The sequence below is a fragment of the Sceloporus occidentalis genome, unplaced genomic scaffold, assembly GCF_023333645.1.
Source record: "Sceloporus occidentalis isolate IW3139 unplaced genomic scaffold, rSceOcc1.0.p SCAF_3, whole genome shotgun sequence".
Lineage (NCBI taxonomy): Eukaryota > Metazoa > Chordata > Lepidosauria > Squamata > Phrynosomatidae > Sceloporus > Sceloporus occidentalis.
The window spans coordinates 140,874,454-141,331,484 of record NW_028316983.1 but is presented as its reverse complement, the minus strand read 5'-3'; the positions used below and the strand labels follow the sequence as shown (position 1 = coordinate 141,331,484).

The 457,031-nt window shown below is 40.8% G+C and overlaps 2 protein-coding genes across 7 annotated transcripts; both read right to left on the bottom strand.

The window, feature by feature from the left end:
• Positions 1-91,319: 91,319 nt before the first annotated feature.
• On the bottom strand, positions 91,320-113,058 carry OTULINL (OTU deubiquitinase with linear linkage specificity like). Of its 5 annotated transcripts, none has more exons than XM_089516468.1 (8): positions 113,036-113,058; positions 103,824-103,983; positions 102,430-102,461; positions 102,242-102,333; positions 98,992-99,141; positions 98,278-98,406; positions 94,840-95,112; positions 91,320-92,831 (listed from the first exon to the last, which is right to left on the bottom strand). In XM_089516468.1, exons 2-8 carry the CDS (start codon positions 103,892-103,894, stop codon positions 92,652-92,654), a joined length of 927 nt encoding a protein of 308 aa, XP_089372594.1. In that variant the 5' UTR covers positions 103,895-103,983; positions 113,036-113,058; the 3' UTR covers positions 91,320-92,651. The 5 variants fall into 5 exon arrangements, with proteins under 5 accessions (XP_089372594.1, XP_089372589.1, XP_089372591.1 ...); XM_089516463.1 differs by lacking the exon at positions 113,036-113,058 and adding an exon at positions 112,357-112,421; XM_089516465.1 differs by lacking the exon at positions 113,036-113,058 and adding an exon at positions 110,838-112,261.
• An 11,500-nt stretch (positions 113,059-124,558) lies between these two features.
• TRIO (trio Rho guanine nucleotide exchange factor) lies at positions 124,559-414,419 on the bottom strand. 2 transcript variants are annotated; one of them, XM_089516462.1, is made up of 57 exons: positions 414,181-414,419; positions 337,859-337,933; positions 324,485-324,599; positions 322,078-322,270; positions 318,327-318,839; positions 304,898-305,020; positions 295,491-295,682; positions 291,078-291,209; positions 282,133-282,363; positions 274,758-274,880; positions 273,525-273,716; positions 263,276-263,445; positions 262,303-262,477; positions 260,330-260,525; positions 257,287-257,453; positions 253,286-253,405; positions 246,739-246,930; positions 245,374-245,523; positions 242,408-242,522; positions 238,904-239,019; positions 235,746-235,868; positions 233,720-233,914; positions 233,438-233,553; positions 231,338-231,404; positions 230,651-230,760; positions 228,715-228,784; positions 227,905-227,994; positions 217,907-217,999; positions 214,588-214,699; positions 211,984-212,174; positions 209,413-209,514; positions 206,051-206,193; positions 204,732-204,831; positions 192,792-193,035; positions 169,124-169,416; positions 167,817-167,987; positions 162,182-162,277; positions 161,206-161,354; positions 158,856-158,922; positions 154,379-154,482; positions 150,932-151,001; positions 148,366-148,455; positions 147,654-147,746; positions 146,757-146,807; positions 145,604-145,681; positions 144,583-144,774; positions 142,976-143,153; positions 141,894-142,651; positions 138,162-138,409; positions 136,126-136,264; positions 134,646-134,673; positions 132,719-132,881; positions 131,259-131,380; positions 131,098-131,176; positions 130,327-130,527; positions 128,314-128,452; positions 124,559-127,077 (listed from the first exon to the last, which is right to left on the bottom strand). In XM_089516462.1, exons 1-57 carry the CDS (start codon positions 414,317-414,319, stop codon positions 126,535-126,537), a joined length of 9,237 nt encoding a protein of 3,078 aa, XP_089372588.1. In that variant the 5' UTR covers positions 414,320-414,419; the 3' UTR covers positions 124,559-126,534. The 2 variants fall into 2 exon arrangements, with proteins under 2 accessions (XP_089372588.1, XP_089372587.1); XM_089516461.1 differs by lacking the exon at positions 414,181-414,419 and adding an exon at positions 364,712-364,730.
• Between the last annotated feature and the right edge of the window lie 42,612 nt (positions 414,420-457,031).

The window sequence follows — 457,031 nt, the reverse complement described above, 5'->3', positions numbered from 1 at the left end:
CTTTCCCAGGGCTGGCCAAAATTATCTTGGTGCTTGAGGCAGAGCAGTAAATGATGTCCATCCTTTCCCTCACAGGTCAAGGCTGCCAGATAAATTATTTGACACCTGAGAGAGAAAACTCCAGAAATATGTTTTTTCTCCTTTCCTGTGAATCAAACCTAGCAGTTTGCTGCCTTTTTCATGACATCTAACACCAGCTGCCTGAAATGACCAGTTTATATTACCAAGGAATAGATTTATTTATTTATTTATTTATTTATTTATTTATGGGACTTAAAACTACAAATAAACCCAGGTTGAAGGGCAACAATAGGGGTGGGAGTATCAGGGATCTCCACAAACATGGATTTGGTACCCAAAATGTACTATTAAACTTGTTGAGAACTGAAAATGTACTGTTGATAGTCCCAGGTTAAAAAGGCAGAATTCATGATTCATTCTTTTTTTAAAACCTAGTTCAATGATTTGTGCCTTACAAAAATGGTGATGAGTTTACATGGAAGGAGATTAGGATACTCTTTCTTCCACTATATAAAAGGTGATAAACAGAATTGATGATTTGTGTGGAGCTCAAAGGCAAGGACAGTTGCAAAACCAGAATATAACTGCTATTTGCATTTGAGGTTTGTGATTAGCTCATGTTCCAGACCTTGTTTGTTATAATATAGATAAAGCTGACTTATTGTAATCCTCTCTGCATTGGAAGCTGAAAGTCTTATCTAAGGAATGAATATCTTTAAGGAGAGGGAGCCTTAAGCCCTGGAAAAATGTTTATTTCCCAACCAAAAGAGGGAAGGTTTGTTTAATCCTTTAGTTTGGCTTTTAATTTTTTTAAAAAATGAGACAATGCAGAGAGATCACATAGAATGCCTTGATGAAAGTAGACCAATTGGTACTTAGTAGGCCACATCAGTTGCAAATAACTTTAAAGTTGTCATATATGCAATAGCACTAGTAGGCAGCCAATTGAAGTAGGCCCATAATATATGTGTGTATCTGTGTGTGTACACACAGACACACTTTATCCTATAAGCATCTATCAGATGGAGAGTCTGAGACTTACATTCATGATGACTGGCCTATGAATACTATGAGAAAGTTTGTTCTTGTTTGGATACATTTACCCTTTGGATGGAGAGTTAAAACCACTTCATACACAGTGGTGTTAGCATACAAGGAGATGTAATCACCATGTTTCTAGTGCCCCATTCGATTTTTCTAGCCCATGTGCCTTGTTACAAGATATCTTAAATCCATTACAATATTTCCTTACCTATGTGGGAAAAAACCTACAATAGCCTTTTACTGTGCAAACATACACATGCAATTCATGGAAGCTGGGAACAGAGATACAGTAAGATACTGGGTGGCACATAGGGCCTCTTCATTCATGGATACCTTTTCATATTAAAAATGTGTGAAGGCTTTACTGCCCATGTGGCTTGGTATAGGCTCTCCTAAGTCCATTACAATTTTCCCTTAACTGTTTGAAAGACAGAATCAGCACTTAGTCAGCTTCATAGGATACCTATTGCTTCTTGACAGTAAATTCATACAATTGTAATAGTGAGGAAATCTGCTTTAACACAAATGCTAAACATGTAGTAAAATTATGATCTGAAAGTTCCACCACATACCTACAACATAGTTCACTATGGTACTTCAGTCTTCCCCAAAAGGCTTGGTAAGTGGAATGACAACTAGTTCCCCACTGATTCAGTGCTCAGCACAGCTGACCACATTAAAAAAAAACCCACCCAGTAAGTGGCTTACTCTTTATATTGCAGGGGAAGAAGGTGTTGGGCTAGCTACTTTCCACAGTTCCCTAGAAATAGGTTCACCTGAGAGCAATGATAGATCTCCATGTACCATAAACTATGGCATAGCTTAAGTTTAAGCATGTTTCCAAAGAAGTGAAAGGTCAGAAGAAAAGAAGAAGAGAAGATCTAGATTCTAGGCAAATGAAAAGAGAACTCAATTTTTTATGTATAAGACATTGAATGTTAAGTTAAAGGAACAAATTTATTTGTAAATTTATAATGAATGAGTGTGTGTGTATGTATGTTTCCAAACTTCTTATCTGAATTTGTTTTTAGTTCTGCATTATATGACTTCGTTTCCAAGATGGAGGCTACACATTAGAAATTCACCATCCTTCTTTTTGTAACTTTCAGATTTTTGCAGAGCACTGCATGTTAACTTCCCTAGCAGATTTCCCAGTCTACATGCAGTTTTTCCTAGTTCTGTGTTACTCGTTCGTGAATTGATAAAATACTGCAAAAAAAGAGCAATCATTGCACATGTGTAAATATTCTTTTGGTGCAGTGCCTTTTATTGCTGCAGCACTTAAACATAATGCAATAGCTTCCACTTGCATCAAGATTGCCTTTTTCAGTAAGGTGAGGGTGGAAAGGAGTGCAGCAACAAGCTACTCCTTTACAAATTTCAATATTTTTTAGAAACTATTCTAGTTATACTAGAATTTAAGAGTAGTAGGATGCAGGGCCAAGCAAAGTTTCAGAACAATGGAGAATAATGGTGGGGATCAAGAGAAATGCACTCATCCCTTCTTAAACTCTTGTAGGACAATACTTCTGGGTGTTAATTCCATTTCAGTTAATTATTGTGCCAAGGCAGGAGAGGGCCAGTGAATTGCCTCAGTGCTTTGCTAGTAAGCTTTAAAGGGATCTTAAAGACCTGTTTGTTCCAGTCTGCTTTGAAATGAATGTATGCTCATCCTTTATAATAAAATGATGATTAGTGTAGCTATTTTAAATGTTTTGTGTTGTTTGTGTTAATTAACTGTATTTTATATTTCATTGTTTTTGTTTTTTACTTGGTGAATGGCATTGTGGAGGCAGAAAATAAACTTCAAAGAAATATTTTAAAGTAATTAATAATTAAAATAGTAATTAATAAAATAAATGGATAACATCTTGGTCAGCTACACTGAAAAACAGGGCAGTAGGTTAATGCTTATGACAGTACTAAGGTGAACCTATCACTGGGCTTTCTTGGCAAGATTTGTTCAGAAGTGGTTTGCTGTGGCCTTCCTCTGAGGCTGAGATAGTGTGACTTGCTCACACAGTGTGTTTCCATGACTGAGTCGAATCTGGGTCTCTCATAATCCTAGTCTCAACACCACTAGGCCATGCTGGCTCCTTCCTGCTACACAAGAATTCTTATGTTCCTACTTCTACCAAATCCCGGGCAGGGAGAGGGCCCAGAGAGCATGGCATTTGGTACCCATCCTGTTTTTCACATTACAAGTCGTAGAATAGCTACCACAATGTGACTGCTCCCATCCTTGTCAGAGGTCACACACTGCTATTTCACTATGAGTGCATGCAGATTTACCTCTTAAGTTTGGTCTGTTTGCCTAAAGTGAAACTTTAAGCGAATGCCAAGGTTGTAGCCGAAGCAAAAAATCTGAAGAATTTCAAGGGAAGCCAAAGGAGTTGGGTATAGATTAAAGAAACTATAAGGAAGATGTCTTTGTATTTTCAGCTGAGTAAAGGGTAACTAAAGTTAGGCCTAACTAAAGTCAAAACCAATGCATAAGTGGACGTGTCAATGCCGGATTTTAAAGGGAATGTATAACGAGGCTTGCAAAATTGTGCTCATGTTCTGCATATCTTAGATATCCCCCAGAATAACTGCTCAGCTATTACATGAAAGAGGGGGGAAGCATACTGTAAACAACCCCCACCCAACCCTCTTTCAACCTTTCCTAGGCTTTCAGAAGCCACTGTTTCTTAATCAGTGACTTGCTAAGTCATAAGATGAAACAGCCTGTTCTGTACCTGCTGCCACAATCGGATGTGTTTGTAAAACTGTTTTTCTAGTCAAGGCATCCCTTCAAGTCAGGGTAGATTTGTAGGTTACAGAGGACCACAGAAACTGAGTCGGTAAACAAAGGTATCCATGTTGCCATAGACAACTTGGTTGGATGATTGAGACATACTAAGCCTTTTGAACTCTCAGATTAATAAGGGTGGAATATTAAATTAATTAAACATGCTTAATAAGGGTAAGTAACCTTTCAAACCTGTTCGGCCAGCTTCGTTTGTAAGATCCAAAGGGCTATGTGGGAGCAGGTTAGTGTGCCTCACCATCCAAAGACTTGCCTGATGCACTGGTTGTTTATCCTTTCCTATAATCAAGGAAGGGCACAGCCCTTGCTGCAGAACACATTAAAGAAATAGTGGTCTGAAGCAAATCCGAAGGAAATCTTTGGTCTGCCTGGGTTTTGAGGGCCTCTTTGTCCTACCACCTTCACAAGTATAACTGGTGGGAACATGGGACAGGGTCTTCTCGATGGCTGCTCCTAGGTTCTGGAAGTCCTTACTGAGCGATGTTAGGCTGGCAACCTCCTGGTATCTTTCCCAGAGTGACCAGATGCCAGGACATGTCCTACATTTCAACCTTCTGTCCAGAAGGAATTTCAAAATGTTCTCCATTTTAAGCATGACTAAGGAACGTGAATTTACATTTATATTAGAATTTTTAGCTTTTATTTGGTAATATCCTACATTTTGCAGTGCCTTGTCCTCCTTTGTGGTTATAGCATGTGGTCACCCTGTCGGCAGACTGACCTACTGACTGACCTTTGAAGACTGACTGCTGAAGGGGACTGGGCCTTGCAGAATTGTGCTATACCATTTATCTGTGTTGTTTATTTATTGTTTTTAATAGCTATGTTTTCTAACTGGTCACAATATTTTGGATAGTTTAATGATATTTTTAACTTCTGTATTTGGTGTCTTGTTTTCTTTTTAGCTAAATTTCTCTTAATTGTTAATAACCTGCCCTAGTTCCAGACTGGGAAAAAGGCAAGATATAAATAAATAAACTCATCATCTTCAGCAACAACAACCTTGGTGCAAATACAGACATGTTTGTGAATGCCTAAGTCAGGGGTAGGCAACCTTTTTGAGCCGGGGGCCGGGTTGCTGTCCCTCAGACAACTGGGGGGGCTGAAGCTGGGGGGGTGGAGCTTCCACCCCCGGGGGCGGGGCCGCGTGCCAGGGGTGGAGCCTCCACCCTCCAGGGGCGGAGCTTCCACCCCCGGGGGCGGAGCTTCCACCCCCAGGGGCCAGGCCACCTTCTCTTTGCCGGCCCCTGATGGGGCCCCAGGCCCTGTCAGAGGCCGGGAAAGAGCCGGCGGGGACCGCCAGCACTGGAGGCCTCCCCGTCTTTGCCGGCCCCTGATGCCAGAGGCCCGCTGCTGGCGCAGGAGCCCTCCTGGAGGGCCCCAGCGACGGCAACTGGCCTCCCAGGGGCCCGCTGCCGCCGTCGGAGCCCTCCTGGAAGGTCGCGTGAGATTTCGCCGCCATTTTGGGCAAAAAATGGCGGCGAAATCTCACGCGACCTCAGGGGAGGTTGCGCGATATTTCGCCGCCATTTTCCCCCCAAAATGGCGGCACCCAGAGTGGGCAAAAGCTGCAACCGGCGGCGGCGGCAGGAGGAGCCAGGGGCCGACTCAAAGGTGTCCGCGGGCCGCATCCGGCCCGCGGGCCGGAGGTTGCCGACCCCTGGCCTAAGTGGTTCTTTGGATTCGTGTCAGTATCTGAAAGATCATGCAACAGCAATGGGCTATTGTGTATTACATAAAACAAACAGAGCAGTTCTACACACACACATACAAATGGATACAGATATGACATTAAAAATAGCCATATTTAAAAATCAAAAACTATTTCAGTTCTCCTAGGAGACACCCTGCCACCTACTTCAAACTGGTCATCCTTGAAGCAAAAAACATAAACCACTTCCAACATCTTTTGTAAGGATTTATCAGAAGGTTAAACTTAATCTTCTGTCATCTGCATCAGAACAAAGGCTTTTTATGACACAACATGTGTTGATCACCCACGCCTAAATACCCTAAAGGTGATGATCCTATCTGATCTTGGAAGCTAAGAAGGGTCAGCCCTGGTTAGTACTTGGATGGGAGACTGTTCATGAATGCCAGGAGCTGGAGGCTAGATTTCAGAGGAAGGAACTGGCAAAATCACCTCTGAGTATTCCTTGCCTACCAGAACCTTATGAAATTCATGGTGTTGCCATAAGTAAAGATTAACTAAGACTGTGAAAACTATGCTCAATAAAATTTGTTAGTCTTCAAAATATCACAATGTTTTTATGTTGCAACAGGCTAACATGACCGCTCCTTCAACAGCAATATTTTAAAAAATTAATCTAAAAATGGGGGCTTATTCTAGAAAAGTGGCATCTGACAAAATGAGTGGATGCACGGAACAATACTATAAAGAGAAGTATTGTGTTGTACGTCTACCAGAAGCTTGCTGCTAATATAGCTTTGCAACAGAGCAGGTTTCCAAAATGGTTAACATAACAAGACAAGGATAGTCCAGCAATGGGAGAGCCAAAACTGAGGTACAGGAGAATTAGTTGTAAAGGGATCTTGTAGCACTTTTGAGACTGACTAAAAGAAATGGTAGCACACATTTTCATAGACTTGGGCCCATTACAAATGGGCCTTTGCGGCGCCCCCATCACGTGCTAGGGGTTGGCTGAGGACCTAGCATCCACACCGGCCTCACCCCTAACACGTGACGGGGGTGTAAAAATGGTGGCGCCCTATGCACACGGGCGCCGCCATTTTTACATGCCAAACACATAGCGTCCGCACGTCACACCACGGATATGACGCTGCAAGTGCGCGAGTAGCGCCTCACGGCATCTCATCCCGAGCGGAAGAAGAAGTGCCATTTTGGGGCTTCTTTTTGCTCTGCAAGGGAGCCACGCGGTTTGGCTGCTGCGGCTCCCTCGAGGAGCAACCAGCAGCGGCGCAAGACTGCCCATTTTGGGCGGTCTGTAACATGCCTTAGGACCCGAACAAACAGGCCAAAATAAAGCTGCTTCAGGTCACTTTGGAGGTATGCTGTTTAAATGATGCATGCATCCTAAGAGGCCAGAAGCTGCACCAAAGCCACACTCCAGTCCTAAGAAGTGAAGCACAGCCTTGGCGCAACTTCCAGCATCTTAAGAGCATGTGTCATTTAAACAGCATACTTCCAAAGTGACCCAAAGCAGCTTTATTTTGGCCTGTCTGTTCGGGCCCTTAGTCTACCTCCTCAGATGCATTGGAAATTAGATGAAGTAGACTCAAGTCTATGAAAGCTCATGCTACCAACTTCTTTCTTTCAGTTATTCTCAAAGGCGCTACAAGATCCCTTTGCAGTGTAATTTTCCAGACTAATATGGTTATGTCTTTGAATTCTATCCCCAGGAGAATTACTTGCTATGACACAGTACAAGAACAGGGAGGCTGTATTTGGTTTAGTGGGTCACAGTCCTACATGCTTACAGGAAAACAATATTGCAGGAAAGAAAAATGGGGATTTCCCTACTATGGTTGAAGTAAATGGGGTGAGTTGAAGTCATAAGTAGGGCAACAGAGTGTACTTTAGCATGCATCTCTATGAGAAACACCACAAAGCTATCTAATATGCCTGGTTTTTAAAGATGACCTTATGAACACCTTAATCTCTTTAAGTTATCCACATACAGAAAGGGTTACTTTGCTCTTTACCTTCACCATAAGCACATTTCCTGTGTAGATGATACCTCACTGTTTTCTTTTCCCTGTTTTATGGCTGTTAGTGAATGTCTCACATACAGTAAATCTAGATACCACCTCGTGAATGTTGACAATTCTGGATACAGGGTTACAGTAAATAAGTGGTAATTGATAATTAAACATAATTCCAGAAACCCCCAACGTTTTTTGGAGATTGTGAGCTTTCGTATATAATAAGTTCAGACATTCAGTACAGTATATTTTCTCACTTTTAATCCCCTTCAGCAATGGATTCAGTAACTTTGGGAGAAATATTCCTGTAAAGTTGCTATATTACAATAAATGGTACCATCTCAGCTAACAATTTAAACAATCCGCGGTAAACTGTGCCATCATAGTTATGGAATAACTTGTCCAAAGCGGTCTGATTGACAGCTACTCTACAGTCCTTTCAGCACCAAACAAATAACTTTAGGGGGGGGGGTATGCCGTGATTTTCTTTGCTGTAGTATTTAATCCAGTTGTAGTTTTGCCTAAATACCCTGAAGTCACCAAATCCTGTCTGATATTAGAAGCTAAGCAGGATCAGCTGCCCTGATTAGTACTTGAATGGGAGACTACCAATGAATACCAACGACTGTAGACTATGGTGCGTTACAGACCGCCGAGAAACGGCGGTCTGCCGCCGCTGCCGGTTGTAGCGTCCGGGAACTGCAGCAGCCAAACGGCGCGGTTCCCGGACGCTGCCAGGAAGGAGCGCGAAAATTGCGCTCCTTCTTGCCGCCCGGAAGAGACGCCGCGAGGCGCTAGTCGCACACTCACGGCGTCACTTCCGCCACGTGACGTGCAGACGCACAGCATCCGCTACATCAAAATGGCGGCAGCCGTGTGGAACGGCCGCTGCCATTTGTTATGGACTCTGTCCGTAATAGGAGTAGGGGCGTCTAGAAGAGATGCCCCTTTTTCAAACTGGGATGTCCTGAGGACGTCCGAAATGGCGGTCTGTAACCCGCCTATATTTCAGAGGAAGAAAATGGCAAACCACCTTTGAAAACCCAAGAAAAGCCTATCAAATTAATGGGATCATTATAAATCAAAAGATGACATGAAGGCACATATACACAGTTTAGCTGATGTTTAGTATCAGCTCTATTTTATTAATTTGTCCCTCATTTTAGGCACCATTGTTATAATGCTGTTGTTGTAGTGGTGGTGGTGGTAGTTGTTATATGCCTTCAAGTCGTTTCCAACTTATGGCGACTCTAAGGTGAACCTATAATGGGGTTTTCTTGGTAAGATTTATTCAGAAGAGATTTGCCATTGCCTTCCCCTGAGGCTAAGAGCATGTGACTTGCCCAAGGTTTCATGGCCAATGCAGGAACTGAACTCTGGTCTCCAGAGTCGCAGTCGAACACTCAAACCACTATTTGCCACTGGCTATAAGTTTTGTTGTTATGTTTATATTGTATTTTTAGGCATTTTTATTTGACGTGTATCCTAGCGATTCCTAAATAATTTTGTGCTGTGCGGTGACCTATAAATAATGCTAATAATAAAAACAAAAGAAATAAATAATGCAGCAATTTATTTTAAAATTAGGCCAAGACATTCACTAAGACTACATCAAGTGCCCATAGAATTTTGGTGGCTTAGGCAGTTGCCTGCCTTCCTTATATGCTTGGATCAGCCCAAGAGTCCATAGGAAGTCTGTGTGAAGATCAGTCCTGATCCTAATTACATGATAACATGTGTGATGCAAACAGAAAGCAATGCTGTAATCCCAGATTTCAGGGTCAAGCCTACAATGATGCTTAGGTCCAAAAATGCCATGTTTAATTAGGGACATTTCAATAATTCAGTGGGTATTATTTTTTCCTTTTCATCATTTCACTTGGCTTACTCTAATTTGCTGTGTGACTGATGGCTGTGTGTGCACTTCAACAAAAGATAAGATTTCTACTGCCATAAATGTGGAATTAGGCCTTGAACTAGCTAAACAAACAGGCTTAGGATAAACCTCAGACCACATATTTCAGGGCAAATCATAGAATAACATACTTATTTGTATTCTTTTAAAAACACATTCCAAATTCTCAGTAGTTTTACAGGCCAGGTCTCTTAATGACTGGGCCCAAGTTATATGTCAACAAATGTAACTCTTGGAAATCTTCAGAAACAATCCCCTTATACGTATTTATAACACCTTATCAAGAGTCAAATATATTTCTCAAGTGGGGGCACTAATAATGACAAAAAGATGTTTTCAAAGGGAACAACAGATGTAGAAAGAACAAATTCCTCTCCAACTTGCTATGCTATTAAAATGGAGGTGGAGAAACTTCCTGATAATTATGTTAAGATGCAAGAGCATCACCAGGGAATATGGGGGGAGGATGGTGGTGATGCACACTGCACCAGGTGACACTGTAAGGTGGCAAACTTTAACATTTATTTCTCTCCATAACATAATAGAAGCTCTTGAAGCTCCATTGGCATCTTCATCAGGCAAAAAATGTTTAAAAATCATAAATGAGGAAGGAAAATTGATGGCATCGTAGTCACAAGCCCATATTTTGTATCAGATGTTGTCTCTGCTGTAATTCAATTGGTTTGGAGGATCAAAGAGGGGTTATTTTACTGCTGCTAATGAAGATTTAGTTTTACTGTCTTTTGGCTAAAGAAAGACCCCTCTTGGCCAAGAGAGGCATAGCCCCTGCCTACATAGAGATCCCTCCAAACCATCTGAACTACAACGGAGAGAATAGCTAAATCAGCACTGCAAAAATAATGCCATTTGATGGTGTTTTAACTGCCATGGCTCAATACTATAGAATTATGGGATTTGTACTTTTTTGTGGCACCAGAACTCTTGGACAGAGAAGGCTAAACATGTCACAAAATTACAAATCCCAGGATTCCATAGCATTGAGCCGTGGCAGTTAAAGCAGTGTCAATTGCGCTATTTCTACAGTGCAGGTGCAGCCTATATCTGTATAAAAATATAGGCCTGTGACTCCAACATCGTCACTTTTTTCCTTTCCTGTATGATTTTTTAAACAATTTTTTTGCCTGATGGAGCTTCCATTATGTAATGGGGAGGAATGAACATTAAAGACAGTTTGCTGCCTGAGACAAAGAACAAGATGGTAGTGATGTATTCAAGTCTTCTATTCCAAGTGTCTAACTTCAAGTCTCAAGTCAAGTCTCAAGTTCTTGCAGGATACTTTCAAGACAACTCTCAAATTAGCTCTCAAGTCCGTGAACCAACTTTAACAGAAAAAAAAGGAGATGGTGATGGGATATTTGTGTGTGTGGTGGGATGGGGTGGAATTTCAATAACTAGAAAATCAAAAAGAAGTGCACAAAGTTACAGTAGATAAAATATTATCAGTGGGGAACAGCAAACATGTTAGGCAACTGGCTTGAGGCAGAAGGAGTTGCCATTTCCCTCTGATAATTTTTGCCCTATACTTTGTGCATGTCTTCTTGATTTTCTAGATCGTCTGATGTGCATGGGGACAGGTTGCTGAGTAGACCTCAGCCACTCAAGCCCATTGACTAACACATTTGCAGTTTTCTGGATGAAGTTAGGCCACACAAGTCGGTCACTAAAAACATATGTCTCAAATCAATTCTTAATGCACTTAATTCTCAGTGCATTATTTATTGCTGAGTTAAGTCCAAACTGAGTTTTTGAAGTGACTTGAATCCAATCTGAGTCCAAGTTAATTAACTCGGGTCTACATCACAGCAAGATGGCCATCAACTGAATGAGCAGTTCAATCTGTCTTTAACACCAGTTAAAGGTCCTGCAATAAGCTAGTTTGCAGAAGGTGTCAGGGCAACAATTTGGCATGTATTGTTCTGGCCTTTCTTAGGAGAAAAAGGCAGGAGGTTGCCACTAATGCCTTGCCCATATAAATCTAACAATTGCTTCTGAGGCAGCGGCCTATTTTGGCCTCTCCTTACAAAAACAGAAGCATGGATTGGAAAGGAGCACACACATCCTTTCATCCCTCACTTCTCTGCTACTTTAAATAACCCCCCCCCCCTCAGCCTTCCACACATCAGGTACTGGCACTAAACTAGGAATGAACTGCTTTAAAACACCACAGTGTGGCAAGGTAAAATGACGGAGTTTCATTTTCTTCCCCTAGATGCTTTTTGCATAAATAAAGGTTTATAGACACACCCTATAGATCAATAGTGGAAACACATGTTTCAAAAGCATGCAACTATCCCACATGTCTAAATACCCTACATGCCAAATTAGGCAGTGCTACCTCATAGCTGGACAGTTGGATGAGGTTCTCCTTTAGACATCAGTGTAGGAGGCAGACTGTCTGCTGGGCATATTCTTGACTGTTTTCTTCCTCTAGGTCTGTAAAGGAGATGATGTGTCTGTAGAAAAAACAAAGCATACTGAAAACAGAGAATTAGGAATTCTGTTTCAGAGCTGAAATCCGTGTCTGGAACAACATTGTGATAATGCTGGAAAAAGTGTGGTGGTGGTTATTTTTATATGTGACTGACTTTTATTTAAAGGAGTTGGATTACAGATAAGTTGTAAGAGACGTGCAAATTTTACAATATCATCTTTAGGGAAACAGATACTGCAGAAATATTTTCCGATGCTGCTACTAATCAGAACAAACATACAACAGTGCCTTTTTCCAGGAAACTCTCCAATGGATCTGACAACAATACTTTCCTGTTGAATGATGGCACCAGATCTCACCTGATCTTGGAAACTAAGCAAGGTCAGACCAGACTACTACTTGGATGGGGGACTGCCAATGAATACCAGGTCCCGTAGGCTATCTTTCAGAGGAAGGCAATGGCAAAACCACCTCTGAGTATTCATTGCCTAAGAAAACTCTATGAAATTTATGGGGTCACGAACGTCAACCGATGACTTGAAAGCACACACACATACACAATTAGAAAATATTCCTCTGAGCATAACATCTCCCTCTAGCAGTCAGCCTGAAGGAAGTAGAAGTATTCTTCCAGAATACACACATACAACATTTCACAACATTTTAAAAAAAGAAAAAAAAGCCTCTGAGCTCTATAAAATCACCTCTCAAAAAAGCAGGAGGCTCTGTAAGAAAGTGGTAGTTCTTGTGGACATAGGAGAGAAGAAATCAATACAGGGGGGAAGTTAAAGATAGAAGGGGAGCCAGTATGGTGTAGTGGTACAACTCTGGAGACCCGGGTTCAAATCTCTGCTTGGCCATGGAAATACCACTGGTTGACCTTAGGTAAATCACACTCTCTCAGCTTCAGATGCAGGCAGGGACAAACCCCTTCTGAACAAATCTTGCCCCCCCCAAAACCCCATGATAGGGTCACCGTAGGGTCGCCACAAGTCGCAAATGACTTGACCGCACACAACAACAAGTAAGATAGAAGCTGATGTGAGCATGGTGGAAAATAATGGAAACGGAGGGGAAAACGGACCGTACAAGATTATCTGTATCCCCTTCCCTCTACTAATAGTAGCTTCATAAGAGGGGTGACTGGAGTGGAGATTAAATTGGTTTCCCTGCACCCTGGCTAATACAATCACTCTTCCATGTGCACACAACTGCTTTTATTGCAAAGTAGGCTGTCAAGATATCCAGTCACAGCTCAGTGGTATCACATGTAATTTAGCCCCTAAAGAGCACCTTTCAGTCTGGACTGGAAGAGATGTGGATGCCATTTCTACACAGCAGGAAACCAAAGGAAGCCACTTCTAAACCAAATAGTACATTCTGACCAATCAAGATTTTATATTCCAACAACAAATAAAGGTTTGCAAATTTAAACTCTGACTTAACCATCACTGGTGGCAATGGCTCAATACACCACATCCCTTGAAATAATCTTTCAGTCTGGTTCCAAATCCCAGTCTGGCTTAAATGGGTAAGATGTTATGGTTGTCTAGACCTAAGAAGGCAGGCAGACAGCTTTCTTTCCAGGAAGTGAGCAGACAGAAGATGTGGTTCCTACTGAGTTCCTTCTAACAGGCTGAGGTAACTAATTTTTCCAGAAGAGTCACCGTTTAGTAAAGTCTACCCACTCTCACAGCACTTTCTGTAAATCTGGTTTTCATTTAGATTTCTCTAATCCATAAGTGGGGAAAATGTGACTCTTCAGATGTTACTGGACTTCAGCAATCTTCATTCCCAACTAGCATGACCAATACTAAGAGATTATGGCGGCTGTTGATCAATAACAGGTAATAACAGACCACAGGTTCACCATTCTTGAGCCAGTCTGAAGAATTCTATGGTTTTCCTTCAATCTCAGCTAAACCTGGGAGCTGCCTTTCTTTTTCTTCTTCAGAAACAAGCATGGAGGCACTTAGGCTGGATTGGGAAGCTAATAAAGGGCTAGTAATTTCAGCAGTTCATTTTTTGGCAATGCAAATTTTGCAAGGGAGGCAATCCAGACTGCAGCCACAGGAAGAAACAACAAATGACTAAACCCTATGCATGTGTGCTCACAGACACAAACACAAATATGCACCTCAATTCAGAACAAGCTTTGACTAAGGGGCAGGGAGATGTAACTACAAGCTATGCTTCAGTGCATGGTTTGGGATCATTTAGCCCTCCAAGTGTTGGTGGACTGCAACTCCCAAGAACCCTAGCCATCATATCCAAAAGTGAGTTCTGTGCACTGCATCCCAACAACATCTGGAGGGATGTGTGTTTCCCACTTCTGATTTAATGTAACATACAGTACATGTAGTAGTACCAGAAGGCTGGTGGCACAGGTAATCCAAGATGCCTATAGCATGATTCCTGCTTCAAGAATCCATCTCCCAACACTTTATAGCTTGAGTTCTGCTTGTGGGGGGAGTTGTCACAAGTTGTGTTGACCTGTAGTTGGAATTAATTATAGTTTGTGATAACAATTTCCTTTATTAAACCACAGAGGTATCTGTTTTGGTTCTTTTTTCATCAGGAATGGGAAATACATGGTCCTCCAGATGTTACTAGATTGCAACTTTCATCAGCAACTTCTGGATCAGCACAGCTGATGATGGGAATGCACAGAGAACATCTAAAGGGCCACATTTTTCCCAGCCCTGTTGGATATGAGGATAATAATATAAAGACATGGTAATTAACAAGTTAATAAACAAATTAAAAAGTTTCACACATTTCTTCAGGATCACCATGTCCTCCTTATTCTTTTTTAAAGTTTATTTGTATAACTAATTCAAAAGCTAGTGAAATACTCAGCTGCTAATTTTAACTAATAGATGCCTTCACTTATGCACCAGAAGTTGTATACTGTATAAGGCCATCGGATATTTTTTGAAAACTCAAGGTGAAAGAGTTCAGTTCTTAAATATATGTTTTTAAGATTCATTCCCAGTTGGGTTTTTCCTTCTTGTAGATGCACATTTATTCTCATCTAGTTCTGCAAAACAAACAAGAACAGGACAGAACTTGGTCTTCATTTACCCCCAGTGTGGTTTTGCCAATTACAGTGGTTCTGCACTATGGTCAAGCAAAAACAAACTCAGATGGAATTGATGACCCAGAGACACAGGAAAATATATAATATTTTAAAACTTAACAGTTTTAAATGCAAAATTGCTCCCCAGTTAGCAAGGTAGATTCAGATATCCAGAGACAGGCTGCTGTGCACAAATCCTCTTGATGGGATGGCTGTATTCACAGTAATCTTTTGTTCTTTGCATCTGGGTGTCTGCATTCATCAAGATAAGCTTTCTGGTGCAAATTTAATGCCTACATTGCTCACCAGTGCTACATAAATTGAACAATACAGATGGGAAGGCATCACCACTATTTTTTGTCAAGACAAGTAAAGTTCAGTGCTGGGGAAATATTTCAAGGTATAACTAATCAGTTTGTTGTATCTCTTGGAGCTCTGAATAGGTTTGAGTGGCTAGTGTGGGGCTCCCTGTGGTTTCCCATCTCTCTGCTGATCATGTCCATTGTCCACCCAGTTTTAGTAATACAACTTCTCCCTGGGTTAAAATAATCGCCACAAAGCTCTACCCCAGCCACTACAAACAGGAGGAGGAGGGATACTAAAGGGAGGTAAGTGTCCTTCTTGCTCACATTGCTGTTTTTGTTACTTTTATTGTTCTTTGTTTTATTGTTCTTATGTGAAACAGGGAGCAAGAACCAGGAAAGAAAATAAAAAATAGTATTCTTTCTGTTGAGTGTCAGTGTGATACAGTGGTTTGAGCATTGAACTACGACTCAGGAGACCAGAGTCCAAATCCCCACTTGGCCATGGAAACCCATGGGATGACCTTGGGCAAGTCACACTCTCTCCACCTCAGAGAAAGAAAAAGTTTTTAAACAAACCTGAGCAAGTCTTGCCAAGACAACCACCTGACTTAGGATCGTGGTAAGTCAGAAATGACTTGAAGGCACACAACAACAACAACAACAACAAAATTATTTCTCTCAGGTGTGTGTGTGTGTTGTATAATTAATCTGACAAGTGTGGGACTCATGTAACTCACAAGATTTCGTAGTGCAACAGTCAGCAGCCTTAGACAGCATAACCAGAGCAGCTCCAAACTTATTCACCATTAATTGCATACCCTTCACATTTCACAGATGAAAAACCAGAACACATTGTGGCTAAGCAACATCAGAGTGTGGTCAAGATGGCAAAAATTATTAATGAGGAAGAACACACAAGCTAAAAGAAGTTCCAGCAGTTTGCTTTTGCCTGAGCCTGCTGGGAAGGACAGGATTCCATCACTCTCCCACATCCTCCCTACTGAGTTAATTGAGAGCAAAATACTTCTGCACTTTGGACTTCAGTTTGCAGCAATTTAAGTAAGCTGAAGACAAAGAGGGACAGTGGGAGGAGGAGAGAGAACCTGGGACATTTTTAAAACAGCTGAAAAAGTGGGACGACAAAGGATTAATTGGGAGTGTCCCTGCCAAACTGAGACATTTGGAGGGTATGTAATTGGCAGTATGCAGACTTGGGAGAGCAAGAATATTGAATATTGTAAAGAGGAAATGGGAAATGCCTGCAATTGTTTTATTCCTGTAACCATACCACCTTGGAACTACTCTATCTAAGTTAAACTCTTGCTAAATGTTATTCGATAAAATCAGTTTTTATTTGTTACAACAGAAGCCTCAGCCTGTGTGAATTCTAAACCATATAGGCACCCACAAGCACACTACCAAAGATATTAAACTTACAAGAGGAAGACACTTGGGGCCCTAGCCCTTATACATTTAGGGAAAGTGTATAAAGGATGGATGCTAGGCAGGTGCCATTTTGATGAGAGGCCTTCTAATAGTGAAGAGGAAAAACGTAACCTCGAGGCATAGATGGAAAGTCGCATGTCACATATAGTCCAACACTCAAACCACTAACCACAGTGGCTCAATGTAAAAACCATTATAACATCTCAAATGTGAATAATTGTTTTTCAGTATGAAATGTTTTGTGTCACAAATCCTAGTTTACTTATCTGGACTTTTATAATCATTCAGTACTATTCACAATGACATATAACATCATCGTTTAATAACGGCAAAAATGTCTTCTTCATCTGTGATTTCAGTATCACAAAGTTACTTGTTTGCCCAAGGATAAATAAATGATCAGTATTTTCCAGTTGTTTCTGAGACTCAGTCAATCAATAATTTATATGATGTTTTATCCATGACTGCTAGCTCTCTAGGATACATTAACGTGGCACGATCCATTGCAGTTATTTGCCTTTTTTGTTGTTGTGCACCTTCAAGTCATTTCAAATGTATGGTGGTCCTAAGGTAAACCTATTACGGGATTGCTTGGCAAGATTTTTTTCAGGGGAGGGGGGGCTTGCCTTTACCGTTTTATGAATCTGAGAGAGTGTGACTTGCCTAAGGTCACTCAGTAATTTTCTATGATGAGATGGGATTTGAACTCTGGTCTCCAGAGTTGTAGTCCAACGCTCAAACCACTACAGCACACTGGCTCTTTACCAGTTTTACACAGTGATTTTTGAAAGTGCCTTCTGTTGTTTTATACTTTGAAATGGGCATGTGAGAGAAAAACCAGTGCCCTCTTTCTGGATGTATTTTGCTTCCCTTATTCAAAGTTTACTGGAATAAATGAATTTAGGAATATATGAAGTTAGGGGGAAAAACATACAGTTCATAACCTTTTTGATTCTCAGAATCAAAGATTGTTTCACAGAAAACCAAGGAAACTGGCATCCGCACCTACTAGAATGTAAAAATACTTCTAAACAGCGAATAGTCATAACCACTGCAAATGGCAGGATGACCCATAACATCTATATTATTGATCCCATAGGACACAGAGGTCAAGTCATATACAGATTCTTCAACATTTAGTCTTTCTTTCCCATAATGTTACATTGTGAAGCCATTCTTTATTCTAGCAAACCACTCCAGGAAGCATCAAGTCCAAAACACAGCAGAGAGGAAGTGTGTGGGCATGTGGGTAGAGTGAAAGCACGTAATCCTAAAGACCCACAATCCCATCACTCTTTCCCTATTACCGTCAAATGACAAAGTATACCTCATTCTGAAATTATCCAGAGGCAAAGCTCAAAAACCTTTCAATTTCCATTTTAGCGTGGTTTCTCCCTAATTGTTGTGTTCCATATAGTTGGGACATAACAGGATTTAAAACAAAAACAAAAAGAGAGTGTCTTGGGTTGATATTTTCTTTCTGACAACCTCTGATTTGGAAAATATGATCTATTCTTACTCTCGCTGCTAGATCACTCCATTGGTAAATGAACCTTTGCACCACAGGCAGTGCAAAGTAAACTGTTTGCTAATATGATAGAACCACGACTCTAAGTGCTCAAGAGTCCCAAACATTAACATTGTAAGATTTCATTCTGAGGCAGAAAGAAATGGTTCATTTTTTCCCCTCAGGTTAATCTATAATGGGTGAGTTCATACTTTACATGGTAACAGTGGCAAGGGAAGCAATCACATCACCAGCTCCACCCCTGAGATCCGCTTCCTTAAAGCATAATGTCAGGGCAGCTATGCCACAGTGGTCCCCAGCATCCTGCTGATAATATATGAACCATCCCTGAGTCAGCCTTGGCAGTGATGTTCGAACTTCCTGTGCAAAAAGTGAATATTTAACACATTTCTTCATCTGCAAAGGAATCCTCTCTGTTTGCTGCATAATGTCTGGCTGTTATTGCAGAATACCAGGCATAAGGAAATTTTCATTTTGTCTAGGAACAGGTATGGAGCAAGGTGAGGACAGGTGTAATTCTTACCACTTTGGAAATTTTCATATCAAGGACAGCACAACATTGTTGAATTTGGAACATGTTCAGTCAAGAGTAAACCTCAGTGCTACAACTTCCATGATTGTGGTGCAGTTCCTTGCATCAGCTTTTAGGCTGCACATCAGAGCTCATTTCCATCCAACTGATGGTCCTGTTTTAAGGAGCCTCTTACCTCTGGGCACTGGTAGAGGAAAACTTCAGAAGACACTCACGGACTGAAGGGGAAGCTCAGCAAGCTGCATCTGGTCTGAGCAGCCAGAGGATTTCTTTGTAGCAGAAAGTTTTGTTGTTCCTTCTGAAACACTCCTAGATATGGATCGTGAATGTCTACTAGACTTTACTGTTATTTCCATCTTTCACACTACTAAGTTACAGCGCTTTGATCCCACTTTAACTGCCATGGCTATATCATATGGAATCCTAGGATCTGAAGTGTCATGAAGTATTTAGAATTATCTGCCAGAGAGCTCACCAAACTACAAATTTCAGGATTCCACTGGATGCAGCCACAACAGTTGAAGTGGGATCAAAGTTCTATACTTGAGTAGAAGGAAAGAGACCAATGGATTTTGAGCTCATCCTAGAATACAAGGGACACTCTTCTGCAGTTGTGAGAGTCACTGGACTGTGATAAATGTAAGATGAGAGAGGAGGCTGGAAAGAGAGGCAGCTTTATAATAACCTTATTAAAACTGTGTCGTCTCAACTCAGCCCATCTCTGTCCTTTTTGCTAGGCTAGTACTTCACAGTGGCATCCCTACACCAGGTGTCATGTGGTGTGGAGGGTTGAGTTTCCAGGGGTGGAACTTCCATGCTGCCCCCCCAATGTGCTCCCCCATGCCATCCTGGATAAGGCAGCACAGGGGGAGCCAGCATGGGTGCAAGCACGTGTGGGGGATGTAGAAAGGTGCACATACATGTAGGGTGGTGCAAGGGGTGCAATTGGGGGTGGGGGTGGAAGGGTACAAATGCGTGCAGGGTGAGAAAGGGTGTGTGAGTGTGGGCAGGGGGGGCAGAGAGGTGCGAACACATGTGGGGGTGGATTTTAGTAGGTGTGGATGCCATTTGTCATGCTGGAAAAATAAGATTGGCAAAAGGCATGCTTTTATGACAGTCTCACTCTGGAGGGAGAATGGAAGTACTACAACATCATGTGAGGTGCTAAGGAGAAAGCTGCTTCTATCTCAGTGCGTCTCATTTTACTTTTGTAATACGAAGAGGCTCTTAGTCTCTGCAAAACAATTATAAAATAAGGAAATCACTTTTCTAGTTCTAAGAATTTGATGATCACATAAACTTTCACGCATTGCTAAGGATCTTGGTGCACCTTCTGCCCGTGCCAGATATTTAGCAAATGTAAGTACCTGCATTTTTTTAAACCATAGCAGTTTAGAATCATCTAATTTGCATCCCAGCTGTTCAGTATTTAGGATGCCCTTCTTTTAAATAAATCAGTTAATCTGTACACTGCTGTTCCCTCTATGTTTTATATTGCTTTCTTCTGTTTAGTGTATAAACCTCTGGGTGGAAGCAAACTGCAAGTAGTGCAGAAACTGAAGGGGTAGAAACTTTGACTGTTGAACCCACACTCAGTGCATATGTTTCAAAAATGGATTGTTAATTTATCTCACTGCTTTTACTCTGAGATACATAAATAGCAGTGCATCAAAACGATGCTGTGTCTTCTTCATTTCTAGCTCTATCTTTTGGATGTTGTTGTTCTCCCTTATAAAAAGACTCATTACATCTGTAAAGTGACTTCATTTTAGTCATTACATTCCACTCTAATGTTATACCTTTTCACAGTGGCAGCTGGTGGCTCCCCTATCAGTGTGATAGTGAGTCTGCTCTGGTTTTCTGTCCGAATTGGGTCCATCCTAAAACCCAGAGTAGATTCACTGCCCCAATAAATGCTACCAGCTGCCACCACTTTGTTAAAATGTGGGGAGTAACAAATGGCAGATGATGCTCAAGATCCTACATTGTCAAGCACAGGAATAGATCAATGGATTGCTATGTTTGCCAATGCCACCCCTCCAAAAAAACAAACAAACCCTACCTCTAAAGCCAGGCAGCAACACAACAGACTAGTTTCCAAAATGCTGCACATCAGAGTGCTGAAGTTGAAAGCTTACATGGCCAGCATCCATCGCTTTTTGTGGTTTTTCCAGGCTATATGGCTGTGTTCTAGAAGAATTTATTCCTGATGTTTCACCAACAACTGTGGCTAGCAGATGGCTACAATGTACAGTGCCTCAGTCTGCAGCTTCTTGGAAACCCTTCAGCTGGGGCACCACCTGGCTTAAGAAGTAGGTTTTTCAGATCACATTTGGTTATTAACGATTGTAAGCACAAATCTCAAACATCTGAAGAAGCAGAGCCCTCCCTCCGGTCCATCTGCCTTGGTCCAGGCCTCAGAGGGAGAGAAGAATGCTGGACCTGATTCCCTCCCTCCCTCACCATTCCCTTCTCCTTTTGTGTCGTGTCTTTTAGATTGTAAGCCTGTGGGCAGGGAACTGTCTGTTATCCCCTCTATTGTAAACCGCTCGGATTCCCAGTGATTGGGCGGTATATAAATAAAACCTATTATTATTATTATTATTATTATTATTATTAAGTTGTAGCCTGGCTTACAGTCTCCTAAATATTGAATAGGATGCCAGCCAACTATGTCTCTTGTAAGTCATTACTTTGTTGTCCTGAGATAGATGGACAGACAGATAGATAATGTGCATTTCCTTCACTACTGCCTGTAATAGGGCACCTTTCACACTATACCATTACAACACTGTTTACACTTTAACTGCCATGGCTGTACACTGTGATATCCTGGGTTTGTAATTTGGTCAGAGGCACTAAAGGAACTCTCCAGCTCAGATTTCCAAATGCCAGTCCCTAAGCTGCATGTCCCGGGATGTCATGGGATGAAAGCATGGAAGTTGAAGTGGAATCCTACTGCTATACTTATCTAGTATGAAAGGTCCCCAGCTACACTTTAATGCCAAGAATGTATGGACAAGGTTTTCTAGTTCAGTGGCTTATGCAAATACTTCAATATATGTACCTTCTTTAAATATAGGTTCCTTGTTACTGTAAGTCTCATCCCACGCTAAACATTTTAAAAATTAAAATAGGGTGGAAAATGGTGTCCCCCCACTGGGTATCTTCGGGTGTGGGGGGATAGGGTTTCTGGGGGGCAGGGCTTCTAGGGGGCGGCACACACTTCCTCCTCCTGTGCTGCCCTGATGATGAAAAGGCCATGACAATGCATGGGAAAGAGTGCAGGGACAGTGCGCTGAGAGAGTGGGGGGGGGGGAGCATAGGGACAGCACATAGGGGAGCGTGGGGGAGGGCCCAACTGGGTATCACCCCCCCCCTTCTGGGATGTCACCTGGTGCATGCCGTACCACTACACACACACACACCCTCTTAATGATACCACTGAAGGTGGGGGATTTTTGATAGCTATTGCCAGTTTGGAAATTGCCAGGAACTGAAAGACAGGTGATTTTAGTTTAGAAAATTGGTGGCGGAAGCTATAAGACACAAGGCTGATGGAAAAGCTTGCTGATAATGTCAGACAATCAAAGGGATGTAAGAACAGATTGCCGTTTTATGAGAAATGGTTACCCTTAACTGAATACGTCAATAACAACTCATGTGTAAAGCCTCCATTGCAGCAGTCAGGATTTTGGAAAGATGTCTTGACAGATGTCCCAATAATGACAACACAAAAATGTTAGATGCCTTGTTTATTCATCAATATATGTACTGTTTTCATAACAAAAATCACATCCATGTTTTGTTGTTTTGTTTCTCCTTTGTTAAACTTATTATTTTGCATGGTTTGAAAACATTTAATAAAAAAATTTAAAAAATAGGGTGGGGGAGACCTACTACTGTATGGATTAGGAGGTTAATAAGCAATCTTGTTTTCTAAAATTAGTTAATCTGAGATTTGTTGTTGTTGGTCCATCTTGACTGCATGTCGTGACAGACATAGCAGGGGAAGATTTTAATAGTTATTTATTTTAATAATTAATAATTATTGGTGTTTAGATGTATAACACGGGGATTAGAAAAGGGGATGAGCTTAATTAATTAATAATAGTTTGTAGAAGCATTTGAGACGTTCACATCTTGACTTCCCAAGAGGCAAGTTTATGGTCTGGAGACATGGTGGAATAACAGTGCCCTGCTGGCAGGGGTGTTGAGCTGGGCTTCTCCTTCCCAGAAGCCCACACACTTTTATGCAATCTATTGAAAGAGTGAGAAATGCCAACCAATAATATCAAAACTATTGGCTGGGTGGAAGGAATATCAGGTGAGTCCAAAGATGGAGGGGATTAGTGGAAGGTGGCTCAACACATTTATTATATATAAATCAAGTCCAAAATGGTAATTATTGCTTAAAATGGAAAAAGAAGTATACAGAAGAGACCTGGAAATTTGCATTGACAATAGGCTTGAAGATATTGCCCTGAGGAAATGAAACAGAAAATTGTATTAAAATCTCGGCACATGGGTGTTTTGGCTTGGACGTCAAGAAGATTAAAATGGTTTTATTCATATGCTTAATGAAAATGTTGGTGCTTCAAATGGACATGAAAGAGCAGATTTTATTTATGTATTAATGGCATTTCAGTATTTCAGTACTGCATTTCTGCTGAAGCATTCAAATTAAAATAATCATCTACCAACTATGAGATATACTTCAAAAATTTAAAAGATGTGGAGGTGCGGGGAATGATCAGATATAGGCATTGACTTTTAAATATTGCTCCATAATGGTCAGGAGACATGACTACTGCCTGCAAGAGACCATTTTAGGATGGGTAGAACCAAAAGGAAGCTGACCACAGCCAGAGCTTGAATATGTTACCTTTAGATCTCTCAGTATCCCACAGTTGTCATAGTCAGTGGCCTTACTGATGCTGGGGGATTCTGGGAATTGAAATTTCACATGAATCTCTGGTCATAACTAAACAAGGTATGAGACACTTACTTTCTAGCACCTCCCTATGATTTTGCCATTGCATTTTATACACAAATTTTACTTCTGGCCAGAAAGAAGATTATTTTGGAGTAGAAGGATAGGAATCATAACCAATGTCACTTGTGTTGCAATACCCTTTGACCTGTTGGAGATAGTATTGCCATTTTAAGAGAACCTACCTTGAGATGAGATGTGTGTGGGATTTATGCTGTGCATTGTGTTTCTACTTTAACCACCATGGCTGCATCCTATGGCATCCTGGAGTTTGTTGTTTGATGAGTCAGTAAAGGAATCCTCTGGCTGAGAATTCTAAATATTTCTTCCTAAACAACAGATCCCAGGATTCCATAGGACAGAATCCTTTCCAATTAGAGTAGTCTGACATTACTTTATCAGACTAATTGGAAAAGCCTTTTATGGCCCAAAGATGGTGGTGGCCCAATTTTGAAATAAAATGCAGCAGGATGGATATGGGATTCTTTGTTCACAACACTGGCATTACTGTTAAAAACATAGGCAGAGCATAATATATGTGATATGTACTTTATGGGAGTTTGAGATGGCTGTTTCTCCAGCACTACAGGTGAGTAACAATTTATGTTGCTCCAATTTACAATATTTTGAGTTAACAATGTTTTCCAGGAAAGAAAGAAAGAAAAAGAAAGAAAGAAAGAAAGAAAGAAAGAAAGAAAGAAAGAAAGAAAGTCTCACTCACAATGCCTAAGGGGAGAAAGCAACTTGGCATTGCTGGAAGGAAAGAGTTTTCTTTGCCTCCTTATAGTGATTATAGTGATTTGGAGGAAGAATTTCCTTTGCCTCTTCTGTGTCTAGTGATACAGAAACTAGATCTTGGAGTTTTGGTGTGACTGGAGGGGGTTTCCTTTTGCTTAAGTAGTAAGTGAGCAACTGGAATGTAGATGTTTATCTTGGAAAAGTAAGCTCTGATATTTTATGCTTTGAACCTCCTTAAAATTGGCGCCGGGTTGAGTAAAATCACTAAATTTGTGACTACTTCAACTCCATGAAAACACATCTTGATCTTCAGTCTTTCCCTATGGAACTGGCTCCCTCCATTTACATCAGTCTCAATTTACTTGGGGGCCATTCAGACTACCTTTTACCTCGGATCAGAACCTGGATTAAACACGGGAAGTTCATATTGGCCCCGATCCTTTCACAATCGAATCTGAGTCTTACACACCCATTCGGGGGCAAATGCCCCTTGGCGTGGGTCTTTTGAAAGCAGACTTTAAGCTGTACCTTTTTTAAAAAAAAAATGGGCCTGGCGAATATGAACTTGTCCCCGATCATGATCGGGTCAAGTAAAGGGGAGAGATTTAGGTCAGAGGAAGGGCAGAGGGTGGAACATGTCTCCCCTTCATCGGGGTGACAGAGAAGGAGGAGGAGAAAAGGAGCCGGAGGAAGGGTGCCAAGAGAATCGGGGTGATGGATGGAGTTGGGGGTGCCAAGGGCAGAATCAGGGTAACAGGGGACCAGGAGGAGGATGGAGCCGGGGGTGCCAAGGGCAGAATCGGGAGACGGATCAGGAGGAGGAGGAGGATAGAGCCAGGGATGCCAAGGGCAGAATCGGGAGACAGAGCAGGAGGAGGAGAAGGATGGAGCCAGGGATGCCAAGGGCAGAATCGAGAGACGGATCAGGAGGAGGAGGAGGATGGAGCCAGGGATGCCAAGGGCAGAATCGGGAAATAGAGCAGGAGGAGGAGAAGGATGGAGCCGGGAGTGCTAAAGGCAGAATCGGGAGACGGAGCAGGAGCAGGAGGAGGAGAAGAATGGAGCCGGGGGTGCCAAGCGCAGAATCGGGAGACGGAGCAGGAGGAGGAGAAGGATGGAGCTGAGGGTGCCAAGGGCAGAATCAAGAGATGGAGGAGGAGGAGGAGGGGGGGAGCTGGGGGTGCCAAGGTCAGAATCGGGATAACGGGGGAGCAGGAGGAGGAGAAGGAAGGAGCTGGAGAAAGGGTCAAGTTCAGGGTAGATCAGAGGGAGGACAGAGAATGGAACAAGCCTCCACTCTCACCGGCAGCTTTCTCTCTCTCTTTTTATTTTATTTTTATTATTTTTGACAGACTATGCGAATGATTTTTGGGTGATACATATAGATAGAATGTATGTGTGCTTGTGCTACATTTCCCTTTCATTTCCTCTTGCTCCTGGAATGGCAGCCTCACTTTGCAAGAGGCTTTTTTAATTATTATGATTATGATTATGATTATGATTATTATCATTTGTAATATGTGGATGCTACAATTAGAATGCTTGTGCTACATTTTCCTTTCATTTCCACTTGCTCCTGGAACAGCACCTTCAGAGGCTTCTTTTTATTATTATTTTTTAATATGCGAATGCTACAATGCGAATGTTACAAATGTTTCCCTTTCAGTTTGGCAAATTGATACAAGAGTGAATGCTTTTGCTACACAACACACACACACCCCTGGAGGTTTTTAAATTTGACAGAATATGCGCACTCTGCCGCCAGTTTTTTTTAAAATGGAGGGAGAAAGCACCCATTCCATTGGCCAATTGCTGTAAGAAACGTCACCTTTGACGAAAGTGGAAGAGAATTTGATTGACAGCAAAGGAGCCTTCATTTTAAACCGGTACCGCAAATGTGAACTCTCCGCAAAGAGCTGCAAGGGCATTCAGGGGTAAATAACCCTGAATAAGGTAAATGATAGTGGGCACTTGCTTCTGGACAAATTCAGGAGGAAGGGGACCCAATTCTGCCCAGTTCCATCCAAGGCAAATAGGTGAATGTGAATGGGGCCTTGGTGAGCCCAGGAACAAAGGCCCCATGCAAAATGGAGACTTGCCATACCAGTATCCAACATTTTTAAATAAAAACTTACGTCAGTCTTCACTCATTTTCTGAAACTTTGCACAGTCTTCGACATACTGCTTTCAAAACCTCATAAAGCGAGGGAAGAGGGAACAACTCACCCCAAATTTCAGGTCTCCACTTCCAAATAAATTGCTGTGTCTGCCTTCCTGAAAATTTGCAGGTTAGGTACTTATGGATACAATTATGTTGTCTGTTCTTTTCAGAGAAACTTGGATACCTGCCAAATGTCAGCGCTGTTCTTGAGCAAAATACCTGTGCCTAGTCATCCAAACCTGACAAGTTTCTTTTCACTCAGAAGAGGAGACTGTACCTGAAAAATTGGTCTTTTCATAGAAAAGGGGGAGGGGGTTAATTTCATTTCCAGTGACAGTCAATGGGAGACAAGACCCTTGGGATTTCCAGATTTCAGTGGCATAAGTATGAGGTGGCTAAATGAGGCCATTGCCCTCTGATAAGAAATCTGTCCTCTAAATGAAATTTTCTTTCAGTCCCCAAATTTCTAGAATTGCACAGTAAAGCACAATGAGCAGTTCTGAACTCTAAATATATATTTTAAATAAATAGTCTTAATTATTTTTGTGTATGATTAAACAAAAAAAAATACACATTTAAAAAGTTTTCTTGAATCGAACCTTAGCACAGGTCACACCCCAGGCTAAAAACTTATTATGTGTATTTCAGAGCATACTGCAAAGGAACGGGTGACTGAGGGCATTGGAGCTCCAGGAGGGAAGGGAAATGTGAAGGGTTAAACTTGTGTTTAATTGCTGATTTTATTCCCTTTCTGCATTCAATCCATTGCCAAGGTGAGGTGGTGCTGCCAGACGTGCAACCACATCCTGAGGATGAGTAGTGAAGGAGTATTTAATTTGTGTTTTACAGCCACCCAAACAAGACTTATTTTGAGTGACTTTGGCTTGGTTGAGTTTCAGAAACTCGTATGGGTTTGGTTTTTTTCACCCTCTTTTGGAAAACCTCCATTACGAACTTGACAACCTGGAGAGCTTCATTTGGTTAGTAGGAAAGGAACTGGTAATGAAAAAGCAAACATTTCTATACTTTTGTTTGGTGCTGTCTTTTGGGTTAAGGTAGACATGATGTGGGATCTTGAAGCTTGGGGTACATGTGGCCCTCTGGTCACCATTTTTGCCATTCAGAGTCCCCTTCACTGAGGAACCTTCCCCCATTTGGAAGGATTTGTTTTATATTATATTATATTTTTAAAAAACCTAGAAGAATCACTGAAATGTGTGATTCTCTTCCACAGCTAGTTTTAGCAAGACATAAATACATGGGGTTTTGAACATGGAAATGACCTTCTGGTCACTTTATGTTTTAAATGGATAAGCAGGTGTGACCACCCAGAGGACCATGGATCTGGAAAAACCACAACCATCTGTGAACTCAACATTATGTTAAATCCATCACTCCTAGTTGTTGTTTTTTTTAAATCATGTAAGCATGTGATGTGCCACACTTTATAAGAAGAAACCTGTGCATGGGTAGTGGAGTGAAACCATCTCTCAGGAGTTAAACCATCTCTCAGTCAGTCCTCACATCCCACTGAAGCTTATCTCCTCACAGGCATAATTTGTTCTGATGTAGGGTTATTTTTAAAGCTTCTTTTGTGGGACTAGGAACAAATTTATAGACAAAAACTGACTGTAGGCAGATTAGTTCCCCAATCACTGCACAATGGGCCTGATCCAATTCAGGCCCCTATGTGCTGAAATGATAGTAACAGAAGAAAGTCTTCCTTGAATGCACCACATTCAATGTAAAATTGTTTAACCCTTTAATACAGGGTGACCAGATGTCATGATCACAAAGGAGGGCAAGGCACCGCAGAATGTAGGAGGTTCGTGGAAAAAATGTAAGGCATTACAAAATAACAGCTGAAAACACACAGAAATGGAAATTCATGCTTCTTAGTCATGCTCAGAATGGAGAACATTTTGAAATTCCTCCTGGACAGAAAGTTCAAATGTCAGACATATCCTGGAAAAGGAGAATGTCTGGTCACCCTGCTTTAATGGGATGAGACTGGTGTATTCTATATCGCCCAAATTATATTCATGTGCTTACACCTTGGTGTTATACCAGCTAATCAGAACTGTAAAATTTTTGTTCTTCTCCTGTATTTGTTTTAGGCATAACATGAAAAAAGAGCATCCAGTCAATTGTCTTAAACCAGCAGTGGGCAAAGTGCAGGCTGTGGGCAGCATGCATCTTCTGGGGCTGTTTTTTGTGGGGGCCACAGGGGCCAAAATGTTTTTCAATTTAAAAAGAAATTGCTCCAAAACGCCCCCATGTGTACTCCAGGGGGTAGGGAGGCCATTTCCAACATATTTAGAGCCCCCCTGAGCATCCTACGGGTCAAGAACCATTTTTGCAAAATGTTTTTTATAACATTTTTGCTCCAAAATGTCCACTAGTTGGAGTTGGGTGCATTTCCACCAAATTTGTCTGCCCCTTCCCCCGGTCAATTTAGGCCCAGAGGAGGCCTTTTTTGAAACTCAAAACATGGTGAAAATGCCCCCATACTCCCTAGATGCATTTGTTGGCAAAAAAATATATAATATGAAATATAATGCCTCACTCAAGCAAACTATCCCTGAGCTATGATAAGATTCTATAGTGGCACCCAGATGAGTCTGGTCTGTCCTACATCACTTCATATCGATGGTGAATAGTCAACCTCACCTGTCTGAATGGATTTTCTCCATAGAGTATACACTAGTCTGGCACCGCTAATAAGGAACTGGTGAATTCCACCTTCACACACAAAAAACACAAGCACACTGTTATTCTCTCCATAATTAATATCATAAAAAACAGAGGCAAGAGGGTCATACCCATGCCCTTGTCCCCACATTTTCATCTTTTTCTCCTTCCCCCACCCATGCTGCAATCTGGGGCATTATGTGCAGTGAGAAAGGCTGCTGAATGAACATACTGTGTATATTCATATATAAGTCTAGAAATTTTAATCAGAAAATTGACCCTAAAATTCTTGAGTCAATGTACCCTCGGGTCAATGTAAGTATTGTACTTTAACTCTCATAAAAATAGAAACCATCCTCTGCTGAAATGCAAGAGTACAATCTGACCCATCTCTACTCTTTCATCCATCTATCCTTCAGTTATGCCTCCTGGAATTTTGTAATTGTTTGGCATTATTTTCCTTTGCTTCATCCTTTAGATCCTTTGTTACATGACCCTAAATCTTACTCTCGACTTATCCATGGGTCATATAAAAATCCATAATTTTGGCCCCAAAACCTGCACTCAATTTATACATGAGATTGACTTACTGTATTTTCTGGCATATAAGACTACAGTGGAGCCTCGGGTTACGAAAATAATTCGTTCCGCGGCCGCTTTCGTAACCCGAACGGCTTTCGCAAGCCGAATCCCCATAGCCGCTAATGGGGAAAAGCCGCGATTTGGTGTAAAATCGCGGCAAAAAGCACCAAAAGTTTTTTCGGGACCCGAAAAAACGTTCGTAACCCGGAACAATTATTTCCAATTGGATTTTTTCGGGTCCCGAAAAATTCGTAACCCGGGTATTTCGTATCCCGAGGTTCCACTGTACTTTTTAACCCAGGAAAATCTTCTCAATAGTCAGGGGTCATCTTATACGCTGGATGTCGTCTTATAGGGCAGGTGCTGAAACTTCTGAGCTGGAATGGAGAATCTGCGGTCGCCGCACATGGTTGGGGGAGCTCAAAAATGGCTGCGGCCGCATCCCCACTGTATGCGACAATCGTATGAAAGCAGCTACTGCTTTGATAGTCTTGGAGGCAGGGAAAGCTGAGCAATCCAAGCAGGCTTTGTATACAACAAGGTTTCCTGCTAAGTACCTGCATGTCATTTGAATTAAAATTACCATATTGAAATCAAATCTGATGTTTTTTTAATTTTTATTTGGTGTGCATTGGAAGGGGATAGTCTTATACAGTGAGTATATCCCAAACCCTATATTTTAACTGGAAAAGTTGGGGGTCGTCTTATACGCCCAGTCGTCTTATACGCCCAGTCGTCTTATACGCCGGAAAATACGGTATATTCAAATATATATGGTAGATTTTCCCTTCCAGGAATGGGTTTGAATTCTACACACATTTAATACGCATTTGTGTTGTACTCGTACCACCAGCACATGCACAACATTATGATTTAGTGAGCAAGATGGCAAGATGGAGCCTAAAAAGGGTTGATCTGCTCTCCATTTCCATGAAATTTTTGCCACCGAGACTACACAGAGGGGAACTAATGTATGATGACACAACTCAAGGTTGAGGGGAATGAGACAGAGCTAGAAGCATGTCCAGAGGTGAGCCAAGACTATTAATTTTCAAATTTGTTTTTCCTATTGTTAAAAAAACAACAAAAACTATCAGCATGTTTTGACAGTTCCTCCAAAATGTTTATCTTTTGTCCAGAGATTACTTCTGTATTAGAAAAATAAAACACCATGAAGCAGCCAGATTGTATTAATATCCTGGCATTCACAGCAAGAAAGAAGGAGAAAACATTACAGCAAGAGAAAAATGAAATAGCTGTAGGCTATATCTCGATTGACAGGAAAAAAATGAGGGATGCTACATGAAATTTCTCTGTGTTTTCCTTCGATGGACAGAATAAGAGTTATTCTTATTCTTAGGCAAGATGAAAGTATACTGAGATTTTCCTCACTTAAACTGTGACACAGTTTTTAATAGCTCCTTCCATGACCATTTCCAGTGCCCCATATTAGATAAAGATGTACCAGAGGTTATTTTTTATGGTTATAGAAAAATGAATCTTATTCACATATAGCACACCCCAACAGCACACCTCAATTTTCAATATATTTACAGAGTTATTTTATTAATCATACTCCTGCTCTCTCCAAAATCAAGTGAACTTGCAACATAACAAAACAATGAAGAGATCAATAAGGCAAATCCATAGGCCAGATTTTCTCCACCCCACAACTAGATGATGCCCAAGCAATTGGTCTGCTAGCATGTCATCCTCTCTAGGGAAGTTGTAGGGTTCCTAGGTCCCAGTGGCAGCTGCCTGCAAAATGAACAAACCAGGTGGGTGTGTAGGGTAACCATGTGTGCTGTCCCTGGCTTGTGATCACCAGCTCCATATGCCAAAGCTGCTCACAAATGATTCAACAGTCACAGGCATTGCCCAAAATTTTCACCCAAATCTTTTCTATATTTATTACTCTGTGAACTCTTCCAGCAGGTAAGTGTGCACAGGATTAAATAGCCCAAGCTATTTAATCATATTATATATTTCACAGAGCGCTTCCCTTTGCCTTCAGACTCTCCAAGGAAATAGCTACTCCCATTTGCCCAAGTGGCCTTTGCCTTTGTTCTATTCAGAATTTAGAATCTGCAGCTCAGTACATGGAGCTCACTCTACATTCTGCACACGGCAGTCATGGAAGCAATCTCCAGAGATATTAAGAAAACCACCCTTTTGCTTTCAGGGATGCTCAAAAGGCCACCTCTTGGCATATAAAGACAAGACAAATGCTTTTAAAGAAATTAATATTTTACCTCTTTGGTTTTCACTCTCTGTGAGCTGATGGCTTGCTTACTGCAGTTCTGAAAATATGTTATTAGAAAGAACAGTTTTATATTTTCCATCTTGTGCAGTTTTAATTTGTTCACTTATCTGATGTATCACAGTTCGAAAGTGTGCTTATCTGTGTACATATGTGTATAGTCAATAAAAAAGAGGATCTTGGTTAAATGAGGGCAGAGTTACATACGTGTATGTTCTCAGACCCACCTTCAGTGACATAATGGGAATAATGAGGGTAGGGGTAGGGGTGATGCGGTGTGTATGGCAGGCAAGTGTTTAACCCCTTTCTGTGCACTGTTTATCTCCTGGAAAAGTCATTCCTGGCTATTTCACTAAAGGTAAGCTGACTTCTGTTTTCTAGGGTCAGATTTTTAAAATTCCTCTTTGGCATATTATGATGGTTATGTTTTATTGTTACAGTGTATTATACAGTGGGTCTTTGTCATCCGCTGGGGTTTGGTTCCAGGAGGCCCCGTGGATAACAAAATCTGTGAATGCTCAAATCCCATTAAATATAATAGCACAGCAAAATGGTGTTCCATATATAAAATGGAAATTCAAGGTTTGCTATATGGAAATTATACCTTTTTGGAATATTTTCAAGCCGTGAATGCTTGACTCCGTGGATAAAAAAAATCCACGGACAAGGAGGGCCAACTGTATTTGTCAAACATATTTATTATGCTCTTTTATGCAAATTCCTAATACCTTTGAGGAGGAAGAGTGCTTCAAAATCCAGACATCAAGAAGCCGAGGATCAATCAGTAGCTGGGAAAACCAAGATAGGCAGAATGGCATGCAAAATAGTAGTTGGGGCCCAGTTCCAAGGGTCTAGAAAGCAGGGTAGGCACACCAAACTGGCTTGGATGTCTTTCCCACTGAGAGGATGATAGATGTTGCTGATTTTCCAGTGAAAATGGCTAAGGCACATGAGCTGATGCTGTGCCAACTCATACCGCTCTTGTACTGCTACTATCCCAGAGGGAGGCACAATAGCCCACTCCCATATTTGTTTTTATGGAGTAAACACAGATATCGTCAATTTCCTTGTAATATCACTCTACCTTAAGAGCCTGTGTAGAATGCAGGGTAATGATCTGCCAGTTAAATAGTAAATAACATCCACCTAGGATGGAGCTCACGTAGTGGCTCATGGAAGGTTGTTCTTCTTTGACATCCCACCCCCTCTTATTTAACTCAGGAAGTCAATTAATTAGAATGCTGTTTCCCACTTCCCGCTCCTGTTAGCTATGTACACATTAATTTTTTTGCTTGAAAAGAATGCTGCCTCTTTGGAGACATCTCCTCCCCCCCACCTCCCACTTAAAAGAGGATGAAACAAATTACAGTAACCAGGAAGAGAGCCTTTCCTCAAGAAAACTGTTGCTCGGCAAGTTTTTAAAAGAGAAAAACAACCTATCTAATGAATCAGAAACAGTGTTCTAATTTTAAAGTATTAAGGGGATCCAGATGTTGATGTAAAGTAACCTCACCGGATCAAGAGCGTGCAAGGAAAACTCATCCTGGCCAGTCAGAGGAAACAGGCAAGGAGAGTAACAGCTCATGATGTGTGTGACCAATACATCCCTTTAAGTATCAGTGGTAAAAGCTGTAGGACTGGAATCTCCTGTGTGGAAAGTAAACATTGAGCTTATCCATACAGAATAAAATGAATGAGTGCCTTACATTTTAGGAGTCTACAGTGATTTCTTTACGATATGTCTTTTAAATTGCTACGTAGCGTAACACACAGGCTTATTAAATTTCTTGCTTTTCTTTAACAGGAAGGTGACTCAGGGCAGGCACCGAGGGCTGAAAACTGCCTCAGGAATTTCTCATAATTTTAAAAATGATTTTCACTTTCTTACAGTTTAAAGTGGGTAAGGATTTCAGTGAGTCTTTAGTAAGCGATTTCCAACATTCACAAATTTCTTCGTATCTGGGATGATAATTCTTAAAAATCAAGGCCTGTTCCTATGCATTCAGCTGTATTTATGATGGATTAGAGTTGTCATCTCTTTTTCTGAGCAGTTCTTCATTTTTAACACCTGTATGGTAGACGGGTACATCATAGTCCTCACTAATAGCTATAATTATTAAATTTGGCCCTGCAAATGAGGGAGAATTTTATTTCAATCAATTCATTTTTGAGGAATGTACCAACATTTGTAAATTACATTACAAAGGAATGCAAATTTTTCAAAAACTGAATGCAAGGCAAAGTAAAACAGAGATTTCTCCACCTTGAGTCTTCTTCAGCTTTTATCTCATAAGGTCTCCCTTTCTACAAGATAAGTAAACCCTGATTTTGGACAACTTTCTTCCATTTGCTGGAAAAAGGTATCAGCATGTTGCGTGAGGAAAATCAGTAAGTTATGTTTTGATTATTAAGGGATCGTAAGGAACAATATGTATACAATTTAAAAGTATAGGTGGATACCAATAACTGTTTTACTACTAAGGCATGTGTAATACAGGTATGTGGTAAAATTATCTTTATGACTTGTGGAAGTAATAAGATGACCAAAAGAATCCAGGAAGAACAAGTGTATTGGGGTTAGTGGGCATCTGTATTGATACACTGGCTGGATTCACATGTAGCCAAAGGCCAGGTTATGGTTTGTTCAATTCTGACTTGCCTTGCCCAAAACCATTCCTACAATTGAACCATTGCTTGCTGGCTAGCTAAAATTAAACCCATACCTTCTTTTGACTTATTGACTTATTTTCTGGGAAAAATAGTGAGATAATAATAATAATAATATCTGAACCCAAAACCTTGCCTTGTCCCTGGCTTTTTTTTGCCACCTTCACACTCTGCATCAGCTGCTGAAAAGAGGGATGTACAGATTAGAAGAGGAAATAACAAATTGTGGAAGAGTCCTCCATGTCACTCTGTTAACAATTTACAATTTATCTGTTAATAAATAACTAATATTCCTTTTCTTCATTTCTCCAGATGGCAAATAAAGAGTTTCTTATCATGCATACATTATTCCCTTTGTTTGTCATATCTTGTCCTTATTTGCTGAGACAATCTGTCAAAGGTAGGGCATTCTTGTTCCAATATAAGAGATGAGGAACATAATGATAGTGCAGCTCAGAGCCCCTGAGTGACCTTGGCTGCCTAAGATTTATGAGCAATGCGTTCAGCTTTACGTGGGCAACTGGCTAAAACCAGACAATTAGGAAGGGAGATGGATTAGCAAAGCATTTGTTTGAATTGATTTTGAGGAACATGTTACTTCATGCTGCAAAATGTTTAGCTCTTCATCCATTTCTGAAGTGAATTTTATGGAACGGAGTGGTTCCCCATCTTTTCTGTTTGCATGAACTAGGCCTGGGGATTGGTCTCATGCAGATGAATATATGATCACTTTGCACTACCTTGCAAAAAGGGGAAACATTATAAAAAACATGGAACAAAAATCACACATACTAGCATTTACATATATATGCATATTTAGAAATAATTATTATACAGAAATTCAGCATAGTTCACCATAATAGGAGGAAATGATGTGCCTAATCAGTTTGCTGTGCACAGCTTAAATGCAATTGCTAGAAAGAAGAAAGTAGGTGCATTGCCCCAATGGACTTTTCAACAAATATTGACTTAACTTTAAGCAATTCATTCATTAGGTTTACTTGAGTTGAAAATAACAACTGAATTTAGGCTCAACTACTAATAGCTGTTGGGCAACTTCAAGGCCCCTGATGTCTGTTCTTATGTTGGAATTAGGCTGGACAGTCCTTCAGACAGAAGAAACATGATGTTTGAATTCCCAGTTCACAACTGCGTCTGGAATTCTGACTGTCATATTTTGAGCTGGGAATGCAGTTAAGTGTGCACTGACTTCTGAAGAGTTTCTGGGCACTTCTCCATACCATGACCATGTTTTTTTAGTTCAGATCTAGTTCTGGCGCTGGACAATCACTCCCATTATCCATCATAATTGACCATACTGGCTGGAACAAAAGGAACTGGAGTCCAAGAACATTTGAAGGGCCACAGGTTCCCCATCCATAGCCTAACCAGGTGATGAAGAGAACATACTAAAAACCCCTAGACATGTGGATGAAAATTAGCCGATTAGTACAGGTATATAGAGAGAGACAGCATGGCCTAGTGGTTTGAGTTTGAGTGCAATTTCCCACTTGGCCATGAAACCCACTGGGTGATCTTGGGCAAATCACATGCTTTCGGACTCAGGGGAAGGCAATGGCAAATCTCCTCTGAATAAATCTTGTCAAGAAAACCCTATGATAGGTTCACTGTAAGGTTGCCATAAGTCGGAAAACAACTTGAAGATACACACAACAACAAACAGGAGCATAGACTGCAGCAATGACTCCCTCATCACACTCAGATGAGATACTAGGCCAAGCGACAAGACATTTCCACCTCTGTTAGGTGGAATCTGACAGATCATTATTGTTATCAAAGCTTTAAAAAAAACAGTGATAAACATCCTGCTGACCATGACAGAACAATCTTCTGACTGTAGAGTAATCTACTCCGTAGTTGAACAGTCAAAGCCGGTGAGAGGAAATGCTTGAATGCAAAAATGACAAACTTCCATCAAGAAATCCCAAAATGCTTTGAAATATACTGTTATCACATTTCTCTGTAGAAGAATATAAATCTATTTGTCTGTATTGACACTTTTATTAACCCTTGACAAATACCAGCTAGAAAGACACGCATAGGTGCAGCTGGTATGTTGGAGGCCTCTGTAATACTAATGCTCGAGTTTTCAGATTATTGTTCTATCAGTGGTCTGTTATGGATGGCTTTGAACGCCATTTTATTCATTCTTCTTAAAAGTAACTTTACAGGCTGTGGTAGGCTAATATTTTGCATCTCTTCCTCAAGAAGCAAAATATTTTAGGTTAGCTTAATATACTCCAGCTGCTAGGTAGTTGCAGTTCTACTGTCAAAAGCTATTGCGGGTAGGGGGAGCCAAGGCACAACATAATCCATTTGGGTATTAAAAGGCCACAAATTTAAATATCTGTACAATGTTCACCTGGCATGACATCTAGATCCAGAGATTAGATGGCCTACCTCTCAACCAGTATCACCCTCCTTTGGTCTGTATGCCAGAGGAAAACCTTGAAGTGGTAACCATAGTATCCACGTAGGTGCCCCACCACTGTGTCATTCTCCACCATTAGGAGCGAAACATGTTCAACAGTCCCTGGGTTGACTCTGAGCCTAATTGCCTGAACCTCAAGTTACCTTATAGGGGACCAACAAGCCAAGCCAGTGCTGTTTTCCAAAAACTGGATACAGTCCAAAGTTGTGACAAAAAGAAACAATTCTAAATATATAACAACAGCACCCGGAAATAAGCAACAAAGAAAAGAGGCTGGCTACGTGGTAAGGCAGTGAATGCCAGAGGAACACTGTGGAAGCAGCTTTATCTTCCTCTCTGGGCAGATTTGAGTGAAGCCAACTGCCTCCCTCTCACCCAAGAAAGGACCTCCCACCCCACATGCTAGGCAGCCCACTGAATATCCCTGTGCAAAGTGCTGAGACAAATATAAACATGCATCTAGGGGAAACGGTGGCTCCCTGATACCCTGCACCACCCTGTTTTCCTGTAAGTCAGGTGTAAGTCACAGTTACATTTTGCAAATATGGAAAGTAGCACCTAGGAAGTGACATTGTTCAGTCTTATTCTTAATAAATTACTGCTTTTCTTTGGAACAATCGGGGGGTGGGGGGGTGGAGTCCTTGTGCCAACCTAGATACAGAACTGTAGAGCTGAAAAGTGTTGGAAGTGGTCATTTCCATCAATGTTTGTCTCTATGGAATTAGGAATAGAGAGATAACTTCCTTGTTGCCGGTCTTGTTTATCTTTCTATGCTCCTCTGGTTAGTATGACTACAAAGAGGTCACTTCCTATCTCCTCACCTTTTGTATTAAAGGTAAAGACTTGTTTATGACTCTTTGTTCTCTCTTCTCCTTCCTCTCCTGAGCCAAGATGGACAGTGATGAGGATCTATCCTTAACTTATGTATTTTCTTCTTACTTTCATGCACAGGTGTCAGCTCTAGGGACTCCTCTACCAAAGTATAGATTTTTCTACTGATTGCTTTTGGATTCTATGTAACAATAAAGGAAGTCTTGGTTTTTTAAACCTTACCAGAGTATACAGTTCATTATCAGAAGTGCACCTTTTGGCACACACTACTACTCTGTTTAATATACAGTGGGACCTTGGTATCCATGGGGGGATCTGTTCCAGACCCTTCCAAAGGTACCAAAAAACGCAAAACCTCAAGTCCCATTGTCCCCTGTGGTGGTGTGTGCGCATGGCCGCATCACCATTAGGGACAACAGGATTTCAAGTAAGCCCCTTCTGTCCCCAAACAATGGAGATTTACCTGAAGTCCTGTTGTCCCTAATGACGGTGTGGCCACATGCCGCTATTGGGGACAATAAGGCTTCCTGTCCATGGATGCTTAAATCCACAGATGGCAAGCCCACGAATAATGAGGCCCCACCGTATAAGGTACTTATTTCACTAAATTCCAACAAAAAGGACTCCAAGGGGCACACTAATGCAAGCTTCTGTCATACAGGAATACACAGCTTAAGCACTCCTAAGAAATGGACATCCAACCTCTATACACCATCTCCAACGAAGAAGAACCCTCCACCTTCCAAGACAGTCTATTCCACTATGAAAAGCTCTTACAATAAATAAGTTCTTCCTAAAGTTCAGGTGGAATTCCTTTTCTTCTAATTCCACTGGCCTAATACTCTCTGGAGCAGCAGAAAACAAGCATGCTCTATCTTCTACATCAGTGGTACCCAAACTGTGCCCTTTGAGAGATTTTGGACTTCATTTCCCAGAAGCTTCAGCCACGTTGGTCAATAGTCTGGGAGCTGAAGTCCAAATTCCCTTAAAGAGCACAGTTTGGGGATCACTGTTCTACACGATATCCCTTCAGGTATTTAAATACAGCTATCATGTCACCTCTCAATCTTTTCTTCTCAAAGCCTAGCTTCCAGCGCCCAAGCCGTCATAAGGTTTGGTTTCTATATTTTTCACCATTTTTATCACCCTCCCACCCCTAGGTTATCAGTATTCTGGAGCTGGGTTGCTCAGAACTGGACATAGTATTCATTGTAAGGTCTGACCGAAGCAGAAAAAAGTGGTACATCTGAATCTATACCAATACCATTTTATTTGGCCAAGAGCAACCACAAAGAATGGGTGATTTGGAGGAAAGGCAAGCAAACATTTTACCTGACTTTTCATCCTTCTGCAACTAATAATAGCTTTACATGGTCATGTCAGATAAGCAATGAGAGGTGATCCCTCACCTTCTACACCATACATTCGTCTTAATCATAATTATTCTGTTTCTTACTTGATTTAACCAAAGAAAAAACTCTTAAAAGATCCAGGACTCCTTAAATCCCTTCTACTTTGGTTCTTTGTGATAATGCTTAGTTCTAAGTAAGTACATAGACAGCTCAATGGCTATGGATGGAAATTTGCAGTCAGAAGTTCTCAACATTCAATAAAGCAACAGCTTTTCCATGAGAGTGGTAACTATTTCCCTTTCTAACAGAATGAACACCAAAAACACAAAGCAACCAACTTTCAGGGAATAAAAACAGAGGAAATGTATTTAAGCACCTAGGTTTATACAGAGTTTTGGTTACCAACACAAGGGGGGGGGGGGGAAATACTGTACATACAAATATCTTTCCAATAATGATGTGAATCATTATAGAACACGAATTTCCCATGACAACTGTAGAATCTTGATTTTTCCAAGTAAGAAAGACTGCATTTAGCATTTAAGCTAAAGGCTACACTCACTGGAAAGACATAGATAGAGCATTATGATTCCACTTTAACCAGCATGGGTGCCCCCTGTGGAACTCTAGTGCCAGAATGCCATAGTATGCAGCAGGCATAGTTAAAGTGGAATCATAGCACTATAACTGTGGTGGGTGAAAAAGATGTTAATCGTTCCAGTTTCAGAATTTTATTGCATATTATTAGTTGAAGCATCTGTAAATACCCAAAGAGTGAAAGATATGTTCTTGAGAAGAAAATGAAGGAAGGAAGGAAGAGCTAATAGTCTTGATTGGAAATTTCATGGAGTACAGGTTTTTCCAGTGCCATGTGGCAAACCATGCCTGCCAGAAATCCCTCATCCATGCTTTTCTTCAGTCATTAAAATGAGCTTCAAGTGTCAATAGAATTTTAAAAAGACATTATGAGGAATAAAGTGGTGTTAAAAAAAAAGCTGGTAACATTTCCAGTCAATAGTCCCAAGTTTTAACAATAGCAAAACCTTACAGGAATCACTTGTCTGCTCCCTGTGGTTCATGCACCACCACTTCCATGATAAATGTAAAGGCATTAAAACCATGCCTGGACTAGTGCCAGAATCCTCTCTCTCTTTGTTCTGAAAACACTCCTCTCTCTCTCTTTCTCTCTCTCTTTCTCTCTCTGTGTGTGTGTGTGTGTTTTGGCACTCTTTGGAGCTAATTAGACTGAAACCACATTGCCTCTTGAGTGATACTGTACATGCAGTTGAATCTGAGAAAAGAAAAGAAAGTAGCCTTCTTGTCTCTCACATTCAGTGTTTGATTAATTAGAAAGTTAGTTTTGCTGGCAGCAAACAAATTGCCTTTTTGTTGGAGAGTAAGGGACACAGTCTATGGCCCTATCAAGCCAGAAGAATGCCATTACCATAGGTCCCCTGCTTCCCCACTGGCAAATTTCTCTTGCATTGCTGCTGCCTTCCTGTCAATACCATAGAAATCATTCTTTCCAGAGTGATTCTGGGGGAGGGAATAGAGAGACTTCTCTTCCATCCTTCCTCACTGTACTCATGTTGTTGTTGTGTACCTTTCTGACTTAACGGTAATCCTAAAGTGAACATAGCATATATTTTTTTTTGCAAGATTTGTTCCGAGAGTATTTGTCATTGCATTCATCTGAGGCTGAAAGATATATCGGCATTATCCAGAATATCTCAAGACTACTGGTGTATTCAGGAGGTGATGATTTCGTTTCCATCTTAAGAGAAGTGGTTCAGATTTTTCCCTCCATGATAGTGCATTGTGCAGCCTTTTCTGTCTGAATATCCTGAGCCAGTGAGATGTAGTGGTTTGAATGTGGGAGCAGGACTTCAGGACACCACAGATTGAATCTTTGTTCAACCATGGAAACACTGGGTGAGCTGTGGCAAGTCACAACCTCTCAGTCTTTAAGGAAGGCAATGACAATTCTCGTTGGAATAAATCTTGCCAAGAAAACCCAAGGATAGGCTCACCATAAGTCAAAGTGGACTTGAATGTACACAACAACAACAACAACAACAAGCCTGAAGGCTATCTGATTCAAATAAGAATTTGATCATTTGCTAGTGGGACAAGCAGGTGTGCCCAGGGGCAAGGGGAACCAATATGATTTTTCACTTGAGATATTCTAAGATAAGCACACAAGATAAGGATAAACAACCAGCACATATGCTCAACTTCCTATTTCCATGGATACACAAACAGGTCAATGATCCTCTTTCCTTGCTTCATGCTCCTCCCTAAGATAGAAAAACCTACATTGTCTGTATGAGAATAACCCTGCTTGGCCATGGAAACTCATAGGGTAACCTTGGGCAACTCAACCTGTCTCAGCCTCAGAAAACAGATATGTAATGCTACAGGTTGAGTATTCTTTATCTTAAATGCTTGGGATAAGAAATGTTTTGGATTTTGGATTTCCACCCCAGATTTTGGAATACCTGCATATATATCGAGAGATATCTTGGAGATAGGACCCAAGTCTAAATATAAAATTCATTTATGTTTCATTTATACCTTATACACTTAGCCTGAAGTTAATTTTATACACAATATTTTTATTACTTTTGTGCGTGAAAGGAAGTTTGTATGCACTGAACTATCAGAAAGCAAAAGTGTCACTGTCTCAGCCTTTCATGGATAATTTTGGATTCTGGAGTATTTTGGATTTCAGAATATTCAACCTGTAATATATAAGATACCTAATAAAGTATTCTTAGGGCCTGAACAGACAGGCCAAAATAAAGCTGCTTTGGAGATATGCTGTTTAAATGATGCATGCGTCCCAAGAGGTTGGAAGCTGCGCTAAAGCCATGCTCCAGTCCTAAGGATTGGAGCGCATCTTTGGCATTGTTTCTGGCCTCTTAGGATGCATGCATCATCTAAACAGCATACCTCCAAAGTGACTCGAAGCAGCATTATTTTGGCCTGTCTGTTCAGGCCCAACGAAACTTATTAAATACAATCTTGTGTATGGTGACAGTCAGAGATGATTGATAGCTGAAGCCAACAGAGGTGAACATACTAAGGGATATAAAAGGGAGTTGGGGCACATAAAGGGATACAAAAGATCAGTTACAATTGTGATTTTTTTTGCTGAAATATGAAAAGAGTGGGTATATATGCACATGCTGAAATCTGCAGAAATGTTTAGCTATGCAACTTTTTTTCTCATGCTGACAGACCTCTGCGTGTTTCAAAATTTAAAAACACCAGAATCTCCCTAAAAGCAGCTATTGTGAGAAAATTGCATGTGTGCTATAGAAAATGAGAGCCTAAGTTAAGGCTATTGTTCTACAACATGATTACTTCCGATTTCTTTATAACCCATCAGTTGTGCATCGAAAGAACTTCTGACAACTGTGGAGGAAGAACTCTATTTGAAATGTGCATCTCAGGGGTATTTATCTAGCTTGTCTAATATCATGCACTTCAAGATACTTTTCTTCTGCACCAGTGAGTAAAAATACTAGCAGAGAATTGGATGCACATTTCTTTTTCAGAAAAGTCATCTATTCTAAGTCAAGCTCATTACCGAATTATCTCAGACTCTGAAAGTGATGTGAAATGGAATTGCTTCCTTCCTGTCATGTGCAATATGTGTTGTTCTATATACAATTTACTTGCAAATATTTTCATGACATTTCAAGCCTGTTTTTCTATATGCGCTTTACCTGGGAGAGAAGGTTCCATCAACTGTAGTGGAGCTAACTTCCGAGGGAGATATAAACGACTGAACATCCTGTGAACCCATTTTTTTTTTATTTGACTTGTATCCTGCCTTTCTCCCCGAAAGAGACCCAAGGTGGCTCACAACCCAACAGGAAAAGAAATTAATTCTGTCTTTAATATGAAAGTAAGATCACATAATTGTCACTTGCTATTTGATGTTCTTTTGTTGCCTGTTTTATTGAATCATTTCCTGTATTGCTATGTATTTTATATGTATTATCCTACTAGAGAGGCCCCTTCCCCACCATCACTCCCTTCTCCTTTTGTGTCGTGTCTTTTTAGATTGTAAGCCTGAGGGCAGGGAACCGTCCAATTAAAAAGATTGTATGTACAGCGCTGTGTAAATTTACAGCGCTTTATAAATAAAGGTTAATAATAATAATAATAATAATAATAAGATGAAGGCCATGACACAAGATATACTGACAAACACAGGCCTATGAATCAGATTTGGCTGCTTCCTTTTCGTTTAGATTAGTTTCATCACACTTTGTCCCAAGCAGAAATTAGAATTAAAGGGAAGATATTAATATTTCTAATAAACAATCCTAAGCCCACCAATTAATAATACCCATTGCCATGGCAATACCATTGGAATCTGTACATAGGTTTGGGCTACAGGACAATTAGTAATGATACTAAATGGGTTATTTCCAGTGGCAGTCATCACACAATCAAATGGTTTTAATTCTGGGAACACTGAAAGGAAAAAAAAAAGTCTGGTATGTCTCCTGAATGTGGGTTCTTTGCGCATACCTGGAGTGCTGACTCACATCCAAATATCCCTTGCACTTTGCCCATTTATCTTGCGCCACCATCAGCCAGTGAGTGTGCAACTTCTCCCTTGGAAAATGTGTCACATTGACCTTTAAGACAGGCATAGTAAGGAAATTGCTTGCAGCTAGTTTCATCTCATGACCGCAATTGAACAGTTTTTCCACAGTCCTCAGGCCAACGCTAAGGAATTAAAAATCCTGTGGAGCTCATTGAAAAACAATTAGCTCCTAAATATTTGAGATGATATATACATATTCTCTCTCTCTCTCACACACACACACACAATGTTTGCAGTATATTCAAAGGCATCCCACAAAATATGTCAAACTCCATTCACAGTATGCTTTCTACTTATTATTTCTGCTTCCAAAATATGAACAAAATATATATTAAAAATTATGACTGGACTGGCAATCTTAGAGAGAAGAGGGAGTGGCACAGATACACACATGGGTGCGAGCATACACATTGCTTTTTCCTCATTACCGTTCATGTCTGTTCAGCTTAACTCACATCTCATGTTTGTGCAATGTCAGAGTAAATGTTGCTAAATTTCACACTTTGATGAATGATGATACTGGCACATGACTACGTAGCCAGGTGCGCAGATCCGCTCCAACCACTCTCCGCACGCCATTCAGGCAAGAGGAATCATCTCTGAATCACAAACAGAATTTTTGACTGGTGTCCTGTTGGTGAATTATAATAGCATTAGTCAGACTTACATCATTGCAATTCACTTTTTGGTCAACATGGAGACTGGAAATCTGCCCCTTCCATGCAACGATCCAAATCCTCCTAAAATTACCTTGTAAGCAGTGCAGACCTCCCTCTCCCCACAACATGGTTATTTCTGTGTTGCTGGAGAGTGGGGAGGATCAGCAGGGATACATCAAGCTATTTTTCTATAGCTGGACATGCTAGGACAGGTGTCTGCCGGGATCACTGGGGGTCTTTAGAAGTCCCCGATGATGATGGTCTTGCAGGATGTCCATCTAAAGAAAAGGAGCTGGATGTGTCCCCTCTGGTCTCTGTATCCTCCAGCAACAAGGAAATGGCTATTTGGGGGGTAGAGTGTTGCACTACTTACAAAGTGGGTTTCGGAGGATAGCATTGGGCAACAATGGCAAAAACCCTCTGAAAAATTTGCCAAGAAAACCCTCTGATAGTTCATCTTAGGATCACCGTAAGTCAGAAGTGACTTGAAGGCACACAACAACAACAACAATTGGGTGATGAAGCTACAGACACATGGCTAACAGCTCCTGATGCAGGATCTCAACCAATATTTGGTATTGCTTTTCTGAATAAGGTGCCCTCGTTGGCTTGGAGTAAACGAGTTTTAATGAAAATCAGATCAAGGAAAGGAGGCTACATCCAGGATGTACATAGATGCTTTTCACCTAGCATAAACTTTACAAGGGCAGAACTGGATGGGTTGTATGTAACAAAACACACTGCCACGCTTAATGGATTCCTTTCCAAAGCATTTCATTTTGTTCGGAATACTTTTTTGCTTGCTTCTTTATTTCTGCAGAACAGTAGTTAAGGGAGATGACCTCTGAAAAGAATGAAACAAAGATTTTGTTGTTTTGCAAGCAAGTCTGCTGTCAAAGGAAACACAATTATTTTAAAGAGGGGGGCCACTAAAGATTGAAATATGAGTAAAGAACTCTGTCAGGGGGTGTCTCATCAGATGACATGCTTAGGAGAAGAAATGCTTTCAATTTATCATGTACATTTCATATTTCTACTTCAGACAAGAACATGAGATAAAAAGAAGCAACTGCCATGACAAACAATATTAGACTCTCACATACATGCCATGCTTGTTTCCAAGTAATGTACTCAGCAATGAAGGGGAAAAAAAATGCTGGGTTGGAATTTCCCACAGTGGGTTACTTTGAATGAGTAGTATTCCATGCATTTTAGTCAGACAAGAACAGAGCTTGGTTACTTTGGTGGCGGCACGTCCCAGAATCCCCCAGCAAGCATGGCTTACTAATCATGTTGGCGGTACATTTTTGGGAAACTAGAGCCCAAAGGATAATGTTTCCACGCTGTGATCAGGAAGGACATACAGTACAAAACAAACAGTCTTTGCTGTATAATGCTTGTTTAAAGACAGAGAGCATCTCGGGGGGGAAATCAGCAAGTAGTAGAGTTCTTAGTCTTTCCCATGGTCAACAATTCTTCATGGGACGTTATCAGACAAGGGAAATTGGAAGTATAATCCAATGGCAATCCGAACACAATCATGGGGTTTAACGTTATTGCGTGATAGACTACACAATTTTGGGCAATAGGAAGTCAGTCCGAATGCAATTCAAATTCACATAAATTCACTGAACTAGCAAATTCATGTGCATGCGTTCTGGCCCCACTTTCTTTTCATTCAAAATTAAGAGAAATTCCTCCCATGTGATAAACTCTATGGTAAAATCTTTCCCTAACCCCTACACTAGTTCATCACCTGTTTTGTCCTGGAACTGGGTTCTGGACATAAACCTAGAAGAAAACAGCTTCAGATCAGCTAATACAAGCAAAATCAAGAATGTTCCCTTCCAGGCAACTAATTGTTTCCTGCAAATACTCTACCAGCCTTCACATTCATCTTACATTACCAGATACAGGTTTGAGAACATATTTTTTCCCTTTGAAATGTTGTATGTAGCTCTGCCCATGCAAAATAGTTGGAATTTTTTAAAATTGTAATTTATTTTTTTCTAATTATGTCAACATTTCTGAATATGTTGTCAGAATTCTTTATGGAGGTTATATCTTTGTAAGCAGACTTGCATACGTGGGGATTACAAACTGGTCATTTTTGTAGTGTCTGTATCCAGTAAAGGGCTGTTGTTACGTTACGACATAGCAGAGTTGGCCAGTGTGCATTGCACACTGATGTTCATTGGGAACTCTTGCTGGTCTCCTGATACACATCTTCACACGTCACTAACAAGGTTTCTTAGTGCCTCAGCTGCTTAGCTAAGTATATGTAAAGTTACATTACGTAAAAGGTGATATAGGATTCCAGTGTGTATCTGTAAAATCTACAGTCTTCATATGGACAGATATTAACAAATATTAACTGATATTAATTGATCAGCCAATGTTAAATCAACCAACCAGCCAATCAACCAAATGAATGAATGGCTGGATTATAATCTGATTGCATTTGGTTGTAGGTCTCCTGTATGGTTTAAGACTAAGGATGATCCTGATAGTGAAATGGAAAACTTCATGTATTTTCCCCTGTTTTATTAAGTTTACTACTGTTCTATAAACCTTTTTCTGTTTATGAAGTTCTGTAAAATATGGATGTGGTTGAAAAATATTAAAACATCAATTAACCACAACAATAATAAGATGAAGCATTTATATCCTTCCCAAAGCTAGAATGACTCTTAGAGAAATTTCTATATGAATAAAAACAAGAAAAGCTAGGCCCTTTTTGTCTTGATGGGAGTTGCAGTCCAATATATTTGGATAGCACTGAGTTGGGAAAAACTGGTTTAGACACTTGTCTGTTCCCAAATTTATGGTATTTGTGCTACATTATACTCAACCATCACATTTGTGTTAACTATTTTTAAGACCACACAGACAGGCATTATTAACTAATTCAATCACTACCTAATTGTGCTCAAAGGAGAAAACCATTTTATATCCCTAAGTAAACGTCTATGAAACCTATTTAAAGTTTGAGTTGTCCTGCATTCATTCTTCAGGTTAGCTCTCAGACAGAAATAATATCAAGGATGTAAACATGGACTGGAATCCTATTGGTTAGTCCCAACACATCATATCAGTTTTTGAATGATGAATTAAAGTCTAATCTGCACTGAAGAAATAATGCAGTTTGACCCTGATTTAACTGCCATGGCTCAATGATAATGAATTCTGGAATCTGTAGTTTTGTGAGATATTTAGCCTTCTCTGTCAGAGCACTCTGGTGCCACAATGAACTACAAATCCCCAGAATTCCATAGCATTAAGCCATGGCAGTTATAGCGGTGTCAAACTGCATTACTTCTGCAGTGCAAGTTATACCTTAACACATAGGTAAATCCTATCATTCAATGAATCTACTGTAGTCAGGTTAACATTAGGATTTAGGCCACGGTGCATGGACATCTGAATTACACACTATCCTTCTAATTTTTGAATCTTTAAACAGAGAAGAGAATCCTTTTTAAGGACTATTAAAGATTATATTGCACAGGCATCACTGCTCATAATGAAAGATTATATGACATATGCATCATTGCTCATCATATGCATAGTCTTTTATCTTGCTGTTATCTGGGTTTACCAGGTGTTGCTGTTCTTATGAGCACTATAAAATATGTTATTCATAATCAGCAGTGAGCTCTAAGGATGGAGTTCACATAAAGAAAAATTCCCTTCAGATGCTGCTTTGGTATTTTGAATAGAACACTCTGCCTTAGACTGCTCTGGGCAAAATCTATTTTGCCCTAAAGCCAGTGTGGCATAGTGGTTTGAGTCTTGGACTACAACTCTGGAGATCCAGGGTTCGATTCCCTGCTTGGTCATGAAGCCCACTGTGTGATCTTAGGCAAGCAACACTTGCTCAGTCTCAGGGGAAGGCAATGGCTACTCTCCTCTGAACAAATCTTACCAAGAAAACCCCATTATAGGGTAACCTTAAGGTCGCCATAAGTTGGAATTGACTTGAAGCCATACAACAACAACAACAACAACAACAAAGACAGCCTTCCTTTCAAGAAGGTTTAGGTTCATTCTCACTGACTAGAACAGATGAATCAACAAATGGCTAAAATTTTTGCTTTGCCAAAACTGGACCAATTTTTTTGCTGCAATAGCCTCTTTGACATGGTTATCACTTGCAAAATTTTAAACAAATACCATAGATGCATGAAACCTTTAGAATCTATGGACAGAGTTGTTTTTAAGAAGATACCTATAAAAAAAATCCTTAAACACATTCAATGAAATTTGTCAGCACAGTAGTTCCTTTTGAGTGGCATGAAACTTGAAAAAGCTCGGACAGGTGGGATATATTGCGAAGCTGGGTATGTCTGAAAAAGAGGCTCCCTTTTTAGAAAGAGGAATCTGTTGTGATTCTAGCAACTTTCCTTGCCTGGAGCTAGAGCTCAATAATTGCTGCTGCATGTTTTAGTAAGAATTAGATAAAAAGTTTGGTTGTTTTTCAGGTGTCCAATCCAGAGTTCTCTGGCACTGCAGTTTACTATAGGATTCAGTTCATGAATCTTGAAAAGTTAATGAAAAAAATCCTCTTTAGTCACCCTCTGCCTGGTGCCATTCTGCCCAGGACCATAAGGCTTGAGATCCTCCTCAGAAGAGGATTCCTTCAGCAAGTATTTGAAGGGCTAGATCTCTTCTCAAGCCATTCCCAGAAGTTGTGAGCACCACAGTTTCTTTTGCAGCTGCAAACACAGAATCACAACATGCAGTGTTAAAACCTTGTGACAGTAGTTTTTTTCTGCATTACTTACAAAAAACGGTGTGATTGGAAGTGAAAACAAAAGTCCTTGTAAACACTTTCTTTGGTGGAAACGTGTGCCATGAGCCACAGAACAATACTACCTTCTCCCTTCCCACTTTCTGGGATCTTTCCTTTATGGGAAGTTTGGAGGTAAATGGATCAAATTCTCAGTGGGCCGCCTAACTTGTCTGTGTTGTCTCAAGCTGTAAATGGAGTTGAAACCTTTGGAACAATCTTTTTTGATTTGAACTACTCTGAAGCTTACCTACTTTCTGGAAGGCCTTCCTTGATTGAGGTCTTCTCTGATTGATTGAGCCAGCTCCAAGGATATGAATTGTCCAATGTCTGCCCAAGATGTCTCACCCCAGTTGTGATTATTTTAATGTGATATTAACTGTTTTATAATGTTGTTTTTCTTTTTGTAGTTATGTGGATTAGTTTAATGATGGGGAATAAGAGGATTTATGTATGTATTTATGGATTTTATTATGCATTTTATGTTGTAACTCAACTCAATCCTTTTGGAGAGACAGGTTACAACATAAAATGCATAATTAAATTTCTTCTTATCATTTTTATTATTACTTTACTACAGACTAAAGACATTTCACACAAGCCTTGTTCTAGATGCAATTGCATTAGGAAAAGGAAATGGATACATACTGTACAGGTTTCCTTATCACACATCCCTTCCTTGTCACACATTCCTTCTGTAGCATGCCTGAGGCTGTTTCAACCACTGATGGTCCCTTGCGGTCTCTTCTGCACTCCACCTCAACCCCATCTTCCTGCCCTCTGCCCTGCCCAGTATGGTTTTCATTTCATTTTAATGTCTATTTGTCATGCAGTTTAGCAATTATGGCAGTGTGATTTAGTAAAACAAAAATGAAAGAAAAGAAAGTGAAAAAAGGAATAGGGAGGGGAAGGGGGAGGGAGACTGACACCACATGATAGTCCAATGTCAGAACTGCTGTGGGAGGAACTTATTGTACCTAAGGACTAATGTCACAGCAATGTGACTGAGAACTTATTGAGGGGTTTCCCCCATCAGTGAATAGGTATGCTCTAACGATGCTTTGGATGAGCAGTAGCAATGAGTCAAAGGCAGCATAGTGCAATAAGTACCACCAAAGTGCTATTTTCCAATTTTAATTGTTGTTTAAAAGCAACATGTGATAATCTCTTAAGTCTAAACACATACAAAGCTGTTTGCATTGTATTTGTTACTTGCAGGGTCAGGGCTAGATACCTAGCTCAGAGCATGGGGTGGTGAACTGCATGCCCACTTCTGCTGGAGGACCCTCATTGGATCAGAGAGCTACACTGTCTGGAAATACTGACACATCATTCTCCAGAGATCGCTAATGCCTGGTTCTGAGGAAGGATCCCTTAGGGAAAAAGTTCCCGAAGATTTGGATTTCAGTCCCCATAATCGGCCAAGTTGGCTAGGGCCTCTGACTGTTGGCCAAGTTGGTTGGGGCTTCTGGGCGCTGAAGTCCAAAACAAATGGAGGACCAAAGGTTGGGAACCACTGACTTAGGGCCAGGCACCTGGTCTACCTAGCTCTGTGGATAACAGTGCTGTTCACTCTTCACAGAAGTCAGACAACAGCACTGGGTGGCTCAATGCAAGAAGGTACTGCAGCTGAGCTTCTCCTTCTACTTCAGGCATCCAGAATGCACAAACCAAGAAAAATATACTTGAGAGTATGTATTTTCCCTGGAAAATGATTAACCATCCATTAAGAACCCAAGCCCTACCTCCAGTCCATCTGCCTTGTTCCAGGCCTTGGAGGTAGAGAGGAACTGCTGGACCTCTTACCCTTTCCCTCCACCACTCCCTTCTCCTTCTGTGTCATGTCTTTTTAGATTGTAAGCCCGAGGGCAGGGAATCATCAAACTAAAAAGATTGTATGTACAGCGCTGTGTAAATTTACAGTGCTTCATAAATAAAGGTTAATAATAATAATAATAATAATAATATATGTATAATTAAAATATTTTAATTACTTTTACAGGGTTTAGTTTTAGTTACTTCTACACGGCAAGATTCTGCCAGATGAGAGCAAGGAAATAAGGGATGGAGGAAAACAGATGGTTACAATTTGGTGACCCTTCCATCCTGCCATTCTTCCGCCACAGCTTAAATCATTACAATTCTTTGTAATTTAACATTTGGTCCAGGCCAGGTTAGTGGAGTTCAGCAGCCACAATTCAGGATAAAAATATCAGAATGTGCCATTACAGTCAGACTGTTTCCTCCTTGTGGTTTGCACTTACACAGGACTTTCTAGGATAGCGTGTTGATTGCCTCAATATGGTTTGTAATGTTTTCTCTATGGGCTTGGGCTCCTATTCTTGGGTCAAATGGGAAGTGAAAATTGTTTGTTTCTATAAGAGCCATAGTTCTGAAGAGTACAAGACAGCAACTGTATTGAGATGGAGACAATAGCCAGGGAAAACCTATGGTGCACTCTGTCCATGGACCAGGATCCAGTGCTGCAATAGAATGGTGTAATCTTTCCCAATTTACATGATCGAAATGTGTTGGTCTATGATTCCCCATACCCAGCTACCATAGGAAATAGTTTGCTCAATGATGATGACTGACGCTAGAGTCTTACACATCTGAGTCGGTTGATCCACGGGTCAATGTAAATCTTATTTTACAAAGGGATCCATCCCCTAGTGAAAGGCAAAAGTCTAATCTGTTCTGGAAGCATTGACCCTCATCTACTCTCTCATCCATCCATACTTTAGTGTGAACACAAGCTGTTGTACCTGCTGGAATTTTGTAAGTTCTTTGGTATTGTTTTCTTTTGCTTGATCCTTTACATCCTTTGTTACGTGCCTTTGGTTTTACCCTCCACTTACCCATGGGTCATATGAGAATCCATAATTTTGGCCCCAAAAACCTGCCTTCAATTTATACATGAGTTTGACTTATAGTCGAGTATATGCAGTAAGTACTACTATCAAGAAGACCTTTCTTTCAGAATAACCAATAGATCTCAGGGGTCAGAAGGCAAACATACATATAGGAGAGGACATTTAGGACATCATCATCATCAACAACAACAAAGACTTGGAGATGGCTCAGTAGCTGTTCTTTCAATAATAGTATGTCTGTAAAGCCTTCTGTGCAAATGGTCGGCCACATGCATATCTGATATGTATTATTCTTTGCCTTAAAAAAAAAAGCAGGGAAAGAATCCTATGAACTGGGTCTCCAGATGATTAGGTACTCAGACAGATTGGTTTCTCCTGTTCTACCAAGAGGGTGGAATAGAAGAGACTACCATTACTTCACCATCATATTGTGGCATCACTCACCTCCAACAGAAGAGTTTCCAGTAGACAAATTAATGTGTCTGTTGAACGCATGTGTGCTCCATTTTTTAGATGAAAATGGCACACTGAACAAAAGTTTGAGGGGGCAAAAGAGAGAGAGAGAGTTAGAATTAGAAGAAAGTGATTGAATGGCATAATGGTGCCAATCTGACATTATTGGGCAGAACCAAACAACTTTCAGAAAAACAGTCAATAAAATGTTATATACTAGTGTTATATACTAGTTTATCTTAATTTCTAATCCAAACCATAATGAGAGAAATAAAGCAGCTTAAAGAAAATTTGACTGAGATTCCCATCCAGGGTCTTGCTATATACTGCAGTTGTACACTCCCTTTTAAATAGGATATATTATTTTATAATCAATTATGAATATCTATTCTTCACAGCTCTATAAAGCCCTAAATGGCTTGGGCCCAGGGTACTTAGAGGACCGCCTCTCCCCGTACAATCTGCCCCGCACACTCAGATCAACTGGGCAGCAATTGTTAAGGGTTCCAGAGGCCAGATTAGTTGCCACCACTAAGAGAGCCTTCTCCATCTCAGCCCTCAGCCTCTGGAACGCGCTGCCCTTTGAGCTCCGCTCAGCCACCTCCCTTACCCAGTTCAGGAAGGGGTTAAAAACATTCTTGTTCGAGCAAGCTTACCGCTGACTCCCTGACCCCTAAAGTATTCTCTCCTTGCCCCCTTCGTCAGCATGTCAAGCTGGCACGAATTGTGGTGCTTATTGTTTTATTGTAAAAGGTTTTTAATGCTATGTTTTGATGTTTTTATATTGCTGTATTGTTGTATGTATGTTGGAAACCGCCTTGGTCTTATAAAGGCGGTATATAAATAAACTTTTACTTACTTACTTACTTACTCTTGCTATTATTAATGTTACACTGGCTTGGAATACTAAGATTAAGTATTATAAAGAAGTTCAAGGAAGGAACATTTTACAGAATAACCCTGCAGTCAGTCATCTCTGGAGGGCCTGTGGGGCTCTCTTGAATAATGTGACCCTGTCTTTGAGGGGCTGATGGGCTTGAATCCTAGGGTTAATTTTAAAACGTTCAAAGAAATAAAGTTTCCCATCCTATTTCCTCAACTAGGGTTGCCAGGTCAGGACTATTGAAGGCCCTGAACTATCAGGGCCCAAATCTAAGGCGGGATACAGACGGGCAGGGGAAGACGTCTTGGAGGTGTATTCTGCAGAATACGGAGCTTCCAGACCGCCCACCCCGGGGGCGTGGCTCAGGAGATGGGGCTTCCACATGGGGGGCAGTGAAGACGCCTCACCTGGGGCCGTTTCAGACCTGGAGTTTCCAAACCGCCGCCTCAGAGGACGCTGCAAAGAGAGAGGCAGCTTCCTCACGGGCGGCCAAAAACGGGGCTTTTTTTTTCTTTTGCCGGCTGGCGGGTGCGCAGCTGCGCAGCTGCAGCGCTAAGCAGCGGCGGCAGAAAGCCTATGGGCACATTTAAAGTGCCCAAGCCCCTTTAAAACTTTTCCCCCCGCTCTGCCCAAGAACAATGGTGGTCTCCTGCCAGCTGGTGATCAGCTGGTGTTGGCATCCTTGTCCGCTTGCACTTTGCCAGTGTCACCAGCATCATAGATGCCTCCTCTCCTTTGGTCCCTGCGCTCTTGCTGAATCTGCAATGCACAGCTACAGCTGTCTCCGCTGCCACCGCTGTCCCCCTGCCATCCCCCATCACCTCCCTTGTATATATGTAAATATTTACAGTTTTAGCGTTTTTCATTGTTAGGTGAAAATGGCACAGGAATGTGTGTAGGGGTTCACTTTAAAGTCCAAACTTTCCAAGCAGCGCATGCGTACATGTTGCTCTAGGGTTAGGGTTAGGGTTAGGGTTAGGGTTAGGGTAACGAGTCTTAAAATGCGCTGCAGCTGTGCTGCAGCTTCCACATCTGCATGGCAGCTGACGCTGCAATTAAAGCCTGACTGCAAACTGCGCATGTTCCAGGACCCCGACTCATTATGCGACGCAGCAGACACGGAGCTTTTAAATGGGCAACTTAAATTAGCAGTGTAGCAATTCTGGCGTCCCGGTGCAGCAGCTTACAGACGGAGCTGCACAGCTGCGCATCAAACGGAAAAGAAGCGGAGAAAAGCAGCACCTTTTTAATGCCGCTTCTTCCCGCTTGGGGCGTGCGGGGGGCGTGTTCATGGCTGCATTCAGGTAAGGCCCGTCTGAAGGCTCTACCTTCATGACGTCATGAATACACCCCTTTTTGCCCGTCTGTATCCCGCCCATGATTTAGGAATGACCCTTGAGCTGTCACAGGAGGATAGGGCCTCATGATGCTACAAGGCGAATGTTTCAAGGGGCAGCCTAGTGATGCCATTCAACATGATAGCTAAAGCATCAGCCACAGTTGTAGAGTATACCATTCAAATTAAAAAAAAAACCCATGTCTAACAAATTGGGGGGGGGGGGAGGATTACACACAAGTCTGGGTGCACACACGCATGCATGCATGCACACTTTTCAAGGTAGTGCTCTTGCCCTGAGATGCCTTACCTTTGTGTTAGACTTTCTGTGCTCTTAGATCTTGGGGAAAATGTTGGGTTCACTGCCAGGGGATACACATTGGGTGCTGGCACATGATAGGACCTTCTTCCTCATGTCAGCCCAACAGTCCCATGAGACATGCCTGGTGTCAACCATACTGCCATTTTGGTATCAGATTTAAAAGCTACTTGTACATTATTATAGTCAGTGGATATACTGTATTTCTGCTGTGCAGTTGTTACAGATGTTTCTTTGCTGATCATTGCTGGTTTAATTCAATATTTTATTGTTTTAATATTATTAACTGTATTTTATTTTAAAATTGTTATATGAAGAAATTAGATTTTGTCCTCAGGTGGTACAGCAACAATGCTACACAGACAAACACACACACACATTTTTGCAATACTATTACCACCTCATCAAATTTCAGCAGAGCAGTGGCAGCAGAAGTGTGCAACTCTTATTTTATTTATTTATTTATTTATTTGTATGCCACCTGTCTCCCAGAAAGTTATCCGACGTGGATCCCAGACAAACTCCTAGGCTGCAGCTGCACTGCAGAAATAATTCAGTTTGGTACCACTTTAACTGTCAATGCTATGGAATTCTGAGATTTGTACTTTCTTGTGGCGCAGACCTCTCTGAGAGAGAAGGCTAAATGTCTCATAAAACTACACTTCCCAGAATTCCATAGCATTGAGCCATGGCACTTACAGTTGTATAATAATAATAATAAAGTATCAAACTAGATTATTTTTGCAGCATGGATGCAGCCCTAGCCCAAGCCCTAGTCACCCCAGAACATTGTCATACCTATTTTAGAAGCAGCTTAACCTGCAGATAACAGCAGAGGAAACTTTTTTTCAAGAAAAAATTATTATAAAGATTCATACACTGAATTTTGATTATTGTACATTACTTAATTCTATATATATATATATATATATATATATTTCCTACATTTTATTACAATTATCTAAATATCTTTAATATCCCACCTCAGTGCTCCCCTTCCCCGGAGCCATATTCCATTCAAAATCTCAGTTCCTCCCATGGAGGTAATCTTCCATCTTCTTTTCTCAGTACTTTCTCAATACATTCTATCTAAATTCCATCAAAATCACTCCTTTTCCATACTCCCCTTTTTACTTTCAATTTACATGTCAACTTATCATTAATCGCTAATTTCATACCTCTTTATACCAGTCCTCCAATTCTACAGTTATCTTCGTTTTCCAACATCTTGCTATAATTAGTCTCGCTGCTGTAATCAAATTTGTTACCAAATTTTTTTCCTTCTTTTTTCCATTTCTTTGAGTTATATAATGATGATACTATATTTCGACTTCTATCTATTTTTATATTCATAATACTTTCTATTTCTATTATCACTTGTACATATTTACAATGCCACCACATATGCATGTATGACCCTATTTCTTGACATCATCTCCAGCAATTTTTTGAATTATTCTTATCAATATTTTGTAATCTCACTGGAGCCGAATACCATTTCCCAAATCAATTTGTAATCATTTTCCTTAATCCATACCGATAAATTCTTCAAGTGTCTTTGTTCCCAAATTTTATCCCATTAGAGGAAACTTTTTAATGGATTAGGAACAGACCTATCGCCTGGACTGATTATACCACAAACCACTGCTAAATCCACAGCATAGGAGTGAGTATGCTCACAACTCTGAGTCCCACAGAAAACATCATGTTCCTGGTTTTCAGCTCTGTCTTTTTGTTAATACAGTACACTGGGACTTCAGTGTGAGTATTATTTATACATTTGTAATGACTGGGCCTCCAGTCATTTGAAGACTTCTGTTAGGCAATAAAGCTGGGAGGGAGGTACATGCAAATGAGTAATGACATTACAGATGACGGAAGGCCCACTTGGCCAATCAGTGAGCAGGAGTGAGAGTTTCTTCCGGAAGCTTCCAACAGAGGGATATAAAAGGCCCCTGAGATCAGTTGGAGCAGCGTATGCAGTGGAGAGTCAGAAGTGAGAGTATCCCACTGGATGTGGGTCTTGCTGGTTGGGAAGAACTGCAGTGTTGAGCTTGCGTCAACAAAGCCTACTTCAGGAAGGTAGTTTGTGTTAGACCAAGGCCAGTAACTACATCTCACACCCATCTAGGCTTGAGGATTCCACCTCTGTATCAGTACTTAGGAATGCATCAGTTAGAATGGTCAGGCCTTATTCATTTTGTTTCTGTTGGCTTGCTTGAAATGAATATCTGATAACTAGACGTATTGCAACTGCAAGGTCAAAAGACCTTGTATGATTTATATTATTTTTGTTAATAGAACACATATTTTCTTTAAAAGTATCTACTATTCCTATACTTCTTTACATGTGCCTTAGTTCGGTTATCGCTTGCTTAGTTCAGAAAGAGAAGGAACTATAAATCCTTAACAAGTCCCAGTGTGTGTTAAGGAAAGGTTATTATAAATTCACTGGGTGGTAGCAGCGTGATTCGAAGTTCTCCAAGAGTCTCATTCAACTTCACAGGGACTGTGAACCGAGAGCAGGAGATTTGGGGGGAAATAAAGGATCTGCTGGGACTGATTGCCAAGACAGGGCCTCTGTTTGGGTTGCTTGGACCACAGGGATCATCACAACATTGTAAAAGAAATAGCTATCCTGCTGGTGTACAAAAGCAGAACAGAGTAAATTTTACATTGCCCTGTTTCTTGTTCTAATTTTGTATCTGTACTCTACAGGTGATAAAACGTTTTCCCAGAATATGTAAATGGGACATATAAAGTCCTTTGAAAATCTATTTTAACATTTATTTTATGGTAAGAAAGAATAAAATATAACCAAAACAACACTGTATAAAGACATAGGGCAGTGATGGCGAACCTATGGCACGCGTGCCAGAGGTGGCACTCAGAGCCCTCTCTGTGGGCACATGTGCCATTGTTCCAGCACAGAATTTGCCATAGTTTGTTACTAGAAAGCCAAAGGGACACGGCACTTTGCAATAAATAAGTGGGTTTTGGGTTGCAGTTTGGGCACTCGGCCTCGAAAAGGTTCACCATCACTGACATAGGGGCTTTTTTTTCTTACTCAGTACACATATACAGCAACCAAGTCAATCCTATTATTATATATGACAATTAAGATAACTCTGGTTAAGATAACCACAATTTAATTGCAGGCTTTTTAAAAAAGAAAAGGTATTAAACTTATCTTGATTTAGTTCTTTAGCACAATAAACATTGTTCTTTGCTGCAATTACTTCCCAAACAAGAGAACTGAACAATCTATTTAAGCCATAAAAATTACTTTGCTGTTTGGCTCTCTCTAGTGGGGAGAGCACCTGACTAGCAGAATAATTTGCCTCTTCTTGATCCTGTGCTGTTTAATAGGTGCTTGGCGTATTGCCTTCAGCACCCTTTGCCAATAGAGACATTGAGGAAGGATGATGGGAATTTAAGTACAAAATCTGGGGGGGGGGGCACAGTGCCCCCACCCTTGGTGCAAAAAAGTGCATTAATCTGGTCATATTATATTTGTCACTGCATCAGTATTTAGTAATGCACTTTCTGTTTTAATTTTGCTTATTCTGAAGATGTTGCATTGGCTACAAATGGGGCTGGTGGTGGACTGAATCAGGTGGAAACCCAGAGGGGAATGAACACCTAGTAATATCATTGCCCATCATCCATCTTAACATGCACACACACACACCTCTACCTGCCACCACCATCCAGGATGCCCCCATTGAAGAGCACTTCCCCACCTTCCCTTCCCTCCAGAAAAGGGAGGGCAGGGCAGTCTGCTGGGCCTGAAGCCATCAGGAATCTTGCCAGGAAATGCCAGCCAATGGCTCAGGGAACAGTCCCAGTCCAGGGACCATTTCTTTCAACAGCATTGCTCTGGATGGTACAGTTCTGGCCTGAATGCTGTCAACTCATCCCACAACCTGATGTGAGTAAGCCAAAGGTGAGGCCCTTCAAAAGCATTTTTTCCTAGCTAAGGCCAACACTACAAATTGCTTATTGCATCAGTTAATATTGGGGGATCTCTCTCTCTCACCTTGCTGTTGCCTAAACTACCCCCACATCAGACATGCAATATTTCATCTTATCTGTCTAACTCAGTGTTTGACTTCCACTCCATCCATGATTATATCAGATGCCTCTGTATTTCACTATGAATGATACAACATATAATCTCATCATGGAGAGCCAGTGTGGTGTAATGGTCTGAATGTTAATAATAATATTAATGAATTGTTATTTATATCCTATTTCTTCCCATAGGATCGAGGCGGACTATGTTGGACTATTTGAATTTTCATAACACAAAGGCTAGATAAAAATGAAGTACATAAATATAGATCAATGGGGCTTATTCTCTGGAAAGTGTTCATAGGATTGCTGCCATGACTACTTACTATATATATTTTATATATTTCCAGGGGGTGAGCTGTGTTAAGTCAGAAGCAGATGAAAAAGTAAGGAGTCTTTTGGCATATTAAAAGCTAAAACATTTTAATTGGCTTGAACTTTTGTGGACTCTAGCCCAATTCTTCAAATCCATGTAGAGTTAATAGACAGAAGGTCTGGGGTGGAGGGAGTGGAATGTGGAATATAATAGAAATGCAAACAGTCACAGCTTGGTTGTGGTCTTAACAGTGGTTCTTAAGGATTGTTTTAACAGTCATTGGGGAGTGACAAACAGATGTTAATAGAGATTGCTAAGAATCATTCACAGATCATTGGTGATCATCAAGATATTTGTAATTGTCCCAATTACTTTTAAAAGTCATTTTTATTTCATCCCATCTCATTTCCAAGGCTCTTAACCGTGGTTCTTGAGGACTGTTAACAGTCATTGGGAGGTGTCAAACAGATCTAAATGGAGACTGTTAAGAATTATTAACAGATAATTGGTGATTGTCAGTGCTTGGAGATACTTGTCATTGTCCCAATTACTTCTAAAAGGCATTTTTATTTTCATCCCACCCCATTTTCAAGGGCTCTATAAATTGAGCTGGATTTTGGTAGCTGAGCTGTTGCCATTTCTTCTCTATTATGTGATGAGGCCCATGGTATCTTGCATGTCGTTTCATTTCTCAAGGATTTCCATGCAATCTTTCCATACACCAAAGTGCTTCTTTATCTCAACATGGAAGAGGGGCTGGGACTGTTCTAATAGAATAGTTAAGATCACCTTTCATCTCCAAATCCTTTTCATAAGCTCAAAACAATGGCCTGATAGCAGCTCTGAATAACAAACATTTTCAAAAGAACAGCTATTGTTAATAGTTTTTATACAACCTGAAAGGATTCTGTTGTTGTTGTCAACTGCCCTTGAGCCAGTCGCAACTCATAGCGACCTTGTGGATGAGACATTTCCAAGACCCCCTGTCCTCCACTGCTCTACTTAAGTCTTGTAGATTCATGCCCATGACCTCCCTGATGGAGTCTAGCCATCTGGTGTGTGGTCTTCCTCTCTTTCCACTTGCCTTCTACCTTTCCTAACATTATTGTCTTTTCTAATGAGCCATGCCTTCTCGTGATGTGGCCAATATATGATAGCCTCAGTTCCATCATGAAATCAGGAAATGACTAGCCTCCAGAATAAGAAAGACGGTCAGACCGTAAGCAATACTAGGGAGATGCTTTCGCTGATGGGACAGCTGTATGGAGAATTGTACGAGGGACAAAAGATTGAGGCTGAGACGATAGATAACTTCTTGAAAAGGGTGAACAGGGAGAGCCATCAGGGACTCTTGACGGAAGAGGAGAAGGAAGAGTTTTGTAGACCCATCACACCGGAGGAGGTCAAGAGAGTGATTACGGAAGGGAGGGTCAAGTCGGCCCCTGGCCCCGACGGTCTCAATTATAGCTTCTACAAAAGGTTTAAAGAGACCATGAGTACCATTTTGGCAGGAGTTTTTAACACCGCTCTGGAGACAGAGAATTTGGGAGACGGTTTTTATACTGGTCTCCTTATTTTCCTGCCCAAGGCGGGAGATGCCACGCTTCCAGAAAACTGGCGTCCCATCACCCTCACTAATGTGGACTACAGGATTTTGGCCAAAGTCCTGAATAATAGACTGGTAAAGGTCATATCGCAACTGGTGGTAGGTACTCAGACGAGTGCGGTGCCTGGGAGGAAAATGACAGCATCCTTAGCTTTGTTGCGAGAATTCTTCCAAGGGACGGGGAGCATTAAGGACACGAACGGGATCCTGCAAGTAGATCAATCTAACCCTAATCTTAACCCTAACCCTAACCCTAATCCTAACCCTAAACCTTGGCCCTTGGCCCTTGGCCCTTGGCCCTTGACCCCAGACCCCCGATCCCCTGACCCTGACACCTGACCCTTGACCCTGACCCCTGACCCTTGACCCATGGCCCTGACCCCCTGACCCCTGACCCCGATCCTGGCCTCTGACCCCTGACCCCTGACCCTGACCCTTGACCTTTGACCCTGGCCCTGACCTTTGACCTCTGACCCTGGCCTTTGACCCCCTGACCCTTGACCTTTGACTCTGACCCTTGACCTTTGACCCCTGACCCTGACCTCTGACCTTTGACCTTTGACCTCTAACCCCTGACCTTGCCCCTTGACCTTTGACCCTGACCCTTAACCTTTGACCCCTGACCCTTGACCTTTGACCCTGGCCCTTGACCTTTGACCCCTGACCCTGACCCTTGACCCTTGACCCTGACCATTGACCTTTGACCCTGACCCTTGGCCTTTGACCCTGACCTGACCTTTGACCCCTGACCTTGACCCTTGACCCCTGGCCCTGACCCCCTGACCCTGACCCCTGACCCCTGGCCCTGGCCCTGGCCCTGACCCTGCCACCTGCGTTTTGCAAGTCGTTTAGACCGGATTTGGGCAGAAAAATGTTGGATTCCGGAAAGTACCAAAGTAATTCTGACTCCATGGTCTGATCATGGGATGCTTAGGATAGGATTCCGGATGGGAACCAAAGTAGAGAAGGGGAGGCCTCTTTGGAGGATCTCACCCCGAATGATGGAGGACGAAAGATGTGTCCTAGAGCTGGAAAAGAAAATCGCTCTTCTGCAATTGTTCAAAGGAAAAGGAGACTTTGTCCCAGTTTCGTGGTGGGAAGAGCTCAAGAGAGCCATGAAAGAACGGTGTGTGCAGTTACTGAAGGGCTATTATAAACAAGAGCTAAAAGATTACCAAGAAGCACTTTATCTCTTTTTGAAGATCCATTATAGGATTAGAAAGGGGTTTCCTTATGATCAGCAAAAGCTGGATCAAGCCAAGATGAAGATTAGAGACTATCACAAACAACAGAGGAAGATCAGGGTAGAAAGGCAGAGGAATAGGACAAAAGGACCGGTTTTGGAGAAAGGAGAATGGGAAAAAGACAGGATAGGAAAGATTAGAAGTGAGGAAATGACTAGCCTCCAGAATAAGAAAGACGGTCAGACCGTAAGCAATACTAGGGAGATGCTTTCGCTGATGGGACAGCTGTATGGAGAATTGTACGAGGGACAAAAGATTGAGGCTGAGACGATAGATAACTTCTTGAAAAGGGTGAACAGGGAGAGCCATCAGGGCCTCTTGACGGAAGAGGAGAAGGAAGAGTTTTGTAGACCCATCACACCGGAGGAGGTCAAGAGAGTGATTACGGAAGGGAGGGTCAAATCGGCCCCTGGCCCCGACGGTCTCAATTATAGCTTCTACAAAAGGTTTAAAGAGACCATGAGTACCATTTTGGCAGGAGTTTTTAACACCGCTCTGGAGACAGAGAACTTGGGAGACGGTTTTTATACTGGTCTCCTTATTTTCCTGCCCAAGGCGGGAGATGCCACGCTTCCAGAAAACTGGCGTCCCATCACCCTCACTAATGTGGACTACAGGATTTTGGCCAAAGTCCTGAATAATAGACTGGTAAAGGTCATATCGAAACTGGTGGTAGGTACTCAGACGAGTGCGGTGCCTGGGAGGAAAATGACAGCATCCTTAGCTTTGTTGCGAGAATTCTTCCAAGGGACGGGGAGCACTAAGGACACGAACGGGATCCTGCAAGTAGATCAATCTAACCCTAATCCTAACCCTAACCCTAACCCTAATCCTAACCCTAAACCTTGACTCTTGGCCCTTGGCCCTTGGCCCTTGACCCCAGACCCCCGATCCCCTGACCCTGACCCCTGACCCTTGACCCTGACCCCTAACCCTTGACCCATGGCCCTGACCCCCTGACCCCTGACCCCGATCCTGGCCTCTGACCCCTGACCCTGACCCTTCACCTTTGACCCTGGCCCTTGACCTTTGACCTTTGACCCCTGACCTTTGACCTCTGACCCTGACCTTTGACCCCTGACCCTTGACCTTTGGCCTTTGACCCTGACCTTTGACCCCTGAAGCTGACCTTTGACCTTTGACATCTGACCCCTGACCCCTGACCTTGCCCCTTGACCTTTGACCATGACCCTTAACCTTTGACCCCTGACCCTTGACCTTTGGCCATGGCCCTTGACCTTTGACCCCTGACCCTGACCTCTGACCTCTCACCCTTGACCTTTGACCCTGACCCTTGACCTTTGACCCTGACCCTTGACCTTTGACCCCTGACCTGACCTTTGACCCCTGACCTTGACCCTTGACCCCTGGCCCTGACACCCTGACCCTGAACCCTGACCCCTGGCCCTGGCCCTGGCCCTGACCCTGCCACCTGCGTTTTGCAAGTCGTTTAGACCAGATTTCGGCAGAAAAATGTTGGATTCCGGAAAGTACCAAAGTAATTCTGACTCCATGGTCTGATCATGGGATGCTTAGGATAGGATTCCGGATGGGAACCAAAGTAGAGAAGGGGAGGCCTCTTTGGAGGATCTCACCCCGAATGATGGAGGACGAAAGATGTGTCCTAGAGCTGGAAAAGAAAATCGCTCTTCTGCAATTGTTCAAAGGAAAAGGAGACTTTGTCCCAGTTTCGTGGTGGGAAGAGCTCAAGAGAGCCATGAAAGAACGGTGTGTGCAGTTACTGAAGGGCTATTATAAACAAGAGCTAAAAGATTACCAAGAAGCACTTTATCTCTTTTTGAAGATCCATTATAGGATTAGAAAGGGGTTTCCTTATGATCAGCAAAAGCTGGATCAAGCCAAGATGAAGATTAGAGACTATCACAAACAACAGAGGAAGATCAGGGTAGAAAGGCAGAGGAATAGGACAAAAGGACCGGTTTTGGAGAAAGGAGAATGGGAAAAAGACAGGATAGGAAAGATTAGAAGTGAGGAAATGACTAGCCTCCAGAATAAGAAAGACGGTCAGACCGTAAGCAATACTAGGGAGATGCTTTCGCTGATGGGACAGCTGTATGGAGAATTGTACGAGGGACAAAAGATTGAGGCTGAGACGATAGATAACTTCTTGAAAAGGGTGAACAGGGAGAGCCATCAGGGCCTCTTGACGGAAGAGGAGAAGGAAGAGTTTTGTAGACCCATCACACCGGAGGAGGTCAAGAGAGTGATTACGGAAGGGAGGGTCAAGTCGGCCCCTGGCCCCGACGGTCTCAATTATAGCTTCTACAAAAGGTTTAAAGAGACCATGAGTACCATTTTGGCAGGAGTTTTTAACACCGCTCTGGAGACAGAGAACTTGGGAGACGGTTTTTATACTGGTCTCCTTATTTTCCTGCCCAAGGCGGGAGATGCCACGCTTCCAGAAAACTGGCGTCCCATCACCCTCACTAATGTGGACTACAGGATTTTGGCCAAAGTCCTGAATAATAGACTGGTAAAGGTCATATCGAAACTGGTGGTAGGTACTCAGACGAGTGCGGTGCCTGGGAGGAAAATGACAGCATCCTTAGCTTTGTTGCGAGAATTCTTCCAAGGGACGGGGAGCACTAAGGACACGAACGGGATCCTGCAAGTAGATCAATCTAACCCTAATCCTAACCCTAACCCTAACCCTAATCCTAACCCTAAACCTTGACTCTTGGCCCTTGGCCCTTGGCCCTTGACCCCAGACCCCCGATCCCCTGACCCTGACCCCTGACCCTTGACCCTGACCCCTGACCCATGGCCCTGACCCCCTGACCCCTGACCCCGATCCTGGCCTCTGACCCCTGACCCCTGACCCTGACCCTTGACCTTTGACCCTGGCCCTTGACCTTTGACCCCTGGCCCTGACCTTTGACCCCTGGCCCTGACCTTTGACCCCTGACCCTGACCTTTGACCTTTGACCCTGACCCTTGACCTTTGACCCCTGACCCTGGCCTTTGACCCCTGACCCTGACCTTTGACCCCTGACCCTTGACCTTTGACCTTTGACCCTGACCCTGACCTTTGACCCCTGAACCTGACCTTTGACCTTTGACCTCTGACCTCTGACCCCTGACCTTGCCCCTTGACCTTTGACCCTGACCCTTGACCTTTGACTCCTGACCCTTGACCTTTGACCCTGGCCCTTGGCCTCTGACCTCTGACCTTTGACCCTTGGCCTTTGACCCTTACCCTTGCCCTTTGACCCTGACCCTTGACCCTGACCCTTGACCTTTGACCCCTGACCTTTGACCCCTGACCTTGACCCTTGACCCCTGGCCCTGACCCCTGACCCCTGGCCCTGGCCCTGGCCCTGACCCTGCCACCTGCGTTTTGCAAGTCGTTTAGACCGGATTTGGGCAGAAAAATGTTGGATTCCGGAAAGTACCAAAGTAATTCTGACTCCATGGTCTGATCATGGGATGCTTAGGATAGGATTCCGGATGGGAACCAAAGTAGAGAAGGGGAGGCCTCTTTGGAGGATCTCACCCCGAATGATGGAGGACGAAAGATGTGTCCTAGAGCTGGAAAAGAAAATTGCTCTTCTGCAATTGTTAAAAGGAAAAGGAGACTTTGTCCCAGTTTCGTGGTGGGAAGAGCTCAAGAGAGCCATGAAAGAACGGTGTGTGCAGTTACTGAAGGGCTATTATAAACAAGAGCTAAAAGATTACCAAGAAGCACTTTATCTCTTTTTGAAGATCCATTATAGGATTAGTAAGGGGTTTCCTTATGATCAGCAAAAGCTGGATCAAGCCAAGATGAAGATTAGAGACTATCACAAACAACAGAGGAAGATCAGGGTAGAAAGGCAGAGGAATAGGACAAAAGGACCGGTTTTGGAGAAAGGAGAATGGGAAAAAGACAGGATAGGAAAGATTAGAAGTGAGGAAATGACTAGCCTCCAGAATAAGAAAGACGGTCAGACCGTAAGCAATACTAGGGAGATGCTTTCGCTGATGGGACAGCTGTATGGAGAATTGTACGAGGGACAAAAGATTGAGGCTGAGACGATAGATAACTTCTTGAAAAGGGTGAACAGGGAGAGCCATCAGGGCCTCTTGACGGAAGAGGAGAAGGAAGAGTTTTGTAGACCCATCACACCGGAGGAGGTCAAGAGAGTGATTACGGAAGGGAGGGTCAAGTCGGCCCCTGGCCCCGACGGTCTCAATTATAGCTTCTACAAAAGGTTTAAAGAGACCATGAGTACCATTTTGGCAGGAGTTTTTAACACCGCTCTGGAGACAGAGAACTTGGGATACGGTTTTTATACTGGTCTCCTTATTTTCCTGCCCAAGGCGGGAGATGCCACGCTTCCAGAAAACTGGCGTCCCATCACCCTCACTAATGTGGACTACAGGATTTTGGCCAAAGTCCTGAATAATAGACTGGTAAAGGTCATATCGAAACTGGTGGTAGGTACTCAGACGAGTGCGGTGCCTGGGAGGAAAATGACAGCATCCTTAGCTTTGTTGCGAGAATTCTTCCAAGGGACGGGGAGCACTAAGGACACGAACGGGATCCTGCAAGTAGATCAATCTAACCCTAATCCTAACCCTAACCCTAACCCTAATCCTAACCCTAAACCTTGACTCTTGGCCCTTGGCCCTTGGCCCTTGACCCCAGACCCCCGATCCCCTGACCCTGACCCCTGACCCTTGACCCTGACCCCTGACCCATGGCCCTGACCCCCTGACCCCTGACCCCGATCCTGGCCTCTGACCCCTGACCCCTGACCCTGACCCTTGACCTTTGACCCCTGGCCCTGACCTTTGACCCCTGACCCTGACTTTTGACCCCTGACCCTCGACCTTTGACCTTTGACCCTGACCCTTGACCTTTGACCCCTGACCCTGACCTTTGACCCCTGATCCTGACCTTTGACCCCTGACCCTAGACGTTTGACCTTTGACCCTGACCCTTGACCTTTGACCCCTGACCTTTGACCTTTGACCCCTGAACCTGACCTTTGACCTTTGAACTTTGACCTCTGACCCCTGACCTTGCCCTTTGACCTTTGACCTCTGACCTTTGACCCTTGGCCTTTGACCCTTACCCTTGACCTTTGACCCTGACCCTTGACCCTGACCCTTGACCTTTGACCCCTGACCTTTGACCCCTGACCTTGACCCTTGACCCCTGACCCTGACCCCTGACCCCTGGCCCTGGCCCTGGCCCTGACCCTGCCACCTGCGTTTTGCAAGTCGTTTAGACCGGATTTGGGCAGAAAAATGTTGGATTCCGGAAAGTACCAAAGTAATTCTGACTCCATGGTCTGATCATGGGATGCTTAGGATAGGATTCCGGATGGGAACCAAAGTAGAGAAGGGGAGGCCTCTTTGGAGGATCTCACCCCGAATGATGGAGGACGAAAGATGTGTCCTAGAGCTGGAAAAGAAAATCGCTCTTCTGCAATTGTTCAAAGGAAAAGGAGACTTTGTCCCAGTTTCGTGGTGGGAAGAGCTCAAGAGAGCCATGAAAGAACGGTGTGTGCAGTTACTGAAGGGCTATTATAAACAAGAGCTAAAAGATTACCAAGAAGCACTTTATCTCTTTTTGAAGATCCATTATAGGATTAGAAAGGGGTTTCCTTATGATCAGCAAAAGCTGGATCAAGCCAAGATGAAGATTAGAGACTATCACAAACAACAGAGGAAGATCAGGGTAGAAAGGCAGAGGAATAGGACAAAAGGACCGGTTTTGGAGAAAGGAGAATGGGAAAAAGACAGGATAGGAAAGATTAGAAGTGAGGAAATGACTAGCCTCCAGAATAAGAAAGACGGTCAGACCGTAAGCAATACTAGGGAGATGCTTTCGCTGATGGGACAGCTGTATGGAGAATTGTACGAGGGACAAAAGATTGAGGCTGAGACGATAGATAACTTCTTGAAAAGGGTGAACAGGGAGAGCCATCAGGGCCTCTTGACGGAAGAGGAGAAGGAAGAGTTTTGTAGACCCATCACACCGGAGGAGGTCAAGAGAGTGATTACGGAAGGGAGGGTCAAGTCGGCCCCTGGCCCCGACGGTCTCAATTATAGCTTCTACAAAAGGTTTAAAGAGACCATGAGTACCATTTTGGCAGGAGTTTTTAACACCGCTCTGGAGACAGAGAACTTGGGAGACGGTTTTTATACTGGTCTCCTTATTTTCCTGCCCAAGGCGGGAGATGCCACGCTTCCAGAAAACTGGCGTCCCATCACCCTCACTAATGTGGACTACAGGATTTTGGCCAAAGTCCTGAATAATAGACTGGTAAAGGTCATATCGAAACTGGTGGTAGGTACTCAGACGAGTGCGGTGCCTGGGAGGAAAATGACAGCATCCTTAGCTTTCTTGCGAGAATTCTTCCAAGGGACGGGGAGCACTAAGGACACGAACGGGATCCTGCAAGTAGATCAATCTAACCCTAACCCTAACCCTAACCCTAACCCTAATCCTAACCCTAAACCTTGACTCTTGGCCCTTGGCCCTTGGCCCTTGACCCCAGACCCCCGATCCCCTGACCCTGACCCCTGACCCTTGACCCTGACCCTTGACCTTTGACCCCTGGCCCTGACCTTTGACCCCTGACCCTGACCTTTGACCCCCTGACCCTTGACCTTTGACCCCCTGACCCTTGACCTTTGACCTTTGACCCTGACCCTTGACCTTTGACCCTGACCCTGACCTTTGACCCCTGACCCTCAACCTTCGACCTTTGACCCTGACCCTTGACCTTTGACCCCTGACCCTGACCTTTGACCCCTGACCCTGACCTTTGACCTCTGACCCTTGACCTTTGACCCCTGACCCTTGACCTTGCCCCTTGACCTTTGACCTCTGACCTCTGACCTTTGACCCTTGGCCTTTGACCCTTACCCTTGCCCTTTGACCCTGATCCTTGACCCTGACCCTTGACCTTTGACCCCTGACCTTGACCCTTGACCCCTGGCCCTGACCCCTGAGCCCTGGCCCTGGCCCTGGCCCTGACCCTGCCACCTGCGTTTTGCAAGTCGTTTAGACCGGATTTGGGCAGAAAAATGTTGGATTCCGGAAAGTACCAAAGTAATACTGACTCCATGGTCTGATCATGGGATGCTTAGGATAGGATTCCGGATGGGAACCAAAGTAGAGAAGGGGAGGCCTCTTTGGAGGATCTCACCCCGAATGATGGAGGACGAAAGATGTGTCCTAGAGCTGGAAAAGAAAATTGCTCTTCTGCAATTGTTAAAAGGAAAAGGAGACTTTGTCCCAGTTTCGTGGTGGGAAGAGCTCAAGAGAGCCATGAAAGAACGGTGTGTGCAGTTACTGAAGGGCTATTATAAACAAGAGCTAAAAGATTACCAAGAAGCACTTTATCTCTTTTTGAAGATCCATTATAGGATTAGTAAGGGGTTTCCTTATGATCAGCAAAAGCTGGATCAAGCCAAGATGAAGATTAGAGACTATCACAAACAACAGAGGAAGATCAGGGTAGAAAGGCAGAGGAATAGGACAAAAGGACCGGTTTTGGAGAAAGGAGAATGGGAAAAAGACAGGATAGGAAAGATTAGAAGTGAGGAAATGACTAGCCTCCAGAATAAGAAAGACGGTCAGACCGTAAGCAATACTAGGGAGATGCTTTCGCTGATGGGACAGCTGTATGGAGAATTGTACGAGGGACAAAAGATTGAGGCTGAGACGATAGATAACTTCTTGAAAAGGGTGAACAGGGAGAGCCATCAGGGCCTCTTGACGGAAGAGGAGAAGGAAGAGTTTTGTAGACCCATCACACCGGAGGAGGTCAAGAGAGTGATTACGGAAGGGAGGGTCAAGTCGGCCCCTGGCCCCGACGGTCTCAATTATAGCTTCTACAAAAGGTTTAAAGAGACCATGAGTACCATTTTGGCAGGAGTTTTTAACACCGCTCTGGAGACAGAGAACTTGGGATACGGTTTTTATACTGGTCTCCTTATTTTCCTGCCCAAGGCGGGAGATGCCACGCTTCCAGAAAACTGGCGTCCCATCACCCTCACTAATGTGGACTACAGGATTTTGGCCAAAGTCCTGAATAATAGACTGGTAAAGGTCATATCGAAACTGGTGGTAGGTACTCAGACGAGTGCGGTGCCTGGGAGGAAAATGACAGCATCCTTAGCTTTGTTGCGAGAATTCTTCCAAGGGACGGGGAGCACTAAGGACACGAACGGGATCCTGCAAGTAGATCAATCTAACCCTAATCCTAACCCTAACCCTAACCCTAATCCTAACCCTAAACCTTGACTCTTGGCCCTTGGCCCTTGGCCCTTGACCCCAGACCCCCGATCCCCTGACCCTGACCCCTGACCCTTGACCCTGACCCTTGACCTTTGACCCCTGGCCCTGACCTTTGACCCCTGGCCCTGACCTTTGACCCCTGACCCTGACCTTTGACCCCTGACCCTTGACCCTGACCTTTGACCCCTGACCCTGACCTTTGACCTCTGATCCTGACCTTTGACCCCTGACCCTGACCTTTGACCCCTGACCTTCAACCTTTGACCTTTGACCCTGACCCTTGACCTTTGACCCCTGACCTTTGACCTTTGACCTTTGACCCTGACCCTTGACCTTTGACCCCTGACCCTGACCTTTGACCCCTGAACCTGACCTTTGACCTCTGACCCCTGACCTTGCCCCTTGACCTTTGACCTCTGACCTCTGACCTTTGACCCTTGGCCTTTGACCCTTACCCTTGCCCTTTGACCCTGATCCTTGACCCTGACCCTTGACCTTTGACCCCTGACCTTTGACCCCTGACCTTGACCCTTGACCCCTGGCCCTGACCCCTGAGCCCTGGCCCTGGCCCTGGCCCTGACCCTGCCACCTGCGTTTTGCAAGTCGTTTAGACCGGATTTGGGCAGAAAAATGTTGGATTCCGGAAAGTACCAAAGTAATACTGACTCCATGGTCTGATCATGGGATGCTTAGGATAGGATTCCGGATGGGAACCAAAGTAGAGAAGGGGAGGCCTCTTTGGAGGATCTCACCCCGAATGATGGAGGACGAAAGATGTGTCCTAGAGCTGGAAAAGAAAATTGCTCTTCTGCAATTGTTAAAAGGAAAAGGAGACTTTGTCCCAGTTTCGTGGTGGGAAGAGCTCAAGAGAGCCATGAAAGAACGGTGTGTGCAGTTACTGAAGGGCTATTATAAACAAGAGCTAAAAGATTACCAAGAAGCACTTTATCTCTTTTTGAAGATCCATTATAGGATTAGTAAGGGGTTTCCTTATGATCAGCAAAAGCTGGATCAAGCCAAGATGAAGATTAGAGACTATCGCAAACAACAGAGGAAGATCAGGGTAGAAAGGCAGAGGAATAGGACAAAAGGACCGGTTTTGGAGAAAGGAGAATGGGAAAAAGACAGGATAGGAAAGATTAGAAGTGAGGAAATGACTAGCCTCCAGAATAAGAAAGACGGTCAGACCGTAAGCAATACTAGGGAGATGCTTTCGCTGATGGGACAGCTGTATGGAGAATTGTACGAGGGACAAAAGATTGAGGCTGAGACGATAGATAACTTCTTGAAAAGGGTGAACAGGGAGAGCCATCAGGGCCTCTTGACGGAAGAGGAGAAGGAAGAGTTTTGTAGACCCATCACACCGGAGGAGGTCAAGAGAGTGATTACGGAAGGGAGGGTCAAGTCGGCCCCTGGCCCCGACGATCTCAATTATAGCTTCTACAAAAGGTTTAAAGAGACCATGAGTACCATTTTGGCAGGAGTTTTTAACACCGCTCTGGAGACAGAGAACTTGGGATACGGTTTTTATACTGGTCTCCTTATTTTCCTGCCCAAGGCGGGAGATGCCACGCTTCCAGAAAACTGGCGTCCCATCACCCTCACTAATGTGGACTACAGGATTTTGGCCAAAGTCCTGAATAATAGACTGGTAAAGGTCATATCGAAACTGGTGGTAGGTACTCAGACGAGTGCGGTGCCTGGGAGGAAAATGACAGCATCCTTAGCTTTGTTGCGAGAATTCTTCCAAGGGACGGGGAGCACTAAGGACACGAACGGGATCCTGCAAGTAGATCAATCTAACCCTAATCCTAACCCTAACCCTAACCCTAATCCTAACCCTAAACCTTGACTCTTGGCCCTTGGCCCTTGGCCCTTGACCCCAGACCCCCGATCCCCTGACCCTGACCCCTGACCCTTGACCCTGACCCCTGACCCATGGCCCTGACCCCCTGACCCCTGACCCCGATCCTGGCCTCTGACCCCTGACCCCTGACCCTGACCCTTGACCTTTGACCCCTGGCCCTGACCTTTGACCCCTGACCCTCGACCTTTGACCCCTGGCCCTGACCTTTGACCCCTGACCCTCGACCTTTGACCTTTGACCCTGACCCTTGACCTTTGACCCCTGACCTTTGACCCCTGACCCTGACCTTTGACCCCTGACCCTAGACCTTCGACCTTCGACCCTGACCCTTGACCTTTGACCTCTGACCCCTGACCTTGCCCTTTGACCTCTGACCTTTGACCCTTGGCCTTTGACCCTTACCCTTGACCTTTGACCCTGACCCTTGACCTTGACCCCTGCCCTTTGACCCCTGACCTTTGACCCCTGACCTTGACCCCTGACCCTGACCCCTGACCCCTGGCCCTGGCCCTGGCCCTGACCCTGCCACCTGCGTTTTGCAAGTCGTTTAGACCGGATTTGGGCAGAAAAATGTTGGATTCCGGAAAGTACCAAAGTAATTCTGACTCCATGGTCTGATCATGGGATGCTTAGGATAGGATTCCGGATGGGAACCAAAGTAGAGAAGGGGAGGCCTCTTTGGAGGATCTCACCCCGAATGATGGAGGACGAAAGATGTGTCCTAGAGCTGGAAAAGAAAATCGCTCTTCTGCAATTGTTCAAAGGAAAAGGAGACTTTGTCCCAGTTTCGTGGTGGGAAGAGCTCAAGAGAGCCATGAAAGAACGGTGTGTGCAGTTACTGAAGGGCTATTATAAACAAGAGCTAAAAGATTACCAAGAAGCACTTTATCTCTTTTTGAAGATCCATTATAGGATTAGAAAGGGGTTTCCTTATGATCAGCAAAAGCTGGATCAAGCCAAGATGAAGATTAGAGACTATCACAAACAACAGAGGAAGATCAGGGTAGAAAGGCAGAGGAATAGGACAAAAGGACCGGTTTTGGAGAAAGGAGAATGGGAAAAAGACAGGATAGGAAAGATTAGAAGTGAGGAAATGACTAGCCTCCAGAATAAGAAAGACGGTCAGACCGTAAGCAATACTAGGGAGATGCTTTCGCTGATGGGACAGCTGTATGGAGAATTGTACGAGGGACAAAAGATTGAGGCTGAGACGATAGATAACTTCTTGAAAAGGGTGAACAGGGAGAGCCATCAGGGCCTCTTGACGGAAGAGGAGAAGGAAGAGTTTTGTAGACCCATCACACCGGAGGAGGTCAAGAGAGTGATTACGGAAGGGAGGGTCAAGTCGGCCCCTGGCCCCGACGGTCTCAATTATAGCTTCTACAAAAGGTTTAAAGAGACCATGAGTACCATTTTGGCAGGAGTTTTTAACACCGCTCTGGAGACAGAGAACTTGGGATACGGTTTTTATACTGGTCTCCTTATTTTCCTGCCCAAGGCGGGAGATGCCACGCTTCCAGAAAACTGGCGTCCCATCACCCTCACTAATGTGGACTACAGGATTTTGGCCAAAGTCCTGAATAATAGACTGGTAAAGGTCATATCGAAACTGGTGGTAGGTACTCAGACGAGTGCGGTGCCTGGGAGGAAAATGACAGCATCCTTAGCTTTGTTGCGAGAATTCTTCCAAGGGACGGGGAGCACTAAGGACACGAACGGGATCCTGCAAGTAGATCAATCTAACCCTAATCCTAACCCTAACCCTAACCCTAATCCTAACCCTAAACCTTGACTCTTGGCCCTTGGCCCTTGGCCCTTGACCCCAGACCCCCGATCCCCTGACCCTGACCCCTGACCCTTGACCCTGACCCTTGACCTTTGACCCCTGGCCCTGACCTTTGACCCCTGGCCCTGACCTTTGACCCCTGACCCTGACCTTTGACCCCTGACCCTTGACCCTGACCTTTGACCCCTGACCCTGACCTTTGACCTCTGATCCTGACCTTTGACCCCTGACCCTGACCTTTGACCCCTGACCCTCAACCTTTGACCTTTGACCCTGACCCTTGACCTTTGACCCCTGACCTTTGACCTTTGACCTTTGACCCTGACCCTTGACCTTTGACCCCTGACCCTGACCTTTGACCCCTGAACCTGACCTTTGACCTCTGACCCCTGACCTTGCCCCTTGACCTTTGACCTCTGACCTCTGACCTTTGACCCTTGGCCTTTGACCCTTACCCTTGCCCTTTGACCCTGATCCTTGACCCTGACCCTTGACCTTTGACCCCTGACCTTTGACCCCTGACCTTGACCCTTGACCCCTGGCCCTGACCCCTGAGCCCTGGCCCTGGCCCTGGCCCTGACCCTGCCACCTGCGTTTTGCAAGTCGTTTAGACCGGATTTGGGCAGAAAAATGTTGGATTCCGGAAAGTACCAAAGTAATACTGACTCCATGGTCTGATCATGGGATGCTTAGGATAGGATTCCGGATGGGAACCAAAGTAGAGAAGGGGAGGCCTCTTTGGAGGATCTCACCCCGAATGATGGAGGACGAAAGATGTGTCCTAGAGCTGGAAAAGAAAATTGCTCTTCTGCAATTGTTAAAAGGAAAAGGAGACTTTGTCCCAGTTTCGTGGTGGGAAGAGCTCAAGAGAGCCATGAAAGAACGGTGTGTGCAGTTACTGAAGGGCTATTATAAACAAGAGCTAAAAGATTACCAAGAAGCACTTTATCTCTTTTTGAAGATCCATTATAGGATTAGTAAGGGGTTTCCTTATGATCAGCAAAAGCTGGATCAAGCCAAGATGAAGATTAGAGACTATCGCAAACAACAGAGGAAGATCAGGGTAGAAAGGCAGAGGAATAGGACAAAAGGACCGGTTTTGGAGAAAGGAGAATGGGAAAAAGACAGGATAGGAAAGATTAGAAGTGAGGAAATGACTAGCCTCCAGAATAAGAAAGACGGTCAGACCGTAAGCAATACTAGGGAGATGCTTTCGCTGATGGGACAGCTGTATGGAGAATTGTACGAGGGACAAAAGATTGAGGCTGAGACGATAGATAACTTCTTGAAAAGGGTGAACAGGGAGAGCCATCAGGGCCTCTTGACGGAAGAGGAGAAGGAAGAGTTTTGTAGACCCATCACACCGGAGGAGGTCAAGAGAGTGATTACGGAAGGGAGGGTCAAGTCGGCCCCTGGCCCCGACGATCTCAATTATAGCTTCTACAAAAGGTTTAAAGAGACCATGAGTACCATTTTGGCAGGAGTTTTTAACACCGCTCTGGAGACAGAGAACTTGGGATACGGTTTTTATACTGGTCTCCTTATTTTCCTGCCCAAGGCGGGAGATGCCACGCTTCCAGAAAACTGGCGTCCCATCACCCTCACTAATGTGGACTACAGGATTTTGGCCAAAGTCCTGAATAATAGACTGGTAAAGGTCATATCGAAACTGGTGGTAGGTACTCAGACGAGTGCGGTGCCTGGGAGGAAAATGACAGCATCCTTAGCTTTGTTGCGAGAATTCTTCCAAGGGACGGGGAGCACTAAGGACACGAACGGGATCCTGCAAGTAGATCAATCTAACCCTAATCCTAACCCTAACCCTAACCCTAATCCTAACCCTAAACCTTGACTCTTGGCCCTTGGCCCTTGGCCCTTGACCCCAGACCCCCGATCCCCTGACCCTGACCCCTGACCCTTGACCCTGACCCCTGACCCATGGCCCTGACCCCCTGACCCCTGACCCCGATCCTGGCCTCTGACCCCTGACCCCTGACCCTGACCCTTGACCTTTGACCCCTGGCCCTGACCTTTGACCCCTGACCCTCGACCTTTGACCCCTGGCCCTGACCTTTGACCCCTGACCCTCGACCTTTGACCTTTGACCCTGACCCTTGACCTTTGACCCCTGACCTTTGACCCCTGACCCTGACCTTTGACCCCTGACCCTAGACCTTCGACCTTCGACCCTGACCCTTGACCTTTGACCTCTGACCCCTGACCTTGCCCTTTGACCTCTGACCTTTGACCCTTGGCCTTTGACCCTTACCCTTGACCTTTGACCCTGACCCTTGACCTTGACCCCTGCCCTTTGACCCCTGACCTTTGACCCCTGACCTTGACCCCTGACCCTGACCCCTGACCCCTGGCCCTGGCCCTGGCCCTGACCCTGCCACCTGCGTTTTGCAAGTCGTTTAGACCGGATTTGGGCAGAAAAATGTTGGATTCCGGAAAGTACCAAAGTAATTCTGACTCCATGGTCTGATCATGGGATGCTTAGGATAGGATTCCGGATGGGAACCAAAGTAGAGAAGGGGAGGCCTCTTTGGAGGATCTCACCCCGAATGATGGAGGACGAAAGATGTGTCCTAGAGCTGGAAAAGAAAATCGCTCTTCTGCAATTGTTCAAAGGAAAAGGAGACTTTGTCCCAGTTTCGTGGTGGGAAGAGCTCAAGAGAGCCATGAAAGAACGGTGTGTGCAGTTACTGAAGGGCTATTATAAACAAGAGCTAAAAGATTACCAAGAAGCACTTTATCTCTTTTTGAAGATCCATTATAGGATTAGAAAGGGGTTTCCTTATGATCAGCAAAAGCTGGATCAAGCCAAGATGAAGATTAGAGACTATCACAAACAACAGAGGAAGATCAGGGTAGAAAGGCAGAGGAATAGGACAAAAGGACCGGTTTTGGAGAAAGGAGAATGGGAAAAAGACAGGATAGGAAAGATTAGAAGTGAGGAAATGACTAGCCTCCAGAATAAGAAAGACGGTCAGACCGTAAGCAATACTAGGGAGATGCTTTCGCTGATGGGACAGCTGTATGGAGAATTGTACGAGGGACAAAAGATTGAGGCTGAGACGATAGATAACTTCTTGAAAAGGGTGAACAGGGAGAGCCATCAGGGCCTCTTGACGGAAGAGGAGAAGGAAGAGTTTTGTAGACCCATCACACCGGAGGAGGTCAAGAGAGTGATTACGGAAGGGAGGGTCAAGTCGGCCCCTGGCCCCGACGGTCTCAATTATAGCTTCTACAAAAGGTTTAAAGAGACCATGAGTACCATTTTGGCAGGAGTTTTTAACACCGCTCTGGAGACAGAGAACTTGGGATACGGTTTTTATACTGGTCTCCTTATTTTCCTGCCCAAGGCGGGAGATGCCACGCTTCCAGAAAACTGGCGTCCCATCACCCTCACTAATGTGGACTACAGGATTTTGGCCAAAGTCCTGAATAATAGACTGGTAAAGGTCATATCGAAACTGGTGGTAGGTACTCAGACGAGTGCGGTGCCTGGGAGGAAAATGACAGCATCCTTAGCTTTGTTGCGAGAATTCTTCCAAGGGACGGGGAGCACTAAGGACACGAACGGGATCCTGCAAGTAGATCAATCTAACCCTAATCCTAACCCTAACCCTAACCCTAATCCTAACCCTAAACCTTGACTCTTGGCCCTTGGCCCTTGGCCCTTGACCCCAGACCCCCGATCCCCTGACCCTGACCCTTGACCCTGACCCCTGACCCATGGCCCTGACCCCCTGACCCCTGACCCCGATCCTGGCCTCTGACCCCTGACCCCTGACCCTGACCCTTGACCTTTGACCCCTGGCCCTGACCTTTGACCCCTGGCCCTGACCTTTGACCCCTGACCCTGACCTTTGACCCCCTGACCCTTGACCTTTGACCTTTGACCCTGACCCTTGACCTTTGACAACTGACCCTGACCTTTGACCCCTGACCCTGACCTTTGACCCCTGACCCTGACCTTTGAGCCCTGAACCTGACCTTTGACCTTTGACCTTTGACCTCTGACCCCTGACCTTGCCCCTTGACCTTTGACCTCTGACTTCTGACCTTTGACCCCTGACCCTCAACCTTTGACCTTTGACCCTGACCCTTGACCTTTGACCCCTGACCCTGACCTTTGACCCCTGACCCTGACCTTTGACCCCTGACCCTTGACCTTTGACCCTTGACCCTGACCCTTGACCCCTGACCCTGACCTTTGACCCCTGAACCTGACCTTTGACCTTTGACCTCTGACCTCTGACCCCTGACCTTGTCCTTTGACCTCTGACCTCTGACCTTTGACCCTTGGCCTTTGACCCTTACCCTTGACCTTTGACCCTGACCCTTGACCATGACCCTTGACCTTTGACCCCTGACCTTTGACCCCTGACCTTGACCCTTGACCCCTGACCCTGACCCCTGACCCCTGGCCCTGGCCCTGGCCCTGACCCTGCCACCTGCGTTTTGCAAGTCGTTTAGACCGGATTTGGGCAGAAAAATGTTGGATTCCGGAAAGTACCAAAGTAATTCTGACTCCATGGTCTGATCATGGGATGCTTAGGATAGGATTCCGGTAGGGAACCAAAGTAGAGAAGGGGAGGCCTCTTTGGAGGATCTCACCCCGAATGATGGAGGACGAAAGATGTGTCCTAGAGCTGGAAAAGAAAATCGCTCTTCTGCAATTGTTCAAAGGAAAAGGAGACTTTGTCCCAGTTTCGTGGTGGGAAGAGCTCAAGAGAGCCATGAAAGAACGGTGTGTGCAGTTACTGAAGGGCTATTATAAACAAGAGCTAAAAGATTACCAAGAAGCACTTTATCTCTTTTTGAAGATCCATTATAGGATTAGTAAGGGGTTTCCTTATGATCAGCAAAAGCTGGATCAAGCCAAGATGAAGATTAGAGACTATCACAAACAACAGAGGAAGATCAGGGTAGAAAGGCAGAGGAATAGGACAAAAGGACCGGTTTTGGAGAAAGGAGAATGGGAAAAAGACAGGATAGGAAAGATTAGAAGAGTTCTGGCTTGATGTTCAATGACCCATTTATTTGTCTTTTTGGTTGTCCATTTGTTTGTCTTTTTGTCCTATGTGTGTGTCTTATCCAGCACCACATCTCAAATGAGTTGATTTTCTTATCCACTTTTTTCATTGCCCTGCTCTCACATCTGTACATGATGATGGGGAATACTATGCCTTGGATTATTCTGATTTTTGCTGTATGTCTTTACGCTTCAGGATCTTATATAGTTCCTTCACAGCTGCTCTTGCCATTCCTAGTCTTCTTCTTATTTCTTGACTGCAGTCACCATTCTGATCAAGGTTTTATCCTAGGTATGAGAACTTTCCACTTCAATTTCTTCATTGTCTAGGTTGAATTTTCGTATTTCTACCATGGCCATTATTTTTGTTTTCTTTATGTTCAGCATTAAGCCTGCCTTTGCACTTCCATCTTTCACGTTCCTTAGTTATTATTCCAAGTTTGTGATATGTTCTGCTAGAAATATGTTGTCAGCCGCATATCTAAGATTGCCGATGTTCCTTCCTCCTTTCTTAACTCTTCCTTCTTTCAAGTCTAAACCTGCAAAAGGATTCTACTGGCACCTTAATAAAAACTAAAAGATTCATTGTGGCATAAGTGTTCACAGACTGAACATGTGATTATTTTATGATTTGGCTTCTACACTGTGAAATCATACACCACAATCTGACACAATCGGAATCTAATATGCAGTTTAGAGCTATAGTAAAAATAGGGAAAGCATCACACCAAAACAATTTCTTTCTTACTTCCTCTAAAACAGTTAGACAATATCATTTGCTGTCCCAAAAATAAGGCTGATTTTATTTCTGTCTGAATTGTAAAAAGATTTGTAGCAAAACAGATGTTTGCACCAACGACTGTGCTAGGGTTTGCCAACTTTTTAAAAAACTTCTTTGACCTGTTTTAGACATTTAAGCCTGAAGCTAGTGAAGCTTCAAAATCTTACTGGAGCCTTGGTGACGCAGTGATTAAATGCCTGTACTATTCACAAACCGCAAGGTTGTGAGTTCAGTACCAGCCAAGGGCTCAAGCTTGACTCAGGCATGCATTCTTCCGAGGTCGCTAAAATTAGTATCCAGCTTGTTGGGGGGTAATTAGCTTACACATTGTAAACCGCTTAGGGAGTGCTTAAGTGCACTAATTAATATAGAAATGTACTTGCTATTACTTGCTATTGAATGATACATTTTGCACTCTTTAGTTGGATCAATAAAGGTATCACTCTTTTGTATTTTGTTGTATTTTGCAGTATGGCCAACACAGCTACCCCTGAACATGTTTCCTGCTAGACTGCACTCCTAAGCACACCTACTATCATGCTACACTGTTATAGCGCTATTATTTCATGTTTACCGCTACAGCAGCCTCCTGTGGAATCCTGGGATTTGCAGTTTACGGAGGGTCATTTAGAATTCCCAGCCAGAGAGCTCTTAGGCCTCACTAAACTACAAAGACCAGAATTCCACAGGAGACAGCTATAGCATTTAAAGTTGAATAATAGCACTATACCAATGTAGTGTGATATTGAGTTGGAAGTGATCTCCTGTTAACACAGTTAAATTTACTTCCAGTAACAGTATGGACATGGGATGCTAGCCTTTTTCATTTGCCCACATCTTGAGAAAGTTAATCACACTTTGAGTCCCATTGAAACTAGTGAGAATTACAAATTGACACATTAATTAAATGAAACTTAAGGGTGCCTTTTATCTGAACTAGACATAAAATTTTATAAATAAAAGTTAAAACTAAAACTAGACTCTTTTCATAGCCATCAGTTTCTCATCTACATTATGTATAGCTACTGAAATCCACAAAACAGTGATACCTTTATTTGATTAACCAAAATGCACAAAATATGTCATGCAAACTTTCGAAGTTCCACTGGCTTCTTCATCAGGTAAAGGTGTTAAAAATCATACTGGAGGGAACCCAGCAAGACATACTTTGGTGGAGACAGGTGGCAGGTTTTGCTGCTTCTTTGAATCCCTGATGTTCTTTGAATCCCAGCTGTGGTTTCATTTAGGATGTATGACCCACAAAACTTGTGCTGTCTGTGTCTTAATATAAAGTGACACCACTGCAATATTTCTCTACCAAGTTTGTCAATTTGCATTGGAACAGGAAATGTTACCTTTTCTATCCTCAGTATGCTGTTGGAATTGGAAACACACATTGTCTGGTCTGAGATACTGGTCTTAATTTCGTAAAGTAATTGTAGTCTTTTAGGAACAAATCTTTCAGAAATTGTAGTGACAATAGAGATTCATTCACCTTTCCATACAGTACTAGTGTTTTGATCCAATCATGATAGGTTTTGACTACTATATAATCTTAACTTGCCTATAAATCTTGTATATATATAAGATTTATATAATCTTAACTTGTCCTTTTCTTAATCAAGACCCAAAGATATACTTCTGCATCCAATGTTGTACTTCCATATCCACCAGTGGAATTAGGACTTTCTTAATATAGCCCTTACTGGCACCAACACTGCTCCAAAGGATTTTCTAGCCCCGCTGGGGCCATTTTGAGAATGCCTGATGTGAGTGGAGACTTAAAAATTGCTGTTTGGCTAGAAGCCTCATGTTCCTGGCAGTGGGGGAGAGGAGTTGCTTTTCATTCAGTCTAGGACTCTGGAGGACACTCAGTCCCACTCTGCTACAGAAACTCATTGGGTGACCCTGGGCAAGTCACACTCTCTCAGCTTTAGAAGAAGGCCATGGCAAATTCCTAAGAAGTTTTCATCTTGCCAAGAAAATCCCACAATAAGTTCACCTTAGGGTCACCATAAGTCAGAAAGAACTTGAAGGAACACAACACACACATCCACACAACAGAAATGTTGGGACCTTCTGGATTAACATGAGCATTAGATAAGTGAAATGTAAACTGTTGAATACATATAAAAAGTTTAAATAAATAAGTTTTAAGAGACTTGAATTTTTTTAAAAAAGTTCTTTCCCCTTTCGCCTTCTCTGCAATCCCTTTCACCAAGCAAAATGCATACAATAGTTTACTTGCTTGTTCTTTCTGGTAACTTCAGTTGCTTGACTTGCTGTCTGATGATGGAGCTGGCATTACCCTGAGGGTGTTTAAGTGCACTTTTTGATAGGTTTGAATATGTGCACAGAAATCACTGAGAGAGTTTGACAGTTTGACGCCAGTACGCAATAAACAGTTTTGTTCTTTTTGAGTTGACTAAAGCCTATGTCTGGCTTTATAAGTGCAACATACTTCAGTACTGAACAACATAACTACTGACAGCAGCGGGTAAACTTGCCAATTACAACTATGGTTGCATTACTATGGCCTGCAGCCATAATTGGCATTGTAAACACACATACCATTACAGATAATCTTTTTTAAAAGGGCAAAATTTTCTAGTAATCCCCATCGCAGGCTTGTATAGTCACTGACCTAGTTCTGTTACTCTAGCCTAGCCTGATCTGATCTAATCTCTCTCTTTCTCTCTTTACTTTTTAAAAAGGGAGTCCATATTCTGCTCCACTTTTAAGAAAGAAAGAATTCTGTTAGGAGAAAGGTCAGATTGGTGAGCTATAGCATGTTCAGGAAGGCAGGACGTTCCAGATTTGGGAAGTGTTGATGGATTTTCTTGTGTAATTCCCCAGAATTGTTGTGGTAGCGTCATTGGGCAGCAACCTTGACTAAGTCAAGACCAAAGCAGGGTCAGAGGGGAAACCAGAAGGAGGAATACAGGACAAGGTTGTCTTCAGCTCTAGTGCTATCAAATGATGTTGGTTACTATTTTAAATAAAAAATGATGAAGAAGAAAAAAAGGAAAATGTAAGTGGATTGCAAGTTGAAGATGGTGGCTGGCATTCAGTTTCACAGTTATGGATGCTTAATCTAGAGTTATGCATCTGCTCTGTATTCACATAGGGCATTACTGCATGAGGGTGCTCTAGCACTATATTCATGCAATTTCTTGAACCTGATTACAGTGGTAGCAATAACACTATGAAAACATTTATTTCTGCATTACCTTTTAATTGCACACTAGTCCATGCTTTGTGATGAATGTTCTTGGCCTCAGTGTTCCACATATCGCTGTGATATTGTGATGTGAAATTGTGATGTGAAATTGTGATGTGAAATTTCACAATGATGAAATCAGACAGGTAATTACAAGATTCTTTGGGCAACTCATTTCCAGTGATTCAGGATACTAGAGTTCTGTGTTGTTGGAATCAGTTCTGAAGATAGCAACACAGTCTTTTATCCAGCATCAGTGGACCCTGTGAATATCTTCTTCATTAAACTGAATGGTTCATGATACACCCATTCATACAACATCGACCTCACCATCTCACTACTGTAGCTCTAAAGTAATTTGCACTTGCAGAATTGTGTGAATGTAGTGATATTGATAGTTATATAACCCATCAATAACTGCCAATATTGCTACATTCACAGTTTTGCAAGTCTCCCATTAATGTAAAATTGCATGATAATAATGATAGGACAACTGTTTAGCAAAGGCTGAGTGCCGATGCCGATGTCATGTGAAAAGGGGAGGAATCACATGTTGTAATTCCACTCCATCACTAGCTCTTTGAGTTGTAATGTCCATAGTTATGATTGTGATACTAGTGCAGTGATTGTAACTACTTTCTCAAACCTACTTTATGGACATAACCATATCAAGAGAAGGAGGTCCATTCTGCTGGGAATTTGGGTGCGGGTGGATGACGTTTCCTCCCCTATCCAGCCAAGGAGCAAGATTGTAACAGTCAAAAGCAGGATCCCTGCCACAGTTCATTCTTGTAGCTTTGCTTGGTGGTGGGAGGGGAGTGGAAAGGTCATCCGCACACACCTTGATCACCAGCACAACTGATCTCCTGCTCTCTCTACTATGGAGAAACTATTACCATGCCCTCAAATCCTCCCTTTTCTTTTCTTTTGTAAACAAAAGGCCCCACATGAACTGTTGGCCTTTTCTTATGATACTTCCACCCCTTTGACTATCCCTTATTTAGTAATGCCATCTCCTTCCCACCCCCTTTAGCTGTGTGCATTTGGAAAGAGAGGATTAGGGTTAAGGCAGAATCTCTCACTAAATGTGGATAAATATTTATGGGAGTATCTTCATATACAAAATAGAGCACTCAACTCGATTTTTTGTAAATGAAACCAACCTGTAGCACATGGGATTTGGGATGTGTATTAAGGGCAGACTTTTAGTGAGAAGTAAAAAAAACCCATGTTATGGTTCCAATTCCAGTCAGAATCAATTTAAAAACATTAGTAGGAAAACATGCACATATTGGGGTGAAATATATGTGGAAGAACCTATTTGTACAGATATTATCTTAGAAATTCTGCCTTAAGCCAAGCACTAGTGCATTTCAGTTCCCCCACCCACGCAAACTGCTTCAACTTTTAGGGCCAATGTCCCCACTCTATATCAGTGTCTTTTCCTAAAACACACACACAAACACCCTTGCCTCCCCTCCCACTCACATACAGCTGTTCATTTCAAAATGAAATTATGGCACAGCAGCTTCTAACACTATCATTCAAAAGGCGCTGTGGAGAATGTTATTGTCCTCACTCCTTAATACATTTTGTATTAAACAAAACAGTGGCCCAAAGACTGGAAGCGATCTATACATTCTCATCCACAAAAAAGGAGACACAAAAGATTGCAGTAACTACAGAATCATTGCATCAATTTCCCATGCAAGCAAAGTCATGCTCAAAATTCTGCGGCAAAGACTTCAACCATATATGGAGTGAAAAATTTCACAGGTGCAAGTTGGGTTTAGGAAAGGAAGAGGCACTAGGGATCACATTGCAAACATATGTTAGAATTCCAGAAGAAAATCTTCATGTGCTTTATTTGCTTTACAGCAAAGCCGTCAGCTGCATAGATCATGAAAAGTTATGGCATGCGCTTAGAGGAATGGGAGTGACACTACATCTGATCATCTTGATGCATAACCTTTACTCAGGACAAGAGGCTGCTGTTACAACAGGCTCAGAGTCAGAGGCAGGGGGAGAGAAGACTGGGGCAAGTAACATTAACAAGCTAAGATGCTTCTGAAGAAAAGGGCCTGTAAAACTATTGATTTTTTAAAAAAAACAGAAGTTGAAAATTCAGGGAAAATATGTCAAGTATCCTTGAGGGAACCCCTTGCCATTTACTCCTCAATTGCAACAGCTCACAAGATTCTAACTGGAATTCTAGTGTAGTAAGCTTGTCCTCTTAATTCCTCCCCCAAGCTCCCGTCTTTGTTGCTCTTCCCCATCTGATTACTTTTATACAGTATTGATTATGGAGCACCAGAAGAAATGCTACAGTCCTCGAAACAAGTGAAAGTCTTGCATAAGCAATTCCCTGTACAATCTTATGCATGCTCTTTCAGAAGTCAAGTCCTTGTGTATTCTGTTGAGCTCTCCTGCAGATACTTTGGCCTAAAATACCGGTTTTCTCACAGAAGAAGAGAAAGTGCATTTCATCTCCAAATCTGGGCAACCTAGTTGGCATGCCTATATTTAGGTATTTTACTTGCAAACTGGCTAGTGACACGGATAGTTTCCTTTTAACGTCATGGATAGAGGGAAATACATCTTGCTTATTCAAAAGAATAGTACACAACTACCATGAGAGAAGGTTCAGTGTATGTAGAAGATTTTTTAGAATAGGCACCATGGATAAAAATTATGCAAAGGATCAATTAAGCAGACATTTCTTTCTAGGCTTGGTCTGTAGTATCTGATTTTATCTCAACAGGTGTGTTCTCCTGCCTGGCATAAAGCTTCTGAAGACTAGATTTATCAAGATGCTGCAGAAGACAAGAGAGGAGGACAACAGAAACGGGGGAAAGGTGAGGACTTTGAAAAAGGAGATAAACGTCTTTGAGATTTCCAATATAAATTCTGTGTGTGTAAGTAACACCATGATCAGTGGAGGCTATTCCACAGTCAATATATGGCTGTGAAAGATGTTAGCCTTCATTCTGACCAGTGTCTGTATTATCACAAACAGCCTATAAATCACCTCCACTGAGGAATGAACTGTGCTGAGTATGTAAACTTCTCAAAACAGCTGCAAGACATATAACAAAGGGAAACTATGATTATGTGAAACTAAATTAAACTATCGTTACAAAATACATTTTATACCAGGGCCTTGATTCAGATTGGGACTACTGCACATAGGAAAGACGTTATTACCTTTTCTTCCCTATGTAGTCACCTCCTGCCTGTTACTCTGAACTCCAATTACATTGCTTAATTTAAAAAGTTTATTTCAAAGGCATTCTTTCAATACAGGTTTCACCATTATTGGGTTCAAATGGGTGACACCAATTAGGCCCATAACGGACGCTTCTCCTAGACATTAAAAACTTAACAGGGCAAGTTACGATTATAGGTTTTGAAACATATAGTTCTAGCTAGAAAACTGTCGGCTATTCATATTATCACTTATCATGGTTCAAATCCATATATATGTTACTTTTTGGTTACACTGCGGAATAATGGCAATTGTTTTAAACATGATAGCAAAATCTCTACATCAAAAACAGGTTCTCTCATGTAAAGTTTTACAGTTGTTTGCTGCCCTCTTGTGTTCATCTAGGTCACACTAATATGTAGTGCACTCTACAAAATAGTGATAAAGAACTTATAAAAGTGGTTGGTCACTGATATTGTTTTTAAACAAATATGGCAAAACAAGGCATTTTGTTTCTCCCAGGTTTATTGTGATACATTGGTTGTCATCTACAATGTACAATGATTGCTGAAACACTGCATCTGATTTTGTAGACGGTAAGGCTGAAAGACCCAGCTTGATGTAGTGGTCTTTGTGCTGGATTAGAACACTGGCAGACCAGGGTTCAAATCCTCACTTGGCTAAGGAAACCTATTGGGTGATGTGGGCCAAGTCACACTCTCTCAGCCTTACAGGGCCTATTGCCTCTGGACAAATCTTGACAAGAAAACCCTGTGATGGCCTTGTTGCTGTTGTGTACCTTCGTTTTCATTTTCTGGTGACCCTAAGGTGGACCTATCATGGGGTTTTCTTGGCAGGTTTTTCAGAGGTGGTTTGCCATTGCCATCTGAGGCTGAGAGTGTGACTTGGCCAAGACCACTCTGTGGGCTTCCATGGCTGAGCCAGGATTTGAACCCTGGTCTCCACAGTCATAGTCTAATACTCAAACCACTATACTATGCTGGTTCACAGGTTTACGTTAGGGTTGCCATTAATCAGAAATGACTTCAAGGCACACAGCAACAAAGCATAAAAGGAAAGTCTGTTGTTTGTTCTCATGTGCCTTCAAGTAGTTTTCATCTTATGGTAACCCTAAGGCAAACCTATGATGGGTTTTTCTTGGCAAAAGTTGTTCATAGGTTTGCCATGGCCTTCCCGAGGCTGAGAGCATGTGACTTGCCTATGGTTACCCAGTGGGTTAAATGGCTGAGCTGGGAATTGAATCCTGGTCTACAGAGTTGTAGTCCTACTCTCAAACCACTATTTCTCACTCGCTCTCCAAGGAAAGTCTACAGAGGGCTTTTGTTGAATATACTAATGCTTAAGTACCCTCAATAGCATCAATAGCAATAGCAGCTTCATTTATATACCGCTTCATACCTCACTAAGCAGTCTCTAAGCGGTTTACATCTGTAAGCTAAAGACACTAGATTTTGTTTGATCTGTGAAGCAAAGCAGGGTCAGCCCTGCTTAGTTAGTATTTGGATGGGAGACTGCTAACAAATACCAGGTGCTATAGGTTATATTTCAGAAAAAGGAACTGGCAAAACCACCTCTGAGGATTCCTTGCTTAAGAAAATCCTATGAAGTTCATGGGGTTGCCATAAGGCGACAGGAGACTTGGAAGGCATACGCGCACACAGGATCATGGTATGTTTTCCTGTTGAAAGTGTCAAACTATTTTCCTTTAACCTTCCCCTTTTCCTAATTGTTCTCTGCCCTTTTCATTAAAACCTCACAACTTTGATCTCCCACCTTTCCCAGTTAAGGTAGGACTGTGGCTCCTGCCCCAGACTGTTACATCATAAATGTCAGAACATGGAAGGTTTGGCTTCCATGGAGACAGGAGTCTGAAGGCTGCTTCAGTGTGTTGCAGCGGGTTGGATGCTGTTCATTTCTTTCCTCTTGTGAGATTCAAATTTCTTCAATCCAGTTGATGTGGCACTGACTGAATGAATCTGTGACTGTAAGAAAGAATTGAGACAAATGTGCTAAAAAACCTAGGCTCTTTGGTTGTGGTAGTATAACACCAGAAGGAATTGAAAGATCCAAAAAGATAGAGAGAAGGTAAGCTCCACCAGGAATAAAAAGCATACTGATGTGAAAGAAAAAGAAACTATTAAATTGATTGATCAGGACGAATGAGCCAAGAGGGTGAGATCATGATAACTGATGCGTCAAGGTCCATGCGTCTGATCAGTTTGAAATTTGAGACAGGCAGATTTAAAACTGTAGGTTTAAAAATCCCAATGTTCAAAAAAGAATGTTAATATAAATGTCAGAAATGAACAGTTGTTTCCTTCTTGCCTTAACAAGCAGCACCAAAGATCATGGCAAGTAATTCAAAATGGTAGGTATTTAATTCATGTCCACTATTTGGCTTTGTGACAACTGATGTTGGTGTATTATAAAGAGCCTAGCTACTTGGGTGTGAGTTTTGTACTGGATCTAATGCATAAGCAAAATATAGATTAAATATGCATTTCATCCTTTCTTCAGTACCACAAAAAGCTGCAACTCTATCTGAAAATTATCATGGGAAGCAGAAGGAAAGGAAGGATAGTACAAGCAGCACTAAATGGAAAGAATGTATAATTGGACCTGTTAAGCATAGGCGCATTACAGACACGCCAAAGGGGCGTACTAGGGTTAGAAAGGGGCGCCATTTTGACGTCATAGACACGTAGCATCCGGACACCGCGAGTGTGCGACTAGCGCCTTGCGGTGCCACTTCCGGGCCCCAGAAAGAAGCGCCATTTTGGCGCTTCTTTCATGCTGCGCCCAGGAGCCGTGCAGATTGGCCGCTGCGGTTCCTGGACATAGCAACTGGCGGCGGCGGCAGAGCGCCCTTCTTGGGCGCTCTGTAACGTACCATAGATAGGCCTGGCTAGGCTTGGTTTTTGGGAAGGGATATGAATGTGCCAGAGCCAGCATGGTTTAGTTGTCTGAGCCTATGGCCATGAGATCAGGATTCAAATCCCTGCTTGGCCATGGAAATCCACTATGTGACCTTGGGCCAGTCATGCTCTCTCAGCCTCAGAGGAAGGCCATGGCAAACCCTGCTGAACAAATCTTGCACCAACCTAAGTTGGAAACAACTTGCATGTACACAACAACGTATGTGCCAAAAAACTTCATAGAGAAGATTATAGGAGAGGAATTAGAAAGAAGCTATGCCAGATGATATATTCAGGTGTTCATTGAGTTGGATCTGTAAAGGAGAAAGGGCAAAAGAAGCGAAAGGCCTTTTGATAGCTGTAAGAGGAAGTTAGGAAAATGTAGTCAGAAACAAATCCACACAGAAAACTATGATGTAATTGAGAAGGCAGTGCTAGATAGCTTCTAGCATTCTAGTTTTCCATAGAGAATATTTGGAGGAGGAGGAATTGTCTGGGCAGGTATTGCGATTCCTTTCCTTTGGTTTGAAACAACAGCCCAACAGAAGCTTAACATCTCCAGTGGGGGGAATGGAGAAAATACATTCAAACTAATGTAGGAATTTATGGAAGTAGTGAGGAAGAAAAGATCTGTTTATGGATAAAGGAGGGAAAGGTTGGATGGGTCCTGCAGAAATTTGGGGAGAGGAGCACAGAGCTATTCAAAGAGCAGAGCTGCAGGCGGCTTCCACTAACCTTGCCTTCTTCTTCTGCTTCTCATGGTATTTTTTAGATAGTATGCTCCTTGGGGCAGGAACCTGACCCTGTTTAAAGTGCCATATGTATTCATGGTGCCATATAAATAAATCTATAAATACATCGTGTGCGTTTCACCTATACTCCAAACAGGTGCAACTTTGAGCATCTGTACTGTACAAATAATGCAATTTAACACCACTTCAGCTTCCATGGCTCTATCCTACATAATCATGGGATTTGTAGTTTTGTGAAGCACTAGCACTATTTGGCAGTGAAGATCTTGAAAAGATCTTGTAAAGCTACAAACCCCAGGATTCAACAGGATGGAGCTAAGCAGTTAAAGTGGTATCAAATTGCAGTATTCCTACAGTGCAGATGAACCCTATGTCAGCAAAAACTAGACTATTAAATAGATACAAACTCTTAAAATCCTAACTCACCTTTATTGTTTAACAGACCTTATGTGTTCTATTATAAAAATTCAATAGAAATTTAATTAGAAAAATAATCCTAACTCAACTTTGCAATTCATAATTTTCAATAGTCGCTGGTTGTAACAACATTCTGTGTCATAAGTTAACAGCTTTTTAGAAAATACATACATACACACACACACACAAACACACACACACATATATTCATGAGTATCTTTTCAATGGCTTCCTTATAATGAAAGAACTTAAACAGTCACTCAGTGTCCTCATCTTGGAAAGGTTGGCAAAATTGAAGTGGATTTGATTAAAAAGTGCACATCTCTGCTCAAACAAGCCTTAGGTCTTCATAAAGCATATGTTTATTATAAATACATTTAAGTAAGTGGAGGGCAGTAAAAATCTTAAAAACCGAATATAAAAACATCTACAAATACAGACAACAATAAAATAAACACAAGTTCTAGAACCCAACTCCTTTTGGTCTCATATGTCTCTGTGTGTACATACATGCACACACACACACAAACAGAAACCTGAAAGAAAAATAGTTCTACAGTAGAAGCAAGACCAATTTTCATTTTCCACAAAAGCACATGGTGCTTAATATGACCTGCTCTTAGGAAGATTTTTTTAAAAATGATGCAAAGATCTTGTGTAATTTACAATCATTCCTCATGCAAGAAAAGAAATGAAGAAAATCAGCAGATAAATTTCATAAAACTGCAAACAGTAAAAACTGTTTTTGTATACATGTGTAATAATAGGCAGATATTTTTTTCTAAGTACATAATGGCCAGGCAGTGTATACATTCTGATTTCATTTGTAAAATACAGATCATGGCTTTGATGGCAGAAATTAGTATTGCAAGAACCTCAGCTTTCCTCTTTTAAATAAAAGGCAGCCCTAGCTTCCTCAACAAATAGGTTAGGGGGTGCAGTAAAGGCCATACAAACCAAGTCTGGTCAAAAGCACAGACTTCCAGATGCCACTGAACTGCAACTCTCGGTAGCCCTAGCTAGAATAGACAATGGTGAGAAATGCAGGAACGGTAGTCTAGTGAGATCTGGAAGGCTGCATTTTGCCCATTCTGATATAAATAAAAAATGAGAATCATTAAAACTTTCGACTGCTGCCTCAAAGATCATCTATTTTATAGAGTACCAGTTTATATCAGTTATATACCAACTTCACATCATGGTTTCCCCCAGAAGATTTCTGTAAATTGCCACTTAGTGATAGTGCTGAGAATTCTCTTTTGAGAGATTCCTAGCCCCACTCTCTTTCACAGAACTAGAGCTCCCAAGGAAAGGGAGTAACTATTTGTTTACATGATTGTGGTGTTACTATACCCAACAGGAACTGATCACAAAAGATTATTTGTGAGAATATTCAATATCCAGCTTGTACGCAGCCTCATTCTTTATCCATGATCATACTTGTGTTGAGTATCTGTGGGAGTCATATAAATTATTTTACCCTTACAACAAATCTATGAGGTAGATAAGCAGAGAGATGGCCTGATTTATACCCATCTAGAGATTGCTACAGTTGGGTTGGGATGCTTAGCTGAGCTCTGTTTTTCACATGTCAAGCCCAACATAACAGTCTTAACTATTTGGACACTGCACAGTCCTTTCTGATGTCAGACACTTCATTAGAAGTTAGTTTCATATTCTGGTAACTGGGATGTGATAGTGACGGTCATCTTCAGTCAGAAGAAAAACTTCATGCCAGTCCCTTTGATAGCCCTCCAAATATCTTTCTTGGAAAACCTCTGAACTGAACTTACAAAACCTATAGACGATTATTTTTACTTCAAGAGAATATCCAAGGAGGAAGATTTCAACCTGTGGAAGAGAAAAGGGGAAAACATTTACTTAGAATGTTTTTTAAAAAGAAAAGAAAGAAATACACTGACAAACCATGTAAGTTAAGTTTGTTAGTATGAGAACATGAAATTATTTCAAAATCACATCAACATATTAAAGACGTAAACTTTAACTAAGAGGTGAAGCAGACTGCCAGCTTGGGGGCCCCAGTCCCTTGGTTGTCCTGAGACCATGGTGACTGGACACTGCAATCCTCAACAGGCCACTGGCAAGGAGTAGCTTTTTGACGCTCCTTTCCTAGTCAGCTTTGGACTGCCTTAGGCAGCCGCAGAGCAACTTCCAGCCAATCCAGGGGCATGCATTGTCTACACCCCACATCCCCAACATGGCCCGAAGCCAGCACTTTTTGCCTGTCTGTTTCAAGTCTAAATGGAACTAGTGAGGGATCCATGAAAAAACTTAATAATGACCAACGTATTTTTTATTCTATCCCATTTCAGTTATCAGAAGATTCTTCTGTTTCTGTACTTCTGCTAAAATGCATGAATTTATTTGATACAGCTCAAGTAATTTAAATCTTTTGCTTGATGTGAGAAAGTTGTGTACCATGAAGCAACTGAGGGGGCATTCCCATTGGAAGGATGACTTGATTTCTGATTTGGCTTGGCTGCGTGTCAGAAATCAATCCCAAAAGGCCACTTGTTCCCACTACAAACAAGATTTTCCTTACTCTAGAGTAAATGTGTGTGTGTTTTTGGCACGATTCTTGTTCTCATTTGTGCCGCTTCAGATGTCAGTCATTTGATGGCAGGAGGAGGGAGGGAGGGAGGGAGGGAGGGAGGGAGAAGCCCCTGAGTTGGGGATGGAGGGGGAAGAAATGAGAGGAGAAAAAGCCCAGGAAAGCCTGTGGGTGTCCCTGGTGCTCCCTCCTTCCTGCCCCCTTCTTTCTCTCCCTTCCCTTCTGCTGCTTCTCCTTACGTGTGAAGGGAACCCTTAGGGAGGGAGAGGTGAAGGGAGAAATGGAGTGCAATTTTTTAAAATTAAATTGAATGCATATACGATTAATTGCTTTAGCAACTAAATGCCTTTGCAAGTAGTTGCAAATGCAATCAATCGAATATGCGCTTAGTTTAATTTTTTTAAAAAAAAGTAAAGGCAGCACTGACCAGGGGAGGGGGAATGGTGGATCTGTCATAAATTGAGGAGGGGTAGTAAATACCCCTGTCATTTGTCCCCCCCCCCCTTCCTGAATGCTGTGATTCCAAGTGTCGTTCCCACTTATTTGACTCGCTTAAGGATCGATTCCTGTGAAAAGAACCACAAAAAAGGCACTATCAAGTAACCACAGGTTGTGTTTGTCCTGCTTCTTTCCTCCTGGGATCGATCAAATGAGGATCAGAAGCGGTTTCAAATGGGAATGAGAGTTGTTTGCCCCGAATCCTGCTTTGGAGCAAACAGCAATGGGAATGAGCCCTGAGTTTTCTAAACCACTGTGACACTGAAGGATAATGGGTAATCATTCCATATACTGTTGCAAATCTTTAAGAGATACAGCATCTCTTTCATTTGCATGGAAACCTTTCACCAGAATTGGCTGTTTCACATGTAACATTAGCAACAGTTTAACGTTACATGAATTATGAGCTCTGATCCTCATATACTACTTCGACTCTCATGTTCTTTGTTTCTGCATCCACAGAAACAGTAATTTGTTAGTTCTCCAATCTGGATGTAGTGATACTCATGAAAGAAGAATGCATGAGGAACAATGGAGTCATTTGCGTATTATCAGTTGTTTATTGGCATCACATCTGAACCAACCTAATCTCCTGCCTGTCATCAGGACAGTGCTAAGGGGAAATGAACTGATTTTTGCTTTTTTACTCTAGTTTTTTTTCTTGCTCTAGTTCCAAAAGTATGTGTTAGTTTCATTAAAACATCCAAATCTTGCAACGTTTTAAATCTTTCTCAAATGTCATAGTACCTTTCAGGTTTTGTTGAATGTTTTGTTCAGCTGCATATTTACCTGATCAAGACCTTTTCCACTGCCTATGGAATTCAGATGATTCATCATGTAACTTAAAGGGTCCAAGGAGGTATCACAGGAAAACAGGTTGTAAAAAAACCGTGGCAAGCCTTTCTGTTTGTTGCTAAAACACTCATAGGCCTCTATTACTTGGTAGAGCATCATGAACTTTATGGCTTCATATAACTTGTGTTCCATACTTTCATCAGTAAAAAGGGCATTGCACAGTTTCCATCTTTCATACTGGTCTTTAATACCACTGATTTCCATCCACTAAAACATAGAACAATAAAAAATAAGTTTTTGAAACTGTCAATCAAAATAAAACAGTTATGATTATATATAAATATTATTTTGGTCAATCTATCTATCTTTACATCACACATAAGAAAAGTGAATTCATTTCTGGCACCATTTAAGCACAGAAGGGGATTATCAGCATATGTGACATTTGTAAATATGAAAAATGTGGGTTAGACAATGGAACTGTTAAATAGATTTTTTACTGATTGCCCGGCCGAACCCAAAGGGTGATCAACAATGGCTCCTCTTCATCCTGGAGAGAAGTGACTAGTGGAGTGCCACAGGGTTCTGTCCTGGGCCCAGTGCTATTTAACATCTTTATCAATGACTTATGTAGATGAAAGAATAGGGGGCATGCTTATTTGCAGATGACACCAAATTAGAGGAACAGCTAATACCCCAGAGGACAGGATCAAAATTCTAAATGACCTGAATAGACTAGAAAGCTAGGCCAAAGCTAACAAAATTAATTTCTACACAAAGAAATGTAAAGTACTGCACTTAGGGCAAATAATAATAATAATAAAAATGAAATGCACAGATATAGGATGGGTGACACCTGACTGAACAAGACTATATGTGAAAAGGATCTAGGAATCCAAGTAGACCACAAGTTGAACATGAGTCAACAGTGTGATGCAGCAGTTAAAAAGGCCAATGCGATTCTAGGCTGCATCAATAGAAGTATAGTGTCTAGTTCAAGGGAAGCAATAGTGCCACTCTATTCTGCATTGGTCAGGCCTCACCTAGAATACTGTGTCCAGTTCTGGGCACCACAATTAAAAAAGGATGTTGAGAAGCTGGAGTGTGTCCAGAGGAGGGTGACGAAAATGGTGAAGATTCTAGAAAGCATGCCCTACTAGGAGAAACTTAGGGAGGTCGGTATGTTTAGCCTGGAGAAGAGAAGGTTAAAAGGTGATGTGATAGCCTTATTTAAATATTTGAAGGGATGTCATATTGAGGATGGAGCAGGCTTGTTTTCTGCCGCTCCAGAGAATAGGACCCAGAACAATGGATGCAAGCTACAGAAAAAGAGATTCCACCTCAACATTAAGAGGGACTTCCTGACAGTGGGAGCTGTTCAACAGTGGGACATATCCCCTTGGAGAGTGATGGAGTCTTCTTCCCTGGAGGTCTTTAAACCGAGACTGGATGGCCCTTGTGGTCTCTTCCAACTCTATGATTCTAGGACTAGCCCTAACCCTCCAAATAAAAACAACAACAACAACCCACATCCATTTCATAGCCAAAGTGTCCATAGCATGTTGACTAGTTGTTTGGGTTAGGGAATTGAAAATAAGGAAGAGGGGAAAACGGAATGGAGTACCCTGGAAGAGTCATCCCCAAGCTGGTAGCAAAATGGGAGGTTTATCAAGGCATTAGTGAAAGCTCATACATTACTGATACTGTAGGTCATTTGACACTGCTAGAGGGTTCTTACTTGATTTTAGGGGTTGCAAGCTGTGCAGGCTTGAATTTCACTAAACATGTGTATAAATGTGGTGATAAGCAGTATCTCCCCTGAAAGTAGTCTGAGCATCTCTTCCTTTTCCAGAAGTTACTTGCTATAAGGGAGGATGCTATCTGTCTGAGTCAGTGATGATCCATCCCTTATTCCCCCAGCCTCAAAGGAAAGCAAAGGCAATTCCCCTCTGAACAAATTTTGCCAAGAAAACCCTGTGATAGGATTGCCATAAATCATAAATGACTTGAAGACATACAACAACAATACAGGAGGGCTGGGAATATCTTGCTAGGAGAAAAGATCTTGATATGCAGGGGCACCAAAATTAATGACTGAAAATTTTGCAAAGCAGGAAAATACTGAGTAGCACAAGATTGGTTTAACTTCGGAGATGATGGAAAATATCATTGGGGATTTAGGATAAATCTATTTTTATCTTGTTTCTGTCTGGTTTGTAAATCTTTTCTCTATCCTTCTATGTATGGTAGAAAGATTCCTCTGTACAATGTTTCAAATACTATGAGATAGGCAGGTAATAAACGGAAGCACTTGAGAAAGATTACCTTCACTGAATTAACTGTAATTTCCTGAATCTATTATAGCACTCTTGATCCCCCCAATGAAATGATGGACCAGAGGCCCCTTAAGAACATTTCTGCACTGTAAATGTTGCTCTCTCAATAAAAATATTAATGGGCAGGATATGTAAACCAGTCCTTTCTTCCAAGTATGTCTGGTATATTTAGTTCTTTGAGAAGGGACTGTAATTGCTGGTGGTCTCATAAAACAACAACTCTCATCAGCCCCCGCCCCCTGCCTTGGGGATAAGAAAATGAATTTTAAAGCTTCATGATTATCATACAGCTGCATCTTATCATTATAATAGATTATGTACTACACATTATTAGCAGGAGGAAAATGAAATATTGCATTCTTTTAAGTTGGATATCTTTATGTACTATTATTATACAAAATGGCTCAAAAGAAGGATACTACACAAGACTATGTAAATGACTAAAGAGAAACTCAACATTTTTCCAAATACTGTTACTGAGTATCTTTCTAATACAAAATTTACCAAGCTTTAGAAATCTCAATACAGTCAGTCCTCCGTGTCCATGAATTTTGAATCCATAGATTCAATCATCAATGGCTTGAAAAATATTTTTAAAAGTATCAAAAAAACCAACCTTGATTTTGCCATGTCACCATTTTAATATGTCATTGTATATAATGGGACTTGAGCATCCACTGATTTTGGTATCCATGTAGGGTCCTGGAACCAAACACCTGTGCATATGAAGGGCGCAATATAATACTGTATATGTCAGGACTACAGTCAAACAGTATTCTTTCAGGGCTATCCGTTGGTGTGATGGATTAAATCACCCTTGTTTTTGTTTTTTCTAAATCCCTTATCAGTTGAATACATCTACATGTACCAAAACTTTTTGGTTTATGCATTTTGAGATAATGAAGGAAAATGTCCTCTCTCTATTACAGGAACACATTAAAACCAAAATGCCTAAAGCAAGTATTTAAATCCTGTGTGTTCAAATTTCTTCTCTCCAATTAGAATTTTTATCATAGTGATTGTAGATTTAGTGCTAGTGTATTATTTTCCTCTTACAGTTCCATATACTGTATCTTATTCATTTATTTCCACTCACCTGACTTTTTAATGCTTCAATACATTTACGTAATTTTCCTAATGTATTGGAACCTGTGTACTGTTCTGGTCCAAAGCTATACTGCTGGATCCAATTACAGCCTTGTGAATACAGAAGTTTTTCTGGGAGCTGAAAAAGACAAGAGAACAATTGGAGCTTTTATGGAGTAGATCAGTAGTAAATTAGGATTTTACTACACAAAACCCAAGCCAAAAACAGATCTCTTTTTAATGACAAAAAAGCATGAGAAACTGCAAATCATTTTGCAACAGTATCTCTTGATTTTTCCTTCAAATAACCAGACTTGCTGTTGTTTTTCAGTAATTCTACCTATGTGCTATAATTTCTGATAGCTACGCTAAGTGGTGAAACATCATCTTTTTTTTATGAAAGGAAATTCTGTCCCCTTAGTGTAGTTTCTAGATTTGCACTGAGTGGCAAAACATCATGTCTTTCTCATGAAAAAGTATCATACTAAAGTGGCTTCACATCATGAAATTGATGCAATGAGCAATTTTATTTTTCATGCAATGAGCAATTTTATTTCAAGTCTACAGCATATCCACATCATTTGAAAATATGGACAAGTAGACTGTAGTAGCACAATTGAGTCTGCCCTCAAGATCTCTTTTCACTTTTATTGTTTAACCACTTAAAAAAATAAAAACTATACTTTAAGAATAAGATTAAGTCATAATTTGTTTCAAGGCATACCTTTAGGACATCTGTTGCCTTTGTCCAAGACGGAGGAGGAAGACCTTGGCTGAATATCTGATATAATACAGCTCTCAGCACACAGTAGTTATCCTGTCTGACTTCTCGTAGATATTTCACGTGGTGTCTCCAAAGCAACTGTTCATAAGCCTTTAAGTGAAGATAACAATGACAAAGTTAGCAGGGACACTTTTTCCTGAATTCTGGATGGGAACAAATGATTGATTGGAGCTGTTCAATAATCATTTGAAAGTAGGCCATCATAAGTACCTCTTCTACCATGAACTAAGGTCCCCATCAATTAGAACAGAATGGGAGGTGGCCAGTTGGCCATCAGAATACATCCCACAAGCATTAGACTTTTCCTGAGCCTTTTAAAAATGAACTGAATGGGAGCTTTGCAAAAGCATTTTTGTTTTCTCATACAGCACCTTTGTGTTTCACAGCAAAAGCTGTGCAGTAAAGCTTCCTAGTGAACTGTGCACTATATTCATTAATAGAAGGGAACTGAACAATGTGATTCTGATTTCCTACATCAGACATACCCATACATCCCCTTGGGGATGGCCCTTGGGGATGATACTCTTTTTTATTTTTCTGTTTGTAGTGTAGAACTAAATTGGCTGATTTACACATTACAGAGCAAATCAGTGTCAGATTTATGCATCTGAAAACACATGCATATTAAGGCCACAGATAATGAGAGATCTCGCAATCTGAAAAGTGCAAAAAGATTCCTAAATGAAGTTTCATATAATGCTATGGACCTCTTAAATTTGACAAGAGTTAAAGTCTCAACATGTTGTAATCCAGCCCCAACAATAACACAACACTACCACTCTCTGAGTAGTAGAAGAGCAATAATTTTACCCACAGCTGTGTGGGAATCCAAACTACTGGAGGCTTTTGTTTGGGGTGTGTGTGGGAAGATCCAGGGTGTTGGTTATTACCTTTAAAGCCCTATATGGCTTGGGTCTGAGTTACTTGAGGGAACGCCTCTCCCTACACAATCCACCCCGCACTCTCAGAACATCCGGGAAGAAATTATTAGAGTGTGCAAAAACTAGGTTAACAACAACTTCCCACAGAGCATTTTCCGCCATAGCCCCCAAGTTATGGAATGACTTACTGGATGAGAATTGCCTTATTACCAACGCACTCAAGACAGATCTCTTCCGGCGAGCCTATCCACCAAATTTGTTGTAAAATATTCCACCTCCATTAGTACTGTATGTTTTATGAAAGTTAATTGTATTTTATTAAACTTATTGAATTGATAATATGTTATTGTTTTTATTGAATGTATTTTATATGTTTTTATTGCTGGAATAATTTGTTTGTTGTAATCCCGCCTTGATCCGCAGGGAGAGGCAGGAAATAGAAATAATAATAATAATAATAATTGTTGTTGTTGTTGTGAGCTTTCCTGGGACTTGACCGGCAGGTTGGAGCGGCACTGCTTCTCCTGCTTTCTTTTGTCAGACATGCCAAGAGAAGAGGTAGCAGAAGAAACAGTGTGCCTTGGGTGGGGGAAATTTGAAGCTGTGTGAGAAAGGTATGGCTCTGGGGAAGAAGCGGGAGGAGTCTTTGGGGTTCTCACTTCTCCAAGATTAAGAGTCCTTCTTTGCTGGGGAGATCAGTAGGAAGCTGGCTGCACTGCTACCTGCCCTGGTGAAGAAGGATTGAAAACTCTGTTTCACTCAGGAAAGACTTCTCCCTTTGCATCTGGTCACCCTGGGAGCAGCAACTAAGCAGCCGGCCAGCTTGCCTTCCTTTTGCTGTAAGACCAGCAGAGGCAAGAAGGAAGAGCAGACCTGGGATGCTGCTGCTGATGTATTTGCACATAAGAGGCTGAGGCAGAATAGGAGGCAGTTACAAGCTGGGCATGGCTAATGTGGTTTCTGCACAAACAGTAGACCTGATCAAGAAATAGGCATTGGGGGTGGGTCGGTGTTAGGGTTGTCAGCCAAGAAGAAAAGGGGCAGTAGCCTGAAAAGATTTGGAGATCATTCCTATAGCTGAATATATCAAATTTCAAAGATATAGCCATGTCTACAGAATCAGTAAGCAGAAAGATCTTGTAGCACCTTTGAGACTAACTGAAAGAAAGAAGTTGAGCTTTCTTAGACTTCAGTCTACTTCCTAAGATGCTAAGTGTACAAAAACTCATGCTGCCAACGTCTTTCATTCAGTTAGTCTCAAAGATCTACAAGATCTCTCTATATACCAAATTTCATTATCACAGAGCTATTGTATTATACTGTGTTTTACATCTTCACTGGCCCCTTTGAAAGCAAGCCTACAGTGGGGAGAATTAAATGAGGTTCTGATGTTGACACAGTGGCTTGGTTTAATGTTGAGGAACAAATTGTGATTAATCATGGCCTTACAGACAAACCACATCTAGGCAGGCCATAGCTTCCCAACTTCAAATATAATGGAAAACAAAATTCAAAACTGAAAAGTGGAAATTTTCAATCTCACCATCCCCTCATGTGAGAATTAGAGGAGGATATGGCCTTATTCTTGTAAAATTAAATCACAGTTCAGTATTGCATTTGAAATGAGCTATTGTACACCAAGTTTTATGTTAATATTTTAGTCTACAAGTCAGCTATTGCATTTACATTATGCTTTGTATTTTCCTCCCTGCTTTGAAAATGGTAGAGGTCAAGTTACAATTTTATTTTGGAAGATAGAACTGTGCTTTGAATGAGAATACTAGATTTCATTTTAGTGTTTCACTGCTATAAGTGCGTGTGTGTGTATATATTAGATGACAGACAGACAGACAGACAGACATCCATCCTCTGGGTAACCTTGGGTGAATCACTCTCTCAGCCCCACAAAACCTCATGATAGGATGAAGGCACACACGAACAACAACAACAAAAACAACAACAAGCCTTCAAGTTGCCTATTAACTTATGGCAACTCCATGGATTTCATAGGGTTTTCTTGGGCAAGGAATACTTAGAGGTGGTTTTGTCAGTTCCTTTCTCTGAAGTATAGCCAACAGTACCTGATATTTGTTGGCAGTCTCCCATCCAAGTGCTAACTAGGGCTGATCCTGTTTAGCTTCTAAGATCAGACAGGATGTGATGCCTTTAGGGTATTTAGGTCTGCTATAAATATACTCACATGCAAATAACAGAATTCCAAATAAGCAAATTAAACTTAGCTTGGCCTAATGCACACAATGCTCTCATTTTTGTGCTCTTTAGCTTTCCAAATTAATTTTTATTCTTACCTTTTTCATCTTTTCAGCCTGCTCTGTTTCTCCTTTCCATTTTTTTGCACAATAGCTAAGCAGGTCAACTTCTCCCAAAACACTTTGGTTTTCTAAATCAAGTGCAAATATTAGTTAATAAGGTAGATCTATTTGAGATTATTTATTTTAAAAAGTCATACACAATAAATAATACCAAAAAAAATTACTTGTGAATTTTTTTTGCAGGTATCTGCTCCACCTGAAAGCCAAGCAAACAAGACCAGCAGTTAAAGTAAGGTTTAAACAATGCTTATTCATTTGGAAGCTGGTTAGTAGTACATCTGGTGATAACAGAAGAAATCACTTCAAGAAAAGTGTACTTCAAGAAAATACAAACTAATATACATAAAGGAATCCTGAAGTACCTTTGAGTCTAACCGGGAAAAAGACATTTCTAGCATAAGTTTTGGTAGACTCTATCTGATGAAATGGACTGAGGCCTACAAAAACTTAATGGTAGAAATGTATTTCTCAGAAATGCTGTAGATTCTTTTATATCTCTTCATGGTGCAAGAGACTAATATGGCTACATCTTGGAATACAAACATGCATTTCAGTACTGCAAGATGAAGTAAACAAGTATTTGCTCAGAAGACGTTTACGAAAGAACTTCAAAAATTTAATGGCCATATACCAACTGCTAGCCTCAGGAGCTAAACTAATGGGCAAAACAGACCACCCCACCTGAAAAAGCTGGGTGGGCACCATGGCAGCTGCATGCCACTCCTTTTTGCACTGAAAAAGCCAGCTTTTCCACCACTGTCACGGCTTTGCAGTGCTTCTGCAGTGTGCGGCATATAAATCCCGCACTATTGGAATACTGCAAAGCTGCCTGCCATGTGGTCGGGGGGGGGGGGGGGGCGTGTAACACCGCCTTGGGGGTGGAGTGAGAGTGTGCGGCATCTAAACACCGTGCTCAGACACTGCCCCCAAGCCAGTGCAAAGGGATGGTACGCTTTGCCCCTTAATTTCCTTAATAAAGCTAGCATATGTCCCTCTATTTCTGATGTTCAGGATGTGAGTGTCTTGCTTATGCAGACAAAATGGCAGGTTGATTAATGAAATGTCAATGGGAAGGAGGGGGAACTTGGTAAAATTTGCAGAAATACAAATATAAAATTCTGAGAGACAGAACCTGCACTTCAAACGGGGGGGAGGGGGACTGAGCATTCTCAATGGCCACAGAATACTGTTTGTGGAAGCGGGAATGAAAACAATCAGTGGCATTATGGAATGGTATGAAACAAAATGGCTAGAATTCTGAACAGGGAAGGCTCCACACTGCAACAATACAACTGCAGGCTCCATGTGTATCTCCCAATACCAAATGCTACAGCTAAACAGTAGATAAATACTGTATATCTTCACACATCAACTGCAGGTTTCTAGAGCAGGTGTTGATAGAATGGTACAAAAGACCCTTAGAAAGATTGAGCATGGGCATTGGAAATGGATCTTGTGGGGGGGGGGGGGGGATAACAAAAATTTAAGGGGAAAGTTCTGATTTAGAAAGGCAATTATTATGTTCAAAAGCAAATTACCAGAGCCAGTTAAAACCTACCTTTTCAACAGATAAGCTATATATGTATACAGTTGCCTGCAGTACCAGAGGGCAGTAGCAAGAAGTGGCATGATTAATACAAATTGTCCCTTTGCAGCTTGTAACCTTTAAAAGATAGGGTGGCTGACAGCTCTGCTCCAAGACTGTAATTCATTCTATCCTAAAAACAGGGAGGAAGGGAAAGAATGATTAATAGTATTTCTATCTTAACAAAATAAGCATTTTAAAAAACAATGACGGATGGTTCACTGATTTCTTGACCACTCTGATCAAGTCTACAATGGTAGCTCCCACAATTATTAGAGTAGGGGTGGGTATGGAAAGTAATGCTCAACTAAGCATTGTCTTTATACCCCCCTTTTCCCATTTGCTATTAAGGCAAAGGAGATTTAGGCAGTACAGACTGAGTCTCCCTTATCTGAAATGCTTGTTACCAGAAGTGTTTTGTTATTTCACGATGGAGGGGGGGGGGGGGATTTTGGAATTTTCGTATTTGCATGTAAGTACATAAAACAAAATTCATTTATGTTTCATATACACCTTAAACACATAGACTGAAGGTAATTTTAGACAATGTTTTAAAATAATTTTGTGCAGGAAAAAGTTTTTGCACACTGAACCATCAGAAAGCAAAGGGCTCACTATCTTAGCCATCCATGGAAAAAGTGCTGGTTTTTTGACTATTTCAAATTTTGGAATTCTGGATAAGGGAGATTCAACATGTATAAGGGTCTCCTGTATACCTCTACTCTATATATACTGTCTCTCATCTTCCCCATTTGCTCAATAACCAGTTGTAATGCATGGTCATCAATGTGTCTGTGTAACTAAGCAACCATATATGACAATATCCAGGTATGTGACAACATTCAGATATGTCTGTGGCCACATACTACTCCCTCTCCTCCTTTTTCTTCTTTTTTCCTTAAGAAGGTAAGTGTTGAGCAGCTCCTTTACTTGAAACTTTTCTTTAGTTAAGCAATTCACATACTGCTTGTTTGACTCATTTTGCTGAAACTATCAGTAGTTTCACAGTCAGCTGAAAGAGACTTAATTGAAGCAATCTTCATTTTTCCTATAAATGGGGCTAATATTCCAAATCTACCCCCAATCCAATCTTTTCCTTACATACACCCCATTCATATCTATACTTTCTGGAGTCACTCCTCGCCCCTGGGTGGTACAGAAAGTTGGTCCTTGATTTCTAAAGTTCTCTCTCTCTCATACACACACACACACATATATATAAAATAAGGGGAGTAGCACAATAGCACAATTCTGATGTAATTCTATTAGGGATTAATCCCCAGAGAAACCATGGGGTTCACAAGAAGTAATAAAGAATAAATATACAAACGTTTAAATAAAGGGTAAATATACAAAACTTTAAAGAGTAGCATCATAATATAATTTCATAATTGCAGGAGGTGAAGCAAACAGGGTAATTTAAATGGTATTGTATTTCAAATGTGTGAAAACAAACACAAGAATTAACATCACTGAAATGTGAATGCAGTGATGGTGAAAAGAGGTGCACGGCCATTCCATTACCCTTCCAAGTAAAGAAAAAGCTGTTTCCAAACAGAATGACCCGGAACAACTGCCTAGTGTTGTAAACACGCAGAAGTCAATGAACAAATGCATTTGATATTATAATGCTGCTTCTGTCCTCTTTTACTTTTGCTTCTCATCAGTCCTTAACCATTTTAAGAGTTTATCAGTCATCCAATTAGGGTATTTTTCCTTTTTAGGTATAGATAGGATCTTTTTTCAATCCTTTCTGTTAATGTGGTTGTTTTGGTCCAGAGTCCTTCTGATTCCTTGACAGGCTAAGTAGTACAAATTTATTCTTCACATGGTCTTTCAAAATCTACAGGGATGTTCTTCAAATTGTTTTTTGGGACGGTGACTGATTTAATGAAGTTCTTTAGATTTTCTCTTAATTTTTGCATTTAGCAATTCATAGTGTGAGCCAGTATCTGTTCCGGTCTTGTTTACACAGACTGAATGGAACTTCTCATTTTCTGCTTCCAATTATGTAGTCTATATGCTTTCATCTAGTTATACAGTTGTTGCCTGAAAAATATGCTTGCAATGCCCACAATGAGTCCCACTGTACATGAACTATTTTGAAGGATGGGAAGAGATCCTCCAGTGTTTTGCTCTCTCTCCTAGTTGTGCCACACACTCAACCCCATCTGAAATTTAGACTACTGAAGGTCTTCATACGGAAGCCCTTCATTCTCAAAGGAGGATCTGCCTACAGGTATATAACAATCTTCCCCAACCTGGTGCCCTCAAGAAGCATTAGATTACAATTCTCACCATAGCTACTGGAAAGATGAATAAAGTTGTGATTCAACAGACCTGGAGGAGGAGGCCACTGTATAAAGATTACAGTTGGCCTTCCACATTTGCAGCTTTGACTTTCGTGGATTTGATTATTTGCAATTTTAATTAAATATGTTCTCTAATGCAATTCTGCCAGAAGTTGATCATAGAGAAAACACTTCTCTGGGCGTTTGTAGGTTCTCCAGCATGATTCTATGATCAACTTTCCTGAGAACAGCTTCCACCCAATTGCCTTCTAAGTGCATCACAGCTACATGACTAATTGGGCTATTTTGTAAATCCTGGCTTACAATTTGTTTTTAAAAAGGACAGAAAAGGCGTTATTGAAAGGCAATTAAACTATCCACACAATGAAAATCATTTAAACAAATCCATTAAAACGAAACAAAATGTAAGTGTCAACAAACAGCACACTATTAAAAACCCTTTAAGTCTGTTCATAAAAGCATGAACTTACACAGCACTCTCCGTACATGAAGAATGGCTAAACTGCAAAGAGCAGTTAATACAAAAGGTTCCAGTTCAGTTCTGGATGCAAAGAGCATCAAATGTGTAGGGCAGAAAGTCAGCTGAGACTGATTTTCTTTCCTTTTTAAATTTTCGAGTAATCGCATGGGGGACTGATCTGGATTAGGCTCAACATGCCCATGAATGGAAAGTTTAAACCTCTCCTGCCAGTTTTCCTTCTCCAAAATTCACTCCTACTCACACAGGGGTTAGAAAAGGAAAAACACTGTATGTATGTAAGGGAAAGGGGAATAAAATGGGGGAAATAGTATTAAGTGTAAACCTCCCCTACCTGCACACAGGTCTAATCTGCACTGTAGAAATAATTCAGTTTGACACTGGTTTAACTGCCATGGCTCAATGCTATGTAATTCTGGGATTTGTAGTTTGTTGGGTCACCAGAGCTCTTTGCCAGAGAAGACTGAATGTCTCACAAAACTACAAATTCCAGAGTTCCATAGCATTGAGCCATGGCAGTTAAAGTGGTGTCAAGGCTTCATTATTTCTGCAGTGCAGATTAGACTATACTGAGCTTAAACTGGATTGGACACTCCTGTGTTTACTCATGAATGAAAACAAACAAACAAACAAGTGAGTCTTATCTGCATGCTACACAGTTAACCCAACATGTGGTTTGGCTTTCACTGGTGGTGGATCCCCAGAGTTTGACAAGGATTTTTCCCAGCCCTCACTGGAAATGCTGAGAACTGAACTGGAACCTTTTGTATTAACATGCAGCCTTCCACTGAGTTAAGGTGCCTTCTCTGTATAAATGGTTCTGCTGATAATGCAGATAAAAACACATCAACTAAACCTCAACTGTATGCTTCTGAGGAGGTATCCACTATCCACACTGCAGAAATAAAGCATTTTTGACACCACTTTAACTGCCATGACTCTGCTACAGAATCCTGGGATTTGTAGTTTGGAGAGGCACCAGAGCTCTCTGACAGACCAGGCTAAATACCTCACCAAATTACAAATCCCAGGATTCCACAAGATGGAGCTGTGACAGTTAAAGTGTCAAACTGCTTTATTTCTGCAGTGTGGCAGGTCTCCTCTTAGATTAAAATGAGTATTTTGCCTTTCAAATAATATTTGCAAACAACAGGCTTGCAAAAGAGGCTTTATCTTTTAGAAGGAAAAAGATACTGGGCTGAAAGACCATTCAAAAAGGGATGGGCTTGAAAGCCACACCACAATCTGGACTTTGGATTCTGGCATTTCAGAAAGGAGGAACAGAAACTGCAGAAGGCTAGTTTGTCCATGAGTGTTTGCATGCCACACCCCTGCTCTGACTGTTTTTCTTTAGGGCCTCTAAGTGGTTTGTGTTAAAAGAAAAAAGAGGGAGGGTGTTTTAAAAAAGCAACAGGACAGCTGTTTCACGTTTGTGGCTTAGCACCCAGAGGCTTACCCTAGAAGCTGCTCTTCTGCTCCAGCACAAAAACCTCAACTTGTATTTTTGTTAGAGAATAGCACTTCTCTTTCTCAGTAGCGGATGAGACAACTACTGCTGAGTAACAACTTCCGTTTTATCAATACTATACACTTTATCTTTTAAGGTTATTTGAAAAATTAAAAAAAAAATATTGAAGGTCCTGCATCGCCAGTTTAAAGCCACACTGACAAAACAAAAGCAACATTGTAGAGAATACCAGGCCATTAGATGAGTGGACGAATTTGTGCTTTGAATACAGAAAGTAACAGACTCAGTCCTTGGCATCTCCAGCTAAAGAAACACAAGCATCAGGAAGGAAGGCCACCTTGGAAGGCCATATTGTATGCTTCCATAGTGGACAGCTCTCACCTAGATGGATTGATGGAACAATTCTTTAGAGCCAGATCAACACCCTCAGCTATATAATTCTCATAAACTTTAATCGTTCGAAAACGAAAACAGCACTAGCCATCTACATCATGGTGTTACCAACAGTCTTTAGGGAATGGGAGGATTGCAGAACTAAAGATGAATAAACAAAAAAATGAGACAACTGCCCCACTCAGAGCTAAGCCTGGGTTCTGCTCCTCAAAGGAATCCAGAAAATAGCACAATGAAGACCAAGCATGCTCAATGACCACAGAATGCAATTGAATAAATGGAGAAAGCATATCCTGGGTTAAACATAACTCACTGCAAGACAACATCACATTGCATACCTCACTTTTTATGTTTTACATTAGAATGTGAATCATGTAGTCCTCCAGATGCACTCGGACTGCAACTCCCTAGCCAGCCCAGCCAATGGCGATGAATACTGGGAGCTGAAATCCAACATCATCTGGAGGTCTGCATGCTTCCCATCCCTGTGTATTTCACCTCCACTGAAAAGTAGGATGTCCAAGCCTGAGGATGATTTTTATTTCTTTTTCTTTGTGACACTCAAATGTAGGAACATCTTGCATACTAAAAGAAAGGTTAACATACACAAAGCTACATCTTATCTCCCCATCAAGGCAAAGTTTGTGCATTTTTTTGTTTTTCTTTAACTGGGGGCTTTACAATGCTGTGAGATGTACTCTGAGGTGCACATCCCCAAATGGATACCAAAACACATTCTTTCACCACTACAGTGAAATATAGGCATTTTTGCAACTTACGTATACGTATCATTTCTGTAATCTTTAAAATCTAGTGGTGTTAGCCCTGCTTCCTGATAAAGGGCTATACAGTTGGCCCTCCATTTTTGCGGGGGATCCATTCCAGACTCCACCCCCCCCCACACACAAACGGAGGCTTGTGCATATTCAAGCCTCATAGGCTTGAATGGGGCATGCCCCCATGCGTGTGGCCTAGGTATGCACACTATTGGAGACAGTGGAGGTTGTCCCTCCGCGGGTAATCGAGGGTGCGGATCCCAGATCCACAAGTTAGGAGGGGCGATTGTATTAGGAAGGAGTCCCCTGCCCAAAGTAAATCCATGGTAGAGGTGAGTTTTAGCAGTCAGGCATATAGTGGTTCCTCCACATTCGCTGGGTTAGGGGTGGAGGACCCCTGTGAATGTGGAAAAATCACAAATAAAAAACCACTATTCTTTTTACCTAAGAGGACATCTCTCTGGGATTCTCCAGGCCCTCCAGTTCAACTCTATGGTTGACATGTGCAAGAGGCTGATCATACATAGAATCATGCTGGAGAATCTACAAATGCCCAGGGAAGTGTTTTCTCTGTGTTCAACTTCTGGCAGAATTGCGCTAGAGAACATATTTAATCAAAATTGCAAATAATCAAATCCACAAAAGTCAAAGCTGCAAATGTGGAAGGCCAGCTGTAATCTTTATACAGTGGCCTCCTCCTCCAGGTCTGTTGGATCACAACTTTATTCATCCTTCCAGTAGCTATGGTGAGAATTGTAATCTAATGCTTCTTGAGGGCACCAGGTTGGGGAAGACCTGTAGGCAGATCCTCCTTTGAGAATGAAGGGCTTCCGTATAAAGTTGAAGACCTTCAGTAGTCTAAATTTCAGATAGGGTTGAGTGTGTGGCACAACTAGGAGAGAGAGCAAAACACTAGAGAATCTCTTCCCATCCTTCAAAATAGTTCATGCGCAGTGGGACAGATGACAGAAACCTGGGTTCATCCACCATCCCTAACTATCCCAACTGTGAGCTCACAAAATGAGACAGGTAACACAGGCCAGCTTGACTATGACTCTGGAGACCAGGGTTCAAATCCCAGCTCAGCCATGGAAACCCGCAGAAACCTTGGGCAAGTCACACTCTCTCAGCCTCAGAGGTTGGTGGCAAACCCCCTCTGGAGAAACCTGCCAAGAAAACCCTGTGATAGGTTCGCATGAAGTTAGAAATGACTTGAAGGCACACAAGAACAACAGCACGATTTGCATCCAAAGTCATCTGACAAGGAGGGTACATCACAACACACACTGTTTTGCTTACTTGTCACCTTGGGCAAGGCACACTCTCTCAACCTCCGAGGATGGCAAGGACAAACCCCCTCTAGAGAAACCTGCCAAGAAAACCCTGTGACAGGTTGCTGGGCTTAGAGGTGGAGGACCCCATGGGATCCCCATAAGTTGGAAATGACTTGGAAGGCAAACATCACCACTACCACTATTGCTGCACCTGAATGAAGGCTAAACTTCAGAGGTATAGCAGTGTTAGTCTGTAATATCAGTACGCAAAGGGATCTTGTGGCACCTTTGAAGCTAACTGGGGGAAAGACTTTAAGTCTGCTTCTTCAGATGTATGAAGTAGTCCAAGTTTACCAATGCTGTACATCTTGTCATTTTAAACTGATGTTTGTTTTAGCAGATGTTGCTCGTCTGTTACTCCTTGTTGTCCCCCTCCTCGATCCTTGGAGAAAGGGGGATATGAAATAAATAGCATCATCATAATCATCATTATTGTATTTTGCTCAGCTGGTCTCAAAGGTGAGACAAAACCCCTCTGCATACTGTACTGAGTGAAGCCTCCCTTTTGATCGCAATGCCTCCTGCTTGGTTGAGCGATTCTGGGAGCCACAGTTACCAAGTCCACTTCTTTTTCCTCCCATGCCAAGCCACTGCTATTTTCTCCATTGCAGGGAGGATGAAGAGGCGGACACACCTCACAAGTACTCCCTTAGCATGCCCTAAAAGTGGCTCCAAACAAGGCCAGAAAGCAGTCTTGCAGCAAGGAAAGCCATGCAGGTGGAGAGGGAGGGTGCGAAAGCCTCCCATTTCCCCCTCAAGGGAGGTTTTTATCTTAGGGGAAAGCCTCCCAAAAGTAACTGACTGGCAGGAAGCATGGAAGGGTGCGGCTTTGCTTGGACAAACTGGAGCAGTGTGACCAGAGGTCCTCCTTTTCCAGGACACACCCTCCATTGCAACCTAGTTATGTCCAGGAGGAATTACAAAATGTCCTCCAATTTGAGCATGGCTAAGAACAGGGTGACCAGAGGTCCTCCTTTTTGAGGATACACCCTCCATTCCAACCTACTTCTGTCTAGGAGACATTTCAAACATGTCCTCCAACTTGAATGTGACTAAGAACAGGTCCTCCTTTCCCAGGACACGTCCTCGGTTTCAACCTACTTCTATCAAGGAGGAATTCCAAAATATCCTCCATTTTGACCATAACTAAGAACAGGGTGATCAGAGGTCCTCCTTTTCCAGGGCATGTCCTCCATTTCCACCTAGTTCTGCCCAGGAAGAATCCCAAAATGCCCTCCATTCCGACCATAACTAAGAGCAGGGAGACTACAGGTCCTCTTTTTCCAGGACACGTCCTCCATTCCAACCCACTTCTGTCTAGGAGAAATTCCAAAATGTCCTCCATTTTGACCATGAATAAGACCAGAGGCCCTCCTTTTCCAGGACAAATCCTACATTCCAGCCTAGTTATGTCCAGGAGGAACTCCACAATGTCCTCAATTCTGAGCATGACTAAGAACAGGGCGAGCAGAGGTCCTCCTTTTCCAGGACACGTCCTCCATCCCAACCTAGTTATGTCCAGGAGGAATTCCAAAAAACGTCCTCCATTTTGGGCTTGAGTGAGAAGCAGCACCTAATGTACCATTCCTCTTGAGAATTAGCTTCTCCTTGGGCCTCAGGACCCCCCTCTTGGGACCACCCTGAGCCTCCCTTTCCCTCCCTGAGGGAACATGGCGGCCCAGCCCCTGCCCTCCTCCGCCCCCATCCTCCCCTCAGGCCAGGCGGCAGGGCCTCTCCTTCCTTACCCCGCCACAGAGGAGCCCTGCCCGGCTTCCCTGAGGCTGCAGCGGCCCTCTCGGCTTCCCCAGCCCGCCTCAGAGCAGGAGGAGGAAGCCCAGAGAGAGGCAACGCCTCAGGGAAGGAAGGAGGCAGGGAGGGAAGGAGGGAGGGAGGGAGGCCGCCATGGCGGAGCCGCCCAGAGCAAGGCCTAGGCCAGTCCCAGCCAGGCCCCTCAATTTGGGGAAGGCGGGTGCTGCTGCTGCTGGGGAGCACTGGGTTGCCATAAGTGAGGACCTCCAAACCGGGACAAAATGTAGGACAAAATCTAGACCAAACTGTATGACAACCGCAGGACAAAAATCAGCCCAAAATGTAGGAAATTTAAGGTCCTCCATTTTTCTTAAATGTCCTATATTTTGGCCGAGTTTTGTCCTGCAGATGTTCTACAGTTTGGTCTAGATTTTGTCCTACATTCTGTCCCAGGTTTTAGTGGACAATTATGGCAATGCAGCATAAGTGAGGACCTCCAAACCGGGACAAATGTAGGGCAACATTTTCAAATGTAGGTCACATTTTTATAAAAATGGAGGACGTGCAAAAAATTGAGTTTTTTTTAAAAAAATGTTAATATAAATGCATGTTTTTAGGCATGATCAAAATGGAGGACATTTTGGCATTATTCTTAGACAGATGGCAGAAATGGACTTGCCCTCGGGTTCAACTTTACTTCTCAGAAGTGTGTACTTGGTCAAGGGACTGGTTTTTCTTCACTGCGCATGAGTTTGTAAAAATCACAGCAAGTTACATTGGCCTTGCCTCAGAGGCTTGTTGATATCAATATCACCATCATCATCATCACTATAGTGCAAGAAAGGCAGACTTGTTAGCGTTCAAAGCACCATAAATACACAGAAAATGGAACTTGCATATACTTAATAATAAAAAATAATGAAAAAATAAATAAAAAACAAGGCAGGGGTGTATATATTTGATAACAAAAATTAATGTAATAAAATAAATAAACAAGCAATAATAAAAATTAATGTAATAAAATAAAAAACAAGCAATAATAAAAATTAATGTAATAAAATAAAAAACAAGCAATAATAAAAAATTAATGAAATAAAATAAAAACAAGCAATAATAAAAATTAATAAAATAACATAAAACAAGCAATAATAAAAATTAATGAAATAACATAAAACAAGCAATAATAAAAATTAATAAAATAACATAAAACAAGCAATAATAAAAATTAATAAAATAAAATAAAAACAAGCAATAATAAAAATTAATAAAATAAAATAAAAACAAGCAATAATAAAAATTAATAAAATAACATAAAACAAGCAATAATAAAAATTAATAAAATAACATAAAACAAGCAATAATAAAAATTAATAAAATAAAACAAGCAATAATAAAAATTAATGAAATAACATAAAACAAGCAATAATAAAAATTAATGAAATAAAATAAAAACAAGCAATAATAAAAATTAATGAAATAAAATAAAAACAAGCAATAATAAAAATTAATAAAATAAAATAAAACAAGCAATAATAAAAATTAATGAAATGAAATAAAATATTCTATATTTTTAAAAATAATTTAAAAACCCCAAAAAACCAAGGCAGACCTAATGGCCACTGACTCAGCTTTCCTCCTCCTCTGGCCCAATTCTGCCCTGGCCTTCAGGCACCCTTCCTCCGGCTCCTTCCTCCTCCTCTCCCCCCTCCTCCTTAGGATGGCTGGCGCACGCGCGCGGAGGGAAGCAGGGCAGGCAGGCGTGCGCGCTGCCACTGGCCCCTGCTGAGGCCTGGGCGGCACGTGCCGAGGAACCCGTCCTCTTTGGCCAGCTGGCGACGAGTTTTGGAGCTCCTGTTTTGGAGCTCCGTGCGTGTGCGCGGGTGGGCAAGCCCTGACGCAGTGGCGGCGGCGCTTCTGCCGCCGAGGAGGAGGAGGAAGGCGGAGCCGGAGGAGGAGGTGGGTTGGCGCTGCCCAGCCCACCACGAAGAGGAGGAGGTGGGTTGGCGCCGTAGCCAGCTGCATTAGCAGCAGCGGCAATGGCCGCAGGAGGAGCGGGCCCCGAACCGGGAACAAGGTATGGGGGCCCCCAAACCGGACCGGGACCGGGAGGGCCCCCCCAAAAGCGGGATTGTCACGGGGGGCGCTGGGTTACGGCATCCCTAGGACATGGCCAAATAAAAGCTGAAACATAGAAATATAAGTTTGCATTCCTTAATCAGGGTGGGCAGATGTGAACTCTTTCTGTTTCTGTTTCCTCATTGTCCAGGTTGAATTTGTGTAGATTCTCTGTTGTGGTCATGCTTTTTGTTTACTTTCAGCAGTAGGCCAGCCTTTGCTTTCTTCCTTGATCTTCCTTAGTAGTCTGTAAGCACTACAGTGTCGTCTGTGTTTCTTAAAGGTAAAGGTTTCCCCTTTGACATGATTGCCTAGTTATGTCTGACTGTAGGGGCAGTGCTTATCTCACTAAGCCAAGGGAGCCAGCGTTGTCAAATATGACTCCATGGCCATGTAGCCATGAACTGGGTCTCCTTGCTCAGTGGTGGCGAACCTATGGCACGCGTGCCAGAGGTGGCACTTGGAGCCCTCTCTGTAGGCACATGCACCATTGTCCCAACACAGAGTTCACTAGAGTTTGTCACTAGAATGCCAGAGGGACGCGGCACTTTGCGATAAATAAGTGGGTTTTCGATTGTAGTTTGGGCACTCGGTCTCTAAAAGGTTCACCATCACTGTCCTAGCAGAAACTTTATTGTTGGGAGCAATCATTACAAGTGGCAGACTGGTCCTCTACGAACAAGCTGCCTTCTTCTCTCTTAACCATGAAATCAAAGTCTTGGAGGTCTGCTACTCATCAGAAATCTGCTTCTTCAAAAATAACCTGGATACTGACACAGTCCTTGAGATTGACACTGATTTCAACACTGACTACGACCGCTTTGGTAACAACAGCATCTCCGGTATTGATGGTGCTCTTAACATTGGCTGTTTCCTCGACTACATTGATTTTGACCCCTGCTGTTCTGGTAACAGGGCATTCTATGTGTCAGCCTTCTCAAATATGGATCAAAGATTCTTGATCTGCCCATTCTAAGTCTAGGCATAAGAGGATGTGCTCACCTGACGGATGGTCAGCATCAAAGGAGAAAAAGGAATCAAGACCTACAGAGAAGAATAGACTGAAGCATTCTAAGCAGATCCTTGTTCTATTGTTGGCACCCTCTCTGGATTCCATATCAACAATGCAAAGTTCTTTAATGCTGGCTGCTGTGACTCAGTAGGCTGCTCCATTGGCACTGACCACAACTGACACCCAACTCTCCTCTGTACAAGACATGGAGGCATTTCACAATCTATGCAGTCTCCACCACCTCCTCATTTCAGTTCTAGAACCCACACTGCTTTTTCTCTGCTGCACTGTTGCTCATGAAGACAAAGACTACTTCCACCATCACCAAGATGAGACAGCTCTCCTTTCCAGAGGTAATGGTCCTGTGCATTTTCTTGCCCTTCTTACCAGAATAATCTGTAATCCTGGCAGCACAGCAAATACAATTGGCTCACTACTCTGCAGATTGCACTGCTAAATTGATGTCAGGGGGATTGCACTCCATTGTTATACATGGCTGTGTTATGCTGGGTTGTCGCAAGATAGCAGGCTTCACATTGAAGATTTTCCTTTCATGGAGAGGGGTTCACCTGCATGCCCAATGATGCCATAGATCAACTCTTTGAAGTTAGACAGAAAGCAAAGATGGGATTTGGCATGCAACATCAGCAGCAACAGTCATTCATATCTTCATGGAAACATTGTTCATTAGTATTCTTCTCTAGGTCCAAATCACCACTGAGAGTTTCACACATCCCTTGTCATCAGTCCTCATTTCAACAGTGGCATCCTTACAAACTGCACTGTTTCCAGCCAACTGCCTTGAAGTAATCTTCTGGTTTCTCTAGATCTCAGCTTTCACTGCTTTATCTGGACACCACTACATCCATCCTTTCTCCTTTTGAGCCTAATTTGATCTCAGGCTCCAAGTCTGTGCGGCTGCTGCACAGTCCCTAACCATACTATCGCCGAGAGTATGGCACATTTGGGTGGTCTGTGCCGCACCTATATTTGGCTGCAGTTGTAGCTCATCAGCCAATGCCTCTGTCCTCAACTACTCTTTCCCCAGACCCAGTAGTCAAGAGGTTACTCATGGGCCTAACATACATTTTGCATCCAGCTCCACTCTGGTCTCTGTCTTTTGTCCTATCACAGTTGATCACAAGCCCTTTTAGCCTCTTCTATCTATAAGAAAATGTCTCCTTACCTGTCTTTTTTGCTGCATCACTTCTACAAGATGGGTGAACGAGCTTGCAGCTCTTTCATGCGATGAACCTTTTTGTTCCTTTCACTGTGACAAGATTGTTCTGTCTGGACATCACTTTCCTCTCTAAGGTGGTCTCTCTCTTCCATTTAAATCAAGACATTATACCACCTACCTTTTATCTGCCGCTGCCAGTACCTTTGGATAGGCCACTCCACTATCTGTACACATCAGCCATTAGCCTTCTTCTTTCAGCATGCAGCTACTGTCTGTTGTGGTGGATCCAAAATGGTATAGTAAGTATCCTCTCAATGAATATCCAAGTGGGTGGTATAGACTATATGAGTCTCCTATGAGATTCTCAAGCAGCCCATTCCTGAGAGGCTTAAGGGGCACTATTGGGACTAGGGCTTTCTCTGCAGCTTTGCTGTGGGGAGTACCCAATCTCTGTAAAGCTGCAATGCAGTCATAACTCTACATTTATTCAGCACTACAGAACAGACTGCAGTGCTAGGATGAATGCCCTATTTCAGTGATGGTGAACCTTTTAGAGGCTGAGTGCCCAAACTGCAACCCAAAACCCACTTATTTATTTCAAAGTGCCATGTCCCTCTGGCTTTCTAGTAACAAACTTCGGCAAACTCTGTGCTGGGACGATGGCACATGTGCCATAGGATCGCCATCACTGCCCTATTTGGTTGTGCTGTGCTTTCTCAATTCTCCAGTGACCGGACCCACCTCCTGTGGTAAGCTTCATAGTCACCCATTTGTGTGAGGCATAGAGATCACAAAGAGGGATAGGTTGCTTAACAGTAACTGAGTAGTCATCTGTACCATCACACAACCCATCCAGCCTACCCTCTGGTTCAAGTCCCTGTTTATTCCTTGGCAGAGTCTGAAAGTAAGGGGAGTACCTTGCTGAGCTTGGACATGCATCATAGATGGTAGGGAGCAGGATTCCCACCAAGCTACCCAGCTCTGCAACATACCAATTGAGTCCCTGCACAGGCATGAAAATCCACTTGTGCAGATGATCACTCAAAGAACCAGTTACCTGTAAGCAACCTGTCCTTGTGCAAGGTAATGTTCCCTGTGATAGGCACCCACAATGAAACAGTACATTATTACATGTACATGCATGTGACTACAAGAAGCAAATTAGCCACAGAGTGTCAGCCCAAGATCTATTTCAACGTGACTTCTGCACCGAACAATATAGCCATTGTTTGCCCTATGTTCATTTCTATCTGTAGAATCAAAACAAACAACCATTTAAATGTGAGAGACCTGTCATCAAGGGCTAATGCAAATATATTACAGAACTGACTGGTAATCTAAATCTACAATCCATTTTTCCTACATGGCTCTCTCAAAAGGCAAAATATAACAGACATAATGAAAGCAATTAAATGTGAAGCCAAAAGCAACTCATCAAACTTAGCAACTCAGAATTCACTTCCATTTCCAGCAGGCAAGACAACGCCAAAAGGTTACAGGCAAAGATTTCTTTGTGACATGTTAGTTTTCTGTATATGTGTGTGTGTGTGTGTGTGTGTGTGTGTGGAGGGGGTTTAAGGGGCTGTTATTGAATCATAGAACCTTCTATGTTCCTCATGAAAGAAAAACTCTATCTCTTGATTCTGCTGAAACTATAAATTAGCCATCAGTGACTCAATAAAAATGGTTTCCCAGCAGCAAAATGTTAATGTAGCTCAACACACCAAACACCTCGCACAGTATTATTACAATATAAAAAGCCCTGGCAACTCCCAGTACTAATATGGCTATCAACATTTTAATAATGGTTGTTAGAATGGTAATGTATGATAAACATACTGTTGTCAAATACTGTGATGGTACCCAGGAGAGTAGCAGGTATTTCTTAAACCACTACAGCCCTAAAGGCTATCAGAGCAGCTTGTTGAATGATAATCAGTGGGCTTTGTATTTGGAGAAAAAAACAAACATATTTCAGTGATTACTAAACACTCATGTACAAAAATTAAACTGCATACTTATCAATAGAATCAAAACTAATATTCCTCTCTGCAGTGGTGTGCCCAAAGAACTATGGAGAACTCCAAATTTAAACATATTTATATCCAATCATCTTCAGTACTTTAAAAACACCCCTCTCGCTCTCCCTTTCTTCCCTGTTTCAGCTTCAAAAACTCATTTCTTTCAATGGAGCTTTGGACCTTTTCAGTTTTATCATCTCCTTGATCTTTAATTTTTCTCCTTATCCAGTTATCTTGTGAAATTTTTGAGCTGCTTTTAAGTTTGGACTTTGTGCAAAAGATCTTGCAGGATACAACTATGTTTATTTCCCCTTTAGTTGTTTCGTTATAACAAAGTCATCTTTTTCCGAAATGGCTAATCTTTATAGACCAACCCAGCAAGGAGGCTAGGCTTCCTGTTAACATTTCCGATAAGCTTCTCAAAAATGTTTCATAGCTTGTGCACACACTTCTCCAGACATAAACCACAAAAGCTCAGATTAATGCCTGGGAAGAAAGTTGTCTCTTTCTAAGTTTTGTGTGGGATAGTCTAATATATATGTCTACATACACAAGTAAAAAGTTGCACTTCCATGAACAGCAACAAGCTTTTTGGTTGAGACGATTGAAGGAGTATGCTGACATAGTAAACAGTGTTCACATGAAAAAGTACATTAAATAAAAACCCTTCATTTTGAAAACATTCCTGCCCCGATCTCATTGAGGACCAGGAACATATATAAGATGCATAGATACGGCACTTCCTTAAGAAATGCAAAAGAAAAAGAGCTTGTACAATATGGTATTGGCTGTAGATGTGGCATTCTGGAGGAGGATTTCATTTGTGATTTTCCAAAAACTGAATTTCTAGTCCTTGTCTGGAAGAGAGCAACAACGGCCTTGGTAAGATTTCAAATTTCCATTAATTCATGTCTTTGTGATTGTTTAGTGTCCTATGCATCTCCTTGGACTTTTCCACAATGGGCACCAGCAGAATAACTGATATAAATACTGCAGACAACAAGGATATGATACAAATATATTTGTGATTTATGTAGACATCTTGATTCCACTTTTCTCGTCAGAGTTGGGCCTTGGTCTCGCAGTTGTCTTTATGAGTCTAAGGAGTGCAAAATTAAAGTTTCAAAATGTTAAAAACTTTTCTGCATCAATTTGAATTTGATAGAAACATAAAACTGTGAGAATCTGAGAACTCCCTTTATTTCCAATTTGGGATCATTCATCAAAAGGGTGCATTTCATGGATTGTGAGGTAAGATTAATATCAGATCACAACCCAATAACCTTAATAAAGAAAATAGGATACAGTGAATATTCTTGGAAATTATGCAATCATCTGTTACAAAAAGAAGATTTAATCAAACAAGGAAAAGAAACAATACATCTATACTTTAAAGAAAACTTAAAGGAGGATATAGGCATTACAACAGTCTGGGAAGCCTCGAAAGCGGTTGTGCGGGGCTTTTTCATTCAACAAAATTTCAGAATTCAAAAAGAGAAAAAAATCAAAATGAACACAATTCACAACAATTTAAGAGATAAAGAAAAAGAACTAGGAAAAGATACCACAAACAAGAAGATTCTAAATGAAATAAAAATACTTAAAAAGCAGATTGAAGTAGAGGAAACAGCGGAAATGCAAAGGAAATTGAAATCCCTCAAACTAAGATACTTCGAACAGGGAAATAAGCCAGGCAGATGGTTGTCATATCAATTAAGAAAACAAAGAGAAAGGAACTACATAACAGAAATAAAAGATAGAGATTTGACGGTGACTAACAACCAGAACACCATCAAAAATTTGTTCCATAATTACTTTGCTAAGCTATACAAAGGAAACTACATACCCAAACAGAAAATTATAGAATTTATTAACAAAGCGGAGATAACACCATTTTTGAAGGAACAACGAGAGAAATTAAACGGGCCAATCACAGCAGCAGAAATATCAGAGGCCATAAGGAAATGTGGGAATGATAAAGCACCAGGTCCAGATGGCTTCACTGCTGAATACTTTAAAGTTTTTGAAGAGCAACTCTTGTTACCTTTGAAACAAACATTTAATGCCATAAAAGGTAACAACTTTCCAGAAACATGGAGACATGCCAACATCATTTTGATACTGAAGGAAAACAAAGAAGCTGTAGATATGAAGAACTATAGACCAATCTCATTACTCAATGTGGACTACAAACTGTTTAGTGCAATATTGGCAGAAAGGCTTAAAAAGGTACTTAGAGAATGGATCAACGAAGATCAAGCAGGCTTTCTGCCAAAGAGACAACTTCGAGACAACATAAGAGTAGTCATTAACACAACTGAATATTTTGAAAAACATAATGAAGAAAAACTGGCATTGATCTTCATGGACTTGGAAAAGGCTTTTGACAACTTAAGTTGGTATACTTTATTTGAGGTGTTAGAAAAGGTAGATGTAGGTCCAAACTTTTTGGAGTGGATAAAAGCAATTTATACTGAGCAAAAAGCAAGGGTGATTGTAAATGGAGCAAAAACAAAGGAATTTTCAATAACAAAAGGGACAAGACAAGGTTGTCCGCTGTCTCCATTACTTTTCATTTTAGTGTTAGAGGTATTAAATAATAGGGTGAGATTGGAAACTAAAATACAAGGTATTAAGATTAGAAAGTGGGAATTCAAACTTAGAGCCTTTGCGGACGATATTGTGTTCAGTTTAAGAAATCCAAATAATAGTATCCCTCCCTTAATAGAAATATTAAAAGAATGTGAAGAAGCCACTGGCTTGAAAATTAACAGAGATAAGACTACAATATTAACTAAAAATATGGACAAAAAGGAGCAAATACAAATAGAACAAAATAGTGGCTTTAAGATTGTTAATAAAGTAAGATATCTGGGTATCACTCTTACAAACAAAAACTCTGACCTATTCCATAATAATTATGAATCCCTATGGAAAGAGATAAGAAAGGATCTAGAACGTTGGAGTAAAACTAAACTCTCTTTCCTGGGCAAGATTGCAGTCATACAAATGGCAGTGCTCCCCAAAGTTATGTTTCTTTTTCAATCCCTACCAATTTTACACAACTTAAAGCCACTACAAGTGTGGCAAAAAGAAATACTCAAATTTGTGTGGGATAAAATGCGGCAAATAGAATGCTGTAAATATTAAGGTTTAAGAGAATTATAGCAAGAGAAATAATATCAAAACGAAACAAGAGGAGAAGAGCAAGAACTTTACTCACACAATCTTAGCCAAAAGAAGGTATAGATAATGTATTAAAACAAAGCTATAAGTGATTAATACTTGAGCTATGTATAGCAATTACATTGTGTGTTATTTATTTGAATAAGAACAATATAAGTGTAAAGTTAACGTTAAGTTATGAAAATAGATGAAACAGTTACATTCTTGAACAAGAACAAGAAGAATTCAGGCAATAGGAAGGTTCGTTATATGTTACATGTGTTTTAGGATAGGAAAGTTGTTGCATGGTATGGGAATTTGGTAATTTGTTGTTGTTGATATTATGTTTGTTTGCTTCGTTGTTCCGTTCTGTGGTTTTGATGTTTGTTGGCATGATGTACTCCATAAAAATAGATAATAATAATAATAAAAAAAGTTTCAAAATGTTAAAAACTTTTCTGCATCAATTTGAATTTGATAGAAACATAAAACTGTGAGAATCTGAGAACTCCCTTTATTTCCAATTTGGGATCATTCATCAAAAGGGTGCATTTCATGCAAATATTAAATCCAGTCCTCATTTTCAGTTTCTTATTCAACCTGAGTTAAAATATGTTGCAGAAAAATGAAAATTTGGACCTGAATGAATTTTGGTGCATTTTGATTGATGGAAGTGAATGATATAGGATAGCCCAAAGATAGTTTCAGGTGTAGGAAGACATATTTAATTCTTTATTCAGTCTGCTCATTCAGCTTTGTCAAATAAGAGACTTGAAACTAAGAACCAATTTCAGTCTCTTGAATTTCATTCTCTCTCTTCCCTACAAGTATTTTTTTCTGTGTATTTCCTTTCAACTCCAGCATCGCTCCAAAAACTTTTTAATGATATACACCTTCCATTGGAACAAAATAGGCAATAAATCATCATGAGTATTCATTCCCCAAATCCCATTTCCAGTGAATTTTTTCAGATATTAGGAAATTAAAAACTGAAGGACATGGATAATCCTGTCTACTTTTTCCTTGGCGCAGTGGTTAAATGCCTGTACTGCAGCCATTCACTCGAAACCACAAGGTTCCAAGTTCAAGACCAGCAAAAGGGCCCAAGCTCGACTCAGGCTTGCATCCTTTCGAGGTCGCTAAAATGAGTACCCAGACTGTTGGGGGCAAATTAGCTTACTTGCTAATTAGCTTACTTGCTGTTCACCGCTATGATCTTTGGAATAGCGGTATATAAATAAAACAAATTATTAAATTAATTATTAATTTATCTTCTTGACCAGCTATTCATTCAAAATGTTATACCAGGCCCTTGCTACAATGTTAATTATAAGACATATGCAGTTTATAGGAAGTCTTTCCATTTTGTCAGGCTGCATTCTCAGTGTTCCAGAGTGTGTTAAATCTTCCTGCATAGTTCAATCCAGACAAATCCATTTTTGTTTGTAACCAATGTCACTGTAATATTAACGTACAACCATGTTATAATTTTGTTCTCCAAGAAACATGACATAACATTGGATGGTCAGTCTCTAAAGCAAGGGATACATGACTAAATTAGAGTTGAATCCCACAGCCATTTGTTTGGCTTTATAATTCAAATCACTCTGAAAAAATATAATATTCCACAGCCTATGCCCTCTCTTTTATGCAACTTTAACATTCCTACAGTGGTCTTACACTTCTCTCTCTCTCTTGATCACACTTCTGAAACTCCTGTATCCTGCACTTGCTCAGTCTGTCCCTTTCTTTTGCTCATCTGCTTTTCATCCTATTTCCATCTCTTTCCAGTTAGTTTTAAATTCTTTCACTTGCCATGTGAAGCTAGCCTTTCCATAGGACCTGGTGGAGGTTTTAATTCCAGCCAGACTTGCAGTTTATTTCGATATAAAGTATATTTTGTCACTGATGGCTTTGATTCCTGAGCAGTTGCAATATTCTACACCATTTTACCAACTCAGCTAAACTGTACTGGAGGCTTCATTGTCACAAATCCTTGCAGCTACCAGATTTATTTCTAAATTATGCACAGCATATTTATGTTGATCTGCCAATGAAAAGCAAATCTTGTTAAACCCATTCCTACTTAAAAGGACTGCATGAAGAGCAACCAGAATTGACTCCTAGGAATCAAGTATGGGACATAATGTACTGCGTACACAGATGCTATACATGCGTGTCACTCTGCTATGTGAACTGTTTAGAAATGGAGGACAGTCCCCAGATCTTAAGAGTCCTAAATGATATTTAAAGGCCTGCAGTCAAAAATGAGAAAGCCATTTGGGAAGAACTAAACAGCAGCAAAGTAAGTACCAGGTGAGCATCCCTGGGAAGTAACATTACTGCAGGTTCAACTGCAGAACAAAACAGACCACAGATCACGCACAATTATATCAACCAGTGCTTAAATTCGATATAATTCTTCTTCTTCAGGTCTTCTTGATAAACTGACAATATTTTCCAGCAACTATTGCCTCACAGTGCTATGTGTTAATGGCAAGCAGGTTATAATGGACAACGTCTGAATGAGTGTTAAGATCTGCTTTCTTTATTTGGCAGACACATCTAATGAAAATGGAAAAGAAATTCATGAATTACCACCTCTTTTTGTTTTAACATTTAACACAATTCTAATTATAATCTCCTAGAGTGAAATCAAAGAAGTAAACCAATCTTGGATCTCCAATAAAAAAAAATCAGGCACATCTGTTAAATATGTTTTAATTTTTTTAAAATAACTGATGGCAAAATAAATTATTTACATCACATCATACTGTGTAAACACACAACATCACTGTACAAAGAAATATACATGCAAAATAAAGCAAAATTTCCAACTAAAATAAGAAATGAAATTGTAATTCACAAGCAAAAAAAAAAGTTATGGTTGGTATGAATACACATCCATCCAGTTTTGATTTTAATTCTTGTTTAAAAAGTTTCTGTACAACTTTACAAAAAACAAACACAAAGGAGAAATAAATAGATTACAACAGAAGCTGCAAATAGTAAAATTAAAACCCAAGCCAGATCATGGTTTAAGACAGACTGCCATGTCTACTTTGTATGGGATGCAGGCTTGGTTTTTTTCAACAGGCATTACACATGAAGAGAAACATGGATGACTAAACATCCATGTCAGCTTGCCAATGCACAGAAAACCTTCGGTATCTTAATATTCCACATATTTTAAAAGATTTATAAACCATTTTTTAAAAAAACAAGAGACAGTTATTGTATGTCAAATTCTGGTCTTATTTCTGACCATTACTGCTTGACTGTATTTTCTTTAAAGAGCACAAAATCCATTCACTTATTGTACAGAAAACAACAGACAAATTTGAAAATTCTAAAAAGTAGAGATTGATTTGGGGGGAAAAATAATACTTTGGCATCTTTAATAACAACAACAACAACCGAAACAAACACACTTCTTGAAAAAACCTCACTCTATTTTTTTTAAATCCAGTTTGCATTTCAGGAGATGAAAATAATTTTACAGCCTTAAAATCAGCTCGACTTTTGAACTAAATCCCAAGCTAAGGCTCAAGTTCAACTAGTTTAATGACACAGTGATAAACCCACCCTCTCCCCTACCCACCCCTGGAAATTTCAAACACAAATGAAGTCATAAAGCTCACCATACTATGAATGTGCTTTTTTTTTCTATATATTTATTACAGTTACAACAGAGGTCCTCATAAATAGTTGCATAAAATGTTAAAGCCACGACATTGCACATGATATGAAATAAAACAAAAACAAAACAAAATCCCAAAGTGAGTGCATTTACAGTATTTTCTTCTGCTGTATACTGCCTGACAATAAAGGTTGGCCTATTGGATACCAAACCCAGCAGTTCTTTTCTGATAGGTCAAACCAAAGCTGACCTGAACTAAAGACCCGCACAGTGGAATACCACCATTTAGGAGGAAGGAAAAGGAAGAAGGGAGTAGGGAGGAAAATTAAAGAGACACAGACTGAAGGCAGGGTAACCGTCTATTTACAAGTAAGGCCTACATTTTATCAGAGCAAAATGGTTCATTCTATTTGTATGCAAAAATCTTGAGGTTGGATGCACTTATAAGCAGAGTCCGATCTCAGTGCACTGCTATGCAAGATAAACACAGGCGAGGCAACTGGAAAGCTCTATGTCCAAGTCCAATAAAATAAAATAAAATAAAAATAAGATGGTCCAAAATGGACACCATCTCCATGGGCAGCCATTTTGTTCCATTATCTTTACATGTCAGTGTCTGTATCTTGTCTCTTAATACCAGTGCTTTGAACATAGGCGTATTTCCTTTGTCTAAAATCTTGAAAATGCTAGTTAAGATCATTTGCAAAATTTCAATTCTGGTTTGACGTATTTAAAAAAGTTTTTTTTTTTTTTTGCAGAAACCTGAATAAAATACTGTTGTAAGTGTAAAGTTCTTCATTATGCAGAGTACAACATTGTAGTCCTCCACCCCAACATAGTTTTGCACTGCTAGTCCCAAGTACAACCGTGTGTAGATTTACTTGGAATGCATTTCCACACGATGAACATGCTAGCAGCTGATTGGCTTTTGTTTGTTTTTTCTTCACCCCCAAATTCAAGTCAACAGCTGATTGGCAGGAGAGCTTCTTCCTCAGTTTAACTGACAGGTGAAAGAGAATGAGAGAGAACATCAAAGATAAGTTAAACTTTTGGCAAGAGCCTGCTCTGTAAGAAGTTTTTAATGCTACGAATGGGTCGAACATCGTTCTGGTGTTTTCGCCGCTCAATGAATGAAGTCAGTCTGGCTATGTCAATGCTGTCAGCACTTTTGGCACTGCCGGGCTGCAGCCATTGCTCCTGGAGGGCCAGTGCAGCAGAAGGACGCTTGGCTGGGTCATCCTGCAATAGGAAACATACAAAATCTTTGGCCTTCTGGCTTACTCCTTTGAAGTAGTCATCTGGGAAGCTAAAGTCTAAGCGACAAATGTTCAGGCAGGTTTCCTCTACACTTTCATCCAGGAAAGGAGACACGCCACTAAGGAGGACATATGTGAGCACTCCAATGCTCCACACATCTGAGGTCAGGGAGACGGGATTTCCAAGGATAATTTCAGGAGCTGCAAACTCTGGGTTCCCAAGTAACTGGTGGATGTAATAGGTGGTGTTGAGCTGGACAGCATCTCCAAAGTCAGCCAGTCTGATTGTCGCTTTGGCCAAGCTCTTATCCACCAGAATGTTTTCAGGCTGGAAACAGAGGAGGGAGAGTTTCACAATCATCCAGCAGACACCAAACAGAAGAAAATCAGCATTTGTATATACTGCCAACTAAAAAAATTCTAAAAAATCTTAACACATAGCACAACAGAACAGTTTTCAAAGGGAAACTGTGTTAAATTGTATCTGTAATTCTGCAGCACCTGCAATTCTACGGCACCTTTTAGAGTAGCAAATACGTTATAGGGTGAATTTTCAGAGATTATGCTCCACTTCTTCAGAACCATGGATTGTAATGTTTTAGAAATGAGACAAGTGCATCCTTAATTAAGAGATAACTGAGTGCATCTCCCATCATCTTTTTTTTTTTTGTTAAGCAGCTGTATGTCTCTCTGTATTTGGAATGGGGCCTCAACACTGGACAAGAGGAAGTCCAGATATGTCCCACTGTGCTATGGATCAGATCAAACTTGCTCCTCTTGAAGCTACTAAATGTTCAAGGAAGAAATTACAGGGAAAATGTGGTAGATGGTATTCTCCTCTCTCTTACAGCTAACAACAGCTTTTGGTGGGTGAGGCAGATTTGCCTTGTGAAACTGGCACAGGTACCAAGAAAAAGGTGGGCAAAATGCACCCTTCTAGTTCTTGTTGGATTCCAACTCCCATCATTCCTCCCCACGGGATATGCTTGCTAAAGCTGCAGTCCAGCAATATTTGGAAGGTCACACATTGCTCGCCCTTCTCTTCCATGCCCCTAATCTAAACTGCTCCACTGGCTTCTGCTTGGGAAAAAAAAAGCTACTGGGACTTAGAAGTTCAAATCCCATTTCCTCTAAATATCCAGTATTGTCCACTAGAGAACTTTTACACTGGATCACTACTGCATAGGAAAATGAAGTGTCCTAATAATTTTAGCAATTTTAAACATCAAGATATGGAATATAGAAAGAGAAACAAATATATGGGGATGCATAGAAAGAGCCTAAAATGTGTGTGCCTGTAAAGATTCTAGTTTGATCTTTCATCTGGATGTATGGTTGAACCTTGGCTGTCATTCAGAAATATGCTCTATTCACACAGCCCGTCTCACAGCAAGTGCAGTCTCAGAACAGTAAAGGGATGGGGCAGAACTAACATACTTTTCATTTCCATGCATAAAACAAGTTATCTGCAAGTTGGAATTTCCTTAACACTCTAATGCCTGTGCTAGTATCAGGGATTAGGACTGAAAGCATCTAGGGAAGAATAAATGGTTATTCAGTTCACCTTTAGGTCCAAGTGCACTATTCTGCAATTATGAAGATATTGCACAGCTTCCAGAATCTCGCCCAGGTACAGCTTGATCTTTCCTTCAGTGAGATTTCCCCACTGCACGATGTAGTCCAGAAGTCGACCTTGGTTAGCCCTAATGATAACAGAAGTATCAGGTTAAGCACAAACCCAACTGTCCATACTTCAGAGGAAAAAGAACACATTCTAGTATTTTTTTTGGGGGGGGGGGCAATCAACATCTCTCTAATTCAACTACTAATAAGACAGCTTAATAAAGCAGTATCTGTTACTCTTGAGAAGCTATAGCTCAGTCAGCCCTCTTGCTACATTATACCTGTGAAGAATCATACTGAGGAGCAGGTCCATAATGGCTCAAATGTAGGCTGCTTTACTGCAAGCAGCCATAGTAATATGTGGCTATCTCGAGGCATGCCTGATGGCATGAGAAAGGGCACGGTCTGCTTCCCAGTGCTGGCATGATGCCCCTTCGCGTAAGTAACAAGCAATGGGGCCTATTCTCAGTCTTAATCTAGACAAAATGCTTATGTTGCTTGCTCCTCCTAACCAGAGCAAGCTAAATTATTTCCTTGATAACGCTTTTAGTAGCATTGGCCTAAGACATGTTGCACAGTACCAATGGTAAAGTTTGCTGGGCAACCCACACATTGTTCCTTCCCTCAGAAGAGTGGAGGAACAAGACTGGAATGTGAAAGCTCATTACAGTTTCCAGTTACACTCCATAAGCATTCCAAATAAAATACAAGCCATAAGTAACATTACCTAACTTTAAAAAAAGTGACTGCATATATAGAAGTGATAGGATACCCTATCTTCTCACTGGATTCAGGCTTGAAACACACAGGCCAAATGATGGGGATTCTGGCCGCATTCAGGGCGTAACATTCAGATGATGCATGCCCCAAATGCAGTCAGAAGCTGTGCTGTCACTGCACTATCAAGGAAGAACCAGGCCAAGAAGCAGCAGATTGGATCTGTTCCTTCCATCAGCCTGGTTCAGGACTGCGGCAGCGGCCCCAATGCAATTGGCACAAATGTGGCTGTCCTCTGCTCTGTTTGAGGCCTCAGTTTATCCAAATCTGTGGACCTAATGGCCTAAATCCAATAGTCCCAACTACAGTAAACCTACTAAATCAATGGAAGTTAGATAACAGTTGACTTAGCAAGTTCCCACTGACCAACCTTAGTTGGATTAACAATCACATTTATTCATTTAATTTACATCCAGCCTTTCTCCCGTCATGGGATTCAAGGTGGCTGATGTCATGTAAAAGCTTTTTTAGTACTACTGTTATTCAGGACAGTACCATCTCGTTCTAAATAGAATCTGCATCTAAATCTCCAGAATGACAGAAATATGGACAAGGTTTTCTTTGGCCCCCCCCCCCCTTTTTATTTTAGCGATGACAATAAAGGCTAGAACTGAATGAGCAAAAACCAGAGCTTCAGTGTTGGCTTTGGAAGCATTTGTGCTTGTGATTTTTTTTATCTTACAGGGCCATACCGACAATGATACATACATCTTTTCTCTGGCTCATGGTGAACATATGAATTACAAGTGCAGCTATGTACACTTTATATTTTCTTGTTCTATGTAAGGAATACTAAATATTGTGAATTCATTCATCTTTTGCTTAAAATCAGAAATGCCAGACTTCTTAAGCCAACGGAGAAATATGCTTTATTGGAGTAATGTTTTGTTTATTTTATTTTAAATTATTTAATTATTAGAGTAATGCTTTAGTAGAATAATAACTATCTTAATAGAGAGTCAGTTCATTTATGCATTTTATATAAATCTGGACTCAGTGTGTCTGTTAGGGGCTCACTAGCAGGCACAAAATGTTGTCTCCTCGGCAGGGTGCTTTCACAGTACTATCCAGAACTTCTACACACTTTAGGTCAACCAGACATGGTCCACAGACTGAAAATTAAAATTATGGAGAAAAAAGCAGAGAATCTGAATTATTCAACTTAGAGCTCACATACATCTCTAACACCAAGATGTAACTGGTGGAAGTCTCAAAGGTATCAAGAAGGCCGACAAGCTGAGGGTGTTGGAGATTCTGCATAATTCCGAGTTCGTGAGTGACCTGATCTCGTTTCATCAGTTTCTTATTTACAAACTTAGCGGCCACTTCTCGCTTGGTCCCCTTTTGATCACATCTCTTAATGACAGAAAACCTGCCCCTGGAAAGCAAGATTTGAAAAGGAAAGAGTCAGCTCTGCAAGACAAGTATACCTGAGAGAGATAAGGAGCCAATAGTTCACTCCTACAGACATATATATTCACATCAAATCTTGCAATCTTTACCCCTGGAAATAGAACCATTCCATTTTGAATGCTCCATTTCTGAGGTATATACTAATGTAAATACCTCAGAAATGGAACATTCAAAATGGAATGGTTCCATTTCCAAGGGTAAAGTTTTCAAGATTAAGAGATAATGTTAAGAGATAACATTAAATAATGTTAGCATAACTGGTCTGAATATTACTTAGTACAAGGTCATTTTTTCACCTTCTACACTGTCATCTAAAATTTCAGGTTTGTAACTCACATCTTTCATCTAATTTCTCAATATCTGCTTTGATGAATGTTGCAATAGTACTTTTGTATGCACATTAACAGACATGCCACTTTTCTCTAAAATTCAGAAATGATCATGACGAGTGGCAAATTTTAGGACCTGGAGTCCAAAAAGATAACCTTTCCATGCTCTGCCTGGTATTCAGAGATACATGTAGACAGAATCATACCTGCCAAGCTCAGCCACTTCACTGTACAGGGAATCAAAGTTATCTTTCCAGGTTACTATGATCCCATCACTTCCAGGACCTGAAACAATGTAAAAAATAATTTGACACCAAACATTTAATAGACAAAAGTTATTACTATATTTTATCTTTTCTCTCCTTACCTAAAACTCGCAAACTGGCTGAAGATGAAACTGAACCCATGTCATTTGCAGCTACACAAGTATAGATACCATCATCTTCTGTGGTCACACCGATGATTTTCAGAGATGCTTCTCCTAAATCACTGTAAAATACAATAAACTTTAGACACATGAGTTTTCTTAGATTATAATAATAATAATAATAATAATAATAATAATAATAATAATATTTTATTTGTATCCCGCCCCTCTGAGAACAATCGGGGCGGCTAACAAAGTTAAAAATACAGCACATACAAAATCCCTGGTGCCCTCCCCTCCTTAAAAAAGTATTAAATCCAATGCAGAATTTAAAAACAAACAAACAAAAAACATACAAGTTAAAAACTGACCAGAAGGTCAACAACATCACTCAGCAAACAATCAATGGGAACGGCAGTATCTTATTCCCAGATGTTTTTCTGAGGCCGGGTTCTCTATTCTGGGAAGGCCTGCCGGAAGAGATCCGTCTTAACAGCCTTTTTAAAGCTGTCTAAGGATGTAAGTAGACAGATCTCATTACATAAGAAAAGAAATCAAAATCGACTCTGTTGTTGATGAAAATGTATGCTATCGTCATTACAATATACCAGGGGAGGACACAGTGTGACCTGTAGGCAGCATGTGGCCCCTCTATTCCACTTTTCTGACCTCTGAAGTCGCCTACCAGTACCCCAAAGCTTCTCAACCTCCCTGCAATTTTTTAAAAAATTATGTGATTTGGGCATTTATCACCCTAAACCATGTGGAAAACCCTCCCACACAGGTAGAACATATGAAAAATTACCTTTACTCCAATGTCACAAATGCACCAGAACCCTGAACTATTCCCCCAAACACCCGTCTTCCTCTGCAGCTCCTCTCAAAAAGGCAACAGAATGTGATGTAATGGCTCTTTGTCACCATTTTGAGAAGGGCTGTTGAGAAAGCAAGACAAGACATTTTGAGTTTTGTTGTGTGTGTGTATGTGGGAAGAGGGGGAGGTTGAGCTCACAGGGGGATGGGAGTGGAAAACTGACCCCTGGCCCTCACAGTTATCCACCCCTGCAATACACATACTTTTAGGTTATTCAATATGTAAGCATTTCTTATTCTCCATTATTCACTATGTTGGCATTCATGCCATTATGTATCTTGGCCAACATTTTCTCAAAAACCAATTGCTGTCTTCAACTGAACTTGTCTCAATAGTTTTTTTTTTTTAATGCACATATCTAAAATTCTGGGAATCCTTTCTTTTCTTCCTCAACTGGGAGAAACAAACCTGGAATGCATATGGTATGCAAGAGTGTGAGTGTATTCACATATATGTTTGTATACCAAAGAGCAAATCCCTCATCCCTCCAGAAGATTTTTTATGCTTGCTTGCCAACTTCGTCACTGACAATATCCTTCCTCTCCCCCCCCAGGTATAAAGCATGCAACATCAAGAAGCACAGTACCTGTATGAGATGCTGTAGTGACTGTCATTGCTCAGTGTGTTATGATCAGGACCTTTCCAAGTTATGGAAGCTTTGGGACGACCACAGACTTTGCATTTAAGAATGACAGTCTCTCCTATCTCACATGTCATCCCACTTAATGGTATTATAAATTCTGGGGGAACTAGAAGAGAAGAAAACAATGGCTATTAAAAGCTTAAAATTATACTTTGTGTTTATTACCCCAAATGCATGCAATTAAGGGACAATTTTTATGTTAGCTCTGTACCATGTCTGGTACTTCCCTTGTGGCTAAATTTTGCCTTTCTAGTAGCAGAGCTGATGTCTTGTAAAAATATAAGAGAGCATGTGCCTTTTGTGTGCATTCCCCCATTCCCCAGAAATCTTTCCAGAGAGAAATTAGGAGTGGGCCTGGGGCCCACATAAGTTTCTACACTCCTCCCCCCACTCTTCTCACACTGACAGAAAATAGAACAAGTTATGGGGAAACTATGCTGTCCTAAAAATGTATAGCTTTTCCAGATTAAACTCGCTTTGAAAGGTTCAGTCACTTCATCACACAGGGAGGAGAGGTGAGGTGAGAGTTCATAAGCCTGAATTCTGCTCCCAGTATCTTTGTAAGAGAATCCCTACCAGGATAGTAAAATCTGAAGAGGCCACAAGACATATAGCAGAATGCTGAATATGGTCCCATACACACTGGCCAAAATAAAGTTGCTTCGGGTCACTTTGAAGGTATGCTGTTTAAATGATGCATGTGTCCTAAGAGGTCAGAAGCCACACCAAAGCCACAACTCAGTCCTAAGGACTGGACCACAGCTTTGGCACTGCTTCTGGCCTCTTAGGGCACATGCATAATTTAAACAGCATACCTCCAAAGTGACGCAAAGCAGCTTTATTTTGGCCTGTTTGTATCGGCCCTATATTACCTTGAGTATGTAACTCCTTTTTAAAGGAGATATGTACATAGGAAGACTAAAATGTTAAAATCTGGAGGTATTAAAATGGAATGTAACAGTTGGGCTACAAGTGGGAGACAACAGTGAGCCCATCTTTAAAAAGCCCTATGCAAGCAGAAAACCAGTATCCCAAGACAACTGAACAGTGCTAAACCTAGGTTTACGGACAACTGATGGAAAATATATAAATAATATGTAAACTAATGAAGTGAATCTATACAACTAAGCACAGCAGATGACAAGGCTAGAACATGACATCTGCTAGATTAGTTTCCAACTAAGAGCGTTGTTTTGTGTAAGAAAAATAATAATTAAGAACTGCATTTCCTATCTACATTTGAAAGGACACATTCCATTTTATCCTCTCATAATTCTACTCATCTGATTAATTACAGAGCAGCTTTAAGTACATGAGCCATGTATGTGCCAGAAAAGTATTTTTCAAATACAACTACTGACACTTGCCTCTTAACCTTAGATTTTTTCAGGAGAAACACTATGCTATTGGAGAAACTGCCCCTCTAACAAACCTAATAATCTGTTTCCAGACTAAGATGCATATGGCTAGATCAGCTTGATCTTGATCTCAACTGATAGCCCTTTCTCATTAAAATGTCCCATTTCTCAATCCCAGTAATTCAGACTAGTAGTGTGGCACATTTGGCCCTTCAGATGTTTCAGCACCTTTACATTGGCCATTCTGGCTGGAGCTTCTGGAAATTGAAATCCAAAATATCTGAAGGGCCAAATGTTCCTTACCCCTGAATTAGACATGATGGGATACTATGTAGTGAGTTACTAATGTTATATCTGTAACCCCCTAAGAGCTTTCATTGCTACACATGCTATCATCTGATGGCTGAATAAGATCAGGTTTATTTCAAGGTATTTATACATGATTTTTTCCTTTACTTTCGTAAAACTGTATGAAAAATGTCATTTTCCATAGTACTACAATTTGAACTTACCATCATAAATGTAGTTGGGGTTGAGAAGCTGAAAATGAGAAGTTGAAAAGAATTAGAATTTTGAAAAGTTTCCCAGAGTTTTCATAGGGAGAAGACAGTTAAAATAATTATTGTCGGAAACATCTCTCAACCCAGAATAGTGTCTTTGACCAGCCGATTCCTTATAAAACTGCTAAGTTAACATAACAGTGTCATTCTGTCCCTACACATCTCATCCCACACTTCAGATGGTATGGAAAATGCTGACCCTTTCATTTGACACTAAATAGTGAAGTATTCACAATGCCAGTGGACCGGTTGTACTTAAACAAATCTTGGTATGGATGTGCCAGGTCTTGAAAATTTTACAAGATAGCATAATATAATGTAATAATATATTTTACATATTAGGTCTATAGCATATAAAGAACATCTGCTTATCATACCACAGGATTTAAAACTGCCCTCTCCACCAACCTACAACAAATATAAAACATACAGCTATTATACTGTTAAAAAACTGCATGTAACTGTTATTTCTATATTCATACTCATGATAATAAATACTGTTTGATAGCTTTCCTTTCCTTTTGGGGTATCTGGAATTGGGCAATGAAGTATGGTTCTCTTTATATCCCTTTTATTTATTTATTTTTATATGTATTCATATTATTTTTGATATTAAAGACTTGTTGTTCCCTGAATTCAATCTGATTTAAATCTAGAAATGTCTAGTTTTGCTTGGTGATGGGCTGAGAGGAAGATGGCTATTTCTGTTATACATATTAGGGCTATAGCAGGTTGCACCAAAATCCTGCTTCCTAAAAGGATACACTAGCTCTTCCTAGATGAACTACTGTGCTTTCCAGAGTGGTAAAAGTATTGTTTTAAAAATGAAGAGTCATTAATATATATTAACACTTTTAGGATAAATTAGGATGTTACAAAAGTTGCTTCTCTGATATCCTGAAATATGATATAATTTAAAGATGGCTTGGCCAACTTGGAGCACATACATTTTAACCTAAAACTGTAATAACCAGTCAGTTTGCTAACCATTGTTCTCTTATCGATGATTGCTACTGCTTCCTGCAAGCTTCCACATGCATAATTTTAATTTGTAATTTGAAAAATGACTCCGGAACTCTAAGCCAAGGTATTAGCGTGTGCCAGGGACATGGAAAAATGATTATAATATTCTTTGCAAACCTGTGAATAAAAGTGAACACACTTTTTTTTACTGCATCATCTGAGAAATTGGTTTCTGCATTTGCTCTTCTATAAGAAATGCTTCCTATTGGTTAACTACACAGTCTATCGCCACAGAATGTTTCCCTATTTTTTTCTGATACAAGATCCTTAAGTAATGTACAAAAGCAGTTCCACTGAAGGGGAACATTTTGTTGTTTTGCATATTTGTTGGCAGATTTTTGTTAAAATATAGATGAATTTTTTCTCATGACATGATGATTCTTAAAAAAACAATGTCAGGAAGACATACCTTCACGGAAACCTTATTGGAAAGTCCGTCTCGAGATTTACGGTAACCATTTTCTAACTTGCCTTCCCTTTTGCCGTCTTTATCTTTTTTCTCAGATTTCTTCCTTAGACGGAGTGCTGTGTGCCAAGATGACGACTTCCTGAAGGCAGAACAGAACATTAATTAGTTGGAATTTCCTGTGTATGATATATGCCTTGGAAAAATATTTTAAATCAACATGTACAAGGAGGAACGTTTAAAAAACACACTGAACAGTCCATTTCAAACAAGAGGGGGTTTACTAATGAATCACATAAATTACTTTCAAGGCTTCATACTTCTCCTGGCAGGTTTTATAAGAAGAATATGAATTCTATGAAAGGATGGAAGGCTGTAACAGCTATTTTGCACCTAGTCCTCTTTGTAGTGTAAATCTGAGCCTGTACTATTTAAGCCAACACTTCTCGTGACACATGTTCCTACATACAAAACATTTTTTGCATAGAAATGTGATGTAAGAAAGGAAGATTCTATTCTAACATTGTTCTTGGAACACTGGGATCTTGCTATCTGAGGTTTCTGCCTCTAACAAAGGTAAAACAGTTTTCCCTCTAATATTGGGACTGGATTGGCATGCTTTACCTCTACACCACCTAAAGTTTTCCTGATGCAAAACATGAAGATTTCTTGAGAAATTCAGTGTTCTCTACCTACATAGGAGCCTGTGGCTTCACAAAGGAAGGATACATGCTGGATTCCAAGGAAATATTTTCTTTGAGTTCCAAATGGACATTAGATTTCCTTCACTTTGAAAATCTCCCAGTGACTGTGAGGCCAAAGGGGGAGGTGCCAGCCTGCAGATAGCCCTCTGTACCATCTGAACTAAGACCAGAAACAGAAAATGCAGGCCTGTGACTAACATCTTCAATTTTTTCTCCTGTTTGCCTGATGAAGAAGCCAGTGTGACTTTGAAAGTTTGCAACATGTAATTATGCATTTTGGTTGGCCCCATAAAGGTATCATTGTTTGGATATTATTGGATTTTTTTAAAAAAAACTAGTACCACACAGAGAGGCTATTATGTGTTTGCAACAACAACTGACAGATAAATTTGGAATCAGTTTGAAATCTCAAGTAATGTTCACAACTTTAAATGATGAAATAATTCTTCACCAAGTTGAATGAAAAACTGGCTACTACTTAGATAGGCAGAGGGAAACTTGGTTATAAATGCAAATGTTTACTTGTAGGGAAAGGAACAATTGTGGGAAAGACCACCTCTTGTAGCAACCCAAAGAAGTTACCATTTGGCATAGAAAAGGTAAGGAAACTCAGGCGGGTTACAGACCGCCATTTAGGACACAGTCCACGCGTCCTAGGGTTAGGAAGGGTTGCCCCTTCCTAACTGGCCCTGTTCCCAACACGCGCAGAGCGCGTCCTAAATGGCAGTGCCCATCCACATGGGCGCTGCCATTTTTACGTCTTGGACGCACAGCGTCCAGACATGGCGCACCGGAAGTGACGCCGTGAGTGCATGCCTCGTGCTTCGCACGCCACTTCCAGGGGCCAAAAAGGAGCGCCATTTCGGTGCTTTAGGGCGGTCTGTAATGCATCCCAGTTCTCAGGTATGCTTCTTAAGAGGGATTATGGAAGTTTTTTGGGAGGACAAAGTTGAATTACAGTGTAGAAATACCAGACTTAAGTCTTTATGGCAGCTTTTCTGAAACATACCTTAATTGCTGCCTACCTACTTCAGTATCAATTTACTCCACTATTAGCTTACGTCTACCTGGTGCCCAGTAGGGCTGAGAGGTCATGGGTTGGGTATAAAGGGTATGGTGAATGATTGTTTGAATCTATCTCAACCACTCTAGAAAATAGATACCAGGAGACACTGAAGTAGACAGGTATCAATTTAAATCCCAACAAATGAAGGACTTAGATTTGTATCACAACAAATGTGTCCACCACAGACTAATACAACCCACCACTCTGGAATGAGTACAGACACATTTTAGAAAAACAAGCCTCTTCAGGAAATTGTCTGTGGTACTTACTTCATTGTTCCATCAGGGTTGTCAATGGTGACTGCACTGGTGTGCCCCAGGACATAGCCGGGGATCCAGCCCTCGGCTGCGGGGCACTGATCAGTGGCGGCGCGGAACACCAAAAACATGTTCTGTTGGTTGCTGGCTAGAATTTGCACAACTTCTCCTTGGTAGACATTAATCTCATCCTCCTTCACTGCCGTATAATCGTGTGTCACCAGCATGGTGGAGATATTGCTACTGCTGCTACTTTCACTCTGTGGATGAAGCAATTAGGAAGGGGAAGGGGGGAAAGGAGAGAATTTACGCAAGTAGAAGGGGCTATTTATGGTGGGTCTGTCCCATAACAATTAGCACACAGGAACTGCCATTTCAGTAGGTTTGTACTAAGATCAAAATGTTCTTTTCACATCTATATCACTACTGAGTTTTTTTAAAAAATCAAAGCAAACTCAAACTATAATTCTATAAATCAAGCAACCAGGTAGCTAGGCTGATTAATTAAGGAGATATTATGTATTAGGAATAAACATATGTATTTCTGGAGGATGTGGTAAACTGAATTACTGTTGCCCACAACCTTTCCGCTGTGTTTTCAATCGCTGGAGGACTCCAGTGAAAGCCTGTTGTGATTTGAAATGTTTGAATAAAATATGCAAATGAATGTATGGACTACGTCACAGTCCTACATGTGCTCTACATAGTTCTACATTCCCTGGTGGCACAGTGGTTAAATGCCAGTACTGCAGCCACAGGATTGTGAATTTGATCCCAGGCAGGGCTCCAAGGTCCACTCAGCCTTCCATCCTTTCATAGGTCAGTAAAATGAGTACCCAGATTGTTCAGAGCAATTAGGTTACACATTGTAAATTGCTTAGGGAGTGCTAGCTCACTGGTAAGCAGTACATAAATGTACTTGCTATTGCTATATGGGAGGATTTCCTATATTATACCTGAAAAAGTTAACTTAGGGATGTTTTGGACATATGTAATTAACTGTGATCCCAAGCAACACTGCACTTTCAGGAACGACTGTGTGTCCACAGAAGTCACATAAGGTGACATTTGGGGAAGTGTGACAGGTACTATCTCCCAAAGGTAGATCTTCATTTCTTGATGTATAAAAATAGTTTTAAAAAATACCATCACCCATCATTTGTTGAAAGTAAGTGAAGGTAGGTGTATTTTTTAGTAATTTGAACACCTGAGGGGCAAAATGAATCAGATTCTCACATCTCATGGACGTTCTCATAATTTGTAAGCTGAAATTCCTAACAATGACTGGGAAGGGTAGACTGAGTATTTGGACTCCATCCTCCCTCCTTCTACTCTTGCACATTACCTTGGGCTCAACAATCCTTTTAAAATTAAACCATGATCCTTCATTGCACCCAAACTAGAGAAGTGTGGCTTAATGTCAGTTCCTGTTCTCAATGTAATAAGGAACTGTAGCTGAAAAAGACCAAGCTCTCTGATGCTGGTATACAATAAGAAAGGAAGAAATATGTGTGGGATTAACATTCACTCCTGGTTTAATTTACTTGGTTTAGTTATCTGGGATTGTTGCATCCAAATTGGCTGTAAAGTTACTTCATAGCATCCTTTCAAAACTCATCAACCTTTATGAAACTCAGCATCTGCACAGTGTTCATCATGAGGACAGCGCTGGGATAGCATGCACCGGTCCCACACTGGTGTGTCATGACAGGGAACATTTTGGAATAAAGTATATTACATTCCTGGACCAAGGACCCAACATTTAATTTGCTTGTTTAAGCTGGTATTTTAAGGTTGAAGGTAATTTAATTCTTAGGTTCTGCTACAATGACTTCTAGACAGGATGCGTCCACCTACTTAATAGGAGGAAATATCTTTTTGCTTTCCTTGAAGATAATTCTTGGCAGAAGAACTAAATGGGTAAGAATTACATTGCTAAGTTTGAAGGATAATATATTTTTCCAAAACTGGTTGTCATAGCTATTGCAAATGTCTCTCTCCCTATTGACCTCAACAGTATCCACATTTAGTGTAAGGAGAAGGGAGGGCAAGGAAATAATGAAGAACATAATTTTTACTATGCATATGATTTTAAGAGGTACTTTTATTTTTTATGTGAGTAATATTGTCCTAAATCATTCTCAGTACTATTTTATTTTATTTTTTAATATAAGGCACTTCTAATATTCATAGTATAATATACATACTTCTTAACCAGGGACAGCTATTTTTTTTTAGCATCAAACAAGGAATTCCTTCTAGTTGAAGAAGACACTTTCAAGGAATTAGACACTTAGCAGTACCTAAGCAGTACTTAGCAGTACATATTCCTTATTTGCCTCAAACAAGTTTACCCTGGCTGCCAAGTTGACATTTTCTACATTCAGAAAACTATTTAGATAGGCACATGAAAGCCAAATCAAATGAAAATAAGAAGCTTGAAACAAGAAGAGACATGCAAAGCAGTATTTCTTAACCTAAAGCTACGCTGGAGTAAGTGAAAGAAGAAATCAGGAAAGAGCTATATTGTTAAAAAAATTCAATCAAGTAGTGCATGCTGGCAAGAAAGACTTGGAAGGCTAGGTGATGTGCAGCTGAAGTTGTACAGAAGCTGTGAAAGGAGCTGGAAATGTGCACAACACATTTAAACATAGAAAAGGTCTGGAATTAATTTTAACGTCAGTGTCAACATGTGACAGTCACAGTCCCCATGGTCAGTGTTTAGTTTCCAAAAATCTTAAGGTGTTCTTTGAAAGTCATGTTCCATTTCCAGACAGAAGTCTTAAAGAGAAGTGTGGAGTCTGCTGGCCAACAGCCCTGCTCTTCCTTTGTAGTACTGGACAGAAGAATGGGCTGAAAAATTGCATTTCCAAGTGCCCTTGTGCAGAACCTCTTAGAGACTTTACTGAGCAGAGAGAAGGTACTTAGCTTGTTTTTTTTTTAATGGAGATTTGATAATAGTAGTCTTTTATTTGTGTGTAGCAGGGTACTCAGGATTTTTTTTTTTATGCTGGAAGATTCCTTGACTGGATATATGCATCTTTTAAAGACAGCAAGTCAACAGAATGTTTCAGCTCAATTGAAATTAGAAAAAGAAAAAGAGCAGCAGAGGGCTTCCATGTTTATTTGAATGTAAGATGTTGGAGTGCTGAATTCATTTTTGTGGGCTTCCTCATGCATCCAGCTGGCCAGAAAGGACCTTTGGTCTGATCCAGCAGGACAATTCTTATTTTCTTCAAGGCTTCATCTGGAGTGGGGAAAATGAACTGTGTGCTTGCATGTAAATGGAGGAGGAAGAGGAAGCCCTGCACAAATCTGCAATGGAAATATAGGTGATGCGTAAACAAGAGCTCCCCATAGTGGCGCCGCACAGCAGGTTAATTTGTGCCTTCATGTTAGACAGGGAGGAAGAAAGCCAAGAGCAAGTTAGTAGAAATCAGACTAGCAGGTTTTTAAAAAAATATTCAACAGAGGTGAAAGTCACATTTAGAGTTAGAATTTTTTTTCTGTGTTCTGTATACATATTGCAAGTCTTTGTCTTATGTATACACAAGCAGATACAACATACGTTTCTACTGAGATTTGCATAGAAAGATTGGAGCGACTGATTGTTATTATTTCAGAGCAGCGGTGCAGCACTGGAGAGCCAGTAGTTAGTATGGAGACTGATGGTCACGCGCAGGAGAAGGGAGCATGGGAAGAGTTTTAGAAGAGCTCACAGGAGAGAAGCGCTCTGGCTCTTACCCCATTACTCTGGGTGGAGTGTACTGACTGCTCGCTGGCCGAGGAACATGTGCTCATGCGGTCTGTGTCCTTGCTGTGTGAAGAATGGCGGTGGACCTGGCGCTGGAGGGAGTCACTATCCCCGGGGAAAGTGAAGGAGCCAGGGCGGCTGACAGGGGATGCTGGGATGGAGCTCCAAAAGGAGCCTTTCTGCAGAGGACTGCTGGGTGTAAAGCTTTCCTTGCCAAAAGGAGATGGGAAAGTCATTGCAGGAGGAGAGTTTACTGGTGAGATGGCTCCAGGTCTTGCTTTCCCCAGTGTCAGTGATCCTATGCTGCTCCTTGAACGAATTTCCTCTGAATTAACCCGGCAGTCCCTCTGATCTGCATCTGCTGAGCCACAAGTGCTTCCTGGTGCTTTCCGGGGGCTCTCCAAAGCTTTCATCTTGGGGATCTTCTCTGCTTCTCTCTCAGGACCATTTTGCTGTACATTTGATGGGTGCCTGCCTGCCTGGCTGAAGCCAGCCTGTAGGGTGCTTGTGTGGGGAGGCAGGGAGGGATTGTGAAAGGACATACCTGACATCTTGTCTGCCTCTGCTTGGACTGAGGCTGCAGAGGAGACCAGGACTGGGGAATGGTGTCGGACCGGCTGTGGGATCCGGGAAGGTCTGCTACGGCTGGAACTGGGGATCCCAGTGCAGGTGCTTGGGCCGCTACTGTTGCTGTTGCCACCACCAGGGCCACTGTGGTTCCTCTGGTACTCGATCGGTGATGTCAAGGCTGAGGTGGCCATTGAGAGAAAGCAGAGACAGTCACATAAAATGGAAAGTAATGCAAAGCAGTTTTCCACACGACTTCAAATTCAATTAGCCTAAGACTGTGTCAGCAATTATTGAGGTTGGCATCGCTTACGTCACATTTGTTAACTAAAGCAGTACATAATCAGGAACAAAGAGAATATTCCAACACACAAGCGACATAAATGAAGAGTGATATACATCTGTGCAGGGACAATTTGTACAACAGTTTCGACAACTAAGGAAATCTATTGGGGAATTTAACCAAATACTGGCACTTGAATAGGAGAAACGCAGTTTACCTTACCATTTAGAAAATTACGCTGGTTTTCCAAGATTTGGTTGATTTCATGGATCCACATTTGACGGACTCCTGGACTGGTGGAATGCAAAATAAAAGTCTCCATTGCATCACCTGCTCTTGACGTTAGTGCAAATTTACATGGATCGTTGTCTACATTTTCCTCCAAACAAAGGCAACTCACCTTCATTAGAAAAGAATGGAGCAAAGAATTAAGAGCATGTTTTTCCCTGTGTGATTATTTTAAATTAGAAGCATAATGTCATTTAGTAAACCCACATAGTCCAAATCAGGAGGAACAATGACTGGAGACCTTTGTGATCCTCAGCATTTCTCAATGGATTAAGGGGTGCAGCAAAAATGATGGCTCCATTTTGGCTTCAGCACAGCCTACCAGGGTAGTCATGCCCTAACTGGAAATTTATGAATAATATTTCCAGTCCAGAGGCCAAACTTATGCTATCTCTTTTAAAAAGATACAGGTTGAGTCTCCTTTTTCTGAAATGCTTGGGACCAGGTGTTTTGGATTTTGGATTTTTTGGGATTTCAGAATACCCTTATTTGCTTGTATGTACATAATGTGATATCTTGGAGATGGGACCCAAGTTTAAACACAACACTCATTTATGTTTCATATGTACAGTAGAGTTTTGATTATCCGACATAAATGGGCCGGTTTATAGTCGGATAACCGAATATGTCGGATAATCCAGATTGTCCCCAATGACGGCGCATATGCACACATGCACCACAATTGGGGACAATAGTCCCTTGCCTCCCTTCCCCTCCTCCCTTCCTCAGTGGCTAGGATCTCCTCAGCTCGCGGGGAGTGTGTGCACTCCCCGCTGGCTGAGGAGAAACAAGCCGGGAAGGGGAGGACTGAGCCCAGCCCTTGCCTTCTCGGCTTGGATCTCCTCAGCAAGCAGGCACCACACCCTGACTCTGCCCCCAGGCCGGCCTTAATGGCCGGTCTGTTGAGTCCCAGAGTAGTTGGTTTCATATATTTCGGCTCTCTTCCATGTGTTCAACACACTGTACGGGGGCTTGTGGTAGTAGATTCTCTTTTATGCCTCCAGGCATCTTGGCATGCACAGTTCATAGTTGTACAAAGATATTTCCAAATCCCCTTTAAAAGAACTCTTGGACTTAACTAATCTTCCCCAATGTGGTCCTCTAGATATTAAATGCCTAGTGGTTAAATGCCTGTACTGCAGCCATTCACTCAAAACCACAAGGTTGCGAGTTCAAGACCAGCAAAAGGGCCCAAGCTTGACTCAGGCTTGCATCCTTCCGAGGTCGCTAAAATGAGTACCCAGACTGTTGGGGGCAAATTAGCTTACTTGCTGTTCACCACTATGATCTTTGGAATAGCGGTATATAAATAAAACAAATTATTATTATTATTATTATTATTATTATTATTATTATTATGTTGGACTACAGCTCCTAACAGGGTCAATCATTATAGTCAATGGTCAGGAACGATGGGTGCTGTAGCCCAAAACATTTGAAAGGTGTCACATTGGAGAAATCTGCACTACACATTAGCATGAAAATGGAGTTAAAACCTTTCACTTAACTGTATTTTTTTTTTAAAAAAGCCATATACTTACCTTTATACTATTTTTAAATAAGAATCCTGGTGTTGAGAAGCCTTTCTTTTTATCTAGTGGTTCACTAAATATGACAATTTGCTCGAACAGGAAGACCCGCCTTTCTTTCAAACGTGGCAAGAGTCCTGTATCCTGGTCTGTAACGATAAATGTGTCTTGCAGCAGCAGCTTTCCCTGGGCAACAATTTTACCCTTAAAACACAAACCAGAATGAGTTAAGTCTTCTAGCCCATTAGGTGGCACAAGTAATTATCATGCTAAAGAAAAGCATGGGTAACAAAATACTGACATTTTAGGATTTGTTTTGTTTTGTTTTACAAAGTTATGATGGTCTTTGTAGATCAACATTTTTACATCCTTCTTTTTTATTATTATTACTACTACTCATACTACTGCTACTAGTTACTATTATTATTTTATTCCTGAAGCACTATAGTTTTGAGGAAAATGGAGAATAATATATGTAATCACCAATTTCACATTCTAACAAATCAGCACTAGACAAATTGACAACATGTCAGCTTATACAATACAAAGGTTCACATTTTCAATAACCAACAGAACGGTATCAGCTAATCAAAAAGAGATGAAGAACATACTATCTTCACCAGGAACTGTAATAATTAGGACACAATTTGCTGTCTCCTAATAGCATGAAAAATCAGTTTATTGATACATGCATGAAGGTTTCTAAAGCCCTTTTGGCATCAAGTCAGTAAGTAACCTGATCCTGAATTTGCAGACTGAATTTTAGAAGCAGAGCTCTTTGTTTACATTCATTATTCATTGATTTGGAATTTAGCATATGACTAAGGTCAATTTAGCCTAAAGGTGAGTTCTTTACAGGATGCCTTCAACCTGTAAAAAAGAGGCAAGCATTTTAGACTTCTATAAGAATTCTGAAACTGAGACAAGTCAAGGATGTTTAAAAAAAAAGATGTTTGTGTGATTTGAAAGGATACAATTTTGAACAAAACCGGTAGTTCACAAAAAATGAAGAAGAACACAAGGAAGAACTTACATCAAATCCTTGTAAACGACCAACATTCATCATGTCATTGCATCGTTTGGGGACTATGCACATTACTTCTACAGCCCTCTGTTGAATCAAAGGAGAAGAATATTAGAACAGCTTGCTGTACTCAAAGATGTCACTCCACAAGATAGGATATATAACTCTCATGTTAGTAGCAGACTATTTAATAAAGACAGGTTGGAAGCTGCTAGTAGGACCATGCCTTCTTCTGAAGATTCTTTTCTGAATTCTTTCAAAACAGGAAACATCCTGTGTTAACCATTAATTCCAGAATGAATAAACCTTGGAAAATAAAAACAAAAGAAGTACTAGGAAGAGGTAGAACACAAACTTTGCAGCTCTACTATACTGCCTCTACAGAGTCCTTAGAAAATTTATCTTGGATGACTAGACCCAAGAAAAAATTAGAAAAGGCAACACAAGACACAATGATGAGAAAGACACTATGCTTGATGAACTAACTCTTCAGGATGAATCAAATGAGGTCAAGACAAACAAAAAGCCTTCACCCTCCTCAGTAAAGGCCACACCATTGTTCCAGATGGATAGGCTGGAATGGCACCTGAAAAAATTTGTGAGGACAATTCAGAAATCAATACAACTCACTATTCCTGATTGTCTCAGATATATTTCCAGAAAAGAAGTTGTATCAAAGATGCACATGGCATGTGGGTGAGATGAACCATAGAGCAGACAGAAGTGAATTAAGATTCCAGGATACCTTTGCAAATGAAATAAATTACTTTAGCCCTGAACAGTATTGCCTTGTGTAATGCCTCATCAAGTAATAATATCCAAGAGGTTGCTTTGATCAAGAGTCTGAGGGTCAATGACACATAATATGGTGAAAATACATGAAGCGGTCCTGGGTTTGTAGAGTCTCTAGAGGTATTTACTATACTGCCTGCCCCTTCAGGAGCAGTACCTGAAGGAGTTTGGATAAACATCACTTTCCAATGCAGAAAACTGGGTAATGAAAAACAACAACCTAGCATCATATGTATTTAAGAATTACTATAAGGGAAGAGCAGAGCATTAATTCTGTAGTTATACTAAAAGAGTGAAGAGTCCTATTACAGCTACAACAGTTACCTTAATGCTGGTAAAAATATTTTTAAAAAGAAGTATTTCCAAATACCTCTAATTCGGTTGTGTCAAGATTAGCTTTTTTGGAGTATTTGAGGAAGTCCTACAAAGAAAAGGAGAGAAGTATAAATTGAGGTTGATATTCTATTTATGATAAAGAGAAAAAAAAAAAAAACAAACCAAAGGTACTCCACACCTAAATGGGAAATTCTTGTTTTTCAGAAGTACCTGATGAAAATAAAATGCACAGTTATCTTTTCACAGTAGGATTTCTAGAATCCAGTTTATTTGAAGAGATTCTAAACAGATGAAATACTGTCTGTATCTTGACTGTTTTTTTAATTTGTTTTACTGATTTTATTTAAACTATCCCTTTTTGGATGATGTAGGTGTATCCACATATTCCCTCCCAAGATCAGATTGTCTCAATTTTCTCAGAAAAGGTGCACTTAGGTCCCAAACACACTGCAGAACTAATCCATTTTGAGAGCATTTTAACTGCACCGACTCAATGCTAGGGAATTCTGGGAACTGTTGTTTTTGAGGGACATTTACCCTTCTCTGTCAAGAGAGCTCTGGTGCCACAATGAACTATAAATCCCAGGATTCCCTTACACTAAGCCAGGGCAGTTAAAGCAGTCTCAAACTGGATTATTTCTGCAGTGTGTTTTAGACCTTAGAAGGCAATATTAACATTTTCAGATCAGACTTAACCCAAGTTATTTACAATAGTCTCAGACAACTACTCCCACCATGTGCTTTCTTTTTCTAGAGTCTAATGCTGTGGGCAGAGATTTGATTATTTATCTCGCTAAGGATTTAAAAACAGTAGATGCTGAGGCTAAGAGGTAAGCAATGAAAAAATATATTGATATAATACATGGTTGTTGTTGTTTTCAAGTGCTCCAAATGATACACGTTGCAACTGATAGCATCCCAAATGCCTTACCTTTAATAACAATTGATATTTCATAATTCTTTGCACTGGCTTTATCAGCAAATCTGTAAGCTGAAGTCTATGACCCAAACGCTGCTTCAAGTCCTAGTATAAAAATAAAATAAAGTTTACAGCAGAGGAAATATCTAGCCCATTCTGGGTCCAAATTCCCCTATTTGCCTATATGTTCAAGTGGACAGAATCAGCACTATGAGTAGAGTTTTACCTAACCAATGTGTGCGTGTGCATGTGTTCACACCTTCAAGATGCCATGGGTGACCCCATGAATTTCACAGGGTTTTCTTAGTAGAGCAGAATAAATATCTCTTTATTGCTTGTTAGTATTATTCCTCCCCCACCCTTATTTGAACTTTTTTAGTCCAGTGTGTAAAAGCAGCTGGAGGCCTGAATCCAGGTTACTATGACAACACTGCAAAATTCACTTAGACGAATCAATGTCATCTGGCTTTCCAACATCTCACAAGTAATATATATTTTGAAATGACAAAAAAAGTGATTTTATGCTTCAAGTAATTCATCTATTAATCAGAGTTTGGTACAGAGTGCAGAGCTGGGGAGAGGAATCATTTGTTTGGTAACAACATATTAACTTCACTCTTATCCTCAGATCCCAAGTGGGGTAAATATATCAGAGACAGCAAAGAACAAGCAAACTTGGAAAGACTACATGTCTCCCAACCTTCCCCACTACTTTGGCACTTACCTCAAAAAATGTATCAATGTATTCTGAGACAATATGCTCAGACTTTGGTTTGTTTTGGCAGTAAACTATGTACATGTGCAATCTTCTCTCCTGGAAGAGGGGGAAACCAAGAAGAAGACTGTATTGAATATAAATATAAAGAAAGCTGAGATAGACTGAAACATGGACAAATCATTAGAGACTACAGTACTTGTAAGAGCTAATCTGAACTATATATATATATATATATATATATATATATATATATATATCTCCCCTCACCATATAGGGTGTGTGTATAAAACCATATACCGTGCGCCCTTACTATCTGCAGGGGATCTATTTTGGATCCCCCTGTGGATAGTAAAAAATGTGGGAACTTAAGTCCTGTTCTTCTCAATGGGTGCACACTCTGTATGGGTGCACACTCTGTTCACACTGCTGTATGTGCATGTGCCCATTCATAAAACCAGGGCTTGACATCTCAAACTGTGGATGGCAAGCCTGCGCATGTATATCCATGTGTGTGAAGTTTCTCGTCTATAGTCAAGAAATGCTGAGATATTTTGAAGTCCCACTTGAAGCAAAGGAGGAGCCCATGGACACACTGTTGCCGTCTCCAGATGTACACCACGCCTTCTGCTTCCCTGATAGGGAAGATTCACCACATTGAGTTAAAAAGAGTAAGGAGGAGGAGGAAAGAAGAAGACCCAGCCTCCTTATTTGTAAATGTGACTTCAAGCCCCTCCAGCTTTTCCTCCCTGTAGGAAGCAAGCATCCAACTTTCAAGCATTCTGACCAGTTTAATGCTTTGTATTGCGGACAGGCAATATGTAGATCAGCTATGAGCCACAACTGTTCCATTTCTTTCTCATGGTGTGGTACTGAATAAATCTGGTAGCTTCCCGGATAGCTAAGGGAAACAATTTACTAAATAGCTGAACAAGTATAGCAAACTGTACTTGTCCTGGTGGCTGACTGAACAAGCTGGGGAAGACACACTGAGAAAAGTGGTCCTTGATAAAAAAAAAAAAAAATACAACTACTGTAGGAATGCAAGATCAGTCAACTGAAGACAGGGTGGGTATATCTCCATGTTTTGGCAACCCCATACAGATTAAGACCAGAAGCAATCTGATTTAGGAAGAGGTCAAAATATACTTTAACGAATTACAAGAATAAGTTAGAAATGGTGTTCAAATGTTAAAAGCCACCAAATTGCATAGTAATTCCACTTGATAGCAGGGAAAATAAGCAACAAAGGTAGGAACTCTAGAGTTCACAGGAGCTATTCTATGTTTGTGACTTAGCCTGTGAAACTCTATCACAATCAGAATAGGCTATACCATTCAGACAAATTGTATGGGTACAATTTAGACCATTTTGTAAGGGTAAAAGTCGCTTGCCTTGTTTAGTGCTCACAAAATCTCATTGCTTTCTAATAGACAAAAGGATAGCTGGATCAGCGTTGGCTGACAGCAAAGAGGGAGAAAGACAGGCATGTTGATTGAAGTAAAGTTTTCTGCCATCTAAAGGCAGAATTTTTTTATAATGTATTTTTTAACGCACCTTTAGGATCAAACTAACGGATGCATAAATGTTTCAGTAACTGACCTTAGAAACATTCCTTTTTTGGACCAGAATTCCCAGAATCTAAAACTCCCAGTGACTATTCTGTCTGAGAGATTCTGAATGTTGTATCAAAAAAAACCCAAACACCTTTTCCAAGGTCTTTTCAGTAATGGCCAACGACTCCCTGGACTTCCTTTCAAGAGATGTGTAATTGTTCTTGGTATTCAAAAAGACTTAAAATCTTTTTAAAATGGCATTTAGTTGATTTGCTGGATTGTGGAACTGTTTGGAACTAAATTTATACTGATTTATTTTTTAAATAACTGTGTTTGTGTACTCGACAGCTTTATTAATAGTGTTATTTTTTACTGCATCGTATTGGTATATTTTTGTTAGTCTTATTGGATGGACATGTCAAAAAAGGCAGTTCATAATTTTGACCCATTTTGAAGTTTCTCTCAGTAAATATGAGAGAAATAGAACCTTTAATTCTTTTTCAAACAAAAGCTCTGATTCACAGGATTCTGAATGTAATAAATGTAATCAAGTCTCATGGCCATTTCTGATTTCTCATTTCTTCATCCACCCACAACCCCTGCTTGTAGATTACTCAGAAACTGCTACATTATACTAAGCTATGTTGCGACATATTTAGCTGTTAAAGAGTTCCTACTGCTTTCATTGCTCCTAGCAGATTGCTTCTGGCTCCAAAAGGTGCATAAACAATGCCATGGTTGTCAACGATGAAGAGAATAGGTTTTAATTATATTATGTCTTCTGCCTCTCTCTCTTGGCTACTATTCCTTGCCAGTCTGACCCTAGATTCATGAAAGCAAGCAAGTGTAGAGAAGTGCATTTATACAATAAACATATTTTGAAAACCGAAATACAGTATTTCAATTATGGGAAGCATTTGGGTAAATGTTTGCAAGGATTGTATGAATGCTGCGAAATATCCAGCTCCATGATCAAAATAGCTTTTTTTGCACACATTGGAGAAGATGTTCACACTTACATGTTTAACAAAAAGTGATCCCAATTTTTCTGGATCCTCAAGGCACTTCTCCAGTTCTCCTAAAAAGAAACTGCAGAACAAAAACAAAAACACAAAAAAATCAATTTTTTTTTTCTGGCTTCACTGTGTCAACAGACGACACATTCACAACAGTCTGGTTGCATTTGTTCTGTGGGAGGAGATCATTTGTACAAAACCAGTTGCAAAAATATTTGTAGAGGACAGATGGGTGAACACCTGGACAGGATTGGCTGAACTCATTCTGTGATCCCTAAGGCCCAGAGTTGTGTATCACTTTTTACTTCCCATAATACTATAAAAAATCCTGGGGCACATCTTTTCACTTTGCAAACTGCTTCAGTAGTTTCCTTTTTAAATACTGTTGCCTCCATCAACCACTTGGTTTCTGTGTGAGCTGGACGGTCCTGACCTTATAAAAGGAACATATGGAAAAACTTTTTTTCTAGATATGAAAATTAAGGAGCAACAGCATTTGTATCTGCAGAAGAAATCTTCTCTGGCACTCCTTTGAAGATTAAGACATGAACATGGGACTGCTCTGAAGCACTGAACAAACAGTATGTATGCCATACCCTCCCCATTTCAGAAGTAAATAATCAGTACTGAAAATGGCATATAGCGTTACATGTCCAGAGATTCTCACTCATTATTTCCAAATCTGGAAAAATGCAAACTGAAGTGTTATCCCCAAGCAGCACAACTAGGAAAAGGGAAATTCCAACTTAAATGAATCATGTTACAAGACACTGAAAGTTAAGAAACTGGATTAAAGCCAAAGACTGTCTATTAAGAAGTAACCACCACTCATCCATAAAGATGTTAAAGAAGGGAGGAAGAGACAGATGGCCATTTGGGGCCCTAATGGTAATTGGAATGTAGTTCTTCCAGCCAAAGATTCTACAAAGATGGCTGAATCCCTTCTGAAATGCCTTGGATTCTGTGAACAGACCACCAGACAGTTATTCTTATTTGTAGACTTTCCAAATATAAGGCTCTCGGACATTCAGGGCAAGAGCCAGGTGTCATTCTGATCAAACTTTTCCAACTGACAAATGGAGGGACATGAAGCTTTCAGCTAAAGTAACATTTTCAGATATAAACTGAGATTAAATACGAGGCTTCCCGGTAACCAGAAAAAACAAAGCAACTAACCACATGATGTGTCCATCGTTAAACATAAAATATCCTCAAAAATGAGAGGATTTTCTAGACTTACAGGACACCTTTGTGGGGTTTAGGGCCAGTTTTTCTGTCACTGGGACTCTTTGTAGACTTCAGGGATTGTCAAACGTTTAAATAAAACAAACCACAAGGTACTCAAAATTCACTTCTAGTTTTAATTCTTTTTTACAACATTAAACAGTCCAGAAGGCCTGCAACATATCTAAAAGGTGAATCATTGCTGGAAAAACATTCTATCTTTTCCCTCATAAAAAGATGGTCTCTGGGAATCTGAGACCACAAAGGCCACCTATGAGGGCCATGTGCACCTTAGGGCTGCACTTTTTCACCCATGATCTAGACCAGTGGTCCCCAAACTGTGCCCTTTAAGAGATTTTGGACTTCAGCTCCCAGAAGCCTCAGCCATGTTGGCCAATAGCCTGGGATTCTGGGAGCTGAAGTCAAACATCCCTTAAAGAGCACACTTTGGGGACCACTGATCTAGACAAAGCTGCATGGGATACACATCAGGAATTGAGAATCAGAAGCAGGCTTCAGTGAAACCAGCCTGACATTGAGAAAGATCGGCTTGCAGCTGTATGCATGATGTGCTGCATCTATCAGGAATTGACTAGCAAACTACTCATGTGATAAAAGCCAGAAGGCATTTGTATCCATTTCCAATATCATCCACTAGTTAATTAAAGCAGTGGTGCCAACCTTTTCGGAAAATGTTCCAAAAGCAAACCCAAACTATTAGAGTGTGACACTGGAGTACAGCCAGCCCTCTGTTTTTGCAGAGGATCTGTTTCGGACCCCCCCCCCCCCCCCCTCCAGCGCGAAAATGGAAACTCGCAGATATTCAAGCCTCATGGGAATAAGCCCCTCCATTTGCTCCTCGCAAGTAAGCAAGGGTTGCAGGTCTGAAGTCAGTGCAAATGAAGGGGCAACTGTATAAGCTATAGCACATATACAGCCTGATGCTCTCTAGGGTTGCCTTTGTCTCCAGAAGAAACTATTTGGAAGTACAAAGTAGCATGGCTCTAGGGAGGCAGATAGCAAAGGCTGGACTCTATGCTGGGGCTGGGGAGTAAAAAGAAAAATGGCCACAGTTATCAGTCTATAACCCAAAGTAAAAGTCATTAATATATGTCTAAAATGTTTTAACTCATAGTTTACTTATACTTTAATTTTTTAATGGTTTCAATTATGTGATTTTTTTAGTTATTATCTATTATACCCCCCCCCCCCCCCACTGGCTTGAGTCCCAGAGCTGGGGGGAAAGTGGGATATAACTAAGGCCTGATACAGACAGCCAAAATAAAGCTGCTTCGAGTCACAGTGGAGGTATGGTGTTTCAATGATGCATGCGTCCTAAAAGTCCAGAAGCCACACCAAAGCTACACTCCAGTCTGGAGCATGGCTTTGGTGCGACTTCTGGACTCTTAGGACGCATACATCATTGAAACACCATACCTCCACTGTGACTCGAAGCAGCTTTATTTTGGCTGTCTGTAATAGGCCTAAGTAATCAACCATCCACTTTATTTGTGCCACATCTTTTCCTCAAGACTGGAATTCAAGATGACTTTGAACTCAAGATAAAAATACAAATAAAGTCACATGCAGCTAAAAATATACAACCATTAAGGTTAAAATAGGGCAAATGAGGGAATAAGAGACAAGGAAGAGGAAAAGGGGCAGTAGTGCATAGACTAGTGGTGGAGGAGAGCCTCAAAGTTCAGAGGAAAAGTCAGGGAAGTCGCTCGCTGTTACCCCTTTCCCAGTGAAATCACAAAAGCCCTTTAAGGTCTCTGGGGCAACTGAGGAACAGGCATCCCCACACCTTTTCTACTGCTGAATCAAGGAATTTTTAATATATTTTTGTGTGGTTGTATGATTTGGCTCTCCTTTCCCCTTGTTGACATTGATGCTAGAGCTGCAAGGAACTTTTTTTTCAAAAAACAGAAGAAATGGAAATAAATAAGAGAGAGAGAGAGAAATTATGAGTATCATTCTTTCCTTCTTTCAATTTTCTTCTGAAAACCCACCAGTTTCTCAGTCTATGGATTTCTACCCTACTTGCTGGTTTTGTTGTCGAAATACAGCAAAAGTTAATCATTCACCTTTAAAATCTTTATACTACCAATTGATTAACATTTCAAGCATATTTTATAGAGCGTGGAGTGATTTCTCCCACTTCTTCAGTAGGTAAGGAATATTAAATATAAAAAGAAAACAAGTTAAAAATAAAAACATACATACTCTCTGTGCCAGTCATATATTTGATGAATGTTGCCAAACACAATTTTGTCTTTCCCTTTCATATCATCGGGAACACCATCTTCTTTCATGAGAGCCATGTAACCCTGAAATACATTAGCAATAAAAATGAAAATAGGTCCTGCTATCTGTCTTTTAAAAATACTTCTGACACCACACACTGAGGAGCTCAATCTTTATTTTCCACACCCCCCATGGCCTACTGATGTATTTGGTATAACAGAAGCTAAGACAGATGACACAATTATCTGTTGTTAAGCAGGGATAACCAAAGTGTGACCTGAGACCCACAGAGGCCCCAAGGCTCCCAAGCACTCTCACAACTCCCCCTCTCCTCTGTCCATCTGGTCACTTCTTCCTAATTTTTCTTCTTGCTGGCCTAAAGCTGGCCTGTGGGAGGAGGGGGAGATTACGTTGAAATGGCATCCCAGAGATGTCTGGAGCTGCTGTCTGCCATTTGAGATATACTGTAAAGGTTTTCCCCTCCAGCATTGGGAGGATGGAGGAGAGCCTATGACCTGCCAACTTCTGAGGGAGGGCAAAAATGGCTCCGAGACCCTGAGAGGCCACCCAGCCTTGGTGTTAGGTGGTTCTGAGTATGCACTTCTCTAGAAAATAAGAGTAAGCTATGTTGGAAGAGATCAAATTCTATCTTCTCCAGCATGCTTTGCAAGAATCTTAGCAACCAGGGGGCATTAGATGGGTATATTATTTAAACTAAAGGTTGAAAAAGAAAACAAAGAGATTAGCCAGTTTTTCACTAGGGGCCCATAGTCTACAATTTGCTTATCCATGCCATACTGGATGCCTGTATTTAATAGATAAAAAAATAAATAAAAGACTGACTGCAAACAAGAACATTTTGTTACAGTGCAGTTGAAATGACAATATAAAAATACTTTCCCTATAATCTCTCAGACTTTGTTCTAAGTAATAATGTCCCTGTAATGCATTATATTTTTGGATCACAATGATGTCCTTTTTGTGATTGAATTTTAGTGCTAATGCTTCATGTTTTTTTTTCTATAATGATAATTGTTTACTTGCAAAAATGGGTGCAATTTTCACCAGTATTAAAATTTAAAATCTCCCAAAAGGACAGCATTGTTGTAACATGTCACCAGCAAAATATACACACCTCCATTCATACTTTCAATTTTCATTTTTTTTCCTGAAAAAAATCCCCTTACATTCTTTAAGGGCTGTAGCGGTCAATTCCACCATGGTCAAGAGGGGCTAGTAGGTTTTAGGTCCAAGAGAAAACCTTTTCCCAAAGAGGAAATGACTGAGAACTTTATTGCATTGGCTCTGGAACGGGCCTGTAGCGTTCCAAAATGGAATGTTCTGGAGACGGGAGGTGGCAGGGAACACATTTTACTGCACAGTGAGAATGCTGCTGCCACCGCTGAATGTCCCCATCCCATTCCAGATGCATCCCAGAGGGGGCGATTTTTGGGAACACTTGAGAAGCGTTCCTGGAAATCGCCCCCTGGGGAAGACATCCAGAACATCAACGGATGTTTGGTGGCGGCGGCAGTGTTCTCGCTATGCAGTAAAATGCATTCCCTGCCACTTCCCATCGCCAGAACATTCCGTTTTGGAATGCTACAGGCATTTGGAATGCTACAGGCCCGTTCCAGGGCCAATGAGATAAAGTTCTGAGAGTCACTTCTGATTTTGCAAGAAGATATCAACTCAGCTTAATAGAGGCCTGGCTTCTCCCATAAAACATGCCTAAGTTGTCCTCATGACTTCTAGCAGGGCAGCTAAAGCTACCTGATGTGGGAAGGGGATAGTTATTACCCATCCCCATGTACCAAGGCAAGAAACAACACATTAATGTCCATTTGCAAAAACTGTTTGTATCTTTCTTGGAAACTTGCCAGAGACTGAAAGGCTAGGCCTTAGGGACCACCACTTTGACTAGCATTGCCTTGGAGGGTGCAATTGGGGGAAGAGTTCCATTAAAAAATAACAGGTGAGAGGGGCACAAGGATGTTTTAAAGTAACAGCCTCCACCAACACATTAACCATTTTTGTTAACATTTCAAAGTCTGCAATGGCCATGTATTGAAACTCTAAAGTAATGGTATCAGTTGTGCTACACTGCTCCTTGACTGGCTTGCTCATCAACCCAAGGGCCAAGTCTGCACTGCAGGAAAGCAGTGGAAAGAGACTACAAGAAACCCAATAATATGTTCACAGAAGATTTAAGAAGCATGGGTTCTGTGTTACTGGGGGTGGTTTGTGATATGGGAAAATATTATTTTCTGTAATTGAAGGTAACTGTCAAATTGCATAATAAGTTTCATTGTGAAAGGATGTGTCTGTAGATATTTATGACCACAAGCATAATAAAAATTATTTTAATATAGTTCATGGCACCAATTTACAACTTGTCTGCATGCTTTAAAACACAAATATTGCTGCTTGAAAAGGTAAACCCACGGGATGCCCTTGGGCATGTCAACTTCTCTTAGCTCAGAGGAAGACAATGGCAAAGCCTCTCTGGACAAACCTTGCCAAGAAAACCTCATGACAGGTTCACCTTAAGGTTGTCATAAGTCAGAAATGACCTGAAGGAACACAACAGCAGCAGCAGCAGCAGCAGCTCTCTAATAGTGAAATTCCACATAGAATTCCAAAGTCTGAAGTAGATATCACACAGATCAGTACAGTGCGCCTCCATCATACGTGGGTGCTGTATACGCGGCTTTCTGCTTACGCCGAAAGCCACGTGACAAGCAGGAAATGGTGCGTGTGCCCATGGCGCATGTGTGCCACCGTGCCTGGGCCCCATTACTTTCAATGGGGCTCAAGCATACGCAGAATTTGTCTTACACGGGGGGGGGGGGGGCGGAACGGAGACCCCGTGTAAGACAAGGGCATACTGTACAATGAAGAGACCACAGACATCTTTTATATGTGAAACAACTTGGATTAGTGCAATGCTCTGTTCGATTATAGTGCATAAATTAACAAATGGGGATGAAATGCATTTTCTAATAGTAAACCCATCATAGTCCAGTAAAATCCTGAGATCCGTTACTACTGCTCTTTAACAATGCTTACACTCAGCTCAAAAGTGACAAAGGTAAAGAAAACATGTTGCACCCCACTAGCAGATCCTGTTGCCAAAACTGACAAACACCTTCCCCAAAATCTGCTTCAGATGGATGGGAGGATGCTACACCTGTTGAATTTACTTTAAAACTATCAACTTTATTGCACTGTTTGTTCAGAGGGTGTTTTTTTACAATCTAAGGACAGGGATGTTTATAAATAGGTATTTCTGCTGTCTGTTCTCAAAGAGAAATGCTGTCAGCTTTTTCCTCCACAAGGGTTCAGCTGAGTCCTCCACTGCAAATATATTCCTAACCAAATCTTGAACATTTACAAAGGGGTCAAGCAAAGTTAATAATTGCCAAGTTTTACAATGTACATGTCCAGTTTCCTATAAATAGGTGAACTGGCAGCTAGGAAAAATTCTTTTTCAAAGAGATGGTACATGGAAATATTGCTAAGCAGTAGAGCATCAGAAATGGTTATTTGCCAAGTACAAATTTAAGTGCAAATTATCAAATTTATTTTTAATTAAAAAAAGGACCAATATAACAGAAAACAGAAAAAGCTTATACTACTTTATTTACCTGTTTGTTTATTTATTTATTAAATATCCTGCCTCCCCCACCCCCCAGTGTCTTATTTGTCATAGTATCTGCAAGTTTCATTGATCTGAATAGGTCAACTTTAGTAGGGAATAAAACTGGATATAGGGGAAGGTAGATTTCCCAAAATGCTGCTTGTATTGTCTGTCGTTGTCGTTGTTGTTGTTATTATTATTATTATTATTAAACTTTATAAAAATATCCATAAAACCTGCCAATGGCGTACATTCTACAGGATAATAACAAAATACATTTAAATCAATAGATAAGAATACAAGATAGCATTAGATAAAACAAACAAGCAACAAATTAAAAACATTGAATATCCTACCGTATATCAAGCAAATATCAAAAAAACAGTCAGATAACAATCACACAATGCCAGGGAATGCTTCCCTGAATAATATAGTCTTCAATTCCTTTTTGAAACTGGTTAAAGAACTGATGACCGGGCTCATGGGGGAAGAGGACTGGTTGGAAGAAAGTAGTGTGTTTCTTTATACAGTCAGCCCTTCTTATACACAGATTTTTTATACACGGATTTAAGCATACACGGTTTGAAAATGTTCCAAAAAAGTATAAATTTACCTTGATGTTCCATTTTTTATTAGGGACACCATTTTGCTATGTCATTATACTTAATGGGACTTGAGCATACACGGATTTTGTTATACACGGGGGATCTTGGAACCAAACCCCAGCGTATAAAAAGGATCCACTGTACTTCTAAGGTTTGTATGTCTGATATGCAAGTAAGGAAATGACTAAAATTTTAAAAGAATGAAACATACCTCTACTACGTAGCCAAGGTCTCTCACATAATCTCTTTCTGTCTCCACTAATTCCTGTAGGACATAGCTGCAAAAGTGATGATATGTGAAAAACATTAACGGAGGAGTTTAACAATATAAACAAATCTTTCTTAATGTGGTGCCCTCAAAATCCAATTGTAATTAGTGAGGTGAGTTAAAATTATATTTGTTTATAAGTGGAATGGGAGAACTCTCTGGTTGTATAGTACTGTGTTCTAATAAGAAAGGAAAAATATGGAAGACTACCACAATGAGTTATTAAACAATCAGTTATTTAACACTTCCCTAAATTTCACAAACTAGCACCAATATTCAAGCGTTGTCTAATACCAGTTATGTAAAAGAATTACTCAAAAAAACACCAGACTGCTAATCGCTTGACTTTGCCAGAAAGAAGCCAAACCACACCTTTCTATTTCAGTCAACTTGTATCCCAGAGTTTTGGAAATACTCTATAATGCATCTTCAAGGACAGATGATACTACCTCTTCTGTTTTTTTGTGCTCATGCATTATCTCAATAATCAACGTCCTTAGGCTAATTTATTTAATCATTTTTAATTGCTTTTTACTATTGATTGATTTTAGCTGTATTTTGTTTTAATCTAGTTTGTTAGCCGATTTGAATATCATATTGGGAGAAAGGTGGAATATAAATCAGCTAAAATTGACAATGGGATTCTATATTAAAGAGCTGTTAACAGGGGCTCATTGTAGTTGACCTAAAAGAGAAATTTGATTGTGTGACATTTGGTCATGCCAAAAACACTTCATTTTGATTACTCTGCATCTGCACTTATTTGAAGAGTTTCTCTGTTTCTCAGTGGGCAAACAGAACAAAAGAGTTTTTAATCATGCTGTTAAATTGCATGTGCTTTCTTAAAACAGTACTGCTTTCATCTAGTAATCTTTTTGGGGTACATTCTTTCTGATGAAGACAAAAGTGTCTGACATAGAGGGAAGGTCTGCATACATACATGGAAACCTGTCCTTTAGAATTATAACTCCTTAAGACTATTAAATAAAACAAATTACAGTGAAACAGAAGACTAAATTTCAGGAAATTCCTAAATGTATAAATAATTTTATTATTTTTAAAAATAGGTTTCTATGTATTTCTCACTGATATACACATTGTGTAAGTTAAATCTATTGTATATATACAGTCACCCTTCTATTTTCATGGGGGATCTGTTCCGGACCTCCTCGTGAAAACAGAGTTTCACCTATATTCAAGCCCCACTCGCTTGAATAAAGGTGTGGGTGTGCACAGCTGTGTGCTGCGGGTGCGTGCCCCATTCATTCTCCCTCCGTTCGTCCCTCGCGCATAAGTGAGGGACACGGATCTGAAGACCGCAAGAACAGAGGGAGGACTGTAGTACCCTATGGCTGTATTGTTACAGGCTTTCTTGGTCTTCACAGTGTATTATGTTCATATGGCTCCATACCCTAAAGAGGAGGTCCATCTCACTTCCTTCTTCATGTCCTTTTGGAAGCTGATAAAATAATTCCCTTTTAGGAATATTTAACAGATAATTTTATGTTTTAAATCGCTCTCTTTCTCTTTCGTTTTTTAAAAAATGTTTGACATATTTTGATTGCTGTTGCACTTTTACTGTTTGGCTATTACTTTTAGTGATTAAGCTGAATCCTGAATTTGGTTCTCAGGGCCAGTAATATTATCATATGGCAACTATCTAATTTTTCTGATTTTTTTTTTTACATTTTTAAATTTAAAAGTGTACTGGGACCTGGGAGGCCGCACAGTGCTGCAAAGTGATAAGCTGGCCTCCAGTTTATTTTCCCCTCAAGAATACCTCTGGATCCATGGGGGTTCCAGAAGCAATCCTCCAAAATACATAAATAGATAAATAAATAAATAAAGTGTGATTGGAGTCTACACCAGATCAGTCCAGATGATTAGGTAGAGTATTTGTGTTTTAAATACACTGCTTCACTATGGTTTAAAAGCATTAGGTGATGTAATCCCTTTCTCTCAACATCTTCAAAAAGACGCTGGACAGTTACATGATGGGTATACTTTAGCTGAAGATCCTGCATTGAGCAGGAGGTCAGACTAGACCACCCACAAGACCCTTTTCTACTCAATGACTCCATAAGACCAAAGGTTAAAGTGTCTCATAGGTGAAATTTAATGGGTTTCCTGGAACAATTCTTGAAAAGTGAAAGTAATTATGTTTTAACATGCTCCCCCAAAAGAGTAAACAAATTTATATTAGAATATAGATTTTACAACAACACAAAAAATAAATGACAGATGCATTTCTCAAGCAAATGAGAGGAAGCAGAAATTAGCAGGCCAGTCTTACTGTCGTCTTTTTAAAGAGCTGGACTTTCGTTCTTCCATCTCATCAATAGGTGAGGAGGAGGAGAGAAGTGAGTTGTCTGAAGGATTGAATGATGGGCTGCTGCTATCACCCTGGTCTACCATCAGTGAACTTGGACGATCCTCCAGAGCCTGTGAGTAAATGGGATAAGCACGGTTTACTCCTGTTAAAATGCTTTTTACAAGGTTAAAAGGATCAGGATAACATCTCTAGAGTAATCCATTTAACAACCATTAAAAGACATATTAACATTTTGTCTATTTTAAGAACACACTGGCCATTTATAGCTCTCAAACTTTCTGGATCGTCACGATTTCATCCATTTTGTGGATACCACAATTCTCCTCTTCCCAGCTAGTCTGCCACTGTGAAAATTGTCCTGCTGTAGGTTGTCTCATATTGTGTGCAGAAATTTATCCAGATCAGAGGTGTTTCTGTGCCTCTCTTATTGCACCTATCATGCTCCTCTGGGTCACTGAGGCAAAGATTAATTGTGCCTAATTCTAAGGTTCCAGGCAGAGGCTGGAGCTGCACTACTGAGATCCTGTCAAGGGAGATGGCAGGCATCAAAGATGAAATCTAGACAGAAGAGGATTTTTTTTCATATGGCACATAACTCTCCTATTTGATTGCAAGTGGTGATGGTTAGTAGCTTAGATGACATGAGAAAGAGAGAGAGTACATAAAGTCTTGAAAAATATATCTATTGGTCTCACTTGATCAGGCAACTGAATATCAAATAATCGGTAACCAAGAAGGCCTGTTTCCCTTCCATTATATTTTCAAATTTCCCAGCTGGCCATGGATTGGAAAAACAATCCAGGATTTTTTTGGTCTGGACCAGAATAGCAATCCTGTTCTTCTAGTCGATATGCTTGAACAGGATAATGTGGATAGTGCTTGGAACTTTCTAAGGGAAACAAGCAACAAAGTAAAACAACCTCCCCTCCTCGCTCACCATTTTGCTCTTCACAAGTTCTTCTATTGCACTGACAAGTTCTGCTGCGCTGGGAGTTTCTGAGCTAGTAGGACGCACCAACAACCGAGAAGATGTCTGCACAATGGGATGAAAGAGGGTAGGGAGAGACATCCATAACATCAAGTTGAGTTTATACACATGAGACAAAATTTTGTTTGCAAGTATCTCATGAATGAAACACCTTTCCTTCCAGTTCTAGTCAAACATCCCTTCATCTAATAGGAGCACAATAAAAAATGTTAAATAAATTCTCGTACTGAAACATGTCAAGCTGGTTGCCTCTGTTTCATACGTTAGAGGTTGAGTATCCCTTATCTGAAATTCCAAAACCTGAAATACTCCAAAAATCCAAAACTTCAGGTATTTGCAAATACAGATATTCCAAAATCTGAAAAAAATCTAAAACGCAGATCATGTCTAGTCCCAAGTGTCTTGGATAAGGAAGACACAGCTTGTGGTAATACTGGAACATCATCTCCATAAGCAATTGGGTGACTGGAAAATATTCTTGGCCCACCTTCATCTTGCTACTGCTATTTAGCCCACAAAAATAACCACACAATGTCCATACCTGATGCACAGAATTATCTAAGGATCTTTTCTCCACCCCTCCCAAGTCCACAAACAATTATGATGCAACAAGGAAAAGAACCACAAAAAGTAAACCAGGGGACAGGCTAATATTACTAAACTAACAGCCAATTGATAATTCTAAAAGGGAGCAGGGTTGTTTTGCTCACCATTCCTTGTGCCATCCATTTTCCCCATAGGTAAGTGCAGAGTCTAGCAGATCTCTGGCTTCAAAAGCTACAAGAGGCCAATTTATGGCTGCAACTGAGGATAAAAGGAGTTCACAGCAAAGGATTTTGGGAGGGGGTGCGGCCACTGAATTTGGCTTTCCGTAATTAGCAAACAGACAAGTCTGTTTGCAGATTACATATATTGTCAAATAACTGGAAGCTAAACAAGGCACAATAATATGAACCTCACTTCATATTACAAGGACAGCACAGATATACATCATGCAAAACACAGGCTAAGTTGTTTTTCACCACTGGACGGACATATTAAACCAACAGGTATGATGTTTCAGAATGTGGAACTCTGTTCAACCTTATATATGGGAAGCAGAAGATTGCTCCCCCATAATTTAAATGATAATATGCAGATTTTAGTGTGCTGTAATTGGCTTCATTGGGACGGAACACTGGGAATGGGGGAAGCGCGAAGAACACACAAGAAAATCTAAATGGAGAGGTAGGGAAACTGAGCCAAAGCAGAAACCGAACATAAATCAACATAATGCTAAAGAAGGAGGTTTTTAAAAAAGAGAAACAAAGAAAAAAAGAACACAATTAGTTATGCAGTAATATAATACCTGTCTTAGCAGTTTTAATGAAAAAGGCAGAAAATTCAGAAGCTACAGTTTAAACACAACTTATGAAGTATGCAATGATGTTACCAAATAGAAGAACTACGGAGACTGTGCAAGTGTGTTCCAATTGTGACAATCAAGTGGTTATTTAGTGACACACAAATTAACATGATCTATTAAAGCTCACAGCTAGGGACAGGGATGCCAACTGAATAGGTCTATGAAGAGTGGTAAAGTCAGGCAGAATCAAGGTCCCTCCCTTTCCCATAAAAACCTTTTAACTAGATAAGCCAGTGCTGTTTACAAAAGCTTGCCTATACAGCAGCACTATAACTCTCTCAGAGATTTTGACTTCCAATATGCACTGAGGAAATCTTGTTTTAAAAGAAAAGTAGCAGCTATGCTGTATAGCAGGCGTAAGCAACTCTCCAGAGTTGGGAGGCTTCACTACCCTCCTCAGTGGATCTTGGAGAGTCAAGTACCTCTGCCAGACCCCTAGATTTTTAAAAAGAAAACTGTTACAACATTGTTTTTGGTGGTTGGGAGGGTAGGGGTATGAGAGTAACGTCATTACATTTTAGCCCTTCAGGGCTGCTTTAGGCCCAAGAGAGGCTTTAGATTTCCCTGTGCCTAAAACAGCCTAGGTGTGGGTATGCCAAAACTGCTACATATTTCCTGGGAAGGAACTAGGAGGCAAATGTAGCTGCAAAAATATTTTTTGGGTGCTGCAATGTCCTGGGAGCTTCAAAAATGGCCTTGAGGATATGAGCTGCTCTTTCTCCACCACTGCTGTACAGCAAAAAAGAAGTGATTCCCACAGGAACACCAGTGCAACATCATAAAGTGGAAAAATTATTATCACCTGGAAAATATATTTTTAAAAAGTCTATGTAACAGTATCCTGCAAGTAGGACACACACACACATGTAGTCCATGAAATGAGCTGCCTGAGACTCGGGGCCAGTTCCTGTCTGCTTAAGACATAGGCAATGGCAGCATTTTTAAAATAAAATCTTCAAGAAATCTTTCTTACATGAATTTGACTATTAATTTGACTGGAAAATTGCAGAGGATTTGGAGATTGTTCTAAGCACACAGGCAGTTCACAGGCCCCATCACTGGCTCATGATAATGAAGATTTTACTTTTTGAAAACATAATCAACTGCTGATTTGCTGCTATGCACTTCACGAGAAGATCAGTATGGCTGGACAACCTTTTGCTACAGAAGACTGTCTGTCATAAATTCACAATACAAGGACTGAAGGTTTTTTCAGATACTGCTTCCCTCATTGCACCTCTGAGCATTGCTGGACTGGGAGCAGACCTTTGGCTCACAAATATTTCTTTAACTGCGTGTAGAATGAGCTCCTAGATCACAACAGCCATTTTTGAAACAAAGATATTATAACAACTAGAAATGAGACTGTCCAGATGTTCTTGGACTGCAACTTCCCCCATTCCTAGCCAGCATAGCAAAGGTGAGAGACAATATGAGCAGATGCTGGGCAAGACCTGGTGGGCCACATATTCCCCATTCCTGCACAAAATAATACACAGAAAGGAAAGAGGAAGGAAGTGCATCAAGTTCACAGTTGTTCCAAAACTTCCTGTGCACAGAGATAACAGAGAGAAGTAACATCTTCCCAAAGGCTGGTAAAGGATTTCAGGTGCTTAACCTTTGGTATGAATCTAAGTTAATATCTCAACAAAAACCAGGATGATCACAAACCTGTTGAAAATTTGTAGGTATGCTGTACACCAAGAGTCTTGCAGGACAGTATGCACAGAGCATTCTCCAACTCAATGAAAAGAAAAGGAAGGCTCTGGAGTAGATAGCCCTCTGTCTGTGCACTGGAGCTCCTGTAACATATCTGGAGCTAGCCCAAAATGTTTTATTTGCAAAATAAGCAAATTAAAATAAAGACAGGAAAAATTCTAAGCAGTGCCTCAAGAGGTGGGGTGGGGGGCAGGGAGAAGATTTTTGTTCATCTGTTGGAATATTTCATGGCAGGTTCTACTGCTGTTCTATCCACTGTGGGAATCAATTTCACAGAGAAGCAGGAAATCCCCACTGCTATCCAGGATGTGGTTACCTTAACAATGATTAAGATCCTCAGGAGAGAACCACAAGAGTGCTGAGGAAAGAAACCAAAGCTGCTGAAAACATCTGCTTCACTGAGAAAGATGGCTTGTTGCCAAGAAATGTACTACGTAGTCAGAGGCTCACATTAAAAATTTGCCCCCAAGTCCCACACCACTAAATATGTTAGGCAGAACAGTAAATGCATACTATTAGAAGCAAGATCTTTTTTTTGAAGTGAGAATTTCTTTTATTTGCAAATAAATATTTATTGCAGAGCTAAAGGAATACAGGAGTGTGAGGCCTTGTGATGGAGAGACTGAGAGACAGCAGATAGACAAATAGGCAGAAACGGCAGAGACAGGGCGGGGAGAGAATTAAATCCTCTAATTTTTAGAAAACTAGAATCTGATTAACTAATCTGTTTCCAAATAGAATTCTAAGTGCTATGTATGCCCTAAATAGCTTGAGACTTGGCTATCTGAAAGATGGCATCTTCCTATATGAGTCTGCTCAAACCTGAAGAGCTTCAAGGAGGACCTTTCTCTTAGTCCCATCACTTCTCTATGGGAGCATGGAGACGGCTTTCTTCATGGCTGTTTCTAGGCTTTGCAACTCTCTCCCAAGGTAAATTAGGCTTACCTTCCTTGATGTCCTCTAATTGGCAAGTGATTTTCCCCTATTCCAACAGAATTTCAAGAAATGACTGTAAGGGCATTTAATAGTATCCTGTTTTACCAACTTTTTTATTTATTTGCTTACATGGTTAATTTTAATCATAGTTTAACTGCATTTTAAAAATCAGGCGCATGTCTTTACCTATGTCTTTGTATATGCTTCTACCTGTATTTATTTCAATATATCGTATATACCTATTTATAAGCCTAAAAATGTATGCCCAAAAATTGACCTCAAAATCCCAGGTTGACTTATTTATGAGTCAGTATGGTAATGTGATAGCAGCTCTTTCAGATTTCCCCTTGTGGTTGGGAGAGAGTTCCTTTTTCCTCTTGAGTCAAGCAGAAAGAGTCTCAGGTGATTGACTGCTGTTAAACAAACAAACAGAGTTCTTCTCCTGCCCCTGTTTGGGGAGTCAAGGGTGAAACCAAAGTTGAAATGCTGAAGCAAAAAGCCTCAATTAGAGTCCCTCTTGCTGTGTTCACACATACACACAATGAAGGAGCCTCCAAGTTTTGCCCATGACTTATCCATGGGTCATGGCAAAATCCTTAATTTTGGTCCCCAAACCTGCCCTCAACTTAAACATAAGGTTGACTTACAGTCGAAAATATACAGTATATAAAACTCAACATATGAATAGCCTAGTCACATCTCCTCAAAGAAGAAACTCTGCACATGTGAAGTCATCTAATTTGAGATAAATGAAGGAGAATTGGTGAATAACCTTTAAAAAAAAGGACGGAAATGACTTTAGCATGTCACAGAGATTTATGACAGAAACATGAGAGAGAACAGATATGTATGATGATATTCCTGAAGTCCAGAAAGACACAACTGGTCATCTTTCCATATCCTTCAGAAGATTTTCCTCTTTAACAATTATTAGGATTCTATGGCTCTGGCTTACTGTTTTATTGTTGATTGATATTCTTGCTTTTTATTGTATTTTTGCTGCTGTTATATTTTTAATACCTGTTACATTGAAGCTGCCTAAGGAGCCCAAGGAGCTAAGAACACAAGACACACAAGTGAAAAATAGATATGTATTACAGTGACATATGAATTTCTTTTGAAGATGCATGCATTATGAATATGTACCAAGAGTATAATATGTGCACTGAGTACAGATGTCAGCTTTACAATGTTATCACTGAAGGATGAGAAGATATCCTGACAAAAGGCAAGGATAAAGTTGGCTTATAACTCAGAGGCCAGAGAGAGGGCTAACATTTCTACTATTTGGAGGTAGGGCTTTGTTATCCTGGTATAGCTGTGCACCTTTTCAAGCCCTGGTAAAAAGAGAATAAATGATAGCAAAATGAAAAATTATGCAAAACCGCCATTCTGTTCCAAGAATATTCATTTGGATATGCCCATATTTCTCTGTCATGTTCTGGGATCTGACATTGCTGGCTTTGAACACTAGATACACAGTATGCTGCCATGGGTAGAAGTCTTCTTTTTCACTGCATTTACCTTGTCATCCTGTGAGTCTGGCTGGAGTAGACTGTGCTGCTGAATTGCCATTGGAGGTGGAAGTGGCACAGCATCAGCACCTTCTTCACCTTCTTCCTCTCCACAGCTCTGCATGCCTGATGAGGATGACTTGGAGAGTGTACCACTGCTCAAGCCTTCATTTCGCCCTCTCTGCAAGTATAATGATAATAATGCTTATGATTTATACAGTGCTCTACCTGGTGTTGAAAGTGTCTCATAGAGACTACCTCAGCAACACTTACGACAAGCCTATATAGTAGAGTAGTATACTATTCACACTTTAAAATGCTCAGGCCTGAGAGCTTTCTGTAGAGCCTTCTACTCTCCTAGTATTTATTATGTGGCAAATTCAGCTCATTTTAGCTCCTTGGTGAATGAAGCAAGACTTCTACTTCGGTCATGGAAGAAACACATTAATTGCTGGCCAAAACAACAAAGACAGATGAGGTCTCCAATATAGTGCCCCTGTGGTTTACTAGTCAATCCCTGATGACTGACCATATCTGGTAGGATTCGAGTTTAATCATACACTTGTTATCAATATGGCCAAGATTATTTAGCTGAACTATGGTATTGTTATGTGCAGTGTCAATATGGTAAGTCAAAGCTCATGCCTCCATGTCAAAACCATTAACAATAAGAAAAGAGTAATAACTCTAAAACATATGAGGTAAACTTTAATCCCAGATCTTTTCCTGCTGTTACTACCCCTCCTCGAATCTTTGTTGGCTGAAGTTAGTTAAGAGTTATTTTTACTGACCTTCTGTCTCAGTTCTGCAGGACCTCAGAATAAAATATCAATGAGGGTAGCAATGACAAAGTGCAAATGTTCCCCAACAGTTAAGTTGTTCCACATTATTCTCTCTATTTACCATGAAACAGAGTAAATAGAAATGGAACAACACATTTTGAGGAATGAAAAGAGCCAGATGTGGTTGTTTATGGAATAGTGCTGTAGAAGATTTAGCAAACAAATTGCTTGCTAAAGGTTTTGGCAGCAACTGAAAACAAAAAAATGTCTTTGCTTGTAGAAAAAGTGACTCAAACACTGTGGTGCCCCTGGATGCTTTATACAGCTCCCACAATACCTTTCCATTGGTCAAATTGACTAGCAATCCCTCACCCTACAGAGTGCAAGCTGAGTCTTCTCTGAAGAAAAAAATAATAATCAGATAAGGAGCTGTAACACCTTATCTCAATTGCCTGTACATAGCCAGCATTCCAGTTTAAAAACTGGGCCACCATCAACATCAGCATAAAAGATTACTACTCGTGAACACACATACCTCTTCTATGGTTTCATCTTGTGGTGTAGCAGCACTGTCATCAGAGTCCTTCTGAGAGCCAGTGTCAGCATTTTTCCGGACTTCTCGACTCTTCTTATGTTTATGGGCCAGTTTCTTCACATGGCCATCTGCTTTTCCACTGCTAAGTCGCCTCACTGGGCTAGTGAGCCATTTCCTCAGGGTGTTGCCGGGACGCTTTGGGCCCGGGGAACTCTGTGCCCCAATCATATGGGGCTGGAGTGATGTTACTGAGGCAGGAGGGCTGGCATCATTGCTGGAAACTGAAAGTGAATCTGAAAAGACAAATAGAGGAACATTTTAGGTAGAAGGGAAAAAAATGAAGGAAACCCCCCCACTTATCAGCAACCGAAAGACATCTAGAGTGAAAACATGGGCAACAGTGACACTGAGACTGAATTTGTTGACACTGCCCATGAACGTCCCAATGTAAGTACTCAACTATTAATTCAGACTGTGGCCACTATACTACCATATATTGTTACCTGCTAATGTATCAACCAGCAACCTTGTGGGTCCTAGGAAAAGTACCTATGCTGGCACTAATGAGTCCCAAGCAGATCTGATGTTTGAATTCTGTACACTATCATTTTAATTTATATTGGTGAAGATACTGGGGAATGAATCTCATCCATGCTCACCTAGTAACCATATGTGAATTGATAAGAGGCTGATTTTGATTAGTAAAGTAATTTCTGTGCCCACCCCATCTCGACTGCAAGTTGTATATAATTCAAAAACACTTAGTCCGCTTCAAAATTCACCTACTACTACACACCAGAAGATGTATGACACATCTTCTCGTGTTATTTGTACATCACACTGCAAGTGGCACATCATTAATGCACACAATATCATGCCGCCTAACAACTGAACAATACAATACAATAGTAAGGTAATGAGATCTTATATTCATTGATATAATGCCAATGATTCTCAGTCTTGTGCCACTTTAGATTCGCAAAGGGGACTCAAATGACTGAGCCATCCCCTCCATTAACACCACCCTTGTTTCCTGGACATAGAACCACCACATGAGAGAGGAGGGTTTTAGCCAAGTTTTGACATATGGCACATAGTCATGGCCAGAGGCTGGATGGCCATCTGTTGGGGATGCTTTGATTGAGATTTCCTGCATGGCAGGGAGTTGGATTGGATGGCCCTTGTGGTCTCTGCCAACTCTATTATTCTATGATTCTATGAAAGCTGTTCTCCAAATTCTTTTCCCTGTATAATTTAGGTAATCACAGCATAATGGCCTAATTTCTCCTACATAATTTATTTTTTGCTTTAAAAATTATTTTGTAAAATGTATTTATGCCTTATGAGTGACAGAGAAGGATATAATGCTATAAAGGGCAGTGAATCTCTCCCTAATCCACTAGAAATCTCAATCATCCTCCTCACTGTCTTCTGAGACTGCAACAGGCACTGTAATCTGTCATCTTCCAACTGTAATCTTTACATGCATAACAGCAAGAAATTCAATGGTTTTCTTAAAAGATGAATTAATACTTTACAAAACTTAATTATATGCCCAAAGTAATACCCTCAGCATCATTGTTAAATACAATCCTCTTTTGGGGGTGGGGAAGGGTGAGAAAGGATCGTGACAATGCATTGCATTCTGAAAATACGATCACCAGCATTTATATAAAGCTTGATAAGCAAACTGATTACATAGTTATTGCTGTACTGATCTATTTTAAAGTCCTATGAATTTTCATGAAGATGCGCAGCTATTCTCTTACTTCCCATTCAGAAGATGATAAGCATCTTCTTCCCTCTAAGTCTTCAAATGGAACTTATATCCATCCAAGCTTAGCCAAAGATATTGTCCAAGTTCATAAAAACAGTCATAAATACAGACACCAGATGAGCCTTTGGGACTCTCTTACCCTTTTATCAGATTACTCAAGGGTTCACTTTTGTTTAGACTATCCATAAACCCTCCAAGGGATAATTTACTGCTCTCTTCTTAAGCCTGAAGTACAGCTCCATATGTGCCTTTGCTAATGGAGGTCGAAGTTCATATAAAGTCCACAGAATTTTTTTTTAAATATGAAAAAAGTATGATAGACAAGCTGTGACCACAATGATGACAAAATATTTCTAGCCAAGCAACTGACACCATTAACCCACTCAACCTAAAACTAAAAAAAATCTAGTTTTGACCATCTGTAAATAGGGTTTTGTTTTAAAATTAATCATGCTCTGTCTCCTGAAGAATGAAAGGTACCTAGTTCAGATTGTCTTGTTCATTTCCAGTCCAGTCAACTTTAATTTTTAAGGTAATGCCAGAGACTACGAAGAAAACCTATTTGTTCCCATGGAAATATATCAGCAAATTAATCAGATTTAATATTTTCCCACAACTAAATGTTCCCCTAGACAAACACACCACACATAGGCACACTTTCTATTAACCAAGGGAAAAATGTAATTCATATAGGTTAGGGTTGTCATTCATGCTGTTGCAGCATAACTATCTGCTATTGGAAATAAATTTAATACTAAAAATGGGAGTGGCAACTTGCTATTCAAAAGACAAAAAAGAAAAGAAAAGCTGGTATTCAAACTTCCTGGACTTATGTCATTTGCCCTTCCTTTGTTATCTCACTGGTATAGTGTAATGAAGAGAAAGCACGGCTTAGACAAAGAGCTATGAAGTATACTTGGGGTGGAGATGTTCTTCTATGTTTCAGGGTTGTGCTGAATGATGTTTTCTGATCAACTGCTGAGCTAATCTCCTTGGTGTGATGCAAACAATATGTTCCACAGATGATTTAGAAGAACACTGCATGTTTCTTACCATATTGTAATGTGATACAGCCAGTGATACAAAAGGAGACCATAAGATCAGGTTGCACACAGCTGGCAAGAAACTCTACTGGCCACAGTATACACTGTCAGGAAAGGCTACAATTCAGGAGAGGTTACCCAAGATCATGTCCCGCTCACCTGGCAAAGGACTGGATTACTATACCTCATCTGTAGACGTGGACAGCCAATGGTCACACATTGAAACACACCTGTTAAACTTTACCCCTAAATTTTGGTGACACACCATGGCTAAGGCTTCAAAACCAACAGTGGTTTAATAATGGTTTAACACAGGTGGGGGGGGGGGGTAAGGTTTTACAAAAACACCACTGGGGAAAACTTCCCACAGAACCATTTCCTCCATAAACTTCATGTCAATTCAAGAAAAGCATATGGAGGCCATGGTATAGTCACATTTGTTGCCTAATTCATACCATGTCTACACAGGGATCTGTAATTATCCAGGCCTTCCTGGGTCTATACATTTGACAGAAACATCATGTAGCAGCTAAGAGTACAAATAAGGGAGTCAGCCAAGTTCCAGTCTTGTGTGGAGAAAGAGTTCACCAAGTTCTCACCTAGTGAGAACAGACAAACCATTAACTCTCAACCCAGCCCAGCATTCTATCTTCAATATGAGAATAAACTGCTAGCAAATTTTACATGGCTATAGCAAAAGTTGCACAGAACATATGAGAAGTGCCTTAAAAATCTAAACTGAGAAAATAAATGTTAGGTGCTATTGTACTGCCCACATATGCAATAAAATAAGAAATGGCTACTTGTCACACCTCAAGATATACAATGTAGATCTTCACATGTAACAAGCAGCTATTGCATGCTTTGTTGCAAATTTCTTGTTGTCATTTGTTGTTGTTTTCCTAGCAAAATTTATTGGGAAGATGTTTGTTGTTGCCTTCCTCTAAGGATGAGAGTGTGACTTACCAAAGGCCACCCAGTGGGTTTCCATGGCTGAGTGGGGATTCAAGCCCTGATCTCCTGGAGTCCTAGTCCAACACTTAAACCACTACATCATGCAAGCTCTCATTACACCATGTGGTTTCACATATAGTCAGTATAACCAGAGATAGAAAGGATACACCTTGGGTTGAGGGAAGGGAAGAGAAGTCAAGTGCTCAGGGGGCAAAGGGTAATGGCTTCGATAGCAAAGGACATAATGGCTTGGTGACTTCGTGGGAAGGCAGTGGTTTATGTCTGAAACATTCAGTGGCATGATTTTTTTAAAAATCATGCATGTAGCCGACATTTTGCCTGCCCCAGTCTACATACAAATTTCCCATATAAAATTGAAACTGATGTAGGAAGTGGTCCCCTTAGAAGTCTCTTACAGCTGAACTGTATAAAGCACTTAGGCACAAACATGTTGGACAGAAACCAACCTGAAGTCATTTCCTTTTTTGTTGACATGGGAAACAAGCCATTTTCCAACTCATAAGAAAAAGCCTTTTCTGTCCAGTTGAAATAATATTAAATTAACTGCAGGTTTAACTTGAACTCAAGCAGTGTTCAGTTATCTAGCCCATGACTATAGTTTCTCTTCTTCAGACAGTGTCTGATATCTTGAAAATCACACTGTAAGACTTGGCTTGATATCAGCTAAACAGAGCTGAGATAATGCAATGTAGTGCAGAAGTAGAGAACATGTGGCTCTCCAGATAAAGCTGCATTGTAGCTCTCAACAGCCCTGACCAGCAGCTAATGGTGAATGATAATGGAGGTTGCAGTCCAACAACACCTTGAGGACCATACATTTCCCCTACCTAAAAAAGCAAACTGAGCCAGGTTCAAATGCCTACTTTGTGCTTACTGGCTCCATCTCTTTTTCTTGCTGTAGTACACCCCATTATACCTCACTAAATGTGTGGGTAGTGTACGTATACAATTATACTGCCCCGTGCTTCTTGGAAATGGGATTTGAAAAAGCTGATAAATAAAATGAGTTCTATGGCAATTCCAAGTAGCACATCTACATTTAATAGGCACAGATCCCGTTGGGGCATATCAAGGCTTGTAAAGTTTATCCCATTCCAAGCTCCATATTTAATGGTAACTGCTGTTAGATTCACGTATCATAGGAGAGTTCTTTGAAAACTAAATCTATCCAAGCATGCACACAGACAGATACAGTTCTTAAGACTAGCCATGGACCATGGTAATTCCCAAATAACACATGAGAAAGCACTGGTGGAGAAATGTAATATGCATAAGCAAAAGACTGTTGAAAACTATAAATGTGTCACTGGCTACTAGTCTTGGTCACCATGTGTTACTCTTCTGATTACCAGATACAGTATAGAGCTCAATCAGATGGCAGTTAATCATCTTCATGTCCTTTTTATGGGCTTTTCACGCGTATTAACAGACACAAAAAATATTGTGAACTAGACCTTGTCTCTGATTTTCCAGCAATGCAAAACGTATGTTCAACAGAAGCACAAGGGGTAGGAATATACCTGTGGCCTTTAAAGCCCCTCAGTTTTAACCTATCATAGACAAGTAAACACACACCACACATGGAGCGAGCGAGTACACAAGCAAATAGTGAAGTGCTCAAGTACACCATGTAATACTTTCTAAAAGCCAGATGCTACATATATACTATATGGGCTTGCTGAGGAGTAGTCCCTGGAGACATGCATTACACCCAACAGATCAAGCCATCTGACATCATGAAATGGCTGCATTACTGTACTTAGGGGCACTGCGGCACCCTCTCCCCTGGGGCATGAGTGACAGCTGGAGCTAATCAATGAAGAGAAAAAACAAAGGAGGACTATTTCATACACAATCAAGGTGACCTCCACTTTGCCATGGCCAAATCTGTTTGATCACCTAGTATAGCTAAGAGATACAGGTCTAACATATTTTAGGCGAACACATAAAATGTCTCCATTCTATACTGTGCATATATATGCATATATGTATGTATCTCTCTCTGTGTAATACATGTGAACAAGTCTGACAGCCAAAGATCTAAGAGAGATATTTGCTTTCTTGTTCAAGGGGAAACAAACAAACAAATGAAAAGCTCCCTGTTGGATATTTTGGCTGGAATCTGGTTGAGGAATTCTGCTGGTGGAAATGTCTCCTTTCCTTTCCAGCAGCTCCCTCTTATCACTGTAGTTACCAGCTATTTGTTATTTAGGAGCCTGCTTTTATATAGTGATCTAAACCTAAACAGAAAAGAGACCTGTGTTGCTGGCTCCTGACTAGTCTTATTGCAGGAACTAGAAGGCATTTGCATGTATTGCCTCTCTACCCTATTCTCACCAGTATTAAAGGCAGGCAAGAGTACAAAAGAACTGAGCTATGGAGAGAGAAAGAATTAACAAAGTACACATGTTAACATGTTGCAAAGCAACTGCCGCATCTCTCCCCCCTCAATATCCCAGATGTACTTTTATGAGCTCCTAACCTTCTCAGTGTAATAATCCCACTCTTAAGAGGAAATGGAACTTCAACTCTTTCCCCAAAACAGAATGCTTGCCAAAGTACAGGAGAAAAAAAAGAAGGGAAGAAAGAATCACTCATGTTGCTAGTATCGAAGAACAAAGGGTCCCCACATTACTGGATCAGGCATCACTTTATATGTTATTGTTAATATAGCCAAGGTAGTCCTTGTTCCAGACTGGAAACAGAGCTTTGGGATTTGTACAGATATGACTGAAGGTTTTCTTCTGGCAAAATATCTCTTTACTACAGGACCTGTTTAGCATGACTGTGCCAAGAGTGCCATTTTAAGCATATGTTATTTTTGGTATTCCTGCATTTTGCAATTTCAGGTCATGATGTTTTCTGATCAACTGTGGTGTTGAGGGCTGAGGAAGAAAGAAGATGCAACCCACTGTAGGTTTTTTTTTTAAACTGAATTATTTCCTACTCCCCTGGCTAACAGCATTTTTCTAAACATGTCAAATGAAGTTGTTGCTGCAGCGTGTATGGGTACAGCCTTTATCGAAATAATATCAACACCCTCCCCCAATAAGGACAAACATAAATAAATAAGGGCATTGCTATTTTGCTTTAAACCCAAAATTATCTAACATTTTAGGCTGCTTCAAGTGATACCTTTTAAAAGATTATACATTCAAATTATTTTCAGTATGTAAAACATGAGTGCAGTAAACAGAAGTATCATTGTTTTTATTGCTAGTGTTGCTGTTCTTTCACTCCCTAGTCTAGCCAACACAGTTTTACGATCAGACTGTGGAACTCTCTTCCACTGGAGTGTAGCTGGCCCCTGCTATGCTCTCTCTCTACCGATAGACAAAGACTTTTTTATTTAGATAAGTCTCTGATTCTTAAATAATATAACAGAAGGGTGTTTGAAAGTGGTGTGCTGTATCTTAATCTTTTAAATTATGCTTTAAAGTGTTTTTAACTGTTTTTAACCACGAGTGATCATTGGAACGGCGGTATATAAATAAAATTTCATTTCATTCATTCATTCATTTCATAACAGAATTGTTGTTCATTTTTCAACTTTTATAAAACAATATTTTCGCTGATTTTTTTCAAGATTATTTGAACCTGCTCCCATGCCGGAAGAAAGCTACAGTAAAACAAGTAAGTAAGTAAGTAAGTAAGTTGTGAATCAAAGAAATACTCAGTACATTTAATGGTAACTTTAGCTCTTTCTCTATCATGTAATATACACCATTACCTTATCTGTACATTCATTTATATACAGCACATAAAATGCACAGTACTTTAAAGAATTAAAATAGAAATCATGTACTGGTAAGTTAGTATGCTTCATTTGGAAGCATTAGTAATCTATTCCTTGGGGCTCTACCAGGATCTCTTATCAACATTTTGTGCTTCTGCATTCTCCTCCTGAAACACGCAAAAGAACAAAAGATCCACTTCTAAACCAGTGGGGAATATTAAGGGGCAACAAACCCACAAACACACTTATTCTGCAATAGTCATGATGAAGTCACTGGGATTAATCTGGAGGAAGTGGTTTCAAGGCAATGGCCAATATACAGCTGAAAGGATGAGGTAGGGTAATGACTACATTCAAATACTTGATGGGGTGACTCCTTTTTGGGGGAGAACTTTCAAGAATGTTAGCTTTCTCAATACTCATCGAACTTGAATGTTCGATCATGGAGGGAAAAAAGCTTATCTTCTAAGGTCCTCTTCTCCATATCAAACGCCTGGCATGAGAGCGATGGTGGACCTCCTTCTCAGGCTGAAGAACTAATGCACAAAGACCTGGGTCTTTTAGGTAGAGCTAATAGAGTATTGTCCTAATGACTCCAAGGTCAAAAGTTGGGCCTATGAAATACAAGGTTGTTAGCAGCCAGGCAGACTAGGATTGGGAAACATTTCTGTGGGAGAGAGGTTTTCTTCTCCTATGCACTTCCCCCAGTGTGGGTCACCCCATATCTCAAGTTGGTGTTAGCTCAGTGGGGAGAACTAGAATTTCTGTCTTAAGTGCCTTCTTAAAGGCATCTAAGGTGGTAATAAGACGGTAGGCTATTCCACAATTTAGGGGCCATAGCAGTGAATGCTCTATGGGAAGTTGTCATTAACTTGATCTTATGGTATTCTAGTAAATTCTTCCCGGTTGTTCTGAGAGTGTGGGGCAGATTGTGTAGGGAGAGGTGCTCCCACAAGTAACTTGGGCCCCCTTTTAAAAAGGGGTTTTTTAAACTGTTTTGCATATACAGTGGGTCCTTGTTATCTGCTGGGGTGTGGTTTCAGGATGCCCTCCCCCATGGATAACAAAATCTGTGGATGCTCAAGTCCCATTAAATACAATGGCATAATAAAATGGTGTCCCTTATATAAAATGGAAAATCAAGGCTTGCTATTTGGAATTTAGACTTTTTTTGGAATATTTTCAAGCTGTGGATGTTTGAATCCAAGGATAAAAAAGTCATGGATAAGGAGGGCTAAGTGTATGTAGCCATCACTGATGATCTGGAGCAAATGTGTTAATTGACTCCATACAAAAGCACTGTGAGGTGAAAGAATGTGAACTTCAGATTTCCTCAATTTAATGATGCTGTCTGATTAGTAACAGCTTATTCATATTTGAGCTACCATTTCTTATCAATGACATGATGCTATATAGGCATGCTTACATGAATTAGCCCTGAAGTATGCTGGAAAGAAATGATATTTAAAATGAATAATGGGTGAGAAGATGACAATGAGGGTCTGTCATCATATTCAAACCAGAACTTGTTTTAATCTCCCAGTAAGCATGACCATTGGCTGTGCTGGTTGGGGATTCTGTTAACTGTGGTCCAAAAAATAATGTTTACAAGCTCTGATTGTAACTCAGACTGCAAATGTTTATCAGGGTGGACCCACGTACCTTTTAAAACTCTGAAAATAATTTAAACATTATCAAACAATTTCAAGTGTAACAGAACATTCTTCTGTATACTGAAAACCACATGTCCTTTTAGTTATTTATTTGGACACTCTTTCTAATGTAGACACATAAAAATAGGGATTTTACTTTAAAACTTAGGGCTCCCAAAATGAGATTTCAACAGTAGCTTCCTATTTATGAACTAGGCACAAAAGTGCTCAAAAGGTCCCCACTGAGAGGTAGGAAAGAAAATGGGGCCTGCACTGTATTAACCACCAGACATGCCTCTCTACAGCACCCAGATGTGCTCTGTTCCAGGAGAGGTTTTGCAGCCCATTGTTCTGGCCGACTCTGGTGTGGGTCTAAAGCAACACATTTAACAACTTCCATCTGTGCCACAAAGGCCAGGGCTACATGCTTCTTTAAGAACTGGCTCATATCCAAGAGTTACACCACTCTGTCAGCTAGATGGGTTAGTTTGCTGCATTCCAACATTCACCCTCTTTTCCTGAGCGCCCTTTCCCAGCAATCATTCCATGGTAATACGATCCGCAAGAATGAAGAGAAAGGATATATTACATACGTGCACAATTGTCAGAATGGATATGAATGTTAGGTAGGGAGTGAGAAAAAAAAGTTCATTTTAATGCATAAGGTGTCCCAAAGCACAACCAGAATCAACTGTTCCAATAAAATACAGAGCACATTACTACCATGGGAGCTGGACATGAGTCAAACCTATCTCTTTCTCTCTCTGTGCTCATCAGAGCTACCAGCTCCCTCTGTTCAGCAGCTACTAGCTCTTCCACCATGGTGAAATGACATACACAATCCCAAATCAATGTAGCATAATGGTTGAGTGGTGTCCTGGGACTTGGGAGAGCCAGGTTCAAGTTCCGGATGAGCTGTTGAATTTGAGCTGATTGTTTATTTTCAGGGTTTCTATGAGGCAATAGTGGCGAGGAAAGACAGCATATAAATGTAATGACTTAATGATCCTTGAAAAGACATAACCATGTCTCAGACTATGTTGGGGACTAGAGGAGGATTTGTTGTGTGCCTTCAAGTAATTTCTCACTTATGGTGAAAGTAAGGTGACCCTATCATGGGATGTTGTTGGCAAGAGGGGGGTTGCCTTTGCCTTCCTCTGAGGCTTAGTGCTACTTGCCCAAGATTACCCAGTGGGTTTCCATGGTTGAGTGGGGATTCAAGCACTGGTCCTCAGTATCAGTCCAACACCCAAACCACTACGCCATGCTGGCTCTCACAGTAGGATACTGGAATGCATTTTGACTATAGGGACCAGATGCACTGAATTAGAAGTGCAGCTCCTTGAAATAATAGCATGCACTCCAAATCTGGCAAGGATAGTCCAGATTAATGTTCTGTGGTCCCACTTTTTCAGCTCCTTTTAAAGCATTTCAGTTTCATTCTCTCCCTCCCTTTCCTCCTTTGTCCTCAGCTTACTTTAATTACTACAAACAGAGTCCAAAGTATAAAACTAGTTTGCACTCAGTTAATTCAGTGAGGGGAAAGATAGAATCTTGCCCTTCCCAGTAGACTCAGACAAAGGAAAACCTCCACAGCTTCTCCCAGTTTGTGTGTTTTTCCTCATCAATAACTTTTACCATCTTGACTACATTCTGATGTTGCTTATCCACAGTCAAAGCTTTCATCTGTAAAATGTTGGAGGTTATTAACAGTCACATGGATAGGTACTTCAGTACTTCAGAATGTGTGCAACCTTCATATGTGTATCGTCATAGCTAGAATGAGGTGGCTATAGCTTACTTGCATCAACCTCTATGAATATACACTCAAGTAGGATTAAATTACTAAATATAGGGAAATTTGAAATCTTCTCTTATAATTTCACCAACATGGTGCCCTCAAAATATTATTGGATTTTCATATATTATTCCTTGTCTTTATAGGTTTGATTTTTTAACTCTATTGTAATTTGTTGTATTTTATTGTTGTAACCCACCCGGATTCTTCATGATTGGACGGGCTAGAAATAAATCTATTATTATTATATTATATTATTATTATAGTTCATCAAATAAATGGATTCATTTGATTCGTTAAGGAGGTAAAAAGAATTCCTATGATGGCACTGAGGGATACACTTCTTATTATTGTAAAATACTCAACATAGTTATAACATGAGGAAGTTACACAAGCAAACCAGCAATTCTGCACTCCAGTGATCCTTAGAGGTAAAGTATTTTCCCCCTAATTATGAAGTTAAGTCTTTTGCGGATGATTAGCACTCTGAAATGATATATTTGGCTACCTTCCACCAATATTTCATGCATTTACTTGTAGCTGCTTACATCTGGGGCAAGAGTTTCTCTTTTCTATATTTCCCTCCCCACCCTCTTTTCCTTTCTCCAGAAACAGCAATGGCTTGCTTGCCCTTTTATTTTAACATCACTACAGCATAATAATCAAACCATAAAGATTTTTAATCTAGATTTTAAAACTGGCTTCAATTTTAGTACTCTATGAAGAATTTTAGTGAAAAAACTTGCTTGTTCCCCAGCTATTCCACACATTTCAATATTGCAAAGCCTGATTTAGTCACTACAGATGTCTGGGGGAAAGTCAAATTGAAAGGTTCTGTCAGTTTTAAATGGAAGTTCCATGGATCACATGGAGGTCATATCTTCCTAATTTCAATACTCATTTAATGTGTGAAAAAGTATTCAATCAGTTTTTAGTTAATAATCTCATAAATATTCCTGTTGACTTGCCACCAGAGCATCTTCCAGAAGTTCTTCACAGACCAAAAAGAGACAAGGAAAAACACAGAAGCTTCCTATCTGGTGGCTCAGCAGCCCTAGTTTACTACTGGAATTATGAAATATTTGCTAAATAGGTAAACCACAGAGTGGGTTTTTATTTGTTTCCACCAATATTTGGAGTAATTAAATATATTTGCAATAATTATTACTAAAATCTGGAGGTTTTGAAACCCAGTCCAAGTAACAAGGATTAAAGAATGAAGTAAATATCAGTGCATAAAAGGTGTCTTTGCACTGTCACTATTGTAATTTCATCTGTAGCACAATTTAACACGTGGTTCATTGGTCAAAAGAAAAAGATTTAAGATAATGATTGGTGCATTAAAGAAGTTCTCTCTTATAATTTGTTGTAATTTGTTTTCTAAACTTGCATTTCCCACCTTAGCCTCCTCAAAAATCCAGTATGATTCAAACCTCTATCAAAAAACAAGGTGCATACATGTGCTCTTGATCATGACCAGCATGTGCATGCTACAAGCCTAGGTTAGCAAATATAGCAGGCAATTAAATGTGCTCATCTACCTGGTTTAGTACAGTACCTATCCCAGTGGCACAGCAGTCTGTAACATCTGAGAAACATTTCTGTTAAGTAGTGCAGCTAGAAAGAGGTAAGACGTTCCTCGGGAAAGACTACTCTATTTCAGGAGCTGCAATTCATTATGAACAGTACTGTAATAACCACACAGTTTTCACCAAATATAAGCAGAACACTTGCACTATATATAAGAATAAAAGGAAAAGTATATGCTAGGTTCTTCATCTGGGACGTTCATTAGATATCTGTTCATTGCTAATTCATTCCTGGGGACGTTGGCATACAAACTCCACATCCAGTAAAACATACATTTATAGAAACATACTTAGGAACAAGATATACATGTTAAAGTTAGTATATCACACATCCTAAGAGTATCTGGAGCCTGTTCCTAGGAAACATAAAATGACCTAAAGACATTTTAGTCAAACTCAATGACAATGGATTCAAGAAGTTAATTCAAAGCTTTTAATGCAAATCCTTCCAACTTCTGTTTACTAGACAACATTCAAGTATATCCACATCTTTCACACACACACACACACACACACACACACACACACATACAAATCTTAATAGTCTACATTCATTTAATGAGGTTTTATCAATAAACAAAATCATTTATCTATTTGAAGTAACTCAGTTTAAGTTTAGGCAAGTTAAACATTGTCTATCCATTCCCTGAAAATAAACTCTTATTGGAACCAGTCAAGACATCTCATAATACTGAGAGTCATGAATAGTCTGGTAAAGATGGAAAATCTGGTGCCATTTGTTTCGTGATTCTTGTGATAATGTGCTGTAAAAAATTAATTTGGCACTAATATTTTAAATGAACATATCTATCCATCTATCCCTATATTTTTAGTTTGAGATTGTATTTGATTGGCGTATCTCATTTTCATATATCCCCACTTATACTTTCTGGAGAAGATTTCAAGTTTTGTAAAGAAAAAAAAAGCAACCCAGAACACCCTGGATTAATGCATCTTCCTCTCATCTCCCTTATTTCATGCACACAGCATGTGCCTTTATTCTGCTAGAGTTTAATATTATTTACAGTTACAGCAATGCCAGCTTCTCCATTCCTTTCTTGTCAATTTCCCATTAATATATACAACAAATGAAAAAGATGCTATCTCTTCTAAAGACAAAATTCTAATTGGCTTCTCAGAATGTTTTCTAAGTATATTAGATCTCCCCTTTCTTTCCTTAAGCCTTTCGCTCATCAGGCTCAGGCTGAACTGTTCACTGAACACATCTGCTTCTGTAATGGGGGAAAAAAAAGCTTTCTGTCCTGGCTCTGCTTCCACCAATATTTAGCACCCCCCCCCCCCCCCGGCTTGATACCTAAGTCCAGGATCCAGTATTTACAACTTCCAGGTTGTCCATTTCCACAGTATGGAGAATGAAGTGATTCCAGGGTGTCCACTTGCTCCACTCTGTTTGACATGGTATGCTGTGAGCTGTGGCAAAATTCTGTCCCGCACCTCTGCATACGCTCCCGAAAGAGGATTTCCACACACAGCTGTTCTCCTTTTCACACTAAGAGCTTCCTAACCAAGAGTTGAAGGCAGAATATATTTAAGGCTTCAGCTTTTTAAAAGCCTCTTGTCTGAGCTTCAGCACAGAGACTCCCTTCAGGGGATGCTCTCCTCTGATTCACTGCCCAGCACAGTTCCAGATTTCAGGCTCACACGTGGGAATAGCCAGATGTGAGGGCTTATTCCTTACCGTAACTAGCCTAACTGAAGTTCAGGCAAATTCTTACTCAGCTCATTTGTCCCTATGAGGAGTCTGCTGCTCAGTTACTAACACTTCTAATACTGTACTTCACATTCTGAAGAATGAGGAGTCAGTCCATCAAGCACTGAGGCTTTCCAGTTAGCTAATATGATCAAAAAAGCATATTGCTAACTCATGAACTGGATGTGTGACATTCTCAAAATGAGTTAGGGATTACATGCCTGAAAACTGTGAATTGTGAACTTTTTTTGGTACTAATATCCAGTGACCACCAGAATGATGACAACCAGAATCTACATGTAAACAGAAGGGAAAAATTGAACCCCATTGTGAGAGAAAGGTGGGATATAAATCCTTGAAATAATAATACAAAAATTTTTTTACAATACCTCACAAGATGAAATGACATGATTCCATTACTGTAGATCAGTGATGGTGAACCTTTTAGAAGCCGAGTGCCCAAATTGTAACCCAAAACCCACTTATTTATTGCAAAGTGCTGTGTCCCTCTGGCTTACCAGTAACAAACTCTGGCAAACTCTGTGCTGGGGCGACGGCACATATGCCCACAGAGAGGGCTCTGGGTGCCACCTCTGGCATGCATGTCATAGGTTCGCCATGCTGTAGATGCTTACATATTTATTGCCCATCCCAATGCTGGTGATCATTTCAGAGTGATAAAACGTAGTTTCCTCTCCTCTTCCTCTTAATAAAGTGTGCCTGTGCCATAAGCAGGTGCGCTATATACAGCTTTAACCTTATGCAGAAGGTCAAGCTGCAGTAAAATGAATGGCGAGCCCGCCCATGGCGCGAATGCCGCGCTGAAAGCAGGTACACCCCTCCATTGAAACTAATGGGGTTTGAGCTTACGCATTTTTCTCCATATGTGCGGGGGGGGGGGTGTCCTCCAGAATGGATCCCCGCATATGGGGAGGGCACACTCTACTTGCTTTAAGGCAGTGGTACTCAAAAATTTTACTCTTGAGACCCCCCCTTGACATCCACAAGCAGACATTGTGCTCCCCCCCCCAGACTGTAATATATGAATAAAAATATTTTGTTTAGTGTGCACATTTTCATTCACATATTCATGTATATTCATATTATAACATTTTATAAGGAAATAACATCATTCAAATCAGAACAGTTTTATTTAAGTTAATTCAATATTCAACTCAATGCATGTGTAAATTTTACACATAAAAAGTTTGGGAGGCGGAGGAGGGATCAGATCCTCCAAGTCTACCCCCCCCCCCCTTTCAGCAAGTCTTCCCCAGCCCGGGTCCCGCCCCAGCATTTAAGAACCACTGCTTTAAGGTAAAGCAATAATTTTGCCATTTTACAGAAACTTTTATACTCGAGATCCTTTTTCAAAGTTGTAAATTTAGGAAACTCATCCACAGAAAGAAGCATAAAATCACATATAACTTGTCAAATGCAACTACAGCATACTTGACCATATTATTAGTTATACAGACATATACTATGCATGTTGGGAGATGGTACTCAATAAGAGACACCTATTTTTAGTAAAACTTTTTTAAACTGGATGCAACCATGAACATTCAAAAGAAGATGAACATTCAGAGAGGTTATTATACAACTTTTGTTGAACATACTTCCTTCAATTTTGCACTCTTCCAAATCAGAGATGGGCAAGCCATGCCCTCAGATGTTGCTGGACTTCAATTCTCATCACCCTTTGCCAACATAGCCAAAGTGGAAGGATGATGGAACCTGTAGTCCAGCAACATTCAGAAGATCAGAAGCTGTCTAAACCCTGTTGAGAAATAGTAAACTGGGATGTCTGAATTTGGCAACAATAAGTTATTAGTAATATCCAGTAAACTCAGTTCTTAAGACCAAAACATATGCAAGTTAAAAATGAGCTTAAATGTGTGCATAAAACAGAGGAAGCATAGTCTACTCTGTCAAAGAGAAAGGAATAATAAGAATTTCTGCAATGTTCAATTGTTAATTCTTGTTAGGTTTTTCAGAAAAAGATAAACCTAAAGTCCAGGCTTTAAGGTTTATGGTAGTGGTGAGGAACCATTAACTTTCCTGATGTTTTAGACTTCAGCTCCTAGAAGACCCACCCAGCTTAGGCAATAGGTAATAAGAACTGTAATTTAAAACAATGGGGTTGTTCACATAGGCCAAAAGGCCTGGGTTCTCCCTGGCCTCTTGTCCTGTTTGGTTGATGCAGGCTAACACTCACCAACCGGATGCGGATCTGGATGATCTGGCCTGATCCCATCGCAAAAGGGCCTTAACGCAGAGTTTGCTATGAGTTTCTTGGAAACCCCGCAGCAAACCCTGGCTGATCAGATGGCCCCATGTGTCCCTTACCTCCGTCTATTGCTGCTGCAAGTCAGTAAATCCCCGCTGCCGAGTTAGACATGGAAACAGGTGCCTGGCCATGTGACTACAGCCAGGTGCCCTGTTTCCACATCAGAAACAGTGATGGGGTCTACTCGCAGCAACAATAGCCAGAGGTAAGAGGTGCACAACGGTAGCAGGTCCTGGGTCAGAGTGGGGACAGATGTGTAAACACTCGCCTGTCCCCATGGCAACCTGGGGACTGACTTGGGTTAACACCGGGGCCAGGGTAATACAGGCTGAGCACCAAAGGGAGGACCAAAGAGTGTCCTACCTATGGTCGCAGCATGCAGCCTCAAATCAAGGCTGAACTGTCTGTGTGAAACTGACTTTCTGGAAGGTTCTGTAGATGTATGAAAACTGTCTGGACAACCATCAGCACAGGAATAATAGATAGGAAGTGGAGGATCTATTTGGAGGATCTATCCTACTACATAGCACCTGACAAGCCAGAATGTGACATGCTGCAATTCGTACGTATGAGCAGTTTTCTCAAAGTGTAGATTACATACACTGGAGCTACCTTCCATGGGAGGCTAGACTGGCCCCATCCCCACTTTCTTTTTGCTGTATGGCAAATACCCTTTTGTTTAAGCAGGTTTTTAATGTGTAAGAGTAAACAAGGAAGCTTCTAATTGAGATGTGTGTGTTATTAAAACTTCTATGTGTCTTTTAAATGCTTTTATACCATTTAATTGGGGATTTTAAACTGTTTTAACATTTTATTGTTAAGGATTTTTTAAAAATGCACTCTTTTGGGGAGTTGCCTTGACTCTCACTCTGGGAGAAAGGCGGCATACAAATGAAATGAATGAATGAATGCACACATTAACATTGTGTTTGTAAGTCACAGAGTGAAGCAACTTTGGGTCTGTCAAATGTTACTCTCTAGTATGAGAAAGAAATTGTTCCATGCTCATATGTAACCCATGACCTTCTCCTGCATACTGTTCTCCAAGTACATAATTTTTAAGCAGCAATATACTACAATCTGTATCTTGAGTCACCCTAAACCTCCTCTATCAAAAAATCAGCAGATAAAAACAGTTTAGTTCCCTGGAACCTTCTGAAAGGCTGTCAAGTGTTTCAACTGGTCAGTTTATAAATCTCAGTTAATGATATAAAATAAACAGGTGAATGGGACCAGTGCCTACAATAAGGCAGAATGGGATATTCTTCTCAGACAGCAGATGCTTAGTCATGGGAAGTGGCAGAAATACATTGGAGGACAAAGGCATGTACACCACATGGTCTGGCTTTCATGCTTTATCAGACTGCTTCCATTATGTGTGAGGACAAAAGATGCTTATTTTAACAGCTACTGGATGTGTGGCAAAAACCCACCTAAGAAAGGGAAAAAAATGATGCAGACTGGTTGTTTGCTTTTGGATAAGGTACATGTGCCTTTTTGAACAACATACCAAAATCATGTGAAGTACAACTACAGGCAATATCCTTGACATGGACACCTGTGTACACTAGAAGAGGGGGATGTATGGCCATCCAGATGTTGCTGCAAGTCCCATAATCCTTCATCATTGATTGTGCTGGCTAGGGCCCACTTAGGGCTGAGAATTAAAATCCAACAGCAGCTGAAGGGTCCTATGTCCCCCTCCTCAATATACTCTGTGCTGAATGCATGGGGTTAGTAAGCAAGAAAGCATCCTTATTCACTTTATGGAAATAACAGCTCTTCACAAACCTACATCCCTTGTTGTTCCTCAGATTTCATCAAATGGAGACACCATAAATGGTGACAGAATGATGAGTACAAATCAGAATTCCCACAGAATTCTATGCACAGCTCATTCAGAGAGAGCAAGTATCAGCATGTGCAATGCTTTCAAAAAGTCAGTCCATACCTAGATGTGGTTAAAGATGAAATGCTCTCAATATATCTGAGCTGTGAGACACAAACCTAAGAGAAGAACTCTCTTGAGAGATCCTGGTTCACTATAATGTTTGTAATATCCATCAGGCAGACCCAGCAACATCAGGGACTGCCTGAAGGAAGAGGCCCCTCCCTCCTCAACTGTCATCTCGGCCTCAGAGGGAGCCATCAGGCAGACCAGCAACATCAGGGACTGCCTGAAGGAAGAGGCCCCTCCCTCCTCAACTGTCATCTTGGCCTCAGAGGGAGAGATCAGGCAGACCCAGCAACATCAGGGACTGCCTGAAGGAAGAGGCCCCTCCCTCCTCAACTGTCATCTCGGCCTCAGAGGGAGCCATCAGGCAGACCCAGCAACATCAGGGACTGCCTGAAGGAAGAGGCCCCTCCCTCCTCAACTGTCATCTTGGCCTCAGAGGGAGCCATCAGGCAGACCCAGCAACATCTTGGACTGCCTGAAGGACGAGACTTCTCCCTCCTTTAACTGTATTTTGTATTGTATTACGATTTTACTGTACACCGCTATGATCATCGCGGAATAGCGGTCTATAAATAAAACATATTATTATTATTATTATTATATGGTTAAGGAGTTAAGAATCAGAACATAAATGTTTCCTTATTTCATTTTCACATATGACAATGAAGATTTGCACCTCAATTATGAGAGGCTCAGTAAACTCAAGAGCATAAAGATACTTACGTTTAAAGAACAAATGCAATACATTAGCATGGAAAGGTCTGTATGAATAAAAAGTCCTTAATGTCTCCACCACATTGAACCATCTATCTGAGGGATCCTACACAGCCTTAACTGTTATAAATAAATGAATATTAAGTTATTTGAGAGTTACAAGATCAAAAGGAATTTTTTTAAAGGATTTCACATTATATTTATGAACAGAGAACTCTGTGTCCTATGAAAAAGGCAGATTTTGCCAGCATCTAAAACACATTTGTAAATTTTAAGATGTAATCTACAGGACAAATTTATCTTTGTCTTTTTTTTTTACCATACAGTTCCCAAGTCTTATCATTCAAAATTTGTCATTTTGGCACAATGCAATGTAAGAATAACGCCAAATTGCTCAATCGCACAGGACACAAGACCACCCAATCCCCAAAGCCAAAAGGTCAGGCATAAGGCTGCAACTGTTCCATCCTTGGATTAAAAGCAAGTTACACAAATTACCAGGAATTTTATTTACAATATGCATTTCCTGTCATGCAAGAGAGAGAGTGCTTGCTCATGAACTCAACAGCAAAGAATCATTATATCCTGCCAGTTTAATCATTTTCTCCACCCTTCTTCCAGCTATACTGGCCTAGCCCAAAAAACTGCACTCTCTCTCCAGTAAATGAACTTTGGTAAATCATTTTGGGGTCAATACTATGTGGGTAAATATAATGTGACATTAAAACAAATTCTGGACAGATAGCAGTTTTGCTTGTCCTTACTGTACAATGTGCCTATAGTTTCAGTACTAACCAGCACAGCTGCACCCGTAGGAATTGGTTTCTTAGGTTACAAACACAAAGATTGCCCTGTTCACTGAAATTCTCGTGGTTCCCTCTTCCTCACAGATAAAAAAATAAAATAAAATAAAATTAGCCAGTTTATAATCAAGTGAATGATCAGAAAACCACTTCTTGTGGAGGTACTGTTTCATGTTGCTTCCTAAGCCTGGCAAACAAAAGCACTTTTTACTGGATCAGCCGGAAGCCAATCCATTTGAGTGCAAACGGCCCAAAGGTCTTCCGAGTGCTCAATAACTTTCAATTCATTGCCATTCCCCCTCAAGACACAGTCAACTGCTCAGCTTTCTTTGCCTGATCCTATTAAAAGCCTTGTCAAAATTGACGAGAGACAGTTTTAAAGGTTTAGGATTTGCTTCAAGGTGGTCAGAAAAAAACAGCATGAAGAAATTTGCCCTTTAACTTTTGCTGTCCATTAAAAAGAAGTAACTCCTTAAATGTGAATTCTTAAATGAAGTCACAACTGGAACAACTAGTATTGAGGTGTGGCAAATGCATCTCAGCAGATATTTAATCTTAATTATTCTACTGGCTTCTTTCACTTCTAGATATTCTGTCTCTGTGAATCTTGCCAAAACTGATGCAACTGAATGAGGCATTAGCACAATGGGAGATACAAACCTTAGCAAATATCCAGAATTATGAGCAATTATTATATCATTTAATTTGTATTTTCTCAAGTGCTCTATAGTGAAAGTCGGCAATCTAGATTCCTGCACACTCAATCAATTAATCAAACATGTAAAGCATGAGCTCTGGAATTAAAGTGGCCTGCAAACACTTATTGGTTTGCTTATAAATCAAGAATACAAGCTGCCCACTCCAAATCCATTTTTTTCTAGGCACTGGCAATGAAAACACACATGCACATAGATAATTTAGTATCCTAATGTTGTTAGGGACTGAACTATTCTATAGATTTTTTGAACATAATTGGTCAAAGAAAAAAGTGTTTTTCGATCAGAGAAATACTAACATTGCAATGGAAATGCCATATATTTTGCTTAAGATTCCAGACTAATTAAAATTCAGGGAGCGTTTTCCAATTTTTTTGCAAGTTTGTCTATAAATCTTTATATTTGTTAGATGCCACTGGATGTAATGTCATCGAGGCCCCGGAGAATCTACAACTAAAAGTTACCTTACTGTTAGCTGATAACATGTTTACATATTATATGATAGCTTTTACTGTATATACTCTACTATAAGTCAATTTCATGTATAAGTCGAGAGCAGGTTTTGGGGCCAAAATTGTGGATTTAGATATGATCCATGGATAAGTCGAGGGTAAAACAAGAGTTAAAGTACAGCACTTATATTGACCTGTGGATGTTGACTGTTTTTTTGGGGTCAATTTTTAGACTAAAATTTCTAGACTTATACATGAGTATATACATTATCTTGCCTTGTAACGAGGAGAGAAACAACCTTTCTTGTATTTTTGTGAAGCTAGTCCACATTGTACAAAAAAGACAAAAAAATGACTCATGAATTTGCTTTTTGGAACTGATGATGGAGATCACCAGAGCTACGTAAGGTTCACATAAGGTATAAGTGTTCAATGAGATTCCAGAACTGTCTCTCCTAAAAAACATTGCAACAGTAGATGGAGTTAGGCCTGTGTTCCCCATCCAATGCTATAGCACAAGTTGCTTTTTAAAGTTTCCTCAACATTAAGCAGTGCAGTCCACGAAAGCTTGCGCCAAATACAACTTGCCAGACTTTAAAGATGATACAAGTCTCTTTGAGGGCTTGTAATGTGGAACCATGTGCACAGGATGCTTGCACAATGTTCAAAATATCCGTTATCACATCTTGCTTTTGTGCATAGCCACACACACGGTCTCACATGGCCAAAACTAAACATATTAAGTTACTCAGATAACTGTATATATGTTGTTTTAAATAGTCTAACTTTGAGAAATAGAAAGATCCCCATGTGGGCAAGTGCATAAAGCTCAGGGTAGCTCAACAATTTAATTGGTGTTACTATAAAGCAACTGATATTCCCCATTCCACCTATGATCATTATTTTTATATTGTATTGATTTGTTTTGTATTGGCCACACTAAACTCCTAGTGCAAACAAGCTAAGTATAAATTTGACAATAAGCCAACTGAACAATTTATTATTCCCCTTTTCATGCTAACACATACCACCAATAATGACATGTTCGTTGTCATTTGTCCCCAGTCTGGAACCCTCCAGATATCCTTGGCTCCCACAATCTGCAGCCAACATAAGGATGGCAACAACATGGAGAAGGATGACATAATTAAGTCCTCCCAAGCCAGGTAGGTGTTTCATTATCATGGATGAATATATCCACCCTGAATTTTCAGTTACTAGCTTTCAGATTTATTTGCTAGTACTGTACTACATCTTTTCTCTCTGACAGCAAGAACTTCCACTGTGGCATGGGGCATGGCATAGTAGTACAACACATGCTACCCAATCAAAAGGTATAATATTTGGTAACTACAGATAGGATCCTGGCAGAAAACTTAGTGAGCTGTCTCCTGTCAGTGTCCACAGTACTAGACTAGATGGACTAATAGTCTGATCCTGTTCTTGTGATTTCTTTTAACATTCTCCACTGCTGTTGAAATGACAGACAAAAGTAAAAGGTGGCCCTTGCATCACATTCACAATCTGATTTCATCTGATCAACAAATCCAGTTCCATGTTATCAATATCATCACCACCTCCACCACCACCACCACCATTACTGTTGTCATCATTGTAATTGCCAATTATAGAAACTTTTTTTCCAGTACTACTCTTTCAACTAACAGGACTGGGCAGAAGGCAGACTGGGACCTACTACCTTAATTTGATAGGCAAGGGTTTCTGATTCCTGATCTAATAAGCTATAGCTAAAAAGTTTTTCCTATCCCCCCAAAATACCAAATGTTATCATGCTTTAGTTTTCTCTACATTTTAAGAGAAAAAAATTAAGAATTAAATATTTGGTCACATAATCCATTTACTTTACTGGGTCCATTCAGAAATGAGTTTTCCCATGTTCATGTAGGAGATCAATGTGGGGAAAAAACCCTGAAGGCTGCATTTTCTCTCTAAGGCAAACTGTTATGAAAAGTCTGACAAATACATTAAACAGAACACAGTCTGTTCTGAGTACATGAATGTCTTATACCAATTAAGCATGTAACAAATGGCTCAGAGTTTAACAGGCAGTTTGTGCTGTGTAAGTCTGTTTTACAAGTACATATACATATATTTTTTGGCTGTTCCGAACTTCTCCTCTGAGAAAAATGTGTAACTCCTGTGGCTTGTCAAGTACTGTTGCAGATAGTGTCCGCAAGCATTGGTCTGACTTAATAGTCAGCTGCTACTCATGGTTGCCATTTGCATGGCTCTATCAAGTCATTTTGTATATGGGAGGGAGGGAGATGTTGGTAAGAACTGCAGTGCCACAATATCTGGTGGGCCAAAAACTGCTGGTCTCTGCCCACACCTGAAATGCAAACAATTTTCACAGCACCCACTTGAGTATTTTTAAAAGCATAGGAAAAACAACAACAAAGAAACAGTACTCTACTTGAAACCTCATTTCTTCTACCTTTGTGGTTGAAGATGCCTTCCATTTCCATACTGCTTCTAGAGTGGGCAATGCAGAGAGATCCACAGGGTACCAGCCCTTCTGCAGCTGGAGACCGGTCAGTGGTTCGTACTAGGCACCAGTCAGGTTTGTCATGCGGCCGCTCCAGAACCTCCACTGTCTGGCCACGACGGATTGTCAATTCATTGCTGTTGCATGCCGTAAAATCATGGATGACCACTGTCAACTCACAGCCACCAGACAACTGTAGAGAAAGTTGAGAGGAATATCAGCACTGTATGTTTAATGTTTTTGGAGATATATATTACCTATCTTGGACAAATTTCTAACTTGATGCTAGCACTGAATAAAGAGCACACTAAACAACTGACAGCAAGGTTCAATTATCACATTACAATACAGTGTTTAATCTCTAATGCTAACTTTGCATGAGAAGTATTGCACATATGCCCTCATATGGTAAGGAAGAATTTCATCAGAAAAATCACAGAAAAGTTTATCCCCCCCCCCTCCAAATATATTACAAACTCAGACTAAACGAAGGAATATACAAACTAAAATCAGTATCACAAAATGGGTTCCCAATTAAGTTTGACAAGGCACAATACAGGAAACCATCCTGTGATTGAAATGAATGACTGGGCTGGATTTCCCTATATTTTTACTGAACTTTAAGCCAAACGTATTACTGTCAGCAAAGAAGAGGAGCCGCTTGTTGTGAAGGCGATGCTTCATTCTGGGACTCCCTTCCCTAACAATGGAGGTAATGTGGTATCTTATACCCTGGAAAGCCATAAATGTGCAGCATAATTATGATGCTATCATGCTAATTTAGCTGCTAACATCTATCACTGAATTACATTGTTTGTTACGATGCAGCCCCTTCAGCTTTTTCTGCATTTCAACACAACAGGATTCTGTGTTAACTCATTCAGCGTTAAATACAATCATATTTATTGATCACTATTATCAAATGTGGCACAAAAGATTAAAAGAGAAGAGTAAAATCTATAAACATAAAATAGATATCAATACACTACAAGGGTGAGTTAGATTAAATTTTAGCTAATGCCTACATTGTTCTCAATAAAAACCTGGCTACAGTTTCTGTGACGTGGTCTTTTGTGCTAAAGGGGAGGTATAATTTTGAGAGTCTTAAGAGTTATAGACAAGAGAAAAACTTAACTTAAACTTTCAGTTTCTTCTGAATAGGGTTGCCATGTCCCGATTCTAGGTGGGACAATCACGGGTTTCAGTCTGACGTCCTCCAGCCTGCCGCCCTTGTCCTCCAGCCCAAAGCCCTCCTCCTTGGCCTTAGGAAGCATAGCCGGACATCCCTCCCCTTCCTGGCCTTGCAACCAATTAGACAGGCTTCCGCTTCTGGGGGGGGGGGACTTCCAGTTGCAAAGGCTGCTGGGGCTTGCAGTCGCAGTGAGTTTCTACTGGCTACTACAAGCCCCAGAGGCCTTTGTGACCAGAAGTCCTGCCCCCCCAGAAGCCTCTCTGATTGGAGGAAGAGGGATATAGCAACCCTACTTCTGAACCACAATGACATTATGTTAGAATAGAGTGTCCCTAAAAATATTCCATTAAAGAGAGGTGAAGGGTAAACATCAAACCACGCAAGACCAAATGCCCTTGAGTACTTCATGAGATTCATTAATTTCTGCTTGAAACCAAAACATATTGGATGCCAAGTGATAAAGACATCCATATGAAAGCCCATCTCTTACAGAAAATTCTGTGTTTTTGGGTAGCCAGGACAATAGTGTGCCTGGTTGCATAAGAGTGAACGAAAAACATCTGCCAGGTAATCATGTAAACATAATGTACAGGTTAATCTCTCTTTTCCTTCTAACATATCATCTGATACAAATTTGGTAAGCCTGTCTGGAGAACTTTCCCATGACCACTGCCTACTAGTCTTTCTAATCCTAGTTTTGCAGAACAGGGTGTGGGGGTGTGGGAAGAGGGGGAGGTAAAAAAGAAGCCTTATGTTTCTTATAATGAAGTAAAATAAATCAGCATGGACCCAGCAAGACACAAGCAGGAATTAATCATGTCGCTCCTCTTTAGTCTCTCAAGACAACCTCCACTCAAGTTATGAGGTGCATGCTTTCAGAAACACGCTACCTTCTCACTAGTTAAATTCATCTAGGGTACCCTTCCCCAACCCCCATCTCACTTCTCTCCTGGTTATATTAGCTCTCAGCTCAGTCAAAATTATGCCAAGGGGAGGCTGGGAGGGGGCAATGAAAAGGTCTTGAGGGGTTCTTTTTTCTTTTTCTTTTTGGCAATGATTTATTTTTATGGTTCTCTGTAGACTGGAGTCAGAAACAATTGAAAACAGCTGTATGCCTGAAGCAGTCTGAGAAAATGGCCTTTTTCATTTACAGTATGAACACCAAGTGTCAAAATGTTAGACTTTTTATTTTTATTTTACATTTCTTATAAAATGTAAGAGGGGGGGAAAGCCTTATGAATGGATTATTGAAACCTGAGCTTCACCAGCCTTGACATGTAGGATGGATGTCCAATAATGTTCAGTATTTTGAAGATGTCCTTGCTCACATGGCATCTTTTAGGACTTGTTTTGGTGTGTTATTAAGAAAACAAAAGAGCAGGAAGCAATATGATATATAGGAATGAAAACATACATCCAAGTTGAGAAGAAAGGAGCCATAGAGCAGTGATAGGGTGAATAATTTACATTGGAAAAATTATACTATCTCTGCTTAAGAGAATTTCAGCCAGAAATTTGCCTGAAAAGTACCATTTCTCACTAGGAAGTTTATCACATGTAATTTTCATGCCAACCCGGGCATGGGACAGGATCAAGTTGGAACAGATTAAAACTGATTTTACTGAACACACAATTGGTGCTGTGCTGCTGCCCAGCCATCACCTTTCTCCAGCAGTGCTCTGACAGCTGATTTTGATACTACGGAAGCTTTCCGTACTACCAAAATTAGCCGCCAGAGAACTGCTGGAGGAAGGTGATGGCTGGGCAGCAGCACAGCTCCAATTATGTGTTCGGGAAAATCAGTTTTAACTCATTAGAGCCCAATTTCCTCCCATGCCTGGGTCGGCATGAAAATTACATGCGATAAACTCCTAAAAGTGTTTTCAGTGCTTCCCCTAAAACCATCTTAAAAAGAAAAATTCCTAGGACTCTGTGAAAGCCACTAGACTCTATGTGGGCACTAATGTTCCAGATTCTGCAACATAAGTGGTGGTAGTATTGTTACACACCATAACTATGTGGCATCCTATACTCTATAATTATCCAAGTATATGACATAAATCAAAATCATTACATATTAGTTAGGGTGTAAAAAGACAGAACTATATGCTTTCTTGACGTTAATATTTGCTCATTTACAGCTTCCTAAGGGAAGCAGGTATGCATGTAATTAGCCAAGTTGAAATTCTGAGGAATCCAGGTATTAATACTGGGGAAGGGAGGGGGAGTGAGTTAAGAAGTAGGTTTTTTTTTTAATCCACCTTCTGAGCAAAACTAAACCAAACACCCATTTATACTCTGTTAGATTGCAGTAGAAGCTGCAATAAGAGATACTGAGTAAAATAAATCACCAGGAAAAGGCGATTTGCTACTGAATTGCTAAAAAATACACACACAGAATCAACTCTAGTGGTAACTAAAATATGCCAACAAATATGAAAAACAAAACGAGGGCCTGGAAACTATCAATATACATCTCCAGCCACAAAAAAGGAGACACAAAAGACTGCAGCAACTATTGGACCATAGCACTAAACACCCATGCATGCAAAATTATGCTCATAATTCTGCAACATACTCCAACCATACATGGACAGAGAAATCGCCAAGGTCCAAGCAGGGTTCAGGAAAGGAAGAGGCACTAGGGGCCACATTGCAAACGTATGATGGCTAATGGAGCAAACCAAGGAAATCCAGAAGAAAATCAGCATGTGCTTCATAGACTACAGCAAAGCCTTTGACTGCATAGATCATGAAAAGCTTCAGAACACTCTTAAAGACATGGGAGTGCCACTATATTTGATTGTTGTTGTGTTTGTGTGCCTTCAAGTCATTTCTGACTCATGGCGGCCCTAAGATGAAGTTTTCATGGTAAGTGTGACTTGCCCAAAGTCACCTGGCGGTAGTCTTGATAAGAAATCTGTACTTAGGACAAGGGGCTACAGCTATATCAGAATACCAAGAAACAGAATGGTTACCAATTGGAAAAGGGATCAGGCAAAGCTGTATCCTATTACCCTACCTGTTCAATTTGTACTTAGAAAATATCATTCAGAGAACAGGTCTGAACTCAGAAGGAGGAGGAGTAAAGATAAGAAGAAGGAACATCAACAATCTAAGATGTGTGGATGACACCATACTACTACTGGAAAGCATCAGAGACTTGGAACATTTATTAAGGAAGGTCAAAGAAGAACGTGCAAAGGCAGGCTTATTGCAGAATATAAAGAAAACAAAAATAATTACCATGGAGGAGCTACATAAATTTAACTTAGATAATGAGGTAACTGAAATAGTATAAAAGTTTCCACAACTTGGATCAAACATTGACCAGAAAGAAGACTGCAGTTATGAATCCAGAAGAAGACTAGGAATGGGAAGGGCAGTCATGTGAGAACTACCAGTAGATAAGATCCTAAAGTGTAAAAATAGACAACTGAGCACAAAACTTAGAATTGTCCAAGTCATTATATTCCTAATCACCATGTATGGATGTGAGAGCTGGCCAGTGAAGAAATCTGACAGTCAGAAAATGAACTCATTTGAGATGTGGTGCTGGAGAAGAGTGCTGAGGATACCATGAAGAGCCAAAAAGATAAATAAATGAGTTCTTGAACAAATTAAACCTGAACTCTCCCTGGAAACCAAGATGAGATAACTAAAGCTGTTGTAATTTCGTCACATCATGAGAAGGCATTACTTGCTAGTAAAGGAAATAATGCTAGGGAAGGTGGAAGGCAGTCGAAAGAGAGGAAAAGCACACACCAGATGGATGGATTCAATCAAGGATGCCACAGGCCTAAATCTACAGGACCAAAGGAGAGCAGTGAAGGACGGGGAGTCTTGAAGATGTCTCATCCGCAGGGTCACCATGGTTGTCATTTTTCAGAAATGACACAGTAATTCCCAAGCAACTGCATCCAAGTGATCAGCATCATAAAGATGAAAGCTTATCTCACACAGTGCATCATATGTAAAGAGAACTTAAAGCACCTTGGAGAGTAACTGAAGGAAATAAGTTGGCAGCATGGGCGTTTGTAGACTTGTCTACGAATGCTCATGCTGCCAATTTCTTTCAGTTAGTTTCAAAGGTGCTGTAAGATCTCTCTACATACTGATTCCATAGATTAACACAGCTATATCTACCACAATGCATCATAAAGCACATTAACTTAGCTAACAGCTATTTGGGAGGGAGGATGGAACTGGAAATTTGTTCATTTATCTGAGGACAGAGAAATAAGGGCTTGAGAGATCCTTACCCAAAAACATAAATCTGTCTACAACTATCTGAAAGTATACCTCACAGAACACAGTAGGTTTACTTCTGAGTGACACATAAAGAACTACACTGGAAAATATTTCAAGTCAAGGATTCCAGGTGAGACAATGCTGTGTTCAGGAAGACTGTGAGCCTCTGTATCTATCCATTTAACAGTCCCTTTCCATTCTCTTTCTTTGCCCACTGTCTGACTACATGAGGACTACATTAACCTTGGCTGCAGATGGCAGAAGAACCCTTTCTCATGGGGCAACTTCCCACAGACATATGTGGGAGCTACTCCTATAGTTAGCAATAAATGTGAAATGAGGGGGCTTCAGATGCGTGTTTTTGACAAATCTAGCATCTTTAGTTACCTTCTGAAAGATACTTTGGGCCCTTTCTCCCTGCACAATTAGAGCAAAGATTCCACTTTAACTACCATGGTGATGTCCTATGGAATTCTAAGATTTGCAGTTTGTGGGTATTTAGAATTCTCAACCAGAGAGCTCTATTGCCTCATCAAACTACAAACCCCAGGATTCCACAGGATGCAGTTAAAGTGGAAGCAGTTAATGCCACCATTAAGTAGTGTGTAAGGGCCCTTGGTCTTGTGTGTGTATAGCTGTATGTGTTCATACTGGAGAAGAGGATTACAATATACTGTGTAATCACTCTTTCCCTGATTCTTTTTAGCAGCTAGGCGGGAAAAAAAAATCTAGCTAGGCTAGTGATATTCTTGACAACTGTTTCTGTTGGTGACATTTTCTGTTTATGACATTTCTATTCGACCAGTCCAGCAAGCCTGTAGTCTAGGTTTTATTTTTGATTCTTCTCTGTCATGTATCCCCCAGATCCAGACCACAGCTAAGGCATGTAGATTCTTTTTATACAATATTGCCAAAATCTGACTATTTCTCTCTGCCTCTACTGCCAAGATTCTGGTCCATGCCCTAGTGGTATCACGACTTGATTTCTGTAACATCCTCCTGGCTGGGCTTCCTCTTTCCCACCTCTGTCCTTTAATTTCTGTCCAGCATTCAGCTGCAGGCATTATTACATCCACTCACCACTCTGACCATATCTCTCCTTTGTTGTCATCCCTTCACTAGCTCCCTTTCCCTTTCTGTATTCAGTATATGCCTCTGTTGTTGACTTTTAAAGTCCTCAATGGGCTGGCCCCTCTTTATTTATCAGACCTTCTTTCTCCTCACCTTCCCGCTCGGGCCCTCCATTCTGGTAGTCAAAGTCTGCTGTCTCAACCCAGGATTTTCTCTGCCCTGTCCCGGATTCGTCCCTTTTCACTTGTTGCCCTTCACTCCTGGAACCTCCTTCCCACACGAGCTACACGGGTCATCACTTCTTTAACCAGTTTCAAAACTGAGTTGAAGACAATCCTGTTCAGAGAAGCGTTCCCAGGCATTGTGTGACTATTATTTGCTATTTGACGTTTTTAATTTGTTGTTTGTTGAACCCTTTCCTGTATTGTTATGTATTATTTATATGTATTATGGTATTATTTCTTAGATTGTACACCATGGGCAGGTTTACTCTTATCTATCTTATTGTTTGTATGTACAGCACTGTGCAAATCTATAGCGCTATATAAATAAAGCATAACAACAACAACAACAACAACAACAACAACTTGCTACCTTTCTCTGCCTTCTCTCCCTCTCGCACTCAATGGACCAAATAATAACCAGGACAGTTTAAAAAAAAATTACACTAGGGAAATTCTTGTGCATCGTAGGCTGCTACTGCATCTCAATTCCTACAAGTTGTCAATTTACTCAGAGCAAATGCTGAACCAGCCTTCTAAAAAAAATTAAGCCTCTACTATTTGCGAGAGTTGGACAGTGAAGAAAGCAGATAAAGAGGAAAATCAACTCATCTGAGATTTGGTGCTGAAGAGTACTGAGGACACAGTGGACAGCTGAAAAGACAAACAAATGGGCCCTAGAGTAGATAAAACCAGAAATTTCCCAATATGTTCAAACTGAGGCCGTTGTACATCATTTGGCTACATCATGAGAAGGCAGGACAATAATTCTAGATCAGGTAAAGGGCAGCAGAAAGAGAAGGAGACCATATGTCAGATTGATAGACTCAATCAGGGAGGTCACAGGCTTGAAATTACAGGACCTAAGCAGAACAGTAGAGGACAGGAGAAGATGTCTCATCCACAGGGTTGTCATGAGTCAGGGATTACTCAAGGGCAGTTAAGAACAACAACTTCATTATGGTAAGAAGGCCAAGGTCTTGACCATGCTATTCTGGCCCTAAAATGAAAAAAAATCTTTTGGGGAAATTTTAGTACCTGCTAATAGAATTTAATAACATTATATTAATTTTCCAAGTACACACACAAACACTCTTTCTCCAAAATGTGACTTTTCCTTTTCTTATTAACATATAATGGCTGGTACTCAGGTTGGGACATCTGCACACATATGTGTCTCTTATGTGTGTGGATGTGCTTTTTTGGGTGTTGTGGGAGTTGGTATTCCTGTCCTCTCTGTGCAGCACTTGAAGTCATCTTCCTGATTACTTTAGAGTCCTGAAGCTACTTCATGCGGACATTCCATGCTTCAATGTGAACAGGCACGACTGGAGAAGCGTCTGGAAATCCACCCTAAACCACACAACAATTTCAGATGTGCTAAGACCTCTGGAGAATCCACATGGATCTCAGTGCTGATGCCATTGACATGTGTCTGGCTATGGGGGCTGTGTGTGTGTGTGTTAGCCAGCCTGCTCATGGTGAAACATGGAATGCTTGTGCAAGGTGACTTCTGAGCTTTAAAGTCAACAGTATATGGGTCCGCACAGTGTAAAATTTGCACAGATTTTTACACTATGTTCAGATGTTGAACTGAGCCCACTTTTTGTTGAATTAAAGTACTTTTGGGGATCCCCCTCCCCTGGTAATAGTATGCCTAGCCTAATCTAGTTCTGCAGCAAATGCTCTTGCATTCTTCTCCATAAAGCCTTAAAATCAGAATTATGAAGCAATATATACTGCTTTCCTATTCATATACGGATTCCTCCACCAGATCAAAAGACTTATAGACTCCTTCCATAGGGTTGGAAGGGGTCACCTAGAGCAAGCCCCATGCAGAAATAAATACGTAAGGGAAGAGTGATCATGGGCACCTCTTTTGTTGCACCTCAGCCCCTCTGCTCCTGCTCCCAACATGAGTTGCTAAGAAAGGCCTGAGGTAAAAGGCTGCTTTACCATGGGTAGGTTGCCTGTACAATTCAGAACTTTCATCATGACTATGATCAAGCACAAGTTTTATTTCACATGTGGACATTTTGTCAAGGAAAATCACTACCATGACTGTTTTTTTCTGAACATGTTTTTTTCTGAGAGGTGTGTGTGTGTACCTCAAAAGAGCTTTAGCTGTGCCACAAAGAGGTACAACTTATTCAAATATCCTGCATATACATTAGTGCATACGCACTGCTTTTCTAAGAAGCTAATCGGCTTCAGTTACCCTTTACATGCTCTTCACTGTTTACCTGAACTGACACTAAAGCTTAAAGTGAGATCTAAGCCCCCTTTTATTGCTTTGCCTCTCAAATTTATTAGTACAAAACAGTCACATAACTACTTTAAAGGACTTACAAGGGTATATGTAAAACAGTTGAGAAAACCTCTATACAACACAGTGCCCTGCTAGTTAAAAAAAAAAAAAAGCTTTCTGGGGACAAAGCTGTATTCATCATTCTTAAGCACATACAGAACACCTGTATGGTTCTCTATAAAATGCCATGTTTTTCCTGAAGGTCCTCAATTTTTCTTTTCACAGCACCCTCTACTGGGCCTATAATCAATTTTTTTAATATAAAAAAGCCATTATCTACACAGAGCTAATATTATATGTTTCACATCAGTGATCTCAGAAAAATCTCACCATCTCTGGTTCGCTGTGATGATGCCAGATCAGGCAACTATGAGGTAGTTGTTATACTGTGAAGTACAGAGGACAGATCTGCTGCTGTGAATTCCCTGCAGCAACATTTTTCTCTGAAAAACCACAGGAATTTTGGCAGAGAGTCCTATCAGTGACACAATCATGGAAAGTAGCTAGGCTTGGAGCCATTTCTCTGTGTTGGGAATTTGCCCCAAAGGATACAGTTAGGGTACTAGGGAGGAATAGGGAATTGAATATCATAACTCAACCAGAAAGAACAAAAATCTTGATTTTAAGTAATGTACAGTTTTGCTTTATGTTGTTATAATTCTAAAAAATAAAATACATATTTTGATAAAAATAATTTAAAATAAAAACACATTATTTCAATATTCAATTTCAGTTAATTCAATTTTCAATACTTTTGTACTAATCAGTCAAATACTGGAAAGCAGGAGGAGGTTTATTTCTTGCTGAGCAATTGGCAGAACGAGTTGGACCCAGTAATAAAATGTTAAGTTCTTCCTTCCCAAGTGGGGAAGCTATGTGGAGTATGAACAACCTTCCAAAGGAACATTTCAGAGGTTCTGAGTAGTGGTGGCTTAGATCTACTGTCAACTGATCCTCCTTTATCACCTGAAGCTGCTAAGAGTATGAAAACCTCTTCACCTGGGAAGGAACTGATGTACGTGTGTTCCCTTCCTACTACTTCCCAACTACCATACAGGCACACACATGCACAGTTTTCATTGGTATGAGAAAATCAACTGCCCCACTTACATTTCTTTTCTGTATCTACAAATCTTGGCGTTCTCTTGAGCATGCAGAGATTTCACCCCTGTGTTAGAGTAGTGTATTTTGGCTACATAAATATATGCATTCACTGCAGAAGCACAAGAGGGAATGACAGCGCCAGCATGTTTTTCCTTATACATGTCTGAGTAAAATGACTTGAGATTTGTCTGCTTTTAAAAAGCCTTTAATATTTCCAAAGGAAGCTGTGACCATGCAAACTCTAGTGATTGCATTGTTGGAAATGCCTAGGTGCTTTGATTACATACACATTTAAGCCCCAAGAAGACAGACATTCTGTTCCATTATCTCTATCATTTCTCAGAAGCTAAAAGTATGAGTAGGTATAGTATTTTATAGACAGGTACAAGATCACAGGAAATTTTCTTGGAAAATAAAATGATTTTTTGAAGCTTTTTATGCTTGGAGTGAGAATAGAAGACAGAAGAGGGTGACACAATCAGTGTAGATCCAGTACAACCTGGTTGATCTATTCCACAATAAATATGCTCTATGACATAAGTGCTAATCACTTTTAAAGTTATAACACCTATTTTTGGTTCACTTCCATTATGTGGGTGATACTTGATGGAACTGAAAGGTAAGAGATTTTGCCCCTTTAGGTCTCTTTACGAATCCACATACCATTGATTCTAGAAGATGATGTTACAACTACCCTTTTCAATTGTATCTGGCAAATTAATGGTTTTATAGCTAATTACTAACACTGATACATATTTTAAGAAGAAAAGGCAAATTTCAAGTAACATGTACTCCAAATAATGCGTCTGTGAAAGCTTCACATATGAGCATTGTTACAGACAAGCTGAAGGAAATAAAACCATTAACTAGAGATACTTAGGAATTTATCTGTTGGATAATATAGTGTAGACATGTGTTATACAAAGAACTTTATCAGAACTTGAAACAAACAAGGAACATAGTAACCTGTATCAAGTTATCTTTCCCCCCAATTTTATTGTTTAAAAATGATACAAACAAAACAATACCTGTATCAAGTTACCTTTTAAAAATTTCCTTCTTTTTGGTAATAAATCCGTAACAAGAAATGGAAATGAAGGTAGGGCTTTTAGGTGGGTGAAGGAGACGCGTAACAGTAACTATTTTTAAAAGGACATTTTTGAGGGTTTTAAAAGCCATTTTCAATTGAATTTTTCATGTTTTATATAATTCTCCAGGTTCCCAACTAACATACTGCAAAAGTAACAAGTTGCAGTGTCAATGGCAATTAATCAAAAGGAGGACCCGTTGCAAGAAGTTATATAAAAAATTAAAAAGTAACTTTCCAGGGTCTAAGCTGCACAGAAACAACCTGCAAGATCTATTAAAAAGAAGCTACTGTAATATCTTGAAGAGGTCATTATGCTAGCCCAAAAAATGATCTGAGGACATCTTATATGGTTTGACTGCTGAACGTAAGGGGACCTGTCCATGATTAGGATTAAAGGACCATGTGGGAACCATTTGTATGCTGTTCTGCATTCCTTAATGGAAGAGAAGGATATGAACAAATAAAAGGAAACACGAGATTCAATTCTTAGATGAAAGAAATTCAGATTTAACCTCCGTGAGATGGGATCACTAAGGTAACATTTCAACCCTATGGTAGAAAAATAAGGGTGATTCTCATATATGAAGAGGTAATACCAATAATTCTTAATGAACAACTTTTCACCAAAAAGTCAATTTCTTTTTTGTCTTACCTTATCACTATCTAGTGTATTCTGTGAGGTTCGAGATGCAATTGAAATAGTATCCGGCTGACTACTGCCATCTCCTTGACTATCCAGGTCTTCTCCATCTCTAGAATCATAAGAAATTAGGAGTCAATAGCTGGAAAAATGTTGTAATTTAAGAAGATGTTAATGCTCATTTTGTGGAAGAAACAAACTAATATAATAACCTGCTATACGTAACCTAAGAAAAAGAAAGCAGACTTCCTTATAGTAGTTATACTGTTGGTTTCTGGCTTGATGATGATTAGCATAGCATAGATCATGCATAAATAATCAGAATCGTGGAAGCTCACTGGGAAGCAGTGAAGATGCAGCAAAAAGTAGATATTTCATTACATTGTCCACTTGGCAAATTTCCATATTGATCATGCTCATGTATGAATAATCATATAGAAATAGATCCCTGTTAATCTGGGAATTTTGCACATTTCCTGTATCACTCACAATACATCAATGAAAGGTACAGATACTTTAATCTTATTAAATGTGTGCTTTCAGAAATTTCAACACCAGTCCATCACAGAACACTTAGGGAACCAGCTACCTGATGACCTAAAGTTCCCAATAAGATATATTTGTATACAAGACAAAACAACTTGAGTGAAGTGTGATCATATCTTTGGATTCTGATCCAGTAACTTTCAGAACAAGGCTGAGGCTGCATCCATACTGCAGAAAAAATCCAGGTTGACACCAGTTTAACTGCCATGGCTCAATACTATGGATCAGCTTTTTGAGACATTCAGCATTAAACCATGGCAGTTAAAATGATTTCAACCTGGATTATTGCTGCAGTGTGGATGCAGCCTTAGAGAATGCAACTGTGTAAAGCAGAGATTCCCAACCTTTTTGACTCACAGAGCCCTTATTTCTGTGGTGGAGCTCCTAAGAGGCGTACCCTATGTCTTACAAGTTAATGGTGTTTAGGAGTATATATAAGAATATATTCTTATTTTTTAATTTCATTCAATTTTTATTTCTTTCATTTTCCTGGAGCAGCCGTGGAGCACCTGGGAAGTGCACGCAGAGCCCTAAAATCTCCTTGGAGCATAGGTTGGGAATCCCTGCTGTAAAGCATCTGCTAAAGATTTGCTTTGTGTAATTAGACCTAAACTTGAACTATTCATACATGTTACTATGACCTAACCTTGCAACATCAAAATTTAACTGTAGCATCTTGTTTTCCAAAGTGAATACAACCACACAAAGCTAAGAAGGATCTCATGAGTGACTGGTTGGACATTTCTATCTTTTCATTCTTTGCACTTGACTAGGACTCTACTAACCTTCTTCCCTTCTGTTTTGCCGTTGGTGCAGTTTTGGGAATGTGAATTGGCTCTTTTAAAGCTCCTTTGAGATGAATTGTTCTTTCTTGTATCACCTCTCTGATGTGCTTGATCCAATCTTGTTTGTTCTCAATACTGGAAGCCTTTAAGATAAAATAATGGCAGTAAAGTCCACTGGTCAACTCCATGAATGAAGCCAATCTGACTGTTCTCATTTATAGGATTATATTTGTGGTTTACATTTATGAAGCTTATTTATTTCTGCTATAAATTATGGTTAAAAAATGAAGGGGAGATTCTATTTCATGTACTGTTATGTGATTTGATTACACAGAAATGTCCTGACACCCAGAGGGCAAATCAGGAACCTACAGGCCTAACATTATAGAATCATAGAGTTGGAAGAGACCACAAGGGCCATCCAGTACAACCCCCTGCAATGCAGGAACTCCCAATCAAAGCATCCCCAACAGATGGCCATACAACTTCTGTTTGAAGACCTCCAAGGAAGGAGACTCTACCATTCTCTGAGGGAGTTTATTCCACTGTTGAACAGCCCTTACTGTCAGGAAGTTCCTCCTAATGTTGAGGTGGAATCTCCTTAGGACTGGAGCATGGCTTTGGTACAGCTTCCGACCTCTTAGGACGTGTGCATCATTTAAACAGCATACCTCCAAAGTAACCCAAAGCAGCTTTATTTTGGCCTGTCTATTCGTGTCCATAGATTCACCCATAGAAGCATTCAGCTATCATCTTGTACAAATCAACTAATATGATCGAATAGCCAGAGTAGCCAAGTCACAGAAAACACCCATATACTAGTTATTGTAATGTAATTTGAATTCTATTCCTGCAGTCTAGTATTGGTGATACATTAATGCAGTGGAATTTCTGTTGCTCATCATGGGAAGGGAGAGACTCATGCACATTGGAATGTGTTACAAGTAATGATGCCACTCATGAGTTATTGTGGGGGTGAATGTGAGCAGCCGCTCTGATAGCCTTTAGGGCTGAAGGGTGGGATATAAATACAATAAATAAATAAATAACATCATTTCTTTTGCAAGTCATGTAATGGCTGCTAAAATCATTGATCCTTTTGGAAGAATTTAATGCTTGCTTGAAACATGAGGGAGGGAATGTTTCTGCTAATTTAATCTATATGAAGTGGCTGGACATATTTTCCCCTAGTTTTTATTTTTTAAAATAAGTGTCCCAAACTAGGCCAAGATGCTGTCCACTACCAGTTGTACTTACTGGAGTGGGCAGCACTTCATGACAGAATCTGATATACTTGTTCTAGCCTCTGACACAGATGCATTTAGCCATATGTCCATCCAAACAGTCAACTCACATCGTACCACCAAGGTCAGTGAAACCTACTGTATATACTCATCTTTAAGTCAATCTCTTGTATAAGTCAAGGGCAGATTTTTGGGCCAAAATTATGGATTTTGATATGACCCATGGATAAGTTGAGGGTAAAACTTAGGGGTGTAGCAAAGGAAAACATTGCTAAAGAACTTACAAAATTCCAGCAGACCTAATTGTTTGTGCTCACCCTAAAGGCTGGAGGGATGAGGGGGGAACTATGGTAAATGATGGCTGTGTGATGTGTGGGGGTGGCAAGAAGGCACAGGTGAGGCTAAGAAAACGTGCACATGTCAAAAAGTATGAAAAGACAAAACAAAGAAAATGGTGACTACATTAGCAGTGATTATGGCCTTTAACTTTAATGTAATAACCTTCCCTGATTTAAACTCAGAAAAGCAGATGTCTTATTCAAACCCTTCAAAGCCTGATTCCTCTCGGTGCTGGTTTGAAGGGAAGCACCAAAGCACTGCCACAGCCGCCATTTTATCACCCAGGCATTCAAAAAGGTCAGAACTGGCAGAGAATAGAAGAGGTTGGTGCTTCTTTTAGGTGCTCCTGGGACAAATTAAACTCTCACCTTTTGTCACTCTACTCAGAGAGATGGTTCCTTTTTTAAAAAATAAGAATTTAAAGTACTGTACTTAGATTGACATTGTACTGACATTGATTGGCCCATGTATTTTACATCATTTTTTAAACTAAAATTTCTAGACTTATCCAGTGAGACCTTGGTATCTGTGGATTTGCCATCCGTGGACTTGAACATGTGCAAAAAGCAAGACTGTGCTGTCCCCAACAGTGGTGTGTGCACACAGTTGCACTGCTATTGGGGGCAATGGGACTGGAGTCCTTCTTTACTCCTTCCTTCCCCTCCTTTAGCTTTGGGGGTGGAGGCAGGAGAGAGCCGGAGCCAAGGCTTGGGTATTGGAGCAATCCCCCTGCCCCTAGGCCTAACACCCCAAGCTCTAGACCCAGTCCCAGCTCCTTCCAGCTGATAGGGCTCCAACCTCCACCTCTGAAGCCAAGCTGATGCAGAAGCCTCGAAGGGGGAAGATGGAAGGTAGATAGGAAGGAAGGGAGGGAGTAGGACTTCAGTCTCATTGTCCCTAATGACTGCACAATCATTGGGGTCAATGGAACTTGAGCATCCGTGGATTTGATATGCATGGGGTGGAGGTTCAGAAGAGATCCTCTGCGGATACTGAGGACCAACTGTACATAAGCATATACAGTAAACTATATTGGGGAACTTAGTAGTTAAAAAAAGATTTTTAAACACTGAAATATAACTAGCAGGAATAGGTAAAAAAATGTATGAACAAGGTCCTTCAGACAGCAGAAAACAGCTAATACTGATGAGAAAAAAGCTCGAGGGATGATATATAAGGGACAACTAAACAAACACATCTACCAGATTCAGGCCTGATCAGTTGATAACAGATCTATATAGAACACATGCTCTGTTGGGGTACAACTTTATTGTCTTATGCAGCCACCAGCAGCCAAGGTTCTGCACTGCTTTGAGCAGAGTGAAACTCTTCTTTAAAGTTAACAACTTGAAGGTACACAGTAATAACAATGCAAAAATAAACATTATTTTCCATCTTACTGTAGGTTTTGGTTCATTTTGAAAAATAAAATTTAATTAATGGATTATTATTTTTTGTATTTGGAACTGGATATATACTATTGTTGTGTGCCTTCAAGTCATTTCCAGCTTATGGCAACCCTAGTAAATGCAAAGCATTACTTAGGGAGGGAAAAACTCCTCTGAGTTAATGGTAATGAGTTATATTTTAGCACTGTAACAAACAACAAAAAAAATTACACTTAAAACAAGAAATGCTCCAAAGCTCAGGAACATTGAGCTATGTAAACATCAAAGTATGTGTGAGCAACTGAATTCTGGGTAACATGCTCCAGAAAAAATTCAACTAAGCAACAAACAAAATTAGTAAACACATCTAGGAGTATTTTTTCACAATTACCTTTAGCACAATTTTGTTGTCTGAAGTAGGAGTCCTTCCAACCCATAGTGCAAATTTGCAAGGATCACCCTCCACATGCTCTGTGACACCCAACTCAGAGGTCTGCAAATAAGATAGAAGGATGAGAAAACTGCATATATTCCATTATGAAATTCAGAACAGCCAAATGTCTTGTAGCTTGAAGAGGCACTTCTAATAGATTTAAATCCTGGGCTACTCTCTCTCATAAAAAACAAAAACAAGAGACCAGAAGTCAAAACATGACAAAACAATTGCTTGAGATTATTAGTTGTTTCCTGATTGACTCTGTGGTTTTTGTTTATGTTCCATGACTTTAACCATTTTTTCCTTCTTCATTAATATCACTAAAGACTTCCTAAGTAATTTTTAATGTCTGTGCTGCAATAATCTTAAATTTAAAACCCAGTTTACCACAAATCATTGACTGATGGTTTGGTTAAGCTGCCAGTATTTTTTTGGTAACCTTGGAATGAGTAGTTTTAACACAAATGAATACAAGGACATACTGAAGTCAATCATAACTGAGCAGCAGTTGCTGATTTACATGGCATTTTGGGATAGGTTTAAGCAAGGTTCAACAATTAAGCCCACAGGTATTTCAAATTTCTTTAGCCCCAGGTAGAACCTCTGATTTCTCTGTTACCTTTCTGTTTTAGATGTCAAATGGGATATTGCAAGATAAAAATAGTAACTCTTCACAGACAAAGGAAGGCTCTCAACAGCATCAGACATGAAGCAGAACACTGGAATAATTTCAAAAGCCAAAAGATGATACGTCTGGACTTTGTTCCATGACATGTTGCCGTTGACATTCTGTTGTAGATCACTCTCACTTTACATGGTTCAATGGAGTCAGTTCAAAAAGCTTTTCATCTCTAGGTCAAATCCTGGCTTAGGACAAAAGCTATCATGTTTGGTTGTGTCAATCAAAAACTTTCATGCAAATTGGTGCGACTGGCAGTCTGTGCCCTGGAGATACTGCTCTATCTACTATGGGCTGTTTCTGGGTCACATCTGAAGAACAGTGGTAGGGATACATGTGTCTGCTTCAGGCAGCAGCTTTTAGTGTACTCCAGCACCTACAAACTGGCTTCCAATGATGACAAAACTTTTTTTTGCAGTTAAAAATCATAAACCACTGCTACTCAGTGGTGGACAGATGCAATATTTCCCAGTAACGAAATATTAACCTTTTAGCAGACAAAAGGAGGTGAAAAAATCAACTTCCCTTGGCCATTTGTTAATTTCTGAGAAACAGGAAAATAATTCAAAAGAACATGCATGTCCCTGAATATCAAGGAACTTCCCAAAACCACATTTACTTGTGTGATTACTATCTCACAAAATCTAGCTATTATGGGACAATTCCAAAATATATGCATCAAGGAAGCATTAGCAGTATTACATCTCCAACAATTTTCTGATTTAGAAAGCCCTTTCTTGAACAGATGTGGTGATCAATACACCCAAAATTCTGCTGTATAAGATGCAGTCTATAGCCATATTAGTTGTAAATGTAATGGTCATTGATTAGTCAGAATTGGATATTCTAATCCCCCCCCCCATGTTTACGCCCACCCATCTCTCTGAATCCTGTGCAATATCTTTTACCATCTTATTTATAGTAAGATTGCTCATTTGAGATAAATCCCTTGGGTTATATATACACAAATAAGTAATAGAAATTGAGCAATATCGAAACGGCCATTCTTTAAATACTCTAGAGTCAGTCTTGTTTCCTACTGGCAGTATTTCTGACTTGGACTAGTTAATTGAACACCCTGATATTTTACCAAAATTATTAATTGACAGCATCAAAACAGAGATCCACTGTTGGGGCTTTGAAATGAACAACAACGGATCATCTGTGAAAACAACATTTTAAAATTCTAAGCTGACAGGCATAACTCAATTGATCGTTTTATCTAGTAGCACATGCTAAGTGTTCCAAGTACAAAATGAATATTAAAAGACAATGGACATGCCTGCTTTGAACCCCATTTCAATATAAAAAAGGATGAGGAAAAAAAAACCATTGAGTTAACCCATGCTCTTGGTGCGGAATATAATTTTCTTATCCATTTAAAATATTTGGGGAAACCTCAAATTAGCCAATACTGTGAAAATAAAGAGCCAATAAAGTTTATCAAAGGCCATCTCAGCATCCAAGATAAATAATGGCTGGCTGATCGGTTCTATGTGAGTTTAAGCAATCAAGTCCACCACCAATTGAATATTACCAGTTCTCTGCCTGGCCTTGATAAATCCTGCCTGGCCAGGACTTATGAAAGGTGAAATGGCTTTTTGTAATCTATTACTTAACCATTAAGGAAGTATTTAGGGTGGGAATTAGCACAGCAAGTATAACCCTTATCAGGTTTAGGTATCAGGGTAGTATAAACATTGTTTATTCAACCTTTGCTTTAAGAGAAACTTGGAAAAGCAATGGCACTCTATATTTTAGAGTTCCCGGCATGAAGACTTCTGCTTGGAACCAACAATTCAACTTGGCTATGTTTATTAATTTGAACTGGAATTTATTGAACTTACAAACAATTTGCTCTTGTAGATGTATTTGCTCCTTCCACTGGAGTCTTTCACTTCTTTACTAAAGACCAGTGACATCTCAAAGAGGAAAAGATGCCTCTCACGACCTTTCCGAATTAGAGTCTTAGGATCCCATACTTGGAAGGATTCCTGAAGGATGAGCTCTCCCTGAGATTCAATGTTTTCATCAAAACCTAAGAAGCAAATTGGGGCAATTCAAAGAAGAAAAGAAGAAACTCAAACAGGATTACGTGACAGAACATGATATAAACTCTTTATTACTGGTTTCAAAATTTTAAGGGAACTGCTGGGGTTCCACAGAAATTCCATAGAAGCTCTTTTCCAAATGATGAAACAACCCTTACAACAAGCAGCTTCAAGAGACTGTTGAGTATTCTGAATTATGCCTATCAGATTATGAAGATATGTGTTATAATAACAATGGTCTATGACTCATACAGATTCTACACACTCTACAATGTGTTTTACTATCCTTTGTAATATATGCTAAGGTTCTATGGCAATGTACAAGTTTTTCTTAGCAAATGAGAAAAGGGGAGGGGCTCACATCAAAGCAGAAAGTTGAAAATCCACTATCTCAATTAATACTGTGCTTCACAGCTCCATTAGTACTTAATTAAAAAAATTATTTAGCTTTTAACTGATTGCTGATGAAATGAAATATTTACATATTGCAACAATTGAAGTTTCTTCTTTGTGCTTTAGGAAAGAAGAAAAGAGAAAAGGCAAAACAGTAGCCTCAAATATATGTGAATGATTATTGCACACATGATGAAGCTAATTGGACTTCTGCTGCTCTAAAGGGTAGGATCTAAACCAGGCTTGCACAACATACAGCCTGGGAGCCGCATGCGGCCCACCAAATGATTTTGGGTGGCCTGCAAGGGTGTGGAACAACTTCAAGGTTCCTCCACTGCTATTGCAAGTAACAACCTGCATTGCTTATATAACTTAGTACTGCTGCTGATACATCAGTAAGTAACTTTTAGTTTATGGTGCTACTAAAAATGACTAATACATGAAAAAATATCACAAAGAGTTAACTACTGTAATGTGTTTAGCACTAAGTGGAAGTTGTTTTTATTTATTGTTGTTATACACCTTCAAGCTGACTCTGATTCATGGTGACTCTACCACAGGACTTTCTCAGAAAGATTTATTCAGAATAGGTTTGCTATTGTCTTACTCTAAAAATGTGACTTGTCCAAAATCATATGATGGCTTTCCATAGCTGAGTGGGATTCTGAACCCTGGTATCCTTGCATATTAGTCCAACACTCAAACCACTACACTATACTTGTTCTGTGTTATTTGTTTGGCTCACATAAAAGGCATTTAGATTACATTAAGGATGCAGCCAAAAGATCAACTGGATTAAGCATTATGTTCTTCCATAGACAGCATTAAACAAAACATTAATATACAGAAGTGGCAAGCCAGTGTTTATATCATGCCCATTCCTGCCTCCCAGAACTAAACATGTAAGTATATGGCAATAAGAAATCACTCTCTTTAGTAAATTGTAATACATAATCCATCAAAAACCATAAGTATCAACAGATGGATTAGGAGATTTAGAGATCAGTTCCTAAAAGGAAATACTTTCACTTGAGATGTCAACATGTCAGTTATACAAATACTCAACAGGGTTTGTTTAAAAGACTGACCTGTGTAAAAGAAATATTGAAATATTCCATTAAACCTGCCCACATACTCCTTGACAAAATGACTGTTAGATTATATGCTCACTTCAGCACATCTGTTTAAATATAAGTGCAGTAATGGCTCCACCAACTCGTACACGTTTGCAAGCCCCAATTAGAAAATATCCCATAATAGAAGCAATAGACTATATGCTATAGATTCACTGAAACTATGATCGTAAACAGAAACAGCAGATTTTCCCTTACATGTTGTTACCTGCTATACTTCTAAAGTGCAAACATTTGATCACCTCTGAGAAGACAATTGAGTTATAGCAGGATCAAAATGAAGTTTTAAGATGGAATCATCCAGGAAGATTCTAATCAGCTAGATTAGAAAAGTTAAAAAAATGTTCCATTGCTTTGCATAATAAATGGACTTACTACAGATGGGTATGCATGTATATATACACTGCAGCCATTTTCTTATTCTCACAAGATTAATCAAATGGAAGTTCTAATATAATTTCTGTTTTGTCTGAACAGGACCCTCTAATTCACTTTTCGCCTTTCATTTTATTTTTGGCATAATTTAGTGACACACTTAAGACCATCCGAATATCACTGTGCCAACAGTCGGCTGCTTAGTGGCTTCACCATGGAACCCTAATTATTCTGTGGCTGCATACAATCCCATTGATCAGAACATGAAGGAGTGCAACAAAGGTAAACTTATGCCAGAAACAACTGAGTGTCAATGTGGTTGGATTTGCCCTATGCTTATAAACAGCTATTTCACTCCAGATTTCCATTTCTTTGTAGTTTGGGGATTGGTGAGGAGTGGGGGTCAGAGATGATCAAGAAAACGGCCATTCATAAGCATGGTTTAAACACAGATTTGCTAATTTTTCTGAACTAAGACCATAGAGAACTTTATTCTTACCTTCCAGCATGCTGAGATGCATGGCATCATTGGCTCGCTTTGGCACACTAAGCATCACTTCTAAGCCATCTTTAATCTCACCTTTACCTTCTTCACAGCAAGTGAGCAACTCCTGCAAAGACATCAGAATCATAATGAGATTGTGCATCATTATTAGATCTTTTCCAAACAGTTTCTTTTAGCAATGGCTCTCTAGGATCTCAGGTAGAATTCCTTCTCAGCAAATGTCACCAGCAATCTTTTCACTTATGGGTGGCAAAATGCAGCCCTGCTCCAGGCTGCATGGGTTTCCCTCCCTCCATTTAAAAAAACCAAAACAAAACAAAACAAAAAAACAGAATGAAAATGGATCCCCAGCCCATGCGTTCAGTAGCTATAATTAGCTACTTAAACAAGATTTTGGCTTCCTACACCCTGTTTAAGTCCCAAACAACCTTTTAAAAACACCAGAAGTTATCTGTGTTTTTTTAAAGGCTATTTCAGGACTAACAAAGATTTGCGGCAGGGCAGAGTAGAGAACAATCTGTAGATAGTTGAGTACACCCTCCTCAGGCTTCTGCAAGTGCAATAAGCCATTTTATCATGGGGAAGAATGGCATATGAGGTGCAATGACATGTGGGTGTGGCCCAATGAGGTTTCGGGGAGGGAAAGGGGTCTCCACACTCAGTAAACCTGCCCACCCCTGTTTATCTGGACATGCTACTGTTCAAACCTTATAAACGCAAAGCATGTGTTCCTGTAAATAAATTAGGGTACATCTACATTGATTACAAATGTGCATGCTGTCAGAAGTCTTGGAAATACTTTGACTAATTTGTTCTCTCCTCTACTGACTTGTATACACCCATATGGCTTGCAAAGAAGCAGACAATAAACAATATTAAAATTTAATAACTCTCACCTTTGGAGGCATGAACAACTGTCATCTGGCCTCATATATGTGGATCTGACCACTTACATATCACCATGCTCTTTATTATTCAATAGTGCTGCGGATATACGGATGCGCTCACATGGATGCATGCACACAGCCACATACCGAATAATAATGGGCACGGCCATCTGTGTTTCCACTCATCCATGGGGAGAGCCCAGAGCTGGACCCCCATGGATGAGATGGGTCCACTGCACTTGTATACGGATCCTACTCCCCAGCCATCTCTGGAACCAGTTTGGGACAGTTAAGATTATTTTTCTCAACATCTACTAGATGTTTGGTGAATAATCTGGCCTCTGATCTGGATCTGAAGCAAATCAGACTGTACTGCAGAGTCCAATATGGCTGATGTCAGAGTACTGTGAAACCTGGGAACCTATAGTTTCCAGCATGGTTGCAGCTGTAATTTCTGTGGTGCCAACTCTTATCAAGACAGATCCCACATCCCACCTCCCAAGGACAGTCCAAAAACACAGACAGTTGTCTTCATCCAAACGAATTCTGGCAGTTTGTATCACCGTGAGTAGCAGGTCTTTTCTTAAGTTAATAGATCTAAGTTGTTCAAGAGCAAACTGTCCCTACCCCAAAATACTGTGCATTACAACTGAGATAGCTTAAAATGATATAATGTTGCTTGGAAAATTGATTTTTTCCCCTCCTTCTACTGCAGAAAAGTTCAGAAGGAACAGGGAATCCTACCAGTGTTGGGACATTCAACTCTTTTTATTACTCTCTACAGCATCCAAAAGGTTAGAAAAACTGGGGGTGATAATGGTTTGCTCTGAACCATAGCAGGAATGTACTGAAATGAATCTTATCACAAGTACTGATCAACTTCAGATAGGTTTGAATTCAACTTTACTTGAATCAAGTAGGAGGCCATTGATACCAAGAATTCAAGGTTTAAAGCTGCACATTTAAAATTCTGCTTCACTCCTTAATTATAAGCAAGTCCCACTGCTTCTACTTCCTTTTATATTAAACCTGTGCATAAGTGGCAGAAGTAGACCCATTGTTTTAAAGATATCATCAATTTCTCAAAGGGCTTTTAATGTACTTGCATAAAAACTATGACAACTCATCTCCAAATGCCAAAGATTGCTTTGTTGTTGTTTTTTTTTTACTGGAACATTTTTAAAAAAGGAAGTAGAGGAGATGAATTAAGTGCATCTAACACAATACACAGAAGCTGCCTGGACATCACAATTATCATTTACTGGATAGTCTCATTCTTGTGTAGGCTCTCAAGTCTTCCTAGTTACTCATATGTACTTTCTGCCATCTGCCAAGCTTCCTTTAATTGCTTTTGATAGGCTTTTTGGTCCCTTAGCACTCTGTTGAGCAGGTGCACAGAAACCTTGCTCTGTGAAGCATATAATCAAGATGTGTTGCTTTGCTGCTGCCTTCAGAGAGGAAGAAAATGGAGTGGAAGAATACTGGCACTATTTTTAATTAAAACCAATATATCATGGCAGGATTAAGATGGCAAGTTAATGCATGAATAAGAGAATCACATATGAATAAAAAAGAGTGATAATGCACTTATTTAATATGTCTTCCTAGCTATGTGACCTACCATATTACAGAAGGCATATACATTTCTACAAATGGAAAAAGGAACTAAACTTGAGGGTCAAATAAGTCCATATTACTCTTTTGTTTAATAGACGATGGCCTCATCATATTTAATCCCTGTGTTTCTTCTTCTCTTCTGTTGATGACCCCTTCCCAAATTTGATCAACATGGTTACTGCCTTCTCTGTGGTTGCTGCTTAGAGGGCACGCTAAGTCTTCCTCTTGCATGGTTTATCTGCCTCAAAATCCATGTACTACTAGAACAGATACTTTATAAGGCACATATGACTGCTGCATTTACTTTGCAGTATCCTGCCACAACCTTATAAAATCAGTGTGGTAGTCATGTTTGCCAAATGAACAATTTACCAGTATCTGGACTTTACACTGAGGCAATCTTGTGTTTTTTGTTAAATATTACTTACTTCTAGTAGAATACTTTAGAAGTATAATTTCTATATTCTTGCAGCCAACTAGCTATTATTAAGTAGTTTCAATGGATTCTCAAACTACTGAACTCTCTTTTTGTATCACACACAAACATTTCTAGATGCTGAAGAATTCCAAGAACCAACAGGGATATTCCAGGTAACACGGATTTCATAAAACCTAATTCTTACTTTATGTTTTTATGCTGCCTTTTTCAATCGTAACAGTTCTTTAAGTGTTTTCCTTGCTACTAGTCTGGCTTTGAAATGAGAAAAGTATGTGTCCTTCACAAAATACAGAACAGCTTTGAAAAGATATTGGAGTGTAACAGGTGCCCTTTTGCAGAGCTGGCTTATGCGAAGAATACAGACATTTACCTTTAGAAGAAGCTGGTATTTTGTTATCCTCTGAACAGGTTTGATAAGGTAAGAGGAGATTGAGTTGGCTAGTCCGTGCCGTTGTTGTATCTCCTGTATCAGAAAGAAAAAAACTTGAGGACAAAATGTATATAGAAAAATGTTAGCCAGCCTAGGGCATTTGCAGCTCAATTCTCCATGTTAAGAATTAGACCAGGTATTTGAAAACACCTCTATATTATGAGACCTAGTGTCAGTCTGCATATTTTTCAGCCTGGGCCTATTTACTCAAAAGTCCCAATGAGGTTTATTCCAAGTGTACACAGGACTGCTTGCATCTCTATGCTTCTTATTCAATATACTATGGCTCATGAATATATTCCCATATTGTAAAGAGTGTATAACTGGGATCCATAATAGGCAGGGTGTGCAAACACAGGTAACTGCAAAAAATGGGATCCACTGAACAGAATTAACTGAGCAATTTCTTATCAGTGTGACATCATGCTTGATGGACAGTATTATGATGGCAGCTGTAACCCCACTTGTTTTTCAACAGCATATTCCACTAATGTTCTGCTGCAATTATGATGGGAATCTTACTCCAGATTTTAGGCCTCCCTTCAGTTTTCTTCATCTTCCTCTTGATTCCCTACACTGTCTGATTTTAGGTATAAACTCTTCAGGCATGGGTCTCCCCACCCCCATTTTGCTTGTCTGACTTTCTGTGGATAAGACGAAGGTAAAACCTTAATCCATACATAAATTGACCCAGGTTTTTTGTGTAATTTTGGAGCACAAATTTCTCAACTTATAGTCAAGTATAAAAGGTAAGTCAGAGTTTGGAGATGGACAGGTTGCTTACCTGTAACAGTATTTCTTCGAGTGGTCATCTGCGAATACATACAAATGGGTTTTACTGCGCCTGCGCAGTGCTTCTCGGAACTTCTAGAATCTCTGGGCAAAGTACACTTTGCAACTTAAGGCAACTTTTTGGCGGTAACCCCGCCCACCCTTTATAAGGCCCCTGCCTTCCCGCTCTTTCCCCAGTTCCAATTTTTTCCGCTAAGTAAGCGAAGAATGAGCCAATCAAGAGCAGGACACTGAGGGGAGGATGGGCGGGATTTGTATGTATTCGCAGATGACCACTCGAAGAAATACTGTTACAGGTAAGCAACCTGTCCTTCTTCTTCGTGGTCTCTGCGAATCATACAAATGGGTTTAGACTGACAAGCTTAGGTAAGCGGCGGAGGGAGTGTCTGGACCACCAGTAAGGTAAACCATTGTTGTTTATTATTAACAATAAACCTGTCAAAATCATCCTTGTTGTCAATCATTGTCATTTAACCATAGGTATAACAACAGGAGATGCAACTCCTGTAAGCAATAACCCAATCATGTATGCAGTGGTTCAGCATAATGAAACAACAGAAACCCAGCCTGAGCATTTTCTGGGTATGAAACACTACCCGATAGTGATGTATACATTAGTAATCAATGTAACCCAGAAATCAACACAGCTCTACCGAAAGCTGCTTCCCGTCTGGCCCTTGTGTCCAGTCTGTAATGTTTAATAAATGTCATCGGCTGAGACCAGACAGCAGCTTTGCAAACATCCTCCAACGGAACCCCAGACAGAAAAGCGGAGGATACTGCTACCGCCCTTTTTGCATGCGACCGTACCCTGGTAGGGAGACGTCTACCCAAAAGTTCATAGCAGAGGTGGATGGTCCCGGCCACCCACTTGGAAAACCTCTGTGGTGACACCGGTAGACCCTTTTTCGGTTCCGAGTAACATTGGAACAATCTCTCGGACCGACTCGAACCCGACGTTCTGTCCAAGTAGAAGGCCAGAGCCCTCCTAACGTCTAAGGTATGCAAAGTCCACTCGACCTCCGTGGTCAGGTTCGAGGCCAGGGTAGGTAGAACAATGTCCTGACACATATGGAAGGTCGACACCTCCTTAGGCAAGACGGTGATATTGGTACGGAGAACCACCTTGTCCTTATGAAACCTCAAATAGGGTTGGTCTCTCCGCAAAGCACAAAGTTCGCCCGCACGGCGGGCAGAGGTAATGGCCACTAGGAAAGCAGTTTTCCAAGTCAATAGTCTCAAGTCCATAGTGGCCATGGGTTCAAAGGGCTTGGATTGTAAAACTGATAAGACAGCGTCCAGGTTCCAAGCCGGGGTTGGTACCGACACCGGCGGGTATAGGTTAGCACAACCCTTAAGGAAAGCCTTGACCAATGGGTCCCTAAAAAAGGAAGGTTTGTCTGCAAACTGAAAATGGGAACAAATGGCCGAGAGATAGCACTTAATAATAATAATAATAATCTTTATTTCTACCCCGCCTTTCCACAATGTGATCAAGTGATCAAGGCGGCTTACAATGTGATCAAGGCGGCTTACAGATAAGAAGACAATAAAATACAAGTTAAAATATTACATGATGGATGTGAGGGTAAGGCCCTCCTGCAAAAGTGCCATCAGGAACTGTAACACCACCGGGGTGGAGATCTGGTCCGGATCTACGTCTCTTTCAGACAGGAACCTGGAAAACCTTCTCCATTTGGACGCATAGGACCTTTGGGTGGAAGGTTTATGAGCAGCCTGGATCACCGTCCGTACCGAGTCAGGTAGCGACGCTAGGGATGGAGTCTCCACGCTACCAAGGGCAGACTGTCGATGTCGGGATGGCGAACCTGGCCGTTCTGGATCGTCAGCAGGTCCGGGCGAGGGTCGATCCGGAGAAACGTCTCTCCCGACAGGTGCAGGAGGGATGGGAACCATGGCTGTCCGGGCCACCACGGGGTGATGAGGATCGCATTCGACCGGTCCGACGTCATCTTGGACACCATTCGGTCGATTAGTGGGAGCGGGGGAAAGGCATATAGCAGGCATCTGGTCCAAGTGAAACCGAACGCATCTCCGAGGGATCCTTCGCAGTGCGTTCTGGAACAGAACTGGAGACAACGAGTGTTGGACCCGGTTGCAAAAAGGTCGATTTGGGGAGTTCCCCATCGCTGAAATATCTGAGCTATCGAGTCTGGGAGTAATCTCCATTCGTGGGATACAGACGTCTCCCTGCTGAGTCTGTCTGCCAGGTCGTTGTCCTCCCCCGGGAGGTGAATGGCCTGGAGATGGATCCTTCTTGGAATGCACCAGTCCCATATTCGCATTGTGATGTCGAGTAGAGTTAGGGACTTGGTACCTCCCTGTTTGTTTATGTAGAACAGCACCGTTGTGTTGTCTGTCTGGAGAAGTATCACCTTGTCTCTCAATACCGACTCGAAAGCCCTCAGTGATTTCTCCACCGCAAGCATCTCGAGGGCATTGATGTGGAGCTGTTGCTCTACAGGCAACCACTTTCCTTTGACGACTAAGTCGAGGAGGTGGGCGCCCCAGCCGTCTAGGGATGCATCTGTGGTGAGTGTCAGCTGCGGCTGGGGCGAGGCGAAAGGTAATCCGGCGCAGACGTTTCCGGGTTCGAGCCACCAATGCAGGGAGGATGCCACCGGCCTCGGGACGGTGAGCCACTTGAGCGGAGAATCCACCACTGAGTCAAAGACGAGAGGAACCATCTTTGAAGAGGACGTAGCCGAAGCCTTGCCCACGGCGTCACAAAGGTGGTGGAGGCCATGTGGCCCAATGCCACCTGGACATCCCTGGCCCTTACCCTTCTGAATCTGAGAAAAGGCTGGAGGGCGACGGAAAGGGCCTGGAAGCGGTCCCGAGGGAGCGATGCCATGCACGAGTCTGAATCCAGAAGAGCCCCGAGGAATCTGACCTGTTTTGTTGGGGTCAGGTGGGACTTGTCGAGGTTGATCACTAAGCCAAGGGACTGGAGGAGTGTGAGTGTGAAGTTGATGGACCGGTGGAGGTCCTCTTGTGATGGAGCTGCCAGGAGCCAATCGTCCAAGTAGGGAAACACCCTGAATCCCTTCTGGTGAAGGTAAGACACCACCGGAGCTAGGCACTTGGTGAAAACTCTTGGGGCCGTCGCCAAACCGAAGGGCAGCACGTTGTAGTGATACGCGTCGGAGCCGACGGCGAAGGCGAGGAATCTCCTGTGGGACTCTCGAATCCCTATATGGAAATATGCGTCCTTGAGATCGATCGTCGCGAACCAGAGGCCCTGGCGGAGAAGAGGCAAGATGGAAGGTAAGGTCACCATATGGAAACGTCTGTACTGGAGGAAGTGGTTAAGCTTCCTTAAATCTAGTATGGGCCGAACTCCTCCATCCGGTTTCGGCACTATAAAGTATCTGGAGAAAAAGGCTTTTGGCCATCGAGCCCGGTCCAGGGGGGAGATTGCCCCTTTTTGGAGCAAGGTGCGCACTTCGTTGAGAAGGGTGTCCGAGGGTGGGGTAGGGAGGAAGGTCCCCGTGGGGGGAAGGTCCTGAAACTCGAGGGCATAACCCCTACGGACGATGGAAAGCGCCCAAGAGTCAGTTGTAATCGAGGCCCAGGTGTTAACAAAGGGCCTCAATCTGTCCAAGAAGCAAGGAGCGACGAAGTGCGCGGTTTCACTTCAAGAGGCTTTTTTAGCCTGGTCGGCTCCTTGTCGGTGCGATTTTCGGTACCGGCCAGGGGGGCCCCGCCTGCCAGATGATGATGAGGACTGAGACGGGTATCTAGGGTGTTGGGAGCCCTGATGTTGACTCTGCCGGTCCTGTTGGAAAGGCCTGAATTGTTGACCCTGAGGCTGCCATTGGCGTCTCTTACGATACTGTGGGGTGGATGCCGAGGACATACCGTGCTTTTTGGCAGCCGCCTTAAGCTTGAATTTTCTATTGAGACGATCGTCTGTCTTGGTATGGAACAGGCCGGATCCATCTAAAGGCATGTCCTCAATTGCCGTCTTCACCCCAGGAGTTAAGTCGGTCCCGCGGAGCCAGGCGTGGCGTCGGAGAGCCAAGGAGGCTGACATTGCTCTGCTTGCACACTCGGCTACGTTCCGTGAGGCCGTGATTATCCAGCCCCCTATGGAGTGGGCCTCGTCTCTAATCTCCACGAGCCTCCTTTGGGTGTCATCAGGGACCTCAGGGATTAGGGGAGACACATCTTCCATGAGGGCCTGGATGTAGGCACCCATGCACGCGGTGTAGTTTATAGCCTTCACCGCCAGCGCAGCAGCAGAGTATGCTTTCTTTGCCAGGCCATCCACCTTGCGCGCCTCTCGGTCAATCGGAGATGTGGCCTGCTTGTGGGCGACGTTGAGTTGGGCTCCTTCTACAATAGCCGAATTCTGGCGAGGATGGTTGGAGAGCCAAGGACAGCTTGATGGAGAAACCCTATACAGGGTCTCGATCTTTCTGGAGGAGCTCGTCAAAGAAGTTGGAGCATCCCAGGACCTCTTTATAAGAGTCTCTAAGGACGGAAGGAGTGGAATAGATGGAGGAGTTGGGACCCGACCACGGACCCAACGCTCCACCGGGTCCTTTGTGGCGTCCTCTGGATATTGTAATTCAATGTCCAGGGCCCTGGACATCTTAATGATGTGCTCATTGAAAGACCTCAGATCGTCGGTCGGGGAAGCCGGTTCGGGATGGTGCATGTCCTGAGGTGAGTCTTGTGGAGACAAGTCATCGTCGGAGAGTTCCTCTGAGGAAGGAGCTAAGTCTGGCTCCAACTCCGAACCCGAACGATCACGGGACGGAGATCTTTCTGGGAGGTCCCTGGGTCTAGGCTGTCGAGGTGGAGCAGCCACCGTTACTGTAGGAGTCACATCCGAGGGGCCCGGCTCCTGGTCCGGCCGTCTCGATCTCGAAGGCTTTGGTACCGGGGTTTCGGTCACCTGGGGGCAAGTCGCCTGAGAATGACGCTTAGCCTTGAATCTTTTAAAAGCGGCCTCTTTGGAAACTGCTACGTAATAGTTTCCAGACTCGGAGTCGTAGAAAAAATCTTCGTCGACCCTCTCGTCCTCCGAAGAGATCTCCAAAGGTTGAACTGGCATTGGAGAGGGAGAACGGAGCCGAGCCGGGGAACGATGTCGGTCCGGTGAGCGTTCGCGATCCTGGACCCCCATAGGAATGGTGGAGAGGTCTTCCAAACCCGGATCCGGTAGGGGAACATCCTCTCGGTCCGGAGATCGCCTCCTTTTGGCCGGTTTCGGCGCCTGCTGGTCGGGCGAACGGTGCCTCTTGGAAGTCGAGGACTGGTCATGGTGCTTGGAACCTTTCTTCGGAGAAGAGGGATCCTGCACCTTGGATGTTTTGGGCTTAGATGCCCCAGGAGTCTTGGGCTTTTTCCTCGGAGGCAAAAGCGAATCCGGAGGAAAAAAGGGATTGACCTGGAGGTCAGTGATGGGAGTCACTCCGGAAGTGGAGCCTGCAGCCGACCCATCGCCCTTTGCAGGAGTAGAGTGGACAGATCTTGAGGTCGAAGCCCCCAGTTAGGTCCGCGCCATCTTGGAATCAGTCCTCGGTCTCGTGTCCTTGGACTTCGATTCCTTGTCGGCCCCCTTGGATGCCTTGGACGGCTTCGAGCCCGAAGTCGCCGGAGGGTCCGACGATTTAGACTTCGAAGATGAAGTCAGAATGGCTGACGGCGCCTTGGTTTGTCCCATTACACCGGAGTCCTTGGTCCCTGACGGTTTGTGAGGGCGCTTGGAGGACTTGTCGGTGGCTCTGGACTGGTCTGGGTCACGGGCCACATGAGAAGCCGAACCTTGCACAGCTGGAGGTGCCAAGGAAGCACTCAACGGGCTGTCCCGAGCTACAGGAGCCACCCCAGAGACGGAGGCCGACGGAGCCGAGGCCGGTTGTGAATCGTCCCCCCGAACCTTGCCCTGGGCAATAGCTGAAGTAAGTCTGGACTCACGATTTTTCCTCGCTTGCGAGGTCATGGAACGGCAGAGAGAGCATGACTTCACATCGTGATCCTTTCCCAGACAAAGCAGGCAGGACGAATGCGGGTCTTGTACTGGGACTTTGCCCCCGCAAACGTCGCACTTCTTGAATGGAGGCGACATCAGGAACCGAAACGAACAATCCAAAGGGATGAGCAAAGCGTAATCCAAAAACAGTCTGTAGGCCAAGCAAAGGAGAGGTCAGCAAAGTCGAAAAAACAGTCCAAGTTGAAGCCAGAGATCCAAAACGAGAGAGATAGAGCGAAGTTCCAATAGCACCAACGCGGCGGAAAAAAGGAACTGGGGAAAGAGCGGGAAGGCAGGGGCCTTATAAAGGGTGGTCGGGGTTACCGCCAAAAAGTTGCCTTAAGTTGCAAAGTGTACTTTGCCCAGAGATTCTAGAAGTTCCGAGAAGCACTGCGCAGGCGCAGTAAAACCCATTTGTATGATTCGCAGAGACCACGAAGAAGAAGTTACCTTTTTCAGATGACAACTCTCAGAATTATAGCAACAGAGAAAGGATTCTGCAGTTATCGTCCAAAAAGATAACTTTTCTAAGCTCTCTGCACTGATTTTGCAGCTGGGTGCCTACTCTGAAACGTGTATCTACATGAGATGTCACAAAGTTGATGAACAAAAGAGAAGATCACGTTTCTTCAGATTTAAAAATGACAAAACTAGGGCTTAATCAGTGGCATTAATTTATTAAAGTCTCACACGATCATACAGAAGAAAAACAAGAGAGCTAAGAGAATAGCCCATCACTCCCTTCCAAGAATACTCTGTGTTGACTATAGTTATAGAGTAAAGCAGAAAGTTTTTAATGAAATATTTAAACTAGGATACTGAGCTGAAAAATACTGTAGTGAATACGATTCCCTTTTCAGGTTTCTTTTCACAAACAAAGTAACTGAACAAAGTACATTCAATTATTAGATGAACATTTACAAAATGGCAAAGATGGGATGCAACATCCATCACCCCTGTACACTGACTATACTATCTAGGACTGATAGGAATATCAGTCCAACACCACCTGAAGGGCCAATTTTGCCCACCCCTGACTCACAAGAGTACACAGAGCTGTTATTTAGACTTCCTAGTTTAGTGAGTTGCCATCAGTATTTGTGTTGTGTGCATGCACATGCACGAGCATGTGTGTAGAATGGGAGAGAGAGAGAGAGAGAAAGATGGTCAACAGCTACTTTGAGCAACTTAAAAAGAAGTGGCAAATTGTATGGCAAAGCAAACCTTTAGCACTGGATCATTATGGGGCTGGCCCATAAGAATACAGACATGGACTAAGTATTGTTAGTATTAACAGCCCTCTAGAAATTACAGCTCACAGCATCACTTAAATGCCATATAAAACTACTTGTCCAGGAGATTAATCATTTGTACACATTTCTTATTAATTTCACTAGGTCTCCTTGCCAAAAAAGCTTTAAAGGTTAAAATATCCAACAAAACTAGGTCTGCTCACGTGGATTCTTCTTATAATCTATGATAATTGTTGCCAATCCTGCTATCACAGAGCAGCCTAAATTAAGGCAGGATTAACTAGGTCAGTGTTTCCCAAACTTTGGTCCTCTGGATGTTTTGAATTTCATCTCCCAGAACTCCTGAGAGTTGGCCAAACTGACTGAGGCTCCTGGGAACTCGTATTCCAAACACCTAGATGACTAAAGTCTGGGAAACACTGAACTAGGCCAAAGAACCTTGTAAAGAACATCTTTGCCCTGTGACAGTTTATGGCTAAGTAGTATGCTGCAGATGCCCTAAATCCTACAAGTTGAGTATTTATTCTACTTTGCTCTTTGTGTACCATATTGGGTAAGGGCTTTATACAATAAAACTCCATATGAACAAGAAAGTTATCAAATTCTAAGCCTTATATTATTTTCAGCACTTATACATGTTCTCTCACATAGCTGGTGCCACCAGAAGTAGATTTGTTTGTCCAATTAAGAGTGGTAGAATTCACTTAGAGTAAGGAAGTTCACCACAAATCTTGTCCAACATAACACCCCCAAATATGCCTTTGCATCCCTTGTCACAAAGATCCATCTTGACACTGTGCAGCTACTTAACTGAAGCTTATCTTCTTTGTGACCTCAAGCATGACATCAGAATATCATGCTTACCTTTGACCTCAGCTACTTTCCTACCAACAGCAGTGGTCATTAAACTGCTGCTACTGTAGACAGCCAGCAGCCTGACTATCTAGCAGGTTTGTTGGATATTTTTTGATGTGTTTGAAGCAGAGTTTAGCATAATTACATGTGTATAGGATAAATCCTTGACCTAATATCCTGATCCAAAGAGGCTTCTTTACCTTGCCCAGTTATTCTTTATTGGGGCAACAGGGAGGAACCTTGTGGGGGACAGATAGGATTATGTCTGATGAAATTTCCAAGCCACAGAGTGATTTAAGTATGATTCATTCATTGCTGTGGGTAGGTTATTATACTCCACTTCCATGACAGAACATGTAAACTAAGAAAATATACAAAGGTATTTAACTGTTATTCCTATCTAGAGTTGGCCCCATGACTCAACAGAAGCTTGCTAAGTCAACACTAATGTAAATTTCACTTATAAAATGGCTTTACCCTAACTGGACAAACAAACTGATTTAAGCTAGAATGTATCTCAATTTAAATAGGGACTTTCAAGATGTGTCCATTTTTTTGAAAAAGCTATTTGTATGTTATATATTAAAATGATTTCTTAACACTACATGTTGCCTTCAAGCCCACAGCATTCTGGTGAGAATCAAGGATTCTGGTGAGAAATTCTAATTGCTTAGAAGTCTAGCACAGAATGTACACAGGCCAATTTCTAATTCCTCTGGTCAAGATTCTGTGTGGCTTAATCAGAGGCTCATTCACACTACACAGTTATGGTGTGATTATACCACTTTAACTGTCACGTTTCCCTGCCATGGAATCCTGGGACTGGCCGTTTACAAAGACAGAGAAAGAAAAAGTACAAACCCCAGGTTTCCACAGGATGGAATCATGGACTAAGTAAGAAGTTAAGGAAGTTGAATATAAATTGAATATGAATGTTAGCTGAGCTAAATATGAATTGCTAACTCATATGAGAATGTATTTGTGCATCCAAAAGGTAAAAAGATTTACTCTAAGCACAGGAATCCTGTACTCACATCAAAGTAAGCACCAGCATGTTCCAGTATCAATTGGGTAGAGTCTGGTTTGTTCTTGCAGTAAGTCACATACATTTGGAACTTGTCTGCCTGTAACACATACATAAAAAAGCAAGTGTATTTTCACAAAATGATATACGTACCTACTTAAAAGGATTACTTTGCTGAAGATCATGTCCTTATTCTAATTAGCTAATTAGGGGAGAAATATACAAGAATAAAGGGAAAACGCAATAAAAGTGAAGGAAAAAAAAACATAAAACAACAGCTATATGTAAAACCAAACTGAATTAGGCCAACTGAGATGTATACATTCAGAGGCTACCAATTTCAGTAGATGTGAGTTTGTCAGACAGACGCAGTGGGAGCTGGAGCTGGTAATCATTATGCAGTTCTGCAACAATAAATTCTAAGAATCAATTACGAGGTCACCAAATCTCACACTAATGAAGATGTTCATTTCATTGTTTTTGACAGGATTGGACAAAGTGAAACTCTCTAGATCTATCTGGAACTCAATGCCCATCAGTCCTACGTAGGACTGATGGGAACTGTAATTTAACAACACCTGAAAGAGTGAAGTTTGGAACATAAGGTTCCTAATCATAGTCTGAAGCCACCAAGTACTTTCCGATTTACTATTTACATGAGGTTCCTTCCTAAACTGAGGATACCTTCAGCTTCTTCTTATGCAAAAATGATTTCTCCGAACTAATTTCCATCCTATTTTTCAAAGAAGAATGGACACAACTGTACAAAGTATTCACACATTCACAACTGATTATCCACCATATAAAAATATGCTCTTACCCAAGTAACAAAACAGTGACCAACATCTTCAGGTAGCTGCTCATATTTTTCCAATTCTTTCAAGAATATACTGTAAAACAGAAAAAAACAAAACAAAATCAAACAGTTTCACAAACACACTCTATGCCAGACTTTCATAAGGATACTTCATGGCTTACAGCTGAATTATTTCTTTTCTCTCTAGTGTGATCAGAATTAATATTCACTATTGCTGGCATTTATGGGAAAAAGGTTTCTAGTGATATCAATGGGATTTCCCCCTCTACATGTTCTAGCTGTATAACAGTTCAGTTCAGTAATTTATTTCAGCCAACAAGCCATCAACATCAAAATATATATAAAAAATATAAAACATATAGAGCATTTAAAATATTTAAAACATTAAAAACATTAAAATACACGGACTTTTAAAGATAAAATCATGGAATATATATTCATAACCTGCGCAAAGGATAGAAATTTATATTTATTTTTATACTGAAAAGCTCTTTAAAAAAAATGTATAATACAAGGCCTTAAAGCTGTATAACAATGTAGTGTGGGATTTTGGTTTTAACATACTGACACTGGAAGAGTTATGACTTTCTACTACATCTGTTTTCATTAAAACTCATTACTCCCTCCCATGTCTATAAATAATAATAATAATAATAAAAATACTGACTGCAACTAGAAAATTGAAATCAGGTTTAGTACAGTCCAGTGTAACTTTGGCTAAATTATACAAACATAAGATATTTCAAGAAGAAACAACACTGTATATAATGGGACTTGAACCTCCATGGATTTTTGTACCTACCGAGGGTGGGATGGGGTGGGGTCCCGGAACCAAACCCAGCAGATACAAAGGGCCCACTGTACTTCTAAGTGTTTAAAGCAAAACACATCATTTCCTCCACTTCCTTGCATTTCCTACTGAAGCCTTTTGTGCATTATTTCACATTGTTACAAAATATTTTCCAATCCTAAGGAGAATTTTCCCCCCAGGAAGATGAGTACTGGATAGAAAAGACGGGCAAAATCAGATGCCTCACCTTGCCAAAGTGGAAATGCTTTCTTGTTAGTACAAAATGTCCACTGGTTACAACCCTTTGTATGCCCATGCTATGTAGCAAAACTGCAACCAATTACTAAAAAGCCTGACCTGTAGCTATAATCTTGCAGATTAAAAGCAAGTTATCATAGCATTAGTTTGAATATTATATACTTCTTGTTGGTCTCATGTGTTTTCAAGTCAGCTCCAACTTATGGTGAGCCTATCCTAGGGTTTGCTTGGCTAGATTTACCCAGAGGAGGTTTGTTCCTTTTAGGATGAGAGTGTGTGACTTGCTCAAGATCACTCAATGGGTTCATATGGCTGAGTGGAGATTTAAATCCTGGTTTCCTAGAATTGTAGTCCTGAAACCACTACATCACAATGTCCCATGTCCAAGAAAACCAAAAGCAACCCACCAAGTACCAAGGCAGTCTAATACGTTAAGCAGCCTGGAATTTTGCATTTACATGAAGTTTTAAAAGTCAGAAAGTAACCTAGCTCATTTCAGATGGCTTAAGTGATACTGGGCATTTAAGAAATGGGTAAGGAAAATTTGTGTGATATTGGGGAAAGGGGGGAGGCAGCCAAAGATCTGGAGGCTGTAACCTTCCTGGATACATTCCTGGTTCTCTCATGCGTGTTCACCATGTGACATCAGGAGGCAAATATATCTGAGGATGAGAGTAAAACTGAGAAAGGGGCTTGAAGGTTATTGTTCTCATGGGGTTTTTCAGACACTCAAAAAGTTTCTCTCTCATTTTACTCTCCAGCATTCGAACATTCTTCCCATGCTGACTATACGTATCTCTAATGTGTGAAAATTAAATTATGTATTAGTTTACAGAATATCATCAGCTAGTCTTCATTAGTATCCTCTACATGGCTGATACTGTTACTCACTTATTATGGAATTCATAAATCTCCTGCATGTTTCCAAATATGATATGCTCCTTGTTGACAATACCAGGAGGGATTTCCTCAACACCACTTGTTATTTCCCACAGATATGTCTGGTCAAAAGGAAAAAAAGAGCTGTGAATTTACTCAGGAATCCCACACATGACCACTTCAGTTTTTTTTTAAAAATAAACCTTAAAAGCTTCTTTTGATCTTGTAAATATAAAATCCTTGACAACAGGCACAGCAGGCTAAAAAAGAAAAGTTACAATTTAAATTCCAACAGCTACAGTAGAAAGACTTCCCTGTAGTTTTTTAAATAATTACTGGCAATTTCTGTTTAAAGAGAATGAACAGTTTCTCGAATGTGCAACACACACAATGGAAGAATTAACAGCAGATCATTCCTTTTGACAAAACATAAAGCCTAAATAAAAGAAGCAGTCAGTTTACAATGCTCCAAAATGAGGCCTTGTCTCGTCAACATAGAAATTTTACAACAGCAAAACAAGATGTGGATCAACTCAGCACTGTGATGGTTGTCTAATCAATAGGCCTGCTCACGGTAGAAGACGACACCATTTGGCCAGCCATTTTAAAAGCATAACATTTGATAATGCAAAAATTCCAAAAGAAAGCCCTCCATCCCAACACACAAGTACATTAATTAGATATTAGACAAACACTTACATCCATACACTCTCTGAGGTCTCTTACGTAAGCCTTTTCTGTCTGAATAAGCTCGGCCATAATGAACCTTTGAAACAAGAAGACACATAACATTAGCCTGCTACATCAGTGTCTTTCATTAAAATATTATTTCCTTTCCTGCAGTGAAAACCTTGTTGATTTTCTAACAGTAAACAGATATATAACAAGCAGATTACACACGAACGTGTAGGAGATGCTTGTCTGAAGTAAAATATTTTTTGAGATAAAAATATTTCAGTTTTTCCATAATTTCAAGAGAAGTCAGAATAAAGTAAGGAAGTCTAAAGAACAAGAGAAAAGCATGAATGGTTTTCTCAGTAAGAACACAGATTTTAATAATGAGAGTTACTATTAGCTTCTAGTGTAGTGCAGTGGTTTGAACGTTGGACAGTGACTCTGGAAATCAGGGTTCAACTACCTGCTAGGCCATGGAAATACACTGGAAACCCAGACACTCTCAGCTTCTAGGTTTGCCTTAAGGTTGCCATAAGTCAGAAATGACTTGAAGGTACACAGCAACAAAAACAATTTAGCCCCTGCATCTTAAGCAGATGAACAGTAACACTTATCTTGCAAGCCATCCTTTCTCTCCTCTTGCTTAGTCATTGTTTTATAGTAGGGTTGGAAATCGTGTGCCCTGCCCCAACACTACAGACTCACAGTGCTCACCATTCTCAACCAGACCTGGCCTGGCCTGCTAGGAGCTAACTTTACCTGCCTCTGCCTTACAGTACAAAGCAAGTATAATGTTTACACTGGATTTGTATACTTATATATTTAACATATAATTTTTATATGGGTGAATGTAGAAAAAGACTCATAAAGATCCACCAAAAAAAAGTACGAAATCATAAAAAGGCGCACATTTCTTCTTCCCTGATTTGTTGTTGTTGTGTGCCTTCAAGCTTACTCCAACTTATTGCAAACATACCGTGGGATTTTCATGACAACATCTGTTCAGACGAGGTTTGCTACACCCTTCCTCTGAGGCTGAGTGTATATGAATTGCCCAAGACCACCCAGTGGGTTTCCATGGCTCAATGTGGATTTGAACCCTGGTTTCCTAGAGACCTAGTCCAGAGTTCTAACCAGTATATCACAATGGCTCTCTTGCTCATGATCCATAGGAATATTTGATTATATTTTCGAAAGGCAGCAGATATACTAGTTTTTAAAAAGACTGAAGAGAGAATGACTTGCCTAAGAATCACCAGTCAAATTGCAATTTGCCCCTAATATTCAAGACGGAAAAATCCCCTGAACAAACTCAGATGTACAGTAAATCAGATTGGGATGGAATATCTAAATACAGTCACCCCTCCGTTTTTGTGGACTTGAAGTCTGCGGTCTCGATTACTCACAGAGAGGCGAGTCCCATTGGCTAAAATGGTGCATGTGTGAGAGCGCATGGCCATTCAAGCCAAATATATGTGAGTTTCCATTTTGCGGGGGGGGGGGGGGGCAGGAACGGATCCCCGCAAAAACAGAGGGGAGACTGCATGTATTAAAGATTAAAAAAGCATGGGGGGGAGTAATCTAGCAACACCTTTAAGACAAATTGATTTATTCCTTCTCACCTTCTGTTTTTTTCTTTCGCAATACTGTAGACTAAGAACAGAAAGAACCTTTCCAGTGTTAATGCAAATTGTTCACAATATGGCAGTAATGAAATGAAACTTACAAAAATACTTTTACAGAACTTTTTAAAAAGATATAAAAAAGCAAAGAGTGTGTGTCCAGAATAGGACATTTTCAAGATTTGCAGATGTCGGTCTGCTGTTACTTTTCAGATAAGTGCACTTTTGCATCCCTTTTTTCTTCTCTTCTGGGAATCATTATTGGTCACTGACTTTCTGTTTCTATATATGGAATGTTTGGGACTGTTCTAAATTTTACCACTTATGTAGGTGCACACCTATAATTTAATCTGCTTTAAAAAAATAGGCTGTGTTTGATAATGAGCTTGCCTTTTTGACATTAACAGCTATTCCCTAGAAGTGGAAGAACACCAATGAAAAACAAATACCACACGAGGCTAACCATGCACAAAGAGGTCTACTGGAAGAAAAATGGCCTTACTCTTTCCTACGGGCAGATTTCCTCTTTTCTTCATTGAGCTCATGAGCAGCATCTCGCAGTTTCACCTCTGACCCAGGAACGCTAGCTGGGATTATATCCAGCTGCAGGCTTTTACTCTGAATTAAGGAAAGCGGGGAGGGGGTGGGAAGAGACAAAGAATAAGTGGAGAGGAGGTGAAGAGAAAAAAGGCAGCTGTCTAATAAGGAGCTTAAGCAGCCATGTTCAGCTAGCCTTCATTTCAACAAGCAGAGAGAAGGGGGCAGAAACCCCCACAGCACTCACCGATTTATTGGAATCTGAAGAAATCCCCAGGGCTTTCTCTAAAGAGGTCCTATATTTTTCCATACGCAGAGAGAAGTCCCTGTATCTCTTGTCCACCGCAGTGACACATTTTTTAATCTCTGCTGCATGGGCATGGCCCTTTTCACAAAAGCCATCCGCTAACTGGATCAACAGCTTCACCCTCTCTTTGGTTTGCTGTAGGGAACACAAAAGAGAGGAAGGTAGTAAGAAGGGCAGACCTTTACATTAACAGTAAATTAACAAAAGTCCTTTTTGACTGTTATTTAGAGAGATGACCATTCTTCTCATTCGACACTCACAGCTTTTTATTGTTCAAATCCACTGATAAAAACAACCCAGATGTATTATGAATTTTTATTCTTAACTTGAGAAAGGAGGATTTGGAATTTCTCATCTTTCAGCACTGAGGCTGCTGCCAGGGAAGAATATGAGGACCAGAATTTTTCTAGGAAATCTGCTTCCTCCTGACTTAAGTTTCTAGCCCTCAAGATAGCAAAGAGAAGTTGGTTAAAATATCAGTAAAACTACAATTTGGCAGACGTGAGAAAGGGTTCTTCACAGTTAGCACTTCTATTCCCTACTACAGCTTTCTAGGGTTCTGCACAATCTCCAACCAAAGTCCCTTACTTCTTTTATTCCCATCCTACATACCTGAGATTTTAAGAATTAAAACCAAAAAAGGGATACAAATAATGGGAAGTTGCTTTTGCTTAAAAAAAAAAAAAATTAAAAAATAGCATCACAGATCTGTACAGCAGTTTCAGTAGTCACCACAGAAACAGAAATGTTAGCTGGCCGTGTGGAAGCAACACTGTACACAAGTTCCTCCATGAAACTTCATATGATGGAGAGATGAAACAAGGAAAATGAGTAATTCTCACATATGTTCTGGCCTCATAACTACAGGTGATGTGCAGCCACCCTATTTACTAAACATTAAGTAACACTACATAGCACTCCTCAAAAGGTGCTAATCACTGTCAGAAGTGGCAAAATGACTTTCCTTGACAAGTATAGTTTCCTGTTTGGACTCGGCAATTCCTCAAGCAAACAGTCATGGATACTATACCCAAGTTGTTCCAAGAGTGAAATATGCTACTGCATTCCCTTCATAATGATGTGGCTTATATCCTAATACATATCCATTTTTTGATATTAGAACTAAGTTTACTATGTTAACATGGACTCTGCAGGCACAAAAACCTTGGAGTACACTATTTATGAAATCTTTGTTTACTTTTACATAAGCAGGATGCAGCTTAGCTGTCAAATGCCAAGTTGACTATTACATAGTTGACCAAATCATCCTGTTTTTTAAAAAAGACGTACAGACATAAAGAGTGAAAGTGACCAGCACTGTGTTGCTCTTTGCTTTCACTTTAACAAGAGATTATAGAAAAAGCAGACCAATGTCTATTTTGTTCTTGCAAAATATGATATTTCATTCAGTGACTTGACAAGTGTGTATAAAGTTTACATGTGGCACAGGTGAGAGATTATTCCTGCACCTGGGCCAAAACAACCCACATTAAACACACAACAAGCACAGATGTTAAATAAATAAATAAATCAGAAGATAGCCATTTTTATTTCATTTTATTTTTTCCAACTGAGTTTTGTTTTATCTAAGCCTCTTACTCCCCGTGTGTTTTAGGCATTCTGCTTTCTCTCATTTTATTTCTGTCAATTTGCTAGTTTTTTTAAAAATCCACTTATTTCCTGTTTCAATAATGCATGGACTGCCAATTACAATGAAATGTGTAACATAATGCATACTGGATTTTTGTGTATGCTGTAAGGTTCAGTGACTCCGTTATCCTAGCTGTGTCCTTCTCAGCACTTATAATTGTTATAATTGTACCTTTCTTTTTGTGTGACTGATCTTGTGCCAATCTAAAGCCACATCAGTTTCTGAAGACTGTCAATACAGTCTACTTATGCCAACCAGAAAAAAACAAACACACAAAGGACCAAGAGTAAAGAATTTAAGATGTAATTCAATTACTTTTGCTGTAATCTGGAATTCTTCATGCTCCTTCAACAGTTCTTGGGTATGCTGGATACTGGAGCCTGTGGAAGTGTGCGTAGATAAATAAAATTCTCCATTGTCATGGATCCACTCAAGGGCCTAAGGAGGCAACCCACAAAGAAGAATTAAACAGAATATTTTAGTAAAGTAACTGAGGCATTTCTCAGGTATTCAAATTTCTGAGTATTTCAGTAAAGACAACACAGTCCCCGCCCCCCAGGCACACATTCCAATTCAAAATTTTGGTAAAATGTTCTTGTTCTTAACCCTAGATTTCTCAAGCATCAAAAATTTAGGCCACATTCTCAGATGAATTCACTTCTCAGTAAATTCCACCTAACAGGATGAGCCTTACCTCTGAGTAAACATGTTTGGGACTGGAGCGATAATCATAGCTGATATGGTACACAGTTCAAGATAGATAAAACATACGGTATGAAGAATTTACAAAATACCAATTACAGAGGCAATTCCCAAGAAGAACTATTTAGATGTGACGGGAAAAACCAGAACTTACCATTTTTGAGAATTGTACAGAAAAACTCTATGTTTTAGAAGGCTTTTAGAAGTGTGAATCAAGCTGTATACCAGCTATTGGAGATTATACACTACAATGTCTACCAGCTAAATTGAGTTTAAAAAAATAAGTTTTGACAGCTGCAATGTTCGAACACATAATTTTACAAAAATGAAACAACAGGCGTGCACTGAGAATAGATAAGCAGCTTTTGGACTGATCTGTCTCAGCAGTTCAATAAAGTATGGTTTATTATCCAAAAGATCAGAAAGATGAAAAGATCTACAAAAATCTGACCTTATTTAAAATAAGGGGAAGGGGTCTGAAAATATTCTCTTTCTTCAACTGTTATTGCCTGGAAAAGACTGATATACTATTATTTCCCCCAGAAGCTCTCTTTTTCCTATTTATACATTTTGCTGTTTTGGTCCTCTAATATTTTAATGAATATGTCCTGACTGGGTGGAAATGAAATGAGTTCTTCAAGCTGTATTGAAGCTATCAAATTCATTGATTCATTCATTCCATTTATATAATGCCCTTCTCCCGTCACTGGGCCCAAGATAGTTTCACATAAATTAAAGTAAAGGTTAACCTAAAAATATACTATACAAATGTTTTAAAAAAATTAAATAACAGTTCTATTAAAAACAATTTTTAAATTACTTTAGAACATAATTAAAAACATAATTTAAAAAAAAAAAACCAGAGACACCATCTTAAACAATATTCTTCCATATAATTAAAATCAATAAAATGCCTGCTTAAATAAAAATATCTTAATCTGCCAGTGAAAAGAGAGCAGGGAGGGGGCTAAACTGACCTCCCATGTGAAGGAATTCCAGTTTCTAGGAGCAGCCACTGAAGAGGCTCTGTCTTGTGTCCTCGCCAAAATCACCACCAATTACAAATATCTATACAGTATTAACAAATATGTATCCATTGCCAAATATATAATATTCTATTTATTATTTGAACAACATATTTGGACAGCATTTCAAAACAGATTTATAGCAACAGCTTCCAAACAAGGGACCCTCCCAGTGATCTCTAGTACTATAGTTTTAGGGTTCTTTTGGAAACATTATTAGAATTAGTCTATTTTTAAAGTGGGCTATGGTAGTGGGACAACCGTAAGCTTTGAAGAACTGCAAGGTACGTACTCAGGTTGGGATAAAGACTTTTTCAGCTGTAATTTGTATCTATGCAAGCTTACCACAAAGGAATACCAAGATGCAGTAAAGTTCCAATCTTGACAAAACCAGCAGGTTCCAGAAAACCTTAACCAATATATTTGTTGACGAATTGTCATACACACAACTTTCCCCCCAGCTACCTACCTAATCAGCAGGTTGCCTTGCCCCTTAACCTCAATGACGTCTCTTCTCTCTGCCTCTCCTCCTTTTTTCTCTCCCTATTGTATCTGCCTCATTGTTGCCTCACAGAAGCCTGCAGTTTGGTTGGCTGAATTATCAAGGCATGCAAAATTGGTGTGCTTGGCAGTCAATCCAGCCAATCAATATTCACCTTCAGAGCATCCTCCAGCCCTGGAGCCCAAGGCTTCTGAGCCAGCGTTATCTGGAACCCTAGGGCTCCAGAAGAAGTTGCTAGGGGTCCTATGGCAGATAGCTCAAATTACTAGTGTAGTCCTTAATCAACAAAAAAGTGAACTGCCAGCTTTGTCTGAAACCTTAGAATTTTCCAAGCAGTGTGTTTCTAGAAAGACTTTGCATTTTCTTCTTCCTACTGAAATCTGAAAGATCTCCTTCTACTCCTTCTACCCTTCATCTGAAAGATCTCCTATACCCTTCAGTGCCCAGTATTTGTATTAATCAGGCTGGGATTTTTAAAAAGCAACACCTCAACACACACAGAGCTTTGGGGGCAAGAATCCATATTAGAGAAGGACTGTGGCCCTTCAGATGTTGATAAGGGACTGCTCCAATCACCCCACACTGCAGACCATGCTGGAAAGGGCTGATAGGAACTGGAATCCAACAACATCTAAATGGTCACAGGTTCCCCAGCTCTGGTCTAGAATGCTTTCACAGATACGTGAACAAGGTTCAACAACATTCCATTCCTACTGTAGTTTCTTGTGCTACATAGGATGCTAGATGCTTTCCAGCTCCTTGCAACCCACATGTCTGGCTAGTCACATAATATCAGAGACTGAACAGGAAAGAGGGGACCTGAAAAATTTCAGTGGGCAAGGTGGGATGTAGCTGGCTATTTAAATCCCAAGTGTGTGTTTTGATCTCTATGTACTGTTATTCAGTCAACTTCATTTTAACAGCAAGTTGTGTAAACGTGTAAATGTATTAATAAGTTCAATATTTCACACAACATAACCCTGCAAGTAACATTGTGCTGACTGAATCTCCTTAGGACAGCAAAGGAAAATAGGTTAAACACACAAAGATGAACGGAGTGTTACCATAATGGAGAAGAGGGACAAAGGGTTGTTTTTTTTTTTAAAGCACAGCCTGTAAGAATAAATAAGATGTGCTGTTGATCGCTTCCTGGTTGCCTGTTGGGAAAAGACTTGTAAGCAGATATGTGTATTCCACTCTAAATATATGAGAGGGAAGAGACTGTTTAAAATACAGGCTCTGACCTGTTTGGCACTTCTTTCAAAGACCACGTACTGCTGACACTGGTCAAGGCGTCTTTTTCTCATTGTCCAGTAGTGCAACACACGGTTTTCCCTCTGGAAGAGTTCATTGAGGATATCTGTCAGATCATAAAGAGAACAAATTGGATAACTTGGCTGAGAGAAGGGAAAAAATTCTTTTGCATCCTGCAACTTAAAACATGCTAGTCTCGTCTCTCTGCCATTTCTCCCACACTCCAAATGTGGAGGATGATTTTTCTGAAGAGGAGAGCCCTCTCTAAGTGTTAAGTCTCTCTACATAATCAGAACCATTGATGCTTCAGTGTTCCAGGGGGTCTCTATATTGCGGAGACTCTCCTCTTCAAAATGTCACCATTCACCAAAAAGAGCAATGGAAAGAGAGGGCCTACATGCTCCCCATGCACATATTTAACTTATTCAGTTCTTAAAATATTTGAATACGGATTATGAAACCTACATCTCTGATAAACTATTCAGGTAAACAAAAATAGGATATGCAGAGAAAGATCAGCAATATTTACAAATAAGTAATAGTAACAAATACACCGTCTGATATAAGACATATTACACATATAAACTTCATTAGATCTTTCACATTGTTCTAGCCATACAAATTCTAAATAATATGTACGTAAAAGTCTTTAATGCCTTGTATCCAAAGTACTACACAAAGACACTTTGTACTTGCATGCTGCTTTCTAAATATGAGCTGTAATCATTCCAGGTTGTTACAATTTATTTCTTTAATGTATGAATTACTTTAATTGTACTGGTATGTTGTACTCATTCACTGAATATGTCAGAGAGCTTATAGATCAGCATCACAGCCAAAAAAAATACAGAACTACATAGTACATTAATCCGGGGACTGGTCTAGGACCAAAACAGATCTGAGGTTAATCAGAAATGAGACAAACCTCATTTGAGCTCTGCTATAATGGTCTGTGAAAAGTGTAGGTGCCCTTTACAACACCCTCTGTTGACATCCCTGCTTACATATAATACATATATTGTAGGCCTATGATTTCAATTCCTTGTGTAATGTTTAATGTACTTAGTTTGTTGTCTTCAAGCTGACCTTGACTCATGGTGAGCCTACGAATAAATCATCTGCAAGCCCCCTTATCCTCTACCTTATGTCCTGTAGGCTCAGGCCCATGGTCTCACTTATTGAGTCTATCTATCATGTGGTCCTCCTTTCTTTCTACCGCCCTCTACCTTCCCTGGCATCATTGTCTTTTCTAATGATTCATGCCTTCTCACGATGTGGCCAAAGTCTGAGAGCCTCAGTTTAGTCATCTTGGCTCCCAGGGAGAGTTCAGGCTTGATTTGTTCTAGGATCCAATTGTTTGTCTTGTTTATCCACATTATTCTCAGCATTCTTCAACAGCACCACACTTCAAATGAATTAATTTTCTTCCTACCTGCTTTCTTCACTGTCCAGCTCTTACATCCATACATGGTAATGGGGAATAAAATGGCTTGGATGATTCTAACTTTAGTGTTCAGCTGTGTATCTTTACACTTTAGGATTTTGTCTAGTTCTTTCACAGGTGCCCTGCCCATTCCTAACCTTCTTCTGATTTCTTGACTGCAGACACGATTCTGATCAATGTTTGATCCAAGGTATGGGAAATCTTCAACAATTTCAATTTCCTCATTATCTAGGCTGAATTTATCCTCCGTGGTTATTATTTTTCTTTTCTTTATGTTTAACAGTAAGCCTGCCTTTGTACTTTCTTCTTTGACTTTCTTTAATGATTGTTCCAAATCTGTTATGCTTTCTGCAAGTAGTATGGGGTCATCCATGTATCTTAGACTGTTGATGTTCCTTCCTCTTATCTTCACCCCTTTTTCCATGTTTAAACCTGCTTAGGTATGACATTTTCTGCACACAAGTTGAACAGATAGGGTGATAAAATGCACCCTTTGCCAATTGGGAACCATCTGGTTTCTTTGTACTCTGTTCTTACAGCAGCCTCTTCTGCTAAGTACAGATTCCTCATCAGGATTATCAAATGCAGTGCCACTCCCATTTCTTTAAGAGTATTGCATAACTTTTTCTGATCTATGTAGTCACAGACCTTACATAAAAGCACATGTTGGCTTTTTTCTGGAATTCTTTGGCTCGCTCTGTTATCCATCATATATTTGCGACGTGGTCCCTATTCCTGAACCCTGCTTGGACTCCTGGCAGTTCTCTCTCCATATATCATTGGAGTCTATGCTGCACAATTTTGAGAATAATTTTGCTTGTGTGGGAAATTAATGCCATGGTCCTATAATTGCTGCTTTTCTGTGGATGAGAATACATATTGATCATTTTCAGTCTGTTGGCCACTGTTTTGTTTTCTATATTTGTTGGCATATTTTGATTAACATTGGAATTGATTCTGTTTTTATGGTCTGAATCTGTTCAGTTACGATATTGTCTGTTCCTGGTGATTTATTCTTTCCAATTTCTCTGTGCCACTTCCACGTTGCTTTCCAAAATTTGGGATTCATCTTCATATGTACTTATACATTCAATGTACTTACTACATGCTTGGTTTATTCATCATTGATTCATAGCTTGTTTCATTAACAAATTTATTTAATATATTTATATATCTGCTTTCAATAGAAAGCAAAGAGGAGTGGATTACAGCACAGTAGCAATAGCCCTGCTTTCTCACTCAACTGATTTGCACAACAGGGATTGTGTAAACAGGTTGGATGAGTTTGGTGTAAAGCTTTCAAAAGTAAGCATCACATACAACACATATTGTCTTCTCTTAATTTATGTGTTCTGATTTTGTCATGTTGGTTACTACCTTTGTCAATACTACTTAATTTTATGTGTTCTGATTATTTTTGTTAGTTACTGTCTATATTAAAGCTAAGAGTGTGATGTAGTGGTTGAGTAGGGGACTACAGCTCAGGAGATCAAGTTTCAAATCGCCATTCTGTCATGGAAACCCACTGGCTGACTTTGAGTAAGTCATACTTTCTCCACCTCAGAGGAAGGCAAGGGCAAACCCATTATGGACAAATCTTGCCAAAAAACCTCCATAAGTCATAAATGGTTTGAAGGCACACAACAACAACATATTAAGGTTATTTTGTTTTTTAAAATGATTTTTAAAAATCTATATAAATAAGAACTTAAATACACAGGTGCCAATTTATTATTTACATACACCAGGTGATTAGAATACACTTACATTTGTTATTAATACAATTTCTGACTTTAAAATATTTTGTATCATGCTTGAAGTACCACCACTATTTTCTCACAATCACTCCAAAGTTTTTACACAATGCAAACTACAACCACAAATTCCCAACTGGCCTCTGAATGGTTTCCAGTGTTCAAACCACACTAATAGATTATTTGCAAGAGATTTCCAATTTTTCTTTGCATATGTGCCATGCAAAGAAGGAACCCAAATGACATTATTGGTGAAGCACATTCAAATCAACCTGTACTGAATGAATCATGCTTACTTTTGACCTGCTGTTCAGGGGCTTTGATGTGAGTCACCATCCCTGGCATATTTACACTATTCCTGTGCAGGTATTTCAGGAATACGTCAGCATTTCTCCGAGCCAGTGTGCAAGCCTAGAAGGGACAGGAGAAACACATCAATACAAACATGAGCAAAATAATGATAACTGGAGTTGTCATATTTAGGCAATGCAAATGGCCAGTAGATCAAAATGTAATATATAAATGTAGAATATGAACAAGAAGGAAAGTTTGCAGATATTAGAACATGCTTCTGCAGCACTGTTGATGACAGTTCCTGACTCCATGCTGTATCATGTTCTGCCATCATGACTCTTATGTCCCATCTTTAATGCTCCAACAAAAGTAGGAAAGGGTAAGAACACCTCAGAACCACAATCCTCCTCAACGTTAAATTACAGTATGTATCACTGACATAAGCAGGGCTTCTATGTATAGGTTTTTCACAACTGAACTGAAAAAAACTACCCATCATGTTAATGTAATATCAAGGAAAACATTATCACAGTCATTTAGAATTAATGCTTCACAAATTTCATAGGATAGTAGCTGGGCTTACTTTCTACACACCAGTATTCAGCATTTAAGAAGTGAAAGAGACTAAATCCTTTCACAGTAAGCTTTCCACTCAGATTGTCATGCTGTGTTTTGCTCTTATCACTAATAGGGAAACAATTGTTTCAGGTGACAAGCTGCCCTAGCTTATTACATATTTCCTAGTAGTTATGATTTGCCAATTACCTACCAGGCACACCATTACTGGATTGGCTGCCATGGAAAAACACACACTCCAGGCAAAACCAAAAATCTCTTAATTGCCCTATATTCTAAACAAGTTTACTAGCTGTGGAGATCAGCAGGTAGAGAGACAAACCATAATAAATAAATAAATAAATAAATAAATAAATAAATAAAAATACATAACAATGGAAATTTAGGCTTTGATAAGGAGACAAAAAAATTATCTGGCAATACTAGTGCATCATTCTCTTCCAGCATTACTTTTCAGAAAGCAAGAAAGTGATTTGGTCAACTGAGTTGACTCCAGGAGAGTGAAAAGGTTGCAGTCCTAATCATGCATTTGAGGAACACAGTGTGGTTTTACTTTTTAATGTTTAGTAAGAAACTAAAAAGAAAACACAAGTGGAAAGCAGCATCTAACACAATGTAGTGCCTTGAAGGCCTCATTCCTGCTTCCTTTACAGGTGCACCAAAGAAAGGCAGTCAAAGTAACCATCAGCGATACCACAAACTAGGCACTCTGTACAGTCACTGCAACATTTTCTAATCAGTTCCAACATGTTTAACCTCTTCTAAAATATTCCTTTCAGGTATCTTCAGAACTCTATTCTCCTCCCTGCCCCCACTTTTTCCTAAGAAACTGTCTTTCCCAGCAGGAACAGCTCCCAGTGGAAAGCCTTGTTTAACAATGAAATAACAGTGGTGGAATCAGCAGTGGTTGAACTTCCTACTCAGTCAATAACTACTGCCCTCATAAAACAGATTGGCTAGATAAGCAAGTTCTTATTTACTCTATCAACCAATGAATAGCATCATTTGTAGATGAAGGGTACTCTAATCCACCAAATGCTATGATGTAATACATTAGTCTTTGAGGTGACATAAGAGTCTTTGCACTTTTGCCAAGTGTCCTGTAAGCTGTATCTCCTATGGCACTATAAAGAAATTGCAAAAGTGGACTTGCTTCCTGTTAAATGTGCAATCAAGCAGCTTGAAGTCCTTGTGTTTTCTTCAGTTCTTCAGCCTTCTGCTCCAATTAGCTAATTGACTAGATTTGACAGTTTTTATTTGCTATTCTAAGAAACCAGAACCTACTTCCCTCTTCTCTTTCCAAATTTGCTTCTTTGAAATAAGAATAATGCTCATATACATATAGAGTCCTTCCATTCTGGACTCCCCAGTGAATTCAGAAATCCATGGATATTCAAGCCCCATAGGTTTGAATGGCCGTGTGCTCGTGCGCACTACATTAATTTTAATAGAGGTGTCCCCTCCACAAATAATCAAAACCGAGGATCTCAAGTTCGTAAAAACAGAGGGGCAGCTGTACATATATTCTACATATAACATTACATGAGCAAATTCTGTTTATGCAATGGGATGTCTGTAGACCTCTGCACTTCCTACCCACGACTGAAATCTGAAATATGGAGGGTCCTCCAGAGATGGAACAGAACTGAGGAAGGCATATGGTTTGCAGGGATAAGGGACCTTTTCCAAGATTGGTGGTCATATTTCTTTGTTTCTTTCTTTCTTCTAGGACAGAGGTGGGCATGCTGTGAAGTCTAGAGAACTAAACCAGCCCATTTGGGGCCCCTCTGGAGCCCTGCACCAAGGCATGTTACGAAATCTTTGCCCCCTCCCCCAAAGCATTTTGAACCATTTTAAACTCTTCTGAAGAAACCATGCCAGGAATACCCCTGGATAGGTTCGCCTTAGGGTCACCATATGTCAAGAACAACAATACAATAAAGGTTTGGCAACTGAACCTTATTACAAAGCACTAAGAAAACTACTACTATGCAAATTATCATTACACAACAGTTATACAGCATTGTAACTTTCCTTTGCATCTGCTAATCATCTGTTTCTTGCCTTCATTATCTTTTTTCTGTTTCTTCCACTCCTTTCTCACTATTTTTACATATATTTATAGATATAGATACATATCGCAAATGGTAGTTGGCTTTACCCACACAAACATTCAACACCTATACACAGGAAAAGATAGCTGCAGTTCTGTAAACACAGTTACACCCATTCCCACCCAAAGCTATTTGCTATGAGTGCAGAAATATGTAACTCAGCAAAACAGTGCTTGTGGGACAGGCTAGAGTATCTTTGTTGTTCACTCTGTGTGTACTAGACGTCAGAACTAACCCCCTAAACACAGCCCGCAGATCTAGGAACATGTCACCATTACCTTCAGGAAGGCTTCTTTTTGTTCAAGGTGTTTGCTAATCATAGGAGTCACATGGTCTGTTTCTGAGTTGGGACCCAGTTTGTCAGCTCCTCCACACCAGTCTTCTTCCCGCTTGTATTCCTGTTCCAGGCTTTCCAGCACGCTGCACACCTATCAGCCAATAGGCAAGAGAAACAGATTAAGTATTTCTGTTAAAGGATGTAGACCAAGCTATCAGCACTAGGACAGCTGGTACTCATCTCCCACCTGCAACATGATTTGATGGCTTCCCTAAAGTTCACACTGAACCAACACTTCATATTTGAGTACCTAGAAGTCTTCTGCCCTCACCCCCCATGAAAACATACACTTCCTTATCAAAACTCAGTCTGGATAAAGTCAAGTGAATGCTCCAGGTGCTATTATTGTAACCAGCCTTGAATTCCGTTGTGGGAGAAAGGTGGGATATAAATCTTAAAAAATGAAATAAACAGGTGTTAAGATGTCTCTGAGAACATAGGCAAGCATTTATTTATTTTTTACTGGCATACCTTAATTGCTCTGAGCTGCAATTACTGTCAATATTGCATGTTACAAATCAAAACGTCACTTTAGAAGTTAGTTAGAGGCTGGTTGCCACTGAAACTGGAAGCCCCACATCTCTTCTTCTTCCCACTCTAAACCATAATACAGCCACCCCCTTTCTACACCATTTTAGAGGCTGGGACTACAACCTCCATCATCATCAACTATATGATGGGAATAATAGGTCAAAATCCCTCAAGGGATGCATTAACAAGAAGGGATGTTACAAAACATGAAAGTTCACTGCAATACGTATTCCCCACCCTCACTGCACTCCATTTGTTGCCATGTTCACTGCATCCAGTTTTTAACAATGTATACCTTAATATTACTTAGGGGAGAGGGGGAAAGGAAGGGGCTGCTGCTTTGAAAGGTAACAAAAATGCCAAACACGAGTCTCCTATGGGATCAAAAACCTTAAGGTGAGGAGATAAGTAGAGAGCAGACATACAGCCTTCTGAGTAGCTTCTCCCTGAAAAGCAGCTCCCATCAGGAAATTTTCTATTATGTTTCATAAAAAAACAAACGAACTGTGCTCACTTCAGAAGAAAACAGGGTTCAGAGTTCTCTAAAGCTATGAAAAGAAATACATTTGTCAGTTTCCAAGTAGTCATGTAATGCTGGGTGGCAATGTACAAAATAAAGCAAATGATCCAAGTCCATAAAAAAAAAATGCTTTCCCTTATTAAGCCCAGCTTAGGGCTTTAAAACTAATCCAGTGCAAATATCACCTCTCAAAACAGTTTATCAGTAGCTCCTCTTTGGGATAAATAACTCATTCCATAAAATACTGGCCCCTACCTGCTCTGACGTTTTGTAAAAGGCCACAGAAGCATTCACAAGCTTGAGCCGATCTTCCATCTTGAGCATCAGCTGCTGCCAATGAGAGGCCACCTTCTCAGCACAGTCCCTGATCATGTCCATGTCGTAGTGATTGGCCTGCAACATAGCTTCGGCTTTCTGCTGCACCTGCAGTGCACTCTGGTGCGTTTTCTGATCAAATGAAAATGGAATATGCCAATTACTTCACAAACACATTCCAAGCATTTTCAACTTATAATCAGCTCCTGGATTTATTTTTCTTGTTTGGTAATAAAACTGTAATCACATCATAGCTAGTTCCATATACCACGAGAACCTAATACAGGTAGCATACTCCTCCTGTGACTCCAGTGCTAGCCTAGTTCCCCCTAACACTTTTGAATAAAAGAAATAAATCCAAGAGGAGAATCAGCAACATAACATTCTAAAGCCACAGACTGGCCATTGGGATCCTTATCATTATAGATACATTTGAAGACAAAGCACTGTCCACAAATGTTAATTCAGAAGTGTCAGAAAACTGAGATTTAGGTGCCATCTCTACTTTTATCTTTGAATGTACTGTTCAACACCCACCCTTTCTCTGATTAGTCTCTTAGTCCTCATCCCCAGCCTGAGTATGTGGAGCTACATTTGCTCACATTCATCCCTTACTATGTACATCCTCCTCTGCTACTTTTATTGTTACCTCCAGGCTCTTGGGACAGGAATCCTCCTCTTCTCTCCCCCTCCCTCCTGCCGCTTATATCAATCTGCAAAATACACATAGCAGCTGAGATAGTTGCTGTTTACTATGAATTCATGTGAATCCTTTGAAGAAGTTACATAGCTGATGGCACTCTGCTGAAATATTTTCTCATGGAAAATATTCTTGTGAATGGTTCCAAACATTGTTCAGAACATTCCAAGCACAATGCAACACAATTAATCATAACTGTCCCTGGTCTTGTGATATAGCCAGGCAGTTCTGTATCAGTGAGTAGTGGGTTTCCTTTCAAAAAGCATCTGCAGCCTTGGACATGGCAACCCAAACAGTGGTCACTGACTACTCAGAGCTGACTAATCCAACAGAGGTGACTACTCTTTCAGTTGGTTTGGTGGCTTTTCTGACTGTGAAGAAAAACCTGTTATCACCTGCAATGAATTAACCAATCCTTCATTGCCTGTCTACCTTAAATAACAAAGGGAGCAAGAGTCCTTGTGGCACTGTAAAGACAAATCCATACAAACTCTGTTGTTTCTTGTGCAAAAATCTAACCTGACTCCTTCTCTATAGAGGATTAACTACCTGGAATGGCTGAGCAGCTGAAAATATATGTAATGCAGTATTCAAGACAGATCCCTCCCCCACAAAGTCAAGATTTTAGTATATATTCCTTTAAATAATCTAGATCTAAACTACGCACAGCTGCAGCAATATAGCAGTGGGAGAAGGCAAGCCCCACAAAACAGAACTTGGCACCAAACCTGACTAGAATTAAGGATTCCAGGCACCCCTGCAGTGGCCCTGCACACCCTTAACCTGGAAAATAGAAGAGATATTATAGTGGGACAGCACTGATGTCCTGACGTAGCGTTTACTAGTTCACCTTTCAAACTGCCTCTTCAAGAATGGAAGCAACAGTTTTCTAATTTGTGTCAACAAAGGCTAATATGCTGTAAGCAGAGAATCACCCCAAATCAATTGCTCTCAATTGGGCAAACTGGTATTCTTTATGTATAGCATGCCCCACTGTAAGTTATTTTATATGACATCCCAATGCAACATGCATACAGGGGGACATGTTCCACCCCACAATATGCACTGCTGTGGTTGTCATGTGACTGCATGATCATACTTGCAGAAGTATGTGCATGTTTCTTACTTTTGGAGGGCTCCAAATCATTCTGATGATTGTGTGGCCCACTGTAGACATCCCAACAAATGTACACACAGTGGGGCTCCCCCAGTGTTACACTGTCTCTCCCACCGTGAGTGTTCATTGACAAGTAATGTGTGCTGTTTCTGTTACTATTTATTTTCTTTAAAAATATGTAGTTTCATATGTTGTTAGTGATTCCTATACACCAGGGATGTCCAGGGGGTAGTTCGGGATATATTAGTAAATCACTGGATAATTGCTGTAGATCAGGAAAATCTTCTGACTCCTATCTAAAGAAGCAAACAAACAAAAATAATCAGATAACAAGAAATTGAGTCCCCACCCTCCACTATACTGTTGATGTGAGGAACGTTTGGACAGGGATAATCGGCATTAGATTTGTGCTAATGCTGATGATATGCTAAAGAAATATAAACTTTTAAGTTTGGTGATCAGCACCAAATTCTGGGTTTAGAAGTTTTTCACTATATGTCTTTTGCATTCAGATCTGTTTGGTGGACATTGAGATTGCAATAAAAAAACAAAGGAGATCCAAGAAGTTGAAAGCCTGCTTTCCCCTGGCATACACCATGACAATATTCCTTATACCACTCATAACAATGATATAAGGTAGGCCAGTATTAATAACCATGCAGTTTAAAACCACAAGGAGAAGCTATTTAATCTCCTTTAAGAATGGTACACAGTACCTCAGGAAACATACTAGATTGCTTGCTACAGGCTATATGAACTATACTGTGGTCTGAAATGGCAGCTATGTTGATCCTTAAGCTCTTTTGGGGGTAAGTGAAGTCAGTGCAACCTCAGGTAGCATCTTGCTGAAGGATGTCCAGGGGTCTATGTGTGGGAGGGCAAATCATATTTTCAGGTTTGGAACTCTACTTAGCTCTGGAATCCTTAAGTATAACCAGTGTATGCCCAACTCTATCACAGTCTAGCAAAGTGCCCCAATTAAAACACCTACACATGTATTCCCCTACAAGGACAAATATCTACAGGGAAAGAATGTTATACAGAAAAGTTACCAAAGCTGTCAAGAGTGAGGACACACACATTGCAAACTGTGAACAACAGAAAGGGAAAACAGAAAACTCCACAGAACGATAGTAGAACAGAAGGCAGTCATTGAAGCACCAAGGATTTCTGAAAATAAAAAGCTTCCCGACGAACAAAGCAAAGGATTTTACTTCCAGCAATTTTTAAGCATTCTGGTCTTAATACATATACTAGGAGAAGGTTAACGCTACATCAATGGGTTCAGTACTAATTTTGTTTTAAGAGAAGATAGGTGCAATTGTATGGATTAGATTTGCTCAAAGAGTGACCACAGAACATAAGGAAAGCACAAGTCTATATGCAGAGAGGGAGCTCCTTGAGCAGAATGAAATGTGTGCTTACAAAGTTTAAAAAATCAAACAATAATAATGACACAAAGCTATCCTTTAAAAAGTATTTAATTCCCACTACTTGTTACTATTGTTGGAAAGTAACATGGCCATAACAATGCTGAAAAGGTAACTTGATGACATTACTTGCCCATTATTTTTCTGATTTGAGATGGGGACTTTAGATTGATAGACAACAGTATAACAATTGATAAAGTCCTGTCAAAATGCGCCTAAAATGACTTTAAATGACCTTTACAAATTATCCTTGGAAGAAACAAGAAAATGTTACTCATTACCTCAATAAAGTAATCTCCCACCAACTCACTACATAACTTCTCAGAGGTAAGTTTGCTGCACCCTCATTATCAAAAGGTAATTGTGTTACTTGCAATTATTCACTAATTCTAATGGTTGTGTGTGTTGAACTACCCCAGGCTTCCTGCAAGTCTGCCCCATGTTTGGAAACGCATCTAAATCCTGGAGGCAGAAGGGCTGAAAATGAGGCAAGTCATGGACAGAAGCCAGTAACAAGACACCTTAGCCTCCATCGATACATCAACACGCTCCCCAAGGGTAGAAAGTGAGAGTTATTTGGGGCCAACAAAGTGCCCCCACTTGGCGTTAATGCTTTCCATTGCTCTTGCCATGGTCACCACTGTATGGCTGGAGATATAATGTCTCAAGTCTTACATAGCAGAGCAGGAACTCCTCCCCTCCAAAGTAGAAATGTGAGCGTAGGATAGTCTTGTCAGTTACACCAAGGAATGAGTACACCAAACTTTAATTCAGAGCTTACTTCAGCAGCGTGGGCATTGCTTTCCCAAAGCTGAATCCCATACATGAAATCAGATGGGATGGAAGGATCATGTAAGGTTACCAAGCAGTTTAGCAGCACCAATTACTTTTCCAGTGAATGACGATCTAGAATCTTCTCTCTAGAAATCTAGGATTTAGCTTTGTCATCCCAGTAACATACGGACTCGTTTTATAGATCTTCAGTAAAGAAACATGAAATACAAAATACTAAGTATAAAGCACTAAAGAGGCAACCCAATTTATGAACAGAGACTTTTAAATCTCAGTTTGTCACTGGCATTGTGCTATCACAGAGAACAGGAAGCTGTCTTGCTCCCAGTCAGTCCATGAGCAAAATAAGCTCAGTATTTTCTACACTGATCAATACTTACTGTTTTCCAGCCCTATCTGGAGATTACAGGAATTAAAGCTGGACCTTTTGCATGCAGGGCACATGCTCTACCACTGGTTTATGGCTAGAAATCAAAACCAGTGGGTTGATGGCACATTGAATACATTTTTAAAAAGTTTTGTTTGTTATACTGCTTTGCCAAAACCTTCATTTTGGTAAGATTTTTAGTGCAGTAATGTAAAATTTAAACACTGTTAGAATTGACAGAAGCTGTAAAAATGTCCCTTTTCAATGTAAACATTATTAACAGAAGGTGTTTTTTTTAAAAAAAGCTTTATAGTCTGAATGCAGTGTAGTTCCCAATCTTTGGTTCTCCAGATTCTTTGGACTTCAGCCCCCATAACTCCTGACTGTTGGCCAAGTTGGCTGTGGCTTCTGGGATCTGAAGTCCAAAACAAATAGAGGATCCAAGGTTGGGAACCCACTAAGGGCCCATTCAGACTACGAAAAAAAGCGGTTTTCAAAGCGAATCTTGCACGTGAAGTTCCTACTCACCCCGAATCTCACACAAGCGAATCCGAGGCTTGCACACCCGTTCCGTGGTAAATGGCCCCTAGCGCGGGTCTTTTGAAATCGGCGCAAATGCCGTTTCTTTTGAAAAACCCCGGGTCCTGGGAATGAGAACTTTGGCCTCGATCACAATCGAGGCAAATTGAGGGAGGGATTTAGGTCAGAGGGTGGGCAAAGGGCAAGGCATTTCCTCCCCTCATCGGAGGGGAGGGGGAGGAGGAAAGAGCCCTGGGAAGAAGGGAGCAAGGGAAGGCATTCTTTAGGAGCCTCTTTTCCCTGCATCCCCTGCCCACAGCCCTCTTTTCCCTGCATCCTCTGCCCAAAGCCCTCTGTCACTGGGCATTCCTTCCCTTGCAGGAGGAAAAAATTCAGGTCACTAACGGAGCTCACGTCAGGCAACCCCCCCCCTTTTCAAATTCAAACCATTTTTTTTGAGCAACTATGCGCATTGTTTATATTCCAGAAGCAGATGGAGCCAGGCTTGCAGTTTATATCTTTGGATTTCCTTGCTTTCTGCAGAGGCGGAAGCTACAAATGTTGCAAACAATCAATGTTACATTTTTACCAATTTTTTTTGAGCAACTATGCGAATGATTTGTCTTCTTGAGCAGATACAGCAAGGGAAGCAAAGGGAAAGCTAATGTTGCTTTTAAAAGCAAAAAAAAAAAAAAAAAAAGCATGGCAATCCCATCCTTTGCCTGGGACAGGGGCAGATCTGACCCCAAAGCCCACAGGTTTATAAAAAAAGAGAGAGAGAGAGAGGCATCTCTCTCCCTGCTTCAGCCGCTGAAACCCCTGTGCCTGGCTCTTTAAAAAGGGAGGACACTTCCCCCGATGCCCTGCAAACGTCACCATGACGATAGCTTGATTGGCAGCAGCCAATCTACAGAATGCATTCGATTTCTGTCAAAATGCATTCGATTTCAATTTGTAGTGGGCACTTGCTAACGGAGCGATTCGGGGGAGGGGCATCCGGATCATCCCAGTTCCCTCCATGTCTTTTACCCCAGTATGAATGGGGCCTAACTTACCTATTTCTGACTATGGCCCCCTTGACTCAATTGTTTCCTCATCTGCATGCAACATTCCATGTCCTCTCACTTTCAAGCCCTTGGAGGGTCCTCTGTTTTTGTCAGTGAAAAGGGGAGAGGGGAGGCTATTCAGAACATAGAGAAGCAGCTGGTGTCAGCTGGGTCATGGGGCAAAAAAATGAGCATGAGCTCTCAAATGAAGGCACCCATCTTTTCCTTCTCCCCAAGAGCTCATACGAGTTGTACCTTCATATTCATTATACTCCTCTGTATAGCACACTTATAAAAAATAATTCAAGGACATTTTTGTCTCTGGGACCACCTAGTGTCCTGCTGTAATATAAACTTTTTCAAGAAAACACATACAATCCACTATATTAAAGTAGGGTGGGCTATCAAACTTTTAAATACAAACCAAGTTGCTCCTCATATATCTGTGTCAAAAGGATGCCTATTCATACTCTGCTGAACTGTCAAGTCAAACACAATAGCCAAAAATACTTTTACCTCTATTGCATGCTGGAACTGCTCATGTTCACGCTGCAACTGCTCAGCCTCCTGCAGTGAGCTAGCGGTGATGAGTCCTGCATTTAACATGGACTCCCCATTTCGGATCCAGCCCAGTACCTGAAATTAAGTATGAGATATCATAATTCGGAAGGCTTTCCTTAAGGCTGAGGCAACACATTTTAAAATTAATTTTGTCTACTGTTTAAACAGCAGCACTGAAATGGGGATTAGTTTCGTACAGCAACATAATTGGTGATTTCTATCTAAGACTCAGTCTTACGGGTGGATAAACTCAATCAAGGAAGCCACAGCCCTGAGTTTGGAAGATATGAGCAGGGTTTTTGATCACTGACTGACTTGGAGGTCTCTCATTCATAGGGTCAGCATAGGTTGAAGCCGACTTGATGGAAATTAACAACACATCTAAAACTATCATGAACACCAGTTATATATTTACAACTTGTCTGTGAAACTTATTATAAGTTTCAGTTCTTTCAGATGGTAGAGACATACACCGTCCAAGAACCAAGACATTGGGACTGAGCAGCTGGATTGTGTATTCCCTCCACCTTTCCCTCCCTTCCACCCAAACCTAGGGCCTACTCTAATTACAGCATAATAATAAAATATATTCCCCACCGTATAACATGTTAAAACACAAAACATAATTAAAAACACATAAACCCATAGTTAAAATATAATACTATAAAACCATTAAAATACACACATAAGAGCATACATACAAATTAAAAAGTCGTGATTTAAAGTTGACTGGGTAGGCCTGCCAAAAGAGATATGTTTTTAATGCTCTTTTAAATGCTGTCTGGGTTTTCAACTGTTGTATGTCTCCTGGTAGATCATTCCACACTTGGAGCAGTGGGAATAGATGAAACGTTCTCTAGGATACATCGCCAGTCCAGTCCTGGCCAGTTGGAGCAAACATTTCCCAAAGGACCTGAATGTACAGGGTGGATTGTATGGGAGAAGGTGATTCTGTAGGTAACCTGGATTCAAATCATGCACAGCTTTAAAGTTAATATCCAACACTGTGTACCATGCCCGGAAACTAATAGGTAGCCAATGGCGTAATTTTAAGATCAGTGTTGTAATTTGATCACTTCTGGATGTACCCATAATCAGTCTGGCTGCCATATTCAATTACAGTACTATTATTCCACTTGGACTGCTATGGTTCCATCCAATAGAATTCCAGGAATAGCCTTTTAGGGAGGAGCAATTCAAATTCACATGCAAAGTGTTCCAGTGCATCACCAAACTACAAATCCCAGGATTCCATAGGATGGAAGCATGGCAGTTAAAGTGGAATAATAGCACTATAATTGTCTAGTTTAACAACAATTAGATTTCATCACTTGTAACAGATATTTATTTGTGGTTCTGAAAAATGTAATGTGGCTCCGAGTTTACAATTGTTAGATATAAAGCAAAGGGATTGGGTAGAGAATGATGGAATGTGGAAACCAGTCACACTTAAACCCTTAATCATACAAAGAGTTTACTAGTTCTAGATCCTTACAACTCAATGTACCTATTCAAGATGAACAACTCTAAAAGACAACATTTTATAGCCAGCATCACCATGTATATAGTCCCTTGATCACTTCAGGAAAATTTTGAAGACTCAAAGAGGTCAATCTCATTTGGTCCTATTAATAGATGCTTCAGTTCAATCCAACCCTACAGAGAACACAAAATTACTAGGTTCTTATTAGTAGTTGCTCAACACATTTGCTGATTTTTTTCTCAGCGGAATGAAATTTCTGACTGTGGATATGGACATGAATAATAAAATATTGGGAACACTAAAAATAGATAAGCTCACAAAGTCCTATGGCAATGAAACCCTTGCAATCTCTGTGAAGTACTGCATCTTTTTCTCCTTTGAGTGTATAGAAGCAGCATAGATTCAAATGAGAAATACACCTGCAAAAATGTGGATCTTAAAGCACAAAGTAAAGGACATCTTAAAGAACCTCTGTGTAATGAATGCCAGATACAAAGCATAGAAAAAGTGTTAGACCCCAATATGAAGCAATCAATTGCAAATTGTCTGCATTTCCTTAAAACACACTTTTAAAAACAGTAACTTCACAGCATTTTCCACCAGCTTATTCCTATCACCTGCCATTTTAGCTCAGCCGAAGCTTGTTTAAGTGTTAGAAAAGTATCCTTAGGTAACTCAGTTCAACTGTAGATAATCTGGCAGGAACTCATAATCAGTAGGTAAGGAAACTGTGCATTGATGGCTGCAGGAAACAAATACAACATACAGCAAAACATAGTTTACTCTATCTGATCGAACACCTGGAGAGTGGTGAAGCTTTCTCTAGCTCAGAGGAAAAACTGCAAGACATCTTCTTTTCTGGCTTAAAAATGAAATGGATTTTTTTAATATCGAGATCACTTATGTCAGAAGATAGAAGAGCTTTCTATTTCATAAAAGCACTTCAACTATGAAATGCCTGAAAATAAAACTTGACCTGGGAATTTTCTCCACTGTCAAGATTACAGAATAGTAATTAAATGATGTTTAAATGATTTTTTTTTTCTATTGCTGATGCTCTGTTGTCTTTCAGCATCCAAAAGGAACTCCCTCTACAGTATGAATTCCAAATACTGCAAACCACTAGGTAAGACCAACAAATTTTACTTTAAAAAAAAATTAATTAACAAACCATTTAAATTTAATTTTGCTGATGTACAGATAGCCATGTTACCCTGTGCCTCTCCTCTAAGCCACATTAGGAGCCAGTGACCTACAAAAAAGCCAATGAACAATTCTCAGGACATCAACCAGTTCTCTGGTTGGAGAGGAGGGATATTTGCAGCACTTTCCAGCAAGATAAGACTTGATAATTATAATTTAAAAACCTCTCATCACTGAGCCTGCAGTATCCAACTCACAGCTCCAACAACATGCAATATCAATCTTTCTGGACAGATTTTCTTTCTTTCCTTATCCCCTATTCTTTGTACCACTGTGCCTAATGAAGAATTTTGTGGAGATCAAAAGCTTATATAATTTATGCAGCACTTTTGGACCACTTTAGTGGTTCAAAGAAACAGCATTACCAATCTTTACCCTCCTCCCCGCTGTCCTGTCCTGGACAATCACCTATAATTGCATGTCTATCTTTTAGATCCAAAAGAAAAAGAATGTATGGAAATTGCAGCCAATTTTGTTTTAAGCAGTGAGCTTATGACCAAAATCTCTTTCTACTTCAGGTAATTCTGACTCTTCCAATAAAAAAGAGATCTGTTTCATACCCATGGATTTCATTCCTGTAAGTTCACTATTTTCTGTATTACATTTTATTTTCATATAAGCTCCACTGCAAAAGTTCTACTCATCAGATCAATACATTTCTATTTCATTACAGAAATGGGAGTTGAGCCAGGGCCAAATCCATGGTATTCCAGACAGCTCCCATTAATTTCCATGGCAATCGCCTGGGGTCTGCTTCTTCCTGAAATGTTTGTAGGCTGTTTTAACTATAACTGTCATTTAAGATTTAAAAAAGAGTACAGTAAGCCCTTCTTATACACGGATTTTTTTATACATGGATTCAAGCATACATGGTTTGAAAATGTTCCAAAAAAGTATAAATTTCAAATATCAAACCTTGATTTTCCATTTTTTATAAGGGGTACCATTTTGCTATGTCATTATATTTAATGGGACTTGAGCATACACGGATTTTGTTATACATGGGGGATCTTGGAACCAAACCCCAGCATATAACAAGGGTCCACTGTATTTTGGTAATTCAAAGCGGGTGGTGAGTGATGGAGATAGAAGATATTTTATTAGTTCAGTGGGAATAAGTTATACAAACTGCCAAAACATAATTGCTTGTTCTGCAAACAGATGTATACAACCACCTAAAAGTTGTGATTTTGGGAAATTTCAATCATTTCACAGAAAAATGCAGGTACAGAAGAGGCAGGTATGGAAGAGGAATCAGATTGTCCTGTACCTGCTTGACTTCAGCCTGCAGGTGGCGCAGCTGCACACATTGTTCTAAGTGCTTCCGATGCTGCTCTGCCGCCAAGTCCAGCTCCTGCTGCTTCTCGTGGAGGAATTCCAGCAAGTCCTGAACCCGCGTTGCCATGTCCACATCTCTGTCACAGAGCAGCTCCACACCTGTAACCGTCATCCATGAATTAACATCAATGCACTGCACTAGGAGTCTTATTCTAAAACAGTAGGATATCTCCCAGTTTTGCAGCTGCTTTCTTTCCCCATGTTGATTACTCTACACTCTGTGTTATAGCTTCTTTCTAATGTCTACCTGAAAATTAAAAACGTGTGGATGATGTAGGATACTGTTCTGTGATTGTGACATGAAGACATTTTCGGTTCAGCTGAGTGAATAAAATCTCAGCATTTGTATATTTATTTTTAAAAGACATATATTCAGCTGTAGTGTAGGGGGTGGGGGACACCTTTGCTCTCATTAGCGCTACGTGGGCCACACCTGTGCATTCTGGGCTCACCAGAAGTGACACAACATAACTTCCAGTTGCCATTTTCTTCAGGTTTTGACTCATTTTACAGGATTTCTGGGATGTTGTGGGCTTCTTGGGTGCTAAATAACCTGCTGTATTTGCAGGTGGTTTTTGGCACACGTTGGGCTGTTTTCAGATGAAAATAACCCAAAAATCAGCCTGAGAATTTTTTTTTAATGGGGGTGGATGAAAGCACTGGGGATTTTGAATGGGGCCCAGGGGTATATGAGGTCCACATGCTGCACTATTCCCATTCCTGTTCCAACATCTGTAGAACTGTGCTGGAAAGAGTGAGAGATTCTCTCTGCTGGCTTAGCCTGTTGGTGTGGGACAGAGGAAGAGGGGCAGCAGTGGGGCTAAGCAAGAATTTCAACCAGACCTTCAGTACTCTCTATAGCCACATGCTAGTATTAACATATTAAAAAAACAGTTACAAGCATGTAAATTGTCTGTGCTGGGTACCAACAAAATGGCTAGTTTTGTGTTTGTGGTGAGATATCAAGTTTAGGACAATAATTCTGGGTCAAGATGTCATTTTTATTTTAACATTTCAGCTACCAAAGTATTATTTTTCAACAACAAATCTATTGGTTAGAGTGCAAAATTAATTAATATTTCTATCAATTTCTGCTAAAGACACTAAAATACACCCGTGGTGGGAATCTGTTACACCCTCACTATTCAGAATAGTGGTGCACCATTCAAGTTCTGGTCTCAAGGCTTGTGTTAACAATACTAACTTCTCCCTTACTTTTGGCCTGTTTACTTACAAGTAACCAATACCCACAACCTTTTCTTCTTTAGTTATAAAATACTATGCAATAAATATGCCGCCAAAACAGTTGCAATAAACCATAATATAAGAAACTATTCTGTTTGAAACAAAGCAGAACAGTTTCTATGAAAGGGAGCTTCTTTTTATTATTATTGGAGCTTTTGTTAAGCACATAACTCCAAACGGCCTATGAGAGCATTAGGAACAGATCATGTCATGTGCCTCCATGCCTCTTCACATACTGACATTTCCTGAATCTCCCCTCATCTTCTACCTTTCAGTACAACCTAGCCTGTGAAAGGGTTTTGGACAGAATGGACAGCCTGAACATTTTTGTGGCATTTTAGTTGGTTCTCATAAAGGTAATACGAATTGTGGATTTTGTTTTCCCTCTCTTCACAGACCAATAATTTACCTTTCCCCTTCATCTTGTTTGTAATCGTGGACAAATATCTACAATAGAACAGGTCCGTGGTCTCGCATACCATCCTGCACCATACCATGGGTTAAATCCACAGTAGTGTGTATCCAAGTTCTGTTCATGCTGGAGGAGGTGAACTTCATGGTTCTTCCTTCCCCCTGTCCTTGTGAGATACTATTCTGGAGAGCTGAGGGACCATTTGGAACAGCATGAAAGGCATTGCAGAAGCCAACAGAGAGAAGAGCAAATTGTCAAAGACTGTTTCCACAGCCTTCATCCCCAACAGCAGGAAACTTCCACTGTATCCTGATACCTTCCATGAACTTGAGTCCTTCTGATCACAGAGTAGCTGTGCTCAATCTATCCCAATGTGTCAGATAGTATATGGGCACTTGTATATTTTCAGTGATCTATTTAGTAAGTGAAGAGACTAAATGAAATACCAAACCATTTCATACAGTGGAGTGTACTCATGTGCACGCTAATACTCCTTGTCACATATAGGATTTCTGGACTGGTGAATATAATAGGATAAATAAGTATGGTTGAGATTCAAGTACTAGTAGAAATTAGTTCTCTATGCTCATGAACACCGTGGCGTTGAGTTTCGCAACCAGAAAATCCCAAGGTAAAACTCCAAATTGCTTCTGAACAGACAAAGTGCACCAAGAATTTCAAAAGTTATTTGCCATACTTGCAAAAGGGGGTGCTATTTATGGTCAGTAAATATTAAGAGAATAGCCCAACTTTTAAGTTCACTTAGGCACTTGTATCTAAGGTTTCAAGATTGTTGTTGCTGCATTTCTTCATGTCATTTCCAGTTTATGAAAACCCTAAGGTAAATTTATTACTGGGTTTTCTAGGGCTGAGAATGTGTGACCCACGGAAGGTTACGCAGTGAATTTCCATGGCCAAGCGGGGAATCAACCCTGATCTCCAGAGTTGTAGTCCAATGCTCAAACCACTACACCATGCTGGCTCCATAAGGTTTCAAGATTACAGCATCTAATATTGCTTATTAGCAAAATCTAAGAATGAAGGCCAGCTTGGTAGCTTTAACTGCCCGGTTGGAAAAAAAAAACTTTTTATGTTTCCTTATAAAAGTTACATCAGCTACTAATTCATGATAAAATATACCATATTATTAAGGTAAATAAAATTTCTCCTTCCAATGGGCAATACCTGAAGTGTTCCAATTCTTTTAGTTACACAACATATTTAAGAAGCAACAGTGCCCCAGACACCTTGTAACTGCATCTTGAATAATCCCTACAAATCCATTAACCATGGAAACAATGAGACAGATCAATCTTACCAGAGGCCTGTACTTCATTGACATACTGTAGGAGATCTTGCCCTTGGTGAATGACATCAAAAGTCAGGTTATTCATGGTTAGGGCCTTGTCTGCATGGTGCTGAAGCCTTTGCTCAGCTATCGTGAGATCCTCAGTGTCAAAATCATTCATCTGCTGAGAGAGTTCATCATTCCAGGATTCAAGATCTGAAATGATCTAAAGGAAAGGAATTAAAAACAGAAGGGAAAAAAATCACCTTTCAGGATGTATGGTGAAATACAGCACAAGATATCAACTCAAAATGCCTTTCATAAGGCTGTTTGGTAAGAAGAACTCATACATTCTTCAAAGGACCATGAGCAAACCTACTAAAGAATCATCATCAGGCCCTGTTGATAACACCTATGCAGTTGCAGTGAATGAGTGTCTGAGGACAGGAGGCAATCAACTTGAGAAGACTAACCATCAGAAGGGATTCTCCTATGGAATAATGAACTGTTTTAAGTAGCTGCACTATACGTGGAGTCAGTAGCTGCACTATTAGTGGGTATTGTAGCAGGCACAGAAAGACAAGACATCATGGAGAGTCACACACAAAGTAGGATGTTCAGTCACCGATCTTCCAAGGTAGTATTTTATAAGTACTGGCCTAAATCCAGTAGTTAGTTTCTGCTAGACTAACCTTTAGTCTCTTCTAGAGCAGATCCACTGGATCAATTGAATTTATACAAGAGCATTGATATGCCAAGCTCTTATTGATTTAGCATGTTTATCCTAGTTGAAAATAACAACTGGATTTCAGCCAATACATGTTACATGCACAGGAAGAAGGTAGAATTCAGCATTCTGAATGAGATTAGAGGGTCATTTAGGGACTGCTTAGACTTGTTAGGCCCTGGTGGACAAGAGCAATTTTATTTGAAGAGGCAGGTTTGGTTTGAACGAGGACCAATGCATTAGCATTACAAATACAAAGGAAAAGCTGAGAGAACACCAACAAGTTATCTCAGGCTATTTTAAGGAGCTTGGTTCAAATGAACATGGGTGATACTCAGAGATAATGGCTCCATCATCTCAGGATAAAAATAGGACAGCAAGCAGCCAAATGAAAACCCAGAAGAATCTGACATAAAGGAAGTCATATTCACTCCCTCATTGAATCTGTTCAGGAGCTCAAACTGAAAGGACTCCAGTGTGGAAGAGGCTAACACATGAATTTGTATTTTTAACAGATAGCATCCAAACCAAAGCCTTGAGACAAACTCTAGACTTGAGCCAAGAGTGGATAAGCACCAGTGATATGAGTGGCAGAGGAGCAGGTTTAATGGTTGCAAAACTGAGGTTTTCAAATGGATTTTATGGGATGAAGTAGATATATATATAGTTGCTGATAGTCTATTCCAAGTACAAAGCTCTATTCAGAGGTTCAAACTGGTTCTACCAGTTTGCCCAAGCAGTCATAAAGTTCATGTACTTATAATTTAAGGCAATAAACATATATCAGTGTTACCTGGGGCTTTCCAAAACTAAAATATACAGAATATCAAAAGTGCTGCAGCCTTTAATATATTGATAAAGGATATGAGCATACAGGCAAGAAAGAAAGAAAGAAAGAAGAAAAAAGAGGCAGACACATCAACACTAAAACTTTTGTCTGTTTCACCGCAAACTCAACAGATATTCACTCATTCACACAGCATCCTTGTGATACAGGTAGGGCACCTCTGTAAATTCAGCTGATGTGACAGCAAAATAGACTGAAATTTCCTAGGGTCAGAAGTGTCTGCATTAGCACTAAGATTACAATCCTAAAGTATCCAGCTCTGTCTACCTCTGTGGAGGATTAAAGGAAACCAGATCCATCAAGGGAAAAGCTAACAGCTTCATCATACTTTTGCTCTTCAAGTGAAACTTCCATTTTTGATCCAGTACACCCCTCTGGTGGGAAAGGAAAGGTGCAACAAAACCATTAGTGTATGAATTGTAGACTTACATCAATGGCATCTCTTTCAAATATTCGCAACTGTAAGAAAAGTTCCAGCTTTATCTTGCGCTCCTGGAACAGCTCCTCCATCTGTGATTGGGCCTCATCTAGCTGCTGAAGGACTGTCTCAATATGATTGATGGAGCTGTTGTGGGGAGTCTTATTACTCGAGATGGCGGAATCTCTATTGGCAAACAGAGGGGGAAACTCAGTTAGGAAAAGCGAATGTGAATGGGAGAATATTCACAGATACAGTAGGCCCTACTGTCCACATCCCGAAGGAGCAAATAAAATGTTTTTATGGCAGTAGTTTGTGCCCTCACAGAACCTCATCCACAGCCCTCATCTTCTGGGGAGACTGCACCAGAGTGAGCCAATCAAAAACATTTTGCTTACCAAGGCAAGGGACAAGATCCATCAACACCCCCATGGAAGTCAATTGGTCAATGAATTTGCATCAACATGGCAAGATGTCCTGCACCCCATATGAGGGTAGCAGACTAGTTTAGGGAATGCAGAACAGGCTACAAAGCACACACAGCTCTTTCTTCCAACAGATGAGAATGTGTGAAGTGCTTCAGCTGCAGTACCCCACCCCAAAGCATCTATTACCTATGGTAGTTGCCTCACTCTGTCTAAAATCAGGACTTGCAGAAGCTGTATTTTGGCCTACAGCTCCCAGAATCCCCCAGTCAGAATTGTAGCCCCCCCCCCCCCAATGTAAAATTTCCAAGCTTTGGCTAATGGTAGTGTTGATCAGAGGACCACTTAGCTCTCTTTACAACACACCAGTGAGCAATGAGGAGTAGAGGGAGAAAAACAAAGCATAAAGGCAACAGGACCATAGTATGTATGTATGTATGTATGTATGTATATATATATATATATATGTGTGTGTGTGTGTGTGTGGTGTGAACTACACGCTAAGGAAGGAAAGGGAGAGACCTTGACATGGAGCAGTTCCCTTAAGGCAAAGCCTTACCTCAGCTGCTGTATCAGATCTTCGCCTTCCTTGATGACATTCACTGTCACTTGCAGAGTGGTTTGCTGCTGCTGGCCAAACCTTTTGATCAGCTCCTGCACAGCCTCCACGGACTCTGCGTAAACATCATCCAAAAGCTCCTTCTGCAGCTCTTCTAGCCATGTCCAGAGCTGTGGGAGTTTTTAAAAAGGAAAGAAAGAAAAGAAAAGGGACCATTATTAAGGCCAAAGTTAAACTGCTTAAGAAAACTGCCTTGTGAAGCCAGGGATTTCTTCTGGCATTTGTAGTATTTTGTACAGCCATCCTGAGTGTCTGCAAACAATGATGGAGTATAAATTGAATGAATGAATGAATGAATGAATGATTATATAATTATTTTAAAGAAAAGTGTTATGATGGTTATATAATTATAATATATTAAGTAATCATATGCACCTCAAAAGTGTGGCAGAGATTTCTTCAGAGACTCAGGTATTACATGCAACTATACTACCACCATACAGGCATACTTCAGTTAACTAAGCTCATGACAGTGAAGCTGCTGAACTCCCTCTTTCTTCCTCATCCTCTGTCTATCTGGTAGCTTTTTAGCAGCATCAGCAATGGAAGAATGGCAAAGGACAGCTAGAGGAAAAGACTTTCAATGCTGGGTTGCAGCAGTGTGCAGTAAACAGTGCAATAAAGAGTGTGATTCTTCACAAGCAGATCCTATTATAGCCACCTGTGCCTGCTTACAATGGGTAAACAGCAGTTGTATCCCAAATCACCTAGTGAGCATATGTGAACAGCAAAACAAAGAGAAAAGGGGGACAACATTCAAGTCTTCCTCATCAGTTACCCCAATATGTCAGAGAAGCACAGATCTACAAGTTTAGCCACAAAATGAAAATCATAAACAAAAGGTGGATGCTGGTGGGGGAAAAAGCCACCCGTGTGTATTTTGTCTGTGCTATGCTCACTCAGTGAGTCTGCAGTGGACCTAAGACTAGCAATGGAGACCTTCTGCTCACAGCTGATTTAACAAAATATCTACGTGTGTCACTAAGAAAGTCTCTGTTCATATCTCATGTCAGCATGAATTCATTAGGCAGCTTTAGGCAAATCCTTGTCAGCAATGATTTGTCCCACATATAATGTGGGGAGCATAATCTTTAATCTGAAAAAACAAACAAACCAAAAACCTGAGAATGGCTGATTATAAGTTAGAGAATATGACTAGGTTCGGATTCAGGAGGTCACCTTTATGTCTAGGTATAGTAGTTATTGTTGTATCGTAGTTTATGAGTTATATATATTAGCTGTATTTATTGTTATCTGTGTTTGTTATGTGTATGGTGTTTAGTTTATTAGCTGTTGTTTATTTTTTGTTTGCTGTTATTATATGTAAATGTCAATGTCTATGATTATGTATATATGTATGCAACTTTTATTACTTTAATAAAATCTTTAATTAAAAAAAATGTGGGGAGCATAAACCAGACCTACTTTATTGCACTATTTGTAGGGATTCACTGTGATGAGACAAGTTGGCTCAATGGAGCCTCCATATTTCAAAGCAATACACAAGCTCAACACAAGCTGGGCGAAGATAACAACAAAGGAAGGATAACTATGGCGGGATACAGACGGGCAGGGGAAGACGTCTTGGAGGTGTATTCTGCTGAATACGGAGCCTCCAGACCGCCCACCCCAAGGGCGTGGCTCAGGAGATGGGGCTTCCACATGGGGGGCAGTGAAGACGCCTCACCTGGGGCCGTTTCTGACCCGCAGTTTCCAAACCGCCGCCTCGGAGGATGCTGCAAAGAGAGAGGCAGCTTCCTCACGGGCGGCCAAAAACGGGGCTTTTTTTTCCCTTTGCTGGCTGGCGGATGCGCAGCTGCAGCGCTAAGCAGCGGCGGCAGAAAGCCTATGTGCACATTTAAAGTGCCCAAGCCCCTTTAAAACTTTTCCCCCTGCTCTGCCCAAGAACAATGGTGGTCTCCTGCCAGCTGGTGATCAGCTGGTGTTGGCATCCTCTTGCACTTTGCCAGTGTCACCAGCATCATGGATGCCTCCTCTCCTTTGGTCCCCGGGCTCCTGCTGAATCTGCAATGCACAGCCACAGTTGTCGCCGCTGCCACCGCTGTCCCCCTGCCATCCCCCATCACCTCCCTTGTATATATGTAAATATTTACAGTTTTAGCAGTTTTTATTGTTAGGTGAAAATGGCACAGGAATGTGTGTAGGGGCTCACTTTAAAGTCCAAACTTTCCAAGCAGCGCATGCGTACATGTTGCTCTAGGGTTAGGGTTAGGGTTAGGGTTAGGAGTCTTAAAATGCGCTGCAGCTGTGCTGCAGCTTCCACACCTGCATGGCAGCTGACGCTGCAATTAAAGCCTGACTGCAAACTGCGCATGTTCCAGGACCCCGACTCATTATGCGACGCAGCAGACACGGAGCTTTTAAATGGGCAACTTAAATTAGCGGCGTAGCAATTCTGGCGTACCGGTGCAGCAGCTTACAGACGGAGCTGCGCATCAAACGGAAAAGAAGCGGAGAAAAGCAGCACCTTTTTAATGCCGCTTCTTCCCGCTTGGGGCGTGCGGGGGGCGTGTTCATGGCGGCATTCAGGTAAGGCCCGTCTGAAGGCTCTACCTTCATGACGTCATGAATACACCCCTTTTTGCCCATCTGTATCCCGCCTATACCTTACTATGAGCTTTACAGAAGTATCCAACTAGTCACCATGCAAAAAGGCTGCTTGGATTATATGGGCCTTCTGACCTTTTTACTAAGGCAGTGGGTGCAAGACTCTTTGAACTTTTTGAAACACTATGCATATCTTTATCATGGCTGCTGTTCATCAGGAACAACTCTAAACTCTAAGCTGTGAATATGTTAACACTACTAAATGTGATGTCAAATCACAGTGACTTCTTGTGCCATTTTATCATGACAGGACTTGGGATTATGGGTGTTGGAGTACCAATTATTTTGAGGGTGTGGGGGTTGCCTCCTTGCTGAAACAGAGTATTACAACTATTACCTCAGCATTCTGAGTATGTGTGCACAGATTTTTGTTGCTGCTTTCTGTTTGGCACTGCACTGAGAAAAGCATATTTAAATATAGCTTCAAAAGAGCAAATGTGTTGTTTGTGTTGAATTATTAAGCAGGTATTTAGAAGCTTTTTGGGGTCATAAACACATTATTTTTGGTGGCGTTTAGGTCATTTTTTCCTCTTCAGTACTGGCAATACATTAAGAAAGAAGACACATATGCTCATGGGAGGAATGATTCTAGCATTTGGCAAAGACAGACCTCACCAGTCATCCCTCGGCAAGGATAGCATTGAAACCCTCCTCTGCCTACAGTAGTCAGCAATGAACACGCAAATGTGAGTGAACCCCAACTGTTAGCAACATTTTGCAGCCCTCTGCAAACTTCCATCATTTCTACCACCTTTTTACTAGTGATGCCAGGAATTGAAACATCTTACAAAATCTCAGCACTTGTTCTTCCCTGAGGATACTCTCTGTGCAAGACCAAAGCAGCAATGTGGGAAACTGCTGTCACCTAGCAGATCACATATGGCTTGCTGGATCAGACCAAACTATTGAAAGTACAGTGGTGCCCCGGGTTACGAAATTAATTCGTTCCGGGGCGCCGTTCGTAACCCGAAAAGCCTTCGCAAGCCGAATCGCCATAGGCGCTAATGGGGAAAAGCCGCGATTCCGTGTGAAATCGCGGAGAAAAGCACCAAAAGTTTTTTCGTAACCCGAAAAAACTTTCGCAACCTGGAACAATAATTTCCTATGGGTTTTTTTCGTATCCTGAAAATTTCGTAACCTGGGTATTTCGTATCCCGAGGTACCACTGTATAGCCTTTTCCAGATGGGGTGCATCCAGGTATTTTCAGTCACAGTGACATTCTGGTCCCTCCCCATTACTTTCTGGGCAGTTTTTTAGTTGTTCATGGTTGGGGCCCATAACGTCAACTTACCACTAAACTACATCCCTCAAAATAACAACAACAACAACAACAATAATAATTTATATTTCCCGCTTCTCCCAAGGATCGAAGTGGGATTACATCATTAAAAATACAATACTAATACAGATACAAACTGTCAAATACTAATACTGAATTACAACATTCCTATTAGTTCCTTAAAATATCTAATCATCAAGTAATCCTATAATCATCATCGGGGGTGGAGCATTTATCATGGTCTTATACAGAGTCAGGTGGGTACGTCCGCTGGAAGAGATCTGTTTTAAGTGCCTTCTTAAAGGCATCTAAGGTGGTAATAAGATGGATCTCTTCCGGGAGACTGTTCCACAGTTTAGGGGCTGTGGCTGTAAATGCTCTATGGGAAGTTGTTATTAACCTGGTGTTATAGTATTCCTTTAAATTCTTCCCGGATGTTCTGAGTGTGTGGGGCAGATTATGTAGGGAGAGGCATTCCCGCAAGTAACTCGGGCCCAAATTGCTTCTTTTAAACTGACTTTAAAAAACTCTCAAGACTTTAGGGGAGTTCTGGTAAGTGGGAGGAAGGCTATAAGAATTTTCTCCTAATACAAATGAACGAAAGTTGGTAAGGATGACCTACAATCACAATATAAATAAAGCAGTTTGACTTTAACTGCTAAGACTCTGCCCAACAAAATCCTGGAATTTCTAGTCTGGTGATAGCCCAGGCTGAATACCTCAACAAACTACAGATCCCAGGATTCCACATGATAGCGCCGATTCATTGTCATTGACTGGCTCACTCTTTATTAATGAACCTCAGCCTTTTAGGAAGACTCTTAGGATGTCAGCATGTCCTGCAGCAAAGGATTTTGTATTTTATTTGCATTGCGTGTGAAATTTTACTCTTATGCCTACTCTGAACAATGAACACATACTCTCCCCCCCACACACACCACCACCACATAAACACACCAGCTCTCACTTACATATAGTGAGACATGCAAATGATAAATTTCCATATCTTTCTGCAGTAACATCCCCTTCCTAAGATTGCAAAACTTAAATCTCTTGGAAAATGCTTATCAGTCTTCCACCAGCACCTGGACAGAATTCTGTTCTTCTAATCTTGTCTGGCCCATTGCAAATAAAAAGAGGGGAAAATTTATCCTGAGGTCCAAGGAAGTAGCCAGCATTACGGTCTCAAAAATACAAGAAATCTGAAACAACTATTTGGACATTAATTTCAAAAGCCACAAAGGAGTGTGATTTGTTAAGCACAATGGGAAACTGTTCAGACATGACCCCTCTTGGAGCATACTTGAAATCTGCATTCTCCCATTTCCACAAAGAGGCCAACAACATTGATTTCTTCCTTGCACTTGGCCCGGCTACACAAACACCTGGTCGTACTTTCGTTCCAATATTACCCCATCAGAGGAAAGGGAATCATTTACATGCACATTTGTATGGCCGAGAGTCAGAAAGTTATGAGCATAGACATATGCAGACATTAGTCAAACGCTTTTTGAACAACAGCAAACAAAAACACTAACTTTGCATGACTCAGTGACTGGTGACAAGCCACACTCTGGAAATGGCCTAAGGTCATTAATTCTTGCATTGCGATTTCTAGCTAAGCAACTGTTGCTGTAAACAGATGCATTGCTCCCCTCTTCCCCTTTTTCAACTGTGAAAATGACTCTCTTGGCCCTCTCTTAACCACAGGCACAAGGGAGAGTCAGAGGTCTTCCAGAATGCTCAGTACATGATCCAATTGAGCACCAAAGTTAATTTCCATCTCCCTCCTTTGGGGATGAGAGGACTTGGTTACCATTAACACTCAAAGAAACATTGCTTCGCCTCAAGCCAAGAACACAGGTCGGCAATACCTTGTTTTAATTTGGCTGTTCCAATGCGGTCAAACCCACATAATTTCACAGCAGACTATGACCAACATGCAAGGTCACTGCAAGTAAATCAATGCAAACATATCCTTCAACCAATCAGAAAGTTGCTAAGTTCTATCTTCTTCAATGGCTCAACAAGTTGAAATCACTGTTCTGCCAATAGCCTTTTATGGTACAGGACCATCAAAGGCCAAAGTTACCAGTGAAAATACAACTATTCAGTATTTTAATGTGTTTTAAAAACATTCAAAGCAGTTCATATACATCAGTTCTAACATATGCACACCGTATGGACACCACATGGACACCGACAGGCTGCTTTTTCAATATATCACAAGTAGGGTTGGCCCAAGACATTCTGCTGCCTGAGGCAGAGCAGCAAATGGTGCTCTCCCCTCACTTGAATGCAAATATCTGCTTATCTTCTACTTCTCCCAGTCCTTGCTCTGAAAAAAGCCCAGGGAAATATCCAGTAGGAAAACAATAATCATATTATTGTTGTGTGCCTTCGAGGTATTCCCGGCTTATGGTGACCCTATCACAGTGTTTTCCTGGCAAGTTTCTTCAGAGGGGGTTTGTCATTGCCATCCTCTGAGGTTGAGAGAATGTGACTTGCTTATGTTCACCTAGTGGGTTTCATAGTCCAATGCTCAAACCATTACAACACACCACTAGTAGGAAATAAAAGCCAAGCCCAGACTAGAAGCCTTGCAGGGGAAAGGAGGCAAAGAGGGATGGATGGAGGGAGGGAAGAACAGAAATAGGTGTGGAAGGATGGAAGGGAGGGAGGAGGGAGGAAGGAGGACGTATCACATTGTCCTTCCTTCCTCCCCCTACAAGGCTTCTGCCCTGGGTTTGGCTTTGGGAGAGAAGGTTGGAGCCCTGGTGGCCACAGGGATTCACCATAGGGGCTCTGCTCCCAAGTCCCTGTACCAGTACTGACTCCCTGCAACTGATGGGGCTCCAGCCTCTGCCCCCAAAGCTAAGTCCAGGGCATAAGCCTCACACGGGGAAGAAGGAGGTAAGGAAGGAAGGAGGGAGGGGCTTGTCTCATTTTCCCCAGTGGCAGCGCAGATGTATGCAAGCGCTGCCACTGGGGGTCAATGGGATTTGAGCATTGTGGATTTTGGTATCCGTGGGAGGATCTGGAACGGATCCCCTGCAGATACCGAGGGATGACTGTATCTACTTGTACATTTTTTTAAGGGAGAAAGCATCTACTTTGTCTTTAACCACTGCTTGTTTGTGTTCCTCTTATTTATGCTTTTAGATAGCTGTAGTTTTAAGTTTATGATCCCCTGTAAGTTTAGGTATTTGTTAACTGAAATTTTAATAATGTGCTTTTATGTAAGATTGTTTGCTGCACTGAAGAGTGGGATAAAAAATCAATAAATGAAATATTCTCATCCTTTCATGTGCACAAATTAGGTGTGAATTAAGCCTAATATAAATAAGCTGCAAGAGGATACAAAGGATGTACATGCCACGTGAAAGCCAGCTAGACCAAAGGGATGGGTGGCTTCCTTTCTTTAAAAATATTAACTGTGCTTTTTTAAAAAAACTTTCTTTGTATTATTTGCTTTATTAAACAAAATTCAGTCTGAGGAACTCTATATAAACTCAGATGCACACCCACTGTGAACTATGGGTGGTCCACATTCAGAAACAATAGACCACTGAACACTAGCTGCTCAGTGGCAAATATGTCTACTTGCTAAGTGTCACATCTGACTAACACGGTTGTCAGCAGAGGCCAGTATCCCGTTGAGTAGTGTTGCTAGTGGAAATTGCTTCCATTGACATAAGAGGGAGAAATACCAATCTGTCTTATATCCCCCACCTCATGTACCCTATGGAGCAGTTGTTCATCACCACCACCGAGTGCTACAGAGTGCTACCAGAAGAATATAGTGGGTGGATGAAAAATTTCCCCATGCTACTGTGAACATAGCACATGATCTGCATCAGAATTCTGGACTACATAGTTCTGTTTGAATTTAGCACAGCAATTCCTAGATAAAGATATTATTATATTTGCTCATGTCTGAATTCTGTTCTAATGGTTGTACACAGCTTCTTTGCTAATTTATATATGTTACCCCAAATTCCACCTTTTCTTCTCAACCATCCAAAAGCTGAAGCACATGAACAGAGGCACTTTGACCATGTTTATTTATTTAAAGATTTTATGTTTCATTTTTCAACATTAAAACTCCCATAATAGTTCACAAATAGTAAGAGGGAGAACATACCTTCTGCTTGTAATCTAAAAGACAATGCACCAAGGGTGGGGAAAGGAACAGGGAGAGAGAAGGAAAGGCACAAACCCAAACACTAGTTCTTAATGTCACAAGATTAAGGAAAGCAAATCTACCTTCTTAAGCAATTTCAACTTAAAAAACCCAAACACACATCCACACCACCTGAAATCTTCCTCACTTCTTAACTAGAGAAAGAGAGGGCAGTATCACCCAGTAGCATCACTAGGGCAGTACGAGGGATGTGGACTGCACTGGGTGACACCACTGAAGGAGGGTAACACCTGGTGAGTGCCCCCCACATCCCTGCCATGCACAGCAAAGAGGGAGAGGGCCTAGCACCTGCCCCACGTGGATTTACTCTAGCTTTATGCGGGGCACGGAGTTGGGAGCGAGCTCTTTTGGCTCTTCCCCAAAGCCCTGCCCCCACACCAGGTGACACCTTGTTACAGGATGCCACTGGTATCACCTTGCACTTTTTTGTCTCATAGCCCTGTATACCAAATTAAACAGAATATTTCCTACTTCAGAAATAGCTGAGCTCCCTACTACGCGGAACCTGCTATTCACAAATAACTGGAAGTTATTTATCATTTAGACCTCACTTTCTGGTACACACAATTCTTATGGTGCTATCTTGAAATAAAAGCAATTCTGATTCAGAGCCAAATTTGCTATTTGTATGTTAAATCAATAGGAGGGTGAGAACATGACAGACAGGAAGTTGCTACATAATGAAGTAACAAAAAGTAGTTTTAAAGTGAAAAGGGGAAACATTTTAATTTTTAATATGACCTAACTTGCTATTCAGCACGAGTATAAGCACTGATTTTGTTCTGGGGAAAAGAATGAAATTTTTCTTCCTCTTTTCCTGTTCCTCCTCTTACATGTTTTAATAGAAGAAAACTTCGAAATAACATCTCTTTCCTGAAAACAGCAGCATTCAAACTATTCATAAAGTGACAAAACTAAAGTTTGGTTTCTCCACAATTTGCATGCTCAGACACTTGGGCAAAAACATCATGAGGCAGCTTCTACTTAAGTACTAAGTTGAAAGCTTTAGAAATTGGCAAAACTGCATGAATAATAAGTAACAATATGTCTCTGTCTTTGGGACACTGCTGTCCATATTTATGTGCAGAAAATGTAATCTGTCCCATATGTAACTACATTCTTATGTCAGTAACCTCATGATTAGCAATACTGAAAAACAATTTAACTGAGAAATCTGGAAATACAAACCAAGGTTTTCATTAAATATTCATCTCATAGATGATGACTCTTAGAGAAGGACACACACACTCTCTCTCTACAAATTTAATGCCATTGAAAATTAAGTTAACTGTTATAGCTTCCACCTCCTACAAACTCTAGCAACTGTAGTTTGTAGCTAATCACACTCTCTCAGGCTTAGAACTAACACATTACGAGCAAAGATGTTACTTATAACATGTTGCTTTAAAAAATGGTTCCAACACCAAAAAGAACTGTAGCTCCTCTACCCTCACCAATTTCTAAATTTCTTTTTTTCTGAGATAAAAATGCAAGCTACATGGGACCCACCCAGCTGCTCTTCAAGAACAATAGTGTTCTGGGGAGATTCCTGGGAAGTACTAATAGCCTTGGTTTTTGTTTTGTTTTTTTAAAAAAAGCAAATGGCATATTCATTGTCCTTGCATGTTGTTTCTGGGGCAAAGTTTAAAGTAACATATCCAATCTTTTCACTCTTCCAGAGTTCTTGGATCAGCAAATATGACTTAGGCATGGGATGAGCATCAGCACCTGGTATCTTGGGGCAGCTGCTATAACCTCAGTACCCTGGTAGGGGTCATTGCTGATCTCTGTCTTAGGCCATTCCTTTTTCCTCACAATGTTCTTGTCCTAACATCACCCTGGGGTATGGCAGGGAATTAAAAGGGTGGTTACAGCCTGCCAGGTAGCATAGCTTGAAGCACTGCCATCACAACCCATCTGAGGATAGGGCCCAAGAGAGGCCACTTCGCCAGTGCCCACTCAAACCTGGAGCTGGACCTCTTTAAATTAAACTGAAAGTGAGCTAAAGAGCTAGTTAACAGGTAACTCCCAAGAGCTATTCTTGTTTTTTATTCTTTGTGGTTTACTTGTTACTTACCTCTTTAACATGGGTATGAAAAGACACAGACATGTCCAGGAGGATCTTGCGTTGCTCTACACGCCGTACAAAATCTTGGATCCGGTCTTCCAGTTGATGAGCTGCTTGATAAATCTCTTCAGGATCACACTCTCCTGTCTGAGCAAGCTGTTCAGCTGCTTCTAGCAATTTGTCTGCATTGGTATATGTGTTCTGTGGGGGAAAGTAGGAGGGAGGAAAATCACTGCAAAAGGATTTATCTGCAGGGGCTTAAATTTTACCACTGGTGCACAAGACACCAACAGGAGAACATTTTCACAGCATGCATGGAAGTTTGTCATTTTATCTAACATTCACATAGCTAACTTGGTTCATTCCTTCTCCTAATTTCTTGCAGTCTTATACACCATCTGGCACAGTAGCTTAATTCATAACATTTATAATTACTGTCATCATTATTTGTCAAACTTTTGTTTGGTACCAATGTATTAGGTAAGGTGCAGGGGACCAAAGGGAGTCTAAGTCTGAATTTGGCTTTCTCAGGTATGTATTCAGTGTTCTGAATTCTGTTACAGAGGTTACTGTGTTCCAATAAAATTGGTATTTTATTAGCATAAATAAGAAAGAAAGAAAAAAGAAAAATGAAATATACCAATTTAATCCTCTTGTTTGCTCTTCCTACCTAGCCTGTTTCTGGGTCTTCCTTCCCTTCCCAGTACAATACCATGAGAGCGGTGTTCCAGATGTTAGGAGCCCTGAGACAATATTATTTCCTAGGGGCTTAACATCTGGTGACATAACATAGGTGCCTGGTGAGAATGGTATGTCCTAGGGCTGCTGCAAGACTGTCAAAGCAACAATGGAAATGTTGGGGTGGTAAGGGAAGAGAGACCTCTCTGCACAGCAACATTTGGGAAAATGGTTAGCTGGAAAATATTATCTGGCTTCAAACTAAATCAGAAATTATCTTGGAAGAGAATGCAGGACATGTGTAATGACTGCCTTTTACTGGAATCAAGAACTGCAAGCTGCTGAGATTCATATTTCGAACCAAGCAATTCTACATTTAAGCAACATCACTACTGGGAGGCCTCTTTTTAGTTACATTTGATTTTTTTTTTAATTCTATGTGCTATAGCCAAATTGATGTTGGTCAAAATTCCAGACCATTCTGTTTTTAAACAAGATTCTTAATAGTGTCGTTTTAGATACTAAGTACCAACCATCTAAGCAGATGCCAAGGATATTTCCTACCTGTGCCACTTCCTCAAAGTCCTCATGGCGTTTCTGCAGTGCTCTTGCTCGATGTAAGGACTTCCCAACCCCTGTGTGTTTGCTAAGGAAAGCTTCTCCATGGTTTTCAATCCAGTCCAGCACCTGCAAGGAAAGATCAGCAAGAAATAATCCCAACTGTATGCTTCTAATGCATTTCAAATGGTTTCTCCCAGTGCTGCAGGGTGAATCATATTTTATTACATATAAACTTTTCAATTTATTTTGAGTTCTTCTCCACAATATCTTGAAAAGGATCATGAGTACTTTCAGCAAAATCAAAAGAATGACCAAATAAAAATTCAAAAAAGCCTATCAATTATAAAAATATTAATTTCACATTAATCCTGGCTGAAGTCCAACCAGAGCTACCCCTACCATTAGGCTGAGTAAGACATTTGCCTCAAGTAACAGATGTACAAGCAGGAGTGACAGTCCTCCAGTTGCTCCTCTTCTGCTCCCTATCCTTTCCATTCCCTTGGAAGATTGTGTTGTGTTATGTACCCAATAAACTGGCCAGATACCCTCAGGAGTGGTTGAGAACCCAGGCCCGCTGCCTGTGCTGAAGCAAGGTTCAGTTGTAATGACAGTCACCTTCTGTATATGGAATGGAAAGGGGACACCATCTTATATTTTGCCTCAGGCAGCAAAATATATTGGGCCAACCCTGACTGCATAAAAATTAGCCATCACATGGAAGCCTCGTTCATCTGCTCTCTTGGCATTGATGGTTTTCACAAAGCCAGCTGAGGATCACACAGACTTGTGACAACTCCCTATGCCAAACTCAGCACTGACACAAAGAAAGTTCCCCAGCAAACATGGTGAGTTATAAACAATAACATCTGACCACAAGGAGACTGCTAATGACAATGGAGTAGTTTAATGTGGCAGCTGCTTCATATGCACAAGACCTCACACTGTGAAGTCTCCAAAGCAGGGAGATGGTTTTTAAAGGGTTCAGAAGCCAAGCAGGCCAAATGTCTCCTATGGGTCTGGGTGGTACTTGAGTGTTTTGCAAACGTAAGAACCACCCTGTGGAATCAGAGCAAAACTCCACCTAGCACAGCAATCTCTATCTCTATCTCTCTTACACACACAGACACACAGCAGCCAGCCAGATACTTTGGGAACTGTAATAAAGTAGGGCAGGAAAGCAATGGCACTCAGCCAACACACGCCCCACCCATGCAAAGAAACTAGTCTTCAGAGCTAATCTGCTCTGAAACAATTACATTCCACTTCTGTATCATGGTGAACTGCCATTAGAAGATCTATTCTCCAGAGTTATGTCTAATCCCTTTTTAAAAATATCTAAACCAATGGCCATCACAGTGTTTTATAACTATGAAGTCAGTAAGTTAAAGGTGTACTATGTTACAGGAAAAGAGATTCCATCTCAGCATTAGGAAGAATTTCCTGATAGTAAGAGCTGTTTGACATACCTCTGAGTATGGTGCAGTCTCCTTCTTTGGAGGGTTTTTATTTTGGGGGTGGTATGTAATTTTATTTAAAGGGGGAGGAATTGATATTTGTCTTTTGGAAAGCATGTTGGCATAGTCTATGAAGATTTCTTCTAACATAAAAAGTTCAACATGCTAAGGGGGAAACCCTCAAATGTCCAGGTATAGCATCTTCATTGAAAGCACGAGTTATGTTCAAAAACTACCCACAAAGATAACTATCATATCAGGCAAGATATATTTAGAAGTTGTTTTGGTTTGCTGCAGTTGCTTTTCCATAATGTTACAATGTTAAAACTGAAGTAATCAAGAACAAACATTCCACATACTGTACCATTATGGAGTATCCACACACTGTAATTCCAAAGAACCTTGCATTCAACAGTCAGAAGACATAATATGGCTGTTTCATTTTTCCTTATAAAAAGTAAGTTTCCTAGAACAGCAGTAGGATTCTTTGTCTCCTCGCCTTTTGGAGATCAACCATGATATGGAAACCATCCCCACAGAGTCCATCTATAGATCAAATTTCTTGACTGTCTTTAAAAGATCTCTTTAAGAACTTTGGCCTTGGAAATAATGAGATCTTGGAACAGATAATCCCACTGAAGTGAAGAGTGGGAAAAGGCATTGCTTTATATTATATCTTATTTTATTCATTGTAACTTGTATGTATTTTATCTGTAAGATGCATAGAGACTTTTTGTTTAGAAACAGGCATACAAGAAATAGAAGTTATAATCATGCTATTTGGAAATGTTGGTTGAAATCTGGATACTTGGCAACTTCTTTAATACCAGGCAGGAATAGCACAAAAAACTGGAAAGCACATATTCACAATAGAAACATGTAAGGAGACAAAGTCCCATGTGCTGTATGATCGTCCAAAAACATTTTAAGAAATAAAAGTTTTTGGACCATCACACAGCATGTGGGACTTTGTCTCCTTCCGTTCTTTAACTTCTTTAATACCAACATAACCTCCATGATATCACCATTAGGACTGGCGAGTATACTCCAAAACTATCTCCAGTGTCTTCCCATTATGCATCAAGTACCCTTTGAGGGGCATTCACAGTTCACACAGAGTAACAGTGAAACCTAAAAGACCTTGCCTTAGTTTTAAAAAATGCCCTGGAGCCCTCTGATAAAGATAAATTCATGACCTATCTCCAAGGGATCCATGGCAGACAAGTTCATGTAGAAAAGTCTTTCCAAAGGCATAAAGCAAAAACTACTGAAATACAGATTTTTCCAACCTTGAGAAGCTGTTCCTACAGTCTTAGCATCAATCTGCAGATTTCTAATTGTATCATCAGGCATAAACTCTGCTTTACAGTCACATTAGGCCCCCAAATTTTCACTAATCAGTATCTACTCAGTAACTGAACATGCAGGGATCTGAAGCCAAGATACACATTACTATACTATTGCAAATAAGGCAGTAACGAAAGCAAGATGTTGCCTACTACACAAATTCTCTACAGATGCATCATTCTGGCAAGCGCTAGGACAACTGAAATGCTTTTCCTTAAAAGTGTAGTTTAATTCAAGCCTATCCAAGTAATATTTTCAGGAACTATGTATTGTATGTAAGCCAACATTCACCCTGGAATCCACCAACATGGTGAAGCCTCACTCATGAGACATTCCTCTTCTGCTTATATTAGTCAGAGTTATTGTACAGCCTTCAGGAAAACATTCATTCTTTAGATCCTTCTTGAGCAAAAGCCCTGAAGCACCAGCCAGAAGTTCCAACAGTTTTTCAAAGTAGTGAAAAGGGAAACTCAGCAGCTTTGTATAGAAGGAACAACTTTTGTTGGTTTGTAAAAATCTTCATGCGTTTCACTATAATGCTGACTTTGAATGCAGCTTAACAGGATGCTTCAAGAAGGCCACTGTAAATGTGTAAACAATCACATGGATTCCTCCCTGAAGAGCAATTGTTGCAGGACTTTTATCATGGTTAAGGCTTATGTCAGCACTGGACTTGCACTGGTTCCTTTTTAACCAGCATTTGCTGATCAAACCAATATTGTGAAGAGACTGAGAATGTGTCTGCCAGCATGCCGGACCAAAGTTCTTCCTTGTATGAATTTCTTGTTGCTTCAGAAGAAACAGATGTCATTTTTATAAGCCAATATGTCCTGCATTTCTAGCAGCTTGCTTCATCAATATTGGCACTCGCATTTCCTTTCCCCACATCACATTAGGGCTGCCCAACGTTTTGATAGCTGGGAACCAAATTACATTATAAACATAAGGACTGGAAAGCAGAAACTCCCACTGTAAAATTAAGGTAGTTAATTATGTAGAATGTATGTCTGAACAGGGAGGCACATTATTCCCTACTTTTGTTTTAATGGAGTACCCCTAACTGTAGCTGGGGAAAAAAGGGGAAAAATACAGTTGCCCTCCTCATCCATGGAATTTTTATCCATGGATTTGATCACCCACTGATTAAAAACATTCCAAAAATATAAATTCCAAAAAGAAAACCTTGATTTTGGCATTTAATTCAAGAGACACCATTTTACTATGCCACTGTATTTAATGGGTCTTGAGCATCCACAGATTTTGGTATCCATGAGGAGTCCTGGAACCAAATGCCAGCAAATGCCAAGGGCCTACTGTAATAATATTTTTTAAAAGAAGAAAAAACTTGATTATATGAAAGATGTATCTACAAGAAGCCCTGCATCAATAACACATCTAACACATTTTTATGCTAGGTATTAATAATTTTTAAAGAAGCTTTTGCTAGGTAATAATAATTTTTCCTTAGCTTTTGGTTTTCCATTTAATTACTTCCATCAAGTTTGGGATCTTCCAGATGCGACTTGGACTACAACGCTCACCACTCTCATATAGTAGGATGATGCGAGTTTCAGTCTAAAAAGGTTCTGAAGGACCACATGGTCCTGCTCACTCTTAAGAAACTGAACATACAACCCATTTGTGACCAATGGGTGTTTCAGACAGATGGCAGGCATGACGCTTCCTTGGTTCTTTTAGACTAATTCTGCCTATTTTGATTCACAGCAGCTTTTCAAATTGTCAAACAGAACTCTCTTCTACTAAGGTTGTCTTTGACCACAGAATACAGAGAGACAAAAGGAAAAATCATATCTCTCATACCATTTCCTTTTTAAAAATAATTTTCTAAGGAAAATAATTTTCCAAGGATGTGATTACTCTAGGAATTGGCATACTTAACATTTTCTCTCATTACTCTTATGTTTTGCAGTGGCAGTTCAGGAACTCAAAGCTCAATTTAGGCAAATGGATTTAATTCAGACATCACACAAAACTGTGATTTGGGTTCACCAATGTTTCTGCTAATCATACCTTTGAACCCAGGGATGTGGCTTGAGTTTCCAAACTTAGAGGAAAATTATTATTTAGGATTGCTCAGCTGTTTTCATTTTTCTTCTACTCATCTTCAGATTCATAGCAATGACCATTAACTAAAGCTTCAATTCAGACATAATACTATCTATTACTAATCTTGAACACCTTGATCTTATTGTATGGGTCATTATTACAGATTACAGGATCCATAATCTCAATAGAAGTAATATAATACTGACCTTCAAAGAACTGTTATTCATATTAAATAGTTGTAGCAATTTGATCCTACTTTTAAGTGCCATTCTACGGAATCCTGGGATTTTCAGTTTGTTGATGTGTTTGGAATGCTACAATAGAGAGCACTAGTATGCTCCCCTGAACTGTATCAGAAAATGTCAAGTATCTCATCAAACTACAAGTTCCAAATTTCGATACGATGGAGTCATGGCAATTAAAATGGGATCCAGACTGCTGTAACTGTGTCTTACAGTAGTTAAAACTCCTAGTTTTCTGTTTGTTAGGGATATTTCTGTATGGGGCATATTCAATTGTGTGAGCCCCACACCTTCAATGTGAAGTTTATTTTCTCTCAATATAGAACAGTCATTTCATTTGGCTCTTTCAAGGTTTGCTAGTGTATTCATTCTATGCTTTCTAATAATGAAAACTAAGTCTAAACTTGAACATAACTTTCAACCACTGCAAGATCTTTCTATACGAGTTGACTTTGGCAAGCAAACATTATACAGATGGTATTGTTTTAAAATGTATTCTGATTACAAGGATGGCTAATTCCTGTATTCTCAGGCCAGTGGCATAACCATCCCTGTTTTATCAAGTCTTCAATATTTATTTCTTCAATTTAACTTGTTTAATCCAAGTACTTCATAATCAAGGTATTCATATAGGGTAGACATTATGGCAGAAAGGGGTGAAGTATTAACACAGATGACACTTTTGCCCAAACAACAGTGGCAAGAACAATCACATCACTATGGGGTGTCTGCATTCCTCAAGTCAATTTCTGATGGATTCAAAAACCACCCTAATTCATCAGAGAATCGCTGATCCAGACGACAGGCAGCCACAGCCTTCAACAAACTGATATGTGAGGATCAAATAATATGACAGCAGTGCTACTTTCAAAATTAAACCTGTCACTTTTTTTGACAAAATAAAACTAATATGTGTGTGTGTGTTTAAAATTCTACCAGAAGAAAACATAGATGTACCTAAATGCTGGAAAAGGCACTTGTCAATGAAAGTCTGCAACAGAGGCTTCTGGTACAAACTAGTAGATTCTAAATGATTAACTAGTGGACAAGACACATGAATTGCACTTGGATATGATGATAAACAGAACTGTAGAGAATCTGGGCTTATCACGCACATGTTGTCAATTGCTTTAACCTGACTCCTCCTACCATGGGAAACTGTTCACCCAAGAACTGATGTCCCCCATAAGCTGTTGGGCTACAATTTCTGTTGTTCCTCACTAATGGCTGTGCTGGCAAGAGGCTGGTGAGTATGGCAGCCCACAGCTGAAGGATCACACCCTTTGCTACTCCTCCACTCAGCTAACCAGAAATGAGTCAGGACGCACAAGTTTCTCTTCAGACCAAATCCAGGCTCTGGCCTATTACACCCCTAACAAGGTAGGAAAAGGAAATTCAACTTCAAATCCTTCATTCAAACTCTAGTTTGTTAACAGAAATGAAAAACTATAAATTTCAACTTGTAGGAATGGGAAGATTCTGTTTCTTTATTAATTTCTGCTTTGTTTAGCTACTCCAGCTGAAATAAGCCAGATAGGTTCAATTCAGACAACAGCAACTGCTTGTTGGCCATGAAATATATGCTAGCATTCTCAGCAATTCTGCTCACTGTTACATAGGAACAAAGAACCTGGAATGTTTTTCCTCCTCTGACCAGCCAACTCTAGCATCTTCTATTCACTGGCTAAACATCCCTGCCCTTTGCATCATCTTACATTTTGCATTACCTGTAAAATGTCAAGAGAATGGGTGCTTCCTGCTCTAAATCAAGCTTGTTTCTTTGCAGCTTCCTTGTTCCCATTACCAAATTTAAGAACAAGGCTGCCCTGCTGTCATCAGATCTTGTCCATGAAGCAATGGTCCCTTTTCAGCAAATGCTGGAGCTTGATCCTTCACTAATTCCCACCCTTTGGAAGTCCCCAGGCACCATTTTCTTATCTGTGGTAATGATTTACTATATGTATCAGTAGAACAAAGAAAGACAGGCTGCAATATATTCTTCCCATCTCAACTTGAAATTTAACGTTTGTTTTTGGTCTTGATTTGTAGTTGGAACAAAAGAAGGTCAATAATTGCTTTAATCTTGTCTAGTGGTGCTTGTCTGATTGAAAGGGGATCAAAGTGTATTGGCTAAGAACTTTGCTTTCCTTGCATTACTGTTCAGCAAAAGAAAATGTATATCAAGAGGATTGGATGGTAGTGATGATGTTGTTTTTAAAGGCTCTAAATGCATCTGTAATACACTCTCATTAGAAGCTATGAACAAACCTGTTGTACATCCTGCTGAAAGACACATAGCTGAAGTCGTTGATGTAGGCGGACTTTTCGATGCTGCCAGATGTTCTCCAGTTGCCGCTGGTGATGAAGGACTTCGTGAATAACATCTAGGACATGGTGCACTGCCTTAGAGTAATTAGCTGAAGCTGTTAGAGAGTCTGAGCTTCCAGGAGTCAAAGGCCGTTGCAGTTTGTCAAGTAATGACTTTCCATCCTGGCTCACCTATGAAGCATAATAAATAATAATAATAATAATAATAATAATAATAATAATAATAGCAGCAGCAGCAGCAGTTACTGGTTACATAATTCCAGTGTGTACCATGAGAACTCTGCTTTTCCACCTCAGATCATGAACTCCACATTACTGGATAGTAATGTATTACTCCACATACTGGATAGCATGTTAGTACTTATTATGAAATCTAACAGTGTTTGTTGAAGAATGGACTGCAGACTATCCCTTTCAGTCACAATCATCCTGACCCCATCAAATACACTGGTCTCTCCATGTTTGCGACTTTGACTTTTGCAGATTGAATTATTCATGGATTTTATTAATATGTTCTCTCTAGGAATCTCTAGGTCCTCCAGCACAACTCTATGGCCAACTTTAACCAAAAGTCACACTGAAGGACCTAGAGATTCCGAGAGAGAACAATCCACTAGGCATTTGTAGTTCCTCCAGCGCAATTTTATGTTCACTGTCTGGTAGAGTTGCACTGGAGGATCTAGAGATTCTTAGAGAGATGTTCTCTCAGGTAAAAACCATTTTTGTTATTTGCAGTTTTTGCACATTCACAGGGGTCCTGCGCCCCTAACCCCAGTGAATGTGGAGGGGCAAGTGTACTAGAGATTTGACTCTAAAGAGCCTTTAAACTGTAGCGCTTTGAGTAGTTGTAGAGGAGTAGTGATGGTGGAATACCTGAAAAATCCCTGTCTCATGTGTGGCACACAGTATGGGCTCCTAAATCAAGGTCTATTAAAAAAAGGCAACATCAAATACCCCAAATTCCTTCATTAGAACTCATATTTAAACATTTGGTCTATGAATTTATTTGGATTGTCATGGGTGAAAATAGTGGGTTAGTTTTAATTAGAGTATATTGCATAGTCTCAGGAACAAAAGGTGCTTCAAATACAGAAGTATGCTATTATCGTGCCAGCACTGGCAAATAAATTTAACTAGCCAGCTATTATCTATTACTTGATAGTTATGCATCGGGCCAAGTGTAACAATCATATCAGTGTGCCCCAGTTGTCGTGATATCACTGAACATGAACATTAAAATATATAGCCTAAAAGTCCCCAGATGGTTAGAAGCCTCTGGCTGACTACAGCAACAATTAGACCTGATAAGACTATTACTAGCCAGATGCATTCCAGCTTAAAGCGACACTTTTGTTCTCTTTTGGTGCTGCAACACCTATTTAGAACTAAAAGCTGCAACAAACAGCTAGAGGCTTCTGACTATGTGAAAATGTTCTTAAAGCATTCTGTAAATTGGGCCTCAGATGTACTTGATAGTGATGATGACTCCTGAGAATCAAGACCTTCTCTTTCTGAATTCTGAAGCAGCAAGGGAACAAATACACTCTAAACTGGTTTGACTTAAACATTTCATCAGCATCTAGCATGACTGCACTTAATGCATATTGCTTAAAAGCCCAGCCTTATCAAGTTGAGTGCTTCCAGTTGCTTTGCCAGTAGAAGGACCACAGGACTTTAGCAAACCCGGTTACTCTGCCCATCTATCTTCAAAGAACAGCCAAGTATCCAGCATGACAGTGGCGGAAGCAGTAATTTTTCACTCAGTAATCAATCCAATGCTTCAGTGAACACATCTTTTGGTTACAGTTTATTCAGGTTGTATCAAGTAAGAGGGGGAAAATGGCTCCCTTATTCTTCATAGTTCCTTTTCATATATCTAGAAACTATATTCTAATTCCTTTCCTGTTTCATGCCAATGGATGTAATTGAAGCACAAACTAGGAGAATAAAGAAGGAGGGTCTCCCCCCCCCCCCGCCAAAAGATGTTGCTCTTATTGGGGAATTTTTATTTTTAAAGGAAGGGGGTAAATTCCATTATGTTAATATCAGTGAACAAGCCTGGTTAAATTGCTGTTTTATACTACAGGAGAAGATGTGCTCTGTGGTTAAAAACTGCAATAAAGATTCAAATATTTGATATATTTATGGACAGTTTTGAAAAACTGCATTAACATACAGATTCAATAATACAGAAAAAATGTTGGGGGGGGGAGAAGACATTTGTACTACAGCCTTCTTCCCAATATTATATTTTATCCAACATTATGAAGCATCCAAACATTGTAAACTCCAACTGCATCCTTCAAGAGACACCTTACATGGAACAGTGGACCACAAATTTGGTCTCTGTGATTTTATTTTATTTTTTTAAAAAATCATTTTAACACTGACACAAAATAAATCTTTCCAGAGATCCTAAATCAAATAAGTTAAGTGTAATATTCCTTCTGAGACTCACTGCTCCAGCAGCTATCAAACTCTAAAGAGGGTTAAGCTGCTGCTGCTGATCAGTGGGGAGGGGAAAAAGAAGGAAGGCAATTCAGAAGATGGAGAAGCAGCTGGTCTCAGCTCTGAAGGGGAAAGAAATAAGGGTGTGCTCACAGATGAAGTGCAATTTCATTTCATTTCCCCTCAGAGCCCAGATCAACTGTGATATGAATTTCTTCACCCTCCCTCCTACCTCCTCCCACTATTAAGCAGCAGCAGTGGATGGGGAGCTTGACAATTGATGTGGGGAGAGGTTTTAGGCAGAGTACAAAAGGCTAAAGAACAACTTCACAGTTCCAAATGCACATATCTCTAAAAGGATGTTGACTCTCCCCTTTCCAATCTTGTACTAACAGTGTGCTATATTTTATAGTTGCTAAAACAATATTTGCAGATGAAACCAATATCCCATGTCTTTTAATTGGATAAAAAAATACACACACCACTTGCAGATTTGTAATGTTTAGAAATGTTTCTTTTGGGATAAAGTGAGAGTTTTGCAAAAGCTGTAACTGTCAAACACATCGGTATGATTTTGAAGTGCTCTGAGTATTTTGGGAATACATTAAAGTTCATTCATGTCATCCAGGCTGGGGCAGCAACTAACTTGTATCGGCCGCAGGGGCTGAAGGACCAACAACACTAGCTTGACCTACACAAACAGAACCCATTAAAAACAAAAAAAATGAAGTGAATTAAATACCACCCAATCAGTTTAAAAAAAACACCCTTCAACCAACAGAACATCTTAAATATCAAAAGCCTGCCTGAGCTAAAACATCTCAACTTGTTGGGAGAAAAAGAGGAAAGAGGATGCCTTGGTAGGGAGTTCCAAGGAACAGGAGCAGCCCCTAAGAAGGTCTGTCTTGCTTCCATACCAAATATGATTACCATCATCACCAAGTATTCATTTCTATCTCATCGTTTCTCCCAATACTGGGACTCAAGTTATGTTATAAAAATTAAAACAAATACAGTTAAAAGCAACTATAAAGGCAAAAGTAAAAGCATATTAAAAGTTAGGATTAGAATCCAATTCAGCTATCCTTAAAAGTAAACCCATTTAAAATAAATCAATTAAAAGACAGCCTGGTTTTAAATATGCCTCCAATAGTGGTGCATTTGAGAAAAAGGCCAGCCCCAAAGATCTCAAAACACAGACAAGCTCCTACATGGGCATGCAGGCTTTCATACATGCTGGTCCCAAGTTCTATAGGTCATTACAGGTCATAATCCACATTCATGTGGCCTTATCTCTGAAAGTTGTATACTGGAGAGAAAATCTCTACCACAGTTGGGTAACTTGTTTGTTTGATGATAGCGCCAAAGAACTTTTGCTGTTGTTGTTGTGTGACTTCAAGTCATTTCCAACTAAGACCCTAAGGTGACCCTATCATGAGGGGTTTCTTGGCAAGTTATTTTAGAGGAGGTTTGTCATTGCCTTTTCTGGATATGACTAAACAGACTTATCTTAAGGGCTGGGCCCTGAGCCTACTGCCAGCAGTTCCAGCATAGCAAGAAGAGTGGCTACCGAGTTTTCTTTAAAGTGGTGGCTCTCGATCTTTCATTCTCCAGATGTTTTCAGTTTGCAGGGTTCCTGACCACTGGCTAAACCGGCTGGGAGTTGAAGTCCAAAATAATAGTTCCACATTATCTACAGACAGAAACTAATGGCTGAATATGAATCTACCTTTAGTTTCATCCAAACTGATATTTCCATTCATTGAACAGTTCTTTCCATTCAATGAGTTTCATTAAAGAGCTGCCGCTGGCACAACCACGAACACTGAAAGAAGTGGGGGAGAGCTTGCTTCTCAATTCTGTGTTTGCCACACACCCACCAGTGTCACATCTCAGCCACTCTGGAAATTCTGGACCTATGGCCCCTGTGATATCACTTTTCTCTTGCACTTAATCTCACTCCACAGAGAACACAAAAGTAGCATAGGAATACTGGAACAATCCATTGAAAAGGCAGAAATAATGGAGGTAATTAGAAAATTAAAAAATAACTCCAGGAATGGATGGTTTGGGACCTGAATATTATAAAGTGTTTGAACAGATATTAATTCCAAAGTTATTAGAATTATATAATGGAATAATAAATGGAGAGAAAATTCCGGCATCATGGTATCAAACATTAATACCCCAAACAGATAAAGATTTAACTGATCCAGGGTCATATAGACCTATATCATTAATAAATCAGGATGCAAAGATATTAATGACAATAATGGCAAATAGAATGAATAAATGTATGTACAAATATATAGGAAAAGATCAATGTGGATTTGTGAAAGGAAGACAAATGTCTAATTTAGTAGGAAGAGTTCTGAGTAAAATACATGTAATGGGGGGGGGGGAATTAAAAGCAGGAATTTTGGCATTAGATATATTTAAAGCTTTTGACTGTGTGGAATGGCCAACATAAAAATAATTATGAAAAAGTTTGGAATGGGAGAGAAAATAAGGGGATTAATAGATCAATTATATTTTAATAATTCAATAAAAGTAATAGTTAATGATGGAATTACAAAGCAAATAAAAGTAACGAGAGGTACAAAACAAGGATGCCCGCTTTCACCAATACTATTTGCAATGGTTATAGAAATGCTAGCAGATGTTATAAGGGAAGAAAGTTGTTTGGAAGGAAAAAGATTGGGGGGAAAACCCCATAAAAACAGTTTATTTGTCGACGACATGTTATTAACTATTAAAGATTTAAAGGACAAAATAGAAAAAATTAAAGAACATTTGAATCTATTTGGAGAGATAACATGACTTCAAATTACAGTCGCCCTTCTTATACACGGATTTTTTAATACACAGATTCAAGCATCCATGGTTTGAAAATGTTCCAAAAAAGTATAGATTTCAAATATCAAACCTTGATTTTCCATTTTTTATAAGAGACACCATTTTGCTATGTCATTATATTTAATGGGACTTGAGCATACACGGATTTTGTTATACACGGGGATCTTGGAACCAAACCCCAGCATATAACAAGGGTCCACTGTAACTGGAATAAATCAGAAATGATGCTATTTAAATATACAAAAAAAAAGAAAAAAGAAAAAAAGAAGAAGAATTGGAATTTATGAAACAAAAAGAGTTAGGGATAAGAATAAAAAGTAATATAAAATACTTAGGAATTAATATAACGAAAGACTTAAAAGAAATGGAAGGGGAAAATGTAATAGTATTAGGGAAAGAAGTTGAAAAAAATTAGTAGAATATAAGAAAATTCAATTATCATGGTTTGGAAGAATAGTGTTAGTTAAAATGAAAATTACCAAAATTAATTTTTTTTATTCAGAATGATACCACTAAAAATATCAGAGGTAGAATTAAGTAAATGGCAACAGTTACTAAATGTATATTGTAATGGAGGAAAAAGAAGTAGATTAAATAAACAATTTTGGTACAATTCCTAGAAAAAGGGAGGGTTAGGCTTCCCTAATATAAAGGGATATTATGAAGCCAACTACTTAAGATATGTAATAGAAGGTATGTTGGATGTACCAGATTTGGATTGGTTAGAAATGGGGAAAAAAGAGATAGATATGAAAATAGAGAACATTTTCTTTAAAGAATTTAGTAGGAAAGAAATTAAAGAAATTGAAAACCCATTTATGAAAAATATATTAGAAATATGAAATAAATATAAAAAAGATTAATGAATGAAAATTTAATGATAACACCAATAATAATGGAAAAATCATTTCCAAAAAATTTAAGAGATTTATTAGATAAGGAATTAAAGGAAAGGAAAATAGATAAAATAGAAAATTGGATGGAGCTAAAAATAGGAAAAGAAAATACAAAAGAAAAATTTAGGGGAATAAATATGTCCTGGTTACATTTTATGCAAATAGAACAATGGTTTAAAAATTGGAAGAAAAAAAATATAGAAAGGGGAAAATATACACAATTTTAACAAATAATCCAGAAGGGAAAAGAAATGGAGGAAAATGAAAATATGAAAGGTACAACCAGTAAAATTTATAAAATATTAATGGAGAATACGAGGAAAAAATTAAACCAAATTATTTTAAAAGAAATATGGGAAGATGAATTAGGCTGTAAAATTTGTGATAATGAATGGAATAAAATTTGGGAACAAAGACATTTGAAAAATGTATCAGTGCAAATTAAGGAAAATTAATATAAATTGATTTGGAAATGGTATTTGACACCAGTGAGACTACATAATATAAACAAAGATAATTCAAAATATTGTTGGAGAGCTTGTCAGGAAGTAGGATCATATCTACATATGTGGTGGCAATGAAAATATGTATATGAATTTTGGGAAATAGTAATATTAGAGATAGAAAATATTATGAATGTAAAGATAGATAGAAAACCAAATATAGTATTGTTATCAATATACAATGAAGCAGAATGGGAAAAAAAGAAAAAAACTTGTAACAAATTTGTTTACTGTTGCGAGATTAATCATAACAAGAAATTGGAAAACAAAAATAAATGTGAAATTGGGGGACTGGTATAAAGATGTTTGGAAATGAGCGATTAATGACAAATTAACATGTAAATTGAAAGTAAAAAAGATTATGGAAAAGAAATGATTTTGATGAAATATGGAAAAAAATTATTGAAAATGTACTAAGAAAAGAAGATGGGAAATTACCTCCACAGGAGGAGTTAAAATTTTGGATGGAGTATAAAGAAGGGAATGGTTCTGGGGGTGCAGTGCACTGAGGTGATATTTAGTTTTTTGTTTAAAAAAAGGAATAAGATGCAAAAGTACATGTATGTATCGAAAGAATACTAAAATTTATTTTATAAAATTTCCAAAATATTAATAAAAAAGTAGAATAGGAATTCAGGATTTCTATTTAGACAAGGTGGAAGAATGCCATCAAGCAGCACTATATTTCTTTTTCATGGAAAGAATAAGAGCAGCAGCAGTCCAGATCACTAACACAAAGGAAGCTTCAAAACGTTACAGAAAAGTCAATCAAAATTCAACATACATGTTAACCACTGGACTGAAAAATGGTAGCCACTGGTACAATGAAGCACAGTAGACAAAACATATTCATAGGCTGAGGCACAGAAAATATATGTTAGCCTTCCTGTCTTCTACCCCCAGGCAATGGATCCAGAGAGCTGCTGTTCAAAATTTACTTGGAAAGTTTTCACACTGACATTTAGTAGGATAAACAGGCAAAAAGACTATTAATGCCTCTTAGGGCCAGGATCCTGGGCACAAATCCAATGCTTTCTTCAAACACAGGTTATTCCAAGAGATTAAGCGGAATATAAATATTATTATTATTATTATTCCTTAGGTTTCTTTCTAGACAATATTGGTCTTGTGCTGATTTGATTTGGACCCATGGAGATAAGCGCTGCTTCACAACTACCTGCTAGGAAAAGAATTATCATTCTCCTTGTTTCTTCCTCAGACCCCACAAGAATTACTATGCCTTATAGGAAGTAGCAGCTGGGGAAAGAGAACAGAAGGATGCCAAGAAAAGTCCCAGAGATATAGGCTAGAACATGTGAAGTTGGAAGGGTACCTGAGGCCCAAACCCCATCAGGACAAAACTTCCTAGGGTGTACTGGGAACAAGTATTATAAATGATGAATCCCTTAGAAAGAAAGGGAACCTTGCGAACAATTAGCACTATATAATTAAATCTTCACCTTGCATATTATACTGACAGTTAATATAACAAATATATGTTCCTTCCTCTTCATTAATATTTCTGAAAATAAAACCAGTATTTGTTATAAGAAACAAACTGAATAAACACTAGCTGCTTTTTGTACCAGTGAAACATGCATTTGAATTAATTAAGATTGTGCGGTTCAGGGAGTAGTTGCATTATACTGAATTTTGTTGCTGTTGGTATGTCATACAAAGCTAACATCATCTGTAGTCATCCAACTATTTTACACAAACATGCTTTTGGTATGAGTATGCTCTCAATAGAGAGCTGCAGTCAATCACAACTCCCTGCCAAATGAATCTGCATAACACATGTTTGCAAATCATACACAATTTTACACTTAAAACATCTGCATGTACACCCTCTACCTATGCATCCCTCTCTCTTCTAGAATGACAGCCAGGTTAATCTGCTGCAACAACAACAACAACAAAAACCATAGTCCATTAACATCTTTACAATTTTTTGTTGTGATATAACTTTTTGTGGACAAGAATCCGCTGCATCAGATGTACTGTTATTCTCAGCAGATGTGTACGTGCAGGAAAAGAGAAAGAGAGAGAGAGGGGGGGAGGGAGGGAGGGGGAGGGGGAGAGAGAGAGAGAGAAGTAATCAGTTGTCATGAAACAGGCCTTACATTATTTTTAGGTACTGGAACCAGCATTGTCTAAACCCGGGAAAATTAAAGTTGCCTACCTCAGAATATGCCAGAGTAATATGTTCATATATCCCTTGGTGATGGTGGATGGCATCCTCCAAATCCTGCAGTTCCGAGGGAAGCTCTACCTCACCACAGGCCTTACACCATGAATCCACATTACTCATGTACTATAAGGAAAGAAATTTCCAATTATTCACCACTGAGACAGGCATACATTTCACTGGGCAAACAACAGTGACTAAAGAATAACCTAGTCCTTTTGAAAGTAAGCTTATTATCCACTGTCTTAATATACTGCTTTTAAAACCCTACTTTCTTCTGTCTGAAAGGGTGCTCCTTGCTTTGTGAAAAAAGCAGGAAAACTACTAGGAACATTTTCAACTGGCTACTAATAAAAATTCAAAGTTATTTCTACCCTTGCTTCATCTTGCCTAAATAACTGGTCTTGTTCAAGAAAGAAAGAAGGAAGAACGCTTACAAATTTATTTTGATATCCTCTGAAAAGGGGAGGCAGTGGTTAGCAAAAGAAAGAAACACTTCAGTAAAATGAGAACTCTTTGTTAACTGTAGAGAGGTTTGGGAGAGGAAACAAACACACATGGAAGCACTAAAAGAATTTGAAGCCAAACCACAGTCCACATGCAGCAAAGGACACTTCTAAATGTATCCAAAATCATGAAAAGGCTTCAGCTGCAATCTCTGGCAGCAGAAAATCCTATCAAATCATGTTCCCTTATTGTGTTCCCCATTCACATACATTCAAACAAATAGATACATGGTGATAATTAGATAGCATATAATTCTAGTTTTCCTGTGCAGAAAATACTGCCAGTAAGCACCCAATCGTATAGCAGAACAAACAGTAAGTCTAATTCAATAAACCCAACCAGACTCTCGCAAGTTCTATTTTTATTTCTCCTGAAGTTGCATTTACACAGAGAGGAATACTTTTTAAAAGAAAGCCTTTCCCTTTTCTCTTTTGGCCATCCACACACCATCCACACCACAATGGTCACACTAAGGAGGGAGGTATGAACTATTGGGTGTTTTCCTGGACTCACCTCTGAAGCAGTGACCAGGCATGCATTTCTACAGCTAAAACTAGTGAACCACCTATGTCCGTTCCTTGAGATGTCGGATCTGGCCATGGTGACACATGCCTTGATTGATTTGGGATATAATACACTCTACGTGAGGCCACTTTTGAAAACTGTTCAGAAAGAGCAGGTCCAAAATGCTGCAACAAAAATGCTGACTGAGGCCATTTATAGGGAACATAAAACAACTCCACTGGCTACCAGTTTGCTTCTGGGAACTATTCAAAATGTTGGTCATTAGGCCTAGAATATTTGAACGGCCCTATCTCCCCATATGAACCTGCCAGAGTTGTCAGGAGAAGGCTTTATCTCAGTCCACACCACTGTCACAGGCTCTCTTGCTGATGACATGAGAAACAGCCTTTGCAATGGCTGCTCCAACCCTCTGGGATTCATTTCAACAGGAGAGTAGGCTGAACCCATCCCTGCTTTCCTTTCTCTGGTAGGCAATGTCCTTTTTTAAAGCAGACTTTAATGTGTAGAGATTTTTATTAGGAAGTTTTATTTACCATTCTAAACCTTTGTATATCTTTTAAATGATTTTATGCTGTTTAATGTGGTAATTTTATTATTTTTTATTTTTATTGTGTAAGTGTTTAATTGACTCTCTCTGGGAGCAGCCTTGGTTCCCACTTTGAGAGAAGGGCAACATAAGAATTAAAACAAATGAATATAGTCCTGTTGTAAATTGGATGAAAGTGAAACACAAAAGCTTAAAAGCCCGGGGGGGGGGGGGGTAGAAAAAAATTGGAAGGCTAATTTTCCCTACTATTTCCCCTATGGTGTGTGTGTGTGTGTGTGTGTGTGTGTGTGTATTTAATGGTGAATAAAATGTTTAAGACAAGGTGTTCATATATTTATTCTCTCCACATTATTTTTAAAAACTATGTAAGGACTTTTATATAAAATCAGATATAGCTGTACTGCCCACAGTGGTGGTCTGCAGACTAATGTTGGTGCATGAGCCATCAGTTGTCAGTCCATGATGTCTTTGCAGGAAAGAAAGCAGCAGCTGTAGCCAATTTTAATATGTTGTTGTTGTGTGCCTTTAAGTTGTTGCTGACGTATGGTGACCCTAAGGTGAATCTATCATAGGGTTTTCTTGGCAAGATTTGTTCGTAGGGGTATGCCTTTGCCTTCCTCTAAAGCTGGGGAGAGTGTGACCTGCCCAAGGCCGCCCAGTAGATTTCCATGGTTGAGTGAGGATTTGAACCCTAGTCTCCAAAGTTTTGGTTCAATGTTCAAACCACTACAGTACACTGACAATACCAACGTAGACAAATTTATACCAAACCAAGGTATACACAACATGTAAGTTCTTGTAGCTACCTAGCCCAGTGTGAAGAAAACTGTTCCTGCCAGAATCACTTCTTCTGTCCAGCTAATGAAAGTAGAAAACAGAAGCTATTTACCTGGGACCTTTCACACTATACGATTATATTGCTATTATTCCATGTTAACTGCCATGGTTCTGTCGTACAGAATCCTGGGGTTTGTCATTTGCTGAGGGATAAGAGGAGCTCTCTGGTTGAGAATTCTGAATGCCCCCTCCTTAAACTCAGATCCCATGATAACATAAGATGGAACCTCTCAGTTAATGTGAAAAATAGTGTGTGAATGGGCCCCCTTTGAGGTGGCATCTCTCTCTCATTCTCTCTCTTTCACACACACCAAAAGGTATACCTCATTTTCACACAAGCTCTCACACTCTTTTTCCACCACAAATATTCATGGGAGGACTAGTGGACAGGGTTAATATTTCTCTCCATCTTCCCCAGGTAAGTCATACTCTCCCACACTATCAGCCTTTTGAACACCTATTCATCTGGCTGTCGGAAGTGAGGATTGTCCATGGTGAATACACTCCCTGTGAATTACTCTCGCCATTATGCTCCCATCAGCCTGCAAAACCGCTATTTTGTGGGATTAAGATATATTATGCAAGAAAGCTGTGATGCCTGACCACAGAGTGCCCAACAGATGTTCTGCTAAAAGTGTTCTGTGGGCAACAGGTAGTAGGACATTAATTTTGCCCTCTGACTGCAACTACATTTCATTTTCTGCTGTTTTAAAACAGAAAAGGAACAGTGGCAACAGCAGCCATGAAGGCCTTTGAGGATGACTAAGACCACAGCAAACCTAAAAGGAGAATTCCAAAGGCTACCCGTGCCCTATAGACTACCCTGATATAGTCTATATATTAGATGGGCTGGAACAACCTCTTCCAGACTAGAACTCAGCCAGTCAATGGGAACAACTGAGTTATTTATTGCCCATCTTTTTCCTAGAGGTGGGCCTCAAAGTGGTTGTTTCATTTTCCTACTTGCATCAATAAATGCACAAACAAATAACATTGTTAACTCTAACAGAAACAAAGTTGACAGGATACTCAAAGCTGAATTTACAAGTGAGTAGCTCATTCCCTTAAGAAAGACATGCTCTAGTTATGGAGAATGTAGGGAACATTTCTACCTGCTTTTCACAAGAGCAGGGTTTTCTTAATTCATTTGTGGGTGCACAGATCTTAGGACTGGTGTTTTAAATAACTTAGATGCCTGCAGTTAAAGATTGTAAACAAATGCTTGTCTCAGGTTAAACTTTTAATTTTAGTCTTACATTCCAATGCCATGCTTTTGCCATCTAGGCTTTACTATCCTTGTGAAACACTTTATGAATAACGTAGACAACACAACTGTTACAATGCCTATCATGTTGAGGGGGGGGATGCATTGGCACACGCCATAACTTTTGTTTATGCTTTTTAACTCATCCACAATTCAATTCCAAGAACAAGTAATAGGTTTGACTCTTAACAAGGACACACATCAAGAAAAGCCTATCGGCACCTTTCAATAACCACCAATCCTGAAAGCATTTTTGCCTTGAGAGCCCCTTTCCAAGCCTTCTCCTTCACTCCCTTGAGTGAGTAAAAATCCTTTGATTAGCTGAACACAGCATACCTAGTTCTCTTCAAAATAACCCAGCAAGATAAGTACACCTGAGAGAAATGACTAGCCTAAAATTGCCCATCTGATGGAGTAGATTGCATCTGTGAGTTATGAATTGTGATCTTCTTTCTTTTAGTTACTGTCAAAAGTGCTGCAGGATTCCTTTGTATCTTTTTATGCTGACAGAGACTAACACAGCTGTGTCACTAAATACCAAGATCACCCAGTGAGTTCAGTGGATGCCTGAACTTGCCCCCCCCCCAAGTGCCAATCCAACACTTCATCTACTATACCACAATGGTTCTCTTTTTGCCCATGTAAGAACTGGATCTTAGATCCCAAACCCATTGCCAATGAAATCAGAGATCAGTCTGCTCTCATTTGGTTTGTTGTAATTACTGACCTGCTCAGCTTTCTGGTGAAAAATGGATGACATATCCAATAAAGTACTGCGCTCATCCAGGGCTGCAGCAAATGCTTTCCATTCTTGCTCCAACTGGCTGGCAATTTGCTTAATCTGCTGTGAGGCATAGTGACCAGACTCCACCAAACGGTTGGCTACAGACATGATGCGATTTATGTTCACGTACACATTCTACAAAAAGAGAAAGAAAGAAAGAGAGAGAGAGAGAGAATAGAAAAGAAAGAAGAGGAGACAAATATGTTAGACAAGAATGTTAAGTGTGTTAAACTCAAAGATCCCAAAGAGAAAATGGAATACATCCCAATCTTGCTCGTATCAATACAGTATTATAACTATAAATGTGAGCTATCTTGGGCAAATGCCATGCAAATTAAAGAGCTTGGAATTCTTGCAGAGTCCATACTTCCATTAAAAAAAATACAAGTAGAGACTTCTAGGACGCTGAATGTGAGGCCTAGTACAAAAGTCTAAACTTGCATGGACAGTACTCTAAAGCACAGGAGGGATATATATGACCCACTGGCTACATGTCATCTAAATGAAAAATAAATAAAAAATTAAAATTAAAAAGAATGCTCCCCACTATTAGAAGCCCCTCTAAATGGTGATTTGGCCTGGAAGCAGGTTTGCCTCCCACCCCCTCTCCCCAAAGCCTTCAATATGTCCTTTGATCAAAATGGGTAAACCTCTAGTAAACCTTGAGATGTCCTTAGACTCCATCTGTGCTGCAGAAATAATGCAGTTCAACACAGCTTTAACTGTCATGGCTCAGTGCTATGGAATTCTGGGATTTGTAGTTTTGTGTGACATTTAGCCAACTCTGTCAGTGAGCTCTGGTGCAACAACAAATCCTAAGATTCCACAGCATTGAGCCATGTAAGTTAAAGAGGTGTCAAACTGCATTATTCCTGCAGTACAGATGCAGCCATATTTTCTGATCTAGTGGAGCCTGCAGAGCACTCCACAGGCCAAAAACTGGCCCCTAAACTTTCCAAAATTGCCCACCTCTGCTCTCAAGCTAAGCTTTCATTAAATCTCTAGTAAGCAACAAAAGTGAAAACTATGACAACTCTTGTCTCCATCCCATCCCATCCCAGTTGTGAAGCCTTATTAACTGGCACCTTGCACACTTCTGCTGTTCTATCCTGGCACAGGGCGTATGCATAGGGTTGCCATATCCCGCCTGGGGGCGGGACTTTCCCGGTTTGGGGCAGGGCCACACGGCCCCACCCCGGTTTGGCCCTGCCCCCGGGACTCCCCCCCCAGCGAGGCCCTGGAGGCAGCTCCACCCCTCCCCATGGCTATGTGCCACCTTCCCCGCCTCCCTGCCTGGGATAGCCTAGACAGTAGGTCTCCAGGAGACCTGCCACTCAGAGCTATTGCCAGCCCACTTGGTATATATGTCTTGCAAGAGGCCTTACTTTCCAGGTTACAGTGAGAAAAAAAAAGGCCATAAATCATTCATGTTTCACTGGGAGTCTAAATGCCTCATCTTTTAAATGTATACCACTCAGTATTGTTGTAATTCTTTATCACAGGATCGTTTTTGAGGCCCTAAACACCTTTACTTGTAATATGCAAATTTATCCCGAAGCTGACCAATGGGAAAGAAGCAATCAGCCCTCTATTTGGGTTGGTTTTCAATGGCTTGGTGAAGGAAGAGATTTTGCCTTGCAAGTTGCTGGTAAATAATAGAGGGCTTTGGGGTAGCAAAAGGCTGCAGAAATAGTTTGACTCCCCCCCCCCTTAAACATCCATGGCTCAGTGCTATGGGATTCTGGGAATTGTAGTTTCTTGTGGCACCAGAGCTCTTTTGACAAAAGGAAGCTGAATGGTCCACAGAGGAAGCGTTGCCTGGGGGCAGAGCCTCTTGCCAGCAGTCTTCGGTGGAAGAGAGGAGGCTGATGGTCCTGGCCACTTCCCTTGGCTCCCTCCCTCCCTCCTCCTCCTCCTCTCAGAGTAGCCACAGCCGAGGTGAGCTTCTCATTCACACTCCCTGGCTTTTCTCTCTCTCCCCCCCCCCCCCCTGCACTTTGAGACCCTTTTAACTGCCAAAGCTCAATGCTCTGGAATTCTGGTGTCTGTGAGGCATTTGGCCTTCTCTGTCAGAGAGCTCTGGTGCCACAATAGACTACCATTCCCAGGATTCCATAGCACTGAGCCCTGGCAGTCCAAGCAGTGTGTTTTGGACACAGAGATCCTCCAAATGAATCCAGTCTCTAGCTTTTATATCTCTCTCACACACTGCAGGAATAATAACCCACTTTGAGACTGCTTTAACTCAATGCTAGGGAATCCTGGGAATGCTAGTGTTTGGGAGACATTGAGACTTCTCTGTCAGTGATGGCTCTGAGGCCACAATAGACTACAATTCCCAGGATTCCCCAGCACTGAGCAGTCTCAAACTGGACCATTTCCTCAGTGTGGATGCACCTGGGGAGGAATTCTGGGCACTGCAGTTCAACTACGTTTGGAGGGTTATGGGACTCCCTGTCAGAGATAGCTCTGGGGCCACAATGTACTACAATTCCCAGCATTCCCCAGCACTAACCCAGGACAGTTAAGTCACTCTCGAAGTGGATTATTTCCTCAGTGTGGAACTCTGGGCATTTCAGTCCAGCTATGTTTTATTTCTGCAGTGTATTTTGGACCAGAGACAAGGTGACCAGGCATCCTCCTCCTTTTCCAGGACATGTCCTCTTCTGTCAAATTTCAAAATGTCCTCCATTTGGATCATGGCCAAGAAGCATGGATTTATAATTACATGGGTGCTTTTAGCTTTTATATTTGGCCATGTCCTACATATTTTTGCTTGGGTGCCCTACATTTTGGGGTGAGGGCATTGGTCACCTTGGTCAGAGAGCTTTCCAGGGGTTAACTGCCATTCTGCTGTGGTGCTGGAACAAACCACCATTCCCAGAATTCCATAGCATTCAGCCAAGACAGTTAAAGTGGTCTCAAACCAGATTATTTCTCCAGTGTAGATGCAGCCCAAGCCTTTTGCCTCTCTTATGCCTGAGATTTCAAAGCCCAGCCTTGGCACCACAACAAACTACAAATCCCAGGATTCCATAGGATGGAGTGATGAGAGTGAAAGCAGTGTGGCAGCAGCCTAAGTGTGCTTAATGCAGTTCTTAACATGGTGCACCTCTTGCCTACAGAGTCTCACAAGACTTTTTTGTTGAACAACTTGTACCCATTAACTCCATTTCATGTCTCCTTTATTTAGTGGGGAGGAATACAGACAAAACAAGTCAAAATGAAGAAAAACCAAAGTCCCTTGACCAAAGGGTTTGGTTGTGGAATAAGCCTCTGAAATATGCAAGAGGCAATGTTAAAATAAAGCCATGTTCAATGCCCAAATGTGCTGTTTGGAATGGGGAGAGGGGGGTAGCCAGAAAGGGAAGTATATTTCTGCAATCTGTCTACGAATAATGTCAAAATGTCCTCCATTTTGATCATGCCTAAGAAACATGCATTTATATGAACATTTCTAAAAAAGCCTCGATTTTTTTGTGTGTTCTCCATTTTAAAAAAATGTGTCCTACATTTGAAAATGTTGTCCTGCATTTGTCCTACATTTGTCCCGGTTTGGAGGTCCTGACTTATGGCAACCCTACGTATGCAGGATTATTTTGGCAGATTATGAATTGGAAAGCAACACAAGGGAGAAGCGCATCTTTTAAACATGCCATATCAAAATAATTCCAGTCAGTTAAAAGTCAAAATAAGCAGCGTGAACTGCACCCTGGGTGCCCTAAACACCACCTTCTGAAGTCAGCAACACATCTAAACTTAACATGAGAGGGCAGTCTGTTCCCTGCGGTAGCTGGCATCATTCTGAGCAACTACTTACAGTTGAACAACATTACCTTTCCTGACAGAGACTCTCCACAGACAAAATTCTATCCATTACAGTATACCAGGGTGTGTCACATTGCTCCTTCCTGAATCCATCAGAGGGTCACACCAATGAAAAGACCCAGAAATTCTTTCCAAAACAAGATGCATGAGAATGTATGCCTTGTTTTAAAGCAAAATTGTGTTTCTCCATGCCTTGCTTCCAAACAAACCCCTTGGGTGAATGATGTGGCCACCAACATTTGTTCTCAGTGGCTGGGGGTCATAAACACAAGTGGGTGAGCAGTGTACTGCACACTTATTGACTATGACATTAAGCTAAAAATTCCCTTAATTTCAAAGCATCCAGTAGAAATTTTATTCTACCAAAAAAAAATAAAAAATAAAATAAGAATGGCAATTTTGAAAAACAAAACAAAAACCACAAATCACTTATGGCCCAAGTAGTGGACCATTATGCCACCATATTCCTCACATAACATAAAATAATCTGTACCTCCTGCTTAAATTGTAAACCTCTGTTTGGACTGTTTCATTCCAGATGATGGTAGGTGCTCATAACAGCACTGTGCTTATTTATTTATTTAAAACCCCTGCATATAGAAAACTAGGCTAGCTTACAATGCTTTCACTCAATATGCTATTTTCTTTGGGGTAGCTTGCTCAGGTATAATGGAGAAAGTATTCTCGGTTGGACAAAAGATCAGCCATATTTAAAATAAAATAAAATAAAAATTCACATCCATTGACTTCTGTTTTCCATTTTTTGACATCCAGAAAAATTTCAATAAAACAATATTGGATTTGTAAAGCATTACAAGTCAGTGGTCTAAAACATGAAATTACATCAACATCACTAGGTGGCACTGTATCTACCTCCCACACAGATAGGTTTAGTCAGTAGGAAATACAAGAATATGAGCATCCAAAAATGCTAAAACTGTGTTGTCTTTACAGCCTACAGGTAACTACTACACACTAAGAGTAAAAATGCTACTTCTTGATATTGGGGAAAATGTGTGATGGGGAAAAAAAAGTTCTTGAGCTACAATGGAGATCAAACTTTTGGGCATTAATAAGCAAAATCTTTGCACAGTCTGTCCAAAGTGTGAGTATATGCCATTCTGTTGTACACTATGGTATAAACAGAACCCTCCACACTTTTACTGTGTTATTGACTTAATGATGTGGCAGAGCACATGCTTTGCATTTGGAGGTGGTAGATTTGATCCCCAAGGATCACTGTTACTTGTCTATCTTAAACAGCCTCTCTCAATCTGGTCTTCTAGATTTGTGGTACTATAGCTCCCATTGTTTCAAGCCAGCATGACTAGTGGTCATGCAGTCACCCCCTGACTGGAGTGATGAAAGTTGTGATCTATAACAGCTGGGAATCATCAGGCTGGGGAAAGGTGGTGCATACAGTACTGAGCTAGATTAGCCAATGATCCAGTTCAATATACATTGTCTTCCTGTGTTCCTTACAAATATTTTAGGTGTGTGTATATTTAACATATAAACATAACTCACTAATCAGTTATGAGCAGTTGTAACTGACTTGTTGTGTGTCAACTTATGGCGATCCCAAGATAAATCTATCATCAGATTTTCTTGGAGGTATTTATTCAGAGGACCTTTATCTAAGGTTGAGAGAGTAGGACTTGTCCAAATTCACCCAGTGTGTTGCCATGGCAGAGCAAGGATCTAAACCCTGATCTCCAGAGTCATAGTCCAATGTTCAAACCACTGCACCACACAGACTCTCAATGCATTGTTTTTGCACTGCCCAACAAGTGCCAAGACACTGTGCCAATATTGCTTTCAACCCCTCTTCCACCTGCTTTAGAAGGACGGAAAAAATACACAGCCTGAGTAAAAGTCTGCATTTGCTTGTTTGATCAAAAAGGGAGGGGGAAGAGAGGAGTGGGAATGAACCACACTGCACCTTGGACCCATCTAATCAACACAGACTGTTAACAGTGTGCCTCTTGTTTGGTGCAACGTCAAAAAGAACTTTGGCGGGCGTAAAAACAGCTTATTAAATCAGTCTCCGGTGACAGGTTTCTGAATTAAAAAGGAATATCAGAACTAAACAAAATATCAAATAGAGCGGGATGGAGAATAATTTCAGGCCTTCAGTTCTTCAACTGATTTTATTGTTACTTTTTTTTCACAGAGTGGTTCCATGGAAATTTACATTTAATGATGACTACATGCACCCTAAATATAGGCCCTATAAACAGTCAAAGGAAATGAAGAAGAAAATAATTGTCCCAGAGGCAGGAAAGGCATTAAAATCTCATTGCCCATACAACAGATATGGGGAGCTTTTGGCTCTTCAGATGTTGGTTTCCAACTTCCACCAGCAGCCAAATGGACAAGTACATTTGGCTCTATGTATTCATGGACTCTTTATCCATGAATTCAACTATCCAAAGCTTGAAAATATGCTCTATCTATCTATCTATCTTCCAAAAAGTAAACCTTGATTTTGACATTATATATAAGGGACACCATTTTACTAGCCATTGTATTTAATGGGGGTGAGCATCCTTAAGATTTTGATATCCATGGGGGGTCCTGGAACCAAACCCCAGTGGATACCAAGGACCCACTGTGTGATAAAACTTGTAATTCAACATTAGAAGGGTGACATATTACCCATACTTGCAACAGAAGATGCTTTCCATGCCTCCATCAAGAAAAACTACATGGTCTGGCTTGGGTTACTGTCATGTAGTTATGGAAGTTAGGGCCTCCTGAATTCCATCTGAGCAACCACACACAAGTTTGTAATGAAATATATATTTATATTTTATTATGTTTGAGGTTACTTATGGGATTGCTTCCTCCCATATCCTGTACACTCAGGTCCTCGGGGGGACATTTATTCTAGTCAGCCAGGACTAGGTTGGCAACTGTCAGCCAGAGGACTTTTTCTTCAACCACCCCTAGACTGACCTGGTGGCAGAGATTCGACAGCTGAATATGGTGTCCGAATTTAAAACAGAATTGAAGACCAGTCTCTTCTGGCAGGCCAATCCAAATGGTTTTTAAATGGTGAATTTTAAATGATGAATTTCAAAATGTGGACTGTTTTAATATGTATGTGTCTTATTTGTTATTTTAAATCGATATGTTGTGTTTTAACTACTGATGTGTATTTGTTAATCCGTTCTTGTTCCCTACCTCCATGTATGAGGAGGGAGGAAATAAGTAAGTAAGTAAAATGTGCTGGCCAAAGAAGATGCGTCACTGGGAAGTCATATTTTGATATTCTACATTTATCTATTTAGTTTCCTTCCACTGGCTGCAAGGGGCCAACATCAAACTAAGATGGGGTGGAGCTACACCTTCCTGAACTAAATTGTCTTCCATGCTGCTGTTTGGGTAAAGGAAAACAAATACAGGCACCCACTAAGATTTAAAAAACAAAACAAAAAACCGATAGGGGGATAGGAATTATGGCATCATGTGTCCCTGCGAAAAACAAGTGAAGGTCCTTGTGAGAAGAGCCTGTGACATGACACTTTTGTATACAAGCATGGTTGGATACATTTATGTGGCCAATCTTTTCCAGTCTGAAGACCACATCCTGAAGGACTCTGCTGATTCACATTCTTATATACACAATATTTGATTGGGAATTTGGATCACCAAGGATTTGGGTTCTAGCCAAGATCTAGGAGTCAGTGACATATCATTGGATAATGTGGCACATTCAAAGCAGTGCCACTTTTTGAAACTGTGCTACTGCAATTGTACTACTGTAAGTCTACCTACAGCAACTGTTCCTCCTCTTTTTTTCTTACTTAGAGCATTCTTGTTGAAAACCTTGGTTTCCCAAGAAATCTTTACTACTTTTGACAGTTGTTAGTTACGTTTATATCTTGCCTATCCTTTGTAATTTAAAGCAGCCTGTATGGCTCTGGGGACTTGAACACATTTTCCAAGTCTAATACTTTGACTGCTAAACCACGCTGGCTCTCATGCAGCCTAGTTACATCTTTGGCAGCAGGTCTCAATGTCTAAATAACAGCCCAAATCAGATATAGGTCTCATGTTTAAGAAACCTTAGTGTGGCCTGCTAGACAGATGAATATACCTGTCTTTCTATTAGCTACAAAATTCCTGGGCATGTGAAACTATATTGTGCCAGCTAGCCTCTGATAACTAGACTCTTAGTGGTTGCATGATTTATGCATAAGCAAAGAATGCCAGAAGTACAAGCTGAATGTATTCCTGTCACATAACACTCACCTAGAATGATCTCTTCAAACAAGTCAGTATTTGTTTCCATTTTAATTCAATTCCTGTCCTCTGCTTATACTGTCCAAGATGCTAATTAACTTCAATAATTAGTGCCTTCTGATGGCAGGCCAGCCCTCACAGGCTTCTGAACAGAACTACTAAGTAAAACTAGGAAGTCCAAAATTTATCTTGAACTAGGTCACATTTGAACTATAAATCTGAAACCAAAAGTGATGCCAAAAAGTATAATACCTTAAAAGCTATAAGAAACTTAAGATCACTATATATTTATCCATTTCAAAATGTCCTCAGAACTGTCAGCAAGTAGTGGATGTCATGGGTGTTGAAAAATTATTTAATTTATCATGCACATTGAGAAACTCAAAACAGATTCAAACGAAGACCAGGGTGAATCTGGCTTGGTTTTAGCAATATAGTGCTATTAAATGCCATCAACATCACAATTTAGGCTCCATGTAGTTTATTCTTCTTTTGCTGGGTGCACAGAAAAATATCTGGCTGTTACTTCCCCTGGTCATATGTAAAGACGGCTGTATGAGAAGAGGTTTTTGTAAACTAAAATGTTTCGGCAATTTATGGGATATTTGTATTTGTGTTTTGTTTCTGCCCAGCAATTCAAGGCCCCTATGCTGAAGATATACATAGGAATTAGGCCTCCAACTCCTGCTGAACTTGGAAAGCGTCCAGATATGTTAGCCTGCATAGAGGTCACAAGACTGACGCATTAGCCTTTGGCACAATTTCCTAGTCCCCACACACTACTGTAAGTAAGCCTGCAAAGAAGTAGGACACATACTCCTTTCCCAGTTTACCCTCACTTTCCTCTATTATCTCCTTGTGTTGAAGGACAGATTATAAACCTTTTGGTAGTGGCAGAGCTCAGAAAAAGTTCCCTTGGAGAGATTAATTCTCAGGATCCTTAGCTGGCATACCTATCGTCTGAATAAGAACCTGCTCTCTTGTAGTTTGCAAAAGGCTCTGCATACTTATACCCTACATTAACAACAGCAACAATGATATTCTACTTTTGGAGCCCTACTAGAAAGCCCGGCATAACGTAAGCCAAGCAATACTGAACACAGCCCCCTAACCCTTACCTTTCTCTGACCTTATTTAAGTAGACTAGATTTTATCATTTATGGGTAATATATTGAGGAGAGCAACACATTGGTTCAGAACAGTATACGGTTTCTGCGCTGTAAAGAATGCGGTGTGTGCCAATTACTGAAGTTAGAAGTTCCAAAGATTCTTACCATACAGTTCATAGCAAAATGATTGTGCTGTGTCTGGAGCTCCATGGCATGAGGATGACTGGCTCCAATCTCCGTGTAGCTGTTCAAAAACAGGCCTTTATTGTGTGTGATCCAGTCGAACATCTAAGAGAAAGCAGGGATTAATGATCATCACAGGACGGAACAGAAGGCTCAAAACATTTGCATGTTTGCAAACAAAGGATTTTCTAAAATTGATCATGATTTCACCAAAGCTTTTCAATGACACACAGCTGATTGAACTGGTCCTGTGAACCAGAGTTTGAGTTACAAAAACAGTGGTTAAAGTAATATGTTATTCTTTTGTGACAACAAAGGCATAATGAAGTTGTATTTCAAATGTGACACAAGTATATCACAAAAGTGACATAACTACATAATTCTTGGGATGCAGTAATAACAAGTAACATTTTCTACTTACTATCTAATTACTTTGAAAGGTAAAGGGATTTTGAATGGAATTTTATCTTTTTAACACCATTCTCTTATTAAGGGTTTGTTTTAAGTTACAATGAAAGTACAGTGCGCCCTTCTTCTACACTGGGATCTGTTCCGGACCCTCCACCCCGCGTAAAAGAAAAAGCACATATGCTCAAGCCCTATTACAAGTAATGGGGCTCGTGCTTGCGGCGGTGCAGGGTGGCGGCGCCGTGCGTGTGCCATTGTTTCTTCCGGCGCACGCCACTGCTTCTTCCTCTGATGCTTTCAGCATAAGCTGAAAGCAGCGTCTAATGCACCCGCCTATGACGCGGGTGCACTATAAGAGGAAATAACAATTTCAAACAGCAAGCTACTTTTTAAAAAATGGTATGCAGTGTTAATGCTAACAAATTAATGGGAGAGAGTGCTTAGAATTACAAAACAAACTAGTTTTACAATATAACTTCCCAAGATATGTTGTAAACAACGTCCTGCCTAGTCACCTCTGGCAAGATTGGGGAGCTTCTATAAAGAAAGGAATTGGACCTTTCACATCATCAATATCTTCCAAAAGATAACACAGATAGCAACTAGCTGGCCAAATAGAAACTGCTGTGGGATAGTATGACAGAGCTGGAGTAAAAAACAGAAAAGCAAAAGCAATAAGGAGCATTCATCCAATGGGTGCACATTTGTAAAAGCATCACATTCCAAAAATGCTTATTAATGGCCGAATAAGGCAGATGCAACCATCAAGATAGACGTTAGAGGTACATTAACCAGTTCAACCTTTCTGCGGCTCTGATTAAAGGTAAGAACACACTGTGTGTCCCCAAGGTATGCTTGCTCGAACCAGGAACAACTGAAATTATATCTGAGGATTAGCAGTGGGGTGGAAAGGGCCGGGGGGGGGGGCAGCAAACTGAATGAAACAGAAGGACAGAAGGCAACTGTGAAATATTATAGATAAGGAGAGAGAGAGAGAGAGAGAGAGAGAGAGAGGAATACACTAAAAATGCACTACAGATTCAGTAACCATGACATAATGGATATCTGAAACCTGATTTCCCAGAGTCTTCTCACACCACAATGGCTCCTATTTTACATACATAAATGCTTGGGAGGAGAAGTGTTCCATATTTTGGATTTGCCTCTACTTGCATATACATAATGAGGCTGGAGAGAGACTGATGACCTGTGAAATGGCAGGAGAAATTCCTGCCATTTCTCAGATACTCACATCTCTCTCCAGTCTTACAAATACAGTACAGGTATGTACTATGCTACTTGTGCTGTAACTCAAAAAGTTTTGGATTTTGGAGTAATTTGAATTTTGGAATTCTAGATAAGAGATACTCAGTCTGTATTACCAAACAGGGAGCTTCTTTCCCCACGAACATGGGTCATGAGTACTTTGACTTAAATCTGAGTTGAAGACTATCTTGTTCAGGGAAGCGTTCCCAGGTACTGTGTGATTATCTACCTGATTTTTCATTGGACAGTTGATGTTGTTTTTAATTGTTGCCTGCTTATTTTAACCAATTCTATTTTATATTATTACCTATTGTTTTATATGTATTTTGTAGATTGTACGCCATTGGAAGATTTTATTATTGATTTTATTGTTTGTATGTACAACACTGTGTACATTTATAACGCTATAAAATAAACTATAATAATAATAAAAATAATAATAGTCAGCTAGGAAGTACTATTATCAGCATGCACTAAGTTAATTCAGGACAGTACTAACATCAATTCAGGAAATTACCAACAGCAGCAGGAACAATCAGTTCCTATCTCAAAGCAAAGAAGGCAAACTTATTGGATGTCACATTTCTGAGATATCTCAGAAACCAGTATAAAGATAAACATTGTGCAGCACTGTAAGGCATTGAAAATGCTATAGGAAGTCATTTCTAATGCATAAAGTATGGGCAATGATACTGCTCAACATAGCATTATTGAAGGGACAGTTCAAACCATATCTACTACTTTGCATTTTGATGCAACTAAAAAAGACATCCACCCCAAAAAATCCTGGGTCAACTTATATATATATGGGTCAATACACTTAGAAAGGTCCTGAAACAAGCAAGCCTGATTTCTCTCTCTCTCTCTCTCTCTCTCTGTGTGTGTGTGTGTGTAAGAGGTTCCCAGTCCAATCTGAAAGGGTTCTCTTCCCATCAAAGAAACCCCCCTTTTAACTCCACTTACTTCCCATCTCAATCTGATGTTAAAACCTCTCCTCCAGCACCTGGGAAACAGTGTTTGTGGTTGGGAGAGGACCAGAGAAGGAGAAGGAGAGACGGAAGTGGTATTTTCTCCTTTCCTTCCTTTGATATAGCCCTCTAAGTTTTACACTCGACTTATCCATGAGTAGGGTTGCCATATCCCGGCGGCCCCCGTGACAATCACGGTTTCGGGGGGCCCCTCCCGGTCCCGGTCCGGTTTGGGCCCCCACCCGTGCCTTGTTCCCGGTTTGGGGGCCCGCTCCAGCCATTGCCGCTGCCGCTAACGCGGCTGCTGCGGCGCCAAGACACCTCCTCCTCCGGCTCCGCCTTCCTCCTCTTCCCTCAGCGGGCGGCAGAAGCGCCGCCGCCACTGCGCCCCCACTGGGAGGGCTTGCGCGCCGCCCAGGCCTCAGCAGGGGCCAGGGGCAGCGTGCGCGCCTTCCCCACTTCCCTCTGCGCGCGTGCGCGCCTGCCTTCCCCGCGCGCCTGCCTTCCCTGCTTTCTTCCGCGCGCGCGCGTGCACCTGCCCTGCTTCCCTCCGCACGCGCGCCAGCCTTCATAAGGAGGAGGAGGAGGAGGGGGGAGAGGAGGAGGAGGAGGAGGAAGGAGCCGGAGGAAGGGTGCCTGAACTTAGGCCAGGGCAGAATTGGGGCAGAGGAGGAGGAGGAGGAGGAAAGCTGAGTCAGTGGCCATTAGGTCTGCCTTTGTTTTTGGGGGGTTTTAAATTATTTTTAAAAATATAAAATACTTATTTTATTTAATATTTTAAATTTTGATTATTGCTTTTTATTTTTATTTTATTAATATTTATTATAGCTTGTTTTTATTTTATTTTATTAATATTTATTATAGCTTGTTTTTATTTTATTTTATTAATATTTATTATAGCTTGTTTTTATTTTATTTTATTAATATTTATTATAGCTTGTTTTTATTTTATTTTATTAATATTTATTATAGCTTGTTTTTATTTTATTTTATTAATATTTATTATAGCTTGTTTTTATTTTATTTTATTAATATTTATTATAGCTTGTTTTTATTTTATTTTATTAATATTTATTATAGCTTGTTTTTATTTTATTAATATTTATTATAGCTTGTTTTTATTTTATTTTATTAATTTTTATTATTGCTTGGTTTATTTTATTAATTTTATTATTGCTTGTTTTATTTTATTAATTTTATTATTGCTTGTTTTAGTTTATTAATTTTTATTATTGCTTGTTTTATTTTATTAATTTTATTATTGCTTGTTTTATTTTATTAATTTTTATTATTGCTTGTTTTTGTTTTATTTTATTAATTTTTATTATTGCTTGTTTTTTATTTTATTACATTAATTTTTATTATCAAATATATACACCCCTGCCTTGTTTATTTTTTCATTATTTTTTATTATTAAATATACGCAAGTGCATTTTTTGTGTATTTATGGTGCTTTGAATGCTAACAAGTCTGCCTTTCTTGGCCAATTATAGTGGTGGTGATGATGATGATGATGATGATGGTGATATTGATATCAACAAGCCTCTGACTCATGCGCAGTGAAGAAAAACCACAGTCCCTTGCCCAAGTACTGTACACACTTCTGAGAAGTAAAGTTGAACCCGAGGGCAAGTACATTCCTGCCATCTGTCTAGGAATAATGCCAAAATGTCCTCCATTTTGATCATGCCTAAAAACATGCATTTATATTAACATTTTTTTTTTTTATTTATACATTTTATTATATTTCACACATCTATTTACATTCGCTTTCTCCACTTACATATTCTCCATCCCCTTCCCTTCCCCCTTCCCCTATCCCTCCTCTCCCCCTCTTCTCCTCCCTTCCCTCCCCTCTCCCTTCCTAACCCATTTCTTATTTCTTTATCTTTTCTGCTTTACATTCCTCTATTCACATTACACTATTCCAGTATTGTTCTATTGTATTCCACACATCCTTATCTTCTTCTTCTTCTTCTTTTCCATTTCTTTTTATACTTCTAGAGAGTCTATCCGCCTCTTTCATTTCCATCACCTTATTAAACCAGTCCTCTATAGTTGGTATTTGTTCTGTTTTCCATCTTTGTGCGTATAATAATCTTGCCGTCGAGATCATATACAGAATTATCTTCCAATATTTCTTCTCTGTTGCTTTCTCTATTTTACAGGTCATATTTAACAGATATAGCTCCGGGATCTTATGAAATCTTCCTCCTGTTATATCTTTGATCACACTATGCACCCCCTTCCAATATTGTTTCGCTTTTATACAGGTCCACCACATGTGGTAAAAGGACCCTTCTGCTTTTTTACATTTCCAGCATGTCTTATTTATGTTTTTATACATCTTAAATATCTTAACTGGCGTAATATACCACAAATAAAACATTTTATAATAGTTTTCTTTCAAGTTTTGGGCTAAGGTAAACTTATTCGTTTTCTCCCACGTTTTCTCCCATTCATCCAGCTCTATGTTATGTTGCAGTATTTGACTCCATTTTATCATATTATCCTTTATCCTGTCCTTTTCCAGATCCCTTTCTAACAACACATCATAGTATTTGGATATTTTCTTTTTATTCTGTGTTTCCAAGATTATCTTATCTAGCTCATTATTATGCTTTTCTATTCCCTCTTGTTTTACATCTTTCTTAAATTTTTCCTCCAGTTGTTTGTATGGGAACCATTCTATAATCATATTTTCCATTTCTAATTTTTCTCTAGACTTAATTCTTAAATTCCCTTTTCTATCCTCCTCTATTATTTGTTCATATCTTATCCATTGCTCTTTACCTCTTTTAAACTTCCCAAACTGCGCCTCCTGCGGTGATGTCCATCGGGGTATATTCCTGTAAAACTTGTTCTTGTAGTGTTCCCATATCCTTAATAGTCCTTTTCTTATAATGTGGTTCTTGAATTCTTTATCCTCCTTCCATTTCTTATATATTAAGTATGCATGCCATCCATACTTCATGTTATAACCTTCTAAACATAAAAGTCTATCATTTTTCAACTTAATCCATTCTTCGATCCATACCATTCCGCATGCATAATAGTATTTTTGCAGTTCTGGTACCCCCATGCCACCTCTACCTTTCTTATCTATCAAATTATCCCATTTTATTCGTGCTTTCCTCCCCCCCCATATAAAATTTGCCAACTCCTTTCTCCATTCCCTAAAGCACTTGTCTGTATTTATAATTGGAAGGTTCTGGAATAAATATAGGAGCTTGGGCAGCACACTCATTTTTATTGCCGCCATTCTCCCTAGTAAAGAGAGTCGTAACCTTGCCCATCTCCCTAATTCCTCCTTTATCTCCCTCCATTTTTTTTTGATAATTGTTTGTATATAGCTCTCCTACTCTTTTTGTAATCCACACTCCCAGGTATTTAACTTTCTTTTGGATTTTGAATTTTGTCATTTCCTCTAGTTCTAACTCCTCTTGTTTTGTCATATTTTTTGTAATTATGACAGTTTTTTCCTCATTGATCTTTAACCCGGCTACTTCTCCAAATTCTTCTATAGTACTCTTTAATTCTTTTATGCTGATTAGCGGATTTTCCATATATACTGCTATATCATCTGCGTATGCTTTAACCTTGTAACATTGATCTTTAATCCTTACTCCTTGTATTTTTTCATTTTGTCTTATTTTCTGTAACATTTTTTTAAAAAAAAACTCATTTTTTGCGCGTCCTCCATTTTTATAAAAATGTGTCCTACATTTGAAAATGTTGCCCTACATTTGTCCTACATTTGTCCCAGTTTGGAGGTCCTCACTTATGGCAACCCTATCCATGAGTCATATCAAAATCCATGATTTTGACCCTGAAGCCTTCCCTCAAATTATGCATGAGGTCGACTTGTACACAGGTATATATGGTATACATTCAATAATGAGGGGCAGAAAATGTAATCAATTTAGTAATGTTTAATGAAGAATTTATTTTAATTGACTTCAGCCAATTTTAGTCTGCTTTGCATTTGTTTGAATTATAGAGACTATCTCCTAAGATTTTCTTGGAAAAAATTATTCAAAGATTTGCCTTTGCCTTCTTCTTGGGCTCAAAGCGTGTGACTTGCTCAAGCCCACCAGTCGGTTTTCATGACACAATGGATATATGAAACCTGGTTTCCCAGAGTCCTCTCATACCACAATACCACAATGGCTCCTATTTTACATACATAAAAATAATATTTATGTATTTTTTTACAGAAATCCCTTTTAAAAACGAAAAGAACAAAAGGGTATGCCTCAAACATTTGACCAAGCTAAAAAAAATAGCCCTCAGCCCCCATAAATGCTTTAGTGCATTGCCTTAGAATTCTAGATGTGTCTTTCCCAGCAAACATTTGATGTTGCCACTTGCTTCACAAGCCAGTTTTACAATGCCATCTGTGTGCATAGTACTCTTATGCATTCATCTTTGTTTTAAATTGTTAACCATTCACTGAATGCTGCTCTGATGGCCTAGAAATGTGAGGAAAAATAATCAATGTGAAACAGTTACATGGTTAGTTCGAATGGAGGGAGGGGAAGGAAGATTTTGCCATCTAAACAAGGTTGTGCAAAAAAAAATCAGTTATTAATTAGGCATCAGTGATGTTTGTTTGCTTGTTCTTTTGTCAGTAGTATAATTTGGATGGTACAGCTGCAATTTTACGGAGTTCTATAAAATATCCAATTATGTTGTCTCAGCTGGTTCTTCTCATTTAGTATCTGCTTCATCCTCAGCACAAGGTCCTTTTTTATAGTTTTACATTCAGGCCTAATCAACACATACAAAAACTCCACAACACAGAACACTCATCTGGACTTGAATTAAACCACCCAGTCAGAGGTGAAGTGAACAATCATAGCTGATTAATCATAACTCCTTAACTCATATCATTTAAGGCCAGCCTAGAGACACTGTCTCACTTTCTCACTGCAGGTTTCCTCTTGTGATCTCAAAAGGGCCTTCTGACTTTTTGAATGACCTATACGCAATAACACTGCCATGATGCGATGCCAGAGAAATATGGGATTGTCCCATGTGGTCGACGTGTATAGATTTTACAAGAGCGGATCTAGGGTAGCTCTGAGATGGTACAAATTGTCAAACAATACCTGGACCAAAGAAAACGTCACAGGGGAAAGACTCTGCTAGAAAAAGTGTTCATGCAGCTCAGAAATGTATTGATCCAGAAAGAAGACCTGAAAACTTAGTGTGAATTCCAGGCAGGACTAGAACAAAGAGGGATATTTTGTCTGTCTTTTTGAAGGGCCCCTTAAGAAACATTAAGATAGCAGTTTTTTTAGAAGACAGGTGAGCAACTTTTTGGGGTTTTGTCCCCATCCTGCTCTGAACCCATCATACTGTCTCACATATCTATTGCCAAAGGTTGGCAACCAAATGAAGCACCAAATTTCAGTGGCAACTGAGGTGGAGGGAGCCCATATTTCAAAGGGATTTTCCCTATTCAAGTCAAATTTAGAAAAAAAAGTAAAAACACTTGTTTCAGCCGCACTTTTTTGGGATGGCCAAGAGCTGCCATGTGCAGCCTAATGTTGACTGAGAACAAGGAAAAGTCTTCACATTGTGCATTAAATGCCAAGCAATTCAACAATTCTACAGAGGTTACACTGTCCAGAAGAAGACTCCACACGAGTCAGAGCCCCCTACCAAAGTGACATAGTGTTTATAGATTTTTGATGTGCTTTTAATTTTAAGTGTCAGATAGTTAGTTGCTTCATTTGCCAACTTCAATTTAAATGATGCTTCATTATTCAAGGATGCTTTGTTATTCAGTATTGCCCTGACCCTGCAGATACCTTAAATATCTATGAAAGAAGATTACATATGAACACCTCATGTGCACATACAGACCTAAGCAAGTACTTGCAGGTAGAAAGGACCGATCCAGGTTGCCTGATCTGTTCACATGCAGTGCAGAGCAGGTGTGCAACAGATACCCATGGATATTTTAATGTGCATGTAATTCTTATGAATGCCAACAACAAAACTTGCCTTCCTATCCAATGTGCAGCAGAAAAGGGAACATACATACATATATACATACATATATGCTCTCTGAATTCAGAGCACACTGTTTAGACCAATATGTTAGCAATTATATGCAGTAACCTGCTCAGTTGTGGGTCGGGGCCTGTAAGCCTGTCATTTACGTGGAGAAGAGGAAATGCTACACACAACATAGGCAGAACCTGATGTACACTATTACACAAAACAGATTTGTTTCAAAGTGGGCTAATCCCCCTTTCTTTAAAAAGGATCTCCTAAATTTACAGGAGACACTGCAGCAAAACCCATATTCAAATGGCCATACCCATTAAAAGAGAATTAGAAATGTCATTCAAGTTCATATTTCTTTTATTTGGAATATAAACTTCTGCTACATATAAGACTAGCTTCAAATATGAGAGAGGCATTGTGACCCCAAATATGTCTCCAGATCTACTCTTCACAGAGGTCAGATTTGTCTTGTAACTGAGCTATTGACCGTGTCCTATTATTTCAAGTCCAATTACAAATTGTTGTGGAATTGAGCATTATCCCTAAGGATTTAAAAAAAAAAAAAACACCAAAAAACAAACAGAGAAGCAAAGTCCACTGCAAAAAGTTTGCACAAAAACAAAGTTGAAGGTGAGACAAAGATAAATGGTTTAGATGTTCCTAATAACAAATTACAAACAGGAAAGGATGAACTACTATATCCGATCAAATGCAAGTGTTGGTACAGAACGTTCATTACGTTGTAACTAAGTACAGCTCAAGTTGATCTATGCCATCACTATAGGACACATGACTGGGTCAAGTAAGTTCACTGCAAATGTGTCACTTTAAGAATGATTCCCTCGGGGGTAGCTGTAGCTGGGGGCATGGAGTGGTCCACAAAAGCTTAGGCCATTACTAATCTGACAGTTAAGGTGCCACAACATGCTTCTTACTTTTTAAAAATGAAAAGCACTCTAACTATTTAGGTAAAACTGCAATATTAACACAACAGTACAAACACATGCTTTCATTTAGAATGAGAACAGGGCAGTATCCACATGAATTTTCCATTCTCAAAACTTTTTATATACATTTAATCCTCCATGGTTATTCAGCTACAGAGGAAAAATATGATGTCAGAATTGGCTCTTAGTCATGTTATCATCTCCTGTTGTTATTGGCAAAGATGAGGAATCTCACATTTCCATTTGCCTCTTCCCAGTCTCTGTTAGTCCAAAATCTTGTGAGGATGTCTCCTGCTTTTAAGGAATGTTAGATGGATGTGCATTCTAAGCCAAAATCTCTTGCCTGTGTTAGGCTGCATAACAGGTAAGACACCCACCTGGAGCTTTTGGACTCTGGACCTGGGCAAAAATCCTGCTAAACTGAAAGACTGGAAGGAAATACATTACAGTCTCTGGGCATTTTATATAAAGGGAAATCCCTGCCAGAGGACATTAAATGCCCACAGTGCTGACCTCAGGCTCACCCAGCTGAATACAAATCAAAAGGGAAATCACTTTCTTATTTAAGATCTGGTCGTCAAGCAAGCAGCTCTTCTTAGGGAATCATTACCTTTAACCCTTTCACATGCATTTGGAGTGAAGATTTACAGTTTTTACAAAGTCCTCAAATGCTCCACAAAGACTTAAGTGGCTAAGCCTTGTGGTTTTGTTGATACTGTTGTTTAATGTGATTTTGTTAAGAGAGTATGTAGTTAAAGAGTTAAATGGTGTGTGCTAAAGGTACTGGGGAGTCTAAATGTCTCCACAAACTCTTTATCACTACCACTGCCTTTGGTTGATGCAATGACTGAAGTGAAGATGTGTAACTCATTTATGTTTTCAATTTCTACCTCTAGCAAATCTGAGTAAAAGAAAATAGTGAACAAGTAAGATATTGGGGGGGGGGGGAAGGCTCAAATTCAATTGACACTAGGGGATATCATGAAAACGCTCCCACCTTCATAGTAGTAAACCTTTACTATTAACAACAATCCTTAAAATAAAGGCTATCAGCTTCAAATATCCATCCTAGCTATTGTGCACCCCCTCCTCATGTATCCCCATGGATACAAACATGCTGTCCAAATTAGCAGTGATTCACAAAGCAGCCTGTATGTTTGCAAGGCTCTACTGGAGAGTTATAGCATCTTCCTATACCACAGGGAGCTGCAAGCACCACCACATTCCAGTGGCAACTGCAGCAGTAAAAGGAACTACAATGGAACCCACCAATTTTCAGCAAGGGTACTGGTTCCAAAGACTGGATAGGTGGGGGTGTTCCATGCTCCCCCATTCTACATCAGGAAGTTGCTCCACCCAGGTTTAGTGGAGTTACCAGCATAGAAGACTAAACAGTTTCAGGGCACAAGCCTAATCTTTGATTGCATGAGTTCATTAATATAATTACTCTTCAACAACTTAGCCTGGGGAGTGATGAATAAAGGCTGAGTACCCCTCATCCGAAATATCCGGAATAATGCATGTTTTGGATTTCGGATTTTTTCAGGTTCTGGAATACCTGCATATGTATGATATGCATATTATGAAAAAAACCTTGGGGATGGGAAACATGTTTATACACAAAATGCATTTTTTTCATATACACCTTATACACATAGCCTGACGGTAATTTTATACACACTATTGTTAATTTTGTGCATGAAACTAAGTCTGTGTACACTGAACCATCAGAAAGAAAAAGTGTCACTATCTCAGCTACCCACACAGACCATTTTGGAGTATTTCAGATTTCTGGATAAGGGATACTCACCCTGTACATCCATTTTTTTGCTTCAGGTTGCCTGTTGGCCTATGGTGATCTAATGAATTTCACAGGGTTTTCTTAGGCAAGGTGGTTTGCCAGTTCCTTCCTCTGAAATACAGCCTACAGTCCTTACTGGTCTCCCATCCAAATACTAATCAGGGCTGACCTGGCTTGGATTCCAAGATCAGAGTAGATCAGGAGTTGCTAGGGTATTTAGGCCACAAATATTTTAAGCTTACAGAAGAAATAACTTCAAAAAGCAAAAAATTAGAACATACAGGCTGAGCTGTGACCTATGACCATCTCATCCATCTGGCCCTTCTGTCAGTAGGAACCGAGAGACAGCATCCAGGGCTGACTTCAGAGGAACAAGAGGGTGCTCTTGGCAATGTTGAAGGGCCATATATTCTGGGCTCATCTCAGTTGGCAGGTTGCTTGAAAGGAGCAACAAAGGGGCAATCCCTCCCTAGCGGTCACTTTGGTTGAGAGGACAGGGTGATGGCATGTTATGTTTTTCAGAGATATGTCAAAGATGTTCATGAGTTCACAATTGCTTGTATATGCTAATTCAGTAGTGGGAGCGGGAGCTGCAGATAGGTCTGAGCTAGTTGAATATATCAAAGGAGCCCTCTTGGAAAGGGAAAGCATCTGAAATTATGTTAGATAAAGCCACACTGTATTAAAAACGGTGAGCAGGCTGTGATTTTGTAGGATCTGCTCTGTTTTGGATTGAATTTGAACATGGAAGGAAACTGGCTGAAAACTTGTTTGTGCTTGTGATTAATTTCCCTAAATTGTTGGATTGTTTGCATTAGAAAGAGTTGTGGCAAAAAAAAAAAAAAGCCACCAAAACTTAATCCCTGAATTTTATAAACTTCTAAGGAATTGTTATGTACAGCCCGTTACAGGCGGGCATAAAGTACTAGGGTTAGAAAGGGGTGTACTAGGGTTAGAAAGGGGTGTCACTTCTTGATGCTCCTAACCCTAATACACGTGGAGCGCGTAGAAAATGGTGGCACCCTATACACACGGGCACTGCCATGACGTCATGACCGCGCCGCCTCCAAACGGGGTGGCACGGAAGTGATGTAGTGGGACCACGTAAGGGAAACTGGGGCACCCGTTCTGCGGCCCCGGAAGGAGCTCCATTTCGGAGCTCCTTCCAGGATTTGCGTCGCTGGTGCAGCCTCAACATGGCTGCACCAGCGACGCAAATGAGAAAGGGGCCAAGTGGCCCCTTTCTCCGCTTCCCCGCCGTCAGGTGTCCTTGGGGCTTCATGCCCCAAGGACACCCCTTTCCAGGCCGCGGGGAAGCGGCCTTTTGCCGCTTCCCTGCGGCCTGGAAAGTGGCGGATCGGGGCCTCAGAGGCTGCCGCTCTGACAGCTGAGGCCCTGATCCGGCGGGGAAAGGAGTGCCTACAGGCCGCCCCAATGGGGCGGTCTGTAATGCACCTATGCTTATTTAAAAATCAGAATGTGCTAGGGTCATTGGGACTTACTCTCAAATCTACAGAAAGATCCTGGACTACCATCAATTAAACCTGGATTACGTGTCCTTGACTGTTGTAAGATTTAATTGTAAAAATACTAGAAATGAAAATTGCACATGCCATTCCTTCATTAATAGAAAAAAAATGACAGGAGGCAGGAGAGAGAAGCATTTCAAAATTTTTAGCATGGCTTTAAATAGAAATGGCCTACTGATTGCATTCTAGGAACCCCAGAGGGGTTCTAGGCTGTAACTCTCCACACCAGCATTGTGGGTCCACGTTGAAGTCACTTCCTCCTGCAGGTGAAGCAGCCACCTCTTTCTCAAGTGTAGTTGGTTAGGCCCAGAAAGACACTCACATTAAATCCTCAGCTCTTGAAAGGAAACAAAACTATAGACCCTTGGTGTTCAGGCAGTTCTCCATAGCATGGTACAACTGGGTATTAACACATATGCCCCCTTTAGCTTAAAAGATAGCCACCACTGCTAGATACAAATGTCCCCCCTTTACCTTTTCTGCATCTTGTTCAAACAGCCTGAGCTGAAAGCATTGGTCCAATTTCAACTTCCGCACATGCCACATCTGATGCAGATGCTGCCGCGTCGAGTGCAGCCTGTCCAACATAGTGGATACTTTCGGCAAGAGATTCTGTAGGTCTGCATTTCCAGAGCCAGAGTTCTTTTTGGGGAATGTCTCGCTGCTCTGTATTCTCTGCAACAGCTTTTGCCCTTCCAAGTCCAGGTCCTCAATAGGGGCTTTGATGACCTTCTTCTTTAGCTGTGAATGCTCTTCAATCATACTCCTAGCTGCCTCCAAGTCCTGAGGCAAATCCTTTTTGGCCAATATATCCTGTAGCTCCTCCAGCCTAGAAAGCATGTGTGTAGCATTGCTAATGTAATCCTCAAAGGCAACTCTGATTTCTATCCATTCCTCATGGTTATATTCCAAGCAGCCATCAAATTCAGGAGTTAACTGAGACGGGTCAACAACTTTGGTAAGGCCTTCCAGAGACACCATGTTTGTCTAAAAAGCAGCAAAGAGAAATGTCAGTCACACAATGTAACATATTTAAAGCCCAACACTGAGAAGAACTACAATGTCATTTGGACAGAGAGAATATATAAGATAATAATCACAACACAAAATAAGGGTAACATACGTGAAGTTCTTCCTATGCAATCCTAACAAAACCTTCCAAATCAATCAGGTTAATTTAAGGTCATCTAATGAACTATGACTGGATAAGAGATTTGAACCTGTCTCGCATTCACAAATCTGGCATTCTGCTTGCAATGGTACTATGGATTCTCCTTGTACCAGTATAATGGTTATGTTACTATCTAATTTCAAAGGAAAAAGAAGTGTTGCATGTGCAAAGGAACAAAAGTATGGAACAATAACCTAAGATGAGCTGTATGAAAAAGGCCATAGGAACAAATATTGTAGAAACACAATTGAGGTTCATTTGTTTAGGTAAACAACAGTACAGGACAAGGGGACCACATTGGCTCTCCAGGGGATCTTTGAGGGCCTTACATCCGTTACAACCCCATAATGATGAAAAGGGGAAAATTTCACTATCTTTCTGGCACTCTCTGGGGGTAATTTAGGTCCAGGAAAAGCATTTTTTCCTATAGGAAAAAGAGCCAGAAGTCACCTTCTCCTTGGCTGAAAAACCTAAGACTGGCCAAAATCAAAATTCTAAATAGCGTCACTGTGCCAGTGGAATGTAGGATATGTTGTACCCAAATATTCAGAAAGAATCCCCAACACAGGCTGGTAGAAAATATAAAATGGAGGGAAATGTGGGCATGATATACTGAGCAGAACAGAGAACCAAATAAGTACAGTAGATCCTTGTTATACGCTGGGATTTGGTTCCAAGATCACCTGTGTATAACAAAATCCATGTATGCTCAAGTCCCATTAAATATAACGACATAGCAAAATGGTGTCCCTTATCAAAAATAGAAAATCAAGGTTTGATATTTGAAATTTATACTTTTTTGGAACATTTTCAAACCGTCTATGCTTGAATCCGTGTATAAGAAGGGCCAACTGTACTGCATTTTAAAACTGGATTCTAGGGGTGTCTGCACTGATGGGAAACACTTACTTACTGTTAGGGATTCTGGATTTGTGAGGACAAGTCGCCTGCACAACTGGCACCCACATTTGGGCAATACGAACAGCACTATCTCCACACTCCCCTGGGTCAGCGTCTCACACAATCCAGGGTGACTCCTCCTGACCTCTTCCACCTGCCTGCCAATGCTCCTCATCCTGTCCTCACACCAGCATGCAGTCCATACACCCAGGGGATTATCTGGATTTTCTGGCCTGATTTGGGGCAAACAGGGAATCTTTTTACTACAGAGAATTGCTCTGGAGCACAGACTGACCCTGTGTTCCTCCTGTTTTGGCCCTGTGTGTTCTCTCAACAGATCAATGTTGGAATAGAGTGGGAATATTTCTTTTCCTCCCTGTGTACACAGTTTAGGATTGTTTTCAGAATTCTTTTAGGCATTTAAAGAGTATTTCAACATGTTTTAAAAATGATTTTATCTCTGTATTAATTGGTTTTTATTCTCTCAGCACCACAGGAGCCCTTGTGACTTGAGGGAAGAAAGACTTTAAATAAACAAATAAATAAATAGACAGCCTCTTTAGCCATGCCTCACAATCTGCAACTTTACATTATCAACACAACTAGCATAAGGTTATGTCTCATAAACTTCAAGGGAAAAGGTTTTAAGAAATAGCAGCTCACTCAGTATCACCAGCTTTTCTAATTTTCTCATGACACAGAAGAGGGCATGCTATAACTGACCTCACCACCCATGAGTAAGTCCTATATAGGGAGTACTTAATTCATATTGTCAGCATAGAAAAGATATTGTGTTGGAGTATCTCACAGAACTGCCCCCCCCACCAGCTATCATGGCAAAAAAGTGGAAGGTATAGACTCCAAAAGCAACTTTCCCATGCTCTGACTGCAGATGACAAAGCACATGTTATGGAGCTTTCAAGATCCATGCTGTCCCCACAAGTGAGAATGCTGTTGGTAGAATCCATGGTAAAAGATGTATTGCATGTAAACAGTATATTATGTGTTTAAAAGGAGGTGAGGCATTTTCACAATTAGTGCAAAATGGTCCTTAGAACCAGCTCAAGAGCATATTGCTATAACTTTTTTCTCACTACTTTTACAGTCAGCCAGCCTCAGGACTCTTGGCACAAATATCCCTATAACAAAGGCAATTCTACCCCTCTCCATATAGTTAAAAAAACAGAAAAGAAAGGGATGATAAGCGATACAAAGCAGAACATCTCCCATCTCTCCCCACATGCTCCCTTTACTATGTGTGAAAGCAGTGTATTCATCTAACAGTATCACCCACATGCTCTTCCCTTCCATTAACAGGACACTGTTTCCCATTCATGGGAATACTCATTCCCACCTTTCTGTATGCTCTTTGGTGGCAAAAGAAAGGCACTCGATCCCAACCACTACCATTCCAGAATAATTCACAAACACCATGGCAGAAGAGATGCCCCAGTAATAGCAGCAGTGGGATCGTATGGACTTTGGGAGGAGAGGTTGTGTGTGTTGTGATGCAAATGTATATCTTATGGCATGCCCTTATCACTGTGGTTTTGATCCTGCCCCGTTCCGTTTAAGGGAAGCACATTTATGTCACCATGAGCAGATTCCCTGATTGGTGCACACTGCCAGTGACATGAGGTACACTGGAGTATGCCTAATGTTTTAAACCTGTTTTTATATTTTGCATTTCCACCACATTCTGAGGGCCCCTGAGCCAATTTATGCCCAAGAGATACTTTTTTAAAACCAAAAACATAGTTAAAATTCCTTAATACCTCCTTGGAAGCATTTGGGGGAAACTGTATGTATGTATGAATGAATGTATTTTTTACATATGTACGTATTTACTGGTGAGATCATGTGTGGTCCTTCACGGCCTCTTAGGAGACTTCTGTGGTCTCGTAGTCCATTACCCTGTCACTGGCATTGCTGCAGCCATGTTCTTACAATCTCCTCAACATTACTGGGATATAAAGCTGTTTCCCCCCCCAAAACAACTCCTCTTATGATAATGAAAACAAGATTATTTTTTGATGTGACCAAGTAATATTTCTGCAAAAATCTCTGAAACAGTGTTTAAGAGGCAGGTTCCACTTCTGGTTATAAATGCAACATTGGGGGAGGGGGGGGTCCAACTTTCTTATGACCAGATACCTCAAATTCAAACTTGGAGCTGCCGAAGTTAGTCCGCTGTTTCTGCCAAAAGTTGTCTGGCTTGATTATCAGTGCAACATGGATGCAACAGGGAAAGGATTCCTGTAGGATCTTCAAAAGTGGCTTTATAGAGTCCCATTTAGATCCACGCATATCTACAATGACTGTGAAACCTCGTTTACACACTTCTTCACTAGAAGGCAAAGAAAACAGCAGTTAAAAGAAGCAAGCATTGCCACAAGAGCCAACATGCGCTATTCCACTTGCCAATTTTGTTCTCCTTCTCATCTGTTAGCCCAGTATGAGTTTTACCTGCAGAAGGATGAAATCTGTCCAGAAATTTAAAGAACTTGGTAGAATCAGGCACCAGTGTAGGGCCTCATCCTACATGAAATACATATGTGTGAACACAACTGAAAGCATAGTTATGAACTGCATAATAGGATTTATGCCCCAGGTACTTGGTGGAAACATTCAAAATTGTGTCCTCTTGGCTAAGTGGGACATCACACCACTTTAAGATAACATTTTAGCTATGGCAGGAAATACATGAATTAAATAAATCATCCAACCAACTAGAAGCTAAGCTGCCAGGGCATTTTAATGGTGTCTCAATCCACAAGACAAGTGCCCCCAGAATTTTAGAATCCCCAGCCTTCCACTTAGTTTGCCTCTATGGCAAATTCTTTCAAATTCATATATTTTCTCTGTTTGCTTTCCTTTGGCAACTCTGCCTTCCCCTTTTCTTTGGATGCCCAAACTCTATTTATAAATGCTCAACTGAAATTTTAAGTTGCTGTAATGCTAGAAATTTGAGGACTGAAGGAAAATATTGAAGGGCAGAATTTTTATTTAGGGGAAAGGTCTCATTGTGGGCCTGCTGTCCCCAATTTAGATAACACTTGTTTTGCCAGCATTCATTCTGATACCAAATCTGATCAGCAAAAACCCATCAGTTTCCAGAAGTTTCAGAATTTCAGTGGCAGGTGAGCCCATAGAGTGGAAGTTGGTACCCATCCCACTCAAAAATAAATAAATAAATAAATAAAATCATTCTAAATATTTTAAAGGCCAGTGTCCACCCCAGAAGCCTGCAGAATAAGTGATTTTGCATTAAAAGAAGGGACAACACACTATATCTTTCCTCCCCCACCATCACCAAAAACAAAACCCTAAATGGACATGAAATCACTTCTAGTTTTGATGTTTCTTCTGATCTTTACCACTTCATTCCTTCTCTCCAACTCCTACCAAAATGATGTATTTATTTAAGTAAAAACCTTCAGTTAAAAAGCCTGCCTATTCCCAAATGCAACCTAGTATTCTGCCTACATCGAATCTTTAAGAAAGCTCCTGCAATTCCTAATTGGACAAGATTGGGCCAGTTGGCCCTGAAGAGAAAATCCACACTTGACTCAGTATTATTCTAACCAACTGGAGGAGAAGTAGCCAGCTTAGAAGTGAACTACATCTCTGTCCAAAAGCACTCCTGTAATGCCATATTTTATACCATGTATAAGGTGTAAACTTTACTCTGGAGTTAATGCTTAGCTGCTCATGTACTCTACTGTGAACCTGGCACTTTTGGTAGAATAAGCTTCCACCCAATATGAACCAGGAGGGGCATGTTTGCCAAGCAGCTAAACTGTTGGCCAAAGTCATCACTTGGCACTTGTAATCTGTAGTTTCATGTATGTTTTGTAAACACCACTTTCTCCCTTTGTACACTAATTTCTTCCTTGGCCAGGTTCTTTCACATATAATCCCCTGAACCAAAATGGTTACACTTATCTTGGCCTGTACCATTTCAGGAATTAGGTGTGAGGTTGCACAGTTCAGTACAAATGCACACAAATTCCACCGACAGACAGACAGACATTCACACCATGTCAAGTAAAAAGCTAGGCTGACAGGTTATTTTACTATGTGGAGAAAGGGTTCTTTTGTTTTGGTTTTGGATGGGGAACTACTGAGACACACAAACTAGAACCATACAGTTCAGGAGTACTAGTAATTACACTTGATTCTTTATATTATTGAAAAATTGGCCTTTAAGTAAGCACTGTGTTAGGACAATCAGCAGTACAGATTCAGAATTTGGATGCATTCCACACAATTCCCTTGGCATTCCTCTTAACCATAATAAGTTTGGAATACATACTTTCGTTGATTATAACTCCCTCATCATTTGAGTGGATAAGGTCAAGAAAATAATGTTACTCCAAATCTATGACTTAAAAATTAGTTTTAAAATTCTGAATTCTTTAAACAAACGGAAGGTTACAAGGACATGAACTTGGTATGAACTCACAAAGGTATAAACTCCCTTTGAGCTTTTTCTGCTTCGGCACAGCAATGCAAAACCCCCCACAGCTTCAAATAACAATATCTAAAAAGATGCCCTTACCTAGGAATACAAGCTAGGTATGAAATGAGCCTCCTAAGGTCCTCCTGTCGTATTCTATCATGATTGCTGCGAGCTGGAAATGTTAGAATAGGGCCTCCTCGCTTATCTCTTCCACCTGAAAAAGAAAGAAAGAAAAGAAACATTGAGTGCCAATGGTTTTGCAGCCTGTGGTGCACAGTGGTGATAAGAGATTCTGCCCCAAGGGGGTTGCCAACTGACAGTATGTATCTGAGGAGGAAGCTTGGTATTTATGCACATCCTTTCCTAACAAGTGTGGCTTTAGATCAATGAAAAGGGGTCACCAGTACATTTTAAGATCTATAAAACTAAAGCCTTATTTCTGTGGGAAACAAAGTTAATGAGGGCTGCATCCACACTGCAAAAATAATCCAGTTTGACACCACTTTAACTGCTATGGATCAATGCTATAAAATTATGGGAACTGTAGTTTTATGAGACATTTAGTCTTATCTGTCAGAGAGTTCTGGTACTACAACAAACTACAAATCCTATAACTCCATACCATTGAGCCATGGCAGCTAAAGTGGTTGCCAAATTGGATTATTTCTGCAGTATGGATGCAGCTGAGGACCTTTTTTTCTGATGAGAAAAATCATGCTGAATACACTTGAAGTAAACAAGAAAGCATTTTAAATTCATCTGATCACATCTGCATCCCAATCTTTGTCCAAAAACTCATTCCCAGAATTATTTTGTAATCTGAACACCAGAAGGCATGTTAGGCTAAAAGAATGTCTTGTCCAATCCCCGTAGGCTTTCACAGCTGAAGGGAAACCGGAATCCAGGTCTTCCAAGACATCCAGTGACTTAGTGAGGGAAAAGCAACCAGTCCACTACACCACGTAGCTTGAGAAGCACTGCTGCAAAATATCTTGTAGCCTTATGGTGCTGTGTACAGCATTAATAACACAACTACTATCAAATCACCACAATTCTCCTGCAACTTATAAAAGCTGGGGCAAAAGGCTTTAAATTACCATTCACTACCCAACATGACTATCACAAAATACTATAGGATTGCACTCTGAAGCCAGTATGGGGGAGGGGGAATCCTGGCCTCAAAGGGCTTATAGCAGGTTCCATGCTATTCCCAAGTGGCATGCCAAGTGGTAATGGCAGAGCTTTCAATTTTTTAAATTTATTTTTTATTTTTTGCATTACTACTTCCACAATCCCTCAGCTGTCTGTTATGACCAGTTACTATGTTGGCTGGGGATTCTGAGAGGCCAGAAAAGTAAATTCTCCAAGCTCTACAATGGCAGTAGTTCCAGGCCTCCTTAGCATGAGAGGACCAACTATTTTGTGTCTTCTCATACCGCTATCTGGGTACTTGGGAAGAATGAGAAAAAAAGAGAAACTGTGGCATCAAGAAAGCTAACAAAACACTGAGCAGCCCTGTGAACACATGGCAAAGTCAGCTGCAGGCACAGCTTGAGAGGCAATGCAGTCAGGATCCACTATGACCTCATTAGACTTTTTCCATGGCTCTTCCATCTCCAAATTTTATCTGGCTCTCTTTGAGATGTAAAAAGGGGCACACAAAACTTCACATGGCAAGATGATGCCCATTGTCATTGCAAGTCCCTTGCACTCACAAGCCAAAGGCAAATCCCAACAGGATCACTGTCCTTGTGTCCTGCTTCCTGCTGGAAGTGTACAAGGAAATCTCTGACCTGTGATGATGCTCATAATTTAAGATGTGACTAAAGCTGCTGCAACACTGCAGAATTAATGCAGTTTGACATTACTTTATCAGTCATAGCTCCATCCTATGGAATCTTATGATTTGTCATTAGTGGTTAAATACAGTCAAAGTGGTTTGAAACTGCATTAATTCTATAGAAAAGATTCAGCCTGGGAAGGGACACCTATCATTAATAGCAGTACTGTTTTGTCACTTAAAATAATGTGGAAATATATCTTGTGTTGATTGGAGACTTAGAGCCCCTGTACTGAAGCAAGGAGCAAAAATGAATCTCACCAGTAATCTAGTAAGGGTTTATTATTCTCTCCTAGGACAGTTTTCCAGCTCACTTTAGAGGAATTATTTTGGTCAATCTGGCCCATCCATCCCACTTCCCACAACAGAGTAACTGAATGACAGACAAGGAATTTTCCCCCTTTCTCTTGCTCTTTCTTATTTTGCAGAGTTAGTTTGAAAAAGGCGTGTCACATTTGAAAAAGGAAAAACAATATAGTGCACCCACGGCATATGCAGGCGCATTATATGTGGCTTCAAGCTTACGCTGAAGTTGTGTGACAATCAAACCTATGGTGCATGCAATGCCTTCAATGGGGCACGAGCATATGTGGAATTCCCCTTACACGGGGGGATCTGGAATGGCAGTACTTGGTACCGAAAACAGTCGGGACCAACGGAAAAGTCAAGTAGGTGGTCCTCTTGGATGCTGATGTGGAAATAGGTGTCCCAAAGATCCAAGGTGGTGAACCAATCTGACTCCTGCAGGAGAGGCAAGATGGAGGCCAAGGTTACCATGCAGAAACATCTATAGGCAATAAAAGAGTTGAGAATGCGCAAGTCCAGGATGGAATGAAGGCCGCCTGTGGCTTTTGAGACAATGAAGTATCAAGAGAAAAGGCAATGTCGGGTCCGGGATGGAGGGATGGGCTCAATGGCCCCTTTCTGAAGAAGGGAGTGCACTTTGTTGAGAAGGGTGTCTGAGAAGGGAGTGGTGAGAATGATACCCCTTGGGGGAGAAGATTGGAACTCCAGGAACTACAGGCGATGGAAAACACCTAGGATTCGGATGTTAAGGAGGCCCAAGAGTGGTAGAAGTGGGCCAGGTGGTCCCCAAAGGGAGTTGGAAAAACGAAGTGCACTGGGGAGCTTCAGAAGCAGCATTTGCCTTGTTCTGCGTCCTTCTTATGGAAGAGTTGCTTGTATTTTTGTTGTTGTTGTTGGCGTTTCCCTTGCTTCTGGGGAGGGAAGCGTTGTTCATGATAGTCTGAAGACTGGTTGGATCTACCCTGGTTGGGTGGTGGGGTGGTGGTGGTAGGGAGGTCTTTGCCATCTCGAACGGCACTGACAGAACGGAGGGCGAGAAGTCGAGGAAGAAGACATACCGTATTTACGGGCTGTGTTCTTCATTTTGTTCTTGAAGTCCAACTTCTCATCAGTTTCCTTATGGAAGAGTCCCGTAGCGTCAACGGGAAGCTCTTCGATGGCCTGTTTGGCTTGAGGCATTAGGTCCGAAGACCTTAGCCAGGCATGACGTCGGAGGGCCAGGCCACCCGAGAGTTGTCAGGAAGCACAGTCAGCCGAATGTTGGGCCGCCGAGATCTGGTGCAAGGCCAGTGCATGGGCTTCTGCATGGATGACCATGGCTGTCTGTCTCTTGCCTTAGGGAGGTATTCATATAAGGGAAGAGCCTTCTCCCAAAGCTGCTGTTGGTAGGCAGCCATACATGCTGAGTACTTCTGGATCTTAAGGTCCAAGACTGTGGAGGCATAGGATTTCTGTGCCATGGTGTCAAGCTTACGACCCTCCTTGTCGTTGGGGGTGAGAGCTGTCTTTGGGGCCGAGCGGACTTGGGAGGCTTCCACAATTGCCAAATTTGGGCGAGGATGTTCAAACACCCAAGTCTCTTTCAAGGGTGTGATGTGGTAGAGATTGTCAAGTTTCTTGATGGAAGGCTGGGCCAAAAACAAAGTGAGCCAAGAGCTCTTTGCAATTTTGGACATGGACGGCAGAAAGTCAATGGAGGCTGGAGTTGGGACTTTGTCACAAACCCTCTCATCAATCAGGTCAAGAGCCTGGGAGTCTGCATGGAGAACATCAATGTTCAGGGCTTTCTTCCTCTTTGGTGAGGATGGGTGGCCAGCCACATCCTGGTCCATGGACCTTTGTTTGTCTGGGGTCAGTAACCCAGAAACTTTAGAAGAGGGTTTGCCCTCGGCAGCAGTAGCCTTGGCAGGGACCCCTGAAGCCAAAGATCAGAGCTTGCCCTTGGTGGCGGTAGCCTTGGCAGAGGCTCTAGATATGGAGGGAGGCTTCAGGATTTGCCTGTAGAGCATGGATCTGAGGCACATCTCCCTATTTTTCCTGGCCTGAGATGTGAAGGCCATACAATGAGGGCAGGTAGCAGAACGTGGCCCTTACCCAGACAAAGGAGGTACAAGGAGTGTCCGTCGAGTGCTGGGATATTCGTTCCACATTCAGTGCACTTTTTAAAAGAGTGCGCAGACATCTTTAGACCAAAGTCAGAGGATGAAGAGGGAGAACTGTCAACAAGCCGAGTGTTACTGTTAGTCAGAATCCAAAACCAAGTCCAAATCACAATCCAAAAGAGAAGTCAGATGCAAATGAAGTTGGAGCAAACGCAGTGAAGTGAAAGCAAAAGCGAAGGAAGGAGAGATTCAAAGCGAGGTTCCTAAGCTGCTCACGTGGTTGACAAAAGGAACTGAGAAAGGGCGGGAAGATGTCCTGCCTATATAGAGGGTGGGTGGAGCTATCGCCAAAAAGTCTTCCCTAGTGATTCCAGTAGGATCCGGAAATGCTGCACAGGCGCAGCATTTGTGTACTTCGCAGAGATCACGAAGAAGAATTAAAAAAAAATTATGCCTCTCCTCCAGAAGTTTCTTTTTTTAAAAAAAGAGTCCTGAGAAGGTTCTCTTCTTCAAAAGGTGAAAGGAGGAAAATCTACGAAAAGAAGAACTACATAAACAAGGGGACATGGTAGTAAGAGGAAATGAGAGGCTTGCAAAAAAAAAAAGCAGCAAAAAGGTATGGATGTGGAGTGGAGTTGAAAAAGGACAACAGGAAGCGAAAGGGTAGTAAAAGAGGAAAGATCGCAGGGCGGAAATTAGACCAATGGGTTGGCATCTCCCAATCCCTGACGATGTCCTCCCTGAAGCATATTCAACTTGCAGTAAGTGTTGCAACGAACAAACAATAGGGATTGAAATTCTTTAGACTCGATTCTGCTGAGTTTCTTTGAAAGGAACGTTGGGTACTTACCGTGACACGTTCATTTCCTGCAGAGAAGGGTCCTGGCATCCTGTAATCTGGGTTTAGCTCCTCCTATTTGCTCCTGTAGGCAGGGACAATAAACAAAAGACCGGCCCCTATATAGGGAGGAGCTAGCCCCCCTGAGCCTCAGTCAATAACAAGCCAAGCGACTAGTAAGGTAATCAAGGAACTGAACTTTAGTAACATCAGCTAAGGGTTAACTAGAACACCTTAGAAAAAACTAGTCCAAGAACAAACAAGAACTCAGAAAAACCAATCCAGCAACAAGAATAAGAACAAGGCAGGTCCACCAACAGGCAGGCAGGGTCGGAGGCCGCAGGCAGCACCCGGGTGGGCAGGATGCCAGGACCCTTCTCTGCAGGAAATGAACGTGTCACGGTAAGTACCCAACGTTCCTTTTCCCAGCAGAGAGGGTCCTGTCCTCCTGTAATCTGGGATTTACAAAAGCCCCCTCGAACTGGGAGGGAGGTGCTGCTAGGAGACTGTGGGCCCCGACACAATCTGTTGGAGGAACCTCTTTTGAAATGACACCTCTATGGACTGAGACACGTCCAGTTTGTAATGTCTTATGAAGGTCGAAGGCGACTTCCGTGTGGCCACCCTGCAAATATCTGACAGGGAGGTGCTAGTGGTCAAGGCCGCAGAGGTAGATGCACTCCTGGTTGAGTGCACCATCAACCCCTCGGGTGGAGTGAGATCATGAGTTCAGTAGCTCTTTTGAATAGAAGACCTGATTCACCTAGTCAGAGTCGAGACTGGTACCTTGCACCCCAAAGAGTCCAGGCGAAAGGAAAGGAACATCTCAGATGACCTTAAGGTTGAAGTCCTCTTGATGTAGATTTTGAGGGCTCTGCACACATCCAATGTGTGCCAGGTCTTTTCCAAGTCCTTCTTAGGATCGGCGCAGAATGAAGGCAGGAGAATGTCCTGTGACACCTGAAAGGCCGAGTTGACCCTAGGCACGAAGGTAGGGTCTGGACGAAGGCACACTGAGACTGGCCTAAAAATACACAAGTCTTTACGTACCGACAGGGCCCCAGCTCTGACACCCATCTGGCGGAGGGAATGGCCCTGAGGAAGATGACCTTGAGGGAGAGGTGTTTGAGGAAGGCCTCCCAAAGGGACTTGATCGGACCAACCGTCAGAGCCTTTAAGACCGTGTTCACATCCCAAGATGGAAAACGATGTCTGGTGGGCAGGCCCTGTTGGAAAACTCCCCTCCACAGCCTCTTAATGTGAGGATGGCTGCCATTCTAGCTGCTCTCGTATGGAGCAGAAACGACGTGATGGCAGACACCTGCCTTATAACCATGTTGGGTCAAGCCCTTCTTAATGTCATCTTGGATGGACTATAGCAGGTCAGCCACTGAAAACCTGAAGCAGTTGATGAGAACTTGCCTAAGCAGTGGATTATGTGATCAATCAGAATAGAACCTGATCTAATCTGGACCTATGGCAGCTTCCAGCCTGTCACTGATCACCTTGTCAACTGGTTATAGCAATGAAGGTGATATTAAGGTGATTTCATTTGTAGTAATTAAGACTTACCACTCTGAAAGAGGCATGTTAATGTCTGACCTCCAATTAAAATTTCAAAACAATGTGCAGTTCTTTACTGGAACATCTGTGTCCTGTGTAAAATAAGACTAATCCCATGGTTAGGCAAAGAAGACACTGGATTAACCTTTATCTCGCAGACATTGGTGAGTCCATGCAGAAACATAGATGCACTCTGTGTTAACAGGGCATGTGGTCAGAATTAAGTCTGATTTCTTTTGAGGATGAACTTGTCTAGAGACTTCAAAAATCACCCCAACTCCATGTAGCAGACTATCATCAACCTGTATGAAGGCTGAGGGGTCTCGCGGCTAAATGAACTGCTGATTAAGGAGTCATGAAATGGGAACAGGGGCCTTGGCAAGGATAGCCCTCTGGTATCTAATTTCGAGGAGAGAATTTTCTCCACAAAAGGGATCTGTCAAAGGAACACAAACCTAAATTTAAAATAGTATAGTGGGCCCTCGATATGTACTGGAGTTGGATTTAGGACTTTGCATGGATACCAAATCCATGGAAGCTCAAGGCACATAACATATAATCGCATAGTAAAATGGAGTCTCCTATATAAAATAGTAAAATCTTAGTTTGCTGTGTTGTATTTTTGTTTTGTTTGTTGTTGTTGTGTGTGTATATATATATATATAAGCTGTGGGCATAAAGGTGGCTGGTGCAAGTCTCTATATGGAGCTGTATGGTATATTAAATCTGAGCATTTTTGCTAGCAGAAAACAAGGCATAGGCACTAGGGAGTCTGTTTTTCCAGCCCCAAAAGGTAGTAAACAATGGTGTTGTTTGGACCAGACCATGCCATGAAAACCCAATCAGGGATAAGACACTCACCCACACAGCAGCTAACCTTATAACCATAAAATCATAGAATCATGGAGTTGGATGAGACCACAAGGGCCATCAAGTCCAACCCCCTGCCATGCAGGAAATCACAGTCAAAGTATGCCCAACAATATGGAAAGGAATCTTGTAGCACCCTGAGACCACCAAAGAAAAGAGATTAGCAGCATGAACCTTCATGGCCTTGAGCCCAATTCATCATATGTATGATAGATCCTGTTACAATAGGCTTCCCAAGCCAGGCAGCAGTTGAATGGCAAGCCCATCAGCAGGCATTCTTATTTAAAATTTAACAATCTAGACAAGGTAAAAGGTAATTGTGATTTTTGTGGCAGACCCCTCAGGGCTCTGTAGGATGTCTGAATGGGATCTGAAGCAACCCCTTAGTAGAGAAACCTGATTATATTGTTTTAAAACACTCATGGAGGAAGGGGAGTTTCTCCTCCCATGGAGAGGAGTCTTGTCTGTTTGTTTTTGATAAGAATTCTTCTTAACCCCCTGTATTAGTGAGAACCATCTCATGGAAGAAACTGTGTTGTTTTCGTTTGTTTGTTTGTTTAGTTTCTTCCCTTTAACAGACATCTCTCCAACAAAGAAGGGAAGGCAAGGGGAGCCACATCTTTTGAGGCTAGCTGACTGAGGTTCACTGTGTTTTATAACAGGAACATAATCCTTTTGCCACTAAAATGGAGTTTGGATGGTCACCTTAATCCAATATATCTATCACCTCATATGAGATGTTTTTACCAAAGATCCTCAAAGCATGTAAGCATTAGAGGTCTGTTGAGTGACCAGAGACCTTCTCCTTGCTTGAGTCACCCTGTTTATTAGCATTTAAATGAATCTGTATTGTTAAAACTTATGCTCTTAATGAGAAGTGCTATGGCTGATAACAGTTTGCACAAAGGAGGTAGAACCATGTGCTCTGGACCTAATGGAGACAGTGATGGAGGCCCATGAGGAGGCAAGAAAAGTGATCATGTGGCTTTTATGGCTAGCCCCTCCCTTGAAGAATTAGTTTCCAGGCATCTTCTCTGGCCTGGAAAAAGGAGAGGGGGGTGAGCAGAAACAGCACAACTCAAACCTCATGTGCTAACATTAATAAAATGAACACCAGAAAGGTTAACCAGTATCTCTTGTAAATCTGAGCCCACAGCCCTGTTGATGTGGGGGCTCACCCCTCCTTTATTTGCCCCATCAAGGGAGGCTGCCTGGGCAGTGGCTTATTCCAAGCACTGAGGAAACTGCTCTTAAGTTAGCAGTGACTGAAGACCATTGCTAATCATGGGTAGATAGCTGCATATGGCCTGTAGTGTAGCCCTGATATTCACGGGGCATTTTGTTTTATTTATGTTTAAAACAGCCCCAACTTCAAGCTGGGGTTTACAGCTTAGCCCTTTTAATTTCAGGCAGGCTTTATAGTAACCTGGCTGCATGATAGAAGCTAGCTTGGTCCTCAACTCCCTCCCACTTGCATAGGTAGCTGGGAAGGGCAGGAGGGGCTGCTGTGGGACATGGCTCTACATTTACCTGAGGTAAGTCTGCGTCCTGAGAAAGGATAATCTCAGATGGAAAGGAGAGGCCAAGCGCTCAAGCTTTTCTCTCAAGAGTGCCATGGTTTGGGGCAGCCAAACACAATTGGGGGTGAAGAGAACTCTCCACCCATGATATCCACAAATGGTTTACCCCTTTTTGTTGTTGTAATTTTTGGGGAGGGAACACAGGAGGATTTGTATCCATGTGGTCTCTCAAAGAATCCTTGGGTTGGAAGAGATCCCAAGGGCCATCCAGTCCAACCCCATTCTGCCAGGCAGGAACTCTCAATCAAAACATACCTGATAGATAGCCCTCCAGCCTCTGTTTATAAGTGGGTGGCAGAGGCCATGCTCTCTCTGGGGTGGACATGAAGCCATTTTGTGCTTTTTGTGGGATGCTCTGTGGCAGCCAAAAAAGACCATTTTAGAGTTGGAAGCTTCAGCTCCTGCTGGGCCAAGTCCAGCTTCCTTTACAGCCATGTGTCTGTGCAACACAGAGGAGGAATCCTCTGCCTCCTTACACACCATCTCATTATAAGAATTCAAAAGGAATGTGCAGGAGCCCTGGCAACACCACCATGTGTTTCCCAGTCTGCAAAAGGATCCCCCACACCTGTTAGGGTCCTGGGTGCCATTGGGGCCAGAGATGGGAAGGAAGGGGGAGACCAAGGGTTAATGCCCCCATCTGCCCTCCTGGCAGAGTCCCAAACCTTATGCTAGGCATAGTGCCTGCAATGGCCATGGCAGAGGCCTCATGGCAATGCCTGCCCTGAGCGAGGGCATTAGATCTGGCAAAGGTTCTTTGGTGGCTAGAGAAAGAGGGCCCCTGGTACTCACCTTTATCCTGTGTCTTCTGGCTGGCTTGACTCCCTGACGTTGGCCCTGTTTCAGGCTGTGCAGAGGTGATGCAGAGAAAACCCTTGCCATGGCTTTTGGCTGGCCTGTCCCCTGTACTCTGGCCCCGAATGGACTGAGCAGCGATGTTGAGAAGAGAAGTTTCCATAACTTCCGGTCAGTTTCCTCACTGATCCCTGGCCTTAAAACAGGCTGGGCAGAGGTGATGCAGAGAAATCCTTTGCCATGGCTTTGGCTGGCCTGTCCTCTGAACTCTGGCTGGGCAGAGATGCTGAGGAGGGAAGTTTCCATGACTTCTGGCCAGTTTCCTCACTGATCCCTGGCCTTAAACAGGCTGGGCAGAGGTGATGTGGAGAAACAGAGACATGGAGGGGAAACCCCTCACCATCTCTTCCCATGGCTCCCATGTGCTGCAATGTTGTTTGCAGAGATCTCCTGTGCTCCCACCATGAAAGGGGGCAGCTTTGGAGGAGAGGGAGAGTCATTGGCAAAGCCAAGACCTTTCTCCAATCCTGGGAGTCCTTGCCATTTTAAGTCTTCTTCACGCTTCCAAGGCTGTAGTAAAGAAGCTGCAGAGTAACAGCAGACACCTCCCAATGGGTCTCCCTCTGAAGCCAGCTCCCTCTGTTGAGCTGGCAGACCCTGAGCTAGGGAAGCCTGGGTTAAGGATGGCCCTTCACCCATGCTCTCAGGGTCCTCTGCCATAGCCACCACCAAGGAGTGGGGGAAAGGCAGGAGAGAGGAGAAGAAGGGAAGGCCAAGAAAACTCTCAAACCGCTTTCGTAGAAAGGAAAAACTTCGCTGGCTCGAAGAGAACATCCTGCTAGGAGCATAGGCAGGAACAAGACTGAGGCTCAGGGGGGCTAGCTCCTCCCTATATAGGGGCCGGTCTTTTGTTTATTGTCCCTGCCTACAGGAGCAAATAGGAGGAGCTAAACCCAGATTACAGGAGGACAGGACCCTCTCTGCTGGGAAATGTCATCTACAATTACTTCCTATTCTTGTTTTGTACTGGTTTGTGAGACTTCCTGGGTTTGTTACTTTTCCACATGAATTTTTTTTTGCATATTTTGGTAATTTTTTTATTTTTGCAGATATTTAAATATGCAGATTTTTCATTGACCACAGTGGGCTTTTGTGTGCAATTATTTGTATATAATTCAAAAGAGAGAGAGAGAAAAGGGAGGGATGACGGGAAATGGAGAAGAGTGAATCTGCCATATACGGTTTTCTTGCAATAAAAGGAAACTGAAAGGTAGACACACATTTGTTAAGTCTCAGGGGGAAAAAAGTAGTAGATCAATGTGATTGATACATGAGGCTAGCATGCCATAGTAGTTTGAATGCTGAAGCAGGAGGAATCTAGGGGACAAAAATCTCCATCTGGCCATGGAAACCCCCTGGGTGGCCTTGAGCAAGCTCCACTGTCTCAGCTTCAAAGGTGTCCAATGGGAAACCTCCTCTCAACTAATCTCACCAAGTAAACCCCACAACAGGTCCACCTTAAGGTCATCATAAGTTGGAAATGACTTGAGGTCACACAATGTCAATAAAGATTGTTAAACAGATATATAAACACTCTTGTCTCCCCCCCCCCCCCTACAAACAGCTTTCTGATTAGTTATCTAGTCCAGGCAGTTATTGTTGATAAAGATCAGTGTTAATGTTTTTGTAGCACTTTATAGAGTTCAAAGGATTGGTATACAGTAAGGCTCTCTGTGTATATTCTCTCTCTAACCATCACCATACTCCTGAAAGGCTAGTAAGCATTGTTCCAGCATTACAAATTTGGAAGGTTGGAGGGAAGCTGAAATATTTTAGCTTTACTATACTGAATTACACCCAATACTGATATGGAACTGAAATTTGAAACGTTTAAGACTAAGCAGTACCACTTAGCACTTAAATGATGTTTTCCTACCCACTTTGTCAGCCAGGTTAGTAGTTTTGCTCAGCAAGCTGCTACTTGCATGGTGTTCATTTGAGCCCAGGGTTTGATGAGCAATCTGGCTCCTGATGATAGGACAGCCTTAAACAGTTTTAACATTCTGCAATTTCACACTGCTAAGCCAAACAGAGCTGGGAGGCAAAACACATCCTCTTAAGCAGTCAGTTACTTAGGGATTGTGTGGAAAAAAGACCACTGAATTATAATCCCAACAGGTTTTAAAACATTTAAACTTGAAAGAATGTTGCAGTTGCAGCTTATTTAGCCTACCGTAAACCATTAAAATAATCTACCTGCCAATCCCTTGCAGGTAAACTAGTGCTATAAAAAGAAGTAGCAAGTTCATTTCAATGTTACGTCCCAAGCATCTGAATTTTCCAATTCAATTTGTTTCCAATTCCTGCTCTTCTACCTACTGAGCCAGATTAGAAACTTCACTGTGAAGGCATCAAGCACAATGATACCAGCAATACAAACATCTCAGAATATGTTTCCTAGCTCTTTATGCTTTTGGATTAATGCATCAACTGAGAAAAGGAACACAGTATAGAAATGGTCCTATGAACCTCTCTGGAAAAAAAGCATGGTGCAGTGATTTGAACATTGCACTGTGACTCTGGAGAGAAGGGTTTGAATCCCCATTCAGCCATGGAAACCCACTGGGTGACTCTGGGCAAGTCACAGTTTCAACACCTCTGAGGATCACAATGGCAAACCTCCTCTGAAGAAACGAGCCAAGAAAACCTTATGACATGGTTGCCTTAGGGCAAGCTTGAAACAGTTTGAAGGCGCCCAACAACGATAAAACAAAAAAACAAAGTGAGAGAAAGAGAGGGAGGAAGAGAGAGATCTACACGTAGTTGTATGATATATATATCTGACTTAATAAACTGAGCAATGTCACTCACACTGAAAGCTTGAGTACAAAAGTTATGGGACATTCTTTGTCTGGGCCAAGCACCTTACCAAATGGAAATCATAAATAACAAACAAAAAGACAACTTTATTCAGGAATGATGATGATTTGTTGAGTACTTGGAAAGCACCCATCCAAAACATAGAAAACTTACTTATGAAATGATATAGCTTAGTTCACTAATAAAAGAACATATTGTTGTGGAATAAGTGGAGAAGGGGCAGAGAAACACAGCTACATTTAAAACAGGGTCAGTGAATTGTGCAACTTCCATCAGCCCTTGCTGCAGCCAAAAAACATCTGGATAACCATAGATGCCAAACCCTAATTTAAATATGGGAGGGGAAGTTTAAAAATAAAGTACCAAATAATTTGTACTACTATTATATATAAAAACATGGAAGTAAAATGCATCAAAAAGAATAGATTCCTCTTCAACAAAACCTTACCACTGATATAATTAAATGTAGAATGTATTCCCCAGAATTATCTTCTGTTACTTTTGCTTTGGTTGTTGTTGCTAAAACCTGTACCACATGCAAAGCTGTAATCTTACACACATTTACATGGGAGTGAATTCCACGGAACCTACAAGATCATTTCTAAATAAGCATACACATAAATTTTCACTGTCAGTAATCAGTGATTCAGGTAAGACAGCTAACAAACTGAAGATTATGAGCAAAAGGCATCCACTTACCTGAAAGGTATGCAACTTTCTCTTTCAAGATAGGCAGGACTTCCATAGCTTTCATTTCATCATTTTTACGAAATCCTAAAAAGACAAACAAAACAGATGTTATTTGGCTTTAAGAGCAAAGTGTGTTTCTTTCCAGAAAGCCAAACTAGAGGTACAACAGAATTATACAAAACCCACAATACATACCATGTTGATACCATCCAAGAGGCAACAATCAAAAAGTTCAAAATAGGCAACATAGATAACATGTGGTTTTCTAAAATGGTTCTATTTTAGGGCACAGATTTTCACACATGCAGATTATGTACGATGTTTCTCTGTGAGCAACAAGTGTTTTGAAATATCCTGAAAACAACAAAATCCAAAAACCAACCCCCCCCCAAACCCCCAAAACAATACCATTATTGGCCAACCGAAATCCACAAAATATATCATGAAAGTTTTCAAAGCTCTGCTGGTTTCTTCATCAGGCAAAAAGTGATTAAAAAATCGTACAGAAGAAAAGTGATGATGGCAGGTTCATAGTTGGCCAATGCAGTTTGGTTGGCCAATAAGGATATTGCTCTTTTGTGGATTTTGTTGTATTTTGTTGAATGGTCAACAGAGCTGCCCCGGAATATACAGTGGGCCCTCTCCCTATGCGGGGGATCCATTCTGGATCCCCCACGTAAGGGAAAATCCGCCTATGCTCAAGCCCTATAGGAGATAATGGGGCGTATGCATATGGTGGTTCGGCGCGTGCATGCCATTGATCTCCTCCCTGGGCAGCTTCTGCATAAGCTGGAAGCTGTGTAAAATGCATCTGTGCATGGCGCGGGCACACTGTATATTTTTAATACCCAATCTCAAAAGCTTAGGATGAGGCCTGGTTAATATTTGGAAGGGAATACCAGGAATTTCTTTACAGAATTTCATTCCAGCAAATACACAGTGCTATAGGCTACATCTCAGAAAAAAACAATGGCAAACCACTTCTGAGTATTGCTTAAGAAAACCCTTTGAAATTCATGGGGTGACTAGAAGACATATAACTTTACTTCATTCTCCATGATGGGAAATAGCACACCAACGTATGCCCATAATAGGCAGTTACAATCTATAATTCTCCTGGATGTGTATATCATCTCAGATTTTCATCATGGCTAGCCAGCATTATCCAATATTTGACCAAAGATTTTCAGGAATTACTCAAGTCCCAATAAGGAAAATACAGGCAGATTGAGATAGCATGAGCGCCATTCAATTGAATAGGACTTGAGCATGCGTGTTTTTGGCTTATGCAGGGGGAGAGGTCCAGAACGGATCCAATGCGTAAGCCAAGGGACCACTGTATTATGCTGACAACTGAAGTAGGTTCCAAATTAAGCATTGTTAAAAAAAATCAGATGGCCATTCTTGCTGTACTAGTACTACTTTTAAGAAAACAATATCTCTAAGTAAACTATAGCCAAATTAAGACTGGCAACCAAAGACATATGAAAATCTAAAAACCCATAGCAGCCAGTGCAACCAATGCATGGATCTTCAAGTTCTCCAAGAATTTGTGCTATCTCAATCTCTGCTACTCAGAGTAGGTGGCCTATGGACTGCAGCGAGACCATGAGCTGCCAGACCCTGGAGAATTTTCAAGAAGGAAAAAAAAAATTGGTAGCCAATAGGCAAAATTTGCTACCAGCCGCTGCCACTCTGGGAAAAACTGCTGACCCTATACTATTTTTAACTGTTTTCTATCATTTTTAAGTGTATGTTTTCAATTGCTTTAATGTTGATATTACAGGTGTACCTCTGTTAACAAAGTAGCTATATTTCTGGGCATTACATCTTTAAAAGAAAATTTGGTGCCAGAGGCAGAAATAACAAAAAAACAATGTGGGTGGACTCCTATGCCACAAAAGAGAAGATGTTGAACTTGCCCCCCAAAACCCTAACAGCGTGCACATGTAAAATGAAACAATCAGGTGAGCTAAGTCTTCAATAAGTAAAAGCAACAACAACCACTCTCTGGGGTCAGGGCTTCTTCCCCCACTCTTTCCCCAGCTGGGGAAGACTGGGGGGGGGGGGGGGAATGGGCGACCACCAACTGCTCCTCCTCCCCCCCCCCGAACCTTTGCTGAATCTTCAAGGACAGCTGAGATTCAACAAAGCCCTCTGTGACGGAGGAGGAGACAGCATGTGCTGTGTCCTCCTTCTCCGGGACCTTTGCTGAATCTCAGCTGTCCTTGCAGTGGCAGCTGGCATCCAGCAAAGCCTTCTGGGATGAAGGAGGAAACAGGATGCGTTATGTCCTCCTTCTCCCAGACCTCTGCTGAATCTCAGCTGTCCTTGGAAGGGCAGCTGAGATTGTGCAAAGCCTTCTGGGAGGAAGAAGGAGGCGGCACGCGCCGTGTCCTCCTTCTCCCGGACCTTTGCTGAATCTCAGCTGTCCCTCCAAGCACAGCTGAGATTCAGCAAAGCCCTCTGGGAGGGACAGTACACTGCCCTTGGAGAGAGAGCAGCTGTTTCTGAGCCCCTCCCCACGGGCCTTTCTTCCCCTAGAGATCTCTCTCTCGGGACGGAGCTCTGAGGGAAGAAGGGCCTGTGAGGGAGCCCAGGAACTGGCACACAGCCGTTCCTGAGCCCCCCCCACCCCCCCACGGGCCTTTCCTTGCACCCAGCTGTCTTTCCGGAGACAGTTGGAGTCTGGAAAATGTATCTGGGGAGGAGCAACTGGCACGCACCGGTCGCTCCTCCCCCTGCTCTCTTCCCAACCTCCAGTTGTCTCCAATAGGCAGCTGAAGGCTGGGAGAGGGTTGGGAGAAGGAGCCAGACATGCGTGCCTCTGTCTCCTTCTCCCCAGCGCCATTTTCTGGCTTTCTGCTGTCTCAGAGAGACAGCAGGAGGCCCAAAAATGGCAGGGGGGGGGGGAGGAGAAACGGGCACACTTGTGCCCATTTCTCCTTCCCCTGGGGCCCATGCCTGGCAAAATGGCCTCAAGTACCACTTCCGGCACGCATGGCATAGGTTCGCCATCATGGAACTAAGGTGATGCCTATTCTTATTCAAAATAACTATGTTAGTAGCACTACCCCAAATGTAATGTGTTAGGAGCACAGTCGATTCTAGTAATATGTCACTTACAAGCTCTGCTGGGTAGCTATCAAGGCTTTATTCAGTTGCAGGCAAATCACTACATAAAGTCAGTCCTTTGTTGATAATCAAAATCAGCCCAATCACCTTCTATAATTCCCTGACTTAATCTAAGACTGCTGCTTACAATATGCATATTCTTGTCCTACCAACCTTCTTTCGGAGGGTGGGGGACACACACTGTTTCTCATGTCCCAGATGCAGGGAAATGCCGAATCAGGAAGCCCAGGAAGCTTCCATGTGGATATGTATTTAATGTCCTATTTCTCCCTTAACTGAATGAAATGGTCTTGTAGCTGGGTCTATAACCAGTTGCTTTGGAACCATCCCTGTCTTACTCTTTCAAGAACTAGAGACAACTGGTTCCATGCTGTGTGCCCTCCAAGCTGGAACAAGTTGCTAGAAACTACATCTGGATCTATGTTCAAACATAAGAGTGGCTCACGGGAATGCTTTTATATCAGTAGTTCTACATATCCACCAACTGTCCTAATTTGGTGGAAATTGTCCTGTTTAATCTTCTGTCACCCCACCTTTTCAGCTGCTTTTAAAACGTCTCAGTTTCTCTCTCCTCCTCCCACTTTCCTCCTTTGTCTTTGGCTTACTTCCATTGGTGCAAACTGAGTTCAAAGTTCAAAAGTAGTCTCCACTAAATCTAATTCCACAGCAAGGGAGGAGGGGAGAGAATCCTGTCCTTTCCAGTACGCTTGGGCAAAAACAAACTGCTGCAGCCTTTCCTAGCTTGTCTGTTCTTCCTCATTAATAACTTTTACCATTTTGATCATACTGTGATGTTGCTTGGCAACTTGTGTCTCAGTTTTCATTTATGAAATGTTGGAGGGCATGAATTCTAGCCTGTATATTCTGAACCTCTTCCAAAGGTATCCATTGCCTTTCCAAGGTTAAACATGACCACATGGACTGCACAAACAGGAGTGCTTAAGCTCTGATTCTGTTTGATCCTGTGTAGAGTCTGTACTTATAAATGAAATTGTGAACTTTCTTTGCTTACATGTTTCATATGCAAATCTTTCCACTCTGGTACAGCCTCAGTATGAGATAATGTATTCACAAAAATAAAAGAAGTAGTAACCCATCTCAGCCAATTTCAGGCTTTCCTGACAGAATTACTGTAGACTACCATTCACCATAGTACCAAGTACATTATTTGCACCATTAGTGGTAATTTTCTTGACGGTTGCATGTTAAACAGTGAGAAACAATGGAAACACAAGTCATAGATTTGCCACAACTATATAAGCAGCTCAGCTTGTGTTTTATGAAAAGGAACACTTTTAGCTACCTATAGAGCCCCTTTCACACATTATCACTCTCTATATATAGACTCATAACAACATGTATGGCAAGCACAAAGCTCTGGCTACTAACCCCAATATCTGTGTCTAGCCCACTCCACTGGCTATTCATGCTCTTGGAATATCTGTAATGGAGATACATGCTGAATGCACAGAATTCACTCATCTCAAACCACATCTGAACTGGGAACTTACATATTTCAGTTGGCTTTCCATCCAATGTGCAAAAGTTCAGGAGACTGAGCTAGCAGAAATGATGCTTGAGATGAGGATAACACCAAAGCTTAGAAAAGTTGCCTTTTGGACTGTAACTCTTAAAATCTCCATGCTGTCTTGGAGATTCCAGACATTGTGGCCAAAAAAAGAAATATTTCCCACATTTAGTGGGTAGATGTGCCTCCTCCCACTTCAATATGTTATTTGAATTTTTGGAAGCTAATTTCTAAAGGAGGCTTAAAGAAGCCAGTTTCTAATATGCCATCATATTCAAGAGATTGTAAATACTACCAACTGCTGCCAAACTATTGCTATTGCAAGCTTTTATTTTCTTACAGAATTCCTAAAATAGGAGGAATGCTTCACCTTTTTTTCAATTAGAAATAGTCCTGAACTCACTGTGCCACTAATGAAAGCTCATCTTCAATGCTTAAATTGGTTCCCTCTACTTAAATCAATTAAACCTTTCCCTGACGAATCTACTCCCTCATAAACTGATTAAAGCTTTAAGCCCAAGTTGTAACTAAAGTACAATTCTATAGTAGATCTTTGAGTGAAGTGTGTCAGAAGCAGAGCACAGGAAAGCCACAATGCTCTCAGCCTGGAGAATTCAGATAAGAAATGTCTAAGGATGTCACAAGAACTGAGTCATCTCCATCATGTCCTGTCACAATGGCACTTTGAGTCCTTTAAATCTAAGGAAAGCACTGTTCATCGGAAGCCTCCAAGGAAATGATCTGCCAGAAATTTGGAACAAGCTCTTCCAAATATATAATCTCCTTGTGGGCATCTTGGAAAATAAAAAAAACAAAAACTGTAGGGGCCAGGTGGGAGAACAAACAGTTCTGCCTCATGCAAATCCTTTCTAGAAAACAGATTTCACAAGTTAATTGTTGCTATATGTATTTAGCTAGAAACTACTCAGAAACTCTTTTGATCTCCAAAGCCAACTAAACACTATCCATTTGCCATTGTTCCTACAATGATGTAATGCAGACACAACACTTGCTTGCTAAAAGCCAAGGTTCACAGGCTCCCAGGGAACCTGTCTTGGGAAAGGATTCTCCCTCATCTACCAAGTCAGCTCTCTTTTTTCTTCTACAGCTGGCATTAAAGCTACATATAGAACAACACCAATTATGATTGGTACTAACTGGGGTCTTGTCTGCACGGGCCAAAAGGCTCATTCCTCCCTTGTTCTGATACTGTCCTGTACAAACGTTGCACGGCCCAGACCCCGGTTCTGGTGAGAACAGTCTGGATGACATCCAGGCCATTCCACACAAAAACCGGTGATAACAACCTTAAACCCCATTTTAAAAACTTACCTTTTTCTCCAGATCTTCCTGGAAGATCTGGAGCCATCTGTTCCTGTGCCATGGCAGCTATCTGTATGCATCCCACTCATGCAGACAGCCATCATGAGATGGAAATGGAGGGCCAGGAAATGGGGGAAGATCTGGACCAATGTGGGGCCAGGGCATGCTGAGCTATCCCCCACCCCAGTATGCTGGCCTGTGCAGACATGACCTGGGTTTCCTTGTAGCAAATAGTCTGCCAATTCCTAAAACATATTTTCATATTCTCTTCCAAGAGAGAACATTGGCTGGTATCCAACAGAAAATACTAACAGAGTAATCTCTTTCCTTTCAGCAGATCCCATGTGCCCTATATAAATCTGCCCCAGGGAGGTGAAAGGACTCAGCAGAGAAGAAGGGGGTGCAGAAGAAAAGACAGGAAGGAGAAATCTGCTTGTGCAATACCAGATATAGCCCAATGTAAGCCTCTTCCAACTTGAAGGTTCTATGATTTGGCATAAACATTGGCTAGCACTGATTCAAATGTAACCATAAACCATGTTAACTCTAAGAAGGGAAGGAAGGGAGCATCCCTAAAGACAGTTTTCAAGCAGGAAATCTGCAGTAAACCACTGTCAGTAAAATCTACGTACAAGTCTCCTCACTACAGCATTAGACACAAAATTACCTGTTAATCATTTCTTCTCTACACTTGTCCACACCAGATTTCTTTGTAAACGGCCCAATGTTTTCACACCCCTTTCTTTGTAGACAATTGTTTTCTGCCTATCCCCTAAAGACACATTAAAAACAGATAAAAATGCTCCTCATTTATTTTAGAGCTATTGAGAATAACACTGAAGAATGGCTTGAGAAAACGTAAAGAGGCCACAGTTAAAAGACAAACTAACAGATAATATACCGGTAAAAGGGGAAATGCAAAACCTGAGTACATTCGTGAAGAACTGGATGCCTTTCACTGAATTTTGTTAACTACAACTGAATATATTTCAATACAAATCAACATGCTAATGTATTATGACCATATAGTGAAACCAGCCAATAAAAGACCCAAATGTATTGTAAGAGATTCCCTTACTACAGTAACTCCAGCATGGATTCTAGCACAGGCTAGCAACTGCAATTACACAAAAGATGGCTAGTGTCTCAATGTAGATTAATTATTCAGAAATAAACAACATCCCTTTTGCCTGTTAAGTCCATTGTGACATGCATGCTAAATTTTAGCTATTTACAGTATCCTTTCTAAAAACAAAAACAAAGCTAAAACGTTTATATCTGAGGCTTGAACAAGGAGGATTTCTGAAGTCGCTGCATGCGTCCTGCACAGAGCCATAAATATCTGCATCAATCTCTGCTCATACACAGCTCGGCAACCCTCCGAGCGAGCATCCTCAGTACCATACATTAATAGAGATGACATCATCTTTTCAAATTCAGGGCAGTCTGCAGCTCCTGCTGCTGTCGTCTTTTCTACTGCAGTGCCTGCAGTATTCACAGGATTTGCAAGCGGGCAAGGCAGCACAGCAGAGACCAAGCTAGAGAGGGAGAGCACTTACTTATTTACATCCTACTTGCATGGATAGAAAACCTGGAGGAAATTGCAGACTGGTTTCATTGTGCTTTCTTTGTATAGATTCAAGAATACTGCTTCAAGGTTTTCACTACCTGACCTAACAATGCAGGGTCGCTTGCTTTCTGTATAGCCTCAATTGACTGGATCCACAAGATTTTCACAGACCAAATCAACCTCCTCAGGGAAACAACTACCTTGGGTAATAAATGGTGCAATAATTGCCATTATTTAACCCAGCCAGTCACATATGTGATTGATATGAGCTTCTTGAGTACCTGGAATGCTAAACAATGGCATCATTTCTTCCACAATGCACAGGAGCAACAACTTTAAGTTATGAGTAATCTGTTGTTTTTTCTCTTCCAATACAGCTCTGTTTTATCTTGTATAGAGTCTTGGTTTCAATTATTGTGTTTCCTTGCATTTAACAGTTTATTTTGTTGTACATCTCTTCAAACATGTTTGCCTAGACAGTTATAAAAAGTAAATCTAAAACAAGCTGGATCACAATCCACGCAGCCTTTAAAGACCCTTGGATCTGTACATTCAGTATATGGATTTTAATATTCTGTCATGACATCGCCATCTACTATGATGTTCAGTTATGCAACCTAAGTCTTAATTCTCTGAAATCATTTCTTTGTCAAGATGGTTGGGACATGCTTTACAATACAGCGCAAAACAGACTGCCTGCTCTTTTATTTTATAGCTGGAAGACACCTTCCAATATTGTAATGTACACTTTGGACAAAAATATTGTATCAGACTGAAGCAGTGTAACAAAAATTCCACCATAGACATTTAAGAAATGGACAGGGCCTTTGTTAGGTTGAGATCACTAAAAATATACTGCCATCTAGACCAGATCTGAACATAGGGAAACACCTGGAGGAAAGAAGAACTACCTCCTTACCCATCAAATAGCTTTTGTTCTGTTTCCATACAATCAGATACATCCTGTTTGCTTTCCATCCTTCAGTTGGCTTTTCCCCCTTCATATTCTACCAGCAGCAATCTTGTCTCCTGAAGCACAAAGACTAGGAGGAAGAAAGCAAGCAGGAACAGAGCAATCTAAACACCAGAGGGACTGACCTCTCTATAAAAAAACCTCAGCCAAGGGTTTCCCTCTAATTTAAGAAATCCAGCTACATGTTGAAACAGGTAACTTTCACAGCATGCAGGTCCAGATCTTTAATCGTTTCAGGTCAAATCTCTGTAGCAAACATGGAAGGAGTAATTGCAATTAAGAAGTCAGGCTTTAAAGGTGTTACACTTGACACTCTGAAATGCTAACCACAGCTTTCAAAGCCGGAACCGAAAGTCAAACTGAGGTTTCCTCACAAATCCAAGCCTGTAAAAAACTGTACTTTGCAATAATATAGTTCTTAATAAGTGTACCCAAAATGGTCAAAAATTGAACACAACCATCCAAGCAAACAATCAGGTCAAACAACAGAATTTCATTAGTGGCCTGCAAAAGGATTTCTGGCTGAAATAACTAGTAGTCAACATATGAACTACCACACTAGGAGTACTCTTGGAGTTACCACATGTGTACGCCTGCCCTCCCTCTGCTCATTCTCTCTACCCTAGTTTTTCTCCCTCAAATGATCTCGTCCCTTTTACATATCCTCCATGAATCAATCCCTTCTTCTAACAGCCTCTTTCTTCTTAAACTCTCTTACCGAGGCTGCATATATGCTGCAGAATTAATGCTGTTTGAAACCGCTTTTAACTGTCATAGCTCAATGCTATGGAATTTTGGAATTTCCAATTCTGTGGGATATATAGCCTTTTCTGCCAGAAAGCTCTGGTGCCACAACAAACTACAAATCCCAGGATTCCATACCAGCCTGAGTCTCCCATACTGAATCAGAATGATTCACTCAATTAAAGTTTTACTTCTGCCTTCTCCCACTCCATCCAAGCTCTCCCAGTCACTGCTGAAGACTTCATCATCCCTCTGCCACAAAAGCTTATACTGCCATTATATACAGAAATTTATATACAGTGGACCCTTGGTATCCGCTGGGTTTGGTTCCAGGACTCCCCATGAATACCAAAATCTGTAGATGCTCAAGTCCCATTAAATACAATGACAGAGTAAAATGGTGTTCCTTATATAAAACAGTAAAATCAATGTTTGCTTCTTGGAATTTATATATTTTAAATATATTTACAAGCCATGGATGCTTGAATCCATGGATAAAAAATTTGTGGATATGGAGAGATGACTGTACCTACATTTATGTACAGTTCTTGTTTGTAGATAAGAGTTTTCACAGATGTTTTCACAGAGGATCCTCAACCACAACACACATTTTTATTGTTCCTGGGGTGCCACCTGCAAAACTTGTGTACTTAACAGACAAAACTATGAATTTCAACTACTGGTTTTCTAACAGCTTTCTGTTTTTCTCCATAACTCCCTACAGGGAATAAAAAGCATACACACAATAAAACCACTCTATAACGGCCAAGGAATCTCCACAGGTGAAAATTACGGGCACATTTATCTTGGCTATTGGGCAGCAGCTGTTTAAAACCAGTCAGTTACAGACCATACTTTCTGAATACCAGCTTGATCCGGCTGCATTTTGAATTAGCTCTCCTCCCTTATCAGAAGATTTATTTCACCCTCGAGTTAGAAAGTATATTCACAGGGGTTGTATGGAATTTATTTAACATCTTTTGCAGACCCGAGGCGTGCTTTGCCAATAACAGCGCCATCAAAAGATGGAGCTGCTGTATAATTTGTGAAGAAAAAGAATATTAAGGACATAGAAATATCATGATACTCATAAATAGAGCAATTAAGTCTTGCGTATTCATTCTTCAGCTTCAGACCACGGCAGGTAACTTCTGAAGGCCTCTACACTTGTATTTAAGGCAGAATTGGTCAAAGTCTAAACTGGCTCAGGCTAAGCACACTGGGAGGGCATGTGGTAGCACTGGGGTTGAAACATGCCAGAAGCAGGTAGAACCACACCACTGTTGGCATGCACCCAGTGTGCTTTCCTGGATCCCTACTTGATAAACACTCTGTTCACAGATACACACTAAGCACCCTTCTCTCACACATACACACATACACACACGTCTTTACTGATCAGGAAAGCCAAGGGTGGAGTGAAAGCAAACTGTACCACCACTTTGAGTAGCACAAGTTCACCCTTCTCCATTCTCCAAATGGTGGGGGCCTTGGGAAAGGACTTCAGATAGGGACAACGGACGTTACTAGAGACCTTTAGGAGCAAGATGAGGAGATGTCACAGGGAAAATTTGATCAATGAGCCTGAAAGTCTCTATGCCAAATCTAAATGTTTCCTTAGATTGGGGACAGAGACTCTCAGGCATTCCTGCAATTGCTACCATAGCCAGAACATTTATTTACCACCATTAAGGGTACATCTACACTGCAAAAATAATGCAGCTTGCCACCACTTTAATTGCCATGGCTCCATCCTAAAGAATCCTGGGATCTGTAGTTTTATGAGGCACCAGCAGTCTTTGGCAGAGAAGGCTAAAGACCTTGTAAAACTAAAAAAGCCAGGATCCCACAGGATGGTGCTACAGCACTTAATGTGGTGTCAAACTGCATCATTTTTATGATGTAGATGAACCGTTAGAGTATAACTTTTTCTGTGATGGTTCTTCAGACTTAGAATTTCGTCCTGGTAGAAGTACAGCAAAACAGCACAGTGGTATAAATAGGAGAAAGGTTGCAAAACAATGCAGGCTTTGGGGAATGCTTCTCCCTAATTCTCTGTAATATCCCATTGATTGCTTTAACCAATGTTATCATTTGCTATACTGTCATTTAATTTACGTGTGTTTAAATGGCATACAAATGGAGTTAAAATGGCCAAGATATTTCAGATTCATTAATGATGAGCTTCAACAGCAAATTCTAATATACATTCTGTCAGCTGTGTAGCTAAATCTCCTGCTGCTCTATGCAAAGAAGTGTGATGCTCATACTTCCTGGAGCTTGTGAAAGCACAGCCAGGCTAGATCAACTAGAAGTGTCAGCAAAAAAATAGATTTAACTTGTCTGTGGTGGTCTGCCAATCTTTAAAAACAAACCAGAGGAAAAGGTTAATGTAGCTAAAATCTCTGAAGCTATAATCTCCTTTAGATAGATGAAGTCAATGCTAATCCCATGTACATTTCAAACATGAGCCATAAACACTGTAACCCTTTATATGCTGTCAATATACTGTCAAAAACAAGCTTGAAACAAGGGTATTAGTAGGCTAACACTGGACAGAAAACTAGAAGTATGCTTTCTGGAGGAAGACTTCTGAATTCTGGTAGAACCTGCAGTTCCTTGGACTATGGAACAACTGTGTCCTGGTTTTCTATAAATGTGATGCATACCTTGACAGTTATTCTTTAATTAACGACTACAGTTGTCCCTCCATATTCGCTATGGTTAGGGGAACAAGACCCCCATGAATATGGAAAAAACGCAAATAACAAAAACACTTTTTTTACCTGAGAGGATACCTCTCTAGGAATCTCTAGGTTCTCCAGTGCAACTCTGTGGTCAATGTCCAACATACACTGACCATAGAATGGCAGTGGAGTAGCTACAAATAGTCTTTCAGTGCAACTTTTAGTTAAAGTTGACCACTGAGTTGCACTGGAAGACCTAGACAGTCCTAGAGAGAACATATTAATGAAATTCGTGAATAATCAAATCCGCAAATATCAAAGCCGCAAATATGGATGCTCATTTCTGGAAGTCTCTTTCAGTGGAGCATTGTTTCTTCTTAGCTTGCAGTATAACCTGGGAATGAACTCACCTTGCACCCTCCCTTTTTTTTCTTGCTGTCTGGTTCAAAGATGCCTCATGTCCTGAAGGCTACCAGTCAGGTTGGAGCCACATTTTTTAAAAACAAGCTCTGAGCACATATGCCATTCCCTGGAAGAATCTGGCTCAGTTGAAGTTGAGAGGTTTCATTTACAACCTGAAAGGTTGTGCTTTCTGCACTGGGGCACTGCACTTCAGTCTAACCAAATTGCTACTAACAGCCATTATGGACTAGTTACCTGTGTAAATACAGCGAGAGAGAGACTCGTTTCTCATTCCTTTTTAGCCTTTATTTTTTGACAGTGATGCTGGGGGGAATGGAACATCAGGGACAATGGATATGAGAAAAGTGGGAAAATCAGATGTCTTACTCAATTTATCTGTAAAGTCTCCTTTTAATTTGTTTTGCTGCCGGTATTCCCCAAGCTCTTTAGTAATTTCAGTTACCTAGATTGAGAGTTCTTTGAGGACATAAAAAAAATGTGTGTGTTGTCCTGTATACCGTAAATGCTGTACCCCAGCCTGAAACCACCGGTTACTTAGTACTTATACTGTCCCACAGCCTGCACAAGTACAAAATTTCAATTTGTACAGTAACAAGAAGGGGATTGAGTGCAATCATTTAGGAATAGAAAATAGGTGTAACAGCACTCACTGAAGAAGTTAAAAAAGGCAACAGGAATCCACAGGCAAGTGAAATAGCCTGAAGAAAAGGAAAGGGGAATTTTCAATTCTATGTTGATGTCCTTGTTGATGTTGTTGTGTGCCTTCTAGTCATTTATGACTTAACAGTGACCCTATCATAAGTTTTCTTGGCAAGATTCCTTCAGAGGAGGTTTGTCATTGCCTTCTCCTGAGGCTGAGAGTATGTGATTTGCCCAAGGTCACCCAGTGGGTTTCATGGCCAAGCTAGGAATTGAATCCTAGTCTCCAGAGTCCAATGCTCAAACTACTATGCCTTGCTGGTTGAATTTTATACAAATAAATTAATAAATATATAATAAATATATAAATCATTCTTCTCATGTTCATAAATGTATTTCATATCTGTTGTTGTTGTGTGTTTTCAAGTCATTTACAACTTATGATGGCTCTAAGATGAACCTTAGGTGAGATTTGTTCAGAGGGGCTTTGCTTCTGCCAACCTTTGAGGACGAGAGGATGTGACTTGCCCTCTGACCTCTGAGCACCGGAAATCATAACAGATACCCTACTTTACCTTCGCCTGAAAAATCGCACAAAGTTTTGGGTTAAGAATTTCAGATCTAGCTTCTTAGTCCTAATAGAGTTACAAGTTTGGTTTTATTGGGGGGAGGGTTACAAAACGCTAATAAATGTGGCAATTAGTAAATATTGGTACTGTTTGTTTTTTGTGTGTGTTGGTGCAGAATCCCAAAATGCATCATTTTGCTCATTGTTCTATTTATAAAATACAGTCGCCCCTCCATTTTCACAGGGGATCTGTTCTGGACCACCCCCAACACGAAAATGGCTGATATTGGAGTCCCTATTGACTCCAATGGTGGCATGCTCCTGCACGTGCCCCATTGTGTCGCCCCCTGTTTGCCCCTCATATATTTCCGAGGGACGCGGACTCCAAGTCCGCAAAAATGGAGGGGCAACTGTATAGCCCATTTCATGGGTGGATCTCATTGTTCTGCTTAAATCAGTCCAATTTCCCCCACCTAATTCCCCCTCCCAAATGAGTAAACAAAACCTCTGAGAGATGTCCAAGAGAACAGAACTAGTATTTTGCAGCAAGAAAAATAATGCAGCATTCTTTAATTTTTAAAAAGATTTTTAAGATGTTGCTAAAAATGGGTGCATCGGCTGTGCTGAAGAAATATTGGCTCTCCATATAATACTAAACTGGTGGTTGGAACCATAAAGAGCAGTCACAGAACTATATAAAGAAACTGAGGGTGCACGTGTAGTAACAAGAGGCTTTTATTCCTCTGTTTTAGGAATTAAAACCTTGATTTGATACTAGAACTCATTAATTATTGACATTTGGTACTAGCTCATCACTGATTTGATCAGTTTCATATTTTCCCCAGTTTTTATCTCCTGGACTCTGGAATGCTTTGTTCCCATTGCACATGGCCAGGAGGAGGAGGGGCCTGTCTGCATAGATATCACTCCATGCTATCTCAACACTGAAAAACACACCAACAATCCCTTGACAAAATTTATACTTGTAACATTGTCATGTTTTTCCCCCTCCTGTATGACTTTTAACACTTTTGCCTGATGAAAAAGCCAGTGGAGCACCAAAAGCTTGCATCATGTATTTTGTGTATTTTGGTTGGCCAAATAACAGTATCACTGTTTTGTAGATTTTGGTGTTATTGCACTTTGATATATGGCAATAGAGCTACCCTGGAATACATTTCCCCTGTAATACATTTAAAGAATGGAGTTTAGGGTCCTCTGTGTTTATATGAAACAGTCTAGCACTCCATACTAGCGTGAAATTATACAATTCCTTGCAAGCTATTCCTGGAAAGTTACTTGGTTCGCCTTCAATTCTCCTCCAGCCCCCAGGCCAATATCTGTAGCTCCCCTCCCCATGCAAAAGTCATCCACAAAAGGTATTAGTTTAAAAGACCACTTTTTTATTGTAAGAATGAAAGATTTTCCATTGTTTGCCTCTACAAAGCCCAGATGTGCAATATTCTTGAAGGTTTCCAAACCAAATTACACAAAAGGGGGGTAGGGACCCTATACGGTTGTTTTTGTAACGTAGGCAAGAGGTTGCTATTAGCAACCCATATTCCCCCTCCTCGGCCTAAGTAGAGGATAAGGGCAGCATCCAGTCCCCAAGCAGATGTCCCAAAAGATTCGATCTTGACAGTGGCAAGTTGTGCTGGGAGAAAAGAGAATAGCTCTTGTTCCCCAGTCACACATTCACCATCACGACATTTCGGAGAAGAAGCAACGCTAAAGATCATTTAAAGCCCTAAAAGGTGCAAGAATCCACCTGCCTTCAAAATAATAATAATAATACAGAATCCCTGAAATCACTATGGATAATGAACCGGCACAATACAGCAGTAGCTGTGTGAAATACAGCGACCGAATTACCTACCCCCAGTCAGCCGCCCCTGCAGCAGAATGGATTACATCATCGCTTTGCAGAGCTGAGCCAGTGAATACGCTTAAAACCAAGCACCCAGCCAGATGGAGCTGCTTTGCTCTCTGCCTGTTATCACCTGCCTCCTACCTTCTCAGTCTGAAAAATGTCGCAAAATTAAAAAGATCCATCTTGTCAAAGCTTCTACTCCACTCTCTCCCCTCCTATATTGTCTACATAACCTGTATTTTTTTTCCTTCTCTCCCACCCCAGACAAAGCACTTGCTACCTCTAGCAAAGCTTCACAGATGGCACTCTGCTATGTTATAGATGGAAATTATACTCTGGTTTTTGAATGAAGAGAAGGTGTATATTATTGCGGGGAGGAATGACAAGCTTTAATGGGGTACATGTACGTCACTCCTGCTTCCATTTGTCATAAAATGGGCTTTACTACATCTAGCAAAGGCAATTCCACTACACAAAGGCTTATGCTTCCTGTATACCCACCAAGAATTTTTGGTGGCAACTCCCTTTGTTACTCAGTTTAGCCAGCTGCTTTACTCATATTGTGCTTTGCCTATTAAGTTGGTGTTCTGTCCAGCGATGAGCAGCAGTGACATAACAAATAGCAAGGGAACACCCATTTTTCCAGCATTTGCTCTATGACTGAATGCAGTCTGCTCTAGCCAGCTCACAAATGATATGTCAGTATGAAATCGTAGCACTTACCTTTCAATTAATCTGGTGCCTCTTATAAAGGCTGAATGGCACATGCTAGGATTTCTCACACACACACACACACACACACACACAGGGATTCTCCTCTGCTTTGCAATGAGCTATTCAAAGATAAAATATAATGTGTGCATTGTCCTGTTATTTATGAGTGAATCACCTTAGCGATGAGAACCACCATGAACTTTCAGCCATTTCTATGGCAAAACTTTAGCTTTTCCTTTCTTTAAACATGCTTATCTACCAATAATTTTTGTCAAGTGCAAGTGTTTAATATCTTTGACTGCTATGCGCCAGTTAAGATCTGGGGAGCTCTTGGAGGATGCTCAGTCTACAGCCACTGGGATGACTTGGGCTTACCAGCAATAAGACACAGTGTGAACAAGAGAGAAACTCTGGGACTGGAAAGAGAGGAGTGCCGGATGCTGCCAATGCAAGAAAGAAAGTAAGAGAGAACTAGAGAGTTAGCATGAGTGTGTGAGTGGTGGGGATGGAGGAGATGGGCTGCATTTCTCCAGTAGTTACTTTTTTTCTAAAAAGTAATATTCAAAACTTTGCCCTGGCTGAAAGGTTACTACTGATGAAACCAAAATCCACTGGCTCATCTGAGAGAGCCTCATTTTAATGTCTGCTGTTTTCTCCTCCATTCCATCTCACAAAATTGCCCAGACACAAATTTAACAGCATCGGTTCACTCCCTACCCTCATCCTTCCAACACACGTTTTGCAGAATCTTGCACGATGAAGAAATTTGTATGAGTTCTTGAAAGAATGAACAATATTTATGTCCCTTTGCATAGCCAAATGAAGGTAAAACTGCTGAAAACCTCACGTGAAATGCTATCCACGATAGAGATATGAAATTTCCCTAAATTGTGAGGCCATGGAGGACGCCCCAAAAACTTTTCCAGGGTTTTCTAAATGGAAATCTTCAGAACAATTTGGGGAAAAATGCAATATTATCATACTTTACAGATTTCAAGTCACTTTATTAATTTAGGAACATAAACTGCATTAAATTCAACTTTTCTTGGAATAAATGCATCATATTGACATACTGAAAGTATGTTTTTGTCACTGAAAGTAATTACAAATTGAATTTACTTTTTGAATTTTATTTTCTCTTACAAAAAAGAGCTACAGTGTCCTGAACTGCAAGGAACCTCTAAACTATAAGGAATCTGTTTGCTTTTGCTAGTTCATGAAGAGCTGGCAAAAAAGAACCGCACAAACATAAAAAAGAAATAATAAAAGGAAATGAAGGCCAAGAATTGCAATGATGCTGGAGATAGTCTTACATAAATGTCTACCTATTACATAGTGTTTATAATAATGTTGGGAGGAGGGGGTTGAATACGCAAACACTTTGTCTTCAATATTTTATTCTTAATTCTAAAACAGAGTATTCCATAACTCTTTCCCCCTATTTTATCTCCTGTGTCTTCACATTTTTAATCCGTGAGCTTGTCTGCTGCTTCTGTCTAATAGTGGTACCTTTTCACCTTATTTTGTAAGGTGAAATCCAGACCAGACCATCTGCCACACAGGAACTTCTACAGGCTTTCCTTCCTATCACCCACTAATCCAGGAACTCTCTCTGAGGCTCAGAAACACCCTGCTGTCCCTCAGAACTAGGCCAAGAATGATCAACACAGACCAATGACAAAGCTTCTTTCCATTGCATGGTAAACGTCTTTGGATAATGTTCCTGCTCAAAAATGTACTTTTAAAATCCTCCCCTTCAGACAATCTGATCACAAACATACCCAAACTTTTATCATCCTGAAGGAACAACAATGCTGGAGAAGCTACTACAACAAAGTTAATTCAAAACTCTTGCAGACAGGAACACAAGTGTCCCAGGAAAATCTAGCTGAGATCGACAAAGCAGTGAGTAACTAACCTATCAGTTATCCTTTCCTCATCATATTTTGTTAGATGGGGCATTTTGCTCAGCGAAGTTTATTTGGAAAGAGAACTGTAGTGGTAGGGTAAGGCATGCAGAAGATGCCTGGTTATATAACCCCATCGCTAGCTATAACAATCCTGGGTAAGAAGGTGGGTAAAAAACAAACTTCCTGAGATCTGAAAGTTGCCTTTAGTCAGAATTGACAGGATGAGATGGAACTCAGGTCCAACAAGTGAGAGGGTAGGTTTTCACGTTCCACAAGTGGATATTTGTCTCTAAGACCAGAAAGCATGGAGAATTGTAGCAGGAGAATGGGACCAAAAGCGCATCACCACATGCTGAATTTCTATTTACAAGATGTCTATCAGCTCTGCTAAAACAATAAAAGTGCAGCAGACAGATCACTTTAAATATGTGGCAATAATGTATTTACCAACTTAACAACTTAAATTATCTACTACCAACCACTTCTATAAACAACTTGCTGTCCAAATGCCACAGCCCAACCGTCGGAGGGAAAGGAGGAACAGGCACAGTTCTACCATGCTTAAGCCCAGAAGCAGATGAAAGGTCCTTCCTCCATGCCAACTTCCATTGCCTTAGCCTTGGAGGGAGAGAAGAGGCAACCACAGCTGCACCAAGTCTAGGACCAGAAACAGATCCCAGGTTCATCAGGATGATATTTGTCTCTAAGATCAGAAAACATGGAGAACTGCACTAGAAAAGTAGGATTTCTGAATAAAGGCATGCCACCACCTGCTGAATTTCTATTTACAGTCAGCCCTCCATAACCACAGGTTCAAGAGTACACAGCTTGAAAATATTTTTAAAATATATAAATTACACAAAGAAAACCTTGATTTTGCCATTTTATATAAGGGACATCATTTTACTATTCCATTGTATTTGATGGGACATGAGCATCCACAGATTTTGTTATCCACAAGGGTTCCTGGAACCAAACCCAGTGGATACCAAGGGCCCATTGTACAAAGTGAATTTATTAGAACTGCTAAAACACTGAAAGTGCCAGTTTTAAGTTCTCTCTCTCTCTCTCTGTCTCTCTCTCTGGGCTCATTCCCACTACCGTTTAAACTGGATCGTGATTCATTACGATCTGGTTTAAACAAGCATGGTTCCCACTTAATGTGAATCACAAATGATTTGGAAGAGGGGGGGGCATGCTTTTGACCTTTTTAATCCGTGTCAAAAAGACGCTGGTTTTTCCAGAGTCTTTTTTGGACTGAATCGATTCAGCCCAATTGGGAACCAGATGGATTTGAATCCACCTCAGGAGTCCTCAGCTTCCCTGGCCTCTCCTTCTCCACCCCAGCCTCTTGCCTCCCCGGGTTCCCTGGCCTCCCCTTATCCGCCTCCGATCTCTTGCCTCCTCGGCTTCCCCGGCCTCTCCTTCTCTGCCCCCGGCCTCTTGCCTCCCCGGCTTTGGCTGGCCTCTCCTTCTCCACCCCCGACCTCTTGCCTCCCCAGCTTTGGCCAACCTCCTCTTTTCCACCTGGGCCTCTTGCCTCCCCGGCTTCCCCAACCTCCGTCCTGGCGCAAACAGTGTGAACCATGCTGGGAACCTGAATCTAAAGGTAAGTATGAATGACCCTCCCCCTTTTTTTCTCTCTCTCTCTTTCTCACATACACACTCACAAAACTACAGAAAACAATTATTTCTCACTCTTTCCCCTCTCACAGGTGTATTTTTATTGCACGAGTAAAGGTATAAAAGCTGAAAAACACACAAAGAAACCCAACTATGTTTGGGTTCTTTGCTTCCAAAGTTTAGCTCATTTCCAGTGCAGTCTTTTCCAAAATATAAAACAGTAATAAAGGTGCAGAATAATCATCAGGAACTCATATTTGCACTTTAAAAAAACAACAACTGCCTTGTGCATGCCTTTGATCATAAACAGAGGAGACACATGTTGACTCCATAAATGCGCAAATACCTAGAAGCTGTCAAGCCACCTTTATTCACAAGAAGTGAGTTGGGGACCAAGCTCCAGGAGATGAGATCTCAGATCACCTAGCGTGGGTGGGACTTGTTCCAATAGGCTGCATGGTAGGAACAGAGGTATAATGCACTCAGCAGGGTTGGACAGGACTCCAGGGAACTGTTCACAGTAATGCCATACCATTACAAAACAGAACTAAACTCAAGTGCGGGATGACAACTCTTTGCTTAAAGGTTGAAAACAAACACATTACAAGCTGAATATTCTACAAGACCAAAACAAAAGGAATAATTAAGGCAGGAGAGCTATCCAGTAAAACATTAATTTAACAGAAAAGTGAGGTCAGCTCTGGTAAGTCACCAGGCTCTTAACTGAAATCTTTTCTGAAAGAAATATTTAAAACCCGCAAAACTGCTGACTCTTACCATGAAAATTGCATCTCATGGTTATGAACCTGGTGAAGGAAAGACTATAGCAGTTTCACTGTCTTCCCAACATAGCATGGAGTACTCAAGAGAACGACAGAATATACACTAGCTTTAGACATTCAAATCAAACAGGAAAAGGGGACAAACAAGTTGTGTTTTTGTTTCATGCTGTACAGAATGTCCAAAGATCACCTGCTTCACTTTTCTCCCCAATCTCAACCAACAGATTTGTGTGCTGTCTCCACATCAGAACAGAAATAACAGAAGAGGTTAAAGTATAATTCAAAGTAAAACCCACATAAAAGGGGGTGTATGCAATGGCGAAATCTAGCAATCGTACCAAACATCACATTCTTACGCAAAAGACTGCCCATAACAGCAATAGATACTCAGTGAAATACCACAAAGACCATATCCATCTATGTAAAAGTTCAAAACAACACATCTACAAATCTACTTTAAAATCTATCATTTGAGGCTGTCAACACTGAAGTGTAGCTTTGTAGCATGGAGAGAAGCAAGCACACAACATGAAGTGCCCCGATGTAGCATGAGATGTGACATCGCATGTATGCATGTGTATCAATGTAAAATGCCAGCATGGTGTGGTGGTTTGAGCATTAGACTACGAGATCAGGGTTCGATTCCCCACTTGAGCATAAAAACCCACTAGGTGACCTTGGACAAGTCACCCTCCCTCAGTCTCAGAGGATGGCAATGGCAAACCCCCTCTGAATAAACGTGTCAAGAAAACTCTATGATAGGGTTCATCAAGGCACACAAAAATAACAAAACATATCTATAGTCCTATTCAGACTGCTGTAAAACTGCAGAATTTTACTTGCTTTAACTGTCATGGCTTCCACCTATGCAATCTTGAGACTTGTAGTTTATTTTGGCATCAGAGCTCTCTGACAGAGAAGGCTAAATATTTCACAAAACTACAAATCCCAGAATTCCATAGCATTAAAGCAGTGTCAAACTGCATTGATTCTACAATGTAGATGCAGCCTATGTGAATCAGAACTTCTCCTCTTCAGACTTGTTGATTTCGAAATGAGGAAAGCAGTGATGGAAGAGTTGAAACCAGGAACTGCCCTGCTCAAATGCTGATTCAAATCCAGGTAATTTCTAAATAAGTCTTATACATAAATAGTTCCAGTGGTAAATTGGGAATGACTGCCAAATGCAAGATGATTGACAGAGAGTATGTATAGATGAGGATTGGCTTGAGGCCTGGAAAGGGGAGATATAGCCATCTTGAATCCCAGGCGGGATATAATTCCAATGAATAAAATACAGTTTGGAACAGTGTATGCCAGTGAGGGCGAAAGAGGTATTAGGAGCTGGAAAGGACAATTGGGAAATGACTGCTGAAAAAAGACTTGTGTTATGAACTGAAGAGAAAGCGTATTTAAAAGTGAAATGGGGGGTGATATGTGATAAAATATACACTTATGTTATATATTCCATGCCAGGAGAACTGCAGGAAATTAATTAATTAACTAATTAAATATTTAATCTGTAGTATGGTATTAGTGACCCAGCATAAAACCTAATTAAATATTTATGGGCTGAGGGTGGTGAGGAATTTGATATTATTTTAAAATATCCCAAGGCTGTAAATAATTAAATATTCATTGTTCTGTTGATAAATCATACTTACTGTCATAGAAAATATATAAGAAGAGTGTAATAACCAATGGCACCAAAACAATAAAACTGTATTTAATTTGAATATTGAGGACTGTTTATGTGTAAAGATCCTGATAGCACCATAAATCCAAACAAGTATGTGAAGGCTAAAGTGGCAAATAGTAACCAAGCAGCCAGTCTTAAAGGGAAGCGGATTGGATGAAAAGCACTCAACACTGGAGAAGGACAAAGGAACACTACAGTGCACCAACACAGAAAAATGTGAAAACTGCATAGATGTCTGACCCTATTGAGCAAACTCATGTTATTTATCCTTTTCAGGTTACTGTACACAATTACAGCACTATGAGTCTACTTTAACTGCCATAACCACATCCCATGGAATCCTGAGAATAATAGTTTGGCAAAGCACTTGAGCTCCCTGGATGAGAATTCTAAGTACTCCTCCATAAACAGCAAATCCCAGGATACCATGGGATGTTACAATGACAGTTAAAATGCAAGTGAGAGGGCCTCCAAGACTTTATCACACTGGGGGGAATCAGGGGCTTAAATAGTGATTATCCCGTGAAAATTGCTCAATAGCGATTTTCACACACATTGCAATTAAAGCATCATTATCCAGGGAATAACCATTGAATAACCAGCAACAAATCATTCACGGGATTTCCCCATGAATGATTTGTTGCTGGTTATTCCTTGGTTATTCCCAAAATGATGATGCTTTAATCACGACGTTGTGTGAAAATTGTAATTACGACTGCGTGATTTTCATGGGATAATCACTGTTTAATCCCCCGAGTTCCAGTGTGACAAAGTCCTCAGTCTCTTCAAGGAAGGTAAGACTCATGAAATTCCAAATGGCAAGAGAGGCTGCATTTACACTGCATAAATAATGGAATTCTGGAATCTGTATTCTGGTGGGATATGTAGCCTTCTCTGTAAGAGACCTTTAGTGCCACAACAAACCACAAATCCCTAAATTCCATAGCACTGTGTAATGGCAGTTAGAGGTGACAAGCTGCTTTATTTTCCACAGTGCCATCACATCTGATAGACCTGGTAAGAAATCTGTACTTAGGACAAGAGGTTACTGTTTGAATAAAATACAGAGAAACAGAATGGTTCCCAACTGGCAAAGGGGTCAGGCACGGCTGCATTTTATCTATTCAACTTGTACATAGAGAGTGTCATACAAAGATCAGGCTTAGGCTCCGAAAAAGCAGGAGTAAAAATAGGAGGAAGGAATATCAACAATCTAAGATATGTGGATGACACTGTACTATTAGTGGAAAACAGAATGAACTTGTAATAATTACAGTTGGCCCTCCATTTTCGTGGGGTATCCGTTTCGGACCTCCCCCCATGCAAACGGAGGCTCGCACATATTCAAGCCTCATAGACTTAAATGGGGCATCCCACTGTCTGTACGTGTCACTGGAGACAGTGGAGGTCACTCCTCCGTGGGTAATCGAGGGCACAGATCCTAGATCCATGAATTAGGAGGGGCAACTGTACTAAGGAAGATCAAAGAAGCAAATGCAAAGGCAGGCTTGCTGCTGAACATAAAGAAAACAAAAATAATGACCATTGAGGATCAACATACATTCAACATAGACAATGAGGAAATCTAAACAGTAAAAGAATTCCTGTACTTTGGATCAAGCCTTGATCACGAGGGAGACTGCAGTCGAGAAATCAGAAGTAGACTAGGATCAAAAGAGCAGCTATGAAAGAACTAGAAAAGATCCTAAACAGTAAAGGTATACAACTGAGCACTAAAGTTAGAATTGTCCAATCCATTGTATTCCCTCACCATGTACAGATGTGAAAGCTGGACAGTGAAGAAAGCAGATAAGAAGAAAATCAACTAACTCATTTGAGATGTGATGCTTGAACAGATTGCTGAGAATACTGTGGACAGCAAAAAAAGACAAAAAAAAATGATCTTGATCTGTTTACCTTGAACAAATCAATACTGAAATCTCCCTGGAAGCCAAGATGATCAAGCTGAGGCTGTTGTATTTTGGCCACATCATAAGAAGGCATGACTCACTAAAAAAGAAAACAATGGCCTGGTACAGACAGGCCCGAAAGGGCAGGCTGCACCGCCTTTCGTTGCTGTGCAGCAGCGCCGTAGCAACCAAATTGTGCAGTGCTGCTGAGCAGGAAAAAAAGGAGCGCTAAAAAGCGGCTCCTTTTTGCGCCACCGCAAACAGCCTGTGGCGGCACGAACACATCGCTGCTGCACTGCTCCATTTGGACACAGCACAGCAGTGATGTCATCGCTGCGCATGCCATCTATACATCGCTGCGCACGCCATCTATACGGTGCTGCGCAGTGATGACGCCCTTGTTACATGCTAGACGTTGAGGGGCGCTGTGGGCATCATTTAGGGCCCATCTGTACTGGGCCAATGCAAAGAAAGGTAGAAGGCGAAAGACAGGAAGACTGCATACCAGATGGACTCTACTAGGGAGGTCACAGGTAAGAATTTACAGGACCTAAGCAAAGCAGTGGAGGACAGGGAGTTTTGGAGATGTCTCATCTATAGGATTGCCATGAGTTGGGATCAACTCAAAGGCAGTTAACATAACAAACAACAAACTGCAAAGGGGGAAAAAGAGGTACATACCCTTATTCCTCTCTGGACACACCAAAATATGATTCTTTTATAATTTTTTCCTGCCAAGTCCTCCCTCTGCCTCAAGTACCAAAAACTGTTCTCAAAGGACTATAGATTTCAAGGTCAGTTTTAAGCACCAACCCAAAAAACTAGTTTTTAAATTAGTCCTTTTAAATGTGGATTTTTCTTTTTCAGGCACTGGAATTCTCAGAAGAAGCTTGTAAGCCAATTTTTTAAAATATATTTTTATTGAATTATTAAAATAACACATATCACACCACATTAACATTACATAACAAAACCTAACACATGACATATAATTGTAAGCCAATTTTGAAATCATTTGGCCAAGAATCAAGGCACAACACCAATCGAGCAATGGATACAATTTTTCTTTATTATTTGGAGAATCTAATGGATATTCTACAGCAACACTCCTTGAGAATGATGCCGTGAAGCAAGATTTAAAACCCCTAACCACTGCTCATGCCACTGGAGGAATTATTGTTTCTAGCCTGCTGTAATGCTATGGTGAATGAATCTCTTCCTGCCATGAAAACCAATGTTGCTTGTAAACAATAGTACTGAATTCAACTGATGGTCAGCAAGAGCAGCAATTATTTCAACATATAAATTAAGAATGGGGCCTGCAAGCAGCTGTCACTTCTTCAGTATTTTGCAAGAGCAGCTGAATTTTCATTAACACACCTAAGCCCTCCACCTGATCCCACTTTTCAGGCAACCACTTAAGAGATTTCATCAAGAACCCACAAAGGTTACTGGGACCATCCTCCATGTGACCAAGACACAGAATTCAGCATTTGAAGAGTTGTCAATTTTCAATTATGTGTACATTATCATTATCCCATTTCACTAAACAAGGCCTGTTTAACTACTCCTCAGGTTTGGAAGTAAGTAACTGATTTACAGCAGAGTTTCTCAACCAGGGTTCTCTGGAACCCTGGATTTTGATGAGATGTCACTAGTGAACTATGGGTTCACTAGGGATCATGATTTGGGTGAGTGGGGAACATTTTAAGCTGTAGATATAATAATTTTTGAAGAGTTCCCTGAGATCTGAAAATTATTTCAAGGGTTTCCCCAGGATAAAATAGTTGAGAAAACTGAACTACAGGAATGTTTTTAGAAGCATGGACTACAGCTCTAAATGAGTGTTAAAAATCATGGATAAAGAATTACAATGAATGAAAAGGAACTTACGAGCATTTCAAATAAAGGATGTATAAAGCAAGATGGCATGCTCACCTAAATAATACTGACAGTACTGAAGAGGGGTAAAAACTAAAGAAACTCTGAACAAGCAAGTAAGTATCATTATCTGAAGATTCATCTATTACCACAGGTACAGTACCTGCTTGAACATTAAGATTTACATGAAGAGGCCATTTTGTCTGATTCACCAGGGAGAGCTATTAGAGCTGTAGAAAAATCTCTGAAGAGAGATATGCATGCCACTTCTTCTCTGCTGACCTTTAAAGGTTTTTTTAAAAATCTATTCATGTTTACTTTTGAGGGGACTTCACTTGCTGCTATTTCAATATTCCTTATTTTTATTGTTTAAATAAAAGATAGAAAATAAATATATTACAGAGACATGCTACAAAAACAAGGAGTTAATTCAAGACAATTGAAATCAAAATAGAGGAGACTGGAAGAAGAGGAAGAAGGCCTAAATGCAATCAAATAAAGAAGCAAGAGGAGGGATGTTGGCAGATGTTAATTTCAAAAGAACTGTGAAAAACAGAGAAGAGTAGAAAGCCACTGACGTCTAATCTATAAATATAGAAAAAAAGACCATTAAGAACTGGTTCTGAAAGCTACAGAAATGTGGTGAACGATCTGATGTCACTAATATTTGGTTCAGCAAGCCTAGCATCAGTGGTTCACGTTAATATGTATTAAGGTCAGGACTCATGGAATGAAAAAGGATTAAAATATAAATCACTTTAATGGAGGCTGGTGGTTAAGTCACTATTTTTTATTCAGCATTTTGAGAATTTCCAGACTGAGAATTTTCCAGTATAAGCCGCCACTCCACCAAAGTTTACATCTGTATTGCTCTTTTACAAACCTGTGCTTTAATATCCATACAAGGTTATCAGATGGTAAAGATGGAGCATTTATTGCATCAACCCCGAGACAGCCATTTATAGACTTGATCATTTCCTAGCTGTTTTCTGCCTGGAATAACAGAATATTCAAATCATGCCCACTTCCACCAAGCTAAATGAGTTCCTTTATTTTATTTTATTGTCCCAAAGGGTATATGCTATTATCATATTACATCTTGAAACAGAAATGGAAAATGAGGTCAGGTAGCAGGCATTTTCCTGCATAACTTTCCTTCCCAGATGACTTTTTGGAAGGATCAACAAAAAGGTTACCAGGAAACAGTGTCAAGTGAGTATGTTGCCACCACCATCTAAAAATAGAGTCACATTCACACCTTCTAGGCCAAGCCAAACTAAATACCAGACCAGTCTCCATTTCTGGGCCCGGTACTTGATTCCCTTTTTCCTGTATTCTTAGAAAGAAAGAACTGTGGTGTCGAAACACTCTCAAATGAACATGATGTCCATGTATATACCTAACTCCATTTGTTGGTCCTATTACCATTTCCTATCCCCCACCCTTTCAGTCTGTTAAATTTATATTGTTAATCCCCTGGCAGAAAGACATGCCTCTTTTTGCTTTTATAGTGCTTTGTGAAATGTCATGTACATAGAAGGCACTATGCATACAAAAGTATTTCTATCACAAAATTGCCACTCAATCTTTGTTGTGTCTCTACTAAGATTCGTGTAATGCACAGGGTACACAGTTGGCCCTTCATATGCATGGATTCTTTATCCATGGATTTAAACACTCCCAGCATGGACATATTCAAAAAAGATATAAATTCCAGAAAGCAAACCTTGATTTTACTATTTTATATAAGTGGCACCATTTCACTATGCCACTGTATATAATGGGACTTGAACATCCACATATTTTGGTATTCACGGGAGGAATCAAACCCTAGCAGATATCAAGGGTCCACTGCAGTATATATATGTATTCTATATAGATTGCCAACACCTACTTGGTATATTGCAAAATTATTTGTCCCACGCATTTTCTTGATTCCTAGGTTGCAGGTCAAGATATGCTGCATCTATAGGAAACACTAGAGGTATTTATAGGTTCAATGGCATACTGTGGTAAACTACACCAATCTCAGATTATATGACAGAACAGCTTGCTGTTTAAGAATATCTATCAGTAGCATTTAGGTTTTTTAACATTCCAATTGAAAATTACATATAATAAAAACACTTATTTATAGATACTGAAACCTAACACTGACATTACAAGCTTAGCACATTTTCAAAATCTTTCCCTTTTTAAAAAAGTGAAGGCACAGACCAATTTAATGTTCCCAATAGAGAGGTTCCATGCATACACTGCTTCAACACAAGCACAACTAGGTCAGCCCCAAGCAACAGAACAGCCAAAGCCGATTCCTGCTGAACTGAAATTACCTCCTGTTCTTTCTGTCTCGTTCTCTTCTTGAAAAAGGAGATCTTGTAGATACAATATTTCTTCCACCATCTTTGTGTGTTAGAAATAAGTGCTTCCACACCCATATTCCCAAGTGACATGCATACATGTCAGTTTCTACATCTTCATACAGGAGCTCTGTCAGAACATCAGCTTGCTGAACAGTTGCTTTGACTGGATTTACTACCAAACAGGCTTTGACGATGATTGCTTTTAATCCCCTGTAATACCAAGCTGCAACTGTTCACAGCTAGCAAGACATGGTCAGTGCTAGAAGAGAGAGTGAGCTGGTGTGTGCGTAAAAAGGTTGCAGTGGGGTATCAAAGGACAGCAAAGAAATCTTAGCATTATGCCAAAAATAGGGACTACTGATAGTCTGTATCACAGAAATTAAATGATACCGAACAGCATCTTAACTGTTAGGAAGGAACTCTCTTCAGTTTAAATGCAGAGCACTTAACATTTAAATTACACTGTTTCTGCAGCAATTTATCCACCAGTTAATCTGCTATAATGCTTTGCCTTAAGACAAACTTTCAGTTATCATTAATATTAATAACTAACAAGCAGATCACTTTCTGGCGACATTGTTTTCCTGCTACAAAAAGGAGTTGTAGGTAATGCTCATTTACATGGTGGACCATTCAGTTTAGTGTTTACATTATTTAGTGCTACATTCATATAAAATTATATTTAAATATACACCTTCAAGCAGTTTTGCATTATGCAAAACTTCAACTGAACCTAATGAGATTTATAGTACAGGTATACCTTAGCTAATTAAATAGATGTGTTCCTGGGCATTATGTCTTTAACACAGAAATAACACAGAATGAAGAGGGATGGGTTTCTATGCCACAAAAAAGAAGAGCAAACTTCTCCTTCAAAACGTACAAATATACGCATATGAAAGAATTAGGTCAGGCAAGCCTTATATAAGTAAACAAAAACATCTGAACCTTCTTGAGACCACTTGAAGGCTTCTTCCAAAATACATGTTCCCCCATGCTCCCTGCTCTTCACTGGCCTCCACTTTTCTTTCCACTTTGGTGGCTACACTTATACATCCTATTAATACACACACACACACACACACACACACACACACACACACACACACACTGGGGAGAGTGATGAGACAGGTTTATCTGCTCTCTCTCCCTTTCTCTGTTTTGCTGTTCATGTATCTGCAGGCAGATGCTTTTACCTTGCCTGTTCTAAGCAGGCAGATATAGCTACAGTAGGCTTAGGTAGATCATTCTTTCCCAGCTCAAGCTTTGTTTATTGTTATTATTTACTAAAGACTTGCTACAGCAACCCAACACTGAAAATCTGTTCTTCTCCAGCCTTCCCAATGCTCATACTTCCAGCTGGAGAGAGGATGGGGGAGACAGGCATAAACAGCCTTTGCAAGGAGCAGCTTCAGTGTCAGAGGCTTTAACAGAAGTATGTCTGTAATTGTAGGAGGCTTTGTTATACAAATACTTGCAGTAGATTGCTAGAGCCCTGTAAGTAAGAATTTGCAGGACCTTCAGGTCTATTTGGATCTTAGGCACTTCACACTGAAATGCTAGTGAAAGTAAGAAGGTGCATATTAGTTGGTCTTATTCTGAAAATATAAACCAACTGTTGGAAGTAGCTGATTTCAGCAAATAATGAAGTAGTTGCATAATGAAGGCGGGATACAAACCGCCATATAGTACGTATAGGATACGTACTAGGGTTAGGAAGGGGCGGTGCTTCCGCACCCCCCTAACCCTAGTACGTATCCTATACGTACAAGATGGCGACGCCCCTTCCACATGGGCGCCGCCATCTTTACGTACTGGACGCATAGCATCCAGATGTGTCGCGTCCTTTGTGACATAGTGAGTGCGCCCCTGGCGCCTCGCTACGTCGCAAACGCGACTCCAAAAGAAGCTCCATTTTGGAGCTTCTTTTTTGCTCCGCGCGGGAGCCGCGCGGTTTGGCTGCTGCAGCTCCCGCGCGGAGCAGGCAGCGGGGAAGCGCCGCAAATTGGCGGTTTGTATCCCGCCGAAGTAGTTTTTTAAAAAAAGCCTTTCAAGATAATTTATCATTAGTGGTTTGAAACACAACCACCCATTCACAGCATTCATCTTCCTATGATGGTCCCCCATTTTTGCTTTCCATGGGGTGTTAACCATCACCTAGCACTATGTATCGTTGGGCTGCAGCTACTAATTCTGACCGTATCACTCCCAATACTTTGTTTCTTTCATTTTATCTGAGAATTCTCAGTGGAAAGGTTTTGCAGGAACATTTTTGTCCAAATGTAAACAATAAGGATGTATACATGAAAACACTTGATCACATGGCTCAGGGGTAGGCAACTTGTGACCCTCCAAACATTGCTAGACTACAAGAGAACTCTAGGGGTGGAAAAGCATTTCAGTGTTTTTAAGACTTAAATCATTTGTTTTGCACTTCATAAAATATATTGTACAAACCATACCTCAAAAATTCACACATCTGAAAGGCTTATGGTATGTTTTGTATTCATGAAATCATGCATGCGCTTTAAACATTGAAAGCTAAAAATACATGCAACTGAAAAGTATGCACAAACAAGCTTCAGATAATGGCAAAGATGTGTACAATGATGCACACATAGAAAAATCGTGCAAACAAATGTATAGAAAATGTATATCCATGTCCGTGTGGGATGACAAAAACAATCTTGCATCTTGATACAAACAAAGGATAAAATGGGAATACAGATGGGATTCAGAAGAAAGTCACAAAACTGAGAATATATTGTACATCCCTACAGAAAAAGGAACTGGCAAAACCACCTCTGAGTATTCCATGCCTACAAAACCCCTATGAAATTAATGGTGGCACCATAAGTTGACAGGTGACTTGAAGACACATACACACTGCTCTCAACCCTAGTCAACACAGCCAATGAAGAGGCTGATGAGAGTTCCAGTTCCCCTAATCTTTGGAGCACTATACATTGTCCATCAAATGTTAATAGTCCACTCAATTTATGCAGCAGTTGTATGGTAAATATTTGAGGTAGAGAAGGGTATACACTAGTAGTTACCAAATGTTTTCAGGCTACCACCTACTTTCCTCTTGGGCAACAACCTCAGTGCCCCCTATAACTATTTCCAGGTATTAGGTCTACTGTTTGTGCAGCAGTCACCTGGCCGGTGGTGTCTACCTCAGCCACATCCAGGCCCAGGGGGCCTCCTGTTGACCACTGACACCTCTCCAGCCACCCCTGCACCAGTGCACAGGCTGCACACTCAGGCTTCTCCAGAATTTCTGACTTAATTTGAAGCAAATGGGAACTCCAAAGAATCACCCTGAAGTGTGAATTGGGCCTGTGTTTTGCCCATTCTGGCTCCATGCATCATCTAAACATGTCAGTACTGGAATGGGTTGGGAACATTTCTTTTGCTCCAAGTGTAACACCCTAAGTGGGTTTTGGGTTTGGTTTTTTTTTTTTAAAAAATGTTCAGCAGCACCTTTTAAAAGAGATGGATAATTGAGGGAATACCTTTGTGGTAAGCATCTCAACTCTTATGTGTTTGGGGAAAGGAAGGAGGAAAAAAGTCCCCAAGAATCTCTTGAACAAGGAGCTAAGGGAGTACTGTACTACCATTACTCACAATGTTTGACTTATTTTTGTCTTCAAGGGAAAGCGAATCCCCTCCCTTCCTGCAGAGGGAAGTTCAAGAAGACAGCAGAGTCAATGCATATGGGTCTTTCACTAAGGAGTGAACAAGCACATTCCCTGGCCCTTCAGCTTTTGAATGTCTTCAAATGAGCATCCACTTCCAAAAGCTTCACGAGCAGGATCTGAGTCAGTGCTGAAGTGACTCATCTATGGCGTACGGCATTCTCCGCCTAACTACAGACAGATGAGCTTGCCCAGTAAAAAGCTCTTCCTACGAAGGGGGAGCAGTAATGAGAAGTTTCAGAGTGTGTAAGAGGACTCAAATTAAGCAAGTTTTGATTCATAGAGAACTAGCCAATCTTGTAAAAGACAATGTCTATGGTCTCAGCTAATATCAAGTCAAAGAAACATGCCAGTAAAGCAGCATCTTTTTATTAGAGCAGCTGGTAACCAAAAGCACATATTTTTCTCTTTCCAATTAAAACAGACATTTCTATCCATTGAACAGCAGTGGTCCAACTTCCCTGTTTTCCTGAGCTTCGTAGCACAGGTGTTTATATATTTTATTTGCTAGATCAGACAGCAACTGTGAATATACTTTGATTGCCATGGCTGCATCCCGTTGAATCTCAACTCTCAACCTTGCAGCTTGGTGAGAAAACTATGGCCCGCTACAAACGGGCCGTTTTGTGCGTGCGGAGCGTGCACTAGGGTTAGAAAGGGGCGGTGCTTCCGCACCCCCTAACTCTAGTGCACGCTCCGCACGCACAAAATGGCGGCGGCCGTTCCACACGGCCACTGCCATGAGGACGTCATGACCGCACCGCCTCTATACAGGGCAGCGTGGACGTGACATCCTCGCTCTGCGCCAGGGCGCATAATGCGCCCTTTCCACGGAGCAGGAAGGAGCTCCGTTTCGGAGCTCCTTCCTGGTTTGGTCCGCTGGGCGCAGCCTTCAGACGGCTGCACTCAGCAGACCAAAGGAGAAAGGGGCCAAGCGGCCCCTTTCTCCTCCTCCCCACCACGCAGGGTGTCCTTGGGGCTTGAAGCCCCAGGGACACCCCTTTCCAGGCTGCGGGGAAGCGGCCTTTTGCTGCTTCCCCGCAGCCCGGAAAGCGGCGGATCAGGGCCTCAGCGGCTGCCGTTCTGGCCACTGAGGCCCCGATACTCCGGGGAAAGGGGCGGGTACAGCCCGCCCCAAATGGGCGGTCTGTAACCCGCCTATAGGAATCTTCTGCCTGAGTATTCTAAATACTGCTCCCTAGGCCCATGGATCGAAGTGAGGAACAACAACAGATCAACAAATGTGCATCAGTTAAGACTGCAACATGTTAAAACATACATCAATTTAAAAGAACAAACAAGACATATACGGATATACGTATTAAAACAATCTATGGCGGGTTACAGACGGGCAAAAAGGGGTGTGCTCATGACGTCATGAAGGTATAGCCTTTAGACGGCCCTTACCTGAATGCCGCCATGAACACGCCCCAAGCGGGAAGAAGCGGCATTAAAAAGGTGCCGCGTTTTTCCGCTTCTTTTCTGTATACTGCGCAGCTGCGCATCTCCATCTGTAAGCTGCTGCACCGGTACGCCAGAATTGTTACACCGCTAATTTAAGTTGCCCATTTAAAGGCTCCGAGTCAGCTGCGTCGCATAATGAGTCGGGGTCCTGGAACATGCACAGTTTGCATCGAGACTCTAATTAGAGCATCAGATGCCATGCAGATGTGGAAGCTGCAGCACAGCTGCACTCTATTTTAATGCTCGTAACCCTAACCCTAGAGCAACATGTACGCATGCGCTGCTAGAATTGTGGAAAGTTTGGAATTTAAAGTGAACCCCTACACACATTCCTGCACCATTTTCACCTAACAATAAAAAACGCTAAAACTTTAAATATTTACATATGTACAAGGGAGGTGATGGGGGATGGCAGGGGGACAGCGGTGGCAGCAGCGACAGCTGTGGCTGTGCATTGCAGATTCAGCAAGAGCGCGGGGACCAAAGGAGAGGAGGCATCCATGATGCTGGTGACACTGGCAACGTGCAAGCGGACAAGGATGCCAACACCAGCTGATCACCAGCTGGCAGGAGGCCATCTTTGTTCTTGGGTAGGGCAGGGGAAAAAGTTTAAAGGGGCCTGGGCGCTTTAAATGTGCACATATGCTTTCTGCAGCCGGCAAAAGAAAAAAAAAGCCGCCTTTTTGGCCGCCCATGCGGAAGCTGCCTCTCTCTTTGCAGCGTCCTGCGAGGCGGCGGTATGGAAGCTGCGGGTAAGAAACGGCCCCAGGTGAGGCGTCTTCACTACCCCCAGTGTGGAAGCCCCATACACCTTAGCCACGCCCCCGGGGCGGGCGGTCTGGAGGCTCCGTATTCAGGGGAAGACACCTTCAAGACGTCTTCCCCTGCCCGTCTGTAACCCGCCTATGTTTAAATACTATTCTGTCTCTGGATTTCATCAGATCTTTCCATGACTGTTAAAATGGAATCACAACACTACAGTTGTGTTGTGTGAAAAGGTCCCAGAACTAGATAGTCTTAAGATATAGCCATTGTTTAAAATCAAGCCTTAAGCACACCCCACCCCTCCCACTTGATCTACCACCTCCCATCTATTGCTCAGTAGCTGTGTTGGGTTTCAACAGCTGTATTTTGTTTTCTTGACATGTCTTTAGCGGCAGCCTTTTTGAGAATAAGTGCATCTGACCTTCAAAATCAAATGGTTCCATGCACATAATCCTAATTTCTTTGAATTAGATTTACGAAATGTGTTGTACCCCAGCTGACACTACCATACCACCTAAGAACTTCTTCTATCAGCATTATTGCTCAGCAGGATTTGCTATCAAGGAGGGATATGAAGACAACCTGCTCGTATCATCATCAACCAGGGTTAATAGAATCGCCCTTGCAAACATTAGCCTTGGAGATGACCGCACCACACTCTTATAGTGCTGCTATTTCACATTCACTGCTCTGGCTGCCTCCTGCTGAATTCTGGGATTTGCAGTTTAGGGAGATGCATTTAGAAGTCTCAGGCAGAGAGCTCTTAGGCCTCACTTAACTACAAGCCCCAGAATACAACAGGAGGCAGCCAGAGCAATAAAAGTGGAATAGCAGCACTATAAGAGTGTAGTGCAGTATGGGTGAGGCAGAAGAGAAGCAAAGAAGCATATTCACTTTTTTGTGGTTAAAGTTAAAGGCTCAAGGATGCCAGGTCTGTGCCATCCACAAGTAGTTCAAGTTAAAAAACAGAAAGATCTACGGTACTGGTTTTTAAACTGTGTTCCAGAGAATTCTCTGCGATTCTGTCAAGGTTTACCAAGAGTCCACGATTATCACTGATGTTGGGTAAACTTCATGGGGGTGAGTGGAGGGTAGACCATGCCCACTATTAAAAGAGGGGAAGACTGTAATGCACAGCCAAAAGAAAGCATCGGCTGTAGTTTAGAAGATTTCCTCTGCTCACATAAGACAACAATGATGTTTTCTGGCTGGTGCACACACATGAATTGGGAATGTGTCTTGGAACAAGCCCCAGTATCCTCTGCCTTGCATACAGAATGTCCTTAATAAACAAGTTAACATGAGTTAGAAAGCTGATAGTTTTGATTGTAGGGATGCTTTCACTGCAGTGGCTCTAAGAGTCTTCAAGTGCATGTAGAATAATGTTGTGAAACTGGAATTATCTTCAAGGCTGTTTACATGTCTTTGCAAGGAAGGCAATAGATTCAACAACCTTTCTCATTGGAGCACACAAGAATATGGCTCTGCACACATTTGCAGAACGAATGGGAAATAATTGTGCAGTGAGGCACCTCTGGGCATGGCTATCTGACATTTTCTCAAGCTCACCTGCTCTAGGGTTAAACACAGATCTACGGTTTGTTTCTCTCTCCTTCTCATACCATCTCATTATAAGAATTCAAAGGGAATGTGCAGGAGCCCTGGAGACACCACCATGTGTTTCCCAGGCTGCAACAGGATCTGCCTGGTTAGGCTCCTGGGTGTTACTGGGGCCAGAGATGGGAAGAAAGGGGGAGACCAAGAGCTTATTCCCCCAACTGCCCCCCTGGCAGAGTTCCAAATGTTATGCTAGGCAATGGCAGAGGCCTCCAGGCAATGCCTGCCCTGAGCAAGGGCATTAGATCTGGCAAAGGTTGCTTGGTGGCTGGAGAGAGAGGGCCACTGGTGCTCACCCCTTATCTTGTGTCTTCTGGCTGGCTTGACTCTCTGACCTTGGCCCTGTTTTAGGCTGGGCAGAGGTGCTGTAGAGGAAACTCTTTCCCATGGCTTTTGGCTGGCCTGTCCTCTGAACCCTGGCCCTGAACGAGCTGGACAGAGATGTTGAGAAGGGAAGTTTCCATAACCTCTGGCCAGCTGCCTCCCTAATCCCTGGCCCTAAACAGGCTGGGTGGAGGTGATGTGGAGAAACAGAGACATCGGGGGGGGGGGGGACACCCCTCATCATCTGTTCCCACGGCGCCCATGTGCTGTAAAGCTGTTTGCAAAAATTTCCTGCACTCCCACCATAAAAGGGGGCAGCTTTGGAGGAGAGGGAGAGTCATCGACAAAACCAAGAACTTTCTCCAATCCTGGGAGTCCTTGCCATATTAAATATTTCTTCATGTTTCCAAGGCAGCAAGAGAAATGAAGAGAAGGAGAAGGACTGGAGTGGCTGTAGTGAAAAAATTGCAGAGCAACAGCAAACGCATCCTACTGGAGTGATAGACAGGACAAGACTGGCCTTCTAGGGTTAGCTCCACCCACATGGGGTCACCAGAAGGTCTTTCTTTTTACTTCCTGCCTATCTGGAATGAGTGGGAGGAGCAAAACCCAAACTACAGGATGCGGGGGTCTTATCTACTGGGAAATGGGTATTACAGTACAACCTTAGCAACCCATTGCTTTGCAGGGTTGCTGGGTTATTTTAATGCAAGATTAAAAACATATCAAGGGTAAAGAAAATAAACAGAATGGCTGACTGCCATCATTCTTCTATTTATTTATTTAAACAAAGTCAAAGCATCAAGAATTAACATTTACTGTCTGCCTTCTCTAATTATAATACAGTTGGCCCTTCATATCCATGAATTCTTTATCCACAGATTTAACCATGCATAGCTTGAAAATATTTTTAAAAGATACAAATTCCAGAAAGCATACCCTGATTTTGCTATTTTATATAAGGGACACCATTTCACTATGCCACTGTATTTAATGAGACTTGAACATCCAAGGATTTTGGTATCCATGGGGGTTCCTGGAACCAAACCCTAGCAAATACCAAGGACCCACTGCATTTCCATCACCTCAACCATTTACCATATTTTCACTCCCCAGACAAAGAAAAATTGTGGGAAGACTCTTATTTTTCCTGCTTGGCCACAAATGCATAATAATGTAGCCATGATAGTTCATGCATTTGTGGTTTTCATGTCCAGGAGATAGGAGGACTACCTGATGTGACACTTCCTATGAAGTATCAAGTTGACAGCCTAGGGGTATGCCTAGAGCCATCTTTATAATCCAATACCCACATGACTTTAGTGGCTAAGAGTATCTTTTATCACATGCAGGAGATATGTACCTAAATTGGGATAACTTAGTTGAAGTGGTCTGTTAACTAGTAATTTCAGTGCAATGCACTCTATGTGGATATGTGATTAAGACACATCCAGAGAGATTACCTGTTCCAGGCCTAATCATATTTAAACCCAGCTCTTTTGATATGAAGGTTGGAGAGTATCTGAACCTTTAGATGCTGTTGGACTGTAAATGTCACCAACCCTTAGCCAGCAAAGGCAATGATGGGGGATGCAGCAATTTACATTTTTCTTTCATCTCATTGGTTGGCTTTGCTCAACTTCTTTTAAACTAATCTTAACAACCAACGTCTATACAACAAATTCTTAACATGTATTTACTCACAAATCAGTTCAATGATAAATACTAAAACAACACTAACGCTGTCTTTGGCAATACAGTCTGTGGGGCAAAGCAGAAATGGACAAAGTGCATTCTGGCAGATGTTACTGGACTCCAAGTCCCATCATGCACACACACCAGCATAGGCAATGGGGAGAATTATGGCAGTTGCAGTCCACAAATATGTAGTGTCACACATCCCACCATCCTTCTGCAAAATATTGAGAACATGTTCTAGATGACTGTTCCGGCTGAATGCTGTCTCCATCTTTTCTGCATTATTACTTTGGCAGCATGACAGAATATAAACCCATCTCAAATGCATGTTTCATTACTCAAAGGAGCACATTACTCATTTTATGCCACAATATGGAAATGTTGAATGTTTCCCCAGAATGGTTCCTGTAAAAAGCTTTATAACACCTGTACAGTGTAGCAGAACTTTTTATGTGAGTCTTGCTTCTTTGTCATACCAATGGTGTAGTCACTGACAACTATGTCTAATTCAAATTAAAGACCTGTTCGTCTTGCTTGCTTAAACTGTACCTTCAACGTACAAAAGAATAATTCTGGCTTTCCTGATGCCACTTTATCATGCGGGTGGTTTATCTCTCCAGTTACATAAACACATCAAGATAAGCATAGTCTACCCTCTCTAATCAAAATGGTCCAACCCAGCTCAGTCAAGCCACCTAAAAGTGTCATTTGAAAGCCCATCACATGCAGGCTTAGACAGCAGAGTTTGACTTTACAAAATATGTTCACATACTCTGAAGTTTCACAGACCTCCCAACTGCTTCCTATTCATGAATGTGTTTTGTGATTCATTGCCACAAGGGTAAATGTCCCCAAAACCTACATTAAAATCCAGCCAGCCACATCAAAGAACAGAGTTTGGAGGCACTGGTGAGTTTAACACTCAAGGATGATGTGTCCAGCTGCCTTCCATCAGCGAGTGGCAGTGCACTGAGGAGTTGCTACAGGACCTTCCTGCTTATGATGTTGTACTGCTGACCACTGGCAGGAGAAAGCTGGATGCGTCCCTCAGGACTCAGTTTGATAGAGCTACAGATCTCCCTTAGTGAAGATGGCTGGATTTAAACATAGGTTTCTGGGGTAAGACCAGGATACAGAACATAGGCACAACATCATGGCTGTGTATCTGATATCATACTTTATTTATATAGTCAAATAAACATAGCAATAAATATGGAAGTGATAGGTCTGACTTAGAGTCACCAGAAGCTGGAAACAACTTGAAGGCACACGACAACAAAACAATAAATAAAAATATAACAATTCATCTTGTCAAACAAGGGTAGGTTTAAGTGGTGCCTCTGCATATAATTCACTTATGTATATGTTAAAATGCCCCCCCCCCCCCCAGAATTTCAGTAAGTTTCCTGGAGGTCTTACTGTATTTTCCGGCGTACAAGACGACCGAGTGTATATGACGACCCCCAACTTTTGAAATGAAAATATAGGGTTTGGCTTATACTCCCCGTATAAAACGACCCCCTCTTCATTTAAATACCGGCTATGTGGTCCGGTTCCCCAGGCCTCTGCTGAGGCCTGCAAAGCCTGCCTCGCATGCAGGCAGCGCCCTGGCCTTCTACACGCACTGGCTTCCAAGGGCCTCCAGAGGCCTGGAAGCTGGTAGTACGTTGGGCGCGTGCGCCAGCTTTCAAGGGCCTCCGGCTTCCAAGGACCTCTGGAGGCTGGGTGCGTCAGCTTCCAGGGACCAGGGAGGCCTGGAAGGTAAGAAGAAATCGGTGGCAAACGTGCCGGGCTGCGAGGCTCTCTAGTGGCCTCTGTGGCCAGGCTTAACCCGGCGTATAAGACAACCCCCGACTTTTAACACAATTTTTGAACATTAAAAAGTCAATTCCCTACATCTTCAACAGTTTCTGTAATGTTGTATTTTGACCTTTAAAGATAGACAACAAAGCTCCACATTTAAAAATTGATTGATGCAGGATTTCTTGTATGAATTCAGCTACTTGATCTCAAAATTGTCCTACTTTAGAACAAGTTAACCATGTATTATACATACAGTATGCACATTATATTATGCATATTGTTTTGTGTTGCATTGCTTTGTATTACACTATTATATACTATATCTATTTTGTGTTTAGGCTTGGGATCCATCTCTATGATATCTAATTATGTATATGCAAATATTCTAAAATAAAAAAAAATCCAAACTTCAAAACAATTCTGTTACCAAGCATTTTGGATAAGGGAGAGTCAACTTGTATTATATGCCCCTATGCTTTCTTGATCCAATTCACAGACAATAAGGCCAGTTCACGTACAAATAAATAATGCATTTGTTTTCCTCCTCCAGCATGTACAAAGCATCTTAGTGCAGCCAGACAAGACTGCCACTCAACAGTAACCAATGCATTATATGGTAGATTAATTTTCTCCACCTCTGAAACATTTCTACAGTCTTGCTGTTGAGAGGTGAGCAGTCCTTTCCAGATTCATGGATTCCACTATACTTTCTAGACATTTCAATGAAAGAGAAAACTATCCTTAGTGGATATTACAACCAATCATTTTTAGTGAACTACCTGCTGACAGCAAAGACTGTAGGATCTTTGGACAATTCTAACAACTGGAAGCAATAGAGCACATGCTCTACTACACCTTTCATAGTTTACATTTGGAGGATAGGTAGCAATATATTCTCTTTGGTTTTTATTTTTAAGGACTATTAAATCAGGATAGAAATCTTTTTTATAAATGATTAACAAAAATAGTAACTATAACTTATAAAGTCTTAAGATTTAAATGTGATCCAAGATTTAGGAAGTAAAAGAAAGCAGCCAAACCCTTGCTTCACTTGAATGAGTTTTCCTCATTCTCATTTTTTTCTGTTAAAATTTAAGACTTGCTGCCTAGACTCATAACCACTTTTGCATAGTCTACTCAATGAGCTTTTAGAATTATTCTAATTTTTCTCACCATGTTGAATCAGGAAATTCAGATACAAAGATGACCTGGGCTCTGCTATAAATTCATTCTGTCATATGACTTCAGAGTCTTTCCCCAGTATTAACTGTGTCCTCTATCTGAGATGCTTGTTCAAAGAAAGGTATTATTCAACATACTGATCTCTAACAACAGTCTCCAGGCACCACTATGACATCACAAGAGACGATCCTACAGCACAAAGTGAGTAGAAAAAAACTGGATCCACTCCTGAAAAAGAGATCAGCAATAAGTCAGAAGGGAAGAAAGGTTTACAGAAAAGCCACTAAAATGGAATTCAGATGTGGGAGACCCCATGCTTTTTTTGGCAACTTGATTGGTGCTGAAGCTGGTTTCATTCTGGTGTCAATAAACAAAAATACATTTCCATCAAAGCATTGGGGTCTTTTGCTTTTGGCCAAATTTTTGAAGGTTTTTAAATGTATTAATTTGTCTTATTTAAATTGTTTGATCCTTTAACTGTTAAATTGTTTAAGGTCCAAAGCATACTGCAGAAATGATCCAGTTTGAGACCACTTTAACTGCCTTGGCTCAATGCTAGGGAATTTTGGGCACTGTAGTTTTGTGAGACATTTAGCCTTCTCTGTCAGAGAGCTCTGGTGCCATGATAAACTACAATTCCCAGGATTTCCTAGGACTGAGCCAGGGCAGTAAAAGCAGTTTCAACCTGGATTATTTCTATGTTTTGAACCTATTATATTTTACACCCTTTAAATGACTCCTCGTTGTCACACATTTAAAATTGTTCTGAACTGTTTGAAATTTATTTTATCTATATGTTTTCCCAAGAATCTGTGATACAGAACGGATTTTAAAAAAAATAAAATTAACTTTAGCTTTTAATATTTTTAAGAGAAAACTGCTGCAATGACTAGTTTCAAACCCTACTCAAAATGATATTTATGAAAAATGCTATTATAGCACAAGGAGATTCTTGGTGTAATATTTACAGTGACCACTGATGTTTCTTTAAGAACTCAGGCGTACCAGCTAGCTTGAATATAATCAGACATGTCTGGCCATTATCTTCATAGACATTGTTTATTCATGTTTATCAACCATTCTTGCAAAATGCTTAGGATAGTGTACATGGTCATCTTGTGTGATTCTCCACCTTTTTAACCCTTTGAACCACCCAGTAAGGAAGCAGACACTGGGAAACACTATGTACCTCTTCCAAGGCCACTCTAAAGCTTTATAGTTCAACAGGGAATGAAAAACATGTCTCTAGTACTTTTAAAACTATACCACATAATCTCTCTCAATATGTACAGACAATTGCCAGAAGAAATAAAGTACAGTTTGAACTTGGAAAGAGGGGGAAAGGAGAAAAGAAGAAAAGAAAGAATAAGTTAATCTTGAAACTGTGGACCTGGCTACAGGTTTGGTGTTTTGAGAGCAACACTGTTGCTTTGGGACCAAAACTGCCTGTCCACATGCTTACTTGCCACCTGCTCAATATATATCTTTGTAAATAAGCTCATTGCCAAAACTTCTAATGAGCTCTACCTCCCCCTCCAGAAACAAAGCCAGTAAAGAAGCTTATTTTTAAGAGTAGACATTTATTTCCCACAAAGTGCTTTACCGCTGCGGCTGGAGCCAATACAACATTGGCTTACAAGGTTACAAGAAAAATGGTGTGAAGAAGGAGTAAAGCAAAGCAAGCATAATTAGGTACCAGTTAATATATCATGATTGTTCATAATGATTCTAGCACAACCATTTCAAGTGTGGGATAGCTGCAGTTTCGCATGGCATAAACCAAATGCAAGTCTGCCCCAGCTCAGCCACTAGAGATTTTATTTGATGCTGCCAAAGTTAGAACAACTGTCGAAGAAGCAATCTGGAAAGAAGAGCAGTAAATGTTCATTGCGTTGCCACTAAGACTAACCACAGTTTTATGCTAACCAAGGTTGACCAGAAAATGAATATGGAACCAACTTCAAACCTCCATGATAACTGTCATCCTTCGGCCTGTGAGGGAGTGAACAGGCAGGCCCAGCTCCATCAGGGCTAGCCTGAGGAAGAAGAGCCCTCCCTCCAGCCCATCTGCCTTGGTCCAGGCCTCAGAGGGAGAGACTAACCACTGGACCTCATCCTCTTTCCCACCACCATTCCCTCCTCCTTTTGTTCGTGTCTTTTAGATTGTAAGCTTGAGGGCAGGGAACCGTCTAATTAAAAATAATAATTGTAAGCCACTGTGATAGCCTTTAGGGCTGAAGGGCCGGGTATAAATACCATAAATAATCATCATCATCATCATCATCATCATCATCATCATCATCATCATCCATGGTTTTGAATTCTGATTAATTATGGTTAGCCTAAACCAGCAGTGTGGATGTTGCTAATTGCAAGCAGCCTGAGACCTTTAATGCAGATCTTGCTCCCTACACCTTCCCAAACATTTTTTTTAATAGCCAAACAGCCCCTCCCCAAAAACTGCACATCCAGTGGCTTCAACGAGAGTCATTTTTTAAGTTTAATTGCTGTAGCAAGAAGCAGCACAAGAACCAAAAAATAAAGAAAGAAACAAAAAAAGGAACCAGAACTGATCCGTATGTCACTTCTAGTTCTGCAAAATTGTGGTCTGTGCCATGAAGGAACTCAGAAGATCCTATCCCAAAAACCCCAGCAGATATCCAGCCTCTCAGTTGCCCACCCCTGATCTAACTCATCATTAATCTTAGTGTCAAAGAAGTGACAACATAATGAATTTTGATGTCTCTCCTTCTCAATTGTTAATGTTAATGTAAACATTTGAATACAACGGAATAGAAAATGGATTTTAAAAAATTTCCAAGAGATAAAAGACAGAGCACTGGGCATCCTTCCTGAAAGAAAATATTATATACTCAATTCAAAACATTTAAAAAGCGATCATTTTTAAATGTCCATTTCCAGAGATACGTTTTCTGTATAGCAAGATGCTATACTACCAATTTAGATCTAGGGAAGTATTGTTTTTAGTAAATTTACAATCAATTGAGCATGTGAATTACAGTGGAGTTACAAATCAGGAACAATTATTAATGCTAAGCCTTAGAAAACGCCAAGCTATGCAATTTTCTTGCTACCATGTGTCTAAAGCCAACACAGCGGCATCAAGTGAAAATTCAATGTTTCCCACTGAAGTATAAAATGCTACCTTTCACTGATCAGCAGGATGGAACAGCAATGATTATTGTAAGGAATCCGTGATTTACAACTCTATGAATCCTTCCAGCTCTACTTGGACTTCACTATTTTCAGCTTGCTCTGGAATTGAATCATCGCTCACAAATGTAGCTCTGTCAAGCAAAATAATGGAAACTTGTGTTCTTCCAAAAAGCATGTTATCTTTTCAGTTCAGATTAGTGTGCGCAATTTCTGCTTACCCAGAAGCAAATAGTACTGGGTTCAGGAGGCTTTTTCCCAAGTATGTATAGGATTACAATTCAAAGCATTTAGTAATATACAAAGGTTACTTAATACATAATTAAGCAATTGACAACCCATTCATTTCCTCTGTTGCACCAAGGCATTTCAGGAATGCATTAAGGAACCAACTGCCTGCATATCACAGTAAGAAACAACCCAGCTTGAAGGCAAACGGTCAAGCATGGGAAGCAAGGCATTTAGCACATGTTTCAAGACTGGAGAAACACATAGCCCAGTGTTAGGAATCACAAGGAAGTACCAATTACTTTTTGACCCTAACGGTTTATATGACTGCAAGGCCCAATTCACTAGCCCTCAAACTGTAAGTATTCTGGCTGGTCAACTCACTTTAGTACTAATAATCTACTCCAGCCTCAGAGGATGCAATTTCACCAAGCAAGGAAGTGGCCAGCAGTACTGGAGGTTCTGAACCTCTCTACTTGGCATGGTGTTGTAAACCCCAATTGTAAACACAGACCTTTCCACTAATTTCATGTTCAATGGCCCTGCACTGCTACAGTAGTCACAACACTGCAGTTCAAGGGGAAGTCACTAGGTCAGTGGTTCCCAACCTGGGGGTCGGGACCCCTTTGAGGGTCGAATGACAGTTCCACAGAGGTCACCAGGACCCCCCCCCTTCAGAGCACCACTTCCCACACAAAGGGCCTCCAAGCTAAGCTCATTAAAGCAGCAGCCACCTCCAGGCCCTTCAGTGGCTTAGCAACTCTCCGCAGCATTCACTTTCCTTCCTCTCTCAGGAACATAGAGCTCTGCAAAAAGGAAGAGAGACAGTACAGGCAAAGAGTTCCAGTTTCACTTTGAACCACTACCCCTCTGCCCCTCTATCATGGGGCTTTCTGGACAGGTTTATTCAGAGGGGGTTGGCCATTGCCATCCTCCGAGGATGAGAAAGTGTGGCTCCTTGTCCAAGGCTCAAGGCAAACCTATCCTGGGGCTTTCTGGACAGGTTTCTTCAGAGGGGGTTGGCCATTGCCATCCTCTAAAGCTGTTTTTGCGATTAATCACTATGCTTTACTTATGTTCAATTTGTAACAATGAAAATACAATTCATAACAGTAGCAAAATTAAATTTATGAAGTAGCAACAAAAATAATTTTATGGTTAGGGATTACCACAACATGAGTAACTGTATTAAAGGGTGACAGCATTAGAAAGGTTGGGAACCACTGCTCTAGGTCATGAATTGTCCAGAGCAGCTGTGTTAACTCCAATCTGGGAGGTCCCCAGTTCAGATCTAGCATCAGGCAGATCACATACACAGACAATCTGCAATACAGACTTGCTGCTGCTGGGCTTCGAAGGATTTCTGTGCTCATATATTTGAAGCATTTTGAATACTTGAAATGAGCTGGATCAGTTTTAAGCATTATTACTATTCCACCTCCTCAAAGTCTGCTTGTTGGATAATATCGTGTGCTGAATGACACCTCTGAATCATTGCACAGTACAGCATTTTTCAGTGTTCCCTTTGCTTCAAGAATACTTTTTTTGTGTGTGCCTTCAAATAGTTTTACAGTGACCCTAGCTAAAGATGAAAATATAATTAAGCTATCAATTTAATTAAAACCAGTTAGAAACAGCTGGCCACTAATAAATAATGGTGATTCACTCTTTTCTTCAGGAAGAGGAGATTGGTCTATTTAGTATGTTTTGTTTAGGCTGCTCCTATATACAGATTTACCTCATACTTGGATCTCGTACATGGTGGAACCAGATCCCGAATAACAGTTTTCCAAGGGGAGAGTGCACAGAAGTTTCTGTTTCAGTAACAACAACAGAGACTCCTAAAAAGGAGGAACAGGAATCCTTTTAGGACCATTTGGTCTGTTTTGGCATGGGTTTTTGTGGATGGCAATCCACTTACCAAGATGTCCTGACAGATATCTGGGGAAGTGGGCTGATATCCACAAGGGCTGGGATATATCAGTTAGTCCTGAGGGTGCTATCAAATTCTTCTGGCTCCACCTTTTTTCTTCTTTTTTATGCTGCCATAAACTAACACTGCTGATTCTTTGAAAACAGACTCCTGTGTCACCTTATAAGGTATAATACATGTACTGTGGCTTGATGCTATAATATGTTTGGTATGCCTTCAAGGCACCATCTGACTGCCTTTTGTTTTTGCTCCTGGGTAAATAGAACTGTGCTTGTTACTTTTAGGAGTGGAAATCATGTGGCTCTCCAGATCTATTAACCTGTGTTAACGGAACCATAGTTTCCAAGGCAAGGGAAGTAATATTCTTACTGTATTGTACACTAGTTAGGCCTCATTTAGAGTACTGTGTTCAGTTCTTGGCACCCCATTTTAAGAAGGATATAGACAAGTTGGAACAGGCTCAAAGAAGGGTAACAAGAATGATCAGTATGGAGAGCAAAACATATAAGTAAAGATTGAGCGAGTTGGCCATGTTCAGCCTGATGAAAAGAAGTTTGAGGGTGACATGATTACCTTATTTAAATATCTAAAGGGTGGTCACAGAGAGAAGGGTACAGGTTGGTTCTCTGCTACTTTAGGTGGTAGGACAATGTGTAATAGTTCTATGTTTGGATTGATTTTGATTGAGCATTAAAAGAAACATCTAGACAAAGGTAATGAAGCAGCAATGCAAACTAGAAAAGAGACGGGGTCTCCTTTTTGGACATCTTCAAAAAGAGGCTGGACAGCTACCTGTTGGAATTTGCCATTGCTTTCCTCTGAAGTTGAGAGAGTGTAACTTGTCCAAGTAGGTTTCCATAGCTGAATGAGGATTCAAATCCTGGTCTCCCAGAGTCCTAGTCCAACACTCAAACCATATACAAGTCTGGTTCACTCAAGAGCAATAGACATGCCTATCTGAACATGGTGTTTTTGCACAGATTCTGTACGCTCTTTCACATTTGTTTCCAGGAAGAGTTTGCTCACTGGAATTATCAACTATATTTATGATCCTTACCCAACTAAGTTGGACATGGAATCAATGAAACAAATTAGTTGTGTGTTATCTGGGGGCCTGTACACATAAGCCAAAAGGCCCATATTCCCCCTAGCCTGTCCAAATAACAAAGCCCTGGGTTGGGATCAGTCAGTCTGGATGTTGATGCAGCAGTTCTGGACCAATCTTCTCCAAAGGGGCCTGAATCTGGTCTAAAAAGACCAGCTGTTTGCTGCGGAGTTGCCTGGCAGATCAGGTGGCTCTGTATGCTCCTTACCTGCTACTGCTGCCACATCATCTCTATGGAAAGGGGTGCTTGGCACGTTGGCGTAGGCAGTTGCCCTATTCCGCTCTTATGGACTACAGAGGGGGCTTTTGACAGCAGCAGCAGGTAAGAGGTGCACAGTGGGAACAGATCCACAGAATGGCAGTGGGTGGTTACGTGAACACCAACCTGTTGCTGTGCCAACCCATGGACTTACATGAGTGAAAACCAGAGGGTTGCCCCAGGATACCCTGCCTGTTTAGGTTCTAAGTCTCACTGTTGTCAATAGGATTTTAATTTTACTTCGATTGGTGAGTCAAATGTTTTATTAGATTTTATCTAATAGACATGGTTCCTAACTATAATGGTCATAATGATAAATGAAATGTCAGCTATGGAATGTCTGAAAATACTGAAAATTCAGTTTGGTCATGCAATTCATAAAGGCAGCCCAGATCTTTGCATGGTTCCACAGATCATAATCTAAGTTTTCACCTTCTCAACCTGATCTTCAGTCCATGTGTACACATGCCAGCATGCTCTCTGAGACAGAGAAAGTCAGCAGACTCATTTTCCTGAGGGAACTGATTTAATGATCACAAAGATTTTGCATTATTTTTTTCATTTTGTGAGAAAAGAGAAGAAAGTACATTTGCGAGAAGGCCTGCAGCTCTGACCAGATTAAAACATTCTCTTTGGAGAGTAAAGGACCCTGTCCTCCCTTAAAAGTGTACTAATCTAATGTTAAAAAACACAGATGGTAAAGTGTATATAAAAACATATATGTAATGTATATTTGCTTTTTGTTTTTATGACAAGAAGTTACTCTACAAAATGATTGTTCAATGAAAGCTTAATAGCTCATTTTTTCTTATGACCATTCATCAGAATGTGTCTCCTTGCTGTGCTATATTCAAACACTCCCAGAATTGATTATTTTGCTAAATGCCAAACAGACAATGTCTTGTTATGAGGAAGAGCAGTAGCAAAGCAAATAAGCAATTATTGATTCAGCAGCGTTTTGGCCAGAAAAGATTCTTTCACCCATTCAAGACAGGGAAAGTTTTGAATAAGGATTTTTCTCCCCCAGGCACAGAGACTTTCTCTCACTCTTTATAAGCAAAGTTTCAAAACAGGCCAGTTATGGAGAATTAACAAACGATGATTCACATCGCTAGTCACACTTAACTCACGAATAAGAACGAACGATTCAGGCATGCAGTGAACAGCAGATAGGGAAGGGAATGGACCTGTGTTTTTAAAAACAGACTTCTATTTAGGAGAAGGCTTCTGATTCAGCACTTCCCTTATGACCCATGTTTTTGGCCAGCCCTCAATACTTCTCTTTAGCCAATAGTAAAGCCAACATCATCCACCTCCACCCTTCAAAACATACAAGAGGCTTCTTGGCCTTTTGACTAAGATCAAGCATAGTACAAGAGGCTCATAAAGTAAGGCACATCAAAGACTGTGAACATGGCTGCTTTGAGACAGCATGCATATCTGATTTCTCACAGTGCTAGTTTTTATTTCAAATTTTGGTTTAAAATCAAAATTAAGAACAGCATTTCTTTAACAAAAGAATGGCAAAAAAATCCTAAAGTCCTCCTTCAGGAGGAAACTGACAGTGGTTTGGGGTCCTGATCCAGATTCTCAACCTATGGTCCAAAACACACTTCAGAAATAATCCAGTTTGAGACTGCTTTAACTGCCCTGGCTCAATGTTAGGGAATTCTGGAAACTGTAGTTTGATGAGACATTTAGCCTTCTCGGTCAGACATCTCTGATGCCACAATAAACTACAATTCCAGGATTCCCTAGCACTGAGCCAGGGCAGTTAAAGTCTTCTCAAAATGGATTATTTTCTGCAGTGTGTTCTGGACCGATGATAAAGGAGCAATCAACTCATTCATGAAGTAAAGGGTAACATCAGTATTTTCAGAAGGTTTTAGACCTCCTCATCATGATAAGGTATTTACCATCACTTACATTTCAGCCAAGGTGTCATAAAATAAGGATCTGAATGAACTGATATGATAAAAATTCTCTCTCAAAACAAGGCTTGGCAACAGCTGGCTGAAGGAGACAGTGGAAGAGTTGTATCAATAACAGACACCCTTGGAAGGTTTTTAAAAGAACATGTCTCTTACTAATTAATTCTTCATAGCCATGTAAGATAATATAGGCACCAAACACCAAGCTCAAATGGATTTTCTACAATTAAACATGCTTTTAAAAATGATACCAGAGGCATATGGGGTGGGGGGAGTGGGTCATAAATGTTGGTGGGAAGCATTTGTTTTTATAATACCAAAAACAAGATATGGAAAACACCTTCTACTACGTGATAACATCTGTGCCTCAGTCTTTCACTTGGGTATTTCCATCATCTAGCATCTAGATTAATCTTACTTTTGTTGTTGCTTTCTCCACTTCAATAGTCTATCTTAAAATAAACACTGGCTTTAATGAAAAAAAGTTTAATGTCTATACTTGCCATATCTTAAAACAGATCTATCTATCAATATAAATACAGAGAATTAAAAGCAGTTTTACAACCAAAATCTATTTAAAGAAACCTTATTTTGAGGTCATGCTTTCTATATAATCTTATGTATAAGAATACTGAAACTGGAAATCAGAGACAAGAAAGTTATCACAAGTATGCAGTTTAGCCACAAACAGATGGTGTCATCATTCCCTGTTTGATTTGAGATTTATACTTAGTGCCTTGTAATTTTGTATACAGTTGCCCCTCCGTTTGCATGGACTCCATTTGCGTGACCGTTGCCTTATTCGTGAGGAGCAAACGGAGGGGATTAAAATGGGGCTCGTGCATGTCCACACACACAAATGGGTGCATGCCCCCATTCAAGCCTATGAGGCTCGAATATGTGTGAAATTTCGTTTTTGCGGGGGGGGGGAGATCCGGAACAGATCCTCCACGAAAATGGAGGCCTGACTGTATATGTGCCTTCAAGTTGCCTGTCAACCTATGGCACCTCATGAATTTCACACGCTTCTCTTAGACAAAGGCTTGCTCAGTTCAACCATTATTAGTACCTGTGACTCAGTTTACCAAATTTACCAAACACACATGATTTTCTATTTCATCCCTCCCTACTCGAAAAAAGAACACAAAGTGTTCCCCCCACCAAGTAGCACTCCTTGTTTCTGCTGGGCACTTGGTCTGTAAGTGCTTTTATTTAGTATCTTTGCTTACACAAAAGAAACTGAAGCTTCTGAAATGAAAGACAAAGTTGTGCTCATAGAACATTTATGTGTACATATTCAATGTCACTAAAACAACCTGATACAAAATCAAAAGCAGAAAACAGGTTATGCAGTAAGTCTTAACATCCTTTGTTGCTGCGTTGTGGTGTATCTTCAATTCAATTCCAACTTATCTTGGGGCTTTTGTTTTGTGTTTGTTTGTTTTGTTTTGGGTAAGATTTATTCAGGGGGGGGAGTTTTGCCATTGTCACCTTATAAGACTGAGAGATATTACTACTACTACTACTACTATTATTATTCCCTGCCTTTCTCCCAATATAGGGACTCAAGGCGGCAAACAAGTATAAAACAATACAATTTAAAAACAATACAAAATATTAAAATACAGAAATATAAAATTTAAAAAACAATTAAACAATTTTAAGAATTAAAACAGTTATAAATTAAAATATAATAAATTAAAATACAAACCATTAAAATGTGGGTAGCCCAGCATTAAAAACCCAGTCTTTCTCAGCTTAATAGGCCTGTCTGCACAGGAACATCTTTACCTGGCGTCGGAAGGACAGTAAGGATGACGCCATCTTGACCTCTCTAGGGAGGGAATTCCAAAGCTTGGGAGCAGCCACTGAGAAAGCCCTCTCTCTTGATATGAGATGTTCATTGGATTTCATTCCCTGAATAATGATTTGAACTCTGGACTTCCAGAATCCTAGTCGAACACAGAGATCACTACCCCATCCTAGCTCTCTGTCACATTATTTACTATCTAAAAATGTAGGAATATTTGAGAAATTGTTCATATGCCCTTTCCTACCCAGGCGTGCTATCTCTGATTCAGCTGGAAGCATCTAGCCATTATGACTAGCAGGCATTGATGGCTTCATACTTTATGAATTTACCTAAGATGAATGCAACAGGGCTCAACAAGCCTTCAGTTATCATCTAGAAAACACTTTTCACTATTTCACAGCACAGTTTTGTATAACAGAATTACAACATCTCTTCAGCACCAGGTAAAAATGTTATTTGCCTAGGCAGTTTAATTTATCTTTGCCTACTCAAGTTTTCCTGTGCTTTAGCTGTAATTATGATGTTCTTGTGTATGATTTTATTTTTCTTCTCATTTTGCATGACTAATTTGTTCTTTTTGCTGTTATTGTTGTTTCATTTTGTAAAGCTAATTGGTGATGTCTTTGCATACTGCTCTGGTAGCTATAAGGATAAAATTTATTCAATAAAGGGTGTTTTAGAAACATGTTAATATATAAACATCTAGTCTAGTACAATGGGCCTTATTCCCAGGTAAGTAAGTATAAGGTTACGCCCTCCAAATTCTACTTACAGAACAGCCTACCTGTATCTCAGGTTAGGGATGAAGGTTTGACCTGATTTAAAACTACCTTTGTTCATGGTGCAGGATGCAAGATTCATCTATGCAGAAGAGAATACTAAGTAAGAAATTGAGAAGTCTGTACTGTATCACAAAATTAAGTGGGTAAAAAACAGGGCAAGAAATAATGGCAAATTCATTGCATGGGATCATCCAAGTTAGCTTCACATGAAAAAGACAGAAAGCTAATTAAAAACACACCTGGTTAAATGATCAACGCTAGTTAATCTAATTAAACAATTAGCTATAGTTTTACAATGCTGATCCTCACATCTGAAGCTATCCACCACTCTCCTTTTAGGAGAGATCTGGATTTTATCCCCTTCATAAGATTTACATTATCCAGTTGAACCACCAAGTTGAGGAAAAAACTGAAAGAGTAGAACTGATGATCACAAGGAAGCATAGGATGTCCAGTAAGAAAATGTGATTGGAAAGTGCCTAGTTTTTCAAGAAATATCTCCCTTCTATGTACACACACTTTCTCAAAATATTTTAAATGTTTTCTGAGGAAGAACTCGCATTGCCCACAAGGGGATAGTGATTGCCCCTAATGGAACTATTTTATCAGTCTAATCTGCACTGTAGAAATAATACAGTTTGACACCACTTTAATTGCCATGGCTCAAAGCTGTGGAATTCTGGGTTTTGTGATTTTGTGAGATATTTAGCCTTCTCTGTCAGAGAGCTCTGGTGGCATAACAAACTACAGATCCCAGGATTCCATTGGATGCAGCCATGACAGTTAAAGTGGTGTCAAACTGTATTATTTCTACAGTGCAGATTAGGCCATCATCTTGTGTTGTAAAATATATAGAGTGGGACAAAACTCAGGTGCCATTGTGCGTGATCCCTGGATGCCACTTCAACAACAAATGACAACCTGCAAACAATAAAAATAATCTAGTAACAGGTTCACATCCACTTCTAGGAGAACACATCATTTTAAAAACACACACCATTTCAGGTTAAAAGCCTGCATTTGGATTCAACAGGAGACTTCAGAAGTAGTGAATATGGATTTTCACCCCTGCCTGATCTTAAACTATATTGCCATGGGAAAAATGGGATTACAGACAATATCTAGCATTGGATTACATCATTTAATGCAACAATATTACTGCAAAATCCTGTGCATGTTTACTCTGTAGAAAATCCAACTGAGTTTAGTGGGGTTTTACTTCCTGATAAATACGTTTGGAATTGCCACCTTACTCTGTCAAGAACAAAATCAAAGTTATTTGTCTAAACCTGGAGTAACTGCTTTTGGGTTCTCTCTTTCACTCTCTCACACACACACTCTCTCACACACAACCCTTTTGAATGACCCATGTAGGACATGATTCAAAGTGAAAGTTGGCACTAGAAGTGCACTATTTTTAGCAACTCTCAAGGTTTGTTTGGGCAACGCTGGATAACAAAAAAAGGCTCCAACGCCCAAAAGGAAATGAAAGAATACAACACAGTACTCAACCATGATGAAAGTCATCAGCGGCTTATTCAGGAGGGCTTTACAATGGTCTTTTTTTTCCATACAAACGAGTAAGCAATTTCTTCAAAGAATAGGAAGCACCAACTCCATTTATTTTACTAGTATGACCATTTATTTATTTATTAGACTGATATCCTGCCTTTCTACAAATGATGGCCAAAGATGTCCAGGTGTCTAGGAATTCCAGGCTGACAGCCAAAGAGACTGGAAGGAGGGAGATGAACTGGGCCATGCCTACTTCTAGAGGCCCTTGGCCTCTTCAGGGAAGAAGGATTTCTTCCTCAAGAGCTAGTATGTAGAAGCAGAGTAGCTGGTGAGGGGATGGGCTGCAAAGGGCCAATTCTCTCCTCCATCTATAAGGTAGACATCAACACTTTTTAGCTGCCTAAGAGGTGAGCAGCTTAGATTTCCATGCTTGCCAAGAGGGAAAAAGTGGCTGAGCAAGACAGTCTTTACAGGCTATAGGGAAAATGGAGGCCGGCATACACTGTCTAGGGCAGGGGTGGGAAAGTAACAGGAGTCAAAAGGGTGCCCTTTCCCTGTGGGACCTCAGAGAGACACATCCCTTAAAAGTTCTTAGTTTTTTAACAATATTTGACTAAAATGGGGCAATTTTGCCACATTTATGGCTCCTTCTGGCTTGTTTTAGGCCCAGAAAACACTTTTTAAGAAAAGCTGTCAGGAAGTAAGACAGAACTTGCGGTGCTGAGGTTCATTCCTTGGAGAATTAAAATGGCCAGAGGGGTTGCATTTAACCCATGGGCTGGAGTTTACACATTCCTGATTTTGAGAACTGTTTTTATATCTTCGCTCATGCCAGGACTAATTTTTATAAAATCATTCCTTAAGTGAGCATTACAATGCTCCTACAACAATTCATTTGCAAAAACGCTTAGCCAAAGCAGCAGGCATGGAGTTGCTGCTGTGTCATCATGACATGCAACAGAAAGGCCTCTTGTCCACTGATCATCTGTACCTTATTCTTGAACACCTCTCCCACAACCACTTGTTTCTTTCAAAAAATGCAGCTCAAAATCTCTCCCACTTACAAATCTTGCAAAAAACTGATGGCTTCACTGTATTCATTCCCCAAATGGAACAAGCCCAAGATGGTATACATGCCATTTGCTACTTCCCAGCATCTTTCTTCAGTTTCCCCTGATCCTGCCATAGAAATATATGTTCTACATATTATTCCATAAAGTGCTATTTACATAATGCAATATAAATCAGAAGAAAATTTAATTTCCTTCCCTAAGAAAGCAAACATATATCCCATACCTTTCTAAAGCGGTACAGGAAATTTTCCCACTTGTTACTCCATTTGAAAGATCTGAGCCATACTCCAAGGAACAGTTTATAATCAGTGAACCTTTCACACTCAACAAGTCTGGACAATCACTGCCACTGGGTTCAGTCATAATGCTGAATTATGGTTTCATGTTACATGTTCAAACCACAAGGTCTGATGCTCCACTTTGGCAGAGAAACTGATCAAGAGCTTTTAAAATGCTTTTCAATAAACTGCACAGTAGTGCTTCCTCCAAATAGTAAACTGTGGCTAAACCTAACTATGGTTTATTGATAGAAGCCATCTTTATATCCCACAATCAAAATTGTTTTTCAAAAAGGAAACCACAATTAAAACAATGCTAAACTGTGGTTTAAAACAGGCATGAAAGTGTCCAATATGCTCCTCATAGCCATATTAGAGGACAAAACAAATGAGCTCAATGCTATTAATATACTACATTACATTTTAGTATGATGTCTAAATACCTTTAATATGTACCCTCCCCAAATAGTTCAAAGAGAGATAAATCCCAGTGAATTTGTCAGAGTAATATAATTAAAGCATGTCGGTCTCCAGAACTGTTTTACCTATCTACCTACAAAGCAGGTAAAAATATAGATCAAAGTAAGTATGCACACTTTTTTCTTTTTCTACTGTAAGAGTTTGGATTCTGCTTCAGTTAAAAATAGCAAAACAAGGCCAAATATAACTGAGTGAGGTCCAAAGAATCCCTCAGGTTCTGATCTTTCATGATTTCAGCTAGAACATGACAAGAATCTGGATCGTGTTCACTTTATTAGGGTTGAGAATTGATGTTGGGGGTAGGATGAAATGCCAGGAATTTCTTGCTTGACGTAACTTTTGGGAAATGAAATATCTATAGTATTAATCTGATTTCTACATGATCACATTGTGGGAATTAATAGCTAGATGCTGCTGGATCAAGTCTGATCCAGAAGACACGGAAAAAACCATTATATTCTAGCTTTCTTACTTTTGTGTTAAGAAATAATAGTAGTTTTTGCTGTTTAAAATAAACCACATCAAGACTGCAATCTTATATCCATCTACCAGAATCTAGGCTCTAACTCCATAGCACTTGCTTCTGAGAACACATGCAGAGAACTCTACAGTAACAAATTTAAGAAGATAAATTTAAGAGTCCTATTTGTGTGTAGTGATCCAGCATTTTTAATATGCAGTTTTTAACACCCTTGAAGATTTTTAAAGGGTTCATACATAGATTTCATTCTTTTCATGTTTGTGTTTCGTTTAGAAGGATATAAGCCTGAGATGACTGAGCTTCTCATAACATGTTAACAGCTAAGGAAAACTGGAAATGTAATGTTTTTCTTTTCTAAAAGAGAGGGAAGTTCTTCAGGAAAGCACAGGAATCATTATTAAAAGGGGAGTGTAACACCTTTCTTGATTTCAAGGCAGAAATATAGAGGACTGCTTGGAGAAACAGGGAGGAAAAAGAAATACAAAGGAGGAAGCTGCCTTCCATACATAATATATTGAGAGATTATTTAAAGACAGAGAGAGGGGCTAAAATCCCTTTCTACAAACTGTTACAAATTAAGAAAATGACTTTTAATAGCAGTTAGAACAGGTATGCTTCATCGTCCATGTACAGATGGTGGTCATTTTGCATTATTACCATAATGCATACATGTTACAGAGGATCTCAAACACACACACATCTAGATAAGCTGCTCCCTGTAATACAAAGCTTGCTATCTACATTCTAGTAATGGGAGATGGGGGGGGGGGGGGGAAGCAAGAGTTAGTACTTCTTTTAAAAAAATTCCCCCCTACAACCTTTACATAATCCTGGAGGGAAGTCTTTTTCCAAAAAGGTATTCTTTTTGTCTGTAGAGGAAATAATTTGAAACTGTAAATACAAATAGTAGTTCACAAGAGGAAGAGACCCAGAGAAAACAGATAGGCTCTCACTTTATCCCCCCCAAACTTTCCCATTTCTAGCCATGTAGCTATTTGGCAGGCGAGTTCCAAAAGCCATTAACACACAAAAGCTATATTGTCTACTAAACTGCACTGTAAGCATCTGAGACATTCTTCCCATACAGTTGTCTTTACCAGACATATCTCACTAATGGATGGGCTTGCAACTTAATAGAAACTAGCCCGGATAAACCCAATCAGTAGCTTTAGACCCTTATCTCCATAACACTTTCATCTTTCGTTCAAAGCAAAGTACTGTCCTTCTTTCATAAACTGTTTGCTGTATTCTTTCAGGCATTCCCCCCCCCCCCCAAAAAAGGGGGACATGGAGACTTTAAAAAAAAAATCTTACCAGAATCTGCAGGTCCTCCCCATTAAGAGCAAAATTTTGATTGCTTCACTTCCTCACTCCCTGTTCTATTTGTGTGCTCTGACCCACGTAATAAGTAAAGCAAGAAATCCAAGTTAACAGCTGAAGCTCAAAGAAACCCATCTCCGTTTAACCTCAGTAGCTATTTTCATTCATCAAGACTGAGTTGTATGCTTTATTAACTTGAGACCTCTCTAAGTGCTGTGAGAGGGCATGGGGATTTCTCAAATTGAGCCAGAACTTGTTGAAGTTCAAGCAATTGCTGTAAGAGGCTTCCGCCTGCCAGGAACCCTCCCTTCCCTCCGGCCTGAAACTGTCCTGTGCAAATGATTTGTCTTAAATTACATGTCAACCCTAGAATCCACAAGTTTTTTAGCTCTGGAAACCTGATGACGTTTATGTCCACAGGCTGGCTGTTCCCAATCCTACTTACAGAGTGAATAAGCCTTTCACCTCTGTACTAAGGGTGCACTGAGCTTTTGAGAGTACATATTTGTTTGGATCATCCTGTCCAGGAAAGCACACTGACCTTGTGCCTTCAGGAGTGTGCTCACACCACACCATTATACCACTATAACTCCTCTTTAACTGCCATGGGAACAGTCTATCGGATGCTGGGATTGAGAATTTAGAGAAGAACATTTAGACTTCTGAGCCAGAAAGCTCCTCTAGTGCCTCACCAAACTATTAGCCTCAGAATTCATAAGATGATGCCATTGAGCAGCATGAAAAGGCCCCAGATTAAGAAATTAATTTCCACTACAAATGAACACTTCATGTTCAGAAGCAGCTGGAAGTCCAAGACTGATGGGCAAAAGAGAAACAGGGATGGGAATCGCTGGCCCAGGGGCTAAAATCAGCCCACCAAAGATAGCCCCATTCATCCTGGATTTCACGGTGTCTTTTCTGTGCACAGTCCCATGCTTTTACCTGCTTCACTCAGAGAGTGTCAGAATCAGTGGGGCTTCAGGATGCAGATGACACCAAATTAGGAGTAGCTAATACCCCATGGGACAGGATTAAAATTCAAAATGACCTGAATAGGCTAGAAAGCTGGGCCAAAGCTAACAAAATGAATTTCAACATGGAGAAATGTAAGGTACTGCACTTAGGGCGGAAAAATGAAATGCACAGATATAGGATGAGCGACACCTGGCTGAACGAGACTATGTGTGAAAGGGATCTAGGAGTCCAAGTAGACCATAAGTTGAACATGAGTCAACAGTGTGATGCGGCAGCTAAAAAGGCCAATGTGATTTTAGGCTGCATCAATAGAAGTATAGTGTCTAGATCAAGGGAAGTAATAGTCCCACTCTATTCTGCTTTGGTCAGGCCCCACTTGGAATACTGTGTCCAGTTATGGGCACCACAATTCAAAAAAGACATTGAGAAATTGCAACCTGTCCAAAGGAGGGTGACTAAAATGGTGAAGGGTCTGGAAACCATGCCCTATGAGGAATGACTTAGGGAGCTGGGGATGTTTAGCCTGGAGAAGACAAGGTTAAGAGGTGATATGATATCCCTGTTTAAATACTTAAAGGGATACCATATAGAGGAGGGAGCAAGCTTGTTTTCAGCTGTTCCAGAAACTAGGACCAGGAACAATGGATGCATGCTACAAGAAAAAAGATTCCACCTCAACATTAGGAGGAACTTCCTGACAGTAAGGGCTGTTCGACAGTGGAACAAACTCCCTCGGAGTGTGGTGGAGTCTCCCTCCTTGGAGGTCATCAAGCAGAGGCTGGATGTCCATCTGTCGGGGATGCTTTGATTGAGAGTTCCTGCATGGCAGGAGGGGTTAGACTGGATGGCCCTTCTGGTCTCTTCCAACTCTATGATTCTACCTACAGTGGACCCTTGTTATACGCTGGGGTTTGGTTCCAAGATCCCCCATGTATAACAAAATCAGTGTATGCTCAAGTCCCATTAAATATAATGGCATAGCAAAATGGTGTCCCTTATAAAAAATGGAAAATCAAGGTTTGATATTTGAAATTTATACTTTTGAACATTTTCAAACAGTGTATGCTTGAATCTATGTATAACAAATCCATGTATAAGAAGGGCTGACTGTACATCCAGTCCACTCATACACAATACATACTTGGCACGTTTGTCTGTGCCTTCAAGTCATCTCTTGACTTATAGTGACCTCATAAATTTCATAAGGTTTTCTTAGCTAAGGAATACTCTGAGGTGGGTTTGCCAATTCTTTCCTCTAAAATATAGCCTACAGCACCTGGTATTCATTGGTGGTCTCCCATCCAAATACCAGTCAGAGCTAACCCTGCTTAGTTTCCAAGATATGACAAGATCTGGAGCCTTTGGGGTATTTAGGACTTCCCGTAGCACATAGCCTCCTAATAAGTTAACCCAATTCACTATACTCTGATAAGCACTGACTTCTCTTAAAGGCCTTTCCTAACTACAACACATAAGGTCCCTTAATGGGAATGTCAAGGACTAAGTCTTGGATTTTGGGCTGTGAGAACTGCACCCTGAAACTGAAGTTAAACAGTAAACTTGCATTTTTAAGTGTCTACAGGAACATCTGTGAGGTATAGAGTGGGCCCCCAGTATCTGCTGGGGTTTGATTCCAGGACCCCCCCTCCCCATGGATACCAAAATCAGTGGATGCTCAAGCTCCATTAAATACAATGGCATAGTAAAATGGCGACCCCAATATAAAATAGCAAAATCAAGGTTTACTTATTGGAATGAATGGCCATGAATGGTTGAATCTATGGATAAAAATCCGTAGATATGGAGGCCTGATTGTATTTTGAAAAGTAACTTCTAAAGTGAGTATATTGAGTAGTATTCTTAAGCACTGTTCTTCAGATAGTGAATGAGAATCCACAAGGGAAATGTGGCCCAACCTATAAGGTACCTCACACCAGTAACACCAACACATACTTTATTGTCTCCTCTTTGGTAAATTGGGGGGAAGGGTTGATGTCTGTTAAAAGAGAAAGAGATGATAAGATACAGGAGGGAAGAATGGAAGAAAGAAAATGAGAAAAATTGGTTCGGGAGGAAGAGGGGAAACATGGTAAACTAAAGTGCATTCCTATTCAGAAAAGGATGAGCTAAGCTTAAATCCTTGATAGGTATGTGGATATAAGGTTCCAAAAAATCAAATGATTTATGTTTATAGTAAATGAATTACAAGTACTACTGTATTCTTTACTGTATTCTCAGTAAAATTAATTTTTTTAGAAATCTAACACCTATTAACCAGGAAATAAAGAATGCCTTCCTGAATTCCTCATTATTTGTAACCACACTTTATTGAGCATGGGCAAAAAACACATATATCAGATCAGACAATACAGGGCTTTCTCATGTCTGCAGCCACTCTGTGTAAGAAAGCATTTTCAGAGCTAAGGGAATAGATTAGATCCAGACATACCTGAGGAAAAATGCCACATGTACATTAAGTTCCAGACATGCATTTTGTTCTCCTTAGTCAGAAGAAACACTGAGGTTTGCAACATATGCAGAAAGGGCAGAAGATATACAGAATTACACAAAATGTACTGCACTGCGGCCTGTCCAAATTAGGAAAGTATGTGGATGGTTATCTCATTTTTATTCACCAACATTTAGACAGGTAGGACCAAGAGATAGGGGCTGGCCCAAGGCCAGATTTAGTGACCAAGTTCTGATCTAGCAAGTGTCATTGCTGAGCAAGGCTTGAACCTGCCACTTGTCCAAACACTCATTCACTCTGGTTATACTAGTGAACAATGGCATTTGCCCTCAATGTGTATTAACTGCAGAACAGTAAAAATAAGTAGATTTCACATGAAAAGTCAATTCATATAGCAACCTGAGATGGAAAAAACAGACTGTGAGTAGACACAATTACATCTGCAAGGTGAAAAGGTGTTGTGGCTTATACTGCTACTGCACAGAACCACCAAATGGTCAAAGGAAAGTCTGTCTGTTCCTTCCTTGAATGCAGCGAACTTACTATCTATTATCTCCCAGGTCAGAGACAGGAATCATGTCATACTTCAGATATTGCTGGATATAATTCCCAACTTTCCTCACCATTGGCTATGCTGACCACTTGTTGGGGCTTTCAGTCCAACTACAGCTGAATGGACAACATAATTCCCACCCTTGACCTCAAAGAGTGCTGCCCACTTTCTCCATCTAACAAACAGAATGAGGACAATATGAATCCTATAATGTAACTAAACATATTCCAAACATTTTGTGAAGACTCTTTCAGCTTTGGATGGTTCTCTCTTTCCAACAGAGTACCAGAAGTCTTCGTTGTCACGCCATTTTCTGCTCAAATAAACCAGTTATCAGAGCTGAGAAGAAACTCTAGCTAGAAAGCCAGAACATCTGAGCATCTCCTGACAACTTGACATCAATATCACAAAAAAAGTTAATGAAGAATTTTTACCTACTCACATACCCAAATGAATAAACAATCATACATCAACTTAAAGAGGGGATGATAGTATTCATAATGTTTATTTCTGTGTTGAAAGGATGACAGTTCTATAAAGTGTCTCCTTTATTTGAATTGAACAGACTGCTGTATATTAGTCTAGGACTTATACAAAAAATTGACCCAAAAAACCTGAGTCAACTTATCCAAGGGTCAAGGTAAGTAGTATACTTTGACTCTTATAAAAAGGAAGCATCCCCGGGTGAAAGGGAAGAATATAATCTGTCCTGGAAGCACTGATCACCCTTCTACTCTCTCATCCATCCAGCCTTTAGGTGTGACCACAAACAGTTATAACTGCTGAAATTTTGTAAGTTCTTTGGCATTGTTTTCTTTTGTTTCATCCATTACATTCTTTGTTACATGCCCCTACGTTTTACTCTTGATTTACCAACGGGTCATATCAAAACCCCTGATTTCAGCCCTAAAACCTGTCCTCGACTTTTACATGAAGTCATTTTATAGTCAAGTATATATGATATAACTGCTCCATTCACATTATGATCAATGGAAGTCCATACAATGTTATACTGAAGATCTAGTCTTGGATGCCTGTTAATTTTTTAAAAAAAACATACCACTTTTTAAATATGATATTGTAGCTGCTGAAAAAACCCAGAAATACAGAATTAAATATATTAATTAAGGAAAGTAACAATGTAACTCAACCGAGAAAAATAAAAATAAAAAGATAAACAATATGAACAGAAGAAAAAGAACATGTTAAGATGACAGTACTGTTCCTGGAATATGACGAGTAATAGTTAAAATATGTTTTTCCAAAATCAGAGGTGCACTTACACTGGATACTTAATCCAGGGTTAATCCAGAGCATTATGCATCAAATGTGCCCTGTCCCAACCACAATGGTGACAAGTACAAGCCAGTCCAAATCCAGTGCAACCCCATGTCATTGTGCAGCTGGGCCAACATTGCATCAGCCATGCTGGCCTGTAACCCTTAGTGTCGCTGCTGTTACCACCGCCATTTTGTCACAGACAGGAATGCCTTACAACCATGTGCCTGGTGCACCATCACTTCTACTGAGGTCAGAACAGGATGTCCCATCACGTGATCGACAAAAAAGGGATCACTCTAGCCCCCCCCCCCCCCACCTCATTGGTTGCAAAGATGCCCCATTCTGACCTCAGCACAAGTGACAATGTGCTGGGCAGACTTGCAGGGAGCTCTTGCCCGTGATGAAGCAGCAGTGGCATTTTCAGAGCTACTACTTCCTCATAGGCAGGAGCTCTGTGTAAAGCCTTATTCCTCCAGGAGACATCCAACCATGCAGTCCAGAAGGCGGGTCACTTTACCTCCTCCTCGTTGATATATGGGTACCTTGTTCTAACTGCAGCAGAAGTGGCAACACACCGGGCAGGCACTCAGAGGGAGCTGCTGAGTCAGTGAGTAAGCAGCAGCGGTGGCTCTGAAGGGGATTCATCCTTTGCTCTTCACTGCTCTTGATGTGTGGGCAACTGGATTGGCCAAATTGGACCCAATCCAACTGTCCACATGGGCAAAAGAACTGGAGGCACTCCAGGGTTTCCTGGATAACCTGGGGTTTTCTGCAACTTTCCTTACTTTGGAACAAAGTCAGGTTAAGGGTAGAAAATCAAAGATCTTGCCTGGATGTAGCCATGTGTTGTGGAGGCTGTCAGAACCAGCTTCACAGTAAGTATGCCGTTTTTCACAGGGCTTCTGCAGACAACCCCTGAATTGTGAAGAAGGTGTTTAATGGGAAAATGAGTTGTTACTGAAATTAAAAGCCACCAGATTTCCGCAAATGTGCCTTGTTTTGTGTGTGTCTGCATGCTTTTTTGAGTTGGGAAGTTTTCCTAACAAAGCAGGATTTCAAACCCTGTCTCCATCCAGTTTCTGATAGATGAAGGGGGGGGGGAGGGTTCTGATGGGATGCCTCCTACTGAGTCTCATTTTTTGTGAATGGGTCATGTTTGCATTGATTTTTTTCTTCCTCAGAGTTACTGGAAGCCTAGATGGCTCATGAACTTCAAAAGTCCTTTTCTAGCCAAGGTTTTCCTCTCCTCTGCACCCCCCTTTTTGCTCTATGATGGTGATCAGCACAAGAAAAGCAACAAAGAAGTCACCAGCATATGAATCACTTCCTAGTCAGGCACTACTTTTCCTGGATAAAGTGATTCATTTTTTCAGAGGCCTTACTGAATTGCAATCCTACTTTCTTCCCAACATCACTAGAAGTTTAGCTACATCAGAAACTATGATACCCTACCAATGTTCCATGGAAACAAGGTGACAAATTGAGTCCAATTTACTTTAATTTTAGCTGCATACTGCTGTTGGGTGCTTCTGCTTCCATACCACTGGCTTTCTTTATTTTTCCAATGCTTTAGATAAGGCTGCTTGCCACTAAGAAAAGTACTCATAGCTAAGAAATCTGCAGGATTCAACTAGAAATTCATAGGGACAACCAAAAGGATGGTCACCTGCAGAGATAGTGACAAATACTAAGAGGGGAAAGGATCAGAAATCCATGGCTCATTATAAACAGAACCTCTGGAGTCCTGGCCTGGTTTATAATGGCTGTAACATATAGATTTGCTGCTGCTTTAATTGTGATGAACTGTACCTAAAATTCTGAAAAGAGTACAGCTACTAGGTTTGTTGTGTGTGCATGTGCACCTTCAAGTCATCTGTCAACTTATGATAACTCCATGATTTCATAGGGTTTTCTTAGTCAAGAGAATACTCAGAAATGGTTTTGCTAGTTCCTTTCTCTGAAATATAGTCTACCATGCCTGGTGTGCAATGGTGGTCTCTGATCTAAGTACTAACCAGGACTGGTCCTGCTTAGCTTCCAAGACCCGACAGGATCTGGTGCCTTTAGGGTATTTGCATTGCAATTACCTTTCCCTGCCTTTCTCCAGATGCACAGTACCCATATTATACGATGTGGAAGCCCCTTCCGACAACCTTCTGCTTGTGACATGTCACATGATGCAGTCCCACCCATACAGTAAATGACCAACAGTGATAATAAAGCTGATAGCTTAATTCACACAACACATCAGGGCAATGTTAAAGAAATTCAACAACCATGCTTTAATGCAAAAGTGGGCTTCATATGTGACACAAACCACATGTGGCCAGTCTGTTTTTTTCTGCAATCCTGCAAGTACCCTTATCACACAGGCAAAATTGCAACTTTACTCATAAAAGAAAGTGGATGGGGACTACATAACTTTTTTTTAAAGAATTGCGCTTCCTAAAGGCTTTACTGATTTTTTGTAAAACAAGGCATGTGGTTGTCTAATATGTCCACCGTCCCCTGAAGTTTCCCACACTTAGTTTACATGATGTTTGAGTTGACAAGACACTGTTTATAGCTTGCCAACAAACCTGGTTCAGAAGACATGAACTGAAGTAGATTTGCAAACCACTGTGTATGCATGCCAACTCTGGCTTGGCAAGTTGCTTCCACTGGCAAACCACCACAGTAGTTGTTTTATCTCCAGAAGTATTAGAGTGCTAACCAGGAAAGATGAAAAGATTAAATCAGACATGCAGCCTTACCCTATAGTTCCAAATTACAATTTGCCCCAACCATGGTTTAGTTTGGTGCTTGAACTGAACCAATGCGCCTTGTGCTGGGAGAAAAGCGGGGTATAAAATAATACACTCTTACCTCGGGTTACGAACGCGCCGGGATACGAAATTTCCGGGTTACGAAGAAAAAAAAAAAAAAAAAATATTTCCGGGTTACGAAGGTTATTCCGGGTTACGAATAACCTTTTGGTGCTTTTTGGCGCTATTTCGCACCAAATCGCGGCTTCTCTGCATTAGCGCCTATGGCTTTCTCGGGTTACGAAGACTTCCGGGTTACGAAAATGGCGCCGGAACGGATTATTTTCGTAACCCGGGGGCCGAGTGTAAATAAATAAATAAGGTACTAGACACCTTAATGCAGTGCGCCCACGTCATACGCAGGCATGCTTTATGTGTGCTGGGAGAAGGGGCGGTGCGTCCCATAAGGGATAATGGGTTTGCGCCCATGGCACGCGCTCCCTGCTACACCGCTATGTGCACAAGCCCCATTAATTTAACTGGGGCTCGAGCATAGGCGGAATTCCCTTTACACAGGGGAGTCCAGCCCAGAATGGACTCCCCCGCGTAAAAGAAGGGCAGACTGTATCAATCAAATCAAATTTTTGAAAAATAACAGAAGATTTGGCCATTCAACTGCAGCACTGCTGATGTTATGCTACTTCTTATTCCTAGATTTCCTCGGACTAGTCATGCCTGAACTTACAAGACCTGTACTTGGTAGTGTTCAATAGCAGTTCTAAGATTTCAATGAAAGACAGAAAGACCAGTTTATAGTGTAGTTCACATTGAGGTGGCAAATGTACATCTGAGCCATACCACTTCAGATTAAAAGTGGTGGCTCGCATGAGTAAATGTTTCTGAAAATGAACAAGGATGTCAGAGAGAAGGCTAGGCAACCCTTTCCTTTCTGTCCCATAACTCATTCTCTGTGGACAGACATACACACAAACCTCTAAGTGAGCCCCCAATCTGAAGGGTGCAATACCAGCCCTGACACAGGGTTACTACCACAATGTGCTCCAAAATTCAAAACCATTTCCCCAAACTAGTAATATACACTGCTACTGGAGTTTCTTTTTGTATTAATCTTTCTGGAAAGGATCCACACATATATATGCTTCCCAGAAATATAAAAATGAAGTGCTAATAATTCTCTGTGGGAGATTTCTGGTAAAGCACAAATTGTCGTTTCAGGAACACTAACAGTAGCACCATTTATTTTACGCTCACAGTTACAACTCAAAACATGATCCTCCATTTTTATGAAGGAAAGAGTCCCAAGTCTTTTGTATGGTGATAAAAATAAAATATTTAATTTATAGCCCACCTTTCCACCTGTAAAGGCACCCATGTAAGCTAACAGTAATTAAATTAGGATTAAAAGTAAGATCTTAATTTCAAATGAATATAAACGCAAGTAAATTTAATATATAACAATAAAAGGACATAGAAACCAAACTGTTCAGGCTCCCTTCGACAGTAGTCCAGTTTACATGCCAAAGGTCCATGTGGCTGGGGAAAAATATTTTCCTATTGGTAGAAAGACAACAGAAGCAAACTCCGCTTCTCCTTCCTTTGGCAAGAAGGGACCTAGTCCAGGAGCAGACACCAAGAGGTCCCTCCAATAGCTACTCAGGTTTGCTTGCTAAGTTCATAAGTCAGGTGACATTGGTACCTGCTCCTTGTTTACATGGAACATGTGGTAAATGGTAACATATTGTGCTTGAACAGCATAATTTTTTTTACTTGGAGCCAACTATCGCTCTTGATCTCAAAGGCTTTTATCATCTCCTAAACAAAATGATGTAATTGTTGAATATTCACCTATACCTTCTGACAGAGAGTAGCTCAGCTAACCAAAGATACAAGAAACAACTTTATAGAGTTAGATCACCAGCACAATAGACTGTATGCCCAGTACTGCCACTAGAAATACCTTAATGATGCCTAAAGCCAAGTGCAGGATCTTTTGAAAGTAGGAGAAAGTGTGCGCCCTGTCAATGAACCACATGGCTCCTTGACACATTTTCTGATGTCAGGCACCACAATGTTTATGCTTTTCAATAAAGTGATGAAGTGCTTCCTCAGAAGAAAAAAGCTTCTAAGAAAGGTAAAATTACATCACCACACTGGCTGGGTTTTCGCATCACAATAAAGTTGGGTTCTAGAGGATTAGCCAAGATTCTGCCCACTGTCCATTGTGATGCAGTACCAATATAGCTCAGCTCATATTTCTAGAATTTCTCCTCCCCAACCCATCCCTAATCCTAGTACGAACCCCAGGATCCACTTGCCATTACCATGAGTGATGTCAAAGGATGGGAATCCCATAAGATAATAGTTTCTCCTCAAGGACTGATTAAACAGGAAAAATCACAAGGTGTTCAATGCCCTCACATGTTATACAGAAAGTCAAACCACTTATGCATTCAATCCATACTTTCAATCGTTCATTTCTTTGACTTGCGTGTTTAAAAATAGGTAAAACTTTAGCCTTCTTGCATTTAGTTTTATGGTTCTTATTAGAAATGTTTCCAAGTCTGAAGGTTCCTTCAAGTTGCTGTTAAAAAGAATTAAAAAGTAAACCAACTGATTATTTGAATAAAACTGGCATCTTAGGCTGCAACTAAGGCTTAAAGCATGGATAAGCATTTAAATGACCTGAATGTGTGTAATGGGAAGAATATCCTTGCCATGGTTATGAGTCCTGGTTTTATGAACTACCAGGAACAGTACTTGTATGTATATAATTTTCTTCACTAAACCACTGTCATATAGTACATTACTTATGAACTATCAAGCTGCATTAGGATTGTGAAGTTAATTATACACATATATGCACACATACTTTACTAATATATTGGAGTTCAGGTAAGACAAATAACTGGATGTATCCTGCCAGTAGGTGAATCTGGCAACAGACTAGATGAAATATTCTTATGTAACCAAATGTGGAAACTAGTCTGTACCATTTCAAATGTGATAAAAGAAAAAAGAGAATGAATTGACAGGAACTGCGACTCAGTTGAGCTTCCTGTTCCCCTTCCTCTGCCAGTGCATCCAAAGTGGCTTAAACGATTATACTACTGCTCCACAGGAAAAGTATATGAAAAATCAATCACGCTTGGTTTCTTTCGTTGCATACACACACACACACACACACACACACACTCAACTGCCTGGCAACTGCTTTCTTATGAGAATGGTAACATCATACCTTACAATGAGAAAATATAAATGCTATGTTGAAAAATTCTGGACAAAAGTTTAAATTAAGAAAGGAAGACCCTGAAGCATCATTTCTCTAGCCAAAAAGAGATGTGAAAGATAACAATTAAAAAAAATATGCTTCCAACAATTGTGGAGGAGAAGGACTGACAGAGGCACTGACCTCATGGGGTAAGGGCTGAGGGTTGGATCTAGACCAGAGGCTATCATTTCAAAATATTTTGGTTCTGTTTTGAACTGTGGCTTTCATTTTATACTACAGAAGCTTAATCACTAGGAAGAGTGGTACACAGTACACAAAGTTCCTCAAAGGCAGATTGTTCATTACTATAAATCTTCCACTCAACCTCAGAGGAGTATTGTGGGTGTCTTTAGGGCACTAATCTTCAGTTTTTCCAGATCCATCTTTAATCTTCACCTGCAATGTGTGTGCATGTATGTGCCTTCAGGTTGCCTGCAATTTATAGCAACCTGATTAATTTCATAGGATTTTCTAAAGCAAGAAATACTCAGAGATGTTTTAGACAGTTCCTTCATCTAAAATATAGCCTATGGTACTTAGTCTCTTATCCAAGTACCAACCAGGCCTGACCATGCTTAGCTTTCAAAATTAGATGGGATTAGGTGCCTTTAGAGTACTTAGGTGTGCGACATAGACCAATTTAAGTTTCTGTCATACAAGTATACCTCTTTCTTCCTCTTCCTTGTTCTCAGTCTGTCCCTCTCATTTTAAAAGACAGTAAAACATTTGAGGGACACAAAGAACAAAAACTGTTGTGATTACATCGAATTATAAAATGCTTGTGAGTCCAAACTCACAAAGTGAAGATCACTGTTTGTAACGTGTATTCTCAGTTCACATGGAAAAAATTATGAGGTCCAACAAATCTCGACTCCAGTAAATGGTTCGCTTGCCATGCCGGGCTACATCTTAGTGCTATACTTGGAGTGTACATGTCATTTCTTCCTTTTTTGTTTTGAGGCAAATTAGTGTTTGCCCTTTCACACAATCCAAGCAACTGCAAGGCAAAGGCAAACTGCAGTTTTCTGGTTTTGAACGTTTGTCTCAAAAGTGAGGAAGAATCTCCACCCATCAGAAGAACTCAAACCATGGGCTGGTACAGAAAATCCAACTATACATTACAAAGAAAGCATCATAACAACAACAACAACAACAACATTCTTCCATCTCCAGAATTCTCAGCAATATGGAATGGTCCTTTTTGGTAGAGGTTAGTGTTGTCTAAGGTAAGTAATTACAAAGCCAGACGTTTAAAGTATTTGGGCTCTGTACACTGACTTTATATCCAGGCACCAAGATTCACTAAACAGAAACAGAAGCCTGGCTTTCACCAGGAGGGACACCAGAAGAAGAAGAAAAAACTTTAATAAAAAAATAAGCTGATTTGTTTAGAAAGTGATTCAAATGACCCATCAAAATAGTAAAGAATTTTAACATTACACAACGTCTAAAAGTTTACTTGATCTAGTTTGTTCAAAGTCACCCCTCCACGTATTTTTAGAAGGTATTTTAAAAATGTAGACCATGAAGAGCTGTGCTACCCATCAAAGCCAGTGGGTCAAGTTATATAATTGCAGGGAACAAACAAGAATGAGGAGAGAAGAGCATGGGAAGAATGTACTTCTTGGGTCATGCTTAGAACACAGCTGTATGAAGTTTTATGTCAACACAGAATGCCTTCACATTGCCTTTTTACAGTAATATGGAGCCAGTATAGTGCTACCAATATTGATTCCCCCCCCCCCCTCCAAAACCCACAAGGAAATTGAAAGTGGCAGGAACTCTGCACGTACTAAAAGTATTAAGCCCACAGCTCAACAGCATCCTTTCAAATGGCATATTGGATTTGGGCACGAGTATTAATGTGCCTGTTATTTCAAGCATTAAGGAAACATTTCCCACCCAAGTTCTAAGCATGCTTAGAAATCTGTCCATTCTTTCCAGGAAAACAGGAAATGTTGCAGTGCTCCAATGTGTTTGTCTCTTTTAAGATATTTAGGCTTGCAACTGTGGTGACAAATTAGGTGAGTTAAAACCACACCTCCTAGGTATATAAAGGAAATATACTGGTTTTCCCCAGATGAAAAACAAAACTGCCATGGGTAAGTCAGAACTGGGAGACATAGCAAACCTTCTCTCTCCCCCAGTGCTTCCCCCCGAACCAGGCTGGAGGTGCCCCTTGCTCTTCAGTTTTGTTTTTTAAAGGAAAGATAGGAAGATCTAATCATAGATTGTCCCTTTATGTTGGCCCTGAAGTTTGTAATTTTCATTACCCACAGGGCAATCCTCTGGACTCCAAGGGATGCTGGCCAAGATTTTAAGGCAAGCAGAGCTATTTCTGTACTCTCTTCAGCATCAACAAAAATGAAGATTCAGTGGACAGTTTTCTATATTTCTAATTTCAGTTTGGATTAGAACTGTCATATTACATACACACACATTTCAGTTGGTTTCTGAAGCATTACTTTTCACACACACACACACACGTGGATCTTCTTCAAGGGTCATGCCATTTGTTGTAATTTTTGGTATGTGCTTCCAAGTTTCCCGCCGACTTATGGTGACCCAAAGGCAAATCTATTATGGGGTTTTCTTGGCAAGATTTGTTCAGAGGAGGTTTGCCACTGCCTTCCCTGAGACTAAGAGCATGTGACTTGCCTAAGGTCACCCAGTGGGTTTCATGGTCGAGCTGGGAATCGAACCCTGGTCTCTGAAGTCACAGTCCAGCACTCAAATCACTCCGCCATGCTGTACAGTACTCTATTTAAGCCCTTGCTTATTTACTTTATTTAAATATTTATATCTCACCCCCTCAACGTGAGGCACATATAAAATGGATTTAAAGCAATTCAGAACAATGTGTGCTTAATCTCTTCAACAACCACAGGCCCAGGAATGATGGTTTAATACATATTTTGAATTGGTAGTCCATTTAAAGAACCAGCAGTCCACCAACAATACATTCCATGCCATAAAAAGTTCATCCTTCCCAATGACTCAGAGACTCTTCTAACAGCTGCTGCACCATTCCAAACTCAAACCCCACTCCCTTCTTCACAGTCCTGGAAAACTGGTCACTATTGCTGCCCAGTCCCATACTCCTACTCACATACTTGAAACACCATTTCAGTTCTTCGCCTAATCTCACCCTCAAAACCAAGGTATGCCTTCCAAATCTCTCCTTATCCATACCTCCCAATAATCACTGTCAAAGTTTCTTTCTCCCAAACAAAAAACAAATTCAGTTGTTAGTCCCAATTAGAATACAGGATGGATCTCCCTTATCTGAAATGCTTGGGATGAGAAGTGTTTAGGATTTCACAGTTTTTGGATTTTGCAATATTTGCACATACATAAGGAGATATATTTGAGATGGAACCCAAGTCTAAACATGAAATCCATTTATGTTCCGTATACACCTTATATTCACAGCCTGAAGGTAAATTTATACACAGTTTTAAAAAAATAATTGTGTGCATGATACTAAGTTTGTGTACACCGAACCATCAGAAAGCAAAGGGGTCGCTATCTCAACCACCCATGTGGGCAATTTGAAGTATTTCAGATTTCAGAATTCTGGATAAGGGAGACTCAACTGTTGACCCAACTGAATGAATGGGAATTTGTCAAGCCAACACTAAGGTAAGTTTCACTTATTTAGTGGGTTAACTAACAACTGAATTTTAGCTAGCAATGGGAAAGGTATAACCCTAAAGGTGTTGATGAACTGCAGCACCCAGAAGTCTTCACCACTGGTCCTACTGGCCAGGACTACTGGGACTTTCCATCCAATAACATCTGGTAGTCCATCTAACCCCTCATTTAGGCTAAATATTTATTAGTGACCAACTTCCAAAATATTGAAAACTACTGTGAAGTCATGACTTGGGTGGGATCAAATCTATTGTATCTTTGAACAGAAACTAAAATCATTTTCTAGACTGCCCAAGTCAGGGCATCTGTACACATTTGGTTTAAGTTGATTCTGAAGGTAAGGAAGCATCTATCAATTATTGTCTCCTTTTGACAAGCTTTCTAGCACCGACACTACTGTGATGCTCATTTATGCTTTTACTGCAACTGCTCCCAAGGGTTCAGTGGGTAGCAATGTTACTGACTCAGAAACTAAATAATACTGGAAGTAAAACCACCGGAGTGTAAGAATCACAAACTGAACAAAACCAGAAGGAGAACCTCTAGAGAAGGCATAATAAGCTTTAAATTAAATTTGTAAGTTAAGTCACTTACCTGAGCCAAAAAATTAAAATTATAAAAGTTTAAAGTAAACACAAGCTGACCAGGACGGAAAGCTATAAAAAACCTGGTTCCTCTTATGCCCCAAGCATTTGAAATAGGTGAGCAAGGTAGACAGGTTAGTGAAATTTCTATGAGTTGGTAAGTTTTGCAGTTACCTGGAAATTTGTTTGGAATGAAAGCCTACACCCATCCTCCAATCCAATACTGAAGCACACTCATAATATCAGGTAACTTTTTTATTGCAATAAGCACATACTGGAACATCTTCAGGATCCAGCATGGAGTAAACCACACGATTTCAGACAAAACAATACTAACCTTGACAAACATGCAACCATTATTTCTAGAAGCTAGCAGCTTTTCCCTGAGGAGACCCAAATGTATCATGAATACCCTATTCTGTGACAGATATCTCTAGGGTCACACAAAATTAGGTACCCCGTGAGTTTTGGCAGTTCAAAGCCTTACTCATGGCAGCAGTATTTTACAGTGCTAGGGATTTCTGAGGAACACGATCTGTGCCATCTATCCTGGGAATCTGTTTTAAAGAATGAAAACAAAGCTCACAAGGGAGTTTGCCACCTGTCCAAACAACAACCACCACGATGGATCAGATTAAGGTACAGTGAGCTCAGCTGCTTCTAATCTCACTTGTATGTAAGCCTCCCCATCCATCCCTTGTAAACCATGAGAGGCAAACAATTATTGTCAATTTTCAACCTAGCCTTTTCTCTAATGTACTGCATGAGCCTTTAAATCACTGGTTCTGGGGACTCCATGAATGTCATTGACTTATCTTACGCAAGAAATACTCAGAGGTGTTTTTGCCTGTTCCTTTCTCTGAAATACAGCCTACAGCATCTGGTATTCCCTGGTAGTCTCCCATCCAGGTACTAACCAGGTCAAACCCTATTTAGCTCCCAAGATCACCTGGATCTGGTGCCTTGAGGGTATTTCTCTCTATCCAGCCCCTAATTCTTTGTAAAGAGAGAAAGGGAACCAAGCAATGAATCTGACAGTCATCCTAAGCAATGGCATTCCATCCCTCTACACCCAGATCGCAAATGGAGACCCACAGACAGACCTAAGCCAGACGCCCCTTCATTTCTCCAGCGATGAGTCTGCATTTCTGTCCCCAGTACCCCAGTCTCGCTGGGCTGAGTCCTTTTAAAGGCATTCAGATGAAGCAAGCCGCCAAGCCTGCTGCTTGCTTTCTCCCCTTCTGGAAAGGACGAGCAGCATACTGTACAGGCAAAGGCAGAGAAGGAGCCAAAAGATACTGGCAGGAGGGAGGAAAGCCCAAAGAGAGCCCTTCCATCTCTCCCACTGGTTAAAGGGGTGTTTGGAAAGATCCTCACTCAATCATAGGGGGGACACCTTTCCTTTTTGGGCTTCCTTGGTGAGATAGCCCTTCTTTTTCTCTCTTCCACAAGATCGCTTTCACCTTGGGAATCAAAGGAAAGAGTCATCACTGCTGCCTTTTGCATTCGCCAAACCCAACAACCGAATCCCCCTTTTGCTCCAAGATAGTATTAACTCCCCAACCCAAGGCAGCAAAGAGGCGTCTGTGACTTCCATTTATAGCCCAGCAAGCTCCTGCCTCGTGCGTGAACACACACACACACACACACACACACACACACACTCTGCCCGAATGAAGAGAGCATTTCCAGTTCAGCTGTGCAATCCAGGGACACACAGGCCTTGCTTCTGTACTGAACACACGGCAATCTCCTTCAGGATCTTATGCCTTCCTTGGACTCACCTACACAAAAACACACACATACACAGTGCAGCAATGGTCCCTCAGTGCAATTAGCCAGCCTTCTCGCTTGTCGGTTTCTGGTAAAAGCCTGCCCTGAAGGAAGCTAGCCCCTTCTTCTTGTCCCTTCTGCCTTTCATTTGCAACTATCCCCCCCCCCCCCCGCCATCAACAAGAAGCTGTTCGTCTTCTTATTTTAAGTTTACCACCCCTGTAATAGGATACAAGGAGGTTACCACAACAGCTGGAGTGGCCATGTAAGGGAAGGCGCCTGGTGTCAAAAGCAATATATTTCTTTAAGCTATGTAAGATGCATGTGTTCCTTTGACAACAGGCTCCCAAGCACAAAGGCACCCAGTGTCCACTCCATGCGCCAGATTCATCTCATATCACAATCCAAAGGGCAGCCGGGGAGGGAGGCAGACCTGTATTATTTAAACAGACTGCTTTTTACAAAAAGGAGGAGAAGATATTCTATAACACAAAGGTTAGGAAACAATGCTTTTTTTTAACTACAGTATTTGTTTTATTTCCTCCTCCTCCTCCCGGAGAATGTGGCACCCAGAGGAAACGGTTTTGTTCCCTTCCCTTCCATCTCAGGTGACCAGAAACTGTGACAAAGGCTGTGTGGGGAGGGTGACATGGAGGCACACACTGAGGAAGAAGGAGCTTCCAGGGGCTGCCTTCTTTGAGAAAGAAGGGGGTATTGCTACTGCTTTTAGGGAGACATGTTTTTTCCCATAGGGGATGATGCTGGGGATGCTGCAAGAAGGGACCAGAGCAGCTTAAAGATGACCCAGAGCAGGAGGAGGGAAGGAGGGAGCCTCTTTTCCCTTCCACCAGCCTCACTTCCAGGGTATTATAGGAAAAGGCACACAGGACCATAAGATTATAAGGGGGGGGGGGGGGGAATCACAATTGGGTGGAGACCCTTCCTTAAATCCTTAGACGCTTTAAACCAGGGTGACCAGGGAGTCCTCCTTTCCTAGGACATGTCCTCCATTTCTGCCTTTCATCCAGGAGGAATCTCAAGACATCTTCCATTTTGAGAAGCACATCTACATTTACAGGAGTGCTCTCAAGCTTTGGTTTGGTCATGTCCTCCATCCCCCCCCCTTTCTCCATGGTGGTCATTAGGACCTAAGAAGCAGGGATTTCCATTTCTGGGAGTGTGTTTTGAGCTTTGGTTTGGTCACCTCCTCCATTTTGAGAAGCATGCATTTACATTTATAACAGCAGTGCTTTACACGCCCTCCATTTTGAGAAGCAGGGGCTTGACATTCACAGGAGTGCTTTCAAGGCTTGCCTTGGTCATGTCCTCTATTTTGCTTTTCCTCCTCAGAGGTTATTAGGATTTGAGGAGCAGGGATTGTCCATGTGTGTTTTGAACTTTGGTCGGGTCACATCCTCCATTTTGAGAAGCACAGATTTACATTTATAATAACAGGAGTGCTTTGCAGGTCCTCCATTTTGAGAAGCACAGATTTACACTGATGACAGGAGTCCTTGACACACGCCCTCCATTTTGAGAAGCAGGGGCCTGACGTCCACAGGAGCGCCTTCAAGCTTGGCCTTGGCCCAGGTTCCCCCCCGCGAGGCCCTGCTTAGCAAAGGAGGTCCTCCATTCCGAGGGGCTTTTGTCCTCCTCCTAAGACACACCTGAGTCCTCAAGGCATCTGCAACTCAGTCCGACCCTCCAACGCGGGAGGAAGCCCTTCCCCTCCAGACTCACCCGATCGGAAGAAAGCCGCGATGTCTGCGGAGTCCTTGGCGGCGGAGGCGTCCTCCGCCCCTTCCCCGGCCGCCGCGTTGCCTCCGCCGCCGGCGCTGCTGGAGGAGGAGGAGGCGGAGGCGGCGGTGGAGCCGCTCATGGCTGCCGGCTGCAGGCTCCTCGGCGCCCGGTCCCTCGCTCCCCGCCGCCACCGTCTAGAGGGGCTGGGACGGCCGGTGCAGCAGCCCCGGGAAGGAAGGAAGGAGGGAGGGAGGGAGCTGGCCGGCCCTCGCCCTCGCCGCCTCCTGCCCCTCCTCCCTCAGCCCCCGCGGCCGCCCCGCGCCGCCATTTTGTGTGCCATGGCCAAAGTGGGAGGGGAAAGAGGGAAGGAAGGGGCCCAGTCCCCGCCCAGAGGAAGGAAGGAAGGGAAGGGAGAGAGCGGAGAGAGAGCAAGAAACGCACGCTCGGGAAGTCCCGGAATTCTCCGTTCCCGGTTCGCCTCCCGGCGCTGATTGGAGGGGGCGAGGAAAGGACGCCTTCCCATTGGCTGAGAGCGGCGTATAAATAGAGGCCGCGGAGGGAGGCCTCGGCCAGAGTGAGGAAGCCTTCTGTGGAGGGAGGTGTTGAAGGCGATGGTAGCCCCGCCTTGGCACATATATGTGTACACACACACAACCACACACCTTCTCTCACACACAAACACAGATATATATAGATACATACACGCATACATCTATCACCACACACCCTCTCACACAAACACAGATATACACACACATATGTAACCACACACCCTCTCACACAAAGACATACATGCACACACATACATAACCACACACCTTCTCTCACACACAAACACATATATATATATATATATATATATATACACGCATACATATATCACCACACACACTCTCTCTCACACAAACACAGATATACACACACATATGTAACCACACACCCTCTCACACAAACACATACATGCACACACACCTTCTCTCACACACAAACAGATAGATAGATAGATATTTAGATAGATACACGCATACATATATCACCACACACACTCTCTCTCACACAAACACAGATATACACACACATATGTAACCACACACCCTCTCACACAAACACATACACACACACACATATGTAACCACACACCCTCTCTCACACACATACATATATATGCACACATACATATATACATTATACACACACACACATATATATGTATAAATGTCTATGTGAGAGAGTATGGTTAGAGGAAGGAAAGACATAGGTACCTGTGCCTTGGGTGTGTGTGTGTGTGTGTACACACACACACACACACACATATATAGACATACATATTTATACATTATATATGCACACATAATGTGTGTGTATACATACACATCCAAGGCAGAGGTACCTATGTCTTTCCCTCCTTCAACCATATTCTCTCACACACAGACACACATTTATGCATGTGTGTGTGTGTGTATACACACTCATCCATCCATAATTGTGGCTTTGATATTTGCAGATTTGATTATTCACAGATTTGATTAATATGTTCTCTCTAGGGATATCCAGGTCCTCCAGTGCAACTCTATGGTGAACTTTAACTAAAGGTTGCACCGAAAGTCCTAGAGATTCCTAGAGAGAATACTCTACTAAGCCTTTGTAGCTCTTCCAGCGCAGTTCTATGGTCAGTGTCTTCTGGACGCTGGCCACAGAGTTGCACTGGAGAACCTAGAGATTGCTATAGAGATGTCCTCTCAGGTAAAACATGGTGTTTCTGGTATTTGCAGTTTTTCCATATTCACAGGGGTCTTGTGCCCCTAACCCTAGCGAATATGGAGGGACAAGTGTGTATATATATATGTGTGTGTGTGTGTATATATAGAGAGAGTCAGTGCGCCCACATCATACGCGGGCGCACTTTACATGGCTTTCAGCATATGCTGAAAGCTGCAAGGGGAGAAGGGACAAATGGAGTGTGCACCCATGGCACGCGCGTGCTGGCGTGTCCACGAGCTCCGTTCATTTAAATGGGTCTTGAGCATAGGCGATATTTGCTTTACATGGGGGAGTCCGGAACAGATCCCCTGCATAAAGTATGGGCGCACTGTATATACACACACACAACACACACATACAGTGATCACCCATAGAAAGTACATTACTCTGATCCATTTCACCAAAGAGCAATTTTACACTCGTACATAAGTATGTGAAACATGCTCAAAATGGAAGACAGTTTGGAATTCCTCCTGAACAAAAGGTTGAAATGTTGGACATGTTCTGGAAAAGGAGGACTACTGGTCACCTAATGCATGCACTCAAGAGACTAGTCAAATATATCCATTCCTGACCAGTTTTATCAATGCCTTCTCCACTGCCAACTCAAAATATGGTTCATGTCACCAAGGACTCTATTACATGAGGAATTTACCGTGCGGTAATCGTAGCCCAGACGTTGCCCAAACGCTCCAGAAGTGCAGAGGTGGGATTGTCCGTCACGCACTTCTGAAACATATTTGAGGCATTCTGCTGTTAAGCTTTCTCCATGGTTGCATTACATTACAAAGCTTTCTCCATTCTTATCTCAAAAGGGGCTTCCACTGTTAGTGCTGGAACAGAGCAGTGCTCTCAGATGGGTGGACATGAATCCCAGTAGCCTAAAGTGCCCTCCTTCATCTCACTTTCTTTCTTTGGCTGCATCCATATTGCAGAAATAATCCAGTTCGTCACCACTTTAACTGCCATGGCTCATTGCTGTGGAATTCTGGGATGTGTTGTTTTGTGAGACATTTAGCCTTCTCTACCGGAGAGCTCTGGTGTGTCAACAAAGTACAATTCCAAGAATTCCATAGCATTGAGCCATGGCAGTTAAATTGGTGTCAAACTGGATTATTTCTGCACTGCGGATGCAGCTTTTGTCTCTCTATCTTTGCACTAGCTGTTCACTTAGCAGAAACTCTCTGTTAGTGAGGGCAGGTGACTTCCATGTTTGTAGGGTAATGCATCTGTTTCAGATTTTAGCCTGAATTTTCAAGGCGCTATCCAGAGTGCTGAGTTTATTTCAAGGTTAGGTTCTGGCTCTTTGGACAGCTCCTTTAACATTCAGACTAAATGCATTTTTTGCCTTTTTCCCAGAGTGGGATCCAAGGTGGTTCACAGCAGGAAACCAATCAGAATCCTCAGCTCACTCTTAAAACCAATTAAAATAGTTTCACAATTAAAAAATATAGACTCAATTAAAAAATACAAAGTTTAACAAATGAAACAAATCCCAGAATGGATTGACAGTCAGAATGGTTGACAAGGGAAGCCACCAGCTGCCCCACTGCTCTGGCCTTGCCTTGTTGTTTGCTTTAGTGCGGAGTCAGCCATTGTGAATATGGGAGATGAGAACACAGAAGCAACCAGTCAAGCAGCTGTGGTGAAGGAGGAGACCGAACGGGCAAAAAAGCGATATGGTTTTGTTAATTTTGTCAGCTGCCCTGGTGCCCTGCACAAGCCCTGGCAGAGAAATAGAGAGAGGAAGAGAGAGCACATGCAAAATGGACTTGCACTGGGAAATTTTAGATTCAACTTAGAAGAGGACAACAGAGCAAACAAGGAGTGGCAATTTTAAAAACCCATGCAACTCCAAGGATTCCAACTGAGCTGGCTGGAGTTTCCCTCTTTGGTGGCTAATGATTGGTGCTTGGATGAACTTGGGCCCATTCACATTTGAAAGCTAGAGCGCTACTATTCCACTTGAACTGCCATGGTTCCATTCTATGAAATCCTGAGATCCTATAGTTTGTTGAGGCATAAGAGCTCTCTTGATGAGAATTCTTAATGCCCTTTGTCTAAGCGTTCTGCCCTTCCCAGAACTGCATTTTTTTCACTGCAGTCCTGTACATTCCCATTCAGAAGTAAATCTCACTCAGATCAATGGGCTTGGCTCCTAGGTAAATGCGTACAGGGCTTTACCATCCTATTTCTTCAAGATTGCTCTTTTTGCTGTTCCAAAAGCCTTTCACTTTATTCCCCCTCCTCTTCTCTGTCCAAAATCATCTTTCTTGAGCACACTTTAATCCCCTTTCATTTCTAGAGCTGCAAAATGTGCAGTGTTTTATTGGCTTTAAAAAAAAAAAAGAAATGTTAATTCATTCTGTTGCATGTAGGGAGCCAAACCATGTGGCAGGACTCTACATTTTTATTTGTAGATGATCTCATGCAGCATTAGGATGAAATCTGGGTGTAGCTGTGGCAAGAGATGTAGAACAGCTCTGCACTTGGTGATTATATTATTATAAGGAGCTTTATTCTCTCTATAAAGACATCCTAGAAGAATAATACTTCAAACTAAACCTCTGCAAATCACCCACTGTACTGAATGCTAGGCTTCGCAGGGCCCACAAACAGATTCCTACCATATCTCCATTCTGTTCATGTCTGCATCTGCTCCCTGCTCAGAAATTTAACTTCTAAAAGCTTATGGCAAGCAGCCAAAACTTGACAAATGACAACTCTCACTAACTTTAAGGCATCCCAAAAAATGTAAAAGAGAAAGGGTGATTTACTAGGGACATGCCACCTGAAAAAAAGGGACTGATGTCTTCCGTCAGCACTCTGAACATGTATGTGGCTACTAGGGGCTTAGTACCAATGCCTGCCATGAGCACCCCTCCCTTTTTCTCCCCTTGCAGTACAGCAGCTGGGGTAACTGGACCAAGTTACTTTCCCTTTTAATTTCCCACATTGTCTCTGATCTAGCATTTCTTAGGGGTATTGTGTAGAAATTAAATGGGGGACTAGTTACAACTGGCTAGTGGTGCTTGTGGGATTGCCACCTTATTTATTTTATTATTTATTTATTTATGGTATTTATACCGCACCCTTCAGCCCTAATGGCTATCAGAGCGGCTTACAATTATTATTTTTAATTTGACGGTTCCCTGTCCTCAGGCTTACAATCTAAAAGTCACGACACAAAAGGAGAAGGGAATGGTGATGGGAAAGGGGATGAGGTCCAGTGGTTCTTCTCTCCCTCTGGAACAAGGTAGATGGACTGGAGGGAGGGCTCTTCTTCATGTCATATAAGGATGTGATCCCAACTCAAAAATTGGAGAGTTAGAATTAGGTCACAATCCCCTTCAATTTATTCAGTGCGAATATCTTTTTCATATAACCAGAGATGACACATGGACATCACTGGATGATAGTCAACACAAAAACCAAATAATTACATAACAGGTAACAGAAGAAAGAGAAAAGAACTGAGAATACCTCAGACAGCCAAAAAGACAATCAAATGGGTTCTAGAACAGATCAAACCTGATCTCTCTCTGGAAGCCAAGACAACTAAATTGAGCTTGTCATACTTTGGCCCCATCATGAGAAAAATGAATCATTCGAACAGACAATAATGCTGGGATAGGTGGAAGGCAGTAGAAAGAGAGGAAGATAGTTAGACTTGATCAGGAAAGACATGGGCCTGGACCTGCAGGACCTTGGCAGAGAGGTTGAGGACAGGGGGTCTTGGGAATATCTCATCCACAGTCATCATGCATCAAAGTCAACTTGAGAGCAGTTAACAATAACAACAACCTCTTCATTAGGCAGAAATGTCATCATCTGCTGATCAGTGATCCATCAGTGGAGCAATTTGCTGGCTAAGTAAAATCTGCTAGAAGAACAAAAAAAAAGTGGTAGAGAAAGTGCAAGAACCAGCATGATGTAGTGATTTGACCATTGGACTACGACTCAAGACCATGGTTCAAATCCCTGCTCATCCATGGAAACCCGCTGGGTGACCTTGGGTAAGTCACACACACTCAGCCTCAGAAAACCCCACGAGAGGTTTACCTTAGGTTCACAACAAGTCAATAATGACTTGAAGACACACAAAAACAATAGAGAAGGAGCAGGGCTAGGGAAGAGCTAAATCATGCCAGATCTAAATCTCTTGTAGCCCAGGAGCACAGCCACAATAGCAGCACAGGGGCCTGGATTAGGTTAATCCTAAATAATTTCTAACATCTGTTAGCTAGGCAGTGTTAGCATGAGCTCAGAGGAAGCGGCTCAACAAACAATAGCTTCTCAAAGGCTTCCTTTGGATTTCATCCTGGTTCTAGTTCCCATAAAAGGAAAATCCATGGGGCATATACAATGCTACAATTGAAGTGTGTTTTCTCATTCTGCTGGGGCACAGATATATCTATATATTTTGCAGATATATCTGTATTAACAATCCTTAACCCAGATAGGTTTGGATATCTAGATCAGAGTTGGGGAACCTGTGACCCTCCAGCTGTTTGGAGTTACAACTTTCATCCCTTGACCAAACCCTTTGGGGCTGATGGACACTGAAGTTCAACAACAGGGTCCCTGCCTCTGGTCCACATTAGGAACATGGAATTAAAACCTATCTGCTGAGCAGCAGGCTCTTGAAAGTAAAGCTTAATGTCTCAAAATGAAACCAGATCGAAAAAGGAACTTCTACACACAGACCTGTCTCCTGCATTGAATGTAGGCAATTAATGCTAAGAAGCCTGGGAAATGACTGTGTTTGGGCATTTAATGCACCAGTGTGTATGTGTATCCTTTGTCCCCATCACCGTTGTGTAAATAGCCTTGCAAATAAAGCAGGATTTAATCACCTTTCTCCTCACTAGTTCTTGGGATTTTTAAAGTCTGGGTTTTGAATCAAAGTGGTTCCTGTCTTCCTCTGTAAACTCTATTAAACTCATTAAAGCAGATGTTTCTCTGCCCACCCCACTGAATGTAGATAATTTGGTACAGACGTGTTGTTCGAGGAGAGCAACAAGAGGAGAGCGTATCAGAACACAACAGAATAAATTATGGTACAAGAAGCTAGAGAAATAAATCTGTATGCAATTCTACTTTCTGCAAAAAGCATTTAATACTTCTTTACTAGTAAAAGAGGGAAAATTGAATGATGATACTAATTTTCATCTATTTCCTATCTGGCAATTCATAGACTGCAGTTCCACCTTTTCCTGACAGGGCATTCTGTATAAATGAATTGGGAATGGAAATAATTTCTCCTATTTGCAAAATGGAATACTTAATGGTGATAAAAGTGTGATAGTTTCCCCAAGTAGACAGCAGTAAACAGTGAGTCTTATCTATGAGGATCAGTATTAGTGTGGTGTAGTGGTTTGAGCAGTGGTCTATGACTCTGCAGGTCAGGGTTTGAATCCTGGCTCAGCCCGGTAAACCCACTGGGTGGCTTTGAGCAAGTCACACTCTCTCAACCTCAGAGGATGGCAATGACAAACCTCCTCTGAAGTAATGTGCCAAGAAAACTCCATGATAGGGTCACCTTAGGGTCACCATAAGATTTGAAGGCACACAATAACAACATTCATAACTGATTGCACAACTGCATTGCCTAATCCAAGGATACTATTTTGGAGGTCTTTGGGTCTCTCAAGGTCCACAGGGCCCTGTTGCAGACACCATTGTGGTGAACTGGTAACGAGGTTTTGTCACTCTTGGCTGTTGTTTTAAGCCAAATTTAGGCTTTTTCAGGAGGGGCTAAAACAGTTTGCAATAGCTTATTCTCTCCCCATGATTATTTTCCAGTTAACCTTTTTTTCCTGAATGCAGAGAGGTAGGGGTTTGATGGGGCTCAAGGGTTTTCCAAGGCATCATGGGGACTCCCAATGGTCATCCAAAAACCGCACAATTCTCGTTCCTGACCTTATCTGTAGAGCAGGAATAGAAAAATACGCATGCAGGATGCACACAATCACATTTTTGTTGTTGTTGGCCACTGCTAAAATATAAAATGTATACACACAAATATATGCACACTGTGTTTTCACTTTAAAGAAAAAGATTATCGGGAGTGTCTGCACATTAAAAGAGATTCAAGTGTCCAGAAACCACCAGAAGGGCAATTCCTCTTTAAAATAAGGCACAAATGGAGGTGGGTGTTGCTTATGCTGATGCCATGCAGCACGGGGTGGTGGCAGCCATAAATAGATTGGGTAGTAAAGAGAGTCTGAAGCCTTTCATAGCTGCCCACCCCTGCTGTAGATGTTGAAATATCCAAGTAGAATAAGTGCTGCTTCACATTTTATACATCTGTCTTGTTTATCTGATATTTTTTGACACAAAAATATCATTATGATGTTGTAGTTAGAATGCTGGAATAAGACTAAGGAGACTTGAGTTCAAATCTCCACTCAGTAATGAAGTTTTTAGGGTGGATTTGGCCATTCAGTTTCACTCCCTCTAACCTACCTCACAGGCTTGTGCAAGGAATTATAATTAATGTGACATTCTCATTCTGCTGGGCCAGAGCAATGTACATATTATGGAAAGGGAGCTAGAGATATGGAGCACCTTTCAGGGTATTCACAATCTAGTCAGGCTCTCATATATATATATATGGCTTCAAAATATCTTGTTTGTCAAACACTATTCATGTTTGCAATGAAAAAGACAGACTACATTACACAAGCAAGATTGTTATGCAGAATGAAATGCTACTTTTCAGAATGCCAGAAAGGGCATCTCCATACTTGGTCAATGAGCAAAAGGATAACATAACATATGTGACCCAAAGTTGGACAAGGGCAATACTCCTATATCTTAACTACCTTGTCTTTAAAAATTAACATACAGTAGAACATCAGACAACTCAGGTAAGATGTAGGTCATTTAGTCAGGAAAAAGTAATCCATTCCCATTTAAAGAAATGTACAGTTTAGATTTCTCTGATGGTGCAGCACAGAATCTGGCTTTATATCAGCACATTTGGTGGCCCACAAACATCTGGTTGCTGAGCTATCAGGAAGTTTCCATTTTTCACACTTCTAAAGGAAAATGTGGGTATATGCTACAGAATTTTCTTCCATGTACTGAGTGAAACTAGAGTGATCTTCTATCAGGTATGTCATAGCTCTAGCATCCATTGTGTCCCCTCCTTGCTTTTTTCTTTAAAGCCACCATCACATCTTGGAAATGAGAATTGGAAACATTATATCCTACTTTCTAGGCATCTACCCGAGGCACACTGTGTTTATGGGAAGCAAGCTTTTGGGTGTTTGTCTTTTAAGACTGGCAATTCTCATGCATCAGGAACAAGGAATGATCCAAGGGAGAAATGTAACCAAATGATTTATCCCCAGTGAAGGTTTAGAAGGAGAGAGACCAAAAAATAAAACACAGAGTGGGCAGTCTACACTTTGGGTGGATGCATGAGCTCGAAAGAAATTCATTTGGGGATTAATTTATTTCATATAGCCATGTAATATGGCTTGACTCCAGGAATAACTGACCCAAATTGTTCTCACATTGTCTGTTTGCAGGCTTCTTTTCCCAGTCTTGAGCCATATTTCTTCAATGTGGTGAAAAGCAATTTACATAGATGCCTATGAGTTCAGTCAAGTGTCTCTTTACAAGTTATCATGCTTTTGATATGCTGGAAAGAAGCCTGCAGAACAAGTTTCTTTACCTATTAACTTGATGAGATAGAAAAGGCCTGTAAAGGCATGTTTTGCTGGGCCGTTTGCTGAGAGAACCAGAAGGGCAAATGATGCTGCATTGTCAAGTGTGAGGAAAAAAATGTTTGGGAATACCAAATATTAAATGGTATCATGTCAGTTCTTTGTAGCAGATAACAGAATAGACACACAATTTGCAAAGGGCTGGTTCCAAAAGTGAACAATCTTATAATAATTTTGTTAATGGACAAAGCGTAAGTTAACAGGCAACTTGAACACACACGTTCAGACACAGCTTACTATAGACCAACTGGTCTGTGTTTAGAGTTGGGGAGGGGAGAACTTTCCTTACAGACAAATCCCACCAAGCAAATCTCATTTATTACAGGCCCCCACCATATTTTCCAAGCACACTCTGCTCTGTCTGGATGCTTTGAGAGTGTCTGTGGCTGCTGCCACACTCCAGAAATAATGCAGTTTGACGCCACTTTAACTTCCATGGCCCAGTGCTATGGAATTCTGGGATTTGTAGTTTGGTGGAGCACCAGAACTCTCTGACTAGGAAGGCTAAACATCTCACAAAACTACAAATCATAGAATTCAATAACACTGAATAATGGCAGTTAAAGTAGTGTGAAACTGCTTTATTTCTGCAGTGTGGCAGCACCCTAAGCCCTTCCAACTAGACAGCCTCCCTTTCAGGCCAGCCCTATAAACAACTGTGCTTTAGAGTTACTTGTTCAACCCTTAGAAGGCACACCAACCATGTGAAATACAAAAATACAAGTGGTAGCTTAGCAACTGTTAAGTTTTACACATGACAGGCTTTGAATGGGGTTAAAGAACTTGTAAAACAGTGTAATCAACTGTTTGGATATATTAATTAAAAAGGTTGTTTAGGAAAAGGAGTGGAAATGGGAGGGGAAAAGAGAAGGAAGGAAACCACAGGATTAAAAAAAGTCAAAACAATTTAGCTCAGGTAATACATTTTTACCTATTTCAATAGAATTGTGGATTTCAGAGCATGCGCAGAGTTTTTTTTTTTTACAGATAGGCTAATATGAGACATGGCATTTTTGGTGATGAAATTGCTGCTGATGAAATTGCTTTAAGAAAAATAGACTGAAAATGATCCCTCGTGGTTATGAAAAACCAAGACCAGTAAAAGCAGTCTTCTTTCAGCAGACAGACTATGGCCACTTATAAAGAATGTATAATTTCTAATGTCAGTGGTCTAGCCAATGAATCAGAAAATTATTTAGATGTTATTCCCACTTGCTTAATGGCTCTGCACTTAGATTATAAAATAAACAGTTTGTTGTAACTGATAGCACTATGAAAACACTGACTATATATTTGCCAACAAAACATAGAATATGCTTTACTGGGCTTTACTGTAGAGGTGTAGAATCACAGACATTTGGTTGAGTTACTTACATCAGAATACTGGGGTTAATCACAGCAATATTGCAAATACACAGCTGGAGTAAACATCGGGGGTTAATACAGAGACAGATATAGCCCATCTAAATCTTTAATTTCTGTTGTCAGAAAGGCTAGATTTCAACTCCATTTGATAAACACAATCAATATAACGGATGGAGAGATAAAGAGATATATACAATCAAGGATTTATTTATAAATGGTAAGCCTATACAATTAGACTTACTTAAGAATAATCTTAGACCAATAGCTCCTCCTTGGTTACAATTAGCGGAAATAACTTCCTTTCTCAAAAAATTAAGTAGATCAGAAGGTTCCCAAGAGCTTTTACTCTATTTGAAACATTCTGTGGGAATGATAAAAAAAAAAAAGAACTGGGCAAGTTTCAACATTATATCAAATATTACAAGAGAAAAAGTCTGGAAAATCAAAGGATTGAAAATTGTATGGGAATCAGATTTGGGAAAAGAATGATCAGAGAAACAATATGATACGATTTGAACAACTCCAGCCTAGCAATCAATATCTGCCTACGCTAAATAAAATATATTAAAAATAATACATAAATGGTACTACTATCCTATCAAACACCCTAAAATTAATAATGAACCATCAAAGGTATTCTGAGGAGGATGTGGTAAAACAGGAGATTGGCAACACAGGTGGCTAATGTGCCCCCAAATAGCAAATTTCTGGGGGAGAAAATTAAGTGGGATAAGTAAAATGCCATGTCAAAGAATACATTATAGAGGGAAAACTATTATTGATTTCCATATTTTAAAATGAAAATACAAGATTGCCCCATAAAGATCTTGTAGCACTGTTGCTAAATGATGCAAGATTAGAAATAGTGAAATTATGGAAAACAGTAGAGGATTTTTCACTCCAAAAGTAAATAAACAGAATGTGATCTATAGGGCTATCAGGAAAACTAACATATAAAATGGTATTAGTAAGAGGAGAAATTAAAGAAGATAAATTTGAAGACATATGGACACCTTTTATTATTTATGTTACTCATGTGTACTCTGGATTTAATCCACTATTACCTCAAACTTAATTAATTTATTAACTAATGCAGTTTGACACTGCTTTAACTGTCATGGCTCAATGGAAGTCTGGGGTTAGAGTTCTGTGAGATATTTAGCCTTCTCCGTCAGAGAGCTCTGGTGCCACAACAATCTACAAATCCCAGAATTCCATAGCATTGAGCCATGACAGTTAAAGTGTTGTCAAACTACATTATTTCTACAGTGCAGTTGCAGCCCAGGTAACTGCAGAGACAGGAAGTTGAGTGCTACTTTAGACAGGGGAAAATACATTACATGAACATACAATACATAATACTTATGGAAATTAGGTACATTGTTCAACACCCCAGATGTTATTGCATGTTTTTCCTAGCATGGCTTACACTGGCTATGATGACTGCGGTGGCTGAGAGTTGCAGTTCATCAGTGTCTGTAGGGACAAACAATTCTGACCAGTGATTCAGAGTTTATTGCAATTATTACATTCATTTATTTTTTGTTATTTTCATTCAATGTTGGCAGTCTAAGCTACCTATGTATCTTTAATATATTGTAGCTTGTTATTGTTGCTTAATGTTCAAAGATGCATTATATGTGTATTTGACATTTATATTCCTTTGACGTTAATATGCAGAAAAGCTATGCTGTGTTATTGTTTCCCACAATCATACCACTTCATAGTATGTTTTATGCTTTACAGGAATCATGCTTCTGACACAATCCAAGTTTGATTAAAGCAGCAGTGTTTATCCACATTGCATGTAAATGAAGAATGGGCAGCTGTTTGGATAAATCTGGCAGGAATTCTGCCCTTATCATCCATATTTGTTGTATATATACAACCCCCTGGAGTTCTTCAGTCATGCCCATCTGTTAGAATGGCATGATTCCCATGTATAAGTTGATCAGTTCAGTCCTCCGAGAGCGTAGCTACACATCCACCGTTGCTGTCAAGCCAACGTTTTTGGTAATAGAAGTGATACCTCCTGTGTGCGCTGTCTGCTTTTATATACCATTTAAGCATTGGCACTATTTGACTATCCCACATGCCCATCATAGCAGAGGATGGCTCAAAATGCAAATTCTGGATGTGTAAATTTATTGTTATTGTTGTTATGTGCCTTCAAGTCATTTCCAACTTATGGAAACCCTAAGGCAAATTTGTCATGGAGTTTTCTTGGCAATATTTGTTCAGAGGTTTGCAATTGCCTTTGGCTGAGGCTGAGAGCATGTGACTTGCCCCAGGCCACCCAGTGGGTTTCATGGCCAAGCTGGAAATTGAACCCTAGTCTCTAGGTCCAGCGTTCAAACCACTATGTCATGCTGGCTCTGTAAATACAGAATATTGTTTTTTCTTGTTAAATTTGGTTCCAGTGTATTGAAGCAACATAACTGGGTGTGATGATGACATAGCAGCTTGTAGTCAATCAGAAATCATAAAGCTAAATCAGAGAGCAGACTTTCCTGTCCTCAATCTCACTGGGCAAATATTTTTGCTCCATTTTGCAGGGTTCCAATCCACTCCTGAAATAGTGAGCCATGTTTTTCAGGGTCTAAAGCCTCCATAAAATGTCTCCCCACATCTTTTCCATTTATTCCTAGTTGCATCATGCTCAAGGAGTGGGGCTTTTATTGCAGAGCCAGCCTTATAATTAGATTGAGTTCATTGTGGATGATGATGTCAGGTGGTTGCAGACCCAAGGCCCTGCATGTTCCTTTTGTGCCCCTCCACCATTCTCCTCTGTTGCAGGACAGCGTTATGCATATCACAAAGTCTATCTGGGGATGCATCTACACTGTAGAAATAATGTAGCTTGACACTGCTTTAACTGCCATGGCTCCATCCTACACATTCCTGGGATTTTCTGTTTTGTGCTGCACCAGGACTCTTTGGCAGAGGAGACTGAAGACCTTGTAAAACTACAAATCCCAGGATTCCATAGGATGGAGTTGCAGCATGTAAAGTTGTGTGAAACTGCATTATTGCTACAGTGTAAATGTACCGGGTTGGGGGGGGGGGGCATTCACACTAGAAAATAATCTAGTTTACAAACTGGGTTATTTCCTTGGCATTTACATTTGTCCTGACTGCACTCTGTGCATTTTTGTGGGGGGAAGAGGGGCTACCCAAAATCCCACTTAACCTGGTATATTAGATACTGGGTTTTTTTCCCCATGTCTTTTTGAAAGATCCACATGGTTGCAAATGTGAATGTTCTATCAAATCCCTTTTGAGCACTCTGCAACTATCATTTCCAAATAGGATTTTAGTAAGAAGGGGTGGAACTACATACACATCCAAGTCGACTGTTGCCCTCCTATCTGAGGACCCTCCCCCTCTTCTTTTGGAAAGAGGTTTGCCATGGCCATCCTCTGAGGTTGAGATAGTACAACTCCCCCCAAAGTGAACCTATCACAGGGTTTTCTTGGCAAGGTTTCAGAGAGGTTTGCCATGACCATCCTCTGAGGCTGAGAGAGAGAGTGCCTCTCACCAAGGAGATAGTGTGATTCCCCCCAAGGCTAACATATCACGGGGGGTTCTTGGCAGTTTCTTCAGAGGGGTTGGCCATATAGCCAACCTCTGAAGCTGGGATTGTCTTGGCAATTTATATATTTTAAAAATATTTTCAATCTGTGGATGTTTAAATACAGTACATGCATAATGACTCTGTGGATATAGAGGGCTGACTGTACAGTCTTGGCTGGCCCCTGAAATTCCTTGAGAGGCCCTTCCTTCAGTTTCTCCAACTTTAAAACTATGGCTGATGTGAACATGAGACAGCCACCTACTTGGTGGTTGCACAGAGACTATGGATCTTCCTTCCTAGGGAGGCTAAAATGGCCCCCTCAATGTCATTTGTCAGCAGGCAAAGACTTTTTTAAAGAAAGAAACCTAACAAGCTTTTGAGAACTCATGGTTTTTAAAGAGGGGTTTTAGAAGTGTGCTGCACTATTTTAATTTGACTGTTTTAATGGCTTTTCAGATTTCATTTATACATTTTAAATTCTTCTTAATGCCATTGACACTTTAATGTTAACCTGTTTATGTTTCAGCAATATTATATTTGTTAGCTGCCTTAAATCTCAATTTTGGGAAATAAGGCAGGTTATAAATAAAATCCATTGTCTCCATCCAACAAAATGCTTTTCCTTTCCTTAACTAATCTGACACTTCTGCTAGTGTATGGGAGGGTGCCAACTTTCTTTTCAGAGCCTTTAGTTGCCTGTTAATGACTGTGCTCTTTCTTTGGGCTCCAAGTGTTTCTTGTGTGTGGTGTATTTGCTTTCTCCTAGTCTAAGATGTATTGATAGTTTCAGGCAAAGCGTACCGAATGAATGCAGTGAATTGCTTACGGATCAGCAGGGTGCCCAGATTACACTGATAGACTGACACAAAAATACTAGAAAGTTCAACAGTTGTAGCAATGGGGGCAACTTAGAATTGCTGATTCTGGCAACTCATAGTTTATTAGCAAAAAAAAGTACTGAAAAGCTAGTTCTCATACATTTGGTGTGATTCTTCTCTGCTTTTTGTTTTTCCGTATTCCTGGCGATGGAAAGAAATCACAGGAGGTTTTTAAACTCTGAGTCTTCATATGATCCCCTTGCCCAATAAGGCTGTTATCATGAATCAATACAGTTTAGCACTTAATAATTGATTTTAAAGTGAATTATTCAGATAAACCATTGGCTGTATTCAGCACAGCCAGTGCTGACAGATGATGGGAAATGCTGTCTGCAACATCTGGAACACCACATGTTACCCATCCTTGGTCTGGAAGCAGCAGTATTTCCATTATTGCTGTGTGTGTTTGCATGTACTTCAGGGGTGTAAATCATGCCACCCTCTGGGTGTTCTTGGTCTTGCACCAACCATAGTCAGCAAAGGATTGAAAAGCTATTTCATGCATAAGTTAGAAATGGTTTGAAGGCAACAAAAACAAAAATAAAATGAAAAAAGCTTTCTTTTAATACCCTACTCTCAACTTCAGACTAGATTCATAACTTTAGCATGCACTAGCATAGTATTTTTAACTATGTCTAACACCGTGGCTTTATTATTAACAATTATACTAACCACTGAGTGAGGTATGCCCAGTTTGTGGCCTCTTTCACTCATGGACATGCCTTCCTCACTAAGTTTGATTAGTTCTAGCCAATCGTATAGTCTCTTTTTGCTATATCACTGCACTTACCGTATATATTCTACTATAAGTCAACCTCAAGTATATGTCAAAGTCCTAAAATCTGTGTTCATTTATTTATCATGCTTTTGAGATTGTGGGCAGTTCATCTCTTGCAAAATTACTGTAATACAGTGGGTCCTTGGTATCTGTTGGGGTTTGGTTCCTGGACTCCCTGTGGATACCAAAATCTGTGGATGCTCAAATCCCATTATATATAATGGTGTACGAAAAGCAGGTTTAGACTCAGGAGGAGGAATGAAGATAGGAATAAGGAACATTAACAATCTATGGGGCTGAACAGACCGTCCCTAAAGGGCAGCCTGCAGCCACCGCTTTCAGCACCGGATCAGGGCCGCAGCAACTACATGCTGCAACCTCAATCTGGCATTTCCGCAGCACAAAAAGGAGCTGCAAAATGTGGCTCCTTTTTGCACTCTGGAAAGGGAGCTTTTGCCACCATGGCGGCACTTTTTGGCACTCCTTTTTGGCGCTGTGTCATCAGGACACAGAGCCAAAGAAGCACCATGACACCGCCTGCCATGCAGTCAGGTGCACTGTGTGACAGTAGCATCAGGCCGTGTATCATGTGGACGCCACACCCCCTCTACCCTGAGGCCAGTGTTTATCTGTTCAGGCCCTAAGTTATATGGACAACATATTAATACTAACTGAAATCATCACAGGATTGGAACAATGATTAAGGAATGCCAAAGATGAAAGTGCAAAGGCAGGCTTAATGCTGAATGTAAAGAAAACAAAAATAATTACTACAGAAGAAGTAGATAAATTCAACCTAGACAATGAAGAAATCAAAATATTTAAGGAGTTCCCATACTAAGATCAAACATTGATCAGAATGGCAACTGCAGTCAAGAAATCAGAAAGAGACTAGGAATGGGAAGGGCAGTGATGAAAGAACTAAAAAGATGCTAAAAATAAAGAAATACAAAGGAATACTAAAGTTAGAATTGTCCAAGCCATTGTATTCCCCATCACCATGTATGGATGTGAAAGTTACATAGTAAAGAAAGCAGACAGAAATAAAATCAACTCGTTTGAGATGTGGCGCTGGAGAAGAGTGCTGAGCATACTGTGGACAGCCGAAAAGACAAACAAATGGGTCTTGGAACAGTTCAAGCCTGAAATCTCATTGGAAGCCAAGATGATCTAGTTGAGGCACAGCCTAGAAAAGGCAATAATGGCCCGGTACATATGGGCCCTGAAGGATGCCCTCATCACGTTCTAGGTCTGCCTCAAGGCGGTGCTTCCAGATGCTCCTCAACCCTAGCACGTGATGAGGGCATCAAAATAGTGGCGCCCTGTACGCATGGGTACCACCATTGTTACACAAGCACTGCATGGCAATCGCACGGTGCTGTGTGGTGCTTGCTTAACGAGTGCACCGGTGACGCACTTGTTATGCCCCAGTTGCGGCATAAAAAGAACCTGCTTTTTGCGGGTTCTTTTTCCGCTGCAGAGAGGCCGTGCAGTTTGGCAGCTGCGGTTTCCCTGTGGGGGGGAGAGGAAGTCACCGGGAGGCCTCCCTTTTTGGGAGGTCTGTACTGCATCATTGTTAGGAAAGGTGGAGGGTTGTAGAAAGAGAGGAAGACCACATGCCAGATGAATAGACTCAATCATAACTCAATCATAGACTCAATGAATTTGCAGGACCTAAGCAGAGAAGTGGAAGACAAAGGATTTTTTTTGGAGATATCTCATCCACAGGGTTGCCATGAGTCAGGGTTGTCTTGAGGGCAGCTAACAACAACAACAACAACAAATGATATCCCTTATATAAAATGGCAAAATCAAGCTTTGCTTTTTTTTTTGGATTTTTTTTTAGTGGGAATATTTTCAAGCTGTGGATGGTTAAATCTGTGGATGCAGAATCCATGGATATAGAGGGCCAATTGTACAGTATTTGTTTATAACATTGTACAGTATTCATAATGCCAACTAAATATAGTGATTAAGCTAATAGAGGCTACTAGATTCTCAGTTTGCAAGACAAGCTAGAGCTAGTCAGACACAGTAAAAAAGGCATATGCATGTGTGATGTAGGCCACAAGCTAGGGGAGCATATCTCAGGCCCTGTACAGACAGACCAAAATAAAACTGCTTCAGGTCACTTTGGAGGTATGCTGTTTAAATGATGCATGCGTCCTAAAAGTCTAGAAGCCGTGCCAAAGCAATGCTCCAGCCTTAAGTACTGGAGCGTGGCTTTGACACAGCTTCAGGACTCTTAGGATGCACGCATCATTTAAACAGCATACCTCCAAATTGACTAGAAGCAGCTTTATTTTGGCCTGCCTGTACGGGCCCTCACTCAACAATTAATACAATTGTTAAGAATAAAGCCAAAGTGTTAGATGAAATTATAAATGCTATCCCAGTACATACTATCTTGTCTGAAACTGGGAGCAGGACATTAAAGATATATAAGCTTTTGTTCATTTTACTTTGTACCCTTGTGTGTGTGTGGTGTGATATTTAGCCTTTGCAGGGATTCAGAAGTGACATATACAGTAGTATGTTATGAATGTTCTTCGGCAGCAAAAATGCATTTGCAAGCAGAAGAAAAACCTGGGTTTCACTTTTCAACCATTGGACTTTAGGACAATGCTCTGGTCCATAACCCATTAGATAAGTGGGCCTTTCCATAGTGTAAACTGTGAATTGCAGTCTTTTAGCAACATCCCCAGGGAAAGTCAAAAGATAAAGCTGGATGTATTGAATCCTGTCACTTTTTAATTTCAACCAGGAGCAGGTCTTTTCTGAATGGGTCCTACCTTCTCAAGACTGGGCTGCCACCCCAAAATTCTTTGGGTTACCATAGGGGTTGCTCATAACATTGCTTAATGAATGGGGAAATCCATTTCCCTCCAGCTACTGTATGGACTGCAGTTAAACTCAGAGGGAGCAGGTGAAGTGATGTCATAGGAGTTGGTAAAGAAAAATAAAGTCTTGCTCTTTGATCCTGTGAACCTTGGATGCCCTGCATCCCTGAGCCTTTGACTTCCTTTGCATTTTTGATTTACTGAAGAATTGGGCTTATGTTAAACTCAAGTTGTTGGCATTGTTTCAAAGAAAAGGCTTTGAAAACGGCTGAGAAAATCAGCTGTCTCTATCTACAGAGTAGCAGGGTGATGGTGGTAGAAGACAAACCTGAACAGTCACCGGCACTAGAGAGTTACAGTATTCTTCGCTAGATCAGCATTCATTAAACAGAGCTTTATTCTTTTTTCCATTTGAATTCACCTGGGATAGCTACAGAGGAGGGGAACTGAAAGCTCCAATTCATTTTTAATTTGTCTGTTTAGTTATATACTCTATGCTGGAATGCAACAGCAAAGCATCCAGAATTTTAAAATTCATGAATATAATCTTTGATCAGGTAAACTTGGAAGCACACACAGATTTTACTTCTCCTACCTACTGTAGCAGAAAAGTCATTTATATGATGAATATGTATATATATATTTTCCTGTAAGCTTTAAGGCTGTGGAAAAAATTAAATCATGCTCTATAGAGCTCTCCTGTCAAAAAAACCCCTGTCACTAAAATAACTGAGCTTTTGGGAGGTCTGTCATTTGACTATCAAGCTTTGGTTTGTTATCCTAGCATTCTCAATAGACAAGTCAATTCTACCTTTTATAAGGTTTCAGTCTTGTAGAAGTTGGCACAGAGGCCGCAGATAGCAAGATAAAATTTTGAGTTATTTTAATTCATAGTGACCAGTTTTGAAGGGGAGAGCAGAGATAGTTACTAAATACACACCCTTTATACCTTGGGTGGGAAACATGAAAACTCCCAAATGTTATTGGGCTGCTATTCTCTTCAGGTCTACATAGCATAACCAATGCCAGGTATGATGGAATTTGCCATCCAACAGCATCAGGAGGGCCACATTCCTTCCTTTAGAATCACAAGATCATAAGAAAAGAACTCCAAGACACAGAAAAGTTATTTATTTACCTGAAGCAAAATACTACTGAGCAACCCCCCTCCACTGGCCACCAACACATCCTTGTTATGTTGGTTGCCAAGTTAGGGTTATGATTCAGACTTGCAGACTCAGGGCTTGATTGTGTCCATCCAACTGGAATGCAGTCTCCATCTTTTCCTACCACCTTCTACCTTACCAAACATTATTATCTTTACTAGGCTGCTTCCATACTGCAGAAAAAAATCCAGCATGATACCACTTTAATTGTCATGTCTCAGTGCTACAGACTTCTGGAAATTGTAGGTTTCTGAGATATTTAGCCTTCTGTGTCAAAGTGCTCTGGTGCTACAACAAACTGCAAATCCCAGGATTCCATAACATTGAGCCATGGCAGTTAAAGTGGTGTCAAACTGAATTATTTCCACAATGCAGATGCAGCCTCAGTGAGTCATATCGTCTCATAATATGGCCAAAAATTCAATAGCCTCAGTTTAATCATCTTGGCTTCTAGGGAGATGTGAGGCTTGATTTGCTCTAGGACCCACTGATTTGTCTTTTCAGCAGTTCACGGTATTCTCAGAACTCTTCTCCAGCATCACCTCTCAAATGAGTTTAGTTTCCTCCTATCAGTTTTCTTCACTGTCCAACATTCACAAACACACACGTACACACATACAAATATGATGGCATGGACAACCCAATTTTAGTTTTCAAGTATATATCTTTACACGTCAGGATCTTGTCTAGTTCCTTCATACTTGCTCTTCCAAGTCCTAGTCTTCTGATTTTTTGACTGCAGTCTCCATTCTGATTAATGACTGATTCAAGATATGGGAAAGCTTGAACTATTTCAATTACTTCATCATCTACTTTAAAGTTATGTAAATCCTCTGTGGTGATTTTTTAAAAAGTTATTGAGCTGTACCTACCTTTGTATTTTCTTCCTTGACTTTCTTCAGTTATTGTTACAGGTCTTTATATTTTCCACTAGTAGTATGGTGTAATATGCATATCCTAAATTGTTGATGTTCCTTCTTCCAATTTTCTCACCTCCTTTCTCCAAGTATAATCTTGTTTTACTGGAATGTTTTGGCATTGGAAAGAATTACATAAACTGAATAAATGCAATAGACAAAAAACAATATTCTCAAATAATAATAAATGGGGAAAAAACAAAACAGATAGAAATAAAAAAAGGGAATGAGGTAGGAGTGTCCACTCTCCCCCTTATTATTTATTTTGACATTAGAAACTTTGTTAATCAATATTAGAAATGATAAAAATATAAAAGGGATAAAAATTCAGCATTGCTTGCATTGAATTAGAGTAGATTTTGTCTCTCTAGCTTGAAGCAGCTCTATTGGTTTATCATCTGTTCCTGGTGATTTATTTCTTGCAAATGTTTTGAGTGTAGTTTCCACTTCACTTTCTAAAATTAGAGCGTTGTATTCATATGGTTCTTTCTTGAATGATCTGTCACCCTTTCATCTCTTTTATATAGTTATTTCATATACTGTTTCTTTCATCTTTTTATCTCTATTTTGTCATCTAATGTGTTCCTTTGCTGGTGCTATAGCATCCCTGCTCTTGGTTTAAATTTCCCTTTCATTACTTGGATTTTGTGGAAGAGGTATCTTATTCTTCCTTTTTTTGTTGTTGCCTTCTATTTATCTGCATTGACTATTACATTAGTTCTCCTTGTCCTTGTGCGCAAGTCATTGAACACTTGCATTCTGACTCTATTTCCGTCTCCATTTACTTTTGTTTCTCATCTGTGTTTAACTGTTTGAAAAGTTTCATCTGTCATCCATTGCATTGTCTTATTACATCCCTCTATGACAATGTCTTCAGGCTCCCAGTCAATAAGGCTTAATAGTTCAAATCTATCTTTCACATTATCTTTAAATTCTACATTTTACTGCAGCAAATAAAAAATGCTAAGCTGAAACAGAATATAATGTGAAACATAACAAAGATGATTCCAAAGCAAATACAGAGCCATCAGTTTGCAATTCACCCAAGTCTAAACATAAATCAGTTGTATGGTATCTCTATGGTTTGGGGGCAAAAGGGCGCAGTAATTTTGCCAAGGGTTGTCAACTTGTCATTCATTTGTTTTGTTTATTGATTATTCATATTTATGGAACACTGTCTGTTAGATGGAGTTTTTTCAGATTTTGTTACAATGCATTGTTTCTCAGAAGAAATAAAATCCCAGGTGTAACTTTTTTTCATTAACAACAAATTACAAATAATATATTCATTGGTTCAAGCTGTATGAATCAATCAATTTGTGGTGTCATCAGCCTCATCTCATTTTCAGCAATTTTCCTGACAGGGAAATTTTCTGTTACAACGGCATTCACTAGTGTAAGGAAATATCACTGCCCTTGGGGATTGTGTTGAAATGGATGTAGGTCCCACTTTCTCGGATGAGCATATCTTGGCCTTTGCCATCAAGGAGCCTCATCAAGATCCAATGTATGCCAACACAGAGCTCACCATTCCTCCTCTGTGTACCATAAAATGGCTAGAATACTATTGTTAATCCTAATTTAAGTAGAAGCATGGAATTATTGGGATTTATCTACATGTAGACTCACCATTTAACAGTTGAAATAATGGTTCTACTCTAGTTAGGGTTAGCCAGTAGAATTGTAAACATTTTTACCATGTATAAAATCTCACCTCTCATTTTTAGAAATGTGAATATAAAAGGCGGAAACAGTGGCTTGAGTCCAGACATACTCATGAAATAAAGGCCAGCACTTGGAAATAATTGCTACAGATATTTACTTGTAAAATTTAAAGACATAGCTATGTTAGTCTGGAAAATCAGTATGCAAAAGAATCTAGTAGCACTAGAGACTTACTGAAAGAAAGAAGCTGATAGCATGAGCTTTCATAAACTTGACTCTGCTTCTTCTGCACCTTACTTTCCATGCATTTGAGGAAATAGACTCAAGTCTGTGAAAGCTCATGCTACCAGATCCCTTTGCATACTATTTACTTGTAAGAAATTGTTTCTCCATATAACAAAGTTAAAATGAAATTGCATCATGGTTGCAATTTAACATAACCCGAGGGATAACTTCATTACTTTTCTGCTGTAACTGTATGTTTGACGTACTTTTCCAGTTATAGGAGTACAGCGTTACTAAATGGTGGAGGAGGAACATCACTTGGTTCAAATGCTAGTTCTGTAGTGCTACCTTAGGCTCTCTTCCAGGTGTTGAAGCAATGAAAGAAAATGTACCATAGGCCTGCAGCATGAAGGATCAGATACTTTGCAAAAGTAACTACAAGCAGCATAGTTATCATATATATTTGACTATAAGTTGACTTCATGTATAAGTTGAGCACAGGTTTGGGGACCAAAATTATGGGTTTTGACACAACCTGTGCAGAAGTCAAGCATAAAAAAGGTATGCAACAAAAGATATAAGGATGAAGCCAAGGAAAACAATGCCAAAGGACTTACCAAATTACAGCAGGCATAACTGTTTGCATTCAGACAAAAGAATGGATGAATGAGAGAGTAGGATGAGGTCAGTGTTTTGGACAGATTACAGTCTTGCCTTTCACCAGGTGATGGTTCCTTTTTAAATAAGAGTTAAAGTACAGTACTTACACTGACCTCTGGCTAAGTCACCTCAATTTTTTTGGGATCAATTTTTTGACTAAAATGTCTAGACTTGTACATGAGAATATATAGCACTCCTCAGAAATATAGAAATAGAGAATAACTTTTAAAACAGTAACAGCAACAATGTTTTGAGGAGGGACAAGCATGATGAAGTGGTTTGAGCATTGGAGTATGACTTTGGAGACCAGGGTTTGAATCATCACTCAGCCATGGAAACTCACTGGGTGACTTTGGGCAAATCATGCTCTGTCAGCCTCAGAGGAAGGCAATAGTAAACCTTCTCTGAACAAATATTGCCAAAAAAAACCTCATGATAGAGTCGCCATAAGTCACAAGTGACTGGAAGGCACATAACAACAAACAAAAACCTATTGATAATGTTTGAAAAGTAACTTTCCAAGTTTGAATCACAAGTAACTAAGTCCATGAAATTAAAGGAAACAAAATAATTATTAATTCTCTCTGGATCCAACCCACCTTGACTAAATAACTATGATCAAACTGATTTTGTTGTTTTGTTTTATTCAGGGAATGCAGTAAATAGCCGGACTGGTCACAACTGGGCAGGATAAAATTTGGGCTAATCTGGAGTGTGTGACTGAATATATATTATAATGTTCTGCTCTACCTGTTATAGGATATTCTTCTGTGGGTTTTGCACATTGTGAGTTGTTATCAAGAATATATTAACAGCCTTTCTGTTGATTTTGTCTGTAATGGAGCATTCTTATCTAAGCTGCACCGAAACCTCATATTCAAGGAGTGTTGGAGGAAATTACTTGTCAAAATAACATGTTGGCTCTTTTTAAATTTAATAGAGTAGAATAGGTTTTCACAGTCTGTATAAAGGTTTATTGTCCAACAGGAATCTTTTCTGAATGTTAAAAAAAAAAAAAGCCGAACCTTCATTATAGATACAAGAACCTGTTTTTTCACTCCCTACTGCTGCAATTATTTTGTAAAATTATTTAATTTTAGCACCATTGCCTTTCAGTATATATCAGACCCATCAAAGAAAAAAGGAAGTTATCTATCTCAGTGATAAGCCAATACAGTTGGTCATCCATATCCATGGATTCAACAATGGCTTGAACATATTATATATATACACACACACACACACACACACACACACATACACATGCACACACACACACTAAAAAGCAAACCTTTACTATGCCATTGTATTTAATGGGACTTAAGCATATTGGTGTCCACAGGAGGGTCCTGGAACCAAACCCCAGCAGATACCAAGCATGCACTGTTCTTCACTATTACATTAGCATCTCTTAAATTAGTGCTTCCCTATGCTGCATATAATAAACCTATAGAAAAACAGTAAAATGTACAATCCAATAAGCTTTTGCCTGTACCATAAAGTTATACCAATTTCAACTAAGATCTTTTAAGATTTTTTTAAAAAAAGACATGTTTTTTTTTTAATACCCCATACAATAATTTGTGTCTAGTTATAAAGGACACTTTTCAGATTGTATAGGATTGGGCCAGGGCCCTTGGAGAGGAAGGGAGCCTATGCAGGGAGAAAGGATACAAATGTGATGATTGACTCCAACAGAAAGCAGACATGAGAAAGTTAGCTTAGAGATAGGGAAAGGACTGTGGAGAGTTAGGGAAAAGCTGTACTAGTGATAGGACAGTCAGCTGCGGGAAGAAGTGAAGAAGGTTTTGGGGAGCTGTGAATGATTAAATAGTTCAGGGGTTAACATGTGATCTAACTACGTATTAATAAACATTTTACTTGTTTAATCATATATTCCCAATATATGTGCTGGATCCCCTCTCGAGGCTGGCCCTACAGTTTCCACTCCGAGAAGATCCACCCCAGGCACTGGGTGACATTCAGGCTGGGATGCCACTGCTAACTGGATCATTTCTGAGTAGTCTCCAATATTTCATTCCTTCTCAAGATGCTAGGTAAAGTGATGGTATCTCAGATCTATGGATGTCTGGAAAATATAGGTAGTTGGCATTCACATCTGAATATTTACTCTAAATAACAAAACAAAATTTATTATGGCGTACAGCCAGTACAAAGATAGAATACAATAATGACCAAATATCCATATGGACACAATACGATCATGATGTCCATACATATCAACGAGAAATCTAAAATGGGATAAAACTCCCTACCATGTGCCGAATTACAAGGGAATTTAAAAGAATTATAGAAATATTACAAAAGGGTTTCTTTGGCATATTCATTTAAGTGTCAGTAATAAAAAGATATATGCTATCTGCAGTAATAATGGCAGCTATAGTTAATTTTACAAGGTTTACTGTATCTGTTTCAAATATCTTATACAGGGAGTAATAGCAGCTGCAAGGAATTTAGCAACTCTGCTGGTTACGTATTCGTTGCAGTCTGCTAAAAGATATTTGACATAGAATTTATTCTTTCTTTGGGGTAGTTGTTTTATAATAGGAGTTATATAAAAAGCACGGGTCTCTATATAAAGGGGGCAACAAAGAAGGACATGACTGATTGGTTCGACTTCCTCAAGGCCACAAGGACAAAACCGACAATGGTAAGGTACTTTTTTATATCTTCCTTCCAGAACCGCAGATGGAAGGATATTTAGCCGTGCCAGCATGAAAGCCCTTCATTGCTTAGGGATGGTCAGATATTCAAAGTACCTGGCACATTTACCAATTTTCCCAGGTGCCCCAATAGCAAGATGTAGTAATGATTGGCTTCTATGGATTTGGAAGTCAATATCTTTGATTCGCTGGTAATTTTTGCCTTATTGTAACTGTCTAACTAAAAAGATTGCATGTACAGCGCTGTGTAAAATTACAGCGCTTCATAAATAAAGGTTAATAATAATAATAATAATAATATTACTGAGGATATAAGTGACAATGATAGCCCCATGATTGAATATGGGACAGGATCTGCATCAGTTATCTTGATGGTTGCTCTGCATCTGAAACTGGAGTGAAGTGTTTCCTTGTTGGTGCTGCTGGGCCTCTCAGGCCTCCAAAAGATAGGCCAAATAGAGCAGCTTCTGTGTTTAGATGATGCACCTCCCCTCCCCCCCCCCCCCCCGAAGCATCTGGAAGCTGCTCTGAAGCAACCTAAGCCAGTCTGAAGCCACTGGCAAAAGGAGTGGATTTAATTCGCTCCTGCTGGTATCCTATTTGGGACTGTGGTGGTGGTCTGCTTTGGGAGTGGCCCACCCAGTTGCCACAGTCCTGAGCAATTGCAGCTGGAGCAGACAGAGATTGCTCCTTCCAGGCTGTCTGCTTCGACCCTCACAACTTCCAGTGCTATCGGCATTGTGTCTCTCTCTTATCTGCACATAATGTGATCTTGAATTAACCTTCTGAGATGAGATTTAGAGACATTGTTTTATTATGATTTCAGTTCTTCCTGGAGGAAAAAGTTCACAAGATGGTCCAAGGGAGAGGTAGCCATAGTTTCCTATGGACCCTGGCACAAAATATATTCTCACTCCCAATTTGCTTTCATTTATTGGGAGTGGGGAGGCAATTTAGAAATCTACCTTTCAGCCTCTGTTTTTCTTTTCCTGTTTTCTGTATGTCTGTTTTGAATACTTCTTAGCATTCTTATAACAGTGCAAGAATAAAATGGCGCAAAATAATAGAACAAAATTTAAATAAAATAAAAACCGTGTAGCAAGAAGTCACCTTGGTGGTACCAAGGAGCATTACACTTTTAGCAGATCCTGCAAAATATTTTACAGCCCTCTCTCGAACCAAGGAACATGGCATGAGCATGGATCTTGGAATGGATGGGGGTATGGTGGTCTTAAACTGCCCCCAAGACTGGGGTATGAAAACCTGAGACCCCACTCCCAAAATGATCAGGCAGATTGGACTACCAACTGTCCTATGTATTTGTGTCCAGTTAGGAATTATCAATCAGAAATGTACTAGATGATCAAACACACGAGAAAAAAAAGCTATGACAGCTACTGCAGTTGAGCTTTTTCATGAATAAGAAAGACTTCATGAAATTTATTCTGTGTGTGCGTATGTGTTAATAAGCTCCACTAAAACATGGAGGGGTGTTCTAAGCACACATTTTGCTTGTAAGAGTGTTCATCTTTAAGGATGATTGAATGATATTGAATGGGAGAAGTAATTCATTCCTTTTTTGTCTTACTTGTAAGGGGCCTCAAAAGGATTTTCATCTGGAAGGCTGTGGTATAACTCATTTTATTAAATAAGCATTCCTTCATTATTTTTTTTAAAAAAGGAACAATGCCTATTCTAGCAAGGGCAAACCAGAATGGTTAGGATAAGCACAGTGGTCTAGGCCCCAAAGAAGCTCTTTCTCACAGCCTGTCATTTTTTCAGTATCCAAGTATCCTAATGGAAGAAGGGAAGTGGAAGGAATTGTTTAGGAAAGCAGGAGGCTTTGGGATTTGTAAAGGTGGAAGAAGGGAGGAAGAAATGCTCCTTTCATTTGTCCATCGATTTAAAGCTTTCCTTAGCCTTTTCTCTTCCTTCTCTTTCTACACATGAGTTCCCACCCTCCACCTTTACCCTTACCAGTAAGTAAGGGGAAAAAGTAGGAGCTGTTTGCTCCTTTTGTTACCCAAAAAGGTGAAGGGTGACTTGGTGTCCTCACCAACTGTGTTAGTGTCCACCACTTTTGGAGTGCGGTGTCAACAATATGCAGACGACACTCAACTCTACTACTCCTTCCCACCTCAATCCAAGGAGGCTGTCCTGGTCCTAAACCAGTGTGTGGCATCAGTAATGGCCTGGATGAGGGCAAACAAGTTGAAACTTAATCCAGACAAGACAGAGGCGCTCCAAGTCAGTTGGAAGGCAGATCAGGGAATAGGGATCCATCCTGTGTTAGATGGAGTCACACTTCCCCTGAAGACACAATTTCACAGTTCGGGGGTACTCTTGGACCCAGCTTTGAACCTGGAGGCCCAAGTCTATGCTGTGACCAGGAGTGCTTTCGCACATTTAAAACTTGTGCACCAGCTGCACCCATTCCTTGAGACGCCACGGTGGTACATGCCTTGGTTACATCCCATTTGGACTACTGTAATGGGCTCTGCATGAGTCTGCCTTTGAACAGAAAATTCAGCTGGTTGAAAGAGCTGCTGCCAGGCTATTAACAGGGGCAGATTACAGAGACCACACAATGTGCCTGCTGAAATAGCTTCATTGGCTGCCAGTTTGTTTCCAGCCACAATTCAAGGTGCTGGTTATTACCTATAAAGCCCTACATGGCTCAGGTCCACACTATTTGGTAGACCATATCTCCTTATATGAACTGTCCTGGACTCTGAGATCCTCTGGAGAGGCCCTTCTCTCCATCCCAACACCATCACAAGCATGGTTGGTGGAGATGCGAGAAAGGGCCTTCTTGGTGGCTACCCCTAGACTCTGGAACTCCCTGCCCAGGGAATGGATCAGAATGGCTCCCTCCTTGATGGCCTTCCACTGGCAGGTTTAGATCTACCTGTTCACAGAGGCTTTTAAGGAATTGTTATAAAGACAAGCTGGGATGTTGGACCATATAAAAAATTGATACAGTTTTTTTATATATATAATTTTATCGTTTTAAAACATGTTTTATTCTTTTAATAACTGTTTTAATATTGTAAGAATTTAATTCCTATTTAATGTACTTTTTCTATGTTTTTAATTGTACTGTTTTTTAATGTTGTGAAGCTGCTCTGAGTCCCAGTTCTGGAAAAAGAGTGGGATTCAAATAAATATAATAATAATAATAATAATAATAATAATAATAATAATAATAATAAATATTGAGGGAATTGCTTAGCTCAAAGGAGGCCTTGAGAGGTGAGTAATTGGGCGCCGTTTCTCCTAGTGTACCAGTACTAACTGCAGGAGGACTCCAAGTTTGGTGAACAAAGAGGCTTTTATTTAGAAATATGCAAGAGTGCAAACAAACATGCAATAGCAATTCAGTCAGAAACACCATGCAATGATAACTCAAATAGAGGTATGGATTACAGAGGCTTAGCACTGTAGAGAGGATGATATTTACTAGACCTACAGAGGAATTGATGGAAAGTAGAGTGTGGCTCAGATAGCATCTTGGGGGAATACAGGAAGAAGCAGCTCTGGGTGGATGGACAGAGCTTTGATAGGTGGCCACTGTATGTCCAGTGGCTGCTTTATGTGCAGAGATCATGGGTGGGTTGGATATTTATACACTGATTGGTGTCCTTGAGGGATGCTTAACATTACCACATGAAGTACAAAGAATTTGATTGCTTTCCCATGGAATTGACAAAAAGACCAGTTTGAGTACATGGTCTTAATTCTGGATAAACAAAACAGTGATTGGATATGGAACAGTCCCAAGATAAATGGATAGGGAAGTTGGCTGGGAACATGAAAGAGGAGCACAAAGGAGATCTGGTCTTACCCGCCTTAGTGCTATGTGACCTCCCTTGTCTCCAGTGCAAGGAGATATGTGGACAGCATGGGGGGAGAATGGAGTGATCAACAGATCAACAAACACAATAAGCTTCCTGATGATCTAAAAGTCATTGTGACCTCTTAAGAATGTGCCTGGCTCTAGACAGAAAATATGAAACCTCCATATGGAGGGTGTAGGGTGTGCTAACATTATGTCAGTGTGGCAGTGAATTAACTAGAGGTTTTTACTAGATTGAAAGGCACTCTCCACGGTGCTGAACACAGCTGGTGCATAGGTTCTAGCATTTTAGAGAGCTCTTTTAAATTCTGGATTACAACCATGAGTGCATTCATTGCCCCAATAACATGGGAACTTCCAGCCACCATTGAGGGGAAACTGTTGGAAGGATATATGGAAGAGTGAATTATTTGGGCAGTAGTTCTAGAGAAAGATGAGAGAACAAGGGAGGGCCAGGGAAGAGGTGACTGTACAGTTGTCTTATCTGGTGTTAAAAATATGACACACACTTGTTGTTATGTGTCTTCAAGTCATTTTTTTTACTTATGGTGATTCTAAGGCGGACCTGAGCCAGCATCATGTAGTGGCTTGAGTGTTGTACTACAACTCTGGAGAACAAGGTTTGATTCCTTGCTCAACTATGAAAGCTACTGGGTGAACTTGGACAGGTCACATGCTCTCAGCCTCAGGGGAAGGCAATGACAAACCTCCTCTGAATAAATCTTGCCAAGAAAGCTCCATGATAGGGTCGCCTTAGGAGGGGTCTATCAAATTGTTTTCTTGGCAAGTTTCTTCTGAGAGGGTTTGCTATTGCCATCCTCTGAGGCTGAGAGATGATGCCTTTCCCAAGGTCAGCTGGGACTAATTCCCACCAAACTTAAAAATAATTCAGTGGTGGGTAGGCATGCTTACAACTGAAGCATATGGGAGCTTTTAAAAAAAGATTTTGATTTCCTCCAGAAAACGCAAGTGGCACTGGTCTTCTTCTCTCTCCACCCAGAGATACAATCAACCAGGGCAGCTTCATATTTTCGATGAATCACAAAGAGGCAGATGCTTTTCATTTACTCTGCCGCAAAACAGCAGGATGTTTCCTCTCAGTTTACTAGCTGCATGTGTCAATGACATTCATGGCCAAACAAAACTCCCCAGAAACATCTGAATGGATGAAATCATTTTGAATTCCAAATGATAAAGGAGTGAGGAAATGCCTCTTGAGGGCAGTATTGGATCAGCCAGAAGAGCCACATTCCATGGGGATGAGCTCAGTCTAATGTTGGAAAAAAACAAAACAAAACCAAAAAATCCCCCAAACTGATATATTTATAATTAAAAAAGGCTGAGTGGCTAAGGCATATTGTTTCCTCTTGGCAGCTACCGCACAGTGTTAATGTCATGCATAATGTGGGGAAACGATAAAGCAAATTAATAGTGTCAGTTTATGAGTGCCGTTTCAGTGAAAGCATCCATAGTCTCAACATCTTCAAGTCAATGCCTGATTAATATGGTTGCCTTTAATGGCATGCTTTGTCAGAAGACCTCAGGAAAGAAGCAAAGGATGTGCCATGATGCTGACTAGAAGTATGTGGCATTCCCTTAAGACAGCATCAACAACCTTTCACTAGATTCCCTCTATTTGACCTTGGGCAAGTCATACTCTCTCAGCCTCAGAGGAAGGCAATGGCAACCCCCCTCTGAACAAATCTTGTCAAGAAAACCCTGTGTTTTCATTTCCACCATAAGTTGAAAATGACAGGTCTGTATCCCGCCGCTTTGGGGCTGGATCTGGGCCTGAGCAGCCACAGCGACAGCCCCGGAGGCCCTGATCTGCTGCTTTTCCAGGCCTCAGGGAAGCGGCAAAATGCTGCTTTCCCTCGGCCTGGAAAGGGGTGTCCTTGGGGCTTCATGCCCCAGGACATCCCAGGGAGCTGCTGCCGGGAGAGAAAGGGGCCGCTCGGCCCTTCCCCCTGGCTTCATTCCCGCAGCCGTTTGGTGGCTGTGGGAATGAGGTGCTCCCCAGGAAGGAGCTCCATTTCGGAGCTCCTTCCGGTGCTGCAAATAGGGCGCCCTATGTGCCCTGTAGCAGCGTGAGCACGTCATGGCCACGCTGCGCCATTTGGACGCAGCGCGGCCATCATGTCAAAATGGCGGCACCCATCTGTACAGCGCACCACCATTTTGATGTACGGAGTACGTGCTAGGGTTAGGGAGCATCTGTAAAGGACGCTCCGAGGCAACCCTAGCACATACTCAGTACGTGCTAAAAGGCCTGTCTGGAGAGGGCCAATAAGACACACAACAACAAGATTCTCAAAGAATGTCTGTTACCTGATTCTGCACTGGTATATCCCTTCCCATCCATGTTGATAAAGAGGAACAGCTTGTGACAGATACCTGTAAAGTCTGCAACATCTGGCTACCTGGTACTAAGGACTGGTTTCCAGTGTACAAGGAGAGCTTGTGCTGCCACAAAAAACTGCTTGAAAACTGCAACTGGTGCATCTGGTGATATAGCTGAGCTATAATTTATCAGAAAATAATTAAAAAATTTCTTATACCTTGGATCAAACTGGTCAGAATGGATACTGCAATCAAGAAATCAGACAAACTAGGAACGGGAAGGGCAACTATGCAAGAACTCTATAGAGCAACTAAGCACTAAAATTTGAATTGTCCTATACATTGTATTCCCACTCTTAATGTATGGATGTGAGAACTGGGCAGTAAAGAAAGTGTAGAGAAAGAAAATCAACTCATTTGAGATGTGGCGCTGTGATGAGTGATGAGGAGCCCATGGACAGCCAAAAAGATAAACAAATGGGTTCTTGCATCTGAGGAAGCAGACTGAAGTCTACAAAAGCTCGTGCTGCCAATTTCTTTCAGTTAGATTCAGAGGTGCTACAAGATCTCTCCACATACAGATTCTACAGACTAACATGGCTATATCTAATTCTATCAAATAGGCCCTTGAGCAGATCAAGCCTGAAATACCCCTAGAGGTCAAGATGGCTTGAGGATGTTGCACTTTGGCCACATCATTAGAAGGCACAGTTCATTATAAAAGACAATGATGCTGGGAAATAAGGCAGTAGAAAGAGAGGAACACCACATGCTATATGGATAGACTCAATCAGGAAGGTCATGGGCCTGAATCTACAAGACATAAGCAGAGCAGTGGAGGACAGGGGTCTTGGAGATGTCTCATCCAAACGGTCACCATGAGTAGGGGTCATGCTTTCTTATGATGTGGCCAAAGTATGTCAGACTCAGTTTGGTCATCTTGGTTTCCAAGGAGAAATCCAACTTAATCTGGTTGAGGATCCATTTGTTTGGCTTATTGGCCATGTGCAGCATCCTCAGCACCCTTCTTCAGCACCACATCTCAAATGAGTTGATTTTCTTTTTATCTGCTTTTTATCATTGTCCAACTTCTACATCTATACACGGTGATGGGGAAATACAATGACTTGGATGCAGGTTGACCAGAGGCCCTCCTTTTCCAGGACATGTCCTCCATTTCACCCTTCTTTCCAGGAAGAATTTCCAAATGTCCTCCACTTTGAGCATGCCAAAGGGGCACGAATTGATGTTTCTAAGAGTGTTTTTTGTTTATATTTGGTCACACCTTACATTTATCATGAATGTTCTGCTTTCTGTGGGGCCCTGTCCTCCTTTGTGGTGAGGACATCTGGTCATTGGATAATTCCAACTTTATGGCTCAGTTGTATATCTTGACTCTTTAGGATCTTGTCTAGTTCTTTAAATAGCTGCCCTTCCCATTCATTATCTTCTTCTGCTTTCTTGACTGCAGTCCCTATTCTGAGCCAAGGTAGGGGTACTCTTTGAATTCTATAAAAATGCCAATGAGAGGGAGGCGAGGGGGAGGCGGAGGAAGCACAAGCAGCCCCAGCAGTCTTGGAAAGTGTCTCTGGATTAGGGCTCACTATGGAAACCAGGAGCAAACAAGAGGGAGGGAGGGAGGGAGGCTGGCAGGAGAGGGCAGGAATTGACAGAGCAGGACCAAGCAGCCTGGCTTCAGAAAGGGATGGAGGAGAGGGAAGAAGAGCTGCAAAGCTCACCTGCCCAGCCTAACAAGCCCAGCTTCCATCATCCACCCCCCAGGCTGACCCAGCCCATCGGTCCCATGGAGAACATCAAAGAACTGCAGGTGAATAAAAACACAATGTTTGTTTTGGTCCTTAGTTTAGATGCCTTTGCTGGTCCAGCCCTTTCTCCCTCCTTCCCCCTTCGGATGGACCCAGGAAGAAAGTGGCATCCAGGGGCATGATCCCTGCAAGGAGGCACACCAGCTGCAAAAGGGACTTTGGCCTGGTCCAGCTTCTACCCTCTGTCTTGCAATTTCTTCTTGTTGCTGGGTGCCTTCAAGTTGTTTCTGACAAGTTGTTCCATAGAGTTCCTATAAGGTGAACCTGGCATAGGGTTTTCTGGGCAGGTTTCTTCAGAGGGGGGTTGGCATTGCCCTCCTCTGAGGCTGAGAGGGTGTGACTTGCCCCAGGTCACTCTGCAGATATACCTCCAAAAAGTCTCTTCTGAGCAGCTTTGTAGATGGGGGATTTGATGAAGGAGCAGTTTCTGTTCACCATGAAGAGGGGAGAAGCTGTTCTCCCAGTTGTTGTTGTTGTTGGGTGCCTTCAAGTTGTTTCTGACTTATGGTGATCCTAAGGTGACCCCTATCATGGGGTTTTCTGGGCAGGTTTCTTTAAAGGGGGTTTGCCATGGCCTTCCTCTGAGGATGAGGGAGTGTGACTTGCCCCTGGTCACCAATGGGTGTGCCTCCAAAAAGTCTCTTCTTACAAACCAGGGGATTTGAGGAGGGAGCAGTTTCTTATCACTATGAAGAGGCAAGAAGCTGTTTTCCCAGATGTTGTTGTTTCAGATTTATGGCAACCCTAAGGCAATTCTATCATGGGGTTTTCTTGGCACATTTCTCCAGAAGGGGACTGCCATTGCTCTCTTCTGAGGCTGAGAGAATGTGAGTTGCCCAAGATCACCCAACAGGTGTCATGGACAAGCTGCAGATTGAACCTTGGTCTCCAGAGTCCAACACTCAAACCACTACATGTTCTCCCAGCTATAATTATTTAAAAATAATTTCAATAAATATTAAAAATAATATTTCAATAAGGAATAATATATATATATATATTAAAAACTCCACAGGTTAAAAATAGGCGTAGAGTTATTTCATAGAAGTGAGGTGCAACCTGAAAGGTCATATAGTCCAACCCCTTGCCAACATAGGAATCCACAGCTAAATCATCCTTAAACAGCCTCTGTTTAAAAGCTCCCAATGAAGCAGAATTCTTCACCTTTCAGGATAGGCTGTTCTACTGTCAGATAGCTTTGTGGACAGGAGGCTTTTCCAAAGATTTAGTTGAAATGAATGTTCTGTGTTTGAATAAAACTTTTCAGAACTTTTCAACCACAACCGGGAAAAAAAGTTCATTATGAGAAATTTAGCACACTGGATTGACCATTTCAGTCCAGAATAACTTGAGGCAAGAGGAGGGTTTTTTTTTTAAACCAAGGGTGTATCTACATTGTAGAACTAATGCAGTTTGACACCACTAACTTTCATGGCCCCATCCTACAGAATCCTTGTATTTGTCATTTTGTGAGGCACCATCACTGTTGGGCAGAGAAGGCTAAAGACCATGTAAAACTACAAATCCCAGGACTATATAGGATGGAGCTACACACTTAAGGTGGTGTGAAATTGCATTTTTTTCTGTAGTATGGATGCACCTGTAGTCATCCATAATCCGATCTACATACATGTTTAAAGCTACAAGAGTCCTGATGTTTTCTTAGTCCAGCATCTCTTTGTTTCCTGAAGTTTAATTCTGCTGCTCTAGAAGAAAAGCACTTGGAAGTCATTTGGGGGTGCTGCTGCGTGTATAGCACACAGTTTAGTGTTCAGTGTCTAATGTATCTGCCACATACATTCATATCCTGCCCTCCCACGCAAACATTGTTCTTCCATATTTTATTCACCTTCCTTACAGCAACTCTTTGAGGCTGGTCAGTTTGAGAGACAGGGAACGCCCAAAGTTACACTGTGATGTTCATTGGATAAGTTGGGTTTTACTTCCAAACTTTGCCTATGGTTTGTTAACTGAAAATAAAGGCATTCATTCATTCATACTTCCAAACTCTATCACCTTTAGTTTGTGCTTAGTGCTTTGTTTCTAAAATGAGAGGAGCTGGGACTTGAATTTTCTTGTCTGTCACACTTTGGAATCTGGAAATTCTCTCCTGCAACTCCATTTTACAGGGGCTGGTTGAAGTTCCTTAGGGCTTTTTCACATGACACACTTACTGTGCTGTGATTCCATTTTAACTGCCATGGCTGCATCGTATGGAATCCTGGAGTTTGTTGTTTGACCAGAAGCACTAGTTTTCTGGCTGTGGGTTCTAAACATCACCCCAAAACTACAAATTCATTGATTTCATATGATGATGCTATGGCAGTTTAAATAGAATAATAGTTTGAATAGAATAATAGTAATAATTAAGTAGTTTGAAAAGGTCCATAATATTTGCTCATTGCACATGATTTCAAAACTTTGAGATTCCATGAATGTGGATTTGGTAAACCTGGGTGGTTTTCCCCTCTTAGGAAACATGGAATCCTGAAGAATGAGCTATTTAAATCCTTATTCATCCTTTACACATTTGTAAATACACCTTATAAAGTTAAACTACAAGAGGTATTGGCATTGTTTTATAAGCAAGCAAAGCACTTGGGACATTTTCTGTTTGGACTTTAGCTCCCAGAATCCCACAGTAAACATGGCTAATAGTTCTGTAGTTTGCATGACTAGGGATACTGGGAGCTATTCTTCCAAGCTCTGCAAATGCTATATAGCTGGACATATCAGGCTTCTATACCTAACAAGAGGCCCTCCCATGTTTCTTTTATGTTAGATCAGGATTCTGACATATTGGATAGATGAGGTGTTAATATGACAACTCAATAATTTACAGTAGGTTAGAATGGGTTCCCAGCTTCAACGTGAGATTGGTTCTCATGAGTGAGAATGTTATACAGCAGAATGTTATATATAATGATGTTCTACTCCAAGCAGCTGCATAGACACTCTTCTCAGTCATATGGTGACCACAGAAGGCCCAGAAAATTTCTGAGGAGTGGTGAAGTAGATCATGTAGTAATATTCAAACTTTTAAAATCGAGCAGGCAATAGATTCATTCTACAATCCATTCCCTAATTTTGGAATGAGGGATCATATTTGTATCATGTTAGTGATACTAGTAAAACCTGCTAGTGCAACTCACTTAGGTCAGGCTATGACCCAGAAGGAAGTCGCAGTCCATTAATGGAATAGATTTGCTTCCCCCAGCTCAGTGCCCTCCAGATGTGTTGGACTACAGTTCGCATCATCCTGGCAAGCCATCATCCTAGGAAGCCTAGCAACCCATTTTAAAAACAGGAGGCTGAAGTAGAAAATAGATAACAGTTAAGAGTGCCTGACTACTAACTATTGTGTTGTGTAACACAACACTGCAATCTGAGAAGCCAGAATATCTATTTACCAGCCTACAAGTGTCTTGATTTCAAGGAAGTTCACAAAGTATCTTACAGAAATAAATATTCCACAAAGTACATAATGACATATTATAAGAAGCAGAAACACAATAAAGCCATAATGCAAAATGGTAGTAAAACTCTGAAAGCCTGTGTTCATATCTCTGTTTAGCCAGGGAAGTTACATGATGTTTTGAGCATATCTATCAACCACAGGCTTAACCTATTCAAAGGCATAGCTGTGTTAGTCTGGAAAATCAGTATACGAAGAGATCTTGTAGTACCTTTGAGACTAATTGAAAGAAAGAAACTGGTAGCATGAGCTTTCTTAGACTTGAGTCTACTTCCTCAGATGCCTGCTCATCTGAGCTCATGTAGTTTCAAAAGTGCTACAAGATCCCTTTGGAGACTAGGGATAAAATTAGATCAACCCCACCTGACCCATTTCCCACCCTGGACCTCCTTTGTAATACAGAGCAGTATTCTGGCCAAATAGTTTGGAATGTGAATGTAAATCTCAAGTACAGCAAGATGTTTTTTAAACCTCACATGAAATAATTCACAATATGAAATAGGAATCTCTCAGTTCAAATCCCACTATTGTCAATAAGCTTGCGAAGTAACTGTAATCAGGCTGGTGTTCTCAGCTTCCTTTGCAGTCCAAGGAAAGCAGAGTTTGGCCACCTTATATTATTGAGATAATGGGAACATGTAAGTTAAAGAGAGGGGTATTGGGCAGTACTCTGGGCTAGGGATGCTGGGAGTTGCAGTCCATCAACATCTGGAGGGACATGTTATTCCCACCTATTATATGAATGTTCAGAATTAAATACTATTCTCTTGATATATACACCTATGTCTGAAATGAGCCAGAAGCGGGTCTAAAGGTGAGGTGAAACTCTGGCTTTGATGTTGTCTTTCCCAGGGAAGAAATTTCAGCCCTTTCTGTCCCCCCACCCCCTTTTTAATCTCTTTTCTTGTCATTTGGGTTTCATGATAGTCTGTACTTGCTAGATAATCTCTTGAGATAATTTAGTTGGAATTGTTTGCCAGCTAGAGCAGCAATCGTCACCATGAACCTATTATGCATAAGAATATAGTATATGACTTGGGATCAATTCAGTAACTGGGCTTAAATTATTCAGAAGCAGAAGATATAAGTCTGTTATTCATAGAATCATAGCGTTGGAAGAGACCACAAGGGCCATCCAGTCCAACTCCCTGCCATGCAGGAACTCTCAATCAAAACATCCCCAACAGATGGCCATCCAGCCTCTGCTTAAAGATCTCCAATGAAGGAGATGCCCGAAGAGAAGATTGTGTTATCTTCTCATTTGGCCTTTGATATATGTACTTAACCCAGGGAGTTGTCTTGTGGGTTGTGAGCAGCTCTTTCAGTAGTCAGACTGAGTAGAATCATAGTCCACCACTAGTTGAATATCTCATATGGCAAATGAATGGTTGAAGTACCGGTATTTAGGTTGGTCAGTTCTAGATTTGAGGGAGACCAGCACAAAGTGCACCTTGGTATGCCACAGCAGGCTTACCCAGCAGTTGTGAGTGACTGAAAGATACCATTTTAATTTCCTTCAGTGCTCTAGAGTGAGGCTACATAAGAAAGGTTATGAGAAATAAAAATGACAGATAGGCTCAGCTGCTTGACAGTTCTCAAATGGTTGAGTCAGAAAACTGTTTTTAAACAGGGTTGACCAGCAGTGGGTCCTTTTAGGAGTGCTGGCTCCAGACAGGTTCTATTGCAGTTCACACTTGCAAATATGAACAGAAATGTTTGTTTAAGAACATCTCAGTGAGTTAGCTCTTTCCTCCTAGGGCCCATTCAGACTACCTTTTACCCCGGATCAGAAATCGATTCTTCCACATGAAGTTCATATTGGGCCCGATTCTGTCACAATCCATTTCGAGGCATGCACAAGGAAATGCCCTTTAGTGCGGGTCATCCAGATTCGGGGCAAAATCTGTCTTTTCTGAAAAAACCTGGGTTCTGCAAAATATGAACTTGCCCCCAATCATGATAGGGTCATGTTCAGGGGAGGGATTAAGGTCAGAGGGCGGGCTAAGGACAGAGCATTCCCTCCCCTCACCGGAGAAAGAGGAGGAGGAAAGAGCCTGGATGCAAAAAGGGGAATCTGACAGGAGGCAGGGTGACTAAAAAAGGGGAAATCAGGGTGACTGATGGGGGCTGCAAAGGGCTGTCAGAGGGAGGGTGGGGGGGCGGGACTGGAGAAAGTGACAGAGGAGGAGGAGGAGGAGGATGAAGGAGCCGCGGGAAGAAGGGAGCCATGGAGGGCATTCTGTAATGGAGCAGGAGGAGGAGGATGAAGGAGCCAGGGCAGCTCAGAGGGAGGGGAGGGGAGGAAGGGAAATTGGGCTGTGGGGCCAAGCCGGAGGAGGGATGTAGGGAAATCAGGCTGTAGAAGGAACCTCGCTCTCTTTTTATTTTTGACAGTCTACGCGCATGATTTTTTGAGGGACATAGAATGTGTGTGTGCTTGCTTGTGGTCCTTTCATTTCCTCTTGCTCCTGGAACTTAAGAGCCATTATTATTATTGTCATTATTATTATTATTATTATTATTATATGCAGATGCTACAGTCAGAATGTCTGTGCTGCATTTCCCTTTTATTCCCAATTGATTCCATGGTTCTACTTTAGTTGGAACTGACAGGTCACTCTCTCTCAGCCTCAGTGGAAGGCAATGGCAAACCTCCTCTGAAGAGAATGTAAGCAGGAGGAAAAGGGTCAGTATCAGTACAGGTCAGAGGCAGGGCATGAACGGAGCTCACATCAGGCATCTTTCCCCCTTTTTCTATTTTTTAAAATTATTTTTGACAAAAAATGTGCATGTTTTTTGCTTTAGGTAGATATATAGATAGATAGAATGTGGCTAGCTGCTTGTTCACTTTCCCTTTCATTTCCCTGCTTCCAGCAAAAGGGAAATGTTGCAAAAAGTACTTTGCAAAAAAACTTTTTTTCCTTTGCGAATGAATGCTACAATTCAAATGTTACAAAAGTTTCTCTTTCCAATTTGGCAAATTGATACATGCTTTTGCTACTGTCTCTAAGGAATTCAGGGGTAGCCTAAAGAATGCATGGCATGCCATCTTTTTCTGGCATTCTGAGGTGAGGAAATTATTATTATTATTATTATTATTATTATTATTAATATTAATATTATTATTATTACATGCGTATGAGGCATTCTGGGGTGGCAAGGAGGGGGGATACAGGATGCAGAGATGGCGTTAGCCTGCATTTAGGGTTTAAAACGGGGCCAAGGGCAGATCATAACCTGCACTGACCCAAATGCCCACAACACACACACATATGAGGTTTTTAAATTTGACAAAACGTGCACATTTTGGTGCCTGGTCCTTTAAAAAAAAAGGAGGGGGAAAGCACACTGCCAATGCCCCAATGAATGCTGGAAATGTCACCTATGACGATCGCTTGATTGACAGCAGGCACCTTCATGTTAAACCCGATTTCCCCAAGAGGTCATTCAGGTTAAAATGCCCCTGATTTGTAGTGGGCACTTGCTTATAGAGAGATTCGGGAGGGACCCCCCCCCCCCCCCCCCCAGAATCTGACCAGTTCCTTCCAGGGCAGATACGCCAGTGGGAATGGGGCCCTAGTGAACCCTTCTTCATTCAAGACTTCCTACTTCAAATCTAGGGTTCTTAAAATTTGGCTTCCCACAACATCTAACTAAAGTGTGTGTGTGTGTGTGTGTGTGTGTGTGTGTGTATGGGGGTGAGGGGAACAACCAATCTTCTTAATAAAATCAAATGTTCATAAATGCAAGCAGCAGAAAGTTTGTAATGCTGTGTTCCTGCAAGGTGAAGATCAGTTTCGTGACCGGGTCTGCTCTTAGCAACTCATTGTTTGCATTCTTCTTAAGTTAGATGGGTATATTATTACCTGCAATTGACACTAGATTTCACACCACTGAGGTCAATGGACCTAAAAGATATGCTCTCATCTCCTTTCCCTAAACGTTGATATCCTCTTTCTGTATGCTACGATCTAGTATACTTACCCTTCTGTCATTCAGTATGTATAACCTCATATATATATTGATGGTGCCTGAGCTGATGTTGACTAAGAGATCGTGGGGTCAAGGTGGAAAGTTCAATGGATATGTCAACACAATGTACAGCTACTATGAAAAAGGACAATTCTATGTTAGGCATAATTAGAAAAGGAACTGAAAGCAAAACTGCCAATCTCATACTATCTTTGCACATATGTACATAGTATGACTGCCTATGGAGTACTGTGTAGCAGAGGTGTCACTAGGAGATGCCGGGAGTGCAGACTGCACCAGGTGATGCCTCAAAGATGTCCCAAAAGCCCACTGGCTGCCCGCTTTTGCCAGCCAAGGCACCTCTACCATCCATTGGCTGTGGTCATTGGCAGGGTTTGTTTCTGCTACTGCCTGGCAACCCCTTCTGGCTCTGGGAGGGGGGAGATGTGGCTGGGTTTTGGATTCCTTTTCCACTCAGCCAGCAACAGAAAGGACTGCCAAATGGCACCAGCACTCTAACTCCACTGGTGGCTGCTGGTGGGAAGGGGCTGCCTTCCAGGTCTGAAAGGGTTGCTGGCTGAGCGAAAAGAGAATTGTCTCCTTTTCTTGCTTGGCCAGCACCCTGCCAAACCTAGAAGGGGCTGCTGGATGGCAGGAGCACCCTACCCTACTAACAACTGCTGGTGGGAAGGGGCTGCCTTCTGTCTAACAAGGCTGCTGTGTGGGCTTCTTCTCTTTCCAGCTCAACCAGGAGCCCTGCTAGACCCAGAAGACTTCAGGGTCTGGCAGGCCTGCTGTCTGGGTGGGAAAGAGAGTCACCTAACCCTAATCCTAACCCTTTCCTCCACTAGCTCTTCCAGACCTGGAAGGGGCTGGCAGATATTGGCAACACTCTACCCCACTAGTGACCACTGATGGGAAGGGGCTGCTTTCTGGGTCAGTTGGGCCTGCTGGCCAAGTATCAGCTCCCTTTATTGCTTGGCCAGTAACCTCACCAGACCTGAAGGGGCTGACAGGTGGCAGCAGCACCTCCCCCTCACCATGGTAGAGGGAGCCTGGCATGCAGAGGGTGCAGGGTGACTGGGTGTGTGCCAGGCAGCCTGGGTGATACCCGCCCTAGTGACGGCATTGCT

Excerpts from the sequence above, each read along its gene's own strand:
- OTULINL (XM_089516468.1), bottom strand. The coding sequence starts at position 103,894 with ATGCCACTTCTTGCTACTGCCCTCTGGTACTGCAGGCAACTGTATACA. Across the intron at positions 102,334-102,429 it reads CCTGCAAAAAAAATTCACAA|AAAACCAAAGTGTTTTGGGA; the intron begins GTAATTTTTTTT and ends CACTTGATTTAG. Across the intron at positions 92,832-94,839 it reads GTGGAAAAGGTCTTGATCAG|GTTGAAATCTTCCTCCTTGG; the intron begins GTAAATATGCAG and ends TCTCTTCCACAG.
- TRIO (XM_089516462.1), bottom strand. The coding sequence starts at position 414,319 with ATGAGCGGCTCCACCGCCGCCTCCGCCTCCTCCTCCTCCAGCAGCGCC. Across the intron at positions 147,747-148,365 it reads ACATTGATACATTTTTTGAG|GACTTGAAGCAGCGTTTGGG; the intron begins GTAAGTGCCAAA and ends TTTTTATACTAG. Across the intron at positions 131,381-132,718 it reads CACTACAGCATCTCATACAG|TGATTTAGGAGAAGCATCTC; the intron begins GTACTGTGCTTC and ends TGTATTTTACAG.